The sequence below is a fragment of the Cydia strobilella genome, chromosome Z, assembly GCF_947568885.1.
Source record: "Cydia strobilella chromosome Z, ilCydStro3.1, whole genome shotgun sequence".
Classification (NCBI taxonomy): Eukaryota; Metazoa; Arthropoda; class Insecta; order Lepidoptera; family Tortricidae; genus Cydia; species Cydia strobilella.
Genome location: NC_086068.1, coordinates 25,896,924 through 26,473,639, shown reverse-complemented (window position 1 = coordinate 26,473,639; position 576,716 = coordinate 25,896,924). Strand labels below are relative to the sequence as shown.

Genomic DNA, 576,716 nt, shown 5'->3' with positions numbered 1-576,716 from the left:
TATTAAGCGCCATGTACTGAAGTACTTACTGAGTTCCACTGAATCTGATGACAACACTTCCTCACCTGACTTGAAATCTTTACTCTGGTAAACAACTGCTATATCATCCGCGTAAATGAATTTAGTGGACTCAGTAGATGGCAAGTCGTGAATATATAGATTGAAAAGACTTGGAGCGAGGACAGAGCCCTGAGGTAGGCCGTTGTTCAGTCTTCTCTTGCGGCTTTTGGCATCACCAAGGTAGACCTCAAATTCTCTATCGCTAAGCATACTCATGATTATGTCTGCCATTTCTCTGCTTGGGATAGCCTTGAGAATATAACAAATCAAGCCTTGCTTCCAGACAGTATCATATGCCGCGTAATTGTCTACTGATACGTCATTTAAAAAAATCCGTCCAGTATCCTGAGCTACAGGGTGTACTGATTATCAGTATTTAAACCCATAACCCTACTTTCTGTTTAAGTCGCAGTCAAGTAAAATGTTGATATTGGGGTATAACGTGTATGTGTAAATATATAGGCAAAAGTGGAATTCATATTCCTCCAAGTTTCCTATTAAGAGAATATCCCCTGAAAGGGTACAACCGCTAAATCTGGATTAAGCAATTATTTTCTATAACAAGATGTATTTTTTCCGCAAAGATATCTAGGATATTTTTGTGTAGAATTTAATAAGCTTTAATGTTGCCTTACACCATATTTTCACAGAGAACGTAGATTTAGAGTAAAACGCAAATTTCTCCAGGATGGTACACATTTTCCAAAATGGCTGCGATTCCTCGAGGTCCCCAAATGTCAAATAGTGTGGACATGAAAAAGAGACCTTTAATTAACATACATACCAAATTTCATAACTTTGGAAGAAATTTCGAGGTTAGTCTTAATCCGATTGTGCTGGCAACAGAAAAAATACATCATCTGTGAAAATTTCAACTGTCTAGCTATCACGGTTCATGAGATACAGCCTGGTGACGGACGGACGGACAGCGGAGTCTGAGTAATAGGGTCCCGTTTTCACCCTTTGGGTACGGAATTCTAATAAACTACCATCGTATGTCTGTAGTAATGTACTATTTGTCTTAGGACATATAAACATTTATCGACTGACACCTCATTTTTAAAATTCGGCGCGTTGTAGTTTCCACTCTACAGTGAAACATACATAATAAGAATACAATCATATATGCACACAACACAAAAATCATAATCTATCCTTTGTCGGCTACAAAACTGAAATTACAAATTAAGGCTCAACTGTTTTATACTTTAAAGCAAAATTCCGCATAGCTGTGTAGAAGTAAAATATTTTGGACATATGTATTTCCAACGCAGTTTTTTTTTCCTTTCGATATCTAATTCACAACCCTGGACAAAGTACTCACTTCTGTTGCGTCGGATGTTTCACTGTAAACCTCCTCCGCCACTTCCGCTGTCTCAACCTTACACTCCAAGGTCTCAAGATTGTCAGGCCAACTCCAAGGCTCTTTGTCCTCTTCAGAAATTCTCTTCTCCAAATATATTGTAGACTCGTCATTCATCTGAGGTAAGAAATATCAACTAAATTCGTTGTACAGTCAACTACAAAAAGATGTATCCATATTTTCAACTTATTGCTTTGGAATAAGGTCCCAAAGTGGATACATCTTTTTGTAGTTGACTGTACTAAACATAGTTTTTACAAAAACCATCTGACTCGGTTATGAAAGAACGCTCGCTGCTAAAAATACTATTTATACAATTTTTTTAGTGGAAACTTATTTTTACCCGATTGCATCAGAAGGAGGGTAATGTTTTTCGAGCGTATGTATATATATATATATATATATGTCCATTTATTTGGCACGCCCTACAGCCCAAACGGCTGGACGGTTTTTGACATATGAGGTATGGTTGAATTCGCCAGAATTGTGGTACTCGTAGTGACATAGGCTATATTGTTCGCCGACGACTGCTCCGTGATTATTCCCGGTAACAATCCCGCAACTTACCAAGCAGAGGCAAATTTAGTGTTCAACAATATCAACACCTGGTTGCTAGGAAACAAACTGAAAGCCAATATGAGTAAAACTAAGTACATGGAATTCTACGCCCCTCAAAGCAACGCTAAAAATCTGGTAATTAAACATAACCAAGAAGCCATTGAAAGCGTTCAAACAATAAAATTTCTTGGGGTGATGCTGGATTGCCATTGTGACTGGCGAGCGCATGTTGAGTATTTGGTCGACAAACTGAACAGATTTGTGTTTGCTCTGCGTAGGATATCACAGGTGGTATCCCAAGAATCTGCTCTTTTGGCGTTTCACGGCCATATTATGTCCAACCTTCGTTATGGTCTGATTTTATGGGGAAACTCCACATTTGCACAACAAGCGTTCCTATTACAAAAAAAATGCGTTAGAGCAATCTGTGGCGCCAAAACGATGGATTCATGTAGACCGTTGTTCGAAAAATTAAAAGTCCTTCCGTTACCCACATTGTACATTTACGAAACATGTCTCTTTGTGAAAACTCATATTAGTCAGTACAACATCATGAAATCTTCCCTAGGTCAACTTCTCCACCAACTTCTCCACAATTCCATGGACTCAATATCAGTTACCCACGTCATAATTCTGCTCATTAACCGACTTCAATTTCATAGAAGGAGGAGGTTCTGTATTCGGTTGTGGCAATTTTTTTTTTATGTATGTTCACCGATTATTCCGAGACCCGTGGTCCGATTTATGTAATTTTTTTTTGTTCGAAAGGAGCTACTTCCAAGTTGGTCCCATATTAATCTGGTTCTGATCTGATGATGGGATCCCTGAGGAATTGAGGGAACTCCTCAATTTTTAAAGGCACATATATGGTGATTTGGGTGTTTTCATAAGAATTTTCTCTCGAAAACGACCAATTTGATGAAGTGGACCTGATGATGATGATTGTTTTGAAGATAGTGATGATGATTTTTTTAATGTAGGATGTTCAGCGATCACTCCGAGACCCGTGGTCCGACTTGAACAATTCTTTTTTGCTTGAAAGGAACTACCTCCACGGTGGTCCCACATTAATCTGGTGCTGTTATGATGATGGGATCCATGAGGAATTGAGGGAACTCCACAATTTTTAAAGGCACATGTATGGTGATTTGGTCGTTTTCTTAAGCAACTTGAGCATTTTTTCTCGAAAACCACCAATTTGATGAAGTGGAGCTGATGATGATGATTATTTTGATGATAATGATTTCAGCGATTACTCCGGCACCCATGATCCGATTTGAGTTATTATTTTTCTGTTTGAAAGAATTTACCTCTCCAAGGGTGTTTTCGTAATATTTTTGGTTTTGATCTGATGATGGAATCCGTGAGGAATTGAGGGAACTCCTCAATTTTTAAAGGCACGTGTATGGTAATTTCGGTGTTTTCTAAAATAACTCAAGCATTTCCTCCCCAAAACCACCAATTGGCTTAAAAGCGAAGGCGTGACTTGCTGGAAATGCTGGAATGCTTCGGGTCTTCTGGAAGACGCGACTTTTAAGCTTTTCAGGGCTCGCAACCGGACCTATTTATCGATGCAGGATCCAATGTCGACATGCTGGGTGGCTTCCCGTCGGCGGTGGGAGGGCTTCAGCGGTCACGCACTCTAATATTTAACTTGATATAACAAAAATCGTCTAATTCCTTAAGAGTTTGAGGCAAACAACACGTTTTTTTCGGCAAAACGTGGGTTCTATTTTTGTTCCCTTGAAAAACCGTTTTTCAAGGCCACGCCGCCGATACGCCGCCGCCGCCGACCGATTTTGACCGGCGCGCCGCCGCCGCCTAAATGTCTATCGGCGCTCATATCTAAGTGCGAGTCGGACTCGCGCCGTACCATTATTATCTTTAAAAACGGCGAAAAAATCTAAACAACCAATCATTGACGGCTGTTATGGCTATCAGATCTACAGTTATGGTTCGATTCTAATAAATTATATGTCATTGGATTCGTCTCATGCTACAGATTTGCAATAAGCTCTTAGTTTTTTGGTTTTTTCCCGATAAAGTACTAAAAAGTGAATTTGAAAAAATGTACCACGTGACCTTTGTTCTGACTTGAGATTGAATTGAACTCGAACCTGTATCCAATGTATATAAGGTATCCAGTATCCAATCCATTCAAATATTTGTTTTGAGACTGTAACATGCATACACCAAACTAAAAATTAAATTAAAACAACATAAAATTTTATTATTGTGTTTGACAAATATGTCAGACATGTGTTATCCACATCGTACTCATCAAGATGACACATGTTTATTTTATTGTTGCTTTGGCACATAGAAAAGGTAGGATCCTATAGAAGCTTAGTGGCCTACCGCGTGCGCCTGTGAGGGACAGAACTTGCAGCCTACCAGGCCACCATAAACCATACAAAACGGTGGGGAAAAGCATCTATATTTATTTCAAAAAGCACGTACGGCGAGAATTGTTCTTATGAGGATGTTAAATGATGTCGGATCTTTAAGGTAAACGGTCAGCCAATTTTCCGCATCGGTCCGCGACCTTGGTGCGGTGCGGCATATGTGCGATCGTGTGTAAAAGCCGTAACAGACTACCGCACCGCACCGCGATCTTGGAGCGCCACACCCATAAGTGAGAGCGAGAAAGATAATATCTCGAAAAGCCGTATTGGTGCGGTCAAAATATCTCTTTCTCGCTCTAACTTATAGCTGCGTCCTTAACGTACGTACGGTGACCACCTTGCACACTATCGATACGTGCGCCGCACCGCACCAAGGCCGCGGTGAGGTGTGGTAGTCTCTAACGGCTTTTACGATAGTCTGTTAAATACGGCTATAATATTTCTTTCTCGCTCTAACTTGAAGCTGCGTCCTTAACGTACGTACGGTGACCACCTTCCGCACTATCTCTTTCTCGCTCTTACTTATAGGTGCATCGCACAATGACCTTGGTGCGGTGCGGCGCTTACGGTGAGCCGCCGTATGCTGAGAGCGAGAAAGAGATATTCTGACGGTACCAAGGTCGCGGTCCAGTCGTTGTACACTTTCAAAAAAGTAAATAAAAAAAAAAAACTAAATTAGGTCCAAGGGCCTGACACTCTTTGATAGAGAAAGATAGTCTTATTGCGATTCCTATAAGAGGAAAGAGAAAATAGTACCATGCTTTGTCTTTATCACCGACCGGGCATTTTGTCATGGTCGGGTTATGGCATCATAGCAAGGAGGCGATGGCGAAATACCGAAATTTATAAGAGTGAAAAAGAAAGCAGGCTTCTCGAGCAGGCGTTTTACGACCATAGGGAGTTATTCTCTAATACATAGTGTAAGACGCTCTAATAATAATAATGCTATTTGTAATATATTTTATATTAAGGTTGACATGTAATTAAATATTACCAAATAAAGTGAATATGAATATGAAAAAGGATTATGCTGCCATACACGAAACTGTCAATACACGAATATGTCTTTCTCTTACCCCTGGTCGCTCGGTTTCATGTCTATAACTACGTGTATATACTATGATTACTATGTCTATTATTAGGTCAGAGGGTCTACCGCGAAAACCGAAATTCGCAAATTGCGGGGATCTTTCTCTTTTACTCCAATGAAGGCGTAATTAGAGTGACAGAGAAAGATGCCCGCAATTTGAACTTCGATTTTCGTTGTTATAGCCCAAACACGGAATGTCACGGAATGTTTGTAAAATGTTTGTAAACTTCAGTCTCATGAACTCGCGCACCGAGGGTTCCATACTTTTTAGTATTTGTTGTTATAGCGGCAACAGAAATACATCATCTGCGAAAATTTCAACTGTCTAGCTATCACGGTTCATGAGATACAGCCCGGTGACAGACAGACGGACAGATGGATAGACGGACAGACGGACAGACCGACAGCGGAGTCTTAGTAATAGGGTCCCGTTTTTACCCTTTGGGTACGGAACCCTAAAAAGCACGAATATCTAGGATTATGAGCCAAAAATCGGTAGAATAAAAACGTCGTTTTGAGCAAGTGTGCTGAAAATATAAAATTATACATTAGCCCCATGAAATTTTAGGCATGAGAGCGAAATGGCAAGACAAGAAAACAAAGCGCAGGAACCCAGCCAAGGCCGAAGGCCGAGCTGCGGGAATGAAGTGCTGTCATGCGGATCTTTTCTTTCTACCAAAAGTACAACTTCATTACTTTTTAGGGTTCCGTACCTCAAAAGGAAAAAACGGAACCCCTATAGGATCACGCGTGCGTCTGTCTGTCTGTCTGTCCGTCTGTCACAGCCTATATTCTCCGAAACTACTGGACCAATTAAGTTGAAATTTGGTATACATATGTAAGTTTGTGACCCAAAGATGGACATATAACGTAAACAAATAAAATTTAAACTTGGGGACCACTTTTGGGGGTTAAATGAGAAAATTGAAAAATAAAGTTTTTTAAACTATATTGTGTTATATATCAAATGAAAGAGCTCATTGTGTGAAACTCAAATGTATATTTTTTATTATTTTAAAATAAACAGTTTAGAAGTTATTCAAGAAAATATACAAAAAATGACCATTCCCCCCCTTTATCTCCGAAACTTTTGGGTCTAAAATTTTGAAAAAAATACACAAAATAGTTCTTTACCAAAACCTAATAAAAATGTGTAGTCAAGCGTGAGTCGGACTTAATTACTTAGTTTTTGATCCGACCCCTACGGGTTTTTTTAGACATTTCACTTACATTTCACATAAAAAATACATTGTTTAAATTGTGTGATGTACGGAACCCTAGGAACGCGAGTGCGACTCGCACTTGGCCGGTTTTTCCCTTTGGAAAACAAAACTACTGCACCAACAACTACTACACATCAACAACAGCACATGAATGCCTGAATGAATGAACATTTTATTAATCTTTTTATATGTAATGTTTTGATAGGATACTTTATGTACCCATTTTTATTGCTCTTGAGTTTTTTTATTTCATTAAGCGTTCAGTCTTAGGCTGCCTGTCCACAGGAGCGGAGCGAGGAAAAAATCCACCGATTGAATGGCATAAAATCTCCGCTCTGTAATTTTAATGAAATTCTATTGCTGGATTTTTTCCCCGCTTACCGCTCCGCTCCAGTGGACAGGCAACCTAACTTTTAAAACCATACTCTAGCGGCGTTTTGACGCCGCAACGGGTCTCTAGTATTCTATAATCTTAGTCTAACCCGTTCGTATAAAAATACCGCAAATCGATGTACAGGTTAGCCGTTTGGCACACACATACTAGAGGTCAAAACAAAATTTTTGACCCGCAGTACCTGAAAAAATTTCGCTGGGGGGGGGGGGATTAAACATTTTTTTTTTGTATGGATAAAAAATATTCCAAAACCTATTGTGTGTGGTACCATACGAAAGGGCTTTTTGATGCGATTTTAAAAATATATCACATCATTACATTTCGGGCATTTTTTTTAAATTAAAACAAAAAGAATTTTCGAAACATACCAAGTTTGGGCTCCTCCAGACACGATATGGCTGATTTTTTTTTGTACAATATACCACAAATGATACGTGATATCCTCATGTCTAACTCCAAGAAAGCAATTTTGAAAATAATATCATTACTTAACATTTTTTTTTTAATTTTTCAATTTTACAAAGTGACACAGTTCTACTTCAATACCTATTTCACGAGACTTATGGAACTATACTGCAGATACGGTACATATTAATCATAAAATGATACGTAATATCCATATATCCAACGGGAAATACCTCTTTAACCCTTTAACTGCGCCTTTTCACAAAATATCAAGGTTGTATCCTCCAGCTACGATATACCTTACTGATTTTTTTTGTACAATATACCACAAATGATACGTAATATTTTGATATCGAACCCCAAGAAAGCAATATTGAAAATAGTTTCATTTAGTTTTTTTTTGTAATATTTTATATGTATATAATTTTTCAATATTACAAAGTGTAATGGAATTGTATTGGATTGTGCTGTTTTGTTTATTATTGGTGTTATCTAATCGATAATTACGATCACAAATGATAAGGTCTTTCCCCCCCCCCCCCCCGCCCGTCCCTCAAGATCTGAGTTCCGATCGGGAGCTACATTTAGCCGCCCGCAGTCATGGCTTTCGGTCGGTTACTTCTCGTCTGGCGTGTAGGTATAGGCTACTAATGCACAGGGTCGTCGTCAGTGGGGTTCGATGTTGCTCCACGTCCGTAGGAATTACCTTAGATAACCCTACACGTGATCCCCGGGTGGTGCTAAGAGCGCAACAACTTTGGCAGCTGCACTGCCTCTTCAAGGTCTCGCAGCTTACTCTACTTCAGCAACCATACTCAATATGAATTCGGATGCTTTTAAAAACGGCACTTCCAAGCGCCCAAAAACAAGGAACGTTGGACCATCAGTTCGCGTTTTGCAACTAAATATAGAGAGTATTAGTAAATCTAAGACAGAATGTTTACACAAAATCTTGCATGACAATGACATTGACGTTGTCCTACTTCAAGAAACGCATACCGCTGACGACTCTCAACTTGCCCGTAGAGGTAACATACCAGGTTACGACCTCATCGCAGCAACATACCACGCCCAATACGGAACAGCTACTTTTGCCCAAACAGCGCTATCCCATCAAATCAGCCTTCTCTCGAACAACATTGATGCTGCAGCGTTCATCGACCTCACCGCAGCATATGACACCGTCTGGCGTCAAGGCCTGTTATTTAAGCTGCTGAAAATAGTGTCCTGCATAAAAATCTGCAGGTTGCTCGAAAGTGCACTAAGTAATAGGCTGTACCGCGTACACCTTGGTGACTGTGCTAGCCAAGTAAGAGTCCTAAATAATGGCCTTCCCCAAGGGTCGGTCCTCGCACCACTGCTCTTCAATTTATACGTCCACGACATGCCCGAAACAACAAGTCGGAAGTTTGGATACGCGGACGATCTGGCCCTGGTCACACTAGACTCAAACATGCAGGCTTCCGAACTAACGCTAACAAGGGATCTCTCTACCATGGACAACTTCTTCACGAACTGGCGCTTGTGTCCCAGCCCTTCTAAAACGGAAGTAGCATGCTTTCACTTAAACAACAAAATGGCCAAAAAAGAGCTCTAAGTGAACTTTAGGGACACCACTCTGCAACATAATTTCTACCCCAAATACCTGGGAGTCACTCTTGACAGAAGCCTGAACTTCAAACAACATCTTGGGAAAGTGTCTGCGAAGCTGAAAACCCGCAACAGCATCATTCAAAAGCTAACCGGAACTACCTGGGGTGCCAACGCAGCTACACTCCGGACCTCAGCACTGTCGTTGGTGTTTTCGACAGCCGAATACAGCTCTGCCGTTTGGCTGAACAGCGCTCACACTTCCCTGGCTGACATCCAACTCCATCACACGATGCGTCTCATCTCTGGATGCCCCAAGCCCACGCCGATCTATTGGCTACCAGTCTTATCCCACATACTGCCTCCTCATATGCGGAGAGAAAGATGCCTTAGCCTCGAAATTCAAAAGATGCGGGCATCCCCAAACTTACCTGTCCATGAAGACCTTCACGATTTTAAAAAGACCAGACTTAAGTCCCGCCATCCTCCAGCGCTGAGATTCCACGACCCAGCACCAACGTGCAACCTACGGGACTCCTGGGAATCTGAATGGGAATCAAGATCTCTCCCTGGCGACGTCTTCAAGCCTAATACCAAGACGGCCAAGCTAAAATGGGACTGGGCTGGTCACGTCTGCCGAATGCCGAATGAGTTGTGGGGAAAAATCGCCACAGTGGGAGCCCGAAAACTCAAATCGGGGACATGGCAGACCCCGCCGGCAATGGCGGGATGAACTAGACTCCTTTTTAAAGGAGTGGCCAGACACAGCATTGGACAGAGATCTGTGGAGAAATTGGGGGGAAGCCTTTGCCCAGCAGTGGGACACGTAAGGCTCCAAATAAATAATAATAATAGCCCGCAGGGCAGCTTGTGGGCCCGCAGGGCAGCTTGTGGCCCGCAGGGCAGCTTGTGGGCCTGCAGGGCAGCTTGTGGCGAGCTGTTCGGGAGTAACGACTCCAAGGACCCGAGTGCTCCCGAGAGTCGGTCAGGGTCTCCGTCTCCAGCGTGTATTCATCGGTCGGAGTGGACCCCAAGGGGACCTGCAGGACTCTCAGCTCTGGCTTGCCTTCATTGGCCGTCCAGAGAGGAGTCGCTAGAGCTATATGCTCCAGGGGTGGAAGTGAAAGAGGCATAAGACGCGAGTTGGCACAGTGGCTGGTAACAGCCGCTCACACCGGTGTTGCTCCTGGTCGTCTTCACGACGGCAGTTTCAGGGGCCCATCTAGTCGGCGGCGAGTCACCACCTGCCTCGATAACGTGTACAGACATTGTTATGGCAGGTGTCCGGACCTCAGCAATAGCCCAATCTTTTGACCAGCCAAACTTCAATACCATAACCGGCACTCTTTTCCACTGTATTTATAATAGCCCCTACGCCTGTTGGGACCGATTTACGGGTATCTATGTGTACCCGTGAATGGGTTCTAGCAGGTGTATTATATTACATAACAGCAAACTTCTCCAAAGGGCCTCTACGTGTTGGATCTGTATCCCCACGCACGGCTATCAAATGACCGGGATGTATATACCCGTGAGTTTATACGAGATACAAATAATAATAAAACATTACACACCCGCACAAATGAAATGAACTAACCGCGTTAAGGTCCTGGTGTCCGCAGATGCACTTGCCGCGCGACAATAGGCGCAGCTGGCGCACGCCCACGCGCACGCGCAGCGTGGTCGGCGCGCACATCGCCGCGCGCGCCGCCGCATGAAACGCGCTAAGCTCCATCACGCCGCGGGCACGTTTGCGCGCGCTGCCCTCTGCCTCCATCACCTGAAGAGAACAGTAATCCTAAATCCCATAAACATTTTCAACGCGACTACGACATGTATTCCTATTGATGGATATACCCATGTGTATTGTGATTTGTGACTGCCAAGTCGGTTTAAACGTAGTGTGGTCAGGCGTGGCTCACTCCGCGATTTCGTCGAGTCGCTACAAGTACATGCGGCCCCAACAAATGTTGGTGTATATCATCATCATCATCATAATTTAAGAGCATGGCTCTTGTCGTTGGAGTATGCGCCAGTTTTCTCGATCCTCGGCCAGGCTTTTTAGGTCCCTGTAAGACACGACATTTGCTTTCGCTTTCAGTTGTTGTGTGTAGCTTGCTCGTCGTTTTCCGCTGCCTCTTCTCGCTTCTATCTTGCCTTCTAATATAGTGTTAAAGAAAGTGTCCTGTCTTATCAAGTGACCTATCATTTTGCCTCGTCTATTTTCTATGGTTCTCAGTAGAACGTTATTTTTGGTGTCTAGCCATAATATGGTTATATAATATATATATATAATTGCCGCGCACCGCTACGGTACGGACACGTGCTCACGCTTGCGCCACCTAGCGCGTAGTAGACGCGTTTTGTTAGAGAGTGAACCTTCTGTCCCTAGTACTATTATTTATTCTGCGGTGTGGTCGGAGTGTAGTAAGAGTGACAATCAAACTTGTTATAAGCCAAAGTAGATAGGTATTTTTAAAGGAAATCAGTAACGACAGACGGATCAACTTCATTTCAATAGCCGCCCAAGACCAATAAGCGCAAGTTAAATAACAATAATAAATAATACCAATATCTCCCGAATTTACTTGAGTTTCCGATACTATTACATAACAAAACAGATTGACTAACATTAAGCTAAGGAGGATGGGCAGATTCGTATGGATACTGGCCCATGAATCTAATCTGAATCAGTACATGTGTAATTCTCGCATAGTACGATATTTTTTTGGTGTAGATAATATGGTTTTGTTCGCACATCGTAAATTTTCTTGTAGTATTTGTTCGAAATCGTTATTGTTACTCGGGAGAATTAAGTACATTTTGTCTAAACCATATGCTTTACGTCGAGATCCCAGGACGAAATGTGTAACTTATAAAAGCATTAATTAAACACATGTGTAATTTTTAAATAAAAATGTAATACCAAAAAAACGGCTAAGTAAAGTTGTCTTATACTTAACGATACAGTCTTTATGGCAAGACTTGTCAAATCACGATATAAAAAAAAATGGCACAAAAAACATAAGAAAACGAATAAAAAACCAAAATATCGTGACACAAAATCATCGAAGATACCTTCTACCTAACAGAAGAAAAAACTATATTGTCACGTCACGTTTCATCTTACACTACTTTTTGCGGCGATAACTGTTTTCACACAAAGATTTGAGACTACCTGCCACAGTAAAAGTTTTCAAACTTAGAATAACCTATCCGGTGACATACCGCTTACTCTTATGGTCAAAGAGGCCAATTAGCCCACCCTCCTTTTACGGTTTAAATCACTCGCGCATGTTTCGGAGAGCCTATATCTTTATTTTCAAGCACTAACCGTGCATAAGTAGCGATCACGGTAGTCGCGCCGCATGCTCTTGCTCGCGTTGGGCACGCGATGAAATAAACGCTTGGGGGTGGTGTTAGTTAGACTTACGACAGCTTAAATTCGATTAAATTGACTTGCCTTAAACACTAAAGACACGTGGTCTAAGTAGGCGCTAAACAGGACAGGGATGGGCGTCGGAGGCATGGTCGCATCTTCCACGCCGCCCTCCTTGTCCATCCACGTGGGCAGCCACGACCACGCCCATTCCGACCAGCTCTCGGTCCGGACCGGCTCCGCCGCGTTCGACGTTGAACTACCTGCACGGATACAGTAAACATACGAATTGAATTCATTATTCGTCGGTGCAAATGAGTTTGTGTCACAGTGTAAGTAAGTAAAATAATCACGTTTTACATAAGTATTAAAGGCGTAACACACTACCGCACCGCACCAGGTAGTGTGTTACGGCTATTATAGAGAGTAATGGCGTCTTAAAATACCTGCACGTATAAGGTAAGTATATGAATTGAATGCATCATCATTCGTCGGATATTGATTTAAATCAATGTTATGCAAATGAGTTTAGGTCACTGAGTTAGTAAGTAAATGGAGATTTAAAAAAAACCGTTTTACATTTATGTAAACGTACGTGTGAAAACTTAAAATAATGTGATACTTTTCAGAGGAAACTACTATTTCTCTCGGGCATTCGATACTATAGACCATAATCTATTAATTTCCAAGCTGGCTTTTTATGGTTTTGATTCTCTCACCCTGAAATGGTTTTCTAGTTATTTAAACGGTCGGCTGCAAAGAGTAAAACTAAATACTGAGTGGTTCTAGCCAGCTTTCTGAAGCTTCCCTTGTCTCCCATGGTGTTCCCCAGGGTTCAATATTAAGCCCAATCTAATACATCGTATATAGTGCAGATATAATTAATTATATTCAGAAATGTCTGTAAATATCATATGTATGCTGACGATCTGCAGGTGTACTTGCCTGTCAAGCATATTGATACTCCTAGCGTAGTCAATAAAATTAATGACGATCTGGAACAGATAACTCAATGGTCCAGCCGAAATAGTTTGGTTATAAACCCTCTCAAGTCAACATTTATAATATTAGGTGGTAAGCAAAGACGTGAGATATTCAATTGTAACCCTGTTATTAAAATCGGCACGGGACTGTATTGATCGGGTCACAGAAACTAAAAAACCTAGGCATTTTTATGGACGATAAACTAAATTTTCATAACCATGTGATAGACATTTCAAGAATCTGTTTTTATCGACTTAAGATACTATACCGAGTTCGTAAATATTTGTCAACTGATGTTAGAATTGCTCTTTGTGAATCTCTAGTCTTATCAAAAATGAAATAAGCAGATACGGTTATATGAAGATGTCTTCTATACAAAACAAAAAAGCTCATACAGCGAGTTCAGAACGCATGTGCTCGATTTTGTTTCATTATACCGCCCAGAACTCACATAACTCCTTACCTAAATAACATCAGGCTGATGAACATAGTCACGTTGTTCTTTGCATTTCGAGTGTATGCTATTTGGCATTATTAAGTCATTGACACCCCAATATTTATCTAAAAAAAATTCAATTTTCTCAGCGGCATGTTAGAGAAGCTACTCGTTTTATCTGCCCACGGCACAATACAACTGCATTTAGTGGTAGTTTTAGATATTCTGCCATGAAATGATGGAACAGCATACCAGGCGCGGATCCACCGTTGTGGGCAAGATGGGCATGCCCACAACCTTTTTTACACTTTCACGGTATATTGAGATCGATAGGCCTTCATAAAATAAAAAATAAAAACAATGAATCGTGCGTGATTCGGAACGCAGCAAAGAGCCATAGACAAAAATGGTGATACTTTTTGTCACATTTTTACAACATATTATCTGTTTCTTTTTGGCGCATGAATATGTATTAGAAAAAAAGAGATGACTACTGGTTGGAAGCGCGCACTCGCGCAGACCATAGACAATAGACAGATCTACTAATTTAAAAGCAAGAGTGTATTGAGTTGTATGCATGCACATGTAGATTCCCGCCAAAATGCCAAAAGTTCCGAGGCAAGCCGCCATTCTTGAAAAGTTTTTTGTTAATATTTGTAAAAACATTTTGATGTTAGGGTAAAATAGCTGTGATAGTGTGATTGTTGTTTCGACACAATGGTAAGTTATTTTAATGAAATTATTGCTATTTTACCGCTCTAATGCAATGCCCTACTCTATATATCATTTGTAACTTTATTTTAACTTTGTTTTTTGGTCATTTCGGCCAGGGTTTACCTAAACAATCAGAGCAATTTATCGCTCTGATTGTTTCTCGACGTGTAAGTAAGCTACTCTATGTATATTACTTTTATAATAAAACAAAGTTACAAATTATCCAATAAAATATTCATTACCTACATTGTTTATCGATTTATTATTTGTACCTATGATATTTCGTGTTGTGTGTGATTTGTTTTCTTGAGGGGGTTTTTTGGCGTCTTCTAGTCAATGACTAAGTAAATATCTTGAAAATTAAATCCTACAACTACTCACGCAGCTGTGCAATAGGTATATATTTATGGGGCATATCATGCTATCTCGACTGAATATTTAGATTTAAAAAATTTAATTGGGTAGATTCTTTATGTACCTATTAGTCAAATATAAAATAATTTACCTACATATTTAGTGGTCGATTGAGTAGTAATGGAATACCTCATACTATAGGGAAATAAGTCAGCTAAGCGTAACTACGTTTACTAAGTATTAGGTTCAAGGGAGTTAAAAATGATTCATAATACGTATGTATTATTAGTAATTTTCAAACTTTACCATACTATACATATATTAAGTAAGGAAACTGGTATATGGAGTACTCTATGCTTACTTATTTATCTAAGATTTGTACCCTAACATCAAAATGTTTTTACAAATATTAGCAACTCTCCCGGTTAGCGTTGCTACCGCAGAGAGATCTTTTTCTACTCTTCGCAGAGTAAAATCTTGGTTGCGGGCCTCAATGGCAGAGGAAAGGTTATCCGGGCTAGCTCTCCTGAATATACATAAAGATACGAACCTAGATATAGATCAAATAATCAACGTTTTCGCAAAAAAGAAACGTAAGCTTGAATTTGTAATTTAACTATATACTTAAATAGCAAAATCAAACTTACGTTTGGGTGCTCCCACAGTTATACCTCGTTACCTCGCGCGTCCAATGATGATGCCTATGACAGTTCATTTTTGTATGGAACAGCTGTCAAGTAAAATGTTCGTACACTTTTTTGGAAGTATAGCACATTCGTTTATTTAGAAATGTACTAATTAACTAATAAAAATACGGTATAAACATAAAATATTTCTTATCTTAAGTTCTTAAGCCTATTCAAATTTGACTTTGGAAAGTAGGTAAAGGTGTAAAACTGAGTCAAAAGTAGTACCTTAGTAATAAATGTAATAAATAGATATATATTGATTATAGTCTAGCATGACTTAATTGCTTTTAATGCAACTTATAGATTATGAAAAGCTCTGACAACTAAGTAGGTCCACAAATTAGCTGTCTATCATTTATGATTTTTTACTTAGCCTCCTTGGGCTTACCGTGGGACTTAGTCAATCTGTGTAAGAATGTCCTATAATATTTATTCATTTATTTACTTACGCAAAAGGCTAAAATGTAAAATTCTTACTTTTTCATAACCTCGATACGAATGACTCCCTGTATACATAAGTATATAACAGATTGGCTCAAATATTTTTTTGCAAAAAATTATTGTAAACAAAGAGAGTGGTGCAAAACTGAATCATTGCAAATAAATATGTATGAAGCAGACCACTGATTAATTTTTGCACGTAGTATTTATTTTTGCAATAATTACTAGATTTAAGATTTGAGAGAATTGCTGTTTATTATAAGACGCGTTACAATAACAAAACAAATTAATAATAAAATTTTATAGGAATGTAAATAGGTATAGTGTTGTAGCACTATACCTATTTACATAAAAAAATCCTATTTTTTTTTTTAAAGTTCCTACTTAAACCAACTTGTCTGAATTATATTGGTTAAAAAGGAGTAGTTATATTACTAATCATCAGTCATGATCATTATCTTTAATTTCTATTTAAGTAAAAAAAATTAAACTAATTATCTATTTTTAGTTCATGTACGTATAATAACTTGATGGATGTCAAAGGATATTTATGAAGATCTTAGAAGTTTTGTTATGAAAAAAAATAGACTACCCGACTACCCGCCAATCATACCTCTATGATTAGTGCAAAACATGGTAATAACTTTTTAAAGATAAAATTCAACATCCTATTTTCAAATTACTCAAAATGAGAAATAATTTACAGCAAACATAATTGCTTACCAAATTCGTATACCTACATTTAAGATTCATTTCAAAGTAGAGTAGAATGCGGTCCGGTTTAGCATCTAACTGTAAATAAAGTTATTTAATGTAAAATGTATACTAGCGTTTAATTTAATTTGATATCATTTGAAGTAGCCGAAATTTCATCAAATCGGTTCAGTAGTTGTAAATTAAGTCTCGCCTGGTGCATGTCACTTGCTGGTCACACTACAATTTCCGAGACACCGTCAAGACACCGCCCAGTTTAGTGTCCCTATTGGCTTACTAGCTGTGGCTAGTATAGGAAACAAAAAAAAGATTGATTGAAATTGATTTGGAATTTAATCAAAACTGACTATTTAATTGGACGAAATCAGCTCTGAATTAATTCAAAGCCAAAGTCCTGATGCGCAGGAAAAAGGAAATAGGTAATCAAATTCAAAAGTCATTCATGACTCATAATTGCTTTATGAGCGAACTTAGAGTCGCACTTGGCCGATTTTCGGTTTTCGGGTGGCTGTGACCACAACCTTTTTTGAGGGCTGGATCCGCGCCTGCAGCATACCATAACAAACTCGCATTTTATTTTGTCATTCAAAGTAAAATGCAAAAAAAATATTTTGAATTTGCAGAAATCTGCTCAAAGAGTAGATCACTCGTACGTGCCAACCTTTACTTTAAGTTTTGTCTGACATAATTTTATTATATTCAGTCAATGGTTTAATGCGTTACGACCATTACGTAATAAACTTTAAGTCTTACAAATATGTTAATAAATAAGCCATACATTAGATATACTTACTTAATAAGTCAAATTGAAATGAGTACCTAATATTTATTTGTGTTTTGTGTTCTGAACTCAATTTAGTTTAAGCAATGTTAGTTAAGTTTACGTGCTGACGCGATCGCTTGGACAGGACTGGACTCCACCGAAGACCAGCGTCAAGATACCTGAAAGGTAACTTGACATCAAGCTGAGGGGAGACCTTTTCAGTGACGTTTATGTTTTATATTAATAAAAGTGTTGTATTAGATACAAGCAATACTGTAAGCGTCCTGAGTAAATTTATTTTCTTTCTATTCCTCGTGTATTAGAATGTTTATAGTTTATTATAGTTAGTCAAGCAAATTTTGTCAGTAGAAAAAGGCGCGAAATTCAAATTTTCTATGGGACGATAACCCCTCGGGCCTACATTTATTAAATTTGCCGCCTTTTCCTACTGAAAAGATTTGCTTGACCAACTATACATATATTGTTTATCTACACACATATCATAAACCCTCTATGATGCCTGCAAAATCCGTAAACAATGGCCAAACTAAACTGTTTTTGTTACAGCCTTGTCTGTGAAAATATTGTAGATGTTGTAATAGCTTCATTACTATAGTTTGTCAAAGGACTGTCTCATTTCAAACATAGACAGAGAGAATCATACTATCTTTGTCTTACACTAGTACTAGCACCCAAAAGAAAAGCATGAGCAGTTTTTTTTTTGTTCTTATTTACTGACAACTTGGTTTGACCTACTATATATAGTCATACTTGTTATGAACAAAATGCTGCACTTCATGATAAAAGCAAGCCGCTCTGCACAGTGATAGTAGGGACCAAACTGAGCGATTTGACCCGCAGCAGCGGCAGTTTCACCCCTTAGGAACAGAGATGGCGCCACTTCTTTAAAAAATATTTCAAAAAATTCTACAAGATAAATCAATGAACCGATTTAAATGTTTAATATCTCAAATGAAAGCGCATTATATACATTACTTTTAAAAAAATACTCAGAAAATATATACTCATTACTTTTGATAAAAACGGGAATTTTAAGTTTGTTTTTTTACTCGAGTGATAGTTTTTACTTGATTTCTCAAAAAAATTGTATGGAATATGAATAGTTTAATGCATGTATATATTACTGAATAAATAACAAGTATTATAAAAAAAACCCGACACCGATATCTCTCATACTTCTCGAAATATGAAAGTTTGAATGTGAGTGTAAATTTCTTCAAGATATATTCCAAATAATTCTACAAGCTAAACTATTTGACCGATTTTAATGTTTAATATCTCAAATAAAAGCTCATTATATATACTAGTTATAAAAAAATATTTAAAAAACATATACTGAATACTTTTGGCAAAAAACGGCATCTTAAGTTTTTTTTCTTACTCGATTGATAGTTTTTACTTGATTTCATAAAAAAAAAATATGGAACATGAATAGTTTAATAAATATATATATAGTACTGAGTATATAAAAGTATTACAAAAAAACCCGACACCGATACCTTTCACTCTTCGCGAAATATTTAAGTTCAATTATGCACGTTCTTACAAATAAATTCTTTAAAAGAAATCTTCAACCGCAGTAAGTGCACTGATTTTAATATGAAATGTGTTTTAATAAATTTATTTTAATAAATAAAAAAATAAATAAATAAAAACTGAATAAAGTTTTTTCCTGGTGCTGAATTACAAAAAAATATAACAAATCTAAAATTAGGAATTATTTTTATTTAAAGTGACTACATTTGTTAACAAAAAACTTAAATGTCCTCTTCGGGTTCACCGGTAGATGCAGAACTGAAAAAAAGTCGTTTTGAGAAGTACTCGTACCATTTCAATACTACAAAATCACCGATCATACATGAACTGGTTGCTGTAGATTACTGTTGGATAATTTTTGTGCCTGTAGATTTACTGTTGAATTATTTTTGTGCCTAGTTGATTACCATTAAACCTATAATTTTGTGCCAGACCTATAATCAGTGGTCAGCATGCAAAATAACTCTGGATTGAAAATTACATTAACTTACTTTTGATTTGTACAGCCACCTTTGCATGATTTACGACCATTCCGGAGTCCAACTCTCGTTTTCCTCAGTCCATCCCCAAGAAGATGGACATGGTATGGAAACTTCTGGTTTCATAGCGTTTCCCCATATATGGCCCGCTTGGTAAGCCGCTCGAAGTGCATGTTTATAGAGAGCAGCTGATGTAGGTGGCAGGCTTGTCACAAGCTTGTTTTTTGAAGCAAACAAATATTTGTGAACTTCATTTACGTTTATGTGTTCCGTTTGGCCAAACAATAACACAAATCTAGGGTAACTTTATACTAAAATTAAAATATGTAGTTACACACCTGACAACTGACAAAATCAAAAACTTAAAAGTTGACATACTCCTATTTTCCCGTCTTTTTATAGTGACCAGAGAAAGGCAGCTTGATCTGAACGAATTCTTCCAGTACGAAAACCAAATTTGTCCACCTTCGTTGTCAGTCAATGGAGGGCGTCGTTCAGGGAACAAATCTGATTTTGCCGAGAAATTAGAACCTGCCAACCCTGCCACCTACATCAGCATGCACTTCGAGCAGCTTACCAAGAGGGCCATATATGGGGAAACGCTCTGAAACCAGAAGTTTCCATACCACGTACATCTTTTCGGGGATGGACTGAGGAAAAAGAGAGTTGGACTCCGGAATGGTCGGCAGTTACCGCGATTTGGTCTCAATTAAGCCTCTTGGACCATTGGGGCTGCAAATCTGGCTGCGAAACTATGCATTGTGGGTGTCGTCGCGTCAGCTGGCCATGCACAGCCCAGTGTAAATCATGCAAATGTGGCTGTACAAATCAAAAGTAAGTTAATGTAATTTTCAATCCAGGATTATTTTGCATGCTGACCACTAATTATAGGTCTGGCACAAAATTATAGGTTTAATGGTTATCAACTAGGCACAAAAATAATTCAACAGTAATCTACAGCAACCAGTTCATGTATGATCAGTGATTTTGTAGTATTGGAATGGTACGAGTACTTCAAAACGACTTTTCTTTTTCAGTTTTACATCTACCGGTGAACCATATAATTTGACATCACCTAATAATAATTAGTTGCCCGTTTATTTTTGTATTTAATACACTGACAATTATCTGACAATTATCTGATTCAATTGGGCTTATATGTATAAAAACTACTAAATTGACCTACTTTTATATTATACACATAGATTTAAGATTAGATCCTAAGTATGCATGTAATATTGCTATGCCCCCACGGGGTCCATGTGGAACTACCAAGAATTTGTAATACCTATAAAACCATGGTTGCAATAAATAAATATGAAATATGAACCCGAAGAGGACATTTAAGTTTTTTGTTTACAAATGTAATCACTTTAAATAAAAATAATTCCTAATTTTAGATTTGTTATATATTTTTTGTAATTCAGCACCAGGAAAAAACTTTATTCAGTTTTTATTTATAATTTTTAGATTTATTAAAATAAATTGGGTGATTTCTTTTCATATGACACATTTCATATTAAAATCAGTGCACTTACTGCGGTTGAAGATTTCTTTTAAAGGATTTATTTGTAAGAACGTGCATAATTGAACAAATATTTCGTGAAGAATGAAAGGTATCGGTGTCGGGTTTTTTTGTAATACTTTTATATACTCAGTACTATATACATATTTATTAAACTATTCATGTTCCATAATATTTTTTTTAAGAAATCAAGTAAACTATCAATCGAGTAAGAAAAAAAACTTAAGATGCCGTTTTTTGCCAAAAGGGTTCAGTATATGTTTTATGAGTATTTTTTTATAAGTAATGTATATAATGAGCTTTTATTTGAGATATTAAACATTGAAATCGGTCAAATAGTTAAGCTTCTAGAATTTTTTGAAATATATTTTGAAGAAATTTACACTCACATTCAAACTTTTATATTTCGTGAAGTATGAGAGGTATCGGTGTCGGGTTTTTTTTATAATACTTGTTATTTATTCAGTAATATATACATGCATTAAGCTATTCATGTTTCATACATTTTTTTTGAGAAACCAAGTAAAAACTATCAATCGAGTAAAAAAAAAAACTTAAGATGCCGTTTTTTGTCAAAAGTAATCAGTATATATTTTTTGAGTATTTTTTTGAAAGTAATGTATATAATGAGCTTTCATTTGAGATATTAAACATTTAAATCGGTTCATTGGTTTAGCTTGTAGAATTTTTTGAAATATTTTTTAAAGAAGTGGCGCCATCTCTGTTCCTAAGGGGTGAAACTTGCGCTGCTGCGGGTCAAATCACTCAGTTTGGTCCCTACTAGCACTGTACAAAGCGGCTTGCTTTTATCATGAAGTGCAGCATCCGGGCAAAAAATGGCCATAACAAGTATGACTAATAATCAAAATCGATTTGGTAATGACATTCAAATTTCGAACATCTCTGGAAAAAAAAAGAATTTGATTTGACCCAATGAGCCTGAAGAGGAGCCATGTCATCCTCCCCGACGGCAGCCCTAGAGGCCATACTGAATCTACCGCCCCACCCCCTTCACCTGCTTCTGGAATTGGAGGCGCGATCTAGTATGCTTAGAATAGCGGGCGCGAGGAGAGGTAATTGGTTATCGCAAACTCTGAGACTGTTTAAGGAATCAGTGTACGATATTCTTGTTCTTGGGATGCCTTCCGACACTATGGCACCCAAATCTTGTCCACTCAAACTTTACTCAGTGGAACTCCCCAAAAGGGGGACTGGTCAAACAGTCAAATTAAGTGGAAAGAAGGAAGCCTGAGGTGGTACACTGATGACTCCAAATCCGGATCTGAAGTAGGCTGCGGAGTATATGGTGAAGCGCCTAGAAAAAGCATCAGCTTAAACCTAGGGCTCTATATTCCAGGCAGAGATATACGCCATTATTGAATGTGCGTCTATCAATCTGCAAAGCAACTACAACCATACTATCTATATCCATTCGGATAGCCACGCGGCACTCTTAGCCCTAACCTCTGATGTCACCACATCGAGACTGGTTGAGAACTGCAGGCAACTATTCAACAACCTTGGAGCCAGAAACAAGGTTGTTCTACGTTGGGTCCCGGGCATGCGGGTATCGTAGGAAACGAAAAGGCCGACGAACTGGCGCGAGCAGGGGCTAAGGGGAAGAACTACAGTCCTGAGCCTTTTTGTGGTATTCCCAGAAGCCTAACGCGGCTCACCCTAAAGACCTACTGTCACTACAAAACCATTCAACTCTGGAGGGAAAAACCAGGCTTGAACCATTCCAAAGCGCTTCAAAGGCCTTCAGTCTAGGAACCAACTGCGCAACTTGGTAAGGGTGCTTACCGGGCACTGCGGCCTAAATAAGCACATACACACTATGGGGAAACGTGACATGGGGCGGTGCAGACTCTGTATGGAGGCTGAGGAGACGCCCCTGCACATCCTCACAGAGTGCCCTTGCCTAATGCGTACTCGTGACTTAATTATGGGCGGACATATATTGCGCCCGGAGGAGTTAAAGTCTCTCGAGATCAAAAAGATCCTGCAGCTGTTTGAAGTTGCAGGTTTAGATCGAGAGTTGTAGTAGGTGGCGATCACAATAGATCAGGGATGGTAGCAGTGATACATAGGCTTTGGAGCCTTATATAGCCCCTAACACAAAGAAGAAGAAGAAGAAGAAGAAGAAGGGCCTGACACTCTTTGATAGAGAAAGATAGTCTTATTGCGATTCCTATAAGAGGGAAGAGAAAATAGTGCCATGCTTTGTATTTATCCCCGACTGGGCATTTTTTCATGGTCGGGTTATGGCATCATAGCACGGAGGCGATGGCGATATACCGAAATTTATAAGAGTGAAAGAAAAAAAGGATTATGCTTCCATTAGTGATGGGCGAGCGGAAAGTTTCCTTTACGGGAAACTTTCGGTAACGTAATTTACTGAGAATATTTCCGCAATATTCTCCTGACGTGAAAAATAGGGAAATTTACATTTTTTTAATGATTATATTGCATTTTTCTTAGTGAGTAGAGCTGTCAAAAGAATTACTTAGTAATATTACAAATGGAAAATATAATACATACCTAAAAGGGTTTCTAAGTTAGGGATAGGAATATTTTGAAAATTTAAATTTAATAGAAAAATTAACGTACATAAATTGGTGCCCCATCATTCAATAGGGTTTTAAAAATTTTTGCTTAAATAAATACTTTGGGAGATAATCGAACCGAAAGTCTTAAGAGATTATGAACCTGAATCAACAGTTTCCTAGAGTTTTTCATTATTTTTCTAGCTAAACTTTATTTGTTTTGCTTTCTTATATTTGTATAAAATTTAAGAATCTTAAAAAAATCTAAGGAATGTGTACAAGAAGAGCGTATGTTCTAAAGAAACTTACGGCAGTTATGCCCTTTTGACGGTACCACTATTGTACCAAAAAAAAATTAGTAGGTAACTAGGGATATTATGTGACCTCAACAATGAACTTTCGAAGAAACCAGTCTCATCGAGGGGACTGATTGATGCGTTCACATGCACAAAACTAGCACTTAAATATATGTCAATCACTAAAATGCATTTTTTTGCGAGAAACAACATATAGAAATGTTATTTATACACCATATTTCCAAAATAAAACATAAATTACCAAGGAAATTTCCCTGCAATTTATGAGAATTTTACGGCAATTTATGGAAATTTACGAAAAATTCATGAAATTCAAGTGAAATGATCCTGGTTTCAACGTAAGGATAAGGAACCTTGTATTTCTAAAATATTTCATCATTAGAAAAAATCTAGTTTCTATACAAAAAACACGCGCTTTTAGATAAATTGCCAGTTTTGGAAATCTTTCCGTAACATTTCCGAGAATATTCTCTCAATCGGAAATATTCTCGGCAATTTCCCATCACTATTCCATACATGAAACTGTCAATACATGAATATGTCTTTCTCTTACCCCTGGTCGCTCGGTTTCATGTCCATAACTACTTGCATAGAGTAACTTATACTAGAGCGGTACTGTCATAGTAAATTTTGTAACCCCAGTAAATTCACTGCCATCTGTCGACACACTTTAAAACTAAAATTGAAGATTTGTAAAAATACGATAAAATGTATTTAAATATAGATAAATGTTTTTTTTTTATTTCCATTAATTATTTTGATGATTTTGACCCATGTTCTTTCACTGATATGCGTTAAAATTGTTAAATAACAAACGAAACCGTCAACGCCATCTATACGACTGTAGGCCAAAACTAGTAGCGCCCTCTAAACAAGAATAAAATTTTCTTGATTTTCGAGGCACGTTTTTTCCTTAGACTGTATCCATCTATTACGGAGTTATATCTATCTTTGCTACTTGTATATACTATGTCTATGATTTGACCCCTATTTTAATGGTGATCCCTTGTTTTGCAGACAGAAATTTCATATAATTTTGTTTCACAGAAAATGTTTCGTATAATACTTGGTCCTTGTATTTTTAGTTCGAATATATTTGTTTCAAATACTATTTACTTGAATGAAACATATGTCACAGAAACACATTTCAATGAATTTTATAATCTCACTTTTTTATTTAGCAAACTTATCAAACAGTAGAATTATGTTTGGGGTATTCTTGTTTCCAAGACACAAATTTCACAGAATTTCGTTTCACAAGAAACTGTTTCATATAATATTTGGTCCTTGTATTTTTATTTCGAATATTCTTGTTTCAACACCTATTTACTGGCAACATATTTCATAGAAACGCAATATTTTATTCAATAAAATTATCAAACAGTAGGATTATGTTTTAAAGAAAACTGTTTGTCTTTATTTTATTTATTCATCGATATAATCGTTCAGAGAAGTAGGTTAGATTAGAATTGCGGCCCTTACAGAACCGAAATGTTACTAAGAAAAGTGGGTTAGGTTAGGTTAGAACTGCGAGCAAAACAGCGCGCGAAGCCGAGCGAGCGAAGCGAGCGTGCTGCGGTAGCGGCCGGCGAGCGCCAGAACCGACTTATTTTATTGTACGATACTGATTTACAAACAGAAGTTATATTTTAATAAGTGTCTCGTATATTATAATAAGAATACATATCTAAATCTATCTAATAATAATCTAAATTGTATATTGATTGATTGATTTATTAATTGATTGGTAAAATCATTGTTTTACAGGTCAAGATTACAATTACAGTCATATAATATGAATATCCAAACATTAGAATTTCTTAGCAACAATTTTTTTTACAAAATAAGTATACTGCGAATGGTTTTTTCTATGAAATGATAATATGCGATTTTGTTTATGAGAAACATAATTCTATAAAACATATGTCTTTGTAAAAAGTTTACATGAACTAAAAAATATAAGGATAAAGAATATAAGATCAGAAATTCTATGAAATGAATATCGAAACTTTAAATTTTCTTTGCAACAAAAATCTACGATTAAAAGTTCTTAAAAGTAAGTATTCTGCGAAGTGATTATTCAATGAACTAATAATATTTGAATCATTTTATATGAAGCGAAATTCTATAAAAAATTAGTCTATGAAACAATGTACAACCTATGGAATGTAGAGTTAACTCTACATTCCATAGTACAACCTATTTTAATATCAGTCGAGATGACGTTTTATTCAAAATGAAATGTCAGTTGCATACAATCTTGACAAGTCTCGTATGTTAGTTGGTATCGAACTTGTATCCAACGATATGGCAATCGACCCAAACTCTAGTTTGTCTCTGAATTAAAAAAAACTACGGATGCGTGACGTGCGTGAAAAAGTTTTCTTTTGCCGTACAGTTTGTCTTTTAATTCGTTTATAAGTAAAAATGTTATTTGTTTTGTCGTTTTTAAAGTAACTATAGCAAAGTTTCGTGTAAAATGTGCGAAAAAGATATTTTGGAGACGCCACCTCATAACCGCGAGTTCCGCCAGAGAGCAAAGTATCCCAATGTCGGCTCTAATATGAGGTTAGTGAATAAGTATATCATAGAAAGTTAATAATATGTGTATATGTAGATAAAGCAGTGTATGTAACTGTACATAATTAGGCATTAAAACACTCGTGTGATCCTATTGTGAAACTCACTTCGTTCGTTTCATAAACCCACACTCGAGTTTTAATGCCTTTCATTATGTAGCAGTCACATAAACTACTATATTATATTATGGTCAGCCAATGTCAATCAATGTGTTCAAACGTTGATGGCCATATTATTGAACGACGTCAAACGGCCAATTTGACAATCCAGCTACGACATGTAAAACGATAACATACCCTGTGGTGCGACTAAATTCATCGCATTCTGTTTGGGCGGCGGTGGAGAGGTGTTGACTTGGTTCTGTCGCTCCCGCAGCAGCCGCAGCAGCAGCGTGAGTTGTTCGCTGGTCACGCCCCACGCCAGCTTGGACGACCGCAGCTGGACGGCGAGGCAGGACGCTCGTCGGGTGTTGGCGGAGACCAGTCGGGTTACAATTCTGGACAATGCAATTGCCCTATTAATTATTATTGACTTTGCTTTTGCTCGAACGGATTATATCGCACAGTAGTGACCATAATAGTATTGAAATTTTCAGGGAGTGCATTTTTACTCCCGTAATCACGTACAATAAATACAATTTATAATTTCATAAATAAAAAAATTAAAGCAAGTCCATGACTTTTGGAAATTGTATTTCGATTTTGGAGTTGTACGGAACCCTCAGGTTGTCGTGTTAATCACGTAAACATTTTGCCTAATATTAGGTTCTTGAGCAGACCTGAAGTCCAGCTGGCAGCGGTAAAGCAAAGGTTCTTGGTAGAACCGTATTTTGCCATCGGAATCCGCCCGGTCCAGGCAGAGCGTTAAGTCGTCCAGCCGCATTAGCCGCCTCACCACTGGCTCGCTCTGATCGATGTCTGAAATACAAATAAATTGTAAAAAACCGGCCAAGTGCGAGTCGGACTCGCGCACCGAGGGTTCCGTACTTTTTAGTATTTGTTGTTATAGCGGCAACAGAAATACATCATCTGTGAAAATTTCAACTGTCTAGCTATCACGGTTCATGAGATACAGCCTGGTGACACACAGACAGACGGACAGACAGACAGCGGAGTCTTAGTAATAGGGTCCCGTTCTCTCGTTTTTACCCTTTGGGTACGGCACCCTAAAAACGTAGACTAGTTTTTAGACTAGTTTATATAAACTACGAACAGCCAAGGTAGTACTAAAAAGCACTAAAACCACAATAGTACATTTCGATGCTAGTGCGGAAAGTATGTCATTACTTCAAGAGTACCGAGATATCTTGCCATGAGCCGTAGGCGAGTGGCAAGACTCGGGACGAGTGAAGAATAAATTTTCAGGTTTTATTTTTTTGTGGAATAGTCTTGGTATCTGTGTACTTAAAAGTATGTTTAGCGCACTCTTTACATAAATATTGAACTATTATAATAAACATTGAATACTTCATTGTGGAAAAACCACTTTTAAAGTCGACAGAAGTGTCTGTCATGCTATTTCCTACTCACACATGCAAACAGTGTTTCCGTGATGCTTGTAGTACACAATTTCATGCATTGTAAGTATGTTGCAATGGCGCTGCGGTATGTTCGTGGAAATACGTGCAAGAGGATTCGGGTTCAAGACTGGTACGACTCTGGTACTTTTTTTTGTCTTTTTTGTTTTTGTTATCTTATCTTTCTTATACCTTTAAACGAGCAATTCTTGTCCGATTCGGAAACGACACAACGATTTCGATGAAATTTGCTGTAAGGTATTCGATCTAGCTAGGTCTTATCTCTGGGAAAACGAGCATTTTTGAGTTTATACTTATATGTTTTCCGAGCAAAGCTCGGTCTCCCAGATATTCAGTATTATTAATAAATTAGTTTATGAACGTTTTATAATAATATGTGACGTTTTGAACTAAAAGGTACCACATTGTCGGTTGTCGATTAGTTAGTAGCAGAGTTAGCTTTGTCCGACTGTAGATGCGTACCAGCAAAAGCTGGCGCCCAGTCCGCGGCGGCGCTCTCGACGCACAGATGCTTCACGTTGAGCGACAGCACGATGTCATCCTGCACGTACTTGACGATGAGGTGGTGCACGCGCAGCGAGATGTTGCTCACGATGCGCCGCACCAGCGCCTGCATGTAGCCCGGCGGGGCTTCCACCACTGTCGACCTGTCAAACTTGTCTTAACTGCTCATTCTGTTCATAGTACAAATTGAATAGTAGTTACCTACTCTTTTAGAAAAGGTATGCTATGTAGTACCTACAGTAATGATCTAAAATATTGGTACGGATAAAGGGGCATACACTACCTTATACTCGTAATGTCTAGATATTATTGTCTACTATTGCCCTTATGGTCCTGTAGACATATATTTTTGATGCTTTGCCCGTGTCGGTATTTTAGAGCTTGAACGAATGAATGAATGAACCATTGTTGTTACCATAGAAAGAAGGATGTGTTCCGATACATTTGGCCACTTTGGCCGTTACTACCTTTTTGATGGTGACTAGAGTTAGACGAAGCTAAGTTGCAAGTGTTATTTAAGCATCATAATACAAATTTGACGTTTATATTAACACTTGCACGGTCTGGGCTATCAACATCGCTGCTAACTTAGCTTGGTCTAAATCTATATATGTTTTACCCTTGTAAACTTTAAGAGGTTGACAGTGGGCAGATCTAGATGTAGAGACTAAAACCGAGTCTATTAGTTTATTTATGGAAACCAGTATTTATTGCATTGTTAGTAGTAGACTACCAGTAGTAAATAAAACGACTGAATGAGTATTAATGCTCCATAAAAAAATTGTCTTTTACCTGAGAGAATTGCAAGTTTAGTTTCATAACACATAACTGACATAGCCCAGCTGTTACATTTATCAAAGATAGATATAACTCCGTAATAGATGGATACAGTCTAAGGAAAAAACGTGCCTCGAAAATCACGAAAATTTGATTCTCGATCAGATTGCGCCACTAGTTTTGGCCTACTCTCGTATATGTAGAAGGCGTGGACGGTTTCGTTTTTTATTTATAATTTTAATGCATATCAGTGAAAGAACATGGATCAAAATCATATAAAAATAATTCATGCAAATAAAAAAATCATTTATCCATATTTAAATACATTTTAACGTAGACTTATATTGACCGGGATATAGACCGTGATTACCTTCCCCTTGGTTATTTTCCTTCCTTTCGTGATTTACCGGTCAATATAAGTCTAGTGAAACTAACCGTGAATCATTCAAAACTCATTTTAACGTATTTTTAAAAATCTTCATTTTTAGTTTTAAAGTATGTCGATAGATGGCAGTGAATTTACAGTGGTTACAAAATTTACTATGACAGTACCGCTCTATCCTATTATATCCTCTTTGCATTTATCCTCTTTCTAATGTATTTCTAAATATGCAAAAGTCGCCCAAAAATATGTTGTCATTTTTTTACTGCAGCATATTGTTGATAAAGTTAACAATCTTTTACGTTTGTGTATCAAAGCTAAAGGATTTGAAGATAATTCGTTTTGTTTTAGTGAAATAGTATTTTTATTTTTTAAACACAGTTTGTAAAAGATGTTTATGTAAAAGATATATTCGTAAAAAAAATTGCCAGCGAATTTTTAGGCGACCCATGCATAATAACGTAAGGCCAAAAAAGCGTTTTTTTTTTACCTAGGGGACTCTTCCGCAAGAGTTTCTTCTGACGCTGCCGGCGGATGAAGACTTAGAACACATTCTAAAAAAAGAAATTGTCATGAAAACAGACAGTAGAAAACCAATGTTATACATTTACAGATCAAATTATAGGTATACTGTTTAACTGTGGCAGTAGGTAAGAAGTCAGCTATGGACTGGGTGAAGGCTTGTCTTAATTCCTAATTACTAGAAAGGTAATTTAGATAATATTTAACATCCAACTATACAATAATGACAAAGTTTAGGTTTAGTTTTTTAGCAAAAGTAATTGTACTTGGATTTTTAACCGACTTTAATTTCATAGAAGGAGGAGGTTCTGTATTCGGTTTAAGCTATTTTTTTTTATGTATGTTCACCGATTGCTCCGAGACCCGTGGTCCGATTTGAGTAATTCTTTTTTTGTTCGAAAGGACCTACTTCCAAGTTGGTCCCATATTAATCTGGTTATGATCTGATGATGGGATCCCTGAGGAATTGAGGGAACTCCTCAATTTTTAAAGGCACATGTATGGTGATTTGGGTGTTTTCTTAATGTTTTTGTTTCTTAGTGTTTTCGAAAACCACCAATTTGATGAAAAGGAGCTGATGATGATGATTGTTTTGATGATAATGATTTCAGCGATTACTCCGGCACTCATAATCCGATTTGAGTAATTCTTATTCCGTTTGAAAAAAGTTACCTCCAAGGTGTTTTCGTAACATTTCTGGTTTTGATCTGATGATGGAATCCGTGAGGAATTGAGGGAACTCCTCAATTTTTAAAGGCAAGTGTATGGTGATTTCGGTGTTTTCTAAAGTAACTCAAGCATTTCCTCCCAAAAACCACCATTTGATGTAGCACAACTGTAGCCTAACCACGAGTTTGACACTAAATATTCGCTAGCGTCTTCATAACTTACTTTGTACACTAATATGCCAGTACGAGCGAGATGCATAAACAGTAAGCACGCGATAGCGAATATATCAATGTCAAACTCGTGGTAAGGCTACTGATGATGAAGACCACGGACGAAATGTGGAACTTCCCTCGTATGTGTATTATGATTTTTGATGTAGGTAGTGTTGGAAACAATCAAAGAGACTAGAGGTGAGGGGTAGGTGTGAGAGGTGAAGGTAGAGGGTATTAGTGTTTGGGGGGTTTGAGGTTGGGGGTTGAGGGGAGGGAAGTTGATGGGTCGGGGACTGAGTGGTTGGGAGTTAAGGTATTGGGGGTTAGGGTGAGGAGTTAAGGGGTCTGGGGTTAGGGGTCGGGGAACGGCGGTTGAAGGGTTGGTGGTTTAGGGTCGAGGGGTTCAGTGATCAGGGGTTGATGTGCTGTGAGGTTGAGTGATCGGGGGGTTTGAGGGATTGGGACAGTGGCGGGGCAGAGAATTGATTTAGTAACAGGAATGATTTCCCAGACGGACTCGAGGAAAATTCTGATTATATAATAAAGTTTACGAATTTAGAGTTAAACATGATTATGGTTTTCATTCATGCGTCACGCTCTTAACAATGTCTTAAAACTAAAAATGGAAAAATAAAAACGTTTATAAAAAAAAGATAAACCGACTTCAAAAAGGATGAAATAAAATATTATCCTTTTTAGGGTTCCGTGTTTAAGTATATGCGTTGCCAAGCCAATTAGTAACAATACCAGTCAAAAATAATCAGCATTATGTCTACAAATCCCATTACAACTGTACAAATATTATAAAAGTGAAAGTAATTCTGTCTGCCTCTTTGTTACCGTTTCATGGCTAAACAACTGAACCGCTTTAGCTGAAATTTGGCATAAAGGTTCCTTGAATTGTTTTATATTTTGAAATATGGTCCTCTGGATAAGCGACAGAAAATAACTCAGTCCCAATCCCACACTTGCGTACTATGGACTGTTCAAGATTTAGTAAGAAGCATTTCTTTAAAAAATACGACAACAAATAAACGCATCAGATTTACACTAATGTGCCGACAAGCATGGTACGAACTGCGCTAAGAAGGTTCAACCGTGTGTTCTGTTCTGAGGTGTGTTCTTAAATACCTACAAAAAGTTCGTTTATTGTCGTCGTGTAACGCTGCCTCTTACATAGGCGAACACTCGCGAACGCGAAGAGAAGCGACGCGGCGCGGCGCGGCCGGCCCAAGGCGTTCGCGTTCGCAACGAGATCGCCCACGTAGGACACTTCTATAGGTATCAATTGATTAATTAAGGCGCCGTGCCGCGCCGCTTCGCGTTCGCGTGTTGTTCGCCTACGTAGTATGCTGCGTTAGGCAATCCAACGTACATACTTATATAGCCGCATCCTTATCGAATTGCACCAAAATCACTATGAATATATGGTTCAAAATTTGGCTTGGCACCGACTTCAAACATATCAGTTGGTAACGCATATACTTAAACACGGAACCCTAAAAAGGATAATATTTTATTTAATCCTTTTTGAAGTCGGTTTATCTTTTTTTTATAAAAGTTTTTATATTGTGAATGAGTTAAATGTAGGTAATGACTGTGTTTTAATAATGACACTGTCAATATTGAATGGAATTGTCTGCAAAAAATACATACATTATCAATTTTATGCATGAATGAGTCAAGGTTTTCTCATAAACCACGCATAAATACATAGCCCAAATATACCTAATACAAAGCCCAAATGTATAAATAGTACAAAACAATTATAAATAGAAAGTTTAAATTTAAAATTTAAATATAAACAATTAAAATACTCTACTTAAAGCAAAATAATTTACCTATAGTATCTATTGTCACCACAATAGGCTCCGACATTATCTTAGTCCAGGGAACTTGTATAAGTAATTCATGAATCCGTCCTGATACCAGTGTGAACGGCAGGGCAACCTCATTTTGCAAAACATCTGCTTTGAGCACCAAGTTGTGTAGCGCCACACCACCACCCCACAGGGATACCTGTCAGCCAGAAATATACCTACAATATCTATTAAGTATTTTAAGGCAATACTGACTCTGTGAGTGAGTGATATGAAACATACATCTAATATATAAAAAGACTGCCAAATATAGAGGCTAGTATCCACTATTCATTGATTTTTTGCTTCCATGGTACATTTTTAGGTAGTTAGTAACACATTTTTTATTGTATCACGTGAACTGATTTAGATTAGATTTAGATTCATTTATTTCATAATACAGATTACATTATAAATTGCAGGCATGTCAATCTACAAGAATTCATATTATGATCGTCAAAACAAGGATGTCATAAGAATATAATCAATATGATAATAAATTAAAAATTAAATAATTACATAATAACAAAGATAGATATAATTCCGTAATAGATGGTTACAGTCTAAGGAAAAAACGTGCCTCGAAAATCAAGAAAATTTGATTCTCGTTCAGAGGGCGCTACTAGCTTTGGCCTACTGTCGTATAGATGGCGTTGAGGGTTTCGTTTGTTATTTAACAATTTTAACGCATATCAGTGAAAGAACAGGGGTCAAAATCATAAAAATAATTAATGCAAATAAAAAATATCATTTATCCATATTTAAATACATTTTATCGTATTTTTATAAATCTTCATTTTTAGTTTTAAGGTGTGTCGATAGATGGCAGTGAATTTACTGGGGTTACAAAATTTACTATGACAGTACCGCTCTATCTTATTATATCCTCTTTGATAATAATAAGACTTCAAAATAATGTCAAGATAGTATCTCCTGTGGTGGATCGTCAAAATACATCATTCATAAATTCACTAACAGAATACAACGGTTTATCCAACAAAAAATCTCTTAATCGGCGTTTAAATGTTTGGTCACACAGTTCACTTCTTATAACGGCCGGGAGTCGTTCATAATAGGATGATGACACGAGGGTTTTTCTGGGCTAGGGCCATACGGCGAGGAACCGTTCTTAGCCGTCCCGTGGAACGGACGTTTATACCCTCAACATGAACCCGTTTAAATTCAGATATATTGTTTCTCACGTACATTATGATTTCAAAAAGATATAAGGAAAAGTGCGTCATAATGCGATATTCTACGAACAGATTTATATTTGTATTCACTCCGGCCAAAATGCGTAGCGCGCGTTTTTGAATAATTAAAACTCATTTTGCATCTGTCGAGTTTCCCCATATTATTGTTCCGTACGATAATAATGAGTGGAAATGAGCATAGTACACAGATCTTAAGGCGTCCTGAGATATAAGGGGTTTTAGTTTTTGCAGTGCAAAAGCGGCGCCACTCAATCTAGAACAGAGTTTATGCACGTGACATTTCCAGTTCAAGTTGGAATCTATCATGAACCCCAGAAACCGAATGTGAATAGGATGTTGCAAATACAAATAATTTAACTAACTTACATATTGGCACTACTTTGAAAAAAATTGTATCTTTAAAAATTTGATATCTGTGTATGGGATGGGACGCATGCTGCACCAATCAAATATCAGGTCAATATCTTCCTGGAGGATAAGGCAATCATTTTCCGTATTGATGACTTTAAAGATTTTTATATCACCTGCGTATGCGAGACATTGTGATTTAATCCTATTCAAAAGATCATTCACGAAAAAAAAAATAATGGGCCCAGATTAGAGCCCTGCGGCACGCCTGATTCAGCCATAAATGGAATAGAGTCATAACCGTAGATGCCAACGATTTGGGAACGTCGATAGAGATAGGATTCAAACCAACGCAGTAAATTTTCATGGATTCCAAGATGATTCAGTTTTTTTAACAGTATGGCATGGTTCACTCTGTCGAACGCCTTAGCAACGTCCGTATAAATGGAATCGACCTGCTTTTTTGCTTGAAAAGACAAACACAGCTCCTGCACATAGGTAAGAAGGTTAGTAGACGTTGAACGCTTTTTTACAAACCCATGTTGGCACGGGCTAAGCAGATGGACAAAGTGATAATAAACCTGAGTGAAAACGACACCTTCAAATATTTATTTATTTATTTATTTTAAACTTTATTGCACAAGAACAAGTACAAAAGGCGGACTTAATGCCTTGAGGCATTCTCTACCAGTCAACCACTGGGTCAAACAGAAATTGTTAAGGTGGGTGCAGTGCGATGCGAAAAAAAAATTTTCTAAATATAAATTCTAATACCAACGCCAATATACAAACTAGTAATATTTATATACTATAATACCTTTATAAACTACATAAATAAACAATATAAATACATATACAAATTTATCATATAATATACATAAATATATATTTGCATGTGCGGGATAGGGGGGAGGGGGGGGGGGTCCCACTAGACAGTATCTAGCAGGTGCTTGTAGAGCATTCGTTTGAAAGTCAGCTTGTTTGGGGCTTGTCTAATAGTTAGAGGGAGCGAATTTCAAAGACGGATTGCTTGAACAGCGAAAGAAGACGTGAGAAAACCGGTATGGTGAGGGAGAACAGAGAGTTTAAGAGAACGGGCAGCGCGCAGCTCGCAGCCTGGGCGCGGGGTAATAAAGCTGAAGTTACATTTTAAATATTCTGGAGTGATGGGCTCAAATAGGATAGAGAAGAGTATTCGAAAGGATAGGCGCTGACGTATAGGGAGCCACTTGAGCTGGCGGCGGTAGCTGGATATATGATCAAACTTTCGAATTCCAAAAATGAACCGTATTCCATTGTTTACCAGTCGATCGAGTTTGTTGAGAGAATTTTGATCCATGTTGGTTGTGCACACATCAGCATAATCAATGAGCGGGAGGATGAGTGCTTGAACGAGCAATTTCTTTGTGCATACCGGAAGGAAGTTTTTGAACCGGTAGAGTGTGTGTAAGGTACAAGCAGGCCTCCTTCACTCGCTCAAGGCCACGCGCTATATGCCTACCGCTCGGCGTATCGTGGACTATACAACCGACAGAGGGCCGCCGAACGCCCGCCTGAGCGCTCGCACCGCACGTTTCCCGCGCCTACGCTTCGAAATTCCGAAACCACGTAATTATTGTGCAGTAGATGGGTGTAAAAGTCAAAAAACAAAGGAAAATTTGTCGTATTTACCGAGTAGTATTTTAAATCTATCTTTGTGAATTTTTTCACCATTTATTTCTTTGAACATAAGTAGGTAAATCGTAAATTAAGGAGTTTTTTGAGTCAGGTATTATAAGTGTTGTTTTTAAATATTTGATTGACTAATAAAAAATATGGTTGATTCGTTTTATTACAATAATAACATAACAATAATAACATAAGTAACAGTTCAACCCTAGCGCATTCTTACGATGACGCGTTGGCACGTGACTCGCACGGCGAGCAAGGCAGTCTCGACTCTTTGTGCGCGTACTTATGGTACATTTCCTCTCGTCCTGAGCAGCAGGTATTATTATTAAGATTTTGTAGGCTATTATAGCGTAGGTATTTTCGCTTTTGTATGGGAATGATGTATCTGTTACGTAGTAACTATTTATTAATCTGTGGTACAGGTGACCTTCCGACTGATCTCAGAAAGTTGCCCGTCCCATGCGAGATGCCTGTCAATGATTAAACCGAGGTCCTTCACTTGACTCGAAACTGGGATAACCGAGCCGTCAAAAATTATCGGTGCAACAGAAACCGCATCCAACTTCAAAAGTTGCCATCGACTACCCAGAATAATGGCCTGGCACTTAGATGGGTTGACAGAAATGCCAAAAGAACTAGACCAGTCACTTATGTGATCCAGGTCATCATTGATAGCCGCAATAGCGCAGTTGACATCCGCTACCTCGGCTTGGGCGTATAATTGCAGATCGTCTGCATACAGATGATGATCGCATTTGAGTCCGTGCGTGATGAAATTAATAAACATCGAAAATAACAATGGAGAGAGAATACCACCTTGTGGTACTCCGGTGTTCAGATCACGCCAATCAGACATACACCTATCTCTACGGACAGCTTGGGTGCGACTGGATAGGTACGAATCAAACCACGCAGCAGCCAATAGAAGGTCGTGGTCAACAACGTTAAACGCATTTGAAAAGTCAATGAGAACAAGTACTGTAACTTTCGAGGATTCCATGCCTTGTCTTATGTCCTCAGTGACATTCAAAAGCGCGGTGGTCGTACTATGCCCTGCCCGAAAACCAGACTGGTATGGAGACAGTAAACGGTTGAAATTAATAAATTTTGAGATTTGGTTATGTGCTACAGCCTCTAGTATCTTGGACATGAATGGGAGAATAGATATAGGCCTGAAGTGACTAAGAGAGCTGGGGTTAGAAACTTTGGGAACCGAGATAACAAAGGCTTTACGCCAAGAAGATGGAAATTGTCTAGTGTGAAAAGAGAAATTGATGATATGGGTTATTACAGGGAGAATACTTTCCAGAACAAATACCCTGGCGAAGCAGTTTAATATGCTGATAGGGCGATAATTTGATACCTTGCTTTTATCCCCACCTTTATGGATAGGAGTAATTTTCGTCAGTTTCCAGAGATCGGGAAACGAACCTTCCTCTAAAGATTTGCGGAAAACAATGCACAAGGGTTTTGCCAACGCTTCTGCACATGATATTATAAATATAGCCGGCAAACCGTCTGGTCCGGCGCCCTTATCAGGGTTTAAGGATTTCAGCCTGTTTAAAACATCCCCCTCAGTAAATGCGATTGTGTTCATACAATAATTACTCTCCGGAAAATCAGGTTCATAAGTGGGATTATCAGAAGTTGTGTAAACAGAGGAAAAGTAGTTAGCGAATAAGTTGGCAACATCTTCACCATTTTCTGCAGCTGTTTCGTTATACACAAGACGTTGGGGTATCTGGTTAGTGGCCCTCTTTGATTTAGTGTAGCGCCAAAATGCTTTTCTATTATTATTCAAATCATTTTCTATACGTGATATGTAGGAATCAAAACAGATAGTGACTAGTTCCTTAGTTCGTTGTCTGAGTACAGAAAATGCGTCATAGTCTCTTGGATTTTTATATTTATTGTATTTCCGATGTAACTTATCTTTCTCTTTAAATAATCTCACCAGATCTTTTGTAAACAGTCCGGATACCGAGTATTTCGAATCCTAGCCTTAGGAACATTATTTTCTATGGTTAACTATATTGTATTATAAAGCAACTGCAGAAAACTGTCACAGCTCAAATTTGAATGGCCATCCCAGTCGACGCTAGTAAGATCCATCGAGCATTTAGTAAAATCAGCTTTACGAAACAGGTAACGAGGAGATGACGCATTTGCCTTAGATAAGTGTGCGTGGCTTTAAGACTGTAATAGCAATATCAAAAGGCGGGTGATGAGAATCAATGCGACTTAAGGGGTTTGTTTGATTAATACTGATATTAATATCCGAGTGAACCAGGGCCAAATCAAGAATGCGATTATTCATTGTTTTCAAAGTATTAATTTGAACCAGTTCGGTTGCAGCCATGAAATCTCTCAATGCCACACACTTCGCATCATTTGTTAAATTAGCATTATTGATATCAATGGAGCCATTATGCCGTGTTATATTCGGTAAATTAAAGTCACCTAACACTATTGTCTTAGAATTATTATGATATATGATAGTTTTTGAACGTGTTGTTTTGTTGATGCCCAGCATTCGGTTCCATAAAGCATGGCAGGTCGCACTACGGTTTTATATAATTTACCCTTTATTTTTAAAGGCATTATGTTATCACACAACACCAGTCAACTGCCTTCACTTCATCCAGCCTACTGTGGTTCTATGAGTTACGTCTCTATCAATTTTACCATCGTTGCTGATTATCGACCCTAAGCATTTAAGTTCTTTCACTGTAGGCAGTGGGACATCATTTATGTAGAGCTTGATTGAGTTGGGATCTGTTGTACCGTCAAACAAACATGACATGTGTTCTGTTTTCTTACGGCTTACTCTCAAACCATTTTCCTCTAATGATTTAGTCCAAATGTTTAGTTGATTTTGGAGGTCTTCGACATTATCTAATATTAGGGCGACGTCATCAGCATATAATATGTTCCATGGCACTGGTTTTTGGTGAGCCCTTGTTGGGTAATCTATGGTGACGTTAAATTATAACGGGCTTAATATTGACCCTTGATGCACTCCGTTGCTTATTTCAAACTTTTCAAAGGTTCCAGCTGGATAAACTATCTGGGTGGTGACATATCCTGAATTAAGGCTAAATACTGTTCAGGTACTTCATGAAACCTCAATACTACACACATTGAAATAATACTGGAGGGGCGGGACAGTTTGGCGTAGTTCATTTCTATATATATATTTTCGGACCCGGGTATGTCCATAAACTACGTCCGGACCCGGGTATGTCCTTAAACTATGTCCAAAAGAGAGGTATGGGCACTGCGAATGACATCTCGCTTTGTGTGGTAGGGCACAGGACAGCGGATGTCATTCCAGATCTAGAGCAGAGCCCAACTGGGAAGGTACCTCCACCTTACAGAAAACCGCAGCCAAATAACACTAGACCCTACTCATAGTGTTGTGTTCCTGCCGGTGAGTAAGGTTGCCAGAGCTCAACGAGGGAGAGGAGTGTGAGGGTCGGCAACGCGCATGTAACTCCTCTGGAGTTGCAGGCGTACACAGGCTACGGAGACTGCTTAACATCAGGCGGGCCGTATGCTTGTTTGCCACCGACGTAGTATAAAAAAATATATTATTCAATTTAATTATATTAGGTAGGTATATTTTGTTCTGATTTCATATGAATTTTCTTTTTTTTACAGTTCAACCACATCGGACGAAGATGATAAAGAGGAGTAAATGTGACGTCCCACGGGTAAAGGTACCTTATGGCGGTTGGCGCTTAAGCTATTATTAACGCCGCTCCAATACTATCGCGGTGCTATGCGACGTAAGCGCCAGCCTCCATAAGGTTCCTTTTGCCGTGGAACGTCACAAATAATAAGCGGCAATACATTTATTTATAGCTCAATAAATAAAGTAAATATGTATTATTTTCTTTTTTAACCTTTAAATATAAAGAAATATCATCAAAGTTGTCAGTTTTGACGCGAGGGGGCCGTTTCGGACGGGAGTTACGCGCTTTTTGTAATGCGTATAGTTAGAAAACTACTCAACGGATTGTCAAGTTTTTTTATTTTATTTTGTAGCTAATATTATCAGGTTTCATTTGAATGAAAGAATATGTGACCATACTATAGAACATTTAGTTGTTATTTTCAGTAGAAGGAAAAAAATAAAAACATAATTTTCTTAATATTCGGCCGCCATCTTTAATTTCTTAAATGGTATTTTTTTTCCGATTACAGGTGTCAATAGGAATTGATTGATATATCAATCACTAAAATCAGTGCACCCGTTTTGTGTCTACAATTTTTTTTTAATTTTGCAGCCGCCATTTTGGAAAAGGTCCGCCATCTGGAATTCTAGTGGATGAAATTTGTGTTTCCTCGGATGAAATCATACAGATTGGTCCCTAGTATCACTGGGCAAAGCGGCTTGCTTTCTGCATAAAGTGCAGTTTCATTTTGCTAACCGCTATAGCTATTTGTGTAACCCGTGCGAAGCCGGGTTTGGTCGCTAGTAAACAATTTACAAAAGTTAAAAAGGTTTATTATGTGTGAAACCCTATGGTTATAATTTCTTCTCTTCCACAAATTTTGTTATATCATAATATCCTTTTATTGCTTTTTTAGGGTTCCGTACCTAAAGGGTAAAAACGGGACCCTAATACTAAGACTGACTTGCCGTCCGTCTGTATGTCATTGTCACCAGGCTGTATCTCATGAACCGTGACAGCTAGACAGTTGAAATTTGAATGAAATGAAATGTATTTCTGTTGCCGCTATAACAACAAATACTAATAACAGAATAAAATAAATATTTAAGTAATTAAATATTTATTTATTCTATTCACAAAAAACGTGATTTTTTTGCCGTTTTTTGCGTAATGGTACGGAACCCTTCATGCGCGAGTCCGACTCGCACTTGGCCGGTTTTTTAAATAAATTCTGCTTTAATAATTGTCTTTCAAAGGTTATAGCCGTGTTTGTATGGTATGGGGCATCGGCCCCGGAGGCTGAAAAAAAAAAACATGTTATAGAGTAGTTTATACATAAAATACCCATTTTTTTTAAATAATGCATCTAGATTACTTACATGATATGTATGCCAATTGGCAAACAGTCATCCAAAACGCAAAGAAGTGTGATATGATAGATTACTAGAATTATATGTATAAAAATGATAATAATATTTCAACCTGTCTATTGTAATTGTAAATAATGTCTGAAATAAAAGGCTATTTTATAATATAAAATATAATAAAAAAAAATGAAATCAATCAATGGCAAAACGGCAATTAATTTGGCTACTGGGGCCGATGCCCCATACAAACACAGTTATACCCTTTATTGTTGTTTTCTTCTGATTTGAGAAAACTGAATAATACTGGATATACTGATATCAATTATATTTGTCCCATAATATTTATGTAAAAATATAAATATTTATACTTACTTGTGCATCTGCTGGCTTGAAGTCTCGTACATATTTGTCAACATAGCTTAACAAGATTGGTGTCACATATGACTCAATTTTGAACATTTTGCATGTTACGGCGGCAACATTTCAGGATCACAGTGGCTGTTAAATCAAATAAGAAGATTATTTTGCATAGAATAAAACTCACTAACATAAAGCAATAATAAAGATCAAAATATGATACAATATTGCCAATAAGTATCTGTAACTTATTTATGAAATACGTAAATCTATCTATCTAGTATGTATTGGGCATTTAAAATGTATTTTGAACCTGATTTGACATTCTTACAAAATAGAAATCAAACTAAAATAAGAAAAGAATATTCAGGATATTCTGTGTACATCAATATAAATGTTTAACTCGAATGAATCAGATTGATGATTTATCTAGAAACGCGGCAGCATGTCAAGCCAAGTTCAAAAGATGAGAGCTAGGGATGCAGTGGCCGTGCGTGGTTATATATTTTACATAAACCATTTGGAGCCACTTTTGACCCCTACCTAACTCAAAATCTATTAAACATTGGAAATTTAGTTCATTTTTAAGAGTATTAAGACTCAAATTTCATGAATATAGTTGAACCGGTTATTATTGGACTTCAGTAACTTGGCTCTTATTTCACATTTAGGTTTTTATGGGATCAAACATACATAACTCAGCCAGCCGCAATGTTTAACAACAATGCAAAATATACATTTTGCATCACATGTAAATATTTACATATGCATATGCTCAATCTAATAACTAGCACGAGCATTAATCTTGTGCCTTATTTGAGAATAATACCTACATTAGAACAAAAATTTAAGCGCACCAATTGAAACACCAAAATAAATACAACACAATAAATCGAGCGCCAGCTGGACTTCTCAGATACGTTTGACGTTTATAATCCAGGGCTGCCAGTACATAAATCTTGATTATACGATCCCTCAGAATAATGACTAAAGCATAGAAGTCGGGCAAAAATGCTTCGCAAATATGTATATCCGTACTTTACTTCCTTACGAATTAGATAATGTGCCGAAAAGAGATGCATATATGCTTGTTATTTCTCATTTACGTACGGTGTCATAAGTTTGATAATTTGCTATAAATTAATTATGCATAAGTTTATGTGCCGTGTAAAAGAATAATCACGAAATTGGCAAATTGATAATAGTCTGGCTAATGAAAGTTGAACCTGAAAAAACGCGGCAATTTCAAGAAATCTGTAGCAGGCGGCTCGTTGAATACAAGGATTGCATAACTTTTATACTTTTTATAATTTTCATATTCTAAAAATCATTAAAAAGCTTAAAAATTATGCAATCCTTGGAATCAAAGAGCTGCCTGATATGAGGATTAATGCATGTACGTAATATAGCTTTTATCTCATTTGCAGTCTACCACTCAGAACCGTCTAACTATATCTCTCGTTTTTTTATCATTAGAAAGAAGGCGAGCGATCTTAACGTGTCGTTTTATCGAAAAACACTTTGAAAATAAGTCACAACAAATATAATATACGATCATTTACATAATTTTGCTTTCATAAGTAAAATATATTAATAATAAAACTTGTCAATAAAAAGACACGTGGAAATGGTTTACCGTTTTTTCTAATGCTAAAAGACTAAGTATAGTTTCTAGTCATGTACCAAATAGGAAATGAAAAAAAAAAAAAGTTCGTGTAATATTTTTTTTAAATTTAATAATAGGGAACATTACGCGAAACTCGGCGTAGGTGGCGCCACTATCACAATCTGAGGGTCTATCGCGAAACAAGAAAATCGAACTTTCGTTATCTAACATCTCTGTCACTCTTGCGTATTCGAGCGATAAAGAGGCAGCTAGATAACGAAATTTCGGATTCGAGTTTTCCGGTAGGTCCCCTGAAAACTTGTCAAAAACCTGTTAAAGGTACAGTATGAATAAGTTACTCTACGGTGCACTAAAAAAGCTAGTGCTGCACTCTGGTGGCAGAACATTGCAGTAATATCCCCTATTCCTCGTCCTTTGGAAATCTGAAATAAAAAGTTGAGTTTTGTGACCAACAATATTAATAAAAGGAACATTCATAAATGATCATTAATGTCTTTTTTATTAGGGTTCCGTACCCAAAGGGTAAAAACGGGACCCTATTACTACCCAGGTAGCAAAATGACGTCAGCGACGTCATAATGACGGCATTATTACATCATAATGACGTCACTGACGTCATAATGACGTATAAATGCTACTGGGGTAATACTTCGCTGTCCGTCTGTCTGTCACCAGGCTGTATCTCATGAACCGTGATAGCTAGACAGTTGAAATTTTCACAGATGATGTATTTCTGTTGCCGCTATAACAACAAATACTAAAAAGTACGGTCCCCTTGGTGCGCGCATCCGACCCGCACTTGACCGGTTTTTAGTATATACTATAGTCTGGCAAACACAATCTGTCAGTAAGTAAGAACAATGAAAACTATAGGTACAGTCGAAGGCAAAAATATCGATCCAGACAAATGGCTTAAAAATAGGTGAACACGATTTTATTGTCTGAGCGTACATATATTTTTGGGACTTTGGGAATGTATATATATTTATGCCCTTGACTGTACTCATCAATTAAAATGAGACAGTCCTGGGCCAAACTATAAGAAAGCTGTAAATGTCGATAGGTTATTGATCTGAGGTCGATACATCACTATGCCAAAAATATAACCTTTCATACTTAGCAGAAAAGTTCGAAAATATATGCAAAAATCTATATAGACTTGAATGCAAGTAATAATTACACAAACAACATATCGATTTCTATGTTTAGGGTCAGGTCCTATAAATTAATTTCTTCAAAATTGAACAAAACACCGATTAAAGGTTATCGGTTAGTGCGTATTTTCTTTTCTTCCTGTTTGCGATTTACAGCCCTCGATCACACAAGACATTATCACAAAGGGAACTTCAAACCATTACAAATAAAAACTCAGCACGTTTTCCAACAATCTTTCAGGAGTAGCAACAATATAATTAAAATAAACCAGGATGACCGCTGAAACATCCCGGAATATTTCAACTAAAATAATACGACTATGTCAAGTTGTTACAGTTGTCACCTACCTGTGAAATAACGAACATATATTTTATTTGGCTGGATTATATTATAGAACCACATAGGACCATTTGACATTTCCCTCAGTTTATCTTATGACAATACTGAAAAAAACGAAAGAACTTGCGGATTGTTGTCTCACTCACTCATAGACAAAAAGTAATAACGTGTTGTGAATACGATATCTTTTACCAAGCTTTTATTTTTGCCCGGCTTCTTTGCTTTAGTCATTATTCTGAGTACGATCCAGTGCCTTCAACTATACGAAATTTGATTGCATTATACGAGTACATTAATTCAAAAAAAATGGGCTAATTTTAAATCAATATTTTTAAAACTGACGCGTATTTAAGTAGGTATAGATAAATAACTTTTGATAGAAAAAGGAGCGATATTCAAATTTTCTATGGGACGATTACAGGGACAGAATATAGTTGCCGTTCCAATAAATCATTACGATTTTTGTTCATTCAATATAGTTGGTCAAACCAAATTGTCAGTAAATAAGAACAAAAAAACTATAATCAGCTTTTTCTTTTGGGTGCAGCTAGTACTAGTGTAAGACAAAGATAGTATGATTCTCCCTGTCTATGTTTGAAATGAGACAGTCCTTTGACAAACTATAGCTGAGCTTGTCAAGACACTTTTACTATTATTGGGTCGTGTTTAAGCTCCAACTTCCCGCTTACCACCCAAAGCAAAACCAACCCTCCCCAAGTGTTTTATTAAGCGAAGCGGCGGGCCGAAGTCCCGACGCTGAGCTTCGAAACCCAGCGAAGGCCAAAGGCCGAGCTCCACGTAGGGCCGAAGGCCCGAAGCGTCCCTTACGATTTCCCAAGCACGCGAGGCCGAAGGCCGAGCTTCGGGAATGAAGTGCTCGCATGCGGATCTTTCCTTTCTACCAAAAGTACAACTTCATTACTTTTTTCCCTTTGGAGCCACGCTACGCCACGATTCCCGTACTATTCCTTTGAAGTTTCAAAAAAACCGACAACTTCCCGATTGCCCGCCACGGCTGACAACTGACGGCCAGTCGTCCGCCATTGTATACCATTGCCCCCTGTACACAATGGCGATGGCATGGCATGGCCCATCCTTCACCACTATGTACTGGGGCCTTAACAGTATAGGCACCCTGATTGTCAGTAGTTTGATATCCATGTTTTTTTTCGTATCCAATTATACCGATTGATACGAAAACAATTTGATTATACGAATTATACGAATTTCGTATCCAATTATACGATCTGGCAGCCCTGTTATAATCACACAATATTATTCTGAGCACACAATTATCACACAATCAACGTATGGTCCGAATTGGATGAGTAAAATTCTACGGATAAAATTTAGGCTCCAGAGCAACTCCACGGACGTCCAAACAAACATCCACAAGCTATTAGAGTTAAACCAAGTAAAGTCTGCAACGATTTTGATAGCATACGCAGTGCAAGTGTTATTTGTACGTCATAATTTCATAGAAGTTTGACGTTTAAAATAGCGCTTGCACTGCGTGTGTTATCAAAATCGTTGCAGACTTTTCTTGGTCTGACTCTAGGGTTTATCCATTAATTACGTCACACGAATTTCGAGGTTTTTCGACCCCTCCCCCCCCTTGTCACACTTGGTCACATTTGGCAAACCCCTCCCCCCCTGGTGTGACGTCACATTTTTTCAATGAAATCGGCAAATCGAATTAAGTATTATTACTATTTTATCGAAATATTTTTGACAAAAGAAAATAAATATTATCAAGCAAATCTTGTCAGTAGAAAAAGACGCGAAATTCAAATATTCTATGGGGCGATATCTCTTCGCGCCTACATTTTTTAAATTTGCCGCCATTTTGTACTGACAAGATTTGCTTGACCAGCTATATTAGTAATTTTATAACCCAAAACAGATTAGGAAAGAAAAAAAACAATTAAAAACAATGATTGTTCCAAAAACTTGTTATTTAACTGTACAGCGAATAAAATAATTAAAATATGTTAAAATGACGTCATAAAGTTTGTGACTCCCCCCCTTCCCCTTGTTACGCTAGTTGCTTCTCTTTCCTCAATATATTAAACTATAGATTCATAGACTCTTTAAGTTTAGTCAACTTCACGGTCAGCTTAACTTTTTTTTTCTTCAGAATATGTAGGCAAAGAATGCAATACTCATAGTAGTGTTATGCTTTATAAATACAAATCAAAATATTTGTTAAAAATAATTTGATTTGTACCCAAAGTTGTATAGACAAAGCCAGTTGGACGAATTGTTGCTGTAGTATCGTACATTTCGATGCTAGTGCGGAAAGTACGTCATTACTTCACGAGTACCGAGTGAAGAATGACATTTTCACACGTGTATCGAACGACGTTTTTTAATACAATTGCGAAAAAATAATAAAAGCAACAAGTAAGGAATGGAATTCGAAACTTTTATATTATTAATTCTGTGACATCATTGACATTGACATTATGAAGAGGTGTTTTTCTAGCTTTTATTCGACTAGAATAGATTTTGTTATTATTATTGAACCCACTTCAATGAAAGTTTTTTTTTAAATGCATGTTCTATAAGACAGAAACAATTGTAAATATTAAAACATTGTATTATTATTACCTAAATATCGTTATTTACGATTATTTGTGTATAGTATATTTATAAAAGCAATATCGAATGTTGCCTTTGGAAACTTAAAACATTCTTGCAGTAAGAAAATACGCCTCTTCTTTGACAGGCGTTCCGTTCCATTCAGACAACTTATTAAGAACGGTTTTTCAACATTAAAAAATAAACGTGTTATAATACTTATAATGATGAAGAGGTAAGTAATAAAATATGAAATATGCATATCTGTATTAAAAAAATATTTTTTTAATACAGTTGCTCAAAAAGTGCTACTTTTCGTGGCTGTTTAGCGTGCGGAAAGTTGGTTTTCGCGAATTAGTGCTTTTTACTTTTCCAATTTTTTTAAATTTTTACTTGTTCCAATTCATGACTACTTATTGATGAGTGTTAATATTAGTTTCCTTTAAACGTTGTAATCAACATAAAAACCTACTGTTAATGTAAGAATACGAAAAATATGCATATTTCATATTTTATTACTTACCTCTTCATCATTATAAATATTATTACACGTTTATTTTTTAATGTTGAAAAACCGTTCTTAATAAGTTGTCTGAATGGAACGGAACGCCTGTCAAAGAAGAGGCGTATTTTCTTACTACAAGAATATTTTATGTTTCCAAAGGCAACATTCGATATTATTTTTATAAATATACGATACACAAATAATCGCAAATAACGATATTACGATATACTAATTTTTCGTATCTAAGTAAAATTTTTTTTGTTAATTTTTTTTTGTGTGTTTTGCAGCATCCAAGTAAACGTTTTATCTATCTATCTATCTATCTATTTAGGTAATAATAGTACAATGTTTTAATATTTACAATTGTTTCTGTCTTATAGAACATGCATTTGAAAAAAACTTTCATTGAAGTGGGTTCAATAATAATAACAAAATCTATTCTAGTCGAATAAAAGCTAGAAAAACACCTCTTCATAATGTCAATGTCAATGATGTCACAGAATCGCCTACGGCTCGTGGCAAGATATCTCGGTACTCGTGAAGTAATGACATACTTTCCGCACTAGCATCGAAATGTACTATTTTATGTTAATTACTGGCAACTTTTTCTTGAGAACGGACAACACATAGGAGTTTGCAAACATGCGCAATTATAAAGGGTCATATATTTCCTAGGAAGTCAATAGGCCTTGTATCCTATAACCCCCCTTTAACCCCCTATAAGGATGACTTCTGGGATAAAAACTACCCTATGTCCTTCCTTTCCCCGGCACTCAAACTATCCCTATACCAAATTTGAACTAAATCGGTTCAGCGGTTTAAGCGTGAAGAGGTAACAGACAGACAGACACACTTTCGCATTTATAATATTAGTAAGTATAGAAGTATGGATATGGATTGCACCCAAACTAAGCATTGCACATGCACCTGAAGGACCCTCCAGACTATGTGCGTGAATCACGGCGCGACTTCGCGGAGAGAACATGTCGCGACGTTGACGTATGACTCCACACTCGCAAACTTCACGGCGATTTCGCAATTTGGTTCTCGCCAAGATGGCGGAAAAGCATCAGCTGATCGAGCTTAACTGTTATCTATGGCATCATACGTGATTTAGCTATTTTTCCATTTTGTTTTGTTGTAAAACCGTAAAGTATAGCCGCTTTATATAATATAATTATTATTTATCTTGTCACATATGAGTCAAAATACTGTGTAATGTGGAGTCTTGCCAGTTCGCGCTTCGCGCCTCCTTTGACGCGGGCTAATAAACCGACACAAAACGGGGAACTAGGCGCGAAGGCGTGAACTATCTGCGAAATCGACGCCACACTTACGTTCGCGGCTACGCGCCGTGATTCGCGCATGAGTGTGGAGGGCCCTTGACCATTTTGGATTTTTCATTTTGATGCATAATTTCCACAATTTTGGTCAGATTTTTTTTTGGTATCAATATGGCTTGAGACGTTAATATTATCAAAGAGGATATAATATTAGCATGGTCACCACCTGGCTACATGAACACAATTTAGACAAACAAAAACAAAAGTAATTCAGTCAACCCTTGCATTTGCACTTAGATATCAACGACAGTCCAATTGAAGAAGTCAGTGAATTTAAATTACTAGGCATAAAATTGGACTCCGGCATTAACTGGAAATCGCACATCAAAATATTAAATCAAAACTTGCAAAGTTTGTATATGCACTTAGTGTCTTAAAAATAAATAACAATTTGGAATCTGCGATGACGGCGTATTATGCGTACGCGCACGCCTGGCTTAGTTACGGCGTAGTCCTGTGGGGTGCGAGCACCCATGCTCACCAACTATTTGTTATGCAAAAGAAGTGTGTTCGCATTCTGACCAATACACGCATTCCAAATAGTTGACGACGGCATTTTACAGACCTTAAAATGTAAACCCTAGCAAGCTTGCCATAGTTAAAAATGGTCCCTTCTATCGATGTGTCCAAATAATGAATAAAATCCCCAAAACTATTAAACAATTAAGCGACATCAAGTTATTTAAGAATAAATTAAGGAAGATACGGATCAATATTTAGCGAACATGACATAATATATATACTGAATTAGAATGAATTTATTATTATTGTTATTCTAATATAAAACAAATTGATTGACATGCAGACATATATAATTATAAAACAACCTTTCAAATTGCTCTCATGTTTAAATTAAGTTTAAACCTAGTGTTGCATGATAATTATTGTACTTAATTGTAATTTATTTAGTTGTTAAGTAACATGTCCTATATTGTATGCCCTAGCAGGGTATCATGTACCTACTAAGACTAAAATGTAAGACCTTAATGTACTATATGAATAAATTGCTCGTGAACTGTGGTATATTTTGGTACACAGTGTATGAATTAAATATAGTATACCCACACGTGTCGTCTTCCGGCAGTTATCGAGATCTATATATATATATTTTTTTTTTTTCAAAAACGCTTAATTTAAAACTTAACTAATAACACTGACATAGATTGCTGGTTATAAAGCGTTCCTGAAATGGTCTCCACTCAGCTTCATGTCAAGGAACCTATGAGGCCCCCGACGCTGGTCTTCCGTGGAAACCCTTCCGAGAGAGCGCAACAAATACAACTTAAATATAATTACAACAGCTATACGAATCAAATATAAAATAAATAAATAAATATATAATACTACAGCTATACAAATTAAATATAATTTTAGTTGAATTATTATAACTATTGATCCACATTAAAATATATAAAGTATATATAGTCCTCCTCATCGTTTTCGATTACGGCGACCCTAAATAAACATTATGGACGTTGTCTAGCGTGAGCCCTAATGTGGCTGGCCAGGCCGAACTTGTTCTTAAATGCTCTATTGCGGAAAGAAAGACCTAAGCCCTCCTACGTGTACACGTTCAAGGCAGCTCGCCAACTTTATCGAGATCTAATACCATACCTAACAACATACCTACTAAAAGTTGGTAGCGGTTTCCGGATCTGAACTATCTCTTCGACCGTTTCCCATAAGCCATCAGTACTGCCACTGCCATAAGGCATAGTACAATATTAGAAAAGATTGACGCCAGTGCAACGCCAGTGTGTCTACTGATCAAATTGGTCGATTTGATCATCCCGTCCTGACCTTAAAGGACGCAACTTAGTGAAAGCGAGATAAGCAGATAAGCTGACCGGATCAAAGTTGGTCCGGTACCCTCGTCTCTAAGCCTATAAAAAACGACAGTTCAGTACATTCATTCTTTTTTTTTTTATTGATTTCATGACCATGGGTACATTCATTCAATTTACCAGTGTTGCCAGATCGTACCTTTTAGTACGTTTTACGTACCTTTTGAACAGCGTGCGTACTTAAAACGTACCCCGCCCAAAACCGTACTAAAATCGTACTTTTGGCTAAACCGTACATTTTAGTACGATTTTACGTACTTTTCGTATGAGTGGTTCAAAAATATGCCAAAATGGCGTAGAAATAATAGTGACAGACCAAAAAAGTAAATTTATGACTTGTTTGTTTTGGTATTTTTATACCTTACTATTTTGCGTACTTATGTAGTTTTCGTGGATTATCAGTTAAAAAAAATCACCCGTTTCTAAAACACTTCTTCTGTTTATACTGTTTTTTGGAACAAAAAATGAAATTGTACTTCTTTTGGTAAAATCGTACCTTTTTTAGATCGGGGTCGTATTTTAGTTTTCAGTGCTCTGGCATCATTGAATTTAGCTGACAGTTTGCTAGTGATTATATGCTCTTTGCAGTTTACATTTTGCTTTCAAGAGGTCGGCGGGTCAACAAAAATGTGTTAGTGTTCTAGTACGTAGACTTGGAAAATATTATTTGTCATCATGGTTTTTGCTCTTTGGCTTTAAATATAGTCTTGTTTGGTATGCATGTAAGTTATTATTTGATGGGGGACACATTTCATCTTATTTTGTTTTTATTCGAAGGTTACATTTATGATGCGAATGTTTTGTAGTTCACTAATTTAACAATTTTTCTCGATATTTTTGGTTGAAAAAGTTCTTATTCCGCAATGTAATGATACGCAGAATAGTATAATTAGCGTCTAATGCTGTCTCACTAAACAAATACATTATCTCTTTTTTATTTTATTTTATTTATTAACTAACTTTACATTTACAGTTAAACCAAACATGCAAGTTATGGGTTATAAACATATATGTACTTAAAACTAAAATAATATGCTTATCACTAAATTAATTAATATTAATAGTTGTGGGCGTGGATATTGATTCTAGGTAGCGGGCTGCTGTGGCTAGGAATTTCGGTTCTGGGATCTATGACCAATTAGGCACTCAACCAACAATATCGTTTCGTCGTCAATTCGTCATTATCTTTAGGAGCAATAATATGAACAGTGTTGTTATTTTTATAAATACATTACATTGTGTTGAAATATACCTGCATCATTGTTTTTTGTTTCGTCATACTATTACACACACAATCATACATACAATTTTTAATGTTCTGTATTTAGATTCAAGCTCAAGTAATCCTAAAACAATGTCTAAACACGTCAATTTTAACTATTCTTGTCTCCAGAATTAGGCAAACTACATTGACATGAGATTGACAGATAAAATGATACCAGGAATAGCAATGAAAAATGACTCAGTTATATATGTTGTTAAAATGATATTGATAAGTAAGAACGTTGTAATTAGTACCCATGTGATAATTATAAAGGGGTAACAAACGATCTTGATTTATGAAATGTCACAAGAAAAGTGGTTGATTCGATGGTAAGATTGTGACGTTACCGATCAGATCAGGAGGTGCGGATGCGAAAATGCCAAATTTCGATGTTAGTTTGCAGGTTTGGGGGCCAATTGTTGTTTCAGGAGCTCGTTTGTCTAGTACTAGCACCCAAAAGAAAAGGATGAGTATAGTTTACTGACAATTTGGTTTGACCAACTATACCAACGAACATATGTAAAAAAAATACTTAGTTACATTTGAACTGACTGCGCAAAAGTAAAATTAGTGGTAAAATTTCGCAATATTAATATAATAATTCAAACTTTTCGAAAATATTGATATGAACAGCACTGGTCAAATTGTGGTATCATCTGTGCATCTGCATATTGACTTGTCAATTTAGTTTGCCTAATTCTGGAGGCAACTTTAGACCTATTCATCAAAGTCATTGGGAATCATCAATAGTTAAAGGGCTGCTTGAAGGATATGAACTGCTTTTTATAAATGGTATAATCATACCATTCTGCCTGTTAATTATACCACACAACTTAAATATATTTTGTGAAATTTATATGGCAAATTCTAATGATGTTCATCAGTCGAGTTATAACATTTTAAAAACAATTTATCAGTTATTAGCTTAAATAAAATACACCTTTTAATAATTATTTACAATGACTATTATGCCTTATAAATAATTATTTCTAATATGGGTAAAATTTTGGGAATATGTAGCTAATATTTCAGGATTAAATTAATGTATTTCTTTTCCAGGTCAAGAATTAAAGACTCAGAGCAAATTCCATGCCCCTTCTTGAAATTCTTCTAACCACTCTGTTCTAAGTGGATATGTATATATTATATGCATGTTAACGGCTCTGGTAGCTAATCTACTCTGATCTGTCTATTGCATAATAATTATGTTGTATATTTTGTATTACTATATATTTATAACGATATGCAGAAGTTGACTGATAGGTTTTGCAGATATTTATTGCTCACATCAAATTATTTTAATAGCAGGACACATATCAGAAAATACTCACATTTAAGTTGTAAGAGAAAGTCATGCTGCACTGTGGACAGAGTTCAAATATCGATATTTGGACAGATATACATCCCCAGCCAGCAAGTGCAATCATATGCAAATGCAAAGCCAACACTTCGTTTGAAGAGACTTACATTAAAATCCAATAATTTAAATAAGATAAAACAAATGAGTGAACCTTGGCAGCCCACTCCAAACCATGTTAGCTATGGAGGACAGTTTGTTGAAATGTGAGTGTTTTAATGTCAATCGTGTATTTCATATAGCTACTAATGAGAAGTACCTAGTCGGCTCATAAGTTCTGTCATATACATAGTATCAAATAAAATCAAAAGTTTAAGTTTATTCCGTATAATTTGTACAGCGTTTGAAAGCTTATAAACTAGAGAATCTAAATGTATAACATTTATTCAAAATGACCGCCATAATTATCTACACAGGCTTGAAGTCTTCGTGGCCAGTCGTCAATGGATTCACGCACCATTTTCATGTCGATATTGGCCACTGCCGTAGCAAGAGATTTTTTCAGCGAGTCTAGATTTGCATGAGGTTTTGAGCACACCTTTTCCTCTAAATACTGCCATATTTTATAGTCTAAAGAATTAAGATCTGGGCTAGAGGAGGGCCAATCTTCATGCCGTATAAAGTCGATTTTATTGGAGGCGAGCCAGGCTTGTGTAGACTTTGCCTTATGGGCTGGAGCAGAGTCCTGCTGGAAAACCCAATGCTGGTTTAGAAACATCGTATGGGATAGTGGTTTCACAATATTAGTCAACACCGTGTCTTGGTACACTTTGGCACTAGTTTTTACTCCTTTCTCAGAAAAATGCATACTAGTGACGCCCGCATAAGAAACTCCCAGCCAAACCATCACAGATGAAGGTTGATGACCTCTTTGAATACGGGGAATGCTATTAGACGCTTCTTTACTATTGCGAGCGTACACTCTATCATTTTGTTTATTACAGTTTTCTTCTATGTCAAAAATTTTCTCGTCCGAAAACAGTATACAACGGTGCTTATTTTTAGCGTACTTCTTCAATAAAGCTTTAGATCTTTTAAGCCTTAAAGCTTTAAGCCGACCATTGAGAAGATGGCCAGTTTTTCGTTTATAAGCACGAAGTCTCAGGTCTTGATTAAGCACTCTTTTCACCGTGTTTTTGCTCAAACCCATCTGGAGGGCCATAACTTTTTGTTTCCTAGCGGGATTTCTGGCAATGCGTGCCCTAATTGCTTGTACAACCGCTGGAGTCCTAGCTGTACGCGGACGACCGCTTCTTTTCTTGTAATTTAAACTAGAAACCTCACTGTATCTTTCTATGGTACGATACACAAATCTTAGAGAGAATTTTAAATTTTCAAGTAGCATAAAAATTTTAGTCGGCGAGTGACCACAACGATATAGTGCAATTATTGCGGTACGGCTATCTTTAAGCGTCCACTCCATGTTGAAGAAAACAGAAAATTGCAAAATTATACTACTCAAATATTTAATAAAGATTCGAAATTCAAATGCAGAACGGTTTTTGTTTTAGGAGTTCCAAATTTAAATTTTAAAGGCCAGTGACAGAACTTATGAGCCGACTAGGTACAAAGTTACAAAACTTTATACATTATTATTATTAACTGAAATAACACTTAATTACATGTGAAAAAGCTTGAAATTATTTTAGCTCTGATATTTCTAAAGCAATATTGTTTTCATGGGTCCACAGAAATACTCAAATGCTTGTTATTGTGTTGTCAACTGACTAAACACAACTGAGAATATGTATTTTAAATATTTTTTTAAATGTATCTCTTCTAATTTGTATGTTTTAATAGTTGTAGTGATGACGACAGTGCCACTGAAGCCTGGCAGGAGAACTACAGTAGGGAGTCTACAAGTTGTGCTAGTCAATCTCTGAATTCATCAAATATACCACCAGATTTTCGGGTCTGGGAGTCAACTGGCAAAACTACTAAATACAACAGTGGTAAATGAGCTTTTTGCAAATAATGGCAGATTACCTAATGTTATTTGTCGTAATAATTATTTGATATAAGCAGTGGCGTAACTGGGGGGCCGGGGGGGGGGGGGGGGGCAGAGGGGGCCTGTGCCCCGGGCGCCATCCAAGGGAGAGCGCCAAAATGGGCAAAAGTCAAAGTAAAATAGTACATTTTACAACTAGTGTGAAAAGAATGTCTCTTTACCACTAGTACCGAGGTATCTTGCCACGAACTGAAAGCGAGTGGCAAGACTCGGTACGAGTGGTAAAAAGACATTTCACAAGTGTTGTAAACGACGTTTTTTAATACAATTGCGAAAAATAATAAATTAATATATCATTAGTAGAATCATACCACCAACTCAAACCAAAACCAAAAGTACCTATACAGCCCGCGATACGCGAGCTGCCGCAGCCTACCTTCATACTCGTGCGCGCCCCGGCCGCGGCCGCCGCGGGCCCGGCGCGGGTTGGTCAACGACACCTCCTCATAACTCATGAGGCCCTGGTACCTGCTCCGCGCTAAATTCAATTTTAACTGCGTTTCGAAAGTATAGTTTGGAACTAAAAAGTAAAAAGCACTAGTTCGAGAAATTGAGCTTCTCGCACGCTACGCAGCCACAAAAAGTACTACTTTTTGAGCAACTGTATTAAAAATATTCTTTATTCAAATAGGCCTAGCATCAAGCACTTTTAAATTGCCAAGTTTTAAATATTACCTTAATCTAAATATCAGAGTAATTTATTGATGCAGTTATTATTATTCTTAAAAACATTGAATTATTATAAATATTTCAAACTTAATAATAAGAATTTCACAAAAGGATCGTCAAACACCAAAATTGTATAAAAAAATACTAGTCTAGAAACTTTCTAGAATAAAAATCTAAATGTGAAAAAATACGGATCACCTAATATACCTATAGATATTCATTGACTTATCAACTTCATCATTATTAACATAATAATAAATAATTAATTATTTTCAATCACAATCCCACGGTGTTTCATCATTCATGTAGTCTTGTGTGCTATAATAGGCTTTAGATATAAGTTTACGTTTTACATATTACAGATAATTCAGTGATGATATTTGGAAGTTTATTATAAAATCTTACACAATTTCTCATGAATGACTTTTTAATTTTATGGAGCCGAGTGAAGGGTACTGCAAGCTTATGCATATTTCTAGTATTATGTATGTCACAGTTTTTCTTAAAACTAGCAATGTTTTTATGTACATACAGAATATTCTCATAAATATATTGACAGTGCACTGTCATTATGTCAATTTCCTTAAATTTATCTCTAAGTGAGTCTTGTTGGTTCATTTTATATATTGCTCGAATAGCCCTCTTCTGCAGAACAAAAATGGTATTTATCTCTGAAGCACCACCCCACAGTAAAATACCATATGACATACCGCTATGGAAGTAACTAAAATATACTAATCGAGCTGTTTTCACATCAGTTAACTGACGGATTTTGCTCACTGCAAAAGCTGCAGAACTCAGTCTATTCGAAAGAGTATCAATATCAATCAGAAGTTATACCAAGAAAAACTGTACTATCAACCAATTCCAATTCCTCGTCCTTCACAATGACACTTGTTTGCACATGCCTTACGTTACTACTAGTGACAAACTTAATACATTTAGTATTTTTCTCATTTAACAATAAGTTATTAACATTGAACCAATTTACTACTTCTGAAATAGCATCGTTTACATCATTGTAAGCTTGTTGCTGTCGTTTGACTTTGAAAATAGTTGAGGTATCGTCGGCAAACAATACTATATCATGGTGGGTCTTTAGAAGGTATGGCAGGTCATTAATGTAGATAAGGAACAGGAACGGCCCCAATATTGATCCCTGCGGTACACCCATAGAGACCAATGACCCCGGTGATCGCTGTCCATTCACATCGACCCTTTGTATTCTACCGTGTAAGTAGGACTTAATTAAATTCAGTGCCGATCCTCTTACTCCATAAAAGTGCAGTTTCCTGACCAATGTTTCATGACAGACGCAATCGAAGGCCTTAGATAAGGCAGCAGCAGGGAAACTTTTGTCAGTCGTCGGGGGGCGCAAATTTGGTGACTGCCCCGGGCGCCATATCCTCTAGCTACTCCCCTGGAGATAAGCATAGCTAACAGAAACTGTAATTACAAATATTACAAGGCGAATCATTTGGCTTTGACAGTAAAGTAGATATTGTACTGGATATTATATTATACTTGCACTATATCTCAATAAATTAAGTGAATGTTTCTGCGGCGTATACTGCGGCTACTGTGCTACGTAAGTATAAATAATAAATGTGTTGCAGGTAACCCGTTGAGGTTTCGCGTGCTGTCGTACAACGTATTAGCGCAGTATCTGTTAGAATGTCACCCGTACTTGTACACACAGTGCACGCCTCGGAACTTGAAGTGGAAGATCCGAGCGGCGCGACTATACGACGAAATATTGAAGTTGGCGCCCGACGTAAGCCTGAACATCATCTTTATTGCCTAGACTAGACTTCCTGAAACATCGTCCATGTGGAGGCAGAGGCTTGCTATTCTCATATCAGCTTGAACCTCCCTATCCTATAGGGTTTGAAAGAAAAATACCCGAGATGTTGAACATGGTTCCATTTCTATATGACTAATTTTACTGCAATTGTTCGCCCGTGTTTGGTCTCCCAATAAGGTACTGGGTACATAAATTGCCCCTTAAACATAAGAAGAAGTCTGTCATCAGAAAGTCACATGTTGATTATGTGTTTATATTTCAGATTCTATGTCTCCAAGAAGTACAAGCGTCTCATCTAAACAGTTTTTACTCTAAATTTGAGAAAATTGGTTACTCTGGTATATTTAAAAGAAAAACGGGACACCGACATGATGGATGCGCTATTTATTTCAAACACTCTCTTTTTGAAATGCAAGATACTGTCAGTGTAAGTAGTTGTCACAATCTTTGATGTATCATAATCCATATAAATCTGATTATATTCATGGTTTAAATAAGGGTTCCCTTTCTCGAGCAATTTTTCAAAACTATTGTATTGCCACGCAACTTGCTTTCAAAGCTAGTGTCCTGTCACTTGGGGCCTAACCAACACGACAATTGTTTGCAGAAAACGAAACGAAACGCTATTGTCTTTCTATTACTCTTCCAGTTCCATTCCATATTAGTGCGATAGAGACAGCTATCTGTCTCTAGTGAATATAGTCACTGGTGAACGTCTTCAATGTTTTCTGTCTCGATTACAGAATTTACTCAGCTTTATTCAGAAAGTATGTCTACTTAGGTTTTAGGTTAGGTTAAGTCTGTAAGTTTTGGTACCTACACAATAACGGTCTCTACACAATTAGAAAATTCAGATCAAGACGATCCCTACGAAACCAAACTCAACGAGGTTGCGTAGTACGCCAAGCAATAAGAAGGTATAGAGGGAAATGCTAGGGACACAATTTTTAACTTCGTAGCTTTGTTTGGACTAGTTAGGAGATGAACATATCAAAAGTCCCCGATCGTAACCCTGGTGCTGAGGGGGAGAGGGGGGTTTGAAGGTAAAATTTTTCGGATTTTCGATTATATCTCGGAAACTATGGGTCTGAGCGACATGGCCACTTATACAAAATGAAAAGAGATTTAATTTGTTACAAGTTTTATTAGGTAATTTTTTTTGATATCTTGTATAGTTTTTGAGATATCCGCTCTTGAAGGTTTATTTAGGGCTCTTATTTTAATCTTGATTATCTACATCAGTAAAGCTGCTAGGCCGGATTTGGTAACGTTTTCGTATAAATCGGGGGTGCTGAATTCATTTATGGTATCAACATTGACACCTTTCCGAAGTAAAAACATATAAACTTTAAACAAATAACTTTTTTTTAACTCCTCTTCACGCTTAAACCACTGAACCGATTTTGTTGAATTTTGGTAAGTAGTTGTTTTAAGTCCCGAGACAGGATATAATATAGTTTTTATCTCAAAAATCATACTTTGAAGGTGTGAAATTTGGTGTGAGGGGAATTCAGCTTCTTCGCCGAAGTTGAATTCCTGAGGTTAATACTGTTTAAATTTAGGTTTGAAGTCATGTTTGGTATCATTATCAACTAAATCAAGCATGTAGACCATCCCAAATATTATTTAAATAGGTTCAGCGGTTATTGATTCCCCATACAAATTTCCACCCCACTTTTCACACCCTTAAAAAATGATTTTGGTTATAAAAACTATCCTATGTACTGTCCCGGGACTCAAACCATCTCTATACCAAATTTCAACGGAATCGGTTCGGCGGTATTAAGCGTAAAGAGGAGTTTTATAAAAAAACATTTTTTTAAATTTTGTTTTTACTTAGGAATGGTGTCAATGTTGATACCATAAATGAACTCAGCACCCCTGATTTATACGAAAACGATACCAAACCCGGCCGATAGCAGCTTCACTGATGTAGATAATCAAGATAAAAATGAAAGCCCTAAATAAACCTTCAAGAGCGGATATCTCAAAAACTATACAAAATATCGAAAAACTTGACTGAATAAAACTTATAATAAATTAAATCTCTTTTCATTTTGTATAAGTGGCGAAGTCGCTCAGACGCATAGTTTCCGAGATATAATCGAAGAACCGAAAAATACAACCTTCAAACCCCCCTCTCCCCCCAGGGTTACGGCCGGGGACTTTTGATATGTTCACCTCCTAACTAGACTAACTAGTCCAAACAAAGCTACGTAGTAAAAAATTGTGTTCCAAGCATTTCCCTCTATACCTTTTTTTGGGCATTTATTTCCTGGCCTATAGTTTTATAACACAGTTCATAGGAACTAAAACTACGTTATAAAACTACCCTAGGGCCACTATCGGTCTTTATGATAGAGAAAGAGAGAGACGCCATCATTGATATCGAAGATACGTAGGTTGGTAATGGGTATTCATTTATCCTTAATTTTGCAAGTACTTCATGTGGTCTCTGACGGCAATGTATTAAAGTTATTGCACATTGATTACATTCTAAAATTACTATATTGTATGCTTTTCTGTACAATAACTATACATGACATACTATTATATTTTACTAGTGCGATGTACCGCTACAATCCTTGTAATTTATTTACGTTTCTTGATTTGTCTGAGTAAATAATGATAATTAAGTTCTTAAAGTAACTATTCATTAAAACACATGGTACTGCTTGCTACGCGTCTTCTTTCATCAACCCTTTTATTATCACAACATATGAATAATCTGTTGGATATAAGTAAGTCTAAGACGTCTAGAGTTTTTTTGAATCAATAAGTAATGAAATTCTGAGCGTTCAGGCGAGTATAATGTGACCATGACATGTGTTTCTAGCGATGTTTAAGTAAAATGCCTCATGTTTTTGCGTAATGGTACGAAGCCCTTCGTGCGCGAGTCCGACTCACACTTGGCCGGTTTTTTAAATTTGCCGCTTTTTTCTACTGACGGAAATAGCTTGACAAACTATATATTATGGAATACATATTATTAAGAAATTCCTTTAAAAAATAACTAACGTAGCTATTCATTTAAAAAACCGGACTAGTGCGAGTTGGACTCGCCCACCGAGGGTTCCGTACTTTTTAGTATTTGTTGTTATAGCGGCAACAGAAATACATCATCTGTGAAAATTTCAACTGTCTAGCTATCAAGGTTCATGAGATACAGCCTGGTGATAGACAGGCGGACAGACGGACAGCAAAGTCTAGGGTACCGTTTTTACCCTTGGGGTACGGAACCCTAAAAATGAAGTAGGTAATCGTAAAATATTTTATAGAAAACAAATAAAGTTAAACATTAATTTATATTTACAATATCTCCTCCTCATATTAGCGTTTTCCCCGTTGCACCCTAAAGGAGTCGGGGTACGCTTTGCTAAGATAACTCTTGAATTACCCGGGATTCCTTCACCGAAAACAATTGGCTTATACACACCTTCGGGATTATTAGTATATTATATTAAAAAATATTTCTAAATAAAAAATAGTTCAAGCCGGGGTTCGACCACTTCGAACTCGCGACCTTCGGTTTGAAAGATGCACTTATCCGCTAGGCCCTCGTCGCTTTAGTCTTATTAAATTTTAGATGCCAAGTCATTATTTATTAATCTCGCGTTTTTTTATAGGGGCTTATTTACATGATGCGAGAACTCGCATGTGAGTCCACAAGTGTGATTAGTCCGCAATGTATTATGTAACTTATCTCGTATGCGATTTCACACGCCGTTTATTTAGTAGTGTGATAGCTATTATTTGAGGCATTTCTTAATTAATTGGCCTTAAAAAGTTTATATGATATAATTGTACTATGACGACCTGTCTGGCCTAGTGGGTAGTGACCCTGTCTGCGAAGCCGATGGTCCTGGGTTTCGGATCCCGGTAAGAGCATTTATCTGTGTGATGACACAGATATTTTGTTCCTGAGTCACGGTTGTTTTTATATATTATATATGTCGTTGTCTGAGTACCCACAACACAAGCCTTCATGAGCTTATGGTGGGGCTTAGTCAATTTGTGTAAAAAATGTCCTCTAATATTTATTTATTTATTATTATATGCCTAATAAATGCTGCTGTTCAATATTTTAAATGCCCTGAAAATAATAAACTTTAAAAAACTCTTATTTCGTTATACCACATTCTTCGATACCAATTTTCAGCATTGTTTTGTCTGTTGAGCAAGTCAAGCAGATATCTGATACTGGTTTCAGGTGGAGTTCTACCAACCGGAGCTTCCGATCCTCAACCGCGACAACATAGGCATGATGGTGAAGCTGGTCCCGCGGCACTGCCCCGACACGCCCATAGTGGTGGTCACCACTCACCTGCTCTACAACCCTAAGCGCACCGACGTCCGGCTGGCTCAGATGCAGCTCTTGCTGGCCGAGATTGACAGATTTGCGTATTTCGACAATGGAAGAGAGTGAGTCGGTTCGATTTCTTTATCAATTAATCATTTTGTACGATAACGAAGATTATCCGAAGAATAATAAAGATAATGTGAAGTTCGTATACATTATATAAATCTATATATATATATATACGTAAAAGTCCTGACTAACTGACTGACTGACTGACTGACTCACTTAAATCAACGCCCAGCCCAAACCGTTGGACCTAGAGAGCTGAATTTTTCACAATAGATAGCTTTTATGACGTTAGTATCCACTAAGAAGGGGTTTTTCAAAATTCATCCCCTAAGGTGGTGAAAAAGGGGTTGAAAGTTTGTATAATTTTTTTGAGTGCGGGACTTGAAACTTTGTATAAAGGCATATTATTAAAATACTAGAAAAGTAATTTCAGCGTTTTTGAAAATTCATCCCTTAAGGTGGTGAAAAAGGGGTTGAAAGTTTGTATAATTTTTTTGAGTGCGGGACTTGAAACTTTGTATAAAGGCATATTATTAAAATACTAGAAAAGTAATTTCAGCGTTTTTGAAAATTCATCCCTTAAGGTGGTGAAAAAGGAGTAGAAAGTTTGTATCGAGGTCAAACATTTTTTTTAAGTGCGCGACTTGAATCTTTGCATAAAGGCATGTTATTAGAATACAAGAAAAGTGATTTCAGCGTGTTTAAAAATTCATCCCCTAAAGTGGTTAAAAAGGGGTTGAAATTTTGTCGTGGTCCTAATTTTATTTTAAGCTAGGTACTTGAAACTTCATAGAAATATATATAATTAAAAGAGAAAAAAACCTATTTCAGCGTTATTGAAAATTCATCCCCCAAGGTGGTAAAAATGGGGTTGAAAGTTTGTATGGAGATCAAATATTTTTTTGAGTGCGGGAATTGAATCTGTATAAAGGCATGTATTATTAGAATACAAGAAAAGTAATTTAAGCGTTTTTAAATATTCATCCCCTAAAAGGGTTAAAAAGGGGTTCAAAGTGAATCTATTACAAATGCTTTGAAACTTCTTAGAAAGGCATTGTATAAGATTCCAAAAAAGTTATTTCAACGTTCTTAAAAATTCAACCCCTAAAGGGGTTAAAAAGGGGATGTAAGTTTATATGTGGTACAAATTTTCTTTTAAGCTAGGAACTTGAAACTTGGTAAAAAGGGCATTATATTAAAATAGACGAAAATTGATTACTTACACCGTTTTTGAAAAGTGTGTATTTATAGTTTCGAAAGCGAATTTTTTTGTAAATAGTGGACTTGTAAATCTTCTAAGAGGGTCGAGAGGGATTATATCGGGAACAATTTTTTTCAGTTAGGGTCTTGAAACTTCGTAGTTTGTGAAAGACAAATTTCAAGCGTTGTATAATTATTAACAAATGATTAACCGTCCCTACTGATATATTTTGCTGCATAATGTTCTATATTATGCTCATGTAGAATATATAACCAACATACAAATCCACGCGTACGAAGTCGCGGGCAACAGCTAGTCTATATATATAAACGTTAAAGTCCTGACTGACTGACTGACTCACTTAAATCAACGCCCAGCCCAAACCGTTGGACCTAGAGAGCTGAATTTTCACAATAGGTAGTTTTTATAACGTTAGTATCCACTAAGAAGGGATTTTTCAAAATTCTTCCCCTAAGGGGATGAAATGAGGGTTCAAGTTTTATTTTAAGCTAGCAATTTGAAACTTCGTAAAAAGATATATTATTAAAATACAAGAAAACTTATTTCAGCGTTTTGGAAAATTCATCCCCTAAGGTGGTGAAACGGGGGTTGAAAGTTTGTATGGAGATCTAAAAATTTTTCAATTGCTGGACTTGAAACTGTATGTGGACATATTATTAGAATACAGGAAAAGCCATTTCAGCGTTTTCAATAATTCATCCCCTAACAGGGTTAAAAAGGGGTAGTGTAATTTGAATCCATTACAAAGTCTCTGAGACTTCTTAGAAAGCCATAATAGCCGATTACAAAAAAAATTCGACGTTTTTGAAAATTCAACTCCTAAGAGGGTTAAAAAGGGGTTAAAAGTTTGTTGGTTGTTGTGGTGTTAAAGGGGTCCTAATTTTATTTTAAGCTAGGTAATTTTTGAAACTTGTGGAAAGATATTTAATTAAAAGAGATTTAAACTAATTGCGAACTGCCAAGGAGTGGAACGCCCTGCCCGAGTCTGTGTTTCCGCATGAGTACAATTTGGGGCTCTTCAAGGCAAGAGTTAATAGGTATCTCATAGGTAAGCGTGCTCCACCGTAGACCACATCATCACTTACCATCAGGTGGGATCGTGGTCAAACGCCTGCCTATTCATCATAAAAAAAAATAATCTGCATTTTTGAAAATTCATCCTCCAAGGTAGTAAATAAGGGGTCGAAAATTTGTATAGACTGTATGGAGATCAGACTTCAATCTTTGTACAAAGGCATAGGTATTATTAGAATTTAAGAAAATAAAATTTAAGCGTTTTTAAATGTTCACCCCTAAAAGGGTTAAAAAGGTGTTGAAAGTATGAGCCCATTATAAATGCTTTAAAACTTCTTAGAAAGGCATTGTATAAGGTTACAAAAAAGTTATTTCAATGTTCTTAAAAAATTCAACCCCTAAGGGGGTTAAAAAGGGGATGTAAGTTTATATGTGGTATAAGTTTTCTTTTAAGCTAGGAAATTTAAACTTGGTAAAGGGGCATTTTATTAAAATACCTAGACGAAAACTGGTAACCGTTTTTAAAATCTTCTAAGGGGGTTGAGGGGGATTATATCGAGAACACTTTTTTTTTCAGTTAGAGGCTTGCAACTTCGTAGTTTGTCAAAGTAAACTTCATGCTTTGTATAATTATTAACAACCAAGCGACCCGCCCCGACTTCGCACGGGTGCAATGCTGATGTATTATACATAATATATAAACCTTCCCCTTGAATCACTCTATCTATTTAAAAAACCCGCATCAAAATCCGTTGCGTAGTTATAAAGATCTAAGCATACATAGGGACAGACAGACAGTAGGAAGCGACTTTGTTTTATACTATGTAGTGATGATGATTAACTGTCGCTACTGATATCTTTTGCTGCATAATATTCTATGCTCATGTAAAATATATAACCACCAACATACAAATCCACGCGTACGAAGTCGCGGGCAACAGCTAGTATTACATAAAGAGCGAAAGCAATACGTAAGATATTTATTTGCAGTATTGTTTTCATGAAATGACAAATAGGCTAGATGACAAATTTTCATTAATGATATCAATCGCTCAGGTTTATTTTTAGGATCAAATGTCAATATGGGACCCATGACCCATTGCATTAAAGCAATACAAAAGTCAGAAATGATAGTCAGTCCGACAGTCCGTAATTCACTCGCGAAATGCTCCAAACAAAACGATAAGTGAACGTGACGTCAAGTTCATTCATTTTGAATGTATGGACAAAATAAGAAAATTGCGTTTTTGTCGGTGAAATATTGCGTTTATGTATATAGTTGCTGTACAATCTTTTTTTGGATAAAATGTACCCTTACTTTTTTCCTTTTTGGAAGTTGAAAAATTACTTAAATTTTGAAACTTTCAAGTCCTGTATTTTTGTATGATCTCCATATATTATTTTAATATCTACATTATTGTGATAAATTACTCATTTGTTTGCTATCTATGTTACTAGATTTTGTTATAAAATTCAACATGTGTCATCATCCCTACAGCACAAGTCTAGTCTACTATGCTTGAACATGACGCAGTAAAGCATCTTGTTGCATAAACTCTCAGGACAGGACGCCCACACCTCTCGCATGGTTGGGCACGACTATGATATTAGCTCTATGTAAGCGCTTCACTTTTGGAGCGTGCATAACGTAATCTTGATGTTTTATATTTTTCTCTTATATAACTTGTAATACGATCCCAAAACGATTGGTTTTAGATCGGGTCATATACCCGTGATCTTGACCGGAGACTTTAACTCGACGCCGGATAGTGCTGTCGTCAGGCTGCTCGACAAGGGACACGTAAGGTAATAACGAAAAACATATCCAGGCTACTCCAGAAAGCGCCATCTATCATGAAACTGAGTAAGCCTCTGTAACAATTTGTCTTTTTCTACAAACACACTGCAATCTATTTTGGATTTGGTGCTGACTATGAAATTGGCTGCCATTAATTATTAAAACGTATCGTGACCTGTTACAGCGCCAGTCCGTTCCGGGACAGCTCAGATTGGAAGAAAATTGGAGTAACGGATAACTGCCAACATCTCTCCGTTTTATTGAACCGGTCCAAAGGATTGCCTACTGATTTTTGCATGACAAAGGTAAATTGATCTACGAGCATTCCTTTTTCGTCACATTCTTTGTTGATAATGTAGGTAAAATATGTGTCGAAAATAGTTATTTGTTATGCAAGGCTGCAAAGTGGTTATATGGCGTGAGTGTTGAAATTGAAAGCTGAGCGTAGCGATTCTCTCAAGACACGAGACGCCAATTAATTTTGCAGCCGTGCGCAACACACAACTTTTCACCTCACTACAGCGAGGAAAATGCGAGATGCAAGAAAAAAAAGCAATACAAATATAAAAATAATAATATTTAATTTTGCTCTCTATTTAACATCAAATTTAAGACATAACACACTCAAGTCCAAACAAAATAAACAAGAGCAAAGCACATACATTCATCGTATTCGAAATTCAAATGACTTTTGCACGCTAGTGGATAAAATAGACTTTTGCACGAAGATTTCGCGCTATAAACTGAGGTTTTTCGAGCGAGTGAGGTGAAAAGGAGATTTGTAAATACGCCACTTGTCTTGCAATTTAGGGGAGGCAGTTGGAACGAATGATGAATAGAGAGAGAAAGGGATAAGAATTTAAATTTAGAATGGTGCAGTCAGTTCCATGTGGGTATCGTTGTGTGTGTTCTGAACCTCTACAGGTGTATACCATCGTATTTACACGGAAACGCACGAAAAGTACAAAAACCGGCCAAGTGCGAGTCGGACTCGCGCACGAAGGGTTCCGTACTATTACGGAAAAAATAGCAAAAAAATCACGTTTGTTGTATGGGAGCCTCATTTAAATATTTATATTATTCTGTTTTTAGTATTTCTTGTTATAGCGGCAACAGAAATACATCATCTGTGAAAATTTCAACTGTCTAGCTATCACGGTTCATGAGATACAGCCTGGTGACAGACAGACAGACGGACAGACGGACGGACAGACGGACAGACAGCGGAGTCTTAGTAATAGGGTCCCGTTTTTACCCTTTGGGTACGGAACCCTAAAAAAGTGAGAATGAGTATGTTATAAACAACTTTTATTAAATTTCATTTTATTTTTCGACAAAGTCACCTTTCAGCATAATACACTTAGTTTATCTTTTTTCTAAACCTAAAATTCATTTTTAAAAAAGGTCTCATCTTGAGTACTTAAAATATCTTGTACTGCAGCGACTACCGCGTCGTCGTCTTCAAATTTCTGGCCTCTCAGGTATTCATTCAATCTCGGAAATAGATAGAAATCACTGGGGGCGAGATCTGGTGAATACGGAGGATGCTTAAGGATATCGAACTTAGCATCACGAATTGCGGCCATTGCAACGGCGGACTTGTGTGCCGGGGCATTGTCCTGGTGGAACAGCACAACTTTCAAGAGTTTACCTCGCCGTTTTTCGCGGATCTCATTGCGCAATGTTGCTATTTGTTTGGCATATGAAGTGCCCGTAATAGTAGCTCCATGCTCGAGATACTCAATCATTACTACCCCTTTACCATCCCAAAAAACAGAGCCCATGACCTTACCGGCAGATGGGCCCACCTTGAATTTCTTCGGATTTGGAGATGATGGCCTTTTCCATGTCATAGACTGCAGTTTCGTTTCAGGGTCGTAATTATGGAACCATGTTTCGTCCATTGTTATAAATCGCACCAAAAAAAGTTACCGGTCTTGCGGTGTTGCGGTTGCTTGTGGTCTTGGTCCAAAGCTTCTTGACACATCAAGACTATAGTTTGTTTTTGCGTGTCAGTAAGCATTCTTGGTACCCAACGCGCAGATACCTTTTTCATACCCAAGCGTTCATGTAAAATATTATGCACGCTCCCCGTTGAAATCTTCACATTTTCAGCAATAAAACGAACCGTGACACGACGATCCGCTTTAACTAAGTTTTCGACTTTTTTCACAATTTCTTCAGTTACTGCTGTAGTAGGGCGTTTGGAGCGGGGGTCGTCCGTGGTCGATGTTGCGTCTAAATTCGGCGCACCAACGTGCGACTGTCGAATACGGAGGAGCATTAGACCCTAAATCTAAATTGACTTGGTCCGTAAAAAAAATTTTTAAACAGGTATTTGATAACGGCGCGCAATTCAATTTTCTCCATTTTCGCTAACGTTATCATTGCAAAGAAATGACCGTATTTTTTTTTAAACAAAAGACAGTTCGTTCTCTCTTCATAGCAATCAGCTAGATAGATTAGATTTACCGGCCAGTATTTAATTTCCTAATATTGAAAGAGTTTGCATCTCATTCTCACTTTATATTGAACGCCCCTCGTACGAAGTTTCCAAGAAAATTTATTTATTTATTATTATTTAAAAAAAAATCGGCGAGCACGGTCCGGCGCTGCGATCGGTCTATTAGCACGATAGGCTTATTGGCAACAATCCCTGTCAGTGATGATAGACCGATCCCAATAGAGAACTGGCGCAGGTGAGTACTTGTAGTACGGCACTTCGCGGTCCACAAGGCCGTATAGGAGAGCAAGCTGCTGGTAAATAATTCTGGCTACTAGATTATCTCTGTGCAAGTACTCGCCGTAAGCAAGATGAGAAAAACCGGAGATAATATGCCTTGCCTGAGTGACTCTCCAGGACAGCGGCATGTCCGACAAATGTCGACCGTACGTCCTGCAAGATATATATCTCTGGTAGATTATTCGTCATAACTTCGTCCGCAATTGCCTTGCCCGCGTGCAAAACCCTCGGTTTCTTCGAAGAGGTCCCCGAGTTCACCAGCGCGGGCAGGTCTACATCGGATCCCATGGCGGTCTTGTAGAACCGTAGCTGCTTATCCTTCTATACCGCCTTGCGGTCGTCGGTACTTAGTACTACCGGTTTGTGCCAGTTCTCGTTTGCCAAGAAGAACGATGCATCCCACACTCGTTGTTGAGAAAATAATTCCTGAGATTACGGTTGTGGAGATTTTTGGCGTTTAGAAAGCCACGACCTCCACATTTTCGTGGGATGTACAATTTCATAACAGACGAGCGTGGGTGCAGCATACGGTATGTTGTGAGCAGCTGTTGGACCCTTCGATCTAGAGCATCCAGTTCGGTCTGAGTCCACCTTAGTATGTCAAAGGACTATGTGAGTAGAGGCATTACCCAGGCGTTGAAGGCGCGCAATTAGTTGCCTCCTGACAAAAGACTTTTAAAGACTTTTATGAGTCTACTGAAAAAGCGCTCTTTCACTGACCGTCTCAATAGCCTGTGACCTGTGACATACCAAGATATTTATAGATATCTGATTCAGAGATAGATGTGAAAGATATTGACTCAGGAAGTTGTAAATGTGTTGAATTTATAACCTTTCCCCGCTGTACATGTGGTTACAAGGAGGTGGTGATACTCGCGTCCGCAGGAGATACCTTTTCTTCTGAGTGAGGTCGAATCAGCTATTCAGATGAAAAGTATAGGAGTCGAAGGGCGCAAAATCATGCACAAGATCTGCGAGAAGGTCTGGAGAACAGGCGTATGGCCTGAGGACTGGACCGAATCCACAGTTGTACCCCTGCACAAGAAAGGTTCTACGCGAAAATGTGAAAATTACCGCACCATTTCGCTCATATCACATGCCAGCAAAGTCTTCTTGCGAATCCTGAACAAGCGGCTAGAGAACTATATTGCCAGGCAAATACCCAGAGAGCAGGCAGGGTTTGTAAGAGGTAAAGGTACTCGGGAGCAAATACTCAAAGTGAGGCAATTGATTGAGAAATGCAGAGGGCACGACGTCTTTATGGCCATGTGCTTCATTGACTACGCAAAGGCTTTTGATTGCATCAACTGGGGTAAAATGTTCAGAGTAATGGGCGAAATGGGAATACCGCAACACCTAATCTTTCTTGTGCAAAACTTATACTTAAGCAGCGAGTCTAGAGTGCGGATAGAGGACACTGTGTCACAACCCTTTAGAGCTGAACGAGGAGTGCGGCAAGGTTGTATCTTGTCACCGCAGCTGTTCAATCTCATCGGTGAACACATAATGAGAAGGGTATTGGAAGACTGGGAGGGTGGTATCCAGGTTGGTGGCCAAAAAATTAATAACCTCCGTTTCGCAGACGACACGACTATAATAGGTGCCTCTGAAAAAGAACTTGCAGTGATGCTGCGAAGGATTGAGCTCATCAGCAATGAGTATGGTCTTAAAATCAACAGAAGCAAGACTTAAGTTGATGTTTATCGATCGCCCTGGTCATACGCAGAGAACGAACGAGTTGCACGATCTGGAGGTTGTACACAAGTTTGTGTACCTGGGATCCCAAATAAGCGACGATGGTGAATGCGGCCAAGAGGTGGTTAGAAGAGCACAGATGGCCAAAGGTGCGGTGAAAAGACTCGAGAAAATATGGGAGAACAGAAGCATAAACCGCAAAACAAAGGTCAGACTAATGCGGACCCTTGTTTTCTCGATCTTTTTGTACGCGTCCGAAACCTGGACCATCAAAACCGATACCCGTCGCAGGATAGATGCGTTCGAAATGTGGTGCTGGCGAAGAATGCTCCGGATTTCATGGACTGAACGCCGTACAAATGCGTCTATTCTCGACGAACTTAACATTACAACGAGGCTTTCCACTGTTTGCTCCCAACGTGTACTTGGTTTCTTCGGTCATCTGAGCAGGACAGGGCCAGATAGCCTGGAAAGGAAGCGTAGGGATGGACGTATGGCCACGCGTTGGGCGGACAGAATAACATCAGTGACAAACGCCACACTGCAGGCTAGCATGCACTGGGCCCAAGACAGAGCGGCCTGGAGAGCACTGGTGAAGAGTGTCCACACTCGTCACGTCCCTCAGCCATGAGGTTACGACAAAAAAGAAGACATGTGGTTATACATGTACAGTGGGGAAAGGTTATAAATTCAACACATTTATCGACACCAAACTCCATGTTGATGGCACTACTGAAGACTTCGGTGGTTTTCACTAGCTCTAACAAGTCTTGGCTATTTGGTGCAAATAATTTGACGTCGTCCATGTACAGAGGGTGAGAAATGTCTTCACCCTTTCTTGGAAGCCGGCAACCTAGTCCCAAATCCTTCAGCAGGCTGCTGAAGGGATTCAGCGCTAGGCAGAACCACAGGGGACTCAAACTGTCGCCCAGAGAGATTCCTCGCTCAATCCTTATAAAATTCTACGGGCCAGGGTAATATTATACTAGCTGCGCCCCGCGGTGTTACCGGCGGTTAAGAAGTAGCCTATCTGTTAATCCAGGGTATCAGCTACCTCCATACCAAATTTTATCAAAATTGATCCAGCCACTTGAGCGTGAAGAAGTAAAAAACACACACTCTCAAATTTTCGCCTTTATAATATTAGTGTGCTTTTTAATCATCTTTAATTTATTAATAAAATCAGGTAACATTGTTAAAAATAATAATAGAAGATATGATAAGATTTATTGTATAACTGTGTACAATACAAAGGTGTTGACAATAAAGCATACAGTTAAGAACCAACAGTTTATCCATCACGGAAGTACAATATACGTTTATGAATTAATTTTATATACAACCAACTCCACAATTACATAACTCAGTACATTTGAACTGATGTTTGAAACAATTGCACTGTGAACTGCAAGGTCCACAGTGGCACCCAAGCTTCTTGACGCCCGCGCACCGCCCGCAAAAATCATTTCGGTACGTGCAATCATTATTTTATTTTGCATTGAAAATAGTTAAATATATATTTAATGTTAATATTTTTAAAATCTGCATTAAATAGGCTTTCGGACAGTATTTTTTTTAAACCAAGTTTAAAGGGGGCCACTGACTATCAGTTCGCCGGACGATACAGGCCTGTCAGTTAGAACAAAAATTTGACAGTTCCGAACAACTGACAGGCCGATATCGTCCGGCGGACTGATAGTCAGTGGGCCCCTTAATACAAAAATATAAAACTATACGGGTTTGTTTGCATTGTGTCACTACTAAAAATTTATTATTTTAAGGATTGCGTCATATTTTGCTACGGAACCCTAAAAAACTGGTATTGGGAATGAATTAGGCATCATCTAGTTACCTAATGACGACACCAAAGTTGACCAAAAGGTCCGAACTAATCCGCCAGAAGAAAAAAACTGAGCGCCGGGAGCTTTGTACTTAGAACCCCCCTCCCCCTCCCCACCTGACGCGGAGTTCAATCTGGCTACCGGGCGTTTTGAGCTCAGGTGAACGTGTCTAATACCCCAAACCAAATGGCATTGCTGTAACCAAAATTGTATACCTCTCCATACAAGCATGCCCAATAGAAAACGGACTATTACCAGAGTTGCGAAGGTTCTGCATATAGCACTTGGAGTGAGAAGAAGGGCAACTAGTTTCAATCGCAGACATTTGCATGCTCATTAACCATCAATTTCACTATGACTGAAGCGATCCAAGCAAGAACGACATCAAGCCCAAGTAGAGAACATTGGGATAGGGACTGTCTAGTCTTAAGGGTGATAAAAAGGTTATCCCTGGAGCGAAATGGAAACTTATGTAAATCTTGAAGACAGCTAAGGGAGTTAGATAATATTATTGCTTTCGGGACTTTGTGAAACTGAATGAATGAAACAGCTTCAAAGATAGATATTGCTTCCCCTATAAACACAGATGTGGGAGGAGGGCTTTTGAAACTTAAAATAATTTTATAACGTGGAATCCAAACCGCAGAACCAACAGGGCCAGTCGTTGAGAGTTTCGAAGCATCTGTAAATATTGTAAGGAAATTCTGGCACTTTTCCTCAATGAGTTGTAAGAAGGTATTATTAGCACCAGAGGAATTTTTTTATACCAAGGGAAAGATAATATTTGGATGGAACAAAAGAGCATCATAATTAATTAGGAACACTGGATTAACAGGAGAAATCCACATGGGTGTTGCGTCAGAAAGTTTTCGACTTTCGTGTTTCGCGGTAGGCCCTCAGTATGAGCTAGTGGCGCCCCCTACGCAGTTTTGCGTAATATTCTCTATTCATACTATATTACTATATCCATATTATTAATATTATAAATGCGAAAGTGTGTCTGTCTGTTACCTCTTTACGCTTAAACCGCTGAACCGATTTAGTTGAAATTTGGCATAAGTAGAGATAGTTTTGGGCTGTGCTCTAAAGAACTGTTTGACATGATGCCAGGGCACCGCTCGCCATCGGCAGGGTGTTGATCCTCACACCCTAGCACCTAAATGGTCGCGTACTGTGCGGTTTAAGAGGAATTTCCTCCCGCGTACGCTTCGGCTGTGGAATGAGCTCCCTGCCGAGGTTTTCCCGAGGGGCTACAGTATGGGGTTCTTCAAAAAAGGAGTGTACAGGTTTTTAAAGGGTCGGCAACGCGCGTGTAATATCTCCGGTGTTGTAGGCGTCCATAGGCTACGGTAACTGCTTACCATCAGGCGGGCCGTATGCTTGATTGCCACCGACGTGGTATAAAAAAAAAGTTTGAGTCCCGGGGAAGGACATACTCGTAGGATAGTTTTTAAGTCGGAAATCATCCCTAAAGAGAGTGACAAGGGGGGTGGAATTGAGAGAGTGATAATTGATGTAAGCAATTAAGCTTATGCTCAAATGGAATGATTGCTATTACACGCCATCCAGGCGTTATACTTACTCTAGCTGCTGTTAATGATTCTACGCAGACGAAGTCGCTCGCAATAGCTAGTAAATTATAAATGCGAAATTAATTCTGTTCGTCTGTTACCTCTTCACGCTTAAACTACTGAACCGATTAAAATGAAATTTGGTATGGAAATAGTTTGAGGCCGGAAACACATATGATACATATTGTTTCAGATGTAAATAATAAATATATATTAATTGTTGCAGATATACAATTCAGAATATCGGTCCAATTTGTCCGAGCTCGAGGACGGCTCAGTCAGCCGCGACGACGAGTACGGCGAGCTGTTTAACAGCGGCGCGCTCGGCCACTGTTTCAACCTAGTGTCGGTCTACGACAAGGTCAAGCACGACGGCAGCCACGAGGCCACCACCTTCCAAGACTACTGGGTCACGGTGGACTACATTTATTTTAGGTGAATAAGTGCCAGTTGCACCATCCGCACTTGACATACTGATCAACGTCACCCGGCGCACCGCGGCGGTTTACTATGAAACTTACAATACAATACAATTTAGCGAACTCTCTAACACTGACAAATAGTTTGGTGCAACCGACCCTAAACCAATTATTTTAAGGTAAATCAACTTGTCACTCGTTGCCATTTTGACTCTTAATGCCCCGATATTATGGTATTTAAATTTACCTAACATGCGTTTTCGTGGTAGTTTAAACCCTTTCCATAAAGGGCCATTTAAAAAGCATGCTAGTAGAATATAATACAACATTTCTTCTAACAAACTGGTTTACTACTATTGTCCCTTAGACAACGGGACAGAATAACAACACAAAAAAGTTGATTCACCCTTCAGCACTAAACATAACGCACCAGAAGCGTTATTTAGAAGGCTGTCAAATAGACGCTTAATACCGACCTCGTCCCACAAGCGCTGAAGGAATGGCTTTTCAGGCACCGACGCCCCCGGGTTGAGCGCCTCCCAGGCCGACACCGCATCGGAAGCGAAAGGTATTGTGGCCTTGCCACCATCTAAGGATAAAATCTTTTCACATCACCTATTCGAAAAGGGAACTTTTCTTCCCTGCTAGGAGGGATCAAAGTGGCACTTTTCTGTTCAAGGACATTTTGTTGCCAGTATGAAATATTGACACAAAGACATATGAAATTAGTATGCAGATAATCGATTACAATTTCTTTATAATCGATTACGTGCATACAATTTTTCTAACTTAAATAATATTTTGTTGTAATTGTAAACAAAAAATGTAATTATGTAATTAACGTATTTTAAATTAATTAATATCATGTTTAAATTAAGTAAATTAATTAATTAGCGTAATATTTACAAAGAAACGTAAAAAACTTTAGTTTAATAATTTAATTTTCATTTTGACATTTTAGGTCTCCTTAAACGCAGCCATACTTGTCTATGCAATTTAAAAAGTTTATATTTAAAAAAAATTGTACAAATATTTCACAAAGCATTATGCGGTTCTGTATTCTGTATAAATTTTGTAAATACTTAGTTTAAATCAATAATAATAGGCCTTTTCATCTGTGTCAGATGTTTTAAGCAGCATCCCGGTAACGACACTAATAATAATAAATATAAGTGATATCAGTCTTCATAGTGTTCTTCCGAAGATTTGGTTCAAAGGGGTAAGAGCTAATTTGTTATCAGAAAAATCTACAAAAATAATGTACTTGATTTTCATTGTATCATTTTAGTTGTTTGCTGCTGTTTTTGAAAAGATATTAGGTACATAATTATGAGCTGTAGGTACTTTTAATTTGTCACTACAGTCACGTCTGAAAATATCGATACGGACAAAGTGCCAGAAGTATGTACCTATACTAAGGTCGTGTACACATATTTTTGGCACTTTGTCCGTATCGATCTTTGCTTAAAATAATAATGTTTTGAAACCTAATGTTAGTATGTAATTTCCTCATAGGTGATGTGAAAAGCAGTATGTGTCACATGGTAGCAAAATTATTTTCACCTTGGGCGTTAACACTTGAATCCCTCACTACGCTCAGGATTCTATGTTAGAATCCCTCGCTACGCTCAGGATTCTATTATAGAATCCTTCGCTTCGTTTAGGATTCAATTGTACGCCCTCGCCGTAAATATGTCATTTTGCTCCCTTGTGACACAATCTACTATAGTGACGAGGTCCACTACCCCTGCCGCCGACGCCAGGAAGGCCGGAAGGCACACATCCCGCACGCGCCGTATGCCAAGTCCGCCGGTCCGAATAGGCAACGAAGCCAGGTCACACTGGTCCGGGTTCAAGTCGACATTCAGAACACACTCGGCACATTCCTTCACCACAAGGTCGAACGATTCAATGTGGCCGGGGTGCAGCCAGGCAGGTACCGTACGCAGAAAGTACGTCACCTTGGGAACTGCAAAGCAGGATCTCAGCAAGGTAAGTGCCACATGAGCCGATAGCTTTTTTAGCCTCTCACCAGCGGATCTAAGAAGCAGAGCTGCTCTCTCACCTTGAACGCCTCAGGTATAGCTGCATGGAAAATCGGAGTACCCAGGAGATCAAAGTTTTGGGTAGATAACACCAGGGAGTAAGGTACCAAACAAAGTGAAGGAAGGTTGAGAGACGGTGCTACAGGGAAAAAACTCACACTTGCTGGAGTTGATCTCGAGTCCCAGCTCCCGGAAAAGAGGAAGGAGCGCAAGCAGATCCTGTTCGACCTCATCTGGCCTACCCCCCAGAGTGCCGTCGTCGAGGTACCAGGCGTTTAAAGGTGATCGAGATCTGGATATGGCTTTTTGGATAGCCAGGCTAAAAATCAGAGGGCCAAGCGGGTCACCCTGCTGAGCAGCGACCTGAGATGGAATGAGTGAACCATTAAAGAAGAGCTTGGAAGGAGACAAATAACACTGATGTAAGAAAGGGTAGAGAGCCGGAACTTTCTCTAGAACCTCTGTTAGAAGAGTGTCGCGTTCTAAAGAGTTGAAAGCATTCCTAATGTCCAGCTTGATGATGATGCAATCCGCGTTATTCGGGTCCAGCGCGAAGGCTCGGACGGCGTGGATGGCAGCCTCACAACCCAGTTTGATCCCAAAGCCCAGCTGGCAAGGTTGCAAATAGGAAGCCATTTCGCCTCGCACAGCATAGCAACCAAGCTTGGCAGTTAAACGGCGGAACACGCTGCCAACAGCAATAGGCCTTAAACCGCCATCCTTTTTCGACAGTGCGCACAAGGACGCACCGTACATATAAGGACATACCAAGGGGTTCAGCCATGAATCTAGTATAACATGGATCGGTCATGAGGGGTGGGGCGAAATGACCGAACGGGATAGTCTTATGTATCTTTCAGTAGTAGTGACAGAGAGCAATATATTACTTTTTGTCTTTGTCATAGTTTCACTTTTCCACCGCTGCCACAACCGAAATTGTGGCAAACAAATAAGTACGTGACATGTCATGCTTGTTCGTTGCTTGTTTAATTATTGTTGTTTTCTATGAAATGGTGCTTTCTCTTATAAAACATAGTGATGGTTAGCGTTTTGAATTGATAAAATAATGGTGAATTGTTCTGTAATAGGCTGTAATAGCTGCTCTGAGCAAAAATATGAGAACATAACCTTTCACACGTAAGTACGGTATTTTACACCTTCCTCTTAACGCAATATGTGAGAATAACATCGTAAAATTACGTTACACTCAAAGCAATGTAGAATCAAACGATTTCAATAAAAATATCACAATTATTTACGCAAATTAACAAAACATTATTTGTAAAATTATCCGCCTAAATTACGTTTTTTCGTATTTCTAATTCCAAAAAATAAAATAAACAAATGTTGTGAAGATTAAATGTGGTGTACATTAATTGGTGTGAATAATGTGATTGTGATTTGTGATTTCATAAAATTAAAACTCATAATACATTTTATTTTACGTTTTATTTACTAAACATGTTTAGTTTTGTACCACCAGCGCGAATTATAGGAGGTATTTCATTGTTCATACGCCTAAAAAAAACGGCCCATTGACATTTTATTCAACAATTTTAATACCGTCAAACTTTGCCTCCAGGGTAATCGCCCCAACGTGACATCAAATATTGGGGTAATTTTTACCAATATGGTATCCGCACGTTTATGACGTCATCTATGTCTATCCCTTACGGGCGCACGCGGTAGGCCGCATCTATGTAATGCTAGGTCTATGGGTTCAGCTGACCACTAAGGAGGAAGTTACACAGTCTGGTCAAGCTCTCCAGCAACCGAAGGCCATTCTCGCCAGCGGAACCTGAAATAAGTTCCTTCAGATGTGATGGGCGAATACCATCCAAGCCTGCTGCCGACACACTATTAAAGGAGCCTAGAGCCTGCGCAACCTCCTCCGCCCTGACAGTGAGAGCTGGGCAAGATCTATCCGGTTCAGGCGGGAACAACAACGGCCGGGATGGGGCAGGGTGCTTTAACCGCAAGTTGGCAAGGGTTTCAGAGTTCGAGGGTGCCACAGCATCGTCCGACATTAAGACCCTGACTGCCCCCCTGAGGTCGCCCTCGAAAACTTCCTCGCAAGGACAGAGTGCGGTCTCGAGGAACCCGACTCGGCTTCGACAAATAAAGTATCGTTAACCCCTACCGATTCAATGTTGCGTTTCACTTTTGTGGTCAGGTTACCCGGACTGGCTGCTTCCGGCGCTTTTAATGCGGAATAGGCAAAGGACAGCAACGCGAACCACTCTGCCGTACCGTTGGCATTGATGCATCCATCGATCACATCGCACAATTTGCCTGCCGCAAGATTCCGCGCTCCTTTAGGGATGTGACGCAACACCCGCACCGACTTCCTAAGAGCAGCCAGGTCATCCAAACCTGAAGTACTACCGCTGCTGCCGTCCGCAAGAACCCGTTGCTGTTGCTGCTGCGATGCAACCGTGGGTGCGGGGGAGTGTCGCTCAGGGAACATCTTTGTGTATGTGCCCGATGTGCACTTTCAGCCCATGGGCGGTAAAGGTGCGCGGAGAATTAGGGAAATGGGGACACAGCGAACGGGTGGGAGCCTGCATTTAAACGATAAAGAAAACTAGAAAACAATCTACAACCACATCCAATCTACAATCTAAAAAAACATTACCCTCCTCCTTTGGCAGTCGGGTAATAACATTACGCACCCATACAATAAATTAAAACATTTAGACAATAATGAAAATCCAAGCCAAATGCGAACAAAAACGACCAAATAAAATAAATACTCTCAAAATAAGTCTCGTCTAAAATCATTAAATTAAGGAAACAATCATATTCACATTCATTAAAAACTATTAAAAATTTCACAAATACAGTGCTATTATTAGATCATCTATTTAGGTATCCTTTAAATCAAAATACAATGAAAAAAAAATACGTTGAAAATTAAAATAACAATGTCAAAGTAATAAAGAAGTTACAATATACATATGTGATGTCAAAAAAAAAACTTTAAGGGGATCCCATGCCCCAATGACCTTCGATTTGAATCCCTTAGTTTTCTAATGTTTTTTGTAGCTTATCATATTAACAGCAACGGATTTTAGCAATATAGTATCCCATATTTACTTCAAAGTTCATTGTTTTCGAAATATTTGGCATCAAAGTTGAACAATTTTAGGCCAAAAAACTGGTTTTCTGGCCATAACTTTTGTGTTAATTAGTTTAAAATTAAAACCTTAAACAAATTTTTAGGTAGAGACGTCTAAGACGAACCCAAATATGTAGATTTCGTATAAGTAAGATCTTTCACAGCAATCGAGATACGAAAAAAGTGTTTTTTTAGACAATGTTTAAAACAATCATAAATAAATAAGTATTCATTTTTTTCACAATCCGGTAGACAAAAATGGAGATAAAAGATTGAAGAACCGATAGCCGCTTGTCTTATAATTCTACCTATATACCTATATGTAGTGCAAAAGGAGGAGATACGATTCAAAACTTGTCAAAAATCGATGAAAACCTTGGGTAGCCCCTTAAACAACAAAGTAGAAAAATATCGAATCCAATTTAAACGTGTCAGTTCAACTACGAGTACATAAGTAATTATAAAAACCGCATGTCACATCGAATTCTTAAAATAAACAATAAAAATTTGGAAAGTAGATGTATTCTGTGAACCGCATTAAGATTTTCACACAAAAGTAGAAGAAAAAAACAGTAAATTTTGGGGGTTCCCCCATACTTGGAACTGAAATTTGTTTTTTTTTTCATCAAACCCTGTGGATGTGGGGTATCTATGGATAGGTCTTCAAAAATGATATTGAGGTTTCTAATATCATTTTTTTCTAAACTGAATAGTTTGCACGAGAGACACTTCCAAAGTGGTAAAATGGGTCCCCCCCCATCTGTAACTTCTAAAATAAAGAGAATGATAAAACTAAATAAATATATGATGTACATTACCATGCAAACTTCCACCGAAAATTGGTTTGAACGAGATCTAGCAAGTAGTTTTTTTTAATACGTCATAAATCGTAAACCGCAATTTACCTTTCACTCACGTTTCACATAAAAATACATTGTTAAAATTGTGTAATGTACGGAACCCTCGGTGCGCGAGTCCGACTCGCACTTGGCCGGTTTTTTATTTATTTATTTCCTTTAGTTATTTCGTTTATGTCGTTTATTTTTCATGTTTATGTTCTATTTCCTCTATTTTATTTACTCTATTTACTCTAGGTATATACTTTATATACTTTATTTACTATATTTATTTTATATACCTTATTTACATTCTTTATTTTATTTCAAGTTTAAATATACTTTATTCATGTAGGCCTAGCAACTAGCACTTATGAATGGTGAATAAAATGTACATCACAGATATAAATATACCAGTACATGTATTTATTTTTATTTGTTTTATTCGTTTTATTTATTTTATTTTATTCTTTTATACCTGAATTTTATATTTATTAGTATTTACAAATATTTAAAAACATTTTTATCTAAATGTTATTAGGCTAAATTATGGTAGGTACATGGCTCTCGTAATATAAGCTCGCTGTAGGTGTTGACGTAATATATTCGTTAGATGTAATATTTGTTGCAGCTGCTGCAGCAGCATGAAGCTAGTGGAGAGGCTGCGGCTGCCGACAGCGGCCGAGTGCCAGGCGCTAGGCAAGCTGCCCAACGACGTGTACGCCTCGGACCACCTCGCCCTAGGTGGCACCTTCGAACTTAAGCCACTTATGTCTTCCTTATAACGTATCGTAACGTACTTTGAATATTACGACCAGCGGACAATATTTTTATGGTAGCGATAAGCATAAATAATTACGGTCGCACGCTGGTATTTAGATGATTATTGAAATGATTCAAATCTAGTGACGTGAAGTAAAGACATAGGAAGTGCTCCTGGTCGCAGTAGAATTGACATATCTGTATTGTCTGTGAACACGATTTGACTAGGGTACTAGTAGTAGTAGGGCAGTAGTACATTGCCACTACTATATTGCTTAATAGGCTATTTGACAAATTTTTGAAAATGGTTTTAATTGATTGTTTATAACTAAATAATTACACTACATTAATATTTCCGTGAAATTTCCTGTATTAAATATAAAAAAACAATGTTAAAGTTTATTTATTTTGAACGCGCCTTAAACGCTGTTTTTGCAAAGGGGCTAATCACGTGACACGTGTGACGTCATACGCGAGAAAACTCAGTCAATGACCTTAGTAAATCTTATGGTTTATGTGTTATGTGCATTGAATTGATTATTTCACTGTAAAATGGTATATAAATGGTGTATAGTGCCGCAATGTTCAAGTACGACTATAAAAATCCAGATAAATTGTTTGTTTCCGTTCCAACGAATCCCAAAAAAAGAAAAATGTGGTTAAAACTAGCGCGAAGAGACCCAAAGAGCATTTTAGCGCATACAAATGTTTTATGTGTGAAGACCACTTCGATGTAAGTAATATTTAACTGTAAATAAATATGGTAGTTAAAGCAGCGGATTTTGTTGTATTTAGGTATTTAATATATTACTACATAACCTCATAACATAGCTCTTCCAGGATTAGTAGGTAGTTAGTAGCATACTTTTTCTTTCAAACTAAAGTGCAGTATGGAGATACTATTCTCGTCATCGTATTCGAAATCGAAATGTTCGTAAATAAACAATTTCTACGTATACTCACACAGCTGTTTTTACATTTCTAAGTTCCGCAGCATAGTAATCCGTATTATCTTTAAAGAAAAGTGCAACCATTAATGCGTCTATGTCTGGTAGGTTGCCGCTATCAGCTTTCACATATTTCGGCTCCATTTTGAGATTCTTATGAATATTGTGCTACTAGATATACGGATAAATCGGAATATATCAGAAAACTGTGGAACAATAACTAAAATTAACTAAATACAAATAAAACTGTTAAAACACTCAAGGCAATCAAGAATGTTTACCCGCCTGTGACGTCATCCGAGCGTTGACCAATCACAGAGCGTTCACGTCCGTGATGAAATTTCAAAAAAATATTAAATTTTCTTTCGTTTATTTTCCAAAAACTAAACATAATTTACATTCAAATATAGTGAAATATACTTTATTAGTTTATTATCTTTCAGGATGACAGCAATTCGTTATATATTTTTAATGTTGTCAAATACCTTATTGTTATTATGGAACAGCTCGACCTCCTGTCAAATGTATAATATATTATACTTATCAGGACACTCCAACCTTTTACTCTGTATTATTAATCCCATTAAAAACATTACATGTAAAAAGATGCAAGGCTCGCAACCCAGTTCTTCTACTAAAAAAAAGTTTTGAGATGTAATGTGATACCAAGTCGGTTATTTTAGTCAGTGCCAGGGGGTGTTAAAACCGTAACAATATTAGATACTTACCTTTATTTTTTTATACTTATAATGACTTAGCAATCGCACGGCTACATAATGACATAAAGACAATTCGTCAAATATTTGAAATAATCCTAATTGAACATAGCGCTAGCCCTAATAATGACATACCTACAGCTTGAGCAATACACATACAAGATACAAGTAAAGCATTGTGTGCGATTGCCAAGTCATTATATGAATTAAAAAAAAGGTAAGTATCTAATATTGTTACGGTTTTAACACCCCCTGGCACTGACTAAAATAACCGATTTGGTATCACATTACATCTAAAAACTTTTTTGTAGTAGAAGAACTGGGTTGCGAGACTTGCATCTTTTTACATGTAATGTTTTTGATGGGATCTAATCTCTTTTTGTAGGCAGTCCTTCTTTTCGTGTACTCACACCCATACCATACTCATACTATGTATACACATATCATAATTATACACATCTTCATTCATACTCACATCGTACAATGCAGTGTACGATGTAGTGTGTGTAGTTAAGTATAACATACTAATTTTAGGAACTACAAACGTAACTTTGTTATTGCATATGTTTATATAGGATTACAAACTTACTTGTGCAGTTAAAACGTGACTGATATTGCAGTATTTTTAAGTTTTTATTGGCTTAATACGCTAAAAACTAATAACGTTTCAAATTTGGAGCTTGTGGGTCTTCTAGAAGTACCTTAGAATTATGATGATCGTGAGTGAGTGGGTCAGTGACAAAACTAAGGAACTTTGACATGCAATAATACTTGAACTACATGTTCAAATTACATGTTATTCAGAATATATCTAAATCATGTCTCTATACGTCACTGAAAATTCAGGGTTCTAGCTTTAGCTATCACAAAATTACAGAACGTTGAAAATGGCCTGAGTGGCTTCGAGAAAAGGATGGTACGGCCGTGCCTCTTTGTTTTGCTCGACATGGCGGGGGCACTACCGTGCCCCCAGATAACAAGGACTTTTGAAGTATTTTGGGATTGTTCGTAAAATACATACATAAAACTAGATTCTAGACAAGACAAAAAAAAACTATTTTTTGACTCGTGTACTCATACTCATATTATTTATTATATTTCTAATATAACAGGTCAAATACGGATACAATTTATTTATTAACTGTAAATGGGTTAATAAAATAAAATAATTAACTAAACATTTAAAAATTCGTCATAATTATAGAACGTGTGCTCGAGAAGCCAACTTTTTAGTTTCGACTTAAAACTAATCAATGAAGGAGCTGAAGTGACTGTCTCAGGTAGCCTATTGTAAATAGTAGGGCCCATTACGTGTGTTACCTTGTTCGACCGTGCGAGTCTTCTTTGTACCGGAAGCAGTGCTTGGGTTCCGTAAAGGGCGACCGGAGTCCGCGCGTGTTTTATATTCAGATTGGTTCATGTGTACGTAGATTGCTATCTGGTATATTATTAGTGAGGGTAAAGTTAGAATACCTAATTCTTTAAAGCAAGGCCTCGCCGAGGTATCTTGGGCCACCTGCGCTACCGAACGCACGGCTCTTTTTTGAAGTCTGAATGCGCGCTGCCAGTCCGCCGCGCGCCCCCATAATTCCACACCGTACTGCAGCAGCGAATGAACCGTCGCGAAGTAGCTGGCTCTCACGACATGCCGCGGTACGACACGCGCGAGCCGGCCCAGTGCGAAGCATGCTCCACCCAATTTACCGCACAACATGTCGATATGACTGGCCCATGTTAGGTTTTGGTCAATCGCGAATCCCAAGAAAGTGGAGACCGCCACTTGCTCCACGGCTACACCACCAGCTTGGACCCTTAAAGGCCTCGGTGTCCGGCCTCCTACGTGGAAGTGGAGGACGTGTATTGTCAACATCAAAGAAAATTAAAGAAACCTGCTACCAATTACCACCAATACCAACCAACCAATTAGACACGTTTTTATAGGGTCGATTACGTATATGTTGTGGCCCCGAGGAGTTGCGAGCTTCCATAAGTAGACACCTATATTTAATTTTTGACGTAAGTTCCACTTCCATATCAATTCTGTACACAATTTCGTCGACCAAGGGCACTTCTTAGGTTTTTATCTATTTTATAATATACATACGAAGTTGTGACAACATAGGGTGTTGTAGTAAGAAAGCTTAGAGGTGTAGTCAGGGTGACAATATTTAATTGTTAAGAGGCCGGTGTCGATTTTAGTCGCAAAAATGTAAAATTGATAGATTTAGTCCGTGAAATTTTACACCTTTTGTTACCTGATTGAAATAACAAGTACAGGTTTCTAATGCACGTCTTCTTATCTTACCTTTTATCAGATACATTTTTTGAAAACAGACTCACTAAATTAGTAATGTTTGCTTTTCTGATGGACGTTTAGGTAAACGCGCGTAAAGCACTGATTTTGTCGCTCTTATTTGTAAATTTCGTAAAGTTTGGACTGCTAAACATGGTAATTTTGTATTACACATATCCTGTACTTGACGTTTATCAGACTACATTTTTATTGTTATGACTTTGAAGTAGTGTAAATGAAAGTTAGACGAAATCAATTTTCTCCAGAAATTACTTCAAAGCAAGTGACAATTTCTCTAAAAATCGACTTAATTTCAACGTAATTTTGATACTTAAACAATCTACAACATTTGCTGAAACTATTCTTATACATCAATTTGTATAATTTACCACCATGATTTTTTGATGAATTTTTAAAAACACATACCCTGCCCCTACACCCCCCCCCCCCTCATCCCCCCTCTCTTCATGCATTACCGCTGACGCACGCTCGCGACCTCATTATTAAAAGGCAAGATGAGAAGACGTGCTAATAGAAATCAATACTTGTTATTTAGATATTACGTAACAAAACGTGTATAATTTCAACGACAATCTATCAATTTTACATTTTTGCTCCAAAATCGACTACGGCCTCTTAACGCCAATAGAAAAGTTAAATGTATGAAAATACCACGTGAGTTTTTGTTCGCATGAGTTTCTGATACATTTTTCACTTTTTACTATATGAACGCCACGTGTTGGGATACTATTCCATACTTAATTATTTTATTAGTGAGTCAACGCCATGTGGCCCATTTGTTAGCGTAGACACGATCCAGTTACACGATCATATTTAGTAGATTGTTAACCAAGGGTTGAAAGGCACTCATTTCTTTCGAGGTAGTTTGGCGCTCACACTGCGTTCGAGCGCCAATAGTCTGAGACGGAAATGGTGCCTTTCTCCCGAGTTAAACACTCTACTTTTCATATCGAATGCGAGGAAACCAAACAAGACAAGGTAATTTTTCTAAATCAGTAATTAAAGTACCTAACAGACCTTTTTTTTTATTTTCGGAGTGGGAAATGCATTTACGCAACGTCCCCCAGGCCGCGGGAAGGGGAGGGAGAACTTGGCGCTACCCACTAAACCCACTCCGGCGTTACACCCTCTTTGCCGTTTGCGAGAGCGCCATGGGATCGAGTACGCTTCACTCCACCATGGCGCCCGCCGGCAGCCCCACTTGGTGCCAGGACACCCGCGCAATGGAGGGGATCAGAAACGCTTGATCCCCCCCCCGACGACGTATGTGGAGCCGTGCAATGCGGGTCCCGTACCCGCTGGCCCCACTAGGGATCGAGGCGACCATACTCTCTTCGCCTTCGACCCCGCCCGCCCCGCCGCCTGCGTCGGAGTCGGAGAGGCAGCGCGTCAGGATCGGCTTCGCGCTCCCTCTCCGCCGCCTCCTTCTGCGACATGACTTGTTCGCAGAAGGAGGCCACCGCTTTCCAATTAATCTCGCTGCCCAGCATCGCCGCTATGATGCTGTGCGCACCCTGAGGGCAGCTGTCTCCACGACCCAGCGACTACACTCTACCAGAGTGTGCTGGGCCGTATCGTCCGCAGACCCACATTCATGGCACCGGGGCCCCGGCTCCCTCTGTATTTTGTGCAGGTAGTGTCCGAAACAGCCGTGTCCGGACACCACCTGCGTCATCCTGTATGTCAGGGCCCCCTTGCTCCTCTCCACCCACTCGTCCATTACCGGGAGAATAGCCCCTATAGTTCGAGTTCCATAGTGGCTATCCTCCAAGGCCTCCCTCCATCTCTGTCGCAGGCGCTCCGCGGCTGCCCGCAACACCCTCTCAGCCTCCTCCGCGTCTGGGAGCTCCCCACGCCCCCTGGCTTCCGCACTCAGCCGGTACCTCTCCGCCAGCACCCCCGCGTCCAGCTCCCAAGGCGGGGTGCCGGCAAGGAAGCATGTCGCTGCGTGAGAGGTGGTGCGGTAGGCCCTCACCATCCTCTGGGCCACCACTCTCTGCGGCCGACGGAGCAATGCCCTCGCGCGTCCCGTCATTCGACCGGCCCAAATTGGCGCACCGTAGAGCGCAATGCTCCGGACGACCCCCGCATATAGCCGCCTACATGGAGCATTCGGCCCCCCCAGATTAGGCAGTAGGCGGCCCAGAGCCAAGGCAGCACCCACGAGACGAGGAGCCAGTCTCGTAAAGTGCTCCTCGAAATTCCACCTACTGTCCAGGACAAGGCCCAAGTACTTGATGTGGGCCTTGACCTGGACATCTTCGCCCCCCACCCTCACTGCAGTGCCCACCGGCAGCTGCCCCCACGCCCTCGTTCGCCCGAAGACCATGGCCTCGGTCTTTGGCAGTGCGACCCGAAGGCCTAGGAGTACTATGCGGTGCACCGTGAGGTCGGTCGCCACCGCCGCCCTCCTGAGCACCTCTTCCAGCTCCTTTCCCCGCACGGCTACCAGTGTGTCGTCCGCATAACATACGGTGACCATGCGGGGAAGCTGCACTCCCCGGCTCACCCAGTCGTAACCGAGGTTCCACATTAGGGGACCCAAGACAGACCCCTGCGGAACCCCGCATGCCATAGCCCTCGCGCCCGGACACCCTTCTGTTCATAGAGCACTACCCGCGCTGTCAGGTAGTGCTCTACAACACGCCTCAGATAATGAGGCACCCCCTGGTAACGGAGTGCCTCCCCAATGACCGAGTAGGGGAGGGACCCGAACGCATTGACGATATCCAGTGACACCGCCACCACTCCCTTCCCCTGGCCTGCCGCAAGTACCCCAAAATCCCTCAGCGCGCCCACCGCGTCTATAGTGCACCGCCCCTACGGAACCCGAACTGACTGTCATGCAAGTTCGGGCCCGTTTCCACTAGGTGATGCTGTATACGGGAGGCCAGGATTCTCTCGAAGAGCTTCCCGACCTCATCCACCAGCACGATGGGGCGGTAGCCAGCGGGGGAGTCTGGTGGACGCCCCTCCTTCCTCAGTAGGCACAGTCGCCATCCTTCCAGAATCCCGGGAATCGCCCCTCCTCCGCCCCTCCGGCAGTCGTCCAAGAGGGATCTGAGACGGTTCCCGAGGTGTCTAACAGACCATGATTTTTTTCCTTAGGACCTACATGCAATCGGAGACTTTACATGTGTGAAGATAAAAAACCCCTAGCGAAAAACATTTAGATTGCAATATTTACGAAAACACACATATAATAAACTAAACTAATAAACTAAACAACTAAACCGCAGTAATTTTACGCAGCATAAACTGCAGTAATTTTAAAATGATTTGAAGTATGAAAATCAGCGGGATCGGGGTTGCCTCTTACTTTTTAATTTTCTACTTTTTCGTTCTAAAACTCATTAGTCAATGGCATCCTACTCATCGGTCACAGCCACACGAAAATCGGCAAGTACGAGTCAGAGTACGAACTCGCTCATGAACAATCATGACTCTTGAACGATCATCCCGATCTCAATAGACCGTATAAGTGTGACGTCACATGTGTTGTCTATTAGGGGTACCCCTAATGATTCCCCGACCAATTTTTCGCAGATTATCGATTCACAGACAACATTTCGCCAAACATCTAACTTTTAGACGACATTTGCTAGTTTTACCGTTCAATTCGCTTCTGTGTTAATTAGCAGAACAATTATTGTAAGATTTTATGCATTTTTATTAAAGATTTCGTTAAGTAGTCTAGTCGACAAGTTCAAATCAAATGGTGAAAAATAAATATACTGCTCCTAAAAATACTGTCTAGATATGTATAGGCTTATTCGCGAAGCACATAAAAAATTGGAAGAGTTATATAAGATACTAGCTTTTGCCCGCGACTTCGTCTGCGTGGAATTAGTATTTTTTAAAATCAAATCTGCATTTTATGGATTCCCATAAAAACTACCCTATGTCCTTTCCCGGGACTCAACCAAATTTCAACTAAATCGGTTCAGCGGTTTAAGCGTAAAGAGTAACACACAGACAGACAGACTTTCGCATTTATAATATTACTAGTTTTTGCCCGCGACTTCGTCTGCGTGGAATCAGTAACAGCAGCTAGAGTAAGTTTGGCGCCTGCACACAAATTATCAGACAACTAATTAATTATCTCAATTCCACCATGATTCCACCCCTCTTTTCACCCTCTTAAGGGATAATTTTCGGGATAAAAACTATTTTTAACTATTTTTTCTTTAAATATTTCTTTGTAGTTTTACACGTATGTAAAATGTATAATTTTGGTGCAATAAAGAATATTTACTTACTTACTTACTTACTATCCTGAACTCAAACTATCTCTATGCTAAATTTCAACTAAATCAGTTCAGCGGTTTAAATGTGAAGAGGTAACACACAGACAGACTTTCGCTTTTATCATATTAACTAAATTTTAACTAAATCAGTTCAGCGATTTAAATGTGAAGAGGTAACACACAGACAGACTTTCGCTTTTATCATATTAAGTATGGATGGTAAGTATTTTGTTTTTTGCCAATATATCATAAACTATTAATATTTAACAAATGAAAAAACATTCCTAAAGGTATTAAATTTGTATAGATTAGCTTAAAATAATTTAATATTATGAAATAAATAAATCTCAATCTAAATCTATTCACTTAAAAATTTGAAAAAACTATGGTGTATTTTAAACATGTTAAATAATGTACTGTTGTTGGACAATTATTAATTAACACATTTTTCTCGAAATTTCGGCTTTGTTGTAAATTAATAAAATGTTAAAATAATTGGCGTAAAAATATTTTTTATACATAGCTTTAGTTTACAAAAAAGACGCAAGTTCAAGATTTTATTTAAATTAATAATTGCCTAACTTATAAAAAAATATCTTTAAGATAAATTTCTAACAGTAGCACATGCTTTGACATGTTTAAAATACACCATAATTTGAATACCTTATAATTAATAGAGTTAGAGTAGCGGAAAATGGAATCTTGAGCGTTGCGAGGGTTGCAAAAAGTTTCACCACACCAGCCCGAAGAAAATATTTACTGTAAGATATCAAACAAAATCAAATCCAAAATCCAAATGAACGTCATTAAATATTTATCATTCAAAATCATCATTTAAAAGCCAATTCTACCAGCTAACATAAAGAAACAACTCAAAATTTGCATCTTATTAATTAATTTAATTTAACTTTCTCATCAGTTTTTGAACAATCAGCCTTTACCAGCTGGTGTGGTGAAAAAGTGATTTTCGAATAAAATTACAGTTCTAAATATTAAAAATTTTACTATTTAACAGTTAAATTAGTAATTCTGCAATTGCGTTACTTACAACATTGATTCATTGAGTCATAGATAGCACTTTTTATACATAGATAAATATAAAACTAAACGCTACGCTAACTACGCTAAAAAAACTCCTACAACTGTAAATTAAAAGCTGGCATTATTTTAGGAAATTGTACTAATTTGTGAATGTTTAAGCTTTCTAAGACCCATAACTCCCATAAGCTAAAAATAATTGCCCCTGTTAGTAAATAATCTTTATTCTTGCAAATAATTAGGACTCTGTGGCCAGCTGATATTAACATGCAAGAACTTCTAATTAATAGGTACCAAATGATCACTCTACCTACTGGTGTTTCGACCAATGGTTACTACTCGGGTAATCGTGACGGCAAATGATCATTCTATGAAAAGTAAATCCGCGTATCAATATTATGCCAACTTCTCTGCGTACTTAAATTTCTGAGAAAGCGTGTGCGGAAAAATCGGCGTAATTTTACTCGGGGACTCAATTAGGGTTGTGGGCATGCCCATCGTGCCAAAATTATACTTTTTTTTAACTTGATGTAGTTTTCTTATTTTTGGTTATATCTGGTTATTTATTTTTTAATGTTATATAGAGGATATTCACAGTCACTTGGTATGTATTTTGGAATGATTCATTCAGTCATTTTCAATTTAGAGCAGTTCAAAGTCAACTGACTTCAAGAATCTCACAATCCACAGTTGACTGTGGATTGTGAGATTCTTGAATGTTTTCTAATAATTTGTTAAACGAAGTAGTGAAAATGATACAGTATGTTATATATTTGTGATCTACTCACAAAGCCCTTTCATTTGATACCCCACATGGTATGATTAAAAAAAGTAAAAACTTTGTACTGCCGAATTTTTGACGTTACACCAACTACCCCCACCACTTTCGCGCTTGTCATCTCATATATTTGTGTTCAGGACATCACACTGAATGCACTGATACCAAATATGTCCATGTTTGCGACGACATGAGCGAAAAGTAACCTAAAGCCTGTTCCGCCAAGCCACTATATATGCGCTTCCGATCATTTCAGCCATGTCGGAGCTCCCCGTCAGCTGTGGGACCGATAATATTTGTTTGTGTGCGTGTGTGTAGAGGCATAATGTTTGTTGTAGTGTGCGTGATGACGTGATCGCTAAAGACGGCGCCCCCGCGGTTGAAGTACGCGGATGTAGGATCCTATTACATCTAGACCGGGCTGTCAGTAAAGTCTCGTTTGCAAAAATAGCGCACCGCAGTTTGACATTTGATCCTTACAGTAGGGTTCCTAAGCTCCTAGAAACCCGATGTTGCCGGGCTGAAAAATGGTGCCGTTACCCCCACCAGCCCTTTGAATTTCCCCCTTACAATTCTCATACATTGGCTATCGAAAAAATCCCACCTTTTGCACAAATCGGACTAATTTGAGTCTAGCTCTTAGCCTAATTGAACTACCTAATTAATATTCGTATCAGTTAAAAGAACGTTTAATTACCTCTACATTGACATATTTTGTGGTTACAAAAAATAGTATTATTATGAGATTAAGATGTTTGAAAAAAATATGAAAATAATTGGTTGACGTTGAAATCTGAAGTCTGTTAAAATAGTATTTTAGTTTAGTTTAGTTTATTAATTAACCATAACGTAATATGATCATTACATGGTAAGTCAACATTTCATACAATATTATACTTATAGAGAGAGAATTATGGATTTACACAAGGTAAATACGCTTAATAATAATTGAAATCTAAGATTTACAGTTTGCGTCAATTAAAATATGTTTTAATGATAAATATTCAGTAATCGAATAGAAGGCATGGTTTTGGAAAAATGTCGACTGTGTTTTTAAATAAAAAAAAGGTAAATCCGTGACATCTGTGGGCAGTTTATTGAAAAACTTTATTTTTAAAAAAATTCCCTGTTTTTGACACTTTTTTAATCTTAGTGATGGAAGTATTAGTTTGCTTTTGTTCCTTGTATTATAATTGTGACAATCCGAACGCTTAAGTAGAGTGCTTGCTTTCTTGTGAATTTCTAACACAGAGTTGTATATAAACAATGATATGACCGTCATCAGTTCAAGCTTAACAAAGTAGGACCTCGCAGATGTGCGCCAATTAACCCCGCATATTATTCTAATCGAGCGTTTTTGTAGAATCAATACCCGGTTTACATCTACTGCATTTCCCCAGATGGTAATCGCATAAGTTAGTACACTTTGAACATAGGCATAGTATACACTTTTTAAAGTTTTTAGGTTAACTAGAGGCTTTAGTTTCAACAATACGTAATTGGCCGATGCTATTCTATTACAAACTTTATCAATATGCGTGCTATGTGTTAGTTGACTGTCAATTTCATAGCCCAAGAAACATGTAGGTATTATGAGTGTACTCAAAAGTGGTTGTTACATTGGTTTTTCTTGAAAGTGTTTTGTAGTTTACAAATGTGCTTTTATTTTTATTTAAAACAATGCCGTTACACTCAAACCATTTGTGTAATATGTCTGTGATGCATCTTAGGTGTCTTTCCATCGATGTTTGATCTTTGTGTCTAACTCCAATATGTGTGTCATCTGCAAAAAGGCTGATCTGCGCCCATTCTGGTATAATCGAAGGCAAGTCATTGACATAAATCAAGAATAATACTGGGCCCAGAATTGATCCCTGAGGTACGCCTATTTTACACATTTCAGGGGATGAGACATGTTTTCTAACTTCAACCACTTGCATTCGATTCTGCATGTAACTGACCATCATTTTTAAAGCTGTGCCGTCAAAACCATAGTGGTGTAGTTTGTGAATGAGAATATCATGCCGTATACAATCGAAAGCTTTAGATAGGTCGCAAAACATGCTTGCGCATTTCTGCGACCCATCCATAGACTCTAATGCAAAATCGACGACTCTTCTTATAACCATGGCTGTGGATTTCCCTTTTCTGAAGCCGTATTGGTGGTGTGAGAAGAGATCGTTGTGTCCAAAAAAATCCATTATTCTGGTTTTTAGCACCGCTTCTAAGACCTTTGAGAAGACAGGTAGTACACACACTGGTCTGTAGTTACTTGGGTCATTAGATTTACCTTTCTTAAAGATAGGTACGACTCTACCGGTTTTCAGTATTTCTGGGAATGTCCCTTCCTCCATGCAGCTATTTAAGACAAACAGCAGTAATTCCATAATGTTATCATTATATCTTATGATCTTCAATATTCTGGTATCCATGGCTTGTATGTCTTTCGACGTTTTGTTTTTTATTTTATTTATTGTCATGTGAAGTTATTTCAGTGTTATAAGTCCGAAATGTATTTTGTTGTTTGGCTTCATAACAGAATTTACATAATTTCTGGATTCCTCCGCACTAACTTTTAAGTTACATGTTATTTTTTCTGCTATTGTAGTATAAAAATCGTTAAATACTTGTGCCATCTTAGAAGGATCGTTTGTGGTATTTCCATTCTTGTCTAATACCTCTTCAATTTCATTCGAGTTTCCTGTAGTACACCGGTTTGTCTGTTCGTTCACAACCTTCCATGTTTCTTTGACTATATTATTAGAGTTCTGTATTCGTCCAGAGATTCCCAACCGCTTAGAGCAAATCATAACTTTTTTCAGCACCTTTTTATATACTTTAACCCGGTTTTTCCTATGATCATCAGGAAAGTGTGCTTGTAGTATCTCCATTTTATTTAGATTCTCTCTTGAGGTTGTAATACCCTTTGTGATCCAGGTATCATTTCTGGGCTTTACAGTGATACGTTTTTCGGGAAAAGCTATATTATAATAATAATGAATGGCTGAAACTAGTGCATTCATTCTATCGTTTGCATTTTCTAAACTCAATATTGTGTTTCTTAGTGTGACATCGCTATTAAACAGGAAGTGAAAGTAATTACTGTTATCATCATTAAAAACTCTAGTTTTAATTTTATTGTTTAAGCTTTTATTGCACTTTACTGTATCTGAAAATTTATATTTTAATTCTATGAAATTGTGATCTGATATTTTATCTTCCAAAACTTTGTCTTCTACTGACTTTTTAACAAAATTTGCTACTATAAAATTATCAATACAAGTTTTACTATCTTCAGTGATACGGGTTGGCTTATCGATTAATGCTTTACATTTGTAGTTTCTCAGTAATGTTCTAAAATTTACAGTATCTTTCGAGTGTTTTAGGAAATCCAAATTAAAATCACCCGCTAGAACTATTGATTTATTTTCATGACATAATTTCGTCAGCACTTTGGACATAGTGTCTTCAAAAACGTTATAGTCGTATTGTGCGCGATATACAGCTACGATAACAACTTTAGGTGTCTTAATTTCGATTGCCGCCAACTCACAATTTAGTTCTGATGATAGCTTACTGATGTCGTTACGTTTTCGATATTTTAAACCTTTTTTTATTAATATTGCCACTCCGCCATGTTTTCGTTTCGTTCTACAGAAAGAAGCGCCAATTTCATAATTTTCTACATGAAACATATTCAGCTGTTGATTTGTAAGCCACGTTTCGGAAAGACAAATGACATCACTGTTAGTTTTTGAAGCGACTAATTCTAATTTATTTCTAACACTTTGAACATTTGAATGAGTAATAGTTAATACGCTTTCGTTTGTTGATTGGTTGGACGTACACAATAGCTTTCCGTCAGGCTGCTTTTGATCCTGGCTGGTAACATCTACTAATACTAAAGTCCTCTCTCTGTTCGGATCATTAGATGAAAATCCAAATCTAGTTCGTGTTTCTCATCGTAAGATTCAAAATCTGTATTTATAAAGGTAAGTGTTGACTTTCCTTCAAAATTTATGACAGCCGTCGATATTGTTCTGGCAATCGTTTTTTTACTTAAGTAACTTATTGGTCCGCTTTGCTCAGTGTTATTCTGATTGAGATGGTTTATGTCTAAGTATTTTACGTTTCTATTTGAGTTTGCGATATGGAGCAGCCATTGATTTAGATTAAGAATTTCTTGGTCGTTGCTGCCATCGTATTGGACAGCACAGATTAGTAGTTTGTATTGCTGTTGATTTTGCTTGTAGATAATACGTCCAATGCGTTTCAGGTACTCAGTAAGGGATTCTTTGACGGTGTTGTAATCACTCAGAAGTAACACTGCAACATCATTTGCACCTAGGTTCTCAGTCTGGCTTTCGTAACTTTTCAGGATATGTGAATGAGGTGCATGTGGATGGCAGTTATTTGTCGCAGTTATATCCACGTTCTCGTTTGCTAGATGTGATCCAAGCTTGCGACCAATTTTGTCCGAAAAAATAACAACCTTCACTCCTTTGTGCTGCTTCTCATCTGAAGTGGTTCTAGCTTGGGGTGGTAAATTCGGAACAGTTTCTAAGTTAGCCAATTTTTTGTTTAAGAGATCGTTGTCAGCTACAGCTGCCCTTAAAATTGTTCCAATGCTTTTTATTTTTCTTTGTTGTTTTCGGATTTTTCTGAACAAAGTGCGATTTCTATATATTCTACTCCCTTTGACATTGCTTGGTATCGTGCAAGACATCTTTTCTGAACTCTTTGTACCATTACTTTCCTCTACCAATTTTAAGAATCTTCCCTGCAGTTCATTGTATTCATTTTGAATATGGGAGAGTTGATGCTTCAATGGTAAAATTACAGAGTTATTGACGTTTCCAATTTCCTCGTGCTCATCAATTAAGGTTTGATTGTCTTCTGTTATATTGAATATGTCGTTTTGCAGATCAATATTGTTTGCCATTGCGTCGGCAAGTTGTTTTTTGAGCACTTGATTCTCTTTCTTCCTGTTCCTCTGAGAGAGTTTTTATAAGAGTTTCTTTTTCATTTACTTTTGCCTTTTTATACAATCGTGATATAATAGAGAGCTTTTCAGTTGAGTACCGTGTAACGAAGCTTGCTGAGTTGCTTAACTAAGGTACGAGATTGAAAAGCTTGATTATATCACTATTGTATACAATACTTTTTCTACGAGACAAAAAAATAATACTTTCAACTAGTAGAATCATACCACCAAACCAAACAAAAACCAAAAGTACCTATACAGCTAAGATACGCGATACCTTCATACTCGTGCGCGCCCCGGCCGCGGCCGCCGGACCCGGCGCCCCCGGCGGGTTGGTCAACGACACCTCCTCGTAACTCATGAGGCCCTGGTACCTGCTCCGCGCTAAATTCAATTTTAAGACAGTTTTTTTCTCGATTTTGGCCACCGTAGCCTATGGAGACTAACAAGCAACGCTAAGCGGTTTTCGTAGGGTATGAATGTTGCTATATAAAGGGTGTCACATGCACGTTTCTGACTTATGAAGCAATTGTTTCTACTACAACATAAAATAAAAAAATTTGTTGGCCAACAAAGTGGGCTAATTTGCTTTGAATCGAGTCTCCTTAGCCAAGAAATATTTTATCAAAATGTATAAAGTTCCATTTTCAAAATTTTTATAATTGACTAAACCGTATCGATAAAATTCTTATGCTTGAGTCGGAAGTGCCATAGACTATACATCCAACGTTGAAAAGAGTAAGGTTGTAGTGTTGCGTGTGAAGTTGTAATACACAGATTATACTCGACGAGTAGAAATAGTACATTACTACAGAGGCCGGGAAGTAGGGGCCCCTTACTAAGGGGTTGCCGGGCGAATGCATATATACGGCCGAACGTAGTGAGGCCGGATAGTTATGAGGCCGACAACCCCTTTTCACGCCGATGTATGTATCGTGCTTTTCTCAAACATGCAATGAAATAAATAAAGAAATCTCCACGAAATCAAAGTTTTAATTTTAAAGAAACTACAAGTAAACTAGGCACAAAATATAACTACCACCTGTACCTATCTTTATCACACGTGTCGTATATTTTAAACATGTAGTTAATCAATTTATTACACAAATGTTCATAGGTATATTTGACGACCGGTCTGGCCTAGTGGGTAGTGACCCTGCCTGTGAAGCCGATGGTCCTGGGTTCGAATCCCGGTAAGGGCATTTATTTGTGTGATGAACACAGATATTTGTTCCTGAGTCATGGACGTTTTCTATGTATTTAAGTATTTGTATAAGTATTATATATATCGTTGTCTGAGTACCCACAACACAAGCCTTCTTGAGCTTACCGTGGGACTTAGCCAATTTGTGTATGAATGTCCGTATAATATTTATTATATTTATTATTTATATTTATGTATCTTTGATTTTTCGCCTTGCATCCTTCTGACTGTAGTTTTAGCCACATAACTAAAATTACATCGTTTTTTATGTTGATATTATGCTTTACATACATCGTTGCCTTAAACATGGAGTATAATTAACAGGTATTTATTTAATATTTTCGTCGGAACTCATATTAAATAACACAATAAACAACGCACAATAAATCCAATAACATAGAATTACAGATACACAATGAAAAATGTTCAACTTTACCTCCAAAACGATTAAAAAAACACCAACGCGTGTTTGAGTAGACATTTTTACCGCTAATATTTAAATGAAATATAGTTTGTCAAAGGGCTGTCTCATTTCAAACATAGACAGAGATAATCATACTATCTTTGTCTTACACTGGTACTAGCACCCAAAAGAAAAGGATGAGTATAGTTTTTTGTTCTTATTTACTGACAAACTGGTTTGACCAACTATATTTTAAATCTGTATTTGAAGGTAAATTTGCAATTCAATATTATTGGAATTTGTTAATAATGTTTTATTTATATATTTTTTGTAAATTCGATACAAATAAAACTGCAAAATATATTAATTATCGTTTATTGTTTTTTTTAAGGGGTATTGGCAGAATGTTATTCGGAACCATAAGCAAATATTGGTTATAGTATTTTTTTGGCTGAATGCCATGATGCTGTGTCACAAATATATGTGAAATGGAAATTAAAAAAGAGCCACTTCCCGGCCTAGGCCTGCAACTTTGTATGAAATTTCATTACAGGCCCCTCGTCTAGCCGCGCCGGAGTCGTGATACTTCCCAGCCTAATATAAAGAACGTAATATCAATATTACATAGCATGTTTGAGAAAAAAGAGTTATATTTTCAAGCATTAAACGTTTTCTTTTACTGCGTCATCCCCAAGTGGGTCAATATCATTACAGAAACATTCAGTATTAAGTAGAACATTTCAACATGGCATACAAAACGCATTCACAAGACTTACAATGGTTTTGATGGTTATGTACGTATTTATACGTATTACTACATAGTGTTACGCGACACTTGTTACGAAGGAAACTTTTTATGACATAACAATTTGACCATACAATTACTAATGTTACCCCTTAAGCATATATTTACTTATTACATAATGTAGTTTCAATCGATCAAGTAATAAAACAACCGTGTAACTTTACTTTTATTATTTATACAATTTTCGATTTACAGCTTAATAGGAAAAAATAAAACATGTCTGAATAGAGCACGGTCACAATTAATTAAATTATAAAATTAGCTCTTCATTTAAATCAGTTTTAGTATCGTAGTAGTAGGTAAGCATATTGCGTAAGTTGTTTGGACGTCAAGTTAAATAACTACATACTTAGCAAAAGCTTAAGCTGTTTTTTTTTGATATGGAATGAATGTCAAATACCTTGTATCAAAAAACATGAATGGTTTAATATAACTTCTAAAACAGTCAAGTTATTATTAACTAACAATAAAAAAAATACTTTCACATACCTTAAATCTTCCTTAAATTATAAATTAAGAGGAGAAGAGAAAAGGGGCGGAACTTACACACCGTTGGCTATGATGTCCGGATTCCGGGTCGACGATCGAACACAGTGAAACCTATATTTATAATTCCGAAATGCTCAATGTCCAAACAAACTTCAGCTAATATAATCAGAAACTGTTAAATTTCTAATGAGTTTTTGCTTCACGATCAAGCGCGAACAGTATTATAATATTTTTGAGTAGTTAATCAACTTAGGCTGAGCCCTATTTTTGTCAATTACGATCTTAACGCAATGCCCTAAGCAATCGCCAAATACCTATTAAAAATAAACACATGACTGTCTAGTGTTTGTACGGTATTTACAAAATATGGCAAAGTGGCTTTGATCATTTTTACAGTGTCTTATCAAGTCGCAACACTTTTGCAACATCGACATAGTATTGTACACACGACCCTTTACAACATTTCACGATATACTGTTCAATCATGTTATTCATGTTGAATTAGAAACTACTAGTTGCAAGATCCCACAGATCATATAAAGGACATAACTTATTATAGTAGGTAGGCATGCATAATAAGTAGGTAATTATAGTTTGTCAAAGGACTCTCATTTCAAACATACACTGAGAGAATCATACTACCTTTGTCTTACACTAGTACTAGCACCCAAAAGAAAAGGATGAGTATAGTTTTTATTGTTCTTGTTTATTGACAATTTGATTTGATCAAGTATACGTTAAACCTTTGAACGCCACGCCTGTCGTCTATCGGCATCGTCGGAATGCTGGAAGGTTGATATTGGTCTGTACTACAGACTGCAGCCGCGGTCAGTTCACGTCTGGCGGACAAGGGTTAACGTATACTAGTACGTATAACATAATATTTAAGTAATTAATTATTTGCGTGAAATATGACAATATTGGCGATACAAAAGATAATGTATTCTTACAACAGACTATCATTTACGAGTGAAATTCACTAATCTATATTTACTTTGTCGACTAGGTATACAATACTACATCGAATTGTTCGTTAAGTTTCCACGCTCTCTCTAATCAATAAAAACAGAAATATGATAACTGATGAGATAAAGTAGGTATACTATGAATAGAACCTCACTAAATGTACACGTATCATATCAACCTACGTATCAACTTTAACAGGGCGTATGACTTAATGAATTCCGAAACCTCAAGTTCGTTGATAGAAAGAAAAAAATTAATACAGTTGCTCTACTATCAATAAAACTATCATCAAAAAACGTTTCAATTAGGAATTTATCTCTCACGAGACCGGAAAGTAATCGATATTGAACTAAATAAGTACAAGACCCGGAATAAGCGCTGCTAGGCTAAAATTTTACTTGTAGACTGTGTAACCGAGTCCTGACCCGGTCGCTTGGTAAATTTGACTTGTAGACTGTGTAACCGAGTCCTGACCTGGTCGCTTGGTAAATTTGACTTGTAGACTGTGTAACCGAGTCCTGACCTGGTCGCTTGGTAAATTTGACTTGTAGACTGTGTAACCGAGTCCTGACCTGGTCGCTTGGTAAATTTGACTTGTAGACTGTGTAACCGAGTCCTGACCTGGTCGCTTGGTACATTTGACTTGTAGACTGTGTAACCGAGTCCTGACCCGGTCGCTTGGTACATTTGTAACATCTATGTATATAAAATGAAATTGTGCGTTGACGTCTTTGCGTCTTTTGTGTGATACGTTTTTAGTACATACTTATAGTCATATAATAACATACCGCGTAGCATAGCGCGTAGTGATTCATTTTTGTTAGGTCAGTAGAAGGCGGGTAGTACTCTGCACCTGTACGGCGGCACATTACAGCTATACAACTACGAGTAGGTAAGTATGCTCACAGATTTATATAGCAATACAACTACTATGTGCGTCTGTCGCGACTGTTTGTCTGTCCTCGACCGGTAATCGTGTTGTATAGGAAAATACTTTAGAAAAGCTCTTCTTGCATGTAGTTATAGTAGTGCAATGTTTATATTGTTATTTAATATTTGAAATCTGTAAAATAACGTACAATTTACTCATCTATTATATATTAGTAGATGTTTATGCGTTTTTGTAAACTGTACAAACACACACACACACATAAGAGGAGCTTCAGTTAAGGCTTTTTACTAGATGCCCCGAATAGTGCTTTTAGCCGAATACCGAATATTCGGCCCCTCTCGGCCGAAGCTCCGAATACACATGCATGCATGCATGGGCATGTCACGCGAACATTTTGAGTCATAATAATTATGAAAACTGTTCGCCAACAAAGCACAACGTTGGCTAAAATATATTTTTTGTTGAACAGAATTAATGAATGTAATCAAGTTAGTCAATCAAATGACGATAAAAATAAAATATTTTGTTCGTAATAGTACATTTCGATGCTAGTGCGGAAAGTATGCCATTTCCGCACGTTTTTAATACAGTTGCGAAAACATAAGAAAAACAACAAGTAAGGAATAAAAACAATATCGAATGTTTCCTTTGGAAACTTAGCTTGCAGTAAGAAAAAACGCCTCTTCTTTGACAGGCGTTTCGGCAGCTATTCCTACCTCTACCTTCCATAGCTATTCCGTTCCATTCAGACAACTTATTAAGAACGGTTTTTCAATCTTCAATATTTAAAAATAAACGTGTTATAATGATGAGGTAAGTAATAAAATATGAAATATGTATATTTTTCGTATTCTTACATTAACCGTTGGTTTTTATGTTGATTACGTTTGAAGGAAACTAATTTTAACACTCAGCAAGTAGTCATGAATTGGAACAAGTATAAATTTAAAAAAATTGGAAAAGAAAAAAAAAAACTAGTTCGCGAATACCAACTTTCCGCACGCTAAACAGCTACGTAAAGTAGCACTTTTTGAGCAACTGTATTAAAAAAGGGTCTTCGTATTTAACAAATTTCCAAGAATACATTTTTCCCCTCACTAGCTCGGAAAGCAGTCTTTTATCCTTTAAAACAAGCGGGGAAAAACGCATTTTATCCACTAGTGGGGAAAGTAATTTGACCTTAATGGAGCGTGTTTAAGTAGCTTTTGACAGATAACAAAACGTAAAACGCTCATAGTAATGGTTCGTTCGATATTAATTATCATTAAATAAATGGTTTGAGAATTTAATAATAAATACCAAATTTAGCTTTATTTAATGATTTTATGTCATAAAACCTTAAATTCCATAAGAAACATTTGTTTTTTTTAATGATGTTGAATGTAATTCTGAACGCACAAGTTGAGTCGATGCAATTTGAAAACGCATCGTCAGAAATGTCAACATTGTCAACAAAAATTTACTCACCGACTCCCACACGTAAAAATACACAACTTCCAGAGTATTCTGTTATAATATCGTATTATCGTAAAAAAGTTTGTGATTTCAGTGATGAAGATGATGGATGGATGGATGTTGCACTTTCCTCGCTATAGTGAGGGGAAAAGTTTTGTGTTACACACGGGTGCAAATGTATTTTACTTCTCGCGTGTTGAAACACTCGTACGCTCAGGAATCTATTTTAGAACCACGAGCGAAGCGCGTGGTTCAATTCCACACTCGCGGGTAAAATACAACTTTGCACCCTTGTATAACAAATAACTATTAAATATACCTAGTTTTTGGTTATTTTCATTGTGTATTTTTTCTTTTTAGGTAGGTGCAACAGATATTCAGTATTCGGCCGAATAGTGGGCACAGGGCAACATTCAGCCGATTACCGAATATTCGGCAAAGTGGCCGAATATTCGTGGCACTTTTTACCTACCTAGTCTAGCCATACTCGTAAATTACGTTATAACGTAAATAACACAACAACTATAAATTAAGTTATTGAAACAAATTTTATATATCAAATAGACAAACTAATGACGAATTTAAAAAACATAATGATAATATTTTCTTCGGTTACCGCGATAGTTCTCATGAAATAAAATTATGAAACAGATCCTCCTCCTCTACAGATTGCAGGAGTGTACAGGCTTGACTGTGAGTGTGGACTATCATACAATGTCGGGCAGACGAAACGGAGCATTTCCACTCGGGTGTAGGGACACATAGCTGATGTCAAGCACCGTCGACCTAGGTCTGTAGTCTGTGAGCATGTCATGGATAAAGCTAATCACTCAGTAAAGTTTGCTAAGGAGAAGCGATATTACATACGCAGAATGCTGCGCCAGGCCATTGAGATTAAGAAATATTTTAATTGTGTTACAATTAACTGTGTCACAGAATTTATGGCTAGACTAGGTATACATGATCGTTCGTGTTGTTTTTAACGCATGTTTTCTGGTTTAAGGTATGTATTTAAACATTGATCGTGTTGGTTGGTTGGCTAGAACGACAGTAAGAAAGTACGATACGATTACTGCCGCGAATACAATTATTTTCAGACTGTCATATTTTTTTAAATCACTGATCATTTCATTTTGTTTTTTTAGGGTTCCGTACCCAAAGGGTAAAGACGGGACCTTATTACTAAGACTCCGCTGTCCGTCTGTCTATCTGTCACCAGGCTGTATCTTATGAACCGTGATAGCTAGACAGTTGAAATTTTCACAGATGATGTATTTCTGTTGCCGCTATAACAACAAATACTAAAAACAGAATAACATAAATATTTAAATGGGGCTCCCATACAACATACGTGATTTTTTTTGCTGTTTTTTTCCTTAATGGTACGGAACCCTTCGTGCGCGAGTCCGACTCGCACTTGGCCGGTTTTTTTCATTACGGTAAAAACAAGTTTTAAGAATTGCTTTAAATTAAAGATAAATAGGTAACCGCTAACATCTCAAGATTATCACCCAATAATTACATGGATCAACTTATTTTTTTTTCAAATTTGAAGTATTTAAATAATGTTTACGTTTTTGTGTTAACTATTCCTATTAACTATAAGTAAATTATAGCGAACCATTTGTACTTAATTTAGTTTTTATCTGTTGGCCAATTTGGTGAACCTATATTACCTATACATTAACACACTATAGAAGCTGTAGCTAGAAAATGGCATTTAAGACCATTATATACCGGGTGTTTCCTGTAGCAGGAGCATTAAATTAAGCTGTAGGCTGTACTCCTCAAACTGACCAACATTTGTTCAGCAACTTTTAAAAATAACTAGGGTTATGATTTTCATTACAGTTTAAAGTTTATTCTAAGACGCAATTTATTGCAAAATTTGTTATGTTTGAAGGGTGACAAGCAACGTCAAACACACAGATGGCAGCGTACATTGAAAATAATATTTACATAATTAGTATGAAAAAGATATAATCAATAAATTTCATAATATTAAAAAGTGGCTGAACAAATGTTGGTCAGTTTGAGGCGTACAGGCTCCAGTTTAACTTATTGCTCCTAAACACCCTATATATATATTATATCTAATAATACTGGATGGATATTAATATAATAAAGTATCGCAAAAAATTCAGAGCATTTCATAAGACCTCATCTTTTTGTAAGTATACTAGTCAAAAAGCTCTTAATATTATTAATTCTTATTTAATGTACTTGTAAGAGAATAATGTAATTATGTCCCTAGAAAAACCGCTTCGCTTTAAAAACCTTATCATATCTTAGATGATCGAATTTTGACTCAATTAGTTTAGATATTAATATGTATTAAAATAATATATAAGCTCATAGTAGCAAAGATATTAAAATATAAATAATCACGGTATTAAGAAAACTGCATTTGAGTATTGGAGAGGACTGCTATACGCTCGCACGATCTGTGGCAAAACAGTACTTCCTAACATACTCGTAACTTGGAGCGTTCAAGTAAAAACCTACATACAATGTGTGGCCTGTAATGTGAGCAAAAAATTAAACTGTAGGCTGTACTCCTCATACCGACCAACATTTGTTCAGCGACTTTTAAAAATAACTTGTGTTTTGATTTTTAATACACTCCTATTACAGGCCACACATTGTATATGTAAACAAATAAATCAAGATTAACTTAGATTTACGATTTCGTATTAGTGACACTTATTTATAATGGCATTTAATAATCGAGTAAGTGATATTATAATTTATGAACACGCTTCAACCTGGACGGAGGGGGCAAAGTGAGAAATTAATTGTATATTAGACAAAACTGCTTTCATTGTGAACTTGTCCCACTGTCTTGACCTGTCATTCGAGCCTCTGTCAATTATCAGTCCTCCACGTCTTCCAGATGTCCGTCATGTACCTATTTACATGAAGTTATACCCTAAACAGGAGCGAGCTGACACTTTTTTTGCCATACTAAATTGAACCTTATCACCGAGCCAGAAAGGTGTTCGTACTAGACTAGAGAAAACGGTCCACATGAGATAGCAAAAGTGGGTCGCGGTGTCCCACTCGCACATGTTGCCAATGTTAAAAAAATACCATTTTGGTAGTATTTATATCAATAACTACTAAAATTAAATACCTTCTTATATTATTTAAGTGCTATATTCAGAGTGCGGTTCTGATATCTTTTACGTAATTTGTAAATAGTTATAATGTCAATATTATTAACTGATTTAACCAAGCATGTGCACAACAAAAAATACATTAATTTTAATATGGTAGACATTGTAGTAACTTTGAATATTAATTGGTATCCCCAACTTGATAAAGAAATTTTTAAAATACATGAATGGCGGCGCTCAAGATTTATTTGCGAAATAAAGTATAAAATGGGTAAAAGATATTGTGTGAAAGGTTGCAGAAGTGAAAGTTTTGTTGATTGTGGTATATCTTTTCACAGGTAAGCCTCAACTATTAAAGTTTACGATAAAAATACAAGAAAACATTGTCAAACTCATTAGGGTGACTATGATGTCGGCACGATGTGAATCGGCCTTACAGAGTTCTTATTACCTACGTACTTACTTAATGTAAAAATAAGTTTACCTAAATAAGTATATCTTTATTTCGGCATGTTTAATTATTTGGTTGATAGATAAATAGATATATGATTTATTTGTGCACGTAATGAGAGCTATATAATTGCCAAAATTTAAATCCAAAATCCTTAAATATTACAGACACATTTATACATAATATTCTATATAAGTCTTTTCCGACAGTACACGAAGGCGGCAAATAAAAAAAAAATGGTGCAATTAACTACGATGACGCTTAAAGAATAGCTGAAGTGTGCAAAAGAGAAGCCATTACGTATATGAACATACCATGAGTGAGAAAGAGGCAGACTACAAATGAAAAAAAGTGACCATTTTTAGGGTTCCGTACCCAAAGGGTAAAAACGGGACCCTATCACTAAGACTCCGCTGTCCGTCTGTCAGTCTGTCTGTCATCAGTAACAGCTTTTATAGCGACTAAATTAAGTAAGGTTTTGAGAAGCGTTTTACAGAGGAGAAAAAAACTATATCCATTCTCTCTGACTTCCTATGCATGAATGAAAAAAGATCTTGGCCAAACTATACATTCCAACTTATCCTAATATCTCACATACATATGACTTATGGTCACCCTAATTAGAAAGAGATGCAACCGCCCACTTTGACTTCTCATGTGGACACACTTTTTGGCCCGTGTACTCCATCCGGTTTATTAAAATCTAAATCCGTGCCTATTTATTACTCGAGTATTTCGTTATTTTCATTATGTTATTACGACAATGTGACAATTTCATAATAATAATGAATAAAACTTGCGCATGTTAATTATCGCTTTTAAATCGCTGTCTGAAATCTTAAGCGCAAAACGCATTAAAGCAGCTATTTATAACTAAAGCCGGCATTTTCTCATACCTTACACTGCAATATAACATAAAGGTTCCCATTTGAGGCTTCAGAATTCATATACCACCGTTTACCCAAAACAATGAATTTATGAAATGAGTATATATAGGTAATCGTATTCCAAACAATTCTGATACAACACACACACACATTGCTTGCTACCAGTTTGCTACTGCTTCGCTTCGCTGTTATCCCCTAACTACAATCTCAAAAATAAATTGAATATACAGATAATTATCGATTAGATACAGTTTTTTCCTAAAGACCATATTGAATAAGTACAGTCTGTTTTAAATTACGGACATTGAACGTCAGTCATTGGTAAAAATTGCCAACGCCATTCCTAACTACAAGATTGATTTTACTCAAGTAAATAGAAAATCGTGATTTCCTCACCGAAATCTATGTAGCTTTTCATCTATCTACGATATTAATTTTTATTTTATAATCATCATTAGTAGATATCTTTAAATGAAGGCTTGTATAGAGCAGGAAATGAGCGTAAACGAAGCATCCACTTTGAATGATGTAAGAATTGAAGGAAGCACCGGGCCCACGCGTTGTTACAGGACTCCCCTGCGGAACCGAAGACAGCATAATGCACGTACCAACTAATAATACTGACTGGAAATTATAATTGTCTTCATTTATATGGACATATGTACTACTTTGGCCGACATGAGTAATTCACACTCAATTTTTTTGTTGTGTTTGTCATGTAACATTTAGCTGGCTATCATTATTAACCAAAAACTTACTTTTTTTGTTCATGTAATCACGCCTTAAGTAGTATCGTCAAAACATATCAAATAAAATATAAGTAACATAAACTTAAATACTTTAGTATTGAACAGTTATGTAAATTTATACAGTAATGAGAGCATCATTGGATGCCGGTGCGGGTGGCGCTAGCCGCGGACGAGCTGCGCTCTCCCGTTCAACAACATTGCCCCACAATGTTCATTTCATTTCCCATTCAGTTATATGTATGGAACATTTTATGGACCCGTGTACAGTATACAACCGAAACATGGCAAAATGTGTAGGTATATGTTCTACTCTTAACACATTAAACATTTACATTAATTGAAACGACTAAATTCGTTGCAACAGCCTCGGTTTCTACGCTTAATTCGTACCAATTTTATTTTCGTGGTGCAATTACTTTACTGATTTCAGGTAAGGTTAGCAACTTTATATATCGGTTAAGCAACTGTAACCTACTGTTACTGTAGATACCCTGGATCAGCGCACAAGCACGACAAATGCTTTCAATAACACAACGAGCACGTACCGTGGTTGCCATTGAAAGGGTGAAAACTATAATAAACGCACAATAAACGAATAGTTTCATTCAACATAATCTATACATATAATTTAACATATTGTAAAATTGACACGTACCCTTAATTCATAGCCGATATGGTTACAATATTGTTGTAAAAATAGCATAAACAAAACAATAAAGATTATTTAATTGATACCTATGAAATAAATTGTCGCGGCTCTTTAATAATTACATCTATATAATAATAACATTTTCTTGAATTTTTTCGGATAGTAATAATTGAATTTTTGCTTTCTTGTGTTGTCGAGTCTATTACAGTCGCCAGATCACTAGAAATGTCAAAATATCTGTGCATCAGTTCTGCAATATTCTGCATTGTGCAGGGGCTCCTATATTATGGTGCCCTAGCTTTCAATGTTTGAGCTAAGATACAACCTGCTAGTTTCACATCAATAAGCCTTATTTAAGTAGGATTCCATAATTCCAGATTACTAATTGACCTTATTAGAGACTAGATACTATAAAAATGTTGCGAGTGTGGAATGGGAGGAGGGCGGCCAAGTGGGTTGGAGCGGTGCGGTGTTGGCAGGATTCGGCGAGCCGCGGCGCGCTCAGCGGGCTAGTGGAGTCGGGGATCGAGCTGCTTTCATTTTTATCATTGGATTTCGATAACAACATTTTCTATATTACTTAACAATTCAATTTTTTTTACGAAACATCAAAATTTGGATTGATATATTAATCTTAAGTGCTATTACATGCTATTTGCAACAATACTTATACTGCCATTGCACAAGGAATGTTTGGGAACTATTTTATTCATGGAATCACTCAAATTACCATCTTTACATGAAATAATCCTGCCCAGTAAAGGGGCGATTCTTATACTATAGTCGATATTGCTATAACTACACTAAACACTAATTACCTATTTTGTATAATAAGTAAATGTCTTTTCATCTAGATGTTTATCGCTATGAAATGTGTATTAATGATATGAAAAACATGTTGAACGTTAATCTAACTGCTAATAAATGAATACATAACCTTATTTTAAAAGACTGACTGTTGTAAAATAAATGTAGACGTAGTATGGCGGCTGTTTCTTTTATGAGTTTTATCATGGTACCTGTATTTAGCTATAAATATCATGAGAGTTAAATAAATAACAAAATGTCATAATATAGAGGTGGTTATAGCGTTTTAAAACAAGCCCAACATTTTGTATAAGTATAAGAACGTGCTATCATTGTTCTACCGCTTGCGATGCAGGTTTGGGCTCTGACATCGCGTCGCTCAGATTTCAATACGTCACATTGGACATGCTATTTTTATGCAATGTTTTACCTGTTTGCTTAAAGAACAACAACGCGATTTTATTAATTTCCCAACAGCCCGTCTTTCAATTAACTTATATTCAACATAATATAACAATAAATCACGTTTATTTGGATATGTTTGAAATGTAACATCATAAGCCAACAATAATAATGCAACTTTTATTTTATGGCATTATAAGTAGATACCTATACTGTCTGGACCATTAATAATTTAGGTTGTTTTACTACAGATACTTACCTGTGGAAAAAAGCTAGGTATGTTTTAGTGAAAAAAGTAATCGCGAGGGATCTGTTGAGGAACTGGGTAGATTCGTCGACAGATACATCGATATCTGGGTAAATTTGTCGTGGGTCGATACATTGTAAAAGTTGCTTTATTATAACACTGCCTCGCAATGTAGGTACCAATCAGTTATTGACGCCTGGGCGCCTCACAACCTTCCTCCCAACATTAATGGACAAAGTACAAACATTTATATAAGGTATACTTAATATGAACAACAACAACTTGATGACGACAAAGGTTACCCCGCAATGTAGATATTAAATGGACACTTAATATACAAGTAACATCTATGTTATTGGCACGCGCGGCGTTGGTGGCTATAAGTCGAGGCTGTTGCACGAGACACATGGGGATTTGGACTGATCACTATTAAATGTGTTGCATACAGCATACATTGAATCACAACATACAACAAAGGTAACTTTAACTTAAATCTATCTATGCTCATACTTGAACGAGGTTGGTATTAACATTACTCACAACCTCGTTTCAAATACGATCAATCGAGCTTACAATACACCTGTACCTGTATCACTACTGTACTACTCGTACGATAAATTTTGGACATCGAGCATAATACATACCTATATGTATGTGGTCTGAGTATTTGTAAATTCTCGTTACTGGACGTCTAAAATCTATCGCATAGTAATCGTTTGACCAGTCCGGACGTGACGAAACGGTTTCTGTACTTATTACACTGAAACGAAACATTACAACAGATTCGATTTTGCACTGTCAGCAAAGTTATTAGCTGCGCACGTGCCCACCCTTGTATACAAGTATAGAAAGTGTAGGTATGCAGACCTATTACGCAACCAGTAATTTTTCTGACTGGACATTAGTCCGAATATTATTAGTTCGAAAATGTTGCCTTTCACACTTTTTTGATTTTGTGCACAAGATAATTAAGCGTCATAAACTGATAAAAATTGCAATAGGTAGGTACATAGCAAATGGTCATTGTCAGTCCTAGAGGGTAACGTAAAATGATTTGTAGGTAAATAATATTACACTCGTAAGTATCATAAGTTAATTAGTAGGTACCTACCTTAAGCTAGACAAGACTGCAAGATGCACTTGGAGTCTGTTGAGTGTAATGTTGGACTAATGTGAACTATTTATTTTTTATACCTACATACCTACTATTTTATTACTAGCACGGTCATTAGATGTTAAAAGTAATTTCCGTACTAATTGTTTGTTATCAATGTTATCATTATTTCCGTACTAATTGTTTGTTATCAATGTTATCATTATTTCCGTACTAATTGTTTGTTATCAATGTTATCATTATTTCCGTACTAATTGTTTGTTATCAATGTTATCATTATTTCCGTACTAATAAGACTCGGACTACATTAATTCCTGATTAATCGATTACATATTTTTATTTGCGCAAAAACAAAATAAGTACCTACAAACATTTTTACTGTAGCAGAGAACTTTAACAATACTCTGTAGTTACGGTAAGTACATTGGCGTTTAGAAGAAATATTGGGGCATGAGAAAATTGATCATCCCATAAAACAGTCAAAATGTTATTTATATTTTAAAAGGAAATTAGAATACGTCAATAAATTTCAGTGTTTTCAGTGTTTTGAACCAAGCTTGGTATTGTGCCTTATTGTAATTGTAGTGACAAGACACGATAAGGTACTTCATTTTCTTGACCGTACATTATACCTGGCCCTGGCCCCTATTTCACCACGGTGACAGGTGCGACAATTGTCGACATTACTGTTACTGACGTCACAGGCCTACATAGGCTACGGTAACCGCATACCATCGGACGGGCGGTGCGCTTGTTTGCCATCGACATTTTAATTTCGTATCGTATAAACTGTAATAGATGACATATAATGAAGAAAAAGTGACGAAGCCCTCCAATGGTGAAGGCCGGATTCATTATATCGCTAATAAATATTTATTTTGAAGCTAATGAAAATTGTCACAAGGAATACGACAATTGTCACGAAATTCCGACACATAACTCATTTCCTGTCAAGAATTACCGAAAATTCTTTTAAATCTTGTGACAATTGTCATTATCATCATCATAAACTTACCTATTTTTTGCCGACATAATAGTTTTTTTTAAATAATACAATGATGGTGGCAAAAAGGAATACGACCCGCCCGGTGGTAGTAACCGTAGCCTATGGAGGCCTGTGACGTCAGTAACAGTGATGTCGACAATTGTCGCACCTGTCACCGTGGTGAAATACCCTGGTCATATAATTTTGTCCTTTAAATTATTATAAAAACGCCGATAGCCAACTACGTCCGGAGATACACAAGATTACTTTTTAGGTTGAAGTTATCTCCAGTGGTTACCAGGGCCAATATTCGGATTAGGCCATCACAGTCAACTATTGAATTGTCTCGGAAGCTAGCACTGATTTTATCAAACAAATCAATGTGTCTTGTCTTAAACTGAGTCATATAAAGTACAAATTTAGACCTCTAAGAGGAGAGAAGTTCCACAGAATGATTCTCTCCATGACATCACTTTCGGTTGTCCATATTCAGGAGGATGGCGCGCGAGCCGCTACCATCTTATACTATTTACAAATTAACTATATGGATAAGCAGAAAGCGATACTTTAGGTTCATGTACAGAACGAATACTTCTATAGGCATATTGATATATTCACGAAGAACCATTTTAGGTGTCATAGAAGTTGTTCGTATTTACAATCAGGGCCGACGAGCAAAACGCGCTTCCCGCTATCCCTGACTAATATGTAGCACATAGCCAGTCATAGCAGCTTAATATGTATATCATTTTTCAGCAAGCTTTCAAGCTTACTTTCAAACATTTCGGCGCTATATTACTACCTAATGGTTCGCTTGAGATAAAAGTGAAGCACCTAATAGTTCACGTTCAACACTGGTGTCGGGTGATGGGTCCAGGAGACGTGTGGGTCACGAGGGGTCGGCGTGTGTGAGCGACGCTCACACGTGGCAGGGCGGCGGGGAGCGCGCGGGCAACCGGCCGCGCCACACAGCGCGCGCAAGCGCGTGCTCGCAGCCGGCGCCGCCGCTCTCGTCGCGCTGGCTCGCCTTATCTGAAAACACAAAATTAATATAAAATCAACTATTATCGACATACTAATTCGACGACATAAATAAATACAACCGCCATTATATCGATATATCGGAGTGGCCGAGGTGGTGAACACGCACTCTTGCGCCTTGACAATAGAGGCGCGCTAAACGCTTTAAGGGTTTAAACCCCGGCAACCTCGGCTCTCCATACAAACGTAAGTAGTTCCGCTCTCATTTTAAAACTACTAGCTAGATTGCTCTGAAACTTTGTACTAACAATAGAATAAGATATATTCTATGTCTTTAATTAGTTTATTGAAATAGCTTTCACTGAACTATCAAAGTACTAAAAGGATATTTATTTATGGGATCGAGAGTTAAATATCAGAATGGAAATTACACGACTACCTAATAAGCCAGGCAACGAATGCTGAAACTTATAGAGGGAAATGCTTGGAACACATTTTTTGACTTCGTAACTTTGTTTGGACTAGTTAGGAGGTGAACATGTCAAGGGGGGGGGGGGGGGGGAGGGAAAGGTCCCATTTTTCGGTTTTTCGACTATATATCGTAAACTATGCGTCTTAGCGACATGGTTACTACAAAATGAAAGTTGATTCAATTTGTTACAAGTTTTATTTAGTCAAGTTTTTCGATATTTTGTACAGTTTTTGATATGTCCGCTCTTGAAAGTTTATTTAGGGCTCTCAATGTTATCTTGATATCTATATCAATGAAGCTGCTGGGCCGTGTTTGGTATTGTTTTCGTATAAATCGGGGCTGCTGAATTCATTTATGGTATTCATTATTCATTGACACCATTCCGAAGTAAAACAACAAAATTTAAAAACATATTCGTTTTAAACTCCTCTTCACACTTAATAGTATTTTATACAATCGTGATATAATAGAGAGCTTTTCAGTCGAGTACCGTGTTTAAGCAACGAAGCTTGCTGAGTTGCTTAAGGTAAGGTACGAGATTGAAATGCTTGATTATATCACTATTGTATACAATACTTTTTCTACGAGACAAAAAAAATAACACTTTCAACTAGTAGAATTATATAGGTAAACAAACTAAAAGTATACAGGATACGCGAGCTGCCGCAGCCCGCGATACCTTCTTACTCGTACGCGCCCCGGCCGCGTATTTACAAAGGCTATACTGATATGGTTCAGATGCGAACTGAACTAGATTAGCTTTTGTTTGGACAAAACTTAACAAAACCCTAATCTATTATATTATAGAAATTTACTGAAATCGTATAGACTTTATAAACTAAATTCATACGGATATTGTTACTACAAATGCTAGTCTGTTGCGATCTAAAATTTGAATCATATTTTAGTAACGACTCCGATTGTATTAAATAAATTACCGTTCATGCAAATTACTTAACAATGCCTAAGATTTTTTTTTAGTTTTAGAATTATTTCAGTTCATAGGTACGAGTACTCCCTTTAGTACCGTTTGGTAACCAAAATTTCGTAACCAGCTACAGAATGGGAATCAAGATTCCCAGTTAATTTGAAGCCGGTTACGTATTGGGCCAGCGTGTTACCGCTTGATAACTAAATTTGGTAACTAGCTACAAAACAGGAATTTAAAATTCCTTGTATGTAGCCAGTTACGAATTGGGCCAGAGTGGAATTCAAAAAGTCGGCAGAACAAAGTTTCGCACTTAAACTATCGTGAGACATATTTCAATAGTATTTTATACAATCGTGATATAATAGAGAGCTTTTCAGTCGAGTACCGTGTTTAAGCAACGAAGCTTGCTGAGTTGCTTAAGTTAAGGTACGAGATTGAAAAGCTTGATTATATTACTATTGTATACAATACTTTTTCTACGAGACAAAAAAAAATATAGTTTCAACTAGTAGAATCATATACCTAGGTAAACAAACCAAAAGTATACAGCTAATTAAGATACGCGAGCTGCCGCGGCCTGCGATACCTTCATACTCGTACGCGCCCCGGCCGCGGCCGCCGCGGGTCCGGCGCCCCCGGCGGGTTGGTCAACGACACCTCCTCGTAACTCATGAGGCCCTGGTACCTGCTCCGCGCTAAATTCAATTTTAAGACAGTTTTTTTCTCGATTTTGGCCACCGTAGCCTATGGAGACTAACAAGCAACGGTAAGCGGTTTTCGTAGGATATGGATGTTGCTATATGAAGGGTGTCACATACGCGTTTATGAAATATGAAGCAATTCTTGGCCACCAAATCACAAAGCAGATGCGACGCAGCAGCGTGTGTTAGCATTTCTATTTTCTGTACTCATTTCATTCTGTATTATTCCAGTCTTGACAATGTAACATTTGTTAATAAATTGTATGATTAATACGTTGTACCAACATTAGATTATATTAAGAATGACAGGCCCGCCGAAACATCACTTTTGGCGCGTAGAACGTATATATGTTATCTGTGGCAATCCTGTTTCTAGAATTTTCTGTCGGTCAAGCTCTTGTCTGTCGCTAAGAGAGAAATGATTGTAAAAGTTGGTAAAAGTTAATGATTAAACCTATGAAGAAGAAGTACGTGTTTATATTTGGAGCATCCCACGAATCCCCTGAAGAGGCTCACGAGGTGGGCTTTCAATTCAGAAGTCGGGATGAATCGGAGCAGCTTGCTTTTTGAAACCGACGCCCGCCTAGCTGTGATTGCTGTGAAGGACAAGATTTCCATGAATCGGCAACTAAGGTCAGAGAATTCCATTTATTTGCATCTGTATTCACCGTGTTTTGGCAATTAGCGGAGTGATTGCTTAGTAATTGAGCTCAGAGACGGAAAAGGGATGTCTGAATAACGAAAACTAACCTATGCGAACAAACTATTCTACTTACACTATCTAACCAAGCTTTTTCTATAAGACGCCGTTGGTGTGTGTTTTGTGTTGTGAACGTACTTACAATAGCATGTTTCGTGGAGTCTGGCGTTTGTGTGTGCGTGTTTTTTTTTTTTGGGATCTGGACGCCTATATTAACTAACTATAATAGCTGAGATACTACTGATTGAATAAAAACATTTGTTGAGCCCTTTGTGTGCATCTTGACGGTGACCGGAATATGTTGTAAGATCATTCTGTAAATATTCGACTACAAGGAAGAAGATAAATTGTTATGTAGTTAGGTATTCTATCATAGATAGCTGTAGCAATTTGTTTTAATTATTTCCAGAGACTGTCAATTTAATAATAATTGTCTACTTTGAACTTCACCCTGAATTACTGGTATTAACTTTCATTATATTTGATTATTTGATTTATTTTGTCGGGCTGCAACAGTGAAAGTGTAAAATGGGAAGATCTCGAAGTCGTAGTAGGAAGCGTGACAGAAGAGGGAAGAGAAAGTCAAGTACTAGTACTGATACACATTATAGGTGTATGAGCAGGTCGCATGATAGGACACACAAACGTAAACGTAAGGGTAGAGAGTGTCATAGGGATCATCCGTCTCGCTCACATAGTTGTTGCCAGTCAGACCGTCATAAGACTCAAACACCACCGATACCATTCTCTTTTGGGTCTAATAACTTTCCAGTCTCACACAGTGTGGTGCCAGAATTTGACCCTAGTGATAATAGCCAAACTATACTTACCTGGTTGACCAAAGTAAATGAATGTGCCCAGATATACCATTGGAATGACCGACAAATTTGTCATTATGCCATACTAAAATTAAGCGGCTTAGCCAAAAAATGGTACCAAGGACTGCCATCAGTATTATTTACATGGACTGAATGGACAGAAAAGTTAAAAACAGCTTTTCTAATTAATGAGAATTATGGAGACCTCTTAACAAACATGTTGAAACTTCGTTGTAGGATCGGACAGCCCTTAGAAAATTATTATTATGATAAAATGGCTTTAGTAAATAAGTGTGAGGTATCCGGCCAAAAGGCTGTTGGATGCATAATCCATGGTATTGATGACAAATTTGTACGGATGAGTGCCGGTGCTTGTATGTTTGAAAAACCAGAACAACTACTAAACTATCTGCGTACTGTTTCTTTAACCGATACAAATAATCTTATGCGCAGTAAGAACGTGCCATTAAACAAAACTGTACATGGTCAAAATAAAACCAATGATTCAAACACACAGCCTCTAAGATGTTTTAACTGCAATGAGGTAGGGCATATTAGTATTAGGTGTACTAAACCACTAAAAAAATGCACTTACTGTTACAAGCTAGGCCACGAAACAAAAGACTGCCGTAAAAAAGCCGATTCAGGTAGTAGCAATGATAAGGAACGGCAGAACTTAAATGTAGAAAAAACAATATTATGCATTGACAATTTTGATAACTCTACAGATGGAAATGAGAAATATTTTAAGTCCATTCATGTTAATGGGATACAGTGTCAGGCATATGTTGATTTTGGTAGCCGGTCTACCCTGATGAGAGAAACTAATGCTCGAAATTTGCTCACTGATTGGGACCTTAGCGACTTACCTTTATTGAAGGGATTCGGAAATTCGTTAGTTAAGCCTTTAGGCAGAAAAGCAGTGACTTTAGAAATAGACAGCGTCAGAGGGGAGGTTAAAATTTTAATTGTACCCGATCAGTATTTGCTGGCACCTATATTAGTTGGACAGACATTTACTGAACAGCCTCATGTTATGTATGGCCTTTAAAACAAATGACGAGTTGATATTTTTACAAAAGCCTGAGGTTGTGGGAGAGAATGAAAAATTACAACTATTCACTCAGGATAACGACCGGTACGAAGTGGAAGATACTCCGATCACACGTAAACAAGGTGGTAAGCCGTACAAGGGAACTTATGCGGTAGATAAGTTGCACCCTTGGTTAGTTTTCAGTAATGATTAATGTGAAGACAAAGGTTACAATCAGAGCAATTGATATATGATAATGTTGTGATATATGATAAAGGAAAAAAAGTGATAAATGTGAAAACTTATTAGTTTCAGATCTATTGCTAATTTTTAATGATTAGTAAACATAATTACAGTTGTGATAATAACTTGAGACACAAGAGACTGATATGAATGTACATTATACGGTTTAGAATACTACCTGATTACTTTTGTGATGTGTAAATAGATTAGAGAAAAACGCCAAGTCAATGACCAAAATATGTGTAGTTGTAACAATTTATTATTGAGCGAATAAGAGAGTCTTGTGATACTATTATAAGCATGTACGTATCCGTGATAATGTCTAAAATAAGCCAGAGAATTAAAAAAAAAGAAAAGTATTTTATAATTGTTTGTGATACAGAAGCCTTAGTGAATTTATACTGAATAGTGTATTTTTGAATGTCTGATTATTTTGATATAAAAGAGCGAGTCATTACAAAAGTTATGTAATGATGTGCCAGATAATTTAGTGAAAAGAAAAATATTTATACATAATTGTAAGTGAGAAGTCTAAGTGACATGTGAATTAATATTATAAAGTAAATTTATGAATATCCTTGGTTATATGATACAAAAGAGCGAATCATTACAGAAGTCATTGTAATGATAAAAATTAAGAGCGAGTTATGTATATGTTACATACACCCAACACAGTGAGTCATTGTAGATAAATAGCTGCAATGATGTAGAGTAACAGTGAGTCAATGATATCTGAACACATGCATTGATGTAGTCTATAAGAGTGAGTCGTTGCAGGTATTGGAGGAATGCCTGTAGTGATGTAGTTGATTAATTTTTATTGTTTTCTATTGCTAATTGTTTTATTGTGCATTATGTGTAATGTAGATTATGTCTGTCTAACCATCAAAAACGCGAGGCGCGTTTTATGTCAGGATTAGCCGAGTGTTAGCATTTCTATTTTCTGTACTCATTTCATTCTGTATTATTCCAGTCTTGACAATGTAACATTTGTTAATAAATTGTATGATTAATACGTTGTACCAACATTAGATTATATTAAGAATGACAGGCCCGCCGAAACATCACTTTTGGCGCGTAGAACGTATATATGTTATCTGTGGCAATCCTGTTTCTAGAATTTTCTGACGGTCAAGCTCTTGTCTGTCGCTAAGAGAGAAATGATTGTAAAAGTTGGTAAAAGTTAATGATTAAACCTATGAAGAAGAATTACGTGTTTATATTTGGAGCATCCTACGAATCCCCTGAAGAGGCTCACGAGGTGGGCTTTCACGTGTTTAAGTAGGCTAATTTGCATTGAATAGAGTCTCCTTACACAAGAAATATTTTACTGAAATGTATGAAGTTCTATTTTCAAAATTTTTATAATTGACTAAACCGTATCGATAAAATTCTTATGCTTGAGTCGGAAGTGCCATAGACTATCCAACGTTGAAAAGAGTAAGGTTGTAGTGCTGTATGTGAATTCGTAATACACAGATTATACTCGACGAGTAGAAAATAGTATTTTATACAATCGTGATATAATAGAGAGCTTTTCAGTCGAGTACCGTGTTTAAGCAACGAAGCTTGCTGAGTTGCTTAGGTTAAGGTACGAGATTGAAAAGCTTGATTATATATATAACAAAGTTTTTCACTTTTTTTTTTAATCATACCATGTGGGGTATCAACTGAAAGGGCTTTGTGAGTAGATTAGAAATACCTATATATAACATACTGTAACATTTTCACTACTTCGTCTAACAAATTAATAGAAAACGTTCAAAAATTTCACAATCCACAGTTGACTGAACTGCTCTAAATTGAAAATGACTGAATGGATGGACAGTGCATTTATGATACCAAAATATGTCCATATTTGCGACGACATGAGCGAAAAGTAACCTAAAGCCTGTTTCGCCAAGCCACTATTATGTCAAACAACGGGATCCCTAGCTGGTCTAACTATGTACCTACATATTTTACTTTCCTCACAGTCGAAATGAAAAGAAGTGTTCTGCACTCGAGTGAAAGTACCCATATCACTTTGACGTACCTACGTAGTTAAAATTTGTGACATTAGGCACTGTAACGTAAATGAGGCAAAAAATCGTATACTAAACCTGCTAAAGTCCTGGAACTATGAGGACTCAGAAAAAATTCTGAAACCTTCCCAAGAGATTCCTAACACTACGTATTCATAGGATTAATTCTTCATTCCTTTTCGAGTTCTTCTATTCCCTTTTTCATAACGCTCGAACACAAATTAATCCAAACAGACTTTTACATTATATACCTACATTATACACCTTTAGATTTCACACACACACACACACACACATTTCACTCCCTCCTCACAACAAGCTTACACACATACAAGTTCACAATTCACACTCCTCTTTCTTTCTTATCTTTATGTTTAATATAGGTACATAATTATAATATTGGTAACTCGTGATGACCTTGACCCGCGATATAGGCCATGCCTAGTGCGGGGTTCACTGCAATGTGCCATGTGCCTCTGTGAAATTGTGTTTATTGTTAAATAAAGTAAGTAGTGTATAATAATAATAATACGTACTACCAAAGAGGATATAATAAGATAGAGCGGTACTGTCATAGTAGATTTTGTAACCACAGTAAATTCACTGCCATCTATCGACACACTTTAAACTAAAAATGAAGATTTATAAAAATACGATAAAATGTATTTAAATATGGATAAATGATTTTTTTTATTTGCATTAATTATTTTTATGATTTTGACCCATGTTCATTCACTGATATGCGTTAAAATTGTTAAATAACAAACGAAACCGTCAACGCCATCTATACGACAGTAGGCCAAAGCTAGTAGCGCCCTCTGATCGAGAATCAAATTTTCTTTATTTTCGAGGCACGTTTTTTCATTAGACTGTATCCATCTATTACGGAGTTATTACTATCTTTGGTACTACGTAAGTACCTAAATAAATTACTTAGACGGTCGATCGACTCCATAGCTCACTTTTGTATTACTGTGCTATGAAATTTCCGAGGGCTGATGATAATAAAGAAACATGTACTGCATATTTAATAACCGACGCGCGAGTCCTATTCGCAAATGACCGTTTTTATCCAGGATCTTGCAGTGATGACAATAGGACTCTTTACTTAAATGTCGTTAAAAAAAACTATTCAGTCCAAGATATCAGACGCCCCTTGTCCGGACCTAACGACACTACTTGATTCCTGAGTTTCCTGACCATAATGTCCTTTTTTAACCGACTTCAAGATTTCAAAAGGAGGAGGTTATCAATTCGGTTGTATGTATTTTTTTTTAATGTTTGTTACTCCATAACTCCGTCATTTCTGGACCGATTTTGAAAATTCTTGTTTTGATTGTAAGTATATATATATACAGATTGGTCCCGTTTTTGTCAAAACGCATTTCTGATGATGGGATCCATGAGGAATCGAGGGAACTCCTCAAATGTTAAAGGCATACATATAGTGATTTTAGTATTTTCATCAACAAATCAAGCACTTACATTTAAAAAAGTGACATGTGATGAAGTGGAACTGCTGATGATGATCAGAACGGAACTCTTTAATGACGCATAGTTCACGTTTGGCGATTTGTCCTCTTCGTTATGTTTGTTAAGCAAGTTAGGTTTTCAAGAAACATTTTTGTCAAGCTCGAGTTCTGATGATGGGATTCATGAGGAATCGAGGGAACTCCTCAAATGTGAAAGGCATACATATAGTGATTTTTGTATTTTTATCAACAAATCCAGCATTTCCATTTTAAAAAGTGACATTTGATGAAGTGGAACTGCTGATGATGATCAGAACGGAACTCTTCAATGACGCATAGTTCACGTTTGGCGATTTGTCCTCTTCGTTATGTTTGTTAAGCAAGTTAGGTTTTCAAGAAACATTTTTGTCAAGCTCGAGTTCTGATGATGGGATTCATGAGGAATCGAGGGAACTCCTCAAATGTGAAAGGCATACATATAGTGATTTTTGTATTTTTATCAACAAATCCAGCATTTCCATTTTAAAAAGTGACATTTGATGAAGTGGAACTGCTGATGATGATCAGAATGGAACTCTTTAATAACGCATAATTTACGTTTGGCGATTTGTCCTCTTCTTTATGTTTGTTAAGCAACTTAGGTTTTTAAGACATATTTTTGTCAAGCTCGAGTTCTGATGATGAGACCCATGAGGAAGCGAGGGAACTCCTCAAATGTGAAAGGCATACATATTGTGATTTTTGTATTTTCATCAACAAATCCAGCATTTACATTTAAAAAAGTGACATTTGATGAAGTGGAACTGCTGATGATGATCAGAATGGAACACTTCAATGACACATAGTTCATGTTTGGCGATTTGTTCTCTTCCTTATGGACCTAGACCCAAACTTGGATCCGGACCCGGACCGAACTCTGGACACGGACCTGGACTCGGATCCGGACCCAGACCCGGACCCGGAAATGCTACTAGAAAAGTGGGTTAGGTTAGAACTGTGACCCTTACAGAAACGAAATGCTATCAGAAAAGTAGGTTAGGTTAGAACTGCGACCGTTACAAAAACGAAATGCTACTAGAAAAGTGGGTGGCTTTTACCTCCTTTTCTACATTATTAGGCAATATTATAATAATTAGGCAATTAGGCAAAATTAGGCAAGAGATGGATTAGGATAATTAGGCAAAAAATGCTGTCTTTTTCATTTCATTGTCTGGAATCTAAGAGTGCACCATCAACAATAAGTAAACTTTCAGCGGCATCCCCCATTGAAGTCGGTTTTTTTTCTTAAAAATTATTTACCATCAGCACAGCACCCTCCCCGGGTTCCATTAGGTCGACTTTGCCCAGATTGTATAATGTTCTAGTCTAGTTCAATGTCTTAGCTGTATTTTTTGTTTTTTTGCGATGCTTTGATTAATTTTACACGATTTTTTGTTAATTCGGCTAAATTAGAATTATATTTTATGAATCCATTCCATTCTTGGAAGATCATTCAGTGAAACATCGTAGATATAAACTGAAATAAATGTCATATACTAAGAAAAAGTGACCAAGGCCTCCAGTCGAACCAGCGTCCTCTGTCGTGGGTCGTAGGTATGTTTTGTTACGGTTATTATTAATACTTTTCTTTAATGAATTAACTAGGTATGTCAATCTCGAATTATGGTAACCGCTTTGTAATGTCCGGGGTTACTATTCACTGTGCTGTATTTTCCCAAACATTCGTGTTGCATCTCTTATGTTAGCATGTAGGTATGTATGCAGGTATGTGTGTAGGTATGTATGTATGGTATGTAGGCATAGAAAAAACGAATGTACCTAAATAAAATACAACATTGAACTAAAATTCACTTATTGCTTCGTTATTTTGAAGTTAATAGTAGGTATAGAATGATAATAAATAAAAAGAGTTAAAAACAGCAGAATTACCTACTTATACCTAACTAGATTATCAAGCAGGAAACCATTCTTAATCGCAATCACTGTAGGAATAGTATTTTCATGTTTATAAATACGAAATTGTGTCCTAGTCAGAATTTAGGGTGTTATCATGTAAAGGGGATGGGAAAGAGGCAGGAAGGGGGGACACAGCAGTCAGCACAGGCACGGTGGACCCCACGAAGCATCGATTCGGGGCCGGGACCGACCGACCCCGTGCACCCGAGCACGTGGCGGAGAAAGGGGGGGAGGATTGCGGGGGCCGCGTACGTGACGTCACAGGGCACCGCGATGCCGCAGCGAGTATCGATCGCTCCAGTACTCCGCATTCATTCAAGCCGACGGTAGGAAGGCTGCACCTACCACTGATGCGGTCTGCATGACGTGTGCCATGCTATGAATGGTGTTTGCCGGCCGCCATTCACTTACTTTACTAACATCGGATTTCCTTACCCCATAGAATGTATTAGATACGAAAAGTCAAAATCGAATCGTAATAAATATAATGCAAAAAGACACCACCCTACTTGTTAGTCCGTCGTCTGTATCGAAAGTCCTTCAAAATTATTTACAATAAGCTTTTTACATTTTCTTGAATTTAGTAGGTACCTAACTGATGTCAGGGACGCAGCAATACGTAGAGATATCTCCACTGTGTCTCACTGCGGCATCCTTCTCGTCAGTTACTAAATTCAGGAAGGTGTAACAACCTCTTTAAGCGCCACTTGCATCATTCCACTAACCCGGGGTTAGCCGGTGGAACCTGGAGTTACCACGGTTACCAGTACAATTTGACACTGGGTTAACGGTTTACATATGACATACATATTTGGAATATTGAAACGACCGACGTCAACAATACCAGTCACGACCAGTCACATGACCAGTTGACGACCAGTTCACGACAGACAGCGGACGAAGACAGACAGTTTATGAACCGACCAGCCAGCATGTACTTCATGAGACTTGGCGCTATACAAATATAACATAAATTAATATAATTTTAAATACATATTTGGGGGCACGGCAGTGCCCCCGCCAAGTTGAGCAAAATAAAGAGGCACGGCCGTGCCATCCTTTTCTCGAAGCCATTCAGGCCATTTTCAACGTCCTGTAATTTTGTGCTGGCTAAAGCTAGAACCCTGAATTTTCAGTGACATATGGGGCCTAATATGGCTTAAATACCTATATATGCCCTTAGAACATTCAACTTTTAGTTTAAGAATTATTGCACGTCAAAGTTCCTTAGTTTTGTCTCTGACACACTCACTCACTCACTCACGATCATCATAATTCTAAGGTACCTACTTCTAGCAGACCCACGAGTTTCAAATTTTAAACATAAGTAGTTTTTAGCTTAACAAGCCATAAAAATCCTAAAATTGTTGCAATATCTGTCGCGTTTTAAAGATTTAAGAACTGCATAAGTAGGTTTGTAGTCCCATATAAATATATATATGCTATTACAAAGTTACTTTTGCAGTTCCTACAAATACTCCTACAAATAATAGGATGTACGATTTGAGTATGAAGATGTGTATAGTATGAGTATGCGATGGTATGGTTATGAGTATGGTAAGGATATGAATATGGTATAGGTATGATAGCGGGTATGGTGTGGGATGGGTAGGTACTTGGGTATGAGGATTGTATGAATACAAGTATAGTTTGGTAATGGCCATGAGTATTGTATAGGTATGAGTACGAGTATAGTGTGGGATGGGTTTGAGTATGAGCTTTGAGAAAAGTGGTTGTTGACGTACTTAGCAGTAGTACCCGAAAAGAAGGACTACCTACAAAAATAGATGAGATCCCATCAAAAACATTACATGTAATAAAAACTTTTATAAAAAAAGATAAACCGACTTCAAAAAGGATAAAATAAAATATTATCCTTTTTAGGGTTCCGTGTTTAAGTATATGCGTTACCAACTGATATGCTTGAAGTCGGTGCCAAGCCAAATTTTGAACCATATATTCATAGTGATTTTGGTGCAATTCTTTAAGGATGCGGCTATATAAGTATGTACGTTGGATTGCCTAACGCAGCGTACTACGTAGGCGAACAACACGCGAACGCGAAGCGGCGCGGCACGGCGCCTTAATTAATCCTTTGATACCTATAGAAGTGTCCTACGTGGGCGATCTCGTTGCGAACGCGAACGCCTTGGGCCGGCCGCGCCGCGCCGCGTCGCTTCGCTTCGCGTTCGCGAGTGTTCGCCTATGTAAGACGCAGCGTTACACGACGACAGTAAATGAACTTTCTGTGGGTATTTAAGAACACACCTCAGAACAGAACACACGGTTGAACCTTCTTGGCGCAGTTCGTACCATGCTTGTCGGCACATTATTTATTAGTGTAAATCTAATGCGTTTATTTGTCGTCGTATTTTTAAAGAGCATTTCTTACTAATTTTTGAAGAGTCAATAGCACGCAAGTGTGGGATTGGGACTGAGTTATTTTCTGTCGCTTATCCAAAGGACTACATTTCAGAATATAAAACAATTCAAGGAACCTTCATGCCAAATTTCAGCTAAAGCGGTTCATTTGTTTAGCCATGAAAAGGTAACAAAGAGGCAGACAGAATAATATTAGTATATTAGTACAGTTGTAATGGGATTTATAGACATAAAGCTGATTATTTTTGACTGGTATTGTTACTACTTGACTTGGCACCGACTTCAAACATATCCGTTGGTAACGCATATACTTAAACACGGAACCCTAAAAAGGATAATATTTTATTTCATCCTTTTTGAAGTCGGTTAATCTTTTTTTATAAGTTTTTATTTTTCCATTTTTAGTTTTAAGACATTGTTAAGAGCGCGTCACATGAATGAAAAACATAATCATGTTTAACTCTAAATTCGTTAACATTATTAAATAATCAGAATTTTCCTCGAGTCCGTCTGGGAAATCATTCCTGTCACTAAATCCATTCTCCGCCCCCCTACTGACCCAATCCCTAAAACCCCCCGATCACTCAACCTCACAGCACATCAACCCCCGATCACTGAACCCCTCGACCCTAAACCACCAACCCTTCAACCGCCATTCCCGACCCCTAACCCCAGACCCCAACAGAAAAAGATTACTCAAATCGGATCATGGGTGCCGGAGTAATCGCTGAAATCATTATCATCAAAACAATCATCATCATCAGCTCCACTTCATTAAATTGGTGGTTTTCGAGAGAAAATGCTCGAGTTGCTTTACAAAACACCCAAATCACCAAACATGTGCCTTTAAAAATTGAGGAGTTCCCTCAATTCCTCATGGATCCCATCATCAGAACAGCACCAGATTAATGTGGGACCACCTTGGAGGTAGTTCCTTTCAAACAAAAAAAGAATTTTTCAAGTCGGACCATGGGTCTCGGAGTAATCGCTGAACATCCTACATTAAAAAAATCATCATCACTATCATCAAAACAATCATCATCATCAAGTCCACTTCATCAAATTGGTCGTTTTCGAGAGAAAAATGCTCAAGTTGCTTATGAAAACACCCAAATCACCATACATGTGCCTTTAAAATTGAGGAGTTCCCTCAATTCCTCAGGGATCCCATCATCAGATCAGAACCAGATTAATTTGGGATCAACTTGGATGTAGCTCCTTTCGAACAGAAAAAGAATTACTTAAATCGGACCACGGGTCTCGGAGTAATCGGTGAACATACATAAAAAAAAAGCCACAACCGAATACAGAACCTCTTCCTACTATGAAATTGAAGTCGGTTAAAAAGATGCAAGTCTCGCAACGCAATTGTTCTAAATTTTAAATTTTCTAATTGTAGCGATTCCGTTTAAGTATAGGCAAAATAGTTATTTTCAACACACTTGCTCAAAACGACGTTTTTATTCCACCGATTTTTGGCTCATATTATCCGACTGAGTTAAGAAGGTAACTGATTGCTAATAATATGCATGGAAAGGGAGCCTTCTTTAATTGGTCAGACTGGCGGGCACCGGCGCGCCCGACCGCCTGCGCGGTGCGCGGCCCGGCCGGCCCGCCCGCCGCGCCGCCCGCGGCCGGGGCGAGGGCCGAGGGGCGGCCGGCAGTATGACAGATGCAACACACAATACTAACTGTTTTAACTATTAAAATTTGAACAAGTTTGAGAACAAATACAATTATATGACATATGACAGTTCAGCCGTCAGTCGGAATTTTTTTTGGAGAAAATATATTACAATTTAAATTCTGAAAAATTCCCCTTTTGCGACAATTTGTGCTGAAGCCTTCATGTCTGCTTCATGTAATATATATATAATTTATAAAGAAAGTTCCCCCGCTCGAACAGTTCGAATTTAACTCGAGTGCTGGGAACCCGCTCCGCGGGCGCTCTGTTTATAGTAGCTTTCCTCTACAAAGCGGGAAAACGCTGAGATCGGCTACGCGTGTAGCGCTACGAAAACGTTGGCGTTGGCAGTGAATGTTTTAAGGACACCCGCATAAAGTACTTTCGAGTAATACGATCATCTTTGTTACTTGTAAATGCAGCCTCTGCCGCCGTTGGGCTGAAAACTCAAGAAAGGAGGTTTGCATACACGCAGGGGCTGCGACCCTGTACCCACTGTGACAACGTCTAATTATATTGTGTCATGTTTTTGACTTTTAAAGTGATTTTTATTATTAATTTATTATTTTCTATTTAAGAAGTTACCTTAAGCTAACATAATTATTGTTTTATAGTAAGTATTTTAAGTATTTTTAATTACTTGTAACCTAACAGCAGCCCAACTTTACCACCACCATTAATCAATGGAATGCTGCTGCGTATGTAAAAGGACTTTCACAACATCAAAAGGACTACACATACATCAGTCTCGGATCCACCACGTTCGCGTGTGCCCAGTTCCTTCCGCTCCAAGTCCCCAAGACACCCACTGCTCTTCAACATCACCACCTCAGCTAGAAATTCCGCTCCAAACTCTTCTCGGTAAGCTCAAACAGTCAACGCCTTTAATAAAGCGCATACCGCGTGGTGCTAGGCCCGCGGTGGCTGAAGCTCTAACTACTACCATAAACAACTGTTTGAATAACAATAGCATAGATTCGTGGCGCGACCTCTTAACTTTTTCTTTCAAAATTTTATATGTTTCTGACAATAATGACAATGTTAGCCTTACTCAGAAAATAAAAAAAAATATCCTGGCGTCTGAGTTGCCTGCAGCCACAAGGTCACCCGGAGATCGGAGCAATAGATTTAATTTGTGCAAAAAAGTCAAGGATAAAGTACATGATGGCGACCTTAAAGGAGCTGCGCGTCTCCTTTTCTCAAATGATTCACTCGCACCCGACACCCCAGAAACGGCAGCTGCGTTACATGCTAAACATCCCCCAGGCCCTTCCATCCCTATATTTGTCGACACTCCTTCAGATCCTCCAGCTTGTCTGCACGCCTCAACCGAAGACGTAACATCAGTTCTCGCATCCTTCACAAAAGGGTCGGCGTCAGGCTTGGATGGCATCTCCGCCCAACATCTTCAAGACCTCACTAGTCACGGCACTGGAGTAGCTGGTGAAAAACTAATTGAGAGCATTTCAAAACTTATAAACCTTATGCTTTTAGGGGATGTCTGCCAGGACGTGACGGCTGTTATTTATGGAGCTAACCTCATAGCCCTTTCTAAGAAAGATGGTGGCGTGCGCCCAATTGCTGTTGGCTCCACATTCCGTCGGTTTCTGCCAAAGTTTGCGTACGACATACACGGGCTAAATTACAAAATCTTTTCGAGCCCGTACAGGTTGGTTTCGGTACTTGTGGAGGCTGCGAGGCTGCAGTCCATGCGGTACGTACTTTTATTCAAACCGACTCATGTGAGGTCCTCATACAGATAGACGTAAAAAACGCATTCAACTCGGTTAACAGGGACACACTACTTAATAAAATTAAAATTCATGTACCAGAGATTTATAATTTCCTATTGCAATGCTACCATAGTCCATCCAAACTAGTCCACAAAGATAAGGAAATCCTCTCGGCCGTGGGTTGCCAACAAGGCGATCCTCTGGACCCCGCCATATTTAGTCTGGCTATAAACCCGATTATCCATAGTCTTACGTCCAAGTTAAACGTATGGTACTTGGATGACGGCACCCTCGGTGGAGATTCACAAACAGTCCTGGCAGATTTATCCATCCAAACTTAATCTTGATAAATGTGAATTATTTATTTCTGAAAATCTAGAACCTTCTTTGGCACACCAGGTACTTCAAAATTTCACGAATTTGGCCTTAAACATTAAAGTTTTGTCTAAGGATAATCTTCATTTACTCGATTCACCAATCTTTGATGAGGCCATTCCATCTGTTTTGGCTAAATCTCTTTCAAAATTTCGTGATAACTCGCAACGCTTAGCCAAAATTAGTAGCTACTCCGCCCTATTTATTTTAAAATTTTGTTTACTGGTTCCCAAATTTACATACTTACTCCGTTGTTGCCCGATTTGGAAATGCACTAATTTGGTCCAACCACTCGACATTCTTTTAAAATCACAACTTCAATCAATCCTTAATGTCCGTTTTAGTGATCAGGGTTGGGCCCAAGCCTCTCTACCAATAAGATTTGGTGGCATTGGTACTCGGAAAATCTCGAGTGTGGCTCTGCCGGCATTCTTGTCTTCAATCCATGGCCCGTCTGTTCTAGCAGGTAAAATCCTCAAAGCCCCATCGGCAACAAACTGCGAGATAGCGTGCCTGGTTGAAGCCAGGAATGCCTGGCTAGCTGAATTGCCGGATGTGCCATCTAGACCCGAGAGGCAAAGGGCCTGGGACAACTTAGCCTCCACTGCCGTTTTGAAAGGTTTAATTGACACGTCGTCGGGAAGGGACCGCGCAAGGCTCCTAGCTGTGTCCAGGCCAGAGTCGGGACAATGGCTGCACGCCTATCCATCACCAAACACCGGCACATTTATCGACCCAACTACTCTTAGAATTGCTATCGGTCTCCGGGTCGGGGCTGATGTATGTGTGGACCACAGCTGCGCCTATTGTGGAGCCTCCGTTGATCGCCTCGGCCATCACGGACTCGCCTGCTCCTCGGGCGCCGGCCGCCTATCCCGTCATGCCGCGCTCAACGACATCCTGAGGAGAGCGCTCGTCAGCGCCAACGTCTCTGCGGCTCTGGAGCCCCAGATCGCAAGGGATGACGGCAAGCGTCCCGACGGGATGTCGTTGATCCCCTGGCGTATGGGTCGCGCGCTGGTGTGGGACGCCACCTGCGCAGACACGTTGGCGGCGTCCTACATTTTAGCCACCAGCAAACAGGCCGGGGCGGCGGCTGACGTCCGAGAACGCTTCAAGGCGAATAAATACAGTTGTCTCGGCGCACACTACGAGTTTGTGGCTTTTGGCGTCGAGACACTAGGCCCTTGGGGTAAGGGGGCACGGGGGCTCCACAAAGCGCTTAGCAAACGCCTGAGGGAGGCCACAGGTGACCCTCGCGCAGGCGGCTTTCTCGCGCAAATATTGGCTATAGCAATCCAGCGAATCGCAATTAGCAATAGCGGGAATGCCGCCTGCGTGATGGGCACTTTGCCTAGGGGGCAAAATTTAGAAGGGCCTTTTATGTAAGTATTTTTAAGTTTATTTTTACTTTAGTATTATTTAGTATTATTATTTAGTTTGTGATTTGTTTATTGTTTAAGTATCTTTTAGTTTTTTCTTAATTCTTTCTGTAATTTATTTTAGTTAAATAAATATATTCCACCATTATTTTATTAAATATTTTGATTTGTGTTTTTTAAAGTAGTCACACTTCTATATATAAATTAAAAACTGTAATAGATGTCATATATTAAAGAAAAAGTGACGAAGCCCTCCAGTGGTGAAGGCCGGATTCGAACCGGCGTCTTTAGCTATCGCGGCTAACGCCATGAACCCCTAGGCCACCCCGCCACGGCGGTGCCCGTGCGAATTTCTCGACTATATGCCATCTTAGTAAGACTAGGCGTCTTTGACCAGCTCTAAGGGCAAGCAGTGCGCGCTTGCACCTCCTAAACGAACTCCTTACGGATTTACGTTGTAGCGAGAGAGACTGGTGCTGCCATCTATGAACAAGTTTGAGAACAAATACAATTATTTTATTAAATATTTTGATTTGTGTTTTTTAAAGTAGTCACACTACTATATATAAATTTAAAATAGATGTCATATATTAAAGAAAAAGTGACGAAGCCCTCCAGTGGTGAAGGCCGGATTCGAACCGGCGTCTTTAGCTATCGCGGCTAATGCCACGAACCCCTAGGCCACCCCTAGGCTAGTAGTTCGTTTAGGAGGTGCAAGCGCGCACTGCTTGTCCTTAGAGCTGGTCAAAGACGCCTAGTCTTACTAAGATGGCATATAGTCGAGAAATTCGGACGGGCACCGCCGTGGCGGGGTGGCCTAGGGGTTCATGGCGTTAGCCGCGATAGCTAAAGACGCCGGTTCGAATCCTGCCTTTACCACTGGAGGGCTTCATCACTTTTTCTTTAATATATGACATCTATTACAGTTTTTAATTTATATGTATAGTAGTGTGACTACTTAAAAAACACAAATCAAAATATTTAATAAAATAATTGTATTTGTTCTCAAACTTGTTCATAGATGGCAGCACCAGTCTCTCTCGCTACAACGTAAATCCGTAAGGAGTTCGTTTAGGAGGTGCAAGCGCGCACTACTTGCCCCTAGAGCTGGTCAAAGACGCCTAGTCTTACTAAGATGGCATATAGTCGAGAAATTCGGACGGGCACCGCCGTGGCGGGGTGGCCTAGGGGTTCATGGCGTTAGCCGCGGTAGCTAAAGACGCCGGTTCGAATCCGGCCTTCACCACTGGAGGGCTTCGTCACTTTTTCTTTAATATATGACATTTATTACAGTTTTTAATTTATATATAGTAGTGTGACTACTTTAAAAAACACAAATCAAAATATTTAATAAAATAATTGTATTTGTTCTCAAACTTGTTCATAGATGGCAGCATGAGTCTCTCTCGCTACAACGTAAATCCGTAAGGAGTTCGTTTAGGAGGTGCAAGCGCGCACTACTTGCCCTTAGAGCTTGGTCAAAGACGCCTAGTCTTACTAAGATGGCATATAGTCGAGAAATTCGGACGGGCACCGCCGTGGCGGGGTGGCCTAGGGGTTCATGGCGTTAGCCGCGATAGCTAAAGACGCCGGTTCGAATCCGGCCTTCACCACTGGAGGGCTTCGTCACTTTTTCTTTAATATACGACATCTATTACAGTTTTTAATTTTTTATTAAAATTTGATTAATATGAGTTTCTTTTTTTTCTCGCAAGTGTGTTGAAAAACGTCGTATGAAACGCGTGTGCATTGGTCATTACACACATCGGCTTTCTTATTGCGCGCTCGCTTACAGCTCGCGCGCACAATATCACCTCGTGTGTAATGACCAACTTAGCACACTTGTATCATAATGTACTATTACGATACAAGTGCGGAAAAGATAAAATTCGAAACGAGTGGCGATAAATTAAAACACAACCACTGGGAGTGTTTTAAATCGACACGAGTTGCGAATTACTTTTTGCACGTGTATCTTACAACGTTTTACAGTACATCCATGGCCCTTTAAACTTTCGACATATGCACGAACAGTGCTCTTTACGTACTAGTGCGAAAAAGTAGCACCATATGTACTGTAAATACTTTTTCAACACACTTGCTCAAAACGACGTTTTTATTCCACCGATTTTTGGCTCATAATCCTAGATATTAAATACGCGTGCTCTTTCAGTGTATTATTCCACTCGTGCTTTTTCATTATATTATCCGACTGAGTTAAGAAGGTAACTGATTGCTAATAATATACATGGAAAGGGAGCCTTCTTTAATTGGTCGAACTGGCGGGCACCGGCGCGCCCGACCGCCTGCGCGGTGCGCGGCCCGGCCGGCCCGCCCGCCGCGCCGCCCGCGGCCGGGACGAGGGGCGGCCGGCTGTATGACAGATGCAACACACAATACTAACTGTTTTAACTATTATAATTTGATTAATATGAGTTTCTTTTTTTTTCTCGCAAGTGTGTTGAAAAACGTCGTATGAAACGCGTGTGCATTGGTCATTACACACATTGGCTTTCTTATTGCGCGCTCGCTTACAGCTCGCGCGCACAATATCGCCTCGTGTGTAATGACCAACTTAGCACACTTGTATCATAATGTACTATTACAGTGTCTTGAAAAACGTCGTATGAAACGCGTGTGCATTGGTCATTACACACATCGCTCGCTTACAGCTCGCGCGCACAATATCGCCTCGTGTGTAATGACCAACGTAGCACACTACAAATTATATCTTGGAATTGAAAATAATAGTTGATTATATTCTTTTCATAATAGAAACACTGGAAAAGCATGAAATTCGTGATATATTGACAAACAACAGTTTAAAATTGAGTCTGTCAACGAATGGTTGATATGAGCTCCAAAACTTCCTTTAAAAGTAAAGGTTTTACTTGTTTGTGACACTTCTGACGGTGAAAAATTGGTTTGGCATTTAATTGAGAACATATTAATTACATGGTAAGTATAAATAATCTTTGTTTTGTTAGCAACAAGTGGGAAAATAGAGATCCATGAACATTTCGAAAAAACACTAGGTGTATAGGGACGCAACAGGGCTGAATAGGGACGACTGAGGGGTGGAGCGGGACGCCTCTGGTAGTTAATAGGGACGCAATAAGTGGAAATAGGGACGCTAAATGGTCAATAGGGACAATGCTGCCAAAAATAGTTTTTATAATTAGTTATTATTTGTTTGTTTAGTGTTTTTTTGGTAGATGAGTACTAGGCACTTAAACCAACTTATAAAACAGGCGGAATATCAGAATAGGATTTAGGTAATAGGTAACTGTTTTTAATTATTCAGACTTTTGTTAATTTCGTCCCTATAATAAGCCCCGCTTAATAATGAAATAACAATTAAGATTAATCATTCTGTGGTATTTTTTTATACTTAAGTATATATATTTTTATGATTACCTACAACAAATAATTAAAAGTTAATTTTTTAATCTTGGTTATAATATTTACCTAATCATTTTAAAGTTACTATGTACAGTCGCCATCAGATATATCGGAGCAGCCAAGGTGCTCAAAAATATCTGAATACGCACTCTAACGCCTTGACAATACAGACGTGTTCAGATATTTGTGAGCGCCTTGGCCGCTCCGATATATCTGATGGCGACTGTACAATAAACTATCTAGACTTACACCACTTATTATATTGACAACCCTGATGACTTGTCCCTTTTCGTACCTAAGTCGTCCCTATTCACCCCGGATCCAGTTTGAATCAAAATGGCCCGTTTTTTTCAAAAAAAGTACATTAAAACGAAATGATTAATAAATATTTTATTATTAATCGATTCTCAAACATACGACAAAAGTTTAAAATAAACCTACATTTGTGTCCATCGAGGAAAAAATCCTTTAAAATCTCTCTTAAAGTTAAAAATCGTCCCCATTCACCCCATTTGACACTATTGTACGTCCGACTGTTCTCCTCTACCGAGCTACCTACATATTTTATGATCTGATAAAATTTGGTGAGCAGGATCGACAATGTAATTCTAGATGATTAATCAGTGCAACATATGAAGAACAACGAATACACCACGATCACACGATACCACGATAGTTTAATTTCGACCATATATGAAGATGTCGTTAAAAGAAATTCATATCGTTTACTCTCATTTAAAAAGAAAGGGCGTAAAAATGATATATAGTAATTTGTGTGCCTATAACCTTGATTGTACCCAAAACATTCATAATCGCACCGCCCCACATACGCCAATAATGTGAAGCGAGAGGATAAAAATAGCTGCAGAGCTATCGTTTATATCCGTGTGAAAACGGCAAGACATATTTTAAATTACTGAAATGAGTTTCAGTTTCATGTACTCGTAGGCTTTTAAAAACCTAGAAGAAGGCAAAAACATTGACTACATAAAATTGTAGAAATTTATTAAGGGGGCCACTGAGCTTCAACATGCATCACATTATGCAAACATCCATACATGCTGCCCTAGCCCGTGTCATGGGACGCACGGAGAGGCAGCACCGGACAGGGTGTAAGGACTAGTGAGGGTTGATGGAACCTAAAATGAACTACTATAGGAAGGCGATGCCAATGGACTAAAAAACTGGGCTATGGGATAAATAAGCCCTCACCATGAGTTTAACGCGGCCTTAGACACTACCGACTGCGTCAACTCAAACGCAGTGCATCTCGCTTGCACCAATGTCAGTACGAGGGAGAGGCGTTGTGAGTTAGTTTACGTAGTCGCTAGCTAATATAAATAAATACATATTTTAGGACAATCTTTCACAAATCGGCCTAGTCCCACAGTAAGCTCGGTAAGGCTTGTGTTGTGGGCACTAGACGATGATACATATAATATATAATTATTTACAAATACTTATAAATGTGACGTTTTCAACCCAAAAGGAACCATATTGTCGGTTGTCGATAAGGTTGATTTGTAATTGAAGCTATATGGAAAGCGCCTTACTGACAAGCGACAATAAGTACCCTTTTGGTTGAAAATGGCACATATGTACATAGAAAACATCTCAGGAACAAGTATCTGTGATAAACCCAAATAAATGCCCTTACCAGGATTCGAACCCGGGACCTCCTGCTGCGCAGGAAGGGTCACTACCGACTAGGTTAGGAGGCCGTTTAATATGTCAAGTGTCAAACTCGTGGTAAGGATACTAGCCCACAATGACGAAATAGTAAATTGTGCAACGAGGGAGATAAGCGAGATTTTGTAAACGAGGGATATAATTAAAACCTCGAGTTTACAATGTTCTTACCCCCGGAGTTACACACAATGTTGAGAAGAAAAAACTAAATTATAATCGAAATAATGGCTTATAATTTAGTTTAAATACGGTGACATTGACATTTGAAACATTCGGGCGCTATATGTCATTTTTGACAGGTTAGGCATCGAAGGCACACACCTTTGGCATTAGCCAAGATTGAACATTTTGTGTAAAAATATTTTAAACGGCTATTAAATTAATCTAATTAAATATTTTTAAACAAACAAAAATATTAACTTTTAAATCGTCAGTATTTTAAAGGTAAAACTCCCTTATTCCTTGACTTTAAACAAAGCATACTAAGGTAACTTATAACGTACTTGGTTCGTATGAATAAGTGACATAATTAAAACAGAATTATAGCTTTTTTTCACAATCCATAACTCCCACGGGAAAAATATAGGCCTTTTCCCTTCAGAACAACTGCATGAAATAAGATCTTTTTCGAGCAAGTGTAATGAAAAGTAAGTAACATACTATAGACATGATAAACGATTATTATCAAAAATACTAACGGTATCGGCACCACACTTGAGATTACGCCCACAACAACATGTCAGGATTGCCAGGTAATCGGTTTTTTAAATTTGTATTAGAGCATCTCGCTTGCACGAATATCAGTACGAGGTAGATGCATTGTGTTGTGAAGTAGTTTACGCAGTCGCTAGCGTATCTGTCAGTGTCAAACTCGTGGTAAGGATACTAGTCCACAATAACGAACAGTAAATTCATTAACATAGACATGATAAACGATTATTAACAAAAATACTATTGGTATCGGCACCAAGACTGTCCAGACTTGAGATCACGCCACAGATTTAATATACAGGGTGATCAATCCAAATGGGTCAGTATGGAGAAGTCAGAAACTATGAGAGATAGCAAAATCTGTTCTTAGGAACCATGGCGTCGATTTTAGATTTAATAATAATGACATTCAAACTTTTTTTTTAACTCTCATACATAATCGGGTATCGAAACTGGTCAATATTCTTTATGTAATCGCGTGTAGTATTTGTTTGTATAATTGATCCTGAAATTTGAATAAAAAATTAGAAATAATTGAATGCCATCATCATCTTGGGGTCCGCTTGGCAACCAATCCCAAGAATTGACGTGGGCACTAGTTTTTACGAAAGCGACTGTCATCTGACCTTCCAACCCAAAGGGGAAACTAGGCCTTTTTGGGATCAGTCCGGTTTCCTCACGATGATTTCCTTCAGCGAAAAGCGACTGGTAAATATCTAATGAGAAGCCGGGGTTTGCTTGGTACGAAGGCGGGGTTTGGTTTGGTTTGAACCCGCGACCTCCAGATTGCAAGTCGAACGCCCTTACCGCTAGGCCACCAGAGCTTTGAAAAAAAAAAAATACTGAATGCCATTATTATTAAATCTAAAATGGAAGCCATGGTTCTTAACAACAGATGTCGCTATCTCTCATAGTTTCTGACTTCTCCCTATTGACCCATTTGGATGTGGATCACGCCCACAACAACATGTCAGGATTGTCCGGTAACAGGATTTTGAAATTTGTATTCTTTTTACATCTAACATCAACAACCTTCATGTTTCAGTTCAAAGTTCTGTACCTAAAGTTTCTCTCAAATATCGTGCACATTAATCAAATTCACTTATTTGTTTTATTTTTTGCAACTGGTAGGTACTAGGTACCTACACTATGTAGCTGTGTGTAACGTAAAGTGAGACCGAAGCCCTCTTACACGTATACTCGTACGTACCTACAACGCGTCTGGCCAACTCTATTGTTATGCCTGCTAAAGAGTCTTTAAGACCAAGTTCGGCCTGGCCAGACACATTCGGGCACATAATACTCATAATAGGCGTAATCCGTAATTGCTGAGGTCGCCGTCATCGAAATCGATGAGGAGGACTATATAGGGTAAAGGCACCAGTGCTCAGCCATGCACCAGTGGTTAGCGTTTCTTGCTTATTTTTGGCTGTAATTATCAAACCTTTTCTAATTTTCATGTGAAAAGTAGGTGATATTATAGATTAATAAACTATTAATTGAAAAATAGTAAAATTTTTAAAAGAATTGTCTAGCATAAACCACAACACTACTTCAAAGAAGTGCTGTTTTCTGACATGAAGGATCATGTGATATGCGCTATTTTTTTTGGAATGTCACATGGTATTTTGATAAGTCGTTAACAGCCGAATTATGATTTATTGTTAAAAGAATATAGACTGCATCACATGACTAATACTTATTCTATCTGAGAAAAGTGAAAAATAAATATAAATCCATATAAAAGTAACATTTTTAAGGCGGCCGACTATTGGGAACTACTTTTTTGTACGAAATCCAATAGTCAGCCTCCCTTGGCTGACTACTGGGTTTTAAGGCAGTAATTTTGAAAAGGTCGTAAACCCAGAAGTCAGCCGGGGGAGGCTGACAATAGGAATCAGAACTTTTTTTTATTTTCAAATGAAATCTGTCGTTAAGCCAAGCACCTTTAAATATTTACATTATTATGACTATTTGATTGAAATAAGTAACTACCCAGTAGTCAGCCTGTGGCTGACCAGTGGACATTGACATCGTGGAACTCAGAACCCACTAATCAGCCGTTAAAATGGGATGGCTGGGCACTGGGTACTTAAAGGCTGTCTATTGGTACACAGGGGGCTGATTACTGGCAAAAACGCACTTTCATTATATTTAATGAAATATTTCCAAAAGCAACATTTAAAAACGTTTTATTCTTTACAAAACTTAAACTATATGAAATTCTTGAACAGTAAAAACTTTAATAATTCTTATAGGTCAATTAGTAAGCAAATGAAACGATCTTGAACATAGAAATTTCGTAAAAAGGCTGACTACTGGTGCCTACCCTACACGGTGGCTAAAAAATAAGTGCATTCTCGTTGCCAGGGAGGTTATGGGATTATCCTGAGCAACTTTTGTTATGAGACCAGCCCCGAAATCGCGAAAAAAATTGGGCTGTTTCTCACATTTTGGCTGGTCCATTTTCTATGGGAGGGTAAATTTTTTTCCGCGATTTCGTGGCTGGTCCCATAGTAAAAGTTGCTCAGTATGATTATACTATAAATATAAATGTATTCCCGTTGCCGGAACGCATTTATTTTTTACGGGAATGCACTTATTTTTTAGCTATCCTGTATATAGCTGCGCGTATAATCATTCACCCCATGTCTCCTGTCGACACCTAAACATTAGCTCTACCGTTAGTAATTTGAAGTTTTCTTATCTTTAACTGAATGGTTTAGCGTGCAGAGACTCGGAAATGAATGGTTTGTTCTGTAATGTAAGTAGTCGGTAGACTCACCCAATGGTCAGACGTCCGTTTCTATAGCTTCGGCAGCATGCAGGTTGTTGACGCGGACGGTGCAGGTGGTGCGGCGGCGCATAGTCGGCTCCCGACGCTGGGGCGCGTCGTGCGCCGGTGGCTGCGCGTTGTTCATTTGCGCCTGGCGCAGCGCTAATCGCTGCGCTTGCACCTGTTGCTTCTTCTGAAGCTCTTGCTGTTGCAACTGCCATGACAAGTAGTGTTTAAATGGTAAGTAGCAAGTTACATAAGTATAGTTAAGGTTAAACAACCGGCCAAGAGCATGTCGGGCCATGCTCAGTGTAGGGTTTCGTAGTTACCCTTCCGTCATAATAGGTTAAACTGGAGCTATTAGTATAGCTAAGATTTTTTAAAAAGGGATGAAATGATGCTCGGTGCCTTTCACCCGAGTTAAACAATCTACTTTCCATGTCGAATACGAGGAAACCAAGAAGACAGGGCGAATTTGCATAATCAGTCTATTACTTTAATTAAGTAGTGTAGCCGCCGTGCAGATCTCGACGACAAATAAAAAGACTTCGATTTGAAGTAAACGTATAATCATATAGGTGCTGGTTGCTTTACAAGGTACAGTTGACGTAAACGGTTAAAGGTGTATAAGTGGTGGTAATAGTATGGAGGCTGATGCGAAAGTGGTTAAGCTAATTTTGAATGTTAAAAATGGTAGTCTAAATTTAGGTGCCTCTAATTGGCCGCGATACAGGTTATGTGGAGCGCTCCTATTGGTGCATTTAAATAAGCCTCCGCATAGTAAGCGAGCCCGACGGCTGCGTTTTGCTACTGCATTATACACATAAAAGGTTGCGTTCGCAACAAGTAGGTTAATTAAAGTAATAGACATATGGCCATGATGTCTTTCCTTAGAACTTACTTTCAATCGGAGACTGCATGTTTATTTTTTTTGTTGAATACCTACCCCTATTCGTTTTGAAAGACCTATCTAACGATATCCCACACTGTACGGTTTAAGCGAAAAAAAATACACCCCCACTTTAGGTATGTGTAGGGAGGAACGCTAATTATTTTTTTATTGTACGATTTATTGATATATCCATGCCATATTGCAGCTTTCTAGCACTAACTTTCACAGAGCAAAGTCTCGGACAGATAGACGGACATGGCGAAACTATGAGAGTTCCTATAGTTGACTACGGAACCCTAAAAAAACCGGTCAAGTGCAAGTCGGATTGCGCATGAAGGGTTCCGTACCATTACGCAAAAACGGCAAAAAATCACATTTGTTGTATGGGAGCCCCACTTCGCTTTAGTTAACACGTAAGTCATTAACGGGAGTAGATATAGCAAATATTCTACTAGGTTGCCTTTAAGATTTTAGGCAACTTAATAATATTGTGGATGAGATTACGTTACAGCGGTTTATATGTGTAGACAGTAGGAATTTAAGAATTGCACTGCGATCAAAGATGGCAATAACGTTGCGTTTCCACCCAGTAGAAGCTAGGTTATGAATGAGATAAAGTAGATGTATGTATATTTACCTGGTTAAGACGCAGAGCGTCCTGGTGCTCGAGGGCCGCAAAGTCATCCATGTTGCCGGCCTCGAGCGCCGCCTGCTGCTGTAGCAGCAGCTTCTCCTCCTCCTGCAGGCGCCGCAGGTTCTGCTCCAAGTGCGGGTCCGCTACTAGAGCGTTTTCCTCCAGCTCCATCATCTCTGACGACGAATCGTCGCTCATTGACGACTTCTTCTGTATCGGTCCTGAAACTGCAGCAAATGGTCAAGCGCCATAATATATCTAACATAAGAGATCGAAACCACAACCAAGCTAATATACCTACAGCGTATTTTGGTTACGTTAATCACTCCTCGTATTTTAATAAGGGGTTTTAATTTTGCTTACCAGATTGGACATATAATGAACTTGAAATAGTAGGTATTCTAAAATAAAATGTATATTGCTATTCTTTTTTAATTCTGGTTCCAAAAAAATTGAAAGGAAAGTCGGTTAAAGTATAAGAGCCCGTAGTCGATTTAAAACGAGCGAAGATACGACTTTTACACAGTAGCCGAACGCCGGCCGCTGCTTGAAATAACGCGACCGCCTAAACAGTATTGGTACTTTCGCAACATTATGCGTCACTTTATAACTTTAGTTAGGTTAAAATAAAACTTTCGGTAAATTTGATACCTATGTATTCATATAATACATAAAAATTATATAGCATGATGATAATGATTTGCACTAAGGTAATATCTTATATATTTATATATCATCATCTTACTCGCGTTATCCCAGCCTTTTTGCCACGGCTCATGGAAGTCTGCTGGGGTCCGCTTGGCAACTAATCCCGAGAATTGGCGTAGGCACTAATTTTACGAAAGCGACTGCCATCTGACCTTCCAACGTTCCAACCCAGAGGGGAAACTAGCCTTTTGTTGAAATTTGGTATACAGATAGTTTGAGGCCCGGGGAAGGACATAGAATACTTTTTATTCAAGAACTCACCCTTTAAGGGGGTGGAAATTTGTATGGGGAATCAATAACCGCTGAACCGTTTAGGATGAAATGAGGTATGGACATAGTTTGAGTCCTGGGGAAGGACATAGGATAGGTTTTACCCCAGAAATCAAACCTATAGGGTGTAAAAGGGGGGGGGGGGGGGTAATGGAAGTTTGTATGGGACCCAATAAAACCGATTTGGATGGAAGGTGTCGGTAGTGTATGACGGAGACAGCTCAAAATCTGGAACACCTGGAGTGCTGCTGGACGCATCGGATCTGGGGTAAAACTTCTTTAATCTGAAGTTGGTAGAGTATGCTGTAGGCAGGTTAAGTTCTTCAAGTCCTGGAACACCTGGAGGGCTGCCAGACGAAGCAGGCACCTGACCAGAGCTACCATACGTTTAACGTGCAGTAGGTACTGGGGGTGAAAAGGGGGTGGAAGTTTGTATGGGGAAACAATAAATATCTGATAACAATAAATGAACCTGAGTTCCACTAGGTACAGCCAGGGTTCATCATCAGCTCCATCTTGGGTACTGCTCTCCCAAGTGTTCATCAAGACGTATCGGAAGACCAAAACAGCGTGTGCCTATGTTGCACAAAACCTGAGTTCCACTAGGTACAGCCAGGGTTCAGCATCAGCTCCATCTTGGGTACTGCTCTCCTAATTGCTCATCAAGACGTGTAGGAAGACCAAAACAGCGTGTGCCTATGTTGCACCAAACCTGCGTTCCACTAGGTACAGCCAGGGTTCAGCATCAGCTCAGCTCTATGTATACTAAAACCTTCTCCAGAATGTAACAAACACTTTTCTGAAAACCGCATCAAAATCGGTTCAGCCAAACGCAAGATAATCGCGAACAAACATACATACATACATATAAACATACGGGTTAAACTGAGAACCTCCTTTTTTTTGGAGGCGGTTATTAAACAAGTACTTACAACCCAAGGATTAAAGTTTCTGGTCGCAGTTTACACGCACACAGTACAGCCAAACACGCAAACAAATATAACTTTTTACACGGAGGGCGACGCACGCTAAAAAATCGTCAAAAAATAAAAGTTGCAATTTATATAAAATGATGTACAACAACAGTTTAAGTAAACATTGCAGATTATTTGAGTATGAAAACTACGTCGGAAATAAGTAGATTTTCGGAGAAATTGTCACTTGTTTTGAGGTAATTTCTAGAGAAAATCGAATTCGTTTAACTTTCATTTCCTCGAACTATAAGTCATATAACAAATATGTAATCTGATAAACGTCAAGTACAGAATATGTGTAATACAAATTTACTATTTTTATCAGTCCACACTTTACGAAATTTACAAATAAGAGCGACAAAATCAGTGCTTTACGCGCGTTTACCTAAACGTCCATCAGAAAAAAATCATTACTAATTTAGTGAGTCTGTTTTCAAAAAATTGATCTGGTAAAATGCAAGATAAGAAGACGTGCTAATAGAAACCAGTACTTGTTATTTCAATTAGGTAACAAAAGGTGTACAATTTCACAGACTAAATCTATCAATTTTACATTTTTGCGATTAAAATCGTAACCGGGCTCTTACGTTAAGAAATAAGTATGTCAATGTCTGGTTGGAGCAAACCGAGTTAAATTGATTTCAACAGATCCAAAATATCGCGAATTTAGAACACTTAATGTCTGGCTAGCTGCCATCGCTAGCCAGTAACATAATGGGGAAAATTACGATTTAATTACAATGAGAACAAAGTTTAGCATCATTCAGATGTAAGACCTATTTCTCCATTGTTTGTTTATGTTTTTATTGTACGATACATACTTATGTTAAGAGTGCTCATCTTATAATAAACTAGCGACCCGCCCCGGCTTCGCACGGGGAGTTCAACTAATTTACACAAAACCTTTACAAATTATACATATAGAGCTTCCTCTTGAATCCGTTGCGCAGTTTTAAAGATCTAAGTATACATAGGGACAGACGGACAGACAGCGGAAAGCGACTTTGTTTTATACTATGTAGTGATAATAATTATGCAGGTTACGAATCATAAATATTAAACCAGAAGCAGCAAAATGGTCATTGTTATCTTTCAGTAGCTAACTGTCAGGCGTTGGTTGGTTGCCAGGTTGCCACAGTAAAAATGCCACATTCTGTTTTAATTAATAATTGTACCATGCCAACCAGTTAATAAAGTAGTTATCGTCCCTAAATTGATCTCGCGACGTCATATAGAGTGTACGCAAAAATTGACACCATTGGTTGTCATGCTATTGAGAGCGCTTGCCTTGCTCTATCAAATCTAGTTAAATGTATGGTTTGTATCAGGGTGCACATTTCTCTCGAAGAAGTGTCACAAGGTGACCTGGTTGTGTGATGGCTACTTTAGTGATAATTAGCGATTTCATGACCGATCCATCAAATTTGCAGGTCTAGAGCCTGTTCAGGCATAATGTTGAGTTGTAAAATTTGTAGCCGAATAGCATTCATCACAAAACGGATCACTTTCTCGAGTCAAATAGGCATTAGTTTTCTGGTGAATGTATTCTGTTTGGTTTATACTATCTAATTGATTTTACAAGTTATATAGACACTTGGCGTTATTCATAAACGCGTTACTTAGGGAGAGGACCTCTGATGCTCGCGCGGGTTCGTACCTGGTGCAAAGGTTGGCCATCGCTATCCAACGTGGTAACGCGGCAAGTTTGATGGGCACCTTTGCATCCGGTACAGCTCGCGGAGGTCTTTTTGAATAAAATATTTTAGTTAGTTTTGTAGTTTATTGGTTAATTTAGATAAGTTTGTTATTTTTTATGATGGTATACCATTAACTGTACGTTTTTAATTAAATATATCTGTTTTCTGTTACTGGCCTGAATCAGCTATAAATCGTTTGTCTTTATCTGTCATTTTGACTTACGTATTTGTAAGAAAGGGATAAAACCTTATTTAACTAAATCAGGCCTGTAAAGTTTTATGAATAAGGGGGTAAATATTTATTAACTGAGTAACTAACAGTCAGTATTTATTAACTGAGTAACCTTATATTTTTGCTTCAGTTTAAATGCGTAAAGGTAGACAGTCTTATGTTACCTGTACGCATTTAAACTGAAGCAAATACGTGTATTTAATATTAATAATTAGACAAACTCACATCAAAATTGTAAGGGACAAATCGAATTAATGTTTTTAAATTATAATCAAATTAATAAAAACCCCAAATGCTGTCTAAATTAGCAATTCTGATTAACAAGCTTTGAACCATGCAGCCGCACTGTAAATAACAATTACTGTGATTTATGAAATATAAGTAGTGTTGTTAAAAGACTAGTCTTTAAGACTTTTGAACCTTAACGACTCGCGAACCTTTAAGGCTCAAGCTTTGAAAGCTAGAGCGTTAAAGGTTTGCTCACAAAGCGGTTTAGAACCTTAACGACTCAAACTTTTTATGACTCGTCAGAATGAAGTCTTTAAGACTCGGGCCTCATAGGGAACTCTAGCTTTTTAACTTAAGCTCAAGCCCCCGACACCTTAAGCGTGACACAACCTTAAAAGCTTGTGTCAAGCTTAGAGCTCATACGTTGAACTCTCTTTGCAGAAATTATTTTTGTGTAGAGAATATACGAATATTATTATATCTATATCGGAAGAGTAACTTAACATCAGTTAACGCATTTACTGCCTGCAACGTATACAGGGTGGACCATTTAGAACCGTGATTCCGTTGCGTATGTACATCCAGATACATTTTTTATGAAACTATATTTTAAAATTTTCCCGTTTTGTTCCGTCCTATATGAGTGAGTAATAAGAAATAAAAATAAAAGTATTTAAAAAAAGATTTATTACTTAATTAAGACTGGGTGATTACTTGAAGATTTTTTTTTGTTTTTGCTCGAGCACTTTGTCAGCGTGTTCACATTTCACAACACATACCTATTCATACCAAGTTTCAACTTTCTAGTACTAGTCACTGAGCCAACCCGCGGACTGACAGACAAACGAACGGACAGATGGCGAAACTATAAGGGTTCCTAGTTGACTATACGGAACTCAAAAAACGCGATAAGTCATAATTATCTTTTTCTGTTATTCCCTATTTCACAAAAACGTATTAAATTTCACCCTACCCTATAGCATAGGTTGATCTTATTTGTTAAACGCTTTTACTTTTTGCTCCAAACCTTTACTGCTAAAAACCTTACAGACTTAAACCTTCAAAGATTAGGAGGCTTTAAAGCTTGAGGCCAAAAGACTCGAGGTTTCTTTGCTCGTAAGCAGCAACACGAACTCTTAGTTCGAGTCGTTAAGGTTCCGAGGCTTTAAGGTTCGAGGCTTCAAGGCTCAGCAGTCGCGACTCAAGTCTTGTAGTTTACGCCTCAAAGCTTAAATCCACAAGAAATATGTAACAATCGGAGTAGAAGGCAATATTACAAAATCACAAGGAGGTCTTTTTTTAATGTAATCGTATAAGTGGTTTTATTTTGGATTGTAAAGAACTTGCCAGCAGTAAGCAGAAAAGGTAAGCACTTTGTGCGGTAAAATTTTTACCTCGTGTTTACGAGTACTCCCGCAGAGTTCTTTAATTTCATTGTTAAAAAAATAAGTTTAATAGCATTTCTGCAAAATAAACTTAAATATTTTTTTGTAATTAAATACCTTCATTTTTAAATGAAGGTATTTAAATTACTTAGGTGAGAAAGGTCTACTCGACACTTATTTCAATATTTACGAATCAATATACAAAATAAGTACTTTTGTTTTTTGATTCGTAAATATTGAAATAAGTGTCGAGTAGACCTTTCTCACTTTTTCTCATAAAAACTGAATGAGCAATAGACAGTATCTAGGTACAATCAGCAGCAGCAGTGTCGATGCGAGTCATGCGAGTGATCGATCTTCAGATCTTCTTGATTCTTAACAATAAAGTTAACTTAAGTACATATGTTCAGATAATTTCAATCACCATACTCGCTATCTACTCTGGCTGGTATGGTAACTGTAGGTACATTAATAACCTGCAGGGGTAAGCAAGCGGAAGCTACGGCAAACCAAAATAGTAATGTAAACACGTATAAGCAGTCATAACTTACCTGAATAGTTCACTTGATCTTAAGCCAAATTATATCTAAATAAAATATCTTTAAAATAAAACTAAATAAAATCAGAAATCCTAAATCACAATTAAAGCGATGTTTGTGTATGATAATTATTATTGTGAACAGCTAATGCATTAAGCTTAAATGCATCAAGCTTAGACTAACTTTAAAAGTGGAGAAATGTGCTTTCTTGGGTAAGACTTGATCTCGCGACCACTGGATCACTGGCCCAGTAGCCCGTGGTCGTGAGTTCAAGTCTCACCCAAGACAGTAAATTTCTCCCCTTTAAAAGTTATTCTTAGCTTAATAGCATCTTTCGCTTCGCAGACGTTCCTGCTTAATACAAAATTAATTCAGCTAATGCATTTTCATAGAACTTAATTGAACAGATATTGTTATTTATACTTATCAAAAATTTTAAAACAAGAAAAAAATTACTTGAAAATAATTGTAGTGTATAACTAGCCTTAAGAACCGATTTTGCATGTACAACTAGCCTTAAAGTTTATAGTCTATAATTGTTCATTATTTTTAGTATGTGGGTATTTTTGCACTTTGTAATTTTTCCTCAGTCACCCGTTGACCACGAACGCTGTAAAGGGTTCGAAACGTCGGGATGTATTATAAATTCAATATACGCGATATAATCCGTTTTCATAGTTTTATTTCAATTTTTTAAAATGTTTAATTGTAAGTACGACATTTATCACGTAAAATAAATGTCTGGCTTTAATTTAATTTAATCGTATTATTTTTTCATATATTTTCCTAAATAGTATAAGGTGTCGTTGTCATCGTACTAATTTTAATGTTGTTAAGTATAGAGATACATCAGAAGTGGCCTACATATTTAGCAACGCAAAATCAGTCAGGTACTTATTTATTTATTAGTAATAAACTGGATTGTACCTACTTATTTTTTCATAAATGCGGGTTTGCAACCAAAACAAGTGCAAAATTTCGTTTGATTAAGTTTTAAATAGAAGGACTATGTTATCGGGTTAATTTTTATGTTTATATTGTATATATAACTGAGTTTTATAAAACAATGATGTACCGTAATAGAAACAATGCTGTAGTAGCAGTAGTTTAAGTACATTTTTTAAATTATTAAAATATCAATTTCACTATCATATTTTATTTTTCCATAGCTTATATCTACTATTTACAATGTTTGAAATATTTCTTAATTGTTAATATCACAAAGATCGTCTCTGTCGATGAGTGGTCCATTAAACATAAGCACTAGTCTAGTCTAGTAGCACAACACTGGCACAAAACTAATTAATAACTACAGCGTATCTCTTCCGTGTCATCTTCTTTTCCACCTGAAATTACCGAAAATAAAACATAAAAGAAAATGAAGAAAGAAGCATCGCACATGCAAAAATATAAGTGAACAGCGCAAAATGTCTCATGCGAAAATTTGCATATACCTACTTATTCAAATTATGACAATAATTTAATGCGAAACGCCTCTGTGAAATAATATATGACTACATTTACCAGCACATAGTTTAATAATTTGCTTTGGGTTGTTTATCTAAACCTCAGTGATGTAAAAGACTCGAGACTTTTTTTTTTGCTCATTTCAGAAAATCCTGAACCCGGAAGGATAAGAGTTTGTCGATTTCAACAACAAGTCTTATAAAATAATATTAACCTCGTGCCGTCCAATGTACATTGTAAGTCAATCCTCATTAAAACAAACAATAGTAGATTATTAACCAATGGTGGGAAGCGAACCATATCACTGTGAGATGGTTACTTTTACCCGAGTTAAGCACTACTTTTCATTACGACTATGAGGAAGGTCAAACACAAGAAAATATTTTGACAGTGAGAATTAGGGACTGGAATTGGCGCCATTTACAAATTTATCAGAAAAAAAATCTTAAACCATAATAGACAATCCAATCTTAAATTGGGATGTGTCTGAAACGGCCTTAATGTATACGCGCCATGGATATTAAGTATGGATTGATCATGAGTGGTGGGGGGAACTGACAGAACGGGATAGTCTTATGTATCTTTCAGTAGGAGTAGAAGAGAAAGCGCTATTATTGTTTGTCCTTGTCACAGTCTCGTTTTTTAATTCCCCACCGTAAATTTAGTATGATTTATGGTGGGCAACAAATAACTCGAAAATTACGTAGGTGGTTTTTTTTTAAATTTTGTCGCATTGCGTACGTTCTGTCCCAAACAGCAGCACGCGTATAGCACATCTATAGAATAGTTATTTGTGCAACAAGAGAGGAAACTTGTTTTTTCTTACGTGTTTATTTTGAGTCCCGAGAAAGCAAAAGATTCTATAATTGAATCACGAGTGAAGCGTGTGATTCCAAGTTAGAATCCTGAGCGTAGCGAGGGTAAAATAACTTTGCTCTCGTGTTGCACATATAATTCTTCACCTCAGCAGTGAGAACATATTAAAGGTTAAAATGTATTTCGAATTACACAGAATAATACAGAGAAACAAAAAAAAACGAATTTGTAATAGGAGTATGAAGTGGCAGTTCATGGCCTTCAGTAAATTAAAAAGCTACTTTGTTTCACTCCCTGGAGTGAGGAAAGTCGCACTTTGAGGAAAGTCGCACTTTCCTCACTCCAGGGAGTGACGAAAGTAGGCTTGTTCGAGCTGCTGAGGTGAAAAATATAAGTTCTTACGCGCCTTAGTACAAGGATTCCCATAAATTCATCTAAATTTTATATTATTATATCATGTTTTGATCATTACAAAATAAGCTATCAAACTGTGCCTAAACTTTATTTCTTTTAAGCTTTATTTTATATTTAATCAGTTGAAAACCTAAGTTACAGAACTTTAGTGACCGACTAGGTATAGTGGGCGGCGCGAGGCTAAAAACCCAGATGCTAATTTAAGTTTAAGCTTTTTTGTGACGTAATATATTAATTAATATACATAAATGTAGTTATTTAATACTTGCATAAAACCGTGTATTCAAAGTGTCCCCAAAATAAAAAAAAATATCCAAAAAAAAACTTTCTAAAATCAAATAATAAATTATAATATTTATATTTATAACTATAAATAATTATCTTCTCATTATATTTAACTACCCAAGTCCAATATACATAGGTACCTGTCCTGCCTATATTACCTGCCAAAAAATTATGATTTGCTAATTAACACTGTGTACTTAAAATATGCTTTTAATTCTAGCTAATTTATTATTTTTGCATAACTATACTAGTGATTCAGGAGACGAGCAGGACCAACCTTGCGCATTCAGTAGACGAGCAGGACCAACCTTGCGCATTCAGTAGATGATAAACTACTGTTTGTACCAGTACCGTAAAATGGGATGAGTAGGAATAAAACTGACATTCAAACCTCGATAACATTTTATTTTTACATATGCAAACTGAATGGTGTACATTATAAGTGTTCCGGTCGTTTGTATTTTAGTTTTTATTTTATTTTGGGTAGTTCCATTTCATAATTTTAACGATACACAGGAAAACCCACCTCACCCCGTAATCCCTTGTAATTGGGGTGAGATGGGTTTTTTTACAAAGGTGATTTTGGAAGATTGTTGGATCGTTTTTTTTTTATTATGAGTATTACTATAGCTCCATTTTAAATTGGAAAACATTATTTTTGTAGCAGTAGCCTTAAAAACCCATCTCATCCCCCTTTCATACCTTCTCTCCCCATTCATAACCCAACTCTCCCCGCAAACCCTACTCACCCCATTTTACGGTAACACCAGTACTACAATTCCTACTACTTCCATCAAATACAGGATACTCTTAGCTTTATCCGTGACAAGTATCAAATTTAATGTCATGATTTGTAACATTAAGTGAGAACTCAAGTGTGACAATATTTTTCTTCATAGTCCTTGCTGTCATAATGATTAAAAAGCTTTTTATCTTCATTAATGAGGTGTTGTAAGTTATCACGATTGTAGCCAATTAAATATTTAAGTACTTAAGGTTAAAAAACAGGAAAAAGGTGTGATTGTTTCATTTAAACAAGTTGCTGAACGATCCATGAACATTGTCGATCCTGCTCACGTCTAGGTCTAGTGAATCATCAATCATCATGCAAACATCATCATGGTGGACATATTTGCTCCTTAGAATACATTTTAAACCATACCTATGGTGCAAATATATGTATAATTACCAGCACGCATTAACACTTTTTTTTGTTACTATACTATGGAAGGCAATTCAGATTGCAGATTACTAACATTATTTGGACAGATGGAAAAACAGCCCCGGCGTTACTTAATTTTCACTTACTTAAATAGGGTTCCCCCATGGTCCCCGGCAGGTACGGACAGCTGGTGACGTGGTTGAAGTTCTGGGACTGCATTTCCTCCTGATCAGTCTCGCGATGGTAGAAGTAGTTGAAGTTGGAGACGATGACAGGCACCGGCAGCGCGATGGTGAGCACGCCAGCGATCGCACACAGGGAACCGACAATTTTGCCCCACACTCCAACCGGCCTAATAAGAACACGCATTCATTAGACAACCATAATTATACATTATTTTATTACCAGTTGTATCTATAGGTAACATTTAAATAAACCAGATAAGATTAGCTAAGATTGAAAGATCAGTCTATGATGTAGGTAATGAAAAAGATGAACGCCGTGACGGTGAACATGCGTTACTTGAATGATGGATTCATGTACATACCTAATAGGAACACGTCTACTTGCACATACACCTACTTAACATAATTATTAAAACCAATGTAACGTTCTCATATGAAATAGTTATCATCTTAATGTAGTTATTTAAGACTATTCGCAGAGCCAAATAAGATTATCAAATAATAACAATTTCATTCATCACCTTTCACACTCGCTAGCTTTTTACTGTTTCTTTGAGCATTGCAATTTATCGCGTTGCATATTGAGTTTAGCGCCAGCGACTACATGCAGTTTAAGTGCAATACACATTAAAACGTATTGGCCATCTTACAATAGTTTACAATGACAAACTACGGAAAACGATATAAAGATAAACAACACGTCTCTTCTCAGTTTTGCACTTAAATCGAATGTAGTTAGGTCAAGTTGAACTGAAAGTAATAATACGTAACAGAAACCTACAGAGTGAAGATGTTGCTACGACATGAACACTACGATATGAGTCAATATATTGCAATCATGCCTAAACATCGCCGAAATAAAACACTGCAATTTTCTCTATCGAAAATGGTGTAAAAGCTATTTTATTGAGTGACGGGAAGCTAATGATGACAAAATAAGCGAAGCTAAATCTGAACACCAATTTTACATAGTAGGTAGCCTTATTTAATGTAAAATTTACCGCTATCTTCAAGACTGAAACAAACGCAACTAATCCATAGGATGTTTACGATAGGAGAAACAGACAAACGTTGGTACAAAGGTTTTTAGGTGATTACAAGCAAAATAATTCTAATGCCCTAGATGAAATTTGTTCGAAAACGTGCGTTCAATATACATGACCACCACCATTTTCGATGAGATAATTAGGTCACAACATTGAATTACAAGGGGTAGGTTACATTTATTTTATAGCAAAAGCATTACAAAGGAGCATACTCGTACATTCGGTTGTGGGCTGGAATTTTTACATACATTTATTTCACTTCAACTCATTCGAATTGATTAAGTATGTATATCAACTGTGCAGTCGACTTTGGGCTATTTTTCTAGAATTAAATTATACTAAAGTTGAAGTGTCCACAATAAAAGCTGTTCCACTCATAAATACGCTTTTGGAGGGGCGATTGTCACACCGACGACAGCACACAATCATTGATTGAGAACGGTAATGTTGGGTATCACATTTAGGGAAATTTTACAATAAACACGCTGCCATGTAAAACTGTAGGGGTTCAGGAAGAGAACGATGACAAACAGTAGACCGTCGTTAAAATAAAAATAAAACAAGACAGAAACGAACTTTCTTGAACGTGCAATAAGTAAGTATAATATTATATTATATTATAATAAAATAGTGGGTAGAGTGTAGTGATCGGTTAAAAGTTCTAAGCGAACCGACAATAAAATCATAGTGAAGCATAAGTTACATGACATGGCTAAAGAAAATCACGAACGTGTTAAAACGTCAAATGTGTGGAGTAGTAGGGTAAAATGAAATGAGGAAAGGCGTGGATGAAACATAGGGTGATGTCGATGTAGGTAGGTATCATACGTCATGTCTCCGTATCCTACGGTCGTCATTGTCACGACCGCCCACCAAAACGCATCAGGTATGGATTTGAAGAAGCTGTTCTCACTTCCGGCTTCAGCGAAGTACACCGCAGATGAAAACAGCACCACACCTTTAAGAACAAGCACACACCAACGGCGAATACAGTGCGACATACAGGCCAGGGAGCGCTTGCGAGCGGACGGGGGCAGGGTGGTGCGCGACGCGGGTTACCTCATGTCTCCATAGCCGACGGTGGTCATTGTAATGACTGCCCACCAAAAGGCATCAGGTATTGACGAGAAATTAGTATCGGGGCAATCTTTATCAGCAAAGAAAACGGCGCTGGAAAACACGACCACCCCTGCGAACACAAAGTATGTTGTGTACGCAAGCCTCAAGCCCGCGTCGCGGCCTCGTCCCGCCCGGCACTGAACGCGCGGTGCGCGTTTCCTTCCGCAGCTACTCTGCTTCACTGATACTCCTTTTTACTTAATCTCAAGACGTTTATTCAAATGCCGATAGATTATTTAAATTTTAAGCTTGGAAATTATACCTAACACGCTTAACATAACGTATGTGGACTAGGGATATTTCACTTAATTGTTATTTTATTTGTGATTTTTCGATTTGTCATAATAAAATTTCTTAGGTATCACATTTTTCCACTCACCTATGAACAGGAAAAATATCAAAAGTCCAAGTTCTCGCATCGACGCTTTCAATGTTCGTCCCAAGATTTGCAATCCTTTGGAATGACGGGATAACTTGAAGATTCTGAAGACTCGTACGAGACGAATCACTCGAAGTATGGCGAGACTCATGGCTTGGTTAGTCGATTTGTCCTGCGGGGATACTGGCGCCCGGGGAAGGTTCAGCGTGTCTTCCTCTTCGGCGACCACGGTGGCCAGAGTGATGAAGTAAGGAATGATAGCTATTATATCTATAATGTTCATCACGTCTCTAAAGAAATTAAACTTGTTCGGACATGCTAAAAACCGCACTATTAATTCGAACGTAAACCAGATTATACAGAGAGTCTCAATGAGGAAAAAGGGATCAGTGATGTCGGGCACTTCATCCTCTTCAATCTTGGTACCATTTGTTGTGGTGTTAAAGACCTTGTAGTGCTTAAATTCTGGAAGCGTTTCCAAGCAGAAGATGACGATAGAGAGGAGGATGACAAACACGGAGATAATGGCAACTACTCGGGCAGCCTGTGAACTCTCAGGGTATTCAAACAGAAGCCAAATCTTGCGCTGTCGTTCGTTTGAAGGGAGAGGTTTCTCTTCTTCCTTTATGAAACCTTCATCCTCACTGTAATAGACGTTATATAAATATGTTCAATATTCCTATAAAAGAACTACTAATTTAGATAGCACTATTTCTACAAAATCATGAACAGGCAACTCTCAGTAATTCTAAACACACTAAGTGTGTCCAAGTTGTTCTTGAAAAATGGAATACTTATGAAAAAAATATAAACAAATTGTTAAAATTTGGTGTGTACCGGAATTTGTTGGTGGCTTGCTCGCCAAGTTCGTAAAACTTGATTTCCTCCGAGAATACGTCCAGTGGAACATTGACCGGACGCCGCAGTCGTCCACCGCTCTGATAATAGTATAGGATTGCGTCAAAGGAGGGTCGGTTCCGGTCAAAGAAGTATTCGTTCCTAAAAAATATCAGAAATATAATACTCCGTACAATTTCCCTTGATTTCTCATATTCATTGATTGAATGTAGGAGATTAAAGGAAGGAGGGATGTATAATTTTTGTAATGTTTAATGCATTTTACACTAGGGATTAGGGACGAAACCTAGTAATTGCAGATGCACTGCATGCTACGCATTGTGGCTTTTGTAAGAGTAACATTTATGATCAATTTACTTCTACATTTTAGGTAACTACTACTATCTACTGATCTATCATAATTTGTCGGTATTCAATAATTTATTATGGAAAAGTTGGTTTTGGCGGGCTTTTGGTTGGCTAGGAATATTTAGGTATAAGGCAATCAAGGTGCGTAGCCAAGATGCAATCATTCGTTCCATAGGGAACGATACGGTAATCTCTCTATCACTCTTCCATATTAGTGCAACAGAGACAGTTGCGTTTCGTTCGCTACGGAGCGTAAACGATTGGCAGCCTGGCTATGCACCCTGGTATCTGAAATGGATCATATCTGAAAACGCAATCGCTCTTAGCTAGAACCGTAGGGTAAGTTGTGGAACATTGAAACACCAAAAGTTCATACCTTCCTATCTCTGGTGTGTTTAAAGTTATGAGTGTGATATTTCGTATGAAGATAAACAATTTAGTTGGCTATCGTGTGGCATTCTTAGTTTCTACCTATCTGTAACAGTTTCTATATTATAATACTTTTTTTTTAAATGAATTTTGTTTCATTGTGTAAATTATGCTTGTTTTCAATGAAACACTCCAATTTTTACAGTGAAATAAATGTAATAATTATAGTCTATCATGAAACATGGTCAATAAACATTGAAACGGTGTAAAAATAAGTGACATTAATACATATATGCTTTCAATCAATTTATGAGAAAGAAACTGAGAAAATAGTGGTAGGCTGAAATTGGTTATTTAAAAGGTTTCCCACTTATGAAATGATTATAATATTGCTGAAATATCTAAAAGCGAAATAAAAGTGAATCGAAAATTTGATCGGCACGTACGGCATGCTGCGAGAAAGGTACGCCTTCTATGTCCACGGAGCATTATTGCCAACTAGGTGGACGCGGGAGGGTTTTGAGCATCTCCATGCTTGATATCATACACTTTCTAGCAACATAGTGTTTTATAAATATCGTGATGTTTCATTGTGTACGACCGTTTCAATGTTAGACATGTGACCTATTACCTCGCCATCAATGAAACATCCAACATATAAACCATCATATCTCAGCCGTTTTGTAAAATTAAGTGTCTTATGATAGACAAATTATTATCAATTTTCATGTTATTTTACTTTCACAAATTTCTCACATATTCTTTAACTAATTAAAAAAATAATGAGTTTGTTTCATTGTGTACTGGTAAATGGTGTTTTGTTTATCATGTTTCATTGCACACTACATACAAATGATTCATTGTGAGACTAGGGGTGTTTTTTTTAAACAATTAAAAAAAAATTGCAATAAAGAGTGAACGAAATTTAAAAATCTTTAGCTCCAAATAAACTTTAATACACATAGAACACAACAAAAAATTAAATAACGCCAAACTCGATTCTATATCATCGTTAAAAATTGCGAAACATATAGGTACATAAAAAAAATTACTTTTGCCGTACGAATTCACAATAATGCTCGTAGCAACGTGCTCCGTCTCCGAGGCGCGCTCGCGTATTGGGGAGGTGCTGGGGGTCCCTGAGCCTGCCCTTGCTTGACAGACGGCACTAGCTAACAACAGCTAGTTTCCGAGAAATCGCAAAGTTTCATTGTGTACGATTGTTCCAACGTTGGACAACTAACCCTACACAATATTTCCGAGTGAACATATATTATACATAGTACACCATTCGATGTGACTGGACAGTATACTACCGACAAGTGGTATCGTTGTGTTCAGTAGAGTCTACTGAGTACGAAATAACAACTTGTCACTTTCTAAGTGTGGGGGGGATAACTGTGACGTCACAAAATCGGCAGTACAAAGTTTTTAACTTTTTTCTTTTAAACATACCATGTGGGGTACCAAATGAAAGGGCTTTGTGAGTAGATTACAAATACCTATATATAACATAGTCTAACATTTTCACTACTTGGTCTAACAAATTATTAGAAAACGCTCAAAAATTTCACAATCCTGAGTTGATTTTGAACTGCTCTAAATTGAAAATGGCTGAATGGATTAGTCCAACATTTATATACAATGACTGTAAATATCCTTTATATTATATCTAAAAATAATTAAACAGATATATCCAAAAAATAAGAAAAGTACATGAAGTTGAATATCAGTATAATTTTCGGGTCTAATGTATGTATTTATTTTGGTATAGTACAACAGAAAATTATAGTGTTATTCAACTTGATGTACTTTCCTTATTTTTGGATATACCTGGTTAATTATTTTTAGACATGATATAGAGGATATTCCCAGTCATATTGTATAATATTTGAACTAATCCATTCAGCCATTTTCAATTTAGAGCAGTTCAAAGTCAACTCTGGGTTGTGAAATTTTTGAGCGTTTTCTAATAATTTGTTAGACCAACTAGTGAAAATGGTATATATTTGTAATCTACTTACACATGGTATGTTTATAAGAAAAAAGTTAAAAACTTTGTACTGCCGATTTTGTGACGTCACAGTTATCCCTCCCACACTCTTAGAAAGTGACAAGTTGTTATTTCGTACTTAGTAGTCTACCGAACACAACGATACCACTTGTCGGTAGTATACTGTCCAGTCACATCGAATGGTGTATTAGGCCCTCTGGCCGCTGTACTAGAAACGAACTTACCGTAGTGGGTCAAAGTATCGTATCCGCCTTGACGGATCTCCTAAAAGTGTTTCTGGGAATTGATTTAATGTCCGTAGTTGGGTTTCGTATTTTAGTCCGCTAACCTGAAAATAAAATTACATTTTAACAATAACAGAGAAACCTTAGTATGTACATACATTAAATATTCAAGACGGACTACCTCCATACAACATCGCGGTCCCCGCGTACACGTGTGTCATCGGTGCTTTTTATTATTTTACCATTTTATGACTTTTTAGGGTCACTTGCACCATCCCACTAACCCGGGGTTAACGGGACTAACCACGGGTTAGTGGGATGGTGCTAGTGGAGCTAAGCCTTAAAAATCCGATTGTCCTGGCCACAGCCATTTGCACAAAAGTACAGTTAAAGCAAAAGAAATGCATTTTTGGCATATTCTTTTTTAAGGGCGCTATCTAATTACAATTAGCTCAGAAAAGGTTTAAAAAAAGTAAACACTAGATAACGAGTTGAATTATACATTATAAATAGTAGGAGGGTGACAGTTTCATAAACAAATAACTACCGTAAAATGGGGTGAGTAGGAGCAAAACTGACATTCAACCCATGATAACATTTTATTTTTACATATGCAAACTGAATGGTGTATATTATAAGTGTTCCGGACGTTTGTATTTTATTTTTTATTTTATTTTGGGTAGTTCCATTCCATAACTTTGACGATCAACAGGAAAAAGCACCTCACCCCGTAGTCCCTCGTAATTGGGGTGAGATGGGTTTAATACAAAGGTGATTTTGGAAGATTGTTGGATCGATTTTTATTTATTATGAGTATTACTATAGCGCCATTTTAAATTGGACTACATTATTTTTGTAGCAGTAGCCCTAAAAACCCATGTCACCCCTTTTCAAACCTTCTCTCCCCATTCATAACCCAACTCTCCCCGCGAACCCTACTCACCCCATTTTACGGTACGAGTAAAATGTAAAAATAATATTTAATGTCATCCACAGAAAATACGATTCTCGCGGTGTTATATGGGGTTGGCAACCTTTTTAATTTACTAGACTGACAATAATAATGATTTATTCTTGTCCTCATCGTCGTATCGAGCGAACTTAAGGATAGACAATTCTTATTGTACCTACGTACTGTTTTGGCGGATGGATATTTGGACGAGTTCTACAAAAATCCATTACTTAATGTATTGTCATTCACCTTTTGAAAAAGTTCGACTAAGATAAATAAATCATTTCAATCAGTCGCATATGTGCGTCCCGGTACAGGTATCATTTCATTCAGGAGATAACTGGGAGGAGGGAGGACAAGGAGATAGTTGGATGGTTTTAAGACTTTTAAGGTATTTTTGCTTCTTTTATAATTTATCAGCAAGTTCCAAACAAACAAATGGTAAAGACTGACTGTACATGATTGTATCTCATAAAGTCGTAAAGTCGGCGCTATTTACCTATGTTTGCATATTAGCGTTGTGCTTACGATTATCTCACACAATCTGAATCTGTTGGTATAAAAAATCTTTATTTATTTTATTTATTATTTATTAATCAATAATTATAAGTAGGTACAAATGGCAGTATTAACGCCTTAATGCATTCTTTACCAATTAAACATAGGGCCAACAATAAATTCACTTAAGTGAGTGCAGTGAAGAACACCTTCCAAATAATCCGAATAAAACCGACGTCACAAAACAATTTGAATTGGCATTAAAATTATTTTCGACCATAGTACTACATCTTCTAACAATTACAATTAGTCACAAGATATAAAATACTTGCCGATGATTTGTTCCACTATCAGTTCTATTTCACCAATTTATTTATTTATAATATTTCAAATATTTAAGAAAATGTTGCTTAACACACTTAATGGCGAAGACATGTCGCTAAACGTGAAATACGTGCCGTTTAGTAGTTGGGCGTTTTCTAAAATAAATATTGAAAGGATTACACTATCACCTAACCTCTGTACTCTCAAATTACAAGTAGCACTCTCGTCCTAAATTTCACCCTAATTTTGCACTTAATAGTGATGAGATCCGGAATATAAGATATTCTATCCTTTTCTATATTATTAACTAATCTGTGTCCCAAATTTCATCGTTTTTCATTGTGTCGTTTTTGCGTGAAGGAGGAACAAACAAATTCCAATATCCAAACATACACATTTCCATATTCATAATATTAGTAGGATATGCATGTGTTCTCTACGTACGAGTTCTTTTGGTCAGCCTAATATTTCCTAGTGAAAACCTATTTTGATAAGCTGAAAATCCTACACTGTATTCTTTAGGGTCTAGGGACAAGTAAAGTCTTCCCCAACCTCAAGCCTGATTCGGTTACCTGCTATGGAAAAAGGTAGAACCTATATTTGTGATGGCCGATGATGGGCCGGATATTCCTCCTACAACTAAATAGTGCTCGTATAATAGCATATCATGTTTTTTTGGCTATTTTGAATTTTTTATGTTTTTTTATTATTATTTATTTCGCAATTCCATACTTCATGTAAATAAAACGTTACTGCTCTTAAACTACACCGCCTACCGACATGAAACAGTAACAAAACCGGCCAAGTGCGAGTTGGACTCGCGTTCCAAGGGTTCCGTACATTACACAATTTAAACAGTTTTATTTTTATTTTATTTTTTATTTTATTTTTTGGTACATGGAAAACCAACAGCGCTATACATATCCAAAAACTATAATAGAATAAGAAAGCCAATTATAGGTTTTCACTTATAGAAACGGAATAAAATATAACAAGCTTATTGCCAAACTTAATTACACATGTACAAGTTCATACAGCACAAGAACAGAGGATCGATATGAATATGATTGATTATTACAAAAATAAGTAGAAAAGAAGGTAAAATCTGTTAGGTATATAGGTAGTACATTTAGCCACAGTACATTCTTCTTCTTCTTAAGTACATTAGCCCTGACCTGCGCCAGTATCATTGTCACCCATAAAGTATCTAATTAATTTATTTTTTATTATTGCTATGCTATCACTAAATATGTCAATATTACAATGTATAAAAGCTTTATTTAAGCTCATGCTTGCCCTGCATAAGAAACTGTTTTTTCTATAGCTAGTAACAGCTTGGTAATTACTGATGGGACGAGAATGCCTAAGCGTCCTTGACGGAACATTAAAACAGATCTTATTAAGCAAATTTGGACAATCTACATTACCTTTAATGTGAAATGTTTAAAAAACCCGTAGGTGTCTAAAAAGTCCGACTCACGCTTGACTGCATTTTTGACCCAGTAGTTTCGGAGATAAAGGGGGGAATTGTCATTTTTTGCATATTTTCTTGAATAACTTCTAAATTATCTATATTAAAATTATAAAAAATATATATTTGAGATTCTCACAATGAGCCCTTTCATTTGATATATAACACGATATAGTTTGACAAACTTTATTTTTTTATTTTCTCATTTACCCCCCCCCCCCAAAGTGGCCCCCGTGTTTAAAATTAACTTGTTTACGTTAAGTATATGTCCATCTTTGGGTCACAAACTTACATATGTGTACCAAATTTCAACTTAATTAGTCCAGTAGTTTCGGAGAAAATAGGCTGTGACAGACGGACAGACAGACAGACAGACGCACGAGTGATCCTATAAGGGTTCCGTTTTTTCCTTTTGAGGTATGGAACCCTAAAAATTATCATTAATGAGATGGATCTACAAGAACGCATTATGAACTGTGCGAACGACTTATCCCGAAATGATAAGGAGGGCAACACATCAAATCTCACAACGGGCGGCTTTGTGTCTGCAACAGCGTGGTGGACGCTTTGAACATTTTATGTAGTATGCTGTAATTACAATTTGATTGATTTTACAATTATGTTTAGTGTTTTAATAAACAAAAACAAAGTTCCCACTCCCAAACCGTCGTAGCACTTAAAGTAGCTGGCATACTCGTAATACGGTCTCTACCTGCGAGATCGTAGCACGTGCGTAGTGCGCAAGGCCATTGTTTGACCGCTGATAACAAAAGTTGTATCTCAGTCATAAATGTAGCAATTTTACCGTTGGAAAGCTAATACGGTGTAGAAAAAATAAACACAATTTTATTAAAAGCCTCGTCGTAATAAATTGGGATGTCATTTTTTTGACAATTATTATTTTAATGCCTTAGCCTGTTATTAATGATTATTTTTGTTTTTGTTTCGTGTCGATAGGCGGTGTAGTTTAAAAGCAGTAACGTTTTATTAACATGCAGTATGAAATTGCGAAATAAAAACTAAAAAAATCATAAAAAATCTAATAAGCCAAAAAAAAAACTTTTTTTATCGATAAAATTGGTCGTAGTTTCTCCCATTTTGCTTTGTGCACATTAAAAAGGCACACTGTATACTTACCTAACTACTCGTAATGGTTATCTAGTAAACTAACTCCACGTTACTGATATAACGCTGTAATAAAATGGCGACAATGTATCCGGGAACTATTCGCGGCCAGAATAAATGCGTAACGGGTAGCGTAATATTAATTAAAAATGTTGATAAAAGCGCGTTGTTTGGGCCAGCTACCACGTAGGTACCTACACGCCGCGCACCGCCACTGCGCCTACCACGCGGCGCCCTTGGAGAACACACAATAAAATGTATTTTTGGACCGGTCCATTGCCAACCGCAAAACTACATCCGTGGCGGCGAAAGAAACATTGTGTGAAACTCCGATGTGCCCGTGAATCGTAATAGTACATTACTACAGAGGCTGGGAAGTAAGGGGTTGCCGGCCGAAGGCGGATAGTTATGAGGCCGACAACCTCTTTTCACGCCGATGTATGTATAGTGCTTTTCTCAAACATGTAATGAAATAAAGATATCTCCACGAAATTAAAGTTTTATTTGTTAAGAAACTAAAAGTAAACGAGGCACAAAATATAACTACCACCTATACCTATCTTTATCACACGTGTCGTATATTTTACACATGTAGTTTATCAATTTATTACACAAATTTTCAAGATATATTTATGTATCTTTGATTTTTTCACCTTTTCACTGTATTTTTAGCCACATAACTAAGATTACATAGTTTTTTATGTTGATATTATGCTTCACATACATCGTTGCCTTAAACATGGAGTATAATTAACAGGTATTCATTTAATATTTTCGTCGGAACTCATATTAAATAACACAATCAACAACGCACAATAAATCCAATAAAATAGAATTATAGAATGACAAATGTTCAACTTTACCTCCAAAACGATTAAAAAAATACCTACGCGTGTTTGAGTAGACATTTTTACCGCTAATATTTAAATGAAATATTTTAAATCTGTATTTGTAATTACCTATAGTTTTTCAAAGGACTGTCTCATTTCAAACATAGACATAGAGAATCATACTATCTTTATCGTACACTAGTACTAGCACCCGAAAGAAAAGGATGAGTATAGATTTTTTTGTTCTTATTTACTGCCAATTTGTTTGACCAACTACAAATTTGCAATTCAATATTATTGGAATTTGTTAATAATGTTTTTATTTTTATTTTTTTTGGAAATTCTATATAAGTAAAGCTGCAAAATATATCAAATATCGTTTATTGTTTTTTTAATAAAGCCGTTTTTCCCCCGAAGGGTAAAAAACGGATATTTAGGTTCCTGCCGAAGCTTGAACCACATATGAGATAACACCCTTGTAACTCAGCCCTAATTAAGGGAATTTATCAACTTGCAGCGCCATCTATCGCGCCACTCAAGTACTAATGTCGCCCGGTTGCTAGCGCTCGGCTGCTTTCTCGTCAGTACCATATGTATAAGCCGGCAAGGCCCTTAGGCGTGGTTCAAGCTTCGGCAGGAACCTAAATATCCGTTTTTTACCCTTCGGGGGAAAACGGTTCTATTTAGGTATCCTTGCCTCCCGCTTGAACCACATATGAGACGTGTTTAAACCTTTGCCGGCTCTGGCCCGGGCGTACTGTGACTGAGAGTGATAACATTTATGCTAAAATCACATAATAAGAATATGGGCTTGAAAAATATTCCGTATTGATATACTAAAAGATTGTTTGCGTCAAACCATAATGACTAGAATTACCTCATTTGTAATTATCGATAGATACGACAATCGATAGCACTGATTGGCAACATAACTAAAATTATTCATTGCGACTATGTAAGTATGCTGAATCACATCTGAAGCTATGCGAGCTGTAATGCTTGCCAAGTGAACCCCAACAAGTGAGTTTTATATCAAACCCGTCCACACTACCTCTGATTTTTTTAGACATTAATAGTTATTTACTATACCGGCTTCATTTGTACATAGCCCACTATATAATGACAACAAATTACGTAAGAGTGTTGAAAATTATATGTATACCTACATAATGTGTTTATTTGCGGAAATAATTGAAATTTATTTCGAATCGAGTACTGCTCTGCCTGAAAGCAGCGTCAGAAAATGAAGAAAAAAAAAATACATCACGATTTAGCACTTTAATATCTAGTAACAACTCTCAGCTAGTAGTAGTTTCAACTGAGCCGATAATACATCCTTATTGATTGGTTTTACGACTAGGTGAGGGTTGCTTTAAAAACAACCATATTAATGTTAAGCTATGAATAGTTAATAATTCTTATATGAAATTATGCTGCTAAATTTACTATCCACAGATAATTGAAAACATGCCATTAGGCTGGTACCGCTTCAACTGAGCTTATATTATATACTTGTCAGTCATGCAAGCGAATGTAACAAATGGCGAATGAACAGAATTACTGACACGCAGGTGACAATCGTATGGTGGCGATGATTGTAAATTTAAAGTGATGCTGACAACTCCAGTTATTGTGGATGGCATCTCTCCATGATACTCTGCGTTTAATGAAGATACGTCTAACAAGTAGAATATTTTAGAAGATATTTTAATCATTGAATCATTGCAATGCGTTCACCTATAATGTTTAGGTTTGTAATTTTAGGTTGTTTAACGTTTACTTTCTGGTGGCGAATTGATTCCCAAAATGAAGATTTTATGGTTCGCGCACTGGTAGTGGATTGTACAATAGTTTATTGTTAGTCTTAGCACACTTTGTGAGTTTTTTAGTGCTTTCGTACCTATATATATGATCTTCTAATAAGAGCGTAAACACCTTTTGACTGACCACGGAAGACTCTTTGAATAAGAGTAGACGAGGTGAAAATATCCACTTTAAATTGTAGCGCAACCTATTAAAACCAATTGCGAAACTTTCGTGAGACTAAGACAAATTACATTACATTACAATATTATTTGTTTATGTCGGGAACCCACCGCACAAACCACGGGTCGAGCTTCATAACGCCATCTAATCTCAAGTGCTGCGCTAGCGCCGTGGCGCGTGTGGTGCCGTGACACAGTTCCTGTTGACCCTTGACACGTGTAGATGCATTCATTACCAAATATTAATTTTGATTAGAGATTTGCAAGGACGTTGTATGTTGTTTAATGACTTTCATGCAATTGTGCCATCAGGCAGGGTATAGTGCTACAAATATTTATTTACCGCCACTGTAATCAGTTTGACATATACTCACAAATAAAAACACTTTGAACTTTGTGTATCAGTTGAATTTAGACTGTTTTTATTATCTTGGAGGAACCCTAGGACTAAGGCCTTTCTGCGACATATTATTTGTCACTTCGTTGACGTAAAGCTGATATACATGTCTAGCATCTCATATTTACTATATTTAATGAATGTATCATGAATATATAAAATAAATATATGAATTGTAATATTGTCTTCGGTTACCGCGATAGTTACTCATGAAATAAAACTATGAAAACGGATTATATCGCGTCAGTCACCCGTTGACCACGAACGCTGTAAAGAGTTCGAAACGTCGGGATGTATTATAAATTCAATATACGCGATATAATCCGTTTTCATAGTTTTATTTCATATGAATTGTAGTTGTTTTCACAAGTAATGTTGTAATTCGATTAGCAGCGCGTCTGCCCTATATCCAAGACACGATGATTTTGTAGGGTACTACAAACCTACAACACTACTTGATTGCATTGACGATGATGTTTACAATTGCGAGTACATGCCATAGGAGACTTGTTACAACAGTATGCTGTAAGCCCTGGACTGCTGTAAGCCCTGGATTTCTACCTTTCAGTTAAGCTTGTAGTACTTAGATCTGGCAATGACAACAGAACTAGTGGTGATTTTTAGAGTATATATTGCATATTGGCCATATCATATTCGGCTTAGATCTTGCGCGAATCTTTGATGAGCCTCTGATTCCGTGCACTGGTATCTATTTGGGATTTGACCTAGTTGACTCGTCTTTTTAAGGATGTTCTCTTTCGGGTATTCCTCTAAGAATATTACATATTAACTTGAACTTGGGTGCGGCCGGTTTGGCCTAAAACGCCGTATGTTATAGTTCTTTTGTAAAAGCATGTGACTACTTCGTTATCTGGAAGGGAAACATCTCATCTAGAAATCGAAAGAAGGATTTGTATTTCCGATCCGTGCTTTATTCGAATCAGGTATCTGCTATCGGTGACTGCCTGCAAATATTTTCTAAATATTACCCAATGTATATACGTTTGCGTACGTTGTACCTTTGTATGTACATATAATGGCTTGCCCCGCAGTCCACATGGTTTCAAAGATTTTGAAGTGATTTCATTTATTTGTCTTATTGGAAAATCAAACAACCCCTCGGAGCAATTAACGAGTTTTATTGTTTTCTCATGTGTAGTCGTTTGAGTTAAAGACTTCCAAGTTCATTTAGATAAAAAGCCGTGGACCGTGGCTGTTGGTTCGGCGGTTTAGTTCCGTTAGTCGGCTTTACTAATTTCATTCGCGATTTTTCGGTACACAGGATCAGTAAGTCCACTCTAACTGAACTACCGAAAAATCTTTTCATAAAGGGAAGCTTAGTCAGACATATAACATCTACCACTAACGAAACCGATGTTTCCACTTCTATTGATCAATCATAGGTAACAATAACAATGTGGAAGGCCATACTAAATTCCTTTTGGTAGTCCTTTTGGTCATTCTGTGAAAGCACCTTCTACAAATACCATTCCGTTTCCGATAGTTATATTACTAGTAATGGAACTCTTTGAAATGGAACTATAACGTTTGCGGTCAACGTATTATGATTTAAAACCCGCTGCCAAGATAATCTTCCAAAGTGGAGCTTGTTACTTACAGCATTAGAAGCTGAGTTCACAAGTTTTTTACCTGATTGATGTGAATAGAGCATTATAAATGCTTTTGTTAGTTCGGCCGTTTGAACTGAATGTGATAGAAGGTGTTTTCTACGTGTTACTCTTAGTTCGGTGGTCTCTGTGTGACTCTGAAATATAGATTATTTCTAGACTAGCGCAAAGGTTTCTCTTTGTGACAGGCCGCTATTTTGTAGGTATAGACTATAGTCAATATTAGAAGAGGATATAGGAGATGCTTTAGTTCCCCAAAAAAAATTTCAAAACCTGACTAGTCATTCAAAAGAGGGATTAAGTGCGATGATTTTTCACTCATATATATCATAATATTACAGTCGTAAACGAATTTGTATTTTACGTGTATTGATATTCCTATTCAGAGAAGAGAGAGTTTTAATCTTCTTTTCTTCGTTAAAACTGATGTCGATTTTCCTTGCCTCCCCCTCTCTCGTTTTGGTATAGGATCTAGTTGGGCAAAGTATAACACAAGGTTTTTCACTCTGTGCTTTTCCCTCTACACAGTTTCTTAACTGCCATTTTGCAATTGGTTATACAGTTACGATCCTCAGAATGTATATGTTTAGGTTCGTTTGGTATCTCACGGCAAACAGTTCCTTGTTTGTTATCGACCAAGACCAACATTTGTACACAACCAAGATTTACTGTAACTGCGTTTCGTTATCAATTTCGCGCTAAACCCGCCAATAGAAATTCAGCTGCTCATCGTCCTACAAGGTGACACACAATTCGATCGATGACGTAGACTAACCGGGTCGCACATGGGTAATATCAGGATCATGCAGATCTTAAAAAATGTGAGTCCGACCAAGAAGACATCGAACAATAATGCGACCAATAAGACTTCCGCCACCGTATTAATGGTAGACCATGAGACAACGGTTGTTTGTCTAACAAGACAACGTCATTTCATTGTCATTTCAGAGGACGATACGATGTCGTCTCATAGGACGACACATTATGGTCTCACGATACGACAAAACGTCGTCTTATCGAACAACGGAATGTAGTTCTACGGGGCGACGCAATATCTTCTCACGGGACGATACCACAGGATGACGCGATATCTTTCCACAGGATGACGTAACTCATCAGGACGACGCCTTGTCGTTTTACCGGACGACGCTTGGCATTCCACAGGGATGCCATGTTGTCTCACGAGACGACGCTACGTCGTCTCACGGGACGACGTTACGTCGCCTCACGGGACGACGCTACGTCGTCTCACGGGACGACGCTTTGTCGTTTCACGGGACGACGCCTTGTCGTCTCACGGGACGACGCCATGTCGTCTCACGGGACGACGCCATGTCGTCTCACGGGACGACGCCATGTCGTCTCACGGGACGAAGCCATGTGTTCTCACGGGACGACGCTAGTCGTCCCAGAGGCATAAGTACCAGTGTACTTTTTATGACGGTGCCTGTAGTAAGGTCACTGCGTCTCGTCGCTGGGCCACGAGCACCGAGCGGAATGTCATCGGAATGATGAACGTCAGGGATGCTATGTCGTCTCACGGGACGACGCCATGTCATCTCACGGGACGACGCTTGTAAGTACCCGTGTACTTTTTGTGACGGTACCTGTAGTAAGGTCACTGCGTCTCGTCGCTGGGCCATGGGCACCGAGCGGAATTTCACGAAGTCGGAGGTATTCAAAATTGTTTCACGTCCCACAGGATGACGCCATGAGGCATAAGTACTTACCCGTGTATTTTTTATGACGGTGCCTATAGGAAGGTCACTGCGTCTCGTCGCTGGGCCATGGGCACCGAGCGGAATGTCACGAAGTCGAAGGTATTCAAAACATTTTCACGATTTGAAATTTCTCGATCTTTTTAAACTTGCTTTGTAAACGTGTTGCTCGGCTGAGTTACAAAAGCGTACTGACGAGAAAGCAGCCGAGCGCTAGCAACCGGGCGACATTAGTACTTGAGTGGCGCGATAGATGGCGCTGCAAGTTGATAAATTCCCTTAATTAGGGCTGAGTTACAAGGGTGTTATCTCATATGTGGTTCAAGCGGGAGGCAAGGATACCTAAATAGGCGTATTGCCAGAATGTCATATATTGAAAACCTGATTCTTTCAAATCTGGACATTCTTGGGCTCATTCTACTCAGAATCGACAACATTCTCAACAAAGATGTCCCAAAATGTCCATTTCAGTACGTCACGTTTTAGTGTGAATAATTTTTTGCGTGAAAGTTTGTATGTACAACTTTCATACAAATTTTTGGGATTTTTTTTATCATCAGGATTGAATATGGTAGTGATTCTGAGTTGAAAGAACCCAAAAACACCAGGATCTGTGAGAATCAGGTTTTCAATAATTATTTCAGAAAACGCCCAAGTAGTTCCCGAGATATTTAGTTATGTTACAGACAGACCGATGGACAGTCGCACCGTAAGCTGTAAGGGTTCCTTTTTACCTTTTTTGTACGGAACCCTTTTAATAATTATTTATGTATTTAAAAATAGATAATGTATTTGATATTTTAAAAACTTTCAGTATTACCTTCGTACATACTGATAAATCATCAGATAGGCAGGCAATTATAGGGGTCGTTAGTTATACAACAGAATCTGTACGCGGGTGAGATATGAGCTCGGAAACACGCAAGCCAAAATGTTTATGCAAATTACGCCGGTAAACGCAGCTCGTGAAATATCAAAGGATACAGGCAAAGAATTATGTGCATTGTATACAGGCATACTTCTACTCCGCAACTCGTATATAAATAATGTATCTACCTTGTGTCTTCCACTCTACATATAGTTATGGACTTTTTGTAAGAGTACGAGTATAAGTATGTTAAATTTGAAACTAACTTTGTCCTGCGTGTATACTGATAAAATACGGATAGAAAATTATATGGAGATAAGTATTCCTTGGAATGGTCTGCGAGTTTCTGTCTGCAGGGGGATTCTCTTGTTACGCGACGCGAAAATTAATGCTTCCGGGGAAATCATCGAAATAACTGAGTTTACCCTAGTGCAGCGGTTCTCAAACTTTTTTGGTGACGGAACCCTTTTGAAAAGATAAATATTTGACGGAGCCCCAAATTAAACATTTTCGTTAGTTACTCACATTGATTACAACTCGCTCGCAAAAATCGTGGTCGTGTTGAATTGGCTCAAAGGTTACCACTCCGCCTTGTGGTGGTCTCCCCGCCTCCTCCTCTTGGCTGCAAAGCTTTGGCAGCGACCTGCAATAGAAACACAGCATGCTTCATCCGAAATTATAGTCTTCACATTATGTTTTTGTTGAATTATAAGTACTTTATGGGAAACAGTTATCAGGATAAAGGATAAGAGTAGTTATTTAGACACTGGTATTATACTGGTTTATGTTTATGTGTTTCCTATCCAATTATTTTGGTTTTGTCAAAAATGAATAAAAAGCCGCCCTTAACTTCCTGTCGTCAAGCTCACTATACTTATTAACCTATCGAATGAGCTGATGCCTTTACTGAATGAGCTGATGCCTTTACTGATACTGGAAAAACGATATGTAAACATACTGCATACCTATACGAGGCCTGGACGTTAGTGAGATGACGATAATTCATTGCTGGTGTCCTACTTTGTTACCTACGTATAACATGAGTTAAACCTGATTATCCATCTGGTTACTTGGGCTTCATAGTCGCCTCCAACCTCCCCTTATAGCGACCCCTTTCCGCACACTAAGTTTACCTTAAGTTCATATGATGAGTGGTTACACTTTCTCGTAACTACAATGTGTTCTATAATTCTAAATTACTAATATCTTGGGACGAAACCCTTCGTATAATTATGATTGAACTTCACTTACATTAGCCATGAACAATTCCCTCGGATCACTGTTGACACTCTGAATACTGATATCACAATGAATGTTAGTCACAATCTACAATAGACACCTCATTATTCTAATAACACCATTAGAAACTCCTTGAATAGATCCTAAAGCAAATATCACTCTTGCCGTAGCTTTGTTCGCACACAACCTCCTTTTCTTACTGTCGTTCGCGCGTATACCCTCTTGTTTTACCCTTAAAAATCACAACAACCTAGAAGCGGTTATTTCACTTAAACGTGACTACGAGCGCCATCTACTCCATGACGTTGGCAGCTATTAGCCGATTCGCGATATTCGCGACACTTCCGCCTAAATTCCACTTTGAAGATAATCAATAATTATATTTAGCTGATTAATGTGATAAGGCTTACTCGTACTCTAAGATAATGGTATCTTACTTATTTACGTACGAATTTCTGCACCGGTCTATCAGTTTTTAATAAATCAATAAATGCTTTTGAAATGAACATCCTGATTTAATGATACTCGTAGGCTAAATCTGGCCGCAACTACTTATTTAATGATACTCGTAGGCTAAATCTGGCCGCAACTACTTATTTAATGATACTCGTAGGCTAAATCTGGCCGCAACTACTTATTTAATGATACTCGTAGGCTAAATCTGGCCGCAACTACTTATTTAATGTTACTCGTAGGCTAAATCTGGCCGCAACTACTTATTTAATTATACTCGTAGGCTAAATCTGGCCGCAGCTACTTATTTAATGATACTCGTAGGCTAAATCTGGCCGCAACTACTTATTTAATGATACTCGTAGGCTAAATCTGGCCGCAACTACTTATTTTTTTAATACATTCTGTGCTTAGGTCTCAGTTCAAGATCTTAAAAAAAAATGCACCTACCTACAAGTATTTTATATGGTTATATTTTTTAAGTACTAAGGAGAGACCGAGGTAGGTTAACACAAAGATAAGTTGACACAGCGTCCATATCTCGCAAACTATAGACGCTAGAAGTATGACTCCTAAAAAAGAAATGCTTCATTTTCCATTCTAACCAACTTTGTCATACCAACTGCCCATCTGAGGCCTAAACCATGTATGACTCATATATAGTTTAGGCCTCAGATGATCAGCTGAAGTTCTACAGCGGTTAGAGCTAAAATATTGCTAAAAGTAAGTTTCTCAACATTTTTCAAGGCCTCCTTATCAGTTTTGGCATTTTTCCGATATATGTTTTGAAGAATTCTGTCAGTGCTTTTTATCACATATTTGGACTTAAGAGCCAACAGGAGTGGTCATTTCTCCATACAAACGTACTCGACTGTTTCCTCCGTGGTTTTTGAAGCTAGAGCAATGATTTTTTCAACACAGATTAATATTGTCAATATCTGTGTCGGTGTGTTTTGCTTTTTTTGATATTTTAGTTTTTTAAGGCGCTAGAGCCCTTCACACATGGCCAAAAATGGCCTCACTGACTATGCCGCAATGAGAGGCGTGGTATTCAAAACTTATATCAATTAGCCAAAAAATCAAAACAGTCCGACACAGACAATTACATAATCATTTAGATTTCCAAATTTGGTTACGATTGGTTAAGTTTTGGAGGAGGAAACAGTCGAGTACAAAACCTCGATTTTTGAGATTTTTACGCAGAATTTTTCGCCTAATCTGAAGGTGTTCTTATCGCACTAATTTTAGGGGCGGGGTCAAGTTTCTAAATACGTACACAGACAGAAAAGTGATGGGCAATAGTCGACATTAAATGTCGATAATCTAGTGATGTGATAAGATCGATAAACCTTTTCAAAGTCGCGATTTGCCTCTTAGTAGGCGAAGTAAGTAAAGTGAGTATGGACTTTGGCCTCAGGGGATATCGTTTAACACTATTTATTATTCCTTGGTTCATACAAAGCTGAGCTGACGCACTAGCTACGAGATTAAGTCCTGGCTACCCCCCAAAAAGGGAGGGGAAAAGTCGGCTTCTGCGTTCCAGTTTGCCTCTTATCTATTTCTACATATCTGTTGCTATGAGATCAAATTTGGTAAATTTTTTTGTGTAAATTAGGGACGAATAATTTATTTTAGAAATAATAGTTTCACATTTTCATACACAAATCTGAATATATGAACGAAACATTAAAATTATATATAATTTATGGTCACTGATTTGCTCTTTAGAAGCAAATTGTGGTGATTTGCACTAAAAATTAATTACACAATTTAGTCCATTTATTCGTTATTTAGAAAAGTATCAGTTCTAAGTACGTATTCATTCATTGATTGTAAAAAGAATTAGTAATACTTTGGTTAAAATATTGTTTTATATTTTACAATTTTCACTATTATTCTAAAATTTATTTTAAATAAAGTATTAATTTTATTAAATCGTTTATGACGTGATCTTATTAAGTATGTATATGAAAAGGGCTCCACGAGGCGAAATACTTTTTACGCCAATTGTTTTCTTTTTTTTTTATTTACAACAAAGACGAAAGTTCGAGAAAAATGTGGTTACTTAATAATTGCCTAACTTGTTGAAAAAATAACTACATACTATCAACTTATAACCGTAGTATATTCCATGATATGTTTTAAATGCACCATATTTTTTTCTAATTTTTAAATGAATATTTAATACCTTTAAAATAATATCTGTTTGTCTGTCTGGCTGTCTGTCAATCTATCTGTCAGTCTGTCACCAGGCTGTATCTCATCAACCGTGATAGCTAGACAGTTGCAATTTTTACAGATGATGTACTTCTGTTGCCGCTATAACAAGAAATACTAAAAAAAGAATAAAATAAATATTTAAGCGGGGCTCCCAAATAACAAACGTGATTTTTTTGCTGTTTTTTGCGTAATGGTACGTTTGCGTTTTTTGTTAATAGCTTTTGAACTTTTTTTATGTGGGAATGCTTCGAATACATTTTTCTAGACGTCATTCCGAATCTAATGAGGAATCATACGTATTTTTAGGAGTTAGTATCTTTATTAGTGGCAGCCGTACAAGCCCAATTTCAAAGAAAAACCGCAAATGGATGTACAGGTTAGCCGTTTGGCACACGCATACTGAGGTCAAAACAAAATTTTTGACCCGCAGTTCCTAAAAAAATCCCTTAGGAGGCGATTCTAAAAGTATACCACATCATTACATTTTAGCCATTCGCTTCAAAAAGCCCTTTCGTATGATAGATAAGAGAAGAATACGATAGGTTTAAATAAAAATACAAAAAAAAGTTTCAGCACTCCCCTCCCAAGGGATTTTTTTTAGGAACTGCGGGTCGAAAATTTTGTTTTGACCTGTAGTATACGTGTACCAAACGGCTAACCTGTACATCAATTTGCGGTTTTTTAATGCGAACAGCTTACACTATATTTTTCACCACCTTGAACGTTTTGTAGACTAGACTATTGTCCCAAATTGGGGTTTCATATTTATTCCGACCAGGATTAGGAGCTCTTCAAACATACCTATTTTTATCAAAATCTGACTCATAAATAAAAAACGGACCATTAATAAAATTGTATAATTTATATTTTTATTCATGTAATAACAATTAGAAATACATATAAAACTTAAAAAACTAAAACTAAAAATAAATAAAACTAATCTTAAAATAAATACCTAAAAACTAATCCCCTGCGGCACGCGGCATGGTGCCGTAGACGCTGACAGCATTTTCTCGCTGTATTGCAATGCTTACTCTATAATTACATCAACGTAAGAAATATCACATGTCACATGTTTCTTTGTTATGATAATTTTATCTAACCTGAGGCTTTCTTTTTTTCTAATCAACGAAGCCGGAGGGCGGCAAATTTGTTTTTCATCACACTTGCTCGAAAAGATCTTATTTCATGCAGGTGTACTGAAGGGAAAACAAAAGGCCTATATTGTTCCCGCGGGAGTTATAGCTTTCTTTTTTTAATTAGATATGTCACTAATTCATACGAAGTACGAACCAAGTAAGTTATAAGTAAAATACTTTGTTTAAAGTATAAGGGTGTGTAAGGGAGTTTTACTTCTAAAATACTGACAATTATAATTTAGTATTTTTGTTTATAATATTTAATTGGATTAATTTAATAGCCGTTTAAAATATTTTTACACAAAATTTTCAACCGTGGCTGAATGCCGAAGGTCTGTGCCTTAGATGCCTAACCTGTCAAGAAATGACAATATGGCGGACGAATATTTGAAATGTCACCGTATTTTATAATTATTTCCCTGAAAATTTAGTTTTTCATCACAAGTGTAACGAAAACCATTGTGTGTAACTCCGGGGGTAAGAATATTGTAAACTCCTCCTTTACAAAATCTCACTTACCCCCCTCGTTGCACAATGTAGGTACTAATAGCACAGCGTGTCGAAAGTTGATACTTTCCGCACGGAAATCAGAAAAGAAATGATTGTTTTTTTACTCTCCTGTAAAAGTCAAAATGTTATTTGGATTGCAGGTTGTAGAAGGATATTGAATTCAGCTACCTAAAATCAAGAAGTTAAATCACAATAACAGGAAATAAGTAAACGCTCAGTGGTGGCAGCGAGCTAAGCTAACGAGTTATTAACCGGCGAAAAAGTTTGTAAGAACTAGCTATAGCCTATGATATGCCTATATAGCGGGCCGCGACCGCGACGCGACTTGCAGGCATAAGGTCCGTGAGCGCAAATGACGTGCGCGTCTGTGTGCGTGCATCACACACGCGGGGATATGGCGGCGCCGCCCCCGTCAGCGCGACGGCGATAATCAGTTTGAAATCTCAAAATTGAGAATTCGCTGAGCTCCTGTTGGCGTTTTTAAGTAAACTCCATGTTTTGTAAACTAAAAGTGCAAAGAAGTGTCGTAAACACCTGAAAACTACAAGGGTGAGGTATGTTAAAACACCTCGTTGCAACTTACCTCGTCAATTGTTTGTTTGAGTAGTATATAGTAATAGTAAACAAACGCCGCAAAAATATGTGACGAGTCTTATTGCACTACAACTAAAAATAAAGATCGTGTCAGATATTTTTGCGGCCTTCGTTGTGTAACATATTATTGCTGGTGACTGTTTATACCAGACTGTAGAAATCATATTTTTCAATTTTATTTTAGCACTTTGGGTACCAATTGAAAGCTTATTGGAAAAAACGTGATTAAATAATGCTTCAGTCACTAACAACTAGTTTACTCAACAAAAATATTGATGAATGTAACATATTTTTCTTTTTAAAATTATAACTAGCTAAAAGACGAAATTGAAAACTAAAATTTTAAATCGAGTGGCGGTTACCGGTGAACATGTTTTGCTGACACTAGTTTGCTATTTATTGTTTAAATTCATAAATTATAGAGGTGTGTCAACTTACAGGTATTTGTTTCAAGTTACCTCGGTATTAGGAGTTATTAATTATGTTTTTAAATAGTTCCAAATACAATATACTATCAGATGATACACTTCGTAAATCTAGCTTCTAATACAAACAGAGCTATGACCGAAAAAGTAAAATTTGTGTCAACTCTCCTTGGTCTACCCCACTCTCATAAAATCTAATGAAACCAGTTCGAATCACATAAGCACTCGTAACTTGCCCCATTGCTAACATGCTCACATTGGAATTTGCATGTTTTTTTTGTCAGTGGTGCGTTTCCTATTCGTACCTTACAAAGGAATATTAACAACACTGTTATTGTTGTTAATACGTAAATTATTAATAGCATTCGTTTGGAACATTCTAGATGTTAGCTAAAATCAACAATAAAAAGGAATAATCACAGACTATTCGCAATGAAAACTACCCCTTTTTTACGGTATTTATACAGCTTTGCATAAATAGCAGAATTAGGTGATCTTGACTATTTTATCTCTGATTATTGCTCGGTTATTTTTTTAAGTTATCTGTAATGTTTGGAACGATTTTATTATGTTATCGCTGTAAACTGCTTATTAACGCGGAAAATGTAACTAAATTTAACACATAATCTTAATAGTTGTTTATGCAACTGGTACATAATGGGAGGCATCAAAACACAAGTGTTTTAAGGCCTAATTATGTACAGTTGCATACACTACTTTATCTATAGGTACACATATCATAAGTACTCTTAGATGGGTTCAGAAGCCGTAGGGAAATGACCTGCATTGCTACTAGTGCTACCTGTAAAATATCTATAGACTATAGATATTAATATAATGCATTAAAAAATAAATTTGAAAAAATACAGAAACAAACTACTCATATTTTCAACTAAAACTATGTAAATTACAAACAACTTTTCACAATTCTACTTTCGTAACAGCAAAAAACCAACAAACAAATGACAACAAAGTAATGCCTAATGGCGGTAATTCGATCCTCCGTCAAGACGAATGTTTTTTTTTTAAATTATAGACAAACGAATGAAGTCCCTATTTTCATGTCATTCAAGATCAAATATCGTCCGGTTTATATTTAAAAAAACATACTGATTTGACGTTTCGTATCGATAACTGTTTTAATATCTACCCACCCACCTACTCCTAGAGACCCACTTGAGTTCCGAGAGCTGTTCCAAATTTAAACTCATAACCTTACAAAAATCTATAATGTAATAACATTAATGTACAGATTTTACCTACTACCACAGATAAGAAAGTTCTCATAGTAAAATTGGTTGTACCTAATAATGCTGGTCATTTCCTACGGTTTCTGAACGCATTATAGAGCACTAACGATATGAGCGTAGATAAAATAACTTTTAATCTTCGACAAACCTAACGTATGAGACATTATAATTGATTCACAGTATTCACACTGAAAAAGTTCGATATAAAAAAAACTAACGAGCGGCACGACGAGGTCGCTGCCGCGGTCGCGGCTTTGCTTATAGTCAGCCCCGTGGTGCCAGTGCAGCGCTCCACATATCTGATCAAAAACTGACTGAGCGGTACAGTTCGCGCCGAGGGCCGTCTCGCGCAGCCGCGCTGTGCCCGACCTCCACAATATCGGGAAACTTTGATTAAAATATTATAAAAATTATATTTTCACCTCAGCAGCTCGAACAAGCCTACTTTCGTCACTCCATGGAGTGCGACTTTCCTCACTTCAGGGAGTGAAACAAAGTTTTTATTTTTTATTTTATGGTATGGTATGGTATGGTATGGTATGGTATGGTATGGTATGGTATGGTATGGTATGGTATGGTATGGTATGGTATGGTATGGTATGGTATGGTATGGTATGGTATGGTATGGTATGGTATGGTATGGTATGGTATGGTATGGTATGGTATGGTATGGTATGGTATGGTATGGTATGGTATGGTATGGTATGGTATGGTATGGTATGGTATGGTATGGTATGGTATGGTATGGTATGGTGTGGTGTGGTGTGGTGTGGTGTGGTATGGAATGGTATGGTATGGTATGGTATGGTATGGTATGGTATGGTATGGTATGGTGTGGTGTGGTGTGGTGTGGTATTACATATTATATTACATAATCTTTTTTCTGTTTATTCTGTGTAATTCGAAATACATTTTAAACTTTAATATGTTCTCACTACTGAGGTGAAAAATTATGTGTGCAACACGAGAGCAAAGTTATTTTACATCTCGTGTTTTTGAGTCCCTCGCTACATTCAAGATTCTACCTTAGAATCACTCGCTTCGGTCGTGATTCAATTATAGAATCTTTCGCTTTCTCGGGACTCAAAATAAACACTCGCAAGAAAAACCAACTTTCAAAACAAAAGAGGAAATTCGAAACGAGTGGCGATAAATTAAAACACGACCGCAGGGAGTGTTTTAAATCGACACGAGTTGCGAATTACTTATTCGCACGTGTATCGTACAACATTTTACAGTACATATGGCCCTTTAAACTTTAGACATATGCACGAAAAGTGCTCTTTTACGCACTAGTGCGAGAAAGTAGCACCGTATGTACTGTAAATAACTATTTCCGATTCTATTGCATGTAATTTTTGTCTGCGGGGCTAGCTCAAAAATGTCTACACTTCTACAGTAACCAACCTCAAAATACTAAAATTATTTTAAACAAAAACCTGCCACTGCCAACATTGCCCAGTTAAAAGACATAGTCTGACTGACTAGACTCTTACTCTCTCAACTTAAATAATTAAAATATTATATTATTAGTTATATGGGCCTCGGCTCCTTCAGTTTAGCCAGGGTCTGACATGTTCATGTCTAAGGGCCGGTGCAGATGGACTGCAACTTGTATGGGAACTGCACGCCGACGTTGCAGTTGGCGTGCAGTCGGAGTGCAGTTCCCATACAAGTTGCAGTCCGTCTATATCGACCCTAACAGAACTGTTGTGGTGTTAGTTAAACAACAAGGTGAGAAAACAATTGAATCCTTACTACTGTTCTATAACTACATGAGATACCTGGTGTACGGCGACCTCCCCTAGCGAGCAACCCGCTAATACCAGTAAGGATATAAGCGTGTTGGTACCTAGGACTGGTGTAATGCGACCTCCCCTAGCGAACAACCCGCTAATACCAGTAAGGATATAAGCGTGTTAGTGGCAAGAGCTAGGCGACTCAAGGTTAGCGCTGCATAAATAAACTATAACTACATGAGTACCTAGGACTGGTGTACGGCGACCTCCCCTAGCCAGCAACCCGCTAATACCAGTAAGGATGTAAGCATGTTAGTGGCAAGAGCTAGGCGACTCAAGGTTAGCGCTGCATAAATATACTTTTCTTTTCTCACGATGTGCAGAAAATGATACGTGTCTGCACTAGAGAATTTTACGCTCGAAGTACGATTTTTTAATTTTTTTCACGATAAGCAATTGAAATTCGAGTCTTAATATATTTGTTATACAATTTCCATTCTGATATTTGACTCTCCATTCCATAAAAAACAATACTTTTGCCTAACTCTCAAGAAATACTATAAAATTTATACTTGTTTTATAGTATTTCGTAATTTATACTCCTCGTATTCAAAATGAAAAGTAGAGTGTTTAACTCGGGTGAAAGGCACTCATTTCAGCCTCTCGGCAGAAATGAGTGCCTTTCATCCCTTGGTTAACAATCTACTATTACAATGCCGAGAACTTACACAACGTAACTTTCATTTCAACCAAACGACCTGTTAGTTTAAGTTAAACATAGGTACTACACAGGTACACATTTAGTCTCAACTTATTGTTTGAAAAGAGCAATTACAAACTTCACTCGAAAGCATGACTACGAGTAATAAGCAGTGACTAAACCGTATAGTTAGTTTAATGTTACTATATCTCACGAGAGTTTAAATTCGATTAAATTTGAATAATAAGCACCTTAAAAGTGCACGCAAATTAAAACTAAATATGTATGTAGGTACGTAACTACACAAGCATTCTAGTTTTATACCCACAAAGCTAGAATGATTGTCAGCTCGCAGCGACGCTTTGGCATTAAGAAATGATGTCAAACAAAAACGGTCAAGCCACTCGTATTCCGAGATCAAGTGACACCAACGTGACTGCCAACCATGCCAAGCTAGATCTGAAGCTGTAACATCAAATGCACCAGGTAATCTACTAAGTCCTCAATAAAATTAGTCGGTGTGTCGATGCAGCTATGTGTAGTGGCTAGTGGCATTGAATCGGACGCCCGCGTCAGTGGAGAGTGGTCGGATCGGACGTGCTCAAATACACGTTGGCCTCGAGAACCCTTCAGTATTTTACCCGCCAACCATTTTTCTCTGCTGGCATTGCTTTCAGCTCTATTAACCTTTACTCAGTAGGGTTGCCCACAAATTATACGATTTCATACTTTTATTGCCTCTAATTAGTAAACCTCTAGCGGCCCACAAAATTGGCAGTCAAATTTGAATCAATAGTATTAGGAAATAAAGCCATTGGCTTTGTCTTAAAATCGAACGAAACAAAAGAAAAGCAACAATTGTTCCATTTCATTATGATCCAAATTTCATTGGAGGTACCTAATTTGTATACTAGTATTAGGACATTGAACCCCAAGAGGTTAAATAGCATTCTAGGTCATTTAAACTCTCCTATTGTCACTAATAAACGGTTCCTAAAACTATTGTAGGTACCTCTAAATAATTATTCTTTTAAGTTAGCACTACTGACAAAAAAGGATAGATGTTTATGCATTAATATAGATAGAGGTATTGGAGGTAGAAATTATGTGGTAATTGTGATATAAAAAAATCAACTTTTTTTAACGTCATTTGACTTTAATGCAGTAAACCATTACAGGAGAAATAGAGACAGTCTTAGAAATTTGCTCCTATTACAAGCCGCAAAGGTATTATTACTTAAATATGAAAAGGTTCATGAAACTACATGAGTACAGAAAATTATACACATAATATAACTGATGGCAAAATATCGAATAAGATTCATCTTCTGCACCACCCATGTTAGTAGGTTACTGGACTAGTGCTCAATATTTAATGCTTAAGGTGATGTCTGTTTAGAATAGTTATCGACTGATGAGAAGAGTCAAACCTTAGGGCCTGTTTCACAATGTCCAAGTAAAGTATTGGATAGCTAATTAACAAATAAATTAACTGCCAGATAAAATTTCCTACAAAAAAAGCACTTTATCCAACAGATAAAGCTTATTTGGAGATTGTGAAACGCCAACGATGACTTTATTCGTCAGATAAGTGGCAAGTAGCTTATTCAGGACTTTACTTGGACATTGTGAAACAGGCCCTCAAGCTTGTTATTGTTAAGTAAGAGTCATTGTAAACTGCTGCGTCGCGCCTTCCTTGCCTCTTGAAATCTCCAGAAGAGCCGACAAGCATTGTTTTTTCTAAACGCTCTCTTAAGATTACATCACTCTTCAGACTCTTGAGATCGCAACAAAACACCTTGATAGCTCGATTAAACGAGCAATATCTGGGAGACCGAGATTTGCTCGGAAAACATAAAATCTCAAAAATGCGCTTTTTTCCAGAGATAAGACCTAGCTAGATCTATTTTTCGACCCCGAAAACCCCCATATAGCAAATTTCATCGAAATCGTTAGAGCCGTTTCCGAGATCCCCGAAAAAAAAAATATATATATATAGATGTATACAAGAATTGCTCGTTTAAAGGTATAAGATAAAAAAGACAAGAAAGAGTATTTGTGCCATTTTCAACCAAAAGGGTACTTATTGTCGCTTGTCAGTAAGGCGCTATTTCCATACAGCTTCAATTAGAAATCAACCTTATCAACAAGCGACAATGTAGTTACCTTTTGGTTAAAAACGTCACATTTGCATAAACAACCGTAGATGACTTCACACGGATGTATCGATTTTGATAAAACGTCTAAAAACCAGCGCTTCACAAAACCTGCCTTTAAATAAAAATTACTACTTCCAAATCGGTTTACCTGTTTAACAGCTACGGTGTCACAGACAGACACACACATAACAACCCTCAAACTTATAACAACCCTCTTGTTGCGTCGGGGGTTAATAAAAATAAGATTTTTTTAATAAACTCTCTAATATGGTAGTCAGTTTCATGCAGGTATTTTAATTTTTAATTTTTTTGTATACAGTGTGTAAATTCAATAAGGGCAAACCTTTTAAATGGTGGTTAGCATAGGACCTACGAAGTACATTGAGATAACTTTTGCTTAGAAATACAATGAAAATATTAACCATCCATACTATTAATATATTAGTATATTAATATAATTAACATTAATATTAATATATAATCCATACTAATATTATAAATGCGAAAGTCTGTCTGTCTGTCTTTCTGTCTGTGTGTTCCCTCTTCACGCTTAAACCGCTGAATTGATTTAGATGAAATTTGGCATAGAGATAGGTTGAGTCCCTGAGAAGGACATAGGATAGTTTTTATCCCGAAAATCTTCCCTTAAGAAAGTAAAAAGCGGGGTGGAATTGAGTTAATTAACGAAGTGCCTGCTAATTTGTGTGCATAATATGTTTAAATTTAGATTGCTCTGAGAATTTTTCCAGGCGCTATTCTTACTCTAGCTGCGGTTACTAAGTCCACGCAGACGAAGTCGCGGGCAAAAGCTAGTATTATAAATGCGAAAGTCTGTCTGTCTGTCTGTGTGTTACCTCTTCACGCTTAAACCGCTGAACCGATTTAGTTGAAATTTGGTATACAGATAGTTTGAGTCTCGTGGAAGGACATAGGATACTTTTTATCCCAGAACTCACCCCTCAAGGGGGTGAAAAGGGGGGTTGAAATTTGTATGGGGAATAATCAATAACCGCTGAACCGATTTAGATGAAACTTGGTTATAATTAATATATTAATTTATTGTTATAGTGAGTTCTATATGATTATTAAAAATTAGATAAATAATATTATATTTTTTGTGATTAATGTTATGAATAAAGCCCTTCAAAATCTAAGTGAGTATAAAGTACAGCTGTATGCAATATAATAGCAGTCAATAAGCAAATTAAAATTAATGGAAAACCATTAATACAGATAGTTTGAGTCCCGGGGAAGGACATAGGATACTTTTTATCCCAGAACTCACCCCTCAAGGGGGTGAAAAGGGGGGTGGAAATTTGTATGAGGAATCAATAACCGCTAAACTGATTTAGATGAAACTTGGTTAAATATTATAATTATTATAGTGAGTTCTATATGATTATTAAAAATTAGATAAATAATATTATATTTTTTGTGATTAATGTTACGAATAAAGCCCTTCAAAATCTAAGTGAGTATAAAGTACAGCTGTATGCAATAGTTTGGGCTTTGGGACAGGATATAGAATTTATCCCCGAAATCATCCCTTAAAAATGGGGTGGAAATGTATAGTGTGGACCAATTTTGGGGGTGAAAAAAGGATGGATTAAAAAGCAGATTTGTTTAAGAATTAAGGTACCCAAATTACTAATTCCACGCAGACGAAGTCGCGGGCAAAAGCTAGTACAAAATAGTTCGGCCCGCAATGTAAAGCAACAGTTCCTATAAAAAAACTCGTATCTCGTAATGTCATGTCATGTTATGTCCCGTAATTATGAAATATGATATATGAAAAGTGTCCATCAATAAACAGTGAATAGGCGGCGCCACCATACACTGAAGTATCTAGACCATACACCTAGTATTTTATATGGGGAATTTTCTATTAAAAGGGACCTTATTGTCGATGGCGCTTACGCCGCACAGCGTCGCGCAGCATTGTATTTATATCGGAGCATCGTTAATAATGGCGTAAGCGGCATCGACAATAAGGTCCCTTTTTATAGAAAATACCACATATAGATGTGCACCCGTGCGACCGTGAGGGACAGAACATACGCAATGCGACAAAATTAAAAACACGTTTTAACATTCCTGACAACATACCAGAAACAACCTACGTAATTTGGTCGAGTTATTTGCTGCCCCTCCCCCATTTCATCTCTACATTATTATACCTCTATGGTTCATGTTACAGAGTCTCCTATATGGGTAAGGCCACCAAAAATTTTACATAGTAAATCTCGAGACATTAACACAGTAACGTTCGTGACAAGTGGTAACGCTCAAGACATTATAAAGCTATGTTTACATATTTTTTTTATTTAATCAACTAGGTAATGATTTTTAATAAATTATAAACTTATATAAAAAAAATTAATTTGACTAGTAGAAACAGACATTAGCGTGTTCAAACAAAAAAAAAAAAACACATGAACTTTATTATATTGGTAGAGACTAGACCGTAAACAGTTATAAATATTTTTAACTTCATTGTGAAACCAGCTTAAGGTAACTCTCGGTAACACTCGCAGCAACGCTTGATAACTCTACTAGTAACACTCGGTAACTTTCGTGACAGAAAAATCTTGCGGCTTTAACCTAAAATTGTGATGTCTCTAAATGAGGGCTATCGTTTTTTGCTCACCAGTTGGCGCCTCTGTTGATGGTGGTCAAAAAGACTAAAGAACAGCTGTCAGTCATTGAAGTGACAAGTGACATTTTGAACTATGGAAAAGACCACCATCTACACTAGCGCCCCTAGTGGCGAATTCATACGCGTTAGCCCTCATTAATCCACTGTAAAGCCTCAATTCATAGTAAATCAGTAACAGTACGAATGTAGCAATGAGTAACACTGATAAAAAACATAAAAAAAGCACAATTTAACATCGAAATTAGTATGTAAATTCAGTAAACGAACGTGGACACCTTGATGATCACGCACTAAAAGACAAGTTTTGGCGGCAATAAGGCTTGTTTCTTTTTATTTTATTTTTTGACAGGACGAGCATTACTCGTAGTGTTACCATATTAACACTGGTTTTGGGGCTTTGAATACATGGATATTGAGCAAATAATTGGTAACGCTCGCAATATAACTCTCGGGACAACATATCGCCGGACCATGCGTTTCATGTTGTAAAATTTTGCACTTTAAAGTCTTGAGGTAAGTTCTGGACATGTATTTTTAGTATGAAAAAAAAAAAAAAAAAAATTTAGAAAATATACAATAAATAAAATTGGCACGATTTCTCGAATTTAAACATGTTTAATATTAAAATGTACTTTTCATAACATACTGGCACTACACTAACCTATTTTATTAAACTATTTATTAAGTTATTAACAAATACTTTTAGTGGACATTCTAAAAACTAGAAATGTACAATTTTTGGTGGCCTTACCCATATATTACAATACTCTTTGGTCTTTGGAGCCTACCTAGCGCCACCGTAGAGATTAGGAACTATTATTTACAGTTGAAAACTGGTCACTTTTATAACAATTCTGCCATAAGAGATTGGCATCCTTTCTCTCGTAATGTTTGCAGTACCAACATTGCTGCTCTGTAAATCTTCGAAAATTTATTACAGGGTCAGAATTAAGTGTAACTTAAAAAAACTTCTTAATCCATGATCACACGGGTAAATTCTATGTCTGGTTTGATTTATTGATGTATTTGCATCTTTGTTTTATAGATCTAAGGATCCACTGATCATCATTTACTCAACGACAACGGGACTGCGGGCATGTGAAGTGCACTAAAGCCGATTCCAGCCTACGTCTATAAAAAGATTTCGCTAATAATAGCCGAGTGTGCTAAATAAAACGGCGTTGGTTTTGTAAATAAATAGAAGCACGAGGCGGCACGCGTGGGCGCCGCCGCCGCCTGCGCGCTCGGAGGGGCAAAGCTCGCGGCCCAGCAGATTGGGCCATTGGTCGACCCACAGCGCCCACCGCCGTACCCACGCTCAGTTATTAATCCAAAATGCTCTTCATTATTATTTGCGATTGTGCGGCCAATCGCGATTGCGATTAAACTGTTGCTCGACAGAACGACTCCGCGACGAACGTTTACATGTTCGAAAGATCGGAATCGCGATAGCAGGGATTGCAGGGTATTCATTTAGGGTCCTCCGGTAGCTATTTTCATTGGCGCCCACATTGTTTTTAGGGTTCCGTACCCAAAGGGTAAAAACGGGACCCTATTACTAAGACTCCACTGTCCGTTTGTCTGTCTGTCACCAGGCTGTATCACATGAACCGTGATAGCTAGACAGTTAAAATTTTCACAGATTATGTATTTCCGTTGCCGCTATAACAACAAATACTAAAAAGTACGGAACCCTCGGTGGGCGAGTCCGACTCGCACTTGCCCGGTTTTTAATTAGCCTATTGGAGTGTCCCACTGCCACGAAATGGCCTCCCTCCCGAATTTCCACTCATCTGTCCTTAGCAATCTTGTCTAGGTCGTCCCGCCATCTCTGCCTACTTAAAAAACCTACCTACTCGTATTTTTACTACATACATAAGGGTGCTGTATATCCTATGGATAGGACAAAAGAGATTAAAACAACATGATAGCGAACTATATATTTGTATCGCGTTTAATTATTTTTTTTAAATAAATACATAAAAATAAATGGTTGGGAGGTACATTGTTACACAGATCGACCCAGCCCGATAGCATAGCTTGGTGCTAGGCGACATATAGGTACATGGTACATACTTATCTATAACTTAGCAACCTTTACTAATAACCTTACCGGGATTCGAACTTAGTAGGTACCTCCTGTGCTGTTGCAAGGTCACTAACGACTAGGCTTTTTATATAGGCATGTGGCATAGGGACTATAGCCATACATAGCCCATTCCTTTTCTTGCCTGTGTGCATCGGTGGGACGTATTTTGTTAGAGAATAGAGATTATTATGGTTAATATTTTTGAAATCTGAACAAAACTACAACACTCAGAAATGATTGCAAATGAGCAAGCAGTTTAGAGCAAGAAATTAAAAGTTCTGTGGACGCCTTGAAAATCTTTGGCGCTAGTTTAAGTCATTGTAATGGTATGTGGAAGTTTATAAATACTCGCAGTGATATGCTGGACAGTAATCTCGTGACAAGACAGATGTTCAGCGGTGGGTGTGACACCTCGGCTAATGCGGGGCCGGCGTGATATCTACCAAGCTTGTTTCAATCTGTATTTATCACTTACTAAACCAATGAGGGAAGATGTATAAATTATTTGTTAATTAAATTCGGACATTACACTTTTTCACATAAAAATATAGCAAATAAAATATAGAGCATATCTCGACGCTTGCTAGCGACTGCTTTCGAAGACTGGGCTTCGTTGTACGCAACCTTCGTCAATTTAACGATCCTGTTGCGATCAGGCTTGTCTATAATGCACTAGTAAGAAGCAAGCTTGAGACATCATCGATCGTTTGGCATCCCTACGAATCTACCTACAGTTTGCTTCTTGAAAAGGTACAAAAAGCCTTTTTAAGGTTTTTATACAAGAAAATGTTTGGCTATTACCCGTTTCTCTATCCGACGAAGTATCTCCTTGGGGCCTTAGGTTACAACTCTTTGGAGTTGAGACGTAACCTTAGCTTATTGACGTTTGCGTGTCGGACCCTACGCGGTGATTCAGACTGCCCAGAACTGGTGAGTCGACTTGTGCGACTACATGTACCGGACATCGCCAGGATAGCCCTCAGACCGCGGCGACGCGATCTGTTGGCTCTGCCAGAGAGACGCACCGTGTCGCGCCTGAACTCTCCGCTGCTCCGTGCCCTCACACAGTTGAATGCTCTCTTGGCATCAGCACCCGAGTGCGACCTGTTTGCGTGGCGATGGGCGTCTGTGAGAAATCAATGCCTGAGATTCTGTGAGGTGATGGATGCGAGGCCTACATCCGTGAAAGTTTAATTAGTAATAGTTATTTGTAATTGTGTTATTTGTAAATATTTGTTTGTACCTGATTGTTATTTTTAATAACCTGTTTGTTAATTTTAAGTTTCATGGCGCATTGGATTTCTGTAAAGTCGTGTAACTTATTTTCAAATAAAATAAAATAAAATAAAATAAAAATAATTAGGAGTACCTAACCTCGTTTTTAAGGTTCCGTACCCAAAGGGTAAAAACGGGACCCTATTACTAAGACTCCGCTGTCTGTCTGTCCGTCTCTCATGAATCGTGATAGCTAGACAGTTAAATTTTTCACAGATGATGTATTTCTGTTGCCGCTATAACAACAAATACTAAAAACAGAACAAAATAAATATTTAAGTGGGGCTCCCATACAACAAACGTGATTTTTATTCCGTTTTTTGCGTAATGGTACGGAACCCTTAGTACGCGAGTCCGACTCGCACTTGGCCGGTTTTTGTTTAAAACGCAATTTATGCGTTATGCGTTTTAAATAGGCCAGGCCGCGTAGCCAACACGCCAAACGCTTACGCTCCGTGGCGATCGAAACGCAACTGTCACTGTCGCACTAATATGGAAGAGTGATAGAGAGACGCAAAGCGTTTCGTTGTCGAAGCGATAGCGATTGTCACCTTGGCTAGGCCGGCAGGTAAGGTAAGGTAAGCGCTTGTGCAAAGGGAGATATTATTGTTAGGGTAACGGCAGAGTAGCGCAAAGGAGTCCGGCGTTTAGGTTGCACATAAATAATGATTTACGTAATTAAATATAATTTTTATAATAAGCCAGAAAATTTATTTCACATGTCAATCAGTGAAAAATAGTAAGTAACAAAAAGAACACGTCAATGTCATAGTAGGTAAGTAAAGCGGCCAGCAAGAAACCTTGCTTTTGATATAAACCTCAATACACCTCCTCAAAAGCAAAGTTTATTGTCTAACATATGCCAAATACGAAAGGCATATTAATTTATTATTATTAGTAAGATAATATAAAACGTAATACTTTAAAAAAAAAATTAAATGCGAATTCTAACCAAATGTACATTATTCGTTAAAAGGGTTTGAGACCCAGACCAGTTATACATTTGTTATGTTTTATGCTGGGCAGTGGTTTCGTCAACACATCTGCCAGCATTGATTCCGTGGATACATGTCCCAGAACTATGCTTTTGTTATCTCTTAAAGTCCCCCGTATGAAATGGTACTTTATATCTATACGTTTGCTTCTACCATGAAACACGGGATCTTGGGCAAGAAACATAGCAGATTGACTATCGGTATTTATAGAGATATCAGCATACCTTGGTAAACCTAGCTCAGTTAGTAAACTTTGGAGATATAGACCTTCTTTTAGAGCCTCCGCGAGACTAACATATTCAGCTTCACAGCTTGAAGTCGCTACTGTCCTCTGCTTTTTAGAAGACCAAGAAATGCTAGCCCCTCCTAGAATGAAAGAGTACCCGGAATAAGATTTCCTATCTATTGGGCAACTTCCCCAATCTGCATCACAGTATGCCTGAATTGACTTACCGGTCTTACTGTAAACAAGACCATAGTTTGCCGTTCCCTTAAGGTATCTTAAAACTCTTTTAGCAGCCTTCCAGTGACTCGAATCGGGATTATTTACGAACTGAGCGAGCTTAATCACAGTATTCGTAATATCGGGCCTAGTCGCTACCGATAAATACATAAGTGACCCTATAAGTTCGCGGTACGGCCATTTTTCTTTAACTTCACCCTCAATTGCCTTGCTGGGCATACTAATAGATAACTCGCTGGGAGTTCTGCAAATATTGCAATTAGATAAATTGAATTTTTCCAACACAGTCTTAACGTAGCCTTCTTGCGATAACACAATGCCATTGTTATCTCTCCTTATGTCAATTCCCAAAAAGTATTTAACCTGTCCATAGTCTTTGAGATCGAACTCATTTTTCAACTCATTCTTAAATTGTATAATGCGGTCTTCATGTTCTGATGCGATCAGTACGTCGTCAACAAAAACTAGTACAAATAAATGTTCGCCTTCGTGTTTTCTCATATAAAGACATGGTTCGTTGAGGCTTTGTAGTAATCCCATGTCTTTTAACTTCTTGTCAAATCGTTTATTCCATTGCCGGCCTGCCTGCTTTAATCCGTATAAAGATTTCTGTAATAGACATGTGTCGCCACCTGCTTCCAAATTTTGAAGCATTTCTTTCGCGTTCTTCACTACCATAGGATCTTCATTATTATCATACACCAGTTTAAGCAAACACTCTTTTAACAATCGAGGAACACGCATATAAATTTCCTCTTCGAGGTAACCGTTCAAATAAGCAAATACACAAATACTTTTAGTGTAGCGGTGTTTATATCCAATTGATGAACCTCTAAGTCCATCTCTGCAGCAAGGGCCATCATAAGTCGTACTGTTTCTAGTCTGGCAACGGGTGCAAATGTTTTATCGTAATCCACTCCAAACCGTTGACTAAATCCTTGAGCCACTAGTCTGGCTTTCTTCTTGCTAGTTTTATCTACATTAACTTTAGTGGTCAATACATATTTACAGCCAACGACATTTGTATTTGGTGGCCTTTTGACGATAGTCCAGGTTCCTTTTTGCACGAGACTTCTTATTTCAGAGAGTATAGCGCCCTCCCATTCTAATAGTTCTTCACTACGTAGGGCATTATCTAAAGATATTCCCGTTGCTACACCTGCAAACTCAATACAGTCGCTGTATTCTTCAGTTGCGTCCTCTTCGTTTTCTATGCAGTCTCTGTATTCTTCAGCTACGTCCTCTTCATCTATCATGCATTCCCTGTATTCTTCAGTTGTGTTCTCTTCCTCAAATTCCCTATTACATTCTTCTACTTCAATATAATTGTAGACTTTTCTTGGTCGTCCTGGTTGTCCGGTGTGCAATAGTTTTGGCCTACCAGGTCCTCTTTTCAATACAGCTTTGCGAATTTCATTCGATATTCCTGCTTTTCGGCTGAATTCCTGTTCTCTCTCAACTGTTTCTGCCACAGGTGGCAAACTCTCATCTGACCCTATAATATCTTGTTCATCAGTTTCAAGTTCTCGTTCTCTTCCCACATTATTTGTCGTAATTGGCATGTTCACATGTTCTGTGTCTTTAGAGAGGGCAATTTCGACTTTTCCGTATTTTTCATCTATATTGTTTGTATCTTGAACCTTTACAGCATCTGTAGGAAGAAGAGCTTCAATTTCAAGAATGTCTTTTTCATCTCTTAACAACATGGTCTCAATGAGCACATTTTCATTGAATTTGATGTCTCTTGAAATTATAAATTTTCTTTCTTGTGGCACCCATACTCTGAAGCCTTTATTGGTCTTTGGATAGCCTGTGAATACTCCAGGTATCCCGCGGGCATCAAATTTGTCTTTATTTGGCCTTTTATTCAGAAAATGAACCTTCTCCCCAAACTTCCGTAGATAGTGGATCTTTACTGGTTTCTGGGTCTATCTCTCATATGGTATGTCACCTCCTAGACTAGATGTCGGGCATCGATTCCTAATGTAACATGCTGTATCGATCGCTTCGGCCCAAAAACCTGTGGACAACTCGCTACTTAAGAGCATGCATCTGGCCATCTCAATCAGAGTACGATTCATTTTCTCCGCTATTCCATTTTGTTGTGGCGTACGTGGCACAGTTAGCCTCCTCTGTATCCCTTCTTGCTTTAAAAAATCATTAAAGTCCGAATTGTTAGGGTAACGGCAGAGTAGCGCAAAGGAGTCCGGCGTTTAGGTTGCACATAATTAATGATTTACGTAATTAAATATAATTTTTATAATAAGCCAGAAAATTTATTTCACATGTCAATCAGTGAAAAATAGTAAGTAACAAAAAGAACACGTCAATGTCATAGTAGGTAAGTAAAGCGGCCAGCAAGAAACCTTGCTTTTGATATAAACCTCAATAATTTACATAGTAAGTACGGAGGACAATCGCTTGAAAAAACACACAGTCAGTACTTTTGCCATGTTTATTGTGTGTGCTGCGTCTCTAAGATAACTTTCAGACGTTGGCGTAGGTCGCTCAGTTTAAAAACGATATATATTTAACAGCCATCGGAAAACTCAGTAAGTTGTTTACCGTATTATCACGAAATAAATTACAACCAAACTGATTTCCGATTGCAAAGACTTATTTGATATCGATTTGACATTAATTGTAGTGCTCACCAATAACTATTAGCAGTATATATGTGGAAGATTGTAATTTGCATTTAGTAGATAAGTCTGTTAACATATGTATATTAGGCAGTAAGCATCCCGAATAAAATAAAATATTTGGCCGATATTTGGCCACTGGGCGAAATCGCACGCGCCACGTGCAGATTTTAAAAAGTATATTTTTTTTTATATGTTTAGTTTAAGTTAGTTTTAAGTTTATTAACATTAATTTAATTGTTTTAATTTTAATTCAAATAATATAAATTACAACCAAACTGATTTCCGATTGCAAAGACTTATTTGATATCGATTTGACATTAATTGTAGTGCTCACCAATAACTATTAGCAGTATATATGTGGAAGATTGTAATTTGCATTTAGTAGATAAGTCTGTTAACATATGTATATTAGGCAGTAAGCATCCCGAATAAAATAAAATATTTGGCCGATATTTGGCCACTGGGCGAAATCGCACGCGCCACGTGCAGATTTTAAAAAGTATATTTTTTTTTATATGTTTAGTTTAAGTTAGTTTTAAGTTTATTAACATTAATTTAATTGTTTTAATTTTAATTCAAATAATATGTAATTCTATGGATGTAATTAATCCGAAATAAAAGCTTTTTAATTTTTTTTAATTTTTTAAAATAAATGAGAAACATAAAAAATAAAGTTTTTCAAACTATATCGTGTTACGTATCAAATGAACGACCTTATTTAGATAAATAGTTTGGTAGGTACATAATAGTTTAGAGTACTATAAATAGTTTAGAAGTTATTCAAGAAATTAGACAAAACATGACCATTGCCCCCCCCCCCCCCCCCCCCCCTTATCGCCGAAACTACTGGGAGTACTGGGTCTAAAGTTTTGAAAAAAAAAATACACAAAATAGTTCGTTACGTATAGATGACAGGAAAATCTATTAGAAATGTGCAGTCAAGCGTGAGTCGGACTTAATTACTTTGTTTTTGATCCGACCCCTACGGGGTTTTTAAAGACATTTATACCGGGTGTTTCCTGTTTCCTGTAACAGGAGCATTAAATTAAACTCAAATTTCAATTGCTTATCGTAAAAAACTCAAAAAAGCGTACTTCGAACGTAAAATGCTCTAGTGCAGACTCGAATCATTTTCTGCACAGCTTTTAGAACAACAATAACTCTCTTTCAGAGCATGAGAAATTAAAAATAAGTACATTGTTAAAAATTATGTAATGTACGGAACCCTTGGAACGCGAGTCCGACTCGCAGTTGGCCGGTTTTTTGGTAAATTTGTCGTTTTTTTCTTTTCTTTCAAAGTAGCAAATATTTTATGGAGAAATTAAGCATACCTAATTCAAAACTATAAGACTTAACAAAATACTTCCAAAGACAATATTGTAGAGAATTTGTATGGAGAAATTGGAGAATATACTTCTCTTAGACATTTTTATTGTAGTTTTCAGATTTCATGAAAATTTATAAAAACTAAAAATAAGGATATAAAAGTGGGGGAGAAAGGGGAAAAGGCAACTTCTCGTCGTGTTTCTACTTCTATTTATTCTTATATACGTAAAAGTTACATGCATGCCAAGTTTCGTGCTTTCTGCCGGATGGGACCATACCTGACTCATTTGTACTGAAAAATGCTTCGCACAAAAATTAAAATCCGTTTTAGTAACGTCAAATCAAGGTTATCGGCCTGTTGATAGCGTATCAAAGAGGATATAATAGGATAGACCGGTACTGTCATAGTACATTTTGTAACCACAGTAAATTCACTGCCATCTGTCGACACACTTTAAAACTAAAAATGAAGATTTATAAAAATACGATAAACTGTATTTAAATATGGATAAATGATTTTTTTATTAGCATTAATTATATTTATGATTTTGACCCATGTTCTTTCACTGATATGCGTTAAAATTGTTAGATAACAAACGAAACCGTCAACGCCCTCTATACGAGAGTAGGCCAAAGGTAGGGGCGCTATCTGATCGAGAATCAAATTTTCGTGATTTTCGATGCACGTTTTTTCCTTAGACTGTATCCATCTATTACGGAGTTATATCTATCTTTGTAGCGTATAAAGAGCCCGGTGTCTAAAAAGTTGTGATTTAGAATGAGGGCTAACGCGTGTGAATTCGCCGCTAGGGGCGCTAGTGTAGATGGTGGTCTTTTCCATAGTTCGAAATGTCACTTGTCACTTCAATGACTGACAGCTGTTCTTTAGTCTTTTGGACCACCATCAACAGAGGCGCCAACTGGTGAGCAAAAAAACGATAGCCCTCATTGACTAGAATTAGGCTTTATGCATATTATGGAAGATCGTTTGAATTCAGCCTGAATGTATGAGCTATTCATTATTAGTCATATCTAAATAATTTACTGTTCCGTAGTAAAATTTATTAGATTTTGAATAATCATACACCGTGTTTTTTTTAAACTCCGTTTAGTTTTAATTCCTTAAATTAAATTAAATTAAGTTACTTTCTCAAAGACACTGGTGTTCGAATTAACTCCATTTTGGTGAGAATCAATAATTTATTTTAATAAGATTTGTCTTGGGGCCTGGGGCCCATTTCTCGAACGGTAGTAGTAGTAGACTAATATTATTAGTCCACGAAATGTCAAGTCGTATTGGTCACCATGGCAACACACTAATAATATTACACTAAGTAATACCGTTCGAGAAATGCGCCCCTGTTTACACATTGAATAGTATGAGTACATAGTACATTAAATTTGCTTCTAAACACAAGTACCTACTATCTCGGATGATCGATGTTCAAAATGATATTGATATGTCATAGTTTTCAATTGTTTAGGTAGTTGAGTTAAATAGAATGCCCGTATTACAACAACGCTTTCTGCAGATTTGAAATACTTTTTATAAAAAGTATTATTATTTATTATTAACTATGGCATTTAGTTTTCTTTAATGTACTTCGCCATACCCTGAAGTTAACGGAGTTTAAAAAAACACAGTGTTGAGTGTATATGTATGTATGTATGTACCAATATAATTAATACGCGTGTTTCCCTTATTTATGTATCCACCCGACTGAAACACTCGTACTCGTACTTATTAGTTGCAACGTTTCCAATTAACAAAGGGCACCTTGCACCGTCCCATTAACCCGGGGTTAACCGGTTAAACCGCTAGCTCAGTGTCAAATTCGACCGGAAACCATGGTAACTCCAGGTTTAACCGGTTAACCCCGGGTTAGTGAATGGTGAAAGTGGCCCTGAGTGTTTCACAATCGATCCAGGTAAGTATTTCAGAAACAGTACACAATCTATTGAAGTAACCACTATTGTTAATATTGTTGTTATTGTAATGAATTATAATTTTAGTACCATAGGGTCATTGCGGTAATTTTCGTCCAGGGGGCTTGGCCAAGATGTCAATTGTTTGTGCCACGACAACGAAACGTTTTCTGTCTCTCTGTCACTCTTACATATAAATAGTGAGATGGAAAGACAGTGTAGCGTTTCGTAGTCTGATCGCAAACGATTGGCATCTTGGCCAGGCACCCAGCACTAGTTTTCGTCCACTTGACGGAGTACCAAAAAATATCTATATTTTATTTCTAATTCGCTACTTGCGAAATATCATTTTCATGCAGATAGATCTATTGTTTTGACATTAAGGATTGCAATATCCTAATTTGTGCGGCAAGGTTCAAATTCGTCATGTGGACGAAAACTAAAGCTGGACGGAAACTAACGCAATGACCCTACTATAAAGTAATGGTGTACGGTATCGCGGTTTACTATTATCCCTGTCCACAGACACAATAGTTGCGCGTCCAGTTGCAAAGACAGTTTGCAACTGGACGCGCAACTATTGTTCAAAATATGCACAGTTTCTTTGATTGCGATAGACTGAAATAGGTCAAATAGGGCATGAAATAGCTCGAGCAGCTTAGAGACCGGATTATTGGATCTAGATAAGTTTTACTAGTGAGACAATGTTAACTAAGTATGGTTTCATGCCTAATACGTACATAGAAACAAGTGTATTATTTATCTTATTCGTACTTTAGCTCCTGCAACTAAAACATTTAAAATGATTACTGCATCAATTAGTAAGTTAACATCCGTCATGCATTATGGAGTGCGTAGGGTTTGCAATATCCGTCAAATTTTCTGATCCGGATATTTCGGATAATAAAATTTGACGGATCCGGATATTTCGGATAATACGGATCTGTATAAAAAAAGTGACGTTCTACAAGGATTCGGTAAAAAAAGCTATTTTCATGGATAATAGGATTTATTTAAAATTAAAGTACTGAAATTGGTGTAGAAAAGTATGACAATTTAACAATTAAATAATAACAATCAGTCTTTATAGAAAAAAAAATTACAATGCTATTATGCTAACATAAGATGGGGAACCGTCAAGATAACACAAAAAGTCAATGATAACAACACGACACGCACAAGCACTAATGACGTTCCAGGTAGACGACCCACAGGCATCTGGGCGAAAGCCTGATAACAATAGGGTATTCTACTACCTAGTCAAATCAGTTTCTTTTTTAGAACTGTCAAAACGATTTGCTAATATGGAATTAATGTGAAAAATGACATCGTGACGTCACATGTGTTTAAAAATAACCGCTATCTATGTTTTTCTAATAATTATCTGGTGCTTTATTTCATGCATGGTGATTGGTGTGAAATAATTTATTTTAAATACAGTGTAATACCCTATTACTTTAAAACATACTAATAATTATCCTTATTCCAGTCAGATGGTATCCAGGTAGCTAGTTTTAACTGTTACTAGTACTACTGTTTCGTTTAAGCAATGTTTGTATTTATTTTATGACGTTATCGCGTGATGTACCTAGCTTGAGGTATTTTAATTTAAATAAAATAAATGTACAATACATTTTTTAATGACAAAATGTACGAAATCATTCATTAATTTTATTCGAAAATTGTTTGTTTTAGGTCCATGAGTTCCATGACCAATATTTAACGGATCCATGAGATCCGAATTATCCGGATAATATGAGACGTTGGATCCGGATCCTAGATTCGATAATTAGGATATCCGGATTGCAAACCCGGAGTGCGTCAAAGATAAAATATGGGTCATTATTTGATTTGGTGTAAATCGCATGTCTGGCGTTTTCGCATGTCTCTGTACTAAACGAAATTAGATCTTTACCGTGTCTTATACTTAAATGTAGTAAATAAAAATATATATTAATAACACCGTTTTCCATTTCAAGATATCTTAAGATCTATGTGCCGCCTGACCCAGATAACAAAACATTAGCTAAAAGTCAATTTAAGTAAATGTAAATATAATAATATGGTTAGTATTTACTAAGTGACCAAAACTATATTACTTAGTAAATTCATTATTGATTGCACAAAATTAAATTGTGTCGTATAGAACTACAAGTCCGTTAACTCTTAGAACGACATTCGTTTTTCGGGTAAAATCGGACGTAATCGCGTAATAGAAAGTGACAGTTACTTACTGATTTAGTTGCAATCCAACACCCAAAGAGTGCAGTCGTCTTTTCAGCCTTAAAATATATAGAGTAGTTAATACCACCATAACTAGTAGGTAAACAATATATTTAATTTCATAACTAAATGGGGACTCGTCTCAAAAAGAGTATTTCTGTAAATGGTCAATCACGGGAAATCATATATAATGTTTAATTTAACGACCGGTCTGGCCTAGTGGGTAGTGACCCTGCCTGTGAAGCCGATGGTCCTGGGTTCGAATCCCGGTAAGGGCATTTATTTGTGTGATGAGCACAGATATTTGTTCCTGAGTCATGGGTGTTTTCTATATATTTAAGTATTTATATATTATATATATCGTTGTCTGAGTACCCATAACACAAGCCTCCTTGGGCTTACCGTGGGTCTTAGTCAATCTGTGTAAGAATGTCGTATAATATTTATTATTTATTTATTATTATTTAATGTATACAAATATTTTTCAAAAGAAGCGGAAACTTTTAAGAATAGTGATACGTGTAACTATTTTAATAAAATTCAAGACCGGGTGATAGAAGCAACAGGAATTTGAAAACATACATTAAGAAAAATACTAAGCGAAGCCGACCAAAAACCTCCATCCATGCCCTTTGAAACGCCAAAGAAAAAGAGACCGAGAAAGGACTTTGTGTTAAATCTGAATAGTTTTGATTACGATGTAATCAGGAGGATGGTATATGATTTCCATAATACATTCAAAGAACTCCCGAATTTGAAAAAATTGCGGTTGAAGCTAATAGAAGCTATTAATTTCAAGGGTTCTACAGTCACGCTACGATTCTACGAAAAATGGGATTTCGGTACTGTAAAACAAGGGATAATCGAAAAACTTTGATGGAAAACCATGATGTGCGACTGAAAAGGACCAAATATTTAGATAAAATTAAATAAAGCAGGAATGAAGGAAGGGATATAGTGTATATGGACGAGTCGTATATACACACGTCGCACGTTGGTAGCAAAGGTTGGTCAGACTCTAGCAACGCAGGAATTAAAAAACCAATTTCCAAAGGACAACGTCTCATAATAGCTAACGCCGGCAGTGAAAATGGTTTTATACCTGGTGCGTTGCTTATGTATAAATCTACAGACATAACAGGCGATTATCACAAAGAGATGAATAGCGAGAACTTTGAAAAATGGCTTAGAAATCAGCTTATTCCAAATTTGCCGACGAATTCAGTGTTAGTTGTTGATAATGCCCCATATCACAATCACATCAAATACACCGAAAAACTGGCCAATTCTAATACCCGGAAACAAGACATGATAGATTGGTTGACAACACATGATATTCCAGTAGACCCCAGCTTAACAAAACCACGAATTTACGATATTATCTTGCAACACAAACACGAACATATACAATATTCCATAGATAAAATACTGGCTGAACATGGTCATTCTGTTCTGCGTTTACCTCCGTACCACCCGGACTTTAATCCTATTGAGATTAAAATGATGGTCATTATCGTCATTAATCTGACAACAATGGACATTTATGGACACCTACGAGTTATTATATTTATAAACTAGGTTTAGGAATAGATCATTTGTACCATATTTATGATATTAAAAGGTGGCTAGTAATACGCAACACACACATAAAGGATTATAAAAGTTATCTGGTTTCTGTAAAAATATTTTATTGCAAATAATAAACAAAAAAAAAACAACTAACAAAACGACAGTACAATTTATACCAACTGTTCATCTAATTCATTTTCACTATCGCATATTACATCGAGCTCGGGGTTGTTGTTAGTCTGATGTGCCGGCCATTTCAGGATCGTCACGATATCTTAAATTTTGGCGAATCGTGATGAGTTTGTTCAGCCTATCTTTATTAAGTTTATTTCTTAATATTGTGTGTGTTAAAGAAAATAAACTCCAATTACGTTTCGCAGAGGCTGAGCTCGGGGAAACGCTTCAAACCCTGTGAGCTATAGGATAAACTTCTTCCTTAGAAGCGAAATTTTGCCACGATAGTTGAGGTGCTTGTTTTCCAAAAAAAGACAGTGGCGCTCCCGTCGCATAGCTGTTGCAAAGCTAGCATCTGCCGATTTTTTCTTCGTGACAGAGTAAAGTGGATCAGTTTCATTTCCACCTGAACATGCGTCATCAGAAATATTACATACATCAAATGTAGGTTCCATCTCTTCAGTGGTACTGAAACTTGCGACATCGGCGTTGTTTTATTAACTGCTTCATATAAGCACCTTCACCTGACCCTTCTTCTTTTTGGAATTTTTTTGTTTTATATCAGTATACCTTTTACACTTTTGTATATGTAACAACATTCGAGTTGCATGAGCTTGTTTGTACTCGGTGTTGCAATTATTTCCGTTCACTGTAGTAACCAGTATTGAAGCACAAGATTAATAACTACAAAAAGGAGTATTTGAAAATAAACGGCAGTTGCATTTTATCTCAATTGTCTGCAAGTTCTGCAACCGAAAATAAATCGAAATATCAATTTTAATACTTGTTAAAATGATTGGTTAAGAATCTATAAAAAAAAATCATTTCAATTAACTACTACTGCCCATAACACAAAATTAATTATTACTCCAAACCTATAAAATTTAAATGTCCAAGATGACCATAAATGTCGTAAATGACCGGTCATTTATAAAAAATGACGGTCACTTATTGAAAATGACGGACGCGGAGAATATTATATTATAATATTCTCAAATAATTTGAGAATATATGGGCCCAATTAAAACAATACGTAGCTCAACGTAATGTTGACATGAATTTGACAAGCGTAAAGAATCTACTGCAAGTGAAGGTCAATATGATTGGTCCAGAAGATTGGAAAAAAGTTTGTCAACACGCAATTAAATGTGAAGAAGACTTCCGTATATATGAAAATAAAAACTAATACAAATGACTCTGATGTTGAATAGGTAGTTTTAAAAATTACAATAATATTACAGTTTTCCAATTGTATAATTTTACCATAAAATATGAAATGAAATATTATGTGACTGGTATTATCAACTCTTTATAATTTCCGCCAGAAGTAGTAAATGACGGTGTGACGTTCTGTTTTCAAATTCGGTTTTCGAATTTCAAATTCTGATTCTATTTTATATTTAGATTATGACAAAAAGTCAAATCGCAATATAGTCATCAACCGAATATTAAGCATAATGTCATTAAATTAGGGTTTATATTACATTGAGACAATGATGATCCTTAACTTTTTTGCGGTAAGTTTAAAACTTTTTTTGAGTTAATAAGAAAGCAGAACAGCAGTATCACCTTCGCGTGTTACCGCCGATACCCGATGTATCTCTAAAATCCGAAGGTAGTATTCTCAGTTAACGGACTAGTAAATGGCAACATCGAACTTTTTCGGCCCCGCGGTCATGGAGACTATATAAAGGAGCCAAATCTCTATGTATGAAGTGTCCATCAAAAAACGGTAATTAGGCGGCGCCACCATACACCGAAATACTACCAAAAACAACCTACGTAATTTGGTCGGGTTATTTGTTGCCTTATATGGTTCATGTTATCATAGAGTAACTTATACTAGAGCGTTACTGTCATAGTAAATTTGGTAACCCCAGTAAATTCACTGCCATCTGTCGACACACTTTAAAACTAAAAATGAAGATATATAAAAATACGATAAAATGTCTTTAAGAGGCCGTAGTCGATTTTGGAGCAAAAATGTAAAATTGATAGATTTAGTCGTTGAAATTATACACGTTTTGTTACGTAATATCTAAATAACAAGTATTGATTTCTATTAGCACGTCTTCTCATCTTGCCTTTTAATAATTAGGTCGCGAGCGTGCGTCACCGGTAATGTATGAAGAGGTGAGGCAGTTTTTAAAAATTTATCAAAAAATCATGGTGGTAAATTATACAAATTGATGTAAAAGAATAGTTTCAGCAAATGTTGTAGATTATTTCAGTATCAAAATTACGTTGAAATTAAGTCGATTTTCAGAGAAATTGTCACTTGTTTTGAAGTAATTTCTGGAGAAAATTGATTTCGTCTAACTTTCATTTACACTACTTCAAAGTCATAATAATAAAAATGTAGTCTGATAAAGGTCAAGTACAGGATATGTGTAATACAAAATTACCATGTTTAGCAGTCCAAACTTTACGAAATTTACAAATAAGAGCGACAAAATCAGTGCTTTACGCGCGTTTACCTAAACGTCCATCAGAAAAGCAAACATTACCAATTTTGTGACTCTGTTTTCAAAAAATTGATCTGATAAAAGGTAAGGTAAGAAGACGTGCTAATAGAAACCAGTACTTGTTATTTCAATTAGGTAACAAAAGGTGTACAATTTCACGGACTAAATCTATCAATTTTACATTTTTGCGACTAAAATCGACACCGGCCTCTTAAAAATGGATAAATGTTTTTTTTTATTTGCATTAATAATTTTTATGATTTTGACCCATGTTCTTTCACTGATATGCATTTAAATTGTTAAATAACAAACGAAACCGTCAACGCCATCTATACGACAGTAAGCCAAAGCTAGTAGCGCCCTCTGAACGAGAATCAAAAGGGGTTTAAATAGGGTTTTCAGAAATTCATTTTTTTAAAGTGAATATTTTCGGAAATAATTGCTTTGAAAAAAACAAAGTGTGACAATTTTTTAATTGTGTCAACCCTATAGTGTAATAGTAGATTGTTAACCAAGGGACGAAAGGCACTCATTTCTGCCGAGGTATTTTGGCGCTCGAATGCAGTGAGAGCGCCAATAGTCCGAGGCAGAAATGATGCCTTTCACCCGAGTTAAACACTCTACTTTTCATTTCGAATACGAGGAAAGTAAAATGCATGTATTTTTTTTAAAACATGACTAAGTATACATTTTTATAGTATTTCTTGAGGGTACTTTCAATTAACAATTCAGACAAAAGTATCGTTATTTATGGAATGGAGAGTCAAATATCAAAATGAAAAATTTATTACAAATCCATTTAAACTCAAATTTCAATTGCGTATCGTAAAAAAATTAAAAAAGTCGTACTTCGAACGTAAAATGCTCTAGTGCAGACACGTATCATTTTCTGCGCACCTTTTAGAACAACAATGACCCTCTTTCAGAGCATGAGAAATGAAAAATTGTTTTCACTTCTCATGCTCGTAAAGTTCTCCTTTGTGCTAGATGTAGGCTGCACAAAATGCTACTTTTATGCTCTAGTGCACAAAGTAATATTTTTTTAAAGACTAAGACAATCAAATCACTGCCATAGTACACAATAAAACATAATCGGATAATATTGTTATTCCACTTAATTTGGCCCGTTTTTTTTTAATAATCTGTGTTTTATATATTACTAAATCATTAAAATCTTACAATACAGCATAGAAAAATAAACTACAAATTTGGCAGTATGAATAATGATTTAAAGCCCCCTCCACACGAATTGCGGCGCGAAGCCACGAACGCGAGTGTGGACAGTTCGCTAATCAGCGAAATCGACACCACACTCGCGTTCGCGGCTTTGCGCCGCGATTCGCGCACGAGTGTGCAGTGGGGTTAAGGTAAATAACACGTGTTAAAAGTTAAAAAAAAGAAAAAAAAAAGAATATTGGCGGGAAGCTCTTGTTGCGGCTTTGCAATTTGTTGCTGTTTTACGATTGTTATTTTATTTGTTTGCCATTGTTTTATTATACTCACAATCGAAGTGACAAAGCAGTGTGTATAACTCAGGCACAAACGCCTATTTTTATCCTCGGCTATATTGGTCCTCGCTGCCGCTCGGACCAATAAATTGCCTCGTTTGATAGTAAATCGCTTTGTGCCCTTGTTGTACAATCTACTATTTAAGAACTGCGGGTCAAAATTTTTGTATTGACTTCTAGTATGCGGGTGCCAAACGGCTAAACTGTACATCGATTTGCGGTTTTTTTTTGCATACACCTTCCACTAATATATTTGTGGTTGAAAAGCGGCAACCGGCAAGACAAAATCAAGATAGGGGTGGCGACAATAATGTCTACATTATTCAGTTTCTACTGTACCCATTTAATTGGTTTGTTTAAAAAAAGTAGGTAAGAATTGCACACAATGTTTGTAAATTGAACTTCCAATACCGATGACGTTATTTCGCCACATCCGATCGATCACGAAAGAATTAATACAGTGAGTCATTCTTGGCTAAATATATTTTTGAACAACTTTGTCATCCACCGTTTCACACAACTTTAGTAAAATTAAATTCCTTGCGCTCGGAAATTGTAACGTATAATAAGTGTTTTTATAAATAACTAGCAACCCGCCCCGGCTTCGCACGGGTAGTTCAACTAATTTACACAAACCTTTACAAATTATACATATAAACCTTCCTCTTGAATCACTATCTATTTAAAAAAACCGCATCAAAATCCGTTGCCTAGTTTTAAAGATCTAAGCATACATAGGGACAGACATACATACAGAGCGAAAAGCGACTTTGTTTTATACTATGTATAGTGATTAGGTACCTAGGTACAATTAAATACCTACTCAAATACCCGTTGTGCACTCTTATCAAGTTTATGTGCTGCTCCATAGTTATCGGTAAATGGGTTTGCTAATATCTATCGGTAACGAATATAAATTGTATTATAGTACAGGGGCCCGTTTCTCAAAAGCTTGTAACTTTTAATACAAGCGGATGTCACTTTTTGACAGCTTTTGTTTGAAAGGGACTTCCACTTGTATTACAAGCTACAAGCTTTTGAGAAACGGGCCCCAGGACTGATATGATGTATTATTAGTTATTAGTTATAAACGAAACGTCCTCAAAAATGAGATAAGACGCGGTTGAAATAGCATTTGATATTACGAGCTTAGCTCAAAGCCATGATACGGCTTTCGTTTCGGAGAAGGTGAATATTAAAACGACTCGGCGTCGAAATTAGGTCACACGAGATATTATTCGGACATGACAAGAATTCTCGAGTCACACTCACCAGACGTCACTCGACAAGGTTTGTTAGTTCGGACGAGTCGAGAGTGAGGCGCTGTTAGTGGTCGGAGCGAGTCGCGAGGTGGCGCACTCACCAACACATGTCGAAATATTCCATGACAATGTCGTTATACATGAGTGTGGAGAGCAGAGGCGCAACGCTCGCGGCGGCGTGTGGCGCGGCCGCTGCCAAGCGCGTGACGCACGCTCATATCCTCGCGCCCGAAGCGCAACGCACTTTACGACGTGCTCTGTGGCTGCATTACGCCACGAATACGATTATACCGTTTCGTTACACCGTCTGTACGTACCTTTGGTCTCCGCCTTCCTCCTGGGCCCGGGGGCATTCCTGCCTCGGCCTGAGGACAGGCGTCAGCCCCCATTTCTCAACCAACTCTATGCGAGCAATGGTGGCTGTTCAATTTGAATATGTCATCGGGTCGGTGCTGGTGCGGCGGTGCAGCGGGGACGCGGCGGAGGGGCTGGCAGGCCCGCTGCGCCCCCGGGCCGGCTCGTCGCGAGCGCCCCGGCCGCCACCTTACTCGCGAGGCATGACGGCCGCACCCCGGGCCGCTGCGCCGCCGCTCCTCATGGCGCGCCTACAGCGCCGCGCGGGCTGGCACCATCGCGCGCCAGCACTGTGGCACGCCCAACCGACGACCCGCACCCAGCTGTCCTGACCACCAAACAACCGCGCACTGCGCAACCGGCAAGACTTCCTGTGCCACCGGTTCCCGCGAAACCACGCGCTTTAACTTCTAATCGGATATGCTTGTTAGATATGTATGCGCTGTTCGTGCGGCGAGCCCTTACGTAATGAGCTAGGCGCGTGCGGCGGCGCCTCACCGGACACGGCGAGTCATGGTCTCGGACAGAGCCGCGTTGCGGTCGCGATGCGCGAGCGATCGCGTGTGTCGCCGAAGCGCGGCGGCGGCATACTGGGGCGGGCGCGCGTGCGTCCTGTCGCCCGCCCTGCCGCGCCACCCGTATACCCGCCCGCCCTGCCGCACGCGTATCGACACAAACGGGAACCACTGCATCGCGGTCCGCGGTCCGGCATCCCTAAAGCGAATTTCACTCGTACTCGTACGTACCCTCTATGAGTAACCAAACCACTGTTGAACCTCTCGTACACTTCATGAGAACTGTTGAGGAAACTATAAAATCTATTAGAAAAATACTGTGTACTTAAATGAAATACTTATTACAAAGGTATATTCTGTCACCAATCACAAAATGAAATAACCAGTTCAACACATGTATAAGAACATACCTAATTCATAATGGCGAAAACTGATGGAGACACAATGTTCAAATCCTGCCTCGGCTACCGGAGGCCTTCGCCGTTTTTTAGGTTCCTTTCCCCAATATGAGTTATATATATATATAGATATATTACTGTCCGTCCGTCCGTCTCGTAGTGTAGTGTCCATCAGAGGAATATATTTCTTTCGAACTGGTATTAGGTAATTCAGGTACGCAGTCAATGATTATTTTGCACGAGTACCTATGTGGGTAGTTCTGAACAATGTAATTTTGATAATATGTATATATATGTTTCCTCAGTCTCCCTTTGACAACGAGCGCTGTAAAGAGCTCAAAACGTCTAATAATCTTACCCTCTTTTTATTCCCATCGCTCTCACTCCCATTTTAAAAAGACTTCAAGATTGTTTTAACCCTTAAATGCATAGTGATGGATGCAGCCTACACAACAAAAAACATATAATTATAGGCATAATTAGATAAAATCTATTTGTTCCTATATATTCAAACCAATGGATCATAGAAATCTGAATAAAGAAATTATATTATTATGTGTATCTCCGTTTTAAAACTCTCGGGTGTTTCGATCCCGGTTATTTATAAGGCGTGCGTGGGGATATAGATCCAACACGTAGAGTCCGTTTGGAGAGATTTGATGTCATGTAGAACGCCTGCTGGAACCCATTCATGGGTATATCAATACATACCCGTGAACCGGTTTCAGCAGGCATTGGAAGCTATTGTAGAGAATATGGACAGAGTACTGGTCTATGGTTTAAGTTTGGGCAAAGATAGATATAACTCCGTAATAGATGGATACAGTCTAAGGAAAAAACGTGCCTCGAAAATCAAGAAAATTTGATTCTCGATCAGAGGGCGCTACTAGCTTTGGCCTACTGTCGTATAGATGGCGTTGACGGTTTCGTTTGTTATTTAACAATTTTAACGCATATCAGTGAAAAAACATGGATCAAAATCATAAAAATAATTAATGCAAATAATAAAAACATTTATCCATATTTAAACACATTTTATCGTATTTTTATAAATCTTCATTTTTAGTTTTAAAGTGTGTCGATAGATGGCAGTGAATTTACTGTGGTTACAAAATCTACAATGACAATACCGCTCTATCTTATTATATCCTCTTTGGTTTGGGTGGAAAAAAGACTGGGCTATTGCAAAGAAGTTTTATTAATAAAGTTTTATTATTATTAGTATTATTTTGCCAATTTATTATAGACTTATATAACAACACCCTCTGGTGTTGCGGGTGTGCATGGGCGGCGGTAATCGCTTACCATCAGGTGATCCGTCTGCTCGTTTGTCTCCTATTTCATGAAAAAGAAAACAACATCGTAAAGTATACCTAATATTTATTACCCCATAGGGTCATGTCGTTTTCCCTAGGTTCATCCAGTCAAATTTTATTTTAAATAAAGTACCGGTCTTCCCCGCATTAACCTTATATCTATATACAGGGTGATCAATCCAAATGGGTCAGTAGGGAGAAGTCAGAAACTATGAGAGATAGCGACATCTGTTCTTAAGAACCATGGCTTCGATTTTAAATTTAATAATAATGGCATAATTTTTTTTTAAAGCGCTGGTGGCCTAGCGGTAAGGGAGTGCGACTTGCAATGAGGTACCAATGAGTTTTTCGAAACTTATCTACGAAATATATTTTATATTTACAAGTCGCTTTTCGGTGAAGGAAAACATCGTCAGGAAACCGGACTAATCCCAATAAGGCCTAGTTTCCCCTCTGGGTTGGAAAGTCAGATGGCAGTCGCTTTCGTAAAAACTAGTGCCCACGCGTTTTTTTCCTCTATATCCTTTCCCACAGCTCAAACTATCCCCATACCAAGTTTCATCTAAATCGGTTCAGCGGTTATTGATTCCCCATACAAATTTCGACCCCCCTTTTCACCCCCGTGAGGGGTGAGTTCTGGGATAAAAAGTATCCTATGTTCTTCCCCGGGACTCAAACTATCTTTATACCAAATTTCAACTAAATCGGTTCAGCGGTTTAAGCGTGAAGAGGTAACACACAGACAGACAGACAGACAGACAGACTTTCGCATTTATAATATTAGTATGGATTAGTATGGAAGTATGGATTTTATCGAACGAACGAAGTGAGCTCTCAGGGTCAACTAGGAGTGCACTTTCATATTTGTAAGGTTATTTACAGGGTGGCTTAAAAATAAGTGCATTCAGCTTGCCAGGGAGGTTTTGGGATTATACTGAGCAACTTTTACTATGGAATCAACCACGAAATCGCGAAAAATAAATTTTACCCTCCCATAGAAAATGGAACAACCAAAATGTATGAAACAGCCAAATTTTTTTTCGCGATTTCGGATTTGGTTCCATAGTAAAAGTTGCTCAGTATAATCCCAAAATCTCGCTGGCAACGGGAATGCACTTATTTTTTAGCCATTTTAGCTTTTAGCAGTGTATATAGAATATATATAGATACCTAATAATCTGGCAAATTCCTGAATACGAATCAGTTTAAATTACTTATACTTATACGTGGATGAACTCACGGACAGAGGTTATTTAACAATTTTATTAACGTCGAATCTGAGTTAAGTGTGAACGGCATGCACACATGCAAATGCATCTAGCAACTCGCCTTCACCTATATGTGTTTCACGTATATAAGGCCGGCGCGGAGCGGAGCGGAGCGACAAAGCGTCCCGACCGCGCGGTTCAATGCGATGATTGCAGAGCTCGGGCTGTGACGTCACCCGGAGGCGGAGGCGGACAAACACGACCTATTTTATTTTACTATACCTTTCGGGGAATGTAAAGCCGCGCGGCGTCCTGAATATTAAGCGCTTCAGCTTCGCCCGGCGATCCATTTTACACGATTAAATAACCTAGAAGAACCGTGGGAGAAAAATACATTGGACCTTTTCCTTACTAATGTTTATACAGCTAATGTGCAAATTAAATATACCATATTTAGTATTTATTTCCCCCATATTCATAAACGCGCAACGAGCCTCAGTTAATTTATGTTTTATCCGTTTCTTACAAATACATAAGTCAAATGACAGATTAAGAAAACTATTATTAGCTAATTGAAGCTTGTAGCGCGTTTAATAAAAAGGGGGTTAGACATTGGAAGAGTTCAGGGAAAAATGATGTGAGTCCCGTACCTCTTTCGTAATCTTTGTTAATTCTTTAACGTTCTCGCTAAACTACGCCTCATCACCATCATCATCATGTCAGCCGATAGACGTCCACTGCTGGACATAGGCCTCCCCCAAGGCTCGCCACTCCGACCGATCCTGTGCCGCTCGCATCCACCGAATTCCCGCGACCTTCACCAGGTGTCGCTCCATCTCGTTGGAGGCCTACCGGCAGTTCGTCTTCCGGTACGCGGACGCCACTCCAGAACCTTCCGGCCACACCGGCCATAACTACGCCTATTACTTGCGAAATTGGTCAGCAAATGGGGTTGGCCGGTCGAAGTGTTTAGCAGATGGCGCCAGCATAGCTTGCCCTGTCAATTCACAAAAAAAGTGTGATTTATTTTTTATGTAATTGTATACCCTTTAAGCCAAATCTCATAGAAAAAGGGGCAAACTATGATGGCGCCACCTATGCAAACCTTTAACAGTAGTCAACTCCATTGTAACTACATCTCATTTTTTTAATTTAAAAGTTACTGTGGAAAATGTATGAATTTTCTTGTTTGAATAAATATTTACATAATTCTTTTTTACGTACTAAATTCCATTATCGTCTTTTACTACTCTTAATTGCGAGAAAATACGTTATAGTACTGATAGATAAAATACGGTTGTTGTGTGTTGTGTGTTGTGTGTTGTGTGTTATGTGTGATGCTGATGTGTGATGGGGACAGTTACCAACTCAGAATTCACAATATCATATTTTTGAAATCATGCGCCTATTAAATTCATTTATGTTATCATTACATCTTATAAGACAACGTCCCCCGCCGAGTCTGTCTGTCTGTATGTATGTATAATGTTCGCGATAAACTCAAAAACTACTGAACGGGGTTTCATGCAGTTTTCCCCTATCAATAAAGTGGTTCTTGTGGAAGATTTAGGTGTATAATTTGTTAAAGTTTCCCCGTGTGAAGCCAGGGTGGGTCGCTAGTATAACTAAAGACGAAAGGAGACGACCGCCTCGAAACCGGTTTTCCATACAAACGTATTCCCCATTTTCCTCTCTGAATATTAACATAATTGAAAATATTTTTACACAATTTGATGTATTTTAATCATAGAAGACAGTTTGATTTTATTAGATTTTTTAATTATTATAAGAATTATGAGACATGAAACCCATGAGAACTTTTAAAAGCTCCTAACTCTTATAATAAAGTTAAAATAGAAAAAAATAAAACTAACGGTCGAGCTATGATTAAAATACATCAAATTGTGTAAAAATAATTTCTATAATGAAATAAAACTATGAAAACGGATTATATCGCGTATATTGAATTTATAATAAATCCCGACGTTTCGAACCCTTTACAGCGTTCGTGGTCAACGGGTGACTGACGCGAACGCTGTAAAGGGTTCGAAACGTCGGGATGTATTATAAATTCAATATACGCGATATAATCCGTTTTCATAGTTTTATTTCATGAGTAACTATCGCGGTAACCGAAGACAATATTAAATTTCTATAATGTCAATATTCAGGGAGAAAAATGAGGACTACGTTTGTTTGGAGAATCGATCGTCCCCTATCCTCTTAAAGGCAACGTAATGGTCAACTATAATGTTCATCACAGACGATCTGCCGATATCTTTTACGTACTAGTACTATTTGACAGAGCCCACACACGAAGCTGTAATATAGGTATATTTTGGTATTTGCCGATATCTTATCGCAAGGCATCTTTATCAGACCTTAAGTTGCCTTGCGATGTATCGGTCGGTATATTTTGACTCACCCGTAATGTAGGTGCTAGACAGAGAACGATATATACTTATATTGGTATATCTGCGAAGATATCTGTCGGTATCTAGGTATCTGCCGATATCGTATTATCGCTCCGTGTGTGACGAGCTTGAGGATGTGCTACGCCGCGTGTTTAAGCTCGTAGCACTCGTCGGGCTACGTATTTGTCAATTTTGTTGTAAAACTTCCCCTGTTTTGCTGGTCAAAATTCAAGGAAATTAGCTAAAAATAAGACATAAAATTAATGGGGAATTGAAAAACCTTATAAACCGAATTTAATTGTCATCGAACCTGTAGTGTGTCATTTTATAAGAAAACTGTACGAGTCTGTCCGTAACTTTACTCTAAAGGCGCCAAGGCAAATTTTATGATATTTTTGAAGTCACATTGTATAAGCCTAATTAATTTTCTCGAGTTCCATAATCATGTATTCTTAAAATTCAAATTACGAGTGGTCTAAGAGTGGAGGTAACTACACATTTCAATGAAAAATTAAAGCCCATTATTCATTGGAGCGACCATGTTGGATCGCCGACTTAAAGAACTGTTGTGAACGACATCACAAATATAATACAAATATAATATTGTACTTGTCATTGAATTGAAAATATTGTTTATATTATTTTGTCTTTTTTGTATTAATTTTTTGACATTATTTTATAGAATTTTGACATTGTAATATTACCTAGGGAAGCCCTAGTAATCTATACAACATATTTTATAGATTTTATTTGTTTTTACGACATTTTAATTTAATTTTTTGTTTGATTTTTTTCATTGACATTACCGATTTTAACATTTTAAAATTTTAAGATTCAATAATTATTGTGTTGCAGCTATTATTACTACATATCTATATATATATTACGCGAGGCCGATTTTTGTTCATCCTATCAGATCTACAGTTATGGTCCGATTTTGATAAATTATATGTCATTAGATTCGTCTCATGCTACAGATTTGCAATAAGCTCTTAGTTTTTTTATTTTTTCCCGAAAAAGTACTAAAAAGTTAATTTGAAAAAATGTACCACGTGACCTTTGTTCTGACTTGAGATTGAATTGAACTCAAACCTATATCCAATGTATGTAAGGTATTCAATCCATTCAAATATTTGTTTTGAGACTGTAACATGCATACACCACACTAAAAATTATATTAAAACACCATAAAATTTTATTATTGTGTTTGCCAACATGTCAGACATGTGTTATCCACATCGTACTCATCAAAATGACACATGTTTATTTTATTGTTGCTTTGGCCCATAGAAGGTAGGATCCTATAGAAGTGGCGCACCGCGTGCGCCCGTGAGGGACAAAATTTGTAGCCCACCAGCCCACCATAAACCATACAAATCGGTGGGGAAAAGCATCTATATTTACTTCAAAAAGCACGTACGGCGAGGTTTGTTCTTATGAGGATGTTAAATGATGTCGGATCTTTAAGGTAAACGGTCAGTCAATGGGGTTGGCAACTGTCAAAGGTTTGCAGAGATGGCGCTATCATAGCTTGCCCCTTTTTCTGTAAGATTTGGCTTAAAGGGCTGGCATCCAGGGCATTAAAAAAACAAAAATTTGACACAATTCTAGGGGTTGCCAGGGCAAGCTATGCTGGCGCCCTCTGTTAATTATTTCGACCGGCCAACCCCATTTTCCGCATCGGTCCGCGCCCTTGGTGCAGTGCGGCGTATGTGCGATCGTGTGTAAAATCCCTAACAGACTACCGCACCGCACCGCGATCTTGGTGCGCCACACCCATAAGTGAGAGCGAGAAAGAGAATATCTCGAAAAGCCGTATTGGTGCGGTCAAAATATCTCTTTCTCGCTCTAACTTATAGCTGCGTCCTTAACGTATGTACAGTGACAACCTTGCACACTATCGATACTTGCGCCGCACCGCACCAAGGCTGCGGTGAGTTGTGGTAGTCTCTAACGGCTTATACGATAGTCTGTTAAATACGGCTATAATATTTCTTTCTCGCTCTAACTTATAGCTGCGTCCTTAACGTACGTACGGTGACCACCTTGCGCACTATCGATACGTGCGCCGCATCGCACCAAGGTCGCGGTGAGGTGTGGTAGTCTCTAACGGCTTTTAAGATAGTCTGTTAAATACGGCTATAAAGCGGCTAACACATTACCGCACCGCACCAAGGTCATTGTGTGACGCACCCATAAGTAAGAGCGAGAAAGCAATATCTCTTTCTCGCTCTTACTTATAGGTGCATCGCACAATGACCAGTGCGGTGCGGTAATGTGTTAGGCGCTTAAGGTGGGCTGCCGTACGCAGAGAGCGAGAAAGAGATATTTTGACGGTACCAAGGTCGCGGTCCAGTCGTTGTACATACTTTCAAAAAAGTAAATTAAAAAAAAACTAAATTAGGTTCAAGGGCCTAACACTCTTTGATAGAGAAAGATAGTCTTATTGCGATTCCTTTAAGAGGAAAGAGAAAATAGTGCCATGCTTTATCTTTATCACCGACCGGGCATTTTTTCATGGTCGGGTTTGCTATGATGGCATAACCCGACCGTGAAAAAATGCCGAATGAAATGGAGGCGATGGCGAAATACCGAAATTTATAAGAGTGAAAGAGAAAAAACCGGCCCAGTGCGAGTCGGACTCGCCCACCGAGGGTTCCGTACTTTTTAGTATTTGTTGTTATAGCGGCAACATAAATACATCATCTGCGAAAATTCAACTGTTTAGCTATCACGGTTCGTGAGATACAGCCTGGTGACAGACAGACGGACAGCGGAGTCTTAGTAATAGGGTCCCGTTATTACCCTTTGGGTACGGAACCCTAAAAAGGATTATGCTACCATACATGAAACTGCCTTTCTCATGAATATGTCTTTCTCTTACCCCTGGTCGCTCGATTTCATGTCTATAACTACGTGTATATACTATGTCTATTATTAGGTCAGAGGGGTCTACCGCGACAACCGAAATTCGCAAATTGCGGGGATCTTTCTCTTTTACTCCAATGAAGGCGTAATTAGGGTGACAGAGAAAGATGCCCGCAATTTGAACTTCGATTTTCGCAGTATAGCCCAGACACGGAATGTCACGGAGGAATGTTTGTAAAATGTTTGTAAACTTCAGTCTCATGAATAATAGGAAAAAGGGAATTAAATATGAATTATACTCTAGCCCTATGAAATTTTAGGCATGAGAGCCAAATGACAAGAAGGCATCCTATCCACGAAATCTTGATTTACCGTATCATATCGCGGTCGCGTATCATGATTTTTAGTTTAGAAAGATGCGAAAAGATAGACAATAATTATGTCTTTTTTGCATCAAAACTAACGATCACAAAACATGCTGGTAGGTGCTACGCGACCGAAATATAATACGCTAAAATTATACAAACGTGTCGCCATTTTATAAGAAACTAGCTTTTGCCCGCGACTTCGTCTTCGTGGAATTAGTAATTTGGGTATCTTAATTCTTGAACAAATCTGCTTTTTAATTCATCCTTTTTTCACCCCCAAATTGGTCCACACTATACATTTCCACCCCATTTTTTACACCCTTAAGGGATGATTTCGGGAATAAAAGTTATTTTATATCATTTCCCACAGCTCGAACCATCCCCATATCAAGTTTCATCTAAATCGGTTGAGCGGTTATTGATTCCCCATACAAATTTCCACCCCCCTTTTCACCCCCTTGAGGGGTGACTTCTGGGATAAAAAGTATCCTATGTCCTTCCCCGGGACTCGAACTATCTGTATACCAAATTTCAACTAAATCGGTTTAGCGGTTTAAGCTTGAAGAGGTAACACACAAACATACAGACAGACAGACTTTCGCATTTATAATATTACTAGCTTTTGCCTGCGACTTCGTCTGCGTGGAATTAGCAATTTGGGTACCTTAATTCTTATCTGCTTTTTAATCCATCCTTTATTTACCCCCAAATTTATTTTATTTTATTTTATTTTATTTATTAGGAAAGCAAACAGAAATAAGTGAGCAGGAGATGAGTTTACAAATACACTTAAACTACCAATACTCTTAGGGTACTAAATACAGTTACCAATTTACTAACACTAGGTGCAAGCTCATCAAACAAAATTATGACTACTAACGGAGAAAGAGCCAAAGTAAAGAAAAAAAAAACAAAAATAAACAAAGCAGTAACGACTAACAAGACTATTTTACAATAATAGTTACTATGTAGGTATTATGCCTATGATCTCTTATTAACTATCCATTGCCAATTTCAGTACTTTTTTCTTGAATTGCAGTTTACTGTTATTAAAGATATCGACTGAAACCCAAAACTTATTGTACTCATCACAAATACGGTGCAAAGGTGCGCGAGCGCCAGCGTGGCTTGAGGATAGCGGGACGGCAAAAGACTGAGCGCGCACTGCGTGTAGGGACTCTAAAGTAAAGTTGCTCAAGAAGTTCGGAGCTTTTATAACAGCCCGTACAAATATTAAATAGCGTTGTCGCGTCAGCCATTTTACGCCGAGCTTCAAGAGTTGGAAGGTTATATTTTTTAAGAAGAGCAATGTAGGACATTTTTTACCTGTTAGTCTACGGTGCATTGACCTTAGGAACCGCTTTTGCACCATTTCAATAGCATTGGAATATTTATTATATTTGCGCTTCCAAATTACGGAAGCGTACTCGAGATATGGCCTTACGAGTGCCTTATAAAGCTAACTAACGCTAAAGTTAGCTAAGTATAATTGGTCCACACTATACATTTCCACCCCATTTTTGACACCCTTAACTCCCTTAAGGGATGATTACGTGGATAAAAGTTATTCTATATCCTTTCCCACAGCTCAAACTATCCCCATACCAAGTTTCATCTAAATCGGTTCAGCGGTTATTGATTCCCCATACAAATTTCCACCCCCCTTTTCACCCCCTTGAGGGGTGAATTCTGGGATAAAAGTATCCTATGTCCTTCCCCGGGACTCAAACTTCATCTAAATCGATTCAGCGGTTTAAGCGTGAAGAGGGAACACACAGACAGACAGACAGATAGACTTTCGCATTTATAATATTAGTATGGATATAGTAAAATATATAGTAATAATATAGTTATATAGTATATAGTATGGATAATTATGTATAAGATTTCATATTCTGTGGGTATAGTCAGCATCAAATAGATAGTGACAGCCAGTGATTCATCTGAAGACGTCACATTTCCTGATTTCACTAAGCGTTCAGTCTTAGGCTGCCTGTCTACAGGAGCGGAGCGAGGTGGCGGAGCGATGAGCGAGGAAAAATCTCCGCTCTGAAATTTTAATGAAATTCTATTGCTGGATTTTTTCCTCGATTACCGCTCAGCTCCAGTGGACAGGCAACCTAACTTTTAGAACCATACTCTAGCGGCGTGTTGACGCCGCAACGGGTCTCTAGTATATATATATATATATATATATATATATATATATATATATATATATATATATACAATTGACGATCTTTTTGTGAATTTCTGCTATTTTTACGGAAAAATAACACATAGACCAATCCGTATTTCTGCTAATATTGTTATGACTTTGTGGCTATTGCCGACAAGGCGGTGGATATTGGAAATATTGCAAGGCGGAAAGGAATATTTGGTGCCTGGTGACCACCTTGTGTCAAAGATCTTGTTGAGATGAATCAAACGAGCCCAAACACGAAGTAGTTTAGTTACATGGTTTATTGGTACCGGTGGCCAACTTCCAGCTCCATCTACCTATATATTCTGACATGTCATCAAGAGCATTTGTAGATAGCCATTTTTACAAATACAGCTACAATGCAAATATTTGTTAGATATTTATTTATATAAATTTTATATATTTATTATAATTTTCTGAAAATAATTTATGTAGATAGTCTTATGTTTAGGATCATGTTATTTGTACTGTTTGTTAAAGTTCGAAATCCTTATAATTAAAACAAGTTTTTGTTTTTATAGTACTTTTTTAAATAATATATAGGTACATATATAAATTTGTTCACAAATCGGCATTACCATACATGCAGTATCATTACCGTCCATTCCATAGTATTACAATTACCATGTCATTACCATAGCATGGTTGTCTTCGTACGATCTTATTTTCCGAAAGCGATAACTTCAAAAAGCTACAAATTATTGGAAAAATACCATAAATATACTCAATATACAGAGACCTATGAATTTAGATAGCTTGCATCGTGTTAAATTACACATTTAAAAAAAATAACTTGTGGATGGTGAAATTGTTAGTGATGAAATCTACCCGGCTACGTACTTTATTTTTCACTAATTAACCATAGCATAGGCTAATATTATTAGGTATTATTACATTGTGATGAAATGTTAATCAACCCTACTTCTGTAGGCTGTTGTTCATCGAGTTCAGGCGAGCGTTCGCCTTCAGCGTATGATCTCCAACTCCCTAGGCATAGTTGTTACAGATTTTCTAATGATTTGTACACAGTCTCGTTTGAAGCTAGCGTTCGTTAAGCCGCAGGAAAATCCAGCTTGTTCATGAGCACCGTGAGACTCCAGCCCGCCAGCCCGCCAGCCCGCCGGGCTGCGGGTGCGGGTGCGGGTGCGGGTGGCAAAGGCCTCGCGCCCGCGCCTCCCTCCCCCTACCGTTGGTGTCCGGAATGATACAGCAGTGCGACGCTAGGATGCGAGGACTCTCGACGCTTCGTTGCCGTCATGCAGCGTCGCCAGTCGCCCTTGAAGTTATTCTAGGTCAGCTTCTAAATTGATGCGAGGGTATTCTGTCAGTCGGGAGGAGGGACACGAAAATTGAGAACCAAATAATGATATAAAAGAATCGTGTCAAGAGGGTTGTATACTATGCATATAAGTACATATTACTATGCTGAACTCAAAAATGCAAAATGACTTACTGGTTTGTTACTCGTAATAACGAATGAATGTTTACTCTTAATGATTTTTTTTAATAATTATACAGCATTTTGACACTTGGAGACCCTATACATCTCTAAGGATAATTTGATTAACTGTATAATCTTTTAGTTCTGACACTTAGAGACATTTATAACTAATTTTTTTTTTATGTATCTGTGTTTTTTTTTATATTATTATTATAGTTATTTTATAATTAACAAATATATCTGAACAAAGCCTCTATTATCAGATATTTTTGAGCACATTGGCCGCTGCGGTGTATCTGATGGCGACTCTACATATACGTTATCTTGAAAGAGACGCACGGGCGAATGAGAACAAAATGGCATCAGTTTGAATTGGCCTCCTAAATAGATAAAAAAAATAGATACTTACTAATAAAGTAACTTTATACATTGCGTCAAATCCGGTAGTTCTGATTTTTTGCAGACTTGTTTATGATGTTGGCCCAATGAATAATCCAAGTCCGAACGCAACTATGTCAAAAAACGAAAAAAACGTCGAAAATTTCGGTTTTTTTTTTTAGATTTGGACGATTGCAACCCTAAAGAACTAGTTTTCGATAGTGCCTTTCCACGACGTTTTTAAAGTAGACTAAATTTGCTAGGTACAATACGGGATTAGAATTGTCTATGTAGATCTAATAGTTTCCGAGATAAAGCTTTTCAAAATTTATATATTTTTACTTGAATTCGTAGGCTATGTGAGTGCAGTGAGAATGCACTTTTACCTCAGGCGATGTCGCTTGGCACGATTGTTCCTAAGGTCAAACAAAGCTGGCCCGGTATCCACGAGATAGTGCGTGACTACCCCCCAAAAGCGGGGGGGGGGGGGGGGGACAGGGCCCCCAGGTCCAATCTATGCTATAAATATATTTCTTCCTGCTCTTAGCAACTACGGCAAGTTATCATTTTCATGTAATTTAGGGACGAGGAATTCATTTTTGAAATAGTATATTTTATACCTTTTTATACAATTATTATTTTATTTAATTTAATAATGTAAGCAGGGAAGGGGTTGCATCCCCATATCCCTTAGCCTATATAATCTTAAAAATATAAGAGTAGAGCTAAGAATATTGTAAGTTTTGATCTTTAAGAAAAAATAACAGTTTAAATTTAATTTTTTTTAACAGATTATTGCAAAATAAATGAAAATGATGTATATGTATTTATTTATGACAATTCTGAGCCATATTTCTAGAAGAAAGCTCCGTTTTAGAGATATGGTGTTTTATACCTTTTTTTGTGTAGAACTTAATAAGCTTTTGTTTCGCCATACACAGTATTCACATTAAACTCAGATATTCCGAGAAAAACAGAAAAACCAAAAAAGACTTATACTTTTCAAGATGGCATTTGATCCCCGTGGTCCCCGAAGCTCCAATTTTTTGACACGCAAACAGGGATCCCTGAAATTGTAGGTGTCAAATTTCATGACTGCCGATGCCAATCTGTTAATAATGTAATATGCAGTCACATTTTTAAGTCCTTAATATTTTTCCTCCATTTATTTTAGTAAATTTGTATTGCATAGCACTCGTGTACCAATTATGGATCTACTGATGTCTATTTCATTGAAATCCACTGAATAGTTTAGGCGCTAGAAGTAAAAATATGATTTAATATTCGGCATCCTCTCAAGGCGGCTGTATTGATTTTTCTTTAATAAAACAAGTGTAAACAGGTTGTGAAGGGCAAGAGGAATCTACCGATACGCCATTTAAAAAAATTCGTCCAGTATCCTGAGCTACAGGGTGTACTGATTATCAGTATTTAAACCCATAACCCTACTTTCTGATTAAGTCGCAGTCGAGTAAAAGGTTGATATTGGGGTATAACGTGTACAAAGGTATAGACAAAAATGGAATTCATATTCCTACAAGTTTCCTATTAAGAGAATATCCCCTGAAAGGGTATAAGCGCTAAATCTGGATTCAGCTATTATTTTCTATACCAAGATGTATTTTTTCCGCGAAGATATTTTTTTGTGTAGAATTTAATAAGTTTTAATGTTGCCTTACACGACTTTAGGTATTTCGTTCGTTAGGTATAACAGCTTTAGATAATTTATTCATAAGGTAAATCAGCTTTAGGTATATCGTTCATTAGGTATATCAGCTTTAGGTGTATCGTCCATTAGGTATATCAGCTTAAGGTGCTTCGTGCATTAGGTATAATAGCTTTAGGTGAAACATGCGTTAGGTAAAACGTGCATTAGGTATATCGTGCATTAGGTGTTTCGTCCATTAGTTTAATTGAGATTAGGTAATATAAACTTAGGTCATTAAATGTTTAGGTAAAATGACCGTTAGGTAATTTAAAAATAGGTGAATCGAGCATAGGTGATTCGACATTAGGTAAAATTTGGTACTTTTTATTGAATTCTCAAACCATTTATTTAATCATAATTAATATCGAACGAACCATTATTATGAGCGTTTTACGTTTTGTTATCTGTCAAAAGCTACTTAAAGTAAACACGCTCCATCCAACATCCAAGATCAAACTACTTTCCCCACTAGTGGACAAAATGCGTTTTTACCCGCTTATTTTAAAGGATAAAAGACGGCTTTCCGAGGTAGAGAGGGGAAAAAATTATAAATTTTGAATAGTTGTATATCGGAAATTATTAGACCTATAAAGACAATTCTAGTCTCGTATTGTAGAAAATTTAGTCTACTTTAAAAACGTCTTGAGAAGGTACTATCAAAAACTAGTCCTTTAGGGTTACAATCGCCAAAATCTAAAAAAAAAAACGAAATTTTCGCGATTTTTTCGATTTCTGACAAAGTTGCGTTCGGCGCACGAGGTCTCAAACTTGGATTATTCATTGAGCCACATCATAAACAAGCCTGCAAAAATCAGGACTACCGGATTGGACGCAAACGAACCCCGTTACAAAAGGCGAAAAAGTTACTGGATGATATGGGAAAGTTTCAAAGTTATATGTATTGAATGCATTACGAGAATTATGTAAATAGTGCGTACATTTTTGGCACTTTGACTTACCTACTTAATGACGATAATATTTAATCTAAATCTGATTTAGTCTATTCAATTAGGTAGGTACCTACAGTAGGTACTAAGTACGAGGGCATTTTTGCCTAATGCTTAGCAGTTTTATCACACTCTTTCACCTACCTAGTTTCATTTGTACCAGACACGATGTTTACCTACTCTTCGCAAGCAAGCAGTCGATATATGCTATTAAATTATTAGTTTTACATTTCGTATTATAAAAAACTAGCGACCCCTCCCGGCTTCGCACGGGTGCAATGCTTCCTCTTGAATCACTCTATCTATTAAAACTGCATCAAAATCCGTTGCGTAGTTTTAAAGATCTAAGCATACATAGGGACAGACAGCAGGAAGCGACTTTGTTTTATGCTATGTATGTAGTGAAACAGCGACTAGATGAGGAGCGTCTTTGCAAAAGGACTTATTTCTTCTATAAACTTTTTTAGGAAAAATTTTAGGGTATTTATTATTATTTTATTTTCGATATTGTACTAACGAAAGTTGACATAAATGCTATGGTGCTGTATACGTTTCTTTATCTAACTAAATAATTATTAAAATTAGTTTAAGTACAATTTCAGAATTAAGTACTTTCGATGCGAACTTTTGGAATTAATCCGTTTTATTGGGGCCTTGTGAGAAATAAACCTTTTTAACCGACTTCAATTTCATAGAAGGAGGAGGTTCTGTATTCGGTTGTGGCTGTTTTTTTTTTTTTTTTTTATGTATGTTCACCGATTATTCCGAGACCCGTGGTCCGATTTGAGTAATTCTTTTTTTGTTCGAAAGGAGCTACTTCCAAGTTGGTCCCATATTAATCTGGTTCTGATCTGATGATGGGATCCCTGAGGAATTGAGGGAACTCCTCAATTTTTAAAGGCACATGTATGGTGATTTGGGTGTTTTCATAAGCAACTTTAGCATTTTCTCTCGAAAACAACCAATTTGATGAATTGCACCTGATGATGATGATTGTTTTGAAGATAGTGATGATGATTTTTTTATTGTAGGATGTTCAGCGAATACTCCGAGACCCGTGGTCCGACTTGAACAATTCTTTTTTTGTTTGAAAGGAACTACCTCCAAGGTGGTCCCACATTAATCTGGTGCTGTTCTGATGATGGGATCCATGAGGAATTGAGGGAACTCCTCAATTTTTAAAGGCACATGTATGGTGATTTGGTCGTTTTCTTATGCAAATTGAGCATTTTTTCTCGAAAACCACCAATTTGATGAAGTGGAGCTGATGATGATGATTGTTTTGATGATAATGATTTCAGCGATTACTCCGGCACCCATGATCCGATTTGAGTTATTCCTTTTCTGTTTGAAAGAAGTTACCTCTCCAAGGTGTTTTCGTAATATTTTTGGTTTTGATCTGATGATGGAATCCGTGAGGAATTGAGGGAACTCCTCAATTTTTAAAGACACGTGTGTGGTAATTTCGGTGTTTTCTAAAGTAACTCAAGCATTTCCTCCCCAAAACCACCAATTTGATGTAGTGCAACTGTAGCCTAACCACGAGTTAGACACTAAATATTCTTCGTAACTTACTTTGTACACTAATATGCTAGTACGAGCGAGATGCATAAACAGTAAGTTACGCACACGATAGCGAATATATCAATGTCAAACTCGTGGTAAGGCTACTGATAACTTCCCTCGTATGTGTATTATGATTTTTGATGTAGGTAGTGTTGGAAACAACCAAAGAGACTGAGAGGTGAAGGTAGAGGATATTAGTGTTTGGGGGGTTTGAGGTTGGGGGTTGAGGGGAGGTGAGTTGATGGGTCGGGGACTGTGGGGTTGGGAGTTAAGGGATCGGGGGTTAGGGTTAGAAGTTAAGGGGTCTGGGGTTAGGGGTCCGGGAATGGTGGTTGAAGGGTTGGTGGTTTAGGGTCGAGGGGTTCAGTGATCAGGGGTTGATGTGCTGTGAGGTTGAGTGATCACCGGGTTTGAGGGATTGGGTCAGTGGCGGGGCGGAGAATGGATTTAGTGACAGGAATGATTTCCCAGACGGACTCGAGGAAAATTCTGATTATTTAATAAAGTTTACGAATTTACAGTTAAACATCATTATGTTTTTCATTCATGCGTCACGCTCTTAACAATGTTTTAAAACTAAAAATGGAAAAATAAAAACTTTTATAAAAAAAAAGATAAACCGACTTCAAAAAGGATGAAATAAAATATTATCCTTTTTAGGGTTCCGTGTTTAAGTATATGCGTTACCAACTGATATTTTTTAAGTCGGTGCCAAGCCAAGTACTCCAAGTAGTAACAATACCAGTCAATAATCAGCTTTATGTCTATAAATCCCATTACAACTGTACAAATATTATAAACGTGAAAGCAATTATGTCTGCCTCTTTGTTACCTTTTCATGGCTAAACAACTGAACCGCTTTAGCTGAAATTTTGCATGAAGGTTCCTTGAATTGTTTTATATTTTGAAATGTAGTCCTCTGGATAAGCGACAGTCCCAATCCCACACTTGCGTGCTACGACTGTTCAAGAATTAGTAAGAAATGCTCTTTAAAAAAATACGACGACAAAACGTATTAGATTTACACTAACGTGCCGACAAGCATGGTACGAACTGCGCCAAGAAGGTTCAACCGTGTGTTCTGTTCTGAGGTGTACAGAAAGTTCGTTTATTGTCGTCGTGTACGCTGCGTCTTACATAGGCGAACACTCGCGAACGCGAAGCGAAGCGACGCGGCACGGCGCGGCCGGCCCAAGGCGTTCGCGTTCGCAACGAGATCGCCCACGTAGGACACTTCTATATCTATGTATCTTTATCGAATTGCACCAAAATCATTATGAATATATGGTTTAAAATTTGGCTTGGCACCGACTTCAAAAATATCAGTTGGTAACGCATATACTTAAACACGGAACCCTAAAAAGGATAATATTTTATTTCATCCTTTTTGAAGTCGGTTTATCTTTTTTTTTATAAAAGTTTTTATTGGTTTGTACATTACACAAATAAATTCTTTTGAAAAGGATAACTGAAATAAAACTTAACAACTTAAAATAAGTTCAGGTACATATATAATACATTATTACACGTGAACTTCTTCTGCATCATCTTCGCAACAATCACATTCAACTTTGTCTCGATTTTCATCTCTCCCTGTAACTTTTGAACCATGGGTCCAAAAAATACGAAAAAATCGTGAAAATAAAGCATTGTAAAGGCTTTCAAGGAAAACTATAGCGAACATAATCGGTTAAAGCGCGTCACGGACGGAGCGATAATATACCTTATATACTGACAGATAACGTAAGATACGGCATCTTACGATATCTTTTACGTACTATTTATTTTGACAGAGTCCACATACTAAGCTATAATAGAATTATACATATTTTGGTGTCTTATGCGTTATGATATCTTATAGCAAGGCATCTTAAGTTACCTTAAGATGTTATAGCTCGGTATATTACGATATATTTTGGTATATTTCGTCTCTCTCACAATGTGGGTGCTAGACAGAGAGCGATATATTTTTTGGTATCGTTATCGTGTGTGGTGTGCTTAGCTATACTCTAAGATATCTGTCGGTATCTTTCGGCATCTTACGGTATCTGTCAGTATCTTACGGTACCTGTCGGTGTCTTACGGTATCTGTAGGTCGGTATATTATCGCTCCGTCTGTGACGCGCTTAAGTGGTTCTTGAGTTTTTGCAGAAAAACTATTTTGATGGACCGGAACCCTACACTGAGTATGGCCTGACAATATGTTCCTTGGCTGATCATCTAATATATGGTTTAAATAAAACTTAATATTACATAAACATGTTTACATCTAATTACACCTTATTGTAACGTAGCAAATAGGTACTGAGTCAGAAAAAAAAAGTGCAATATCGATATCGGCCAAGGAACACTGTGTATGTATAATGTATGTATTAAGGAAGAAATAAACCCGTTTGATACGAACTTGGCTATAATATTTTACGTAAAACTGTCTCTGATTATATCAATATTAATTTTAGAATTAAGGTTTGGCACGATAGCGCCATCTGCCGAACACGCGTTGGATCCGATGTATGTACGTAGGGAGTATTATTAGTTTTGCTGAACGACGCTAGGTGGCGCTACTTCACGGTAGACTGCATTAGTTCTAATTCTCTCCGCAAGATGACACAGTTTACATCCCATCTTCAAACATTGCTTTAGCTTATTTATTACCGCAACACGATAAAAAAAAACATCGATTAGGACAAGCCGCTGGCTCGCGGACGAATATCAAAGCGACAATTTTTAACATCGATTAGGACAAGCCGCTGGCTCGCGGACGAATATCAAAGCGACAATTTTCAACATCGATTAGGACAAGCCGCTGGCTCGCGGACGAATATCAAAGCGACAATTTTCAACATCGATTAGGACAAGCCGCTGGCTTGCGGACGAATATAAAAGCGGCAATTTTCAACATCGATTAGGACAAGCCGCTGGCTCGCGGACGAATATCAAAGCGACAATTTTCAACATCGATTAGGACAAGCCGCTGGCTCGCGGACGAATATCAAAGCGACAATTTTCAACATCGATTAGGACAAGCCGCTGGCTCGCGGACGAATATCAAAGCGACAATTTTTTGTCGCTTGACAGTTTCACGCGGGGTACTCTTGCAAAAGCAACTCGTAGCAAAAGTGCACTATGGGAGACAAAATATTTACGCGTATCAACAACGTTAAAATGAGAGAAAACTGTCTTCGAGGCATGAGCGTTGCGAAAATAACATTTCGTCAAAGTTGACTTGGGCCCTAAAAGAAAGTAAGTTTTCTATATTTTTCAATTTATTTCATATTAGCTTTTCTATTTCTGTGCCTCCAGTGTAAAAGGGTTAAACTCAAAAAGTGCCATTTTTCAGTATGGCCGATAAACGTTTCAAACCGTGTTTTCTCTGGATTCCTTTAAAAAAAATTAGGTTTTTGTTTTAAGTTTAGATAGTTTAGGTGATGAATAATAAATTTTCATTTAAATTGACCTGGCTTTTGTGAAAGTAACAGAAATATTGGCTTTCAAAAAAAGCTTATATCCCTTTTTACAAAAATAATGAATGTGTGAAAAGGTTAAACTGCACTTTCTCTAGTGTTGCTAAGATCTTTTTTAAATTTTGTATTGTGTAAAGAACCCATTTCGGGAATTCAATATAGTAATTTTTTAGAATGATGGTAAAAAAACCAAACCAAAAATAATAATATAAATGTAATTAAAGAGTGAATAGGTATCTTTAATTTTTCTGCTGAAATTTCTAATGGTTCAGTACAACAGGGCAGTTGTACTTGTTGGTTTTTCTTCCCCATCTTTGTTTTCCTTTTTTGTTATGTTTCCCAATTATTTCATAATCAGTCTCATTCCAGTTGTATTTCCTTCTACAGGACTTTGTTTGATATTTGAATTAACTTACCTCTACTTATTCAAAAGAACTTTTCCTTTTTTTTCGTTTACTTTTCTCGCACTGAATTTAGTTTTCTATAGCACACTGAAGTTATAAAAGTCATGATGACACGAGCGGGACTCTCGGGAGTTTTGGGAGTCGAGCGGCGTACGCGCCGCCGACCCCTCTTCTGCAGCCCGCGAATCCTATTGACTTCCACCGTTTTGAATTAGTTTTGCACAACATCGAACAATTTTTTTTAATTTTATGATAACACTACATTTCTCAATGTGAACGTAGAATATGAATGGAATAACATTGTAAAAGTGGGCAAAATTTACTTTATTTCACATTGACCAACTAAATAATTAAATATGAAAAGGAATCTATGTAAACATTAACCATAATCGTTAACTCAATTTAGCTAAACTAGATTGTGAAAAACGATCAAAGTAAATGAATTTATACATCTTTACACATCATGACATCCTAAAAATTGTTTGTGAATAAAAAAAAAACTTAAGTTTTACCGTCATTCACGAACTAGACCCGGTAGTTGAAATAGATCTAAGTGAATTTTGATTTCTTTAGACCGAATGTTACTTGAAATGTAGTTTATTCACTAAGATTAAACTTTACTTTAACCATCGTTCGTAACACGATTCTTAAGTACCGATTTTTTAAACTATATGAAAATAAATCGTTTTGAACATAATAGTAAAGATTTTTGGCAAATTTTAACCCTTTCACACAATCGATATCTCAGCAATTAGAATTTGTAGGGCTGTAAGTGTCAACACAAAAGATGTAGTTCTATAAAATAAACCTGTTACTGGCAAAATTTGTAATTTGGACAAACTCGACTTAAACCCTTTTACACCGGAGGCACAGATTTATACAAACTGAATAGAATGTTTTTTGTGTGTTAGTTAAGTATGTGTGGTATCGCTTTATTATATTAGTTGCTTATTTTTTTTTTGATTTATTCTATTAGTGTAATTTTTAAATAACAAAATGATTGCATTTTTTCAGAATACCTAACTTGTTTGTCACAACGGTTTGTTTCTCTTAAGTTAAACGAAGAAATCCGACAGAAAAATAGCAGCAGAGCTACAACAGAGACTGGGAGATATATACCTACCTGTCCTCTGCCTAAAGGTAAAATAGCAGCAGAGCTACAACAGAGACTGGGAGATATAAACTTACCTGTCCTCTGCCTAAAGGTAAAAAGATGTTGCATGTGAGGTTTGTTTGAAAGGAAAGCAAGCGCGATTTCCTTTTGTCAGCAATCCTGAGAAGTCTGTGGCTGCAAATCGGTTGGATTTAATCCACACGGATTTGTGTGGCCCGTTGCCGGTAAATTCGCTTGGAGGCAAGAGGTACATCTTGACATTCTTGGATGATCATACGAGAAAGGTGTTCGTGTATTTCCTGAAGCATAAAAGCGAGGTGAGTCAATACATGAAAGACTTTATTACTCTAGTTGAAACCCAAACTGGTGATAAAGTGAAAGCCCTGAGATCTGACAACGGGACCGAGTATGTGAACAGAGAACTTGATAATTTCTTTAAAGGTAAGGGGATAGTTCACCAGGTGACAGTGCCGTATAGTCCCCAAATGAATGGAGCCAGCGAGAGACTCAATCGTACCCTTCTGGAGAAAGTAAGATGTCTGTTGTACACGTCAAAACTAGATCACAAATTTTGGGCTGAAGCTGCTCGCACGGCAGCGTATTTAATAAACGTGTCTCCTTCAAAAAGGCTCTCGGGGAAGACTCCTGAGGAGGCCTGGACAGGGAGGAAGATAAGCTTGAAACACTTACGTGTCTTCGGCTGCGAAGCTTATGCTCATGTTGATAAAGTGAAGCGGAATAAGCTTGAACCCAAAAGCAAGCGTTGTACCTTTCTTGGCTATGAGAATAATGGATATAGGCTGTACGATTTGGCGAAAAATGAAGTTTTTCGTAGTCGAGATGTTGTTTTTAATGAAACAATTTTTCCAGATTCCACCAGTAAACGGTCCATGGAGATAGTCTTCTCTACAAGTGACGACGGAGCTACCGTTGAAGAGACTCGTATGGAAGATCAGCCTGTGGTTGAGCTTGAGGCGGAGATGCCATCGCTACCAAATGTAGAGGTTCAGGTTGAGGCGGAGAGGCCGGAAGAACCTGAAGTTTGGATTGAGGCGACGCGCAGATGCCGAGTTCATCTACTGATACAGGCGGTACTTCACGGGAACCGCATGGTGACGGACCAGCCTATAATTTACGGCCGAGATTACAGAGATGCACTGTTGCGTCAGCACTCGAGGTAGAGGCATGTGAGCCGACAACTGTTAGGGAGGCTTTACATTCGAGTGATAGCAAGCTGTGGCGACAAGCTATGCAGGATGAAATCGATTCATTTAATAAGCATGAGGCTTGGGAGCTTGTTGATAGACCGGCGTGCAAAAATATTGTGAAGAACCGGTGGCTATTCAAAATAAAACGCGACGCTAATGGAAAAATAGCATCTTATAGAGCACGATTGGTTGCGAAAGGATTTACCCAGAAGTTCGGAATCGACTATATGGATACGTACTCTCCTGTTGTTCGACATAGTTCGTTGAGAATGTTGCTGTCTCTTGCGGTCGAGTTAGATCTGAAGATTGATCACCTTGACGTAAAAACTGCCTTGCTGAATGGCAATTTGAGTGAAGAGATTTATATGTCACAGCCAGAAGGATTCATCAAACAAGGCAATGAGCATAAAGTCTATAAACTCAAGAAAGCTGTGTATGGGTTAAAGCAGGCGTCCCGCGCCTGGTACGATAAGGTAAAGGAAGTTTTACTCGCAGAGAAGTTCACGCAGAGCAAGTACGAGAGCTGTATCTTCAGTCGCCGTGTGGGTAAGCGAACCATTATTATCGCACTTTATGTAGATGATTTTTTCGTCTTTTACGATTGTGACGAGCTTGCAAATAAGCTGAAAACGTCACTGAAGTCTCACTTCACTATAAAAGATTTAGGTGAAGTTAAACATATGCTAGGCATTAAAGTAGATCGCACTAGTAGTGAGTTGAAGCTGAGTCAGAAAAATTATATCGAAAAGATGCTCGAACGTTTCGGTATGAAAGACTGTAAAGTCGCAAGGACGCCCTTAGACTTAGGTCTGAAGTTTTCTGATAGTGTTACCCACAATAGTAATCTACCATATCAGGAGTTAATAGGTTGCCTGATGTACTTGTCTGTGACCACTAGACCTGACATTTCATTTGCTGCCAGTTTTCTTAGTCAGTTTAATAACCGTTTCACAGCTGAACATTTTGCTGCGGCCAAACGTGTATTGCGTTACTTGAAAGGCACAATGAATTTAGGTCTTGTGTACAGGAAAAGTGATGTTAATGATAAATTTCGTGTTTTCGGATTTACTGACGCTGATTGGGCTAACGGGACGGATCGTAAATCTTACACGGGGTATATATTTAAGCTAGGTAGGAATGTCATTTCCTGGGGTTGTTACAAGCAATCTTGTATCGCACAGTCGTCTACCGAGGCGGAATATATAGCTTTGTCTGAAGCTGCTAAAGAAGCGGTATACGTCCGTGCGGTTCTTGCTGAGTTGACAGGTTGTAGTAATACTGTTACTTTGTATAGTGATAACCAGTCTGCTGCTAAGCTGGCCACTAATCCAGTATTCCACAAACGATCTAAACATGTGGACATTAGATATCACTATATTCGCGAGACTATTGATAATAACGTCATTGAGTTAATTTATATGCCTACTGAGCAGATGACTGCTGATATACTTACCAAGGCATTGCCATATTGTAAACATGAGTCTTTTGTTCAGGACTTGATAGAAGTCGTCCAAGATTAAGAGGGCGTGTTAGAGGTTTAATTTATGTATAGTAGTATAAACCTTCTTACTGTAATCCTGGCCGATGGCATATGACATTGATATATGATTGACGTGGTTGTTGTCTTTCGAGTGTGTGTTTTTCTTGTGCTATTATACTGCTATATATTTTGTTATAAAATGTGTTTAAATTAACTCATACAAAAGTTTTGTACATTAGTTTCAAAAACCTCATTGAAATCGCGAGCCCCGGAAAGTCACCCTTATCGCTAGGCCACCAGCGCTTGTTTTTAAAGTTGTAAGGTTTTGAAAAGTTTACGACAATAAACAGTGCCAATATAGAGGGCGCTACTTGGCTGGTTTACGTGAACCTGGTTCAAATCTGTACTTAGAAAACTTTTTTTTTATTGTTTTTATTATTATTAGCATTCCAATCACTGTTACCACACAAAATTTTACGATTCTAGGTCTTCAGGAACCAATAATGCTTTCAGGTTTATAGGTATTTTTAGGTACCCCCATTTAAAGGGGTTGCAGGGTGTTTGCATACAGATCCATCTCTACATGCCAAATTTCAGCCTTCATCTAAGACTTCAGGAAGTAGTCTGTATTTTCTAAAACACGAATTTCATATGGGTCGGACAGTGAAAATTAAGGTATCTATAAAATCTAGGTAGCATAATAAAACTTGGTGTATTTGATAACTCTACTAACTACATAACAACTAAAAATTTCAGCTCTCTAGCACTATCCAAGTGGATTCGAAAATACGAAGAAACGTGCCGAAAAAACATAGGCACTGCCTTTTGCCCCTTGTCTCGTCTTGGCGGGGGCACGGCCGTGCCCCCAGATTTCATTAAACAGTTCAAAGCCCATCACAGACTGAGCGATAACATATCGGCAGATACCGTAAGATACGGCAGCTTACGATATCTTTTACGTACTGTTTGACAGAGTCCACACCACAAATGAAGCTATAATATATATTTTGGTATCTTACGATATCTTATCGCAAGATGCTAAGATGTTATAGCTCAGTATAGAACGATATATTTTGGTATATTTCGTCTCTCTCATAATGTAGGTGCTAGACAGAGAGCGATATATATTTAGGTATCGTTGGCGTCTATGGTGCTTAGCGATACTAAGATATCTTACGGTATCTGTCGGTATCTTACGGGTATCTGTCGATATATTATCGCTCCCTTTGTGACGAGCTTAACGTGGACGTCCGCAGGACTTCAGTCTCTCTGGTTTTGAAGAATAATAGTAGGTACTTCAAAAGATAACCCCAAAGTCACGGAATTAATCTCAATTATTTACCTACGTTTTCCCATGATAAATAAAAAAAAAACTTAGTTACACATGATGGCTCATTTACAGGCATCGTAAACTGCGAGCGAAATCCATTGAAATGACGTATGACAACCAGTTAGACGTATGAAAACCCTAGTACTTTAATGGATTTCGCTCGCAGTTTACCATGCCTGCTCATTATTGTCCTCATATTATAGTAGGGCTAATGCGTGTTCAATGTTCAAATGTGGCCTGCCTTCTATACATGGAACGGCAATCTCCTTTAAAAGTTTTAAAACCTTGAGGTAATTATTTGACTGGCTTAATCTAATTGGATCATATTGCATGGGCTTGTATTACAAAATATTATTATTATATAATTAGTGTGTAAGTGTAGGAGTATGATTAAATAGTAGGTCGTCTCTGGCTGACCTTGGTTGAAGCCACACTTGGCCCCGGCGGGCGGCTTGCGTAACCGCCCGCCGCGCCGGGCGCCGGGCGACTCAACCCTCAGCCCGGCTGCTTTCCGCAATATTAATTTTATTATACGTAGTACAATAAAATTTATAATGCAGAAAGTTGTAGTTATTCGTCATAGACGTAACCTTCACTCTTTTTCATCTCTATTAGGCCAAGCAATAAGAAGGTATAGAGAGAAATGCTAGGAACACAATTTTTGACTTCGTAGCTTTGTTTGGACTAGTTAGGAGGTGAACATATCAAAAGTCCCCGGCCGTAACCCTGGTGCTGGGGGGGAGAGTGGAGTTTGAAGGTTCTATTTTTTGGTTTTTCATTTATATCTCGGAAACTATGCGTCTGAACGACATGGCCACTTATACAAAATGAAAAGTGATTTAATTTGTTATAAGGTTTATTAAGTTAAGATTTTCGATATCTTGTATAGTTTTTAAGATATCCGCCCTTGAAGGTTTATTTAGGGCTCTCATTTTTATCTTGATTATCTACATCAGAGAAGCTGCTAGGCCGGGTTTGGTAACGTTTTCGTATAAATCAGGGGTGCTGAATTCATTTATGGTATCAACATTGACACCTTTCCGAAGTAAAAACATATAAACTTTAAACAAAAAACTTTTTTAAGTCATCTTCACGCTTAAACCGCTGAACAGATTCAGTTGAAATTTGGTACTTGGAGCGCGTACAATCGGGACTCAACGAAGTTCTCGAGCGGCTTCCCTTGGCAGTTAATAATTCTCGGCGACTTTAACGCACACCACACTGAGTGGTTGGGATCTGTGCGCACTGACTGTGCCGGGAGAGCTGTTCTCGACCTTGCTGCAGCGTACGACCTCTCCCAACTAGTCGATGGTCCTACTAGAATCCCAGACATCGAAGGTCATACTCCCGCCCTATTGGACTTGCTGATGACATCACATCCTGAACATCTCCAGGTCTCCCGTCTCGCTCCCTTGGGTTCGTCAGACATTGCCTGGTTCGTAGTACCGCATTAACGGACCGGACAGGGCATACTCGACCCCTTGGGTCCAGACGTGTGTGGCACTATAGGTCAGCAGACTGGGATGGGTTGCGGGAGTTTTACGCGTCCTACGCGGAACTGGTAGCCGACACAATTCTTGAGGGTATGGAATGCTTTATTCCGAGCTCCCTGGTTCGTGTCGGTGGTCGATCTCAGCCTTGGTTCGGTAAGGCTTGCGCTAAAGCTCACAAGTCTAAGTGCGAGGCCTACCAGGCTTGGGTAGCCGCCCGTAGAGTCAACGATCCGAATACTTCCGTATTGAAGAAGCGATATAATGCTGCGTCCAGATCCTGCAAGAAGCGTATTGCTGCAGCAAAGTTCCAACACACTTACAGAATTGGCGAGAGACTGGTAAATCAGCCCGCTGGGACTCGTAATTTCTGGTCTCTCGCAAAAGCTGTACAGGGGAACTTCTGTAAGGTCTCCCTTCCTTCTCTGCACAAACCTGACGAATCACTGGCTCAATCTGCAAAAAAGAAAGCGGATCTTTTGTGTTCTCTTTTTGCGTCAAATTCGACACTTGACGACGGGGGCAGCACGCCACCCACCATCCCGCGCTGTGAACACTCCATGCCCGAGGTCCGCTTCACTCAAAGCGTAGTAAGGCGTGCATTTTTTGCTCTTGACGTCAATAAGTCTAATGGGCCTGATGGACCCGCTATTGTGCTTAGAACGTGCGCTCCAGAGCTAGCTCCGGTTTTAACGCGCCTATTCTCGCTTTCATACTGCTCAGGTAAATGCCCGTCATCCTGGAAAACTGCTTGGGTCCATCCAATCCCTAAAAAGGGTGATCGCACAAACCCTTCCAACTACCGGCCGATTGCGATTACCTCTCTTCTCTCCAAGGTGATGGAGCGTGTGGTTAACAACCAGCTCCTAGCATACCTCGAGGACCACCAGCTTATAAGTGACCGGCAATAAGGCTTCCGGCATGGTCGCGGCGCTGGTGATCTTCTGATATATCTCACTCATCGTTGGGCCACCGCTATTGAGAGCAAGGGAGAAGCTCTGGCAGTTAGCCTAGACATCGCAAAGGCTTTCGATAGGGTTTGGCACAAAGCGCTTCTCTCCAAGCTTCCTTCGTACGGGCTCCCTGAGGGACTATGCACATGGGTCGCCAGCTTTCTATCTGGGCGTAGCATTGCAGTCGTTATCGACGGGCAATGCTCAGATCACCGGCCCATTAACGCCGGCGTACCCCAAGGATCTGTACTGTCACCTACTCTGTTCATCCTTCATATCAATGATATGCTATTGACTAGCAATATACATTGTTATGCGGATGACAGCACAGGTGATAGCTTCTACACAGGTCGTGCAAATGCCCCTCGTGAGCAGGTGTTGGAATGTAGAATGCAACTTGTGTCCGAAATCGAGGCCTCTCTTGAGCAGGTATCTGAGTGGGGTAAACGTAATCTCGTCCACTTTAACCCCAGTAAGACACAAGTTTGCGCGTTTTCCGCTAGAAAACTCCATTTGTCTTAGCGCCTAAGTTCCAGAACATTCCCCTTGCCATATCCAAGAGTATCGGGATACTCGGTGTCGGCATTACGAACGAAGTCCAGTTTCGGGGTCACTTGGAACAGTTGGAACTCAAAGCCAAATTGGCCTCTAAGAAGCTTGGGGTGCTGAATAGAGCGATACAGTACTTCACACCAGGTCACCTGCTTTCGTTATACAAAGCGCAGGTTCGACCACATATGGAGTCCTGTTCTCATCTCTGGTCTGGAGCACCGAAATACCAACTTCTTCCACTTGACTCCATCCAACGTCGGGCAGTTCGTATTATTGGGGATCTCACAGTCGGTTTGGAACCTCTTAGCCTTCGGAGGGACGTTGGCTCTCTGTGCGTGTTCTACCGTCTGTACAATGGGGAATGTTCTGAAGAACTTTTTGATCTGGTGCCACCGTCACGTTTTTACCACCGCACCTCCCGCCAATGAAACAAAGCTCATCCTCACTTTCTTGACACGTGGCAAACCAAAAACAAGCGAGCATCTCGCTCGTTTTTGCCCAGAACGTGCAAGTTGTGGAATGAGCTACCTTCTGAGGTGTTTCCCTTGCGCTATGACATGGGGTTCTTCAAGAAGCAGGTATTTAGGGTTCTCAAAAGTGGGCAACGCATAAGTGGCTCCTCTGGTGTGTAAAACTTATTTATACCTACTTGGTTCATATGAATTGGTGACATAATAAAAAAAAGAAGTACATAACACAATTTAAACAGTGTATTTTTTATGTGAAATGTCTAAAAAACCCGTAGCGGTCGGATCAAAAACTAAGTAATTAAGTCCGACTCACGCTTGACTGCACATTTCTAATAGGTTTTCCGGTGATCTATAGGTAAAGATCTATTTTGTGTATTTTTTTCAAAATTTTTGACCCAGTAGTTTCGGAGATAAAGGGGGGAATGGTCATTTTATGCCTATTTTCTTGAATAACTTCTAAACTATTTACCTTACAATTATAAAAAAATAAAATTGAGATTCTCACAATGAGCTCTTTCATTTGATATGTAACACGATATAGTTTGACAAACTTTATTTTTTAATTTTCTCATTTACCCCCCAAAAGTGGCCCCCGTGGGTAAAATTTATTTGTTTACGTTACATGTCCATCTTTGGGTCACAAACTTTAATTGGTCCAGTAGTTTCGGAGAAAAAAGGGTGTGACAGACGGACAGACAGACAGACGGACGCACGAGTGATCCTATAAGGGTTCCGTTTTTTCCTTTTGAGGTACGGAACCCTAAAAACTGCTATAACTCACTCGTGAGTTATAGTTTTTTTTAACAATATATTACTCCCGCGGGAACAATATATAGGTAGGCTTTTGGCCTTCAGGACACCTTCATGAAATAAGATCTTTTTCGAGCAAGTGTGATGAAAAGACATTTACCCCTACCTTTCATTCTTAAACTACGGTCAATTGTTTATTATCATTATTTCGTCGTTTAATACATGTAGTAGGTCTGTGTAGGTACGAATATGTTCGTTTGTGTGGTGTAGTGTGGTGTGGTGTACTCACGCCTCGGTGTTGTCGTCTCTGGACTCGGAGCGCTCGGCGTTGGCCTGGCCGCGGCGGTGCCGGGCGCGCTGGTCGTCGCCCAGGCCGTACAGCCCTGCGACCGCTGCCATCGTGCCGTCACACCATTACCGCTCGCACCCGGCCCTACTCATTTATACAGCGCGGCGGTCGCGCATCAGGCCCGCGGCACTAACTCTTCCGGGGACACCGTGCACATTTTTACCATGTCTCTTAACTACTGCCCTATACGATATGATCAGAGCTAAAATCCCATCACAACCCGCGTACTAACAGTCTTTGGTGCTCCTGTGACAGCTCCGCTGAGCACAGGTGGACCTCGCCTCACCAGGATTCGACTTGGTCGAGTATATGCTACTTAATTAAATATGCTAATTCGAAATATTTGGACGCATTTTTGGTATAGTACGTAGGTTTAATTTAAATCACAATTGTTATTATTGCATCTTATCATAAGTTTAATTGAAATAACTATTAAGCGAAACTATTATTATCTAAAGGTTTATTGTTGTCATTTCTTCGATTCTCATTAAAATTTCATAACGCGTATGTGTTTATAGTTCCAGTATCACTAAACGGGGCGAGCTGCTGCATCTGTGAAAGTAATGAGGTTTTTCATTTGATATTTCTGTCTTTTCCAAACGGTATTTATAGACAAGTATTTATTCCGTAACGGTGGTTCCCGCTGCAACATCTTATCGAACCACTTGGAAGCTGAAGTGCCTGCGGAAGCGATATGCATCTTTCTCATATTTCAAAATTTTAGGTGGCAGTCATTACGTAAACAGTGATCTTTCGTTAAATAAATACTCCACCCAAATCGTGAGCTATTCGAAGTTTTAAGGGTCTCCGGCAAGCTCGGTTTTCCATACAAACGTACTTAGTTCCGCTCTCATTTTAAAACGACTAGCTAGATTGCTCTGAAACTTTGTACTTACAATAGAATAAGGTAAATCTATGTATGTCTGTAATTAGTTTATGTAGCTTCAGATACCATAGTTAAAAAAATACAGCGAATTTAAGTTTTTAATACAAGACTTGTTTTTGCTCTACTTGGTTTGTTTTATAAACTGGAGCTATATAAATTAATTTCAGACCTAGATATACCTCGTCATTGTATGTAAAAAGTTTCATTACAATCCAACATGTAGTTTTAAAATGAGAGCGGAACTACGTTTGTATTGGAAGGTGCAATTCGGCCGAGCTTGCCGGGGACTTGGATGAGATTGGATTAATTTTACTGAATCGCTTGATTATAAAACAATATCCACGCCTCAAATTGTCAATGTGCCCATAAAATAATTATTTAATAGCCCGGGACTACTTTCGCATAAAAGTCGTTATATCTCTTTTTAAGCTTTTTTTTTAAATAAATTCACACAGTTACATGGTTATTTTAGGTTGCGAGTAAGTATGTTAGCGTCGAGTGGGCCTCGTCGGTGACCCGGATCAAGATAGTCGCCAAATTAGATCAAGAGGCATACCTAACTTGGTTGGTCTTAATTTGGCTCGGCCTCATCCCAAAGTTCTTGTTATACACAAAACTTTCAGGAACATTGACAAAAAAAGAAAACAGAACTTTCATTCTTCCAGATACGGTTCTTTATAAATATTGAATTCGTGTAATTAAATGTGTATAGTTTTAAAGCTGTTTCGATTGATAGGCAGAAACAAAAATTAGGTACCTAGCCTAGGTTGGCTCAATAATACGTTAACAAATAATTTTTAGGTTTGTTTCTTAATAAACATCTTTTACATATTGGAATAAAAAACCGGCCAATTGGGAGTCGGACTCGCGTTCCAAGGGTTCCGTACATTACACAATTTAAACAATGTATTTTTTAAATATGTGAAACTTGAGTGAAATGTAAAAAAAATGTAACGTAGGGGTCGGATCAAAAACTAAGTAATTAAGTCCGACTCACGCTTGACTGTACATTTCTAATAGGTTTTCCTGTCATCTATAGGTAAAAAACGATTGTATTTATTTTTTTCAAAATTTTATACCCAGTAGTTTCGGAGATAATGGGTGGGGGGTGGGGAGACGGTTATTGTTTGCCTATTTTCTTGCATAACTTCTAAACTGTTTATCATAAAATTATAAAAAAATATATATTTGAGATTCTCACAATGAGCTCTTTCATTTGATATGTAACACGATATAGTTTTAAAAACTTTATTTTTTTATTTTCTCATTTACCCCCAAAAGTGGCCCCCATGTTTAAAATTCATTTATTTTTGTCACATGTCCGTCTTTGGGTCACAAACTGACATTGTATACCAAATTTAAACTTAATTGGTCCAGTAGTATCGGAGAAAATAGGCTGTGACAGACGGACAGACAGACAGACAGATAGAGAGACGCACGAGTGATCCTTAACAGACTTAAACCGTTTCCGTTTCCGTTTAGTGACTACACCAGCCAGCAGTTCTGCTGCAAGGACGCAGAAGCGTTGGTCACACAAGGGAGGGAGAGACGGAGAGGCTCGTCGAGCTTGCTCAAATGCACGTGCTGGTACGATCCAGGCCGTCGGTTAGAGGCGTATGCTACGGTACGCTAACGACCTCCTTCCAGACAAACCTGTTCCGAGGCAGGACGTGTATTCGGGCCTACTCGTATACACCTCCCTTCATCTGCCGCCCCGGCATGCTCAACTGACCCTCCTGCCCGAGACACCGGTGAGCCAATAATACAGGTGAGGAGTGTGGGGCTGTTGCAGTCGAGGATAGGAGTTGACGGGAGTTGAAGAACCAGACCGAATACCAGCATCGTGCCCAGTTTAGGGAAGATATAGATAAATATTAGTGTAAGTAGGGATGGTGACTGCGATTGAGTTCATTGTTCGAAGGTTAATCGTCTCTCGCTCTCGTCAGGCTCGTAGTCAGCAGCAATCGAGGCCCCTTGATAGCTTTCGTAAGTGTGTGTTATCCAGACTTAAATGAAGAGAACAAGTTAAATCGTTTACTAAATAACTGCATTCGTTTCATTTTCTGTCTTCGTAAATACGACCATGTCTCCTCTTTCCGCTCTAAACTCGGCTGGTTTCCTATACGTGTTTTGCACTCTCTTTTCTGTTATTAATGATCCCCAATCTCCCGAATATCTCATATCTTTCTTCAACTACTATAGTGTTTCTCGTGTCCGTCAACTTCGCTCTACTGGCAACCTTTCTTTGTCCATACCATCTCACCGAACAGGTTTCATGTCTTATTCTTTCTCTATTCAGGCAGCTCGCCTTTGGAATAGTCTCCCTGTTCAAATTAGACAGTGTCCGAATAGATTTGCATTTAAAAAATCCTTACGTGAGTACTTTGCTGGCAGAACGACGAATTCTTAGTGTTTCTGTTTTGAAAGTTTCATCTGATATCTTATGTATTTGTATGTATGTATATTGTATGTATTTGTATGAATATTATATATACAGATATATGTATGTATGTCTATGCCTATCCATTATTTAACTATACTTGTATATATGTAATCACTATGTTGCACCGCCTACAAATTATCTGCTTTGCCCGAAGGTTGACTGGTAGAGAATGCCTCATAGCATTAAGTCCGCCTTTTGTACGATTGTATTTTCTTTTGTGCAATAAAGATTAAATAAATAAATAAAAATAAATAAATAAACAATTGCTGCTTTATTACTAGATATTTCAAGCATTTTTGTGTTTGTTTGTAAACAAAATGGCGTAAATGATTATTAACACTTATGTCGTAGTTTAGAGCTTTCGGGCCTATTAAGGCTATATTTGATGTGGTATTCAACTTTAAACAACAATGTATCACGATAAACCATTAAAGGTTATAGAGAGAGGTATCTTATACCTGATATACTTAAAAATAACTTTAAGCTGTAATAATGTTCGCACAAACACTCTTAAAGAGATACGGTTCCAAACTGCTGTTATAGCAATTATAGCACTAAAAAACTACGTGATTTAACAGGGAAAATTATGTCGGTTATATCACTATATTACTAAGAGCTATAAGAATTACTGTTGCCACTCTTAAATGGCTTAAGAGTATTTTTATAGCTGTTGTAACACTGTAGGCGGCATTAAGCACTAAAAGGAAACCATAACACGATTATAGAGCTATAGCGCGAGTAAGTTATAATGGGCACCCCAAATGAATCTTCAGCGTTAAAATCTACTTAAAGTGGTAACCATAATATATGAAGAGGCAGCTAATACCACCTTATTACAGCCTTTAGCTGCATTATGCAATCATATGTCTATTATATCACCTTACTAGCGCCAGTGTATTAATAAGACCGTTTATTTCCATAGTAGCACCTAAAACTATTATTATGGGTCTTATAAAACTACTATGTCACTCAGGACTCTAAATGAGTTGCTGTTATGGCTAATGTGTTTGTTGGGCGGAACCCTAAAACTTACAACTATAATAATTTAACTAAAAAAACGAATTATCTCCAAAATGTCCTCCTTTATACTTTTTTTTTTTTTTTTGCAGCATAAGGAAAATACTACACCATTAACGTGTCTTTTTATTGAATAAAACTTTCGAAAAATAAGTCACAGCAAATACCTATGTAACAATTATATAGCGTAATATAATGTCCATTTACATTCATAAGAAATAGTTACTATTTTTTAAAAGCGTTTTTAAATAAAAATACGCGTCAAGATTGTGTAGTCTTTATGTAATGCTAAAAAAAACGAGGTATTGCTTTAATACGCACAAGTTTGTGAAACTGATCATCAATATGCAACAGTAACAATCTGTTTCAACGTATTTTTGGGCCAGCCTGTACCTTTGGGATACTAAGCATTACAGATTGGACCATACCTACGTCCTACATGTGAAAGGCTTTAAGAAAAGCTATAAATAAGAACAAGAAATAGCAAGTGAAGGAGCAACTTTTGACGGATCTTTTAATGAGCGACCGTGTGCCCGGAGCGGAGTCGCGCTCGTGCACCTCGGCAATGATGTATCATATAGTATGACGTTGAGCACAATGAGGTGTATTTTATTTTTTGTTTTATCTACTCCTGTAGGCCGAGCACATGGTTGGCGCGACAGCATCTCGCCACGAGATAGACTACCCGTCTTTTAACTGTACGAATTAAAGGGGGACGGGTAGTCTATGTCGCGGCGAGATACTCTCGCGCCAATCATGTGCTAGCCCGGCTGGAACTCACGTTGGCGTTCAATACGTTACAAAATGTTTCACACCATGCATAAAATAAAGCACCAGATAATTATTAGGAAAAAAAAACATAGATAGCAGTTATTTTTAAACACAAGTTATGTTTAATAAATCGGATACATAATATAAAAAGTAGGTGAGTTGACCGTGACGTCATTGTATAATGTTTCATATTGTATAAATTCTATATTAGCAAATCGTTTTGACAGTTCTAAAAAAGAAACTGATTTGACTAGTAGGAGAATACCCTATTATTTTAAGTAACCTCGTGTATATATAATAAATTGATTGTTTGTTTACGGGCGCACTGAATTTAAAACTTTTTAAAAGCTAAAATAAGCGAGTAAAATTCATTGCAAAATGGATTGTTACCGATGTTCTCACGCGCACTTATCTACCTACTTGAAACCAAATTATTAAGAGCATTGCTAGTGGCTAGCGCACGTGCCACGAGTATAAGAGTGTTGTTCCAAACTAAGTGCCAATTGTGCCAACTGCCGCATTTAATATGCGCCCTGAGAGCGGAAAGCAAATTAATATTGGTGTTGTACACCAAGCTGCGCCCACCGCGGCCTCAGTCAATCATTTATGGTTACTGTAACATGTCAGAGGCTCCCTTTTCATGTTAGCATTATATGTAAACATAATATTGTTCTATTTTAAGTCGATTAAATTCCATTCTTGTGTCTCACGGTAATCCAAACAGTTATATTTCTTTTCATATCTTAAGTAGGCCATGCCATTTGAAACTCAGATACACACTTGGAGAGTTTAGCTGATTACAGTAAACCAATATATTAAGAAACTTATTTTTAAAATAATTTGAACTTTATTTCAATGTCATAAAGCTTTTTGCATTATAAAATTTTATCCAAAGTTAGTTTGGTTATTAATTTCAAGTGTTTGTTTAAAATACCAACTCGGATTTCACGGTAACATTAAAAACTAAAAGTTATGACTGTAAAATATTCTATGCAAAATTGAACCATATTATTAAGTATTAAAAAAGGGCGTATCCCTACAATATGTGTCCATATAGAAAAACAAAGACGTTTATAATAAAAACTATTCCTTCTCGTCGGTGGGACGTTAAACAAGGAATAGTTTAGGCTTCACCCATTAAGTAGGTCAATTTGGACCTTATGTTAATTAGGAAATAAAGAGTAATTTGTGTAGGATTGTACAGTCATGAAATTCAGGACTGGTTTAGGGACTGCCAATCAGGTACAAGAAGTTTGAGATAGAGGGGAGGTCGAAATCTGGGTAGGGGTTTAATAAAACTGTTTGCGGGCTGATTCTCGTGGCCATTCGCAGAAGCGTCGGAGGAAGTTCTCTAGTGCAGGTTAGATCTATTTAGGTTGCCTATATTGTGTCCTGGTCTAGATTTTGCTAGTATCTTATGATGCTGGTAGAGTTCGGATTGGAGCATAATATGGTGTAATCTATTGTGGGGTTTAACTTGAATAATTTTAGAGAAGTACATTTTAGATTTTGTTTTATTCTTTTGTGGTTTAAACAAGCGCTAGTGTTTGATATAATACTAGTGAGGTCTAAATTATAAATCAATAGACTTAATAAAATCTTTGTTTTGTTCATAGTGTCATTTATAAACTTTAGTGAATTCTAATTATTATTTGTTTATTGAATTGTGCTCAGACAAGCGCTAATGTATGTAAATATAATTGGTGAAGTTTAGGCTACAAATCTAAAGTCTTGTTTGGTTCATAGTGCAATTTATTAATTTATATTTTAATTGTGCTTAATATATATATAGTGTTTTGACTTGGATTATTTTAGTGATATTTAGCACTGGAATGATTTGGGTTGGAGTACTTTATATATTATTAACCGACTTCAAGATTTCAAAGGAGGAGATTCTCAATTCGGTTGTGTTTTTTTTTGTTTTTTTTTTGTTTTTTTTTATATGTTTGTTACTCTATAACTCCGTCATTTCTGGACCGATTTAGAAAATTATTTTTTTGATTATAAGTATATACATACAGATTAGTCCCGTTTTTGTCAAAAAGCAGTTCTGATGATGGGATCCATGAGGAATCGAGGGAACTCCTCAAATATTAAAGGCATACATATAGTGATATAAGTAAGTAAATATTCTTTATTGCACCAAAATTATACATTTTACATACATGTAAAACTACAAAGAAATATTTAAAGAAAAAATAGAACCAGGTAACAACAGGCGGTCTTATCGCTCAAAAGCGATCTCTTCCAGACAACCTTTGGGTAGCAGGAAATGTAGAACTCATACAAAAGTCAACAGGTAGTGCAAAGAGCTAAATATGGAGACTATTAAACACAAACACACATACTACAATTACTACTTATACATATAAGTATTAAAACAAAACCTAACACACAAATAAATATACAATACAATATATATAATATACATACATACATACATATAATCACGCCTATTTCCCTGAGGGGTAGGCAGAGACCACGGATTTCCACTTGCTACGATCCTGACATACCTCTTTCGCTTCCTTCACTTTCATAACATTCCTCATACACGCTCGCCGGTTTAGGGTGCTCTTGACCTGGCCTTTCTTCAGGATTTCCCCGATCTGATCAGAGAAAGTCCGCCGAGGTCTGCCCCTTCCAACTCTTTGTTAGCCTTCTTTCACTCATTCTTTCCACGTGTATAATATATATATATATAATATATATTTATACAAGCATATATACAATATATAAAATGACAAGTTAAGGCAGAGATAGAAAGTATAGTTTTAGCTGATTTTTGAATATGGGGAGAGATTTAGCTAATCTTAATTCTACTGGTAAAGCATTCCACAGCCGAACAGCCCGGAAGGTAAAAAAGCTATTATAAAATTTAGAAGTAGATGAGGGAGGAGCAAGAATATGAGTCTGAGAACATCTGATAGAAGCGAGATACTTGAAACGCTCTTTGAGATAAGGTGGTGTAGCGGGGTTAAAGAGAATGCCATAGAGAAGGGCGAGAACATGAGAGTCACGGCGAAGACGAATAGGAAGCCACTTGAGCTGAGAACGGAACTGTGACACATGGTCAAATTTGCGCAGACCAAATATAAACCTTATACCGAGATTCTGGAGGCGCTCGAGCTTATTCAGCTGGTCCTCCGTAAGGTCCAGATAGCAAATGTCGGCATAATCTAATATGGGCAATAAGAGGGATTGAGCTAGCGCAATCTTAGTGGCGTAAGGCAAGAAATTACGGAGTCTGCGGAGTGATGCAGTGTATGAAATAATACTACGGACTCATCAACCTAGTGCCTACTATACTTTCGTACTAAATAATAAAAATAACTAGTCACGCTTGCAATGTAAGACAATTTAATTTGAAATAACAAAATCACTTGTAACGTTCAAATCTTTATTCAAGTAGGTAGGCATATTACAATGCGATTATATGAACGTCAAACATAGCTATTCCGGTTCCAACCGTACACCTCTTGACCCGAGAAGATTTAACCCTATATGGGACCGGAAACAAACTCGGCGGGACACATCTTTTCAAAACAACACTTATTTTCTAATTTGTACAATAGTAAACCTCTAATGACTCATAAGAAATCAAATTAACACTCGGGATAAAACACTTAGCTAAATGATTAAATAATGTTGGAATCTATAAGCTTTCAAAATAATCCTTCAGGTATAAGCCTTCAGGAACGTAGTGAGTTTAGGCACGAGGTTGGTTAACGTCCGATATCTAGCACGGTCCGATCGAGAATCCTCGTATGAATGCCGCGGAGTGGCGGAGCCTAAATAGCTCCCACCAAAGTGAATGTAGGCCAACTTACTTGACCAGTTACCAACAAAACTGCCAACTCGTACCTAACTTCACGCAAGCTAAACCACTTGACGTTCCGAAGCCTGTACCTAATCTTATTTCAACAAGAATGCCAATAGATGGCGTTACTCTCTACATAACTCGATAAATTACATTATCAACTAAGTAATACATAGCAACACTGCTAATCGATTGTATACAGGCGTCTAAAACTGAAATGTAACGCTGCAATGTGTCCTTCTGGAGTCACGCTCCGACATATATATATATATATATATATATATATACGCGATAAAAACTACGCCGGCTCCAACCCTACACCACGGACCCGAGAAGATTTAATTCCCTCCTTCATAGTTCTATTTCATACCTATCTACCTACTTTAAATAGTGTCTTACGTGACATTATTGGAACTTGGAACCCACCGGCTCTTAAACGTATAGCATCTTTTCGCCTCGTCGAGCAGCGTTCTCCGCTAGCTATCAATCAGTATAAGCCAGATTCATTGAATACTGCCCGGCAGGGGAGACCCTCGCCAGATGAGACCGAACATGTTGCGATCTTCTCTCTTAACTAGTTCCGTTTTGTTGCATTATGATAATGTACGAGTATAAGATTGTCGTATAGAGCTGACCATTAGTCCACTGTAGTAGCTATTACAGCAAGATAAGGTCTACAGTGGTCTACTTAGTAGACCACCGTAGACGTTAATATCTTGTTGTAATAAGGTTTTCGAATGATCAGTTACTTAACTGTGGCCACGATGGTACGGTGCACTATTTATGTAAACAAAAAGCGCATAAAATATATAAATGTATTTAGTTATTAACCGTCTTCAAGATTTCAAAGGAGGAGGTTCTCAATTCGGTTGTATGTTTATTTTTATTTTTTTAAATGTTTGTTACTCCATAACTCCGTCATTTCTGGACCGATTTTGAAAATTATTTTTTTGATTGTCAGTATATACATACAGATTGGTCCCGTTTTTGTCAAAACGTAATTCTTATGATGGGATCCATGAGGAATCGAGGGAACTCCTCAAATGTTAAAGGCTTACATATAGTGATTTTAGAATTTTCATCAACAAATCAAGCACTTACATTTAAAAAAAGTGACATTTGATGAAGTGGAACTGCTGATGATGATCAGAACGGAACTCTTCAATGACGCATAGTTCACGTTTGGCGATTTGTCCTCTTCGTTATGTTTGTTAAGCAAGTTAGGTTTTCAAGAAACATTTTTGTCAAGCTCGAGTTCTGATGATGGGATCCATGAGGAATCGATCGAACTCCTCAAATGTTAAAGGCATACATATAGTGATTTTAGTATTTTCATTAACAAATCAACCGCTTACATTTAAAAAAGTGACATTTGATGAAGTGGAACTGCTGATGATGATCAGAACGGAACTCTTCAATGACGCATAGTTCACGTTTGGCGATTTGTCCTCTTCGTTATGTTTGTTAAGCAAGTTAGGTTTTCAAGAAACATTTTTGTCAAGCTCGAGTTCTGATGATGGGATCCATGAGGAATCGAGGGAACTCCTCAAATGTGAAAGGCATACATACAGTGATTTTTGTATTTTTATAAACAAATCCAGCACTTCCATTTTAAAAAGTGACATTTGATGAAGTGGAACTGCTTATGGTGATCAGAACGGAACTCTTCAATGACGCATAGTTCACGTTTGGCGATTTGTCCTCTTCGTTATGTTTGTTAGGCAAGTTAGGTTTTCAAGAAACATTTTTGTCAAGCTCAAGTTCTGATGATGGGATCCATGAGGAATCGAGGGAACTCCTCAAATGTGAAAGGCATACATATAGTGATTTTTGTATTTTTATAAACAAATCCAGCACTTCCATTTTAAAAAGTGACATTTGATGAAGTGGAACTGCTGATGATGATCAGGATGGAACACTTCAATGACACATAGTTCACGACGTTAACATTTGGCGATTTGTTCTCTTCCTTATGGACCCAGACCTAAACTTAGTCCCGGACTCGGACCCGGACCCGGGTCTGAACATGGACCCCAACTCGGACCCGGACCCGGACCGAACTCTGACCCAAACTTGGACCCGGACAGCCGGACCCGGACCCGGACTCTGATCCGGACCCAGACCCGGACCCGGAAATGCTACTAGAAAAGTGGGTTAGGTGGGTGGTTGGGTTTTGAACTGCGATTCTCACAGAACAGAACGGCTATCAGAAAAGTAGGTTAGGTTAGAGCTGTGACCCTTACAGAAATGAAATGCTATCAGAAAAGTAGGTTAGGTTAGGTTAGAACTGCGACCCTTACAGAAATAAAATGCTACTAGAAAAGTGGGTGGTTTTACCTCCTTTTCTACATTATTAGGCAAAAGATGCTGTCTTTTTCATTTCATTGTCTGGAATCTAAGAGTGCACCATCAACAATAAGTGAACTTTCAGCGGCATCCCCCATTGAAGTCGGTTTTTTTTCTTAAAAATTATTTCAACTCCAATCGGACTCATACGTATGTGCAAAAGATATAGATAACTTATCTGGGCGGCCGGTTTTTATTTCGTTGTCGTTTTTTTTTCATTTTTGTTAGATTTTGATAAAAATTGGTGGATGGATAGTTCCCTTTTTTGTACAAAATAAGCGCAACTTTATCGTACCGATGTCCTACAAAATCTTGCACTGAGTTACGAAAACGTATGAAATTATCGTAACTCAAGGGAAATCTCCCAAATTGGTATTTTGTGTTTATTTTAAGTAAGTTATATTTTAAGTAAGGTATAAGTTTTATCAAAATCTGTCAAAAAAATTACATCGACAAAAAAATAAAAATCGGCCCCTATGTAAATAGGGTAAGCTGGTCAAAGAGCACGCATCCGATAAGAGTACGCGACACCAAAAATAAACCAAAATCCACGAAGCTGTTTAGGATGTTGTATTTTGAAGTGAACGAAGGGTAGAAAAACCGGACAAGAGCGAGTCGGACTCGCCCACCGAGGGTTCCGTACAAATTTAACTTTGTTTTTAGTTCTAGGTCAACGGGAAGTACCCTATAAATTTTGATTCTCTTGAGAGTGTTGAAATATACGTTTTTTTGCGGTATAAATGTCCGTATCTTATTTTTTACATCTTAGAAGTTTGACTTTTATTGACAGCTTCAAGGGACTGTAGACCTGAGTATGTAAACTCGTTCCCGAGATAAAGGGTCTTGACAGACAGACGGACGGACGGACGGAAGGACGGACGGACAACAAACTGTTCCTATAAGGGATCCAAGGATGTCGCCTACCGCGTTACACGGGAGCAGTTGGTCAGAGTTAATTAATGGTGTTGCCATACACACGTTTACCATATGGTCACTGTGTGCATGAGTCCTCAGTAATGTATCGTGTAAAAGGACGCGCGTACTCTTGCACGCCAGCTGCTGATTTATCACAGAATCTACCGTTGGTAGAAGAATCTCGAGAATGACAGATAGCTCAAGCAAATGATGATGCCGTACAATATGTGCCTTTGGTTAATAGTTTCCGATGAGATACAAATTTCCCAATCAGCCAATGATGTTGATGACCGTCGACAAAATTGCATGGGAAAACGGGTTAATAACCGGATATTAACCGTAACCACATGTGTACATTTAAGGTGACTTTCGATTGGCAATTGCAATCTGTATTACTGTTGCAACGTTACTACTCGTACTGTGGCCTCGACGCGGGCGCTGTATCTGTCAATTTACTTGATAAAATGAGTGACGTTCGCTGCCGCATTACTGCTGCGATTATGACGTTTAATCCGTCACTCATTTTATCAAGGGAATTGACAGATACAGCAGTGGCATCAACGCTGCGCCGTAGCAGTAATGTCGCGACAGTAATGCAGTTGCAGTTGACATCCGCATGTTTTCTTTAAACTTAATATCTTGAAACCATCCATGTTTAACCCCCGTTTGATAGGGACTTACTTATTCATTGCAAATTCACTTTACTATTTTAGTTCCTTCACGGTATGTTTTCAATACATTTCACTCTGAATATTTAGTCAAATATTCTGTCGTACACGTGTAAAGAAAAACAGCTGGCACGCAGTGATCTTGGAGTTAATCCGTACTTACTTTAAAGGTTTCTTCACCTTCTAACGGTAGTGAAGAAATTTAATTAGTAGTTTAACTTAGTAATGAACAACCCAGTAAGGGTTTAATACCTATAACCTAAACATTCCATAGATTAAGTTCAATTGATTTTTTAAACTTCATGTTACAGATATAACGTTTATTACCATGTCATTTTTTTTTTCATTAGTTATGAAGGATCGGAAATAAAAATTATTTTAATGAAAACATATACTATTTAATAATAAGCCTGCAGGCCACCTTGTGGGCCCCACAGGGCCGATTGTGGCGAACTGTTGGGGAATAACGGCTCTCGAGAGTCGGTCGGGGTCTCCGTCTCAGCCAAGACAGTCGGAATGGAAAACTATTGAATTGAAGTAATTTGCCATGGTGGCCTAACCGTATTGCCAAGGTTTGGGCACTTTGTACAAGCTTTCTAAAATCTCTTGCAATGTTGAGACTGATTATAATTATTGTACTAGCTGTTGCCCGCGACTTCGTACGCGTGGATTTGTATGTTGGTGGTTATATATTCTACATGAGCATAATATAGAACATTATGCAGCAAAAGAAATCAGTAGGGACGGTTAATCATTTGTTAATAATTATACAACGCATGAAATTTGTCTTTCACAAACTACGAAGTTTCAAGACCCTAACTGAAAAAAATTTTACAAGTCCACTATTTAAAAAAAAAATCGCTCCCGAAACTATTAATACAAACTTTTCGAAAACGGATTTTAAAATTTTTTTCATTAATTTTCGTCTATTTTAATATAATGCCCTTTTTACCAAGTTTCAAGCTCCTAGCTTAAAAGAAAATTTGTACCACATATAAACTTGCATCCCCTTTTTAACCCCTTTAGGGGTTGAATTTTTAAGAACGTTGAAATAACTTTTTTGGAATCTTATATAGGTACAATGCCTTTCTAAGAAGTTTCAAAGCATTTGTAATAGATTCACTTTGAACCCCTTTTATGTAGGAGGCCTATGTATGTAGGAGGCCTATGTCCATGAATGGACATCCAATAGAATTTAAATTACTATAATAAAAAATTTTTTTTACATACAACACAATATAATATAATTTCATAATAGCTAAATAATAAATCAAGTAACTGAATAATGTATACAGTAAAAAAAAATCAATATTCTTTGTAATTAACCATGCATGTATTTGTTTCTATTGGAAATAAACGGCTTAATTATTATTATTATTAATTATTATACTAACGGAGTTTAGTTCACATTTTAAAACTACGTGTTGGATTGCATCTAAATCAACAGTTCGGCATTATCGAGCTGATTTGATGAAAGGTGGTTACCTACTAGAACTCGTTGGTAGTAAACCCGACTCAAAAATATTTTCGTTGTCTTGTGTTTTGTCCCAAAAAAATGTGACAGAGTGTAGCATTTGTGAGATAAAATTTATTTTTTAATTATTCTCGTTTAAATTATAGTCTACAGCTAGAAAGAAATGCAATAATAGGACTCGACTGTTTTAATTTATTTGATAGAAGACACATATACTCGCGTGACAGAGTGGTCAGAAACAAGATAACGTAAAGAACTTTGACCCACCCCTCCAGATTGGGCTCATATTAAGGAGTCATTAAAACAGAAGGCATTAAAAGCATGTTTGTAAAAATATATTTTTGGCATTTATAAATTTAATTAATCTCATTAGTCAACCTAATCAAAGCTATGGTGACTGATCGCTTAACGTCCTAACATACCCAGGAGCTGACTGTGGCAGCGATCACCAACTACTAGTTGCTACGTTCCGTCTCCGGCTAAGAAAAATACCGCGAACCAGGAATGCACCTAACATTCAGCGTGTAGACACTAAATGTTTTGAAAGAGCTATATAACATAAACTACACCAAAGTCCTATTACAGATGTAACAGATCCCGATACTGCTTTTAAAAATTTACAGGCGATAATCACACAGGCTGCTAAAGAAAACGCGCTCCCTAGACCTTAAATGAAGCACTACATCACAGACGAGACGGCTGACATCAGCTTACAGAGAAGAGAACTGAAACAAAAGGGCCTAACTTCTGAGGATGCCACCAACCAAAAAGGATGACTCACGTTAGACCGGGCCGTGTCCGGACCGGAGCTTCCGGCGCTTACTTTTCTATGACATGACAGGTGATCACGTGGTGCTTTCCATAGAAAACGAAGCGCCGGAAGCTCCGGCCCGGACACGGCCCGGTCTAACGTGAGTCATCCTTTAAGCTCATTTGAGTGCTAAAGTTCAAAAGAGATGTCGCAGAGATTATGAACAGCATATTAGTAACATCTGTGCAGAGCTGGAGAATAATTCTAGCAGAAATGAAACCAAATACCTTTTTAGGAAGGTTAAAGAACTTACCCAATCACGCATCGTAAAAACATGCACCATACAAGATGAGGCTGGTAATGTGCTGACGGAAAAGGATCTGGTTCTAAACCGATGGATGAGATACTGCACTATGCTGTATGATACTGGCCAACCAATACAAAATAATTATTGGAATGTGTCACAACAGGAACCGGTCATACTGTTATCAGAAGTGGAATGTGCAATAAATACCATGAAAGTCGGGAAAGCTCCAGGTAAAGATGGCATCCCAGCAGAACTACTTAAAAACCTTGGCCCCAAAGGTACACAACTGATTCACAAAATCTGTAATGCCGCCTGGAAAGCTAAGAAATGGCCCATAGAATGGACTGAATCGGTATTTGTGCCTTGACATAAAAAAGGTTCTACTAAAGACTGTAGCAATTATAGAACGCTGGCACTTATACCTCACGTCAGTAAAATTCTCTTATATGTCATAAATCGAAGGCTCAAACAATTTCTCGATCGTCAAATCCCAGAAGAGCAGGCAGGATTTGTCAAAGGAAAGGGAACAAGGGAACAAATTCTGAATGTTCGACGGATAATTGAGAAAAGTCGTGAGTAGAACAGCCCGGTGGTACTGTGTTTTATAGATATAGATTACACCAAAGCCTTCAATTTTGTGCAATGGGAGAATCTGTGGGAGGTGCTCGCAGAGATGGGGACGCCTGAACACCTTATAGACCTAGTAAGGAATCTCTATGTCAATAATCGCTCCTTCGTTAGATTAGACACCGACTGTTCAGATGTGTTCCAGACAAAGCGTGGCGTGAGACAAGGCTGCATATTGTCCCCTCTGCTCTTCAACGTGTATGGTGAACACATTATAAGGAAAACCTTAGAAGGGTGGAGAAACCACAAATGTCGATGACATGAAGCTGATTCTAAGTACACTAGAGGTAGAAAGCAACAAGCTGGGGCTGGCAGTAAACAGGCAGAAGACCAAACTAATGGTGATAGATCGCGCAGACAAGCTACAAGATGCTCATGATATTCAAGGCATAGATAGAGTGACCAACTTTATATACCTGGGCTCACAAATTAACAGTGATGGAAGTTGTGTCCCAGAGATCAAGCGCCGAATTGCCATGGCGAAAGATGCAATGACCCGCCTCGAAACCATCAGAAAGAATCGTGGCATCAGCTTCCATACTAAAGCACACCTAGTAAGAGCCTTGGTCTTCCCGATTTTCATGTACGGAGCAGAAACGTGGACAGTACTCGCCAGAGATAGACAGAGGATAGACGCATTCGAAATGTGGTGCTGGAGGCGAATGCTTAGGATACCCTGGACGGCCCGGCGCACAAATGCGTCAGTTCTGTCACAGCTTGGCATAAAAACACGTCTGTCCACCATATGCCAACAACGGTTGCTGTCTTACTTTGGCCATGCGTAGAGGTGATGAAAGCTTGGAGAAAATCGTCGTGCTCGGAAAAGTGGAAGACGCAAGGCCACCAAATAGATGGTCCGACCAAGTTAAGAAGGCCACCTAAGGCAAACTCCATCAAACGGTGAGCGCTACGGGAGATCGAGACCGATGGAGACAAATCACAGGAGCTGCAAAACCAAATGGTCAAGACACGATCCTCAGTAATGAGGGACCGACAAAGAAGAAGAAGATCGCTTAACATGGTTTACTTTACATATCTGAGAATTGTATTTACATACGCTATTAAATAAGGATATGCTTTTATAATTTATTGATATAAAACCTTGTATGTAGCCTGACCTAAAATATCGCTACTGTTGGTTACTTGCCAACTCTATTGAGAAAAGTACGGCTCCAACAGAGAAAAAGCACGTCCTATAAGTATACTTTTATAGCAGTTGGTACCCTTTTTGCCAATTGTTTTATAACGGTAGCCACCGTTCTTACCACCGTACCGTACGTACCACGGTACTTACTAAAGTTGTAAAGCTGCAATTTTTTAACAGCGGAGGTAGACCTCAAGTGCAAAACGACCCAAGTGACAATAAGTATATGTACTTACTCCTATTTTTGACATAACCTATGCATTTAAGCTTACATTCGTATTGCGATTGCAGCAGCGCTGAAACAGTGGCATGCGCGAAATATCACCGCGAATCTGATGAATGAGTTACGAATTGAACATGCTAATAGCGACGGCAATGCGGCAGCGAGAGAAACGCAATTATTTAATCTGCAACGATGTCTCAGTAACGCCGCGGTAATAGCAATGTATATATGTCCTAGACTTCTAACCCTCTCAAAGATAACTCTTAACATTAAGAGTCCCCGGCAAACTCGGCCGAATTGCACCTTCCCATACAAACATAGTTCCGCTCTCATTTTAAAACTAAGTGTTGGATTATAATGAAACTTTGCACATACAATGACATGAGGTATATCTAGATCTTATTAATTAATTATTGAATGAATATTTATATTATTATATGTGATTCTAAATTTGACATTCTACTAATTGAATTATATAAGGTTACTTTATTTTACAATACTAGTCTTTCTGGAATTCTGATAATTGACATATGTGTAATTCCTTGTGTATCTCCTTAGGCACTTAAAAATATATGTCATTTAGCTAAGTTTAGTCTAAGCCTACTTTGCATGCTTTGTTAAGCAGAATGTATTTGTTAGATATGTATACATTTGTGCGTGCGCGCCGCTGTATTTGTAACCTGTTTTGTATGCATGAGAATAAACCAGTGTTAAACTAGGTCGCTTGTTTGTTGGTCGTGCACCCTCCCGTAGCACCCCTAGCGCAGATATAACACGTGGCGACGTTCAGACTCGCGTTTAAAAAATAATTATGGCAACGGGAGCACGAGCAACGTTTGGCGTTCTTTCGACCTTTGATCACACTTCGCAGGACTGGAGCAGCTACAAATCTCGGCTAAGTCAATGGTTTATTGCCAACGACATAAATGAGGCTACCGATAAGTCCGCGGTCAAGCGAAGAGCGATCTTATTAAGTGCATTAAGCGAATCGTCGTTTAAGTTAGCTAGTGACCTGGCATTGCCCAGTAAGGTGGAAGAATTGGAGTATGCAAAAATAATTAAAATCCTCGACGACCATTTCACTCCAAAGCGACTCGGTTTCGCGGAGAAGTCTACCTTCTATTCGGCAACGCAACGGCCAGGTGAAAGTCACACTCAGTGGGCAGCCAGGATTAGAGGATTAGCGGCACATTGCGGGTTTAAGAATTTGGAAGAAACCTTGCTGGATAAATTTATCATGGGCATGGCAGCGGGACGCAAAAGGATAAACTGTTCGCACAGGATCAACTGGAGCTGACCCTGGCCAAGGCTATCGACTTCGCAGAGAGCGTACGGTGCGCACGCCGCGCCACCGCCGCGGAGGCTCCGGCGGCGAGCGCAACGGGCGCCGGCGCTGACGCGGCGGCAGGGGGCCCGGACTCCGGGTTCAACATCTCCAAAAAAGAGAAGTGCAATGTGTGCGGGTTCACCAATCATAAGTCTAATCAATGCGGCTACAAAAACTATAAGTGCAAAAAATGTAATAGGAAAGGACATTTACGTAAGATGTGCACGTTCAAGGACACAGTGAAATTCGTGGAGGAAGGGTATGAGGACGAAGGAGACGACGGTAAGCAATTTTATAACATTCGGTGCGTGAAGGGAAAGCCCATGACGGAGCGGGTCCAAGTCGGTGAGCTGTTTTTGGAGTTCGAAATAGACAGTGGGGCAGCAGTAAGCGTTATAACCGAAAGTTTTTATAATTCTCATTTTAAAGAATTGCCATTGTCGAACACAACTAAAAAGTTATTTAATTATACGGGTCACAATATTATAACGACAGGTGTCATTACTGTACCTATTTCGTATAACGAGGAAACCCATTTCATATCCATATATGTGGTTAAGAATGGGGGCCCACCGATACTTGGCAGGAATTTTATTCGCGCATTTGACTTGGAACTGGCGCGGGCGAACCGCGCCGTGCACGCCGTGAGCGCCGTGCCCGTTCCGCCCGCACACCATTGTGACCAAGACATTATTAAAGAGTTGTCTTTAAATTTCCCGCAGGTTTTTTCGGGAAATCTAGGGAAATTTAATAGGTATACCGTCGATTTGCATCTAAAACCAGACGCTAAACCCATCTTCTTCAAAGCTAGACAGGTGCCTTATGCTTTAAAGGAAAAGATAGATAAAGACATAGAAAGGTTAATTGGGTTAGGTGTTTTAGAACCCGTTCAACACTCGGAATATGCGTCACCGATAGTACCAGTTTTGAAGAAAGACGGTAGCCTAAGGTTATGTGCCGACTACTCCGTCACTATTAATAAACAGTTATTAATAGATCAATATCCTTTACCATCTGTTAACGATTTGTTATCTAATGCGAGGGCCTAAGGTTGTCATTTGAAATAATAGATAAAACCTTGTCTGTAGGTTTTAATTAGCAAAACATGACGTATGTGAATGACAATATGAATTAGGCATGTAGGATAGAAAAATAATAAATGCTAAGAGTAAAGAGGTTCACCACATTCACCCGGGCCAGATATAATCGGATAAATACTTCGGCGAATTCCGGATTTTGTCAGACCTCCGGGGTTGCTCCGCACCAGTGGGTTCATTGCCATCAGGGCTCGGTGGCTCTGGCACTTCTTGCAGAATTTCAGATGGCGATTGCGACGACGGAGTGGCGAACGGCGAATAGTGGCGCGAGTGTGTCGGTGATGAATTCGGCGTACTCGGTGGCGAACATGGAGGTGACGGTGACTGTGCTCTTTCGGGGTCGTCATGTACATACTCGTTATCCCCCGGGATATTTCGTTCACAGCACCCGAGAGGAGCTAGATGACGATTGGACACAGTCGTCTCTCGTCCATCCTCAGTCCGTACGTATGAATAAGTGGGATTGGTTTCTATTACCTCCACTTCTTCGACTAACGGTTGGTACTTCGATGTTCGATTAAATCGTCGCATAAGAACCTTGTTCGAGTTAGTTAGCCATGTCGGAATTGACTCCATTTGGTGATTTTCGCGGATGGCGGAACATCCTCTCATGTGGCGTGCAGTTCGTAGTTGTGCATAGCAGGGAACGTATCGAGTGCAAGGCTTGTGGAAGGACATCCTCCCAACATTCTATTGGTAGGTTTCTAGACTTCAGCGCTAGCTGAATAGATTTCCACAGAGTTCCATTCAGTTTTTCGACTTGGCCATTCCCTCGAGGATTGTATGGCGTCGTACGACTTGTTGATACTCCTCTGGAATTGAAAAAGTCCTTCACCTCAGCCGACAGGAAAGATGTCCCTCGATCGGAGTGTACGTAGGCCGGCATGCCAAACATACTAAAAATGCTGTCTAAATGTTTGATAACATAATATTGTCTTCGGTTACCGCGATAGTTACTCATGAAATAAAACTATGAAAACGGATTATATCGCGTATATTGAATTTATAATACATCCCGACGTTTCGAACTCTTTACAGCGTTCGTGGTCAACGGGTGACCGGTTTCATAGTTTTATTTCATGTTTGATAACAGTTTTGGCGCTTATGTCGGAGCATGGAAATGCAAACGGAAATCGGGAATACTCATCGATCACTGTTAAAATGTATTTGTTATTTGATGTGGATGGTACGGGCCCTTTAAAATCCATGCTCAGTCTTTCAAGTGGCGCTACAGCTTTTATGAGTCTATTTTGTGGATCTGCTTTAGCGAATCTAGGCTTAACTTCTGAGCAGATGCGACATTGGTTCGTCATGTTCCTTATTTCTTCAATGGAATATGCCAAGTTTTTGGAACGAACCCAATGTGCCATTTATCAGTACGGTTTTTACTCACTATTATTTTTAGTCGCTTTTGGCGACATGTTTCGGATTCTTTGGGAATCCATCCTCAGGCACTGATAAATATTTTGAAATATGTCTCACGATAGTTTAAGTGCGACAATGTGCCATTCTTGTCACTCCGGGGTGACAGAGAGCTACATAGAGAGATTGAAGCTTCGCAGGTGTATCGACGATGGCGCAGACACGGGAGAGGGCATCCGCTACATGGTTCTGCGTGCCGGGTCTGTAAACTATGTCATATTTCTATGGAGACAGCTCCAGGCGCCAACGCTGAATTTTCTCTTTTTTGATTTTACTTGTATGTTTCTTGTCGAACATAAAAGAAACAGAACGCTGATCAGTGATGAGCAGAAACAATTGCGTAAGCCTCTTTCTCAATCGCCGAATGGTTCTGTTCACTTTGATTGAGTGTTCTCGAATAGAATACTACAGGCCTGCCAGCCTGTGAAAGCGTAGCTGCAATTGAGTGCTCCGATGCATCTGTTTCAACCGTAAAGGGAACGTTGTCGTCAATGACGTGAACACATGATTTTACTATGTAGTTCTTAAGATCTCCGAAATCTTGAATCATAGTGTTGGTTAGTGGAAATGTCTTCGTTTTTGCTAGCTCGTGTACTTTTTCAGAGAAGTTTGGCATCCACTTTGAGTAGTGAGCGAACATGCCCAGGGCTCTGCGCATACTGGGCAAGTCATGCGGAGGAGGTAAGTTTAAAAGAGGCTCTAATCTGGCGCTGTCAGGTTTGATAACATTATTGGCAATCGTATAGCCAAGTATATTAATGGAAGCTTGTTTAAAAATATATTTAGTTTCATTGAGGGTCAGACCGTACTTCTTAGCAGCTGTTAGAAAGTTTTGCAAATTTTTATCATGCTCTTAAGGTGACTTGCCACATATTGTTATATCGTCGAGATAGGCAAATGTGCCTGCCAGATTTTCTGTCCGAATAAGCTAATCTATAGTTCTCTGGAAGCTAGAAACTCCATTGGTAACACCAAAAGGGATGCGGCGGAATTGGTAAAGATTTCCGGCAGCTTCGAACGCAGTAAAATGTCTCTCCTCTGGCAAAATTGGCACCTGGTGGTAGGCACTCTTCAAATCTATAGCGCTAAAGACGGAGTATTTAGCCACTTTTGAAATCAATTCTTCAATGCAGGGAAGCGGGTAAGCATCTAGTTCGGTGTATTGATTAATAGTTCTGGAGTAGTCGATTACAAGACGTTTCTTATGGGTTGTAGATTTCGTAATTAGTACCTGCGCTCGCCACGGTGACCTACTTTCTTCAATGATACCTTCCTTTAAAAGGTTCTTTACCTCCTCCTCAATAAAACGTCGATCGTCGTCACTGTACCGCCGTGACTTGATAGCAATCGGTTTGTATCCATGCGTTAGGTTTGCAAATAAAGGTACTGCAGGCACGGACGCTACAGCCACATTGCAGACAACTAAAGGTTCTCTTGGACCTCCAAAACTGAATTCGATAGAAGAATGTTCAGCCATTACGTCGAGGCCAATAATGACGTCGGAACATAGATCTTCTACTAGCAGTAGCCGTTCGTCCTCGTATGAATGCTTACCCAATGTAAGATCGATACTTATTTCTCCTGCAACTGGTTCACTGTGACTTAGGGAGGCCATGGATATTGTCTGCTGGCTGGGCTTACTTGGCAAGGAACATAACTTAGCAAATTTTGAAACCATAAAGCTCTTGGCACTGCCAGTATCTAGCAATACTTCAGCTTTGATACCGTTGATGTACGTAGGCACCGTTGTTCTGCGTAACGATGACGGTGATGCAGCGACGATGCTGGAACTGACATTATTCGTATCAGATATTGCAGCGCTGGTTTGATTCTTGCTACGACATACGTTAGCAAAATGTCCTTTCTTATTGCAAAACTGACAAGAAGCGTCGAAAGCGGGGCAGGTCTTGCGTGGATGTACACGTCCTCCGCAGAAGAAACATTTTCGATTAGAGCGAAAAGCTGGCGCGGCAGCGGAAGAGTTTTCGCTTGGACCAGCTATATTGCGTATATTTTCAATAGTCGCATTCACAGGGGTGTTGTTATAATGTGACGTGTTAACTTCTGCCATCTCTAGGGAGCGAGCTTGGTTGTGTGCTTCATCCAATGTTAGGCTCTAGTTCTCAAGAAGCCTTTCTCTTATTTTTGTTGAAGAGATTCCTGCTATGAAGGCATCACGGATATTGTCGTCCCGGTTTGTATTGCCATCGACGGCAGTGAAGTCACAGTCTTTAGATAATTGTTTCAGAGATTGAATATATGTGTCGATTGTCTCTTCACTGTTTTGCTTTCGTGTAGCGAGAGCATGACGCGCGTAAAGGATGTTCTTAGGTTTTACGTAAATCCCGTCTAGTACGCGTATTGCTTGTTCGTAAGTTTGACACTCGCTTATGTAGTTATAGACATTTGGAGATAGGTGATTGATTAAAATATTTAGCTTGACCTGATCGGAAGAGAGAACTTGCACCGCGAGGAAGTTGTCGAAGGTCTTCTTCCAATGTTCCCATTCTGCGACCGCGGTGCCTTGCGATGGGGCTCCTTCAAATCGCTCAGGGCGTAAATATTTTTCCATTCGTATTTAGTCGTTTTATTTGCTAATTAAATTGAAATAATAGATAAAACCTTGTCTGTAGGTTTTAATTAGCAAAACATGACGTATGTGAATGACAATATGAATTAGGCATGTAGGATAGAAAAATAATAAATGCTAAGAGTAAAGAGGTTCACCACATCATTCCTTCATCATTAAGGGATGGTATTTGTAAAGAATTACACAGCTCTCACTTCGGTATAGTGAAAATGAAAGCCGAGGCGCGAAAGCGATTATGGTTCCCTGGCCTGGACGCCGCGCTGGAGGGGCTGGCGGGCGCGTGCGCCGTGTGCGCCCAGCTGCGCAGCGAGCCGCCACACGCGCCGCTAGCGAGCTGGCCGGTGCACCCATTTTATCGACTTCATATTGATTTCTTGGGCCCGTTCAATAATCAAGTTTACCTAATTGTTGTTGACGCGTATAGCAAGTGGGTGGAATGTTACAATATGTTTTCGTCATACGGACCAAAAGCGGTTATTGAGCGGCTATGTGACTTCATGTCACGATTTGGCGTACCTCACACCTTGGTGAGCGACAATGGCACTTCTTTTACTTCTCACGACTTTAAATAGTTTATTCTGCGCCGTTTATTTATTTATTATTTAATCTTTATTGCACAAAAGAAAACCTTACAGTACAAAAGGCGGACTTAATGCCATAAGGCATTCTCTACCAGTCAACCTTAAGGCTAAGCAGAGAAATTGTGGGCGGTGCTACAAATACAACAGCAAAAATAAAATAAAAATAACATATAATCACATATATACAAATATAATATACATATATACTATATATAATATATATATAAATAACGACGAGACTCATTATGAAACTAATAAAAATACACTAAGAAACTTTCTTTCCGCTAGCATAGAAAGCACGTAAGGATTTTTTGAACGCGAACTTATTTGGCGCATTTTTTATGTTAAAAGGAAGTCCGTTCCAAAGGCGCGCCACCTGCACAGTGAACGAATACGACATGAACCCGGTTCGGTGAAAAGGGATGGACAGAGACATATTGCCAGAAGAGCGAAGTTGGCGGTCGCGAGAAATGCCGTAGTATTGAAATAAGGATTTGAGGTACTCAGGAGAGTGTGGATCGTTAAGCACAGAAAAGAGAGTGGAAAGCAAGCGAATATTGCGACGTTGTCGAATTGGAAGCCAGCCAAGCTGAGAGCGAAAGGAAGAAATGTGATCATATTTGCGGAGGCAAAAAATGAAGCGAATGCAGTTATTCATCAGGCGATCCAATTTGTCGAGAAGCTCTTCGTTTAAGTCCGGATAACAAACATCACCATAATCAATAATGGGCAGTATAAGGGTGTTCATTAATGCAACTTTAGTTTTGATCAGTAAAAAGTGTTTCAGTTTGTTGAGAGAATGAAGTGAGCCCATGACCTTACGGCTGATTTCAGTAACCTGTGCCCTCCAACTCAGGGTATTGTCAAAAAGAACACCCAAGTCTTTAACGCTCTGACTAAATCTAATTGGGGAGCCGTTAAAGCTTACAGGTGCAAGTGCGTCCAAGTCTAGTTTTGCAAGCTGTCTGGAACTACCTATAACGATAGCCTGGCACTTTGACGGATTTACAAAGAGGCCAAACCTCTCAGACCACTGCTGGATATGCAAAAGGTCCAGGTTAAGTTTACCAATGCAAGTTGGGAGATCAGTCACGGAGCACTGATCGTAGAGTTGCAAGTCGTCAGCATACAGATGGTAGGAAGAGCGAAGGTCAGGTGTAATAAAATTGATAAAAGTGGAAAAAAGAAGTGGAGATAAGATACCTCCTTGAGGCACGTCAGTTGCCAGATCACACCAGTCAGACAAAGACCGGTTGACTCGAACTGCCTGCTGGCGCCCCCGCAAGTAGGCAGCAATCCAGTTAAAGGCTGTTTCAGAGACACTGATATGTTTGAGCAAGGCAAGGAGAATGTCATGGTCAACGGTATTAAATGCGTTAGAGAAGTCAATAAGAATAAGGACCGTGACCATTTGATTCTCCATGCCCCGCCTAATGTCTTCTGTTACCTGAACAAGCGCAGTACTGGTGCTATGACTTGGTCGGAAACCGGACTGCAAAGGGCTTAAAAGGTTATGCGAGTAAACGAAGACCGAAAGTTGTTTATGAACAACCGCTTCAGCGATTTTCGAAAGGAAAGGAAGAATTGAAATGGGCCTAAAGTTACTGAGAGTGGTGGGATTACTAATTTTAGGCAGTGGAATCACAAAAGCTTTACGCCAAAGAGAAGGGAATTCACCAGAGGCCAGTGAAGAGTTGATGATGTCAGCTATCACAGGAAGTACGCAGTCGAGGACTGACACAATCATGCAACGACTGACATCATCACAACCTACGGCTTTTGACTGGATAGCTTTAATAATGATCTTTATGTCAAATTCAGAGACAGGACAGAAAGAAAAGGAATCTGTGGCAGGAGAACAGGAGGTTAACGGTATAAAACATATGTTATCACCTGTTTATCATGCCTCGAGTAACGGCCAAGCAGAATCTTTTGTCAAGATAGTAAAAAAGGGCCTTAAGGGAATTATTTTAAGCAGTCAGAATAATAAACTTTTACAGGGGAAAATATGTAAATTTTTATTTGACTACAGGAACTCCAAAAACAGTACCACAGGTAAATCACCCGCCGAGTTAGTATACGGCCGAGAGTTACGATCGAGGTTAGACTTGATTAATCCGTTCGCGCCGTCTCCTACGTCCTCAGACCTCATTGAACATTTGGAACAACGTCAGTCCTTACAGGCTAAATATTATAAAGGAGTTCAGAGACCGAATTTTAAAATTAATGATAACGTATGGCTAACTAAATACACAAATAATAATAAAAAAATCACTTGGATCGAAGGTATCGTAAAAAAACAGATGGGAAAAGTTATGTACCAAATTTATGTACCACAACTGGACTGCGAGGTAACCAGACACATCGATCAGCTAAGGGCTCATCCATTCCCCATACAAAGTGACAACTCGCAGTGGGATCCCGACGTCGTGCCGGATATACCGTCGTCGTCGTCGGAAGCCGTCGCTCTGGCCGCTGCTGTCGCGCCCGCGACTACGAGCCTTAGCGCTGCGATGCCTGCGGCTAGCGAGCAGCCACCATCACAGCCAGAAGAGGGAGAGGGACTGGATGTAACTACTACACCGGTAGACCCAGACACGGCTCAGACCGGAGGTCCAACAACGCCAACTGCGGACTACGTCGCTAGGCGACGACATGCGATCAGCCCTCAGTTCGCCACCCCCTCGTCTGGGGTGCAGGACACCGATTACGATATAGAGTAAATTAATAGTTTTAGGCTAAGGTCATTTGTAATAGTACTAAGGTACATTCTAGCTATAAGGTGGAGGGATGTTAGATATGTATACATGTGTGCGTGCGCGCCGCTGTATTTGTAACCTGTTTTGTATGCATGAGAATAAACCAGTGTAAAACTAGCTCGCTTGTTTGTTGGTCGTGCACCCTCCCGTAGCACCCCTAGCGCAGATATAACAGTATTGGACATCTTCATATTGTAAGAACTTGTTTTGTGTACTACATTCTTGCAAATGAATAAATGATTTAATGATTTAAATTGCGGCTGTCTTGAATATAATATAGACTCTCGTACAATATTTGACTTACCCCCCACGTTGTACTATTAACACGTTTTTTTTTAAATTAAGTTTCTTATTAATTTTTATCAAATAAATATTTACCTAATCTAAATAGAGTAATAATATTGGGCACATACCTACTCGCATACAAAAGCTAGGTGTTATGGAAAACCATTTTTGTTAGCAGAAAAAAGACGGCAAATTTCAGTAGAAAAAACGTAGTCTCTAAAGGTCACACTACTTATTTCCATTGTAAAACCAGTAAGATGAAAGAAGTAGTTAATTAAAATTACTACACGTGAATGTGTAGGAAAGGCATGATGAGTTGATAAGCCCACAATCAAACGTTTGTTTTATTTATTTATTTTAGGATACCTACTCTGATTCTAAGTTTACAGAATGGAAACCGGATTATTGAAAAATAAACAAGCCAAGAGCACATTAGGCTATATGCTAATTGTACATATAAAATTCCATAGCCACTGCTACGGTGGATATTACCTCAACATTTTAGTAACAACAGTAACACTACAACGAATAATGTCTTCTTACACACTATAAATAAGTAGTTAATATCAAAACGATGCATGACGCGACCGGACAGAAAGGCAGAACGACTGATGCGGCAGAACTATAATGCTGGGGCCACACTAACGGAAAACGCCGGGAAATGCGTTAAATATCCCGTTAATTGGACGTTTCTAATACGGCCACACTGACCTGCTAGCATGAGATGCGTTCTCGCGCGCGACTCCATACATCTAGCGCGACTTCAAGTATGGAGTCGCGCGCGAGAACGCAACTTAAGGTGACTGTCCATTTTTGACTGCCGCTGCACTGCAGTTGCGACGTTACGCGGTGCCGCACTACTGTAGCAACACGACTGCGGCTGTTGCGGCGTGCAGTCGCGACAGCGTTCGTTGATGGCTTGTCAATGTCAAGTCATATAATGTCAGACGTACAAATAAAATACTAATTTACTTTTGTATTTTTTACGTGAAGAAGGGAGTGACGATAATGCTACAAGCTACATGAAAAAGAAGACCAGTTTGCCTTTCTACAATAGTCAGAGTCCGACGAAGGCAGCTACGCAATATATAAAAAATCTGATATTTAATGGTGATCGTTTATTCAGGGAATATTGCCGATTAAATGAAAAGCATTTCAACATTGAATGAGACTTAATAATTGACGAAATACAATCAAATTACTTAAATGAAATTAATGCAAAGGAAAAATTATTCTTAACATTAAGGTAAGTTCACAATGTGAAATTTTCTTCCCCATCCTCTTGCCTAAATGCGTGACCACCAGGTGACCACCGCACACAGCAATCCGATGTGATGAATAAAATTATTTGTAAGAGCTTTAAGTAATTGCGCAATTTACACTTCATATTGTCAAGTTTCCTATTTGAAACAAACACAAATTAAAATCCCTCTTGTGTTGCAGGTGTCCATGGGCGGCACGGCACTCTTTATGATATGACCGTGCATCCATATAAAACTTGACGGGTGAGACAAGAAATCCTTTATGAAGAAAGCTATTTCCCTCACCTTGGCCGATAGAAAGAACTTCTAATAAATTGATTTGAATAAGAAAATGGTTTCCTCGTGTTGGTGTGATGAAAAATTGCGTGTTGCACTGTAACAAAGTTTGTTTAACCCTCATGCCTTAAGACCCCCGCAACTGTCAATATTCTAAATTTTAAACCATTCGCTTCTCTCGTGGTTCAATTTTGTATCCTTTCGTATGTTTGGATATCAATATATTACCAGGACCAGGAGGTATTAAACAACATATTTGCTCCTTGTAATAAAAATTAATGATTGCTTCGTTTATTAAGCTTAGGAATGGCTTTGCAAATTTTGCAATGACAAAATTAGAAAGTGTCGCCATAAACGACATTATATAATATGATATTACGACTAGAGTTGCCAGGAATATTCGGCAACTATTCGGCCTATTCGGCCACTTCGCCGAATATTCGGTATTCTATTTGCCTCTCTATCTCTCGTGCCCTGTCGAGCTTGTAGCTATCCTCGCAAAACAACGAAAAAAATAAAAGAACAGTTTATTTAATGAATTTATCATGAAATGATAAAAAAAAATCACGTAGGAAAATATAGCTTGGCCAGGATTAGGGAATATTACGCGAAACTGCGTAGGGGCGCCAGGGCGCCACTACCACAATCTGAGGGTCTATCGCAAACCAAGATGAAAATCGAAATTTCGTTATCTAACATCTCTGTCACTCTTGCATATTCGAGCGATACAGAGGCAGATAGCGAAATTTCGGATTCGCGTTTTCCGGTAGGTCCTCTGTAAACAAACCGCCTTGATGCATCAATGTCATATTTTGTTATCTCTGAAAACTTGTCAAAAACCTATTAAAGGTACAGTTTGTATACGTTACTCTATGGTTTACTAAAAAGGCTAGTCCTGCACTCTGGTGGCAGAACATTGCAGTAGTATCCCCTTTTGTCTTAGGCTAGTATACTAGTACCTAAAGGAAATGGATGAGTAGATTTTTGTTTGTTCTTATTTACTGACAAATTAGGACACTATTTCCCCTCTGCCGAGGTACAAGATCAATTGTGCATGTATACAACTAGCGCGGTGGGTGTTGTAAACAATTATTGTGTGCAACACACAAGTTTCCTAACTGGCTCTGTGATATGGCTCAATATAGATTAGCAAAAAAGTTTACAGTAGGGACAGTCGCCATCAGATATATCGGAGCGACCGAGGTGCTAAATATATCTGAACATGCACTCTAGCGCCTTGACAATAAAGGCGTGTTCAGATATTTGTGAGCTCCTTGACCGCCCCGATATATCTGCGATATATGGCGACGGTACCATCGGGGTTGTTTATCCGTGGGTGTAATAACTCCTTAGAACGTAGTGGTTATATCCTCTTTGCTTAGAACTACTAATATCTGTGATCAAAGACAATTCAGTGCAGGTGACAGATTTGACGTGCGGTCTGCAGCCGCAGTTGCAATAATACACCAAATACGCAAAAATGGCCATGCTACGTGCAGTCGATATTGTCATTCATTTTACTATGGAAATTGACAATAACACCGACGCGTTCAAGCCGCTGCAGTAGTGTCGGAGCAGTAACGCAGCTGCGGTTGGAAATGGACTGTCACCTTTATGCTAAACCGCCTGGTATTATCGCGATAATCAACGGTGTTTCCCGCCGTTTCCCGTTAGTGTGGTCCCGGCATGAGAGTTCCTTGTTTACTACGAAACACTAAAAAGTAAGGCAAATACTTAAGCGTGACAAAAGTATTATAGAATAGCCGTGTCCCAAAAGAACAACCGCATGCATGCTTTTAACTCAAACTGGTATTTGCAAATTCGATGATCAGTAAATATTGATATAGTTCTTGGTGTTTCGTGTAAGTAAACACTCAACTTCTTGGAATATAAATATAACTGATGTTAATAGACCTTCCGATGTATCTCACAATTTTTAAAACATGAAAGCAAAAATAATACTCATTTTGACACAGTGGTTACTTTTTTGGCACAAAAATGTTACTTATCTACCTTGCCTATTTCACATTACGTGTTTATTATAAGAACCCGATTGGGCTCCTAATAGTAGATTGTGTCACAAGGGAGCAAAATGACATATTTACGGCGAGGGCGTACAATTGAATACTAAACGAAGCGAAGGATTCTATAATAGAATCCTGAGCGTAGCGAGGGATTCTAACATAGAATCCTGAGCGTAGTGAGGGATTCAAGTGTTAACGCCCAAGGTGAAAATAATTTTGCTACCATGTGACACATACTGCTTTTCACATCACCTATGAGGAAATTACATACATATATTAGGTTTCAAAACATTATTATTTTAAGCAAAGATCGATACGGACAAAGTGCCAAAAATATGTATACACGACCTTAGTATAGGTACATACTTCTGGCACTTTGTCCGTATCGATATTTTCAGACGTGACTGTACCAGGCGCGGATACAGGGGGGGGGGGGCACTAGGGGCTATTGCCCCCCCCCCCCTGAACCCCTGACACAAGACTCGGTGCAATTTTTCAACAATTGACTAAAGTATAACTAAACTGGGTCCTGTAATACAGGGTTTCCTAGCTCAGGACACAGGGTCGTGATTTACTGTATGTTTAAATTTACACAATAAACTTTATTTATTTTTTTCATTTTCAATTGAAAAAAAATGCCCACCCTACGTACTTAAATATGAGTACAACAAATAGTTTCCATGAACCCGCGGCTCCGCTCGGATTTTGACAAAACAGTGCCCGCAAGCCGCGCGAAGAGAAATTACGTAAACATTTCGACGGATATACGAGTATGAGTATACATATACAATAACACAACGCTTTTGATTTTATACACTCATAAGAATCGTCTCGTCTTGATAAATTAACTTTTATTTTGTTGTTAGTTTAATTTTTTTTACAAACCCCAATCCTTATACCTACGATTTATTTCTACCATTTTTGTAATTTGGCAAGAATTGCCCCCCCCCCCCCCCCTGAATGAAATCCTGGATCCGCGCCTGGACTGTACTGACAAATTAAAAGTACCTACAGCTCATAATTATGTACCTTATATCTTTTCAAAGACAGCAGCAAACACCTAAAATGATACAATGAAAATCAAGTATATACATTATTTTTGTAGATTTTTCTGGTAACAAAGTAGCTCTTACCCCTTTGAACCAAATCTTCGGAAGAACACTATGAAGACTGATATCACTTATATTTATTATCATAAAGTTATTGATTTAAACTAAGTATTTACAAATTTATACACAATACAGAACCGCATAATTATGCTTTGGGAAATATTTGTACAAAACTTTTTAAATATTAACTTTTTAAATTGCATAGACAAGTATGGCTGCGTTTAAGGAGACCTAAAATGTCAAAATAAAAATTAAATTATTAAACGAATGTTTTTTACGTTTCTTTGTAAATATTACGCTAATTAATTAATTTACTTAATTTAAATATGCTATTAATTAATTTAAAATATGCTAACTACATTTATTGTTTACAATTACAACAAAATATTATTTAAGTTAGAAAATTGTATGCACGTAATCGATTATAAAGAAATTGTAATCGATTATATGCATACTAATTTCATATGTCTTTGTGTCAATATTTCATACTGGCAACAAAATTTCCTTGAACAGAAAAGTGCCACTTTGATCCCTCCTAGCAGGGAAGAAAAGTTCCCTTTTCGAATAGGTGATGTGAAAATAATTTTTTCTACTCGTCGAGTATAATCTGTGTATTACAACTTAACATGCAACACTACAACCTTACTCTTTTCAACGTTGGATAGTCTATGGCACTTCCGACTCGAGCATAAGAATTTTATCGATACGGTTTAGTCAATTATAAAAATTTTGAAAATAGAACTTCATACATTTCGATAAAATGTTTCTTGTTTAAGGAGACTCGATTCAATGCAAATCGCATCTGCTTTGTGATTGGTTGGCCAACAAAAACATTTTATTTTATGTTGTAGTAGAAATAATTGCTTCATAAGTCAGAAACGCGCATGTGACACCCTTCATATGGCAACATCCATACCCTACGAAAACCGCTTAGCGTCGCTTGTTAGTCTCCATAGGCTACGGTGGCCAAAATCGAGAAAAAACTGTCTTAAAACTGAATTTAGCAAGGAGCAGGTACCAGGGCCTCATGAGTTACGAGGACGTGTCGTTGACCAACCCGCCGGGGGCGCCGGGCCCGGCGGCCGTGGGGCGAGGTATCGCGGGCTGCGGCAGCTCGCGTATCTTAGCTGTATACTTTTGGTTTGTTTACAATGTTTACTTATATGATTCTATTTGTTGAAAGTATTATTTTTTTGTCTCGTAGAAAAAGTATTGTATACAATAGTGATATAATCAAGCTTTTCAATCTCGTACCTTAACTTAAGCAACTCAGCAAGCTTCGTTGCTTAAACACGGTACTCGACTGAAAAGCTCTCTATTATATCACGATTGTATAAAATACTAATGTAGTTCGTATTGCAATAGCGCTGCTGCATTAAGAAACTGTTTGTAAGTAAAGTAATACGACACAGGCAATGCGCAATCGTAAAACTAGAAACGTCCGAGAGTCGTGCCGGTGCCGGTGAAAAATGCGCCAAGCCCATGCCAGTGCACCTACATTTTAAATTCGGAAAGTTAACTTCGCCACTGATGCGATGACTACATGTGGACCGCAAGCCAGGCGCAAATTTCGTCAGTCATCGCCTCCCGGGCGAAAACTCGTATAGCGGTTAACGGCTATGTATGATGAACCCTCGTGAACGCCAGCTGCCGCTCCGTTGGTGGGTTGAGGAATGGCAGCCACCGTAACGCGTAACACGGTCTTTCCACCGCGATACAACCAGCTGACGATTTGTTTTGTTAACAATAGCATCTAAACTATCATCTGACGTAGTATGACCCGGGAGGCGATGACGCCGATGACTGAAATGAATTTTCTTTTTTACATGTTCATGTGACCAGCTGGCGGTCTTTCCACAGCAATACAATCGGCTGACGATTGTTTATTCACACTAGCATCTAAAAAACTATCATCTGACAAAGTGTCAAGCGGGAGGCGATGACTACATTTTTTATAAACTTTATTTGCTGCCATTCCTCAACCCACCAACGGAGCGGCAGCTGACGTTCACGAGGGTTCATCATACATAGCCGTTAACCACTATACGAGTTTTCGCCCGGGAGGCGATTGGTCATGGAAATCTGTTCCTGGCCCGCGGTCTAATGGGACTACCCTAAATAAATACTGCAACAAAAGTGCAACATGTCCGGCGCTTGTTTATCAATCGTTACCGTAGGGTAACTTGTTGATCAATGAAACAGAAAAAGTTCAAACCTTCCTATCTGGTGTTTTTAAAGTTATGAGTGTGATATTTCGTATGAAGATAAACAATTTAGTTGGCTGTCGTATGGCATTCTTGGTTTCTACTTATCTTGAACACTTTCTCTGTTATAAACCTTCTTTTGTTTAATGAGTTTGTGAATCGAGAATTTGGTCGGCACGTACGGCATGCTGTGAGAAAGGTACCTACGCCTTTAATGTCCACGGAGCATGATTGCCAACTAGGTGGACGCGGGAGGGTTTTGAGCATCTCCATGCTTGTTATCATACACTTTCTGGCAACATAGTGTTTTATTCAATGTTAGACAAGTGACTTATAACCTTGCCATCAATGAAACATTCAACATATAAACCATCTAAGCCGTTCCTAAAGTTGAGTATCTTATATTTTGCCATATAATAGATAAATTATTATCAATTTTCATGGTATTTTACTTTCACAAATTTCGCCCATCTTCTTTAAGGATGACTCACGTTAGACCGGGCCGTGACCGGGCCGGAGCTTCCGGCGCTTACTTTTCTATGACATGACAGGTGATCACGTGATGCTTTCCATAAAAAACGAAGCGCCGGAAGCTCCGGTCCGGTCACGTCCCGGTCTAACGTGAGTCATCCTTTAATTAATAAAAAAAAAAGTTTTTTTTTCATTGTGTACTGGTAAATGGCGTTTAGTTTCGTTTACAACATCATGTGTCATTAAACATGAGACTAAGACCTGTTTCATTGTACACTACATACAAATGTTTCATTGTGAGTCTAGGGGGTGTTATTTAAAAACAATCTTTAAAAAACTGCACCAGAGTGAACGAAATTTTAAAATATTTAATACACATGAACACAACAAAAAAATAAATTACGCCAAACTCGATCCTATATCTTTGTTAAAAAATAAATACTTTTGCCGCACGAATTCACAATAACGCTCATAGCAACGTGCTCATTCTCCGAGGCGCAATCGCGTATTGGGGAGGTGCTGTGGGTCCCTGAGCCTGCCCTTACTTGACAGACGCCACTAGTTGGTAACACCTGTTTCCGAGATATCGCAATGTTTCACTGTGTGTGTGTGTGTGTGTGTGTGTGTGTGTTTCATCCTAGGGCAACTGACCCTATACTATTTATCTTGCGATTATATTAGGTACTAATTACATACATACTTACAGACACGTATTTCGCACTCCACCGGCTTAGATATCCGTAAGTATATTAATCCTTTAACGGACCAGATTATAAGAAATCCTTAATTCAACCTTTAAGTTTCGCCATGTCCGTGCGTCTGTCTGTCTGTCTGTCCGTACGTGATCAGTTAAGCCGTTTTTGAGTCATCGCAAAAAATCTTCCCCTCTTAGTAAAAAGACGTATAAAACGCTGCGAAAGCCCTTATGCTTATTATGTATATGATACTTTTTTTTAATAACTCCTAAAATAACAAAAAATATGCTATAATTGACACTAATCGGTTTAAAAAATATATTTTTTTCACAAATATGGGCCATATCCGCATTTTACTATAGGATAATGTACACTGTTGACAGAAAATTATCACAAAAATTGTGACATATCCGAAACATTTACTTACTCATCGAAAACGGATATGGCAAAATAAAAATGCTTTTTCCCCTCACTAGCTCGGAAAGCCGTCTTTTATAGTTAAACGTTAAGCCAGCTCCAGACAGAAGCCGCGAACGCGAGTGTGGAGTCGATTTGTGTGGACTAGACTCCACACTCGCGTTCGCGGCTTCGCGCCGCGATTCGCGCACGAGTGTGGAGGGCCCTTTACACATCAGGCCCCCGTAGCCAACACGCCAATCGCTAACGCTCTGTAGCGATCGAAACGCAACTGCCACTGTCGCATTAATATGGAAGTCTCAGAATAATAACTAAAGCAAGCATAGAAGCCGGGCAAAAATAAGAGCTTGGTAAAAGATATCGCATTCACAACACGCTATTACTTTTTTTCTATGAGTGAGTGAGACAACAATCCGCAAATAGTTTTTTTCAGCGTTGTCACGAGGAAAATGTCAAATGGTTGTAATTGGTTGTAATAAATCCAGCCAAATAGAATATATGTTCGTTATTTCACAGGTAGGTGTCAATGTCAACTGTAACAACTTGACATAGTCGTATTATTTTAGTTGAAATATTTCGCGGAATTTCAGCGGTCATCTTGCTTAATTTTAATTATATTGTTGCTATTCCTGAAAAATTGTTGGAAAACGTGCTGAGTTTTTATTTGTAATAGTTTGAAGTTCCCTGTGTGATAATGTCTTGTGTGATCGAGGGCTGTAAATCGCGTACAGAAAGAAAAGAAAATACGCACGAACCGGTGAGTTTTGTTCAATTTTGAAGAAATTAATTTATAGGACCTGACCTAAACATTGAAATCGATATGTTGTTTATGTAATTATTACTTGGATTCAAGCCTGTATAGAATTTTGCATATATTTTCGAAATTTTCTGCTAATTATGAAAGACAGCCCTTTAAAGATTAAATAGAAATCGTCGTCAGCGCCGCACCGAAATACGAAATCCCAGTAGTAAGGCCCTACCTGATACTGATACCATATACCTGAAGGGCTTTAAATAGATATTTATTTATTTATTTAATAATTTATTCAATATTTTAACCATTTATTGGTTTAAAAATGCGTCTAGTATAAGAATATGAGAATTCGAACGAACATTTAATGAATCAATCGTTCTATTAACGAATGCTAATTAATCTAAATCTAATATGACAGAATTTACGATATTAGACGCACGCTTTTGGTGCACAGACCAGAACAAATCTGAGCTCCGCATAAGGCCAAGGGCCGGGTTCGCCCGACAGGCAAGTATATCCTCAATTGCGAAGCTGGAGTGTAGTGCTGAAACACAGAACGATAGTACAAGTGCCTAAATGCGGAGGCCGTATTACGATTTCCACGTAGGTCCAAAGGCCCAAAGCTTCCGAGAGAAGCGCGCTTCTACGCGTACAAGTGCCTAAATGTGAAGACTGATGACCCATAGCGTCCGACAGGTGCGCGTTTCCGCGTAAGTTAAAGGTTGAAGACGCCCGTGAACTTATCAAGACAGTCTTACTAGTGGGTCGGGCATAAGCTCTAACTTCCTGAAACGTAACCAAGTATCTTGATTGTAAAGGCCGAAGGCCGAGCTCTGTTTAGGGCTAATAGGTGAGAGCAACTAAGCGAGGACGAAGGCCAAGCTGCGGGAAGTTAGTCCTTCAGTTTTCGCATTTAGACACTTGTACTAATATTTATTTTGTGTTTGACCACAAAAGGCGCGTCTCTCTTGGAGTTTGGCCCTATGCGGAATTCGGCCCTCGGCTTTCACAATCTACTTGTGGAAGTTGCAGGAAGCGTGCCTTCAGTGTAACTACATTTTTCTGTGTTACAGCACTTACCTTCTTGGTTGGAAGCCTTCGGTCTCCCTTGATGCTTTAATGTGTTTAAACACTAACCTGTCGCAGCTCGGCCTTCGCGCGTATGGGCGCTTCTCTCCCGATATTACGGCCGCTACGGGCCTTCTGCCCTACGCAGAACTCGGCCATGGGCCTTCGCAATTAAGATATTTGTGGAAATTGTAGAAAGCACGCACCTGTCGGAGGCTTCAGTTCTTCGGCCCTACGGGGAGCTTGGACTTCGACTTTCGCATTTAGACACTTGTACTATTATTCTGTGTTTGAGTAATAATCTCACGAAGCTCGACATTCGGTCTCAAGTGTAAGCGCGCCTCTCCCAGTCTCTTCGGGTCTTCGGCCCTACGCGGAACTCGGTCTTCGCAATAGCTCTCCACACCACGATTTAAGGTCAACTATTGCGACTTTACGCGATATAAAAAGCAAAAAAGTCTTGTTTAGCCCAAAAAACCTGTTTAAAATTCATTTATAATACTATCCGTGTTCCATGTCCGTCTTTGGGTCACAGATTTGGATTTTGTGTACTCAAACTCAAACTCAAAAATTATTTATTTCAAGTAGGCTTAAAAATAAGCACTTTTGACAAGTCATACAGTCATAATCAAGAGATAATAAAATATAACAAACATTCACTGAATTAAATAAAATTTTAAACGAATACAATTGGTAACAATTAATAAATTAATAGAGAATTTACATACAATATTTTTTAAGAAAAAAAACCGACTTCAATGGGGGATGCCGCTGAAAGTTCACTTATTGTTGATGATGCACTCTTAGATTCCAGACAATGAAATGAAAAAGACAGCATCTTTTGCCTAATTATGTAGAAAAGGAGGTAAAACGACCCACTTTTCTAGTAGCATTTCGTTTTTGTAAGGGTCGCAGTTCTAACCTAACCTAACCTACTTTTCTGATAGCATTTCGTTTTTGTAAGGGCCACAGCTCTAACCTAACCTAACCTACTTTTCTGATAGCAGTTCTGTTCTGTGAGAATCGCAGTTCAAAACCCACCCACCCACCTAACCCACTTTTCTAGTAGCATTTCCGGGTCCAGGTCCGAGTCCGGGTCCGTGTCCGGATCCAAGTTTGGGTCAGAGTTCGGTCCGGGTCCGAGTCCGGCTCCAAGTTCCGGGTCCATAAGGAAGAAAACAAATCGCCAAACGTGAACTATGTGTCATTGAAGAGTTCCATTCTGGTCATCATCAGCAGTTCCACTTCATCAAATGTCACTTTTTTTAATGTAAATGCTGGATTTGTTGATGAAAATACAAAAATCACTATATGTATGCCTTTCACATTTGAGGAGTTCCCTCGGTTCCTCGTGGGTCTCATCATCAGAACTCGAGCTTGACAAAAATATGTCTTAAAAACTTAAGTTGCTTAACAAACATAAAGAAGAGCACAAATCGCCAAACGTAAACTATGCGTCATTAAAGAGTTCCATTCTGATCATCATCAGCAGTTCCACTTCATCAAATGTCACTTTTTAAAATGGAGATGCTGGATTTGTTGATAAAAATACAAAAATCACTATATGTATGCCTTTCACATTTATTTTGAGAAGTTCCCTCAATTCCTCATGGATCCCATCATCAGAACTCGAACTTGACAAAAATGTTTCTTGAAAACCTAACTTGCTTAACAAACATAACGAAGAGGACAAATCGCCAAACGTGAACTATGCGTCATTGAAGAGTTCCGTTCTGATCATCATCAGCAGTTCCACTTCATCAAATGTCACTTTTTAAATGTAAGTGCTTGATTTGTTGATGAAAATACTAAAATCACTATATGTATGCCTTTAATATTTGAGGAGTTCCCTCGATTCCTCCTGGATCCCATCATCAGAACTGATTTTTGACAAAAACGTGACTAATCTGTATGTATATACTTATAATCAAAAAAATAATTTTCAAATTCGGTCCAGAAATGACGGAGTTATGGAGTAACAAACATTAAAAAAAAACCAAAAAAAAAACCGAATTGAAAACCTCCTCCTTTGAAATCTTGAAGTCGGTTATAAAGGGAATAAAATGTCAGACAATTGGTAACAATTAATAAATTATTAGAAAATCAATATCAAAATTACATACAAAAAATGGAATAAAATGTCAGCACAAGAAATAAAACAAACATAAATATCATTCAGTCCCAGGCAGTTTTGTCATTAATGTAATCTTTGGTACTATAATAAGCTTTACAAATTAATTTACTTTTAATGTATGTCTTATATCTATTCATTGGAAGCTTAGTTATACTACTTGGCAGTTTATTGTAAAACCGTACACAATTACCTTCAAAGGAATTTTTAATTTTTTGCAGCCGTGTGGCTGGCACTGCTAACTTGTCCTTGTTTCTTGTGTTAATATTATGTACGTCACAATTTCTCTTAAAATTATTGATATGTTTATGAACATACGCAATATTTGCGTAAATGTATTGGCAGTATACAGTTAGTATATAAATATCTTTGAACTTATTTCTGAGCGAATCTCTAACATTCATTTTATAAATTGAACGAATGGCGCGCTTCTGCAGTACAAAAATGGAATTGATATCAGCAGCATTACCCCAAAGCAAGATGCCGTATGACATGATACTATGAAAGTAGCTAAAATACACTAATCTTGCTGTTTTTTCGTCTGTTAAATGACGCGTTTTGCATACTGCATATGCTGCAGAACTGAGTTTACCTGCGAGAATATTTATGTGAGGGCCCCATTGCAGCTTGGAATCTAACGTCAAACCCAGAAATACTGTATGTACTATTGGCCATTTCCAGTTCCTCATCTTTGGAACTGGAAATGGCCAATAGTACATACAGTATTTCTGGGTTTGACGTTAGATTCCAAGCTGCAATGGGGCCCTCACATAAATATTCTCGCAGGTAAACTCAGTTCTGCAGCATATGATGAGCAAAGATGGCACGGCTGCTTCGGTTGGTACCTATGTGAGAGTTTAGGAAGAGAGCCGACGACGGCGTGCCACCACTGCAACGGAGGAGCCGTAGATACGGCCCAACACACGCGCGAAGAGTGCCCTGCGTGGGCGGAGCCTAGCGCTATCCTGTCCGCAGCTGTGGGAGGAGACCTCTCACTGCCGGCGCTAATACGCCGCATGGTCAGCAGTGAGGTGGTATGGGCGGCAGTAGCCACCTTTAGTGTCACCGTCCTGACACAAAAGGAGGCTGCAGAAAGAGTGCGCGAGGACGATGCAAATTCGCTCCCTCAGCGCCGTAGGAGGCCAGGCCGGCGGCGAAGGGCCTACGCAGCCCGAATGATGCCGCCTTAACGGGGACCTGCGGGTGATGGGCCGGGAGTTCCATCACTCGCCTGAAGAGGTTCTGAGCTGGAAGGCCCTCAAGTGTTCCGAGGCGCCTTCAGCGGAGTAGGCTGCTGGAGCAGTCCCAAAAGAAGAGCCCGCGAGGGCAACGCCGGCGGGGTATCGGAGGTCTAAAGTCGCGTTCCCGAAACCCCGCCCACAAAGCGCGCGGCGGAACACCCCAGGGGGTTTAGTCCGTGGGAGTCGGACATACCCACCTCAGGCTTCTCCATAACGGATTCCCCCTGGGTAAAAAAAAAAAAAAAGTGTAGAACTAAGGCCTCATGTCGCCGCTTATACACGGGTGTGGTGCGCTCGATGGCGCTTTACGGTGCCCCAGTATGGGCGGATTCCCTCAGCAGCCACAACATTGCCCAACTGAGACGACCGCAGAGGGCAATGGCGCTGAGGGTAATCAGAGGATACCGCACAGTGAGCGCGGCGGCCGCGTGCGTGCTGGCCGGTTCTCTGCCCTGGGACCTGGACGCGAGGGTCCTCGCGGCGCTGTACCAGTGGCGCGGGGAGGCGCGAGCCCGAGGTGACCCGAAAGCACCTCAGGAGGTGGCGATGCGGCACACTGAGCTGCTAGAAGACGCGACGGAGATGTGGGTGCAACGGCTAGAGCGGCCGAGGGCTGGCTCCCACACTAAAGAGGCGGTACGACCAGTCCTCCGTGACTGGGTTGAAAGACGCTCCGGTGTCCTTACCTTCAGACTAACGCAGGTACTGTCGGGGCATGGCTGTTTTGGCAGATACCTGCACAAGGTTGCCCAGCGGGAACCGACGCCGGAGTGTCACCAATGCGGAGCCGGCGTAGACTCGGCACAACACACATTGGCTGAGTGCCCAGTTTTTGGCGAGGAACGGGAGGAGTTGGTCGCCCAAGTAGGGCTAGACCTTTCGCTGCCAGCCGTAGTTCAGGCCATGCTGGGCAGCGAAAGTGCGTGGGAGACTGTGCTCACGTTCTGCGAGCACGTCATGAGAGATAAGGAGGCGGCCGAGCGCGAACGGGAAGTCCAGGCCGAGGCTGACCCAATGCGCCGCCGCCGCATAGGCCGCAGACGTGCCGCTCATGAGCGGAACCTGCCGCCCTAATGAGAGCCAGCGGGCGGTGGACACGGGGGCGTCCCCGCCCATGACGCTGGCTCCCGAGATGGTAAGCGCGACCTAGTGTCCCGGAAGTGCTTCCACTGGGTAGGTCAGGGGAATAAGAAAGGGTATGGATCCTAGGCAGGATAGCCGCTGCGGGGTCGCGGACGCATTGCGTGAGCTTCCCCGTAACACCGCAACCACAGCGGCGAGAGGACACCATGGGGTTTAGTGGGTAGTGGGGCCTCTATACAGCCCTGAGTCCCACATAACCGTCCGGGCCCGGCGGTATGCGTAAAAGCTTTCCCCATGTAAAAAAAAAGGTTAGAACTGCGACCCTCGCAAAAACGAACTGCTGCCAGAAAAGTAGGTTAGGTTATAACTGCGACCATCGCGAAAACGAACTGCTGCCAGAATAATAGGTGAGGGAAATTAATCGTTAGGACAAATAATGCTAGGTAATACATAAATAGGACAAGCTACATTAGGCCATATAAAGTTAGGTAAAATAATGATTAGAACATATGATCTTTAGGGAGAATAATAATTATGACAAATAACAATTATGGAACATGATATTAGGATAACTAATCAATATGGCAAGGAACATTAGGAAATATTTAAAGTATTAAGGCAAAAAAAAACCATCCATACAGTGTTAGGGAAACCAAAATATGAGTGTTAGGACAAATGATCATTATGACAAACAATATTAGGAAATGCAAAATAGGATAAAAAAAATTTGGGGTTCGTATATAGATCCTTAGCAATTAGGTAGCGACTTTTTAATAAGAAAACATAATAATAGGAGAAACAGAAAATTAAATTACGTTGACAATTCTACATTTCGAGGTTAATATTTTCCAATCATGATTGGACTTCCATTAAACAGGGTCGATCGATAAGCGCGGCGGCGATCAGTCTATAAAGTTCAAAGTCTATTTCCGATCGCATACTCGTATTTTAAGTTAACACCATAAAATATACAATCGTAGTCAACAGTGGCTTAATAAGCTACTAATATGCTAAGGAAATGTAATAAGAAGGATGTAGGTAATAGAAGAAGAAATAATCTTTAATACAATAAAAAACTACTTACTTCACAAAACAGTTTGAAATGCTATTAAAAATATTTACGACCATAGTGCATCTCAAAACAAAGACTTAAAAAATTCCATTCTGATATTCATCGGCAATTCCATAATTATAAAAAATAAAAATCGCTATAAGTACTTAATGTTTTATAACATTTGAAAACCCTTCATTCCCGGAACCCTCGAGTAACCCATCATTCTCGGAACTTAACCTAGATAAAAGAGGTAAGTAATAAAATATGAAATATGTATATTTTTCGTATTCTTACATTAACAGTAGGTTTTTATGTTGATTAATACGACGTTAATTACCTTTAAACGTCGTAATCTTCTTCTTTTCTAATTTCTAATTCTTTTATCTTTCAAATCCAACAAAACTGCGTTCAAAGATTTTTCATTTTTTTAAATTTCGCTTGCCTAAAAGTATTCTTGAGTACCTAAGTACTAAATATTCGATTTTATGGATATTGTGTACGATAGACGAGTTAAAAAACGTAATGTTTCTTGGAGAAATGTTATCATTAACATTAACTGTATCGATCAGTAGAATAAAATAGCGAGTGTTTATTTTTTTGAATTTTTAAGGGGCCCACCCCACTGACTATCAGTCCGACGGACAATAGCGGCCTGTCAGTTGTTCGGAACTGTCAAATTTTTGTTCTAACTGACAGGTCGATATTGTCCAGCGGACTGATAGTCAGTGGGCCCCTTTATTAGGCGATTCGATTCCCGGGCGAGACAAGCGAATTAAAATAAAAACTTTAAATGCAGTTTTGTTTCTTTAAAAAATAAAAGAAGGTTTCCTTTAAGTAAAATGAGCTAACTTAAGGTTTTAAGTTTTAACCCTTAAATGCATGTGTTTTTGTCAAAATTAATATATTATGTAGGTATTACGTAATTTGCTGATTATAGGAAAAATTGAAAAAAAAAAAAAATTATGACATCGATTTTCACTGAAAAGTCAGTATTAAAATTGCATATGCTAAATCATATTTATCTTGTACTGCCACATCATATTTGTATCATATTTGTCTTGTACGGGCCGTATCTCCCGCCACGCATCCTTGAATGATGTCATCCGTAGGGCGCTTGCTTCCGTCAGCGTGCCGGCCATACTTGAGCCGAACGGTATCGCACGCGACGACGGCAAGCGGCCCGACGGGATGACACTCATTCCATGGAGGCTGGGGAGGACGCTTGTGTGGGACGCCACCTGCGTTGACACGCTCGCGCCGTCCTACCTACTGGCGACCTCCGTCAAGGCGGGTGTTGCGGCCACAACGGCAGAACTAAACAAGCGGCGCAAATATGCTATCCTCGGCGAGGGCTACATATTTGCGCCGTTCGGAGTCGAAACTCTGGGACCGTGGGGGCCCAGTGCCAAATCATTATTTAAGGATATTTCCGAGCGCCTTGTAGACGCCTCTGGTGACCAGAGGGCTGGCAGCTACTTCGGCCAGAGACTAAGTCTGGCCATCCAAAGAGGTAACGCTGCAAGTTTTCTGGGCACCATTACACATGATAGCGACCTGGGGAGCATTTTTTATTTATAAGTTTAGTTTAGTTTTAGAGATTAGTTAGTTTATTAAATTTTAAATTTATTACATTATATATGTTACTTCAACGAAAATCGATTCAGAATTAATATAAATACATACAATAAACATATTTATGTAAATACATAATTTTCAGTAAGAGATATATGAAAAATCTTACTGCCATCAGAAAGGTACACTATTTGTGAATTGTGATACACCTATGATAAAGTTTTAAATATAAAATAATTACAAACCCAAAAAAAAAAACAGTCCAAAATAAAATACTAAAAATCATCAAATTCTGTTTTTTTTTTTTTCAAATTTTCCGACCTTTTGTCTTAAAACGAATGTAATTTTTATAAATGAAAATATTGCGTAAATTTAAATTAAAAATCGGAAAACGGATTAGTTTTACTATTTAAATAATATATAGGTTTTAAATAGATTTTATCTAATAATGTATACCTAAAATTACATGTTTTTGTTGTGCAGGCTGCATCCGTCACTATGCATTCGGCCCTTTCCCTCATAATTTTTTTCCACACTATAAGTATGTATATCGTCGCCTAGTATAGTCCGACAAGAAATTGTAGAAAATTATTGAGGGCGCCACTTCCTGCATAACTGTCACATTTATGTTGTAAAATGCAACATGGCAACAATTTAATATGGTATTTTTTTAGTTCCATTTTATTTAATTTCTACTATGTATTTTATGTCGCTCTTTTCTTATTTTTGGGGCTAGGTCGTTCTGTCTAAAATTGTTCCCAAAATATTTAATTATTTATTTAAATGACGGAGTCCTCAGGTAACAAACATTAAACATAATAAATAAAAAATAAAAACATGCAAGCAAATTGAGAACCTCCTTCTTTTAGCGTTTTTAAGTGTAATAAAAGTGGCTTAATAAATCTGGCCAAGTGTGAGTCGCGCGCCGAGGGTACCGAAGAGCCAAGTAACACTATCCCCGTCCTGCCCACCATACTCAGTTTAAGCCATTAAAATTTAAACTAAATTAATTGAAAAATAGAATTAATTTTCCTTTGTTTCACATTTTAAGTAAAAATAAATAAAAAAACAGTGTAAACTCAACCTACCCAGGCTTTTTATTCATAACTTGCTAAAAATGGAATATGTCCTTTATAAATCACATTGGGCAAGACGAGGATATTAAAAGTCGTAAACTATAAAAATACCGAAAAAAAAAGGTAAACAGGATTGAAGTATGCCTAAATTACAAATCAGTACGACTTCGTATATTTTTTTAATATCTGTGGTGCATGGTGGGGGAATAGTAAAGCGATCGAAGCGCATGCTGTGGTAGAAATCGGCATTGCCGGGGTGTTGACGTCATTCACATTTCCTACAATTTTTATCTTTCGAAATGGCTTTGAAATTGTTGTTGTGTAGATTGGTAGTTAACAGCAAAAATAAAGGCACGAATAGTTCGTGCACATACTGCACATTCTATGTCTTAACTTAGATAAAAGATAAAAAGATAAAAGACATTTATTCGTGACGATCACAACACAAGTACGAACATGTACAGACAACAACAGCAAGAAAAGAAGAGATCATCAAGTGTGTATCACGAAATGGACCCAACTCAGCATAATGCTAGCTATAAAGCCAGCGCTGGTCTTCCGTAGGGCCCATTCGGTGATGCCACGACAGATAACACACAAAGATACATATTAAAACATTACAAAGCTACACACAAAGAATACCTAATTATATACAAACATATTAACCAAACCAAAAAGATATACATGAAGAGCACAAACAAAAATAAAAAAAACAAGTATACAAGAAAAAAAAAGAAAAACATTCAAGAAACAAACAAACAAATCGATAGACAATTAATAATTATGAATGCGACCATACCATCTGTCAAAAACCAGCTTGCAGCTGCTAGCGCCAGCGGCTACTGGCAAAACTAAAACTGCCCGCAACTGCAAGCACGGTATAACCTCAACTAAATGGTATTTTCGCAACATAAGACGTAATCCTAACATACACTTAAAATTATAAATTAAAAGAAGTAATATGGCAAAGGGACAAAAACGAACGGTAAATAAATACGAGAGACAATTTATATGCAACTAGTGTCATGACTCAAAGTTTCCTGTGATTGTTGGTGTAAATACATAAACTTCTTGAGTTTGCATCTAAAAGTGTTAACATTTTGCAGGTTCCTTATTGGCGGAGGAATGTTATTCCAAATCTTTGCTCCTGTATATCGAAAACTACCACGAAACGCTGATGTAGCGTGTCGGGATGTCAGTAGCTGTATCGCAAACTGCCGGCATTCACGCGTCCTATCGACCGTCAGCTTATCGTAAAGATATTTTGGGGTATTGAACTTCAAGACACCAAAAAGAAGACAAGCTAAATGGAGTTTGCGTCGATGCTGCATTTTTAGCATATTGTGTTTGTTGAGGAATGGAGTGACATGTGCCCTTGAGGGAATGCTGAAACAAAAACGTGCGCAGGCATTTTGGACGCGTTGGATAAGCTTCTTTGTCTTAGCAAGAAGTCTGGGACCATATACACTGTCAACATAACATAATAAACTTAACTATAGTACACTCAAAGTTGGATCAAAGAAATAAATGAAGACTCGTAGCTGTTGTGAAAAGATAATAAAAGTAAGCGATACATTAGATTAAATAGGTACATACAGGTTAGAATCCCGGTAAGGGCCTTTATTTGTGTGATGACTGTGATGGGCACAGATATTTCTTCCTGAGTCGTGGGTATTTATCTAAGCATTAATAAAATATTAGATTCTTGTTTGTCAATTCTGTCATTGTCATTGAATTTAATGTCGTGTAGCTACCACTGGCGCTAGTTATGCACTCTTAATGTCGCGCCACGATATGGTCCGACCGGACCGGTACATGTTCGATCGGTTGATCCATGTAATTTTATTCAACTTAATGTTATTTTCTTATACCGTCATATTGTATCTCTTTTTTGTATTAGTTTCTGTAAACTGTGTGTAATTTATTTTTTGCCATATTTTATGTTTCTTTCCTTTATGCTGCTTTCTTTTTGTCTGTTGCCTTCCGTGATTCTCACTTGATGGTCTCATCGGAAGATCAGCGCTGGAAATCGCCAGTAGCATGCTGGCCATTTCGTGACACTTTATTTTCACTATGTTCTTTTAATGTATGTCTATTGTCTGTGTGTTTACGAATAAAAACTTTTCTATTCTATTCTATTCTATTAAGGTATTAATTTATAATTATACGGATATTAATAATGGAGAATATCGCGTCGTGGGCGGTCGTGTTATCTAAAATTCTAAAGTTTATTTTATAACAATAATTGTTTAACTGTGCAAACCTATGGCAACACTTTTCAATAACTGTGAGTTTTACACGTTTTGCAAATCAAAATGTGTAATAGGAACAAAATTTTATTTTCACTATGTTCTTTTAATGTATGTCTATTGTCTGTGTGTTTACGAATAAAAACTTTTCTATTCTATTCTATTCTATTAAGGTATTAATTTATAATTATATGGATATTAATAACGGAGAATATCGCGTCGTGGGCGGTCGTGTTATCTAAAATTCTAAAGTTTATTTTATAACAATAATTGTTTAACTGTGCAAACCTATGGCAACACTTTTCAATAACTGTGAGTTTTACACGTTTTGCAAATCAAAATGTGTAATAGGAACAAAATTTTATTTTCACTATGTTCTTTTAATGTATGTCTATTGTCTGTGTGTTTACGAATAAAAACTTTTCTATTCTATTCTATTCTATTAAGGTATTAATTTATAATTATATGGATATTAATAACGGAGAATATCGCGTCGTGGGCGGTCGTGTTATCTAAAATTCTAAAGTTTATTTTATAACAATAATTGTTTAACTGTGCAAACCTATGGCAACACTTTTCAATAACTGTGAGTTTTACACGTTTTGCAAATCAAAATGTGTAATAGGAACAAAATTATACAAACATGGGTGATGCATTTAATAGAATTTTTCTAGAACTAAGGACTCCTCGTCCCGAAGGAAGACTTACGAATACGGACCCGACTGTGCGCTCTCCAGCACGTACAGCGCAGCCCGCGTCGGTCGATGTAGTGTCGACCAGTGACATTTAGATTCATTTATTTCATAATACAGATTTACATTATAAATTGCAGGCATGTCAATTTACAAGAATTCATATTATGATCGTCAAAACAAGGATGTCATAAGAATATAATCAATAAAATAATAATTTAAAAATTAAATAATTACAGAATAATAAGATTTCAAAATAATGTCAAGATAGTATCTCCTGTGGTGGATCGTCAAAATATATCATACATCATTCATAAATTCACTAACAGAATACAACGGTTTAGCCAACAAAAATATCTCTTAATCGGCGTTTGAATGTTTGGTCACACACTTCTTATAACAGCCGGAAATCGTTCATAATAGGTTGGTCCTATGACACAAGGGTTTTTCTGGGCTAGGGCCATACGGCGAGGAACCGTTCTTAACCGGCCCGTGGAACGGACGTTTATACCCTCAACATGAACCCATTTAAATTGAGATATATTGTTTCTCACTTACATTATGATTTCAAAAAGATATAAGGAAAAGTGCGTCATAATGCGATATTCGACGAACAAATCTCTACACGAGTGTCTGGTATTTACTCCGGCCAAAATGCGTAGCGCGCGTTTTTGAATAATTAAAACTCGTTTTGCATTTGTCGAGTTTCCCCATATTATTGTTCCGTACGATAATAATTAGTGGAAATGAGCATAGTACACAGATCTTAAGGCGTCTTGAGATATAAGGGGTTTTAGTTTTCGCAGTGCAAAAGCGGCGCCACTTAATCTAGAACAGAGTTTATTCACGTGACATTTCCAGTTCAAGTTGAAATCTATCATGAACCCCAGAAACCGATTTTCATCGCACATTGTCATTGGGGTACTTGCAAAACAAGGAGGCACTGCAACGCAACGTCCCGAGAAAAGCATTATGTTAGACTTCGTTATGTTCAAGAGTAGGTAGTCCATTTGCGGAGAACCACTGCTGCAGTTGCGCACACGCCTGGTTGACCCTTGCAATGAGTTCTTCATATGTCTGGGCACCAGCAATAACCGTGGTATAATCAGCAAACAGCACAGATAGACCTGTCGAAATGGCAGTCGGAAGGTCATTAACGAAAAGTAGAAATAAGGTGTTGCCGAGTGCTGACCCTTGAGGGATGCCAATATCGACAGTTCCAACGTCAGAATCACATCGTTTACCATTTGCATTTAATTTGACAGTTTGTATTCTGTTGGTTAAAAAAGATTTTATTAAATTGTAGGTGTTATTAGTGATTCCATAACGGTATAATTTTGTTTAAAAGTAGTTTATGGTTAATAACGTCGAACGCCTTAGACAGATAGAACAATGTTTGAACGAAATATGCACCATTGCAAATGAAGGAAAACTAAATTCGGACCAGGAGCTAAGAATAAATGAAATAAGCAGGAATGTGGCAGGTGGAGTTTCCCATCTGGCCGTGCTCCAGGTGGTCAAGCAGCAAGTTTTAGTCAACAATGTCCATCTTCAAGCTTTATCCGAGCAGAAGAACATCCGAAAACAAATCAAGGAGCTCCAGCATAGTCTACAAATTGCCCCTAAAATAGAGTCAAAAGTATCCTTCGTCGACAAAGTGAGAACAGGTACAACTCATGTATAGTACCTATCAAGACCAACTCTATTGTAATTTACCCTGCGGAGAAGAACAAGTCTAGCGAGGACACCAACTTGTACAGGACCTGATAAAATCCGAAGCCCTTAAACTACACGTTCGCGGAATGAGAAGGACGAAGAACGGAGCCGTTATTATAAATACCGACCACAAGGACGATATAGAAAAGTTAAAAGCATCCCAACAGCTTCAAAAATCAGGATTGAAATTGAAAGAAATCACCAAAAGGAGACCCAAAATTATCTTGTGAACAAAATATTGTAGTAGATAATAGGGTAATATAACGAATTGCTGTCATCCTGAAAGATAATAAACTAATAAAGTATATTTCACTATATTTGAATGTAAATTATGTTTTTTTTTTGGAAAATAAACGACAGAAAATTTAATATTTTTTGAAATTTCATCAGGGACGTGAACGCTCTGTGATTGGTCAACGCTCGGATGACGTCACACGCGGGTAAATTCTTGATGTCTTGAGTGTTTTAGCAGTTTTATTTGTATTTAGTTAATTTTAGTTATTGTTTCACAGTTTTCTGATATATTCCGATTTATCCGTTTGTCGGTTTATTCGTATATTTATCGTGTAGTGGCACAATATTCATAAGAATCTCAAAATGGAGCCGAAATATGTGAAAGCTGATAGCGGCAACCTACCAGACATAGACGCATCAATGGTTGTACTTTTCTTTAAAGATAATCCGGATTAACAGCTGTGTGGGTATACGTAGAAATTGTTTATTTACGAACATTTCGATTTCGATGATACGAATACGACGACGATATATATATATAGAATACGATGACGAGAATAGTATCTTCATACTGCACTTTAGTTTGAAAGAAAAAGTATGCTACTAACTACCTACTAATGCTGAAAGAGCATTGTTATGAGGTTATGTAGTAATACATTAAATACCTAGATCTTGTTTCGTGAAATAACAAAATCCGCTGCTTTAATTACCATATTTATTTACAGTTAAATATTACTTACATCGAAGTGGTCTTCACACATAAAAACATTTGTATGCGCTAAAATGCTCTTTGGGGTCTCTTCGCGCTAGTTTTAAACACATTTTTCTTTTTTTTGGGATTCGTTGGAATGGAAGCAAACGATTTGTCTGGATTTTTTATAGTCGTACTTGAACATTGCGGCACTATACACCATTTATATAGCATTTTACAGTGAAATAATGAATTCAATGCACATAAACCGGTCATTGACTGAGTTTACTTGCGCGTGACGTCACACGTGTCACGTGATTAGCCCCTTTGCGAAAACAGCGTTTAAGGCGCGTTCAAAATAAATAAACTTTAACATTGTTTTTTTTTATATATTTAATACAGGAAATTTCACGGAAATATCAATGTAGTGTAATTATGAAGTCATAAGCCATCAATTAAAACCATTTTCAAAAATTAGTCAAATAGCCTATATTGTCTTCGGTTACCGCGATAGTTACTCATGAAATAAAACTATCATGTACTAAAACATCATGCAATTTATCATGTAAATAAAACTATTATGTATCTTTATCGCGTATATATATATCTTTACTTGAAAATAGTTGTATTGTATAACTAGCCTTATGAACTGATCTTGCATGTACAACCAGCTAATTGAGTCATTATATGTTTTCAGACAAACAAATTAATAAAGTTTTCAAACCTGTGTGACATGATACATCTAGATGTACTCTTTCAAATTCATCACTCTCCCCCACCCTCCACCTGGCGCTCGACCCCCCCCCCACCTTGAAATGTGTCCCCGTTGAAAAAAGTCTTCCATTAATGCCGTAATTCCAGCTAATTTCCCTGAATTATGTCTTTGGTATTTGTATGTCTACCTGTGACCTCGTAGCGCCGAAACAGATGAACCGATTTTAATGTGTTTTTTTTATTTGATAGCTGGCTTCACTGCTGTAAATTTCAGGTATATTTCATTAAAATCCGTCTAGCCGTTTTAAAAATATAATGCATGTCTTTAAACGAGTATGGTTATTATGTTATTTTAAGGTTATACAAGTACTTATAGCTTGAATACCATCCGACTTGTACAAAAACACATAGTCTTTTTTGTTCCAAATTTAATAAGGATTAATTCTGTCCTTGACACTTTTTTGATATCTTTTATAGTTTTCGTGAGAATGTCAAACAACCACCAACGGGGACACATTTCAAGGTGGGGGTGAGGAGGGGGGGGGGGGGGGTCGAGCGTCAGGTGGAGGGTGGGGGAGAGTGGTGAATTTTAAAGAGTACACCTAGATGTATCGTGCCACACAGGTTTGAAAACTTTATTAATTTGTTTCATTTTCCCATACATTGCTTACATAGAATAACCCAATTAAGCCATAAAGTTTATAGTTTATGATGGTTCGTTATTTTTGTTTGTGGGTATTTTTGCACTTTGTAGTTTTTCCTTAGTCACTCGTTGACCACGAACGCTGTAAAGGGTTCGAAACGTCGGGATGTATTAATTCAATATACGCGACATAATCCGTTTTCATAGTTTTATTTCAAAATATTGTAGATCAGCATCCATAAATTACGAGGGAAGCTTTTATTTTAGCCATAAACCTTGGAAAAAGGACCTAGCCATATGTAATTATATATTAGAGACCTCAGCCGAAGTAAGACGGATACTCATTCAGTAACATCGTGTATTTATCAATTGGACTTCCTGCCCTGCACGAGGTTACACTAGCTCTCTTGACCAGATTTTACTAATGCCAGCTCTACGGCCACTCTGCCAAGTATTGCAGGGAAGCTGATACCATATGCAGTCACTGCGGATTATCCGGACACACCATCAAAGAATGCACTGAAGGTTTCAAAAAACCATCCGACCACAAAACCGGAGATTAGCAGTGCCCAGCAAAAAAAACCGGCCAAGTGCGAGTCGGACTCGCCCACCTAGGGTTCCGTACTTTTTAGTATTAGTTGTTATAGCGGCAACAGAAATACATCATCTGTGAAAATTTCAACTGTCTAGCTATCACCGTTCATGAGATACAGCCTGGTGACAGACAGACGGACAGACGGCCAGACGGACAGACGGACAGCGGAGTCTTAGTAATAGGGTCCCGTTTTTACTCCTTGGGTACGGAACCCTAAAAAAGTGCCTAAATAAGATATTTAAATAACAGACTATGAGGGCGCATAAAACCCCTCACTACCTATCTCTAAAATAAACTACCTATTTTGTTATTTATATGTATTGTCAAAGTTGAAACGTTTTAATTCACTGTGATTTACCTACGTTCTTGTATTAACATAATCTTTATTGTTTTTGCTTAATAAGTACCTAACTTACACTATATGGAAATACTACCTACTAACACGAAATACCTAAGATATAAGTATGTATTAAGTTACTTAGTTTAGGTATTGATGTAAAATATGTTAGAGTCAGTTATAATTTTTGCTTACAGGATTTTAAATTTTATGTTTAGTTTTGTAAACAATGATTGTACATTTATAGTATTTACGTAACCATTTAAGCATATAATGATTGTTTTTATTTTTGGATATTTTTCAATGAAATAAATTTTATCTTTATCTATCTATTTATTTTTATTATATAAATTATTTATTGTTATTATTTATCATTAAACTTCAAATTGCTGTGTCAATAAATTTTATTTGCGCTATATTTTATGTGTCTATTATATTTTCAGTGTTGATGGATCACCATAGTCTCTTAAAGGAACCACACGACAGAATTCGGAGTGAACATTTTATTGGAGGCAGAAAATAGATATGCATTCCAAAGCTCTTCGACATAATTATCTCACTTGCTCTGCCAATCGCAATTTATTGTCTTTTCCACCGTCTGAGGTTGGAAGCTTATTTTTCTCCAATATGCTAGGAAATTATTGTAGCAAAAATAGTACGGGAAATTCTTCTTTATGGTCAAATTCAAATTAAAAACATTCAAACCATTATTGGAAAAGCCAGTAGCCAGATCTGATCGAACTTGATTGCATGGACTTGATCGAACTGAGGTATTTGTTACTTGAAACCAATTGACCTCGCTTAGAGAATCTGGCTTCAGAAATTCACTTTGTAAATTATCGGCCACTACTTATTAGGTAAAATCTGGGTAAGCGCCTTATACTCTTAATAAAATTAATCGTTCAAATATTAGTTTATAAATATTTTATTTACAAACATGTTTCGTTATCTATAAGTTCTAAAATGTGTGCAATTGCAATTTCTAGAACGAAAACACGAAAGCATTTCTTAGTGCCTTCGTGTTTTCAACCTAGAAATACCCAAATAGGACGTGATATTTTGTAGGGACACAAGCTCCGAGAAACTCATTGGTACGAGCCAGGGTTTGAACATACTGAGGATGTTTGGGTTTGAATATACTTATTACAAACAATACACCGGTCTATTCTTATCGCAAATCGTCTGTCTTTATTCGACATCATATGCACAGGAGAAGATCTCCCGGCAGTTTTGGGGTCCCAGGGGCGAAGCTTTACTAATACCTAACAGGGGCCTGTTGCATAATAAAGTACAATTGTTGCAAACTAAGTCTAAATAATCAAATAATTTGTTGCAACTTGTATTTATTTCCACTTACCCAAGGACCATTCAATTACAAGTCGTTTGGTTGTTTGACGATGATCAATATTTAATAAGACGACACTCGTTTACCAACCATTTTATCGGGTGTTTGATGTTTCGGAATTGTTTGTTATTTGTATTTTTTATTTTTTATTTTTTCAAGGGGGCAAACCGCTTGTTGTTTAACCGCTCGTGCTAATATTGATACCCGAGCAAGGGAAAAAATCCAAAATTGAACCACGAGCCTTGCGAGTGACTGGAAAGTGGAATCTTGAGCGTTGCGATGGTTTCAAGGCACGAGGGTTAAGCAAATTTTGCCACCGAGTGAAACACAAAAATTTTCACCACAAGGAAAATACTAACTGTAAAAAATCTAACAAATCAAACCCAAATAAAATCTTAATTAATGTTATTAAATATTTATGATTCAAAATTATCATTTAAAAGTAAATTCTACCAGCCAAAATAAATTACTTTGCCAGTCTTGTGGATAAAATGCAAATTTCTCATCAGTTTTTGAACAATCAAGAGCCTTTAGGTGTGGTGAAAAAAGTTTTACGATGACGTTAACCTACTTCCCAGCAACATATAGACAAAGGTTTGACCCAACCAGCCAACGGTTACATGTAATTTTGTATGTTTTACTAATATTATTAGTACTCTTATTACAAGTCAGTTTAAATAAATTATGCAACAAAATTTAAAAATAAATTATTATGAATTCTCATGTAACTTTAACGATATTATTAGTAATGTATGCAACATAATTTTCTAATATTATTAGTACTAACACCTAAAATAATTATGCAACACGAAATAACATAACAAGTAAGTAATTTGTTAACTAGTAACTTGTATTATTTTTTAATATTATTAATTATGCAATAGGCCCACAATTGTTTTAGATTTTCACAATTTCGTTTTCGTTTCGTTTGGCGTTTGTCAATGTATGATTGTCATCATGGCTAGGCCCCAAGGCTAGGAGGACATACCCAAACGGAGTAGCAATTAACAGGCATTCCCCTCTGTCGAAAATAGTCAGCCAATGGCACGGATTTAGATTTTAATAAACCGGATGGAGTACACGGGCCAAAAAGTGTGTCCACATGAGAAGTCAAAGTGGGCGGTTGCATCTCTTTCTAATTAGCAAAGATAGATATAACTCCGTAATAGATAGATACAGTCTAAGGAAAAAACGTGCCTCGAAAATCAAGAAAATTTGACTCTCGTTCAGAGGGCGCTACTAGTTTTGGCCTACAGTCGAATAGATCGCGTTGACGGTTTCGTTTGTTATTTAACAATTTTAACGCATATCAGTGAAAGAACATGGGTCAAAATCATAAAAATAATTAATGCAAATAAAAAAAATCATTTATCTATATTTAAATACATTCTATCGTATTTTTATAAATCTTCATTTTTAGTTTTAAAGTGTGTCGACAGATGGCAGTGAATTTACTGGGGTTACAAAATTTACTATGACAGTTATACCGCTCTAGTATAAGTTACTCTATGTAATTAGGGTGACCATAAGTCATATGTATGTGGGATATTAGGATAAGTTGGAATGTATAGTATGGCCAAGATCTTTTTTCATTCATGCATAGGAAGTCAGAGAGAATGGATATAGTTTTTTTCTCCTCTGTAAAACGCTTCACAAAACCTTACTTAATTTAGTCGTTATAAAAGCTGTTACTGATGACAGACAGACTGACAGACGGACAGCGGAGTCTTAGTGATAGGGTCCCGTTTTTACCCTTTGGGTACGGAACCCTAAAAATGGTCACGTTTTTTTCATTTGTAGTCTACCTCTTTCGCACTCATGTTCATATACGTAATGGCTTTTCTTTTGCACACTTCAGCTATTCTTTAAGCGTCATCGTAGTTAATTGCACCATTTTTTTTAATTTGCCGCCTTTGTGTACTGACGGAAATGTGTGTTCAACCTATATAGAATATTATGTATAAATGTGTCTGTAATATTTAAGGATTTTGGATTTAAATTTTGGCAATTATATAGCTCTCATTACGTGCACAAATAAATCATTTATCTATCTATCTATCAACCAAATAATTAAACATGCCGAAATAAAGATATACTTATTTAGGTAAACTTATTTTTACATTAAGTAAGTACGTAGGTAATAAGAACTCTGTAAGGTCGATTCACATCGTGCCGACATCATAGTCACCCTAATGAGTTTGACAATGTTTTCTTGTATTTTTATCGTAAACTTTAATAGTTGAGGCTTACCTGTGAAAAGATATACCACAATCAACAAAACTTTCACTTCTGCAACCTTTCACACAACATCTTTTACCCATTTTATACTTTATTTCACAAATAAATCTTGAGCGCCGCCATTCATGTATTTTGAAAATTTCTTTATCAAGTTGGGGATACCAATTAATATTCAAAGTTACTACAATGTCTACCATATTAAAATTAATGTATTTTTTGTTGTGCACATGCTTGATTAAATCAGTTAATAATATTGACATTATAACTATTTACAAATTACGTAAAAGATATCAGAACCGCACTCTGAATATAGCACTTAAATAATATAAGAAGGTATTTAATTTTAGTAGTTATTGATATAAATACTACCAAAATGGTATTTTTTTAACATTGGCAACATGTGCGAGTGGGACACCGCGACCCACTTTTGCTATCTCATGTGGACCGTTTTCTCTAGTCTGGTACGAACACCTTTCTGGCTCGGTGATAAGGTTCAATTTAGTATGGCAAAAAAAGTGACAGCTCGCTCCTGTTTAGGGTATAACTTCATGGCCAATGGTCATACACAATGTATGACTGACGTTTATCTGACATGGCTATTTTGACGTTACGTATATATTTAACGTTCTCCTCACCCGCAAAAATTGGCAGACTTTTTTGTACAGCAAATTACAGACGTGACGGCTCCATTTGGTTATATCCTCCTAGCCTCAAGGTGTCAATTTATGCATTGAAAACCTCAACTATTAGCTACCTCGACTGATTATTAGCCATTAGGCTATGCTAAGAGTCTGTTAAATTATGTTATTCTACGCGATTACATGTTCCTTGTAACAAATAGCCTTGAAAATACATGCCAATTATTCGATTAAGCCAGCAATTTTCTTGCACGCAAAGTATTTATGTACTGTATTTGGAATGTAGCTAATCATAAGTCAAGGAAGAGAGATGTTTTTCACCCTAGAGTCAGCTCCAAATGCCATTCGTTCAATATATCAAGTAGCATGTGAGATTTGTCAAAATTGTTTGCAATTGACACTTCATTTCGAATAAAACGTTCATCTATCGTTTTATTCGAAATGAAGTGACAATTGCAAACGTCAATCAAATATATTAGTTTTTTGGTGAAATTTGAATGTACCTAATTATAAAATCGATATTGATGTCATAATATTTTATGCAATAATAACATTTTCACAAATAAGACATTTGCTGTAACAAAACAGATCTCTACGGTCGTAATTTGCAGCTTTAAACGCACCATAGAGGCTTTATGATATGTGTGTAGGTGGATAAAATTATAAATAAGTTTTTTTTTAATCAGAATCACGGAACTATATAACTTTTGGACACTTTGGATTAGTGGATACTAATAATAACTGTTTCTCTATATGTACCAGTACTTTGCAGGCTCTACACAAATATGGAACAGATCACAAAATGGTTTTTGAACTGTGAGCTCGCTCTAAAGAAGTAAAGTACCTAATATTTGACGCCTAAATAAATAAAAAACCGGCCAAGTGCGAGTCGAACTCGCGCACGAAGGGTTTGGTGCCATTACGCAAAAACACGGCAAATATCACGTTTGTTGTATGGGAGCCCTACTTAAATATTTATTTTGTTCTGTTTTTAGTATTTGCTGTTATAGCGACAACAGAAAGACGTCATCTGTGAAAATTTCAACTGTCTAGCTATCCCGGTTCATGAGATACAGCCTGGTGACAGGCAGACGGACAGACAGACAGACAAACGGACAGACGGACAACGGAGTCTTAGTAATAGGGTCCCGTTTTTACCCTTTGGGTACGGAACCCTAAAAACGCTGTTAAGTCGAAGGTTGTTAATATATTATCCTGTCTCAACACAATCATAGTGTTATTTAATGTCAATTATTTTCAATGCCAGCAGAGAACAAAACGTCAAATAAGCTTTATCTACCCATATTGCCTGGTTATAAATAAGACGTGATATTGTCGGCAGTTTCAATATATTATTTCATCTGACGACCGGTCTGGCCTAGTGGGTAGTGAACGACCCTGCCTGTGAAGCCGATGGTCCTGGGTTCGAATCCCGGTAAGGGCATTTATTTGTGTGATGAGCACAGATATCTGTTCCTGAGTCAAGGGTGTTTTCTATGTATTTAAGTATTTATATATTATATATATCGTTGTCTGAGTACCCATAACACAAGCCTCCTTGGGCTTACCGTGGGACTTAGTCAATCTGTGTAAGAATGTCCTATAATATTTATTTATTTATCTTTTCATATTATAACTAAGTAATTGACGATGCCTAACGTCATTGCTCTATATTATGAATCAGGAACGAATTGTGACAGATTTGATGTTTCAATCTTCATACGTATTAAGGTCTATTTTGATAAGAAGGACAAGATATAAATGTAGGTTAAAATATGACGTAGGTGCTGTGTTGGATACAACAGTGACATTAGCGTGCTTGCTTGTATTGTAAATGGTGCTCTCTATACACAGGTTTTGGCTGTATTTCAAAAGCTTGGCTCAGATATATTAATAATGAAAACTTACTTTATAATTTAGGTAAATTAATGGTGTCATAGTGAATTATAGCAATGTTTAAATTATGTGTTACATTTATTATTTATTTATGTATGTATACATATGTATAAAATAAACTGATAAGTATATTATTAACGTACTTAAACGTTGGTGGCAGCTGTAAATAACAATCAGTATTATTTGCGTGTAATTGGATTTTGAGACGGGTGACGTTAAACACTTAACTAACGAGCCTCCAGTTGGATATGTATGTTTTAGTAGGTGAGTTCGCAGTTGCGTAGCCGTAAAAAGGTTTATTCAATTGCAGCCATGAATCGGCTTAAAGAGGTTCAGTTTTCAACAATGAGTTAGGGAGAAGGCGCAATGACTGCTGGCTGTCTTAACGTTACCCCGCGCTTTGTCTTGAAACCTCCTGAACGCTAGTGTGGCGAGAAGTTGATTAACACCAAGTAGAAATGTGTGTCTCATTGAGTCAAGCCGTAGATTTAGCGGGAACCACCGGGTCGGAGCGAGTACTAGCCTTCACGTGACGTGAGGGAGCGAGTGGCGCGGTGTGGCCCGGTCCGCGCCAGCATGGGCCGGTGGCAAGAGCTGGAGACTGGCGTCCGTGGCGCCGCCTCCACGCTACTGCGGCACGCGCCAGAGCCGCGGCCGCCCTGCCGCCCGCGCCACCGCGACGCATCCCCCGGCCGCCCCACAGGCTTCTTACCCCGCAGCCCCGCACGCACGCCGCATTCTTGCGTTTCGCCCGTCCTAGAGCGCGGAAGCACAAAGAGCTTCGATTCCCGATCGAGTGACATGAAGTTCTTGCCAATTTTCGTCAAGAGCATGTTCGTACCGACCCGCGGCCAACAAGTTAGTACAATCGGCCGCTTATGCTGAATGCGTAATCAATGAATACGAGTAGGTATACATTTTACACCGAAGGTCACAAATAACTTATAATTCTTAAAAAAATACATACTTGTATAACTTTTTTTTTACAAGAACTACCTAGATTAAACAGGCTACTTAGCCGAGAGTCATCATCATCATAATTTAAGAGCATGGCTCTTGTCGGTGGAGTATGCGCCAGTTTTCGCGGTCCTCGGCCAGGTTCTTTAGATCCCTGTATGACACGACATTTGCTTTAATTTTGCTTAGTTGTTGTTGTGTATATTAAGTATATAGCTTACTCGTGGTTTTGATCTTCTTCTCGCTTCGATCTTGCCTTCAAATATAGTTTTAAAGAAAGTGTCGTGCCTTATCAAGTGACCTTGTTCTCTATGGTCCTCAGTAGGTTTCTCTTCTCTCCAACAATAGGGTAGTTGACATTTTTTTATGAATGGTAGGTATCAGTCGATCAGGTATTGTTTTGAGGATCAAATGTCTTTAAGGGACCCATTACCTTAAAGCAATACAAAAGTCACAAATGATAGTCAAAGTCTGACAATCGCACTTTACTGACGAAACGCTTCTAACTAAATGGCAAGACATCTTAAGGTCTCGACGTCACCATTTAACAGAAGCCGTTTCGGTCGTTTTGTCGGTGAAATATTGCGTTTATGTATGTAGTTACCGTACAATTTTTTTTTAAATAAAATGTAAGGAATCGAATGGTACCATTATTTTTTCCTTTTTGGATGTTTAAAAAAAAAACTTACATTTTGAAACTGAGCTCTTGTATTTGTTATTACCTATTCCAATGTATTTTTCATCACAATTGCTCGAAAAAGATCTTGTCTCATGTAGGTGTACTGAAGGACAAAGGCCTATATTGTTCCCGAGGGAGTTACGGATTCTGAAAAAAAAAAGCTAATAACTCACGAGTGAGTTATAGCTTTTTTTTCATTATTCTACTAATTCATACGAACCGAGTAGGTATAAATAAATAAGTTTTACTTTGAAAATACTGACGTTTATAAATTATTATAATTATTTGTTTATGCTTTTTAATATTTAATTCGATTAATTTAATAGCCCTTTAATATATTCTTACACAATTTTCAATTATGACTGAATGCCGATGGGTCTATGCCTTCGATGCCTAAACTGCCAAATGATTTAAAAATGGCGGACGAATGTTTGAAATGTCACAGTATTTTTTTAAGAATGATTTCGCTTAAAATTTAGTTTGTTCTACGCAAGTGTGATGAAAAACATTGTGTGTAACTCCGGGGGTAAGAATATTGTTACTCGAGTCTTTAATTCACTGCAGCCCGCTGCTGTCGTGAATATACACTCTCGTACAATATTTCACTTACCCCTCACGTTGCGCGATGTACTATATTAAGTTTCCAATTGATTGTGATAAATTGCTCGTTTTCTATCTATTTTATTACTAGGTTTTGTTATAAAATTCAACATGTGTCTACAACCCTATTTCGCAGCACTTCACACTGTCACTTAGACGAGGACGAACATCCTATCCGTACTGGTGTAGTTTGATAAGAAAGAAAGAACCAGTTATAACCAGTACTGTAACTATACGGCTTGGCACCGACTTCAAACGTATCAGTTGCTAGCGCATATAAAACGGGATAATATGAAGTCGGTTTTACTTTTTTTAAGATTAATTTTATTTATTTGTGTGTTTGATATCTATGATGTACCTACAATTATGTGTTGAGTTTGAAATGAACGAAGAGCAATAAGCTAACATATTCTTGATATCCACAGACACTTTTTTATAGGTATTATAAACACAGACCTATTGATAAAATTCTATTGAGAAAATTTTGAACGTTCTCCTAGCCTAGTCGGTCGGTAGTGACCCTGCCCAAGTGCCCACGAAGCAGGAGGTCCCGGGTTCGAAGGAAGGTGTTTATCACAAATATATTATGTTCCTGAGTTGTGGATGTTTTCTATGCATATAAGTATTTATATATTACTATGTAGGTACCTATTATATAATTATATCGTCGTCTAGTCCCCCCACCCGAATCCCAAGTGGATATAGGTACTTTAACTGTGGGCTCAGCTAATAAATAATATAAGGCATTTATAAATACGTATACTTGCACATTATATTACTATGTAGGTACCTATTATATAATTATATCGTCGTCTAGTCCCCCACCCGAATCCCAAGTGGATATAGGTACTTTAACTGTGGGCTCAGCTAATAAATAATATAAGGCATTTATAAATACGTATACTTACGTACAGACTAATTATATTTTAATAATATTTCTCTTTAATGATTTCTACAAATCATGCTGGTGTAAATGATTGCTGATGAAATGCTGGTGTAGATAGAAGTTACTCTTTATCTTGGGATATTACTCATATAAATTGTTTAGATGACTTCCGATAAATATTTCGGCACAAACGATATGAAGTAACTCCTTTATGTTCATTAAAAAACAAATGATATAGCAGATGTATCGGTCTTAAAATATAGGTATTATTAACCCGTATTATTATAACATTTATAACAAAATCCAGGGGCTGAGGAAAAACCGTAATAGTTTTTAGTTGAGTGTCATTGTGGGCCCAACAGCGCTGCCGGAGACAGGCGGGCGATGCGGCGGCAGGGGATAGCCGCGGGTGGAGCCGCGATTTGATTCGGTAATGGGTTTGCAAACTAATTAATAATTACGTCTTAACATGTATCGAAATTTGCAAAAGCCTACAACCTATATATAGTCAACGTTCCGAAAAGAAAACGCTAGCTTTAGCGAAAACACGCCTCCGCCCCCTTTTAAAAATATATTTCTTTTAAAGTTTCTATCTTTTATAAGTTTAGGCTGTGGGTTGTTAGGCAGTAAGTAGATCTATACGCAAACATTATACTTAAATATATATTTAGATTAGTTTAGCATTAGTTCCTTTAGTTTATCTGATATGGCTGGTTAGTTTAAAAAAGATATCTGTAGAGAAGATTTTTGGTAATTACTATTGAGATGTTTTAAAAATTCATAAATAGTATTGGAAGCAATTGCAAGTGCTACTCGCAAGTAGCTGCAAGAGAAGGCGAATTACAGCGCGAGTGTAGGTAATCAAAGTGTAATTTTGGAGTTATGCCATCAATGTTGAAACCGCAAAAAAAGTTTGCACGCAACTATAGTTACGCAACCAACGGCACTACCGGCGGCACTACCGGCGGCGGCAACGTGCGCGTGCTTACCAGCTGACCCATTCCTTAACGTTTACCTACCAACTTTCACACCGGGACGTCTGTTCACTGTATAAATAGTTTCAATACGAAATTAATTTATAAATCAATTCAGATTCAGACTAACAATTGCCATCTGCTCTGGATTAATTAGACACACCGTACTACAAGTAACTACTTTCGACCCCGTTTTAACTTTAACGCTGTACCTAAATAATTGCTTTTTTTGTACCTTAGTATTGCGTCTTTTACGAAGTTTCTAGCCCCTCACTCAAATAAATGTTCGTACTTGTTATTTTTACGAAGTTTCAAGTTGCTAGCTGAAAATAAAACTGGTAACACATACATTTATTTAGGTAATGTCCCTTTTTATCCTATCGCTTCTAAGGGGCCGATTACGATATTTTAATAGCCTTTTGTGAAATAAAAAACACAGCTTTTTAAGTGAAACCGTTTTTAGCTGGGCGTTGGTACTTTTACGTTTATAGTAGTATATATAGGTAGTATAGTAATATATGTTACCATGAAAACCTGTTTAGTTATAAATGCGTTTTCACTACCTATAGATAAAACTAGTTTTACGTCGTTACGTAAAACTAGTTAAACGTCGGTGAAAACGCTTCTTGCTAGTTAAACTAGTTTTCCGTAAGGCCTCGGTGAAAACTAGTTATAGCTGGGATTTTTCAGTCAATACTAGTTTTCGCAAAGTGCTTAATAAGAACTAGTTTTCACTAATTATTCTTATTTAATTTCACTTAAAACTGGTGAAGGCCAGGAAAATCGTGTTTTCACTTGTTAAAACTAATTTTCACGGTACTCTGCCACAGCTGTGCACAGTCGAAAGATTGGTAGGTGCGATGACGAGCGAAGCCTCACATTCAGCTTTCGCATTTTGTGAAAACTAGATTTGGCGGAAAAATCCCAGGTAAAACTAGTTAGAGTTAGACCAAGAAAAGTATGCAGCGATTTTGACATCACACGCAGTGCCAGTGTTATTTATACGTCATAATTTCATACAAGTTTGACGTTTAAAATAACACCTGCACTGCGTGTGCTGTAAAAATCTGTGCAGACTTTTCTTAGTTTAACTCTATCACCGAGGCTTTACGGAAAATATGTTTTAATTAGGGAAGACGGCTTTTCACTTAAAACGGCTTTTTACGGTAACATATAGATTATGATGTGATCTGGATCACTATTTACGATATATTATGTTCTATTCCGGGCATCATACCCTAGGAAAATGAGAAGATAAGTTTATATGGAAGTACTATCGGGGCGAGAAGGGGGACACGAGCCAAGCCAATAGGTACTCATACTAAAGTAACTTAAAGCTATTAAATTGATTCCTCCTACAACTTAGATAAAATACACACTATACACATAATATTGTATTTTATCAAAAATGGACGGCAAAGTCGACGTTGCTGGTTAAAAAGTAGGTCGCCAAGTGCGTAGTTTATGGTCAGTCAAAAAATTAAAATATTATAAACATTTCAGTCTCGATTTCAGGACTGCAATGTTGCATATAAATTCCATTATTTGTCGAGTTCCAAACTTTTTAAAAGTTGAAGTGGCCATATCAAATGAAGGCATAGGTCCATTAAACAGCCAAACAGATGTCCAGTACTTATTATTATAATGTTGGTACCGCGATTATTTAGGTGTCTCGGATAGCTTGGCCTATTTTCAGCAGAAAAATACACTACTATTTTTAATTAAAAAAATAACCCGGCTGCAAAGCAAATCTTTTTACTTTTTTCTGTGAAAATATGTACATAAGAACGTTGCTTCTGTAAAATATTTCTATTTTATTTGTATTTATTGCGCCATTTTTTAAAAAAGCACTATATATGACTCGGCTGGAAGGCTACTTGTTGGCTTCGGATTCAATAAAACGGACTCCCAAGGTCGTCCGTTTAAAACGAATCCTCAGCCAACAAGTAGCTACTTCCGAGCCTCGACAATAATGTACTATTATATAATGATGTCTTTTATAATCGTGTAGGTCTTCTTGAAGGTGTGTCTGGCGCGTAGGAACGTGTCGACAGCTCTAAAATGGTCACCCATAAAACTGTTGTATTCGCAGGTAAAGCAGAGTGGTCACTATACTACCACTACATTTACAGGCACATGCCATACCAACTATGTAATTTGAATAATGTAGCAAGTCTTGTCACGCCATTAGAATAACATACGAAATTGCAGAAGAAAACCATACCCTAACCCATCGAGAAAAAGAACTAAAATATTTATTAATTTATTATACCTATACACTCGCAACATAAAATCAGAGATCGTTTTCCACAAGGCCGGGCCTTGGAATCCCCGCAACTCAAAATACCACTTTTTGAACCACGGCCGTAGAATATTTTTAACCGACTTCAAGAGTTCAAAAGGAGGTTATAAATTCGGTTGTTTTTTTTTTTTTTTTTAATGTTTGTTACTCCATAACTCCGTCATTTCTGGACCGATTTTGAAAATTCTTTCTTTGATTGTAAGTATATAACATACAGATTGGTCCTGTTTTTGTCAAAACGCAATTCTGATGATGGGATCCATGAGGAATCGAGGGAACTCCTCAAATGTTAAAGGCTTACATATAGTGATTTTAGTATTTTCATCAACAAATCAAGCACTTACATTTAAAAAAGTGACATTTGATGAAGTGGAACTGCTGATGATGATCAGAACGGAACTCTTCAATGACGCATAGTTCACGTTTGGCGATTTGTCCTCTTCGTTATGTTTGTTAAGCAAGTTAGGTTTTCAAGAAACATTTTTGTCAAGCTCGAGTTCTGATGATGGGATCCATGAGGAATCGAGGGAACTCCTCAAAATAAATGTGAAAGGCATACATATAGTGATTTTTGTATTTTTATCAACAAATCCAGCATTTCCATTTTAAAAAGTGACATTTGATGAAGTGGAACTGCTGATGATAATCAGAATGGAACTCTTTAATGACGCATAGTTTACGTTTGGCGATTAGTCCTCTTCTTTATGTTTGTTAAGCAACTTAAGTTTTTAAGGCATATTTTTGTCAAGCTCGAGTTCTGATGATGAGACCCATGAGGAACCGAGGGAACTCCTCAAATGTGAAATGCATACATATTGTGATTTTTGTATTTTCATCAATAAATCCAGCATTTACATTTAAAAAAGTGACATTTGATTAAGTGGAACTGCTGATGATGATCATAATGGAACTCTTCAATGACACATAGTTCACGTTTGGCGATTTGTTCTCTTCCTTATGGACCCAGACCCAAACTTGGACCCGGACTCGGACCCGGACCCGTGTCTGGACATGGACCCCAACTCGGATCCGGACCCGGACCGAACTCTAACTTGGACCCGGACAGCCGGACACGGACCCGGACTCGGATGCGGACACAGACCCGGACCCGGAAATGCTACTAGAAAAGTGGGTTAGGTTAGGTTAGAACTGTGACCCTTACAGAAACGAAATGCTATCAGAAACGTAGGTTAGGTTAGGTTAGAACTGCGACCCTTACAAAAACGAAATGCTACTAGAAAAGTGGGTGGTTTTGCCTCCTTTTCTACATTATTAGGCAATATTATAATAATTAGGCAATTAGGCAAAATTAGTCAAAGAATGGATTAGGATAATTACGCAAAATATGCTGTCTATTTCATTTCATTATCTGGAATCTAAGAGTGCACCATCAACAATAAGTAAACTTTTTTTCTTAAAAATTATCTTGGGTATATTAGAACGTGGGGTACACAAAAATTGTGCAACAAAATTTAATATAGGTACACTCATGGGCACAATTAGAGGAACGCAAAAAAAAGTTTAATTACTAATTTTGAAATAACTTTATGTGCTCTAATCCAGTAATTAAACCTTTTTTTGCGTACCTCTAAATTTGTTCATGAGTGTTAAATAATAATGTTATTAGTAAATTTAGTCTGCAATGATTTTCAGGTTAATATAAAAAGGAGCAGATACGAATACTTTGGGATTTAAAAAATCTTAGGTATATATAAACGAACTAATATCAGAGCGCTTAGCATGACTTGTGGTGTCGCACTCGACTTCATATCTTGAAGTTGCTCTTGACTTTTACTCGTATAGCGTCGCGCACGACAACGTGCAACGCTGGCGCCGCTCATGAGAAGCGGTCAGGTAAACTTTCTTCACTCCACCAGGCCAAGCAGAAATAATAAAGCAGGCCTGGCTTGGCCCCGCACGGACCCTTAGTACTGATGTTCCTTGGTTGGGAACCAGAAGCAAACTGAATTGCAGATGGCCGCTGGGCCACTTATATAGCTAGCGATAAAATATTCTAGAATAACAAATGCTAATTTAAAAATAGTTATTAACCAGTAACAAATTTTAGACAAATTTAGAACAAACTACTGTAAAACTATACGACCTAAACTTCATGCTAAAGAATTTAGAGTAAATTAATAGTTTGACGGATTATGTCAAACCAAGAAAATAAATATGTCAAAGAAAATTTATAGTGAAATTTAGGTCAAATAGCTTCGAAATTATAATTAAAACATGAAATTAATATAAAAACAGCAAGGTAAGTTTCAGGAATTATGAAACAGCAAGCGAGGCAGAGGTCTCAGACTTCGCACGCAACAGGAAAGTTCGCGAGAGCTTTGAGCATCTCCGTAACACTATCCTGTGGATTTCAGGCGCAGATCAAGAAAATAGTAGATAATTTAATTGGAGCCAGAGAATGCAATTTAAAAGGTTCGATCAATTGGATTCTTACACTTAAAACCAAAGAAGAGAGGAGTTACAGAGAAATAATCCAAGGATGCAAGGTAAAACACTACACACGCCTACTCGAGTTTACCGATTCCCTCAGGCGTAATGCTTCGAATCGTACACTACCTATTACAGCTACCCAATGATGGTTTTCCATGAATTTTTAATCTCATATTGCCTCGGGAATTGGGCACGTAGTCTTTCTTTCGTACCTTTAGGGACTAATAACGTTACGTTATTATATCGACGACGGCGGCACATACTGATTATGTTCGTATAAATGCGTTCTCTTGTATATATTTAACTGCTTTGCTGACAAATAAATGCCGGAGTGTATTTATAGCGCCGGTAGTGATATTGATTAAATGACCGACCGCACAACTGGTGGATAAACTAATAGTGACACGGGTCAAGCGAGTGCCATGGTCGTTGGCCGCGGAGAGCACAGTAGCCCCGTCGTTCATTCATCGTCTAAACGAATAGAAACCTGCATATAGGATTATGTACTAGTTTCTGCCCACGACTGTCTGAGTGAAATGATGGTGATAATTGATCAAAACTATCCTATGTCATTCCCCGGGCCTCAAACTATCTCCATACCAAATTTTATCTAAATCGGTTCAGCGGTTTAAGCGTGAATAGGTAACAGACAGAAAGATTTTGTTCCATGCTATTTTTAAAACACCCTTTCCAGTAACAACTAGATTTACTTAACTACTTTTTAAAGTCGATACGAAACCAAATTAACGCCATGTTTAGAAAACAATGTTTCAATGTCAACTACATTTTTACACTATGAATGTCAGAAAGAGCAGGAGGTCAGAATGTCATCAAGAAGGAAAGACCACGGATTTAGATTTTAATAAACCGGATGGAGTACACGGGCCAAAAAGTGTGTCCACATGAGAAGTCAAAGTGGGCGGTTGCATCTCTTTCTAATTAGGGTGACCATAAGTCATATGTATGTGGGATATTAGGATAAGTTGGAATGTACAGTTTGGCCAAGATCTTTTTTCATTCATGCATAGGAAGTCAGAGAGAATGGATATAGTTTTTTTCTCCTCTGTAAAACGCTTCTCAAAACCTTACTTAATTTAGTCGTTATAAAAGCTGTTACTGATGATAGACAGACTGACAGACGGACAGCGGAGTCTTAATGATAGGGTCCTGTTTTTAGTTTTTACCCTTTGGGTACGGAACCCTAAAAATTGTCACTTTTTTTCATTTGTAGTCTGCCTCTTTCGCACTCATGGTATGTTCATATACGTAATGGCTTCTCTTTTGCACACTTCAGCTATTCTTTAAGCGTCATCGTAGTTAATTGCATCATTTTTTTTTAATTTGCCGCCTTCGTGTACTGACGGAAATGTGTGCTCAACTTATATAGAATATTATGTATAAATGTGTCTGTAATATTTAAGGATTTTGGATTTAAATTTTGGCAATTATATAGCTCTCATTACGTGCACAAATAAATCATTTATCTATCTATCTATCTATCTATCAACCAAATAATTAAGCATGCCGAAATAAAGATATACTTATTTAGGTAAACTTATTTTTACATTAAGTAAGTACGTAGGTAATAAAAACTCTGTAAGGCCGATTCACATCGTGCCGACATCATAGTCACCCTAATGAGTTTGACAATGTTTTCTTGTATTTTTATCGTAAACTTTAATAGTTGAGGCTTACCTGTGAAAAGATATACCACAATCAACAAAACTTTCACTTCTGCAACCTTTCACACAATATCTTTTACCCATTTTATACTTTATTTCGCAAATAAATCTTGAGCGCCGCCATTCATGTATGTTGAAAATTTCTTTATCAAGTTGGGGATACCAATTAATATTCAAAGTTACTACAATGTCTACCATATTAAAATTAATGTATTTTTTGTTGTACACATGCTTGGTTAAATCAGTTAGTAATATTGACATTATGACTATTTACAAATTACGTAAAAGATATCAGAACCGCACTCTGAATATAGCACTTAAATAATATAAGAAGGTATTTAATTTTAGTAGTTATTGATATAAATACTACCAAAATGGTATTTTTTTAACATTGGCAACATGTGCGAGTGGGACACCGAGACCCACTTTTGCTATCTCATGTGGACCGTTTTCTCTAGTCTGGTACGAACACCTTTCTGGCTCGGTGATAAGGTTCAATTTAGTATGGCAAAAAAAGTGACAGCTCGCTCCTGTTTAGGGTATAACTTCATGGGAAAGACATAAAAAACAAGATAATGCCAAGACTACATATTATCAAAGATAGATATAACTCCGTAATAGATGGATACAGTATAAGGAAAAAACGTGCCTCGAAAATCACGAAAATTTGATTCTCGATCAGAGGGCGCCACTAGTTTTGGCCTACTCTCGTATAGAGGACGATGACGGTTTCGTTTGTTATTTATAATTTTAACGCATATCAGTGAAATAACATGGGTCAAAATCATATAAAAATAATTAATGCAAATAAAAAAATCATTAATCCATATTTAAATACATTTTAACGTATTTTTATAAATCTTCATCTTTAGTTTTAAAGTATTTCGATAGATGGCAGTGAATTTACAGCGGTTACAAAATTTACTATGACAGTACCGCTCTATCTTATTATATCCTCTTTGATATTATGAAACACGCGGCTTGTTATCAGAGCGTCTTCTTGTTCAATAGTCTGCCATTACAATATAAAACTATTACCAGCCATCGCGTATTCAATACAAGACTAAAGGAGTTTCTTTTAGATAAACGTTATTATTCTGTAATAGATTTCATAGACGATATAAATAATTAATTATGTTGCTTTTGTTGTACAATAACTGCCTATATGACTTAAATGATCTCATTAATCTAGACAAGTAATAATTATTAATAATACCCCAATTTCTACGACATTATTAGTTCGGTTTTGTTTGTTAATTGTGTTTGTTAGTGAACATAAATAAAAAATAGAAAAAATATAAACATTTTTAGATAAGATAGATAGATATAATACTCTTTATTGGCACACCTCAGTAAAAACATACAAATGAAAAGAACAATTGATAAGTTTTAATAAGATTTTGTGAAGTTATTATGAGTTTCTCGATGATGTTTCCTATGCTAAATTAAGAAATTAAGTAATGAGGATATGCCATCATTAGCAAGCCTACAAGTATAAAATATATCGAGTGTCGAATAAGCTAACAAAGTGGTTTAGTGCTCATAGAAGATTATGCTCATTTGCAAGAGAATGAAAGTTTATCCACAGAAACCATACTGTGAGTTGTACCTACTCGTACATGTACAGGGAGTCCAAAAATACATTGACAATAAATTTTTACTGCTGCATATTGTTGATAATTTTAACAAACGTATGCGTTTGTATGGGGTAAAAGTGGGATAGATGCCTAAGGAGGATACCTCAGTTACGTTACGTTACGTGAATTACGTCAAATCTTTGTGCACTCGGAACTTTCTCTCTGTTATTATCGTTTGAATAAGTCCTAAATACACGTGTCATAATATTAAATAAGTAATTTTTAACATAATTTATTTATAAATTTAGAGGGCACATATCCCATCTCTAAAAGATACATGCATAAATATTCGTGAGTATAAAATGCCCTTAGAGATCCTTAACGGCATCTATCCCACATTACCCGTTTCGTCCAGCTGAACTATTTTCCAGTGAACAAGTAGAGTTTTCATCATAGTTGATTTTATGGATTTTGCTATTCAGCTAACGTTGAGTATAGTACCCCTGAAAAAATTTATATTCTTTTATTTACTTTCTAGGGCAACTATCCCCCGGGCCTAAGTATGCCTGGGGCGTATAATCTATACAGAAGGCATCTAACCTCGTTGTATAATGATAACATTTCTTCTAACAAACTACTTAAATGCTACTATTGTCGCCTGGCTAACGGGACAGAATAGGAAAAAAAAAGTTGGTGCACTCTAATTAATTCCTGATGTAGGAGTCATGTGACTAGGAATATGCTCGTATTTATAATTTTTTTCTTACTAATTAAATGCAAATTTGATCTAAGACTATCTTGGAGGTAGTCTGCAGGCAAAAATTTAAATGTTTAGTTAGGCGGTAAATATAAAAATGTAAGTTCTCGTAATTATAATCATTTATACATTTTAATGTTTGCCTGACTTTAAATAACTATACCAGACAAACTACCAGACCTAAAATATACCAGAACGAGCATACGCATTAAGACGTTTAAAGATAATATAAAAGTTAGATTACGTAACAACCATTGGGCTGGTTTAATATGGCTGGCAACTGCAACTGCAACTAGCGTGTGCTAGGGGACAACGCGGTCCGTCCACCTTGACCCGATTTTACTGGACTACTCGTAAAATTGTGGCAACGCTTGAACATGTGAATACGGCCCTGCTGACCAGTACACATTTCACGACAATGTTGAATGTAGTCACATATTTGCTAAAATAAGTGCCAATCACATTAGTTTTCCTTCAGCTTAGACGCAAAGTAGGCAGTAGGCGAAAACAACTGCAAAGATCACCGGTCTCTTCAACCTCACCACTTTATGAGACCTCCAATGTTGCTATTAAAGCGAATATTCATATATCGCTTAAGAAGAGGCACAATATAATAAAGCGAAGCCAGAATCACTTTACAATTATTTATAGGTTTCTTTTGATTTTGAAAAAGCTCCGCACGTTTCCTTATGTGGGTAGGCGGGGGTTTTGAGGAAAAAGTGTACCTTTTACTTTTTTTCGGAAAGTAACAACTGGGTTATTTCAACTCAGAATCACGAGGACTATTGATTAAAATAAAGAAGAAAATGCGTCTCATAAACGCCATTTATTTCGGACACTTCTTGTTCTTTTAAATCGAAAGTCCTTGTGATTCTGAGTAGAAATAACCCAAAACTTAATTGGCTTTTCGAAAAAAGTACATAGTACACTGTTGACTGAAAGTGCCCCACGAGTATTTACTATACCTAGTTAGCTAATTACCCAAAAACATGTCATTGCACGTACCTACCTACTCGTAGTCACTTAAGCATAACATATTTAGCACCATGCACACTTGATCTAAACGCACATAATTCTTTGATAAATAAAAATATTTTTTAATGACAATAAATCCTTCATTGTTGAATTTACCTACGCAGCGCCGTCATGGCCCTCTTATGGAGTGTAAATACGAGGCTTTGTGGAAGATGGTGTAATCAGTAATTACGATTTTTATTATTAATCAACGTAAAGATAGCAGTAACCTTGCAGGTGCATTGCATAGTTAACAAGAAGCCATGGCTTTATAACAACACATATCGATTCAGCTATTATAGAAGAATGTACCTAATTGTCAACTTTACAGTGCTGCTAAATATTTAGGAACTTTATTGCTCGCGTTATCATCACTCTCTTGACTTCGAAAAATCGTACTCTTTGGAGAGCATTCAATCAGATATGGAAATAGAGTTGAAATTTAAAAAAAGATAAAGTTGCCTTTGCAACTTGAAATTTGCAAAGGCAACTTTACCTGTTTTATTTTTCGGTTCACAAAATCGGTGATAGGAAACAAGTCCCAAATCGGTCCAGGTGCAGTAGCTCACAACTTCGGCAGTTCGATAGAATGCCCGCATTCGGTTCAGAGTGGAGCGAAATCAAAAGCTGAAGCCAAATGTCGTAGTACCTAATGGCCAGTCGCACCGTTTTCAGTTAACGCTGCTATTGTATGCCGTTCGTGACGTTATGACTTAAAACAATAGCTTTTTCTCAGTTCTCTCTAATAATGTTCACGGTATAGGCTAGTATACTTATAGTGTCACGTTCTGGGTACGGAGCGTCTAAGAGCCCGTAATAAGTTTTGTCTTTGAAACTGAGTTGCAAAAATGGGGCTGTTTTGTATCGTTCTAAGGGCCAAAACATACCGTAAGCTTAACGACTGTGACAGCTGTTATGCGGGGAAGGGCAATACTATGCAGGGAGCTGGATGGAGGTTTTTGGTATAAAATTTAAGTAAATAGAAAATATTTTATTTCCTATTAAGTAAGATGCAAGTTATGGTAGTAGGTACCTATACATTGAAAATTACACATTTCTTAACGCTTCGTGCGTGCGATAAAAACGGATTCAATTTTTTTCTCTATCTCATTAAAGTAACTAACTACATAAGTTTATTTTGTTATCCAATTTTCTCTCGTCCACCTGTGAGCTAGGTAATTCTTATTCTTATGCTTTTTTGTGTTACACGTAAGAATATCATATATTTTTTAAGAAAATAAGTAAACTCTATATCAATATACTTAGCAATTTAACTTTAGTTTTAGGTCAACCTAAATGTATTGCCCTAAGTGTATTAAAAACATATAAAAAATAAATTACAAGTGCGAAATGTCACGGACCGTATAGTGTGCTTTCCCCGGATTTTGTGCTATTTATTTTATTTTTGAATTTTTTTTATGAAATATAAAACACTAATCCCTGTTCTACAACACTGTTTAAAAATTGTATTAATATATAACGACTTTATATAATTTAAAACAACATACATTTTGTGCTCAGTTTTCATGTCACCCCCGCGCGTGGTAATATAAACATGCGGTACTCGGTAGAAAATTATCTCTACTACTGGCAGCCTTTTTAAAGTTTTTTTAGAACTGCAACACTGTGTTGTTGTCAGATTTGCAAATGGCTGAAGAGTGAAGTTTCTTTGTGTTCGTTTGAAAAAATGGTCAACCTTAATGCTTCACCGCCGTGTTTGAGTTCTAAAAGTAAGAACCAGTTTCACCTTATTGTTAGTTACATAAGATATACCTCATACATTGCAGATTAAGCTAATTACTTAACATTTGCAAAGTCTAAGGTAATTTTTAGGTAATACCGAACATGTTGCAAATTATCACGACCGTGGCCTCAAAAATCTGTCACCGCCACGGACTTTTGAGTCCGCGTTTGTGACATAAAGACACGTGGTCGTGATATTATTAATTCGTTTGATTAATTGGACGTAGTTACGCGAAAACGTTCCAACCCACAGCGACCCCATTTTGAGATAAACGCAATTTTGTGTTTTAGCGGTACACTTTTTCCCTGTAATTATTTCAGGCAAATACTATTGGTTTTATTGTGGAATACCAAACTGGTTATTGGATGATATGCATATTTTTTGTAAATACATAATACAAGGGGCATATAAATAGGTAAAACAAGTTTGAAACGTTTTTGCTAAATTTAATTTTGTATGAACCTTGTTAAATAGCAATTATGCATAAACGTTCCAAAACGAATTTAAGTGTATTATTTTATAAATATATATCTAAAATAAATATAATATGTAAAATAATAAATAACAATGAGGAACATACAAAAACAAAAAAAAAAAATTGAAAATGTATTACAAAAAAAATTGGATGTGATCCATTGAGCAGAGAACCTATGCCAAAAATTAGCTGATATGGTTCCAAAAGTTATCAAAAACTTATATTAAACATTCAATCATCATCGTATTCTATGATCTCGAAGTCCGGAACTCCACCAAACCCATCAACATCATCAGTAGCTTCTTCAGAACTTTGAAGCGTTCTATAAAATTGAAGGCAATCCTCAGGTATGTAGTGGTACATGGTTTGTAAGTCCACTAATTTCGCTGGAGCAATCGGTTTGCCATTAGGCCACAATAAACAAAAATCAGATTCTTTTATGTATTGCAGTTCTCGCTTTATTCTTTTATCAATTTTCAACTCATTGGTCGACAACGAAGGTGTCGCAAAAGACACGGTTGGCTGTGCATAGAGGGGTGCTGGTGCCTACACTTATGTATGGTAGAGAAAGTTGGGTATGGCAGAAGAGGCATCAGAGCCAAGTGAATGCAGTGGAAATGAGAGCGTTGAGAAGTGTGTGTGGTGTGAGATTACAAGATAGAATTAGGAACAGTGTGATAAGGGAAAAGTGTGGACTGAGCGAAGATGTAGTTACAAAAATTGAGAAAGGTATGTTGAGATGGTTTGGACACGTGGAAAGAATGAGTGAAAGAAGGCTAACAAAGAGAGTGTATAAGGGAGAGGTAGAAACGGGAGTTGGAAGGGGCAGACCTCGGCGGACTTTCTCTGATCAGATCGGGGAAATCCTGAAGAAAGGCCAGGTCAAGAGCACCCTAAACCGGCGAGCGTGTATGAGGAATGTTATGAAAGTGAAGGAAGCGAAAGAGGTATGTCAGGATCGTAGCAAGTGGAAATCCGTGGTCTCTGCCTACCCCTCCGGGAAATAGGCGTGATTATATGTATGTATGTATGTATGTATTTATGTATGAAATCGTCTTCCATCGTAGACCGCATAAAAATAGAAAACATTTTATCTTTATCCAACTTAATTTCTTTTGTATGTAACCAACTAACTTTAGATGAGTCTGTAAACTTCTTTCTATTGATAATCTTCTTTTCCAGTTTAGTTAAACTAAAAAAATCAGTCTTTGTCATTTTGTAAACTTGAAGAGGTTTAACTTTTTTACAGGTTTTAATAATATTGATGTTATGAAGAAGCTACTGATGATGTTGATGGGTTTGGTGGAGTTCCGGACTTCGAGATCATAGAATACGATGATGATTGAATGTTTAATATAAGTTTTTGATAACTTTTGGAACCATATCAGCTAATTTTTGGCATAGGTTCTAAGCTCAAAAGATCACGTCCTATTTTTTTTGTAATACATTTTCAATTTTTTTTTTGTTTTTGTATGTTCCTCATTGTTATTTATTATTTTACATATTAAATTAATTTTAGATATATTTATAAAATAATACACTTTAATTCGTTTTGGAACGTTTATGCATAATTGCTATTTAACAAGGTTCATACAAAATTAAATTTAGCAAAAACGTTTCAAACTCGTTTTACCTATTTATATGCCCCTTGTATTATGTATTTACAAAAAATATGCATATCATTCAATAACCAGTTAGGTATTCCACAGTAAAACCAATAGTATTTGCCTGAAATAATTACAGGGAAAAAGTGTACCACTAAAACACAAAATTGCGTTTATCTCAAAATGGGGTCGCTGTGGGTTGGAACGTTTTCGCGTAACTACGTCCAATTTAACAAAAGAAGACAACACGGCAGCACGTCTTACTTTGTCGGCATTTGTTTTCACACTACGATGACAAGTAGGTCCGCGGCGGCGTTTCGTTTCACATGTGCGTTTCGTTGGTGCTGTCATTTTACGGGAGCAAAGAGTAATAATGTTGCCACCTTTATTGTAAATAGTCCATTGATTCTTTTGACTAAATACATAAACTTAAATATATCATAGTTATTTATTTTGGTAAAAACTATTTTTTTCTCTCAAACATATTTAATAGCAAAAATGGATCAAGTATATGTGGATCGTTTATAGCAAAAAATTAGAAAATAATATATTATAATAAAACGTTCCAATTTATTTAGAACAGTCTTCGCAGCTTAAAAAAACAATATGGATTAATCTAAAAGGTTTCAAATTACATGGAACATTTTTGCAGGAATAAAAAATGTATAAAGATTTTGCAAAAACGTTCTAACCCACATGGATCATTTAAGAAACAATTAAATGTGCGTTTTATGAATTTAGTATAATGTTCCAAGACAAGTGGAACATTATAACGATATGTTATTCTATTAAGAGTTTTTAACAATATGTTTCTGTATGCATGTAATGTTTTTACTTTATTTTGAGTACACGTCCTTGGCATAATGGTGGGTTGGAACATTTGGGTCAAACTTTATTGATGAAACTAACCTAAAAATACTAGCATCTTTGTGTGCACATGATGTAATATGTCAAAAATAGTACCCTGGTTATGGTAACTCATTTTCGAGTGACTTGTGGGTTGGAACGTTTTCGCGTAACTACGTCCAATTTAGAGGCACATGCACTCTTCAGAAATGGGATTTTATTAGCTATTGATCATTTGCTATTATTGCCCGACTGCCAAAGCATAAAAATATTTTTCGCGTGTATGTATGTATGATGTGTATGTCACGCTCTACAGCCTTTATAGTTTGACGGATTTCAACGTGTGAGCTGTCATTAGGCTTGTCGTAGTCATATGAGTTACTCAGGCTATGTTAAAATTATAATATAAATGAAAATAATGGAATTGGCCGCCAAAATGCTGAAATGTCACGACTGAAGGACACTTTGTCACAACCGTGTTTATGTACTCATTTTATTTACCTTTCCTGGAGGTATTAAGCTTAACCATATGCATCAAAAATTTGCTTTTTGTATGTACTTTTGTATGTGAAAAATAAAAACTTTTGTCAAAAAAGTTTTTACTGGCCACAATTTAAGAATCACCCAGCTGTGTAATGACAATAAAGAAGAACGTTTGCCAGAGGAAAATGTACAATGAACAACGGTACAATTTAAAAATCACCGAAATAAGGCCACTGGAACCAATAGTTTCAAGAGATTGATTGATAAATTGCTTTAGCACGTTGTCTTTATTGACAGGGTTTCTACACGCCCTTCGAGCCAACGTTCACAGAGGTCTGATATTGGAGTGAGAGCGTTTCAATTGCCAGTCTTGTGTTACGAAAAAAGTCCCACCGCCGAATTACCAAGAAGCGAGTAATGCGAGTCGTCTTGCATCATAAAAGTTCCCTTCGATACCTAGTTTAAAAAGTGAGTGATCAACGAATCGTTTTAGAATTCTCGCCTTATCGCGGGCGGATAGTAAAATTTACTAAATTAAACTTTACACCTTTAAATTCATATGCTGAAATATGTAAAATAAATCAACATACTAGTATGATAACTGATGTCGTCTAAAATAGTAGATTGTGTCACAAGCGAGGGCGTACTTTAAAATTCTTAACGATGCGAAGGATTCTATAATATAATCCCGAGAGTAGCGAATATTTTTAAACATTCCCTAATGTTTAAAAATATTATTTAAGCTAAAAAATAATGTGCAAAAACGTAAAAATAGTGTCCTAGAACAAAAAAGTGTCACTTTGATCCCTCCCAGCAGGGAAGAAAAGTGCCACTTTAATCTCTCAAAGCAGGGAACAAAAAGACCTTTTTCGAATTGGTGATGTGAAAAAGAACTAGAAATAGTAGTCTATTTTGGGAAATCTTTTACAGAACCGATAATCGATGAGCGGGCGCAGCGATGCCCTCTCTCATGCATGCCGGTAGGCGATTAAGGACCGTATTCCGAAACGAACATTCTCTACCAATATAATATTTAATAGGTAGGTACCTATTTTATATGAATATTAGAAGGTCGCACCGGAACCAGTTTGGCCGGGCTCTAGAGTGAGCGCACACAACCAAAACGGTTTCGATATTATCTCGCTACGTCAAATGCAGTTTGAAGAATAACGCTCGTTAGAGGGGTGTTTGCGCCCGTCGCCCCCGCCCTTTCACAGTCAAACTTTATACATTTTTAAACTAAAGGCGCATTAATAAGGCGTTTGCTTCCGTACCTGATGCTAGTTTACCGTCACTAAACGTAATAAACCGGCCAAGAGCATGTCGGGCCATGCTTAGTGTAGGTGTCCGTAGTTATCCTTCCGTGACAATAGGCTAAACGGGAGCTAATTAGTATAGTAGATTGTTATAACCATGGGATGAAATGGTGCCTTTCACCCGAGTTAAACACTACTTTTCATATCGAATGCAAGGAAACCAAATAAGATAAGGTAAATTTGCATAATCAGTACCTAATTAAAGTAAAAAAAAAACCTGACTTTTTCCTTAGGACTAACATGCAATCGAAGATTTTGCATGTCTATAGATAAATAACCCATAGCGGTAGCCATTTAGATTGCAATATTGATAAAAAAATACATATTATTTTAGCAAACTACAGTATGATAATTTTTAAGTGATTCTCATTAAAGCATGGAAATCAGATGGTTTGCCACTTATGCACTTTTAATTTTCTTACTTTTTCGTTCTAGAACTGCCAATATATAATAGTCAACGGAGTTACTCATATAGCCAACACAACTGTTTTAGAGAATTTAAATATTTATTAAATAACAATTGAATGAGCAAAATAAGCTATTTTTATGTTATATTTTACCTATTTTATTTACGTGAATAATGCCATATTACTTAAAAAACCCTTTTAATATCGTAATAACGTTGCGATAACTCAAAAACGGCTTATCTGATCATGATCGCTCATGGGCGATAGGCTTTTCAAACACATTTCATTTAAAAACTAAATAAGTAACCTTTAATAATACAGGCACATACCCTTCTAACTGTAAAAATATAATAGTTACAGGCGGTTAAACATAGTGTTTCAAACGTCCTCGTCCTAAATATCCTACTCTGCCATTCCCCGCAATCATTATAAAGAATATAACGTCATTATTTCCTGCCATGTTTGAAAATATGTAATAAACCAGTATGATGTCTATCCATCCGGAAATAATGTTGACAAAAGGTTAGGAAAAGGTTGTGTGTTCTTATCAAAGAAGTGTCATTTTCCAGAGAGAACCAATCGACGCGCTACTCGACAGGTCAGCGGCGGAAAAGAGGGACTTTTAACATTAACACTGTAGCTCTGACAACTTCTTCGAAATTGCATAATATATTAGTATGTGGCGAACCTCTTTGCTCGGCTTACGTCCGCCTGCGAACGCAGGCCGCTAAGCCGATTATGTACTTCTCTTTAATCAAAACTGACTGATGTATAATTGTACTCTGATTTGTGACATAAAAATATAATTAGTTAATTTCTTATTGTTGAATTAATTATTTATTTATATCAAAAATAGAAGTCCCATAAGTACATTAAATCATTTTACGGTTTAGACTCACCGAAACATGTCGCGCGAGTGACTAAAACAAGTGAGTCTAAACCGTAAAATGATTTAATGTTAGTATGTCTCACAACAGTTTAAATTCGAATATATTAGTACAGTTTTTTTTAATAGTTTTCTACATTAACATATTAATGTTCCTTAATGGTTTTGGTTTCGCTGTAATGACTTCATGATTTCATATTACTGTGTGATAACTTTTATACCATGGCCAATTGGGAGACCGAACGCAAAAGTCGGAGCGAACAACGATGGTTATGAACACACATGGGCAGGCACGGGCTGGGAGTTCGCAACGAGAATGGAGAAAGATTCTTGGAGTTCTGCCTGGAAAACGATCTTACCATCGGAGGGACGCTTTTTGTTCATGGAGAACACCACAAATAGACATGGAATTCACCCGACGGAGTCACCAAGAATCAAATTGACCACTTTGCCATTAGCGCAAAATGGTGCTCATCGCTGCTCGATGTTCGTAACAGTCGTGGGGCGGATATTGACAGTAATCATCACCTGGTGGTGGCCGAAGTGCGGCTCAAAGTAGCCGTAACTCGACGCACTGACAATGTCACCAAATTAGGCAAACAATTTGACGTCACTAAACTGCGGAACCTGGTCACAGGAGACGCTTTCAAATTGGAGCAACAAAATCGTTTCTCGGTGCTCGATGCGGACTCTACCTCAGTCAACACGGAGTGGAATTGCATTAAAATGGTCTACACAGAGACCAGCTCCGTCATTCATGGACTTAAATCAAACAAACGAGAAGACTGGATGTCACAAAAGACTTGGGACCTCGTCGAAAATTAGAAACGTCATTATTAGAAGACCTGAGGCTGCAATACCGTCTGGTCCGAAGGCGAATCTACCGTAGTACCCGGTATGATAGGCGAGTTTGGACAGATGGTGTTGCCGATACCGCCCAACTTGCTACAGACTCCGGTAATCTCAGGGAGATGTCAAGACAAGGCAACAAGAGTCTTGGCCGGAAACCAGAAGCGCAAGAAAAAAAACCCTAAAAGAAGGCCAACTGATTGTGACATCCGAGGAACAGCTAGAACGCTGGCGTGAACACTGAGGATATCTTCCGCGTACAGTCGCCATCAGATATAACACGCCTCTATTGTCAAGGCGCTAGGTGCGTGTTCAGATATTTTTGAGCACAATGGCGACTGTACCCAACGACCTTAGCACTGACAGCACACCCGCAGACAGCTCGCCCTTGCTGAAACTAGATATCGACGTATCTCAACATACTAAACAAGAAGTAGCGAATGCCATCAAATCGCTCAAAAACGGCAAAGCCCCAGGAGTCGACCTCATCACAGCGGAGATGTTAAAATCTGACTTGCCGACTGCCATGAATGCCATAACACCACTCTTGAATAGCATTTGGCTTACTGAAGAGTTTCCGGACGACTGGAACAAGGGACTTCTCATCATCGTGCCAAAAAAGGGGGACCTCAGCGATTGTAGCAACTGGAGAGGAAATACTTTGCTTTCGATCCCATCTAAGGTGCTCTGCAAGATCATTTTGGATAGATTGTCGAAGGCCGTTGAACCTCTCATACGCAAAGAGCAAGCTGGATCCCATAGATCATGCACGGATCAGGTCAATACGCTGCGTATCATTTTAGAACAGGCTACTGAATGGCAGAGGGAAATGTACCTAACATTTGTAGACCTAAAAGCCTTTGATCCGCTAAGGTGGGCTTGTATCTGGAACCGGCTGCGTGAAATTGGTGTCCCTGAGAAAATCACCAACCTCATAAAGGCTATCTACAAGAATTACTCTTGTAAAGTGACGCACAATGGCCTCGTCTGGAGGATATTCCAGTGAATGCGGGGGTGCGACAAGGGTGTCTTCTCTCTCCTCTCCTCTTCCTTGTTGTTCTCGATGGCATCATGCATCATACTCATACTCATACTCATACTCATTTATTAATAATATTGTTACATATTACACGTCAAAAATTTAATTTAATTACATGAGATAGATTACATTAATTTAATTACATTTAATTACATGAAATAGATTACATTATTTTAAAGTTTTGGGTTGTGTAGGTACAAATATGTCAATTAATTTTACAATTGTGAGCCTTATCATATTAATTAGTATTGTTACATTAAAATTATTTTTTGGATGTCAATTAAATTATAAATTGTAGAAGTCGTTCAGACTGTAAAAGGCATGGGAGAGGAGCCATTTCTTTAATTCACGCGTAAATGAGTTGGGCGATTCTATCGTGGTGATGACTTTTGGCAATTTGTTAAAAACTTTGGGGCCCAGCACCTGCATTGCATGGTCTTGGAGGACTTAGTCAATTGGTAACATGCGGGAAGCAGGCGTTCTTTGCTTCCTAACCGGGTACGGGTGAGTTTGTTTGTATTAAATGTGTGTCTGTGTGTATGGTGGTATGTACGTGTTTGGCGATGTTAAATATGTATTGTGATGGTAGTGTGAGAATGTTGTTATTTATAAAAAGTTGTTTTGCTGGTGATCCTGGACGAGACATAGATATTATTCTGACCGCTCGTTTTTGTAATACGAAGACACGATGCCATTCTGCCGCTGTTCCCCACAGTTCCAGGCCGTAGCACATAATTGAGTGGAACAGGGAAAAATAGCTGGTGCGCAGTTCCTTTTGAGGTAACACATGAGCTAGCCTTCCAAGAGCGTAACACGCGCCTGCCAACTTGCCGCATGTAACATCTATATGCTTGTCCCATTTGAGGGCAGAGTCCAGAGTGACACCGAGAAATTTCGTTTTGTGTACTTGTTCGATGTTTGTGTCATCAATCCGAATGTTTAGAGGCTTAGGAGGCTTGCCTCCTAGATTGATGTGTATAAGTTGTGTTTTTGATAGATTTAAGACTAGGCTGTTATTAGTGAACCAGTTTTGCATCTGTTGAGTTCTTCTAGACTTTGAACAGAGCTGGCTGTTATTACGTCACATGCGTCGTCAGCAAAGAGGGACGATTGACGGTAGGTCATTGACCTCTATCAGGAAGCATAAATTGGCCAACGACGACCCCTGAGGGACGCCTATGTCAATATCGCCTAAATCGGATTGTACCTGGCCGTTTTTCAAGGTTACCACTTGTTGTCGGTCCTTTAGAAACTCCAGCAACAGTTGATAGGCTGGGCCGCGGATACCTAGATGTTGGATTTTTTTTCCAGTACATCATGATTGCATAAGTCGAAGGCACGGGTCATATCACATAATAAAATGGCTACATGAGATGACTGTTCCTTTGCGACCATGATTTTTTGTATTGTTTCGCGTATTACGTTAATGCACGATCTGTTTTTTCTATAGGCATATTGCTTATCGCTGATTAAGCCGAAACGTTCCAGAAATGATGTGAGACGTTGACAAAGACAATATTCAAACAGTTTTCCAACAGCCGGGATTATGCTTATAGGCCTATAGTTTTTAATATCATCATTTTGTCCCTTGCCTTTGTAAATAGGTACCACCTTCACCATTTTAAGGATGGATGGGTAGATGCCTCGTTTCATAAGTGTGTTAAAAATTCTTACTAATTGATTTAATAGGTAGGGTAATGCCACTTTAAGTAATTTCGTGGATATGTTGTAGTAGTCATACGTATTTTTGCAAGCGATGTAGTCAGCATATTTACCTGTACATAGAAGTATTTTTGTGCGACCTTTTTTCGTTTTTTTAAACGTAGGTACAGCAATGAAAACACAAGAAATAATGCCATATGACCTGCCTCTTCGCTGGGTTGTCGCACGTACGAGTAGTATTTAATAGTGTTATTGGTCGGTCAGGAGCCAGCGCCGCGACCGCGGATATCGATCGTGAATTACAGGCGATGCTAATTAGACTCGTGTTTGATTCCTTATCGGATAATTTGTACATTATTGATTCGTGGAACACTTTTCATTCATAGGTACAATTTTAAAGCGTTATGGTCCTATTTTGTCTTATCATGTTTAAAAACAAAAAAACAAGGTCAATCATAGAAATGCCTCAAGTTGCCGGCAGAAGTTAAGCAGCAAGCTAGGTTTGGTTGTAGAGGCTTGAGGCCGGTTGCGTGTTCGAGTGGCCCGGAAGAGCGAAGGAAGTGTCGATTTAGATTTCCCGACTTATTTTCCGCTGATAGGGGGCGACGACAAACGCTAATGACACCACTTTGCCAATAAATAGACGCGGAAATGACTTATAATTAAACAAAATAAATGATGGTTTTAGATGTACCCATATGGTTTACTTTTTTTCTGATTTAAAATTACTACTTATGTTACTTAAGTAGTAACTTTATACAACTTGTCGTCATCGCTGAGACTGGACTGGACACAGTGTATGAATAAATCTGTCATAAAATAAATGAAAACTGATAGAGGGCCAACAGGGCGTGTCGTACTGTCATGATAAGAGGTTTCTGTTATGATTTAAAAACACGTACAATTAAAATAGTGGGTGTACTTGGTATAGTATGCGGTCTATCTACTGAGCTCGTTCACTTACCTATACTGACAATGGCATTCTGTTAAACAAAAGCCATTATTTCTTTTGTGTCTGATCGCGTGGCTATTGTGTGGGAGCCTCAGGCACAAATGCCACGCGCTCAGGCACAAAAGACATAATGGCTTTTGTTTAACATAATGCCATTATTAGTACGTAAGTGAACGAGCTCAGTAGAGATAGCGTTACTAACTTCCTATACAACTTGTCGTCATCGCTGAGACTGGATAGTGTATGAATAAATCTGTCACAAAATAAATGAAAACTGATACAGGGCCAACAGGGCGTGTCTTACTGTCATGATAAGAGGTTTCTGTTATGATTTAAAAACACGTACAATTAAAATAGTGGGTGTACTTGGTACTAACTTCCTTTCGGCATTAATTACAAGAAATCGTTTAGTAACTATTTATGTTCAAAATACTTTTTCATTGGGCAATAAAAATAATTTTATTTGAATTTAATTACGTATTTAAAAAAAATCGCATTAGGAAGAGGGGATCTGACGCCCGCGCGGGTTTGTACCTGGTGCAAAGGTTGTCCATCGCAATTCAACGTGGTAACGCGGCTAGTGTGATGGGCACCTTTGCGCCGGGGACAACTCGGGGGGGGGGGGGAGAATTTTTGAACTAGGCTTAAGTTTAGTCTTAAGTTATTATTGCATTGTTTTTATTTTTGTATTGATATTTATTGAATAAAATTGTGATTAATTTAAAAATAATATCCAAATTATTAAATGTATGTGTAATCATGTATCACATGTTTTTTCACCGCCTAAAATATTATGTTTGAGTAAATTATTTCCAGTAGCGGCGTACGAAAAACATCTATGAATAAGGTTTACGCTCTTATTCTCTTAACAATAAAGTCGCGTCAAGATCATTTTGAGCAGCTCGCCCCCTTAGCAACTTCTGTTGCTGACTGTATGACAATCAGTGTTGGGCATTCAAGAATAAAATCATTATTTGAATAAGAATTCGTAAGAATAAATCCGAGTTGATTTTATTCCCGTCAAAATTATTCAAATAATTTTGGTCGGGACTAATTCGTATGTGACAAAATTGAATAGGAATAACTTATTCTTATTCAAATAAAAATAAACATAATTTTTTACTCTAAATAATATTCCTGGTTTAAAAATGTAGTCTGGGTACCGTATTGGCGTTACGTATAGATAGATGTAAATAATAGTCATTTCTTTCTTGTCAAATTTATATCTATTTTTATGCAATAAAATCTTACAAATTGACTGCCACATAGTCTTGGTACCCGTATTGCTTTCAATGTGATAACTAAATCATCAGGTACAATTCAGCTGATCTGATCGGATGGTTGGTAGCGAAACTCTTCAAATGGCTGACTGTACCTAAATAAAAATAACAAATAAAAATACATGTTTTTAAACGTATGATGAGTCGCTCGATATGGTGTATAGATATTTATTAACATAAAATCTTTTTACGCTAAAAAAAATTCTAATCTATCCCACCATTGAAAAGAGGGGTGAAATTCATTTTACAAACTATAACCAATTGTACTACTAATGTTTATCCAATTCAAAATAACATTTTAATTGAATAAAACGTTATTTAGAATAATCCTACATCTGGAGTAATTAGTCCGTTTTTTGTTCTCATTTAAAATAAAAGTCACATGATTTAGTCCCGTTCATTTTATTCTGGTCTAACGAGTGCAAGAATTATTGTTATTCAAATCGATTGGACCAAGAATAATATTTCTGTTTTTATTCTTATTCTTATTCAAGTTAATTTTTGCCCAACTCTGATTTGACATTAATAAGTTTTTGGGTCAAGTGCCTGTGACATAAGTTCGGACAGAGATAGAGAGGGTCTTGACGAAACTATAGGGGTGTTTATGCCATTTTGGCAATTAATTTTTGTGTTATAAACAAGTTAGCTGAGGAAATTTCAATTTTATTATATGTAGATCTTTTTAAAAGTGGTCTGTAAAAAAGTTGTACCTTATATATCTTAGTAACATAACATTTTAGAAACCTATACGGCTACCATGAGTTCCGTAAATGACAGTCGAAAGTGAGAAAATTAAGGAAAATGTATTGAGTAATTGTACCGTGCCTCTACCGGTCACGTAAAAAACTAAAAAAATCAACTGGTACCATGAGTCACAAACGTTTTAACGTGAGTTTTCGATACGATTTATAACGAAAACTGAGCCAGAATTATTCTAGGTAAATACTTACGCGAATAAACGTGACAGATGTCATCGAAAACAACCGCCTGCCTACTTGCGTTTCCGACGTGACATTTCTGTCAACTTGGAAACACAAAGAGTAGTATAATATATTTGGAAACACAACACACATATGCAATTAGCCTTAAATGAAATATACCTATATAGTTCGTCAAGGGACTGTCTCATTTCGGGCGTAGACGGAGAGTCATACTGTCTTTGTCTTGCACTGGTGCTGGCGCCCTGAAGAAGGGGATGAGTGTAGTTTTTTGTTCTTATTTACTGACAAGATTTGCTTGACCAACTTTAGTTCGTTAAAGGACTTTCTCATTTCAAACATAGACAGAGATAATCATACTATCTTTGTCTTACACTAGTACTAGTACTAGCACCCAAAAGAAAAGAATGAGTATAGTTTTTTTGTTTTGTTCTTATTTACTGACAAGATTTGCTTGAGCAACTATATTTTTTATTCGGATGTTTGTTACCGTTATATCATGTTAAAGCCGTAACACACTACCGCACCGCACCGCGACCTCGGTGCGCCGCACCCATAAGTGAGAGCGAGAACGAGATTTGTTTTGTGCGGTGCACCAAGATCGCGGTTCGGTGCGGTAGTGTGTTACGAATTTAATGATATAACGGTAACAAACATCATATAAACATGATATAGCGGTAACAAACATCCGAATAAAAAATATAGTTGGTCAAGCAAATCTTGTCAGTAAATAATAACAAAATAAACTATACTCATCCTTTTCTTTTGGGTGCTAGTAGTAGTGTAAGACAAAAATAGTATGATTCTCTCTGTCTATGTTTGTTTGTTTGTTTGTTGTCTGTGTATGTTTGTATCACTGTATACGTCGATTTAAGCCTGGCTTTTGGTATGAAGTTAGCTGCATAATTCTTACGAGCGCGCGTTTAATAATCAACTTCAAGTGTATGTATTATTATTTAGTCGATGTGGTCTTGTTCAGTTACGCGTTTGTATACTTACAATAATTTGTCTTCTAATTTGTTTGTAAAACTTATGAAAGTGGCTACATTAACTATGGATGAACTCGTTCCTTGTGAAGGTATGAGATGTGTCCGCGTATTGCTCAACGAAGGCAAGGTAAAATCGTTAAACTTTTTAGAAAAACGGGATATCATTTCCGCTCCAAAACCAATACACGACTTTTATATTCTTAGATAAGTCAAATAAGAAAAAATTCTGTACGGCCGTTTACAAAACACAAGGGATTGTTATTTTACTCCAATTAAGGCGTAATAAGTGTGACAGAAAATGCCTGCAACTTGCAATCTTCGGTGTTCGCGGTAGGCCCTGATATGTTTGTAAAATTCTATCTAGTAGTAGTATGAGTATGCCCTGTGCGCTATGATTAGCTCGCCTCGATACGGTAGGAAATTCATTTGAGTACAAAGAGTGAAGAATGGACAGTTATTACGAAAACATAATCTTTCGGCTTGCCTTACTCCAAAACTCTTATAGGCACGCCACTGATGATTTAGCCCAGAATTTTGAATTCAGAGAATTATAAACATTCTATGATAGCTTAAATAATATTATTAATATGAAATTAACAATAAACACATAGATACATACAAGAAAGTAAATTACGTAGACCGCGTAGACGTGAGCAAATATGTCAATGTCAAAACTGGTAGTTTGCTAAGGATTACGATAGGTAATTTACCGTTTACTCATACTTTTGATATTTAGTTCTTTAGATGACACCTAGAGGCGCTGTATAATACTCCGATATAATTCTTGCTCTGTTTTTTAGTATAATTAGAAAGGGACAGCATCGTTTGCAGTGGAGTGAATTTAGGCACATAAGTACGTAAACAAAAGTAAATATGTGACGTACGGCGCGTTTATTCACTTAAAGTAAGTGAAATTTACTCTGGCAACTGATGGTAGAGGTACTGAAACGACTAACCCATTTCTTGCAGGAGCAATAGTGGGTGTCGCGCTGATGCGACTCGCGACGCGACCGTGGCGACGACCGCGGGTGATCCACGTCATTTCTCACCTTGTGCCTTAACGACGCTCTACATATAACGGCCGAACGCAACTTCCCAATCAATATTTAATTATTATTTCATACGTTACTAGGTGAGAGATGAATAACACCGACTATAACAACTAATCAATGTCGAAATTAATACCAATAACAACTAATCAATGTCGAAATTAATACCATGGAGTGGTGGAGATTTAACTGCGCACGGACCGACCCGTGCGTTTTTTTACATGTTTATGTATTTTATTTGATTATAATAGGTATATGACTTGCCTACTCTTACTAAATGACTTAATCGGATTCAGCCCGCGCAGCATGGTTTCCCCTATCACTAAGTCCGTCACTTTCGCACTCACATACTTGTTAGAACGTGACAGGCATGGTGATAAGCGTACTCCTGGAGTCGTAGCACGCTATCAACACGCTACGCTAACATTACAATGTACATAGAACAAAAATTTAAACACATAATCAGCATACTGCATACGTAACGTGTGCTACGAGTGCTACGCATTACTCTGTAGCATTTTTTCCCGGTAAATATGAGTATTTAGCGAAAATTCAGTAAATACATGGACTCATCGGACCGCGACTACCACGATACAGATACGATCATACAAATAGATGTTAATTTCATGTGATTTTATAGCATTTGTCATTGTTTCGCGCTTGTAAGTAGTATTAATAATATAAAAGTATAATACTGTTATGTGTACATAATAACTGCGAGTATTGCCATACCAATAACAGATTATAAAAGTTCGAAAGCCGTGCTGCATTTGCTTCAAAGCGCCTCTTAGCGTGACATTTTTAGCGTTCATTGAACTTGTAGCTAAGCATAGATTAGGCGGCTAAATATACATACCTATAAATGTTATAGTGCACTGCCTTATGGGAATATAGTTCAGATCCGGAAACCGCTACCAAATTTTAGTATGTTGTCGGGCATGGTACTGAGTCTCCAAAACTGCCGGGAGACAGCGGCGCCGACCATCTACTTCAGCGGCATGACCTCGTCAAAATGACTCCTGCCTCGTTGCGAATATTGCAATTTGCACCCAAACTATCCATTGCACATACACGTGAGGGGTATTAAACGAAAGCCAATAAAATATTATATATTTCACTAATACACTATGTACCAAAATATATAATAGTTTAAGAGAAATTAAAAAAAAAAGATGAAAAAAAATCGATTATTTGGATTTTTCAACCAAACCAAAAGTCGGGCGTTAAAGCAATGTACTACAAAATTAAAGCTGATGTCTTAAGCCATACACTGATATCAAAATCAGACCAAAAATGTGAAAATTATGCATCAAAATGTAGGTATTTGCTAAAACCCCTTCTTAGTAGACACTAACGTCATAAAAGCTACCTATTGTGAAAAATTCAGCTCTCTAGGTCCAACGGTTTGGGCTGGGCGTTGATTTAAGTGAGTCAGTCAGGACTTTTACGTTTATATATATAGATTTCTTTTCATGTTTTAAGCTTAGCATATGGTCATTGTCTTAAAGTTAAAAAAATCGAAATTGGTCATTTTCAGGATAATTCGCATAAGCTTCTAGTATGTTATTAGCAATATAAAAAGGATCATAAAACTGCTGGGAGACAATCTCTATAGTGCCTGAGTAACAAATAATGGCGTCATACATGTGACCGCTGCCGAAATTTGCAAAATTTAAATTATAACTATGCCATGAGTCATACATACACGTGTGCTATATCGAACGAAAGGTTATTAAATATATTATGATTCGTTAATACATTATTTATAAAAACAATGTATATTTTAGGAGCTACAAACAAAGAAAAACCACTATTTTTGAGAAAAGTTCATGTATATATATTTTATAGCTTAACTAAAAACGTTATAACAATATTGCGTCTAATATAAAAGAAACCAATTATTCAACTATATAGGTACGTCACAGCTTAAATTTTTAATTTCTGATAAAAACTGTGGAAATTGTACAAAAATAAAAACTTTTATAAAAAAAAAAGATAAACCGACTTCAAAAAGGATGAAATAAAATATGATCCTTTTTAGGGTTCCATGTTTAAGTATATGCGTTACCAACTGATATGTTTGAAGTCGGTGCCAAGCCAAATTTTGAACCATATATTTATTCATAGTGATTTTGGTGCAATTCGATAAAGGCTGCGGCTATATAAGTATGTACGTTGGATTGCCTAACGCAGCGTACTACGTAGGCGAACAACATGCGAACGCTAAGCGGCGCGGCACGGCGCCGTAATTAATCCTTTGATACCTATAGAAGTGTCCTACGTGGGCGATCTCTTTCCGAACGCGAACGCCTTGGGCCGGGCGCGCCGCGCCGTGTCGCTTCGCTTCGCGTTCGCGACTGTTCGCCTATGCAAGACGCAGCGTTAAACGACGACAATAAACGAACTTTCTGTAGGTATTTAAGAACACACCTCAAAACAGAACACACGGTTTAACCTTCTTGGCGCAGTTCGTACCATGCTTGTCGGCACATTAGTGTAAATCTTAAATAAAGTGTAAATCTAATGCGTTTATTTGTCATCGTATTTTTTAAAGAGCATTTCTTACTAATTCTTGAACAGTCCATAGCACGCAAGTGTGGGATTGGGACTGAGTTATTTTCTGTCGCTTATCCAGAGGACTACATTTCAAAATATAAAACAATTCAAGGAACCTTCATGCCAAATTTCAGCTAAAGCGGTTCAGTTATTTAGCCATGAAAAGGTAACAAAGAGGCAGACAGAATTACTTTCACGTTTATAATATTTGTACAGTTGTAATGGGATTTATATACATAAAGCTCATTATTTTTGACTGGTATTGTTACTACTTGGCTTGGCACCGACTTCAAACATATCAGTTGGTAACGCATATACTTAAACACGGAACCCTAAAAAGGATCATATTTTATTTCATCCTTTTTGAAGTCGGTTTATCTTTTTTTTTATAAAAGTTTTTATGTTTCCATTTTTAGTTTTGACATTGTTAAGAACGTGACGCATGAATGAAAAACATAATCATGTTTAACTCTAAATTCGTAAACTTTATTAAATAATCAGAATTTTCCCCGAGTCCGTCTGGGAAATCATTCCTGTCACTAAATCTATTCTCCGCCCCGCCACTGTCCCAATCCCTCAAACCTCCCGATCACTCAACCTCACAGCACATCAACCCCTGATCACTGAACCCCTCGACCCTAAACCACCAACCCCAGACCTCTTAACTCCTAACCCTAACCCACAATCCCTTAACTCCCAACCCCTCAGTCCCCGACCCATCAACTCACCTCCCCTCAACCCCCAAACCCCCCAAATACTAATACCCGGTACCTTCACCTCTCACACCTACCCCTCACTTCTCAGTCTCTTTGGTTGTTTCCAACACTACCTACATCAAAAATCATAATACACATACGAGGGAAGTTCCACATTTCGGCCGTAGTCTTCATCATCAGTAGCCTTACCACGAGATTGACATTGATATATTCGCTATCGTGTGCGTAACTTACTGTTTATGCATCTCGCTCGTACTGGAATATTAGTGTACAAAGTTACGAAGACGCTAGCGAATATTTAGTGTCAAACTCGTGGTTAGGCTACAGTTGCACTACATCAAATTGGTGGTTTTTGGTAGGAAATGCTTGAGTTACTTTAGAAAACACCGAAATCACCATACACATGCCTTTAAAAATTGAGGAGTTCCCTCAATTCCTCACGGATTCCATCATCAGATCAAAACAAAAAATGTTACGAAAACACCTTGGATGTAACTTCTTTCAAACAGAAAAAGAATTACTCAAATCGGATCATGGGTGCCGGAGTAATCGCTGAAATCATTATCATCAAAACAATCATCATCATCAGCTCCACTTCATCAAATTGGTGGTTTTCGAGAGAAAATGCTCGAGTTGCTTAAGAAAACACCCAAATCACCATACATGTGCCTTCAAAAATTGAGGAGTTCCCTCAATTCCTCATGGATCCCATCATCATAACAGCACCAGATTAATGTGGGACCACCTTGGAGGTAGTTCCTTTCAAACAAAAAAAGAATTGTTCAAGTCGGACCACGGGTGTCGGAGTAATCGCTGAACATCCTACATAAAAACAAATCATCATCACTATCATCAAAACAATCATCATCATCAGGTCCACTTCATCAAATTGGTCGTTATCGAGAGAAAATTCTCAAGTTGCTTATGAAAACACCCAAATCACCATACATGTGCCTTTAAAAATTGAGGAGTTCCCTTAATTCCTCAGGGATCCCATCATCAGATCAGAACCAGATTAATATGGGACCAACTTGGAAGTAGCTCCTTTCGAACAAAAAAATAATTACTCAAATCGGACCACGGGTCTCGGAGTAATCGCTGAACATACATAAAAAAAAATAATAGCCACAACCGAATACAGAACCTCCTCCTTCTATGAAATTGAAGTCGGTTAAAAACTAAAGCGCGCCAACAATTCTACCTTAATGCGCTCATATTATGCAAAGAATAGTCCTAATTATCGGGTATTAAATGAAAGAACATTACATAAAACACATGAAAACGATATTTTGGAGTGGAATTATAATTTATAAATTGAATTTATTTGATAAATAAGCAAAACAACGGTTTCGTTTCGTACCTAATCTCCTCCTTTGAAAGTCGGTTAAAATTTAAGTTTTGTGCACCTGGGCTACAAAGGCGAATGAATTGACGCCTCATTTATCAAAATCAGTTCAGTAGTTCCATGTAAACAATACATTACACGTAGACAGCAAATTCTGCCTATTTCTATTGTCTGGGAGAGGACTCTGACTTAGTCTGTAACAGGTTTTTTTACCTAGCTCGGAGGTCAGGGACTTCAACACCTATTTTGTACTTGCTTCTGTCAATATATATATTTTTTTTTTCTCAAATTCATGTTATAAATTATGAATCCACTACAAAATGTCGTTTTCATGTATTTTATGTAATGTTCTTTCATTTAATACCCCATAATTAGAATTATTCTTTGCATAATATGAGCGCATTAAGGTAGAATTGTTGGCGCGCTTTAGTTTTTTTTGTACAATTTCCACAATTTTTATCAGAACTTAAAAATTTAAGCTGTGACGTATAGTTGAATAATTGGTTTCTTTTATATTAGACGCAACATTTTTATAACGTTTTTAGTTCAGCTATAAAATATATATACACGAACTTTTCTCAAAAAAGTGGTTTTTCTTTGTTTGTAGCTCCTAAAATATACATTGTTTTTATAAAAAATGTATTAACGAATCATAATATATTTAATAACCTTTCGTTTAATATAGCACACGTGTATGTATGACTCATGGTATAGTTATAATTTAAATTTTGGAAATTTCGGCAGCGGTCACATGTATGACGCCATTATTTGTTACTCAGGCACTATAGAGATTGTCTCCCAGCAGTTTGATGATCCTTTTTATATTGCTAATAACATACTAGAAGCTTATGCGAATTATCCTGAAAATGACCAATTTCGATTTTTTTTAACTTTAATGCATTTGTTCTAGCAAATACCTACATTTTGATGCATAACTTTCACATTTTTGGTCTGATTTTGATTATTTTGATATCATATATGGCTTGAGACATCAGCTTTAATTTTGTAGTACATTGCTTTAACGTCCGACTTTTGGTTTGGTTGAAAAACCCAAATAATCGAAAAAATTTTTTCATCATTTTTATTTATTTTTAAATTTATCTTAAAATATTATATAGTTTGAGGTACATAGTGTATGCACTATGCAGCGCCAAGGTGTCAAGCCAGCCGATCCGAAATACGCTGGCAGTCGACAATTCGAGTCGCTCTTCGTTGGATGCGGTCCAGGGGGTTGAGGTCCAGCTGGTATTGGTGGTTCGAAACGTACTCGATATAATCCGCTTCCATAGTTTTATTTCATAAGATAGATTATAAGTTATTGATCAAAACACTCACCTCAGGATAAAATTCTATTAATTCTTGGGGATTTCTCTAATAGAAATATCTTTGCCTGAAGGCTTAGCACTAGTATACCGCGACATTATATTGCACCAAATGAACTACCCATATTTTTCTATCTGTGCCTAATTAGTTAGAGGGGGATGTTTATACTGTTTATAGGCCAATCAAATTAGATTTATAAAAAGTGTTTTGAGGAATTAATTCCTAGCAAGTTGGAAATCGTTTCAATACCTTCATTTGGTCCTAAATGCGTGTAATACGAGTTTGCTCAATCCCAGGAGGTGTGCATACATTTTGGGAGCCTTAGGAGTTAGGAGATACATTTTCCCTTGGATTGCCAAACCACTCGATGTAGAAGGAACCCACCATCAATTACAATGGCACTACCAGTATTTAAGGGTTGGTGGATAAGACACTGGTGAAAAGGTGTTCGGTTTTTTAACATGATCATATCAAAAATAAAGAAATTCAAAATGGCGGCCATTCCTTACAACTTTGATTACGAATTCATATTAAGGTATCTTTCGGATCCTCAGGATATCAATGTTCATCATTATTTGAACAAATTTTCCGTCGGACGTACCGTTTTTGATCTACAAGCAAAAAACTGAAAAAGAGCAAATAATTATGCACACCTCCTGGGATTGCGCAAACTCGGATTAGTCGGATTACACGCATTAAGGATCAAATGAAGGTACCTATTAAAACGATTTCCAGCTTGCTGGGAATTAATTCTTCGAAAAAATCTAATTTGATTGGCCTATTAGGCCCACTTTCACCATCCAACTAACCCGGGGATAAGCGGTTAAACCGTTTACCTAGTGTCAAATTGTACTGGTAACTATGGTAACTCCAGGTGTAACCGGTTAACCTGAGGTTAGTGAAATGGTGCAAGTGGGACTTAGTCTCTCTCGTGGGCGAGACAATGTCGACGCGCACTCGTGCTAAGCCTACTGGCAAATAATTTTATCTGACGTCAGACAAAGCCTTCGGTGTACCACGACATGTCTTACCTGAAACAAATAAAAGACAGATTTAAGGTGGTTCTCTTTTCATACAATTTTATTTAGTAGTAATTATAGATTTTCTGCACTTTAAACCATGATGTTTAGGTAGTATGGATTTGTTAGTCTGAGCAAAATTATTCAATAATATTATTAAAAAATCCATTTGAAAATTATAAACGAAATAAATATCATATACAAAATAAAAAACCGGCCAAGTGCGAGTCGGACTCGCGCACGAAGGGTTCCGTACCATTATCTATAAAAACGGCAAAAAAATCATGTTTGTTGTATGGGAGCCCCCCTTAAATATTTATTTTATTCTGTTTTTAGTATTTGTTGTTATAGCGGCAACAGAAATACATTATCTGTAAAAATTTCAACTGTCTAGCTATCACGGTTCATGAAATACAGCATACAGCCTGGTGACAGACGGACAGACGGACAGCGGAGTCTTAGTAATAGGGTCCCGTTTTTACTAAGGCCTCCAGCGTCTCAAAGCGTAGGTAAGCGATTCCAGCCCCGGGCACTGGAGGCCTTGGTAATTGCTAGGTAGTAGTTTTTACAGTGTGACTACTTGTAAAAACACAAAAATAAAATATTTTTTAAAGAAAGTAATTTAATTTGTTCTTAGAGCAGTTGAAAATTGATAAGATTTTGCTCTAACGCTTGTTATCCATGTAAAACAAGATGGCGAGGTTAATCTTAATCATAACCAACAAGACGTTGTTTTAACACAGGTGACGTAACTAAGTTATGTGGTAATGCTCGATAGGTGGTAATAACGTAAGGGTATATAATTCACGAAATATATTGTACTGGTTTAGCTTACAAATACAAACCATTACCAGTAAAATTTTAATCCCTTGATTAGTACATGTAACTACCTAATCGGAGGTCAAGCCAGATTTGGTTTCTAAAGGGTTTCCAGGAATCTTCGTCAATACTTTGTATGTTACCAGATCAAAAACTAAGAAATGGTACCTACTGTACCTAGTACTAGGTAATAATCGTAAAATTAAAATGAAGTATTTATAAATTATTAAAACATTTTCATTATTTCTCCTACATTACTAGTACAACATTTATATGTACTTAGGTGACAGTCTATTTCCAACCGCAGCTGCATTACTGCTCCGACACTACTGCAGCGGCCTGAACGCGTCGGTGTTATTGTCAATTTCCATAGTAAAATGAATGACTATATCGACTGCACGTAATATGGTGATTTTAACGTTTTCCCGACCGCAGCTGCACTATTGCTCCGACACGTCGGTGTTATTGTCAATTTCCATAGTAAAATGAATGTCAAGACCGACTGCACGTAGCATGGCCATTTTTGCGTATTTAGTGTATTATTGCAACTGCGGCTGCAGACCGCACGTCAAATCTGTCACCTGCACTGAAATGTCTTTGGGTCACAGATATTAGTAGTTCTAAGCAAAGAGGATATAACCACTAGTACCACTACGTTATAATAAGGAGCTTATTACAACCAAGGATATACAACTCCGATGGTACGGTCGCCATATATCGCAGATATATCGGGTCGGCCAAGGAGCTCACAAATATCTGAACACGCCTTTATTGTCAAGGCGCTAGAGTGCATGTTCAGAGATTTTTAGCACCTCGGTCGCTCCAATTATCCGGTCGCTGCGGTCTAGCATAAGTTGCGTTCTCGCGCGCGAGTCCATACTTGAAGTCGCGCTAGATGTATGGAGTCGCGCGCGAGAACACAACTCATGCTAGCAGGTCTGATGGCGACTGTCCCTACTGTAAACCTTTTTGCTAATCTATATTGAGCCATATCACAGAGCCAGTTAGGAAACTAGAATGATAGGTCCGAAAAAGAGCGTCAAATTCGGAAGTTAACTATAGTCTGGCAAACGCTTCGAGCAACACCGGCTTCCGACACGTCGGAAGGGAGGAGCCCAAGCGATATCTTACCGTACACATCTTTCTGCCATTTTTTGCGGGGGAAACGTGCACATAGTCGCACTTCTCACTCACTACTTACAAAATCCAATCTCTAATGACGACACAAATAAAGCCTGACCAGGAATATATGATCACGCGCCATGTTGCGGAATTTCACTGGAACTATTTTTTCATACTATATTGAACTGTCACCCTATACATGAGAATGAACAGCGCCCTCTTGACAATGATCATATATTACTGGTCAGGCTTTACATAGAAAATGACACACGTCAAAGATAAATCTTGCACACCTCGATCTCTTTATAATAAAGAGCGCATTACATAATTATTGTGTGCAACACGCGGTGTGTGTTTTCAACAATAATTGTGTACTAGGGCGGTGCCTAGTTGTATGCATGCACAATTGATCTTGTACCTCGGCAGAGGGGAAATAGTGCGAATGCCGACTCCCTTCCGTGTTGCTCGATGGGCAAACCCAATTTGTCAGTAAATAAGAACAAACAAAAATCTACTCATCCATTTCCTTTGGGTGCTAGTATACTAATAAAAAGGGATATTACTGCAATGTTCTGCCACCAGAGTGCAGGACTATCCTTTTTAGTAAACCAAAGAGTAACTTATGCATACTGTACCTTTAACAGGTTTTTGACAAGTTTTCAGAGTATTTCAGACATGGAGACTATATAAAGGAGCCAAATCTCTATGTATGAAAAGTGTCCATCAAAAAACAGTAATTAGGCGGCGCCACCATACACCGAAATAGTACCAAAAACAACCTACGTAATTTGGTCGGGTTATTTGTTACCTTATATGGTTCATGTTATACTCATGTCCCAGAGCCTAACTAGCGCCACCGGAGAGATTAGGAACTATGATTTAAAGCTGAAAGCGGTCACTTTTGCAACAATTCTGCCATAAGAGATTGGCATCCTTTCTATACCATCCATGATTTCAGAGATAACTAAATATGACATTGATGCATCAAGGAGGGTTTCTGATATGTGTGTAGATAAAATAATATATTATATTAAACCTGTTCACTCATGTATATAGTCGATACTATAAGAACAAATTAAATTATTTTCTATGAAAATATTTTAATTTGTGGTTTTTCAAGTAGACACACTACTATTTAAAAACTATAAACTGAAATAAATATCATATACGATACGAAGGAAAAAATTACCAAAGCCTCCAGTGTCCAGAGCTGGAATCGAACCAGCGTACCCCGTTTACCGGACAGGTGCCTGAACCGCTCGGCTATCCGGCCACGGTGGCATGGGTCGAAATTTCCAAGTATATGACAACAATTCCCGAAGGCTTGTGGCGCCCCCTGGCCATCTCTAAGGTAGAACAGTATGGTTCGACCTTCTAACTGAATCAACTCAGGTGATTACGGCCTAGCGAAGAGAGATGGCGCTGCCATTAATACTCTAAGAACAAATTAAATTATTTTCTATGAAAATATTTTAATTTGTGGTTTTTCAAGTAGACACACTACTATTTAAACTATAAACTGAAATAAATATCATATACGAAGGAAAAAATGACCAAAGCCTCCAGTGTCCAGAGCTGGAATCGAACCAGCGTACCCCGTTTACCGGACAGGTGCCTGAACCGCTCGGCTATCCGGCCACGGTGGCATGGGTCGAAATTTCCAAGTATATGACAATTCCCGAAGGCTTGTGGCGCCCCCTGGCTATCTCTAAGGTAGAACAGTATGGTTCGACCTTCTAACTGAATCAACTCAGGTGATTACGGGCTAGCGAAGAGAGATGGCGCTGCCATTAATACTCTTAGAACAAATTAAATTATTTTCTATGAAAATATTTTAATTTGTGGGTTTTCAAGTAGACACACTACTATTTAAACTATAAACTGAAATAAATATCATATACGAAGGAAAAAATGACCAAAGCCTCCAGTGTCCAGAGCTGGAATCGAACCAGCGTACCCCGTTTACCGGACAGGTGCCTGAACCGCTCGGCTATCCGGCCACGGTGGCATGGGTCGAAATTTCCAAGTATATGACAATTCCCGAAGGCTTGTGGCGCCCCCTGGCCATCTCTAAGGTAGAACAGTATGGTTCGACCTTCTAACTGAATCAACTCAGGTGATTACGGGCTAGCGAAGAGAGATGGCGCTGCCATTAATACTCTAAGAACAAATTAAATCATTTTCTATGAAAATATTTTAATTTGTGGTTTTTCAAGTAGACACACTACTATTTAAACTATAAACTGAAATAAATATCATATACGAAGGAAAAAATGACCAAAGCCTCCAGTGTCCAGAGCTGGAATCGAACCAGCGTACCCCGTTTACCGGACAGGTGCCTGAACCGCTTTGCTTTTTTCCTTCGTATATGATATTTATTTCAGTTTATAGTTTAAATAGTAGTGTGTCTACTTGAATAACCACAAATTAAAATATTTTCATAGAAAATAATGTAATTTGTTCTTAGAGTATTAACGGCAGCGCCATCTCTCTTCGCTAGCCCGTAATCACCTGAGTTGATTCAGTTAGAAGGTCGAACCATACTGTTCTACCTTAGAGATGGCCAGGGGGCGCCACAAGCCTTCGGGAATTGTCATATACTTGGAAATTTCGACCCATGCCACCGTGGCCGGATACCCGAGCGGTTCAGGCACCTGTCCGGTAAACGGGGTACGCTGGATCGATTCCAGCTCTGGACACTGGAGGCTTTGGTCATTTTTTCCTTCGTATATGATATTTATTTCAGTTTATATAGTCGATGATTGCTATGTTTCGCTCATATTTCATTTATGATATGTGTGTAGATAAAATAATATATTATATTAAACCTGTTCACTCATGTATATAGTCGATGATTGCTCGACATGTTTCGCTCATATTTCATTTATGATATGTGTGTAGATAAAATAATGTATTATATTAAACCTGTTCACTCATGTATATAGTCGATGATTGCTCGACATGTTTCGCTCATGTTTCATTTATGATATGTGTGTAGATAAAATAATATATTATATTAAACCTGTTCACTCATGTATGGTATAGTCGATGATTGCTCGACATGTTTCGCTAATATTTCATTTATGATATGGGTGTAGATAAAATAATATATTATATTAAACCTGTTCACTCATGTATATAGTCGATGATTGCTCGACATGTTTCGCTCATATTTCATCGACTTTATATACGTTGAGTGACCCGGTTTAATACACTTAATATGTCAGGGTCTAACGGAAGTTTTGTTATTTAAGCAGATTAGATTATTTTGTAGTAATTAATAAAATAAGATATTTTTATTGGATGGATATTTTGGATGGCCATGGATATTTTTAAAAAGTCTGATGTTTGTAATAATGTGTTTGTTTGATTTTTAACATAAGTTCGCTGTGAAAGCTTTTTATTACCAGTATACCTATATAGACGAGATGAAAGACTTACTTTTCTAAGATAAAGATCTCATTTTCATTCAATTGTATGTGACATAGTCACAAGTTAGATTACATTAGTCGGGCAATCATCGACTATATACATGAGTGAACAGGTTTATTATAATATATTATTTTATCTACACTCATATCATAAACCCTCTATGATGCCTTCAAAATCCGTAAATAATGGCCAACATTAAGATAAACTGTTTTGTTACAGCAAATTTTTTATCTGTGAAAATGTTATTATTGCTAAATAATAACATCGATTTCGATAACATTATTTTATTCATTCTATTCTAATATCAGTCGAGATGACGTTTTATTCGAAATGAAATGTCAATTGCATACAAATTTGACAAATCTCGCTTGTTAGTTGGTATCGAACGATATGGCAATCGACCCCCACTCTAGTTTGTTTCTGAATTAATAAAAACTACGGATGCGTGACATGCGTGAAAAAAGGTTTTCTTTGCCGCCATTTGATGTGCGGTTTATCTTTGAATTAGTTTGTAGGTAAAAAATAATTTGTTTTGTTGCTTTTAAAGTAACTCTAGTAAAAGTTTCGTGTAAAATGTGCGATAAAGATATTTCGGAGACGCCACCTCATAGCCGCGAATTCCGCCAGAGAGCAACTATGCCCCAATGTCGACTGTAATATGAGGTAAGTAAATATATCATAGAAAGTTTATAATATGTGTGTAGATAAAGCAGTGTATGTAACTGTACATAATTAGGCATTAAAACACTCGTGTGATTCTATTTCATGCATTCCATGCGATATATTGACACTCAAACATTTGTAAATAATCATCGAGAATACAAAAAAATGGAAAGGGCTTTTTGCGTTTTTCTCGAAACTCACCTGACAAAAACCAAGCGGTACGAATTCCTGAGATTTGCCGCATTTGCGTCTTCACTCTCACAGCTCCCACTGAAAGCATCGGATGACAGGATCGTTGAAAAGGGACAAACATATCGTTTGACGTTACGTTACTCTTCTCGTGAATTGTCAAAATTTTAAATTCGAAATTCGCTTTATAATTTGTCCGGGCGGCTATTCGAAGTATAACGAAGTGGACGGTTCTTACTAACCAGTAAGATTGAGATCAAGCATCATAGATAGTTGTAAGACTTCAAGGGTCTATTTATATCTGACACAGCATCCAGTATTCTAAACGTTATGTGAATAGATATAAAAAATTGACAGCTATCGTTTTTCATATAAAGACAGACACTTAATGCATTGAACTATTGAACCTTAACGCAATGCCATAAGCCATAAGGTATACTTTCCTAATATACCTTGAGGCTAATTCGAACTTTGTTATAAAAGATGTCATTTTTTTAATTTGCGTGTGCGACCGCTCGTACTAGTTGAAATATGTTTTGGTGCGAGCGAGGCGGTCGGGCGAATGATAACAAAATTATATATTATTGACATCTTAAATAAAGTTCGAATTAGCCTCTGTGAATGCCTGGAAATACCGCATACTTTTTAAATTTTTTATGCTGGAAATTGATTTAATTATCGAGAGAAAAATGAATATGCTATTCTTCCATAACTTGTGCAGTTACTGGCAAAAAACTAGAAATGTCCATTAATTGTGCAGAACATTATTTGCTGTTTGTTTCCAAAATCTTGCTGCTATTCTACAAATATATTAGTGACTCGGGAGATTTTTAAACATGATCGAAACAACTACTGTTAACAACCATAGTAAACTTTTCTCTCGGTGTGGGATTTCCTCGGTCATGAAAAACTTACAAAATAATAATTTGTTTCAATAAATCTATAATTTACATTATTGTCGAGAGATATTCTGACCGTGTAGTCGTATAAGCTTCATAACCCATTCTACGAAAAATATCTTGAGGGAATTATTGTTTAAGTAGTATAAAAGATTTAAAAAAAAGTTTTATTTCTCAAGAACGGGAACTGATATCAAGTTGTTACTTTACAGACGGGTATTCAATATGATATAGAATTCATCCATGTAGAAAAATTTGAGTGTGCATTTAATGTAACTTAAACTTTATATTGACTCCACTAATATGCCTATGGTTTTTTGGACAAAAGGTAAGTTATACCTTTCAAATTATTATAAAAAACAAATAGCTTTATCGCTATCATATTTGTTTGACATTTCTGCCAAAAATTTGGCAGTTAATCCTGCTTCTATTGAGCAGTCCGGTATGAACTTGGTTTTGGTTCCAGTCATAACCAATAACTGAACATTGGTTAACTAATAATGAATTAATGCCTCAATTTAATAACCACCAGGTGGAAAGTTCGTTCACCAGACTTAGTTCCATACATGGTGGGTCGTTAATTATATTAAATAGTAAGTGAAAATTTAAGGAACGTAAGGACATTGTATCCATGTCTGTTGAACGGACTATAGAACTAAGTGCAGTAGAATTGGAGCAATTTATTGTTGTCTGTGTGTATAGGCCGCCTTTAAGTAATTTTGAAATATTTGAAAGCATAATGGAATCTGTCCTACTTAAAATATCATCTTCTAGTAAGAAATTACTTATATGCGGCGACTTTAACGTAAATATTTTGGAAAATTCAACAGTAACTTGTAGATTGTTGAATCTTTACAAATCATGTAATCTCAACCACATATTTATGGAGCCTACTAGAGTGACTGCCACTAGTGCCACCTGTATAGATAATATTTTCACTGACATTTTTCCTACCACCAATTAGTGGTGTTTGAGACTGTAAGGAAAAATACCTTGAGAAAACAAATAACTTTTGTACCAGTAACCTCTACCGCGTGGAAAGAATGAAACAAAATTTAATTAAGGCGCTACCCTTTCTGTCTTCCAACATGAGTCCGAATAATATGTATAATTCATTCTTTCACACTTTAATGGAAAATTAAAATATATGCATCACTAACCATGACCGATATTTACTTCAAAATCGGTCATGGTTAGTGATGCATCAGTTTTTAGTGAGTGGGCTTCTGCAGAGCTACATCAACGAAGACGTGCATTGTATGCCTTGTATGAGGAACGGCGGTTTAATACAAGTGACGAATTTAAGGAACATGTCAAACAATATTCGAAGAAATTTAAAATAGATTGCCATATTGCTAAGCGTAATTATTTAAGCCAAAAAATAGCTACGATATAATTAATACAACGTGGAAAGTAATTAATGTGGAGACCGGTAGATCAACACAAAGAATGAATGATCTTAAACTGAAAATTAATGATAAAATTGTAGACTCCAGTTTAGATGTAGCAACAGAATTTGAAAAATTATTTACTGAGGTACCAGTTTCCACAACCAAGGACTTAAATTCATCACCCTCGTCTGCCGTTACATTATTAGAAGATAATGTCCCAGAATATAGTAGAGACCTTCATTTTGAACATGTGAGTGCCTCAGATATAATAAAGGCGTTTAAATCAATTAATGTCAAAAAAACTAGTGACCTCTGGGGAGTATCTATCCATGCTGTCAAATCCTTTATAGAAGTTGTAGCGCCTGACTTGGTAGTTATATTTAATAACAGTGTTGATTGCGGTGAGTTTCCTGATCTAATGAAACATAGTAAAATCACTCCTTTATTTAAATCAGGTAGCACATCCGACCCCACTAACTTTAGACCGATATCAGTGTTACCGACATTCAGTAATTTTTTTGTAAAAATTAGTATTGTCTCAGTTATTGAAACATTTTAACATCAATAATTTAATGCATAACAAACAATTTGGTTTTACACGGGGTCGCTCAACAACTGACGCTGGTGTTGAGCTAATTAAACAGATCTTCGATGCCTTGGAGGAGTCGCAGGATGCTTTGGGTATCTTTTGTGATTTATCTAAGGCCTTCGATTGCGTCTGTCATGAAACATTGATCAGGAAACTGCACTTTTATGGATTAAGAGGATCGGCACTGAATTTAATTAAGTCCTACTTACACGGTAGAATACAAAGGGTCGATGTGAATGGACAGCGATCACCGGGGTCATTGGTCTCTATGGGTGTACCGCAGGGATCAATATTGGGGCCGTTCCTGTTCCTTACCTACATTAATGACCTGCCATACCTTGTAAAGACCCACCATGATATAGTATTGTTTGCAGACGATACCTCACTTATTTTCAAAGTCAAACGACGGCAACAAGCTTACAATGATGTAAAGGATGCTATTTCAGAAGTAGTAAATTGGTTCAATGTTAATAACTTATTGTTAAATGAGAAAAATACTAAATGTATTAAAATTGTCACTAGTAAGGCATAGTGTCATTGTGAAGGGCGAGGAATTGGAATTGGTTGATAGTACAGTTTTTCTTGGTATAACTTTAGATTCTAAACTCCAGTGGGGTCCCCATATTGATACTCTTTCGAATAGACTGAGTTCTGCAGCTTTTGCAGTGAGCAAAATCCGTCAGTTAATTGATGTGAAAACAGCTCGATTAGTGTATTTTAGTTACTTCCATAGCGTTATGCCATATGGTATTTTACTGTGGGGTGGTGCTTCAGAGATAAGCTATTTATGTTCTGCAGAAGAGGGCTATTCGAGCAATAAATAAAATGAACCACAGAGACTCACTTAGATATAAATTTAAGGAAATTGACATAATGACAGTGCACTGTCAATATGTTTATGAGAATATTCTGTACGTACATAAAAGCATTGCCAGTTTTAAGAAAAACTCTGACATACATAAGATTAATACTAGAAATAAGCATAAGCTTGCAGTACCCTTCACTCGGCTCCATAAAATAAAAAAAATCATTCATGGGTAATTGTGTAAGATTTTATAATAAACTTCCAAATATCATCACTGAATTATCTGTTAATAAATTTAAAAAATATGTGAAACGTAAACTTATCTCTAAAGCCTATTTTAGCACACAAGACTACATGAATGATGAAACACCGTGGGATTGTGATTGAAAATAATTAATTATTTATTATTATGTTAATAATGACGAAATTGATAATTCAATGAATACCTATATTAGGTAATCCGTATTTTTTGACATTTAGATTTTTATTCTAGAAAGTTTTTAGACTAGTATTTTTTTATACGATGACGATCCTTTTGTGAAATCTTATTATTAAGTTTGACATATCTATAATAATTCAATGATTTAAGAATAATAATATCTGCATCAATAAATTGCTCTGATATTTAGATTAAGGTAAAATTTAAAACTTGACAATTTAAAAGTGCTTGTTGCTAGGCCTATTTGAATAAAGAATATTTTGAGTTTAAGTTTGAGTTTAACTCCTACTTCCCAAACCTGAATATGGATTAATTTACCAAGTTTATTGAGGCAATTTACTGACTCTCGGCAAGTCAATGTTTGATCCACTGGATAAAAAAAATGTTATATATCTTAGAGAAAAAGGCCTGCTCTACGCGATACATAAAAAATAGTTTGTTACAGAAAAAAATAAAGGCACCTCGCTACATTTAAAAGCACGTAAATTCGCAAGAGATGACAAAATCTAATAATCGTTATGTTTTTAAATTAGTCGTTAGTTTTGAAATAAAACTATGAAAATGGATTATATCGCGTATATTTAATTTATCCGAATTTTCGAACCCTTTACAGCGTTCGTGGTCAACGGGTGACTGAGGAAAAACTACAAAGTGCAAAAATACCCACATACTAAAAATAATGAACCATCATAGACTATAAACTGCTTGTACATGCAAGATCGGTTCATAAGGCTACTCGTATTTATACAATACAACTATTTTACAAAAAACTAGTAAAACTTTGCCGGCTCCAACCCTACACCACGGACCCGAGAAGATTTAATTCCCTCCTAAATTGTAGGAGGGTATCCCAATATGGGACCGGCAACAAACTCGGCGGGACACATCTTTTCAAAACATATTATACTCAGGATGTCCAACATCATCCAACACTAAGGTCTCACAGGCTATGTCTCGCTTGCTCCTTTATCAGATGGACTACAGGATCCCAAGTTGGTGGTAGAGAAAAGCCATCTTCCCTATTAAAGTTAACCTACTATCGGCAGATTTAAAAATGGTAACGGGAGATTCGAGAGACTGATTTCGGGCGTTACGATGTGACACTGTAATGTTTTTTCCAAAAATATAAGTTTATAATTATTTTGAGTTGTTTGAGTTCGCCCGATCCACATAAATAAAACACAACAATGCGGCCAACAACAATTATGGACATAGGAATAGGACATAAAAATAACATTACGGAAGTGATAAATAATTCTTTTACTCGAGTTTTAAAAATATGAAGTGATTTAGCATGCCTTAAGTCGGAAGGTAATGAGTTCCACAACCGAACTGCCTGGAACGTAAAGGAATCATTAAAAATTTAGAAGAAGATGATGGGACTTTAAGAAGATAATTTTAGGAAGATCTGATAGACTGAACAAAGCTAAAGCGGTCTTTGAGATAATGGGGAGTTGCAGGATTAAAAAGTACGCTATAAAGAAGAGAAATAGTGTGAAGGTTACGTCTACGCCGAATAGGAAGCCACTTGAGCTGCGCACGAAAGCTAGATACATGGTCGAATTTGCACAATCCAAATATGTAACGTATACAGATTTTCTGAATACGCTCCAGATTGCTGAGTTGCTCTTCAGATAAATCGATATAGGAGACATCAACGTAATCCAAGATTGGGAGGAGCAACGTCTGAGCAAGTGTAATTTTAGTTGAAATAGGAAGAAAGTTACGGAGTCTCCTCAGGCAGCCACTGACGCAAACATCTTCCTGCTAACTTCGCTAAGCTGGGGCACCCAAGAAAAAGTGAACATGCAACCAAAACTACGCCGAAAAAGGAATTTTTGATTTAAGTTTGGGAGGACGAATTCTATAGGAGAGGTAAAGAAGATCGTGGTAGGAGATTGCGTCCGCAGACAACTGACCAAATTCAGCTACATGGGAGACGGAAGAAACCAAAGCGAGATCTAGAAGTGAAGGGGAGCAATTAGGAAAGCGATGGGTAGATTTCGAAGGAAGGATACTCAAATTGCAAGAATCAGCTAGTGCCTTGAGAGCTTTAGAGCGATGATCATTTTTGAGCAAGCATGTATTAAAGTCTCCCATGATGACATGGTGTTGAAAAGATGGTAACAAACCTTCGAGAACTTTTTCTAGCGATGAAAAGTAATTAATATTAAGAGAAGGAGAATAAAATACTCCAAGGAGGAATTTTGAATGGGAAAGCATTATGTCTAAGAAAAGATACTCAGCGGAATCGGAGGAGGAAGATTGTGGTGAAATGCTAATAATAGAGAAAGGAATATATGAACGCAGGTAAATTGCAACTCTACCGCCAACCCTTGCATAGCGATCATTCCGAATTAGATTAAAGCCGTGTAAAGAATAGGAGACAGAAGGTAGACATGGTTTAAACCAAGATTCAGATACTAAAATTGCATAAATGTTTTGCACATCAAAGGTTGATATAAAATCACTGAAGTGAGCAGGAATGCTTTGGGCATTAATGTGCACCACATTGGATTTTATAGAAAAATCATTAAATTGTGAACATAATAAGTCGTGCAGCGAAGGAGGCAAGCTATAAAAACTATCTTCACTTTCAACATTTGAAGAAAAGGACGTGTAGTGATCACTTAGATCGCTGTTAGTGGTGTGGCCGAGCAATGCATACTATGTAAATACAATATATGTTTATATTTTATATAAATAACTATAAAAAGTATAAAATATTAATCAATATATTAGGTATATATATATATATATACCGGCGGGTGTTTCCTGTAACAGGAGCAATAAATTAAACTGGAGGCTGTACGCCTCAAACTGACCCACATTTGTTCAGCAACTTTTTACGAGAAAATTATGAAATTTTTAGATTATGCCTTTTTCATACTAATTAAATATTATTTTGAATGTACGCTGCCATCTGTGTGTTTGACGTTGCTTGTCACCCTTTAAACAAAGCAAATTTTGCAATACAATGCGTCTTAGAATAAACTTTAAAGTGTAATGAAAATCAAAACACGTTATTTTTAAAAGTTGCTGAACAAATGTTGGTCAGTTTGAGGAGTACAGCCTACAGCTTAATTTATTGCTCCTGTTACAGGAAACACCCGGTATATATATATTTGAAAAAAATAATTTTTAAGAAAAAAAACCGACTTCAATGGGGGATGCCGCTGAATGTTCACTTATTGTTGATGGTGCACTCTCAGATTCCAGACAATGAAATGAAAAAGACAGCATCTTTTGCCTAATTATGTAGAAAAGGAGGTAAAACCACCCATTTTTCTAGTAGCATTTCGTTTTTGTAAGGGTCGCAGTTCTAACCAAACCTAACCTACTTTTCTGATAGCATTTCGTTTCTGTAATGGTCACAGCTCTAACCTAACCTAACCTACTTTTCTGATAGCAGTTCTGTTCTGTGAGAATCGCAGTTCAAAAAAACCCATTTTTCTAGTAGCATTTCCGGGTCCGGGTCTGGGTCCGGATCCAATCCGGGTCCGTGTCCGGCTGTCCGGGTCCAAGTTTGGGTCAGAGTTCGGTCCGGGTCCGGGTCCGAGTTGGGGTCCATGTCCAGACCCCCGGGTCCGGGTCTGAGTCCGTGTCCAAGTTTGGGTCTGGGTCCATAAGGAAGAGAACAAATCGCCAAACGTGAACTATGTGTCATTGAAGAGTTCCATTCTGATCATCATCAGCAGTTCCACTTCATCAAATGTCACTTTTTTAAATGTAAATGCTGGATTTGTTGATGAAAATACAAAAATCACTATATGTATGCTTTTCACATTTGAGGAGTTCCCTCGGTTCCTCGTGGGTCTCATCATCAGAACTCGAGCTTGACGAAAATATGTCTTAAAAACTTAAGTTGCTTATCAAACATAAAGAAGAGGACAAATCGCCAAACGTAAACTATGGGTAATAAAAGAGGTACATTCTGATCATCATCAGCAGTTACACTTCATCAAATGTCACTTTTTAAAATGGAAATGCTAGATTTGTTGATAAAAATACAAAAATCACTATATGTATGCCTTTCACATTTGAGGAGTTCCCTCGATTCCTCATGGATCCCATCATCAGAACTCGAGCTTGACAAAAATGTTTCTTGAAAACCTAACTTGCTTAACAAACATGACGAAGAGGACAAATCGCCAAACGTGAACTATGCGTCATTGAAGAGTTCCGTTCTGATCATCATCAGCAGTTCCACTTCATCAAATGTCACTTTTTTAAATGTAAGTGCTTGATTTGTTGTTGAAAATACTAAAATCACTATATGTATGCCTTTAACATTTGAGGAGTTCCTTCGATACCTCATGGATCCCATATCCCTCATGTATATACTTATAATCAAAAAAAGAATTTTCAAAATCGGTCCAGAAATGACGGAGTTATGGAGTAACAACCGAATTGAGAACCTCCTCCTTTGAAATCTTGAAGTCGGTTAAAAAACAGGTCACACACTAAGTCACTACCCACCAGCAGTGTGAAAAGGTGAAAAAAGAGACCTTGCTAAAAACAGACAATATAAATGTTAGCAGAAACGAAACGCAATAGTAACATGACATTGACAGTTTGAGTTGACATTGACACCATAAATGCCAGTTGATTGCATAAACAAGTTTGGATTAAAAATGAAACATGACTGAATTTGAAACTTAAAACAAAAAAAAATGATCTTAGATGATTATAAGAAGTAAAGACGGTACACAGTGTATGCTGGCAATATATTTGTATGCTGCCCAAATGATTTAATAGCTATTTTTTTTGCAGAACAATTTTTACTTCCCAAAAAAAAATTGCATGACTTAAGATTAAGCGCCTTTCCTGTGGAGATCATAAAATAAATGGACTTTAAAGCCTAATTAACTAAATTTCATGCTGAACCTTCACACATACCAATTCGAGTTTTACTTCTTTAAATCTCATTTCAATAAAGTTATAGTTTTATACAAACTATTGAACTGACAAGTCTCCAATTGATTTCCATTCTAAGCAGACAGCACACATGTTTTTAGACCTTCGGTGCGATTATTTACAAAAATATTAACTTTGTTAATTTTTTTTATTTCAAAACTCCTTATCACCGATTCTTCAACAGCAACGCCTTAATGGTAAAGGGAAAAAATCTCCAATTTGCTTTTTACTGTTGTTACGGTTCCGTTACCAAAATGTCAAAATAGGATACTTTTTATTTTAAAAATAGTCAGCGTGGTTGTATGTTAATTTGTATAAATATCCATCCCAAAATGCAGCTGTTTATTACTAACGATCACTGAACCAAGCCGCGGATTGACACTGGATAGAAAGACAGACATGACGAAACTATAGTAACGGACGTATACGTTAACGAACAAAGTATTACAGTAGGTACAGGGCTTTCGAAACTTGTACCACGTTTGGCCTACTCATGGCCAGGTGTCGAACGCTGTAGGTATAACATTTAAATGATAAACTGTCCCAAAACTGAAAAGGCCGCTAGCGCTTGGTACACGGTTCATTGAACAAAGGTTTACGTAACAGTGGGACAAAGGCGTTAGAGCCGATCAAAATAGCTATACCTCATACATTTTGACACAGTTTATATTTTCCGCTACAATTTTTAGGCACTACCTATAATCTATATAATTAGAACCACGGAACAACTAAGGGTATAAAAAATCTCTTAATTTAGGGCCACGATTTTGGTTTGTATTCTGAAGACTAGGCAAGCGCTATCCAATGATTAGCACTAAAGTACAGTTGTTAGCACCTTTTTTTGTAGGAATGTCACCAATGCTGTCTCAAAATAAGGTTAAACGGGCCAAACATTTGGGCAACAACAACAATACTACTACTACTATTAAAGAAGAAAATATGTGAATTTATTTTTCTCGTTACTGGCAGTGACATCTATAAAGTGGAACGGAAACATACGCATTGCGCATTTGCGCATCTCTTTCAAACCAGAAATAGTTTACTATTAGCTAGGTTGGTGGCGCTCTTAGCAACACTAGGTATTCATATTATAGAGCCATCTGTAAGAAAACGAGTAAAATTACTAAATAACCGGGTTTGTGGCGCCATCTACAGGAAAATTTAGAAACTTCGGAGGAAATGGAGAGAAAGCTCTTGAAAATCCGTTTCTCTTGGTTGTTCCAAGAGGGCGCTGTAAACATCGTGGTAAGTAGTACCAAAGATAGATATAACTCCGTAATAGATGGATACAGTCTAAGGAAAAAACGTGCCCCGAAAATCAAGAAAATTTGATTCTCGATCAGAGGGCGCTACTAGCTTTGGCCTACTGTCGTATAGATGGCGTTGACGGTTTCGTTTGTTATTTAACAATTTTAACGCATATCAGTGAAAGAGCATGGGTCAAAATCATAAAAATAATTAATGCAAATAAAATAAATCATTTATCCATAATTAAATACATTTTATCGTATTTTTATAAATCTTCATTTTTAGTTTTAAAGTGTGTCGATAGATGGCAGTGTAATTACTGTGGTTACAAAATCTACTATGACAGTACCGCTCTATCTTATTATATCCTCTTTGGTAGTACAAATCGAGTGCACTTCTTTACTCCCAGTGCACAGCGGGGCTCGAGTATCCGTGGATTCAATTGAAGTTATATAAACGTTGGTAAAAGAAACATCTTTTGAAGGTTAATGAATAGGGCAGTTGACAGTCTTTTTAGGGTTCCGTAGCCAAATGGCAAAAAACGGAACCCTTATAGATTCGTCATGTCTGTCTGTTTGTCCGTCCGTCCGTATGTCACAGCCACTTTTCTCTGAAACTATAAGAACTATACTGTTGAAACTTGGTAAGTAGATGTATTCTGTGAAACGCATTAAGATTTTCACACAAAAATAGAAAAAAAAACAATAAATTTTGGGGTTACCCCGTCTTGGAACTGACGCAAAAAAAATTTTTCATCGGGTGTGGGGTATCTATGGATTAGGTCTTCAAAAATGATATTGAGGTTTCTAATGTCATTTTTTTTATTTTTTTTTATGTGATATTCAGCAAACGAGCAGACGAGCCGCCTGATGGGAAGCAGTCATCGTCGCCCATGGACGTAAGCAACATCACAGGAGCCACTTAAGCATTGCCGACCCTTGAGAACCCTAAATACCCGCTACCCCGCATTTTTTTCTAAACTGGATAGTTTGCGCGAGAGACACTTCCAAAGTGGTAAAATGTGTGGTCCCCCCCCTCCCCTGTAACTTCTAAAATAAGAGAATGATACAACTGAAAAAAATATATGATGCACATTACCTTGCAAACTTCCACCGAAAATTGGTTTGAACGAGATCTAGTCAGTAGTTTCTTTTAATACGTCATAAATCGTAAACCGCAATTTACCTTTCACTCACGTTTCACATAAAAAATACATTGTTAAAATTATGTAATGTACAGAACCCTCGGTGCGCGAGTCCGACTCGCACTTGGCCGGTTTTTTTAATGGTATCAGTCGATCAGGTTTGTTTTGAGGATCAAATGTCTCTATGGGACCCATTGTCTTAAATCATACAAAAGTCACAAATGATGGTCAAATTCTGGCACCGCCACTACTGAACAAACGCTCTAACACAAATGGCTACACATCGTGACATCACTGTGTCACTTTGCTTAGAAGCCGTTCCGATATATGGAAAACAAGGAAATTGCGATTTTGTCGGTGTAATGTTGCGTTTATGTATATTGTTGTATACAATATTTTTTTAAATAAAATGTATGGAATCGAATGGTACAGTGGGCGAATCTAGTGGTATTGACAACTCGTATTCAATTCAATTTGTAGAATTTAAATGCCTAGTAGTGGAGATATTATTAAAGGGAGAACACGAAATCGAGCGAACGCAGTCAAAAAATCGCCCCCCCCCGTTATTTTTTCCTTTTTGAAAAGTTTTTTTTTCAAAACTAGTGTATTTTCATATATTTTTCAAGTTTCCAATTTATTGTGATAAATTGCTCATTTTCTATCTATTTAACTAGATTTAACTAGATACAACATGTGTCAAGTAGGGTAGTCCCTATCATAATAAAAAAACCGGCCAAGTGCGAGTCGGACTCGCGTTGCAAGGGTTCCGTACATCACAAGATTTTAAACAATGTTTTTTTGACGTGAAACGTGAGTGAAGTTGCTTATAATTATGTTTGGAGAAAATAATTAAATAAATTAAATTCTAATTGAATGTACCACTGATAGAGATGGCGCTGATTTTGCGTTAAAACGACGGATTGCCAAATATTTAAAACTTGCCATGTTACTTTAGATACCATACACTACGTATTCGTATAGGTTTAAAAAAAATTACATTCCTACAATGATAATATCACAATATACTTTGGAATACATACATTTTCGTTAAATTTCTCTTAATTTTTTTGTAGGTTATTCAACGGGACGTAATCGCGTATTTAAGTTTTAAGGATTTACCTCAGACGTTTCGAGGACAGCGTTGTCGCCGTGGTCTCAGAGATGACTCAAATACTTAAATACGCGATTATGTCCCGTTTTACAATTGAATAATGTGTAACATTCGTGAAAGTTTAAATCAGTGTTCTTATAGGTTTTCCTATAATCTATAGACGACCGGTCTGGCCTAGTGGGTATTGACCCTGCATGTGAAGCCGATAGTCCTGGGTTCGAATCCCGGTAAGGGCATTTATTTGTGTGATAAGCACAGATATTTGTTCCTGAGTCATGGATTGGAGTCATTTCACCACGATGGTTCCACCAAGTAATACATGCGATCAACGAGATATATACGATAGACGGCACTCTTCAGAGCCAGCCCTGACAGTCATCTCTATTAATATAGAGGGTATCTCTCAAGACAAGGCGCTACTCCTCTCGGAATTGTGCCGCGAGACGCAATGCCACATCTTATGCGTCCAGGAAACCCATCGAGACACAGGCCAGACCAGGCCGCAGATACCCGGACTGACTTTGGTAGCAGAGGCCTCACACCCAAAGCACGATAGCGCCATTTTTGTCAAACCAGATTTAATGGTAACATCTTCTTCAGTATGCCAAAACACGATGGAAGTTATTACGGTGGACATTGGATCGTGTACAATCACATCCGTTTACAAACCGCCTACACAACCATTCCAGCCCTGGGTCCCCGGCGACACGACAAATGTCCGAACCAAACTAGTCGTCGGTGATTTCAACAGTCATCATACTACTTGGGGCTACCGCGAAACAAATAGCAACGGTGAGGCGGTTGAAGCGTGGGCTGAGGCAAACGGTCTGGCTCTTCTGCACAACCCCAAACTGCCGGGGTCTTTTAACAGCGGGCGCTGGCGACGCAGCTACAATCCTGATCTAATCTTCGTCAGCGAAAATATCAGCTCGCAGTGCTCTAAGGTTGTCTGTGCCCCAATCCCCAGAACGCAGCACAGGCCTATAATGTGCCGGATTCAGGCAGTAGTGCAGCCCATTAAAGTCCCATTCAGGCGGCGCTTTAACTTCGCAAAAGCCGAATGGGGTAAATACTCCGCGAACATAGACGGAATCCTGCGCTCCCTGCAACTGCAACCCGTCGCCTCCAACTACGATGAGTTCATCAGAATTGTCCAGTCCGTATCACGTCAGTCGATACCCAGAGGTTGCCGGTCAAACTACATCCCAGGTCTCAACCCGACGTCGTCCAAATTGCTGCAGTCCTACGAAGCCCAGTTCAGGAACGACCCCTTCTCTGCTGATACTATACAAACGGGCACGGAGCTAATGGATGAGCTGGCTAAGTCTCGCAGAGAAAAGTGGGCAGAAACCGTTTCCAATATCAACCTGACGCACAATAGCAAAAAAGCCTGGTCCACTCTCCACAAGCTTACTGGCGAAGCACCCGCGGGCACGCGCCCGGGTTAGATCACAGCCAACCAGATTGCAAGCCAGCTTCTGTTGAACGGCAAGCCACCTCACCGCATGCCAAGACCCCCATCCAACCCGGCTCTTCAGGATGACACCAACCGCAGCCTGAGCAGCCATTTACTGCATGTGAACTCCAAACTGCCATTAAAAACTGGCTGACTGAATTGAATTGAATTGAATTGAAAAATAGTAGCGCTGCTAAAACCTGGGAAGCCTCCCGATGACGCTAAAAGTTACCGCCCTATCTAATTACTGTGCCACACCTACAAGCTGTTTGAGCGTCTTCTTCTCAACCGGCCGACACAAGCAGTGGATCCTCTACTTATCAACGAACAAGCAGGATTTCGCCCCGGGAAGTCGTGTACGAGCCAGACACTAAAGCTGACGCAGCACATTGAGGACGGCTTTGAGCTTGGCATGGTCACTGGTGTGGCTTTCGTTGATCTATCTGCAGCCTACGACACTGTGAACATCAGGATCTTGCTGTCAAAGGTTGCCAACGTCACTCGAGATGGAGGCTTCGTTCGTGTACTTGGAGAGCTGCTACGGAACCGCTGTTTTCAAGTCCACCTCAACACGGGAAAAAGCCGATGGCGACGCCAAAAGAATGGTCTCCCCCAAGGCAGCGTGTTGGCGCCTACCCTTTTTAACCTATACACGAACGATCAGCCAAGCCCACCGAAGACTCAACGTTTCCTCTACGCAGATGATATAGCCCTTGCAGCTCAATGTCGCTCATTCGAGGATGCGGAAGGGACCCTATCTGAGGCATTGGTGCAACTCGGTAGTTACTATAGGGCTAACTGCCTCCGACCAAACCCAAGCAAAACCCAAACATGTGCGTTCCACTTGCGCAACCACCACGCAAACAGACCCCTCCGCGTAGAGTGGGATGGAGCGACACTTGAACATCGCCCCCACCCGCGATATCTGGGAATAACGCTGGATAAAGCGCTAACCTACAGGGCGCACTGCTCCAACACACGTCTGAAAGTCAGTGCGCGGAACAACTTGCTGCGCAGGTTAACTTCAACAAGCTGGGGCGCTACCGCGCACACCTTGCGTACCACCGGACTAGCTCTGTGCTTTTCTGCTGGAGAGTTTGCCTGTCCAGTCTGGCATCGGTCCCCACACGCCAGCCTCGTAACCGCCGCGCTTAACGACACCTGCCGCACCATCTCAGGCTGCCTCAAGCCGACCCCGCTAAACAAGCTTTACCCTTTAGCTGGAGTGGCTCCCCCTGACATCCGCCGGGAGGTGGCCTGCGCTATCGAAAAGCACAAGCAGGAGAACGACCAGCGACACCCCTTGCATGGACATATCCCGCCACCTACCCGTCTTAAAAGCCGCAGGAGTTTCATGCGGAGCACCACCCAACTAGCAAATTATGTCGAATAAGCTTCACTCTTTCGACTATTAAGTCGAAAAACAGTCGTATGAAAGATCTCTCGTTATCAAAAAGCCGTATAAAAGCAACTCTCTCGACTGTCTTTGTCGCATAAACTTGTCGAGTAAACGTGCTCTCGACCAACTCATATCGCTTTTACTCGATAATTGTATAAAGGTATCTCTCGACCGTCTTCTTACGACTGATATGTCGTAAGAAGGTTGTATAAAAGTAACCAAATTGCTAATTTGTCATCAAAACAGCTTTTATAGCGCCATCTTTCGACATTCAGTTCTGACAGCAGAATTGTTGAGTAAAGGCGGTTCATTCAAACAAATAGTCGTATAATGGCTGTCTGCAAGACTTTCTTTCGACTTGAATATTGAGGTTGAGAAAAGGCTGTTTTGACGGCTATCATTCAGCTGAATAGTCGAAAGAAAGCTATTTGAAATCTTTTACAACATTTAATCGCCATTTTGTTGATGATAACAATAAAATCCGCGTTGGCTTTAGTTCAATTTAAAATGTATTACAACAGGTGGAAAAAAATTAAAAGAAGTGGTGGTTTCCGACGTAAAGTTTATAAATTGTACACTCGTATGATAGATCATACAACAGCGACATTGGGTGCAGCCGCGGGTGAAGTGCCATCAAAAAATTGAACGAGGGTTCAGTAGAAAATATTCTCGATATTCCTGAACATGATTTCTGAAGCGTCTACTAGTTCTTGTACCGGAAATATCTCCATTAATCAAGACTCGGATCCTAATATTGAAAATAGTGATAATAGCAGTGAGAAATCGGTTCGGACGGAGTACGTCACTTTCGGAGTACGTCACTTTCTGAGTATGTAACTTTCTGACAAAGTGACTGACTTCTGAGAAAGTGACATACACAGAAAGTGACGTACTCCGAAAGTGACCTACTCAGAAAGTGACGAACTCCAATAGTGACCTACTCAGAAAGTGATCTACTCAGAAAGTGACGTACTCCGAAAGTGACGTACTCCGAAAGTGACCTAGTCGGAAAGTGATCTACTCAGAAAGTTATATACTCAGAAAGTGACGTACTCAGAAAGTGACATGCTCAGAAAGTGACGAACTCCAAAAGTGACCTACTCAGAAAGTGACATACTCAGAAAGTGACGTACTCCGAAAGTGACGTACTCCGAAAGTGACTTACTCAGAAAGTGACATACTCAGAAAGTGACTCCGCCCGAACCGAGAAATCTGAGTTTGAAATCAGACGGTCCCCGCCCAGTACGGGCTGGATAATAATGGTTTTACTTTTACATTCACCCTAAAGACCCCTACACTAACACAAAATGTCGCTACTCACGTTGAAAAAAGGTATTCTCAAATCTATATTTCGACTAAAAAGCTGAAAGAAGGCTTTTAGGATGACAAGTGAGATGACAAAATGGCGAATTCATATTAACTTTTAAATTAATATTATTTCTGACTAATATTCCATTGAATAATCTTGCGGCCCATGAAAATTTTAATAACATTTAAGAAACGTAGACGAAAAATTTAATTCCGCACGTGAAAGTAAGACCTACGACATAGTGTCGTCAAAGTTACCTAATATCATTATGGGTGGCGTAAAATTTAACAAAGGTATGTTGTGTTGTTTTACTTTTATTTTCTGTCACTCCAATTAAATTTGACAACCCGGCCGTCACGCGGTAGCTATTTTACGATAAATAAGTCGAATGAAAGAGATTCTGATGACTATCTTACGATAAATAAGTCGAGTGATTGCAACCGCGCTGCTATCTTACGATAAATAAGTCGAATGAAAGCGATTCTGATGACTATCTTTCAACTATTTGGCTATTCACAACTAAAAAGCTGAAATAAGTGCGCCCAAATCGCGTCGAGAGAACGTCGTCGGATCCTTCTTTCGACCGTTTACACAGCTATCTCTCGACCAAATAGCTGAAAGAGAAACGTAATGGTGCCTTTCTTACGACATAATTTGCTAGTTGGGCAGCCCCCTGCAGGTTGAGCCGCCCGATGTGCGCCGCTTGCTGTGGCAAACCCGGTGCCCCCCACCGGACGGGTACGTGCAGGCTTTGGAGCAGCTGCCGCCTGACCATAAAGAACCTTGGCCAATTTGGAAGTCCTTAAACAGGCTCAGGTCCCAAGTTGGTCGATGTAAGCAAAACATGGCCTGATGGGGACTGCTCCGTAGCCCCTCGACTCAGTGTACCTGCGACACAGCAATGCAAACCATGGCACATCTACTGGCGTGCCTCGCATGCCCACATCACTGCTCGGAACTGGATCTGAGGGACGCGACAGCCAGAGCTGTCAACACCGCTGCCTACTGGGCATCCATCGTATGGAAGTGGGGGTGGCGCCACGACACGAAAAGAAGAAGTCATGGATGTTTTCCATGTATTTAAATAGTTGTATAAGTATTATATATATCGTTGTCTGAGCACCCACAACACCTTCTTGGGCTTACCGTGGGACTTAGTCAATTTGTGTAAGAATGTTCCCTATAATATTTATTTATTATTTATTATTTATAGGTACTTAACTTATAGAAGTAAGTAAGTAAGTAAATATTCTTTATTGCACCAAAATTATACATTTTACATACATGTAAAACTACAAAGAAATATTTAAAGAAAAAATAGAACCAGGTAACAACAGGCGGTCTTATTGCTAAAAAGCGATCTCTTCCAGACAACCTTTGGGTAGCAGGAAATGTAGAACTCATACAAAAGTCAACAGGTAGTGCAAAGAGCTAAGTATGGAGACTATTAAACACAAACACACATACTACAATTACTACTTATACATATAAGTATTAACCCTTAGGTGCATGATTTAATTTTTTTTTGCAAAAAAAATATATGTGATTAGAAAATGTACGTCAATGATGGGAAAAATAGTAAAAAAAACATAGTCATATTTTAATTATTTTTTTATAAAAAATCCCTTGGTATCATATTTGATACTCCATGGAGTAAGCACTAAAAAAAAACTTCTTGTAATTTTAAAAATATTTTAATAATCAACTTTAAATAAAGAATTTAAACAATAAGAAAAAAGTTAACTACAAATGGAAGTCATTAAAACAATCAGAATTCTTCTTTGAGCATAAAAATCTTACACTTATTGCACTGTACACTGCTGAGTAGTTTGCAACCCTTTCGACATTTCATCCCCTTATCCCCCTTTATTTGAATGTGCCCAATTCCGTCAAACTGTATATCGCGTGAAGGCATATGTTGTAGAATGTTTCTAAGTCACGTTCCTTCTTCATCTTCCCCAAGACATGCTTGCAGTTCTTCGAGTTTTGGATAAAACTCGAGATCATCTCCGTCAGACTCGACATCGTCTTTCCTATTTTTTTTTTTTTTTTTTTTTTTCTTTTTTTAACCCAGGGGAAATCCGTTAGAGGCCGAGTGGGTATGTCCGACTCGCACGGACTAAAACCCCTGGGGTGTTCCGACGCTCGCTTTTTGGGCGGGGTTACGGGAACAACTTTGCAGACCTCCGAGACGTCCTAACCTAACCTAACCCAAACTACATGCCAAATATTAGTAAAATACAAACAAACACAAAAAATGTCACAAGCCGTGAAAGTAGAAAAATAGAGCAGACTACATGGAGTATCGTTTTTGATACCACGAAAAAAGACGTTATCACATGGAGTATCATTTTTGATACCAACTTAAAACTCAAAAAAATATTTCAAAGAATACAAATCAAACAAAAATGCATATTATGCATGATAAATATGAATACTAACCTTACTTGTACAGTTTTTTCCTATTCAAAATATCACGGGATTCACCAGATAAACAATAATTAAAACTTGCAAATTTCACTGCCGGAAAAAGTAACCGCACAAATTGACACTTCTGACGTTTAGTTTAAAAATGGATGCACTATGTGGTTGCCAGTTTTTTTTTAATTAGTATTGGAGCAAAGGTATCTAACTTCGGTCAATAGACCGTGATGATAAAAAAAATATGAATGTTGGTGTGGAAAAAAGATAAGGTATCATTTTTGATACCGTATGCACCTAAGGGTTAAAACAAAACCTAACACACAAATAAATATACAATACAATATATATATATATGTATATATATATATAATATATAATATATTTATACAAGCATATATACAATATATAAAATGGCAACTTAAGGCAGATATAGAAAATATAGTTTTAGCTGATTTTTGAATATGGGGAGAGATTTAGCTAATCTTAATTATACTGGAAAAGCATTCCACAGCCGAACAGCCCGGAAGGTAAAAGAGCTATTATAAAATTTAGAAGTAGATGAGGGAGGAGCAAGAATATGAGTCTGAGAACATCTGATAGAAGCGAGATACTTGAAACGCTCTTTGAGATAAGGTGGTGTAGCGGGGTTAAAGAGAATGCCATAGAGAAGGGCGAGAACATGAGAGTCACGGCGAAGACGAATAGGAAGCCACTTGAGCTGAGAACGGAACTGTGACACATGGTCAAATTTGCGCAGACCAAATATAACCCTTATACCTAGATTCTGGAGGCGCTCGAGCTTATTCAGCTGGTCCTCCGTAAGGTCCAGATAGCAAATGTCGGCATAATCTAATATGGGCAATAAGAGGGATTGAGCTAGCGCAATCTTAGTGGCGTAAGGCAAGAAATTACGGAGTCTGCGGAGTGATGCAGTTGCAGCAAACATTTTCCTGCTAACCTCATTCACCTGAGGTACCCAAGAGAGACTCTGGTCCATCATGACACCGAGATTCTTTACCTGGAGAGAGTAGGGAATCTGAATACCGTCAAACACAATGGCAGGTAGAGAACCTAAATCAATCCGGGCAGCAAGCTTTGAGCTACCTATGACTATAACCTGAGTTTTAGTAGGGTTAACCTTGAGACCGTAACGTTTACTCCAATTTAAAATACTCTCCAAGTCAGTGTTCATGGCGCAGATAGTCTGTGATAGATCGGTAACAGAGCCCTGAGAGTAGATTTGAAGGTCGTCAGCGTAAAGGTGGTAGGAGGACAAAATATTGGAAGTGATAGAGTTTATGAAGATAGAAAAAAGAAGAGGAGACAACACGCCGCCCTGTGGGACACCAGCAAGCGTGTTGCACGCCGACGCCCCACTAAGTAACTGTGAAACCAGTCAACTACCGCAGGAGATACATTAAGTGAACGCAATATGCCTAACAAGATGTCGAAGTCAACCGTGTTGAAAGCATTACTGAAATCCAGAAGCGATAATACCGTGATCTTACGATTATCCATACCAGCCCGGATATCGTCAGTAATTTTTACAAGAGCAGTAGTTGTGCTGTGGCCTGTACGGAATCCGGATTGGTATGGGTTCATGAGCGCGTGTCTGTTCAAAAAAGAAGTAAGTTAGTGATGTACTAGACGCTCTAGAACTTTAGAGAGGAAAGGAAGAATGGAAATAGGACGGTAGTCTGAGAAGGCGGAAGGACTGGACTTTTTAGGCAAAGGAATGACGTCGGCATCTTTCCAAACCGACGGGAAAACATTAGAAGAAATGGACCTATTGAGGATACAGGTGATAATAGGAGCTATGAGGTCAATGAGGGGAAGGATCATGTTTCGGCTCAGATTATCGACTCCAACGGCATTAGACGAGATGGCTATTACGTTCTTCTTAACGTCACTGTCAGTAAATTGAGCAAGAGAAAAAGGGGGATAGTCAAGAGTTGGGATATTTGAAAGAAAGTTAAGGGTGTCCAACTTAACTGACACAGAAAAAGTGGCAGAAGAAGAAAACTATCACTGATTGAGTTTTGAGGTTGCTTCCCAACTCCAAGTGACTTTAAGAACTTCCAAACTTTGGCGGGGTTCCCATTTTCTACGGAATTGTGAATGTGTCGCCTCTGAGCATCTCGGCATATTGTACTGCAACGATTCCGTAAAGCATGGTACTTAGCCTTATTTTTGTCTGTAGGGTATCCCTTGAATCTAGATTTAGCCAGATTATTTTTTGCTATTAGTAACCTAATGTCCTCAGTAAGCCAGGGAGCAGGAAGGTGCTTAATTTTTACCGGGCGTATAGGGGCGTGAACATCGTAGAGATGAGTTAGAGCAGAGTTAAAGAGCGATACCTTCTCATCTACTGAAGCAGCCTCCAACACCCCACTCCAGTCGAACTTCGAGGCATCCTCACGAAGCTTTTCAACACACATCATTCATTTGGGGTCGGCGCAGCATGTCTTTTTCTTCCATACCTCTCTCTCGCCCGTCATCTCATCACTCACTCGCATTCGTTTCATATCCTCTCTCATAGAGTCCATCCACCTTTTCCTCGGTTTTCCTCTCCCGATACTTCCCTCCACATTCATTCGTAATACCTTTCTCGTCACATGCCTTTCGGCCCTCCGCATTACATGTCCGCACCACGCTAGGCGATTCGCTCTTACTTTTTCTTCTATAGGTGCAACTTTCAGGCTTCCTCTTATATACTCATTCCTTATCCTATCCATTCTTGTCACACCACACATCCATCTTAACATTCTCATTTCCGCTACATGCAATCTCTTTTCATCCGTCACCTTTAGGGCCCAACACTCTGACCCATACATGACGACAGGTCTTATGATGGTTTTATATATTTTACCCTTCAATCGAAGAGGCATTTGAGCGTCGCCTGGTTCCCGTGACCTGTCGCCATTTCATCCATCCTGTGCTAATCCGGTTTTTCACGTCACGGTCAATATCGCCATCGCACTGTCCGAGCGAACCGAGGAAGTCGGAGCAGACAGGCAATGTAACGCCATCGAGTTCTATGGCAGTTAAACCGGAGAGACCGCCGAAATCGCAGAACATATGTTCAGTTTTACATCTGCTGATCTTCAGGCCAACATTCTCCAGTTTTCGCCGCCATTTCTCAAGTCTGCTCTGTACCTCGAGTCCGTCTTCACCCACAAGCACAATGTCATCAGCGAAAAGCATACACCAGGGTGTGAGTAAGTGAGTATGAGTAAGTGTGAGTAAGTTGCTTAAAAATAGTAATACTGAGTCCGCCAGATTTCTGTCGCGGGGCGAGGTAATTCGAGTCGGGGCGGGGCGGTGCGTGGCCGTTCTGTATGATAATACTATTACTTATCTAACTCTAAATACCTATCTTTTTGTTATTTACCTCTTTATTTAATACCTAATGGCGCGTTTTGTCGAAGAGTATCGTCAACAGTATAATAATAATAAAAATTGGTAAGATAAAAAATTATATAACCTGCACATAACGCTTTATTATTAGTACCTACGTCGTTTGTATCTTCAGGGTACCTAGCTAAAATGCCATTGCCAATCGTTCGCTCCGTAGCGAACGGTACAGTAATCTCTCTCTATCATAATCTTCCATATTAGTGCGACATAGACAGTTGCATTTCGTTCGCTACGGAGCTTAAGCGATTGGCATATTGGCTACGCACCCCGGATAAGAAATACGCATCGAGAGATTTCTAGCAAACCGATTTTGGGTCAATGACCCAAACCACCAGCGCACCATCCACCACCACCAGGCATCTGCTTACCATCAGGCGGGCCGTATGCTTGATTGCCACCGACGTAGTATAAAAAAATTTTTTTTTTCTTGTTACTATTTTTAGGGTTCCGTACCCAAAGGGTAAAAACGGGACCCTATTACTAAGACTCCGCTGTCCGTCTGTCCGTCCGTCTGTCCGTCTGTCCGTCTGTCTGTCTGTCTGTCTGTCTGTCTGTCACCAGGCTGTATCTAATGAACCGTGATAGCTAGACAGTTGAAATTTTCACAGATGATGTATTTCTGTTGCCGCTATAACAACAAATACTAAAAACAGAATAATATAAATATTTAAATGGGGCTCCCATACAACAAACGTGATTTTTTTGCTGTTTTTTCCGTAATGGTACGGAATCCTTCGTGCGCGAGTCTAACTCGCACTTGGCCGGTTTTTTAATTTGCCAAACTTGCATTTAGGTAAATATATTCCTTTATCTTAAGAAAGGTTCACAGTGGGTTCACATGAGATTCAGTATTGAGTTTTTAACGTTCGAAAACCAATTTGTTGCCGATCATTAATTAATAACGTACGTTCATAAGTAAATATTTATAAATATTTTTAGGGTTCCGTACCTCTAAAGGAAAAAAACTATATTTTATTTATAATTTTAAGATAAACAGTTTAGAAGTTATTCAAGGTAATAGGCAAAAATTTACTATTCCCCCCTCCCCATTACCTCCGAAACTGCTGGGTCAAAAATTTTGAAAAAAATATACAAAATAGATCTTTACCTATAGATCACAGGAAAACCTATTAGAAATGTGCAGCCAACCGTGAGTCGGACTTAATTACTTATTTTTTGATCCTACCCCTACGGTTTTTTAACCCTTAAATGCATAATGATGTATAATGCATCGTATATTTGATGGTTTTTTTAAATACTATGATTTTTTTCGTTATTTTTCCCTCAATCTATACAACATGACACATCTATTTCAATTTATTAAAAAGTTATACAAAAAATCATGCATTTAAGGGTTAAAGCCATTTCACATAAAAAATACATTGTCTAAATTGTTTAATGTACGGAACCCTTGGAACGCAAGTCCGACTTGCAATTGGCCGGTGTTCAAATTGAAAAATGAGTATCTAATGAGTAGATAAAGCATTAGTATATCTAAGCAACAAAATAAATGTAATAACGAGTACAACAAAAAGAATTGTTGATAATCAATGTTAAAAATTGGACAATAGTTGCCTAATCTTACGGTACTTTATTCATATTGGAGCGTCATTAATTTCGTTAAAAAAAGGCGCCTTTACTTGTGGAACGTCACATATCAGTCTAACTCCGCCAAAATATACTATGCATGGAGACTATATAAAGGAGCCAAATCTCTATGTATGAAAAGTGTCCATCAAAAAACAGTAATTAGGCGGCGCCACCATACACCGAAATACTACCAAAAACAACCTACGTAATTTGGTCGGGTTATTTGTTGCCTTATATGGTTCATGTTATACTCATGTCCCAGAGCCTAACTAGCGCCACCGGAGAGATTAGGAACTATTATTTAAAGCTGAAAGCGGTCACTTTTGCAACAATTCTTCCATAAGAGATTGGCATCCTTTCTATACCATCCATAATACTATGTCTATGGCCTGTGCACACTTGTCGATCAGGCCGCATAGCCAACACGCCAATAGCGATCGAAACACAACTGTCACTGTGGCACTAATATGGAAGAGTGATAGAGAGACACAAAGCCATAGACATAGTATAGTAGTTATAGACATGAAACCGAGCGACCAGGGGTAAGAGAAAGACATATTCATGTATTGACAGGTTAATGTATGGCAGCATAATCCTTTTTCTCTTTCACTCTTATACATTTCGGTATTTCGCCATCGCCACCTATGCTGCCATAACCCGACCATGAAAATATTTAAAAAAAAAACGACTTCAATGGGGAATGCCGTTGAAAAATTACTTATTGTTGATGGTGCACTCTTAGATTCCAGACGATGAAATGAAAAAGACAGCATCTTTTGCCTAATTATGTAGAAAAGGAGGTAAAACCACCCACTTTTCTAGTAGCATTTCGGTTCTAGGGTCGCAGTTCTAACCTTTTTTTTTTTTTTGCCCAGGAAAAATCTTCGAAAGATTCCCCAGCGCCAGGGGGAGGCACTGAGGATATGTGAGATTTCTACTCACTAAAAAACCTGGGGTGTTCGTCTCTCTGCCTTTGGGGTGGAGTCACGGGCACGCGGCGTCACTCATCCGCAACCCCACCAGCAGCTGCCCGTTAGGGCCCATCACCGGGCGGATGTTTGCCCGAAACCACCATTAAGGGCACGTCCGAACACTTGACATGCCTTCCAACCCGAGGACCTCTTCCCTATGGGTGACAGACGCCCCCGTGTCTGCCACCCGGAGGTCGATGTTAAGGTGGCAAGCGTCTGTCGTGCGCAGCACGCCTGCGTCTGGTTCTACGGCGGCGCATTGGGTCAGCCTCAACCTGGATTTCGCGCTCGCGCTCGGCCGCCTCCTTTTTGGCCATGACGTGCTCTGAATAATCCAGCATCGTCTGCCACACCTCTTCACCAGACAGCATAGCCTGCACTATGGCTGGCAACGACAGATCTTGCCCAACACGGGCAATCACCTCCTCTCTTTCGACGCCCCAGACCGGGCACTCAGCCAGTGTGTGCTGGGTCGCAGTTCTAACCTAACCTAACCCACTTTTCTGATAGCATTTCGTTTCTGTAAGGGTCACAGTTCTAACCTAACCTAACCTAACCTACTTTTCTGATAGGTTTGTTCTGTGAGAATCGCGGTTAAATGTCCATGTTCGGCTGTCCGGGTCCAAGTTTGGGCCCAAGCTCGGTTTGTGTCCGAGTTCGGTCCGGGTCCGAGTTGGGGTCCATGTCCAGACCCGGGTCCGGGTCCAAATAAATGATAAAAATACAAAAATCACTATATGTATGCCTTTCACATTTGAGGAGTTCCCTCAGTTCCTCATGGATCCCATCATCAGAACTCGAGCTTGACAAAAATGTGTCTTGAAAACGAAAGTTGCTTGACAAACATAACGAAGAGGACAAATCGCCAAACGTGAACTATGCGTCATTGAAGAGTTTCGTTCTGATCATCATCAGCAGTTCTACTTCATCAACTGTCACTTTTTTAAATGTAAATGCTGGATTTGTTGATGAAAATACAAAAATCACTATATGTATGCCTTTCATATTAGAGGAGTTCCCTCAGTTCCTCATGGATCCCATCATTAGAACTCGAGCTTGACAAAAATGTGTCTTGAAAACTTCAGTTGCTTAACAAACATAACGAAGAGGACAAATTGCCAAACGTGAACTATGCGTCATTGAAGAGTTTCGTTCTGATCATCATCAGCAGTTCCACTTCATCAAATGTCACTTTTTTAAATGGAAATGCTGGATTTGTTGATGAAAATACAAAAATCACTATATGTATGCCTTTCACATTTGAGGAGTTCCCTCGATTCCTCATGGATCCCATCATCAGAACTCGAGCTTGACAAAAATGTGTTTTGAAAACCTAACTTGCTTAACAGACATAACGAAGAGGACAAATCGCCAAACGTGAACTATGCGTCATTGAAGAGTTCCGTTCTGATCATCATCAGCAGTTCCACTTCATCAAATGTCACATTTTTAAATGTAAATGCTTGATTTGTTGATGAAAATACTAAAATCACTATATGTATGCCTTTGACATTTGAGGAGTTCCCTCGATTCCTCATGGATCCCATCATCAGAACTGCGTTTTGACAAAAACGGGACCAATCTGTATGTATATACTTACAATCAAAGAAAGAATTTTCAAAATCAGTCCAGAAATGACGGAGTTATGGAGTAACAAACATTTAAAAAAAAAACAACCGAATTGAGAACCTCCTCCTTTTGAAATCTTGAAGTCGGTTAAAAAAACCCGGTCGGTGATAAGGACAAAGCATGGCACTATTTTCTCTTTCCTCTTATAGGAATCGCAATAAGACTATCTTTCTCTATCAAAGAGTGTCAGGCCCTTGCACAAAGCATTTCGTTGTCGAAGCGATAGCGATTGTCACCTTGGCTAGGCCGGCTGATCTGTCCTTATCCCGCCGCCCGCACATAAGTACATAATACGACACTAGGGAATGCAATCCCGCATGAGGAATTCAATCCCGGTATTTAGCGGGATTGTCAGTCTCAGTCCCGCGGGATCCTGGTATTTGCGGGATCCCGCAAGTTAGGTGCTATACAATTTTACGAATTGGTACTAAATTTGAAGGTTTAATACAAAAAGTAAACAATTTTAGAAATAGTACATTGTGTATTATGGGCGGTAAACAAAAATGTACGAACGAGTGTGAACTGAAGGCTACAAACACGATTCCGTCATTCCTGTACTGTGGCACGCCAAATGTTCCTCACAAGTCTCATTACACTTGTGAGAAAAAAAGAGGGAAAAAATAAAACTTTTGCATAATTTCGGTACACGTACATTACAGGCCTAGGTCCAAATTTAGGATTTACGGACCGCATCACCTAGCAAGTGTGACGTAAAAAAACACTACAACCCCAGGTCGAAATTTACGATTTACGGACCGCATCGCCTACGTGAATAAGTAACACCTTTTACGAGCAAGTGAGATGAAATAGTTATCCACAAGAGAGGAAAGTCGGTTTTTCTTGCGAGTGTTTATTTTGAGTCCCGAGAAAGCGAAAGATTCTATAAGTGAATCACGAGCGAAGCGAGTGATTCTAAGGTAGAATCTTGAGCGTAGCGAGGGATTCAAATACACGAGATGTAAAAACTTTGCTCTCGTGTTGCACACATAATTTTTTACCTCAGTAGTGAGAACATATTAAAGGTTAAAATGTATTTCGAATTACACAGAATAAACAGAAAAAAAAAGTATTATAATATGTACGATACGATAAGATACGATACGATACGATACGATACGATACGAGACCGGACCGTACCGTACCGTACCGTACCGTACCGTAGTATGAAGTTCATGGCCTTCACTAAATTAAAAAGCTATATTGTTTCACTCCCTGGAGTGAGGAAAGTCGCACTTTCCTCACTCCAGGGAGTGACGAAAGTAGGCTTGTTCGAGCTGCTGAGGTGAAAAATTGTTTATTTAACTTCTTAAAAAATTATTATTAGACATTACTGGTATAAAATACGCCCCACAGTTTTATTATTGTTGGACACAACTTGCATTTTGCACTCTGCGAATCTTCCGCCTTCAAAAAATACTTTCACATACAGCGTAAATTTCCTAGTAGGTACTGTTGCTGTACTGCCAGTACTTGGAAACTCTTTATACATCGTCTCCAACATAATTAACAGTATGTACATACAAGCAAAAATATTTGTTCATATAAATAAATGTTTATTTTTGAATATTTAATCAAAACAAATATTACTAAATTCACAAGATAGCAAAAAATAGACAAATGCGGGCGAAATTCTCTTCCGTGTCCCTTCCCCCTTCCTCCACAGATGCATCTAGGCTCCGTGAAGAACTTTCGCCAGTAGGAGACATGTTACTTGTACTTAGTAACACCTAAGAATCACGTCGCTCCTCAATCCCGCAAATCCCGCGGGATGCCGCTTAATTTACGCGCGGGATTAATCCCGCAAATTGTATGCGGGATCCCGGTATTTCGGGATCCTGGTATCCCGGTATTGCATTCCCTATACGACACGAATCGGAATCGCAAATGACTCGTCAAAGTATGAAGCCGTCATCGTCACATCATAACTTCGCTCAATTGCTTGCGATTGGCCCAGAACCGATCCTCCCGATACCGTTTAGCAAGGTACGTTCAATGCTGCTGGCACGTACAGGGAAACTACACACAGAACATTGGCTAAACCAGACTGGATGCAGACACGCCAAACAAGCCATGCCTGGCATCAACGGAAAGCTCACAAGGGTGCTCCTTCAATTAGGAAAGACCCGACTGAGCATGGTAACCAGTGTCATAACAGGTCATGGACTATTTAACAAACATCTTTTTATAACAGGTGTCACAGACAGTCCCCTATGCAGAGGATGCATGGAGACAGAAGAAACAGCCTCTCACGTGGTGCTGGAGTGCAGCGGAGTGGCCCCATACAGGGCAAAACATCTCGGATCCCCGAGAGACCTCCCCGAGGTCCTACTCAACATCAAAGGTTTGATAGGTTTCCTCGAGGAGCTGGGCTGGCAGGACAAGCCCACCCCCATGTCACGCAAAATAGGCGCCAGTCGTCGAGTTGCGGAAAATCGCCCGAACTACAATACAATACAATACAACTTCGCTCAAAAGTTACGCTTTTTTGTTTATTTCTCACTGCACCCACCTTGACGCTTTTTTGTTTTGCCCTATGGTTGACTAGGAGAAAATGCCTATACTGCCTCCTGTCGCGTCATCAGTCGCGTCAGGGGTATCACGACAAGTCAAACGAGTTAGTCTGCTGACTTCTCTTCTAAAACAAAATCGACCAAATTATGCGCGTAATTACAGTAAAAAAACTGGGTGCAGGGAGCCCGCCCCGCGGGTTTCCTGTTCATAGCCGCTTTGCTGACTTTCCTCTACATAGGGAAAACGCTGGGATCAGCTACGAGCGTAGCGCTACGAAAACGTTGGCAGTGGATAGTATAAAAGCAGGATGATGGGAATTTGCCATTCCTGTGGTCATTTTAGTATCTGGAATATAAAAAAAGTCTAACCGTTATACTTATAGGTACATTATTTACTTATTTTAAAAGCATCAAAATGATAAAAATGAAATGTGCTTTAGTTGCCAACCGGAATTGGCAGCCCAAGCGGCAGCTGCATGGGCCTCAATTCCTAACGTATGCTGAGCGCAACCGAGTGTTCAATTCCTGTCTACCAGTAATGCAGGCTAATATACCATATTACACATAGTTATTAATAATATTTGGCTGGTTCGGCTGACGTGGAAACGCGCCTGCGCTCACTCACCGAAGGGAATCAAAGCCTGTATGGTACCATTGATTGTTACAAGCATTCTCGTCCGCCCAAGTGTTTCCGCTCCCACCTACTCGAGCGACCGTCCTACCCACATCGAACTACATTACAATACCTTGTCATAACAACGTGTCAGTCATGGCTTTTCCTTTCACTAAAATTTCTTAACAAATTTTTCATTTAATAAAAGTTTCATCTACTTCATAAAAAAACACACACCTGTTGGTAATTTAATTCCCGTTATTATCTCCGTATCCCTTCATTAAATAACTACCACTATAATAGCAATAGCAAATAGCTCATAATCAGCGTAAGTTATTCCAATTTGTGGGAATAATCTATGACACCAATTACAATACATGATATGATATCCCCATTGAAATTATGGTGCTTTTAAATAATATATGATAATATTGTGTACTTATAGGTATATATAAAACTAGAGTGTAAAGTGTGACATTCGCAGAGCTCATGCTATGTTAGATAAATACCTGTGTACAGTTAGCATCAAATAGATAGTGACGGCCAAAGTAGCCAAACATGTCAGTACATGTCTTGCTGGCGTCTCAAGCCAAGCTCGAAAATAAACTTTATTCTTTATTCTTTCGTTATTGCATACATGTAGTAGGTACAAAAGATATTAAATACTACAAGAAGTTCTTACATGCTATCCGATTCGGGTGTTGCACTTTGAACTGGGTATTTATAAGTATTTAAATAGAAGTCATAAGTAGCCATAAGGTTATAGAAAGGCAAACTGGTCTTCTTTTTCATGTAGCATGTAGAATTATCGTCACTCGCTTCTTCTCGTAAAAATACAAAAGTAAATTAGTATTTTATTTGTACGTCTGACATTATATGACTTGACATTGACAAGCCATTAACAAACGCTGTCGCGACTGCACGCCGCAACAGCAGCAGTCGTGCTGCTACAGTAGTGCTGCACCGCGGTAACGTCGCAACTGCAGTGCAGCGGCAGTCAGAAATGGACAGTCACCTTAACACATAGAAGCAGTATATTGGCCAACTTACAGCAGTTTTGTTATGGTTTTGTACCGTTTTTACATTTTAAGTTAATTTTATAGTTGCATAATAACGTTTATTTGGCTACTGTAAAGCTTATTTGGGCACACATTATACAGCTTTAGATCCTAAATAGGTTAACAATAGTTGCTTATAATTGCATTATAGTAGCAATATTATTATTTGTATCTCCTTTGATATCACGGGCCTATAAATCCCGGTCTTCTGATAGGCTTGCGTGGGGATAGTTTTCCAGCTCGGAGGCACTGACCAACCACAATCACGGTTAAAATTCGGATGACGACCAATTTTGATAGCCTCCCGTACTTTTCGCTGAATCACAAACTTTTCTTTCGCCAGCACGGTTACCTTATCGAAACGTATATAGTGAGTCGAATCCGAATCCAATACGTGTTCCGCAGAACCCCGGCTATCCCTGTTCTTCATATTACGTATGTGCTCGGACAATCTGGTGGAAATGTTTCGGCCCGTCTCTCCTATGTAGTTTTTCCTATGTAGTTTGTTGTCGAGCGTTTTCGACTTAAAACACGTGAGTGACCCGTTATTAATATATTTAATAAGTGCTTGATTTGTTGATGAAAATACTAAATTCACTACTTCGATTCCTCATGGATCCCATCATCAGAACCGCTTTTTCACAAAAACTGGACCAATCTGTATGTATATACTACAATACAATACAATACAATCAAAAAAATATATTACAATCAAAGAAAGAATTTTCAAAATCGGTCCAGAAATGACGGAGTTATGGAGTAACAAACATTAAAAAAAAAAACATACAACCGAATTGAGAACCTCCTCCTTTGAAATCTTGAAGTCGGTTAAAAACACCCGAAAAATTTCAACAAGGAAGACGGGTACAAATTATCGTCAACTTGGGGACCAGTGATTCAGATGTTGAAACCAAGGGATCTATCTTCGGACATTGCGGATATTGTTAGTGTTGCGTGTCGTGCTTTGGATAATAAACATTAACCAAAAACGGGTAGATAATAGTTATTTGTGCAACAAGAGAGGAAAGTCGGTTTTTCTTGCGAGTGTTTATTTTGAGTCCCGAGAAAGCGAAAGATTCTATAATTGAATCACGAGCGTAGCGAGTGATTCTAAGGTAGAATCTTGAGCGTAGCGAGGGACTCAAAAACACGAGTTGTAAAATAAATTTGCTCTCGTGTTGCACACATAATTTTTCACCTCAGTAGTGAGAACATATTAAAGGTTAAAATGTATTTGGAATTACACAGAATAAACAGAAAAAAAAGTATTATAATATGTACGATACGATAAGATACGATACGATACGATACGAGACCGGACCGGACCGGACCGGACCGGACCGGACCGGACCGGACCGGACCGGACCGGACCGGGCCGGACCGTACCGTACCGTACCGTACCGTAGTATGAAGTTCATGGCCTTCACTAAACTAGTGGCTCTGTGAGCTGTAGACCTCGCGAGCATAGCTTAAGATGGATGTGTCTAGGGCTGTCCTGCCGACGACTAACCACCAAAAGATGGCGTGATTGTTCAGAATTTGCGAATTATCGCCATCGTTTCCAAAACTCAAACATTTTCTAAGACGCGTTGATATTTACGCATATGCAACAAAAATATGACGTCTAAATCGAAATATATTTACACTCAACAGTAGAGACTGTCACACTTCATCAAAATTGTGTAAAGACTGCAAAATATAGCAATATCTTGCATTCACAAACACATACGTACTTTAAGACAACTGTCAGTAAATTCGTAATGTTACAGTAAAGTAACCTAGAGGGCGCTGCGGATGGAATGTTTATTGTTAAAAAAGATCAGAAATTAAATTTAAATTCTTGTTTGAGCAACGATTGCGACTTTGACAAGGCACTTATAACCAACTGATATTTTCAGACATTAATTTTCATAATACGAAATTCTTCGCGCTCTTTCATACAGGCTGCGCCCGACCCTACAGTGTAAAGCCTGTGTGTAAGAGCGCGCTTCGCACGCTCTAATGTCGGGCTAAGCCCGACCTTACAGCGTAAAGGGCGCCGCAGGCCCCCTGTATGTAATCTTTACAATATAAAAGGCGCCCCAGAAGCCATGTATAAAAAGCGCGTTTCGTGCGCTTTAATATCAGGCTTTACCCGACCCTATATTGTAAAGCCTGTAGGTATGAGCGCATTTGAGCGTTTTATGCCTTAATTTTCGCACAGGGAGCTGGTCTCAAACAAACGCAGTCGTGAAATTTCTGTAAAAATGCCACATTTTAACTCTTTTCCAGCTTTTTATAAGACCGCGTATTCTATTTTTATAATATTTCATTAAAATGGAAAAAGATCTATCAAATGAACTCAATTATATCGCAATCAAATGATTTCAATTGTATCGAATTATAAATTAGAATCGTAGTCTGTAAGTTTAGGTTTATAGTATCTTGATGTACATAGTTAATTTAGTTAGTATATAAACAATATTTGTACGCCAGTCATGGCAAAACAAAATATATACGCTTGTTTGATACAAATAAACATTCATTCATTCCGTTAATGGACTGATGAGTAATTATTAAATAAACACTTCAAATAGGGGTCATTTTAGCTCCGAATGCGTCGTTTCTAGCGCAAAATCAGCGGCATCTATGTCAGCAGCACGTAATGGCTAACTAAACTTATGGCTCCGCCGTTCAGAACACTAGAAAATTAAAATAACAAAAAAAAACATATTTTTTAGGGCTTGTAAAAATGAAACGTATACGCTTAGCCCGCACTTAATCAATCAATTTCAAAATATAAAAATAAAAAACAATTAATAAAAAACCAATTTTAAGTGTAAAAAAATACAAAAAGTTATGTAGCAGCATACAATTACTGGGGATCGAACCAGGGACCACGCGGTGCAAACGAAAAAAGCGAATGTTTGCAAAACACGCTATGATAGTGCTTACCTAAGCTGGCGAAATTCAGCTACTCATTCTCGAGTAAAAACTAAATATCTAAATACCGCCAAAACCAGAAATACAAAGTTTCTGCATTTTTCGACATTTAATCTGTAAACATATCTCAAAAAGAAAATACTGTTATGATATCGATACGACTATTTGTTTAGGCGCGAGCTATCACAACTCCGCCATTTTGAAAAATTTCCAAAAACCGGATCGACAAAAAAATTCTATTTTATCATAGAATTTGGTCACAAAATTTCACGAGAATCGGTTGAGAATTGCGACCCGTAGAGGAGAACATCCGGACATACAAAAGCAAAATGCCCGAGTCAAACCGTAGACCTTCGCTACGCTTCGGTCAATTAAAAAGCTACATTGTTTCACTCCAGGGAGTGACGAAAGTAGGCTTGTTCGAGCTGATGAGGTGAAATTTTATTTGTCTACCCCGAACATTTATATAAACTAATGTCCGGTAGTTTAGTGTTGTTTACCAATATCTCAATTGACATTTGCTGGGACAGTCTTCCGTGACCACAGCTAGTGCAACCTAATTGAAACGTCGGAAAAAAAGGTAAAATAATGAAATTTAATCGCGTCTGATCCGGGTATTGACATTAATTATACATTGATATGATATGATATGATTTATTTAACTCACAATATACAATTGCACTTAAAATTACACATGGTAAATTCTTATTGTGATCGTCAGTTTTTTACATTATGAATAATTGAATATGAAAAATAACAGTGACAATCAAAATTACATTATTCTTCTTCTTCACGTGCCATCTCCGTCCAGGAGGTCGGCGACCATATGTCTATATGTCTCTCTATGTTCAGTCATGCGAATCAGTCTATCTATGCTCTTCACTTTTAACCAGTCTCTTATATTTCCAGTCCATGATGTGCGCCTTTTACCGTAAAATTACATTGGATTATCTATTTCCTCATAATTAATCAAATATACCTAATAAAATAATTAATCATTTCGAATCAAAATTAATCCCTCGTTGTTTTATCGTTCATGTAGTCTTGTGTGGTATAGTAAGCTTTAGAAATAAGTTTCCGCTTTACATAATTCTTAAATTTATTAATTGATAATTCAGTAACATGGTTTGGAAGTTTATTATAAAATCTTACACAATTACCCATTTATGATTTTTTAATTTTATGGAGCCGAGACAAGGGCACTGCGAGCTTATGTTTATTTCTAGTGTTTATATTATGAATGTCACATTTTTTCCTAAAATTGACAATACTTTTATGTACAGAATATTCTCATAAATGTATTGACAGTGCACTTTCATTATGTCAATTTCCTTAAATTTATCTCTGTGAGTCTCTATGGTTCATTTTATATATATATTTTTTATACTACGTCGGTGGCAAACAAGCATACGGTCCGCCTGATGTTAAGCAGTCTCCGTAGCCTATGTACGACTGCAACTCCAGAGGAGTTACATGCGCGTTGCCGACCCTAACACTCCTCTCCCTCGTTGAGCTCTGACAACCTTACTCACCGGCAGGAACACAACACTATGAGTAGGGTCTAGTGTTATTTGGCTGCGGTTTTCTGTAAGGTGGAGGTACTTCCCCAGTTGGGCTCTGCTGTAGATCTGGAATGACATCCGCTGTCCTGTGCCCTACCACACAAAGCGAGATGTCATTCGCAGTGCCCATACCTCTCTTTTGGACATCGTTTAAGGACATACCCGGGTCCGGACGTAGTTTATGGACATACCCGGGTCCCTATATAATATAATGCTCGAATAGCCCTCTTCTGCAGAACAAAAATGGTATTTATCTCTGAAGCAGTAAAATACCATATGACATAATGTTATGGAATTAATTAAAATATACTCATCGAGCTGTTTTCACATCAGTTAACTGACGGATTTTGCTCACTGCACATAGAAAAAACATCCCTTCTGTTGCGGTACAAATTGCTTACAATTTTATTAACTACATTACCACTACTTTTATCGCGTTATGATGTTGACGAAGATGGTCAAAATTAAATGAGGACACCATATTTGTTTGCATATATCGAAATAGCGAAGGTCGTGAACTAGTCAAAGATTTGTCTGTTAAGCTGCCGAAGCTGGGCAGCATGGCCAGAGGAATGAAGCACCATCTTACACCTATTCTTCATAAAGCTCCCTTTAGTAGTCTGAGATTCGTATAGCTCTTTTGGGACGATAGGCTTTGAAAAACTTGGAGCCCACCCTTCGGACAGTTTAAACGACCCTGTCATATATGCGTTCACGTCTATGCATCGACATCCAGGCTTTCAAAGCGGGTCAGGACTTCGAGCTGAAAGCTTTGGATCGGTGCTGTGCGGAGCGTATTTAGACCTCATGTAACATGTTATACCTTTTCTAATGTTTGCATACATTTTGCCAGTAAATCTGTAACTAGCAAAACCAACTTTACATACTTTTGAGAAAAATATTGTAAGAATACTTTTTATTTTAAAATGGATTTATTAAAGTATTTACTATTCTACTCTAAAATATTATTTTTTATTGTGAAACTGTGTGTCTTCTGTCATAACATGTAAAGAAAACTAAATACCTATTCATAATTTAAAAACGGTTTATTATTAGGTAACCGCGCTTTTAAGATTTCGAAAGAGAAGTGGACAGAAATAAATTTTAACAAAATGTGACATATCACGAGCCATCAAATTATAATGTGGAATTAAGTCCCTTCTCTGGTCATAGGCATGTGCCAAAAGCGTCAAGTAGCTAAGTGGCTGCAAGTGCAAGCTGCACCGCACCGGTTGATACCAACATGGAATTGGCAGCACTTGGACTACTTGGCAAGCTTTCTAATGACTTCGGCTCATAACGATATATTTACTTTGTCATAGCAGCACCACGTTTTGCTAGTTACATAGTAACAATATATGTACCCACTTGTTTGTAATGCAAACTTAATTAGGTAACCTACCCTTTTTGTAAGAAAGTTAAAATACCACCTTAAAATAAGATTGTATTGATGTTGCTGTTTAACCATTGGGGAGGGCTGAATTGATAATATCAGTATAGTACTTACTTATAGTTTAATTACTTATAATAATATAAATAAAAATTGCAAAAGGATGTATTCTTAAATTGTTAATATACACATAAAAAAATTAACAATCAATTTTTTTTATTTCTACTCGGGTGGTAAAAATCTATTCGTCAGCATAGCATTATGTATACGTTAATGTTACAGTCAGGTGTAAAAGAGTCTGACCTTCTCAACACACAAACTTCTATACGTCGGGGCTATGCGGTCAGATATCTCTGCAATCCCATAGTGCGGTCAGTGGGCGCAGCTAAACGAAAGGAATATTTTAAACTGAGTTCAAAATTGACTTTATATTAGAACAAATTAATTTTTTTTTTATTTCAAAAATATTATATTTGTGTTATTTGAAGTAGAAACATTAATACAGTGATTCAGAAGACGTGAGCAGCAGGATCAACAGTGCGCATTTCGTAAATTACAAGCAACTGTTTCGTATCAGTACTAGTGAGATTAACGTTATTTTTTTAGTTGCGTTGAAAAAAAAAACGTTCTTAATTTATTTACGACATGCATGGTCGCCCTACAATGAGAATAAGTACTAATAAAAACTACCGATATTCTGTGTCAAATTGAGTGTCGTCACTTAATCACTGTTATCAGTCTGGTTACTTTTGAAAACTCGATCTCACTCAAGTTTGACAGTTTATTTTCTTTAAATTTAGTTTTTTTTTGTATAATTTTTTAATTTATAAATCGTGATAGCATTGTATGAAATTGCGCGCAAAGTTTGATATATTGTTTATTCAATTTCTATCTGTGAGTACCCGTAATTGGCTTTGTATTGTTACCTAAATAAGCGCAATGTTTTTGTAGCTGTTGGTACTCCTTAAATAATAAAATAAATAAATAATCAAAATGCTGTCATTATATAAAGTCGATTTTTGGTCTAAAAGTCTTCTAGAAATCGATTTTCGCTCATGTCGTCTCGGACTTGGGTATATTTAGTATCAGTGCATTCAGTATGATGCCCTCAACACAAATATATGAGATGACAAGCGCGAAAGTGGTGGGGGTAGTTGCTGTGACGTCATAAAATCGGCAGTACAAAGTTTTTTACATTTTTCTTTTAAACATACCATGTGGGGTACCAAATGAAAGGGCTTTGTGAGTAGATCAAAATATATAACATACTGTAACATTTTCACTACTTGGTCTAACAAATTATTAGAAAACGTTCAAAAATTTCACAATCCACAGTTGACTTTAAACTGCTCTAAATTGAAAATTAGTTTAGTTTATTCATCACTGAATGGATTATTCCAAAATACATACCAAGTGACTGTGTATATTCTCTATATAATGTAAAAAAATAATTAACCAGATATATCTAAAAACAAAAAAGTACATCAAGTTAAATAACACTATAATTTTCTGTTACATTAAACTGCAACTATTATTAAAACAAATAAAAAACCTGATTGTTAACATTTTATTAAATGGTCTATTAACTAGCTTTCATTCGGTACCCATATTGCTATAGTAAGAAAAAATACATCCCCCCCTCCCTTTTTTCATTAGCGGGCGCCATTTTCAAAATGTATATAGCCTTTGTTACTACCATAACTTTGACGAATTCAATCACATCTCATATGTCAAAAACCGTCCAGACGTTAGGGCTGTAGGGCGTGCCAAATAAATGGACATATATACATACCCACGCTCGAAAAACATTACCCTCTTTCTGATGCAGTCGGGTAAAAATGTCATTTTATACAATTTTTTTACTGAAAAAGTCGTATGTGAATGTAATCTTCCTATTATGAGATGACTATTTGCCATTCACCGTAGAATTTGACAGATAGAGAGTTTGACGTTACCGTATTAAAGATTAATAAGGTCTACTGTATGAAATTACAAGCAAATATCAGTCCTCGTGAATTAAGTATACTTAGTCTGCTATTTTAAAGACTATGAACTCTAAGTACTAGAAATAAAGTAGAATATTACTAATTAATTACGTAATGCGACATGCTAAAAACAGCCCAAAAATTTTGGGCGATAGAATAAGTTTCAGTTTAAAACGCTATAGGTACCCTTTTGAATTGTTTTTACATTTATCTACACACATATTATAATAAGCCTCTATGACGTGTTCAAAAATCGCAAATTATAGCCAGCATATAGTTAAACGGTTTTGTTAGAACAAATTGTGAAAAAAATTTTCATTAATGCATCTAACTATCGCACCACTTTCGTGTAAAGTAAGCGATAGGGTGGTTCAAAAAACCTATTTTATTATTTTCCGACGGGGCACCCCCTTATTTTGTTACATTTATTATGCTGATAAATACACCAAGTTTTGTAAATTTATTTCAACTACAAGGGGGTGCTCAACCACTTGTTGTTAAATAAATAAATATAAAAAAAAATGTTAAATGTTGATTTCTTGTATCCAAAAAAAAACAATTATTTATTTTTTAGATTTTTTTTAGTAAATAATTATCTATTTTCACACTATTTGAACATGTGGTTATAAGTTTTGAAGTAGATAAACAATTTAGTTTATATTATTTATAATTTTGCAGAAAGTTATACATACATACATTATAAATTACATAAAAAATAGTTTTTTTTATAACATATTTAAAAATTTTGTTGTAAATGTTATAATCCGTATCTCTTTTACTGGCCATAAATTTAACAAAAAAAGATATACTTTGTATATCTTAGTAAATTTATCATCTACTATGTAAAAAAATATTTTGAGTTCATTTGAGGGCCTAAAATCAATTTCAAATAAAGGTGTACCAAGCTACGCCGCTTCCCCTACATAGCTAGGGCAAACCTAGGTATTGTCTAAATATCTAAAAAGCACGTATGTTGTCGCAGTCCGTCCGTATTTCATTTATTTGAGGCATCTGTAATTATAAGTCTAAGTTACTAGAACCTACTAAGATGATCAACCTCACAAAACACGGGTCACTTAAGGAAAGTATTTCTTCGTCAAAATGCGCAATCAGCATGCATGAAGTCTGTATTTGAACCATAGAGTAACTTATACTAGAGCGTTACTGTCATAGTAAATTTTGTAACCCCAGTAAATTCACTGCCATATGTCGACACACTTTAAAACTAAAAATAAATATTTATAAAAATACGATAAAATGTATTTAAATATGGATAAATGATTTTTTTATTTGCATTAATTATTTTTATATGATTTTGACCCATGTTCTTTCACTGGTATGCGTTAAAATTATAAATAACAAACGAAACAGTCAACGCCCTCTATACGAGTGTAGGCCAAAACTAGTGGCGCCATCTGATCGAGAATCAAATTTTCGTGATTTTCGAGGCACGTTTTTTCCTTAGACTGTATCCATCTATTACGGAGTTATATCTATCTTTGATTTGAACGAAATATTTTTTTATTTGAATAATTGTTGCCGTAGTATCATGTTAACATATATTATGCATTTCAAATGTACAAAAATTACGCGCGAAAAGCTAAAGCGACGCAAGGAGCAAAACAAATGTTTTCAAAGCATCCGAACTTAGACAAAGCTGCTGCAGTGACCGAAGTATGACCGTATGTATGTATGCAAACTTTGAAGAGAAATAATGATTTATGGATTTGGCCGTCTAGCCGACTAGTCGACCGACTAATCGGTCATCCGAGAGCCGATAGTTAAAATTTGATGAATAAAATATATGTGTTGTTTTTTCTTCGCAGGTGTGTTAAAAAAGTCGTATGAAACATGTGTGCTTTGGTCATTACAGAAATCGGCTTTCTTATTTATTGCGCACCTACTCGTAATTCAAACAACTATATGTTACTTACCCGCCACCAGCCACCAATATCATCTGCATGTTGGCGGTTCTACGCCCCCTTGGGCGCAATCCAGATTATCGACTCATCACTATCACATGGTAAACACAATACATTGTAAATTAATATTTCTGGTCTGAAAATACATTACAATTCCTGGAAACGTGTCCGATAGTACTTATTAAATAATATTTCAGACGGCAGAGTTATTAAAGCATTGAAGCCTTTGCAAAAATATGCTAGTAAAACTCAGGTAACTAGATGGGTTTCGTTGCTCTTATAAATAGAAGATCGACGCTCTAGAAATGTGGTGCTGGAGAAGAATGCTTGACATAACCTGGACACAGTTCCGAACCAACGTCTCAATTCTCCAGGAACTTGAAAATGAAAATGAAATAGACCACTCCATGAATGTACAAGAAGAGCTTACAGTACGGGAAGGATGGCGACGGATTGTGAAGCATGCCACCGAATAAATTTTTATTGGGGCTCGATCTTAGTACGAGTACACTACCATTCTAACAGAAGTTCCTTTTTGCAAAGTACTTTGCAATTCTGATTCTGATTAAATATTTTTTACGGCTTTGACCTTGTTATTATATTTTTATTTATTATTTATTTCTTGATATTAACGATACAGATATCCTAACAGTATCTATATGACCTTGACACGTCGCGAAATGTGTTTTACGTGCACAAATAAGCGGGAGCGAGATGCCTAATGACACGGTTTCTGTCATACAAACTCGCATTTCGCCCCCACCAATCAGCGTGTGCGAACGGCAAGGTCGTATAATAACAAGGTCAAAACCGTAACAAATTGTCAAACCAGAATCAGCATCCTGAATTAAACTCTAATCAAATTTTGGCGTTTATCCAAATGGTTACTTTTAGCTGGCTGTTTCATGTCCTGCCTCGTTTCATAAAATATCACTCTGACTATGACCAACATATTCGCGAGTATATGACGAGACGAACCCTCGATAACCGGACTTCGTTTGCTCATTACTGCGTTCCATTTATGAAGTACCTTTGCACAGCATTCTCATACTCCAAAACCTTCATACTGGAAATATTTTCGAAGCATTCTTTTGTGTTGCCGGCAATAACGTAATAAAAAAAATATATCTTAGTTTAACGTATGAACAAGGCACTTACGCATTTATATTCTGGAAAGCCGGGTTTTGTTTAAAATAATTTTCGTTAAGTTTTTCATATTTTTTGGAATTATGATTTATTAATTTGAGGAAGATGATGTTGTCTTCGGTTAACGCGATAATTACTCATGAAATAAAACTAAAAAACGGATTATATCGCGTATATTGAATTTATAATACATCCCGACGTTTCGAACCCTTTACAGCGTTCGTGGTCAACGGGTGACTGAGGAAAAACTACAAAGTGCAAAAATACCCACATACAAAAAATAATAATTTAAGGCTGGTTGTACATGCAAAATCGGTTCATAAGGCTAGTTATACAATACAACTATTTTCAAGTAAAGATATATAATATACGAGTATATATACGCGATAAAAACTACGCCGGCTCCAAGCCTACACCTCGGACACGAGAAGATTTAATTCCCTCCTAAATTGTAGGAGGGTATCCCAATATGAGACCGGCAACAAACTCGGCGGGACACAACATATTATACTTAGAATGTCCAACATCATCCAACACAAAGGTCTCACAGTCTATGTCTCGCTTGCTCCTTTATCAGGATGGACTACCGGATCCCAAGCTGGTGGTAGAAAAAGCCATCTTTCCTATTAAAGTTTGGATATTTCTTAATCTCAATGGCCTCGTGCAGCATTCTGGGTATGTATCGGTTCTCCTTGGCAAGAACCAGAGGCTTATCAAACTTTATTGAGTGATTGGCTTTATCCATGACATGCTCACAGACTGCAGACCTAGGTCGACGGTGCTTGACATCAGCTATGTGTTCCTTCACCCGAGTGGAAATGCTCCGTTTCGTCTGCCCGACATATGATAGGCCACACTCACACTCCAGCCTGTACACTCCTGCAATCTGTAGAGGGGTATTGCATTTTACAGGCCTCAGGAATTGTGACATCTTCTTCAGTGGCTTGAAATATGTTTTTATAGAAGCACGCTTCAAGATGTGGTTGAGGAAGATGATGATTTATTTCCGATGCTTCAGTTACATGTGTATGCACTATTTTGCTTTCTAAATTTAATTACAAAACTCTACCTATAGCAACTATTTACTCTTACCAACCGCCTCAGTTAAGTGGTAACCTATAATGGAAATTATTTTTGTTATTTCAACTACGAGAGCCTCATTAAAATGTAACTAGGTGAATAAATGCGGTAATGTCTGTTGAACTTCTTCTTGCTCGTGTAGAGCATCAAACTTCTTAAAACTAAATTTTTGTCTGCCAATGTTTTGCCACTTCTAACCCTCTGGGTGTGGCTCTCAGGAGATCTTCGTCAGTGCACATCGTTGAGCACAGAGAACACTGCCCATGTGTATTATTGTTGGGGCTACTCCACACTCGCAGAATGTATCACCTTGTCGCCCAATTCCCCATCTCAGGAGATCATCTTTTGACCGACCAACTCCCGTCCTAAGTCTGTTAAGGCCTTTCCATACTGCCCACTTTTCCTTTCCCCCTGGAGGCAGGTGTTCCGCGGCTGGTATTCGTAACGATGTCTCGCTGAGTTGCAAGTCCATGATTTGAGGCGAGCCTCTTGGGGAGTTTGGTGGTGTAGAGCTGAATTTGTAACGAAGCTCTTCCGGGACTTAAGCCTTGCAGCAACTGGTTTGTGGTCGTGCAGTGGGTGACCCGGGTCGCGTAATTGTTTTTCTCGCTCCACAGCCACGGCTACGTCTCTGCGTATGTCCAGCGGTACATTTCCACTCATTTGGTATAGGTGGTCACGTTTGGTAGGTTTTAGGCATCCAGTTATTAGGCGGCAGGACTCTTTGAGAGATATGTCAACCTGGGGCCCTATTCGAGATGCACAACTGTCAGTTTCGGCTTCAACATCAGTTCAACAGTGGAATGAATCATTTGTTCATCAACTGTGGAAAGTATCATTTGGTACAACCAAAACTCATTCATTGAAAAAATTATGCAACAAAAATCAACTTTGTTTTCTTACTACTATACGGTTTAAAATGGCTCTGAACTCTGCGTGGTTCGGTTTGGTTTCGTTGTCACCTAACTGTGGATTGCTAATGTCAAATTTACCTATTCGACAACACACGATTTCTTCCATTCAACTGAAGTTCAACACGAAACGTCACTTAACGCATGTCGAATACCGCTCCTGGGCAACATGTGTAGAATTCTTCCAAACTGGGCATGCTTATTCCGCAGCAGAGAAGCTGAGTGCGAAGGCTGGGGTTGCCCCCCACTTGGTCCCGGCGATGCGTCGCAAGATGTTGTTACTCGCCGCCACTTTCTGCTTGGTGTTGAGGCAGTGAGTTTTGTAGGTCAGTGAACGGTCCAGCGTCACCCCTAAGTATTTGGGGGCGGCAGTGTGGTCCAGCCGGCTGTCTTCCCAAACGATGTTCAGCTGTCTGGAGGCCTGGCTGTTTCTTAGGTGGAAGGCACAACCCTGTGTTTGAGATGGGTTCGGTTTAAGCTGATTTTCTTTATAGTACAGACTCACAGCCTATTTTCTCCGAAACTACTGGACCAATTAAGTTGAAATTTGGTACACATATGTAAGTTTGTGACCCAAAGATGGACATGTAACGTAAACAAATTAATTTTAAACACGGGGGCCACTTTTGGGGGGTAAATGAGAAAATAAAAAAATAAAGTTTATCAAACTATATCGTGTTATATATCAAATAAAAGGGCTCATTGTGAGAATCTCAAATATATTTTTTTATAATTTTAAGATAGATAGTTTAGAAATTATTCAAGAAAATATGCAAAAAATGACCATTTCCCCCCCCCCCCTCCTTTATCTCCGAAACTACTGGGTCAAAAAATTTGAAAAAAATACACAATATAGATCTTTACCTATAGATCACCGGAAAACCTATTAGAAATGTGCAGTCAAGCGTGAGTCGGACTTAATTACTTAGTTCCATGATTTGCTTATATTTGTACACAAGTGATAAAGAATTTAAAATAATTTGTAGACAGTATCTTATCTTATGGTTTTCGGGGGCCCTTGCGGATACACTTCGACCCATAGGGATCTTTTGTGCAGTTACCCCTAGGAAAGATCCGTCCACTACTCAAGAGCTTTTCCCACCATCTCCATATGCCGGATGATGGAGCTCATGGGTAGCGTCTTGAATTCCTTTGGTTCCAGGTAGCCGGTTCCAAAGTCCTTCATTCTTTGTCTGGCGAGGGCGTGACATTCACACATAAGGTGTTCTATTGTCTCTTCTTCTTCGTCACACATACGACAATCGGTGTTGTCGGCGTGTCCCATCTTGGCCAGGATTCCCTTGACCCCGTAATGGCCAGTAAACACCCCCGTTATTATTTGCAGTTGTCGTTTGCTAAGTTTCCAAAGCTTTTTGCTCCAACCAGAGTCTACCCCTTGTATAAAGAGCTTTGAGTGATTTAGACCTGTCAGGTTCATCTGCATTTTCATTGCCTATGAATCCCTCGTGCCCTGGGGCCCTATTCGAGATGCACAACTGTCAGTTTCGGCTTCAACATCAGTTCAACAGTGGAATGAATCATTTGTTCATCAACCGTGGAAAGTATCATTTGGTACAACCAAAACTCATTCATTGAAAAAATTATTCAACAAAAATCAACTTTGTTTTCTTACTACTATACGGTTTAAAATGGCTCTGAACTCGTCGTGGTTCGGTTTGGTTTCGTTGTCACCTAACTGTGGATTGCTAATGTCAAATTTACCTATTCGACAACACACGATTTCTTCCATTCAACTGAAGTTCAACACGTAACGTCACTTAACGCATGTCGAATACCGCTCCTGGGATCAATACCAGTTGCACTTTGTTTTGCCTTCCAAGTGTTCCAAGCTTGTTCAGAGCTTGGATGCTATTGTATACCAGTCTAGAGTCCACTCTGGGCGCCTTAAGCGCTTTGAGTGCAGCCTGACTGTCGCTGAGTATATAGATATTCTTCCCTTGGGTTTGCCTAACTATATTCTCATGTACACAGGCAATTATAGCGTATGTCTCGGCTTGGAAGACAGTGGCGTAATTGCCCATGCTTATGCTACTACTATAGTCATTTGAATAAATGCCTGCCCCAGTACCAGATTCCGTCTTGGACCCATCTGTGTACCATATGATGTCATTTTTATCAGACATTGGTGCTTCAAGACCTTCGGTCCATTCAGCCCTTGCTGGAACTTTAACATTTGAATTCTTACGAAACACAAACTTGGGTTGCATCTTATCGCAGCCCATATTCGTAATCCTTTTCATGAAATTGTCACATTCCGTGTTTGTGTGTTTAGTCTTTGGCTTGCTATCGCTCCAGAGGCCTGTCAAAGCCAACCTGTGTAACGATTTCCGCCTCAGATTATATTACTTGGTGTAGCGGCGGGAGGTTTAGCAGTACCTCCATCGCCGCTGTTGCCGTTGTTCTAAACGCGCCAGTAATAGCCATGCATGCCGTTCTTTGTATTTTCATAAGGGCATTCCTGCATGTGCTCTTTAGTGTCCTTGGCTACCATGCCAGGCACCGTCCGTTGTAGACAGTAAAGTCTGTGGCATTTAAGTTGCTCTCATAATTGACTCGCTTCTGCCCGCGAATTCGTTTGCGTTAAATGATGATGATTATTATAAAAATACCCTTTGTCCTTTGTCGGATCTCAAATTATCTCGATATCAGATTTCATCTTAATCGGTTCAGCGGTTTCAGCGTGAACAGGTTACAGACAGACATACAGAATTACTATCGCATTTATAATATTAGTAAGAATAAAACTATTGTTTTTATACATTTTTCAATGTACTTACCCAAACCTAAAAAAATAAAGATTAATATGGAGAGATTTTGGTTACAAAATAACAATACTTATTTGTTTTGGGGCAAAGATGTTGTTTAACCACTCTTGCTAATATTGATACCTGAGCAAGCGAAAGATTCCAAAATTAAACCACGAGCGTAGCGAGTGGTCGAAAAATGGAATCTTGAGCGTTGTGAGGGTTAAACACCCAAATTTTTCCACCGAGTGAAACACAAAATTTTTCATCACACCAACACAAGAAAAATGCAAACTAAAATATAAAACAAAATCAAATCGATTCAAAATGAATCAATCAAAATCATCATTTAAAAGTCAATTCTACCAGCCAACTGGAAGCAACTCTAAAATTGAAATTGATTACTTTGCCCCACATGTGGATAAAATGCAACTTTTTCATCAGTTTTTAACCGACTTCAAAAAAGGAGGAGGTGAATGTATATAGTCCCTAGTTGGTCCCGTTTTTGTAAAAACCCAGTTTTGATGAAGGGATCCAGTAGGAATCCAGGGAACTCTTCAAATCTTATAGGCATACATATACCAGTTTTAGTATTTTCATCAAAAAACCAAGCACTTTCATCCAAAACAGTACCATGATGACCAGAACGGGACTCTTTAAAAACGCATATTTAAATTTTGGCAATTTAAGTCCTCTTCGTTATATTTGTTAAACACAAGTAAGTTCTGAAGGAATAAAGTAAAGGAAGGAATAAAGTGTTAAAGTCTAGTTCTGATGATGGGTTCCATGAGGTCCAACTCCTCGAATATTGATAGCTTAGATCCAGACCTTGAAACTTACCCGAAATGCAAAAATGTTTAGTGACAGTTTGGCCAGACAGATGAAGAAACACTAAAAATGGAAAAATAAAATTAATCTTAAAAAAAAGTAAAACCGACTTCAAACGGGAAAAAATTAAATATTATCTCGTTTTATATGCGCTAGCAAACTGATATGTGTGAAGTCGGTGCCAAGCTAAATAGTTACAATACTGGTTCTTTTGTTCTTATTAAACTATACCAGGGCACCGACTTCAAACGTATCAGTTTGCTAGCGCATATTAAACGAGATAAATTTTTTTCCCGTTTGAAGCGGTTTTTCAATTTTTTTAAGATTATTTTTTTGAAATATCAAGAGAGCGTTTACCAGCTGGACGGTGTAGTGAAAATTCATATGTATCGTACAAAATTGAATAAGTTAGTTATTTTTAATGGAAGAGCGAGTGCGCTGCACTCAACTGGTGAGCCTTTAATATACACAGAATAATATTGCGTGACGATAAACTAAGAAGTACAGCCGTTGTTACCACCCATTAATAACATTAAAGTAATTAATTTTAGCTCCCTCCACGTAATACGAATGTGTTAGTGTAACTGAACCATTTCATGTGGTTTAAAAGAATATTAAATGATAGTGCTAGCAACTAGCATGTCTATAACTGCTTTGGCAAATTTAACCTTTCGTGCTTGGTCCGCAATATTTGATTGTGTCACAATGGAACAAAATGACATATTTACGGCGAGGGCGTATATTGAATCCTGAACGAAGCGAAGATATATCTATAATAGAATTCCGAGAGTGATTCTAAAATTAGGATTTTGAGTGTAGAGAGGGATTCAAGTGTTAACGACCAAGGTAGAAATAATTTTGCTACCATGTGACACATACTGCTTTTCATATCACCTATGAGGAAATTATAGTTTTTAAATATTATTTAAGCTAAAAAAATTGTATGCAAAAAGAGATAAATTTAAGTGATCTGACGTATTTATTATTGTAATTATGTAAAATGTTGTATACCTGAAAAGGGTAGCCGTTGTGACTATGTATCATTTTAACATCTTGTTTGATACGGTAAACAATAAACAAATTCATCTTAAAAATAATGTCCTAGAACAGAAAAGCGCCAATTTGATCCCTCCTAGCAGGGTAGAAAAAGCCCCTTTCCGAATAGGTGATGTGAAAAATACTACAGTCTCAGAATAAAATGGCTGTGACATAAGGATAGACAGATGGACAGCTGCTCATGACGAAACTATAAGTGTTCTGTTATTGAAATTTTCTATGGAACCCTAATAATGAAAATTACAAACCGTGGCGTGAACAAAAAAGGTGGTTTAAATCGCATAGGTACGAGGGCTGCTATTTATTAACCGGAATCCGGGATTTAAACCTATTTAAACACTATATTTGACCTCCTTAGTAAAATTTGAACTTTTTTAAATACTGGCCGCTATTTTTTTTGTCTTTTCTCTTGATGGTCTATTGTTTTTGGCGGGTTTAAAATATCATCTCGCTGCAAGAATGAACTCACTCGTGAAAATATTCGTGCAATGATTTATTATGAGTTTCGGCGTGGTTTAACGCAACAACAGTGTATAGATCAATTAACTTCAACTTTTGATGAGGAAGCTCCATCAAAAACCACTGTGTATCACTGGTTTAGTTCAATCGTGGACGTAGTACGCTAACGGACGAATTTAAGGAAGGTCGCCCAAAATCGACCAATGTACCACAAAATATTGAGGCTGTGCGAAAACTTATTATGCATGACCGTCATGTTACATATCGCGAGATAGAGGCGACTCTGGGCATAAGTCTGACGAGTATTAATAAGATTTTACATGCACATTTAGCTGTAAAAAAAATTTGTTCGCGTTGGATACCGCACAACTTAACTAAGGATCAAAAGGAGGCTCGCGTTGAATGGTGCAATAAAATGTTGAAATAATATAACCGTGGAGACTTAAACGCTGTTTGTAATATCTACACAGGTGACGAATCCTGGATCTATGCGTATGATCCCGAAACTAAACAACAGTCAACAGTGTAGGTCTTTCAAAATGAGCCAAACTCTACGAAAGTAACTCGTTCAAAAAGCACGTTGAAGCAAATGGTCGCCTGCTTTTTTGGTATTAATGGACATGTGGCTACAGTGCCACTATAAAATCGTAAAACGGTTAATTCGGAGTGGTACACAACCATTTGTTTGCCGGAAGTGTTTCGAGAAATTTGCAAAAACAACCAGCAACGTAGAATAATTCTTTACCATGACAATGCTAGCTGTCATACGTCACGCGAAACAACTCAATTTTTGAAACGGGTCATCCACCGTACAGCCCCGATTTGGCACCCAACGATTTTTATTTGTTCCCAATTGTGAAAAATAAATTACGTGGTCAACGATTTTTGACCCGTGAAGATGCAGTCGACGCGTTCAAAAAACACGTTTTGGAGATACCCCAGTTAGCGTGGCAAAAGTGCTTTAAAAATTGGTTTGCACGTATGCAAAAGTGCATTGATCATGACGGAGAATATTTTGAAAAACAATAAAACTATTTTTAGTCATAATATATACATTTGTTATTTTTTTCTATTACGGATTCATAAGTAGCAGCCCTCGTAACTTATAATCAATTATTGAAAACACGGATTGCTCGGAAAACATATAAAAACTCAAAAATGCGCGTTTTCCCAGAGATAAGTTCAACTAGATCGATTGTTCGCCCCCGAAAACCCCCATATAGCAAATTTCATCGAAATCGTTAGAGCCAATTCCGAGATCCCCGAAATATATAAATATATGTATTTACAAGAGTTGCTCGTTTAAAGGTTTAAGATTTGAATATGGCTAGACCGATAAGATAAGAATTATGTATTGTTCAAACCGGACATGATTACGGGAGCTTGATAAATCGAAGGAACTTTTGAAATACAAAACATTTCTTTCTTTTATCATGTTTCCACGTGCAAACGATGGTGTATTTTGCGTGTTCTTATTTTTATTTTATTTTATGTTGGCAAAACCAAAATAACGAGCTAACGAGTATCACAAGTACTTATAGATACAATTTTATATGTTAATCCTACTCTCACATAAAATCTTTTAACCGCACTAAAACAGGGTTGTTTGTTTGTACATTTTGTTCCTACATTTTAAATGTAAATAATTACTGCTTATTCTGATGTTTCATAGTTTTATGCAAATATCGATTCATTGCGGATGATTCTGACTCGTCTAACAAAACCAAATAAGAGATGGAGACTAAGCGGCGCCGTCGAGCCAGACTGAATGGCGACCCGCCAGTCAACTCCCCAGTTCACTGTATCATTTTATAGTAAGCGATTACGAGATACTCTTACGTTCAAGAAGGTTACTGAGAATGTTTCAGTGTGATGATATACTAACCTAAAATAACACCCAGATGTTTTCAATCTATCTTAAAATCACAGAACAACTAAAACAACGCATTGAGTATGAGCCCGTTAGGATGCCCTTAATGTCACTGACACTAATAATGCTATCATAAAATTATATAACATGAACAATGTAAATTTAAAACAAAATGTAATTCTATACTTTTATGAACAACGTACTGCTACGTTTTACTTTGCCTCTTTCTGAGATAATATTGCTCAAATTCACCAGTCCCACAATAAGCTCAATAAGGCTTGAGTTGTGGGTACCTACTTGATGATGATATATACAATAGATAGACAATAATATACATGTATCATCAGAAACAAATATTAGCGATTCAAACCCAGGACCTCCAGCCTCGTAGGCAGGCTAGAAGGCCATTAATAGTAGATTGTTAACCAAGGGTGGAAAGTGAACCATATCACCCGAGATATTCGCCAATAGTTCGAGGGTGAGATGGTTACTTTTAATGCCCGAGTTAAACACTATACTTTTCATTTCGACTGTCAGAAAAGTCAAACACAAGAAAATATTTTGACTGTTAGGGAATTGTGGACTGGAATTTAGCGCCATTTACATTTTGATCGGAATAAAATTTTAAAACCATAGACAATCCGATCTTAAAATGGGATGTATCTGAAACGGCCTTATTGTATACGCGCGCTGAAAAAAGTTAAATTGAATGAATAAATGTAATGATAATATTTTGAACATTTATCATCATTTATATTGATTCTTCTTCTTAGTCGGTACACTCTTGCCAGAGCGGTCGTAGTCATCATTGTGAATCACGATGAGTGATGATCTTGGTAATACGGCGTCATTCGTCGCGGACTGCAGCTTTCCGGGTACATTCGTGAACTGAGCACTTAGTTGCGACCTTGATCTGGTCTGTCCATCTCATTGGTGATCTACCACGTGGCCTGGTGCCTTCAACTTTTCCCAGCAACGAGACGCTCTATGAAGTCATTACCACGACAAGATACATGGCCGAAGAGAGACAGATGCCGAGCTCTTTTAATATGGAGTCATTTGTACCAAAGTTTTGTGGCGAGATACACCGAAGTGCGACTATGGAGCACCTGTTGTACAGTCCATTTACCACATAGTCCGCGAGTGCCCAAAAAGGAAGTACACAGGAGATCCTCTGGACTTACTTAAGCTAAGCGACAACGCAGCCAATTGGGTGAAGAACCTAACTATTAATTTGTAAATCTGTAAAGCGACCATGAATTGTAATATGCCATACGACTAAATAAATAAATTTGTACCAAACTCTATCCACGATGCTCCTAGCATCCGTCTCCAGCACCACATCTCCAACGCGTCAACTTCTTCTCGATTTCACAAAGAGTCCATGTCTCCGACGCATAAAGGAAAATGGAGAATATTAGGCAATATTGATTAATTAACAAATATTTATGTTTATTTCATACATTTAAATATTTAATACAAGTAGTATTTTTTTTATATTGCAATGCAATTCACATTTAATTTCAATAATACTTGGTCTGAAAATGCGAAAACTAATATGAGAGCTTTTAACTGAATAATATGGCATATATGGCTGTTAGCCGTTGCTAGAAGTACAAATTAAAAAAAAACTTTCCACTGGAAATTGCAATTTTCCACCTGGCTATCAGTCTATTAAAGGTGAACTTTCCGACTAGGGGAGATGAAAAATTAATTATACTTTGTACGACATTGAAGCCTTTAAATATTAACATGATCAGGAGCCCGCGATTCGGATTATGATTTCCTGTTCTGAATCTGTTAAACATATTTATGGTAACTTATGGACATTTTTGAACCCGTTCTTTCAGTAGCTTTCTAGCAGACAGAAGCATAAACGTCGTAGTTGATGGTGAATGCTCAGACTCCATATCGGTGAATGTTGATGTCCCCCAAGGCTGTGTGCTATCACCCACGGAACGTTTTCGATGTATGTATGTGATAGGGATACTAATGGTGTTCTTCCCATTAATAATCATGCTCGGTTTGCATTTAAACGCTATATATCAAAATTATTTGCAGTGCTCAAAAGTGCCAAAGGAACCCTATAGCGAGAAGTGAACTTAGCTGGGCGCCTCTCTGTTTATCTCATATGTACTTACAGTCAGGTGCAGAGAAATGTGACCCCCCCCCATAGAAGTTTGTATGCAAGGGTACTAAACGAATAGTATTAGTGACTGTACATAGTTGTAGGTATATACAAAATATTTATAAACATACATAGTGTACTTTTATGACGACTAAAAGGTGACAAAAGAGTTCATATAAACTATTGTAATGCAATCAATATTTATGTTGAACTGTAACCCACTGTTAGCAGTAGGTAATGATAATAAGTTTTTGGCAAAAAATTAATTTTTGGTACCAGCTTTTGTCGCTGACTGTACTTTCGGAAGGACTGCACTTTAGCTGGCGCGGAATTCAGGGCTCATATTTTTTTTGTAAAAAGTACTCATCATAAGAAATCTCCCCACCAAGTCTCATGGTGCGGAACCCCATAGTTTTCGAGAAAAAAAAATGTTAAAGTTCCCATACAAATATCCTTTAACACGGCTCTGGCGCATTCAGTTGTCAAAACTGAATACGTTCATACGCAGTTTAGGACAAGGACAAGAAGAGTAACAAAAGGGGGGACGGGGTGGCGAAGTCCCCCAAGAGGAGGGTTCGAGGGGCGAAGCCCTCCGCATAAAAAAACAGACACCATATTTTAACCTGGATAGGTTAGGTGTAAGCTCTTAGTGTACTTAAGTAGTTACGAGCTGGTAATCAGTCGACGAAGCCCCGCTCTCACGGGGCTTCTACTATCGCTCTGAGGGATAAAAGAAACCTAACTAACCTATTCAGGTTAAAAATAACTAACTTATGGTGTGGTTTTAATGCGTAGGGGGCTTCGCCCCTCCGTCCCCCCTTTGGTCACTCTTCTTGTCCTTGTCCTAAACTGCGTAGGAACGTATTGAGTTTCAACAACTGAATGCGCCAGAGCCGTGTTGAAGGAAATTTGTATGGGAACTTTAACATTTTTTTTCTCGAAAACTATGGGGTTCCGCACCATAAGACTTGGTGGGGAGATTACTCCGCGCCAGCTAAAGTGCAGTTGAGCCGTACTTTTCTTTCCACAGGCAACTAATACTCATCGAGACAATTCTAACGACCCCAAACACAATTAGTTTGCGTTGTTTTATCACAGTTCGCATTGCCACCTCCTGACTTCATCATCAGATCAGCTCCATGTCATCATAATATTTCATTATCATGTCGATTTACATTACGAGTATGTATGCAAAATTTTAGTTTAATTGAAAATCGGGAAGTAGGTCAAATTTAGCTTCCAATATTAATATATTATATTTTTCGATCTTATATAGGAACAATTTTTTTTATTAGTGTGTTGTAATATTGGTAGATAATGGTATATAAGACGAGGCATAGGTATGTCAAAGGCTGTGGGTTTGTGTGCTTGGCCTTGTAATGTGGTTAATAAAGTCCTATAATACAACGAGTTGCAAACAATGCACCGCCCTTTTCTACAGGAGCAGCATGCATGTTCTATTTGTGCTTTACAATTGCTTAGTAAGTATTTTATACAGTGTGTAAATCTAATACAGGCAATAAATTAAACCAGATATAGAATTTATTCGTGTAATCATTAATTAAGAAGTTTTATTAATTTACACTTAATTTCATAATTACAAAAATAATAAATAAATCCACGTAATTTTTTTTTTTAATTTACTGACCTGCAATGTACTGCAAACATTAAGAAACATAAGATGACATGACATTACGAGATACGAGCTTTTTAATAGTAACTGCCAACAAGCGTTGACAGTTACTTTAAAACGCTTGTATCTCGAAACGTGTGTGGTGTATTACATTGCGGGCTGAATTATTTTGTATGGATTAAATTTTAATTGCAATTCTAAGTAAAAGTTATCTAATTACATTCCTTATGTCCTATACTAACCACCGTTAAGAGATTCGCCCGTATTAGATTTACACACTGTATACAATCTTCTTTATATCTAGAATTGTCCAGGGAGGTTCGGTTGTTATACTAAACTTTAAATAAAATAATAACGAAACAAGTTTTGTGTAGGTACCTTGTTAACGTGGACCGAGACTGAACGCAGCCATCGTTCTAGAGAAATATTATTTTATAAGCACAAGGAACACGTATTTTATTAACACTGTTAGGTCCATAGTGATGGGCCGGCCGGCGGGTTTCCGCGGGAAAGTCGGAGAGCGGGCGGGGTGCGTGCGAAGCGCGCTGGCAGTATTTGTTTACTGGCGGGTGCCAGAGGCCGGCGCGCGCGGCGGGCGCATGCGTGATCATCCGACACAACATATTCTATGAGATGTCGGTATTTCTCGCAATTTAATTAACGTAAGTGTCAAGGTATCAAACAGTTTTCGTGACCCTTTTCTAAAAGACCCTTTTCATAACGATCGTTCTTAATTGACCCAGACTAGCCTAAAAATGAGATCATGTAGCCCATGTAGGTACGACAGATTACTCAAGATTAAACTTAACTTTTAAAAACTTACATATTACCAATAGAGGAGATATCCGTCGAGACACCCGACAAAATGGATACCTACGAGTAACCAGTCGCCTCTAATGTCTTGTAAGGAATGATTTGAAAATTATAAGTTCATAATTTTTAACTCAACAGACACTTTCAGAATAGTATTTTATGCAATCGTGATATAATGGAGAGCATAGTAGGTACGAGATTGAAAAGCTTGATTATATCACTATAGTACACTTACAATACAATACTTTTTACACGACTGCCCAAAAATAAAAAGAGTGTATTGTTTTCAGGGTTCATGTTTGTTTCTACGAGTCAATCAAAAATAATACAGCCAAGATACGCGAGCAGCGGCGATAACTTCATGTGCTGCGGCTGCGGCTGCGGCTAGGCCGGTCAACAACAAAACAGTTTACTTATATTATGTATTTATGAATGTATCATAGAGGGTTTATGACGTGTGTAGAAAATAATATTTTAGAGTTTCATTTTAGTAATTTACCTGTAGAGCATGTGGCCCGTTTCTAACTAAAAGCTTGAAACTTTGTAATACAAGCGGATGTCACTTTTTGACAGCTTTTGTTAGAAAGGGATTTACACTTGTATTACAAGCTACAAGCTTTTAAGAAACGGGCCCGTGGTGGCAAACAAATATGATCAAAATACACTGTTTCAAAAACTACTTACTTAAAATTACGAATCGCAGGTATGCTTGCCGACATTAAACCAAAGGATGATTCTCAACAATATCACTATTCCTGTCTGACAGTCAAGTTGAAGATTTATTATAAGTTAGAATAACAGCTCTTTATATTTGGTTCTAGGAGGAAAGTGGCGGACCCGCGCGAAATCGCCTTTTCATACAAACGTAGTCCTCATTTTCCTCACAGGATATTAACATTATTGTAAATATTTTGACACAATTTGTTGAATATCAACCACGTTAGAGATCATTTTCAAATATTTAATTTATTTAAGAGTTAGGAGCATTTAAAAAGGCCATGCCCGGATAAGCTAAGGGAATTTGCCCCCAGGGAGTTTTGACATGTAATTTTTTTGATGATGTGGCTTTCTATTAGTAACAAGTATGCAAAATTTCAGACCCCAAACTTTATACTTTTTTGTAAAAAAAATGAAATGTGATCTTTCTTCTAATCTTTTTAGCCAGTCGATTTTAACGGGCGTCACGTATATTATAAAGACAACATTGTGCATATAGTAAAGAAAATTATATGACATCAAATATAGAATATATTGCTGTACAAAAAAAAATGTTTTTCTATTCTTTTTTTGCCGCCGGTGCTTTTATACTCGTAATACGCGAAACTGCATAAGGGCGCCACTACTCGTACTACAATCCATTACAATCTGAGGGTCTATCGCGAAACAAGAAAATCGAAATTTCGTTATCTTACCTCTCTATTATACTTACTACTCTTGCATATTCGAGCGATAATGAGGCAGATAACTAAATTTCGATTTTCGCGTTTCCCGGTAGGCCCTTTGTAAACAAATCGCCTGATGTATCAATGTCATATTTTATTATCTATGAAAACATGTCAAAAACAGTATGTATAAGTTAGTTTACGATAGGCGGCAGAACATTGCAGCAAAGATAGATATAACTCCGTAATAGATGGATACAGTCTAAGGAAAAAACGTGGCTCGAAAATCACAAAAATTTTATTCTCGATCAGATGGCGCCACTACCTTTGGCCTACTCTCGTATGAAGGCGTTGACGGTTTCGTTTGTTATTTAACAATTTTAATGCATATCAGTGAAAGAACATGGGTCAAAAACATAAAAATAATTAATGCAAATAAAGAAAAACATTTATCCATATTTTAATACATTTTATCGTATTTTTATAAATCTTCATTTTTAGTTTTAAAGTGTGTCGAAAGATGGCAGTTAATGTACTGTGGATACAAAATTTACTATGACAGTACCGCTCTATCCTATTATATCCTCTTTGATTGCAGTCATATTGCAGTAATACTCCCTATTAACATCGGAATATCTGGGAGACCGAACTTTGCTCGGAAAACATATAATTACTAAAAACGCGCGTTTTCCCAGAGATAAGACCTAGATCGATTTTTCGCCCTCGGAACCCCCATATAGCAAATTTCATTGAAATCGTTAGAGCCGTTTCCGAGGTCCCCGAAATATAAATATATATATTCTTGTATATATATATATACAATAATTGCTCGTTTATTAACATCGGATATCGCATATTAGGGTGCTGCTTATGTCGTCGAAGTTAAAATTTTCTATGTGTCACCAACAGACCTGTCATTTTTAGGGTTCCGTACCCAAAGGGTAAAAACGAGACCCTATTACTAAGACTCCGCTATCTGTCTGTATGTCCGTCTGTCACCAGGCTGTATCTCACGAACCGTGATAGCTAAACAGTTGAAATTTTCACAGATGATGTATTCTGTTGCCGCTATAACAACAAATACTAAAAACAAAATAAAATACTCCCATACCACAAACGTGTTTTTTTTGCCGTTTTTATAGATAATGGCACGGAACCCTTCGTGCGCTAGTGCGACTCGCACTTGGCCCGTTTTTATGCTTACTTATAGTCTCACCCGCTTAGTAACAAATGTGTGTATCTACTTGGTTGCAAATAAAGATTAAAATTGAAATTGAAATAGGATTTTTTTTTTGAATTTCTTTTAATTACGTTTTAGGGGTCACTACCGAATTTAGAAAATTTGGACCCTCCATACAAGATTACTATTTTTTTTATTAATTTTCTCGTTTTTTCTTTGTGAGCCAACGGGTCGGAGTGTTATGTATTAGTGTGCAGTAAAAAAATACCCTTATTTTTTTAAAGAATATGAGTATATGAGAATATGAGTGTTTGGTGAGGCGTTCTAAATATTGATTCAGGAGTGCATAATACTCCTAAAACAGGAATAACAATTATTTAAAAAAATATATTTACTACACCTACTATTAATAACATATTAATAGCTTCAATATACCTTGACTGACTCACTGCCTTGTTTAAAAAAAACCGGCCAAGTGCGAGTCGGACTCGCGTTCCAAGGGTTCCGTACATTACACAATTTAAACAATGTATTTTTATGAGAAATGTCTTTAAAAAACCCGTAGGGGTCGGTTCAAAAACTAAGTAATTAATGCCGACTCACGCTTGACTGCACATTTCTAATAGGTTTTCCGGTGATCTATAGGTAAAGATCTATTATGTATACTTTTTTCAAAATTTTTGACCCAGTAATTTCGGAGATAAAGGGGAGAATGGTCATTTTTTGCCTATTTTCTTGAATAACTTCTAAACTATATAGTTTACAATTATAAAAAAATATATATTTGAGATTCTCACAATGAGCTCTTTCATTTGACATGTAACACGATAGGTATAGGTTGACAAACTTTATTTTTTAATTTTCTCATTTACCCCCCAAAAGTGGCCCCCGTGGGTAAAATTAATTTGTTTACGTTACATGTCCATCTTTGGGTCACAAACTTACATATGTGTACCAAATTTCAACTTAATTGGTCCAGTAGTTTCGGAGAAAATAGGCTGTGACAGACGGACAGACAGACGCACGAGTGATCCTATAAGGGTTCCGTTTTTTTCCTTTTCGGTACGGAACCCTAAAAAAACGAAAAAAGTAATTAAAAATATATATATGAAGGGTCCAAATTTTCAAAATTCAGTAGCGATCTCTAAAAGATAAATAAAAATTCTGAAAAAATTACAAGCTAAAACTCGCTGGGGGCAGATTCGCTTAGCATCCTGGCATGGCCTTTGTATGAAAACTGTTTTTCGCTCCTAATATTTACTATAATAAAAAAATCGAAAAAAGTCAAACGTAGGAGGTAGGGTTTCCAGATTTCAGGAATTTTCCTTACATGTCAGGAATTTAGGCCGATTGTCAGGAATGCCGAAAATTTCAGGTATTTTAATGAATTAATAGAATGCTTCGTAGGGGCATAGCTATGGTTAATATACATCAAATTCTGTAATAGCTATTTATGCAACAAGTGCGGAAATCATATTTACGCACGTGTATCATACAATGTTTTACTATGCATTGTGCGAGTAAATAAAAAACATATCATGGCAAATAAGTTTAATTATTAAAAGGAGTGTTTTAAATTGACACGAGTTGCAAATTACCTATTCGCACGTGTATCGTACAACGTTTTACAGTACATATGGCTCTTTAAACTTTCGACATATGCACGAAAAGTGCTCTTTTCCGCACTATTGCGAGAAAGTAGCACCATATGTACTGTAAAAAAAAATTGAAAAAAAATTAATTAAAAAATTAAAAACACGACTGCGAATCTTTAAGCGAACTCAAAAGCTAAAAATAATTTTGATGTTAGTTACATAACTTTATGAATTTAAATTGGAATATAAATGTACACTTACGGTCATTTACAGTAAATACAAAGGTTTATGCACATTTATGATGTGACTGTACCTGTGTATTTTATTTTGATTGCAGTCGGGGGACCTTGATGTAGTGCATTTTCCCATTCAAAACACATGAACGCTGAAAACATTACACTCTTTTTTTGGGCAGTCGTGTAAAAAAAATCACTAGTGCGGAAAAGTAGTACTTTCCGCATGATATGACTCCGTAGGAAACGCACTTTTCGAGCACATGCATTGTAATAGTTATTTACGATACAAGTGCGGAAAAGAGGAAATTCGAAACAAGTGACGATAAATTGAAACACGACCGCAGGGAGTGTTTTAAATCGACACGAGTTGCGAATTACCTATTTGCACGTGTATCGTACAACGTTTTACAGTACATATGGCCCTTTAAACTTTAGACATATGCACGAAAAGTGCTCTTTTACGCACTAGTGCGAGAAAGTAGCACCATATGTACTGTAAACATATTTTCCATAATGTCAATATTTAGAGAGGAAAATGGGGACTACGTTTGTATGGAGAAGCAGACGTCCTCTTAGGTTTATTCATTACATTTCTACGTGTAGAGGAGTAACCTTTGTAAGAAAGTTCCACTAAGGCCGTTAAGGCTTTGGTTCAATTAATGTAGCGTCTTACTCCCTTATTCATGAACGTCTACTAAAGTTGAGAAGGCGCTAATAATCGTTTGTCCCTCTCCGACGTATTGGTATGATGGAAAAGGGACAAACGATTATTAGCGGCTTCTTAACTTTAGTATAGGTTTATGAATAAGGGGGTTAGAAGGGACAGATGTCAAGACATTCGAGTTTGAAATGTAAATTAACTGTACAGCTGATGGCACTATTACTCGTAGTTACACATTTGCCTGAGAATTCAGAATTCAGAGAACTTTCATCATGAAGACTTTAGACGACGAATAATGAACCAGCGAAGGGCATCTCGTGCCTGCCGGTTTCGCTCGGCGCTCAACAGATGGCGCAACAAGTCTGAACGGCGGCTTTGTAACACTTGAAATTCTTTTGTGGATGTTACATTGTTTAAATAAATTATTTTTTCTCTCACTAGCTCGGAAAAACAAGCGGGTAAAAACGCATTTTATCCACTAGTGGGGAAAGTAATTTGACCTTGGATGGAGCGTGTAGCTTTTGACAGATAACAAAATGTAAAACGCTCATAATAATGGTTCGTTCGATATTAATTATCATTAAATAGTTTGAAAATTTAATTTATAAAAATACCAAATTTAGCTTTATTTAATGATTTTAAGTCATTACCTTAAAAATCCATAAGAAACATTTGTTTTTAGGGTTCCGTACCTCAAAAGGAAAAAACGGCACCCTTATAGGATCACTCGTGCGTCTGTCTGTCTGTCTGTCCGTCTGTCACAGCCTATTTTCTCCGAAACCACTGGACCAATTAAGTTGAAATTTGGTATACATATGTAAGTTGTAACACTCTCCCACCACTCTCCCTAACTAGCCCTAATTTACCCTACCTAGCTAACCCTAAATTTGTCTAAAATACTAAAAATTCCAATAAGAAAATCTAAAATTCTAAAAACCTTTAAAATACCGCAATCCGTAATTACCTTTACTAATTAATATAAAATAATGTAAATAACCTAACGCAAATCTAATTATATAAGTTAATATCTTGAATTGGATCAGTAGATTGGCCAAATGATCGTCTTGTGTTTATGTAGAACCCTTCGTCATAACCGTTAATAGTAACCAAAATCCTTTTCGCATAATAGGAAAGAGTTATGAATAATACGTCAAAAAAATCCTAATAATGTTAAATAAATAATAAAACGTCAATTATGCCAGTGTAAAGTATGTCAGAGTATTTAGAAAGATCATTGTAAGTTTAAATACAGTTTGTAAAACAAATGTAAAGTACATCTTAATCAAATAAAGTCTTATTTAAATTGCAATCAATAAATAGTAAATAAAACATAATTTTATAAGTCTGTAGAATGTCAAAGTTAATCGTCAGTAATGTATGTCAAAATAAGTAAAGTCTGTCGAATGTAAAAGTTAGATGGTCAAATTACGATCACTAATAAATGTCACAATTTACAAATATTTTGTTTTTGGGGTATAGATGTCGCTCGCTCCGCCGCGACTATCCGTGGTCATCATCCAGTTGCTAGGGCAGACCCCCGCCCCAGTTCTGAAGGAACTATTATGTGGTCCTGAAGGGACATCTTTTCATAATGACAGGGCTACTTCGTCATTTACCTGAACATAATTTTTTGTCATTTTTCGTCATAAATGAGAGGACATCAAAGGGACAATTTAACATAACAAAATACTGGTAGTTAGAGCAGCTGTATTTGATCCACTCCAATTTCCCAGAATACAGTAATTTTGTAATGTATCTTAGTAGGTATTCAATGAAATAATATTAACCAAACTGTATTTGTAGTCATTTTGAATCACCTTTCGGACCAAAATAAACCACGATCTTGCTCTGCCTCGATCTAGCTTGGGTAAATCTCTCATTGATATATATTTTCAATAATAAAGTTTTATGATAATATGACCTTGTATTTTAAGGTCGAATGTGAAAATTACAGATCTGTAGAAAACAGAATGAAATCGTCATACAGACTACCAAGGAACAAATATTTCTTTTACAAACAAATTGATTCTACAATACTACATTATATTGTGGTTATTTGTTATGTTTTTCCCACAATATATTTTTCTACCAGTAGTGTTGCAAAGGACCAAATTATATTCAAAGTCATAAATATGTCAAGTTTGTCAATAAGTCATAAATAAGTATATGTAATACAATTCAAACAATCCCTAAACCCACACTACATCCTAGCTACTTCTATTTAAATTTAACCCATAAACCCATAATTATACTCGTACTATGTAGTTTAAATAGCCATAAATATATCGGAAGCGAACCTAGCTAACTACTGTAAAGATCTAATGGCTTTGTTATATAAAAATTATAAACCTTGATCAATCCTACAATTCCCCAAACCATACAAATTTAAACCCTAGCCCTAACAGTTAAACTAACCAACTAATCTATCGATATAATTGCAAACTAACATCCCGGAATGTACATTTAATTTACTCGCGTAATTTCTCAGTGTGCAATGAGAAATTCCTAGGCTACAGCTAACTAAGACGAGTGGAGACACCTCGATTTAGAACTGACCCCCTATTTCTCCACGTGGACCAGCATCAGCGATAGGGTTTGGGACAGCCGATGTAGGTCGGGAAAAAGGTAATGGGATAGTTGGTCTAGAATCTGCCTTTTTTAAGAAGTCTAGGTGGCAACCCAAATTGTCCAGACCCTAGGGGTTAGAACCTGTCCTTGTAAACCCAGAAACTGTCAGGGACCCACCTGATATTATCAAGATGCACAGTAGGAGAATTAAGACTGTCGTTGTCACCGTAAGGTACCCGCCCTATTTCTCCATCTGCCCAGCACTGTACTGGATCGGAATTAGTTCTCTCTATACCCCATAAGTTATTTAAGAAAGCTATGAGATAAATTGCAAAACTAACTTTAAAATAATATATAAAGTACTCCAACCAAAATCATTCCAGTGCTAAATATCACTAAAATAATCCAGGTCAAAACACTATACATATATTAGGCACAATTAAAACATAAATTAATAAATTGCACTATAAACCAAACATGACTTTACAACCTTTAATAATATATTGATTTGTAACTTAAACTTCACCAATATATTTACATTCACTAGCACTTGTCTGGGCACAAATCAACAAACAACTAATAATTAGAATTCACTAAAAAGTTTATAAATGACACTATGAACAAAACAAACTGTACAATCTTATTAAGTCTATTGATTTATAATTTAGACCTCACTAGTTTTATATAAAACACTAGCGCTTGTTTAAACCACAAACCAATAAAACAATTAAACCCACTAAACAAACACAATCTAAAATGTACTTGTCTAAAAATATTTAAGTTAAACCCCACAATAGATTACACCATATTATGCTCCAATCCGAACTCTACCAGAATCATAAGATACTAGCAAAATCTAGACCAGGACACAACATAGGTAACCTAAATAGACCTAACCTACACTAGAGAACTTCCTCCAACGCTCCGCGAATGGCCACGAGAATTCCCCGCAAAGGGGTTTTATGAAATCCCTTTCCAGATCCCGATTTCCCCGCTCTAGCAAACTCCTTGCACCCCATTGGTAACACCTAAACCAATCCTGAATTTCATGATTCCGTACTATCCTATACAAATTACTCTTTATTTCCTAATTAACATAAGGTCCAAATTGACCTACTTAATGGGTGTAGCCAAAACTATTCCTTCTCGTCGGTGGGATGTCTTTAAATTTTTTATTCTAAACGTCTTTGTTTTTCTATATAGACACATATTGTAGGGATACGCCCTTTTTTAATTTTTAATAATATGGTTCAATTTTGCATAGAATAATTTACAGTCATAACTTAATTTTTTATTGTTACCGTGAAATCCGAGTTGGTATTTTAAACAAACACTTGAAATTAATAAGCTTCATGACATTGAAATAAAGTTCAAATTATTTTAAAAATAAATTTCTTAATAATGGTTTTATATAATAATGGTTTCCTATATCAGCTAAACTCTCCAAGTGGTGTATCTAGAATTTCAAATAGCAAGGTCCACTTAAGATATGAAAAGAAATATAGCTGTATGAATTACCGTGAGACACAAGAATGGAATTTAACCGACTTAAAATAGAACAGTATTATGTTTACATATAATGCTAACATGGAAAGGGAGCCTCTGACATGTTACAAAGTTTGTGACCCAAAGACGGACATGTAACGTAAACAAATGAATTTTAAACATGGGGGCCACTTGTGGGGGGTATATGAGAAAACTAGCTGATGCCCGCGACTTCGTACGCGTGGATTTGTATGTTGGTGGTTATATATTCTACATGAGCATAATATAGAACATTATGCAGCAAAAGATATCAGTAGGGACGGTTAATCATTTGTTATACAACGCATGAAATTTGTCTTTCACAAACTACGAAGTTTCAAGACCCTAACTGAAAAAATTGTTCCCGATATAATCCCTCTCGACCCTTTAGAAGATTTACAAGTCCACTATTAAAAAAAAAATTCGCTCCCAAAACTATTAATACAAACTTTTCAAAAACGGTGTAGGTAAGTAATCAGTTTTCGTCTATTTTAATATAATGCCCTTTTTACCAAGTTTCAACTTCCTAGCTTAAAAGAAAATTTGTACCACATATAAACTTATATCCCCTTTTTAACCTCTTTAGGGGTTGAATTTTTAAGAACGTTGAAATAACTTTTTTGGAATCTTATACAATGCCTTTCTAAGAAGTTTCAAAGCATTTGTTATAGATTCACTTTCAACCCCTTTTTAACCCTTTTAGGGGATGAATATTTAAAAACGCTTAAATTACTTTTCTTGTATTCTAAACACTTTATACAAAGATTCAAGTCCCGCACTCAAAAAAATTTTTGATCTCCATACAAACTTTCAACCCCTTTTTCACCACCTTAGGGGATGAATTTTGAAAAACCCCTTCTTAGTGGATACTATCTATTGTGAAAAATTTAGCTCTCTAGGTCTAACGGTTTTGGCTGGGCGTTGATTTAAGTGAGTCAGTCAGGACTTTTACGTTTATATATATATAGATTCAAAAAAAAAAATTTCAAACTATATCGTGTTATATATCAAATGATCTTTCATTTGATATATAACACGTACAGTACTCATTGTGAGAATCTCAAGTATATGTTTTTTATAATTTTAGGATAAATAATTTAGAAGTTATTCAAGAACATAGACAAAAAATGACCATTCCCCCCTATATCTCCAAAACTACTGGGTCAAAAATTTGTAAAACACAAAATAGATCTTTACCTATAGATTAGAGGAAAACCTATTAGAAATGTGTAGTCAAGCGTCAGTCGGACTTAATTACTTATTTTTGATCCGACCCCTACGGGTTTTTTAAAGACATTTCACATAAAAAATACGTTGTTAAAATTGTGTAATGTACGGAACCCTTGGACCGCGAGTCCGACTCGCACTTGGCCGGTTTTTTTTTATAATGATGTTGAACGCACAAGTTGAGTCGATGCAATTTCAAAACGCATCGTCAGAAATGTCAACATTGTCAAATGTCAACAAAAAAATTACTGTAAAGTTTACTCACCGACTCCGACACATATAAAAATACACAACTTCCAGTTTTTTGTTATAATATCATATTATCGTAAAAAAAATAGTGATTCCAGTGTTGAAGATGATCTAACGCCTGTGGATGTTGCACTTTCCTCGCTATAGTGAGGTGAAAAGTTTTTTGTTACACGGGTGCAAATGTATTTTACTTCTCGTATATTGAAACACTCGCGGGTAAAATACAATAACTATTAATTCAATTTGAAATAATATTAACATTAGCAGTTTGTTTTTTTACATGTAAATGATTCATGAGACGCGAGCAGAACTATAACCCTACACACTCAGTACCTACATGTTAACTGATCGTGCACCATCGTATAAACAACCCCACCTTTTTCCCATTTTTTTACTTTTTGGTGAGAACAAATTTATTTCTCTGAAATCATGGTCAACCTCCAATACCTACCTAATTAATAAAGATAATCCCTCTTTTACCGTTTTGTATGACACATGATTATGAAGAAAATAAGTTGTCACACTTGAGTGAGGTACGTACGATTTTTCAAAAGTAACCATACTCTATAGTTAGTTTTTTTAGCATTAGAAAAAAGGTGAACAATTTCGACGTCTTTTTATTGAAAAATATTGAAAAACGCTTTTCTAAAAGTAGTTTATATTACTTATGAAAGCAAAAAAATGTATGGTATGTGATTTTTAATTGTAACATATTTACTGTGACCTATTTTTCAAGTGATTTTTAATAAAAAAAAAAACACGTCAAGATCGCTTACCTTCTTTCTAATGCTAAAAAAACGAACTATAATGACGTATCCTAATTGAAGAGTGACATGCATGTAGTAATTTTTTTTTTAAACTCAATAACAATTTCATTAATCTCACTATAATACAGTAACTTTATAGGTACGTACATGAATTAGCGTTTGCGTCAAATCCGGTAGTTCAGATTTTTTGTAGACTTGTTTAATGTTTATGATGTTGGCCCAATGAATAATCCAAGTTGCTAAGAGCAGGAAGAAATATAGCATAGATTGGACCTGTGGAGCCGACCCTTCCCCCTTCAAGTCTCGTATTGTAGCAAACTTAGTCTACTTGAAAAAAGAAGATACTATCAAAAACTAGTCCTTAAAAATCATAATCGACCAAATTTAAAAAACGTAATTTTCGCTGTTTTTTCGATTTTTGACAAAGTTGCGTTCGGCGCCCGAGGTCTCAAACTTGGATTTTCATTGAGCCACATCATAAACAAGTCAGCAAAAAATCAGGACTACCGGATTCGAAGCAAATGAACCCCGTTACAAAAGGAGACAATGTTACTGGATTACTAATACTGGTACGAAACAGTTGCTTATAATTTACAGAATGCGCAATGTTGATCCTGCTCACGTCTCCTAAATCACCCTGTATATTTATGTACCGGTGTGTACTATTTAGTGTATCAATTTTTTGTGTAGAAAATTAAAAAGCTTAGTAACTTTTGAATATATCTGATTACTTTCCATCCTTTGACGTGAACACTGAATTTGTAGCTGATCATATCGAGCCACTCTTTCCTTTTAGTGCTTTACACGACCCTAGGAAATACCATGTATGAATAGTAGGTAGCACACTATTGCAAAAATGCACCGATAATAATGGCTGCACGCGGCAGACATTTTATTTCATTGCGAATGAGTTGAACTGGAATCCAATACATTAGCATTGCATTCTCAAAGGAAATATCATTTACGCTTCACTAATTTCCGTGAGTAAAGACCGCTTTCACCATATATTGACCTAGAGCAAATGCCATTACTTTGCCCATTGCTGTGTCTTTACGGTTGCGGTTGCGTATTTGGAGGTCACATGATTTGAATTTATTGTCTAAAATTATGGTCTACAAAGTCATCATCATATCAACTCTTGCTTCAGAAACGTGGCGCAGTTACAAAGCAATTATTAAATAGGATAGATTTTGCACATAAGGTGGCAAGACAAGGTACCGCCGACCGATGAGGTTTTACGTCACGTCAAGATGCCTGGTATTAAAGCTCTGATCATGAAGCATCAACTAAGTTGGTGTGGACATATCGTGCGTATGGAGAACAAGAGATTGCCCAAAGCAGTGATCTATTCAGAGCTCTCTTGTGGAAAGTGGAAGCAGGGGGCCAGTATTGTACAGTACTGCGACATAAATACGATCTCAAACGCTTCATCCTGTTCCTCGCTTGACTGCTGGGAGGACATTGCGCTACAAAGATCGGAATGGCGTTCTAGTGTACACAAGAAAAGCTAAGCGATATTTCCGCAAGACGTGACTCGCCTACTGGACAACTCCACTGTGCATCGAGTGACCGCACCTTCAAAACAAAGTCCGGTTTTGCGAGTTACATCAGAGCGTTTCATAATCCGGACAAGAACTGTTGACAGAGTCGCTATTGCCGGATACGGCAAGTAAGATTGATCGATATAGGTACTTACATTACTTACCTACGTACAAAATATAATGTAAAGAGCATTACAGAAAAGCTACCTGTTTTTAAATTCATAAGCTATTGGAATCTTCTAAATTAGATTATTGCTGAAGAAGATCCTATCTAATCCTACTTCTATCATGGGCTTCCTATTATACTTACTGGAATATGTGATGAGCATTTGTGTGCGGTAATGCAACCCTTTACCTACGGGGACTTTGAACACCCAGTCACCGCTCAATACGGGCATGTATTGGCGAGAGTCAGCGGTTAGACATAATTTCACTTACTTGTAACTTTTGAAATACTACAGCTACGTGCTTGAAATTTCACACAAACGTTAAGTATAATATGTTGAGTTAATAACTAATCACTTGGTGTTTTATATTCACACGCTTAATATTAATCACTGAGAAATTGAAGAATGTTAAGTTACTATTAGCGAATTTCACAAGATTAAGTTTTAAAGTATTAGTTAATTATATATGTAACACAACTAAATACTTAAATTATGATAATTATTGAAATATTGCAAAAAATCAATTACTTAAAATGTTGCATATAAACAAATCTCTGCTACTGACGAAAAATAGTGATGTGCGCATATCGATACAACTGTCGATATTTTTGTAAGTACGGGATAGAAGCTCAGTAAGTTATGCTTTTAGTAAAAAAATATTATAATCCAATTTTGTAACTATTTGGACAAAGAAAAGTCAAAAAACTAAGAATAACATTCAAAACACCCACACGTCTCACTCCTACACCAAGTCGATGAAATATAAGACAACACTAGGACCGCCATATTGAGTTCAATTATTTGCGCTTCTGCAGTACGGGTGTCAACCCCAGTTGACAGCAAAAAAGGGGTTATTTTAAAAATATGTTTATGTCAAAGCCATCTACCGAAACATTATGAATTTTTTTTCTTTGCACCTATATTAATCCCAATGCAAAATGTGACCGCTATTACCAAGACACAAGGTCTCGTTTTGATTTAAAAAAATATGGAACATGAGCATATCTTCGATCAACTATAGTTGACACCCGTACTGCAGCGGTGTTGCCTTACTGGCAACTCTGGTTGACACTCGTAGGTAAAGGGCTAGCAAAGGAGCTGTCACTAAAAGTATTATTTACACGTGTATTGAACTTACTGAACTTGCTTATTACAGTTATTACCCTGTTTATGTAGAGTAAGTTCCCTAAATGTAGACTACTACTTATATGGATTGTACTAAATAAAATTAAAAAATCTAAAGTTAGAAATCGTTAATTAGTACTGGGCTGTTCAGAATTTATTCGACATTTTCATTTGGATAAGCCAAAAAATTTCACGAACCGGCTCTTATAATTAACCTTTACCCGCAGTGCAAAAAGTTCTCAAATCGGCACGTTTAGTGGATGTTTCAAGGGTCTCCCTCTACATTCCTAACAACTTTTGTCCAAAAATCACTTGCCCTAACCGTTTTGTTATAATGAGTATTTGAACTAATGATCAATTATTAGAACAGCTACTTGCCATAGTGTAATGGATGCCCTACTATTCATTTGTCCTTAGCATTGGTGCCAAAATGATTAAAAATCTTAATTTTCTTTACATTGGTTTTCATAAAAACTTTTGTTCTAAATTATATTACCATAACTTTTTTGTCCTAATATATATATAGGTATAGCCCTAATTTTAATAGCCATAATGATTATTTGCAATTGTTCCTGTAAACCCCACCAATAGGGGCAAATGGGGGGTATACCGTGGGCCTCATTAACCTAGACGGGAATATAATAGAACACTTTAATTATGAAACAGCTATCAATAACCTACTTCTTAAAAATCTTGACTACATCATAAATAGCAATGATCCGGAACATATAGTAGAACAACTTATAATTATTTCAGCAATTCACAATCAAGTGGATATTTAAATAATATATGAAAAAAAAAATACAGGACTTGAAAGTCAAAATTTCAGTTTTTTTTTACTTTCAAAAAGGTAAGGTAATAGTACCATTCGTTTCCATATATTTTATTAAAAATAAGAAAGTATAGCAACTATATACATACTTCAAAAAAATATTTCACCGACAAAATCGCAATTTTCTTGCTTTCCGTACTAAGATGGGTTATCTCAGTGGGACGGTGATGTCACATTCACTTACCTATCATTTTGTTAGGAGCGTTTCGCGAGTGAAGTACGTCTGTCGGAGTTTGACTATCATTTCTGACTTTTGTATTGCTTTAATGCAATGGGTCAAATAAAGAAATTTTGATCCTAAAACACAAACCTGATCGACTGATTGGACATACTGCCTGATATTTGTTAGATATTTCCTAAGACTGTTCCTATTAGTAATATAGACTGGTTTAGTTGTAGGCTTGACAGCCTACACAAATCTTAAGTAGTAAAGTGAGATAGACATATATAGCTCTCTAACGTTGAGTGTACCTAAAGAGTTTATTTGAGTTTATGGTATCATTGTAATTTAATGTTTTATAAAACATTATCAACATTGTTATAAGTATTGTTAATATTTAATAGTTGATTAATACCAGTTAATGTCTGTAGTATTATATCTTAGCATACCTAAAACTGTTGATTGAACAAAACGCCACTGATATGAGAAATAACAAAACGCTTATGTCAAACAGGAGATAGAGAAAAAATATAAAACTGTAACGACGCTATTGTAAAAAACGATATTAAAACCTACTTAAAGTTTTTACTACTGATTCCACTAGTAGTTATAATATTGGGCAGTTGGAAATTCCTTCCTGATAAAGGGTCTCCGTAGTTTAAGTGCATATTTGCATAATTAAGCGAAAAGTGATCTTAATGGCTAATTCCGTCTACTTTTACTCCCAATGCAATGCGTAATATCGAGCGGTTTGACCTGCAGCGCCAAAAAAGCATACCTAACGACTTGCTTAATAAAACATGAAATTTAAAATAATCGAGGCCTTTATTTGCCCTGGAAAAAAATATGCGTATCTAGTCTTCTAATCATATGCATACATACCAATGTTCATAAAAATGTTTAGGTTGAGATAAAGTAACAAATATATAGGGTGTTCAAATTTAAAGAAAATATACTCGTAAGGAGCGACTCTTGTCAGTTACGTCTAGTTGTAAACCAATGTACTTATTACTTTCTTAAACAACGTAAGGGTTGCCGACACCGACAAGCTCGGTTTTCCATACAAACGTAGTTACGCTTCATTTTAAAACGAGTAGGTAGCTAGTTTGCTCTGAAACTTTGTATTTGCTAAGGATAAGGTATATATATGTGACATTCTCAATCAAAAGGGTACTTATTTTCGGTTGTCAATAAGGCGCTATTTCCATATAACTTCAATTTAAAATCAACCTTATCGACAACCGACAATGTGGTACCTTTTGGTTGAAAACTTCACATATAATTATGTCTATAATTAGTTTGTGTAGCTTTAGATACCATCCTAGTTAAAAAAATACACCGAATTTGTTTTTCATACAAAACTTGGTTTTGCTCTATTTCCTTTGTTTTATAAACTGGAGCTATATAAACTAATTACAGACATAGATATACCTCATGTATGTATGTGCAAAGTTTCATTACAACCATTGAGGTTTCTAATATAATTTTTTTCTAAACTGAATAGTTTGCGCGAGAGACACTTCCAGTGGTAAAATGTGTCCCACCCCCCCCCGGTAACTTCTAAAATAAGAGAATGATAAAACTAAAAAAATATATGATGTACCATGCAAACTTCCACCGAAAATTAGTTTGAACGAGATTTAGTAAGTAGTTTTTTTTAATACGTCATAAATCATAAACCGCAATTTACCTTTCATTCAATCAACTCGAATATAAAAAAGAGTACGGAACCCTCGGTGCGCGAGTCCGAGTCGCACTTGGCCGGTTTTTTTGACATATTCACATATAAAATTCACATATAAATTCGAAATTTTTAATTAATTATATTTTTATTTACTTTCAGTTGTACATTTTCTCTTTTCCCTCTCTTTCAACATTATAGGCCAATCAAATTAGATCCAAAAAAGCGTTTTGAGGAATTAATTCACAGCAAGCTGGAAATCGTCAGCCTCAGGGGCTCCGTAGGGTTAAATGACTGTGCGTGGAGAATTTATTCGGTGACCACGACTTGCCTTGCCTTATCCTTATGCCTCTTATAATATTATGCCATACAAATCGTTTTTACGATCTTTAGAATACTTACGAGTATATTAGGGGTAGGTAGTTGATCAGAAATGTAACAAGGCCCAACGTGTCGTCGGTGAGATAGGTGATTACGAAAGTAAACTGTATGGTATTAAAAAAGATGTTGTTGGCGCGTTGCCAGCGACGGAAGAGGTTCCGGTCCCGCGGTTAACAACTCCGGAATGAGTGGCGATTAACTAACGGCATGCTCAACATTCCACGTCCGATGTATGGTTTTCAAACAAAAGAGCATGATGCCGTATATTTACCTTTTATTTGATTATTAGCCTCTTAAAAGAGTCCGTGGCAAGCTCGCCCGAATTTCACCTTCCCATACAAACGGAGTTTCGTTCTCATTTTAAAACTACGTATTGGATTGTAATGAAACTTTACACATACAATGACATGAGGTATATCTAGGTCTGTAATTAGTCTATATAGCTCCAGTTTATAAAATAAATGAAATACCTAGAGCAAAAACAAGTTTTTTTATGAAAACTTAAAATCGCTCTATTTTTTTAACTATGGTATCTGAAGCTACATAAACTAATTACAGATATAGATATACCTTAAAGTAATGTTAAAGTAATAAGTAAATTGTTTAAGTTTAGGCCAGGATTACACTCGTAAGTTTTACTTACGTAAGTAGGGACACAGCTATACTACAGAATGAGATATTAATATCGTTATTTCATTCTAGCAAATAGCTTTGTCCCTACTTACGTAAGTAAAACTTACAAGTGTAAGCTAGAAATCTTAGATCCCGTTTTCTAAGGGGACCTTGCATTTTTGAGACAAAGCAAACCGCTTGGAACAGGTGTTCCTGGGGGTGATCTGAGCTGATTTAGCCCGGTTGCCACGAGGTTCCCCCCAGCAGGTGGGCAGGGGAGGGGGGGGGGGGAAAGTGCCTCCGGCGCGCCCCACTCTAAGCTTTATATCTGCATACATCTAGCAAATATATCAAGTTTGGTGTCTTTTTCGTATAATTCGAGGATGAAGAATTCATTTCTGTGACTAAATTTTCACTCACCCATACAAAAAATACGAGAAATTCAAAATTCAAAAATTTTCTTTACACTTTTTTTTTCGAAAATATTCTACAAAATTAAAACTATGGCGATTTGCTCTAGAAAAAAAATACCTGTGAATAGCCCAGTTATCCTTCTATATAAAATAGTAAACTTGTCAAACATTTTTTTTTATAACTCTGTTAAAAAAATGTTGTGTCGCGCGGCGTACCCGCGTTGTAAGAGCGGTATGCAGCTTTTAGGATTTTTAAGTATGTTTAGATGATCTCTGATAAGTTGTTATTCTTCTGGTTGTAGATTACATTAATAAATTACTTCTGGATGTGATATATAGTTGGTCAAGCAAATCATGTCAGCAGAAAAAGGCGCGAAATTCAAATTTTATATGGGACGATATCCCTTTGCGCCTACATTTTATAAATTTGCCAGTAGTTATTATAAATGTGATAAAATTAACATAGTTAGATGCTTGACAAAAATGCGGGTTAAAATTAGATATCTATTGTTCGCAATTGCCACTACATGCACATAGGTCCGTACATTTTAGTTTTTTTAACGCAGTTGCACCTCCTTGCTCATTTGTTTTGCAGCGGCAATGAATAATCTCCAAACAAGCAGCAGCCGCCGCAGGTCGGCTTGTCCATATGGGCTCCCAATAACCATTTTGTTTGGACCAGCCCCAGTCAGCAGGGCATGGTAGCTGTTGCTGAGAGGATATAATCTGTCCCCAAACCTCCTTCCCAAACTCCTCCTTGGTAAACTGCACGGAGAATATGTTTACGTAGGGCATCTTCTGTTGGAGGCAGATTCTCTAACTCAGGGTTTCTTGAACTTTTTGCTGTCACGGACCATTTTCACAATTTAAACAATTCCACGGACCCCGGTTAAAATATATTTTAGAAAAATAATAAAAACCCATATTTATATTTTAAAATTTACTTTTATTATAAGTTTCATTACACTTAGGTCTCGTCAAGTTTATTACAAAATTTCCTAATAAGTATGTTTACAGTAGATATTTGACTTACTGCGGACCCCTGATAAACATGCTACGAACCCCTAAGGGGTCCGTGGACCCCACTTTAAGAAACCCCGCTCTAACTGGAGATTTCTTATTGTATAAAGTGCTCTTCGGCACTCATTTACACTCGTACCTCGTACTTGTACCTGATCTGAAATCAGTAACAAAATGGATAGTGTTAAAATACTGTCTAGGGATCAATTCACAGCTCGTAATTCAAATCTGTCCAGACTTAAAAATGTAAGACTCTTACTTGTGATACAAGACCATAACAAATTTTTCCAATATTGGCAAATTTGGCAATGCCTGCTCAGTATTGCTTTGTTTGTCGTATTTAAATCCCTCTGTTACAGCAGGATATGCCCTCCAAGCTTGAAATATGCTTTTTTTCACCTTTCCACACAAAAAAGAAACAGTGTCGCAACCTGAAAAGGCGTGGAAGAATGCCAAGACTACTGTACTTTCTGGTCCTGTGAAATAAATTATATATCTATGCGTTACAAATAAAATCATATATTTAAAGAAAGTTTGCAGCACGTGACCAATTGCCCAGATGACCTGTCTCGTACTGCGGTGACATATTTATTTTATTTACAATTAATGGAGGAACTACAAAAGTTACCTAATGAAGATGCAATAGCATGGCACGAGAGGAACTGGTCATTCTTTCCTGTGCCAATATGTACCCATAACTCCTGGAGCTCCGGCAATTGTGATATACATGCAACTGCGAGAACAACAACATCAGTATCCACTGTGCGTAGCATAATTTTTGTGTGACCTGGGGCTACAGCATCAGCCACATAATGGACCATCATGCGCGTGTCTGCTTCCTGTACGAGGGCAACTGGTCGCGTGCTGCAAACTTCCTTTAAATATATGATTTTATTTGTAACGCATAGATGTATAATTTATTTTACAGGACCAGAAAGGACAGAAGTGTTGCCATTCTTCCACGCCTTTTCAGGTTGCGACACTATTTCTTTTTTGTGTGGAAAGGGGACAAAAAGCGTATTTCAAGCTTGGAGCGCATATCCTGCTGTAACGAAGGGATTTAAATTTGGCAAACAAGGCAATTTTGAGCAGGCGTTGCCAATATTGAAAAAAATTGTTATTGTCTTATATGACAAGTAAGTCTTACAATATTAAGTCTGAACAGATTTGAATTACGAGGTGTCAACCCTAGACTTATTTTAACACTATGCATTTTGTTACTGATTTCAGATCAGGTGCAAGTACGAGTGTAAATGAGTGCCGAAGAAATCTCCAGTTAGAGAATCTGCCTCCAACGGAAGATGCCCTAATACGTAATAGTACATTACTACAGAGGCCGGGAAGGAAATGGTTGCCGGCCGAATAGAATATACGGCCGAACGTAGTGAGGCCGGATAGTTATGAGGCCGACAACCCGTTTTCACGCCGATGTATGTATAGTGCTTTTCTCAAACGTTTAATATAGGTATATAGTTTGTCAAAGGACTGTCTTATTTCAAACATAGACAGAGAGAATCATACTATCTTTGTCTTACACTAGTACTAACACCGAAAAGAAAAGGATGAGTATAGTTTTTTTGTTTTTATTTACTAACAAGATTTGCTTGACCAACTATATATATCAATCAAATATCGTTTTTTTTTAAACTAGGAGTATTCCAGCTTCCAGCGTAGCAAAACCGTCTCGTGTGATGCGGAAGGGTCCTGGATTTTCCCCAGGCTACCATCCCCCCACACAGTCCTACCGCTCGAATAGCCATAGTGCCATAGAGCCCGTCAGGTTCAAAAAAAAATGGCTGAATGCCATGATGCTGTGCCACAATTATATGTGAAATAGAAATTTAAAAAAAGCCACTTCCCGGCCTAGGCCTGCAACTTTGTGTGAAATTTCATTACAGACCTCTCGTCTAGCCGCGCCTGAAACGTGATACTTCCCAGCCTAATATAAAGAACGTAATATCAATATTACATAGCATGTTTGAGAAAACATTATTTTTCGTGCAGTTTACCGAGGAGGCTATGTTTGGGGACATATTATAGCCGCTCAGCAACAGGTTATTGGGAGCCCATATGGACAAGCCTACCTGCGGCGGTTGCTGCTTGTTTAGAGCTTATTCGTTGCCGCTGCAAAACAAAATGCGCAGGGAGGTGCAACTGCGTTAAAAATAACTAAAATGCACTGACACTTTTATGTGTATGTAGTGGCAATTGCGAACAATATATATCTTATTTCAATCCGCATTTTTTGTCAAACATCTAACTATGTTAATTTTATCACATCCATACTAATATTTAAAATGCGAAAGTGTGTCTTTCTGTCTGTCTGTTACCTCTTCACGCTTAAACTTCAGTGTAGAGATAGTTTGAGTCTCGGGGAAGGACATAGAATAGTTTTTATCTCAGAACTCACCCCTTAATGGGGTGAAAATGGGGGTGGAAGTTTATATGGGGAATCAATAAAAAGGAGATTGGATAAAAGTCGCGGGCAAGAGCTAGTATTATATATGCGAAAGTGTGTCTGTCTGTCTGTCTGTCTATCTGTTACCTCTTCAGGCTTAAACCGCTGGACCGATTTAGTTGAAATTTGATATAGAGATAGTTTGAGTCCCGGGGTTTAAGTTTAAGGGGGAGAAAAGGGAGGTGGAAGTTTGTATGGGAAATCGATAAAAAGCACATTGGATAAAAAATAAGCTACCCAAATTACTAACTCCACGCAGACGAAGTCGCGGGCAAAAGCTAGTTAATAGTAAAGTTTTCCCAAAGTCTTTATTTATATATTTGTATATATATCACGTCCAGAAGTAATTTATTAATGTAATCTACGAACAGAAGAATAACAACTCATCAGAAATCATCTAAACACTTAAAAATCCTAAAAGCTGCATACCGCTCTTACAACGCGGGTACGCCGCGCGACACAAAACATTTTTTTTATCAGAGTTATAAAAGAAAAATGTTTGACAAGTTTACTATTTTATATAGAAGGATAACTGGGCTTTTCACATGTATTTTTTTTCTAGAGCAAATCGCCATAGTTTTAATTTTGTAGAGGATTTTCGAAAAAAAAGTGTAAAGAAAATTTTTGAATTTTGATTTTCTCGTATTTTTTTGTATGGGTGAGTGAAAATTTAGTCACAGAAATGAATTCTTCATCCTCGAATTATACGAAAAAGACACCAAACTTGATATATTTGCTAGATGTATGCAGATATAAAGCTTAGAGTGAGGCGCGCCGGAGCCACTTTTAATATCTGGGAGACCGAGATTTGCTCGGAAAACATAAAAACTCAAAAATGCGCGTTTTCCCAGAGATAAGACCTACCTATATCGATTTTTCGCCTCCAAAACCCCAATATAGCAAATTTTATCGAAATCGTTAGAGGCGTTTCCGAGATCCTCGAAATATATATACATACCTACATATATACAAAAATTGCTCGTTTAAAGGTATAAGATACAGGCCGTATCGTTCATAATGAGTACAACTTTACTTTTTTGTTGTTCCTCTTAGTAATCTACATGTTACATGTGTCATGTGTGTTAGTCTACATGTGGCCGCAACAGATGTTAAGAAATGGTGCATCTAGATTGCCTAGATTTTATTCTATTTGTTATTGTATTTTATTATTTTATAATTTATGTGTGTGTTTTGTGAATTGTAATTGCATGTCACTAACCTTAATTCATTTTAAGTTTTGTTGTACTTACTAGCACTATATGGATCAAAATGATTCGAATTAAATAAATAATTGAAATTGAATTGTAATATCTGCAATCAGTCAGACTATAAGCAGATTGGTTGAATGCTTTATATCATGAAGAGCGAGTCCTCAGGCGAGAACTTCTACTCATTTAGCTTTGACATGGGAATATGTCTTTTCTTTTTAGCCTTTTTTCATATCCCTTGTCTGTTAGTTGTGCTGCCAGGTCATTTGGGTGGTGCCTTAATCTATGGTGATATGCTTTTGTTACAACTATATATTTATATTTATACATGTGCGTAATTTTCTGCTTTAAATATTAAGATCGGAGTGGGCAAATAGTTCTGACACAACGTACACAACTTTATAGTTACAAGAGGCACCTTCTCTTCTGCCAAGGACTTCATATAAGATCATCTGGCCTTTTGCCATCCGTGCGGCATAAACCGAGAGGCCTCAAAACATATCGTATTTAATCGAAATTAAACTATCGTGAGACATATTTCAAAATATTTAGATCAGTACGGTTTCACTCACTATTATTTTTAGTCGCTTTTGGCGACGTCTCGGATAAAAAGGACTAAAAATAATAGTGAGTGAAACCGTACTGATCTAAATATATCTTATTTACATTGGCTAAGACTAAAGGCCGCTATTTATGGGCCTGTTTTGGTAACTAAGACCATGGCATGGCATATTCTTAGACCAGAGCATCATCATCATCATCATCTCAGCCTTTTATTGCCCACTGCTGAGCAGGGGCCTCTCTTCGAGTACGCCACTTGTCCCGGTCCTGTGCTAATCTCAGAAGTGAGAAGCAAGCTTCCGAATGTCGTCCACCCAATGAGCCCACGGCCGCCAGGCGCTCCTTTCGTCTGAAAGCGGCCACCATTCCGTTAAAATTTTGGTCCATCACCTGGCAACATCCCCCAACAACCCGCCCAACTCCATTTTAGTTTGGTAATGACATATCCCACGTTGTGTTGTGCACCTTGGTGCGGCGCCAGCGTCGGATCTCGACATTCCTCACTCGGTCTTGAAGATTGATGCCGAGCATGGCACGCTCCATATATATGGCTCTCTGCGTCACTAGGTTATGTGAACAGCCTCCTTCGTGAGCGCTGCGTCACTCACCAGAACAAGGTAACCTCAATATCCTTAAACCCTGTTTCACATCTTCGCGGTATGGAAACTAAACATCTCAATATTCAAAATATTGTCTACCACTAATGGCAGACCACTTACAAATATTGGAATAAAGCAATAAATATTGGAAAGGCCAAATTATTGTATAGAATAGTTGAGGGACAAGAGCAAAACCAAAATAGTTATTTACGATACAAGTGCGGAAAAGAGGAAATTCGAAATGAGTGGCGATAAATTAAAACACGACCGCAGTACATATGGGGCTACTTTCTCGCACTAGTGCGTAAAATGCACTTTTTGTGCATATGTCGAAAGTTTAAAGGGCCATATGTACTGTAAAACGTTGTACGATACACGTGCGAATAGGTACATTCGACATATGCACGAAAAGTGCTCGTTTACGCACTAGTGCGAGAACGTAGCACCATATGTACTGTAAATAACTATTTTACCATACGAAAAAAAATGACGTCATAACTCCTCTCCTTTTTATTTATTATTTATTTTTTGGTGCTTCGGTTCAAATTGATTTATATCAAAGATAGATATAACTCCGTAATAGATGGATACAATCTAAGGAAAAAACGTGCCTCGAAAATCACGAAAATTTTATTCTCGGTCAGATGGCGTCACTAGTTTTGGCCTACTCTCGTATAGAGGGCGTAGACGGTTTCGTTTGTTATTTATAATTTTATCGCATATCAGTGAAAGAACATGGGTCAAAATCATATAAAAATGATTAATGCAAATAAAATAATCATTTATCGCATTTTTATAAATCTTCATTTTTAGTTTTAAAGTATGTCGATAGATGGCAGTGAATTTACAGTGGTTACAAAATTTACTATGACAGTACCGCTCTATCTTATTATATCCTCTTTGTTTATATGGAATAAAGATCAATCGTGCCGATTTTCATACCTTTAACACCACTTGCAGCATTTTCCTGAATTTCGGGCTGAACCGCCAGGACTATTAATTAAGTGTATAAAAACAGCGTGCAATTTTATTATAATGAATATGGCAGTATGAGTTGTCCCTTCAAAAATTAAGAAGGAAAAAAGTTTTTGACGTTTTTGATGAAAACGTTCGGTTCGAGTGATCCTTAAGAGCGTTTTTACATTGTCCGATCCGATATCGGATGTCGGCAGCAAGTAAAATGTAAGATATATGTGTCTCTGTGTATTTATTTATGCATATAATAAATTTAAAAGTGGAAAAATTACTGCCTTGGGTGAGACTTGAACTCACGGCCTCTGGATCGATACTCCAGCGCTCTGCCAACTGAGCCACCAAGACCTCATCCATAGTCAGCAAATCTTCCCAGTATATGGGTCTAGGGGACCCTAGCGACATCTACCGTAAGAGCGTTACACTTCTTAAACGGCCACCGGAGTTCCAAGTCATATTGGCAGAGCGCTGGAGTATCGATCCAGAGGCCGTGAGCATAGATTAGTATATGTTATTACGTGAGTTCAAGTCTCACACAAGGCAGTAATTTTTCCACTTTTAAATTTATTTAAGGCTTAACAGCATCGTTCGCAGACGTCTCTGCTTGTTAAAAATTAATTAATTTATGCAATAAATCATTATTACTAAAAAACGATAAATAACGCAAAAAGGCGGACTTAATGCCAATGGCACTCTCCTGCAGCTGTTTTTGTCATAGGCGCCGTCCGACATCCGATAGATATCGGAAAGGCGCTTCCGATAAATTCAGCCATGTCGGAGCCCCCGTCACCTGTCGGATCGATAATATTTGTTTGTGTGCGTATGTGTAGGCAAAATGCTTGATCGGATCGGACAATGTGAAAACGCTCTTAATCGAACCTTGAGTGATTGATGCTAAACATCAATCATCATTTAAGCATAATATATCTACATTGATATTCCACCGTGTTTCCTCGCATGTTTGGAGAAAAGCACAATATATGCCTCGGCAGGTATAGCGATTCGTGGAATCGTCTTCTTGTTCGGTCTCAGTTTAGCATCGTTCGACAGAATAAAATCTCATCCACAAATTGCCATTTCCCGGCCTCTGCAATAGTACATTACTACAGAGGCTGGGAAGTAAGGGGTTGCCGGCCGAATGCATATATACGGCCGAACGTAGTGAGGCCGGATAGTCATGAGGCCGACAACCCCTTTCCACGCCGATGTATGTATAGTGCTTTTCTCAAACATGTAATGAAATAAATAAAGAAATCTCAACGAAATTAAAGTTTTATTTCTAACTAGCTGTGCCCGCGACTTCGCCTGCGTGGAATTCGGTCTGTGTCATGGCGAAGCAGACGCTTACGGAGACCTGTAGGCGCTTGAAGCGGAACGGGAAGTTGCTCGGGATGAGGGGGATGCGCGGGATGAACACGGCTTCTCCGGCGCCACACTCCGTCAGGATCTACGCCTACATATGTATTGCGTACGATGTCTTTGGGATCACAATCGAGACTCGCGCTGGCTTGCCGTTTCAGCCGAAAGCGAAGCGACCTGCCTGGCTAGAGCGCCACTGAGTCTCTCACCGTGGTCTTTCTCAGACTCCTGAGACCGTGCCCCTTTCGCGGAAGATTCGATTTTTTTCGGGAAGGCATAGTAACGCGTATAAGTCCCAAATCGTTTGACAATTACTCCGCAAACGACATTTAAGTACCCACCTTCGTAGCCATTATTAAGAGGAAAGGGCACGGCCGCTTCTCCATACAAACGCAGTCTCCATTTTCCTCTATCATTATGAAAATATTTTTAGGTACATAATTTGATGTATGTTTACCATAGCCGCTACGCTACGTTTTCTACGTTTGACTTTTTTAGATTTTTTGATTATTGTAAAAATTAGGAACGAAAAACGGATTTCATGCGATTTTTTTAATGCTTCTAACTTTTATAATAAGTAATTAAAAATTCCAAAAAACACAAACGTACACGTACACAACTAATTGTGTCAAAATATTTTGAATAATGTCAATATCAAGAAAGGAAAATGAGGACTAACAGTTGTACGAAAAGGTTGTATAACCTGGCCGTGGATTTTTTCGACAGATTAGTAAAGTTTGCATCAAAATCCGTTCAGCCGTTTTCATTTGATGCGCGGTCAAATAAACAGAAAAAACAGATAAACAGACAAACAGACAAACAGATAAACAGACAAAAATTCTAAAAACTGTTGGAACGTGTTCTGTTATCGATTCTAAGTATCCTCAGCCAATTTTTTTTCGAATATCTTCCATGTACAGACTTTCGACCCTCTTCCGTTTTATTATATGTATAGAAGACACTAAAAGGAAACGAGGCACAAAATATAACTACCACCTATACGTATCTTTATCACACGTGTCGTATATTTTACACATGTAGTTTATCAATTTATTACACAAATTTTCAAGATATATTGATGTATCTGATTTCCGTACCTCAAAAGGAAAAAACGGAACCCTTATAGGATCACTCGTGCGTCTGTCTGTCCGTCTGTAACAGCCTATTTTCTCCGAAACTACTGGACCTATTAAGTTGAAATTTGTTATACATATGTAAGTTTGTGACCCAAAGACGGACATGTAACGTAAACAAATGAATTTTAAACACGGGGGCCACTTTTGGGGGTGTAGTGTATACTAGACATAGTTATGTATGTAGCTCATAGGATATATATAAGGACCATTTACATAAGTATGTAGTGCAGTAGCGGCGGTTTATTCATCAAAATGTAACCTCATCTTCCATGGCTAATGTTTGGAAGTTTCTGAAGTCTCTAGGTTTGGGCAAACCTGTAAGTCAATTTGATAGTACCTCTTTCTCCCTTTCTGACCTTAACAAGCATTTCTCGTCTGCCCTCTCCGTTGATGACAATGTCAAAATTAACACCCTTTTTGAAGTTTTGGCCCTACCTTCGATTGGCGCGGTCTCTTTCTCTTTCTCACTCACTACCCAATCAGAGGTTAAGGCTATCATTAAGTCAATTCAATCCTAGGCAGTTGGTTGTGATGATATCGGTCGGTATATGATAGTATCTGTCCTTGACTGCGTGCTTCCTATACTGACTGATATCATCAACTTCTCGCTTTCTAACGGCGAATTTCCATCTCTCTGGCGCAGGGCGTTCGTCATACCTCTACCAAAAATCAATAACCCCTCTTTAGTAAGTCATTTCCGGCCCATTTCCATACTCCCGTTTCTGTCGAAGATCGCTGAAGCGGTGGCTCACAAGCAGCTGTCTAGGTTTATTTTCTCAAACAAACTTCTGAGCCCCTTTCAGTCAGGTTTTCGGCCGGGACATAGCACCTGTACTGCGCTGCTTAAGGTGACTGAGGACATCAGACGTGGCATGGAGAATCAAATGGTCACTGTACTTATCCTTGTAGATTTTTCAAACGCATTCAACACTGTTGACTATCAGATTCTCCTTGCCCTTCTTGAGCACCTCAATGTGTCGCCTGGTGCACGAAATTGGTTCTCGGCTTATCTTTGCGGACGTCAGCAAGCGGTACGAGTCGATCGCGCTTTGTCGGAATGGTGTGACCTAGCCACTGGCGTGCCTCAAGGAGGTATCCTTTCACCACTACTGTTCTCCATATTTATTAATTTTATTACTCCTGACCTTCGCTGCTCGTACCATCTTTACGCCGACGACCTGCAACTCTATGACCATTGTAGCGTTACTGACCTAGCTGATACTGTTGACAAATTAAATCTAGACCTCTTACATATCCAGCGATGGTCTGAGAAGTTCGGTCTGTTTGTTAATCCGTCTAAGTGTCAGGCCATTGTCATAGGTAGCTAACGCCAGCTCGCGAAAATAGATTCTACACCCCCCGTATATTTTAATGGCACTCCGATTCCTTACAGCCAGAGTGTAAAAGACCTAGGCGTCTATTTAGACAGCACCCTGAGTTGGAAGATACAGGTAGCTGAAGTTTGCCGAAAAGTCACTGGATCTCTACATGCCCTTAACAGACTTAAACACTTTTTACCCGTTAAAACTAAAATTTTATTAGCACAGACATTAATCCTACCCATAATTGACTACGGTGATGTGTGTTATCCAGACTTAAATGAAGAGCTCTTGAACAAGTTAGATCGTTTACTAAATAACTGCATTCGTTTCATTTTCTGTCTTCGTAAATACGACCATGTCTCCTCTTTCCGCTCTAAACTCGGCTGGTTTCCTATACGTGTTCGTCGAAATATTCGCATGCTTTGCACCATCTTTTCTATTATTAATGATCCCCAATCTCCCGAATATCTCAAATCTTTCTTCAACTACTATGGTGTTTCTCGTGTCCGTCAACTTCGCTCAACTGGCAACCTTTCTTTGTCCATACCATCTCACCGAACAGGTTTCATATCCTATTCTTTCTCTATTCAGGCAGCTCGCCTTTGGAATAGTCTCCCTGTTAAAATTAGACAGTGTCCGAATAGATTTGCATTTAAAAAATCCTTACGTGAGTACTTTGCTGGCAGAACGATGAATTCTTAGTGTTTCTGTTTTGAAAGTTTCATCTGATATCTTATGTATTTGTATGTATGTATATTGTATGTATTTATATGAATATTATATATACCGATATATGTATGTATGTCTATGCCTATCCATTATTTAACTATACTTGTATATATGTAATCACTATGTTGCACCGCCTATAAATTATCTGCTTTGCCCGAAGGTTGACTGGTAGAGAATGCCTCATAGCATTAAGTCCGCCTTTTGTACGATTGTATTTTCTTTTGTGCAATAAAGATTAAATAAATAAATAAAGCATCGTTTAAGCTGAACACTCGTTTCTACTAAACTCCGAATTCTCACCTTACATGGCGACCCTGCCATATACGGTGTCGCGCGTGCGGTCAGTCACCGAGTGACGATTATTACAATGTAAAAACATAGCTCAAGTGGACAGTTCATAGAACAATAAAATAACGTAATGTTGCTTCTCACGGTTAAATGGTTATGCTGTTGCTGATTCACCTTACCCTTAAATGAGAAAATTAAAAAATAAAGTTTTTCAAACTATATCGTGTTACATATTAATGAAAGAGCTCATTGTGAGAATCTCAAACATATTTTTTTTAATAATTTTATGGTAAACAGTTTAGAATTTATTCAAGAAAATAGGCAAAAAATGACCATTTGACCATAAGGAGGGGGTCCTTTATCTCCAAAAGTACTGGGTCTAAAATTTTGAAAAAAAATACACAAAATAGATCTTTACCTATAGATTACAGGAAAACCTATTACAAATGTGCAGTCAAGCGTGAGTCGGATTTAATTACTTAGTTTTTGATCCGGCCCCTACGGGTTTTTTAAAGACATTTCACTCACGTTTCACATAAATAAAACCGGCCAAGTGCGAGTCGGACTCGCGTTCCAAGGGTTCCGTACATTACACAACAATGTATTTTTTATGTGAAACGTGAGTGAAATGTCTTTACTAAACCCGTAGCGGTCGGATCAAAAACTGCGCCCGAGGTGCTCAAAATATCTGAACATTAAGTCCAACTCACGCTTGACTGCACATTTCTAATAGGTTTTCCTGTGATTTATAGGTAAAGATCTATTTTCTGTATTTTTTTCGAAATTTTCAACAGTAGTTTCGGAGATAAGGGGGGGGGGGGGGGGGGGGGGGGGAAATGGTCATTTTTTGCCTATTTTCGTGAATAACTTCTAAAGTGTTTATCCTACAATTATAAAAAAAAAATTGATATTCTCACAATGAGCTCTTTCATTTGATATGTAACATGATATAGTTTGAAAAACTTTATTTTTTTAATTTTCTCATTTACCCTCCAAAAGTGGCCCCCGTGTTTAAAATTCATTTATTTACGTTACATGTCCGTCTTTGGGTCACAAACTTACGCATGTGTACCAAATTTCAACTTAATTGGTCCAGTAGTTTCGGAGAAAATAGGCTGTGACCGACGGACAGACAGACAGACGGACAGACGGAGAGACAGACAGACAGACAGACGCACGAGTGATCCTATAAGGGTTTCGTTTTTTCCTTTTGAGGTACGGAACCCTAAAAATACATTGTTTAAATTATGTCATGTCCGGAACCCTTGGAACGCGAGTCCGACTCGCACTTGGCCGGTTTTTTCGCCTTGCATCCGTCTGACTGTAGTTTTAGCTACATAACTAAGATTACATAGTTTTTTGTGTTAATATTATGCTTCACATACATCGTTGCCTTAAACATGAAAATTAATTAACAGGTATTCATTAAATATTTTCGTCGTAACTCATATTAAATAACACAATCAACAACGCACAATAAATCCAATAAAATAGAATTACAGAATGAAAAATGTTCAACTTTACCTCCAAAACGATAAAAAAAATACCTACGCGTGTTTGAGTAGACATTTTTACCGCTGATATTTTAATGAAATATTTTAAATCTGTATTTGTAATTATAGTTTGTCAAAGGACTGTCTTATTCCAAACATAGACAGAGAGTATAGTTTTTTTCTGTTCTTATTTACTGCCAATGAGGTATTTTTGCTCACCAGTTGGAGCCTCTGTTCAATCAATCAATCAATCTTTGGGTATTATGGCTCCATCGATATTGTCGATGATTCCGCTAACGTCAAAATTTAGGAAGGCACGTGCTTTATGAAGACAATTGACCGGTGAATATCCACGACGCAGTTCACTCAGATGAGAATCGAATGTAGATCAAGTAATAGCGGAAGCCGCTCGACCCCAATTTCAAAGGAATACCGCAAATCGATGTACAGGTTAGCCGTTTGGCACACACATACTAGAGGCCAAAACAAAATTTTTGACCCGCATTTTCTAAAAAAATTTCGCTGCGGGTGTAAGTGGTAAAGCATTATTTTTTTTGTATGGAAATTTTTTTTTTCCAAAACCTATCGAATGTGGTATCATACGAAAGGGCTTTTTGAGGCGATTCTAAAAATATATCACATCATTACATTTCGGACATTTTTTTTAAATTAAAACAAAAAAAAAATCGAAACATACCAAGTTTGGGCTCCTCCAGACACGATATGGCTGATTTTTTTTTTTGTACAATATACCACAAATGATACGTGATATCCTCATGTCTAACCCCAAGAAAGCAATTTTGAAAATAATATCGTTAGCAATTTTTTTTTTTTCAACTTTACAAAGTACAGTTCTACTTCAACACCTATTTTACGAGACTTATGGAACTATACTGCAGATACGGTACATATTAATCATAAAATGATACGTAATATCCATATATCCAACGGGAAATACCTCTTTAACCCTTTTTGACACAAAATATCAAGGTTGTATCCTCCAGCTACGATATACCTTACTGATTTTTTTTTATACAATATTCCACAAATGATACGTAATATCTTGATATCGAACCCCAAGGAAGCAATTTCGAAAATAATATCATTAACAATTTTTTTTAAATTTTTCAATTTTACAAAGTGACACAGTTCTACTTCAGTACCTATTTCACTAGACTTATGGAACTGTACTGCAGATACGTTACATATTAATCATAAAATGATACGTAATATCCATATATCGAACGGGAAATACCTCTTTAACCCTTTAACTGCGCCTTTTCATCGGTTGGTATAGTTTGTTTTGTTTTTGACACAAAATATCAAGATTGTATCCTTCAGATACTTTTGCCACTTCGTGGGCCGATATTGTCATCACCTTTGTGTCATTCATAGCCCCAGTGACGGCATTCTTCCCACAAGAGTTTAAGGGCTTCACAATAAAGTGTTCCCTAAAGACGTTGGCAATTTCTCTAGGGTCATTTACACCATCGACACTCACGGGAGGGCCAGGCCGCACATTAAGTTTACTGGTCGACTTCCAAAAGGCCGAAAAGTCATTATTTGAATGATGTGTAGCCAATATGTCCATTTGAATTTGTTGTTGATGGTCTTGGCACCACTTTAATTTGGATTTAAATATACGCCTGTTTCACACATTTCGTCAAACTGAATACCTACTGTCGGCTTCCCAGCATAAACCCACTCCAAAAATGACTGTCTTGCCCTCCCATGGGCATCCCTGACGTGTTTGTTCCAGCCAATAATACGATGTTGAGATTTTTTATAAGGTTTATTATGTTCAATTATTGATTGTTGAGGACTCACTAAGGGCCGATATATTGTCAAAATACAAGTTATTTAATATTAGCAGTTTTTTTTTCTCTTTATTTTGGCACAAACAGTCATTACAGAAAAGTGACATTGAAAAGTATTACATATAATATTGACAATACAGTGCCGAAAACGTAATAGATCATAGTTATAAATTTGTTGCAACGGACCTGAATTAACTTAACTATAAGAAGAAGATGAAATTGAAAGAAGGAAGACGTCCAGTCTGACTGATGACATGGTTCGTTACAGTATCTGTCGCCACATTCTATAAATTGAGAGGGGAACTGAATAACTTTTAGCCTATTGTTACATTCCATCGTATACATCGCAATCCCTCAGATCTTTCTCCCCAAACCGCATAATTACTTTTTATATTACTAGACACCGCTAACCTCGGTTTTAAACAATTAATGTTGCATTCAACGATAAGGGGGAAATGATCCGACCAGAATACTCCATAATCTACATAAATATTATAAATAGAACACAAAGCAGATTGCGAAACAATGCAATGGTCCAACCACCGCTTGGATTTGTGCGCTTCAGTTATAAATGTAAAAGTACCAGAAGAAAGTCCAAGCTTGTTTACATCAGCACAAACCCACGTTTGTTCATCACAGTAGTTCATTAACTAACTGAAAAATAATCCACCGGGGTGCGAATTTAGGTCTCCTAATATGTAAACTGATTCTATACCGTATTCGTCAATAATCGCACTTACCGCACTGAGGCAATCCGTAAACAAAGACAGGTTTTCCGCGCAATCCGTAGGCATGTATACGGATATCACCACAAACGGCCGATCATTAGTAATTATTTTTACCGCGCACAAACTTTACTGGGATTATCGCACTTTATTCCTGATACACACGGAAACAAATCACTCCTCCACAGCAGCGCAACTCCGCCAAAGGGCCGCCCCCTCAGCATGCCCGCCGATGTGTCCACAGCCGAAGTGCCAGTGTATAAAAAATCTCGACATATTGTACCTAAATATGGAATGTCATGGGGCAGCAGCCAGGTTTCCTGTAAGGCAATAATGTCGGATTTTTTGCATAATTCTCTAACATTATCAGCGCAACGCTTGATACTTTTACAATTTAATGTAGTGAAAATAATTTTACGATGTCTGTCCATTTATGCCATTTATTGAGCCGTTTTCCAAATTTTCTTTGTCCGCATATCTATGTCGGTAATGAACAAAGCGTTTAAATATTATATCTCGCGGCCATAAGGTTTTATCTAAAATAGTGATACCTTATTTTCAGAAACAAAATATTTGTATGCGTTATGCTCGGTCTCTTTTTTCGTAATAATTTTCTGCAAATTAATTGTCTCATTCGTTTTTTCTCGCACGTAGTCCTGTATGTCCCTTTCGTTGGCCTCCTTATGGACATTAGATATGAAAATGGGCACTTTCTTTTCGGCAGCTCTAAATTTACATTCTGCGTCACGCGCTATGCCCCTTAACCCAGCAAAACGGTAATTAGTTTTATAATTTTTCCGTCGCTCTACAGTTATCCAGATGTTGTCCCCGTTTTCCTTATTTTGTTGACAGCGCGTTATCTCCGTTGCATTTCATTGTCGATCAGCTGTGCCGGCCGGACAGGTTTCTGTCTCGGCCACGATGACGTCATTCCCGGCCGTTGCTAACAGCGGTGAGGCATTTTATCATTTTTTTGTTCGACGGTAGGTATAGAACTCTGCGACGGTTGCAGTTCATGCCGAGTTTGTGACGCTGATAAAAAGCTTTCATTGGGGGCTTGGGTGGAATTGTCCAGCAAAGCGAAATCAAAATGAGACATGCCTATTGGGCCACTATTTAAAAACGCAGCACCTCGGTTATTTAAGTTAATATTGCATGTTGATCCACTCAGCGAAGCGTGTTTCATGTTATGTATCTGGGCACGTACCTCCTCAAGCTGTTCTATATGGACATAGTTAGATTTTACCTCGTTCAGTTCCGATTTCAATAACGTAAGGTCTTTTAGCAACTTAGTGACATCTAAGTGATCAAACGTTACTGGCGGCAGTTTTTCTAAGTTTCTGGTCACAAATACTGGCAAAACTTCAGGATCCGTCTTTAATATAAGATTGACAATATCTTCCAGGTCACGCTGCTCCTGTCCTTTATTTTTGCGCACTATTTTTCGTATATCCGTAGGTAACGATTCAAATAATAACGCCTTAGACGTTTTTATTTCATCAGTGGTGAACACCGACACACATATATTAATTAAGGTGCCCCTGTCTATAACTGAGATTTTATTCTGGATGTATGATAACATCTCGTCTATTACGATATTGCACTGATTGCACTTCACTAACGATGTCATTTTGTTTTTACGGACAATTACTCGCCGTAAACGTACAACCGCCCGGCACGAATGAATGCGCGCGCGCGACTGAACTTAATATGTACCGTATCTGCAGTATAGTTCCATAAGTCTCGTGAAATAGGTAATGAAGTAGAACTGTGTCACTTTGTAAAATTGAAAAATTAAAAAAAAATGTTAATGATATTATTTTCAAGATTGCTTTCTTGGAGTTAGACATGAGGATATCACGTATCATTTGTGGTATATTGTACAAAAAAAAATCAGCCATATCGTGTCTGGAGGAGCCCAAACTTGGTATGTTTCGAAAATTCTTTTTGTTTTAATTAAAAAAAAATGCCCGAAATGTAATGATGTGATATATTTTTAGAATCGCCTCAAAAAGCCCTTTCGTATGATACCACATACCATAGGTTTTGGAAAAAAAAATATTTTTTTTCAATACAAAAAAAATAATGTTTTACCACTCCCCCCGCAGCCAAATTTTTGTATGTGTGTGCCAAACGGCTAACCTGTACATCGATTTGCGGTATTTTTATACGAACGGGTTAGACTACTAGGACAAAACAAACATATATTATTAAAACTAACTACTACAAATACAGGTTATTGTTTTTAATGTGTTTAGCTAAAACGATCACAAAAGGGGAGGTAACTAATGTAAGGAGGAAATTAATGTTAACAGGACGGGTAACTTTAGGGGGGACGATGTCATACAAGGGGGTGACGAGACGATTACAATTCCAAAATACATGTTCGAGAGTACCCTCCGCCAGACCACATTCACATAGAGAGTGGTCTCGAACACGCATTTTTTTCAAGCGAACGGGGGTGCAAACGTGTCCCAGTCGAAGGCGAACGATCGTTGAAGTATAGTTTTTTTTTTGTTCTTATTTACTGCCAATGAGGGCTATCGTTTTTTTGCTCACCAGTTGGCGCCTCTGTTGATGGTGGTCCAAAAGACTAAAGAACAGCTGTCAGTCATTGAAGTGACAAGTGACATTTCGAACTTTGCGAAGACCACCATCTACACTGGATATTCACCGGCCAATTGTCTTCATAAAGCACGTGCCTTCCTAAACCTTGACGTTGGCGGAATCATCGACAATATCGATGGAGCCATAATACCCAAAGATTGATTTGTACACTAGCGCCCCTAGCGCCGAATTCATAGTATTAATTTCATACGCGTTAGCGTTAGCCCTCATTTAGTTTGACCAACTATAAATTTTTAATTAAATATTATTGGAATTTGTTAATAATGTTTTATTTATGATTTTTTTGGAAATTCTATACAAATAAAACTGCATAATATATCAAATATCGTTTATTGTGTTTTTTTATAGTTGTATTGGCAGAATTCCGAACCAAAAAGCAAATATTGGTTATAGTTTTTTTTATGGCTGAATGCCATGATGCTGTGTCACAAATATATGTGAAATGGAATAAAAAAACGCCACTTCCCGGCCTAGGCCTGCAACTTTGTATGAAATTTCATTACAGACCTCTCGTCTAGCCGCGCCTGAGACGTGATACTTCCTAGCCTAATATAAAAAACGTATTAATATCAATATTACATAGCATGTTTGAGAAAAAAATATTATTATTTCATTTTAGTAACGACACTATCAATAGTAATAATGGACTAATGGTTTTACATTCTTGGTCCGAATTAGATGTATTTATAAAATACGAGTATGATTCATTAATTGCATAAACCCTACTTACGAGTAGATATTATAGGTAATTAAAAACAAAACATACTTCGTCGAAAGACATTTGAAGTCTATTATTAACTACGGTACTTACAGTTGTCGGAATATAATTATGTATCCTGACATTCCCTACCCCGTATTTTAACTATGTATATACTTACCCTCATATATGTATCCGATTAGTTATTATAAAGTTAAAGTAGTGCTCGAAAATGATCAGAGCTGGAATCAATATACTATGCTATTATTAAATTATTTGGATTATTAGAAACCAATTTCAACTCAATCAGGTCATAACTAAAATATGTATTACCTAGCTGGCCGTAGTACCTATGTACATTTACTGTAACCCGGTCAAGACAGTTTACTAAAACCAACCCTTGCCTTTTTATTTTTAGTTCTATAAAATCAAATCTAAAACAATCCGGAAGGTAATTTGGCTTACAGTGGAACTCAGGTTATCTCCATAGGTTTTACCCGACTGCTATGCGACTGCTGCTGTATACGAGAAGACAATATCTTATCGAATCTAATTCTACGTATTATAATTTTATAATAACCGCCAATAACTAACCAACAATCTGACCCCACATCACATTGAGAACAGTAGGACATTGCTTATTGCACTGTCATGAACTAGCCAACAATCTGACCCCACAACACAACCACATCGAGAACAGAAGTATATTGCTTATTGCACTGCCAAAAACTAACCAACCATCCATTCAAGAGTACCTCTGTGACAAATTTTAACATTATAAATAAATAAATAAATAAAAAGCTTTTATTTCAGGCATTTACCCATATTGCGTACAAAATTAAATACTACTTATGAACTAATTGACACTGTAAAGGGGTGCCAGTCATGTTAAAAATAAGTCTAAATCTAGTTCAGTCATTTTCTGTTCTGATCCATGTGAACAGAAACCCAGCGCTTAAACACCGGACTCCTTATATCGTTAGAAACAGCCACAAGTATTTTGTTGTCGGAACAGCGCAGTCTGCGCGTCCGCGAACATGCCCGACGCGCTGCAGCACCGCGGCAGCCGCATAAGAGCTCGGAACCGTCATTGTACTGAACTATTATTCTGCTCATTGCCTTCTGCGTGAACGTTATCCACAGCTGAGAGGTGTACATGCCTAAGCAGTACGCCTTGAAGAGTGTGGTCTTTACATCCTTGCTGCACTTAGAAAACCGTCGAGCGAGCATGTTGCCTCTGACGGCGAGGACCCTCCGCTCGCGCTCAATATCATCGTCGTCCTGCAGCCGTTCCGTCAACAAATGTCCTAAATACTTGAACCGCTTAACAACATTAATTTTCGACCCATTTAAATACACCGCAGGTACGCTGTCCGGCCCACAACCCGACGCGAATACCATCATCTCCGTCTTTAACATTATATTTCAGTCCATGCTCATTACCATAATGCTCACAGACCGAAAGTAGCCTCCTCATTCCCTTGATCGAAGGGCTGAGCAGCACCATATCGTCCGCATAACTAAGGTAGTTTACACAAACATGACTGCCGACATTGGTGCTCCTCAGCTCCTTGATCAAGCCATTCACGTACAAGTTAAACAGGACCGGAGAGGTAACCCCCCCTTGACGGACCCCACACTAGCCTGTACTCGCTAGAGGTTGCGTCGCCCCATTTTACAATGTTTGTTTGGTTTCAGTACCAGAATCTCAGCAGATTAACCACTCCATTAGGCACTCGGGATGCACGTAACTTCGCCCACAAGATGTCATAGTTAACGAGGTCAAATGCACGACTAAGATCTAAATAGCGTAATATTAAACATGAGACCGCTTTTGTTAACTTATATGTAAATATATTGTAATTTGCATGACTTATGTTTTAAGTAGTAGTAAGTAGTTATAAGTTTAACTGTTTGTACGCCTAATGGCAAGACCATGGTGATTCCATATCTCTATGTTCCATCATTGTATATACCCATGTTCTACAGACAATAAACGAATTATGAATTACATCCCTCCTGAGCCTATGCAGATCCCTCCACCGACATATTATTTGACGACCGACGCATCGAATGTCGCATGGGGAGGAAAATTGAACAATGTGCACTTCTCGGGTCTTTGGACTGCAGCCGAGAAGAAATTACACTGCAACCAAAAAGAACTACTGACTATTCTCAAAATCCTGCAGCTGAGTAAGTGTCAAGATCTGTGCGACGCTTCACTATTAATTCAGAGCGACAACCGGACTGTGGTAGCATATCTGAGAAACGAAGGCGGCACTCGGTCGGACATGCTTATGACCTTAACCTACAAAATATACCGGTTTCTGGATATGTTTCGGATTCAGTTAAGTATCTACCATCTTCCAGGGATATACAATGTCGAGGCCGACCACCTTTCAAGGCTCAAGGTACTCCCCGAGTGGCACCTGCTACCAAAAGCCACGTCACCAATCTTCCGCAAGTGGGGAACTCCTCAAATCGACCTGTTTGCGTCCCGAACGGTGCATGTTGTAGCGACGTACTGTTCACTGGATCAGACCGACAATCAGGCGCTATTTTGCGATGCGCTGAGCCTGACGTGGAGTTTCAATCTAGCATGGGTCTTTCCACCCCCATGTTTGATACCCAAAATCCTACACCACCTAAATCAGGCCAAAGGAGTGTACTTAATGGTAGTCCCCAGATGGGAGAGGGTGTTTTGGCGCGCGGATCTGAAGAGTCGAGCCATGGCCCCCCCCACATACGATATGGAACCTGAAAGACGTGCTAGTCGATGTCGCAACCGGTCTTCCTCCGCCGAAAGTAGATCAAGTGTCCAAGCAGTTTCACGTTGGAGTGGCTAAGGTTCTCTTTAACACATATGTGCGCAGCAAGTTGGAGTATGGTGCGGTTGTCTGGGATCCGTATGAGGCGAAGTATTCCCTAATGCTTGAAAAATACAACGAAAATTTGCACGCTGGTTGTATAAAAAAGCCTATGAATATTACCCGTACCTCTACCCTTCCATCTTTGTCTCGGGATGATTGGGCTAGACACGCTCGAATTAAGGCGGAAGTGGTTGCTCCTGGTGCACTATCTCTCAATTGTTCACCAAGTTGATAGCCCAGAGGTGTTAGAGAGGATAGGGTTGTTAGTGCCTAGGAGGGTACCGCGGGATGTAGACGGGGCGGTCGCACCGCGTCGCCGGCCGTGTGTGTTGCTGCGGCCGGCCGCTCGCACGTGTTACGCGAGGCACGCACCTACCACGCGTGCTTTATCATTGCTCCATTTAATGCTCACTCAGTATGTAGACGCTGACATGTTCGCCGATCGTTTGGCACATTTGTGCAGAACTACTAGGCAATTTTTGAATTTTTATAATTTTAATTGACTGTCATGACATTTTATTTTGTATATTGTATATTTTATTAACATTGTTTAATATTATATTATATTATTGATTTTTTTTGTTTCCTAGCGTGTAAGTAAATTTGAAATTAGAATTTGTTTTGACATTTTTATGCGCATGTTTTTATAAGTATTTATGTCGAGGCATGTAGCTTTCCCCTTGCGTGATAAACTAAGTAAAGAAATCGATAGGTTGGTCGATTTAAACGTCCTAGCTCCCGTAGAACATTCCGAGTACGCGTCTCCAGTTGTACCCGTACTAAAGCATAATGGTTCCGTAAGATTGTCCGCGGATTACTCAATTAGTATTAACAAACGATTACTAATTGAACATTATCCCTTGCCAACCGCTAACCAGTTATTTGCTAAGTTACATGGAGGACAGAAGTTCTCTAAACTAGATTTATCCATGGCTTACAATCAGCTGATGTTATGCGAGGAATCACAGAATTTAACTTGTATAAATACACATCGCGGATTATTTAAATACACTCGTTTTTGGTCTCAGTAGTGCTCCGGCAATTTTCCAACGCGCAATGGACGAACTGCTCGCGGACATGGAGGGTGTGCTGTGCCTGCTGGACGACGTGCTGGTTACGCGTCGAAATGACCAGGAACATGTGGCTAGGTTAGTTAGTGTCTTACAGAGGTTACAGGACGCGAGGCTGACCTTACAAAAGGAAAAATGTGAATTTTTAAGAGTGAAGTTAGCTACCTAGGTTATGTAATTAACAAAGACGGGTTGAAAAAATCTGCTGATAACGTAAATGCCATTGTTAATGCACCTGTCAACTTCAATCCTTTTTAGGGTTGGTTAATTATTACAGAAATTTTATTCCCAGTGCGTCCAGCATTTTAAGTCCCCTGTATGATCTCCTAAAGAAGGGAGTCAAGTGGACTTGGACCACTGTTCACGAAGAGGCTTTTAATAAAATCAAAACATGCCTCGCGTCCGATCAAGTGCTAGCGCATTACAATCCTGAAGCCCAGCTGGTTTTGACAGCTGATGCGTCACCCCACGGACTAGGTTGTATTTTATCACAAATTGAGTCGGACGGCCAGGAAAGACCAATTTCCTATGTGTCACGCACCCTGAATGCCGCTGAGAAGCGATATTCTCAAATTCAAAAGGAAGCCACCGCCCTCGTCTTCGCAGTTCGTAGATTTCATCAATATCTGTACGGTAGGTCCAAACCCTTCATATTACGAACCGATCACAAACCTTCAATCTCGATATTTGGACCGCACCGGGGAATACCGGAAATCTCCGCGAATCGCCTACAGAGATATGCTATTTTTACCGACTTCAAGATTTCAAAAGGAGATTTTTTTAAATGTTTGTTACTCCATAACTCCGTCATTTCTAGACCGATTTTGAAAATTCTATTTTTGATTGTAAGTATATACATACAGATTGGTCTCGTTTTTGTCAACACGCAGTTCTGATTATGGGATCCGTAAAGAATCGAGGGAACTCCTCAAATGTCAAAGGCATATATATAGAGATTTTAGTATTTTCATCAACAAATCAAGCATTTACATTTAAAAAAGTGACATTTGATGAAGTGGAACTGCTGATGATGATCAGAACGGAAATCTTCAATGACGCATAGTTCACGTTTGGCGATTTGTCCTCTTCGTTATGTTTGTTAAGCAAGTTAGGTTTTCAAGACACATTTTTGTCAAGCTCGAGTTCTGATGATGGGATCCATGAGGAATCGAGGGAACTCCTCCAATGTGAAAGGCATACATATAGTGATTTTTGTATTTTTATCAACAAATCCAGCATTTCCATTTAAAAAAGTGACATTTGATAAAGTGGAGCTGCTGATGATGATCAGAAATATCAGAATGGAACTCTTTAATGACGCATAGTTCACGTTTGGCAATTTGTCTTCTTTTTTATGTTTGTTAAGCAAGTTAAGTTTTCAAGACACATTTTTGTCAAGCTCGAGTTCTGATGATGGGATCCAGAAGGAACCGAGGGAACTCCTCAAATGTGAAAGGCATACATATAGTGATTTTTGTATTTTCATCAACAAATCCAGCATTTACATTAAAAAAGTGACATTTGATGAAGTGGAACTGCTGACGATGATCAGAGTGGAACTCTTCAACAACATATAGTTCACGATTAGTGATTTATTCTCTTCGTTATGGACCCAGACCCAAACTTGGATCTGGACTTTTTTTTGAACTGCGATCCTCGCAGAACCGAACTGCTATCAGAAAAGTGGGTTAGGTTAGATTAGAACTGTGACCCTTACAGAAACGAAATGCTACTAGAAAAGTGGGTGGTTTTTACCTCCTAGTTAGGCAAAAAATGCTGTGTTTTTCATTTCATTGTCTGGAGTGCACCATCAAACGTTTCAAACCTTTCAACGGCAACCCCCATTGAAGTCGTTTTTTTTTCATAAAAATTATTCTAAGTAGTTACAACTACAAAATAGAATTCGTTCGTAGTGCAGACAATAGCGCGGATTACTTGTCTCGGGCTTGCGCGCCAGAAGGGGACGAGCGGGGGAGCGCGGGAGCAGCAAACTCGCGCTGCGAGCCCGGCGCCGCCGCCGCGGAGACGAGCGAGCGCGCAGCATATGTGTGTTTCGTGGTAGAAGGTAGCTTGCCAGTGACATTACAAGAATTACCCGACGAAACACGTAGAGATGTAACCTTGTGTCAATTAATTAAATATACGCAGGAAGGGTGGCCTAAGAAAATAGATAAATTAAAATTAAAGCCATACCATTTATGTAATACACAGCTGTCAGTGGAAAATAGATGCATAATGCGTAGCCATAAGGTCGTTATTCCTGAGAACTTACGGTACAAAGTTTGAACGGAATTTCATGCTTCTCATTTAGGGATTGTGAAAACTAAGACGGAAGGCCGTTCGCGATTCTGGTTCCCAGGTATAGACGAAGCTATCGAAACGTTAATAGGTACTTGCGACATATGTATCCAACTAAGGCCGGCACCAGCGCGCGCGCCATTCGCGCATTGGAAATTCCCGCCACAGGCATTTTTCCGATTACATATTGATTTCTGTGGCCCAATAAACGGTCGGTCATACTTAGTCATATTTGACGCTTATACTAAGTGGGTGGAAGTATTTGACATGAATAATTCAACCACTTCCACCGCCGTCATAGAAAAGCTATACGAATACATGTCTAGATACGGCCTGCCTCACACTTTAGTAAGTGACCATTTATAGACTTCTGTTCGTTGAACGGCTTATCACATGTGACGTCACCCGCCTACCATGCACCTAGCAACGGCCAGGCAGAAAGTTACGTCAAATTATTTAAAAGGGGATTAAAATCGTGTTTACTTTCGAGCACCAATGTGAAAGAAAACAAAGTTAAATTACTTAAATATATGTTCGATTATAGAAATTCCATACATTCGACCACAGGGTTCTCACCTGCACAGCTTGTTTTTGGTCGAAAATTAAGATCTCGACTTGATTTATTAAATCCCGTTATCTTGCCGCCGTCGTCATCGTCTATCGCCTTATCTGATGTTGTTGCAAAAAAACAGTCCTTGCAGAATAATAAACAAAACAGGAAAAGTAAACCAGTTTTTAAGCAAGGTGATGTAGTATTATATAAACAGGTTAAAGGCAATAATAAATGTGCTTGGGTAAAGAGACAGTTGTTAAAAAAAAATAGGACGAGTTTTATATAAAATAAAAGACATTTTTTCTACTTTAATTGTAAAAAGGCATACAAATCAACTTATGCCACTGAAAGGGACGATTACCAATCGCAATACAAATGAGAATCACGACATACCTGTACCGCCTGTACCAATGTCGAGACACGTCGATACACCGCCGCCAGCGCCGTCGCCTCCGCCGCCTCCGCCGCCGCCAGCGTCGCCGCCGCCACTTTCGCCTTCCCATTACGTCGTAATGTTGAATGAAAAAGGAGGCATTTTGCAAAATACGCTCGTTTGTAGGAATAAGGACTCTACGGTCGTTTATGCCGCAAAAACGTATATTTCGACACTCAGGGGAATCAAAATTGATAGGGTACTTCCCGTTGACCTAAAACTATGACATTTGGCAAGTAATATCATCTTTACAAATACAGGGAGAAATCTGAGAACTGTAAATTTGAAAAAATAATAATACCTAGTTCAATTTGTACGAAACCCTCGGTGGCCTCGGTTTTTTTTTAAATTAACCTCATCGCTTATTTCATGGCGCTCCAATTCGACTGTATTGTGACATAATTATATTAATTAATGCACGGAACTTTTTGTTAAAGATCCTGATTATAAATCTTTTGTTCATAAAAAGACTTAAGAGGATAATGGAGGACGCAAACGTAGTACCCATTTTCCTCTCTGGATATTGACATTTTGGAAAGTATTTTTGCACAATCTGACCTGCTAGCATGAGTTGCGTTCTCGCGCGCGACTCCATACATCTTGCGCGACTTCAAGTATGGACTCGCGCGCAAGAACGCAACTCATGCTAGACGGCGGTCTGACGTAGCTATGCCCCTCTGTTTGATTTTTTCCGATGATTTTAATATAATAAGATTAATAAGAGCTTTTAAATAAATAGAATTTAATATGGTATGTATCTAAATTTTATAATAGTCAAAAAAGTGAGAAAAGTCAAACGAAGGGGCATAGGTTTTTTATACATGAAATTATGTATAAAAAAATTCCATAACGACAATATCCAGAGAGCAAAATTTGTTATTATTATAATATTATTATAAACATTTTAAAACGAATCTATACTCAATAACACTACTACTCTATTGACATATGCATAACTATCACTAGGTACTCGTATCAACGAATTTATCGAGCGTTCAAAACTTAAAATAAAGCCGGTGCGGGGTATTATTTTCATATTTGCATTTGACACCAACAGTGTCAAATAATATCGAGAATATATCATTGGTAACGTATTGCTAGTCGCTCTATATTCAAGCCGAATATGTGCGAGCACGATTTTATTTAAATACATATATGATGCATTGAACGTGGTTTTCTGAATTATTTAGGCCTCGGCCTCGGCCCTGGTTATCGACAGCTTGTCGCCCGCGCCGCGGCGCCCGGAATCCGCATCGACATCGACATGTCCGTGATCACGCAAACTAAATCACTGCAATTTCCTATTTTTACACGACTGCCCAAAAAAGGAGTGTATTGTTTTCAGCGTTCAGGTTTGTATGTATGTGAGTTTCTTTTTAACATTTATTTTGATGTTACTACTTTTATAATAACTGTGCTATCCCTGAGCGTGTTATCGGAAGGACATCACTGGTATCGGTTGTGTGGTAATAATATTGTAACCTCTTTCAAGATATTTTATTTTATTATTAAACTTACATTGGTAAAAAAAGAGAAGATTAGAAAAAAGTTTCATGAAATCCTTTTACAAGAAATTGCAAAAACTTGCTCTTGACACCTCATTAGTGAGATAAATTCCTCGTTTAATTTATAACATTAAAACATCAGAATACAAATTATTACTCAAATCCATTTTGAAAAGAATCACTGCTAAACGAAATAAATAAAAAACTTGGAAAGTAAAACTCCCCAGGGTCGAAACTTTTCACTTTCAATCCGATTCATACTAATGGGCTACTTTCAGAGCATGAGCAATGAAAACGTCTTTGCCGGCAAATTACATAAACGGATGGTTACTTAGGTGATTAGACTAAACAATGGCTACACACAAGCCGAAATGTGGAACCAAGGGTAAAAGCACCAGTAGTCAGCCTTTTTACAAAATTTATATGTTCAAGATCGTATAATTTGCCCACCTTTTGACCAACAAGCATTATCAATGTTTATATTGTTCAAGTATTAAATAATGTTTAATTTTTCTAAAGAATAAAACAATTGAATTTTGCTTTTGGAAATATTTTATTACATATAATCAAATTTTTGCCAGTAATCAGCCCCCTGTGTACCAATACACAGCCTTTAACCCGTGGAGCGCCCTAATATCACACGTGTGATACTAACTCCATACTATTGTGATACATACTATTGTTGATATTTTCTCAAAAATTGATATATTTAATGACTTCTTGTCTAAATTTAAACGTCAAGTACTTTTGGTTTTAAATAAACAAACGAATTAAATACACTGTAACTTTACACTTAATTGCAAATGTAAGGTATAAAAATAGTTTTATCTTCATTAATTTAGCCCCTGTCCTAATTCGACCCTCGTTGTTAATCTTTAAGTTTAGTTATCCCGTATTTTGTTTTTTTTTAATGAGCTATTAAATGGTGGCAACTGTCCTGGTTTATGAATTATGTATAAGACACTAGTTATAAGAAACATGTACCGTTTGTGCCCAAATAAACATTAAAACATACTGGGGCGGCCCACTCCACGGGTTAAGTACCCAGTGTCCAGCCATCCCAATTTCATCAATCTTCTTGTTCAGTGGTCAGCCACAGGCTGACTACTGGGTATTTAATGTACTTCAATCAAATAAAGTCATCATAATGTAAATATAAGAATAAAAAAAGTCTTGAATCCTATGGTCAGCCTCCCCCGGCTGACTTCTGGGTTTTAGACCTTTTTAAAATTACTGCATCAAACCCAGTAGTCAGCCAAGTGAGGCTGAATATTGGATTTTGTACAAAAAAGTAGTTCCCAATAGTCAGCCGCCATTAAAATGTTACTCTTTTTACGATAGTTTAAGTATTAATTAAGTTAAACAATCCACATTCTTTTAGCAAGAAATCACAATTCTGCTCCTAATGTGTCTTATCAAAATACCACGTGACACTCTATTCTGTGATATTCTATTCTATTCTTTGAAGTAGTGTTGTGATTTGTGCTAGATAATTATATAAAAAATTAAACAGTTTTTCAATTAATAGTTTATCAATCTATAATATGACCTATTTTTTACATCAAAATTAGAAAAACTTTACTAATTACGGCCAAAAATAGGCAAGAAAGGCTGACCACTGGTGCATGGCTGAGCACTGGTACCTTTACCCAATTTGAAGTGTAAACATGTGGCGTGAGTTTGGATCTTCGCCAAATATAAGTTGCCGAACCATAGATACCTAGCAGCTTTTATTGTGATAATCCCGATCATATTCGTCATCTGACGACTCAATTAACTATTTAAAGTGACGGAAAGATTATGAACATACTAATGGAGGTCTAATTTATTTATTTATTTCTAAGTTTTCTGAAATATTTTTGTCACTGCACTCACTTTAGAAAATTGCTGTTTTGCACTATGGTTGACTGGTAGAGAAATGTCTGAACCCTTAAATCGATAACGTCTACAATACTGGACATCCCAAGAAAAAAAATCTGCACTAAATATTAAAGCATAGTGATACTTTCCTCGTAGCGATATGTTATTTTTAAGTAAATAAAAAAATATTGGGAACCAGTGTGAACATAATATTTTTGTCAGTCCTACAGAACGCAGAGCTTGCAAGAAAGCATAAGAGAGACTGACATTTTTCCCATATTTCAATATTTTTTTATATGACAGTATTATGCGGCGTTAAAACATGTAATAGGTTACTATTTCTTACGTGGCAGTATGATTTACATAAAAATCTGTTGTATTTATGGGTAAAACAGTATTTTTCCACATTATAACATCAAAACCACGATACAACACAGTTTTTTTGAGATTTTTTCCTTTGTCGATATAAGGGTTAAGGCATTAAGTCCGCCATTTGTACTTATTTTTATTGTAAAATAAAGTTCAAATAAATAAATAAATAAGTATTTTGCATACTAAAAGTAGGCTTGAATAAGACCTATTGAAGGTACAGTTACTTTGTATTTCTAAAACATATTTATAGGTACGCTTTGTACTGGACCAACAGCACAGCCAACACTATAGGGGTGCGAACTGATATGTCAAATGTGTCAGGTACATTTTTCGCAATGTGAAAATAATTCGTCATTTCGTCAATACCTTTCTAATGAATTGTTTACCTACAAACTTATGACGTCACACTCTCTATGTAATCAAGCGTCTTCGTTTAGCGCCGTAAAGGTGCAAAAATCACCAATTATGTTTTATTGGCTAATGTTAAATAATAAGTTTAAAAAACTCCAGTCTCCAAATATTGTATTAGTTTGCTGTTCCCTTTATTCCTCCGTTGTACGAGTTGATAGTCGATTTAGGTATAAATAGATTTTATATTTATTATATTTATATTTATTATGCAGCCATAAACTTTTGCTACTAGCGGCTTTTTGGGTTTCCGTCAATTGTAATGTCACTGTCAAGATAGTGGTAAATTATGATATGGCAAACGACTTAATCCGATAGTCGCGGGGTCAAATCCCCCCGCTCGTACTAATAAGTTTCTTGGAGCTTGTACGAAATATCATTTTATATTTATATTTACCGATCGCGTTTTGGTATAGGAAAACATTGCGAGGAAAGCGGACTAATTTCAATAAGGCCCTAAGTCCCATGAAGTAGACTTATCTACGTATTTTGTGTCAGAAGTTCGTATTGTATGTATGTATAAACTCTTTATTGTACAAAGACATAGAACACAAATATGGCACAGAAATAGGCAGTACAAAGGCGAACTTATCCCTTTAAGGGATTTCTTCCAGTTAACCTTTGAGTAGATGAGAATTGATGAAGAACGGCAGACAAATATAGCACTGCGTACAATAGACTAGAGGAAAGTCAATAAATTTATAAAAGAGGGCGAAAATAAATAAAATAAGTTAAAAATTTGAAGTAACAGTATAACAAATATATATAATACCTACGTTTTATATAATAAATATACATCCATAGTCACAAACAGTTAATTCTGGTCCGATAGCCACAGTTTCCTTAACTGCCCCTTAAGCGATGCAACGGACCGCGATTTCCTTAAGGAGGGAGACAACTCATTCCAAAGCTGAACCGCTCGTACCGCAAAAGATTTACCATACGCACTAGATTTGTGATGAGGTGTTGCCAGTGCAAGATTTGCACTCGATCGAAGGCGATGGCCACTACCATCTGCCATAAATTTGAATTTTTGTGAGAGATAGACAGGAGAAGAAGGAATAAAAAGAACATTAAAAATAAGAGAAAGAATATGCAGATCCCTGCGACGGCGGATGGGAAGCCATTTAAGTTGAGTACGAAATAGGGAAACATGATCGTATTTCCTTAGACCGAATACAAATCTTATGCACATATTCTGCAGACGTTCAAGCTTGTCAAGCAGTTCCTGTCTCAGATCGAGAAACGCAATATCGGCGTAATCGAGAAGCGGAAGTAGAAGAGACTGAGCCAACATGATTTTCGTCGGAAGCGGGAGGAAATTCTGCAGGCGCCTCAGGGAATGGAGAGAAGCAAAAATCTTTCGGCTGATTTTAGAGACATGAGGATCCCATGAGAGCGTCTGGTCCATAGTAATACCAAGGTTCTTGACAGTAGAAGAGAAAGGAATGGGAGTTCCGTCGAACATAATATCTGGCAAGACTTGGTAAGACATCTTGGAGATGGAGTAAGGACTACCAATGATTATCGCCTGCGACTTTGTGGTGTTAATTTTCAGCCCGAAGGATGATGCCCACACACGGATTGATTCCAAGTCGGAGTTAATTTGGCTGACAAGAGAACTGATGTCATCAAGGTTGGACGCTGAATAGAGCTGTAAATCGTCTGCATAAAGGTGGTATGACGAATGCAAATTTTTGGTTATGCTATCAATAAAAATAGAAAAGAGTAGAGGAGATAGTACACCTCCTTGAGGGACACCGGCCGAAAGTTGAGTCCATTCGGAGACCTTGTCATCAACCCGAACTCGCTGCCGTCTCCCAAAGAGGTAACTACGGAACCAGGACAGAGATGTAGAAGAAACATTAAGTCTATTAAGAAATGCGAGAAGTATATCAAAGTCCACAGTGTTAAAAGCGCTACTGAAGTCCAAACGAACCAAGATAGTGACCTTTTTACTCTCAATATTGTAACGAATGTCGTCGGTGACCTTAACCAAAGCAGTGACTGTGCTATGCCCGGGGCGAAAACCGGATTGTAGAGGATTAAAAAGGTTATGTCGGTTTAGATGTGAGGTAAGGCGTCGATTAACAAAGTGTTCAATAACCTTGGAGAGAATATTATTGTTTACCTGCTTCCTCGATATCATTCTTACAAAAGTATGAGTGCATCTACGGTATAATAAAAATGTTTCGAAATTCTGTAAGAATTGTACTTCCGTTTAAATACAAGCGACAAGCTTTTTAAAGTTCAGAATGACGTAACTATTAGTATTTATTCAAAAACTGTTGACGTTCTTAAATAATCATTTCCTAAACTAGCGGCTGAAATAGTTAAAGTTTTCATTTTCTCTTTTTAAACCCAAAATAAATGAGTTTTCCTGGGAGTATTTTTCAAAATTTGCAGTGAGAAGTGTCGTTTCGGTTGCCAATTTTGCAGTAAACAAGAATCATTTGGTACATGAATGATTACAATTCAATTCACCATATCTTGTACGAGGGGCTGAAATGATTAAAAATCAAAGATTCATTTAAAAAGATTGATAAAATACCTTCTTTTTTCGGTAAAAACAGGGTCGCATAATATTTTTTTATCGCAAATTGTACTTATATTTTGCCCTCAAAATAATATTATAGCAAACTTTAACTTTATGTGAACCCATAAAAAAAACATAACTATAGGACCTATTTTGCCGTAAATTTAAATATTTTTTAAATCACGCTGCACGGACGCTGCGCGCTCAGTCTCCGCCGAGCGCGCTTAGGGGACGGACCTGTGCTCCATCGTCAGGCGTTTGTTGCGTTCGTAACCAGCGAGCTAGTTCCGAGAAGTGGTGTATACTGCGATTAGAAAATCTTGATCCTAGGTGATCAATGTAATCACAGGTACATTTTATAGCACAAATATAAAAAAAATTCGCCTAGGTCTGTTCAGGGTGCCTAACCAAGATGCCAACCGTTTAGGTACCTATAGTTTACATTAAAACCAAATCTGTAGCTGGCCTCTGAATGGGTAGTAGAAACGGGTTCCGTATGTCTTTCCCTGTCCAGATGGCCAGGGTGTCCAGCCAAGATGCCAACCGTTTACGCTCCGTAGCGAACGAAACGCAACTGTCTCTGTCGCATTAGTACGCTGGCGCAGCGTTGGGACTCGCCCCTAGTCAAGCGGTACATGCAGCTACACGCACCTGTTGCTGCTCCGCCGCGAAACTTATAAATGTAATGTTCTGTTATGTAATGTTTTGTTCTGTTTGTTTTGTCCAATTGTTTGTTTTGTCTAATTAATTGTAATACTAACTCTAGATTAAGTTATTGTATGACCTAACCCTATGGACGTCAAGTTCGAAATAAAGAATTTCAATTCAATTCAATTCAATTAATATGTAAGAGTGATAGAGAGAGATTATTTGACAAGATATAATCGCTGACTGTACTTTTCTTTTAACAGGAAAAACTCCTTCCTTCTAAGAGCTGGTAAGTCTTTCAATCAGCTTTGCAAACATCATGATCTCATCGATCTGTTCTGCGATAGCTTTAGTTCGATACGTAAGCTAATGACTCAGGACTTTTCCCACTGTTAAGTGTTAACAGTGGAAAAAGTGTTAACTCAACATTGTATCTCATCCTGTTCTTTTTTCTCTCTTTTGTTCTTCTTGTTAACTGTTTAAACCAATTTTCCCTCTCTAGTAAGATAAGTAAAGTATATTTATAAGTTAGTAAGTATTATTAGTTGTAATTTCGCACACCATGCACTTTACGCAGTTTCTATCTGTGGAAACTTGTAATTGGCTCACTGCTTCTATGTTATTACCTAACGTGTTACTTCAGCTGTAAGTTTTCCTAATAAATAAAATAAAATAAATAAAAAACAGACAACTAATACTCATCGAGAGAATTTTAACGAACCCAAACACATCTAGGTTGCGTTGTTTTATAGTTCCCATGGCCACCTATGTCCATAATCAGGCCAGTTCAGTGGTGCCATAATATTGCATTGTCACCCAACTCACATATGTATAGGAATTTTTAGCTCAATCAAATAATGGGAAGTGGGTTAAATTTGCAAGATTTGATCAGAACAAACATATTCAAAGAAACAAACATTTGTAAGTTAAATAAAAGCTTGTAAAAATAATGTGAGAAACAAGAAATGTAAGTAGTGGTAAATGATTAGCAATTAATCACGTAAGTTGACTGGCAAAACTCGTATGAAAATCGGTTCGGACCGATTCGTGCGATACTCGCACGTACGTGAAAAAATATCATACGAGAACGAGTTTAGACGAGTCTAGAAATCGTAAGCAAATATCTCCCTAGAATGTGGCTCCTCGTGTAAACTATTTCGCCTGGCGATAATCTCAGTGCGAGTATCGAATGATATAATCGTAGGCGAGTTTATATTTCTCGCATGAATGTAAACATTTTTATACGATACTCGCCTGGCGATTATTTCATTCGATAATGTCATACGATTTCTCGCCCCAAAACGTGCGAGAAACTCGCACCATGTAAATGGGCCTTAAACTGAAATTACTACTACCATGCATATAAAATAAAATAAAAGAGTGGCTATAAAAATAAAATTAATGTTACTTGCTATTGAAATCAACAACGATCAAGATTATTCTTCTCTACGTTCAAAACGCGTTATAGTTACCGTCGCTCGCGTACCGCGCGTCAACGCCATCTATTGAGTGTTATTTCGTGAAATCGATGAACGTTCCAGGGAATAAGGGCTCTTAAGGGTCTCCGGCAAGCTCGGTTCTCCATACAAACGTAGTTAAAAGATAAGATAAAGATAAAAGATTCTTTATTGCACGAAGAAAAAGAAAAGTTACACAGAAATAACAGCAGGAATTAATAGTAAAGCGCATAGGAGTGCGTATACAGAGATTGCAGTGGTGGGCACTAGGCCAGGCCTGTATCGCGGGAGACCAGTTTACTCGTACCGTATTGTGCCATGCCTTAAGCTACATTATATATAAAAGAGAAATACAAAATGTTTAAGGTACTAGTGCAAGGTTCGAAAAGTGACTAAAATACTCCTTAAACTAATTTTCCTAAACTAATTTTACAAGCAGAGCCTCCGTTTCGGTGTATGTTAGTAAAGAGAGCCAGGTAAATATAAGTTTTTTTGCATTTATAACAGAGCTGTTAATTGTGCCATTTTCAACCAAAAGGGTCTTATTGTCGCTTGTCAGTAAGGCGCTATTTCTATATAGCTCAGAAAGCTCCAGAAATCAACCTTATCGACAAGAGACAATGTGGTACCTTTTGATTGAAAACGTCACAATTATTGAACTAAGCCGCCTTGTTACAATGTTGTAGATAGTAGCGCCGAGTACATCACCGAAGCGTCTACCAAATCCGGTGTTTACTCTAGGTACAGGCACTTTAAAGACTCGTTTGGAAACCAGGATGGCGTAGTTTTCCATAGCAATTGTAGGCTTATGCACTGTAACGCAGATTTTTTATGAATAGAGCTGACGAACTGATAAGACCTGAGCTTCAGAGTAGAGGTTGTCTGTTGGGAATCTGAAAGGCTTATTGAGCATGACTTTAAGAACCGAGCCCTGAGCTCTTTCAGCCACCAAGATAGTAGTTTTTGCAGCACTTCCCCACACTGAGATGCCGTATGTAATTATTGCCTGACACAGGGCTATGTATATTGTTTTGAGGAGGGATAAGTCCGCTGACTGCCGGAGATTTTTAAACAGATGGATGGTTTTTCTTATCCTTTTGGATAGGCAATGAATGTGTGCTTTGAACGTTAGGTTCTCATCGACGAACAGTCCAAGATATTTTATCTTGTCAGCACGACAAATGGCTTCACATGAACAAGAGAAATTTTGAATGTTGTTACAAGTATTTATCTTGGTCTTTTTATAATTAATAAAAAAAAAATAACTTCAAATGTGTCTGGGTTAGCGTTGTTCATAACTACCTATTAGGAGGGGGGGGGGGGGTAGGTGCGTTGGTTCAGGTGTGCGACGCTGAACTCACAATGCTTACCAACTCAAGTCTATCATACCACGTCCCCGTCGTCCATGGCACTGCCGCCGCGGGCCATGGACGAGCCCACCCCACTCGGGTGGGCCGTACACCCTGGTAATACTGGTGGTCGGTCGGGCGTCGCACATTACATCTGCCCCGGGCCACCAGTAGCTAAGTATGAAGGCGACGTCATAACCCGCGAGGACTTTAAAACCCGAGCGGGATGTGACACACTCAGGAGATTCCGCACGGCATGGCTAGCAATTTAATTTCGATCGAATTGCTAGCTATGCTGTACGGATCTCCCGGTTCCGCTTAGGGTGTAGGTGACCTAAGCGGACTATACTCACCTACCTGCGTAAGTCCTGCGCAGTAGAGCGCCGTGAGCGAGGATGCAGGAGTCCTGGGGGCCGAGGCCTGCAGGGGGTCGGGGTTAGTTACCCCCTGTGGGCCAATATGCCCTTTTTGTTCCGAATTTCCGGCGAAACGGTGGCCCTGCAACTAGCCACTGCAGGGTATTGGACACGCGTCCCGTACGGTCGAGGTGGTACGGTCCGCTGGCAAGGTGTGGGGAGGGGCGTCCTCTGGGAGGATGCCGGGGGCTCGGCCATGCTGACGGGGCAAGGGCGCGTGGAACCACTGGGGGAGATAGGATCGTCTCCCACAGCCACGTGTCTGCAGCTCCCGATGTCGCGCATGAGTCCCACCTCAACACACCTATACCTCTTGGGTATTCCTGGTGTCCACAGTGACATCCCCAAAGGTGCGGGCTCCATGGAGGGTGAGAAACTCGAGAGGTGAAATTTAAACAATCACATAATGGATACGACAAGATCCCCAAACACCCCACTATCGGAGGGTAACGGCGCAGCTCCGGCTGTACTGGAAACCTCCACCCAACACAACACACCAAAGGGAGATGGAGCTGTCTCGACAGTTCCCCCCTCCACTAAACACAACACACCATAGGGAGATGGAGCTGTCTTGACAGTTCCCCCTCCTCAACACGTGCTTACAGGAAGGCGCAAGCTACCCTGCCAAGCACCACTACATACAAACACAAACACAACACATCGCGATGGAGAGCCAACGGGAAACCGAAGGCACGCAATCCTGATGCGTTCGTGCCCAGACCAGTAGGCTCAGGACCACAGCGTCCTGCCCTACTGCCAACGCCGGGAACATCCACGGGTGCTATTCCGGCAGGAGGGAAACCCCCTGTTACGGAGCAGACCCCGGCGTTGGACCCCGTTTCCGCTCAGCTGGAGGCCGAATGGACCGTTCAGGAGTCCAGAAAGGCACGGAAGAAGAAACCCGGTAAACGGGTGCAACCCCCCGTGCCCCCGCCTCCCCCTGTTACAGCTGCGGCTAAGCCGCACAAGCTTAATAGGAAGCAGCGGCGGAAACAAAGGAAGCTGCGCCAAGCGGCTCTAAACACCGCCTCAGTGCCCCCACAAGGCGCCCCTGGGAAGGGAAAGACGCGGGCAACAGCTGGACCACCAGCTACAAACCGCGCCCCCACCAAGGCAAAGGGCGCGACAGGGACCAGGGCTGAAGGGGGAGTAACCAGGGTGCCCGGTCGTCTGCCAAGAGGGCTTGTCTGGATGAGACCATATCTCCCAGAGGCGAGCCTAAGAGGCAGAGGACTGAGATGCCTGGTAAAAACCCTCCGTGCCGACTATGCGGAGGCTGCAAAGGCTGACCTGCTGGTGGCAGTGACCACTGCCACCTCGGGACACCTGACCCCACAGCAGTCGGACGAAGTCCAGAGGCAACTGCTAGCCCTTCTCTCGAAGGAAGCTAAGTAGCCCACCGAAAGCCTTCTCGCAGGCCCGTTCTTGGAGGATTAATGGATGAGTGGGTAGGGAGAAGGAAGGGGGCCCTGACATTTAGGGTGACGCAGGTGGTGTCCGGACACGGCTGTTTCGGACACTACCTGCACAAGATACAGAGAGAGCCGGGGCCTCAGTGCCATGAATGTGGCGCGGTGGACGACACGGCCCAGCACACTCTGGAGGTGTGCAGTCGCTGGGCCGTAGAAAGAGCTGCTCTCAGGGCAGCGACGGGGGTGGCGGACCTCTCGCTACACAGCATAATAGCGGCGATGCTGTGTAGCGAGAGGAAATGGGAAGCGGTGGCCTCCTTCTGCGAGGAGGTCATGTCACAGAAGGAGGAGGCGGAGAGGGAGCGAGAAGCGGCTGCTGATGCGCTTCCTCTCCGACGCAGGCGGCAGGGTCGAAGGCTGAGAGCATATGCTCGGCTCGAGCCCTAGGAGGGCCAGCGGGTGTCAGGTTTCTGATCCCCCCTCCATTGTGAGGGTACTCTGGCGACAAGCCGGGGATGTCGGAGGGCGCCGTGGTGGAATGTTATCGATCCCAGTGCGCCCTCACGAACGGCCAAGAGGGTGAAACGCCGGAGTGGGTTTAGTGGGTAGGGCCAATTCTCCCCCCCTCTCGCCAAGAGAGGGAAAAGGAGCGGCGAGCTGGCTAACGGCTCCCTTAGATTGTGGTGCGAGGATCAGGCTACACTGGCATGGCTCAAGCGCAGCGTGGCTACCATCACACTCGATAAGGGGGAGAAGGTGGTGGTCAAGCGCCAGAGCGAGGTACCCAAAAGAGTACGCTGCGGTATCCTGTTCCCGGGTGTCTGGGAAGATTCCGGCGAAGTAGGCAGAGCCCTTCGCTACCAGAACCCGTGGGCGGAAATAGATCGCTGGCTGCTCAACTGGCGTGAGGAGCAGGGAACGGAAACGTTCGCTGTCGTCAGTGTTCTGGAAACGGCCGTGAAGTCCCTAATGGACCACGGGCGCCGGCTCGGCTTTATGCTGGGGTCGGTGTACGTGAAGTTCGAGGGGCAGCACGGCAAGTTCACGGAGCATACTGACGAGCGGCAATCATTCAGGTACGGTATGCGAGGTTACCCGCTCTGCACTAGCCATCGTGGAGCGCTGGTGCAATAACAACGAACTCACAGTCAATCCACGCAAGACGGAGCTGGTTATGTTCACCAACAAACGCAATTTGGGAAACTACCGCCTTCCCAAACTGTTCAATACAGAACTCCAACTATCTGCAGAGGTAAAGTATTTAGGGGTAATACTCGACAGCAAATTCAATTGGAGTAATCACTTAAACGGCAAAATTGACAAAGCTACAATCGCATTCTGGCAATGTCGTAGAATAGTGGGCTTTACCAGACAATCATACGACCCGATGGTTGTAATAAGGTTCACTTTAACTATTTTTGGATGATAATAGCGACCTGTAACACACTGTACTAACACAGCAATGTACTGCAAACATTACGAGACATAACATGACACGACATTACGAAATAGAAGTTTTTTATAGTAACTGCCAACAAGCGTTGACAGTTACTTTAAAAAACTCTATGTTACGGTTGAAAACGCAACTTCAGTTTTTATGTGAAGCTTGATTGATGCTTGATTGGATACTCGCGTCGCGGCGACATCTACGAGTAGCAACTGGGCATGCAAAGCGTTGCGGCTTTAGTACCTAAGTAGCGTGTCGATTTTGTTTTCAGCGCCATCTGTATAGATCGAGGGGTACCTACTCGATCAGATGGAAACTTAATGTCATTCTATTATGCACTGGTTATTAAGTAAATGTTTTCTCTAGTTATTTGAATATTTAGGTTTTATTCTTGTAAAATAATTACATTGAATATGTTTAGCTTATTCTATTTACTATTTTGTTGTACTCGTATTGCTTTTGGATTTTAAATATTGTTGTGCTAGCGTCAGTTTCTTTCCTGTAGCAGTCCAAAGAGTAAGTAAGTAAAGAAAGCCCACTTGAAGCATATGGAAACTCATTTGAAAGCACCATCTCTGTTGTCTCCCGAAACTAACTATGTACGTGTGCGTGCACAACTACATATACATACGTACGTGTACTTTCGTCTAACATAATATAAGGTCTACTTGGGCGGTTTACAAGTCAATTTTTTGTTTGATTTCTTGTAACATCAAAGATTTTTGAGTACAAGATATCGAACAAAATAAATAACTCGTAAACCGCCCAAGTAGACCTAATATTATGTAGAAAAAAGGTTTTAAAGAGTGGAATGAATATAACAAAAACATATTAGTAAAGTAAGTATTTTTATTGCCTTAAATTTGGTATACAAAGATAGTACCTTTAATAAGAGCAGTTGTAAGTACCAAGTATTTTTATTCTACCGCTTGCAGCTTCTGACTCTATATCCATTTTCTTTGCAATAATTGTCACATTAGGAGAATTTCGGGTAGAATGCCACGCTCTGTAGCTCCGTACACAGTTTGCTCCAGATATTCTTTAAAATACATGAATAATAATGTTCCTTCCTAGTGTCTTTAGCAGAATCAAATCCTATGATTTTTTGCAGAATGTCATCAGACATGTTTGTCGTGAACAAAATTAAAATTGCGCTATTATATTTCCGAACATAAAAATGTCTTTTCGTCGCTCGCTGCAGTGAGCGCCAACGATAATGGCTCCAGGTGTTGTAATATTGGGAGGCTAATTAAACTATTCTCGTGTTTAATGCTTGCTCCATATTTTTACTTGATTACACTTTAATAGTATTAATAGAGAAAAAAAAACCTTATATAACTGTTTTCGACATTTAATTTGTCTGACAGTAAACAACAGTGTCATCAGTTGCCATTGCTGGGTAACCAACATTATAAATAAAGAAAGGTCTTGACACTAGGTATATGCAACCTTCTCAATGTTGGATTCATGATTTATACATGCCTTAAAATTGTATCAATTTTATAGTGACACTGGTGACGTAGTTTGCAAAATCGAAAGCATCGGAAGTCGACTTTACGCAAAAGTAGGTTGTCTGGGAGCAAGATATAGAAATCACCTGCATCTTTACCGACGTTAACTACATTTCTAGTGTCCCCTCCCCCAGTAGCAGTCTCAGACCATAGATGGAAAAATAAAATGTAATGGACAGGCGAACGGGATCTTGGCGTCACTTCCCAATTGAGCGAGACGTAGATTGGATCGCTTGATCTCTTATGGAAGCTTTCTCCGGCGGACACGCCTTCAAAATCATGTACAAACACTTCTGGTAGCGAGCACACAAGGCAGCAAGCATGGCGTCGTATGGCTGAGGTCCCTCAAAGGGCAATTTAACTTTCTTTCTCACACATATTGGAATTTTAGCGTCTTCAGCGTATTGTCCACCGGACTTGGTCACTTTTTCTTTAGTGTATGTTATCTATTTCAGTTTATAGTATCTATTAGTTCAGCCCTCTGCCCGTCTATTGAAATCCGAGTTTCATTTTTTAAATTTTATTTTATAGACCCTAGTCCCTAGTCCTAGACCCTAGCCCTAGACCCTAGATCCTAGACCCTGGACCCTGGATTCTAGATCCTGGACCCTAGACTCTGAGCCCTTGACCATGGACCCTAGACCCTGGACCCCAGATCCTAGACCCTAGACTGAACCCTGGACTTTGGACCCTGGACCCTGGATTTTGGACCTTGGAACCTGGACTCTAGACCTTAGACTCTGGACCTTAGACCTTTTTTTATCCGAAAATACAGAAAATTTTGTCGATTTTTCCCACCATTTTCGACATTCTAAAAAAAATATATTCGTATCGATTTTCAAAAATTTGGTACGATACGATACCCCGTAAGCTCCTGCAATTTTTGACATCATTGTCTTTCGTCTATCTTTATAACTTTCGGAAATATAGCCGAATCTCACTCTTCGGGGTAACTAATCTGATAATCATTCAATGATAAGGGCACCTGCCCAGCCCACGGTTTTCAACTGATTTCAAAATTTCTTTTTCCAAACGATAGACAATCAATCTGCCTCGGATTTATTTTCGATATCGGCTTTTGTTTTCAGAACTTTTTTTTGTTTTCTTTCTTTTTTTCCACCATTTACAATTTTCCGAAAAAAGTTACTAACCGATTTTCAAAAATTTTGTACCCTTCGGTGGTCCGCAAGCTTTTGTATCTTTTAATACCACTGCTTCTATCTTTGTAACTTTTGGAAATATAGACGAATCTCACCCACGAAAACGATCTGATAAACAGTTTCAATGTAACATACGAGTAAAACAGTAAGAGTTTAGGAGAATACATTGCGGGTCTAATCGTAATTCATTCTGAACCATCGGCATTTTATGTTAACTATCTACTCAGTGTAAGAATATTGGAATAGTATTCGATATTGCTAAGGTATTTGTTTTTCCTTTTCTAAAGCAAAATTAAGTTATAGTATTAAATACATAGGACTAATATTTAAAAAAAAAACTTTCGGTACCTACTTATAGAACAACAAAAAAACTCGGTATCTTCTGTTATCTTTACGAGTACGTCTAATTGCATTTATTACGAGTATAATAGACAGTAGAGCGTAGCGTAGTGAGTTACGGACGCAGAGTAATGCCGGAAACTAGAGTATTTAAATAGCTGTATGTTCAGCCAGCAGTTTAAAAAAAATCGTAGCACTTTAGATCACAATACGGTTGCCATAAATTTAATTACCTATTTATATTACCTATACCTAGCGTTTCTCTATTTTTATTGAAGACGGTAACGAAACGGTTGAAACGAAAGCAAACTGTGGTGGTGCCGGTGGTGGTAGTGGAACAAAAAGTTAGCAACGCGGTGGAGGTTAAAGGAAGGTCCGTTCCTAACAGCTAGGCTGGGATCGATCGTGACTATCGTGAGCAGGCCGTAGCTGTAGACCTTCCTCAGATTTCGCAAATACCTAACTTACTTTCAGTCAAGGTGAAACCGTGCCACAGGTTACGTTACAGTTCCTATTTATAGAGTAAAAATGTTCAATGTCAAAAGAGCTGCAGACCTAAATTGGTCTCGAAACACGAACACCGTTATAGTCAGTGGTTATCGTCAGTTTTTTGGTTAGAAAACGTAATACGTAGGTACCTAATGTAAATTTTGTTATATTATTAAGGCTATATAATTTAAAAATTAAGTTTTAAGTACTATTTAAGGAGTATTCTAAGGACATTATTTTCTGAAAGCAATGATAACCCACATGACAAGTTGCATTCAAACATTTGAGCAAACAATATAATTAGTAGGTAAACCTGTTGTACCTATAAGAAAGTGTCTGGACTATAAATGTTTATAGGCGTTTAAATAAAGAGTTGTATTAGGTATTAAGCGAACAAAGAATTTTCTTGCACATGCAAAGTAATTAATATTAGTGTCTACGATTTAAGTATTTTTATGCAAGTTCCCATAAAAACTCACGATTTGGTCACCGCGTATAGATGTGATACAGGTGTGCGCTATAATAAGTCGTACGAGCGTTAACGCGCATATATGCGCTGTTATTCCTGTTATTATTATTATTATGTTCGTCCTTTACATAATCTCGGGACCATAGGGTCCCGGACATTTGGAAGGCGTGCGTGGGGCCGAAGCCAACACGCAGAGGCCCCTTGTAAAAAGACAATTTACTCTAAAAGGTGATGTGACACCAACCGACGATTATCCCTGTATGCACTATAGTAGTGCACCCAAGGACAAGCCCCGGTTAGTGCAGGACTATTGCAATGATAAGAAACAAAATAAACTAGACTATTGTGTTGAGATGTTAGTGTACTGGTTACCGGGTCTATGGAAATACTATGGCACCTGCCCCAATCTATGTTTAAAAACACGAAAAAAATGGACAGGTGGTGACTCGCCAACTCACAATATGGGTCCCCGAAAACGGCCGCTCGCACGGAGCGACAAGGGGACAACATCGCGTGAGTGGCTCAGTTTTTATACCACGTCGGTGGCAATCAAGCATACGGCCCTGCCTGATGGTAAGCAGTTACCGTAGCCTATGGACGCCTGCAACACCGGAGATATTACACGCGCGTTGCCGACCCTTTAAAAACCTGTACATTCCTTTTTTGAAGAACCCCATACTGTAGCCCCTCGGGAAAACCGAGCACGAACTGCATTTTGTAATGTGAGCAAATGCGCCGAAATAAACAAAATATACATAGTGAGCTCTAGGAAGGTAAATAAACATAGTACACACCGATAAAAAAAGATTTGATACTCTACCCGTCCCTACCGGTAAACTAGCTTTTCCACTCGCATCGCATAATTAATAGCATTGAACTATTATGATTATCTGCACAAAAACCGGATCTTACAACGTTTCATAATAAGTTTCATTTCGCGCTGACAATGTTTTTTTGTTAGGTTGTTTAATATAATAATAATATTTTCTATCAGGGAAAGTGTTGAACAGTGCAGCCTGATTACGCATTATTTTAATTAAAGTAGTGAGGTGTTGGTGCCGTTTGATGCTCACCTCTTCCGGGGCTTGCGGTGCGGCCTCCTGCGCTCGCCCTCTAGCTCGTTCTCGAGCCCGCGCCGGCGAGACCCCGAGGGAGCCCCCCGGCGCTGCTTCTCCAGCTTCCGTTCTTGCTCCCGAACTTCTTCTACGATAGCCACCCGGGGAACGCAATCGTCCTCCTCGATTTGCTTTGGGGTCTGCGGTGCGCCCATCCGAAGACGGCGTTGACGCCACCACAGCACCCACGAGCTGATGTTGTCGCGAATCTTGCTGACGAACGACCCGTGCTCGTTAGGGAGTTCCGAGGACGGCACCGTGACGTCCTTGGACAGCGATCTACAGCGGTTGATTTGCTTTTTAACGGAGCATTTGTTATAATTTATCATTATTTACCCTAATATTATCGCTCGGCTGTGATAAAAGCTTAGCGGTCCAAAGCGATGTGGAAGTGATTAAGCAGTCTCGATTCTATCACGTTTGGAAGGAATTTTATTTTAATAAGTACTAAAAATCAGTCTTTTTAAACCTCTCCGAAATATTTATTAGTAACATCACACAAGCAAAAAGCGGTTATAATTCTACTTTATAATTAATAAAATCGACTTAAGATTATTTGGCAGGAATGCGATTTTGGCAGTGCTCGCGGTCTTCTACATGTTTTTAGGTTTTGCCATTAGAATGCGTAATAGTATCTATGGCAACGGCTTTTGTATTTAGAGTTGTGTTCGTATGGATTCATGACGGGTGCGCGCGGGATGGCCAGCGGTGAGAAGCGTGTCGCGCTAGCAGCTAGTGCTCGCAGTTCGCACTCAACAGGATGTCGGCGTAAATAGCGGTTACGCAACGGGGTCGTACAGAGCGCGCGGGCGTGAGGGCGCGACGACGCCGAGCGCGCGAGTGTAGCGGAGCGGAGGCTTCGCTCGCATCGCATGGAGCCGCCCGCCCCGCGCCGCCGCCCGCTTCTCGCATGCCGCCCTGCCTGCTGATAACACGGCCCTGCCGCCCCCGCACCGTACCTGTAGTGTGCTTGTTCCGCGGACGACGACGACCACCACCTATTGTTCTTAAGCACTAATCTACATGACTTTAAAACTAGTAGCTAGCTTTCACACAAGCAGCCATACCTTAACATATGCCAATATCAGCGTATTTTAACAAATAATAATATTATTTAGTAACCAACCGGTGAAGCCTGCAGCGGGCAATAATATTTTTATTAGTTTACGAGCTGGAGGCGGTGGGGTCTCAGTGTCTAGAGGAAAAGTACATCCTATTGAATCGTTTTACGATACCTACACTAAAGTCATAGTAAATTATAGAAAGGTTAAACAAATTATACTGATTTAAACTAACACGATTTCCACTCATAATTTAAAACTAATACGGGACTTAATCGCGTACAAACTTACGTAACGTCACGTTCGAAACGTCAGGCCATAAATAAACGTAAGTTTGTACGCGATTAAGTCCCGTAAGAGTTTTAAATTAAAACAAATTGTTAAGAACTATTATTTTATTATACTCCTTAATGTTATAAATTCAATACATAAAAGTTTGTATGTTTGGATATTTTCTTACATATTGTTTGTTCCTCTTTGACGCAAAAACGGATAAACGGATTACAATAAAATTTCGCACACAACACAGTTTACAGTCTATATAAATGGGCAATGAGGTTAAGAAGTTGCAATTTTATAAAATATGGAAGTGCAACAGGACAAGAGGGGATGGGGAGCAGTTTGTATAGTACGGAAGCGCTACAGGAGAGGGGATGGGGAGCAGTTTGTATCGTACGGAAGTGCTACAGGAGAGGGGATGGGGAGTAGTTTGTATAATACGGAAGTGCTACAGGAGAGGGGATGGGGAGCAGTTTGTATAGTACGGAAGTGCTACAAGAGAGGGGATGGGGAGCAGTTTGTATCGTACGGAAGTGCTACAAGAGAGGGGATGGGGAGCAGTTTGTCTCGTACGGAAGTGCTACAAGAGAGGGGATGGGGAGCAGTTTGTATAGTACGGAAGTGCTACAAAAGAGGGGATGGGGAGCAGTTTGTATCGTACGGAAGTGCTACAGGAGAGGGGATGGGGAGCAGTTTGTATCGTACGGAAGTGCTGCAGGAGAGGGGATGGGGAGCAGTTTGTATCGTACGGAAGTGCTACAGGAGAGGGGATGGGGAGCAGTTTGTATAGTACGGAAGTGCTACAAGAGAGGGGATGGGGAGCAGTTTGTATAGTACGGAAGTGCTACAAGAGAGGGGATGGGGAGCAGTTTGTATAGTACGGAAGTGCTACAAGAGAGAGGATGGGGAGCAGTTTGTATAGTACGGAAGTGCTACAAGAGAGAGGGGATGCGGAGCAGTTTGTATAGTACGGAAGTACTACAAGAGAGGGGATGGGGAGCAGTTTGACAAACTTCTGCGTGGACGAATTTGCGGGTAGAGGCTAGTCTTTCGGTTTTCCGTGACAATGGAGTGCCTCTTTTAAATTTCATTAGCATAATGTTCTACTCTACAATCTCTACAACGAAACTACATCAGACGAGTCGGTGGGCGGTGCGGTTCTATACGTATTTGGGTATGATATTATTGATATTAATCAATGTAAGTATGAGTAATACCTACAAGTTTCTTATTAGTCTAGATAAGTTTAAGATACCACGTTGTTTAAATTTCGCTGGTTAAATTAAATTATGCTAAAAACATACATTGTGTATCACAAGAGCATAACAGATAAAAGTATTATAGTGTTATTTTTAGCTCGGTTCTCCATACAAACGTAGTTACGCTCTCATTTTAAAACGACTAGCTACGTAGATTGCTCTGAAACTTTGGTCTTACAATAGTTACAATAGGATAATTAAGGTATATTTAGGTCTCTAATTGGTATATATGTAGGTAGGTTTCATACAAAAGTTGTTTTTGCTCTATTTCATTTGTTTCTATATAACCTAATTACAGACCTAGATATGACACTAATGACTATGTGCAAAGTTTCATTACAATCCAACACGTAGTTTTAAAATGAGAACGAAACTTCGTTTGTATGGGAAGGTGAAATTCGGCCGAGTTTGCCGGGGACTCTTAAGAGGATAGGGGACGACCGCGCTTCTCCATACAAACAATTTTCCTCTCTCGATATTAGCATTTTAGAAAATATTTGACTTAGGTAAAAATATTTTGGTATATAAAAATGAGGACGACGTCCTCAAAAGGGACCAGTCCCTAAAAGGGTTAAAAAGGGGTTGAAAATTTGTATGGACATCAAACATTTTTGTGAATGCGGGACTTGAATTTTTGTATAAAGGCTTATTATTAGAATACAATATAAGTAATTTTAGCGTTTTAAAAAAATCATCCCCTAAAAGGGATAAAAGGGGTTGATAGTTTGAATTCATTATAAATGCTTGAAAACCTCTTAGAGAGGCATAATATAATATTACAAAACAAGTTACTTCAACGTTTCGGATAGAAGTTAAAACTTCGTAAAAGGGCTTGGTAAAAAAATTAACTAGACGAAAACCGATATCACCGTTTTTGAAAATAACCTAAGTTGGTGAAAAAAGGGTTGAAAGTTTGCATCGGAAATGATTTCTGTTATAAATAGTGAACTTGAAATGTCGTCAAAAAACACAATACCTAATAGAAAACAAGAAAAGTGATTTGAGCGTTTTCAAACATTTAGTCCCTAAGGGAGTTAAAATGGGTTGAAGCTTGCATCGGGAGCGAACATTTTTTATTAAATAGTTGACTTGAAAATCTTCTAAGATGGATTATTATCGAGAACATTTTTTTTAGTTAGGGGCTTGAAACTAATTATTAACAAATGATCAACCGTCTCTACTGCTATCTTTTTCTGCATAATGTTCTATGCTCATGTAGAATATATAACTACCAACATGCAAATCCACGCGTACGAAGTCGCGGGCAACAGCTAGTTACTTATAAACGAATGATATTTGTACCTAATTACCTACTAGAGACTAAGCCGATTTGTTTAAGATTCGTAAGTAAATGATGGGTAACAAGTCTATGGGTAACGTTGTTATGCCAATAGTTGTTATTGTTATAGTGAAAATAGGGAAGATAAAAATATGCATTCCAATATTGAGCCTATCATAAAGCATGCACCTAACAAAAGTCTCTTGTTGCCTAAATTTAACTGGTACATAATTCGCTAAGGCATAATTCGTTAAATTCGCCATTTGTACTTTGTTAAGCAAATACAAAATGTAGCACTCGTGATGATTTTGTAGCCCACAATAAAATTACACGTCCCGATGTTATGCATGCAGTAGCGAAGTGAAACGTGCCATGTGCAATACCTGAAGTACCAACGTTAAAAAATAGCTACGCAAGCATGTATACTCCATGATTGAGGTGCGATTGAAGAGGATGTGGTACGATTTAAATTTTATTATTCATCGCCTGTGAACACCGCAGTCGGCGACCTTGCCCCAGCAATCGCTACCAACCTTACGTCCGATTCCGAAGTTAATTGAAACAGTTGCGTAATGCTACCGTGCACCGTGCACCGTGCACCGTGGCTGTTTCAGGCACATGCTTATTTTGCCGATCGAAAAAAATGTATACGGCCTACACAGGTTGACGATGAGGTTGAGGATGGGAGGATGGGACGCATTCGCAACGAGTTAATACTTAACTAGAACTTAGCCTTAATATAATTGTATTGTATTTTATTCAGTTATTTATTAACTTCATAAATTTGTGTAAGATACAGACGGTTTGAGATGATTAAAACTAGCACGTTTTCTGTCGTTTTGGAGAAAATTTGGTACTTGATGTTTAAAACAAAAGACCGACCAAGTGCGAGTCGGACTCGTGCACGAAGGGTTCCATACCATTACGCAAAAAACCGGCCAAGTGCGAGACGGACTTGCGCACGAAGGGTTCCTTGCCATTACGCAAAAAACGGCAAAAAAATCACGTTTATTGTATGGGAGCCCCACTTAAATATTTATTTTATTCTGTTTTCAGTATTTGTTGTTATAGCGGCAACAGAAATACATCATATGTGAAAATTTCAACTGTCTAGCTATCACGGTACATGAGATACAGCCTGGTGACAGACGGACAGACAGACAGACTGCGGAGTCTTAGTAATAGGGTACCGTTTTTACACTTTGGGTACGGAACTCTTAAAAAAATAAGTTTAGGGTTCACTTATCAACAACTTATTTCAGTTATTTTTCATTAGGAGTGAAGTTTTATTCGCATATCCTTTAAATCGCACATGTATCGTACAACATTTTACAGTAAATACATATGGCCCTTGCTGTAAAGTCAATTTATGAAAGTCGTAAAAACTGAGACGTGCAGGCGAGGATAATGAAAAGCAAGTTGTCATACAAAGACGGTCGGCAAGATCCTTCAACGGATATTACGAGTATCGCGGATCGCATCGCAGGTCGGGTATCGGATCGGCTCACCTTGACTGCGTACTCGTACTTGACCCGCTGCGCACCCGCGCGCCCTTGACGCGGCGCGGGGCGGGACTCGACCTACCTCTTTTCCTATACCGATCTTACTTGCAACGGATTTACAAACCGATTTTACTCAACCTTGAAAGTATATTATGTATTACTTGTAGTGATTAGAGGAGCGCTACGACCTCGACTGACAATACCGTTAAGAATAGATTAATGCGTCTCAGGAATTCTAAACTACTTATTTTCAGATAAATCAGCGTTCGCTATATATGTCTACGAGTAAATCAGGCAGGCCCATCTTTTGCTAAATGAGGAAGACTTTAAACGGTGTTGCTGAGAACACAAAAACAACTAAAGCACAATTTAAGATACGAGGTTGAAGAAGTTATTATCCGCAAAACGTCTGCTTTAAAGTAAGGTCAGGTCAAGGTCACGCCGCCTGGAGGGAACGAGATAGGACATGTAATTCGGTCGACGCACCAGTTCAGCGTGTAAAATTCACGAATGTAGATTTAATTTAATAAACCGGCTGGAGTACACGAGCCAAAAAGTATGTCCACATAAGAAGTCAAAGTGGGCGGTTGCATCTCTTTCTAATTAGGGTGACCAAAAGTCATATGTATGTGGGATATTAGGATAAGTTGGAATGTATTCAGAAAGAAATTCACCTATTCAGAAAGGGCCTTTTTCTTCCCTGCTAGGAGCTAATTTATACGAACCAAGTACCTAATTAAAAAGCTATTACTCCCTAGGGAGTTATATTAATGAAAATTACAGGTTTTTTTTTCAAAATCCCGCGGGAACAAAATAGATCTTTGTCCTTTAGTACCTGCATGAAATAAAATATTTTTCGACCAAGTGGGATTAAAAATCACGAAATGTCATGATAAAAGGTGTGATAAGTTAAATATAAGATTTTATTATGTGTGTTACGTGATAATTATGATGCAAATATTTACCTTTAGACGCTAAGCAAGTCTAATGCTGATGTCGTTTCTATTGTATTGCGTATATGTTCGAGATGCTATCTCTCAAAAACAGGCATCGTAAAAAATCTGCTTATCACTTATAAGTATAATATACATATTATATACTCTCATATGTATTCATTTGTTTTTGGTAGCAAATAGCAATGGCGGATGATTGAGGAAAAACGTCTCATTTTTACCCTTTGGGTACGGACGGAACCCTAAATATTAACCCTAAAATTTGAATTTCGCGCCTTTTTCTACTGACAAGATTTGCTTGACCAACTATATTATAAATATAATTGGTCAAACCAAATTGGCAGTAAATAAGAACAAAAAAAAACTATACTCATCCTTTTCTTTCGGGTACTAGTGTAAGATAAAGATAGTATGATTCTCTCTGTCTATGTTTGAAATAAGACAGTCCTTTGACAAACTATAAATGTCAGCCGTTGGCGTCCACAACTCAAAAATGGTCACGTTTTTTTTATTTGTAGTCTGCCTCTTTCGCACTCATGGTATGTTCATATACGTGATGGCTTCTCTTTCGCACACTTAAGCTATTCTTTAAGCGTCATCGTAGTTGATTGCAACATTTTTCTTTTTCTAATATGCCGCCTTTATGTACTGACGGAAATATGTGTCCAACCTATATAGAATCGATTATATATAGTTTGAACCAACATTTCAGTAATTAAATATTATGTATAAATGTGTCTGTAATATTTAAGGAGTTTGGATTTAAATTTTGGCAATGATATAGGTATCTCTCATTACGTCAACCAAATAAAAAAACATGCCGAAATAAAGATATACTTATTTAGGTAAACTTATTTTTACATTAAGTAAGTACGTAGGTAATAAGAATTCTGTAAGACCGATTCACATCGTGCCGACATCATAGTCACCCTAATGAGTTTGACAATGTTGTCTTGTATTTTTATCGTAAACTTGAATAGTTGAGGCTTACCTGTGAAAAGATATACCACAATCAGCAAAACTTTCACTCCTGCAACCTTTCACACAACATCTTATACCCATTTTATACTTTATTTCGCAAATGAATCTTGAGCGCCGCCATTTATGTATTTTGAAAATTTCTTCATCAAGTTAATACCAATTAATATTCAAAGTTACTACAATGTCTACCATATCAAATTTAATGTATTTTTTGTTGTGCACATGCTTGGTTAAATCAGTTAATAATATTGACATTATAACTATTTACAAATTACGTAAAAGATATCAGAACCGTACTATGAATATAGCACTTAAATAATATAAGAAGGTATTTAATTTTAGTAGTTATTGATATAAATACTACCAAAATGGTATCTTTTTAACATTGGCAACATGTGCGAGTGGGACACCGCGACCCACTTTTGCTATCTCATGTGGACCGTTTTCTCTAGTCTGGTACGAACACCTTTCTGGCTCGGTGATAAGGTTCAATTTAGTATGGCAAAAAAAGTGACAGCTCGCTCCAGTTTAGTGTACAGCTTCATGGTAAAATTATCGATAGGTATTCTTTGTCTGTGGAATTATTTGACTAAGAGGCCGATTCGAAAGTTCACTGACATCAAAATGATATAGGTATATATTTAGACATCGTGCGTTTCGCTCGCGCCAATACTTACATGTACCGACAAGTACGATGTACGAAATGCACGTACTACGTATACTTTGTTTTTTTAGCATTAGAAAGAACTTCGCAGAAGTACGCTTGTGGTTCCAAATCGGACACTTTTTGCGGTAAAATTGTGAAATAAATTATAAGTATAGACCATGCTACATTAGATAATTCCATTATTATTAACAATTAAAAAGGCCTGATAAAAACTGCACGCTTACTTCTGCGGAGTTATTTCTAACTAGCTGTGCCCGCGGCTTCTCCTGCGTGGAATTCGGTCTGTGTCAGTAAGCGGCTAATTCACCCCTAATTTATCTCCCTCTCCCCTGGAGGCGGAATTTGAAGTAAAGTTGACAGATGGATACGCTAGAGGACTGTAGTCCAGATAAAATATTTTACAATTAGGTACCACTAAATAAAACTACACTCCAAAATCATTTTTTTTGCCCTTATTCAAATTTTTGACGTGATTTAAACGACAAAGTAGTAGGTGTATATCAAACGATACAGTACCATTTTTGTATTTTTACGTCCTTTACTGTACTTATCCAAATCATAATATGTCCATGGCAAATATCATCCAAAGCGAAGCGACCTGCCTGGCTAGAGCGCCACTGAGTCTCACCGTGGTCTTTCTCAGACTCCTAAGACCGTGCCCCTTGTAGCCTCAATGCGTTGCGAAACTTTCGCGAAAGATTCTATTTTTATCCGGGAAGGCATGGTAACGGGTACACTACATAATTCCGATAATTTTTATTTCGAATTTTAGAATGTCGAATTTTATAATTCCGATTTTTAAATGCTCGATCCATCAAAATTCCGACTGTCGTAATTACGAATGATGAAAATCACGAAGATTTATATTTCCAAAAAAATATTGAAAATTCCGAACTACATAATTCCGATTATAACAATTCCGATGGTGGCAAACAGCGAATTTAACAATTACGATCTTTGAAATCACGAATTCCGAATTGCCATTATTCCGAAATTTTAAATTCCGAACCACATAATTCCGATTATAACAATTCCAACAGTGACAAACGCCGTATTTAACATTTACGATTTTCAAAATCACGAATTCTGAATTGCTCTTATTCCGAATTGACGTGATTCCTATTTTAAATATCCCAAGTTTTAAATTTCCGAATAACGATATTCCGAATATATTGTTAAAGTCCGTTTTCTTGAGGGTCGCAGTTCTAACCTAAACTAATCCACTTTTCTGGCAACAGTTCGTTTTCTTGGGGGTCGCAGTTCTAACCTTTTTTTTTTTTGCCCAGGAAAAATCTTCGAAAGATTCCCCAGCGCCAGGGGGAGGCACTGAGGATATGTGAGATTTCTACTCACTAAAAAACCTGGGGTGTTCGTCTCTCTGCCTTTGGGGTGGAGTCACGGGCACGCGGCGTCACTCATCCGCAACCCCACCAGCAGCTGCCCGTTAGGGCCCATCACCGGGCGGATGTTTGCCCGAAACCACCATTAAGGGCATGTCCGAACACTTGACATGCCTTCCAACCCAAGGACCTCTTCCCAATGGGTGACAGACGCCCCCGTGTCTGCCACCCGGAGGTCGATGTTAAGGTGGCAAGCGTCTGTCGTGCGCAGCACGCCTGCGTCTGGTTCTACGGCGGCGCATTGGGTCAGCCTCAACCTGGATTTCCCGCTCGCGCTCGGCTGCCTCCTTTTTAGCCATGACGTGCTCTGAATAATCCAGCATCGTCTGCCACACCTCTTCACCAGACAGCATAGCCTGCACTATGGCTGGCAACGACAGATCTTGCCCAACACGGACAATCACCTCCTCTCTTTCGACGCCCCAGACCCAGCACGCACTCAGCCAGTGTGTGCTGGGCCGAGTCTTCGCGTGCTCCGCACTCGTGGCATACCGGGGTCGGCTCTCTTCTTGCCTGTTTATGCAGGTACTTGCCAAAGCAACCATGCCCCGACAGCACCTGAGTGAGCCGAAAGGTGAGAACCCCGAAATCCCTTTCAATCCATTCACGGAGCACAGGTTGGATCGCCTCTATGGTGCGGACGCCAGCACTCGGCCGTTCCAGCCGCAGCCGCCACTCGTCAACCGCCTCCTGCTGCAGCTCCATTCGCCGCATCTGTATTTCTTCCGGAGCTAGCACGTCACCCCGGTCGCGCACCTCCCCGCGCCACTGGTATAGAGACGCAAGGACCCTCGCGTCCAGGTCCCAGGGCAGAGAGCAGGCTAGTACACATGCGGCCTCTGCGCTTATCGTACGATACCCTCTTATACCTAACCTAACCTACTTTTCTGGCAACAGTTCGTTTTCTTGGGGGCCGCAGTTCTAACCTAACCTAACCCACTTCTGGCAACAGTTCGTTTTCTTGGGGGTCGCAGTTGTAACCTAACCTAACCCACACCTAGCAACAGTTCGGGTTCGCAGGTTCGCAGTTCTGTCTAATTTATTTATGCCGAATTTTTATGCAAAAAATATTTAACATGATGCGGCACGACAGGCACGCGTAATAATTACTAAAACGTGAGCCTTTATTTGAATACCACGAATTTAGTTTTTCCGACCTTCCAAAAGACCGAATTTCTGAATACCGAATTATTAAATTTCCGATCGGACAATGACTTTTCGGAATTTAGGAATTCGGAAAAAAATATTTTCGGAAAAGTGTAAAATCGGAACTAAGCTTTCGGTCAAGTGACAATCGGATTTTGAGTTTTCGGAAATAGCACATTCGTGATTTTATTCCATCGTGTTTTTAAAAATCGTAATTTTGATATTTCGGACTTCAAAAAAATCGGGATTATGAAAATCGTGGTTATAAAAATCGGAAAAACGTATTTCGGAATATTTGGGCGTTCCCCATGGGGACGCGTATAAGTCCCAAATTGTTTGACATTTACTCCGCAAACGACATAGAAAAATGTTTTTTTTTAAGGTACCCACCTTAAGAGGAAAGGGCACGGCCGCTTCTCGATACAAACGCAGTCTCCATTTCCATGTTCCTCTATGATTATAAAAATATTTTTTTTTTTTCATATTTTTTGTGTTTTCCGGAATGGTGTCATTTTGATATCATAAATGAATTCGGCATAGCCGATTTATACAAAAAGATACCTAACTTGGCCTAGTAGCTTAAATGATATAAGTAGTTATCAAGATAAAGTTTTTAACCCCTTTTTCACCGCGTTGGGGGATGAATTTTTAAAAACGCTGAAAGTAATTTTCTTGCTTTTTAATATAATACCTTTTTGCAAAGTTTCAAGTTCCTAGCTTAAAATCAAATTTGCACCCCAAGACAAACTTTCATCCCCCTTTCAACCCCCTTGTGGGGTTAAGTTTCCAAAAACGTCGAAGTTACTTTTTTGTAATCGTCTATTATGCCTTTCTAAGAAGTTTTAAAGCATTTGTAATGGATTCAAACTTTCAACACCCTTTTAACCCCGTTAAGGGACGAATTCTTGAAAACGCTGAAATCACTTTTCCTGTATTATAATAATATGCCCATGTACATAGTTTCAAGTAACGCACTCGAAAAAAATTTTGATCTCCATACAAACTTTCAACCTCTTTTTCACCTTCTTAGGGGATGATTTTTTAAGAACGCTGAAATTTGTTTTCTTGTATTTCAATAATATATATTTTTACGAAGTTTCAAATTGCTTCCTTAAAATAAATCTTGAACCCCATACAAACTTTCACCCCCTTTTTAACCCCCTTAGGGGTGAAATTTACCAAATGTTTGTAGCCTATAACCTGGCCGTGGATTTTTTTGACAGATTAGTAAAGTTTGCATCAAAATCCATTCAGCCGTTTTCATTTGATGCGCGGTCAAATAAACAGACAAACAGATAAACAGACAAAAATTCTAAAAACTGTTGGAACGTGTTCTGTTATCGATTCTAAGTATCCCCAGCCAATTTTTCTTCGAATATCTTCCATGTACAGACTTTCGACCCTCTTCCGCTATATTATATGTATAGATAGATGCTAACAAAAACGAAGTATAAATGACGAGTACATTATTCTCATGTCAGTAGGTAAGGTAGGTACGATGCTGGAACTAGTGTGAGTTGTTGCTGCGCTTCGTTTGCTACGCCGTAGCCCGTAGCATTGTGCTACCGATATGTGCGTAGCAATCACGTAGCAACAATGGCGTGATGATCCTCAAATCTTTCAGTGGCACTCTGGTTATAAAAATCTGTCACTTTCAATTGATATTGAGTGGAAGTGGAGGACCTCTTCTCCACAAACGTAGTTCCCATTTTCCTCTGTCTCTGCGCAATTTGATGTATGTATATTAACCGCAGCTGCATAGCTGCACCTTCGTTTGATTTTTAGATTTTTTTAATGTTTTATAATTATTGTAATAAAGAGTAAGGAGCAAAGAGTAAAGTAAGTTAGGAGCTTATACTAAGGTTAGGAGCTTCTAAAAGTTTTTATATAAATTTTGTTCGCTCCTAGCTTATGATACCTAATTAAAAAAATCTAAAAAAGTCAAACGAAGAAGCACAGTAAAGTCAAAGATAGATATAACTCCGTAATAGATGGATACAGTCTAAGGAAAAAACGTGCCTCTAAAATCAAGAAAATTTGATTCTCGCTACTAGCTTTGGCCTACTGTCGTATAGATGGCGTTGACGGTTTCGTTTGTTATTTAACAATTTTAACACATATCAATGAAAGAACATGGGTCAAAATCAAAAAAATAATTAATGCAAATAAAAAAAAACATTTATCCATATTTAAATAAATTTTATCGTATTTTTATAAATCATCATTTTTAGTTTTAAAGTATGTCGACAGATGTCAGTGAATTTACTGGGGTTACAAAATTTACTATGACAGTACCGCTCTAGTATAAGTTACTCTATGGTAAAGTTATGGTCAACACACATCAAATTATGAATAAATATTTTCATAACGTCAACTTCCGAAAGGAAAATTGTGTAAGTGGTCATCCACTGACTATCCTCTGATTGTACCTGTCTCGCTCGTACTTAAATTTAAGCATGACCAGGGCCGTGTTGCATAATAAACTACAACTAATATTATAAGCGGAACTCCTTTTCTAATTTCACTTATTAGAAAAGGAGTTCCGCTTATAATATTAGTTGTAGTTTATTATGCAATACGGCCCAGGATGCACTTATAATCTGGGGGCACGGCAATGCCCCCGCCAAGTCGAGCAAAACAAAGAGGCACGGCCGTACCATCCTTTTCTCGAAGCCACTCAGGCCATTTTCAACATATTTACTGTAATCTTGTGATAGCTAAAGCTACATTCCTGACTTTTCAGTGACGTATAGAGCATAACATAATTTAGATGTATTCTCAATAACATGTAATTTGAACATGTAGTTTAAGAATTATTGCATGTCAAAGTTTCCTTAGTTTTGTCACTGACACACTCACGATCATCATAATTCTAAGGTACTTCTAGCAGATCCACAAGCTCCAAATTTGAAACGTAATTATTTTTTAGTATAATAAGCCAATAAAAACTTAAAAATACTGCAACATCAGTCACGTTTTATAGATTTAATAACTGCACAAGTAAGTTTATAAGTATGAGTATAGTAAAAAGAGATGAGATCCCATCCAAAACATTACATGTAAAAAGATGCAAGCCTCGCAACGCAGTTCTTCTACTACAAAAAAGTTTTGTGATGTACATAATGTGAAACCAAGTCGGTTATTTTAGTCAGTGCCAGGGGGTGTTAAAACCGTAACAATATTAGATACCTTTATTTTTTTAATACATATAATGACTTGGCAATCGCACACAATGCTTTACTTGTACTCGTATGTGTATTGCTCAAACTGCATGTCATTAGGGCTAGCGCTATGTTCAATTAGGATTATTTTAAATAGTTGACGAATTATCCTTATGTCACTATGTAGCCGTGCGATTACCAATTCATTATAAGTATTAAAAAAAAGGTATCTGATATTCTTAAGGTTTTAAAACCCCTGGCACTGACTAAAATAGTCCATGGGCCAGCTAGCCAAATTTTGGAAAATAGTATAATTTGGGGGTACCAAATTTCCTTTTCACAGCAGTTAGATAGGCTTATTATGATGTTAAAAAACCATGATTGCCATCTCAAAATGGTAGCTAACCAAAATGGCCGCCAATTCAAGATGTCGGATATTGAGTTTTAAAAAATCAACCATAACTCAAGAAGTATTCGTCCGAATTCATTACATTTTTTTTTTAAACAAAAGCTTCAAATGTGTGCTTGAAATTTTGTTCACATATTTGATCGATAAAGTCAACCGTTAATTAGTAATTAAAGAAATATTGTATTTATTTTTATTTTTTTTGATACTTTTTTTCAAAATCTGGTTTTTACAAAATATCTTGAACATTAAAAAAGTTTTAAATTAAGATAAAATAGTGTTAATAAATTATCTTTAATTTGACGTATAGTTTGTATGGGTCTGATCACTGAAAACACATGGAAATATGGATTTATTTTACTTCAGTTGAAATTCACCGTTGACGGCGTTGACTAAATAACTTCGTACAGAAGAAAAAGCTTCAAATAGAAGTTGTACAGTACAAAAATTATGCTTTTAGTATATTTTAATAATTTTAGCAATAATTTAGAATAATTGTAGTATAATAGTAATATTAATTTTTATATGTTACAGGTAAAAACTAGTATTCGGTTTAAATAGTAATTTTTTTAGTGAAAATGTGTTCGGCTACAAATCAAGATGATGCAAATATAGTGTAAACTAGATATTTGTATAATTTGTTGCGAAATAGGACCATTAAGTAACACCCCCCCAAACGATGGACAATCTTGGGCAGTATTATTTAATTTTAATGCTGAATTTTGAGCCTATTATTTATTATTAAACGACGTGATGGAAACCGGATGAAAACTCTTTACTTAAGTAATATTGAATTTTTTTCTTTGTAGAATCTGTTAGTTACGCTGACGACATCAAATAAGTAAGAAATAAGTTTCGCAAGTAAAGTAAATAGAGAACTTTGAGATTTTACTCTAGGGTTTATTTATGAATACATCTTCTTGTATTTATTTTTATCTGGTCGTTGCCTGATAGTTGTGGTGTATGCGAGTTAACAAGTGTACATAATCTTTAGACGTTACTGCATTTTTTTATCTCCTCTTTCAATAGCAATTTCACGCAGTTTCTTGTGTGCGTCAGTCAGTGCTAAGCTCAAGAACTTGAAGTAATGGTTCCCTGGATCGGCTTATTTCACAGTAACAGTTCAGCCGGTAGGTATATCACGTCGTTTAGTAATAGGCTCAAAATTCCTTATTAATGCTGCGTTAAATAACACTGCCCAAGATTGTCCCTCTTTTGGGGGGTTCACTTAATGGTCTTATCTCGCCACATATTATTCATATTCACACATCTAGTTCACTTTATTTGTAGCCGAACACATTTTCACTGACGAAATTTCTATTTACCTGTATAAAATCAAAACCAATATTACCATCATACTACTATTCAGGGCTCGGAACCGGTATTGAAATACCTGTTAACGTCGTTCCAAAACCGTTATATTAATTCGTTTATTAGAAACCGGTTAATTGATGGAACGCGAACTAAAACTCTGACTCACTTCTGAGCCTATAAGCTGTTTTCAAGAGTCATTACAAACCGTCTCGCACGCAGACGCAGAGATGACTCTCAGTCTTCTGAACAAGCCGGCTTCCGAAGAGGCTTTAGTACCGTAGACCACATCCATACGCTCCAGCAGGTAATAACGAAGACTGAGGAGTATAACCTGCCTCTCTGCTTAGCGTTTGTGGACTACGAGAAAGCCTTCGATTCGATCGAAACCTGTGGTTGGAGAGCCGGCAGTAAAGTTTCGAATCAACGTGATACCGCGATGAGATGCACAATGGTTTCCCATAAAAGTGATGCTAAGTCCGAATTTGATAGTCTGCCACGGCGGAACTGGCCGAAAGTACAAAAAAGATAGCCACTTCCGGTGCGAAAAAGGGGGGGTCATTTAACCCATCTGATACTGCAATAATAGCTATGGCATCAGTTAGAAATTTACTGGTAGATACAGAAAAGCGAAATCTGCCAGTATGATTCCTGCCGGAAGTGCTTGGCATACGCTCTCAAAGGTGACCATCGGGACCCCTAAATTAACCCATCTGATACCAGCATGAAACCAATTCCAGTCGGTAGATATGAACCTTCTATTCAGGAATATATAAGTCTGCCAGGGCGTTTTCAGCCGAAACACCTTGACATACGAGATTTTGTGGCGCAACATCCGTGGTACCCGTATTTCGGAATTGTACATATTACGGACATTTCAAATACTGCAGGCTTATTAATTTATTACTCTATGCTTATATTTGTATATTATTACGTTATTAATAACATATATTTATAATAAATTAAGTTAAAATAAATTAAATAATGTGATTAATATGATTGATAGTCATTGAATTAGCTATATGAATCGTTTGTCTTTGTCTGTCATTTTGACTTATGTATTTGTAAGAAAAGGATAAAACATAATTTAACTAATTAAGGCTCGTAAAGTTTTACGAATAAGGGGGTATTAGTATTCATAACTAAATCAGGCTTGAAATGCGACATAAAATGATTTTTGGTGGTTTCTTTTACGCTTGAGGCGTTTTTTCACCTATTTGGTGTGTCTAATCACTATCTTATGTAGGGGAGAGAGGGGCAAGACGAGTAAGACGGGGTAGTGGCTTTATATGGCGACACGACTGACCAACCATCAGAATCCCGTTAGTGCATGACGATGCGTCGCCATCATGGCAATCAGTTCGCACAGTGACCGGCTAGACAAATGGTGCCGTTAATTATTTATCTGCAACAAAACTGTTTTTGCCATATTCCTTGTTATTTCTAGGGTTCCGTACCCAAAGGGTAAAAACGGGACACTATAACTAAGACTCCGCTGTCTGTCTGTCTGTCTGTCTGTCCGTCTGTCACCAGCCTGTATCTCATCAACCGTGATAGCTAGACAGATGACATTTTCACAGATGATGTATTTCTGTTGCCGCTATAACAACAAACTATAACTAATTGTTTATAACACCTGTATTCATTACCTGTAATGCAGAATTGATGCATAAATGATTCTAAAAACATAATAAAATAAATATTTAAGTGGGGTTCCCATACAACAAACATGACTTTTTGCCGTTTTTTGCGTAATGGTATTATGGTACGGAACGCGACTCGCACTTGGCCGGTTTTTGTGTTTTATTTGGTTTGCGTTTGTTTCCTTATTATCACCAGCACATATATACTGTTAATTTATTCCTATGGCCCAGCAATCACGCCAACAGCTAAGGACTTGTTTGGTTTCAAGTACGGTTTTTTTTTACTTTCGAATTTCATTAGGCACATGGGGCAAGATAGGGTTGACGGCCGTAGTTTTAAAGTGATAAACTGATGAAGAATTGCGGATTTGAATTTATTTATTCTTCTCTTGTAGAACGGTGAAAAAGTATAAAAGAAAGTCAAATAGAGGAGAGTGGTTAGAGGCCAAGAAAAAAGCGGTGGATGCTGTTATAAAGGGAAGATGGGGTACATGTTAGCTGTAAACACATTTTCTGTCTCTCAGACGACTTAAGAAATAAAAGTAAAACAGTTCGTGAGAAGGTATTAGACGATGGACCCAATATCCAAAAATTGAAGTTTTGTTTAGGCCCTAAATATAATATTTCTATGAATCATTCTTGTCTTGTCCGGTAGGGGTTCCCCCATCTTACCATACCTGGGGGGCAAGATGGAGAGTAGGCACTTTTGGCCATTTTAAATTATTTTTAATTTAATTATCTAACTAGAGAGTTCCTAGTAAGTGTTGATTATGAAAGACTGATTACCAAAGATAATAATAAAAATAACAAAAACTTAAAAAGAATAGCATTTTTAGTTTTATTGGTATTGAAACATTAAGTATACCGTCATTCCCACCTCTCCCCTACATTTCTTGACGTTGACGCAAAAATGACGTAGTTTAACATTCAGGGTGTTGTTTTATAACACTACAAATTGAGATAACTAATCTATTGACGACCGGTCTGGCCTACTTACTGCCTGCAAAGCCGATGGTCTTGGGTTCGAATTCCGATAAGGGCATATATTTGTGTGATGAAAACATATATTTATTCCTGAGTCATGGTTGTTATCTATGTATTTAAGTTTATATTTATCTATATAAGTATGTATGTATATCCTCGCCTAGTACCCATAATACTCCCAATATTTATAAATAACAACAGAAATACATCATCTGTGAAAATTTCAACTGTCTAGCTATCACGGTTCATGAGATACAGCCTGGTGACAGACGGAACGGACGGACAGACGAACAGCGGATTCTTAGTAATAGGGTCCCGTCTTTACCCTTTGGGTACGGAACCCTAAAAATGATGTAAAATGCTCATATTTGGATTATTGGTAAAAATCGTCCTTGACGTTGAAAATCCTGTCTTTTCACACCCGTTTACAATAAGTATGTAATAATAATAATTTTGTTCATTTTGGTAAATAAAGGATATTGTAATTTAAAATTATTTTATTATTTATATATAAGGTGCTAACAAATTAGCTACAGAAATTTTACGAGATGGTACTTTACACTAGAACAATTAACTTTTAACAGAAATTAAGAAATTTTCTCATAATTTTTATTTTATTCCCCGAACAAAATAAATAAACTATAATTATATCTAAAAAATAATCATCATGTATTTAACTGCTTGTTTGTCTTAAATGTCATTGTCAACGTGTCATTTGATTTATCAACGTGAAGTGGCCAGTTACGTTTTATATTTAAAAGAGGTTTTAGAATCTGTTCAATGAGGTCTCATTTAATTATCTCATTAACAGAGTTTTTTTACAAAGCAAATTTGTTTTCCAATTTTCTCAAAATAACATCATAAAACCTATAATGTTTCATACTTACATATACTTCAGGAGCCGAGTACTATCAACTGTAAAGATATCGGTAGCTAATTTGTTAGCACCTTTATAAGGCAAACAAAGAAGTACAAAGCCGTAAGCAGGTATTAAATGAATGCCCAAATTATATTGTGTATATTAATAAATTTGAAATATATGTTATTAATAACGTAATAATATACAAATATAAGCATAGAGTAATAAATTAATAAGCCTGCAGTATTTGAAATGTCCGTAATATGTACAATTCCGAAATACGGGTACCACGGATGTTGCGCCACAAAATCTCGTATGTCAAGGTGTTTCGGCTGAAAACGCCCTGGCAGACTTATATATTCCTGAATAGAAGGTTCATATCTACCGACTGGAATTGGTTTCATGCTGGTATCAGATGGGTTAATTTAGGGGTCCCGATGGTCACCTTTAAGAGCGTATGCCAAGCACTTCCGGCAGGAATCATACTGGCAGATTTCGCTTTTCTGTATCTACCAGTAAATTTCTAACTGATGCCATAGCTATTATTGCAGTATCAGATGGGTTAAATGACCCCCCCTTTTTCGCACCGGAAGTGGCTATCTTTTTTGTACTTTCGGCCAGTTCCGCCGTGGCAGACTATCAAATTCGGACTTAGCATCACCTTTATGGGAAACCATTGTGCATCTCATCGCGGTAACACGTTGGTTCGAAACTTTACTGCCGGCTCTTCTACCACTGGGCTGTACTACAATCTCTCCAGAGGTGCCAAGTGGATTACCGCTATATCGAAGTGCTGAAGTGTTTGTACGAGAACGCCACTCTGTCAGTCCGACTCCAGGACCGGAACTCGAAGCCTATTCCGTTGCAGCGGGGAGTCAGACAAGGTGGTATTTCTCCTAAACTGTTTACCGCTGCATTCGAGGAAGTTTTCAAGACTTTGGACTGGAGAAGGCTTGACATCAACATAAACGGTGAGTACATCACTCATCATCGTTCGGTTTGCGAACGATATAGTAGTTGTAAAGTCCCCAGTAAATCCCTCGGGATATTTATATTAGCGGAGCACAAGGAAACACAACCGTTAGGAATCTTCATATATTGCAAGACAAGTCTTAGGTCTACCCGCGCTGTCAAGCGTTTCTTAATGTATTTATATCTACCTACACTACATCCCTCCACACTTAATTACAATTACAACCCCAAAAGAAGTACTTATCTACTTAACCTAAGGTAACCCTTAACCTAGTACTTATACTTAGGAGGATTGTCTACACGACATTGTCTCACCTGACGCTCAGGGCGAGTCTGGGGCGGTACCGGTGCGTTTGGCGCTTTAGCAGGGCTCGGCTGAGGACCCTCGCGGTCGGCATCATGCCACGTCTTCTTCTCCCTCCACTTCGAGCTCGCCATTACCTACGCCCTCACCCAACTCTTCGGGCCTCACCACTGGTTCCCGAGTAGTTCGAACCGAATCTTCATTTGGCCCTACCAGCGAACTTAACCTACTTGTCCTCCGTCTCAACTGATCGATATGTCTGTGCACTTCCTTACCATCCTTATCAATAACCTTATAATTTGTTCTCCCTAATTCTTTTGAAACCGTACCCGGAACCCACTTCTCACCTTGTAAGTATTGCCTGTACCACACGGCGTCTCCCGCCTCCACCCTCCGCTGCGTCCCTCCCGCCGCCTCCGTCTGTTTTTTCTGTGCGGCTAAGACCTTAGCTCCCCTATCTGGCTTTAAAGCGTCTAACCTAGTGCGGAGTCTACGATTCATTAACAGCATAGAAGGCGTTTCCCCCGTCGAGCAATGTTCCGTGTTGCGGTAATGCAATAAATAAGTATTTAGAGATTCTAGAACGGGTCTCTGTTCCGATATAGCTTTCTTTATCACTCGTTTCACTGTTTTAACCGCGTTCTCACAGGCCCCATTGGACGCGGGGTGGTAGGGCGCTGTAAATATGTGCTCAATAAAGTTACGACTGGTGTGCTCTTTAAATTCCTTACTGGTGAACGGTGGGCCATTGTCAGTGACCAACTGTTTAGGCAACCCGTACCTACTCCACAACTCAGTTAGTATTTTTATTGTAAAGCTAGCGGCCGTACTTGGCACTTGAAATACCTCAATCCATTTCGACATGGCATCTAGCACGACGAGATACATTTTACCGTTAATAGGTCCCAGGTAATCTAAATGCAGCCTCGCCCAGGGCCGCGCGGGCCAGGGCCAGGCGCTCGGTGGGTGGCGCGGCGGCTGGTCCGCGTGCGCCGCGCACACCGCGCACGCCCGGCACGCCGCCTCCACGGCCTCGTCTACCCCTGGCCACCAAACGTAGCTCCGGGCCATCGCTTTTGATTTCGCGATACCCATATGGGGTTCGTGAATTATTTCTAATACCCTAGCCCTACAGCTCTCCGGTATCACTACTCTGTGACCCCACATTAGGCAGCCGAGCTCTTCGTAAAGCTCTTGTTGCCTATTAAAATATGGCCTTAAGTTATCTATGTCGCATCCTGGCGGCCAACCGTCCCTAACGTACGATAAAACCCTACTTAGCATGGCGTCCTTAGCCGTTTTTAATTTTACTACATTGTAATCTAACAATAAAGCCTCTTGAGCGAAATGTAAATATGTCTGCTCCGGAATAGTAGCCTCCTCCGACCGCCCCGGCTCCGGCAACCGCGACAAGCCGTCCGCGCAATTATCTGTAGTTTTGACGTATTCTATCTCGTAATCATACGCGGATAAAATAACGGCCCACCTCTGTATCCTACTAGCGGTCATTTGAGGAATGTTTTTATGTTGGCCAAATATTGAAACCAAAGGTTTGTGATCGGTCCGTAATAAAAATTTGCGACCGTATAAATATTGGTGAAATTTCTTTAACGCGAATATTATAGCTAAACCTTCGCGATGAATCTGCGAATAATTCTTTTCCGCATCACTAAGTGACCTTGACGCAAACGCGACTGCCCGCTCGCGCCCCCTTTCGTCCCTTAGTGAAAGCACTGCCCCAACGCCCCTCGGGCTCCCGTCACAAGTGAGCACCAGCGGGAGGTCTGGATCGTAATGAGCCAGTACCTCCGCGCTCGTCAGCAATTTCTTTACTTCCCGAAAAGACCACTCACATTCTCCATCCCAGTTCCAAATTACATTTTTCCGTAATAAGTTATACAAAGGAGCTAATATGAAACTAATATTTTTAATAAACTTCGCAAAGAAATTGACCATCCCTAGGAAAGAACGTAATTCGGTCACGTTTTGTGGAGCAGCCATTTTTAGAATTGAATTTATTTTTGACTTATCTGCCCTTATCCCGTCTTTGGAGACCACGTACCCCAGATAAGTAACTTCTTGGGTTAAGAACACGCATTTACTTTTCTTCAACTTTAACCCGTTGTCTAACAACCGTTGTAGAACCAATTCCAGCGAGTGAATATGCTCCGCCTCCGTCTTACCCCCAATTATCACATCGTCTAAAAATACCTGAACGTTTGGAATGCCTTTTAATAAACTCGTCATTATTCTTTGGAAAATACCTACACTTGATGCCAGTCCATAAACTAAACGATTATACCTAAAAAGGCCTCGATGCGTATTTATTACGGTGTACATCTTAGACTCGTCCAGTCCCACCTGGTTGTATGCCTGCGATAAGTCAATTTTGCTAAAATATTTATTGCCGTTCAAACCTACTAACACATCGTCAATTTTAGGCAAAGGATAACGATCTATCAGTAAGACGGGGTTCAAAGTAGATTTATAGTCCGCACATAATCTAAGGGTGCCATCAGGCTTAGGAATAGGTACCAGTGGCGAGGCCCAGTCGGAGTGGTCCACGGGCTCGATGACGCCCGCGCGCAGCATGGCGTCCAGCTCGGCGTCCACCCGCGCGCACAGCGCGTACGGCAGCGGCCGCGCGCGGTGGAACACCGGCGCCGCCCCCTCGCGCACCGCCAGCGTCGCCTGGCCGCCCGTGTACCGTCCCAGACCGCCACTGAACAGCTCCTTATATCTGTCGAGTACATTAACAATATTGTTATTCACATGCTTTAATTCCTCTTTCCCAGATACAAAATTACAGCTAAATTTAGGAATAGGTATATCTGGAACCTTAATACCTAATTCGGCCAACCATTGCCTCCCTATTAATGAAGTCGTACCGGAATCTATTATAAACAATTGCAAAACTTTCGTTATATTGCCGTATCTAACTTTAGGTCTAATCATACCGAATGGTTTAAATTTACAATTATTAATAAATGTGAAAACAGTATTTCCGGGTTCTAACACACAATCGTTGAAAAGATCGTCATACATCTTTTTACTTATACAGGCAATAGCGGTGCCTGTATCTCCAACTCCATGGTAACAAGTTTATTGTCTATATACACAGAAACACTTACTGGTTTATAGTCGTTCAAGCACAGATGGTTTAATTCTTGCTCGATGTCATACTCATTCCCGCTGATATCCGCGTCCTCCATCTGTTGCACATTTCCGAAATGCAGGCCACTTCTCTCCGCCCTTGCCCACTCTGGGCAAACCCGGCGTAAATGACCCGTGCGCTGGCACTTGCTGCAGATAAAGGTCTTATAGCGACAGCTCCCGTAGGTATGGTTTTGCGCGCCACAGGCCCCCAAGAAGGATAGCGCTGTTGCGGCCCGTCTGTAGGGCCCCCGCTGGGCCAGTTGGCCCTCGCGAAGCCCGGCCGCTGCTGGCTGGCCCATGCCGGGCCCACTCCGCCACCTCCCCGCTTGCGTAGGCCGCTCCCGCCGGCCGGCGCGAGCGCATGTACCGCGGCCGGCTCCCCGCCGCCGCCGCCGCTCCCGCTGGCCTCCGACTCCCGTGACCCCTTCGCCTCCACCGCGGCCGAGCGACCTTCACCGCTCGCGCATAGGTCACGCCGTCACTCTCAGCAAACAGCCGCTGGCGAATAATGTCACTCCTTATTCCACATACGAACTGATCCCGCATGTTGTCATCCAGTTTGTCTTCGAACTTGCAATACCTTGACAATTTTTTTAATTCCGCTACATAAACGGCTATAGTTTCATCCGCGCCCTGTCTCCTTTGTCTAAACCGGAACCGCTCTGCCAACGCCGATGGCGCCGGTTGTAAGTGATCACTCATGCACTTTACCGCCTCGGCAAATGTTAACTTTTCAGGTTCCTTCGGGCTAGCCAAATTCACTAATAGTTCGTATGCTTCGTCCCCCAGTATGTAGTAATATTACTGTCATACTACTTACTCTAACTAAGTTATTGCTAAAATTATTAAAATGACCTAAAAACATAATTTTTGTACTCTACTACTTCTATCTGAAGCTTTTTGTTCTGTACGCAGTTATTTAGTCAACGGTGAATTTCAACGGAAGTAAAATCAAATTCATGTTTCCATGTGTTCTCAGTGATCAGACCCATACAAGTTATACGTCAAATTAAAGGCAATTTAATACAATATTTTGCCTCATTTAAAACTTTTTTGTATTGTACAAGATATTTTGTAAAAACCTGATTAAAAAAAAAGTATCACAAAAAAATTAGAAAATTTTCAATATTTCTTTAATTACTAATTAACGGTTGACTTTACCGATACAATATATAGAACATCATTTCAAGCACACATATGAGGAATGATTTAAAACAAAAATTAATGAAATCGGATAAATATTTCTCGAGTTATGGTTGATTTTTTAAAACTCAATATCCGCCATCTTGGATTGCCGGCCATTTTGTTTAGCTACCATTTTGAGATGGCAATCATGGTTTTTTAACATCATAATAAATCTATCTAACTGCTGTGAAAAGGAAATTTGGTACCCCCAAATTATACCGATATCTTGGCTGGCCCATGGACTAAAAATAACCAACTTGGTTTCACATTAAATCTCAAAACTTTTCTGTAGTAGAAGAACTGCGTTGCGAGACTTGCATCTTTTTACATGTAATGTTGTTGATGGTATATAATTCTTAGTCAAATACAACAAGGGTTCTAAAAAATTAAGGATATTAACGTACGTCCGAACATAACTACGTACACTGACATCAAAATGACATCCAGATGATGTCATCCAGTATCGTGCGTCTCGCTCGCGCCAATCAATTTACGAACAAGACAAGTACGAGCGAAATGCACGATAACAAAAATATTGTTTTAACAAAGCGTAGCCAAGATTCATACTAACCGAATTTTTCATAAACTAAAAATAAATGAGTGATATTATTAACATAAATACACTGTTATCAGTATCTTTATTTATATATACTTAGGTAGAGCCTGTTCGAAAAGAGAAGCGTCGTGGCAGAAACGGTAACTAACTAGTCTTGTAAAAAGTAAACAAACTTCTGTCAGTGTGTATTTTTATTGGCAAAAACTGCATGTTTTATGTATTAAATATTATCAAAACAGGATAAATCCGTACATAAAACCACAAGGGAAATTATATTAATTATTATTCAGTTTTGTCAGCGAGAAGAAAACGGCTAAAAGACGACTATATCGACTTACAAAGGCTCACAACGTGCTTCGCTATGACGGGTATTTATATATGTTGTATTTAATAAAAAATTATTACCTATTTAATAGTCCCCCTAAGTAATTAGTCTCCGGTACATAATCGGTAAATATATTAATTAAAAAAAATATTAGTTTACGTAAATAATGGAGGTAATAATGGAGATCTTGAAATAACTGACAAATAGTTTTGATACTTTACCATTTTAGTCATATTTAATATTTCTATAATTTATTTTCAGGACTGAGTAAAAGTACCTACGGTAACTCGAACAAAATACCATTTTATTAGATGATGCAATAATTTGTAATCCACATGTCAGATTCAAGCACATCCAGTTTAGATGAAGACAGTTCGATGAGTGTCTTTGGTTATTCTGAAGCTAGCTCAATCATACCTTGAATATTTAGATTCAGAGGGCCTACCGCGAACACCGAAGTTCCCGAATTGCGGGCATCTTTCTCTTTTATTCCAATCAAGGCGTAATTAGAGTGACAGAAAAAGATGCTCGCAATTTGCGTACTTCGGTGTTCGCGGTAAGCCTTCAGACTTCGATTTTAATAAATAAAAGTTTTTAATTAAAAAGATTTCCTTATTTTTAGTTATGAAATATTATTTGATATTTAGCAGTGACGACGGAGTAAAATATCGTGATTCGAACAATCCCAATAAGACCAACCTATTCAGTATTCACTGTTTTTATGTCCCCGATACTAAAATTACAGTTTGATTACCTACCCAATCTACCTATCCAGGTTTGTGCTAAAATAACTGTTGGACTGGGCAGATTGGCGTAAATTAGAACCTATCTAGTTTTGTACTAATACGACAATTGGTATGGGCATGTATTTTCAATCGAACTGTCACTGTAGTATCTGAGACATAAAAACAAGAGTTGGTTTTAACCTTTGGGTAGAAGTTGAAATGGCAGTAACTAGTGCCTGTGCTAATTCATAGGATTAGGTTACCGAGCCGACACCGGACTCCCGGGTGCGCCAAAGTTCACATAAAATTGCGACTTCGATTATTGGAAGTCCGAAAATGTTTGTTATATAATTTTATATCATAATGATCATTACTTATAACTTGTCTTTGCGCATAACTATCGTAACACCAAATCATTCATGTTAATAATGTCAATCATAATAAATATCTGTAATACTAATGTTAATTTTCATATATTCTTTTAATATAACTATTTTAAATAATAAAATTTTATATCATATAATTTTTTTAACATAACGATTTTAAGTAATAAAATTTTATATAATATTTATTTTAAACTTTATCTGGTTTTATTTATAAACTGTCAGGTATCTTGCATCCACACCACATTCAACTTGCTATCAAAAAAGAAATACAGTCCCAGAGTCGGGATAGGTACGACTGAGTGTTAGGTTTCTTGTATTCCTCAGAGCAGAAAAAGGAGCCCCGCGAAGCGGGGCTTCGTCGACTCCTTGGCGGGCCGAAATAGCTTAATAGGCTAGGTACATAAAAAATAAAAAAGTTGCGGGGACATGACTAATAAAAATTAATAATAATAATTAAATTAAATGGGGTATGAAATAATAACTTTACATGTAATTGGCTTTATTTCTAAAAATCTCTGTGTACGTTCCAATACACCCATACTTTATATGTTATGCTTTCAAATACTTATACAATTTAAGTTTATAATTAATAAGTTTATTATAAAAACCATTATGAGTAGTTGGAAATGACATTATGTTGTTAAAAATATCTGCCTACAGATAATTATGAGCAATGATTTTGGTAATACAAATTTATAATATACAACAAATTTGTACGCAAAAAAATTATGACAAATGATTATTATGATCAAAAAGCGTTATTATGAAAAATAATATGACAAGTAATGTTATGTGAGCCAATATGGACCCCGGGCTCCCTTTAGTGAGCTATGGCAAAAAGCCGGAACAAAAGGATTCAAGTATCATGTATCACCTTTAGTGTCGTACTATAATTACGTCACAGTTGTCAGCATAGCAAAATCCGTAAAATAGCACCGGCAACCTCTCAGATCCTACGACGCTTTACTTTCTGCACAGACTCTAGAATCTGTTCGAAAAGAGAAGTCGTAGAATATATCGGGTCCCATACATTCCACGACTCTTCACTTTCCGCAGAGACTCGATACGACATTGGAACAATGTCAATACTTTATCATTCAGGCTTTCGATCCTATAATAAAGAGATATGTAAGGTCTTTGATTGCTCTCTCTCACTCTGGCATGACGACGATGCTCTCGCGACCGATTTCGGCCGCAGCGACTGTGTGCTCAATATTTAATTCGCGTTATCAGAGTGAAGTTAGTAGTGTAGTTATTAGGACTCTAACATATTATTATAGCAGTACAGGGTAGTGTAGACTCGGCGTTAATAACTGAAATGAAATGAAATGAAATGAATATTAACGGTTTTTCGTACAACTTCCCGTCCCAAATTTGATTTTTTGAATTTGAGTGTGACCATAATGAGGAACTTCCTGTACTATTTTTGTTACAATAAGTTGAACATGTCCGAACATATCGGAAAAAAGCGATAATGCATCTGAACAAGTAATAAAAATACCTATATAAAGAAAATACAGTAAGTAAAAATTTGAAACAGGAATTAAATAATGTATATATTATAATTATGTATAACAATATTAACAAGTCATGTAATACTAATAATATTCATTTCCGCCGTTGCGAAAGCCATGATGGATGTTTAAGTATTTTGATATCATTTTCTATTCGTTCTGTTATATACGTTCGACATAAAATTGATTTATAGAAATAGCAGTACTTATATTTGGACTGTTTTATCGAACGACGTTATATCCACTATGTAACAGGTACCCGAGGGACATATGCGAAGACATTTATTTTTATTTTTAGTAGGTACTCAGTAGGTACCTCCAAATAATACATGTAAAATCACGTATTCTGAGGAAAGGGGCGAGGACGCTTTTAAATAACTAATATAGGTACTCTTAACTACTGACACCGCGCTGCGGTCGGTTCACACATTAATATGGACACACGTGTCATTTGAATTAAGTTAATAACATATCCAAGTAAAACTACTATATTTATGTACTTATAAAAAATATAAATGTTCAATACATATATATCTGCTTAATTAAACTAATACAGTAGGCCTAAATAAGTGAGGGTATTTCGGCTCGTATACCTTAAATAAATCTATTGTAAGTATGTAAATAGTAGTTATGACTGCCGAAAGCGTGCGACCCGTACTGAGTGAAGGGAAACAAAGCCTTTTCAAAAAGCTACTTTAACCTCTATTCTATATTGATCAAATCTAGACAACAAAAAAAAAAATAGTAAAAAAACAAAGCGAAAAAAAGTTATATAATTTGGCTTTTAGGTAAAGAATGACGAACATGGGTGTGCTATATACTGCTGATGGCAGCCTTAATCGCTGCCCATGCACGCAAAATCCAGTGTAAACAAGTATCAGGTCAGTTAAGCAGGACTGGCAGCGGCATGCAATGGCATGCCACATGCTACCGTGGGCCGTGGGCGGCCTGCACATGCACAGGCAATCGCGGGCCGCGGCCGGGCCACCCGCCCGCGCCGCAGCGCGAATGGCGGCCGGCCGTGGCCTACTTTTGCTTGCACCCAGCTGTTGCGCTGCAAATTTTGGCCTCCGCTTTACGATAACAATATTTGTAAAACCGCTTATGGCATATCAATTATTATTTTTCACAAAGTTACCGTTTGTAATTCAGTTATGGTATTGTAAATCAATTTCTAAGTTAGGTGACGTATTTTTATTACATATTATAGGTATAAAATTATACCTGTACTTAAATCAGCAAGTACATATACGTACCTACACTTAACTTATAAAGAAAACAGTTGCATTTGTTCAGTCAAGGCATATAATATTGAAGGCATATAAATATTTAACATGTTAGCCTTGCTCCACTAATGTTGAAAAAGGTGTCTGCCACATTATAATCCCCAATAATTTCACTCACACGTTTCACACACATAATAAATTGTCCGAAGTGGGCGCGTCTATAATACACATGCATGGGTTTGATGCTAGAAAGATATCGACCTTATTCTTATTTAATAAAGTTGATTTTTTGTTCTATTGTCGTGAATTTTAAGAAATAAAAATAAAATTACTAGTGGCTCTGTGAGCTATTGTAGACCTCGCGATAAGCTTCATAAGCTTATAATGTAAAAATAATAAATCTTAATTAGTTGAGTCATTATCACAGCGAACTCACAATAGTCGTAAGTGCCATATTCGTTATTGGCGCTTAATCCTTTATGCCAATTTCCGTGCATTTGAATATTTTTTTATTTCTTTTCCCTATAGATTACAGTAAAACCTATAAAAAATCAAATGTCAGTCGACTATAAAAATCAAATCCGGTATTTTACAAGCGCCACGCCTCTAGCCGCGTCGTATTCGTGTCTAAAAATCAAATGGATTGATCGCGCGGATCGCGCCCGCTTCGCGCTCCACCGCGTCGATTCGCCATTGCGTCAACGTCGCTCAACTAGGACACTTACATAGGTAAGAACGGTTTGTTTCTTCCGCGCCGCGTCTCGCCGCGCCGCGCCGCCCGACGTTTGCATGCAATCTCTCCGCTTCGCCCCGCGTCGCGTTCGCAACGACATTGCTTACGTAGAACACTTCTATGGCTATAACAGGATTGATTTAGCCGCGTCGCGCCGCTTCGCTTCACGTTCGCTCGTTGTTCGCCTACGTTAGACGCTACGTTAGGGTGTCTTTTATTTGAAATTAAAATATGAGGAACCTTCACTGAATATTAGTGGAAACAAGCATACCTAGCATGCATGACTCAATCGCAACAATAATGTAAGTTTTGTAGGCAGAATTTGGGTAGTAGTTTCAAAAAAGTATCAAAAAAAAAATGAGTTACGAAATCCGGTCCGGTCCGGTCCGGTGGATGTGGAACACCATCATCTTTAATTTAATTTCTGTAGGTAGCTTTAAAGTAGTGGTCATGAGTTTAGTTCTGACCGCGGCCGGGGTCGGTTGTGTTCCGGGGGCCCTTTACAATGGCATTCGCAATTGCATCTTGTCACCAGATGTTGACCGGACCGTGATAGTTTTTTTCTGGCGCGAGCATCTCAACGAACAAAGAACTCAATGAAACCATCGTATTTTTACTGACTGCGAGTGGTCAACGTTATTACACTTCAAAATTCCTTTTGCATTGTCTACACGATTTCCTGCATGTGCAGTCAGTGCTGCAACATGTGCAGTGACAAAAACGGGTATCGCCACTTCACTACGCGGAATTAGAGGACTCTACCACTCAAATTTGATAGCTATGCAATTCAAGTGAGGTGCTATTTGTGTGTTTTTAGGGTTCCGTACCTCAAAAGGAAAAAACGGAACCCTTATAGGATCACTCGTGCGTCTGTCTACCTGTCTGTCTGTCCGTCTGTCCGTCTGTCGCAGCCTATTTTCTCCAAAACTACTGAACCAATTCAGTTGAAATTTGCTACACATATGTAAGTCTGTGACCCAAAGATGGACATGTAACGTAAACAAATTAATTTTAAACACGGGGGCCACTTTTGGGTGGTAAATGAGAAAATTTAAAAATAAAGTTTGTGAAACTATATCGTGTTGCATATCATATAAAAGAGCTCATCGTGGGAATCTCAAATATATTTTTTATATAATTTTAGGATAAGTAGTTTAGAAGTTATTCAAGAAAATAGGCAAAAAATGACCATTCCCCCCTTTATCTCCGAAATTACTAGGCCAAAAATTTTGAAAAAAATACACAAAATAGATCTTTATCTATAGATCACCGGAAAACCTATTAGAAACGTGCAGTCAAGCGTGAGTCGGACTTAATTACTTAGTTTATGATCCGACCCCTACGGGTTTTTTAAAGACATTTCGCATAAAAAATACATTGTTCAAATTAGCCTCATGCATGAAGTTTATATTTGAACGAAATATGTTTTATTCGGATGTTTGTTACCGTTATATCATGTTACAAATACATTTCCGTTTTTAAATTACCATTTAATTACTTAAAATTATAAATAAAAAGTACAAAAATTTGCCCGCGAAAAGCTAGTGAGCGAAACGCTCGAAACGCCACGTGACGTCGCGCGTTCGACAGATTAGTGTCATTAGTAGCAAACGTCAGTTGGGCCGCCCAACATGTGACGTCATCACGCTCTGTCGAATTCGCGCCAAAAATTATGAGCGTTTCAACCGCTCAAAAATTTTCAACTTTTTAAATATTTTTTTAATAAAATAATGTTAAGGTTTACTAAAGTATTTTTATCATTTCCGGTGTTCCAACGATATAAATTATGAATCCAAAAATAAAAATAAATTCATGCATGGAGCTAATTGTGTAATGTACGGAACCCTTGGAACGCGAGTGATTAGTGACAACGTGCAGTCCTCTTGTGCTCGAAGTATGGGTATTTTGGTAGAATTAGTTTTTTATAATATAGGAGGCAAGCGAGCGGGGGGAAACGCATAATTGGGAATTGATGTCAAAACGGCAAAACAATAACCAAGAGGATAATATGCTACCTAGGACTTCCTAAACCTCATCTCTTAGAAGCCGCATAACATGGCAGACGATAAAGGCGAATTCATCAAAGCAGCAAGAGAAATATATCAACTGGAACGGCATCTCAAGATGGTATTGGCCTCGCTTGACACAAGATATTACGAAGACCGAAACGAAAACGATGAGAAGCATATCACCAACGATCTCCCTCGACGACTTAACCTACCCCACCTAACTTCCAATATTGGCTTAAGGCTGCATAGCCGGCTGATTATAACTATCCCTTCCCCATCCCAGAGCGTGTCACCCCATAAAATTACCACCCCTGGTATGCCGGCTAGTCCGGAGCAGGCATGTTCCTGGCTGGGTGTGGCGTCTCTTGTCTTGTCTTGTAGCTTTAAAGTAGTGGCACAGAGTAACTTATACTAGAGCGGTACTGTCATAGTAAATTTTGTAACCCCAGTAAATTCACTGCCATCTGTCGACACACTTTATAACTAAAATTGAAGATTTGTAAAAATACGATAAAATGTATTTAAATATAGATAAATGATTTTTTTATTTGCATTAATTATTTTGATGATTTTGACCCATGTTCTTTCACTGATATGCGTTAAAATTGTTAAATAACAAACGAAACCGTCAACGCCATCTATACGACTGTAGGCCAAAACTAGTAGCGCCCTCTGAACGAGAATCAAATTTTCTTGATTTTCGAGGCACGTTTTTTCCTTAGACTGTATCCATCTATTACGGAGTTATATCTATCTTTGGTAGTGGCCATATTACATGCAAATCGATATAGAGAATGTTCCTCTTTATATGGCTCAGCGTAATATAAGGAGATTGTCTGACATGTCTCTTGGCAGGCCTGCCGCATACCTACTTCACGTGTTGCCCTAAAGATCGGCCAGTATATAAAAAACTAACCATTAAACAACACCAATAGTAATAAAGGTATTAAGTTCCCTCAATTCTACAGACGATAATAGATATCGAGAACGCGAAGATTCAGGGTAAACAATGTGTAGTTTCCAGGTATGTACTAGTTATTACAACTATAGCTGACGTTAATAGTATTTTGTACAATCGTGATATAATAGAGAGCTTTTCAGTCGAGTACCGTGTTTAAGCAACGAAGCTTGCTGAGTTGCTTAAGTTAAGGTACGAGAGACTCCCTGCGGACGTGTTTTAATTTATCGCCACTCGTTTCGAATTTCCTCTTTTCCGCACTTGTATCGTACAACGTTTTACAGTACATATGGCCCTTTAAACTTTCGACGTATGCACGAAAAGTGCTCATTCCCGCACTAGTGCGAAAAAGCAGCACCATTGTACTGTAAAAGCTTTTACAATGCATGTGCTCGAAAAGTGCGTTTCCTACGGAGCCATATCATGCGGAAAGTACTACTTTTCCGCACTAGTGCTTTTTGTTTTCAATTTTTTTTTACAGTACATATGGTGCTACTTTCTCGCACTAGTGCGGAAAAGAGCACTTTTCCGCACTAGTGCTTTTTGTTTTCAATTTTTTTAATAATTAAACTTATTTGCCATTATATGTTTATTTTTAATTACTCGCACAATGCATAGTAAAAAATGTATGATACCCGTGCGTAAAGATGATTTCCGCACTTGTTGCATAAATAGCTATTTCACCACACCAGCTCGGAAAGGCTCTCTTTCTACTTCAAAAACTGATGTTGCAATTTATCCAGATGTGAGGCAAAGTAATCTAATGCAATTTTGAGTTGTTTGCTCATGTTGGCTGATAGAAGTGACTTTTAATAAATTGTGGTTTTGAAAGATAAATATTTAATAACATTCATTTGGATTTGATTTAGTTTTATTTTTAACCGACTTCAAGATTTCAAAAGGAGGAGGTTCTCAATTCGGTTGTATGTTTTTTTAATGTTTGTTACTCCATAACTCCGTCATTTCTGCACCGATTTTAATAATTCTTTTTTTGATTGTAAGTATAAACATACAGATTGGTCCCGTTTTTGTCACAACGCAGTTCTGATGATGGAATCCATGAGGAATCGAGGGAATTCCTCAAATGTTATAGGCATACATATAGTGATTGTAGTATTTTCATCAACAAATCAAGCATTTACATTTAAAAAAGTGACATTTGATGAAGTGGAACTGCTGATGATGATCAGAACGGAACTCTTCAATGACGCATAGTTCACGTTTGGTGATTTCTCCTCTTCGTTATGTTTGTTAAGCAAGTTAGGTTTTCAAGACACATTTTTGTCAAGCTCGAGTTCTGGTGATGGGATCCATGAGGAATCGAGGGAACTCCTCAAATGTGAAAGGCATACATATAGTGATTTTTGTATTTTTATCAACAAATACAGCATTTCCATTTAAAAAAGTAACATTTGATGAAGTGGAGCTGCTGATGATGATCAGAAAAATCAAATTGGAACTCTTTAATGACACATAGTTCACGTTTGGCGATTTGTCTTTTTTTTAATGTTTGTTAAGCAAGTTAAGTTTTCAAGACACATTTTTGTCAAGCTCGAGTTCTGATAATGGAATCCATAAGGAATCGAGGGAACTCCTCAAATATGAAAGGCATACATATAGTGATTTTTGTATTTTCATCAACAAATCTAGCATTTACATAAAAAAGTGACATTTGATGAAGTGGAACTGCTGATGATGATCTGAGTGGAACTCTTCAACGACATATAGTTCACGTTTAGCGATTTATTCTCTTCGTTATGAACCCAGACCTAAACATGGACCTGGACTTTTTTTTGAACTGCGATCCTCACAGAACCGAACTGCTATCAGAAAAGTGGATTAGGTTAGGTTAGAACTGTGACCCCCCGCGGGTTGCTCACCTTGTCGTGGTGGAGGGGCTTAGTAACCGTGGCTTGGTCACCCACGGTGAAGCGAAGAGGCAACCAGGGCCGGCCTGTTTGAGGCGCGGGCTGGCCCGAGGAGGACGCTCCAAGTGGGCTGGTTAAGCCCGCTTGTGATGCGCCGAAGGTGGACCGTCGAGGAAGAGGAGTGTCGGTATTGCGGTAAGCCGTTCTCCCTATCCTCGGCGGCCGAGGTGGGATCGCAGGGGAAGAGGAGTGATGGTATTTCGATGCGCCACTCTCCCTATCGCCTGCGAACTTGGCGGGGCCGTTCCGCTGTAGCGGCGTTGGTGGGGCTGCAGAGGAAGAGGAGTGTCGGTGTTACGATGTGCCGTTCTCCTTGTCCTCTGCAGCCGAGTTGTGGTTTTACGGCAGAACCATAGACCTGATCTGTCGCCGGGCGCCGGGGAAATTCCTGGCGCCCCTGGCTTCCTTGTGGCGGGCTCGGGGGGGTCCGCTACAATACAGAATGGAAGCCGAGGAGGAAGGCGCGTCTTACCATCTGGCGCGCCTAGCGTGAAGGGCCTTCGGGCATTCGCGAAGGAGCCGCGCTCGTGGGCGGCTGCCGCCGGTGGGGTCGCGGATGACAAGCGCAAGCGTTCCTGTAACCCCTCCAATAGGGCGGCGAGGCGGCATATGGGGGGTTTTTTAGTGGGTATCCGTGGGCCTCATTAGCCTTGACGGGAGTCCCACATAACCACTCGGGTCGCCCCCCGCACCCGGGTGGTATGCGTAATGCATTTTTCCCTCCTAACAAAAAAAAAAGTTAGAACTGTGACCCTTACAGAAACGAAATGCTATCAGAACATTGGGTTAGGTTAGGTTAGAACTGTGGGTGGTTTTACCTCCTTTTAGTTAGGCAAAAGATGCTGTATTTTTCATTACGTTGTCTGGAGTGCACCATCAACAATAAGTAACCTTTCAACGGCATCCCCCATTGACGTCGGTTTTTTTTTCTTAAAAATTATGTTTGATATTTTACAGTTGGTATTTTCCTCGCGTTGGTGTGATGGAAATGGTGGACACTCGGTGGAAAAATTTGTATAACCCTCGTGCCAAATGCCAATATCAATATTACGTAGCACATGCGGTTAAACAACAAGTTTGCACCCTTGTAAAACAAATAAGTATTGTAGCAGTGAAAAAACTAATTAAAATATAATTTAATAATATCTCTGTATCGAAATTTATCTGTCATGAGTCATAGTAACACTAAGGTAATAATATGGATTAACTCACGATTTTTAGTCACTCGCGCGACATGTTACTCGTAGGTCTCCATTTTCATTTTTCAAGCACAAACGGTGCATGAGTAGCGTTCACGATAACGCGAATGACCAAAAATACGTGAGACAAACTGTATTATTACCTTCATATCTCTAAATATTATTTCGCAACCAACAGATAACTGGCATTGGCGTTATACTATGTAAAACTGCTTGTATATTTTACAGCTGTTGTTGTACTCAATATCAATAAAACAATAGTTATTTTCACCTCAGCAGCTCGAACAAGCCTACTTTCGTCACTCCCTGGAGTGAGGAAAGTGCGACTTTCCTCACTCTAGGGAGTGAAACAAAGTAGCTTTTTAATTTAGTGCAGGCCATGAACTGCCACTTCATACTTTTATTCTTTTCTTTTTCTTTTTTTCTCTGTATTATTCTGTGTAATTCGAAATACATTTTAACCTTTAATATGTTCTCACTACTGAGGTGAAAAATTATGTGTGCAACACGAGAGCAAAGTTATTTTCCATCTCGTGTTTTTGAGTCCCTAGAAATACCAACTTTCCTCTCTTGTTGCACAAAAAACTATAGTACAACAAGAGAGCAAAGGTTGATATTTATTTAATTTGAGTCCTGTGCAAGCGAAAGATACTATAATATAATAGATTCAAGAGCGTAGCGAGTGAATCTAATTTAGAATCTTGAGCGTAGCAAGGGGCTCAAAAGCGCACGAGATGTAAAAAATTCCTTTGATCTGACTTTGAGCTGCTGAGGTAAAAATTATTGTTTAATACAGTTGCTCAAAAAGTGCTACTTTACGTAGCTGTTTAGCGTGCGGAAAGTTGGTTTTCGCGAACTAGTGCTTTTTAGTTTTCCAATTTTTTTAAATTTATACTTGTTTCAATTCATGACTACTTATTGATGAGTGTTAATATTAGTCTTCTTTAAACGTCGTAATCAACATAAAGGCCTACTGTTAATGTAAGAATACGAAAATATACATATTTCATATTTTATTACTTACCTCTTCATCATTTTCAAATTTTTTTTATATTGAATATTGAAAAACCGTTCTTAATAAGTTGTTTGAATGGAACTGAACCCCTGTCAAAGAAGATGCGTTTTTTCTTTCTGCTTTAAGTTTCCAAAGGCAACATTCGATATTGTTTTTATAAATGTACGATACACAAATAATCGTAATTAACGATATTTAGGTAATAATAGTACACTGTTTCATATTTACAATTGTTTCAGTCTTATAGAACATGCATTTAAAAAAAAACTTTCATTGAAGTGGGTTCAATAATAATAACACCCAGCTAAAAAACACCTCTTCATAATGTCAATGATGTCACAGAATTAATAATATAAAAGTTTCGAATTCCTTACTTGTTGTTTTTCTTATTTTTTCGCAGCTGTATTAAAAAACGTCGTTCGATACACGTCCGGAAATGTCATTCTTCAGTAATGACATACTTTCCGCACTAGCATCGAAATGTACTATTAATACACTGTGAGCTATAGACCTCGCGAACGTCCATCACTAAACCGTGTTGAAAAAAAAAACCAAAATTAAGTGACAGAAAACACGTAATTATCGGAATTTCACTTGAATCGTTTGCGTAATGCGACAGTAGGAGAAAAAAACCGGACCGACATACGAAAACATTTATTAATAATCCAATAACTTTGTCGCCTGAAAGTACGGGGTTCCTTTGCGTCAAATCAGGTAGTTCTGATTTTTTGCTGACTTGTTTATGATGTTGGCCCAATGAATAATCCAAGTTTGTGACCTCGGTCTTCGGTCCTCGGTCGGTCGATCGCAAGTCTGCAAAAAGTCAGAACTACTGGATTTAACGCAAACGCTAAATGTAAAAAGTTACTGGATTATTAGAATATAGTGCAAACAATTGCAATCCATTAAGGCCTATAAAACATTAAATAGGATTAAAATGTACGGAACTTAATTTGTCGTTAGCTGCGTTCGCACGCAACGCAAGTCGTCGACTAGTCGACCGTCGTAACTGGCGTGACTGTCGTGACTGTCGTGACGGCCGGCAATTTGATGTGAAGAGCTTACGGCAACAAGTTCCACACTGAGCAAAAGATTGCTACTCATTGTTGTACAGTGAGCAAGTTCTTACGAAATTGGCAAGACGTAAAAATTTACTTCATAGCGTTTTGAGACTTTTGTATAAATTAAGTATTTTGTCGTATTTATTCTGTTTTAATTTATCTTTTGTCTCAAGTTACGATTAGGTTTAAGAACTTTATTTTCTCAAAGAAATTTTACATTTCGCTTAATGAGAAAAAATTACATAAAATACAAGTGTAATATCTTGAATTACAAGAGCATCAAAAGAGCAGTTTACATTAAATGTAGGTCTACTCACTATTACATCTATAAAATAAAAATAAAAAACGAATATTATATTTGTACATATAACTATTAACTAAAGCAATCATTCTTATAATGATGTTTATGCTACACAAGTGTGTGGGTATTTTGCAAAACGTAAAAGTTAACTTAAAATACTTAGATAACCACTTTTGCTAATCACCTTGGTGCAAATGCTATGGTGTGTTAATTTCAACCTTATAAACTAAGCGTTTAAATTTACAATCCTAAAATAAATGCAGTTGACTGCATGAGCTCATCGCACATTCTTTGTTGTATATTCGCAAACTCCCAGCCCAGGGCCGGACTTAGATATTAGAAATTAGAATTACGTATTGATGCAATTTATGTTTGTATAACTTAAAACTTTCGCATTCTTACAATATGTATATATATTATTATTACAATTTGTATATAAAAGTAAAATACAAAAACGCGTACAAAAAAAACCGGCCAAGTGCGAGTCGGACTCGCGCACCGAGGGTTCCGTACTTTTTAGAATTTGTTGTTATAGCGGCAACAGAAATACATCATCTGTGAAAATTTCAACTTTCTGGCTATCACGGTTCATGAGATACAGCCTGGTGACAGACAGACAGACGGACAGACTGACAGACGGACGGACAGACGGACAGACGGACAGCGGAGTCTTAGTAATAGGGTCCCGTTTTTACCCTTTGGGTACGGAACCCTAACAATACAAAATACATATAAACATATTATAAAAAACGTAACCTAGAGTGCCACCAGCAGCGGGGCAGGGCAGGGCCCAAACTGCCGGTGGTCAGGGCCGCAGAGAGAGGAACTGGCGGACTATCCGCGCCGTGTCCAACCAAGATCACCGCCTTCTGCATCAGTTCACCTGTTATGAAATTTACGATAATAAAATTTAACGATAATAATGGTGGTGGTAATGGCCAGACCAGAGTATAAAAGCTGAAAGTTTTTCTATAAAAGGCCGCTTAACAAATAAGAACGATCCCCGAATATGAAACCCGGGTCGTGGTGGCTTTGGCAGCTATTAGGTAATAAAGATGTATAAAATAAGCCAAGAAACTGTACCAAACCGTGGGTATTTTTACAATTTTCGATTTACAATACTTTGTTTTATTATATCAAATGTGCCTAGAAATTACATTATTTTGGGACGTGTGTACGTAATTAATATCTAAACAACCCTTGCATCCAGTTAGTACCTTTAGGTACTAAATAAGTAGATAAGTACATTAGATACATTGCACTGTAAAGGGTGCTAGTATGTATGATGTGATTATAAAGCACAGTAGCGCGTGACTGAAGGACGGCTATTACTCGTAATGCGGCAAAATAATTAAAGGCGATGGTACACTGCGGTGTTCCAGAATTATTCATTTAATTATTACTTATTTGTAGAATGCGAGAGTTGATATTGTTCGATAATAACACTATAAAAAGTTATAAGACAAAGTAATCAAATGTAACTGTTTTGATTAATAAAAACCATTTCTTACACAAATATAATTAAAAAAAAATTAGGTCGTGATTTGTAGGTACTTGCAATAAACGAAGCAATCGTAATTTTAAGCGTACCTACCTATATACCGCATTACACGCATACGTAATTACACGCATGATTGTTTTGGAGATGCCGATTGATTATTTTTCCCGTAAGATTCAAATGTCTCTAATAAACCTACTGTCTATTTATTGTACCCCATAAACATATTGTACACTCATAAACTGAGAAAATAAACCAGGCGCATGCAGTTAAAGCGGTTCATACGAAAAGCGCGCAGCCTGTGACTTCACAGGCCGCGTGGCTGCGGCAAAATGTTTCGTAAAAAACCGGCCAAGTGCAAGTCGCACTCGCGCACCGAGGGTTCCGTACATTACACAATTTAAACAATGTATTTTTTATGTGAAAAGTGAGTGAAAGGTAAATTGCGGCTTACGATTTATGACGTATTAAAAAAAAACTACTTTTCGGTGGAAACCAATTTTCGGTGGAAGTTTGCATGGTAATGTACATCATATATTTTTTTTAGTTTTATCATTCACTTATTTTAGAAGTTACAGGGGGGGGGAACATTTTACCACTTTGGAAGTGTCTCGCACAAACTATTCCAGTTTAGAAAAAAAATGATATTAGAAACCCCAATATCATTTTTGAAGACCGATCCATATAGATACCCCACACGTATGGGTTTGATGTTTTTTTTTTCAATTTCCGTTCTAAATATGGGGAACCCCCAAAATTTATTGTTTTTTTTTTCTATTTTTGTATGAAAATCTTAATGCGGTTCGCAGAATACATCTACTTACCAGCTTTCAACAGTATAGTTCTTATTTTTCTCAGGAACGCGTGGAGGTATCAAGCTGGAATTTATAACAAATACTCACTCAGGTCTACTGTCCCTTGGAGCTGTCAAAAAATCAAACTTTAGAAGCCAACGCAATCAAAGGATACAACCGTTTATGCCACAATATTCCGCAAATTTTCGACACTCGCAAGGGAATCCAAACCTCCAAGGTACTTCCCGTGAATTCAGAATCTTGAAATTTGATACGACGCAACGTCTTATAGCACAGATAAAGGAAAAATTGCGAAAACCGTAAATTTTTAGTTACATCATATAATAAAAATATTTTTTGTACGACACCCTCGGTGCGCGATTCCGACTCCTACTTGGCCGGTTTTTTTCATTAAAACACAGAATTGAATTAAAACATTAACTACTTACCTATGCATTTGGTCATAAATAGTACATTTCGATGCTAGTGCGGAAAGTATGTCATTACTCCACGAGACTGGCAAGACTCGGGACGAGTAAAGAATAACATATACACACGTGTATCGAACGACGTTTTTTAATAGTTCCGAAAAAATAAGAAAAGCAACAAGTAAGGAATGGAATTCGAAACTTTTATATTATTAATTCTGTGATACTGACATCATTGACATTGACATTATGAAGAGGTGTTTTTCTAGCTTTTATTCGACTAGAATAGATTTTGTTATTATTATTGAACCCACTTCAATGAAAGTTTTTTTTTTCAAATGCATGTTCTATAAGACAGAAACAATTGTAAATATTAAAACATTGTACTATTATTACCTAAATATCGCTATGTACGATTATTTGTGTATCGTATATTTATAAAAAAATATCGAATGTTGCCTTTGGAAACTTAAAACATTCTTGCAGTAAGAAAATACGCCTCTTCTTTGATAGGCATAGGATTCAGACAACTTATTAAGAACGGTTTTTCAACATTAAAAAATAAACGTGTTATAATACTTATAATGATGAAGAGGTAAGTAATAAAATATGAAATATGCATATTTTTCGTATTCTTACATTAACAGTAGGTTTTTGTGTTGATTACGACGTTTAAAGGAAACTAATATTAACACTCATCAATAAGTAGTCATGAATTGGAACAAGTAAAAATTTAAAAAAATTGGAAAAGTAAAAAGCACTAGTTCGCGATAACCAACTTTCCGCACGCTAAACAGCTACGAAAAGAAGCTCTTTTTGAGCAACTGTATTAAAAAAAAATATTTTTCACCTCAGCAGCTCGAACAAGCCTACTTTTCTCACTCCAGGGAGTGAAACAATGTAGCTTTTTAATTTAGTGAAGGCCATGAACTGCTACTTCATACTTCGGAGTCTATTACAAATTCGAAATACATATTTGAACTTCATTCGCTATCCCTTTCTATTCGTTAAGAAAACAGAAAGTGACAGGAATAGGTCGATTCATAGTTCGACATTCAAATTTCATAGTAGACGCCCTAAACACCGCTAACAAGTAACACGTTCGAAAACTCGCAAATTAACTAAATATTATAATTTTTAAGAAATAGTTTTAAATGTATTTTTAAAATTAAAAATATTTAAACAATGTTTAGTAATGAAGCCAGTGCACTTGCGGATAAAACACGTAAATGAATAATTCTAGTCTTAATAATTAGCTTCATGTTTTATTTTTGGATTCATAATTTATATCGTTGGAACACCGGAAATGATAAAGATACTTTTGTAAACCTTAACATTATTTTATTAAAAAATATTTAAAATGTTAAAAATTTTTGAGCGGTTGAAACGCTCATAATTTTTGGCGCGAATTCGACAGAGCGTGATGACGTCACACGTTGGGCGGCCCAACTGACGTTTGCTACTAATGACACTAATCTGTCGAACGCGTGACGTCACGTGGCGTTTCGAGCGTTTCGCTCACTAGCTTTTCGCGGGCAAATTTTTGTACTTTTTATTTATAATTTTAAGTAATTAAATGGTAATTTAAAAACGGAAATGCATTTGTAACATGATATAACGGTAACAAACATCCGAATAAAACATATTTCGTTCAAATATAAACTTCATGCATGAGGCTAATTGTTATTTCTGTGCACGTATACCAAGGCATTCGACAACGTGAAACATGACAAACTAATGCAAATACTCAATAAAACGGAAGTAGACGGCAAGGATCAAAGAATCATCAGGAACCTGTACTGGAATCAAACAGCCAACATAAAAGTAGGAACATCAAGCACGAGCGACCTCAATATCCTAAAAGGTGTAAGACAAGGTTGTATTCTGTCACCGCTGTTGTTCAACCTTTATTCAGAATCTATATTTCAAGAAGCTTTCGAAAACGTGAAAACTGGTATCATAGACAACGGAACGACAGTTAACAACCTCAGATATGCCGATGATACCGTTATTCTTGCCCACTCAATGGACGAACTTCAGCAGCTACTAGATCGTCTCAACTCTGTAGTAGAAGAATACGGCCTCAGAATGAATATAGCGAAGACCAAATGCATGATTGTGGGTAAGAATGTAACTGAACCGACCTCATTGACTATAAACGGTAATATAATAGAAAGAGTTAAATGTTATAAATATTTGGGTAGCTCACTTAATGAGAAATGGGATCCAGAAAAAGAAATACGCATCAGAATAGAAATTGCCAGAAGTACATTCATGAAAATGAAGAAACTTTACACAAATAAGGATATTAACTTAAAGTTAGGATGGCGCATGGTCAAATGCTACGTGCTGTCGATATTTCTCTATGGTGTCGAAGGGTGGACCATTAATATGATTATGGAGGCTAAGATCAATGCATTCGAAATGTGGTTATACCGAAGAATGTTAAAAATTTCCTGGAGAGACAAAGTTTCAAACATTGAAGTTCTGAATAGAATGAACAAAAAACTTGAACTTTTGACCACCGTAAAGACAAGGAAAACCTCATATTTTGGACATATCTATAGACACGACAAGTATAACATAATTCGTAACATCTTGGAAGGGAAAATCGACGGCAAAAGGAGCAGAGGAAGGAGAAAGCTAACCTGGATAGACAACATTAAAAGCTGGTCCAATATTAATGACACTGTCAGTTTGTCTAGACTGGCACAGGATAGAACCAAGTTCCGTAAGATGGTCGCCGACATCCGCTGAGGATATGGCACAGCAAGAAGAAGATACCACGCCACGAGTGCGGTTTCTGAACGCTACCTAAAAAAAAATTGCGTTAGCGACATTTCATTATTTTTTAATTCTTCTTTTCTTGTTTGGTAATACATATTAAGTATTTAGTGTTGAATAATATTAAAATAAAGCGAAGAATATGAGTGATTCCAGTGAAGATGACAATATTTTGACTCCAGACGAGTTAAAAAGAACAGTAAAGGAAGCCGAGTTAAATTTCCTCCCGGCAAAATCGCGCGAGAGATATTTAAAAGCCTATGATTTATTTAACAATTGGAGGCAACAAAAGAGTGCCAACACCTGCTCAGAAACAGTACTTCTGTCCTATTTCATTGAGCTATCGCAGACGAAACAACCATCAACAATGTGGGGTATATACTCAATGTTAAAAGCAACTTTAACAACAAAGAAAAATATCCACATTGACAAATATCCAAAGCTCATTTCATTCTTGAAAAGGACTTCAGTAGGCCACAAATCGAAAAAATCCAAAGTTTTTACGGCCTCAAACATCGAATCATTTTTAAATGAAGCCCCGGACTGCTCTTTTCTCGCTGCAAAAGTAAGTGTGATCTGTAATCTGTAACTAATTATAGTATTTGTTGCACAATATCTAAATTTAACAGTGCCGTATTTAATGTACCTAATTCACTAAACAATTGTCACGTTTAGGTTTTAAATACTCATATTTCGTATTTTTATTGCAGGTCATCCTCATTATAGGAATAAACGGAGCGTGTCGCACAAGCGAACTTTTAAATTTGACTGTGAATGCCGTTGAAAAACACTCAGATGAATTGCTATTAATAAACTTACCAAATACGAAGACAAACATTGACAGGTCCTTTGTTATTCGTAAGGAATATGCACATGTTGTCGAGAAGTACAAAACATTACGCCCTCCTAACACGAAAACAGATCGATTTTTCTTGCAGTATCGCAATGGCACATGTTTTAGACAGCCTATGGGAATTAACAAAATAGGCAGGACTCCGAGAGAAATTGCCAGTTATTTAAAATTACAAGAGCCGCAGCTCTACACCGGACATTGCTTTAGGCGAACGTCTGCCACGCTTTTAGCAGATTCAGGCGCCGACCTAACCACATTAAAACGCCACGGCGGGTGGCGGTCGAATACGGTTGCAGAGGGCTACATCGAAGATTCAGTAGAGAATAAGAGTAAAATCAGTAAACGTATAGTTGAAGCCATACACTTGAACCAGCCCTCAGACCCGTGGTTTCGTCCTGGTACATCGAGAGACATGAATACTGACTTGAATCAGCCCTCAGACCCGTGGTCTCGTCCGGGTACTTCCAGAGACACGAATACTGACTTGAACCAGCGCTCAGACCCGTGGTCTCGTCCTGGTACATCGAGAGACATGAATACTGACTTGAATCAGCCCTCAGACCCGTGGTCTCGTCCGGGTACTTCCAGAGACATGAATACTGACTTGAACCAGCGCTCAGACCCGTGGTCACGTCCTGGTACTTCCAGAGATATGAATTTTGAAAACCGTCCCGAGTCGCCTACCTTTACTATTCTTCCATCACAATCGCAATCATCGGTTACAAATAGTCAAGTCGCGAACACAACCATCACTGTTCCTAACAAAACTGTTACTTTTAATTTACAGAACTGTAATAATTGTACGTTTAACTTTAAAAAAATTTATTCACGTGTTTTTGCAATTGATATTTCTAGAAGCTTTCATTTCATTCATGAATGTAAATAAAGGTGGTTAACTTTACTTGATGTTGATTTTTTTTTACCTTTAATATGTTCTCACTACTGAGGTGAAAAGTTGTATGTGTCACGCGAGGGTAAAGTTATTTTACATCTCGTGTTTTTGAGTCCCTCGCTACGCTCAAGATTCTAACTTAGAATCACGAGCGACGCTCGTGATTCAATTATAGATTCTTTCGCTTACTCGGGACTCAAAATCAACACTCGCATGAAAAACCAACTTTCCTCTCTTGTTGCACAAATAACTATCTACAGGAGGTACTGTCCGCGCGCCAAATTCCGTGCATTCGGAGGTCAAGGAAGTGGGAGGGTGTGCGCCGCGCCCGTACGTACAGAATGACACCACTCTGTCATGACGCCCAACTTTCCTAACATTCCTCAGCCAAGCAGGGAATTAGCGCTCGGACAGTACATATGGTGCTACTTTACCGCACTAGTGCGATAATAAGCACAAGTCGAAAATTTAAAGGTCCATTACTGAAAAACGTTGTACGATACATGTGCGAATTTCCTATTTTTCGCACTTGTATGTTCTCAATATCTAAATTGTGTTTAATTATCACATGCTAAATCAGATGCTGCAATACCAAACGTTTCGCCTCAGTGTTCATGGTGTTTGATCGATTAATTTACGAATTAGCTAATTATGTACAAGATTAACTAACACATGTTGGTTTGCGGTTTACGGTGTTACATACATTAACCACGGTCACGGGAACGGTCTCCTTGTTTGAAAGAGGGTTAAAGTAAAAATATAGTCTGCGTTTGTTTTAGTAAGATACAAATCTAGACACGCGGTAGCGTGTCAAGCCAAGTTCAAGCTAACAGAACTGACGAGCAGCACGTCCAAAAATCGTCATTTTTATCACGTAGCTATTGACCTATAGACCAAAACTCTAACCCTTTTCCAGATGACCTAGAAAGTTCAAATTTGGCATCCAGATAGGTAGTTGGGTGAATATAAAGATGAATTAGAAGATCAGAATCTAGTAATTTTTCATCAGATTATTATAATTTTTCAATTAATTGATTATATTAGGAACACTTACTTGTAGTGCCGGTAATAAGAACTATAGCAATAAAATTGATGACAGCCTGTCTTTATCTGGTCTTCACGTGAATATACATTGAGTAAAATACCACCCTTAATTTTCTTAAATCCAAACATATCTGGAACAGCGGGGCGGGGAGGGGTGCGATAACCTAGACGCGAACGTGAACAGTCATGGAAGAGCCCTATGTTTGAAGGTTAGTTTCTACCAATAAGCCACATTCTCTGAAGAATTAAATAAGAACTTACAGCTTTAGAACTTGCGAAGGCTATAATATAATTCGTATATTAGAACTAGCCAATTCAAATCTTAGGCTTCAATATATTATCCTAAGTTTTAAGAATAAATTATATTTTGAGTTATTATAACATTTTTTATGATGTTATAACTAAATTTCAGGACTGACCATTGAACATGTCGTTGAAGTCAACAACCACTTGTGGGATAACATACCTAATAATGTAATACATAGGTAATCCGAAACTATAAAAGACCTTTGAGTATCTCATTTTATTGAGATAAGCATAGTCTAGACAAAATATTGGTTGAGTGTAAATAGGAAATATTACGCAAAACTGCGTAGGTGGACCACGACCACAATCTGAGGGTCTATGGCGAAACAAGAAAATCGAAATTTCGTTATCTAACATCTCTGTCACTTGCATATTTGAGCGATAAAGAGGCAGGTAGCGAAATTTCGGATTCGCGTTTCCTTCCTGGTAGGTCCTCTGTAAACAAACCGCCTTGATGCATCAATGTCACATTTTATTATTTCTGAGAACTTGTCAAAAACCTGTTAAAGGTTGTAAGTATGTATAAGTTACTCTATGGTTTACTAAAAAGGCTAGTGCTGCACTGGTGGCAGAACATTGCAGTAATATTCCCTACAGTCCCTGAAATCTTTAAAAAAAATACAATCTTTATTTGTTTACATGAATACCTACCTTAGATTGAGCTGAAATGTAGGACATCACGTAAGCTTACTAGCATCGCAATGGTATGGTGACATCCAGTTGCTCTGATGATAGACTGAAGGTGACCATAGGAACTATGAGGAACCAAAGCAACTATATGAAGTTATTCTCGTAGAGTGTCGGTTTTTTTGTCAGAAGTCTTCTAGAAATTGATTTTTGCTCATGTCGTTGCGGACATGGGTATATTTGTTATCAGTGCATTCAGTATGATGTTCTGAACCCAAATATATGTATGAGATGACAAGCGCGAAAGTGGTGGGGGTAGTTACTGTTAAGTCATAAAGTCAGCAGTACAAAGTTTTATACTTTTTTCTTTTAAACATACCATGTGGGGTACCAAATGAAAAAGCTTTGTGAGTAGATCATAGAGTAACATTTTCACTACTTGGTCTAATAAATTATTAGAAAACGTTCAAGAATTTCACAATCTACAGTTGACTTTGACTTGTCTAAAGACTGCTCTAAATAGTCTAAATTGAAAAAGACTGAATGGATTGTTCTAAAATACATACCCAGTGACTGTGAATATCTTCTATATAATGTAAAAAAATTCTATCTTCTGTATAATGTAGGTCGCGGGAATTCGGTGGATGCGAGCGGCACAGGATCGGTCGGAGTGGCGAGCCGCGAGCCTTGGGGGAGGCCTATGTCCAGCAGTGGACGTCTATCGGCTGACATGATGATGAATGTAAAAAAATTAATCAACCAGATATATCAAAAAATAAGGAAAGTCCATCAAGTTGAAAAAAAGTATCCCACCAAAACCATTTTCATGTATGAGCGAAAAGTAACCTAAAGCCTGTTCGGCCACCCTACTATCGTTAGAAACGTCCCGATGGGTAGTAGATGATTTTTTTTTAAGTACAGTGTGCGATGAGTCTATGTATTAATAAATATATGTGTATACACCACGGTGCAACAAATGAGTGTTTTTGTTTTAATTGAACGTATGTAGGTATGTAGTTTTTGTATACTGACGGAGAAAACATTGTAAAAATTAAATTAAATAGAACGACGAGGGAAACACAGTAGCAAAAACTAGTTCTTTTAGTTAATAGGGCGATGTTGCTAAGGTACAGGCAGCAAAACTATTAGCTTAGCACCCCCGCATATAAAATATATCTAGGGGTGCTGAGCTAATAGCTGTCTGTACCTTAGCAACATCGACTTATTCACTGTAACTCCTATCTACTTAAAAATGAGATTACCTACATGTAACTCAAACCCTTATATCCCGTTTTTTGTTCAATCTTTATATATGGTTACATCGGTTAAGACCTAAGACTTATGTTTTTGTGCTCTTCGAAGCTAACTAAGCAAAGCAGTTAGGAGTTTGCTAATTTAACCACTGGCCACCAGTGGCTCCATTACTATATTAACCAAGTATTAACCGCATGTTTTGTTTTTATCGTTATGTTAAACCAAAGAGGATATAATAGGATACAGCGGTACTGTAATAGTAAATTTTGTAACCTCAGTAAATTCACTGCCATCTATCGACACACTTTAAAACTAAAAATGAAGATTTATAAAAATACGATAAAATATATTAAAATATGAATAAATGTTTTTAATTTTATTTGCATTTTTTTTTATGATTTTGACCCATGTACTTTCACTGATATGCGTTAAAATTGTTAAATAACAAACGAAACCGTCGACGCCCTCTATACGAGAGTAGGCCAAAGGTAGTGGCGCCATCTGATCGAGAATCAAATTTTCGTGATTTCGAGGCACGTTTTTTCCTTAGACTGTATCCATCTATTACGGAGTTATATCTATCTTAGGTTAAACTATGAATAACGCTGTTATTAGTTATACAACGCCATCTGAAGGTTTCGGTGTTGGTGTTGGTTAAGCTTGTAGTAACTTTAACCTGTCACCCTGTAGCTGTAGCTTTGCTTTATTTCGACAGATGGCGTTATTAAGGTGACGGTGCGTGGTGGTGGCTTGTATCAAAGATAGATATAACTTCGTAATAGATGGATACAGTCTAAGGAAAAAACGTGCCTCGAAAATCAAGAAAATTTGATTCTCGTTCAGAGGGCGCTACTAGTTTTGGCCTACAGTCGTATAGATGGCGTTGACGGTTTCGTTTGTTATTTAACAATTTTAAAGCATATCAGTGAAAGAACATGGGTCAAAATCATAAAAATAATTAATGCAAATAAAATAAAACATTTATCTATATATAAATACATTCTATCGTATTTTTATAAATCTTTATTTTTAGTTTTAATGTGTGTCGACGGATGGCAGTGAATTTACTGGGGTTACAAAATTTACTATGACAGTACCGCTCTAGTATAAGTTACTCTATGCTTGTATGGAGACTTCAGCCATTTTCACTTCAGTGGTTTTCCATTCCAATAAACATAACAAAACATATATTATCGGATACTCTCTGCAAATGCATAAATACCCGAATTTTGTCCGTAACATGCACACGACATGATTTCTAGAAAGGCTCGCACCAATACGCGTCGCTTATATATGCTTATACCTATATACGTCCATCCCTTTTGCTCAAACGTCCTTTAGCCGCAAATTACTGAATTTATGCGATTTTTTTTTCAGTCTAAAAACAGCCGACTTCTGATTATATTTTCGCTCGTAATAAATATCGTTGTTTTGCAAGTATGTACTTCCATCATTAATACTATTGTTATAACTGCTTCAGTTAATTATTTATCATGTTATATATGTAATTAATGTGTACGTATAAATAAGTAGGTATTTAATCTAATATGTAAATGTCATTTAAAAATAGTACATTGTGCAACATGGGGCGTAAATTGAATATTGCAAACGAGAGTATAGTTAAATCGCGACGGCTTGCCGGAGCGATTTATAGACTCGAGTTTGCAATATTATTACGGTCCGAGTTACACACAATGTTTTTCATCACACTTGCGATACTAAAATAAAATATAACGACAAAAAACTGTTATTTATAATATTCGAAACTTCATAACTCCCTAGGGAAAACGCTTTTTCTATAGTTTCCGCTAAGCCTGCGTGCAATTCCACATTTACTGAGCGAGTGTGATGAAAAGGACATTTCTCATAAGAGTTGAACATTACTTTGTCACTTGTAACAGTGTTATTTTAAGTGATGTGTTAAAAAACGAGGAAAAACTTCTTTTTTTGCATGAAAATTTCTTAATCAACGTAAAACTCACAGGTTTACTTTAAAAATTCTGTGCTTTCATAGCTTGCCCATTTGAAGGTTCATAAATTTCGTTTTGTATCTAAAAATAAATTATACACATTTTATTTAAATGGCGTTTAAACACATAGATATTCTAAAAATGTTTTGGACCTTAAGAAATATATTACAGATTATTTGAAATGTAATCCCTTTGGGGAAAAAAGAAAGTAAAGTGAAAGTATTAACGACTTAGTTGTAGTATAGTAGGTACTTAGAGTCTTAGAGTCGAGTCGTTATGTGTGGTGGGACAGCTTCCCTTAATAACCAGCATATAACCAGTAAGCTAGCTAGGAACGTAGTAGCGCCACACTGTGGCAAACAACCAAACTTATAGCCATTAACTACAATTGAAACGTCACCGAACAAACCTTGTTTAGGTTAGGCAGTAGCAGCGCCATCCTGTGCCCAAGCACGAAACTAAGTGAAAAAAGCTCCCTTCCGTGAATTACTACCACTGCAGAATTCTTAGCGCCATCTGGCAGTTATGTATTTAAATTGATAGTAAAGGTTTTACTTGGTAGTACCAAGTAGTACTTGGGTCAAAATTATTTTCGTTGTCTTGTTTTTTGTCCTCAAAAATGTGACGGAGTGGAGCTTTTTGTATGGGGTTATAACTAGGTTTTTTTTTAAATAGAATTATCTAGCTTACAAGACATGCACTCAACTCAATAGCACTTAACTTTTTTTTTTTTAATTTGATAAAAGACAAAAATAAAAGAGTGACAGGGTCACTGGTCAGAAACAAGACACATAAATGACATAAATAATTTTGACCCACTTAATGAAGCTAAATATCGGCCAAGAACATGTCGGACTATTATACTCAGTATTGGTAAGGAGTTATATAGGTCTTTGGTATTGTGGACTTTGCCTTGATAGTGTAAGCCGTTCGCATAAAAAATCCGCAAATCGATGTACAGGTTAGCCGTTTGGCACACGCATACTAGAGGTCAAAACAAAATTTTTGACCCGCAGTTCCTAAAAAAAAATTCCCTTAGGGGAAAATTTTTTCCCTTCCCTTTTTCAAAAACTTATCGTGTATGGTATCATATGAAAAGGCTTTTGGAGGCGATTCTAAAAATATACCACATCATTACATTTCAGCCATTTTTTTAAATTAAACCAAAAAGAATTTTCTAAACATACCAAGTTTGGGCTCCTCCAGACACGATATGGCTGATTGTTTTTTGTACAATATACCACAAATGATACGTGATATCCTCATGTCTAACCCCAAGAAAGCAATTTTGAAAATAATATAATTAGCAATTATTTTATTTTTTTACAAAATGACACAGTTCTACTTCAATACTTATTTAACGAGACTTATGGAACTGTACTGCAGATACGGTACATATTAATCAAAAAATATCTCTATTCTTCAATGACACATAGTTCACGTTTGGCGATTTGTTCTCTTCCTTATGGACCCGGACCCGGACCCGGGTCTGGACATGGACCCCAACTCGGACCCGGACCCGGACCGAACTCTGACCCAAACTTGGACCCGGACAGCCGGACACGGACCCGGACTCGGATCCGGACCCAGAAATGCTACTAGAAAAGTGGGTTAGGTGGGTGGGTTGGTTCTGAACTGCGATTCTCACAGAACAGAACTGCTATCAGAAAAGTAGGTTAGGTTAGGTTAGAGCTGTGACCCTTACATAAACGAAATGCTACCAGAAAAGTAGGTTAGGTTAGGTTAGAACTGCGACCCTTATAGAAACGAAATGCTACTAGAAAAGTGGGTCGTTTTACCTCCTTTTCTACATAATTAGGCAAAAGATGCTGTCTTTTTCATTTCATTGTCTGGAATCTAAGAGTGCACCATCAACAATAAGTGAACTTTTAGCGGCATCCCCCATTGAAGTCATGTTGTGTTGTATTGAAATTATGTTGTGTTATAATATCTTTAGTTAAACACAGTTATTGGGTTTATTTATTATTATATTTGGTACTGAATTATAAATTACGTTCAAATGCCAAAGTTCTGCACTACATGCATTCTAGGACTACAGATCACAGATAACCTTTGGACGAACCGAGAGAGACAAAGTATGAGGCTCGATTAAAAAAAGACTAATGTTGTTATTGGGGTAGAACGTGTACAAATGTATAGACAAAAGTAGAATTCATATTCCTCCAAGATTCCTATTAAGAGAATATCCCCTGAAAGGATATAAGCGATAAATCTTGATTCTGCAATTATTTTCTATAACAAGATGTATTTTTTCCACAAAGATATCTAGGACTTTTTGGTGTAGAATTTAAAAAGCTTTAATGTTGCCTTACACCATATTTTCATAGATAACGGAGATTTAGAGTAAAACGCAAATTTCTCCAGGATGGTACACATTTTCCAAGATGGCTGCGATTCCTCGAGGTCCCCAAATGTCAAATAGTGTGGACATGAAAATGAGACCTTTAATTAAAGTACATACCAAATTTCAGTACTGTTCTAGAGATTTGGAGGTTAGTCCCAATCCTATTGTGGTATTAATCATTTGTGGCTAAACTACATAATAAAATTAGAAACATAACAAAGTTATGATGTCTGTGACTTTGGGCGTTATATATTCCACAGCATTTCCACAATACCTAAGTATATTTTTGAGTCCACTGTCTTCTGACAGTCTACCAAATTTCCCAGTAAAAATATTTTATTATTTTTAAATATATAAACCAAATAATACCTTATTACATTCTCTTTTCACAATACCTAACATTTTTCTGATTGAGATAGTTCTGAGGTGTTTTAACTTTTGTGAATTTGACTTTTTGACAAGATAATGTCTCCCATATAAAGCAACTTTCAGTGCTTGTAGTAAAAAGTTTTCCTGACTTCCTAAAATGTCTGATATATGAGAACAACTGCATTAAAGACCAAAGTAAGTATATAATAAAAGTGACTGGATTTTTGTACTTTACTGCCGCTGCCGCTGCATAATTCGACGGTCCCGATTAAAAGACTCGCACTTTTCTGTTCAAGGACATTTTGTTGCCAGTATGAAATATTGACACAAAGACATATGAAATTAGTATGCATATAATCGATTACAATTTCTTTATAATCGATTACGTGCATACAATTCTTCTAACTTAAATAATATTTTGTTGTAATTGTAAACATGTAATTAGCGTATTTCAAATTAATTAATAGCATATTTAAATTAAGTAAATTAACTAATTAGTGTAATATTTACAAAGAAACGTAAAAAAACATTAGTTTAATAATTTAATTTTTATTTTGACATTTTAGGTCTCCTTAAACGCAGCCATACTTTTCTATGCAATTTAAAAGTTTATATTTAAAAAGTTATGTTCATAAATTTGTAAATACTTAGTTTAAATCAATAACTTTATAATAATAAATATAAGTGATGTCAGTCTTCATTGTGTTCTTCCGAAGATTTGGTTCAAAGGGGTAAGAGCTAATTTGTTACCAGAAAAATCTACAAAAATAATGTACTTGACTTTCATTGTATCAGTTTTAGGTATTTGCTGCTGTCTTTGAAAAGATATTAGGTACATAATTATGAGCTGTAGGTACTTTTAATTTGTCAGTACAGTCACGTCTCAAAATATCGATACGGACAAAGTGCCAGAAGTATTTACCTATACTAAGGTCGTGTATACATATTTTTGGCACTGTCCGTATCGATCTTTGCTTAAAATAATAATGTTTTGAAACCTAATTATATGTATGTAATTTCCTCATAGGTGATGTGAAAAGCAGTATGTGTCACATGGTAGCAAGATTATTTTCACCTTGGGCGTTAACACTTGAATCCCTCACTACGCTCAGGATTCTATGTTTAAATCCGTCGCTACGCTCAGGATTCTATTATAGAATCCTTCGCTTCGTTTAGGATTCAATTGTACGCCCTCGCCGTAAATATGTAATTTTGCTCCCTTGTGACACAATGTACTATTTTCTACTCGTCGAGTATAATCTGTGTATTACAACTTCACATGCAACACTACAACCTTACTCTTTTCAACGTTGTATAGTCTATGGCACTTCCGACTTAAGCATAAGAATTTTATCGATACGGGTTTAGTCAATTATTTTGAAAATAGAACTTTATACATTTCCATAAAACATTTCTTGTTTAAGGAGACTCGATTCAATGCAAATTAGTCTACTTAAACACGCTGCTGCGTCGCATCTGCTTTGTGATTGGTTGGCCAACAAAAACATTTTATTTTATGTTGTAGTAGAAACAATTGCTTCAAAAGTCAGAAACGCGCATGTGACCCTTCATATAGCAACATCCATACCCTACGAAAACCGCTTAGCGTTGCTTGTTAGTCTCCATAGGCTACGGTGGCTAAAATCGAGAAAAAAACTGTTTTAAAAATGAATTTAGCAAGGAGCAGGTACCAGGGCCTCATGAGTTACGAGGAGGTGTCGTTAACCAACCCGCCGGGGGCGCCGGGCCCGGCGGCCGGGGTGCGTACGAGTATGAAGGTATCGCGGGCTGCGGCAGCTCGCGTATCTTAGCTGTAGATATACTTTTGGTTTGTTTACCTATATGATTCTACTAGTTGAAAGTATTATTTTTTGTCTCGTAGAAAAAGTATTGTATACAATAGTGATATAATCAAGCTTTTCAATCTCGTACCTTAACTTAAGCAACTCAGCTAGCTTCGTTGCTTAAAAACGGTACTCGACTGAAAAGCTCTCTATTATATCACGATTGTATAAAATACTATTTCAACACACTTGCTCAAAGCGACGTTTTTATTCTACGTGCGTGCTTTTTCAGTATATTATAACACTAGTGCTTTTTCATTATATTATCCGACTGAGTTAAGAAGGTAACTGATTGCTAATAATATGCATGGAAAAGGAGCCTTCTTAATTTGGTCGAGTTTAACCAACCATTTTTTTTAACCAACCATTAGGTTTCAAATGTTAGTTCAAAGAGGTTTTATCTCATCAAACATAAGTTATAGATTAAACGATCTCGTAATAGTACATTTATGATACAAGTGTGCTAAGTTGGTCATTACACACGAGGCGATATTGTGCGCGCGAGCTGTAAACCCGTGCCCGCCAGTCCGACCAATTAAAGAAGGCTCCCCTTCCATGCATATTATTAGCAATCAGTTAGTTCTTAACTCAGTCGGATAATATAATGAAAAAGCACGAGTGGAATAATACACTGAAAGAGCACGCGTGTTTAATATCTAGGATTATGAGCCAAAAATCGGTGGAATAAAAACGTCGTTTTGAGCAAGTGTGTTGAATTATGAATAAACATAACATTTTATCGATTTGATCTCCATCCATCGGTTAGAAATACGAAAATATTAGCTTTTAACTTTTTTTTATTTCGGCTGTTTGTCGATTTCGTTCGCGCCTTTGCCGTGCGCGCGCATTGGAATCGTGCGTAAAAAAAAATAACGCGGCAGCCATTTTCCGTATCTGTCATAAAATTGGAATAGTTTTGCATGTTTTTAGTTTATATATTGACGAAAATGTCATTTACAGTACATATGGTGCTACTTTCTCGCACTAGTGCGTAAAGTGCACTTTTTGTGCATATGTCGAAAGTTTAAAGGGCCATATTATGTACTGTAATACGTTGTTCGATACACGTGCGAAAAGGTAATTCGCAACTCGCGTCGATTTAATACACTCCCTGCCATCGTGTTTTAATTTATCGCCACACGTTTCGAATTTCCTCTTTTCCGCACTTGTATCGAAAATAACTATTTCAAGCATTGAAAATATATTGAAAATGAAGAACACATAAAATTGACGCTGCCAGACTAGAGCGGTACTGTCATAGTAAATTTTGTAACCCCAGTAAATTCACTGCCATCTCTCGACACACTTTAAAACTAAAAATGAAGATTTATAAAAATACGATAGAATGTATTTAAATATAGATAAATGATTTTAGAATTAGAATTAGAATGAGAATTGTTTATTGCACTCATATTAGTATACAGTTCTTAAAACTATTTAATACAGTTCCACATGAACCCTGTAAGGGTATAGCAATATACTTAACACTAACTTATGAGATAACATGCATCATAGGCATAAGCCAATTCCTAAAGACTAGTGTATAATTTATAATGGTCACGCTTGTAACCTTTTTTTCAAACTTTTATCGGTGCCGGTAACGTTATTAGTCCATATTATCGTTAAAAAAATCATTTAATGTGTAGTATGATTTTTTTACTAGGTAAGTTTTTAATGCATTTTTAAAGTTACTATAATTATTTATTTCTTTTATTTCGTTTGGGATTTTATTATATATTTTTATGGCCATGCCAAAGGGGCCTTTATGGATCATCTGCAAAGTAGAGTTTGGTGTGGCTAGTCTAGTTTTAGGTCGTAGGTTGGCCGATCGCGAGTATTGGGGAAAGAGGTTTTCATTATTCTTTACGAATAGACACACTTCCAGTATGTACATGGAGATTAAGGTCAGGATTCTTAACTTTATGAAGTGAGGTTTGCAGATATCCAGTTGATGAATGTTCACAAGGATCCTAACGCAGTGTTTTTGTAATAAAAAAAGATTGTTCACACTTGGACTATTACCCCACAGTATAATTCCAAGAGTGAGCATAGGCGTAGTATGCATTTGTGGCTATTTTTATGTCAGTACATTTTTTTAGGTGATAGTGCGTAAATGAAGCTACTTAATTTGCTACTTATTATATTTATGTGATCTTTCCAGTTAAGGGCTGAGTCAATGTTAACACCCAAGAATACCGTTGAACTTATTGATTCTATTTTATTATTGTTGTAAGAGTAATTAATGTTTAATGTTCGCTTTTGGAAAGGTTTAAATTGTATAATTTTAGTTTTTTCGTAATTAACTTGTAAGTTGTGGTCGCTGAGCCAGGTTACAACTTCTTTTAGGGTAGAGTTTAGATCACTGTTCAAGTTTAGTTCGTTTTCGCACGATATAACAAAATAAATATCGTCAGCAAACAAGGTACATGGGCTATTTATAGATAAGGAATAAAATACACCCAAGGACACTTCCCTGGGGTATCGATTGGTTTACTTTTGTTATTTGTGATTGGACATAGTTTATTGTATCAGTGTTGTGATTGTGATGCTCTATTTCGACATATTGTACACGGTTTGAAAGGTATGAGGAAAACCAGTCATGAGCATTTCCTCTTATGCCTATATCTTTTAGTTTTTTTAATAATATATTATACTTAACTCGGTCGTAAGCCTTGCTCATATCTAATAAAACGCCTATAGCGTATTTTCTTTCGTTAATTATATTTAGTACTTCTCGAACAAACTTGTACACTGCTAGGGTTGTAGATCGCTTCTCTCGGAAGCCGTATTGAGCATCGTTAAAGATGTCAAATTTCTCGCAAAAGGAGTAGAGTCGCCTCGACATCGCGGTTTCGAATATTTTTGAAAAGGTCGATAAACACAGTCACTTTTATTACCCTTTTTGTGGACGGGTTTTATTACTGAAATTTTTACCGCGTCCGGAACAACACCTTTCGCGAATGATTGGTTTATCAGTAGCGCTAAGGGCCCTGAAAGTATATCTGCACATTGTCTAATTAAGTAAGGTGGCAATTCATCGTATCCATAGCTTCGTTTGTTTTTTAAGTTTTTTATTATATTTTTAACTTCGAGTTCTGATACGGGTCGTAAGTACATTGAGTTTTTAGTTGTCGATATTACTGGTCTGCCCGTCGAGGGTAATGCTTGATTTCCGACAGACAAGAAAAAGCTATTGAACGTGTTAGCGATTGCTTTCGGATCTTCTATGACTCTATTTTGAGTTTTTAATTTAATATTATTTTATTTGCATTAATTATTTTTATGATTATGACCCATGTTCTTTTACTGATATGCGTTAAAATTGTTAAATAACAAACGAAACCGTCAACGCCATCTATTCGACTGTAGGCCAAAACTAGTAGCGCCCTCTGAACGAGAATCAAATTTTCTTGATTTTCGAGGCACGTTTTTTCCTTAGACTGTATCCATCTATTACGGAGTTATATCTATCTTTGCTGCCAGTAATACTAAAAGAGGCAAGAGCGAGAACGATAGATAGCCTTTTACCATCAAAATCGGGTGAAAAATAATTGGCGGCATATGAAACTTTCACAAAAACATTAAAACACCCATTCTTTCTTGGAAAACGTGTTGGTAGCTTACTTCAATGAATTGGCGAATAAGTGCCAAGCCCAGCACGCTTTTGTGCAATTATTTGATGTTAAAACTGGAAGTCATTATTTTGAAAATTGTACTTTTATTGTTTTGACAAAAAAAAAATCTAATTTATAAGTTTTGTTTTTTCCTCGCAAGTGTGTTGAAAAACGTCGTATGAAACGCGTGTGCATTGGTCATTACATACATCGGCTTTCTTATCGCGCGCTCGCTTGCAGCTCGCGCGCACAATATCGCCTCGTGTGTAGTGGCCAACATAGCACACTTGTATCCCAATGTACTAATTCTTTCAGATTCTCAGTTTTTTAGGGTTCCGTACCCAAAGGGTAAAAACGGGACCCTATTACTAAGACTCCGCTGTCCGTCTGTCCGTCTGTCTGTCTGTCACCAGGCTGTATCTCATGAACCGTGATAGCTAGACAGTTAAAATTTTCACAGATGATGTATTTCTGTTGCCGCTATAACAACAAATACTAACAAGTACGGAACCCTTGGTATGCGAGTCCGACTCGCACTTGGCCATTTTTTCTTGTTTCTTATTTTATATGTTTTATAGCTTAATTACTTGTAATAGTAATACTTAGTCTATTTTCTGTTTATTTTAAGTACCTATATTGAATATGCTTATCCAACCAACAATATGAGGTGTGTCAGTTACGACATGCGTATGTACGTCCGATATGCGTCTGATGTGGTACAGCCGACCTTTTTTAGGGTTCCGTACCATAAATGGACCGTCCACTCAAAGGGTAAAAACGGGACCCTATTACTAAGACTCCGCTGTCCGTCTGTCCGTCAGTCAGTCTGTCCGTCTGTCTGTCACCGGGCTGTATCTCATAGACCGTGATAGCTAGACAATTGAAATTTTCACAGATGATGTATTTCTGTTGCCGCTAAAACAACAAATACTAAAAAGTACGGAACCCTCGGTGGGCGAGTCCGACTCCGGCCGGTTTTTGTGTACTAAGTCCCGATAAAATTGTCGCATGTGGCAAAATTTGACTTGACTATTTTGGGTAAAAAGGTAACATCATCATTTAATCATCTTCATAATTATAAATCAAATAGCTGGTTTGATACTGCACGCCGTTGTATGGGAACCCTGTGCACTTTATGACTATGAAACTAGGTACAGTTGATCCTTAGGTGGTCTTTAGTGAATTCAGACCGGGAGCCATCGAGAGCCTCGGCCACGGCACATTTAGTTGGGGGAGGGGGGGAAGTTCGAAGATGCCGCGCTTCAATTACATAAGGCTGTACCCCGAAATCTCAATCTTAACAACTGTTTGTTCGTTAACCTGTTTGATAGATGGAAACAACAGACCTCTGTCTTGCTAGCATTTGGGCACAAGCGCCATTGTTGGAAATACCTATCCATGACCTCTAGGTCTTTCTCTAAAATGAGTTCTGTTGCTTCCATATATTTATTTTGAGTTACCAAGGCCAAGTCATCAGCATAGCCGAATTTTCGCGAGGATGTGGCAGGTAAGTCGTGAATGTAAGGGTAAAGAGCAGGGGAGCCAGCACAGAACCCTGAGGCAAACCATTATTTAAAACCCTCTCCTTACTGCTTTGATTTCCCAGGTGGACTTCGAACGGTCTGTTTGTAAGAGCATCTTCTATCACTCTGAATAAGTCATGTTGCAGAAGGAGGAGGCGGAGAAGGGGCGCGAAGCTGATCCTGACGCGCTGCCTCTCCGACGCAGGCGGCGGGGTCGAGGGCGAAGAGCGTATGTTCGCCTCGACCCCTAGTGGGGCCAGCGGGTGCGAGACCCGCATTGCACGGCTCCACATACGTCGTCGGGGGGGGGGGGGGGATCCAGCGTTTCTGATCCCCCCCATTGTGCGGGCGTCCTGGCGCCAAGCCGGGGCTGCCGGGGAGCGCCATGGTAGAGTGTACTCGACCCCATGGTGCCCTCAGAAACGGCAGAGAGGATACGAAACGCCGGAGTGGGTTTAGTGGGTAGGGCCAGGTTCTCCCTCCCCTCTCGCCAGTTGAGAGGGGACAGGAGCGGCGAGTCCCACACACCCCCCCATCAATGGCCTTCTCGCGGCCGGGGGGACGCGGTGCGTAACAGCATTCGCTCACTCCGATAACAAAAAAAAAAAACCCTGAATTCTTGAGGCACTGTGGCCCGAGGACTCAGTCGTGGCTCGCAAAATTCTATTCAAACATAATCCGAGTCGGAAAAATACCACCCAAAATGAAGTCGTCAAAAATCATTGCTCTCCTTAAACCGAATAAACCCGACAACAGGGCAGACAACTACCGCCCAATAGCTCTACTCAGCGTCACCTACAAGCTGCTGGAACGCCTGATCTATAACCGCATTTCGGAAACCATCCTGTCGAAAATCCCACAAGAGCAAGCTGGCTTCAGGCCAAAACGGAACTGTTGTGACCACGTCCTTGCCCTCACATCACATATCGAGGCCGGTTTTCAATCGGGTAGAGTCCTCTGCAGTTTTTATAGATCTAACAGCCGCATACGATACTGTGTGGTGCCAGGGCCTGCTTTATAAACTCATAAAAGCTGTCCCGTGCTTAAGGACTATCCGGTTCCCGATGTCACTTGGGCTAACTTTCGGATGACAGCTTTGGGGCGTCTGGCCAGAGGTTAGTCTTCTTAAGAGGTGCCATGCCTTACGGCTTGAGTGCGTGAAGTTCATCCTTTCCACTGTCTGCTCCCATTTTTCTTACGGGCGTCGTCCAGGGACCTTATAAGTTGACGGGCCGTATTTTTGTTTGCCGTTTCCTGAAATTCCTCCCAAAGCTTCTCAGTCTCGCTGTTCCAGCATGGGACATACTGTTTCCTATACCCTCGTGTAATGCACTGTTTTGCTGTCGAGATAATGAGTTTTTTAAAGCGGTCGTAGTTTTTTATTATGGGTTCTATCCATCTAATTCTCTCATCCAGTTTTTCTGCATAATGTTTCCAGTTGGCTTTTTGGAAATTCCACCGTGGGCCTGGATATGATTGTACCAAAGGAATTTTTAATCCAATTTCAAGAAGAATGTAGGTGTTGACTATTCGGGAAATAAACTGAAATAAATGTCATATACGAAGGAAAAAATGACCAAAGCCTCCAGTGTCCAGAGCTGGAATCGAACCAGCGTACCCCGTTTACCGGTTTATTTCAGTTTATAGATAAATAGTAGTGTGTCTACTTGAAAAACCACAAATTAAAATATTTTAATAGAAAATAATTTAATTTGTTTTTAGAGTATTCAGGAAATCATCGAGGACTGACTTCTTTACATGTACTGGAAACCCGTCCTGGTCCTTGGAGGTGAAGACCAAATCGGGGTTGTATCACCCCATCGCGCGGATTTGAAGGAGCCTTTGGTTTTGTTGTCGTGGACAAGAAATGTGTTGGTTTTGTCCGCCCAGTCCGTAATGTACATATAATGCTCCCCGGCAGCCCCGGCTTGGCGCCAGGACACCCGCACAATGGGGGGGATCAGAAACGCTGGATCCCCCCCCGACGACGTATGTGGAGCCGTGCAATGCCACCCAAGGAGGCCACCGCTTCCCAATTCCTATCGCTGCTCAGCATCGCCGCTATGATGCTGTGCAGCGACAGGTCCACCACCCCTGTTGCCGCCCTGAGGGCCTGGAAATGTTAAAAAAAAAAAAAACTGCAAACTCAATTTTAAGTGCACGAGTCTATAAGGTTAGTTAGACGATCAACGACATCAGACGATGTAAGATATTTATTGATCAAAATTCATTTCTTTATTACTTAAGTTCAGTTACCTCAAGGAGTTCGGCTAATAATTTTTTCAGTGTAAAATACAATATTGTCCTAAGTATTTAAGTATAAGCGTTTCCAACTGATATGTTTTAAGTCGCTAGTCGGTGTCAAGGCAATTTTGGTGCGATTCGATAAGGGTGCGGCTATATTGACAGTGGATGCCTACTATCGAAATGATTAAACAGACAAACGTGGTACGAACTGCGTCAAGGTGTGGGTCCGATATTAGGTACCCACAGAAAGTATGTTCATTGCCGTCGTGTTTTTTAAAGAACAATTTTAATGCTGGCGTGGGATTCGGACTGAGATATTTCCCGTCCCTTATTCAGAGCACTTAATTTCAAAATATAAAGGAACTTAATTACCATCAACCCATCAACAGGGCTTAAGCATTTAACCTAGATGCTAAATTACAGCAAAATCGGTTGAGTTGTTTAACCGGGTAAAGGTGACAAAGAAACAGACGGTTACTTTCAAGTTTATAATAAATATAAATAAGTCTTGTTGTGATTCTTAGACATAAAGCTGATTATTAATGACCGGTATTGTTACTATTTGAATTGGACCAACTTCAAGCATACCAGTTGGTAACGCATATATACTTAAATAGGATAATATTGTATTTAATCCTTTTTGAAGTCGGTTTATTTCTTTTGGAAAATGTTTTTATTTTTTTATATTTAGTTTTAAGCTATTGTTAAAACGCGTAACACTGAATTTGTAAACTTTCTTAAATATTCAGAATTTTCTATGAGTCTGTCTGGGTAACCATTACTGTCACTAAATCCATCCTCCGCCCCACCGCTGACCCAATCCCTCAAGCCCTAATCGCTGAATCCTTCGACCCTGAACCTTCAACCCGTCAACCGCCAATCCACGACCCTTCAACCTCCGAACCCTTGACTCCTTACCCCCAACCCCTCAATTCCCAACCGCCGACCCCTCAACTGCCAACCTCCCTCCCAATCTCTGTCACGAGACCGTCTGTTTTTTTTTACATATTTCCTCTGGGCAACTGTTGCCTTGTTAAGCGTCATTCTCTATTTTAAATATATAGTTGGTCACGGAAATCTTGTCATTAGAAAAAGGCGCGAAATTCAAATTTTCTATGGGACGATATCCCTTCGCGCCTACATTTTTTAAATTTGCCGCCTTTTTCTACTGACAAGACTTGCTTGACCAACTATAGGACCAGGTGCGTGTAATTTATTGTTGGCTGTGCAGTAAAATGTTAATGCTGGCTATAAAGAATTTACCGAAAAAGTTACAAAAAAGATTTTTATGCTTACACAAAAAAAACATCCATTCATTGTAGCAATAACAATAACCGATGCTACATCTACATGGTTCTATCACCATTGTAGGTAACCAACGCAAAGGGAAAATCGATTTAATAGCATAATGCGTGCTGTGGTGTTGGTCTCTTGTACTTGTTTCATAGTTGTGCCTCAACCAGGAGCGGAAGACTATAATTTTGTCCCACTTGTTTTATTAATCTGTCAGAAATTAAGAATACATATAAAGGGTTACGAGTATAAAGCGCTGATTAAAAGAAATACACCATGCTGGAGCTTGCATTCAGCTGAAAAAAATTAAATATGTCACATGGTTTACCCGACATGCCGAGCATAAAGTACTAAGTACTAACTAGTACATTACTACAGAGGCTGGGAAGTAAGGGGTTGCCGGCCGAATGCATACATACGCCCGACAACCCCTTTCCACGCCGATGTCTGTATGAATCTCGACGAAATTAAAGTTTTATTTCTAAAGAAAATAAAAGTAAACGAGGCACAAAATATAACTACCACCTATATGTATTTTATCACACGTGTCGTATATTTTACACATGTAGTTTATCAATTGATTACACAAATTTTCAAGATATATTTATGTATCTTTGATTTTTTCGCCTTGCATCCGTCTGACTGCAGTTTTAGCCACATAACTAAGATTACATAGTTTTTTATGTTGATATTATGTTTCACATACATCGTTGCCTTAAACATGAAATATAATTAACAGGTATTCATTTAATATTTTCGTCGAAACTCATATTAAATAACACAATCAACAACGCACAATAAATCCAATAGAATTACAGAATGAAAAATGTTCAACTTTACCTCCAAAATGATTAAAATAATTTTTAAGAAAAAAAAACCGACTTTAATGGGGGATGCCGCTAAAAGTTCACTTATTGTTGATGGTGCACTCTTAGATTCCAGACAATGAAATGAAAAAGACAGCATCTTTTGCCTAATTATGTAGAAAAGGAGGTAAAACGACCCACTTTTCTAGTAGCATTTCGTTTTTGTAAGGGTCGCAGTTCTAACCTAACCTAATCTACTTTTCTGATAGCATTAAGTTTCTGTAAGGGTCACAGGTCTAACCTAACCTAACCGACTTTTCTGATAGCAGTTCTGTTCTGTCGCAGAGTCGCAGTTCAAAAATAACCCACTTTTCTAGTAGCATTTCCGGGTCCGGGTCTGGGTACGGATCCGAGTCCGGGTTCGTGTCCGGCTGTCCGGGTTCAAGTTTGGGTCAGAGTTCGGTCCGGGTCCGGGTCCAAGTTGGGGTCCATGTCCAGACCCGGGTCCGGGTCCGAGTCCGGGTCCAAGTTTGTGTCTGGGTCCATAAGGAAGAGAACAAATCGCCAAACGTGAACTATGTGTCATTGAAGAGTTCCATTCTGATCATCATCAGCAGTTCCACTTCATCAAATGTCACTTTCTTAATGTACCTATATATGCTTGATTTGTTGATGAAAATACAAAAATCACTATATGTATGCCTTTCACATTTGAGGAGTTCCCTCGTATCCTCGTGGGTCTCATCATCAGAACTCAAGCTTGACAAAAATTTGTCTTAAAAACGTAAGTTGCTGAACAAACATAAACCTCCTCCTCCTGTACTCGAGCGAGTGCAGAACCGGTCCGAACAGAGCGGCCGGCCGGCAGAACAATAGGATAAGGAAAAAATGTGTTAATATGCCCTCAGTGCAAACGGTGTCGGATTGTTGTAATTTAAATAATAGATTACTTAAATTGAGCATGTTATAAACTTTCCTATGTTGTTGTTATATTTTATTATTGTATCAAATCTACTGCGGATGGTGTACCGAGACAAACCTTACTGGTTTAACGGTACTTTTGTAATTAAGTTGTATATTATGTGTATTTACCTGATTAAAATAAATAAATAAATAAAAGAAGAGGACAAATCGCCAAACGTAAACTATGCGTCATTAAAGAGTTCCATTCTGATCATCATCAGCAGTTCCACTTCATCAAGTGTCACTTTTTAACTTCAATGACGCATAGTTCGTTCGTTATGTTTGTTAAGCAAGTTAGGTTTTCAAGAAACATTTTTGTCAAGTTCGAGTTCTGATGATGGGATCCATGAGGAGTCGAGGGAACTCCTCAAATGTGAAAGGCATACATATAGTGATTTTTGTATTTTTATCAACAAATCCAGCATTTTCATTTTAAAAAGTGACATTTGATGAAGTGGAACTGCTGATGATGATCAGAATGGTACTCTTTAATGACGCATAGTTTACGTTTGGCGATTTGTCCTCTTCTTTATGTTTGTTAAGCAACTTTAGTTTTTAAGACATATTTTTGTCAAGCTCGAGTTCTGATGATGAGACCCACGAGGAACCGATGAAACTCCTCAATTGTGAAAGGCATACATATAGTAATTTTTGTATTTTCATCAACGAATCCAGCATTTATATTTAAAAAAAGTGACATTTGATGAAGTAGAACTGCTGATGATGATCAGAATGGACCCGGACCGAACTCTGACCCAAACTTGGACCCGGACACGGACCCAGACTCGGATCCGGACCCAGACCAGACCCAAAATATGCTGTCTTTTTCATTTCATTGTCTGGAATTTAAGAGTGCACCATCAACAATAAGTGAACTTTCAGCGGCATCCCTCATTGAAGTCGGTTTTTTTTCTTAAAAATTATTTTGTTCTTATTTACTGCCAATTTGGTTTGACCAACTATAAATTTGCAAATAAATATTATTGGAAATAATATTGTCTTCGGTTACCGCGATAGTTACTCATGAAATAAAACTATGAAAACGGATTATATCGCGTATATTGAATTTATAATACATCCCGACGTTTCGAACTCTTTATACGCGATATAATCCGTTTTCATAGTTTTATTTCATGAAATATTATTGGAATTTGTTAATGTTTTATTTATGATTTTTTTGGAAATTCTTTACAAATAATTCTGCAAAATATATCAAATATCGTTTATTGTTTTTTTTTTATAGTTGTATTGGCAGAGTGTCATTCCGAACCAAAAAGCAAATATTGGTTATAGTTTTTTTTTATGGCTGAATGTCATGATGGTGTGTCACAAATATGTGAAATGGAAATTAAAAAAAGCCACATCCCGGCTTAGGCCTGCAACTTTGTATGAAATTTCATTACAGACCTCTCGTCTAGCCGTGCCTGAGACGTGATACTTCCCAGCCAGCCATAAAGAACTTAATATCAATATTACATAGCATTTTTGAGAAAAAAATATTTATAAGGCTATTGTACAGTATAATAATACATTTATTAGTTTACTAGCTGTGCCCGCGGCTTCCCCTGCGTAAAATTCGATTTGTGTCAGTAAGCGGCTAATTCACCCCTAATTTATCTACCTCTCCCCTGGAGGCGGACCTTGAAGTAAAGTTGACAGATGGATACGCTAGAGGACTGTAGTCCAGATAAAATATTTTACAATTAGGTACCACTAAATAAAACCACTCCAAAATCATTTTTTTTTGCCCTTATTTAAATTTTTGACGTGATTTAACTTCTACTCTACTTCTTCTTCTATTCTATGTGAGTAGTAGGTGTATATCGAACGATACAGTACCATTTTTGTATTTTTACGTCCTTGACTGTACCTATCCAAATCATGTCCATGGCAAATATCATCCAAATCGGTCCTCCAGTCAAATCAGTCTAAGCATGACGCTGGCGGCGCCCAGCGTCTGCCCCTACGACTTGTTGATGGTCATAGCGAAGCAGACGCTCACGGGAACCTGTAGGCGCTTGAAGCGAAACGTGAAGTTGCTCGGGATGAGGGGGATGCGCGGGATGAACACGGCTTCTCCGGCGCCACACTCCATCAGAATCTGCGCCTACATATGTATTGCGTACGATGTCTTTGGGATCACAATCGAGACTCGCGCTGGCTTGCCGTTTCAGCCGAAAGCGAAGCGACCTGCCTGGCTCCTGAGACCGTGCCACTAGTAGCCTCAATGCGTTGCGAGACTTTCGCGAAAGATTAGATTTTTTTTCGGGGAGGCATAGTAACGCGTATAAGTCCCAAATCGTTTGGCATTTACTCCGCAAACGACATAGATTTTTTTTTTAAAGTACCCACCTTCGTGGCCATTATTAAGAGGAAAGGGCACGGCCGCTTCTCCATACAAACGCAGTCTCCATTTTCCTCTATCTTTATAAAAATAGTTTTAGGTACCATGATGTATATTTACCATAGCTAAATGCTACGTTTTCTACGTTTGACTTTTTTAGATTTTTTGGTTATTGTAAAAATTAGGAGCGAGAACTGATTTCAGGCAAATTTTTTAATGCTTCTAACTTTTATAATAAGTAATTAAACAACTAATTGTGTCAAAATATTTAGAATAATGTAAGTGTAAATGCTGTAAATGCGAATTTGCAGTAAAAACACATTTTTCTGCACAACACGTATAATTTGTAAAGTGATTTAAAAAAATTAACATAACCAAAACAAATATGTTTTTTACGGTCCGCTTTCAGCACTGGCGTGAACTGGTGTACGTGCGAAAGATATCGGCGTATAAATTTAGCTGTAGAAGGAAAGAAATGGATGAATGAGATGGAGATTATGGACGATAATGGCTGTTTCAACGGATGATAGGTACCTAAATTTAATGCCGAATATTAGTTTCGCCTGACAATTAGGGGCAATTAAAATTTTGAAAATGCCGTAAAGAAATGCGGAATACGGATAACAGCGGCTTTACAGAATTAAAAGAAATATGGCACAAAAAATAACAATGAACAATTAATGGGTTATTAAACGGGAACCGATTCCATATCGTTAAAAAATATTCAAGCTCCGTAGACGATGACAATTTGCTATACTCTGATTTGTAATTAGATTCCAAAAAACTAACCTCACTCAGATCCTTTTTCTTTCGTAATAATAGAAAATATGGAAAGAAGTAAACTCAAATTTTCCTTTTGTATACTCTAGCATTTAAAATAAATATAGATGTATCCTTTTAGCTTTGTTTAGTTTCTTAAAACATACGAATAAGAGAAAAAGTGAGGTTAGTTTTTTGGAATATAATTACAAATCAGAGTATAGTTCCTTTCCAAAGAAAACGTTCGGCCAATCAAAGCTGTACCGTGACCTATCGAACCGCGCAGTATGCGGGCTCGTGTCCTCCGTGGGTCTGCTAGTTCCTTTCCAAAGAAAACGTCCGACCAACCGACGCTGTACCGTGACCTATCGAACCACGCAGTATGCGGGTTCGTGTGCTCCTTGGGTCTGATACCTGACCGCCGGTCGACCACCATCCACTGCCGACTGCCCGTCAGCGGCTGCGCCCCGTCGTTGATACGGCCACCACACACCACCGGAGCACTGCTCGACGGTGGCCTTAAAAAGGTTCTGGTGCAGGCAACTACGGCCTACAAGGCCACAGAACGACGGTAGAAAAGCGCACTCCAAGTTATTATTGGCAACTTCAGAAGAAAAACGTTCCTCTCGATTAAAAGGTTAACTTGACGGAAACAAGGAAAAAATTGAAAAATATTCGCGGACCACAACAGATCTTTTCACGTCAATCTCAAAATCCATCTGAAGTACCCCGAAGAAAACAAATTTCTTCTTTCCGAATCAGAATTGAAACTCAAAATTCAACGCAATTGTAACCTGCCAATATCGAAAATATCACAGTCCAAAAAAGGTTCCATGTGTTTCTTTAAAGCGCCATCTAACCGTAATTGCGTGAACGATACGACACGACTAAACAAACAAGCAAACTAGACATGACAGACAAGCAAGTAGTTTCCAAAATTGACGACAGATATAGCGTCATGCTACAGCATCCCTCCCTACCAAACAAAGAAACAAACAAACAATAAAAAAATTATTAATTTTAATAATAATTTCCATCAAGAGAGGAAAATGTGGACTAACAGATGTACGAAAAGGTGATTTCGCGCGGGTCCTCCACTTTTGTCTTAGTGCTAAAAGGATGCGATACGTATGGTATGAATATGGATGCGATATAGGTATAATTAGGATTGGGTATTTGGCAGAATTAATCTTGGTGTTCCTAAGATGTATTTAAAAAGTGGAGCTACCCAGATTTTTGATGTAGGGGGGTGGGGATGTTTAAGATTAGGTTCTAAGTCGTTAAGTATCATTTTCTACTAAATCAAAAGACGTATACGTAGATTTCATGTAAATCAGTTCAGGCGGTTATTGATTCCCCCTACAATATTACACCTTCCTTTTCAGGTAAGGTAATGTTTTTTGGATAAAAACTACCCTATGTTCTTCTAAATCCCATACAAATTTCCACCTCCCTTTTCACACCCTTAAGGGATGATGTTGAGATTAAAACTATCATTATGCTCTTCCCTAGGACTCGAACTATCTCTATACCAAATTTAAATTAAATTGGTTCAGCGGTTTAAGCGTATAGAGGAATTAAAAAAAAGTATTATTTTTTCATATTTTTTGTGTTTTCACTCCGGAATGGTGTCATTTTGATGTCATAAATGAATTCGGCATACCCGATTTATACAAAAACGATACCTAACTTGGCCTAGTAGCTTAAATGATATAGTTATCAAGAAAAAGTTTTTAACCCCTTTTTACCGCCTTGGGGGATGAATTATTAAAAACGCTGAAAGTAATTTTCTTGCTTTTTAATATAATACCTTTTTGCAAAGTTTCAAGTTCCTAGCTTAAAATAAAATTTGCACCCCAAGACAAACTTTCATCCCCTTTTCAATCCCCTAAGGCGTTAAATTTCCAAAAACGTCGAAATTACTTATTTGTAATCGTCTATTATACCTTTCTAAGAAGTTTCAAAGCATTTGTAATGGGTTCAAACTTTCAACCCCCTTTTAACCCTGTTAGGGGACGAATTCTTGATAACGCTGAAATAACTTTTCCTGTATTATAATAATATACCCATATACAAAGTTTCAAGTATGCACTCGAAAATAAATTTGATCTCCATACAAACTTTCAACCTCTTTTTCACCTCCTTAGGGGATGAATTTTCAAAAACGCTGAAATCAGTTTTCTTGTATTTCAATAATATATCTTTTTACGAAGTTTCAAATTGCTAGCTTAAAATAAATCTTGAATCCCATACAAACTTTCATCCCTTTTTAACCCCCTTAGGGGTAAAATTTCTCAAATTTTTATAGCCTATACCTGGCCGTTGTTTTTTTCGACAGATTAGTAAAGTTTGCATCGAAATGCGTTCAGCCGTTTTCATCTGATGCGCGGTCAAATAAACAGACAAACAGACGAAAATTCTAAAAACTGTTGGAACTTGGGACGTGTTCTGTTATCGATTATAAGTATCCCCAGCCAATTTTTTTTTCGAATATCTTCCATGTATCTTACACCAACAATCACAGGAAACTTTGAGTCATGACACTAGTTGCATATAAATTGTCTCTCGTATTTATTTACCGTTCGTTTTTGTCCCTTTTGCTTTGCCATATTACTTCTTTTAATTTATAATTTTAAGTGTATGTTAGGATTACGTCTTATGTTGCGATAATACCATTTAGTTGAGGTTATACCGTGCTTGCAGTTGCAGGCAGTTTTAGTTTTGCCAGTAGCCGCTGGCGCTAGCAGCTGCAAGCTGGTTTTTGACAGATGGTATGGTCGCATTCATAATTATTAATTGTCTGTGGATTTGTTTGTTTGTTTCTTGAATGTTTTTCTCTTTTTTTTCTTGTATACTTGTTTTTTTATTTTTGTTTGTGCTCTTCATGTATATCTTTTTGGTTTGGTTAATATGTTTGTATATAATTAGGTATTCTTTGTGTGTAGCTTTGTAATGTTTTAATATGTATCTTTGTGTGTTATCTGTCGTGGCATCACCGAATGGGCCCTACGGAAGACCAGCGCTGGCTTTATAGCTAGCATTATGCTGAGTTGGGTCCATTTCGTGATGCACACTTGATGATCTCTTCTTTTCTTGCTGTTGTTGTCTGTACATGTTCGTACTTGTGTTGTGATCGTCACGAATAAATGTCTTTTATCTTTTATCTTTATCTTATGTACAGACTTTCGACCCTCTTCCGCTTTATTATATGTATAGATTGGTTTGATACCCATATATTCTATGATTCACTTCAAAATGTAACAGTCCGTACCTTAAAACCTTCCAGCTATAGTCCAATACAATACTGCAACTATGCTTCACAAGTTCAAAAGGTAATTAAATGTCAATATACCAATGTTCCTTTTGGTATATATTACTCCGAGTTTTGTTTTTCGTGAACATACCTTGCCTTAGAACGACAAAAAATACAGTAAGTGATACACCTGAACGAAAAAATACAGTTAGTTTTGGCCCATAGTTGGGAGCTTTGGACTATAGTTGAGAGGTTTTACTTTGAAAATAGGAATGCGAGAAAAAGGTAGCTTGCTAAATAAGACAATAGTGCTATGGTATGCGAGTAAACTACGATTAAAACTCACAAAACTCCAGTTACTGGCTACTTCTAGCATGCTTGTAAAGAGCCGAAATTGTAAGGATATCTAGGAGCGCTGGACACCGGTGGCCACAACTGGACCTCGCAACGGGGGCGTGGTAAAAGCAAAGATTAAGTTAGTAACTAGTAACCGAAGCTGTATCCCGATTTGTCATTAGGATTAAAGATAATATCTTTAATATATTATATTCAAAGTTAATTATGCCGAACTACTACTAATTATGGCTTCATGGAGATGTTTAATGAAGGTGGACATTTGCGGAGCGAAGACTCCATCGACGGATGTGGCGAGGGGAGTGAAAGTTGCTAGTATTAGCTATTTTACCAGAAAAAAAAACAACAAAAAAAATGTTACTAGAAAATAGTGTGTGGGTGCTCGTCCGCTTGTACACGTCGGATTATCATCACCTTGATTGTGGAGGACCGCGCTATCTTGCCACACGACACCTTTTATTTAAAGAATAATAAAATTGTTATATCTAAGCGTCGCTTGCACCATCCCATGCACTCACCTGGGATTAATAGGTTAAACCGTTAACCCAGTGTCAAAGTGTACTGGTAACCATGGTAATTCCAGGTTAAGCCCGGGTTATTGAATGTTGCAAGTGGCCCTAAGCTTATTAAATAGGTACTTACTCGTAGTTAGATTCAAATTATTGCATATTTTGTCTTATCCTTAGACACAAGCTAAATGAAAAAGTAAAAAAAAAACCCGACAAGTGCGAGTAGGACTCGCCCACAGAGGGTTACGTACAAATTTAGTTTTTAGTATTTCTTGTTATAGCGGCAACAGAAATTCGTTATCTGTGAAAATTTTAACTGTCTAGCTATCACGGTTCATGAGACAGTCTGGCGACAGGCAGACAGACGGACAGTGGAGTCTTAATAATAGGGTCCCGTTTTTACCCTTTGGGTCCGAACCCTAAAAAACATCCATACTCTCACCGTGTGCCCATTATGTTCAAAATCGATTTACCATGAGAAAATAATAATAGTTACTATCACTGACATATATGTATAGACAAGCTGTCGAGAACAAATTGTGTCCGCGAGGTGTCCGCCATTTTGGGACATATTTACATTTACACATCTGTGTAAGTAATCGCGTCATTAGCACTGTTTACTCTGGCAGCTATAGCCAAATCCGTTCCACCGTGCTTGGTCACGGGACTGCCAATGTAAATAAATAAGGAGACAAAGCATAAATGCCTACGTTCAATATTAATTTTACAATTTATCTCTAAAACCAAATAGTACATTTCATTCGAGTCCTATTGTGATGGACAGGCAAATACGGAACCCTACACTGAGCATGCAACACAAAGACTTGCAACACAAGTATATTATGTATATTGTATATTATAATATTATAATTGTATACGATATATCTCACAATATCTCTTCAAGGACAGTTTCAGCACCACTGCATAAGTACATATAATACAATATACATACTGCATATATACATACTGGTTGGATTTTCTTTTTGGTTCAGTGAGAGCAGCTACCAGATCCCGTCCTGCTACGCGAAAATGGTCTTAGAAGACCTTCCCTCAATTTCAATTTAATGAAGATTGGCGTTTACAGATTTTGGAAAAAACATACAGGATGCGATACATTTTGCTTCTCATTATTGAAAATTTAAGTTTATGTCCTACCTTCAACGGTTTATTTAGGCTGTGCGTTGTCTGTCAATATCTATAGGTAGGTGTAGTTATTAACGGAACTGTGACACATATTTAGATTCCTAAACTTCCTTAAACATCAAACATTTTATTCAGCAAATAGGCCACAGGGGCACATATATGTCAAATTATTACAAGCAATAAGAATAACTGTAGGGACTGCGTCCTACATTCGCCCAAGCTTAGATGATAATAATAAATAATTAAATATATTAAATTTTAGCTTTTCTCGTTATACGCAATGTGCATTTTTTGTCAAAAGCATACGTAACGGTTATTATATTATGAAGTTTATGATTCAAGCGTTTTTAAAAATTCATCTCCTAAAAGGGTTAAAAGGGGTTTGAATCCATTACAAAAAATTTTAAACTTCTTAGGTAGGCATAATTATAATATTACAAAAAAGTTAATTCAACGTTATTGAAAATTCAACCCCTAAGGGGGGTTAAAAGGGGATGAAAGTTTGTTAGGTTTTAAATTTTATTTTAAGCTAGGAACTTGACACTTCGTAAATAGGTATTAAATTAAAAAAGAAGAAAACTATTTTCAGCGTTTTTGATAATTCATCCCCGAAAATGGTGAAAAGGGGGTGAAAGTTTGTATAGAGATCAAACATTGTTTTGAGTGCGGGACTTGAATCTTTATATAAAGGCATATTATTAGAATACAACAAAAAACATTTCAGCGATTTTAAAAATTCATCCCCTAAAATGGTTAAAAAAGGGGTTGAAAATTTGTATGGGATTTAAATTTTATTTTAAGCTAAGAACTTGAAACTTCGTAAAAATGTATTTTATGAAAATATAACTAATTTTAGCGTTTTTTAAAAAGGGATTGAAAACTTGTATGGAGATCAAACATTGTTTTTAAGCGGGAGTAGAATTACAGAGATTCTACTGCCGCACTAAAAAAAAATATATAAAGGCAAATTATTACAATAAAAGAAAAGTAATTCCGTTTTTAAAAATTCATTTCCTAAAAGGGTTAAAAAGGGGTTGAAACTTTGTATGGAGATCAAACATTCTTGTGAATGCGGGACTTGAATTTTTTATAAAGGCATATTTTTATAATACAAGATAAATAATTTCATCGTTTTAATAAAATCATCCCCTAAAAGGGATAAAAAGGGGTTGAAAGTTTGAATCCATTACAAATGCTAAAAACTTCTTATTTTATATTAGGTATATAAGATAACAACTAAGTTAATTTCAACGGTCTTGGTAATTCAACCCCTAAGTTCAAAAGGGGATAGAGATTAAAACTTGGTAAAAAAGCTTGATATTTTTTGGAAATGAATTTTCTAAGTAGGTAATAAACCGGCCAAGTGCGAGTCGGATTCGCGCAAGAAGGGTTCCGTACCATTATCTATAAAAACGGCAAAAAATCACGTTTGTTGTATGGGAGCTCCCCTTAAATATTTATTTTATTCTGTTTTTAGTATTTGTTGTTATAGCGGCAACAGAGATACATTACCTGTGAAAATTTCAACTGTCTAGCTATCATGGTTCATGAGATACAGCCTGGTGACAGACGAACAGACAGACAGACAAAAAGCGAAGTCTTAGTAATAGGGTCCCGTTTTTACCCTTTGGGTACGGAACCCTAAAAAAGAATTGAAAGTTTGCATTTTTTCGTTTAAATAGTGAAATGTTGTAAAGTTGACTTGAAAATCTTGTGAGGGATAATGTAAGCTTTATTGAAAAGATGATAAATAAAATTTACATTAATTGTATAAAACAAAATTAAGACTACTTATAAAATAAAACGATTAAAACTAAACCTACCTAAAAAAAAAACCCTATAACAAACCCTGACCTCTTGGCAAAGTGCCCATCATTACATTGTGAGGGATTATTATTGAGAACATTTTATTTCAGTTAGGGGCTTGAAACTTAACGTAATTATTAACAAATGATTAACCATCTCTACTGATATATTTTGCTGCATAATGTTCTATGCTCATGTAGAATATATATATTATAACTACCAACATACGAATCCACGCATACGAAGTCGCGGGCCACAGCTAGTAACATAAATCACAAATAATGTGAAAACAACTAGGTATTTAAATACAGTGGAAACTGGATAAGTGGAATCGCATCGGACCGGCTGTTTAGTTCCGCTTATCCAGGTTTTCCATTTATCCAGTTTTCCACTTAACCAGGTTCAAATAAAACGTTTTCTCACTTACAGAGGCTCTCACTAACAGAGGTTGTGGATGCTAGTAATGTCGCTTATAGAGGTCACGTTATGGTCAAATATCAGATCAAGATTTAAACAATCATCTTTTATTAAATATGTATGTAGATATGGATTAACAAAAATAGTTATTTTATCCTGACTTTACAAAAAAGCAATACTGTAAATAATCCACAGTACTCCTATAAAAAATAATATCTGTCATTTGTTATAAAGTAACTTATATTTAAACAAAATCACTCCTAATATTTATGTATGCAAGAGAAACCAGTATGGTTAAATAAATCAATGTAACGATTGTACTTTAAAAAAAACCGTCATTTTGGTTTGTTGACCTGACCTTTTACCACATTTCATAGTCTGTTATAATTTTTTAATTCATCCTGAATCCTGAAGAGATAAACACTTGATTTTGCGCTTAGGCATTGCTTATCTAACAGCACGGCACTGCACCACGGCTAAAAGAACCAAACTGAACGATGTGTGATCTCATACAAAATACGTAGTTAAAACACAAACCATAATGTTAACAAAACAAACTACCCTCCTTGTGACGGTTTATTAAAACTACAAATTTTATAACGCCGAGCTATTCCACTCATAGAGGTTTCGAAGACGGCTGCTTCCAGTTACAGAGGTAAAAATAAGAAATTTTCAAAAAAATGGATTCCGCTTGTAGAGGTCCCAAAATTCCACTTATAGAGGTAATTCGTTGCCAAGGGACTGGAACCGAGAACTTGGGTCCACTTAAAGAGGTTTTCCACTAACCCAGGTTCCACTTCTCCAGTTTCTACTGTAAATATATATATATATATATATATATATATATATATATATATATATATATTTTTTAGATTTCATACAATGATGAAAAATTTCTAAGCGCCAGAATTTCAAATCCGGAGTTGAGCGGTCTAACCGTTAACCCAGTTTCAATTTGTACTGGTAATCAAGGTAATTCCGTGTGCAAGTGGCGCTAAGTGGTTGAGCACCCCTTGTAGTTGAGATAAAGTTACAAAACTTGGCGTATTTGATCAACTAGTTAATGATTCCCATACAAATACGTGAACCACCCTATTAATCATACGCGATTCCCTTAGTTTTATTTCATGAGTAACACTATCGCGATAACCGAAGACGTTATTATAAACTAGTGTTGTTCATAGAATCATAGATAGTGTTTAATAGTCCTGCCGTCCAATCGCTAAAACTCCTCAAAGCTGCATATTACCAGTTTTCATTTGGACAAATATTCTGAAAGAGGAAAGAATTTCCCATCGACTGGTCTTGGAATCATATTTTTATCTTTTGTAGTTACGGAGATACAGAGTCGACCTAACACGCTAAGTGCATTATATTATGATACTTCTCAATACTATAAAATCGCAAACCCACATTTTTCTTCTATAAGTTATTATTTTTAGTAAATGTATTATATATTTTAGTAAATGTCTTACATGATACATAGCTAAAACAACGTTACTTGGCACAAACTTCATAAATTCCCATTAAAGCCATTTAACCCTTTTTTTACGTTTTATCACGTACACTCTTTCAAATAAAAAGCTACACAAAAAAACAGTTACTACATTTAAACATGACTAAAATCCTTTAACCGTGTATTTAATAGTTATTTGTTATACAAGGGTGCAAAGTTGTATTTTACCCGCGAGTGTGGAATTGAAACACGAGCAAGCGAAAGGATTCTATAGTTGAACCACGAGCGAAGCGAGTGGTTCTAAAATAGAATCCTGAGCGTAGCAAGTGTTTCAACACACGAGAAGTAAAATACATTTGCACCCGTGTGTAACACAAAACTTTTCACCTCACTATAGCGAGGAAAGTGCAACATCCACAGGCGTTAGATCATCTTCATCACTGAAATCACTAATTTTTTTACGATATTATAACAAAAAACTCTGGAAATTCTGTATTTTTACGTGAGGTTTTTAAGTAAAAATGTTGTTGACAATGTTGACATTTCTGACGTATGAAATGTCAATGATGCGTTTTGAAATTGCATCGACTCAACTTGTGCGTTCAGAATTATATTTAACATCATTATTAAAAAACAAACGTTTCTTATGGAACTTTAAGGTTTATGACATAAAATCATTAAATAAAGCTAAATTTGAGATTCTCAAACCATTTGTTTAATGATAATTAATAAACGAATAATTATTATAAGCGTTTTACGTTTTGTTATCTGTCAAGCTAATTAAACGCGCTCCATCCAAGGTCAAATTACTTTCCCCACTAGTGGATAAAATGCGTTTTTCCCCGCTTGTTTTAAAGGATAAAAGACAACTTTCCGAGCTAGTGAGGGGAAAAAGACTTTCATTGCGATCCCAGTTATAAATACATCACAAAAACCTAGTTACTCTGCTTAACGGTAAATGTATTTATAAAAAGTAATCATAATACAACACTTAAACAGGGCAAACCAGCAATGCTCCGCTAAAACCCTGCTAGGTGCCTAACATATCCCCTCCAATATTATTACGCCAGGCCGACAAGTCAGCCGTGCGGCGCGCGCGCAGAAGGTTGTGTGCTGTTTGGGGTTCTCGGGTAAAAGTTTTTTTTGGTCGGTTCCGTGTGTTTCAACTTGTTTCGTCTTCCCCACGTGTTTCCTTTTGGCGACTTCTCGCACTGTTTGAATTTTCGTTCAAGTAACGCTTCCCCCACTGTTTCCTCTGAAGCAGTTCTTGCTCAATACACCCACTTTTTCACTTTCACTACAAAATATCCTTTCCTCGTGACCGGCATTCCATGGTTCCCGACTTTCCGCACGACCAGCAGCACGTCTTTGCATCGTATCCGGGGTCTTTGTCTCGCGGCCGAGTTCGGTTCGGCGATTGGACTGCGACTGGCGAAGGTTCACCGATCTCGTTGTGGATCCTGTTTGACGAGATGTTCCTTGTTCATCCTGCGGGGTCGTGTCTTGGTTGGTTGTGCGACATTCTGTCCACATTAATCTGGTTGTCATCTGTTGGCGTCGTTATGTTCTTGTACTCGGAAGCGAGTTGTAGTAATCCAGACAGGTCCTGGAAGTCTTGCTTCTTTATATAATATATAAAGAAGCAAACTATATTATAGCTTTTCTTCATGTTTTCGTGAATGCGGTGCAGTTTTTTTTCTTTTCTGACAGGTTTCCATATCTTCTCATTAGTGTATGCAGATCTGTGAGGTAGCACGTGAAGTTCTCTTTGTATCTTTGTTTTCTAGCCAGGATTCTTGCAACCAGGCTCTCTTCGTAATTAGCAGGAAAATAGTAAAGTTTAAACTTGCTATGAACTTTTTCCGATGAGTTCCATATATTGGCGTTATTCCTATACCACAATAAGGCTCTCCCTTGTAGGATCCGGGGTAGGGTGGTCAGAACGTCTTCTTTCGTTATATCGCTAGCCGATATTATAGTTCTTCTAACCTTTTTACGAATTCGACCGCGTCGTCCACGGATCTGAATGCGAGGTTCCACTATTTTCCCTATGTTCTTGGATTCATCCTTCCTGTCTGGTGGGTCCTTCTCACGGCTTGCTTTTTGTCTGGTGCAGTCGACGCGTCGTCGGGATAACTAGGTCTTACTGATCAGTGCTCTCGCGGAGCGGAGGGCGATCTAGAATAGCGGCTTCGACTTACCCCAGTGCTGGGTACGGACGGGTTTGGCTTCTTCGAATACCGTTGCTTAGCTGGCGGACGACGGCTAAGTGACGGGATTATTCTGTGAAAATGTATTACTTACGCCCTAAGCGGGTGGATGGGACGCGTCGTGTATTAATATGCTTGTTAAAAGTATCCTCCTGAGCTAATCAAAACTAATATTGTGAGTTTTTCGTTGGGCGCCAAATGTAATGGTTGTCGCTGAAGGCGAACCATACATATCCTTAATGTAGATACTCTGGGTCTTTTATGCCCTTTATTAGAGATCAAGAATCTTAGACCTAATTACTCTAGTCTAGATATACTCCTAAAGGGCGCAAGCTATACACATCGACACGTAGTCGTAATACAACCGAAGTCACGCGACAATCTGGCAGCGAGCCCTAGGTATATCGGAATGGCGGAGCGTTCCCCGGGGAACAGGGTTTCAGGACTAAACCTCCGGCTATCTACGCGAGAACACGCGCGGCCTATACAGGTTTAGGGAGAGCGGGGATACTGGGGATAACCTTACCGGCTATCTACGCGAATACGAGCGGCCATGCAAGGTTATACTACAGGGAGAGGAAGGAAGAGTGCTTCGGCTATCGACGCGAATACGCGCGGCCTATAAAGGATTCAGACCTACGGGAAGTCCGGGACGAACGCGAGAACGCACGCCGCCACACCGGACTGAGCAGCCGTTGTTCAGCGCGGGCTCAAAACATCGACTGGCTTCCGCTAGTATTCTGTCTTCTTACACTCCCCTTTCTGGGGGCGTGAGGAGGCCATTCCTGGGCTGTGCCCATTTTGGCGGCTTCTTTCGCGGGCTGTAACAACAGCCCGGTCTGTTGGGCCAGCGTTTAAGTTGTTGGCCATTTTCTCTCTTCTTCTTTCTTCTTTTTATGTTGGCCATCATGGCTTTGAGGTCATGTTGGCCAATCTGTGGATTTGTGGTGTCCTAGAGGTCTGGTGGGGGCACGAGCTCACGTGGTTGAGCTCGTGGCTGGCGGGCATCTGGAGGGCGGGCGTGTAGGGGGGCTATCCCCTGCAGCAGTGTGTGTTGCGATGAGACGGCACGATCGAACATCCTGCGCGCAAGTTGTTCGATGAATTCTTCCAGGCTTCGTGCGAACGGGGAGGCTGCTGTGGAGCACTGGACGAAGTAATGTTTTCGTACGTCTCACTACCTCCTCGGTGCGCTGTTTCATTGTGTGGCCCCTGTCAATGGTGACCCCTAGGTACTTCACTGTGTGCTGCCACTCGATCTCCTCGCCTAGGAGCTTGAGTGGCGGCGGGAGTCGTGCTGTTCGCGTGAGGAGCGCTTAGGTCTTGCTGACGTTCACCGAAAGCCTCCATTTGGTCAGCCACTCAGGTAGGGCGTCAAGCTGGCGCTGGATCTGCACTTTTATAGGCGCGCGGCGTCGGTGGCCGCGTGGTGGAGTGTAGCCGGTGCGCTCTGCCTGCCGCGCATCGTGCTTTACCGTTCCGGTCGCTGGTGCGTTGTGACATAGCCGTGACTGTGACGTCACAAGTTTTCTAAAAAACTTGGTTTTATAGTGCGGGTAATCGTGATACTGTTCAAAAGACAAACTTCTTTTACACAGAATTACAAGGCTTAAACCCAGTTAGCGTCGCTGGTTCGTCATCTAACGGGCTTTTAGGTTAGGAATGCATACAAATTACTTAAATATTTGTAGTCACTGCATAGCTAAAACACGGTAACAATTCAATGAATTTATTCCAAAGGTTTTCAAGGTAATATTTTAACAGATACAATACTATAAAATCGTTGAGTAACATTGCGGTTACTAAGCTATGTTTTGTTTATTACACAGTGCATAATTACGGTACTATAAACACGTAAAGTGACTTGGCCGTTTATTGACCGAAGCGTAGCGAAGGTCTACGGTTTGACTCGGGCATTTTGCTTTTGTATGTCCGGATGTTCTCCTCTACGGGTCGCAATTCTCAACCGATTCTCGTGAAATTTTGTGACCAAATTCTATGATGAAATAGAATTTTTTTGTCGATCCGGTTTTTGGAAATTTTTCAAAATGACGGAGTTGTGATAGCTCGCGCCTAAACAAATAGTCGTATCGATATCATAACAGTATTTTCTTTTTGAGATATGTTTACAGATTAAATGTCGAAAAATGCAGAAACTTTGTATTTCTGATTTTGGCGGTATATAGATATTTAGTTTTTACTCGAGAATGAGTAGCTGAATTTCGTCAGCTTAGGTAAGCACTATCATAGCGTGTTTTGCAAACATTCGCTTTTTTCGTTTGCACCGCGTGGTCCCTGGTTCGATCCCCAGTAATTGTATGCTGCTACATAACTTTTTGTATTTTTTTACACTTAAAATTGGTTTTTTATTAATTGTTTTTTATTTTTATATTTTGAAATTGATTGATTAAGTGCGGGCTAAGCGTATACGTTTCATTTTTACAAGCCCTAAAAAATATGTTTTTTTTTTGTTATTTTAATTTTCTAGTGTTCTGAACGGCGGAGCCATAAGTTTAGTTAGCCATTACGTGCTGCTGACATAGATGCCGCTGATTTTGCGCTAGAAACGACGCATTCGGAGCTAAAATGACCCCTATTTGAAGTGTTTATTTAATAAATACTCATCAGTCCATTAACGGAATGAATGAATGTTTATTTGTATCAAACAAGCGTATATATTTTGTTTTGCCATGACTGGCGTACAAATATTGTTTATATACTAACTAAATTAACTATGTACATCAAGATACTATAAACCTAAACTTACAGACTACGATTCTAATTTATAATTCGATACAATTGAAATCATTTGATTGCGATATAGTTTAGTTCATTTGATAGATCTTTTTCCATTTTAATGAAATATTATAAAAATAGAATACGCGGTCTTATAAAAAGCTGGAAAAGAGTTAAAATGTGGCATTTTTACAGAAATTTCACGACTGCGTTTGTTTGAGACCAGCTCCCTGTGCGAAAATTAAGGCATAAAACGCTCAAATGCGCTCATACCTACAGGCTTTACAATATAGGGTCGGGTAAAGCCTGATATTAAAGCGCACGAAACGCGCTTTTTATACATGGCTTCTGGGGCGCCTTTTATATTGTAAAGATTACATACAGGGGGCCTGCGGCGCCCTTTACGCTGTAAGGTCGGGCTTAGCCCGACATTAGAGCGTGCGAAGCGCGCTCTTACACACAGGCTTTACACTGTAGGGTCGGGCGCAGCCTGTATGAAAGAGCGCGAAGAATTTCGTATTATGAAAATTAATGTCTGAAAATATCAGTTGGTTATAAGTGCCTTGTCAAAGTCGCAGTCGTTGCTCAAACAAGAATTTAAATTTAATTTCTGATCTTTTTTAACAATAAACATTCCTTCCGCAGCGCCCTCTAGGTTACTTTACTGTAACATTACGAATTTACTGACAGTTGTCTTAAAGTACGTATGTGTATGTGAATGCAAGATATTGCTATATTTTGCAGTCTTTACGCAATTTTGATGAAGTGTGACAGTCTCTACTGTTGAGTGTAAATATATTTCGATTTAGACGTCATATTTTTGTTGCATATGCGTAAATATCAACGCGTCTTAGAAAATGTTTGAGTTTTGGAAACGATGGTGATAATTCGCAAATTCTGTACGTCATGCCATCTTTTTTTGGTGGTTAGTCGTCGGCGGGACAGCCCTAGACACATCCATCTTAAGCTATGCTCGCGAGGTCTACAGCTCACAGAGCCACTAGTTAAGTAATTTTTTATATATCATAAAATTCTAAAAAACGGCTAACATATACTTAACGGTGTTTTAGGAGTAATATCGATCATATTTTAGTTATTACTTGCAACACTATAACACAAAAATGTGTTTTTTTATTTATGGGTTTCAAATAATGAAAGCTTAAATTTAGTTTTAATTTTTGCAGAAGAGAAATCTGGAATAAATGGAAACATTTTCTAGAGATATGGGTTTGAACGTTTTTTGGCCATATCTCAAAACTATAATTTGTGGGTTAGATAGGTTTTAGAGATAGGACGGCAAAGTCATTGTAAATCCAACGTGTTTCTACAACTGTTTTGATGTCATCCATTAATTTGATAGTTAAATGTTTATAGGTCAGGAATATTTAGCAGTGCATCTAGAGGTAAACGAATAATCATCTATGAATAATAGTAATGTTATATACTTACATGGTCTATGTAATTAGTTGTTAACATAGACTCAAATGTTTTTACATTTTTTTATCGAAAACACGTGTTTTTTTTTTCTATTTACGAGATAATATTTTTAAACTAAGAAAGATTACTGATTAAATTATTCGTTAAATCTCTATGCACAGTAATTTGATCGTCATCGTATACAGTTCAAAGTAATTTCATTTCATCTAACACAGCTATTATATAAGTGGATGTAAACAAAAGTGCTCGCATAGTTTATCATTATGAATGGCCACTTACCAACTCGGTGTTAGTTCAGCAGCGTTAGTGTTGGCATTAGAGTTCTCCCAGGGCGGCTTCGACTGTTTCTGAAAGCCGGCTCCACCTCCCGCAAACATTAATCTGGGTAATTTTATTGTTTAATGAGGAACCAAGGGACACAAAAACTACAATCACTTCACTTAAGACTAGCACCATCTATTCAATACTAGTAATATTTTACATCGCTTTGATCTACAAAGAGCGGGCCGTTACTTTAAATATGTATGCTGTATGTTTCGGGTATGCTCATTGTTTGTTTTTGTTAATCGGCAATGTATGGTATTTTCCCACACGTTCGCAATGGTGACGAGCTGACGAGCGCCGTCGATGAAACACTTTCTTAGAATATTTTCAGAGAGTACGCGAAGTATTCCGGGAGTTTGATATCGCGTCGCGCGCGTGTCTGCGGCCCGATGACTTGTTTTATTTTTGGTGCGGACACTTTTTACATTTGCGTAATTTTGCATTTAAAGCTCTCATCTTCTGATGATAAGACTTAATAGTACGTTACCCCGATAAATACAGGGGTAGCTGGGTAAGTAACATGTTGGCAACACGGTAGTTTTAGCAAATGGTGGGGCACGGAGTAACGGAGACAGACTCGTTCACTTGGGTTGAGGCGGTCAAAGAGGACGTATCGAAAAGGACTGGTTAAGTCAGAGTACCTGTAAGTACCTCCATTGTTGTGTTGGTAATAATTTAGAGTAACCATGCAAGAAGCTTCACAAATCAGAAGTGATAACGTACCACTACAACGCATTTTTAGATTCGATCGGTAGAATAAAAACGTAAGTTGTCGTTATGAACCTAGAGTGATTAATGTGATTATGTGTTTCGAATGCAGTTTTGTAGCTGTAAGAAGCTTAGGCTTTCGTTACATTGTTGCTTTGTAGTGGTATTTTAAATTATCAAGACATTTCATTGCAAAAAAAAAGGTAGTTTTAATATCCATGAGTTGTACAGTTCGTATTTGAATGGCAAAGTAAAATTTTACATCAATTCATTGTAAAACTATTGAATTTAGTTTGGTTTGTTTTAATGAAGGTAGGTAACCTACGCTTTGCAAATGGTAAAATAGTTATATTTAATTATATAGATGGATGAGTAAGGATAAGGAGTGCGTTACTTAGTTAATTTCAGAATAATGTTTGACAGTATTAAATTAGAGTATCTGACCTAGTTACGTGTTCTATGCAAAAATATTTGGAATATAACCATAATTGTCGATATCATTTGAATGGTACTTACAATTATTTTAGTCGGGTACAATTACAATAGGCACCAAATATAATGACCACCAAAAAATACTCTGGTACCCTAAATAAAGAAATCGCTTTCACCAAAAAAAAGTACTAAACACCAAAAAAATAAGGTCTAAAATTACAAAACAACCACCTGTTTAAATCACGACTGCACTTCAAATTGTATTCAAACACCAAAAATCATGAATGATCACCAAATACATATAATTAATGATCACCAAATCTTGAAGAGCAAATTAATGGGATATTTTCACTTAAATAAACCACTATGATTACCAAAAAATGTATACATATTACCAAATAAAGTAAAATGATGCCAAAATTACTAGCCCCTCCCGCTCAATCCCCCGTACACCGCACCGCACCAGGGTTAGGTTAGGTTAGAACTGCGACCCTTACAGAAACGAAATGCTACTATAAAAGTGGGTTAGGTTAGGTTAGAACTGCGACCCTTACAGAAACTAAGTGCTACAAGAAAAGTGGGTTAGGTTAGGTTAGAACTGCGACCTTTACAGAAACGAAATGCTACTAGAAAAAAGTGGATTAATTAATTTAATGGAATAACAAATATTTGCACATTTTTAACCGACTTCAAGTAATTTGCTTTAATAGGATGGCAAAATTAAAAAAAATTGGTTATAATTTCACATTAAAATGGAGGTCTAACTTTGGTAATCATTTACTATTTTTGGGTTTACAATGATTAGTTTGGAGTCATTTGCTTTAATAGGATAACAAGATTATAAAAAATGGTTATAATTTCACATTAAAATGGAGTTCTAAGTTTGGTGATCGTTTACAATTTTTGGGTTAAAAATGATTATTTTGGTGTTATTTGTTTTAAAAGGATAAAAATATGGTACAAACTTGGGAATCATCTCTCATTAAATAGGAGTTCTTATTTTGGTGATCTTTCATTATTTTTGGTGGTAAAATCGAATTTTTTGGTGTTAAATTTTACTAAATCTGGTGATCTGTTAAATACATGCCATTACGATACTTACCTACAATGAAATGCAAACTTTAGATATTGGAATGAGTTGATAATTATGTACCCATCGATTTAATGGCAATTTAGCACAGATTATTCTTTTATAAGTACCTACCTACATATTAGAAATTTAAAAAAAAAGGCATGATGAAGTTGCAGGTAGCTTTAAAACTCGTGACCGTGAGTAAAAATAGTCATTGGTAATAGTCTTTGTTAGCAACTGAAAACAAGAAATTGGCAGATAGTATTGTGATAAATAATGGATTTATGAGAATTTATATAGATTATATTATCGTGATTTCTGTAAATTAAATGAGGATCCAAGGAAGTTCAAAATTAAATGACGTGAGCGTGCGTCAAGAAATTTGAAACTTAAATGACGTGAGCGTGCGTCTAGTTTGATTTTGTTTGTCGTGAGCGTGCGTCTAAACTTTGATTGTTGTTTGACGTAAGCGTGCGTCTACAGTTTGATTTTTGTTTGACGTGAGCGTGCGTCAAGGAAGTTGAAACTTAAATAACGTGAGCGTGCGTCTAGTTTTATTTTGTTTGACGAGGGCGTGCGTCAAGGAAGTTGAAACTTAAATGACGTGAGCGTACGTCTAGTTTGATTTTGTTTGACGTGAGCGTGCGTCTAAAGTTTGATTGTTGTTTGACGTGAGCGTGCGTCTACAGTTTGATTTTTGTTTGACGTGAGCGTGCGTCTTAAATTTGATTGTTTTTTGACGTGAGCGTGCGTCTAAAGTTTGATTTTTGTTTGACATGAGCGTGCGTCAAGGAAGTTAAAACTTAAATGACGTGAGCGAGCGTCTAGTTTGATTTTGTTTGACGTGAGCGTGCGTCTACAGTTTGATTGTTGTTTGACGTGAGCGTGCGTCTCAAGTTAGATCTTTGTTTGGCGTAAGCGTGCGTCAAGGAAGGTAAAGATTAAATGACGTGAGAGTGCGTCTTAAATTTGATTCTTGTTTGACATGAGCGTTAGTCAAGGAGGTTGAGAATTTGATGAAATTGTTTGTTGTTTTTTTTTTGACGCTTACGTAAGTCATTGAAGTTGAAAGATATTTGATGCGAACGTGCGACTGGTGAATTTTGAAGTGTCGTAACTAGTTGCTAAAGATTTGACTATGGAGGTCGCGAAGACGCGACGGATGTTTGTTTAGTTACAGAGAATACGACTAATCCTTTCTTTGAGTTTTTCATAATACATCCTAACGTGATATTACAAGTAATAGTTTACAGTATTTAGTACGATGACGAGAATTCAACTGGTTTTGATTAATGCCGTAAATGTACAGACGATGATAAAAAAATGGTAATTTATAGCTTGTACTTATTGATTTTTAGTTACAACAAGCTTACCTATGTATTGATTAAACGGAGAGACAGAATCACAATAATAGTGACTTATGAGAGTTGTGAGTTAAATTGAGAATAACGTAACCTTTGTAGCGAACGTTCGTTCTCTTGAAATTATGTATGGTAAAAATTAATTTTGGACAAATCTAAGTTAAACTAGCATAATGGTATACTTGTACATGAGGCGATGGCACTATCATTATTACCGTTATAGCACAGACGAGAGATGTATACTCGCAACTGCCGAACAAGTATGAAGTTATTTAATATTGTAATCGATGTATGTAATTGATTAAATTATCAGATATTGTTTTATTTCTTTTTATGATTGAAATTAAAATAACTATTGAGTATAGGCCTGGAGAGGCGAATAAAACGAATGATGAATTAATGAAATTACACTCTTACATTTATTAAACAAAGATAAATATTACAGATTTTTATTGACGCTTGCAATTTCACGACTGTTGTGTGTGTGTCTGTGTAGATATCGATACGCTGTGATTTTATTCAAGTATGTCACGCTGGCATTGGATTTTTGGAATTTGTAGTGGTCTTGTCGAGAAGAAAATATAAAGTATAGTTGATAAAATGTAAGACAACGTCTTAATTACAAGTTAGATCGAAATTAATTTTGATCTCTGTGTTGTATAACTCGATGTTGTTGATGATTAGTATTTGAAGAAACCTCTAGTTATAGGTGAAATGTTAAATTGTTGATTACTTATGTTCATGTTCCGATAGATTATAAATTATTTCATATCGCAATAGTTTTTTGAGATATTGCAATAGTTCTTTTATCATGATTTTGCAGTGATCACAATTGTTATTCGTATAAAAAAAAAATGTCAAATACCTATATAGAAAAATGTTTTACTATACAACTTAAACATAGGACACAAATATAGTACAGAGTAGACTTTAAACAGTACAAGGGCATAGCTGTGGTAATAAGCTTTTGAATAGTTGAGAATGGAAAGTATACAACAGATCGAATGTACTACAAACGATTTCTCGTATTCATGGAATTTGTGATAAAGGCTGACAAGTAAAAAAATGTAACGGTAAAATATTATCTTTTAACTGTACCGATTAAAACATGAATGGAGTAAAAGGAAGTCCACATTAACGCACTATAGTAATACTTGGTCAAGAAAGGTTTGATTGTTAAATGTAGAATTGAAAACGTAGTGCAGAGGTCTAACCATTTTTGGCTGTAAAACAATGGGTATTGAATGAAATCAAAGACAAGTAAGTTTTAACGGACATAACTAATGTTTGGTTGTAGGAGAATACAAAATAAAGTTTACATAATAAAAACCGAGTTTTGTTAGTTTTAGCTATTATACGAAATTTACAACAGGTACGAGTATTAAGATTTTTCTTGAATAGTATAGATTGAACGTAGGTACCTACGTAGCAAAATAAACAAGTGTGTAAACCCGAGTAAAAATTTTGGACCTTTGCGGGACAGTAATGAGAAATAGAAACGTTAATTAATGACTACTAAGAATGAACAAGGAGAAACCGAAGACCGAATGTCATGATACTATTTTCAAGTAGAGATACATAATAGTAGTAGTAGTAGTAAAACTCTTTATTGTACAAAAATAAACATAAAACAAGAGAAAAACGCATCATTTGTACAAAGGCGAACTTAACACATTAACATTTAACTTAACACATTTTTCAGATCATGTAAATGCATCAATTGTAATAAGTTACGTTTGATTTAACTTCTCTGTAGGCCAGGAAATAAATGCCCAAAAAAAGGTATAGAGGGAAATGCAAGGAACACAATTTTTAACTTCGTAGCTTTGTTTGGACTAGTTAGGAGATGAACATATCAAAAGTCCCCGGCCATAACCCTGGTGCTGGAGGGGAGAGGGGGGTTTGAAGGTTCCATTTTTCGGTTTTTCGATTATATCTCGGAAAATATGCGTCTGAGTGACTTGGCCACTTATACAAAATGAAAAGAGATTTAATTTGTTACAAGTTCTATTCAGTCAAGTTTTTCGATATCTTGTATAGTTTTTGAGATATCCGCTCTTGAAGGTTTATTTAGGGCTCTCATTTTTATCTTGATTATCTACATCGGTGAAGCTGCTAGGCCGGGTTTGGGATCGTTTTCGTATAAAGGATGACTCACGTTAGACCGGGCCGTGTCCGGGCCGGAGCTTCCGGCGCTTCGTTTTCTATGGAAAGCATCACGTGGTCACCTGTCATGTCATAGAAAAGTAAGCGCCGGAAGCTCCGGCCCGGACACGGCCCGGTCTAACGTGAGTCATCCTTAAATCGGGGGTGCTGAATCCGTTTATGGTATCAACATTGACACCTTTCCGAAGTAAAAACATATATGGAGCATTAACAATAAGCTCCTTTTTAATATCTCCGTGATGACTTTTAGCCGTGCCGCGTCCCTTAGTCACTCAATACCTGCTAGGTCCTGATCCCTTGGACCGTGTTGACTCCATTCGTGACTTGGGTGTCATCCTCGATATGCAACTCAACTTCCACGAGCACATGAAAGCGTTGGCCATTAACTGCTATCAGAGGTTAGGCTTTGTCATTCGTAATGCGCGTGATTTCGATGACGTCAGGGCTATTAAGTAAGTGTACACTGCGTTAGTCCGGAGCAAACTTGAGGCCGCATCGGTCGTTTGGAACCCGCATGAGGACAAATACATCTTGCTTTTGGAAAAAATCCAGAAAGCTTTTCTGAGATTTTTGTACAAAAAGATTTACGGGTACTACCCATATATGTACCCATCAAAGTTCCTCCTTGGCGTTTTAGGGTTTAATTCCTTAGAAGTAAGACGCAACTACGGGCTCTTGACCTCTGCCTGTAATATTCTGCGAGGAAACTCGGACTGCCTTGAACTGGTTGCACAAGTTGTACGCGTGTTCGTCCCTTCTATGGCTAAGGCCCAATTTAATTTCCGACCGCGAAGTCGTCACTTATTAGCTGTGCCTAAAACACGCACTATGTCCCACGGCAAATCACCACTAGTCCGCGCTCTTCAATATATTAACGCGCTCCTCGCATCAGCACCGGAATGTGATGTATTTGCAAGTAGTTGGATGGATCTGTGTAAAGAGTGCATGAAGTTCTGTGAGAGGATGGATAAACGTGAATCTTCTGTTTTGTATTAGTTTTTTTTTTGCATTTATACCTACTGTTTGTCCTCTACTTAAGACCGTATAATGTACCTAGTCTGTATGATACTGTCTGTTTTAAATTTCACAGTGTATTAGTTCGCTGTAATGCTGTGTAATTTTTTTGCATCAATAAAAAAAATACATATATATACTTTAAACAAATCACTTTTTTTTAACTCCTCTTCACGCTTAAACCGCTGAACAGATTTAGTTGAAATTTGGTAAATAGATGTTTTATGTCCCGAGACAGGATATAAAATAGTTTTTATCTCAAAAATCATACTTTGAAGGGGTAAATTTGGTGTGTGGGGAATTCAGCTTCTCCGCCGAACTTGAACTTCTGAGGTTAATACTGTTTAGATTTAGGTTTGAAGTCATGTTTGGTATCATTTTCAACTAAATCAAACATGTAGACCATCCCAAATATTATTTATAGGTTCAGCGGTTATTGATTTCCCATACAAATTTCCACCCCACTTTTCACACCCTCAAAAGATGATATTGGTTATAAAATCTATCCTATGTACTGTCCCGGGACTCAAACCATCTCTACACCCAATTTCAACGAAATCGGTTCAGCGGTTTAAGCGTGAAGATACGTTTAAAAAAAATCATTTTTTTAAATTTTGTTTTTACTTAGGAATGGCGTCAATGTTGATAGCATAAATGAATTCAGCACCCCCGATTTATACGAAAACGTTACCAAACCCGGCATAGCAGCTTCTCTGTTGTAGATAATAAAGATAAAAATGAGAGCCCTAAATAGATCTTCAAGAGCGGATATCTCAAAAACTATACAAGATATCGAAAATCGTGACTTAATAAACCTTATAACAAATTAAATCACTTCATTTTGTATAAGTGGTTATGTCGCTCAGACGCATAGTTTCCGAGATATAAATCGAAAAAACGAAAAATGGAACCTTCAAACCCTACTCCCCCCCCCAGCACCAGGGTTACGGCCGGGGACTTTTGATATGTTCACCTCCTAACTAGTCCAAACAAAGCTACGAAGTAAAAAATTTTTGTTCCAAGCATTTCCCTCTAGCTTTTTTTGGGCATTCATTTCCTGGCCTATGATTGATTTATAATTTAGTGATACTAATTAGGTCCTATCGCGTGCGTAACTGTGAGCTGTGTGAGTACTGAGCAGGATCCGAATGTAACAGGATGTCGGGGCTTAATATTTTTATCTCCGTTTAGGCGACAATGTGTCAAACTGACCAATTAATTTAGTAAAACCACTAGGTTTTTTTTAAACAATTCTGCCAAAGCAAACATTTTGGTCAAGTGTGCTAGAATATAATAATACTGGCTAAGTGCGAGTCGGAATCGCCCACCGAGGGATCCGCACTTTTTAGTATTTGTTGTTTTAGTGGCAACAGAAATACATCATTTGTGAAAATTTCAACTGTCTAGCTATCACGGTTCATGAGATACAGCCTGGTGATAGACAGACGGACGGACAGACGGACAGCGGAGTCTTAGTAATAGGGTCCCGTTTTATATATATATTTATATTTATATTTCGGATATATATATATTTCGGAAACAGCTTTATCGATTTCGATGAAATTTGCTATATGGGAGTTTTCGGGGACGAAAAATCAATCTAGCTAGGTCTTATCTCTGGGAAAACGCGCATTTTTAAGTTTTTAGGTAAGTATATGTTTTCCGAGCAAAGCTCGGTCTCCCAGGTACTTGTGCATGCATTATATTAGTGCAAGGTAGGTACTATTATTTCGTCATGTAACGTCATTGCTTACTATTGCTTAGGTGTGCCTACGGCAATCATCAGGAACCTTTTAGTTTCAAAATGTTCGTCTGTCTTCAGTCCGCATATACCTACTTAAAACAAATAAAATCACGCTGACAAAGAGGTAAAATAATATTTTTTGAGAATGATTTTTCTTCGCTATTAGTAAAAAAGAATAGTTATTTGTTATACAAGGGTGCAAAGTTGTACTTTACCCGCGAGTGTGGAATCCAAACACGCGCAAGCGAAAGAATTCTATAGTTGAACCACGAGCGAAGCGAGTGGTTCTAAAATAGAATCCTGAGCGTAGCGAGTGTTTCAACACACGAGAAGTAAAATACATTTGCACCCGTGTGTAACACAAAACTTTTCACCTCACTATAGCGAGGAAAGTGCAACATCCACTAGACATTAGATCATCTTTATCACTGGAATCACTCATTTTTTACGATATTATTACAAAAACTTTGGAAATTCTGTATTTTTACGTGAGAAGTTATTAAGTAAAAATTTTGTTGACAATGTTGACATTTCTGACGTATGAAATGTCAATGATGCGTTTTGAAATTGCATCGACTCAACTTGTGCGTTCAGAATTATATTTAACATCATTATTAAAAACAAACGTTTCTTATGGAACTTTAAGGTTTATGACATAAAATCATTAAATAAAGCTAAATTTGGTATTTTTTATTAGATTCTCAAACCATTTATTTAATGATAATTAATATCGAACGAACCATTATTATGAGCGTTTTACGTTTTGTTATCTGTCAAGCTACTTAAACACGCTCCACCCAAGGTCAAATTACTTTCCCCACTAGTGGATAAAATGCGTTTTTCCCCGCTTGTTTTAAAGGATAAAAGACAACTTTCCGAGCTAGTGAGGGGAAAAATAAATTTCAACGGCCATTTATGATAAAGTGCCTTCCTATTTAAATACATTTTCGATTTTTATCGCTCCGAAAATCTAAAATTGGCAAAAAATCAATCACCGTTGAAACATAAAACCCGACAGATAGCCCATCGTAAATTAAAAAAAGAAGAGTATTTTTTTGGATCGGGGGTAAAAAATTAAGTATACATCAGGGACTTACCGCTCTTGGGTCTTTTCGGTGGACGTTGCGGAGCTCTGGTCCCGGCGGCGGTCGTGCACTAAGCCCATGAACTTGCCAAGCCACGGATTCTTCGCCCCATGTCCCATTCCTGACTGCCACATCGTCATCTTGGCAATCGGTATTCATGAACTGGTTCACTAGCTCATTAAACTTCCTCTCATATTCCTTTCTTCGGTAACTAAATAAATAATACTGCACTACATAATCCAATTAGAATTACAGTTATAAATGTATAACGGATAATTCTAAGTGTCTTCAGACATTGTGTCGATGAAGTTGTATTCAATATGACAGTGTCCGTTTATTTAGTTTGCTGACCAATACGTAATAAGAATTGTATTTATGTATTGATAAAAACTTCTTAGTTGTTTATACTGTTTCTATATCCAATTATATTACAGTGGACCTTTGCAGGGCTTAGCCGTGGTCCAGCCAAATATCTGCTTCGTGTATGAGGAGGCTTAATTGTCCAACGTTTATAGCGTATAAACGACGTCTCGAATTAATCTTACAATTATTTTTCCTGATGATAATAACACAGCGAAAGATCATTGATAACAAATAAGTGTTCAAGATATTTAATATAGCAAAGTCTAACGCAGAATATTACCCACACAAGTTCACTTAAAAAAACACTGCGTTTTATTTTTAACTGATAAGTATTTTACAATTAGTAAAGTAAGAGTTATTTATTCTTAATATATTTTGTATTTTATTAAAATTTGTTTCAAATAATGGGTCTATTCAATAGGTATTCCGTATTACGTTTGTTCTGTCACTTGGATTCTTTATGCCGCCAATAAGAAGTACAACTTCTTATGAAATAAAATAATTATTACTATAACAAGATCCCAATTGAAAAATGTTCACTTTTTACACTTTCACTTGAATTTTATGTTGCTGTCCAATATTTTAAATATAAGTGCTAGCGATCTAGCAATATTTTTCTGAAGTATTCTTTGTGTTCTGAAACAAAAGATACATTTTTAATTAATAAAAGAGATTAATAAGATACCTATATCTATTAAAATAAGGTTGTCATTTAATCGATCTGCAAAATATTCCTATTTTGATGAACAAAAATAAATATTTGGTAAGCAACTTAATGGTTAGCAAGTATTTCTAAACCAGTTCGTAATTAATGTCATACTGAGCTGATTTGGTTGGTAAAATAAATATTTGATCGACTGTAAGCGATCCACTATTAATCAAATTTTGTCAAACAATCAGCGCAATTTCGCAATTGCTCTCTACGGGTAGGACAGACAAGACCACGTGGATAGTGGGGTGCTCTGATTGGTTTTAAATGTTCTTGACATTTTAGTAACTTTGAGATTTTGGTGACCTTGAGGATAGTGGTGCGGTATCGTATCACATGGGCTGATTTCGCTCTGCCTGCAACTCTGCCGATTTTTTAAATCAAACGTTAGCCACCATATTATATCAGATTACCATTTCTTTAATTATGCATACGTGTCAATTAAACCGCTTAGATACATGTTTTTTTAACAACCAATTTCTTAATATTTTTGACTAAATAATAATTTTGCAGCTCAACTATTTATTAAGCGGATAAATTATAACAGAAGCTTTTGACTTCTGCAGATGTTGACCGTTTGTAAATTATTTGCTGAACAAGAGTTGAAGCTCGATTTTTATTTTTTGCCAGAAAAGTATTTTATGCAATCGTGATATAATAGAGAGCTTTTCAGTCGAGTACCGCGTTTAAGCAACGAAGCTTGCAGAGTGAAATGTTATCGAGGTTTTTAATGTCAGTTTTGCTCCTACTGTGTAAGCCCCTAAGTGGCATTTTATACACAGAATGTATTAGAAATGGTCTATTTCCGAGAACTATTCTAGAGAGCAGAAAAATAGAAAAGGTGATTTTGAAAATGTGTGTGAACTTATTGTACCAAGGGGTCTGGCCGCAATCCTATAGTGAAACCGCCCCAGGCTGAAGTGAATACCTTTCTTGTTTATAAGATATCGTTTTACCAAATTCCAAACCTAGAATCCCCTTGGTTTGGCAAAAAAAAAGTTTTTTGTATTTTTTTTGTAGCTAAACTATAGTTGGTCAAACCAAATTGTCAGTAAATAAATACAAAAAAAACTAAACTCATCCTTATTAAAATTAAAAACTAAACTTAAAAATAAACTATAAATAAAAAATTTGCCCCAAATCAGTACCGTCTATTGGCAGCGTGCCCAGAAGGCTGGCAGCATTGCCACGTTGTATGGCAATGCTGATCCGCTGTGCTAGATATGAACCAGCCCTCTGGTCACGCGTCAACTCTACTAACCTGCGGCTACATTCCTTAAAAACTCTATGGGCACTTTCCCCCCAAGGCCCCATAGTTTCAACCCCAAACGGCTCAAATATGCAACCACTATTTATGGTTACATACTTGCGCCGCTTGAGGAGCTCGGCCGAATTGGCAGCCGAACCAGCTTTCACTGCGGTGCCATGGAGATGGGATAGCGCTAAGGTATCGGCACAGGTTGCGTCCCAAACCAACGGCCGTCCCATCTTCCATGGCACGAGGGTCATGCCGTCGGGCCTTTTACCGTCATCGCGGGCGAGGCCGGTCGGTTCCAAAACCGCCGGTGCTCCCGCACTGGCTAAGGCCCGACGGATGATATCATTAAGGCCAGCATGGCGGGGGGCACGCCCAGCACTTCTGCCGCAGGATAGTCCATGGTGGCCCAACCGGTCGACTGGGTCACCACAGCGACAACGATGTGGGGCAACACAATTCACTCCCAGGCGGAGAGCGACGGAAAGGCGGAAGGTGGAGTTGTCAAAAAGTGTTCCAGTTGATACGGAAGGCAGAGCTTGGAGCCACTGCCCGGATTCCCACTCGAAAGCGGCAAGCAGACGAGCGCGCTCTTGAAGGCTGGTTGCCGTTTGATACAGGTTATGCCGTACCAGCCTACAAAGCGGCTCGTCCCAAAGGCGCTGCGAATTGGGATTTTCGGGCAGGTCAGTGTTTGGGCAAGAACCGCTCCATGCATTTCTGGCCTCTGAATTAAAAGGTATGTCTAAATGGTCGACTGGGGACTTTAGAATTTTAGATACTAGTTCCTGCGAACTATGTGTTGAGGACAGAAATGCAGGGAGCGAAACGATGGATACTTTTCTGATACCCAGGCCACCATGCCTTATCGGCAGAGAAGCCTGGGTCCATGAGCGGTCGTCCAAGTTTATGTTGATTACTGAAATTAAAAGATTTTGAATAATTATGTCGATTCTTTCTAAAAGAGCGGGAAATTCCCAAAAATGGCTGCACCTTAGAACGTAAGTGAATTTTGGTACGAAAAGGCAGTAACGGATAACGGTGTACGCTACATGTGCATTTATTTTAGACATGCGATCGGAAACTTCGTTAAGGTTTTTAATTTTGTTCTCTAAAAAATCTGAAAATGATTCGTCCAACACAGGTGCCCCTAAGAGGTGAAGTGAGTTTTTCTCTGTTATTTGAATAGTAGGAGCGAGACGACGGAATTGTGATATAACGAAATCTTTGTCAGTACATGTATCGGAAAAGAAAAGTTCGCATTTAGAAGAGTTCAGTTTTAGTCCGATACCGCGGAATTCTTCAATTAAAACGCGAAGATCCTCTAGAACTTCGCTTACACCACCTCCTAGGGTGCCGTCGTCTAAATACCACAAATTAAATTTAGATTTTAATTTTACAATTATTGGGTGAATTGCTAAACTGAAAAGCGCTGGGCCAAGCGGGTCGCCCTCATCCTTTTCTTTTAGGTGCTAGTACCTACTAGTGTAAAATAAAGAATCCTAATTAGTTTATGTAGCTTCAGATACCATAGTAAAAAAATGATTTCTTGTTTTTGCTCTATTTGTTTTATATACTAGAGCTATATAAACTAATTACAGATATAAATAAATCAACAAATAATGTAATTTTTATTACACGTTTCCTTTGTTATATTGTGATTTCAACTAGACTGTCATTGATATAATACCTATTGTAATATAATTTATATAAGTAGTATATGGACAGGTTTTATAATGACATTTGTTATATTATATTTTTGTCTGTATAACGTAATACTTCATACAATTTTATCAAGTATAAATACATATATTGTATAATTTTTTTTGTCATATTTAATTTAGTAATAACATAAAGTTTTACATACTTTTTCATAACTAGTACGCATGCGTACTTCTTTTGCGCTAGCAAACTGCAAACAAACTTTTGGTTAGAACTGCGGCCTCCCTAGAATGAAATAGCTATATTTCATTCTAGAGAGGCCGCAGTTCTAACGTAACCTAAACCACTTTTTTACTAGGTATTTTATTCTACGAAGGGTCAAAGTTCTAACCTAACCTAACACTCCTTTTGTTAGGAAGTTATTCGTTTGTGCCAAAGATAGATATAACTCCGTAATAGATGGATACAGTCTAAGGAAAAAACGTGCCTCGAAAATCACGAAAATTTGATTCTCGATCAGATGGCGCCACTAGCTTTGGCCTACTCTCGTATAGAGGGCGTTGACGGTTTCGTTTGTTATTTATAATTTTAACGCATATCAGTTAAAGAACATGGGTCAAAATCATATAATAGTTATTTTACCCGCGAGTGTGGAATTGAAACACGAGCAAGCGAAAGGATCCTATACTTGAACCACGAGCGAAGCGAGTGGTTCTAAAATAGAATCCTGAGCGTAGCGAGTGTTTTAACACACGAGAAGTAAAATACATTTGCGACCGTGTGTAACACAAAACTTTTCACCTCACTATAGCGAGGAAAGTGCAACATCCACTAGACATTAGATCATCTTTATCACTGGAATCACTCATTTTTTACGATATTATAACAAAAACTCTGGAAATTCTGTACAAAAGTACACGTACAAGTAGTACAAGTAACATTACAATTATAGTATTATTAGTAGTAGTAGTAAGTGTACAAGTAGTAGTAGTGTAGTGTAGTGTAAGTCTCACGTAAAAACGTGAGAAGTTTTTAAGTAAAAATTTTGTTGACAATGTTGACATTTCTGACGTATAAATGTCAATGATGCGTTTTGAAATAGTTTTGAAATTGCATCGACTTAAATTGTGCGTTCAGAATCATATTTAACATAATTATTAAAAAACAAACGTTTATTATGGAATTTTAAGGTTTATGACTTAAAATAATTAAATAAAGCTAAATCTGGTATTTTTTATTAGATTCTCAAACCATTTATTTAATGATAATTAATATCGAACGAACCATTATTATGCGCGTTTTACGTTTTGTTATCTGTCAAGCTACTTAAACACGTTCCATCCAAGGTCAATTTACTTTCCCCACTAGTGGATAAAATGCGTTTTTCCCCGCTTGTTTTAAAGGATAAAAGACGGCTTTCTGAGCTAGTGAAGGGAAAAAATAATAAATGCAAATAAAAAAATCATTTATCCATATTTTTTATAAATCTTCATTTATAGTTTTAAAAATGTTTGTAATTGACCTGTAAAACAATGATTTTACCAATAAATAAATCAATCAATCAATGTCGATAGATGGCAGTGAATTTACAGTGGTTACAAAATTTACTATGACAGTACCGCTCTATCTTATTATATCCTCTTTGGTTTGTGCGGACTCGCAGTTCCAACCTAACCTAACCCATTTATTTCATGCACCTATTATGCCATACAAATAATTATGTGATGTCACTTGTTATGACAAATATGCTTTAGAGTATGTAATAGTTATGGCAATGTTTAGACGAAGTGTAAATATACCTTATGACAATTATACCAATAATAACATTATTTATACCGTTAATTAGGTAATACGGTAGTATGCCGTTTATTACGGTATTCAAAGTAACGATATACTAAACTATAATATATGAAAAGTAATTATAACAAATGTAATGCACCCCAAAGTTTCATTACAATCCAACACGTAGTTTTAAAATGAGAACGAAACTCCGTTTGTATGGAAAGGTGAAATTCGGCCGAGCTTGCCGGGGACTCTTAAAAAGCCCTTTCATATGATATCAATACCACAAACGATAGGTTTCTAAACAATTTTCATTTCGCATACAAAACAATACAGACCCTTTTGATATTTTAAATCATTATGGTTTTTTAGGGTTCCGTACCCAAAGGGTAAAAACGGGACCTTATTACTAAGACTCCGCTGTCCGTCTGTCTGTCACCTTGTTGAAATTTTCAGAGAGGATGTATGTCTGTTGCCGCTATAACAACAAATACTAAAAAGCACGGAACCCTCGTTGCGCGAGTCCGACTCGCACTTGACCGGTTTTTTAAACTCTAGTAATTTTAAAATGAATAAAAAGTACTAGCTAGGGGTAAAAAATAAGAGCAAAGCTCGGAATGGTTTTAACATGCGCCTTTAAAAAATGTAGTGTCTCATCTCATCGAGCCCAAACTTCACCATTCCCTTACTAACGATCAGTCCAGTTTAACAAAAGCAGTTGCCAAAGAAAAGTTAGCAACTTGGCAAGCACAATCACATAGTACCATCGAGTTCGTTAGTTATTGGGCAGTTAGTGGGCAGTAAGGACGATATAATGGCAAAAATTATGAAATATACTTTTTCCAAAAAAAGTAGGTACCTAGTTAAAAATAGGTTAATAAAAAAGTTTATTAAACTAGTGTTAACTAGAAAAACAAGTTTTAACTAGCATAGCGTTTTAACTAAATAGTTAATGTTTTACGGTAAGATAAATATAAATAGTTCTATGTTAGGCATCAACTAATTTATTTAATTATCGCTATTTCATATTTTTGCCCCATTAGATACCCATTATTTTCTTGTTTTCATATTTTGATACTTACTAGAATGGGTACCTATTCTAGTAAGTATTAAAATATGAAAACAATAATAAAATACAACACCAACAAAAATGATAGGGGCAATAAAAATATTTCTGGTTTTTTAATGTTGTAGGCGTTGTAGCTATTGATTTACTCGTAAGTATGTAGGGTAGGGTAGGAAACAGTGGCTCGGAAAAAAATACCCGGGTATAGTGGCTCACTCAACCTAATTCCAACATGATAATTGGCGATATTGGAGCGACTAAGCCACTGTTTGAACTGAGCCACTGTTTCCTACCCTACCCTACTTGTAAAAATTTTAAAATTATTACATGAAATCGTTTAGTAATTCATCTATGTATACCTATAAAACATAGGTACATATGTATGAAAAAAATGTTAATGTATATTTTATTGATAAGGTTGACAATCAATGTGATTCAATAATAAGTTTGCCTAACTGACGTTTGTAAACGTTTTAAAATACATTCGGATATAATTCGCCGTTTACACAATCAAGGTAGCGTACTGCATCGCGTGAGCCACGCGAGGGTGCACGGCCGGCGCGGCGGCGCTTTCCTCATAACAACTGGCGCGTTCCGCTGCAGGCGGCCGCCGCCGCCGCCGCTCCGCGCCGGGCTCTTCTCTGTCCGCTATTCCTTCTATATATAATATAAACTGACACGAAGGCGTTACACTCTCCTCACTGCCTATATGAACTTTTTAATATTTACTGGCACAGCATGGCTACGTGGCTAAACTTCTTAGCGAGGCCTACAAAAACGTCCATTGTACATTTGAACACATAATATTTTTACTCTTTTAGGATAATCTTCGAAAAATATTCGACGACCTGTCTGGCCCTGTGAGTCCCTGCCTAGGAAACCATTTATTTGTATGATGAGCACGAATATTTGTTTTCTATCTATTTAAGTATTTATTTATTTATTCACAACGTATCAGCATTGCGATACAGCGGGGAAATGCCGCCAGCATCCTTGGTACAATGCCTCAAGGGCCTATTTTAGATTTAAGCTAGTTATTAATTTCGTTTACGTAGTACCACTGTATATATCTTGTATCCTTACATTAAATTATAAATAGTATTTACAGATATTTATATATTATATTATGTCTTATATAAGTATTTCTTTGTCTAAGTACCCACAGCATAAGCCTACATCTTTGATTTAGTTGAAAATGGTACCAACCTCGATTAGAACCTAAAATCAAACGTAACCCACACCGAAGCTAAACCTCCCCAAACTGCATCAAAAATCTGGGTGGCTCCAATTCTGAAATACATCTTAGAAACTTACTTACTACTTACTTACTGCTGTGGCGCGACGACCCGAAGTGGATCTTCGCGTCGGCTGGACAGAAACGGCTTTGGACAGAGTAGCATGGCGGTCTTTGGTGTCGGACATCTTAGAAACACAAAGATTAATTCTGCCAAACGAAATCTTTGGTTCAGAGAAAGCCGTATCCCTTTTTATGTAATGTAGATACATAACTATGTGCACTTGCAAATACAGTGTAGTTTCTGTGTAAATTTTCCTTTTTTTAAAAGGGGTAAAAATTCAATATAAAAATTACAATTTAGCGTTAGCCCCCTTTTAAATTGTGGTAAAGGCGCTATTTACAGTTCAGGAAATTAAAAAATCTGTTTGTATTTAACAGGAAGCGAGCTAGCAAATAGCAGACGATATTAATTCCTGTCCGTATGTGCTTGCAACTTACATAAACAAACAAACACTAAAATTAAGACTTAAGACGAAAGTAGACAACCGCGCGATATCGCCTTTCCATACAAACGTAGTCCTCATTTTCCTCTCTGGATATTAACATTCTTTAATATATTACGACAGAATTTGATGTACATATCAACCACAGGTATTATGCTCCTTTGTTGATTTCTTTAGAATTTTTAATTATTATAAGAAAGGTCAAAGTTATCTTGCCATTATTCCATACAAACGTAGTCCTCATTTTCCTCTCTGGATATTAACATTCTTTAATATATTACGACAGAATTTGATGTACATATCAACCACAGGTATTATGCTCCTTCGTTGATTTCTTTAGAATTTTTAATTATTATAAGAGAGGTCAAAGTTATCTTCATACCAAAGCCAGGTAAAAGCGACTACTCAGATCCTAAATCCTTTAGGCCCATCAGCCTGACCTCCTTCATGCTGAAAACCTTGGAGAGGTTGTGTGACAGGTATCTGAGGGAGAGGGTGCTGAGTAATGTGCCCCTACATCCCAACCAACATGCCTATAGCCCTGGCAAATCGACAGAGTCGGCACTTCATGCAGTGGTAAGCAAAATCGAGGTGGGGATTAAAAGCAGGTCCATGTGCTTAGGAACCTTCATTGATATAGAGGGAGCTTTCGACAGGACCAGGTTCAGCAGCATAACAGCAGCACTGGTAAGGCACGGAGCGAATGCAGTTATGACCAAATGGATAAACAACATGTTGAGCCAGAGAGTCATCAAACTCGGGACAGGTGCCTAGTGTTGAACGACCTGATCACTACACTAAACAACAATCACTACTACACAATCGGCTATGCCGACGACATAGTGATACTAACGAGCGGCAACCATTCAGGTACGGTATGCGAGGTTACCCGCTCTGCACTAGCCATCGTGGAGCGCTGGTGCAATAACAACGAACTCACAGTCAATCCACGCAAGACGGAGCTGGTTATGTTCACCAACAAACGCAATTTGGGAAACTACCGCCTTCCCAAACTGTTCAATACAGAACTCCAACTATCTGCAGAGGTAAAGTATTTAGGGGTAATACTCGACAGCAAATTAAATCGGAGTAATCACTTAAACGGCAAAATTGACAAAGCTACAATCGCATTCTGGCAATGTCGTAGAATGGTGGGTAAAACCTGGGGACTAACTCCCAGGATAACTCTATGGCTTTACCAGGCAATCATACGACCAATAATAAGCTACGGCGCGATAGTATGGTGGCCACGAACCAAACTATACACAGTGGAAGCTAGACTACAACGACTCCAGAGGCTGGCCTGTATGGCGGCCACGGGCTGCATGAGGACAACACCAACTGCGGCCCTGGAAGCCCTACTGGGCCTGCCGCCGCTGCACCTCTTCATACAACAGGAAGCGTTAGCTGCGGCGGTACGTCTCAAAAAATCTAATCTCTGGAGACCGCCCAGGGTGCCACACACCGAGATCCTCCACGAGGCCATAGGTAAGGAACCGCTAATTGAGGCGGTGACTGACAGGATACCCAGGCAATTCGTCTTCGACATAAAGTACAAAATACAATTATACGAAGAACCCCGTGAAGGACTCAACCCAAGGGAGCTGAGAATCTTCACGGATGGATCAAAGACAAGGTCAGGCACTGGCGCTGGGGCATTCTCAGAGGACCTAAACATACACATCTCGACACCACTTGGTACACATAACACAGTCTTCCAGGCAGAATGTATGGGCATCATAGTGGCAGCACACGCAATCGTCTCAAGGAAAGTACTGGACTACCCCATCCGCATACTCTCCGATAGTCGGTCGGTACTACAAGCCCTGCAAAGTTATACTTTGACCTCAGGGCTAATCTACGAATGCCACAAAGCTCTGTCAGAGGTATGTACCATAAGCATAAATTTTAGGTCTGTGGTACCACCCACAGAACTAGGATGACAAAGAACAACTTTCAGGCTTTAAAAGTGCGACTAAAAATGAAATGCAAGTGTGTGCGTAAATTGTCTATGTGAGATCAAAACTAGTGATGTCAAGTTGTAACATCTATATATATGTATCTATATATCTATCGGTGTTTGACTGCTTTATCGACTACTCTTTCAATGTTTCTTATTAAAATAAAATAAATGAATTGAATCCTAAACGAAGCGAAGAATTCTATAATAGAATCCCAAGAGTAACGAGGGATTCTAAAGTAGAATCCTGAGCGTAGTGAGGGATTCAAGTGTGTTACGCCCAAGATGGAAATGATTTTGCTACCATGTGATACATACTGCTTTTCACATCACCTATGAGGTAATCATGACGTTTAAAAATATTATTTAAGCTAAAATAATAATGTGCAAATTTTTTTTTAAATAGTGTCCTAGAACAGAAAAGTGTTACTTTGATGAAAACCCCTTTTTCACATCACCAATTCGAAAAAGGGGTTTTTCTTTCCTGCTAGGAGGGATCAAAGTGGCACTTTTCTTCCCTGCTTCCTAGCAGGGATCAAAGTAACACTTTTATGTTCTAGGACACTATTTTTAAATTTTTTGTACATTATTTTTTTAGCTTAAATAATATTTTTAAAAATCATAATTACCTCATAGGTGATGTGAAAAGCAGTATGTGTCACATGATAGCAAAATTATTTCCATCTTGGACGTAATACACTTGAATCCCTCACTATGCTCAGGATTCTACTTTAGAATCCCTCGTTACTCTTGGGATTCTATTATAGAATCCTTCGCTTCGTTCAGGATTCAATTTACGCCCTCGCCGTAAATGTCATTTTGCTCCCTTGTGACACAATCTACTATTTCGAATTGGTGATGTGAAAAGATATATTATGTAACTCCGTATAAGATAAGTAGTCTAATGAAAAAAAAAGCAAGCAAGCGTTGATAATAGCCGTAATATACTACCGCACCGCACCGTTACAGCTTTAAAGCAGGTTTCTCGTCGTATGCGTGTGTTGGGTGCAAGTCCGTTAACACAAACACATGCTAACAGTAGGCGCAAAGAGTTGACTTACCACAGAAAATATTCATTTCGCCACAGAATAAGGAAACTTCCTACAAAACCGAAGATTGACAGCGGTTCAGGGTCGAATCACGATGTCCCTTTCTAATATATGGCACTATCCCTTTCGGCTATTTAGGGCTGTCAAAATTCAGATCATTATCTTATCTGTGACCACTGTGTCCACGACCGTGCACGCAAAGGGACGTCAAGTTGTGCCAACCCTAATAATTGCTCGGAGCAATGCTGAGCCGAACAGAGCCGAGTTTTCCCGAAGCTAGGAGTTTCGCACCCCTGATTTCGCGCCTTTTTCTACTGACAAGTTGGATTGGGTGTGTATACGCTGTGTGCAAATATACGCTGTCTTGTGTTTCCTTGTGTTGGCGGCAAAGTCGTGGAAAAGTGGCTAAAATGTAAGTAAGTACCTACTGTGAAGTTTAAATTTACCGCTAAACATGTGCACCTTCAAAAAAGGTGTTATAACAATCGTTATTATTTTAACTCGGTTATAAAGGCTAATATCTTAATGATGTGAAAAAATAGTTAAATATATATTGTACCTATTATACCGACAAGTTATCGATACAGTCATATGAACATTTTGTCAAGCCCTAGCGTATAGTAACAGTTTAAGTTTTTAAACAAAATATTCCAAATTATTGACTAATATGATAAAATATTAGCACACAACTGAAGAAAAACTTATAATTAATTGTATAAACCGGCTTTTTACACTTTTTATGCTGTTAACTTGAGAAAATATCGTTAAGAAAACTTCGCTCGGAATATCATAATTACCTGTGAAATGAATGTTTGTCTGGGTTATTTCGCCCTGTGATACTACAATCCGGCACACTACACGACACCATCTTCACTATATTACTTTATTGTACGTTTTCTTCCTGATTTCTTCTTATTTTCAAGATTAGAAAATACGGTAATGCGCTCCCGGTCGAGTTGCGCCGCCTGTCACTCAAAAATGGTTACGTTTTCTCATTTGTAGTCTGACTCTTTCGCACTCATGGGATGTTCATATACGTGATGGCTTCCCTTTCCCACACTTCAGCTGTCTTTATGCGTAAGCATAAATTTTAGGTCTGTGGTACCACCAATAGCGTAACTGCAGTGGATTAAAGATCACAGCAACTCGCGAGGTAACGATGCAGCCGACATATTAGCAAGAGGAGGCTCGGAACTGAAGGTGGCAGGACCGGAGCCAATCCTACCTCTGCCATATGCCTGGCTCCGGAACATGCTGCGACACAATACCAAGGTAAAACACCAACACTACTGGACTAACCTAGGTACTTGCAGACAGGCGAAGGAAGCCCTCCCGACGATCAACCCAGGTCTATCACGGAGGCTGCGACTGCTGAAGAGGCCACAGCTCCGGCTATTAACTGGAGCTATAACTGGCCACGCCCCACTAAACAAGCACTTACTAACCATGCGTGTTACAGATAGCCCCCTTTGCAGGGCATGCATGGAGGCAGAAGAGACAGCCGCCCACGTCATCCTCGAATGTCCAGGGGTGGCAGAATACCGGGCACAATACCTCGGCTCGCCGGGGTCTCGCCCAGAAGTCGTCGGCAACATCAAGGGTCTGCTAGGCTTCCTGGAAGAGTTGGGTTGGCAAGAAAAGTGCCGTCAACCCATCACGCAAAATAGGCGCATTATATGACGTCGAGTTGCGGAAACCAAGCCCGCGAAATCCTATAACCTATATACGGCTGCACCGATTTTAGTGATTGATATATCAATCAGTTTGTATTGACACCTGTAATCGAATAAAAATATACCATGTAAGAAATTAAAGATAGCGGCCGAAAAAAATAAAAGATTAAATTTAATTTTTTTCCTTCTTATGAAAATAACAACTAAATATTCTATAATATGGTCACATATTCATTCATTTAAATGAAACCTAATAATATTATTATCTACAAAAAAAAATGCTTGACAATCCGTCAAGTCGTTTTTGGCCTGCTCGCGCCAAAACTGACAACTTTAATGATATTTCTTTAATTTCAAATGTAGTGTTTTACCTTGCATGCCTGGATTACTTCTCTGTAACTCCTCCCTTCTTTGGTTTCTAGCGTAAGAATCCAATTGATCGAACCTTTTAAAATTGCATTCCCTGGCTCCAATTAAATTACTATTTTCTTGATCTGCGCCTGAAAATCACAGGATAACGTTACGGAGATGCTTAAAGCTCTCGCGAACTTTCCTGTCGCGTGCGAAGTCTGAAACCTCTGCCCCGCTTGCTGTTTCATAATTCCTGAAACTTACCTTGCTGTTTTTCTAATCATTTCATGTTTTTATAATAATTTCAAAGCTAATCGACCTAAAATTCACTATAAATTTTTCCTTGACATATTTGTTTCTTTGTTTCGACATAATCCGTCAAACTATTAAATTACTCTAAATTCCTTAGCATGAAGTTTAGGTCGTATAGTTTTCAAGTAGTTTGTTCTAAATTTTACCTAAAAATTGCTACTGGTGAACAAATATTTTCAAATATTTTCAAAATTAATAACGAAGTAAAGAAGAATTCTAGAAAATGTTATTGCTAGCTATATAAGCGGCCCAGCGGACATCTGAATTCAGTTTGCTTCTAGTTCCCAACAAAGGAACATCAGTTGTAAGGGTCCGTGCGGGGCCAAGCCAGGCCCCGCACCATCAAGAAACCCTCGATCGTGCCCCTTAAAAGGTTACCTGTGTTCCTGGCGAAGTCTGGCGCTCTCTGCACGCACCCAAGTCCGGTGGTGCTTTGCGGTTGCTCTAGCGGAGCGCCTCGTCTCCTAGGCGCGCGCTATCGGCGCGCCTCGCCTCAACAGGCGCGTGCTGTCACCGCGCCTCGCCCGCTATCGGCGCGCCTCGCCTCAACAGGCGCGTGTTGTCACTGCGCCTCGCCTCTTTGAAGAGCGTGCTTATCAGCGCGCCTTACCCAGCGCGCCTTACCGTGCGCGCGCTATCAGCGCGCCTTACCCAGCGAGCCTTACCGTGCGCGTGCTACCAGCGCGCCTTACTGTGCGCGTGCTGCCAGCACGCCTCACCTTTGCGCGTGCTATCTGCGCGCCTTACCTTTGCGCGTGCTATCTGCGTGCCTTACTCTTGCGCGTGCTATCTGCGCGCCTTACTGTGCGCGTGCTACCAGCGCGCCTCACCTTGCGCGTGCTATCTGCGCGCCTTACCTTTGCGCGTGCTATCTGCGCGCCTTACTGTGCGCGTGCTACCAGCGCGCCTCACCTTGCGCGTGCTATCAGCGCGCCTATCCGTGTACGTGCTCCTGCCTTGCACGTGCTATTAGCGCGACTATAAACTTTATTTTATTCTTTTTGTAATTTAAACCATCTGTAGCGTGTCATATTTAGACCATAGCCGTTAAATAAAGAACCTACCCCTGTTATATCTATCTTTTCCTTTCTACCTCCTCACTCCTAGCTCCGTTACTCACTCCTCCAATATACGTGGAGGAGGGAGTAACGTGACACAAAGGTAAAAAAACAACAGAAAATATATTTACTTTATCTAATGAGCTGTAAATAAACAAAAAAATTATTTCCGCTTAATAAATTAAAGATGGCGGCCAAATATTAAGAAAATTGTGAAATTTACATAGACCTAGCATTACATAGACCAGCTATACGCGTGCGCCCGTAAGGGATAGACATAGATGACGTCATAAACGTGGGGATACCATATTAGTAAAAATTACCCCAATATTTGATATCACGTTGGGGCGATTACCCTGGAGGCAAAGTTAGCTTGTTTGACGGTATTAAAAAATTGTTAAATAAAATGTCAATGGGCCGTTCTTTTTAGGCGTATAAACAATGAAATACCTCCTATAATTCGCGCAGGTGGTACAAAACTAAACATGTTTAGTAAATAAAATGTATTATGGGTTTTAATTTAAAGAAATCACAAATCGCAACTACACCAATTAATGTACACCACATTTAATCTTCACAACATTGTTTATTTATTTTTTGGAATTAGAGTAAGGAAAAACTTCGAGGTCAAAATTACCCATAAAATTATGATATTTTCATCTGGTATCCCTAACATGATTGTTATGCAGCTAAATTAAGAAGAAGTTTAAAAATGGCTGACCTCAGACTCTTACCTACCTACGTAATTTGGGCGGATAATTTTACAAATAATGTTTTGTTAATTTGCGTAAATAATTGTGATATTTTTATTGAAATCGTTTGATTCTACATTGCTTTGAGTGTAACGTAATTTTACGATGTTATTCTCACATATTGCGTTAAGGGGAAGGTGTAAAATACCGTACTTACGTGTGAATGGTTATGATCTCATATTTTTGCTCAGAGCGGCTATTACAGCCGATTACAGAACAATTCACCAGTATTTTATCAAAGTTCAAGCATTCAAAACGCTAACCATCACTATATTTCATAAGAGAAAGCACAATTTCATACAAAACAACGATAATTAAACAAGCAACGAACAAACATGACATGTCACGTACTTATTTGTTTGCCACAACCTCGGTTGTGGCAGCGGTGGAAAAGTGAAACTATGACAAGGACAAACAATAACAGCGCTTTCTCTGCTACTCCTACTGAAAGATACATAAGACTATCCCGTTCGGTCATTTTCCCCCACTCCTCATGACCGATCCAGTTATACTAGATTCATGGAAATTTACTATTATTTTTTTCCTTCTAATGAAAATAACAACTAAATATTCTATAATATGGTTACATTATTTTTATTTACTTAAATAAAATCCGATAGTATTATCTACAAAAAAACTTGACCATCCGTCGAGTAGTTTTTGAATTATACGCATTACAAAAAAGCGTGTAACTGCCGTCCGAAACGTCCCGCTCGCGCCAACACTGAGCTATGATAATTTTCTTTATTTTCAAACGTAAGAAAAGAACAAAATATATTTAGGGACTTACTTTAATTAATGAGCAATAAATAAATGAAAACAATATTTCCGCTTATTATTTACTCCTCTTTATCATTTTCGTTTTTTCTCGGTCTTTTTCTTCGGTTGGACCTTAAGAAAAGAGGTAACCGAAGAGCTGGCGGCTTCTTCGCACAACGTATCAGCCAGAGTTGGCCGAAACGTTAATGCAATTGACTATTATTTACCATTAACGTTCGGCCAACACTGGTGTTAGCATTGCGATATTTGCGATACATCGAGGAAATGCCGCCAGCATCCTTGGTACAATGCCTCAAGGGCCTATTTTAGTTAGATTTAAGCTAGTTATTAATTTAGTTTAGTAGTGCCACACTGTATGTATCTTTCATGTAAATACAGTCTGTAAAAGGAAAAGAAAGTTCACATGAAATCAGGACGAAGTATATCTAATACATATAAGTAATTAAATTAAATATACAGAGATGAACTAAGTCAAACTGTTCCGCCCAGTTTGGCGTAGTTCATCTATACCTTTCGGTTTTGCAGCTGCCTTTGCATGTGCTGTATTGCACCGTGCAGGATAGACCCATCCTCTGACACGTGCAGCGCATTGCTTTGCTGCCTATTTTATTTACTGCGATATTTCTTTCAAAGCTACCACACCACAACCACGTTTTGAAGCAAGACTTCTTTCCTTTTGCATGGTAATGAGAAGTAGTGTCACACCCTGTAAAGCCGCAAAGTCACGAAGAGCAGTCGATCACTACTTCTTATTTCCGTACAAAATAAAAAAAGTCTTGCTTCAAAAAGTGGTTGTCACACCCTGCATAGGCGTGAAAGCCACGTGGTTGTCATACACCAGCTCTAAAAGAAATATCCCAGCCGAAGCCAGCCAGCCAGCAGAAGTCTTCCTGAATAAATTATGGCTCACGCGCTCCGTGTCACACATCAAGCGGGCCACTTATGGGGAAATCCCTTATTCTTGATCTCGATGATGCCTCTGTGCCATTGCCATCTTCTTGTTGGAAGTCATCTAATGACAGTTGGAAACCGCAATAGTCTGAAGCCAGGGAGATATGGCGTGCATTATCATACCTGGACCATTGCGGCTGTAAATTAAAAACCGGCCAAGTGCGAGTCAGACTCGCGCACCGCGGTTTCCGTACTTTTAGTATTTGTTGTTATAGCGGCAACAGAAGATACCTCAGAAGACCTTCACTCAATTTCAAATTAATGAAGATTGGCGTTTATAGATTTTGGAAAAAGCATACAGGATGCGAGAAAAAGGTCATTTTTGACAAACTTTTTGTTTTGATGCCAATCGATCCCATTCCTATCCTCAAAAGCTTGTAGCTTGTAGGACCAAAAAATAATTTCCGGCTAGAAAAGCCACAAATCGGGGAAAGCTCTTCGCATACAATTTGTATTAAAATAAAAACTTATTTTCCCCTCACTAGCTCGGAAAGCCGTCTTTTATCCTTTAAAACAAGCGGGGAAAAACGCATTTTATCCACTAGTGGGGAAAGTAATTTGACCTTGAATGGAGCGTGTTTAAGTAGCTTGACAGATAACAAAACGTAAAACGCTCATAATAATGGTTCGTTCGATATTAATTATCATTAAATAAATGGTTTGAGAATCTAATAAAAAATACCAAATTTAGCTTTACTTAATAATTTTAAATCATAAACCTTAAAATTCCATAAGAAACGTTAGATTTTTTATAATGATGTTAAATATAATTCTGAACGCACAAGTTGAGTCGATGCAATTTCAAAACGCATCGTTGACATTTCCATACGTCAGGTCAGAACAGAAATGTCAACATTGTCAACAATTTTTTTACTTAAAAACAATTCTCACCGACTCACGCAAAAATCAGAATTTCCAGTGCTTTCTGTTATAATATCGTACAAAATAAGTGATTCCAGTGATGAAGATGATCTAACGCCTGTGGATGTTGCACTTTCCTCGCTATAGTGAGAGGAAAAGTTTTGTGTTACACACGGGTGCAAATGTATTTTACTTCTCGTGTGTTGAAACACTTGCTACGCTCAGGATTCTATTTTAGAACCACTCGCTTCGCTCGTGGTTCAACTATAGAATCCTTTCGCGTGCTCGTGTTTCAATTCCACACTCGCGGGTAAAATACATCTTTGCACCCTTGTATAACAAATAACTATTTTCACATACCTTATTTTATTTATGCCAATCGGTTCCATTCCTATCTATCTATATTCTTAGTATCAATAGTTTCCTAGGAGTCAGCTTACGGTAATGTACTAAAAAGCCACAAATTAAAGAAAACTTTTTCCATGCATTTACTATGAAGTATGATGAAAAAGTGAAATTTACTCAAATGAATTAATTCTTGATATCGCTAGCACAGTAAGAAAAAAAGTTTAAACGACTATTTTTAGGGATTTTATGGTAACCCCTATCAACCTGTTTCAAAGTTTATTTCATTAATGAGGCTCTATTTACGGACATAATATGATTACCCCACTGATTAACGGCACCCTCCACCTGTTCCGGGAAGCTCTGTGACCTCTGTGTATTTCTATAACTAGTTTCTTTCCCACGTCCGCGCCCAGGGCTAGAACTAGAATACACCTTGTTACTTCTACAATTCGGCCGTGGCTCAAAAAGTCAATTTTCTCCTTGTTGGTCACTTAAGTTCACAAATCACTCTTTCTTAATAATCTTTTTCTCAAACATGCTATGTAATATTGATATTACGTTCTTTATATTAGGCTGGGAAGTATCACGTCTCCGGCGCGGCTAGACGAGGGGCCTGTAATGAAATTTCATACAAAGTTGCAGGCCTAGGCCGGGAAGTGACTCTTTTTTAATGTCCATTTCATATATATTTGTGACACAGCATCATGGCATTCGGCCAAAAAAAAACTATAACCAATATTTGCTTATGGCTAGGAATGACATTCTGCCAATATCCCTTTAAAAAAAACAATAAACGATAATTAATATATTTTGCAGTTTTATTTGTATCAAATTTACAAAAAAATTATAAATAAAACATTATTAACAAATTCCAATAATATTGAATTGCAAATTTACCTACAAATACAGATTTAAAATATAGTTGGTCAAACCAGCTTGCCAGTAAATAAGAACAAAAAAACTATACTCATCCTTTTCTTTTGGGTGCTAGTACTAGTGTAAGACAAAGATAGTATGATTATCTCTGTCTATGTTTGAAATGAGACAGTCCTTTGACAAACTATATTTCATTTAAATATTAGCGGTAAAAATGTCTACTCAAACACGCGTAGGTATTTTTTTAATCGTTTTGGAGGTAAAGTTGAACATTTTCCATTGTGTTCTATTTTATTGGATTTATTGTGCGTTGTTGATTGTGTCATTTAATATGAGTTCTGACGAAAATATTAAATGAATACTTGTTAATTATACTCCATGTTTAAGGCAACGATGTATGTGAAGCATAATATCAACATAAAAAACTATGTAATCTTATAAAACTACAGTCAGAAGGATGCAAGGCGAAAAATCAGATACATAAATATATCTTCAAAATTTGTGTAATAAATTGATAAACTACATGTGTAAAATATACGACACGTATGATAAAGATAGGTACAGGTGGTAGTTATATTTTGTGCCTTGTTTACTTCGTGGAGATTTCTTTATTTATTTCATTGCATGTTTGAGAAAAGCACTATACATACATCGGCGTGAAAAGGAGTTGTCGGCCTCATAACTATCCGGCCTCACTAATTCGGCCGGCAACCCCTTACTTCCCGGCCTCTGTAGTAATGTACTATATTTATATATTTCTCATTCATAAGTGGTTAAAAAGAAGTTTGTACGGTCGAATTCCCAAACGTCTTTACAAGCCAACGTTGCAAATGTGCAAATAGTACAGTCTCCATCATAGTGGCTTGGCGGAACAGGCTTTAGGTTACTTTTCGCTCATGTCGTCGCAGACATGGACATTTTTGGTATCAGTGCATTCAGTGTGATGTCCTGAACACAAATATATGAGATGACAAGCGCGAAAGTGTTGCTGTGAGGTCAAAAAGTGGGCAGTACTAAGTTTTTTACTTTTTTTATCATACCATGTGGGGTATCAAATGAAAGAGCTTTGTGAGTAGATCACAAATATATAACATACTGTAAGATTTTCACTACTTCGTCTAACAAATTATTAGAAAACGTTCCAAAATTTTCAATCCATAGTTGACTTTGAACTGCTGTAAATTGAAAATGACTGAATAGATCATTCTAAAATATATAACAAGTGACTGTGAATATCCTCTACATAACGCTAAAAAATAATTAACCAGATATAACCAAAAATAAGAAAAGTACATCAAGTTGAAAAAAGGTATAATTTTCTGTTACATGAAACTGCAACTATTATTAAAACAAACAGAAAACCAGACTATTTACATATATTTTTGAAATGGTCTTTTCACTGGCTTTCATTTGGTATCCATATTGCTATAGTAAGAAAAAAAACAATCCCCCCCCACCCCACCCCACCCTTTTTCATTAGCGGGCGCCAGTTTCAAAATTTATATAGCCTATGTCACTAACACAATTGTTATATGCTTGCATTAACTCAAGTGTTATATGCTTGATTGTATGTAGAGGTAATATTATATGAGCAGGATGGACAAATATATACACAGCGAAGATATAAGAAGACTGATATCTCTTCTCTAATGAAAAAACTAAAGATAGTAGCGGATGGAAACATATTCTAACTAAATATTGGCTTAATCATTGTAAAATAAAGCAGTAAATTTTGTAACTTGTATCTTAATCTGTTTTATGATAACATACATGCAAATAAACATACTGAAGGGATGTAGAGTATGACAGCTCAAGTATAATAACTTTATTTGGAAACTATGTAAAAAGGAATGGAGTGCGCATAAAATATTTTTTAAGAAAAAAAAACCGACTTCAATGGGGGATGCCGTTGAAAGGTTACTTATTGTTGATGGTGCACTCCAGACAATGAAATGAAAAAGACAGCATCTTTTGCCTAATTAAAATGAGGTAAAACCACCCACGTTTCTAGTAGCATTTCGTTTCTATAAGGGTCATAGTTCTAACCCAACCTAACCCAATGTTTTGATAGCATTTCGTTTCTGTAAGGGTCACAGTTCTAACCTAACCTAACCCACTTTTCTGATAGCAGTTCGGTTCTGTGAGGATCGCAGTTCAAAAAAAAGTCCAGGTCCAAGTTTGGGGTTGGGTCCATAGCGAAGAGAATAAATCGCCAAACGTGAACTATGTGTCGTTGAAGAGTTCCATTCTGATCATCATCAGCAGTTCCACTTCATCAAATGTCACTTTTTTATGTAAAAGCTGGATTTGTTGATGAAAATACAAAAATCACTATATGTATGCTTTTCTCATTTGAGGAGTTCCCTCGATTCCTCATGGATCCCATCATCAGAACTCGAGCTTGACAAAAATGTGTCTTGAAAACCTAACTTGCTTACCAATCATAACGAAGAGGACAAATCGCCAAACGTGAACTATGCGTCGTTAAAGAGTTCCATTCTGATATTTCTGATCATCATCAGCAGCTGCACTTTATCAAATGTCACTTTTTTAAATGGAAATGCTGGATTTGTTGATGAAAATACAAAAATCACTATATGTATGCCTTTCACATTTGAGGAGTTCCCTCGATTCCTCATGGATCGCATCATCAGAACTCGAGCTTGACAAAAATGTGTCTTGAAAACCTAACTTGCTTACCAATCATAACGAAGAGGACAAATCGCCAAACGTGAACTATGCGTCGTTAAAGAGTTCCATTCTGATATTTCTGATCATCATCAGCAGCTGCACTTCATCAAATGTCACTTTTTTAAATGGAAATGCTGGATTTGTTGATGAAAATACAAAAATCACTATATGTATGCCTTTCACATTTGAGGAGTTCCCTCGATTCCTCATGGATCCCATCATCAGAACTCGAGCTTGACAAAAATGTGTCTTGAAAACCTAACTTGCTTACCAATCATAACGAAGAGGACAAATCGCCAAACGTGAACTATGCGTCATTGAAGAGTTCCGTTCTGATCATCATCAGCAGTTCCACTTCATCAAATGTCACTTTTTTATATGTAAATGCTTGATTTGTTGATGAAAATACTAAAATCACTATATGTATGCCTTTAACATTTGAGGAGTTCCCTCGATTCCTCGTGGATCCCATCATCAGAACTGCGTTTTGACCAAAACGGGACCAATCTGTATGTATATACTTACAATCAAAAAAAGAATTTTCAAAATCGGTCCAGAAATGACGGAGTTATGGAGTAACAAACATTAAAAAAAAAAAAAAAAAAAAACACAACCGAATTGATAACCTCCTCCTTTTGAAATCATGAAGTCGGTTAAAAAGATACTATTAAGAGCAAAATTTGTTTTAGAAATATCAATGACATTTTGTATGCATATGGATGTAGAAAACAATTAATTTTGATATTCACAGTGAGATTTAGGGTTCGTAAGACGTTATAAGCAGCTTATTTCAATTGATTTATATATAACATTGTAAGAAAAGTCAGGCAATTGGTTGAGAAAATGATTATTTGATCTTTATTTAGTAAGAAATGAACAAGGAGGCTTTAGATATTAAAATCATAGAGTCTAGACATTATTGATGTTCATTATTGCTGTGGGAGTTTAAATCATATGCTTTAAAATAGTTTTAACTGTAATCAGTAGCGAAAATATCAGAAAACTTAAACTAGACATGAAAATGTTGTATAAAGAAAGGTTAGGTTTTTGTCAAGATTTTGAAGATAGAAATCTAGGAAAATCAGCTTAACTGTTGTAAATTGTTGTTAAAAATAATTAGAATATAAGTTTAAGAAAGGATTTTAGTCATTATTATCAGTAGTAATATCAAGAAACTTAATTAGGCATGTAAATATTGTAATAGGTTAGGTTTCTGCCTTGTCAAAATTTCATTGTTAAAAACCTAGGAAAATAAACATTTTTATCGTAAAATATTGTTATAAACAATTGAAAAATAAGCTTTAGAGATCATTTTACCCAAAATTAGTAATGGAAACATCGGTAAATTGATGAAATTTCGAAAGTATTTGGTTAGGTTATGTTTGGTTCATCTAAAAACAAATATTTAGCTCAGAATTTGGAAAATCATTTTCCATAGAAAATTTGCCATTTAATTGTTTCAAAGGAAAATGCCATACAAATAAGGTAAAAAATTGTTTGCACCTGTCGCCCAAAAATGTGAACCGAGTTGGAGAGAGAAGAGTGCCATACGTATTTGTCAACAAATACAAAAATTCAAAAATTCAAAATTCAAAATGTTTATTCTGTAAATAGGCTTAAGCTAGCTCTTTCACATGTCAACTTATAACTATATACATAATTATTCTATTTTAACATAAATGCATCCTTATCTTCTACGAATTCCTTAACCGTATAATAAGCTACGACTAAAATTTCAAATTAGCGTTCTAGAACAGGTAGAACAACAAAAATCGGAGTATAAAAGGGAGGGACGTTTCCCAGTAGATTCATTCAGTCTCCAGCAGGGGAACAAGAAGAAGCCCAGAACAAGAAGAAGCCCGAAGCAGCCTGGAAGCCTGGAGCCAGCAGAGCAGCCGCGAAGCTGAGGCCTCCATGGAAGCCCGAAGCAGCCGGGAGCCGCCGAGGAAGCCCTGCGGAGCCGCCGTGGAAGCCCTGCGAAGCCCGAAGCAGCCGGGAGCCGCCGTGGAAGGCCTGCGAAGCCCGAAGCAATCGTGAGCCGCCGAGGAAGCCCTGCGGAGCCGCGGGGAAGCCCTACGGAGCCTCAAAAGGCATTCTCCGAAACTCATCGAGCATCGATTCTCCGTCTGCAGAGCGACGAGCATCCGTCTGCAGAGCTCCGAGAGCAGCCTACGGGGCCTTAAGCAGTGTTCAGCGGGTAGCAGCTCTACAGAAGCCTTCGAGTTGCCCGGTGAGTCTTTGAATATTCACTTAGGATGTGTATATTATGATTTAAGACGATTTTCGCTGATTTGGCCTGGAGCGTCTGGGCAAATGTACCAGCTTCACCCCGCACTCCGCTCACTGCGATCGTACGTGAA

General features: G+C 37.9%; 5 protein-coding genes and 1 non-coding gene across 21 annotated transcripts in view; 3 read left to right on the top strand and 3 right to left on the bottom strand.

The window, feature by feature from the left end:
- LOC134753720 (uncharacterized) overlaps positions 1-42,594 on the bottom strand; it is a 190,881-nt gene extending 148,287 nt beyond the window's left edge. Inside the window, exons 1-10 of the mRNA XM_063689659.1 lie at positions 42,496-42,594; positions 41,678-41,803; positions 33,011-33,188; positions 30,257-30,320; positions 28,566-28,750; positions 27,345-27,483; positions 26,863-27,062; positions 12,552-12,730; positions 10,686-10,868; positions 1,385-1,540 (exon numbers count right to left, since the gene is read on the bottom strand). Of these exons, the coding sequence (XP_063545729.1) occupies positions 1,385-1,540; positions 10,686-10,868; positions 12,552-12,730; positions 26,863-27,062; positions 27,345-27,483; positions 28,566-28,750; positions 30,257-30,320; positions 33,011-33,188; positions 41,678-41,764 (1,371 nt within the window). The 5' untranslated portion in view covers positions 41,765-41,803; positions 42,496-42,594. The remainder of the gene's footprint in view (positions 1-1,384; positions 1,541-10,685; positions 10,869-12,551; positions 12,731-26,862; positions 27,063-27,344; positions 27,484-28,565; positions 28,751-30,256; positions 30,321-33,010; positions 33,189-41,677; positions 41,804-42,495) is intronic.
- Positions 42,595-51,572: 8,978 nt separating this feature from the next.
- On the top strand, positions 51,573-82,183 carry LOC134754597 (protein angel homolog 2). Of its 11 annotated transcripts, none has more exons than XM_063690907.1 (10): positions 51,573-51,686; positions 53,625-53,882; positions 55,477-55,628; positions 57,970-58,127; positions 58,420-58,584; positions 62,368-62,579; positions 66,479-66,568; positions 66,745-66,865; positions 74,637-74,845; positions 81,460-82,180. In XM_063690907.1, the coding sequence occupies exons 1-10, from the start codon at positions 51,631-51,633 to the stop codon at positions 81,611-81,613; spliced, it is 1,575 nt and encodes a 524-aa protein (XP_063546977.1). In that variant the 5' UTR covers positions 51,573-51,630; the 3' UTR covers positions 81,614-82,180. The 11 variants fall into 11 exon arrangements, with proteins under 11 accessions (XP_063546977.1, XP_063546983.1, XP_063546982.1 ...); XM_063690913.1 differs by having other exon boundaries at positions 51,632-51,698; positions 53,628-53,882; positions 81,460-82,181; XM_063690912.1 differs by having other exon boundaries at positions 51,644-51,698; positions 81,460-82,181.
- Positions 82,184-112,430: 30,247 nt separating this feature from the next.
- Positions 112,431-141,517, bottom strand: LOC134753995 (probable serine/threonine-protein kinase mps1). The gene is made up of 3 exons (XM_063690037.1): positions 141,230-141,517; positions 139,710-139,914; positions 112,431-113,267 (listed from the first exon to the last, which is right to left on the bottom strand). The coding sequence occupies exons 1-2, from the start codon at positions 141,422-141,424 to the stop codon at positions 139,717-139,719; spliced, it is 393 nt and encodes a 130-aa protein (XP_063546107.1). The 5' UTR covers positions 141,425-141,517; the 3' UTR covers positions 112,431-113,267; positions 139,710-139,716.
- Positions 132,296-132,368, top strand: Trnap-cgg (transfer RNA proline (anticodon CGG)). Its single transcript has one exon. It is a non-coding gene; the product is annotated as a tRNA-Pro (tRNA).
- Positions 141,518-148,399: 6,882 nt separating the features above from the next.
- Positions 148,400-552,281, bottom strand: LOC134754261 (potassium voltage-gated channel protein Shaker). 6 transcript variants are annotated; one of them, XM_063690472.1, is made up of 8 exons: positions 552,130-552,281; positions 170,267-170,384; positions 157,946-158,049; positions 154,970-155,131; positions 154,133-154,776; positions 153,463-153,592; positions 151,550-151,755; positions 148,400-148,605 (listed from the first exon to the last, which is right to left on the bottom strand). In XM_063690472.1, exons 1-8 carry the CDS (start codon positions 552,255-552,257, stop codon positions 148,562-148,564), a joined length of 1,536 nt encoding a protein of 511 aa, XP_063546542.1. In that variant the 5' UTR covers positions 552,258-552,281; the 3' UTR covers positions 148,400-148,561. The 6 variants fall into 6 exon arrangements, with proteins under 6 accessions (XP_063546542.1, XP_063546540.1, XP_063546539.1 ...); XM_063690470.1 differs by lacking the exons at positions 153,463-153,592; positions 552,130-552,281 and adding exons at positions 153,694-153,823; positions 457,828-458,727; XM_063690469.1 differs by lacking the exon at positions 552,130-552,281 and adding an exon at positions 457,828-458,721.
- Positions 254,133-263,122, top strand: LOC134754745 (uncharacterized). The gene is made up of 2 exons (XM_063691087.1): positions 254,133-254,991; positions 262,574-263,122. Exons 1-2 carry the CDS (start codon positions 254,971-254,973, stop codon positions 263,120-263,122), a joined length of 570 nt encoding a protein of 189 aa, XP_063547157.1. The 5' UTR covers positions 254,133-254,970.
- Positions 552,282-576,716: the final 24,435 nt, after the last annotated feature.

Coding starts and splice junctions, on each gene's coding strand:
- LOC134754597 (XM_063690906.1), top strand. CDS start 53,563: ATGCAGAAGTTGACTGATAGGTTTTGCAGATATTTATTGCTCACATCA. Junction 58,128..58,419: donor TATTGAAGTTGGCGCCCGAC/GTAAGCCTGAAC, acceptor TTTATATTTCAG/ATTCTATGTCTCCAAGAAGT. Junction 74,846..81,459: donor GTGGACTACATTTATTTTAG/GTGAATAAGTGC, acceptor TATTTGTTGCAG/CTGCTGCAGCAGCATGAAGC.
- LOC134753995 (XM_063690037.1), bottom strand. CDS start 141,424: ATGAGCGACGATTCGTCGTCAGAGATGATGGAGCTGGAGGAAAACGCT. Junction 139,915..141,229: donor ACGCTCTGCGTCTTAACCAG/GTAAATATACAT, acceptor TTGTCATGGCAG/TTGCAACAGCAAGAGCTTCA.
- LOC134754745 (XM_063691087.1), top strand. CDS start 254,971: ATGAGGACGAAGGAGACGACG. Junction 254,992..262,573: donor TGAGGACGAAGGAGACGACG/GTAAGCAATTTT, acceptor GAACAACGTCAG/TCCTTACAGGCTAAATATTA.
- LOC134754261 (XM_063690470.1), bottom strand. CDS start 458,198: ATGATAAATTATAACAAATGCTCCGTTAAAAAGCAAATCAACCGCTGT. Junction 153,824..154,132: donor GATATTTTTCCTGTTCATAG/GTGAGTGGAAAA, acceptor TTGTGTTCGCAG/GGGTGGTCGTGTTTTCCAGC. Junction 151,756..153,693: donor GTCGGCTATGGAGACATGAG/GTAACCCGCGTC, acceptor TGTTCTTATTAG/GCCGGTTGGAGTGTGGGGCA.